At 39.4% G+C, this 576,716-nt stretch overlaps 5 protein-coding genes and 2 long non-coding RNA genes across 12 annotated transcripts; 5 read left to right on the top strand and 2 right to left on the bottom strand.

Annotated features, from left to right (window-relative positions):
* Positions 1–154,104: 154,104 nt before the first annotated feature.
* LOC129779478 (uncharacterized) lies at positions 154,105–155,546 on the top strand. Its single transcript, XM_055786962.1, has 2 exons — positions 154,105–155,235; positions 155,302–155,546. The coding sequence occupies exon 1, from the start codon at positions 154,229–154,231 to the stop codon at positions 155,036–155,038; it is 810 nt and encodes a 269-aa protein (XP_055642937.1). The 5' UTR covers positions 154,105–154,228; the 3' UTR covers positions 155,039–155,235; positions 155,302–155,546.
* Positions 155,547–163,043: 7,497 nt separating this feature from the next.
* LOC129780589 (uncharacterized) lies at positions 163,044–164,294 on the bottom strand. The gene is made up of 3 exons (XR_008743966.1): positions 164,072–164,294; positions 163,550–163,794; positions 163,044–163,478 (listed from the first exon to the last, which is right to left on the bottom strand). It is a non-coding gene; the product is annotated as an uncharacterized LOC129780589 (long non-coding RNA).
* Positions 164,295–164,743: 449 nt separating this feature from the next.
* Positions 164,744–165,464, top strand: LOC129779692 (nuclear pore complex protein Nup98-Nup96-like). Of its 2 annotated transcripts, none has more exons than XM_055787321.1 (3): positions 164,744–164,843; positions 164,911–165,023; positions 165,095–165,464. In XM_055787321.1, exons 2-3 carry the CDS (start codon positions 165,018–165,020, stop codon positions 165,368–165,370), a joined length of 282 nt encoding a protein of 93 aa, XP_055643296.1. In that variant the 5' UTR covers positions 164,744–164,843; positions 164,911–165,017; the 3' UTR covers positions 165,371–165,464. The 2 variants fall into 2 exon arrangements, with proteins under 2 accessions (XP_055643296.1, XP_055643297.1); XM_055787322.1 differs by having other exon boundaries at positions 164,745–164,847.
* Positions 165,465–171,540: 6,076 nt separating this feature from the next.
* LOC129776361 (uncharacterized) lies at positions 171,541–224,099 on the top strand. The gene is made up of 5 exons (XR_008743097.1): positions 171,541–171,884; positions 216,114–216,183; positions 216,255–216,399; positions 220,060–220,117; positions 220,179–224,099. It is a non-coding gene; the product is annotated as an uncharacterized LOC129776361 (long non-coding RNA).
* A 10,987-nt stretch (positions 224,100–235,086) lies between these two features.
* On the bottom strand, positions 235,087–411,120 carry LOC129775028 (neurotrimin-like). Of its 5 annotated transcripts, none has more exons than XM_055779192.1 (11): positions 410,966–411,098; positions 383,820–384,288; positions 335,363–335,466; positions 331,621–331,828; positions 311,739–311,888; positions 285,464–285,592; positions 285,263–285,400; positions 282,950–283,099; positions 282,695–282,748; positions 236,119–236,199; positions 235,087–235,849 (listed from the first exon to the last, which is right to left on the bottom strand). In XM_055779192.1, the coding sequence occupies exons 2-11, from the start codon at positions 383,905–383,907 to the stop codon at positions 235,710–235,712; spliced, it is 1,242 nt and encodes a 413-aa protein (XP_055635167.1). In that variant the 5' UTR covers positions 383,908–384,288; positions 410,966–411,098; the 3' UTR covers positions 235,087–235,709. The 5 variants fall into 5 exon arrangements, with proteins under 5 accessions (XP_055635167.1, XP_055635165.1, XP_055635163.1 ...); XM_055779190.1 differs by having other exon boundaries at positions 235,103–235,849; positions 311,730–311,888; positions 411,047–411,120; XM_055779188.1 differs by having other exon boundaries at positions 235,103–235,849; positions 311,730–311,888.
* On the top strand, positions 271,973–272,428 carry LOC129775030 (histone H2A-like). Its single transcript, XM_055779193.1, has one exon. The coding sequence runs from the start codon at positions 272,012–272,014 to the stop codon at positions 272,387–272,389; it is 378 nt and encodes a 125-aa protein (XP_055635168.1). The 5' UTR covers positions 271,973–272,011; the 3' UTR covers positions 272,390–272,428.
* Positions 411,121–420,850: 9,730 nt separating the features above from the next.
* On the top strand, positions 420,851–423,646 carry LOC129773732 (uncharacterized). Its single transcript, XM_055777377.1, has one exon. It carries the CDS (start codon positions 420,851–420,853, stop codon positions 423,644–423,646), a length of 2,796 nt encoding a protein of 931 aa, XP_055633352.1.
* Positions 423,647–576,716: the final 153,070 nt, after the last annotated feature.

Here is a 576,716-nt window from a genome sequence, read left to right as displayed (position 1 = left end):
GTAATCGATGTAGGCCATACTTAGGTTCCGCTGGTTATATACCGCCTGGCCGACTATGGCTGCGTCGATGATGGCCTGGTCTTTGCAGCCATGCGTATTTTTCCTGCATCCTTTCTGCTCTTCTGCGATGATGTGATGCTGTTCGCAGTGAGCAGAAACTTTGGCGGTAATTATGCTGCTCAATATTTTGTACAGACTCGATAGGCACGTTATCGGTCTGTACTTTGATGGGTTCAATGTGTTGCTGTCTTTCGGGAGGAGGAAGGTGACGCCACGGGTGGCGAATTCAGGAAGGTTGTGTGGGTCACGTAGCACCTTGTTGAAGCACTCAGCTATCTTTGGATGTGCGACGGTCAGCTTCTTGTGTCAAAAGTTCTGGACACCATCGGGGCCCGGTGCTGTCCAGTTCCTCAGGTACCGCGAGGCTTCGCGGACATCGTTCTCTCCGACGATGATAGCTGGCATCTCTCCAATTTCACCACAACTCTCCTCCTCCCGTCTTAACCACATTTGCCCTTCGCGATGTTGTACTGGGGTTTCCCAAATACCAGCCCAGAAGTTCATCACATCGCTAATATCTGGCAAACCTTCGCGGTAGTCGGGCTTCTCGTCGCTAATGTGGTCGTAGAACGCTTTTTCGTTATCTCTGAACATCAGATTTTGTTCCTGGCGCTTTGCAGAGTCAGAGTAACGTTTCAGCCGTTTAGTTAGGACGCTCAATTGCTGTACCAGTGTGTCGAGTTTTTCCGTCAGCTGGTGAGCTCCCAGCTGGCGAAGTTCAGTAGGCCGCACGATCACAGCAACTTGGCGACATAATTTCACCGATCTGCTGCCTCTTTTGTACGCCATCAGTCTTCCAATTGCGGCGCACTTGTTTAGGATCCGTTGCTCCAATCTCCTTCGCCATGGAGGCTCACGCCTTTCACGGAGATGTTGGAGCAGTCCGCCTCTTGGCCTAATACGGTATCCTAAACTTTTGGCGGTCGCCACAGCAGCACAGTAAACTTTCAGTTGCAGCTCCTCCATGTTCTCAGCATCAACCAAGTGCAGCGGAAGAACGTGCTCGTTCATGAGCTTTACTGCACTTGTCAGCCTGCGGGAATGCTGCAACTTCGGGATCCTGGGGCGCGACAAAGGGTCCGTGTCGCGGAACTGTGAGATCGCCTCGTCGTAATGGAAGACCAGATCGCGTAGTAGTTGTTGATCTGGCTGTGGATCTTCCGGCTCAGGGGGTTGTTGTACTGTGGCCTCCACTGGTGCTGATTCGTGTGCCCCACTCGCGAATGAATTGCTCAGCCGTACTGAACTTCGTCTCGACACATCGCTTGCTCTGCTTGTTCTGGAGCTTAGTTCTCTTTGCACGTGCTGCTTGATCTCGTCGACTTGCGTTTGGGAGAGCATATTGTTGCGTACAATCGCTCTACGCCTCGCGTTCATCGCGTTTTGGTCAAGCCTCCCGACGAACTCTGGATACGCTTCCTCGAACATTGCGAGTATTCGAGGGCGACCGCTCATGTCCGTCTCCAAAGCAGTGCAGATGTAATAGGCGCGGATCACGAATTCGTTCATTTCGTGTGTCCACATGATCCGTCGCCTAGTAGTACCCACAAGTGTGGACGACTGTCGTCTGACAGTCGCAACACGCCTCGTAGGCGCAGCGTTTCGTTGGTGATGTCGATGGCTGCTGTTTCCGTGTGGCGGTAGCTCTTCGGGTTGAACCCGGCTGGTGGCCCGCTCTTGCACATCGCCCTCCAGCCGCTGGCCGCTCGCTCTTACGCCCGTTCCAGGACCAGCTCCAGTTCGGGGACTGACTCGCTCGCATCCCCTCACTTAGCCACTTTCGACACCCGTTCTCGGAGCCAAGACCAGGTGTGTGTTTCCAGTTCACGCCCGATCTTAAAATGTCGTCATATGATCTTCGTGGAGACGTGAGATAGGAACATTTGAGACCAACAGGCAGGCTCCTACCCTAGTGTTGATCCCCATTTGAGAACCTTTTTTTTTTTTTGGCAGACTTATCTCACTTCTTAACTAGGCGAACCTAGCCAGAATTTTCACCTGCCCCCGGGCTTCTGAATGTCAAAGGGGGACTAGGCTCTGCGGAATGCACGTATCTGCATGCTCGTGCTGTTTTAATCCTGACCGAGGAATTGTCGGACAATCGCGCAGGTGCTAAGGATGACCGACTTTTGGATGCCGGCCAATTCCTTCTCCATGTTCAACACCTTTAGCGCTTCCAGAAGTGTCTTCGGGACAATTCCAGTTCCAGAGAGAACGACTGGAACAATTCTTGGGACCTCCCTTAGCCTCCACAGTTCCTTGAGCTCCACGGCCAATGGTCGGTACTTGCAGATTTTGCGACCGTGGGTCTCCTCCAGATTCTGGTTCAGTGGAATAGCAACATCGATGATGGTGACTTTGCGGTCGCTCTTGTCGTAAACCATTATATCTGGGCGGTTGTGGTGGATCGAGAGGTCGGTCAGAACAGTGCGATCCCAGTACAGCTTGAAACGGTCATTTTCCAGGACAGGTGCAGGCAGGTACCGGTAGTTTGGTACGTTGTCTTCCAGCAGAGCACATTGGAGCGCCAGTTGTCGATGAACAATACGGGCCACGTTGTTGTGGCGCTCGGTGTAGGCTGCGTTGGCCAAAACGGGACAGCCTCCCATAATGTACTCTATGTTTTCACCTGGTTGATGGCACATCCGGCAAAGGTCATCAACGTCTTGATGCCAGACGTACCGCCTGCAGTTTCTCGTCGGCATTATCCTGTCCTGGATGGCTATCATGTCGGCTTCTACTACTGAAGAGAGTTCACCACGCGTTAGCCACAGATTAGATGCGGCCTTGTCGACGTGTGGCCGGTCCAGTTGATGGGGGTGGGCACCATGCACTGCCTTCTGCTTCCAAGCTGCAATCTTCTCCTCCACTGTCTGCAGATTGCAGTTTAGTTGGTACTCCGCTTGCGCCAAGTGCAGAGCGCTGTATCCTCTGTCAGCGGCGCAGACAGCCCGGTATAGCGCGTTTTGGTTGGCGCGTTCTGCGAAGTACTCGCGCAGTTGTCGTACCTGGGCAACACACAGTGCAGAAATGTCGACGATTCCAAGTCCCCCTTCTTTGCGTGATAGTGAAACTCTCTCCAGTGCCGATTGAGGATGGTGCATTCCGGCCTCTTTAAATGCTTTCCTCATCCTCCTCTCAAGGTCCTCTAGATCAGTTTTGCTCCATTTGACTACACCAAAACTGAAGGTCAGCAGGGGAACCGCGAATGTGTTGATCGCGCGTACCTTGTTCCCCGCGTTGAGGAAAGTCCTCAGGACACAGTTCACTCGACTCAAGAACTTGTCTCGCAGCTCCGTCTTGATGTCGGAATGGCGAATCCCGGTGAGCTGTCGGAATCCAAGATATTTATAGGATTCGCCACGAACCATGTCTCTAATAAACTCGCCGTCATAGACCTCGTAGCCTCCGGATTCGGTAAGTTGTCCTTTCAGCAGGTGGACACAGCGACACTTGTCGAGGCCGAACTCCATACAGATGTCCCTGCTTATGTCTTAGACAACCCGGATAGCTACACCTAGACGCTGACGTGAATCAGCGTAGACCTTGAGATCGTCCATGTAATGTATTTTTTTTGTTGGCAGACTTATCTCACTTCTTAACTAGGCGAACCTAGCCAGAATTTTCACCTGCCCCCGGGCTTCTGAATGCCAAAGGGGGACTAGGCTCTGCGGAATGCGCGTATCTGCATGCTCGTGCTGTTTCAGTCCTGACCGAGAAATTGTCGGACAATCGCGCAGGTGCTAAGGATGACCGACTTTTGGATGCCGGTCAATTCCTTCTCCATGTTCAACACCTTTAGCGCTTCCAGAAGTGTCTTCGGGATAATTCCAGTTCCAGAGAGAACGACTGGAACAATTCTTGGGACCTCCCTTAGCCCCCACAGTTCCTTGAGCTCCACGGCCAATGGTCGGTACTTGCAGATTTTGCGACCGTGGGTCTCCTCCAGATTCTGGTTCAGTGGAATAGCGACATCGATGATGGTGACTTTGCGGTCGCTCTTGTCGTAAACCATTATATCTGGGCGGTTGTGGTGGATCGAGAGGTCAGTCAGAACAGTGCGATCCCAATACAGCTTGAAACGGTCATTTTCCAGGACAGGTGCAGGCAGGTACCGGTAGTTTGGTACGTTGTCTTCCAGCAGAGCACATTGGAGCGCCAGTTGTCGATGAACAATACGGGCCACGTTGTTGTGGCGCTCGGTGTAGGCTGCGTTGGCCAAAACGGGACAGCCTCCCATAATGTGCTCTATGTTTTCACCTGGTTGATGGCACATCCGGCAAATGTCATCAACGTCTTGATGCCAGACGTACCGCCTGCAGTTTCTCGTCGGCATTATCCTGTCCTGGATGGCTATCATGTCGGCTTCTACTACTGAAGAGAGTTCACCACGCGTTAGCCACAGATTAGATGCGGCCTTGTCGACGTGTGGCCGGTCCAGTTGATGGGGGTGGGCACCATGCACTGCCTTCTGCTTCCAAGCTGCAATCTTCTCCTCCACTGTCTGCAGATTGCAGTTGAGTTGGTACTCCGCTTGCGCCAAGTGCAGAGCGCTGTATCCTCTGTCGACGGCGCAGACAGCCCGGTATAGCGCGTTTTGGTTGGCGCGTTCTGCGAAGTACTCGCGCAGTTGTCGTACCTGGGCAACACACAGTGCAGATATGTCGACTATTCCAAGTCCCCCTTCTTTGCGTGGCAGTGAAACTCTCTCCAGTGCCGATTGAGGATGGTGCATTCCGGCCTCTTTAAATGCTTTCCTCATCCTCCTCTCAAGGTCCTCTAGGTCAGTTTTGCTCCATTTGACTACACCAAAACTGAAGGTCAGCAGGGGAACCGCGAATGTGTTGATCGCGCGTACCTTGTTCCCCGCGTTGAGGAAAGTCCTCAGGACACAGTTCACTCGACTCAAGAACTTGTCTCGCAGCTCCGTCTTGATGTCGGAGTGGCGAATCGCCGTGAGCTGTCGGAATCCAAGATATTTATAGGATTCGCCACGAACCATGTCTCTTATGAACTCGCCGTCATAGACCTCGTAACCTCCGGATTCGGTAAGCTGCCCTTTCAGCAGATGGACACAGCGGCACTTGTCGAGGCCGAACTCCATGCAGATGTCCCTGCCTATGTCTTCGACAACCCGGATAGCTACACCTAGACGCTGACGTGAATCAGCGTAGACCTTGAGATCATCCATGTAGAAGGTATGGGTCACTTCTTCGTGGGCGCCGTCGCCATACCTTATTTTATAGCCATGACCGTTTCTATTGAGCGTCCTACTGAGGGGGTTCAGTGCCAGACAAAACCAAAGCGGGCTGAAAGAGTCGCCTTGGAATATCCCCCTCTTTATCTGCAGCGTTCTAGACTGCAACACATTTTCCCCATCACTGAGGTGCAGAGACGTGCTCCACTGCCTCATCGCATGCTGCAGGAACCTAACGACGACGGGATCAATTTTGTAGAGCTCCAATACCCGGACGAGAAACGAGTGAGGTATGGAGTCATAAGCCTTCCTGTAATCGATGTAGGCCATACTTAGGTTCCGCTGGTTATATACCGCCTGGCCGACTATGGCTGCGTCGATGATGGCCTGGTCTTTGCAGCCATGCGTATATTTCCTGCATCCTTTCTGCTCTTCTGCGATGATGTGATGCTGTTCGCAGTGAGCAGAAACTTTGGCGGTAATTATGCTGCTCAGTATTTTGTACAGACTCGATAGGCACGTTATCGGTCTGTACTTTGATGGGTTCAATGTGTTGCTGTCTTTCGGGAGGAGGAAGGTGACGCCACGGGTGGCGAATTCAGGAAGGTTGTGTGGGTCACGTAGCACCTTGTTGAAGCACTCAGCTATCTTTGGATGTGCGACGGTCAGCTTCTTGTGCCAAAAGTTCTGGACACCATCGGGGCCCGGTGCTGTCCAGTTCCTCAGGTACCGCGAGGCTTCGCGGACATCGTTCTCTCCGACGATGATAGCTGGCATCTCTCCAATTTCACCACAACTCTCCTCCTCCCGTCTTAACCACATTTGCCCGTCGCGATGTTCTACTGGGGTCTCCCAAATACCAGCCCAGAAGTTCGTCACATCGCTAATATCTGGCAAACCTTCGCGGTAGTCGGGCTTCTCGTCGCTAATGTGGTCGTAGTACGCTTTTTCGTTATCTCTGAACATCCGATTTTGTTCCTGGCGCTTTGCAGAGTCAGAGTAACGTTTCAGCCGTTTTGTAAGGACGCTTAATTGCTGTACCAGTGTGTCGAGTTTTTCCGACAGCTGGTGAGCTCCCAGCTGGCGAAGTTTAGTAGGCCGCACGATCACAGCAACTTGGCGACATAATTTCACCGATCTGCTGCCTCTTTTGTACGCCATCAGTCTTCCAATTGCGGCGCGCTTGTTTAGGATCCGTTGCTCCAATCTCCTTCGCCATGGAGGCTCACGCCTTTCACGGAGATGTTGGAGCAGTCCGCCTCTTGGCCTAATACGGTATCCTAAACTTTTGGCGGTCGCCACAGCAGCACAGTAAACTTTCAGTTGCAGCTCTCCATGTTCTCAGCATCAACCAAGTGCAGCGGAAGAACGTGCTCGTTTATGAGCTTTACTGCACTTGTCAGCCTGCGGGAATGCTGCAACTTCGGGATCCTGGGGCGTGACAAAGGGTCCGTGTCGCGGAACTGTGAGATCGCCTCGTCGTAATGGAAGACCAGATCGCGTAGTAGTTGTTGATCTGGCTGTGGGTCTTCCGGCTCAGGGGGTTGTTGTACTGTGGCCTCCACTGGTGCTGATTCGCGTGCCCCACTCGCGAATGAATTGCTCAGCCGTACTGAACTTCGTCTCGACACATCGCTTGCTCTGCTTGTTCTGGAGCTTAGTTCTCTCTGCACCTGCTACTTGATCTCGTCAACTTGCGTTTGGGAGAGCATATTGTTGCGTGCAATCGCTCTACGCCTCGCGTTCATCGCGTTTTGGTCAAGCCTCCCGACGAACTCTGGATACGCTTCCTCGAACATCCTCATGTCCGTCTCCAAAGCAGTGCAGATGTAATAGGCGCGGATCACGAATTCGTTCATTTCGTGTGTCCACATGATCCGTCGCCTAGTAGTACCCACAAGTGTGGACGACTGTCGTCTGACAGTCGCAACACGCCTCGTAGGCGCAGCGTTTCGTTGGTGATGTCGATGGCTGCTGTTTCTGTGTGGCGGTAGCTCTTCGGGTTGAACCCGGCTGGTGGCCCGCTCTTGCACCTCGCCCTCCAGCCGATGGCCGCTCGCTCTTACTCCCGTTCCAGGACCAGCTCCAGTTCGGGGACCCTCCTCGGGCGATCGCATTCTAAGTATTCTTCGTGAACGTAGCTCCATTTTCTGGGTGTATCTCCTTTGCCCGGGAGACAGCGGGTTGGCAAGGCCTCCATGACCCGGGAGGCCTTCCCCGGGAGAGATATAGCGCTCTGACTCGCTCGCACCCCCTCACTTAGCCACTTTTGACACCCGTTCTCGGAGCCAAGACCAGGTGTGTGTTTCCAGTTCACGCCCGATCTAAAAATGTCGTCATATGATCTTCGTGGAGGCGTGAGATAGGAACATTTGAGACCAACGGGCAGGCTCCTTCCCTAGTGTTGATCCCCATTTGAGAACCTCATTTTTTTGACGTAGGACTACGTCTAACCGGAAGATATAGGGGGTGAAATGGAAATCTAGGCATTGAACAAGTAGGAAAAAATGCAAGATTTGGAACGCTTATAACTCGAGCATTTCTCAATAGATCGCAAAGGTTTTTGCATCAATTGATAGGAAATATATCTACGCATCTATCTTAACGAATAACATTTAATTTTTCTTGAGATAAATAAATGAATAATTGTGAAATATCAAGCATTGTCAAAATGCACTATGGGTCCATTTTTGATTGGTCCATTTTGTGCTCCTCAAATCTTACCGATCAAAACGGGCAACCAGAGCAGCAGCGAAATAGAATGAAGCACGATTGGAAAGGAAAAAGAAAAAAATGAACGAAACATTGGTCGCAGTCTCACACATGCGTAATTCTCGAGCCAGCCAGTCAGCTTAAAAATCCCCGCTTCGCTGCCGTAACGATCATTCTCATTCAAACCGTACACCACATCGGTTCGCATCACAACACATCAACAAACCAACCCAAGCAGCCATGTCTGGATATGGTAAAGGAGGAAAAGTGAAGGGAAAGGCAAAATCCCGCTCGAACCGTGTTGATCTGAAGTTCCCCGCAAGAGTAGCTAGGCCGAGCGCCTTGATACCAGTGCACCAGTCCACCTAGCCGGCGTTATATAGTTTCGGCCGTCGAAATGATCGAGTTAGCTGGCAAAGCTGCTCGCGACGATAAGAAAACCCGCATTCGGAACAGAACACATTCGGTTCGGTGGACATCAAGACAACAGGCAGTTGCAGCGAGTGGCGAGTGGCAAACGCAATCGCAAAACGGCATCAGGTAGCAGAAGAAAAAAGTTTATTCTTTATACAAACTGCTTTGGTGGCAAATCCAGAACAAGGCGGCATCAAGGGCGTTCGAAATGGTTTTTTTCAAAACCACGAGTACTAAGTTTTCTAAATTGGAACCATTCCATAAAACAAGGCGCTTTTCAGGGCCATTAAACCTTCCAAAAAAGAGTTCAGGAAATACAGTTCAATGCTTTCTAAAACATTATCCAAAATAATAATAAAACACAAATTGATTTTTTCATAATTTGTTTGCCAGGATCTGATGAGTATGGCAGTTTTGGCAGTTGTTCTGAGCTTATTGATAGTTGGGGACTTTCCTGATTATTCGATTTTCACCAATTCTTAAATTGTTTCCAGATTGAAAGTACAGTAATTTACTATTAGTTCGACATTTAGCTAATTGGACGGACATGTAATGCGACATATTTAGTTGGACATTTTTGTAAACATAGAGATCCAAATTATGACCCCACATTGAAAGTCGACACTGTACCACTGTCATCACAAATGTTCAATTACAGGTTAAAATTACCTCCAATCCGACACTGAGTGGTGGTAATGCGACGTGCCATTGAATGTAATTTACTGTAAAATATGTCACAAGCTGGATGGGAAGAAATTTTCCAACTGTGAAAGCTGTGGCGAGTGGCAAATGCAATCGCTAAACAGAAAGGTTTAGCCGAACAAGATGGGGATATCGAGTGATAACAAAACAATAAACTCTTTAGATTGAAGATAATTTTGTGATCCTGAAAAGGATCCTTTTTAGCCTGCATGTGAATCCAACGAGCGAACAAATCGTAATGAATGTATTTTTTTTGCCATCGCTCCCTTTTAACGCTCATTCGTTCGTCTCGTTGGACTCGCCCCTCTGGCTGAGTCTGCCGTTTTGGTTCTATCCTGTGAGTGTGTACCGCTAGAGTATAAAACACGCGGACCCCAAAAAAATATCTTATTTTCTTTCAAACCGTAAACCCGTGTGGTTGTACGGCATCGGCATCGTGGACGTAACAAAGGAGGACAAGTTGAAGGAAAGGCAAAGTCTCACTCGAACCGTGCAGGTCTCCAGTTCCCTGTTGGTCGCATTCACTGATTGCTCCGCAAGGGTAACTAGGCCGAACGGATTGGTGCCGGAGCACCAGTATACCTAACAGCGATTATAGAGTTTCGGCCGTCGGAGTACTCAAGTTGGCTTGCAAAGCTGCTCACGACAATCAGAAAACCCGCATCAAGAACAGATCAGCTTCGGTTCGGCGCTCATCAAGGCAACAATTAGTTTCAGTGACTGGCAAAGTGTTTCTCCGGCACGTCGCATTAAATGTAATTTACTGAACAACATGTCACCAGGGATGGGAAGAAATTTTCCAACTGTGAAAGCTGTGGCGAGTGGCAAACGCAATAGCTAAACAGAAGGTTTAACCGAACAAGATAGGAATATCGAGTGATAACAAAAACACAACACCAATGGTTTTTTTCGGAACCATCAACATGTTCATAAAGAGTAAACAGTAAACTAATCCATTTTTCAGGTAGATAGGTAGGTATTCACGTAGGAGAAGAAAATAAAACAATATATTTAAAATATATATTTAACAAAAGCTGTCTCCTTTGTATAGTCCTACGTCACTCCGGTTATGTCCCCGACATTACCCACCCGTCTTTTTTTGGCAGACTTAACTCACTTCTTAACTAGGTGAACCTAGCCAGAATTTTCACCTGCCCCCGGGCTTCTGAATGCCAAAGGGGGACTAGGCTCTGCGGAATGCACGTATCTGCATGCTCGTGCTGTTTCAGTCCTGACCGAGAAATTGTCGGACAATCGCGCAGGTGCTAAGGATGACCGACTTTTGGATGCCGGCCAATTCCTTCTCCATATTCAACACTTTTAGCGCTTCCAGAAGTGTCTTCGGGACAATTCCAGTTCCAGAGAGAACGACTGGAACAATTCTTGGGACCTCCCTTAGCCCCCACAGTTCCTTGAGCTCCACGGCCAATGATCGGTACTTGCAGATTTTGCGACCGTGGGTCTCCTCCAGATTCTGGTTCAGTGGAATAGCGACATCGATGATGGTGACTTTGCGGTCGCTCTTGTCGTAAACCATTATATCTGGCCGGTTGTGGTGGATCGAGAGGTCGGTCAGAACAGTGCGATCCCAGTACAGCTTGAAACGGTCATTTTCCAGGACAGGTGCAGGCAGGTACCGGTAGTTTGGTACGTTGTCTTCCAGTAGAGCACATTGGAGCGCCAGTTGTCGATGAACAATACGGGCCACGTTGTTGTGGCGCTCGGTGTAGGCTGCGTTGGCCAAAACGGGACAGCCTCCCATAATGTGCTCTATGTTTTCACCTGGTTGATGGCACATCCGGCAAATGTCATCAACGTCTTGATGCCAGACGTACCGCCTGCAGTTTCTCGTCGGCATTATCCTGTCCTGGATGGCTATCATGTCGGCTTCTACTACTGAAGAGAGTTCACCACGCGTTAGCCACAGATTAGATGCGGCCTTGTCGACGTGTGGCCGATCCAGTTGATGGGGGTGGGCACCATGCACTGCCTTCTGCTTCCAAGCTGCAATCTTCTCCTCCACTGTCTGCAGATTGCAGTTGAGTTGGTACTCCGCTTGCGCCAAGTGCAGAGCGCTGTATCCTCTGTCGGCGGCGCAGACAGCCCGGTATAGCGCGTTTTGGTTGGCGCGTTCTGCGAAGTACTCGCGCAGTTGTCGTACCTGGGCAACACACAGTGCAGATATGTCGACTATTCCAAGTCCCCCTTCTTTGCGTGGCAGTGAAACTCTCTCCAGTGCCGATTGAGGATGGTGCATTCCGGCCTCTTTAAATGCTTTCCTCATCCTCCTCTCAAGGTCCTCTAGGTCAGTTTTGCTCCATTTGACTACACCAAAACTGAAGGTCAGCAGGGGAACCGCGAATGTGTTGATCGCGCGTACCTTGTTCCCCGCGTTGAGGAAAGTCCTCAGGACACAGTTCACTCGACTCAAGAACTTGTCTCGCAGCTCCGTCTTGATGTCGGAGTGGCGAATCCCGGTGAGCTGTCGGAATCCAAGATATTTATAGGATTCGCCACGAACCATGTCTCTTATGAACTCGCCGTCATAGACCTCGTAACCTCCGGATTCGGTAAGCTGCCCTTTCAGCATATGGACACAGCGGCACTTGTCAAGGCCGAACTCCATGCAGATGTCCCTGCTTATGTCTTCGACAACCCGGATAGCTACACCTAGACGCTGACGTGAATCAGCGTAGACCTTGAGATCATCCATGTAGAAGGTATGGGTCACTTCTTCGTGGGCGCCGTCGCCATACCTTATTTTATAGCCATGACCGTTTCTATTGAGCGTCCTACTGAGGGGGTTCAGTGCCAGACAAAACCAAAGCGGGCTGAAAGAGTCGCCTTGGAATATTCCCCTCTTTATCTGCAGCGTTCTAGACTGCAACACATTTTCCCCATCACTGAGGTGCAGAGACGTACTCCACTGCCTCATCGCATGCTGCAGGAACCTAACGACGACGTGATCAATTTTGTAGAGCTCCAATACCCGGACGAGAAACGAGTGAGGTATGGAGTCATAAGCCTTCCTGTAATCGATGTAGGCCATACTTAGGTTCCGCTGGTTATATACCGCCTGGCCGACTATGGCTGCGTCGATGATGGCCTGGTCTTTGCAGCCATGCGTATTTTTCCTGCATCCTTTCTGCTCTTCTGCGATGATGTGATGCTGTTCGCAGTGAGCAGAAACTTTGGCGGTAATTATGCTGCTCAGTATTTTGTACAGACTCGATAGGCACGTTATCGGTCTGTACTTTGATGGGTTCAATGTGTTGCTGTCTTTCGGGAGAAGGAAGGTGACGCCACGGGTGGCGAATTCAGGAAGGTTGTGTGGGTCACGTAGCACCTTGTTGAAGCACTCAGCTATCTTTGGATGTGCGACGGTCAGCTTCTTGTGCCAAAAGTTCTGGACACCATCGGGGCCCGGTGCTGCCCAGTTCCTCAGGTACCGCGAGGCTTCGCGGACATCGTTCTCTCCGACGATGATAGCTGGCATCTCTCCAATTTCACCACAACTCTCCTCCTCCCGTCTTAACCACATTTGCCCGTCGCGATGTTCTACTGGGGTCTCCCAAATACCAGCCCAGAAGTTCGTCACATCGCTAATATCTGGCAAACCTTCGCGGTAGTCGGGCTTCTCGTCGCTAATGTGGTCGTAGAACGCTTTCTCGTTATCTCTGAACATCCGATTTTGTTCCTGGCGCTTTGCAGAGTCAGAGTAACGTTTCAGCCGTTTTGTAAGGACGCTCAATTGCTGTACCAGTGTGTCGAGTTTTTACGTCAGCTGGTGAGCTCCCAGCTGGCGAAGTTCAGTAGGCCGCACGATCACAGCAACTTGGCGACATAATTTCACCGATCTGCTGCCTCTTTTGTACGCCATCAGTCTTCCAATTGCGGCGCGCTTGTTTAGGATCCGTTGCTCCAATCTCCTTCGCCATGGAGGCTCACGCCTTTCATGGAGATGTTGGAGCAGTCCGCCTCTTGGCCTAATACGGTATCCTAAACTTTTGGCGGTCGCCACAGCAGCACAGTAAACTTTCAGTTGCAGCTCCTCCATGTTCTCAGCATCAACCAAGTGCAGCGGAAGAACGTGCTCGTTCATGAGCTTTACTGCACTTGTCAGCCTGCGGGAATGCTGCAACTTCGGGATCCTGGGGCGCGACAAAGGGTCCGTGTCGCGGAACTGTGAGATCGCCTCGTCGTAATGGAAGACCAGATCGCGTAGTAGTTGTTGATCTGGCTGTGGATCTTCCGGCTCAGAGGGTTGTTGTACTGTGGCCTCCACTGGTGCTGATTCGCGTGCCCCACTCGCGAATGAATTGCTCAGCCGTACTGAACTTCGTCTCGACACATCGCTTGCTCTGCTTGTTCTGGAGCTTAGTTCTCTCTGCACCTGCTGCTTGATCTCGTCGACTTGCGTTTGGGAGAGCATATTGTTGCGTACAATCGCTCTACGCCTCGCGTTCATCGCGTTTTGGTCAAGCCTCCCGACGAACTCTGGATACGCTTCCTCGAACATTGCGAGTATTCGAGGGCGACCGCTCATGTCCGTCTCCAAAGCAGTGCAGATGTAATAGGCGCGGATCACGAATTCGTTCATTTCGTGTGTCCACATGATCCGTCGCCTAGTAGTACCCACAAGTGTGGACGACTGTCGTCTGACAGTCGCAACACGCCTCGTAGGCGCAGCGTTTCGTTGGTGATGTCGATGGCTGCTGTTTCTGTGTGGCGGTAGCTCTTCGGGTTGAACCCGGCTGGTGGCCCGCTCTTGCACATCGCCCTCCAGCCGCTGGCCGCTCGCTCTTACGCCCGTTCCAGGACCAGCTCCAGTTCGGGGACCCTCCTCGGGTGATCGCATTCGTAGTATTCGTCTTGACCTTAGCTCCATTGTCTGGGTGTATCTCCTTTGCCCGGGAGACAGCGGGTTGGCAAGGCCTCCATGACCCGGGAGGCCTTCCCCGGGAGAGATATAGCGCTCTGACTCGCTCGCACCCCCTCACTTAGCCACTTTCGACACCCGTTCTCGGAGCCAAGACCAGGTGTGTGTTTCCAGTTCACGCCCGATCTAAAAATGTCGTCATATGATCTTCGTGGAGGCGTGAGATAGGAACATTTGAGACCAACAGGTAGGCTCCCACCCTAGTGTTGATCCCCATTTGAGAACCAAATAACTTTTTTTTTTTTTTTTTTTTTTTTATATACATATTATACATCTCAGTCGCTTAATTCCTTTCAATTATTCATTTATCCTACATTCAGGGTTGCCACATCTTTTGCAAGTTACATCGTTGCGAATGCCGTAAGAGTACAATTTGTTACTATTCGGAATCAAATCATTCCTGGGTGATGATGAAATTATAATTTATATTTTGCCAAATTGTTGGCCAATCAGCATCTACTACATTTTCAATTCTAGGTATGCAGTTTCTTCGTCCAACATAATGGTTGTATTAATATTTAGCTCGTGAGCTTTTGCGGCAGAGCGAAATTCAAGAGATACGACTCTTCTTGAATATTTCCATGATTATCAATATTACATAATATATTTTTAATAAATAAAGCTTTGATTTTTGACTCCGGGTCGACTAATTGTAGCCCACCTCTCAAGTAGTCCAAGTATAGCTGGTTCCTTTCTACTCTGAATATATATCCAGACCAAAGAAATTTCCCACAAGCTGATTTCAGCTGTGCTACATGTCGATTTAACGGAGGGAAAATTTGAGCTATGTACCAAATTTTTGACAAAATGAAGGTATTAAGTATCCAACATCTCTCATACAAATTTAGGTTTCTGGCAGAGTGCCTTTGTAGCGTTACTTTTATATTATTAATCACTGTGTCATAGTTTTTAACGACGGTTTTATTCCAGCTTTTTTGGAAGCTTACTCCCAGAATTTTCAGAGAATCAACCTCTTTTACCATTTGTGGTCCAAATCGAGCTTCATTGAATCTCATGAAAACTGATTTGGAAAAATTTATTTTGATTCTTGCGTATTTCGAAAAATTTTCAAATATGTTCAGAACTGAATCAAAGTCATTATCATTTCTTAGAATAAGATTAAAATCATCAGCAAATACTAAAACTTTTATGATTTTATCGTAAATCATAAATCCTGTTAAATTCGCATAAAGTTGCCGAATTACTGGCTCTACGTACAGAATAAACAAAATCATGCTAAGAGGACACCCTTGGCGGACAGAAGAGTTTATCTTTATTTCATTAGTTAGAAATCCGTTTACCTGAACCTTAGCTGTTGCAACTTCATACAAATGTTTTATACATGTTATGAATTGTTGAGGAAATGCAAATCTTTCTAATACTTTCCATAGGTATTTGTGGTCTACTCGATCAAAGGCTTTATCAAGATCAATGCTCAAAATACTTCCTTTAAATCTTTTAGTCTCGCAAGATCGTGTTAAAATTCTTCTGAGGTCTTTCAAGTTATTTATACAGGACGCGTTAGTTAAGCAAGCGGTTTGTCCTGGTCCTATCAGTTTGTGGAGTACTTTCATAATTCACTTTCATATTCATAACAAAATTATAACACCATCTGAGAATCCTTTATGAGGTTTAAAGGAACCCGATAGGTACGAATTGAAAAGTCTTATCATGTCATCTTTCACATTATTAAAATTCTTCGAATAGAACTCGTATGAAACACCATCTGGTCCGGGTGTCTTTTTCTTAGCACATTCTTCGAGAACCTTTTTCAATTCTTCTTCTGAAATTTGTTCCACAGGTGTTGTCTATCGTCAGGTGAGATTTTCCTGGTAATAAACTGTATTGGATCATTAGCCTCGTCGCCAGAAGTCCTCGAATCAGTATCATTAAACCGTTTGTTGAAATATTCATAAGCAATATGTTTAAGTGTTGTTGGATCAGTTGTCACATCATTGTTGAAATTCAATTTTAGAAATTTACTAGAGTTATTAAATTTCGTTTGCGCAGCAATTTGTAAAACGTTTATCTTTTCCCCTTGTAAAAAGGAAGTTTCATTCACGTTGTTAGTCAAATGTTTCAGTCGATCATGTTCAATCTCAAATATTCTAGATTTGATTACCTTGATATATAGCCATGTTTCTTCGCCCCTTTGTTTCTTTTGCATGTATTCAAATAATTTCCCACAAAAATAACTTTTTTCATTTCGAATTCTGGAATTTAGTTCCCAGCTTTTCCGTTTATAAAATTGTCTAGTTTTTCCCTTGAAAATCTCTTTCCACCATTGATTGAGATCATCGTCATGAAGACGTCTCAGTTTCCAATCCGCGAAAGCTATTGCATACTGTTCCGCTGTTTCTCCGTTCTCTAAAATAGATTTATTGATCTTCCAAAAACCTCTTCCTTTTGCTCTGATGTTATTTTGATCCACCTCAATTTTCATTATTATACCACAGTGATCAGAGAATGCCACTGGAACCGTGCGAAAATCTCGAATGTTGCTCATGAAAGAAGCAGGTACATAAAATCTGTCGATTCTTGAGGCCGAACTCATTCTGTGAAAAGTAAATTCGTTTTTACCAAGCGTTAAGGCAACATCTTTCCATCCGAACATCTCTACTATCCGTTTCAATCCCGTGCAATAGTTTTTTGTTTCACCTACACAATCGAAAGCATTCAAAATACAGTTCAAATCTCTGCCCACGACATTCATGGTGGCACCTGGTTTGTGCAGATGTACAGCCAGATCATTCAAGAATAAGCTTTCGCGTTCTCTCTTGCGATTTGTACCAGAGTGTGCATATATATTAACATAATTGACGTTATTAACTATGATTGAGGTTATCCTTGTACTGATATCAAGCAATGGCTGAGCAAAATCAAAAGAAGTTCTCACTAAAATAGCAGTTCCAGAGTCGTTTTCATCAACATTTACAAAAGCTCGATGTGATGGTACAAAAGAAAAGTTCGTGTAACGCACTTCTTGCAAGAATAAAATGTCAATATCATGAGCATTTATGAAATCCCTAAGCAAAAACTTATTGACAGTTATCGTAGTGCTGTTCAAATTAATGCTACTTACATTTGTTATATAATTCATAATTTCATTCAAACTCTATTTACACGCATTCTTCCATCCACACTCACTTCCATATCATTCTCACATATACTTTCTGTCAATACGGGTTTCATTGTTATCACATCGTCAATGGCCGACACCACACTTTGCTCACATAACTTCATCTGCTTCGTTTTGCTTCGAGTCAAACGATCCAGTGAATCGCTGACAACATTACCATTCTTAGTGTACGAATTCGTGTGTTGAACTGTGTCTGTATTTGAGTTATCCGAATCCGAAAGCTCAATTGTATTCTGCTCTTTGTTCCTAGATTTATGGCCTCTTTTGAATGAAATCTTCCCATTGATGTTTATTTGTTCTTTCACCGCCGACCCTGTACCTCCATCTCCATCGTCGTCAGTGATTTGTTCTTCGCTCGCATCTTGAATCGGAGACTTGCTTCTCCGCTCTCCAATGGCCCCCCTCATTTCGTTTTGATCGGTCAGTTCGGGTGTACCAACACCATGTGATTGATCTTGTTGTTTCTCGACGTTATCAATACTGCTACTTGATGTTGCTGTGGGATTAGCGGGATTTGTATGTGTCTTCTACATCGCTGTGGGCTTAACCCAGCGATTGCCATTCGCTACGACACCACTGTATGACGGTTGACCTGTATTTCCCAGTCGCTCATTGATAGATCGTTTTTGTGGACACTCAGCTTTCAAATGATCCACACTACCACACAGATAGCACTTGTTCACCAGTCCCTCATAAAACACACGCGCTTTAATGTTCCGCACATTCAACAAGGATGGAACCTCAACCTTGTCCTTCAACTCCAGATAAGCTCCTCGTACCGATGTCCAGATTGGGAAACCTGTCTCCTCACCATACTTTTCGCGCACCATTCTAATCACTTTTCCATATTTTCCAAGTACGGACGAAATTTCGCGGTCCTCAATTTTCGGAGGGAGATTGAATAATCTCACGTAACGAACAATTGCGTTTGCCGGAGAAAGTTTCACTGTGGCACTTTTACACTTGCTGTATGTGAATTCCATAGTGTCTGGAAGATTTTGAAGCGTGTTCTTCATATCTTCCTCTGTTTTAAACTTAATTATAACCGAGACATCGTTCTTGTCCTTGTACATAGACAAAAGTTTTTCACTTTTTAGCTCCATTCTACTTTTCATGAATGCGAATATATCGATATCGGATGGTTCGGGACTGCCACGTTCGAAACGCAACCTTAAAGAGTTAGCTCTCAATTCAAGATCGGCCATTTCAATGGTTTCTTTTCAATTCACGTTATCTATCAAAGTACACAAGAAGAATGAATTTTGTTCAGCTAAGCTGAAGACGTGTTCGAGACAATAAACTTTAATGCGCTCTCTTTATTTGCGTCCGTTCTCTTCCGAGTCTGAACTGAAACTGGGGATTAAAGACATAATTTAAGTTTCAGTCTGTACGATTGTAAATCGAAGACGAGGACAAATGAATAAATAAATTTCCCCTTCGTTGCTCGTCGATAAGTTGCTCGTTATTGACAGCTCTGTTCGGGAAAGTAAACAAATGAACAGAACAAATGTATGGGGAAATGGGAATGCTTCCAATTATTATCATTTTAAACGTGACCTGTTTTCTGATTCGGCACCCTTAATTTAAGACGTGTCCTACGTCAAAAAAATAATGTTTGAAAGTGAGAGGTAGGATTGAAGTGAGAGGGAGATAATGTTTGAGTGGAAAGAACTTTTCCTTAGAGCGACGTATGTGGAGTAATACAACGAAAGTACACATACAAATGCACACGCAGAAGTTATCGAGATTTTTCTGAGCTGATGTTTGTGTAGTTTTAGGCCACCACACTAGCGCAGCATACGTTAGTCTGGGTCTCACAATTGCCGAGTAAATCCAGTGAATCAGTCCCGGGTTGAGTCCCCGCTTTTTCCCAAACATACTACTACAAGTTCAGAGCGCAGTCTGGGCTTCAGATATTGCATATTCCAGTTGATCCCAATTTAGCTTTTGGTCAATCATGATACCTAAATAATTGGTTCATTATGAAAGCTCCAATTGTACACCTTTCAATCTAAGAAATGCGATCTTATACTTTCTTTTTCTTGTAAATGGAATTGCGACACGAAGGATTGTCGCTAAGTTCATCCAAGTTTCACAATTTGAGTGTGTAGTTAAGCACTATTCTATTGGAAATAGTATACTCACATTTACCCCTCACTAGAATGGTTATATATATATATATATATATATATATATATATATAAATCGTTTATTTTTACAGGCTCAGTTACATTAGTTTAAAGGAGCCGAATTCTTAAATATATGTTTTAAAACTATACATAAATAATTTTCCTAACACTATGGTTAGTAAGGTGGAAAACCGATTACTCGCGGTTTACTCGAGTTTAGAGGGTGACACCTTTCAGAAAAGGGATGGGATATAAGGGAACTGTTACAATGTTGATGATCACACTCGATTCTTAAATCTATTCGTATATCTATTGTATATTTACATTTCAACTTATTTTACTGTTTATACCAAGGGGGCCAATTGCTCGCAATGGATGAAAAGGAGGGTATAAGGAGATAGGTACAATCACACACGAAGATCGATAGCTTTAAGGAAAACATATATTTGGGTCATGTAATCAAGGTCTAACCGAGCCAACACATCTCTCACCGGCAAATTGGGCTGTCTTCCTCGGGCCCGAAGGGAGTTTTCTAAATTCGATCTGGCGACAAGATACACCTCGCACGACCAAACAACATGCTCGATGTCGTGATAACCTTGACCACAGACGCAGAGATTGTTGCTGGCAAGATTGAAACGAAAGAGAAGCGCATCTAACGAACAGTGATTGGACATGAGTCGGGAGAAGGTGCGAATAAAGTCCCGACTCAAGTCCAGACTTTTGAACCACGGTTTGAGGCTAACCTTAGGGATAATCGAGTGAAACCACCGGCCCAATTCATCTTCGTTCCATTTGCGTTGCCAGTTAGCGATGGTATTTTTACGGACTAAAGAAAATAATTCATTGAAGGCGATTTGACGCTGGTAAATGTCGCCTTCAATCGCACCTACCTTTGCTAATGAGTCAGCCCTCTCATTACCCGGAATTGAGCAATGTGAAGGGACCCAGACAAAGGTAATGACATAACAGCGTCTGGATAAAGCACTCAAAATTTCTCGTATTCTCTCAAGGAAGTACGGCGAGTGCTTTTCCGGCCTCACTGAACGGATAGCTTCGACAGAGCTAAGACTATCCGTTACAATGTAATAGTGTTCAACAGGTCGTGAGGCGACGCTGTCCAGCGCACAGTATATCGCTGCCAATTCAGCAATATACACTGAGCAAGGATTCTGAAGACTGTGGGAGGTGCTAAAAATTTCGTTGAACACTCCAAATCCTGTGGACTCATTCATAGAGGACCCATCAGTAAAGTACATATTATCACAATTGATACCCCCATACTTTGAATCGAAGATCGTTGGAGCGATCCTCGATCGTTGGTAATCTGAATATCCATGGATATCTTGCTTCATGGACAGATCAAAATGCACAGAGGAATTGATGTAGTCAGGAAAACAAACACGGTTGGGAATATACGAAGAAGGATCAACCTGCATGGAGACGAATTCATGATATGAGCTCATGAATCCAGAATGAAAATTTAGCTCGATCAGCTGCTCAAAATTTCCGATCACCAATGTGTTCATAACTTTACACCGGATGAGGAACCGAAGAGATAATAAATTGAAGCGATCTTTTAGTGGGAGTACGCCTGCCAAAACCTCGAGGCTCATGGTATGCGTTGAGGGCATACATCCCAACGCAAAACGGAGACAAAGATACTGAATTCGCTCGAGTTTAATTAAGTGTGTTTTGGCAGCTGATTGAAAACAGAAACTGCCATACTCCATCACTGAGAGAATAGTTGTTCGATACAACATTATAAGATCTTCGGGATGGGCTCCCCACCAGGTGCCGGTAATTGTACGGAGAAAGTTTATTCTTTGTTGACATTTTTTACTCAGATACCTAATATGGGCCCCCCAAGTACATTTGGAGTCGAACCAGACCCCAAGATACTTGAATGACATAGCATGAGTGATCGGTTTACCCAAAAGTTGAAGCTTTGGTTTTGCTGGCTTATGCTTCCTAGAAAAAACCACCATCTCTGTTTTCTCCGTGGAGAATTCGATCCCTAGCCCAATGGCCCAGGTTGAAAAATTGTTCAACGTATCTTGTAAGGGTTCTTGCAGGTCGGATTCGTTTGATCCTACGACAGACACCACTCCATCATCTGCAAGTTGTCTTAGGCTGCAATTTTGTGTAAGGCAATTGTCGATGTCGCTTACGTAGAAGTTGTACATAAGGGGGCTTAAACATGAGCCCTGGGGGAGGCCCATGTAAGAGACCCGACATACTGCCGAATCTCCGTGAGAAAAGTTCAAATGTTTCTCACAAAGCAAGTTATATAAAATATTATTCAATAGAGGCGGCAGACCCCGAGAGTGTAATTTGTCTGACAAAACCTCTATTGAAACAGAATCAAAGGCCCCCTTTATGTCCAAGAATACTGAAGCCATTTGTTTTTTTTCGGCGTAAGCCATTTGAATTTCTGAAGAAAGCAACGCAAGACAATCATTCGTCCCCTTGCCCCTGCGGAACCCATATTGTGTATCTGAGAGTAGGCCATTCGTTTCAACCCATCGATCAAGGCGAAACAAGATCATTTTCTCCAACAATTTCCGTATACAAGACAGCATTGCTATTGGGCGGTACGAATTGAAGTCGGACGCGGGTTTTCCGGGTTTTTGAATAGCTATAACTCGTACTTGTCTCCAATCATCCGGAGCAACATTATGCTCCAGAAACTTATTGAATAAATTCAACAAGCGATGTTTGGCCACATCGGGAAGGTTTTTCAACAAGTTGAACTTAATTCTATCCGATCCTGGAGCCGAATTGTTACTTGAAAGGAGAGCAAGAGAGAATTCTACCATCGAAAACTCGGAATCAAGATCGCACCTATCTTGTGGTATATCTCGAACAATTCTTTGCACGGGAGCGAAATCGGGACAAACCTTTCGCGCAAAATTAAAAATCCATCGATGTGAATGTTCCTCGCTTTCATTCGATGAAGAGCGATTTCTCATGTTTCGAGTCACTTTCCATAATTTTTTCATTGACGTTTCTCGTGATAAACCTCCCACGAAATTTCGCCAATAAGCACGTTTTTTACCTTTGATCAAGTTTTTAAATTGATTTTCAAGGTCTAAATACGTTTGAAAATTCTCAATGGTTCCTCGTTTCCGAAAAGCTTTGAATGCATTCGATTTTTCTACATAAAGCTTTGAACATTGGCTATCGCACCATGGATTGGGAGGCCTTCGGTAAATGGTGGAACCTGGGATGGGTTTCGTTTGAACGCGAACCGCGCTGTCATAGATCAAACGAAAAAGGAAGTTATACTCCTCCAATGGAGGTAAACCATCTCTGGAATTGATGGCTAGAGTAATCGCGTCCGCATTTTTTTTCCAGTCAATGTGTCTTGTGAGGTCATATGCCATGTTTATAGATTCAGAAGAATTCGACCCAATGGTGATGGAAATTTTGATTGGCAAGTGATCACTACCGTTGGGATCCTGTATTACATTCCACTTGCAATCTAACGATAGTGAATTCGAGCAAAGCGAGAGGTCAAGAGCACTTGGGTTAGCAGGAGGTTTAGGCACACGTGTTGTTTCCCCAGTGTTCAAAACGGTCATATTGAAGCTGTTACAAAGGTCATATATCAACAATGAACGATTGTCATCGTTCCATGAGAGTTGAAGTCTCCCAAGATCAATCGTGGCTCAGGAAGGAGTGAGCACATGTCAACAAGTTGCTTGCGGCTAACCGCAGCTCTCGGAGGCCAATACAGGCTGACAATACAGAGGTCTTTGCCTCTGATGTTTGCATGACAAGCAACAGCTTCGATCCCTCCAATAGGTGGAAGGTCAATTCTAAAAAATGAGTGGCACTTATTGATCCCCAATAGCACCCCTCCGTATCTATCATCACGGTCCAAGCGTATAATATTACAATCGTGGAAAGAGATATCATCTCGCGAAGAAAGCCAAGTTTCGGTCAGAGCAAAAACATCACAATTGAAGTTATGAATTAAACATTTGAATGTATCCAATTTAGGGATAAGACTACGACAATTCCACTGTAAAACAGTGATATCTCCGACCTCTCTATTTGAATTAGACATCAAGAGAGATAATCATTGCAAGGAGGGGCCATTTTTTTTTTATCCAAAATATATATTTTTATTAAGGCTCATATGGCGTCAACCTGACGGGGCCGGGAGTTCAATATTTCGACAATGTTTGCCTTATAACTATGTTAGTAATATGTAACCGATTACTCGCGGTTGGCTCGAGGTTAGTATTACAAGTGTTTTCGTAATTGTGATGTTGCTGTCTTCAATGATCTGTACCTGTGCCCGACACGGGATACTTCCTATTGGGATGCAGCTGACCATTAATGACCAGTGCTCTAGAGAGCTGAGAGCAAGCAGCATGGAACCGGATACACGACCAGACAATATGCTCGATGTCGTGGTAGCCATCGCCACCATCACAAAGATTGTTTGCTGCGAGCCCAATTCGATAGAGATGCGCGTTTAGGTTGTAGTGATTGGACATAAGCCGAGATATCACGCGAATGAAGTCACGACCGACATTCAATCCCTTAAACCAAGCTTTCGTCGAAACCTTAGGGATAATCGTGTGTAACCAACGACCGAACTCATCTTCACTCCACATGCGCTGCCAACTAACGAGTGTGTCCTGACGAGGAATGTGAAAAAATTCGTTATAAGTAATTTGCCTTTCAAAAAGTGTGCCTTCTGAAGCGCCCACCTTAGCTAGCGAGTCCGCTTTCTCATTCCCCGGAATCGATCAATGAGAGGGAACCCATGCTAAGGTAATCTTGAACAATTTTTCGACCAAAACACTCAATAGATGTCTTATTCTTGTTAGGAAATAAGATGAGCGTTTATCAACTTTCATTGAGCGGATTGCCTCTATTGAGCTGAGACTGTCTGAAAAAATAAAATAGTGGTCGATGGGCAATGTTTCAATGATCCCTAATGCGTAATATATCGCACCCAGTTCAGCGACATACACGGAACAAGGATCTTTGAGTTTGAAAGAGGCACTGGAATGTTCATTGAAGATGCCGAAGCCAGTGGACCCGTTTATGAATGAACCGTCAGTAAAGAACATTTTATCAGATCTAACTTTCCCATATTCTGCCGAAAATATCGGCGGAATAGAATCGGAGCGTAGATGATCTGGGATTCCATGGATTTTTTGTCGCATGGACAGATCAAAATTGACAGAGGAATTGCAAAAGTATGGGAAGCAAACTTGGTTGGAGATGCCTGGTGAAGGGTGCACTTCATGGGTAAGGTACTCATGGTATAGAGACATAAAACTTGACTGAGGAGTCAGTTGGAGTAGATTTTCGAAGTTATCAATCACCAATGGATTCATGATCTTGCAACGGATGAGAAATCTGTAGGATAATTCTGTGAACCGAAGAGTAAGCGGGGGTACTCCTGCCAAAACTTCGAGACTCATCGTATGTGTCGAATGCAAACACCCCATGGCTATACGCAAGCAACGATATTGTATTCTCTCCAGCTTGAGAATATGAATCCTGGCAGCTGATCGGAAGCAAAAACTGCCATATTCTAACACTGATAATATCGTTGTTTTGTATAACTGAGGTCTCCTGGATGGGCACCCCACCATGTACCGGTTATTGTTTGGAGAAAATTGATTCTTTGCTGGCATTTCTGTTTCAAATACGCAATGTGTATTCCCCAGGTACATTTAGAGTCAAAATATACTCCAAGGTATTTGAAAAACATCGAGTGCTTGATCGTTTTGCCGGATAGGTGAAGCTGGAATTGGGCGGGTTCGTGCTTCCTAGAAAAAAGGACCATTTCAGTTTTCTCCGTAGAGAATTCGATACCCAGCTTGAGAGCCCACGTGAACAGGTTGTTCAGGGTATCTTGCAAGGAATTTTGCAGAACGGCGGGATTAGTACCCGTGATGGAAATAACTCCATCGTCTGCAAGTTGTCTCAACGTGCAATCTCTAGTTAGACAATCATCTATATCATTGACGTAAAAACTGTACAAGAGGGGGCTTAGGCAGGAGCCTTGTGGGAGGCCCATAAAACTGTAACGAGAAGATTTCAAGCTGCCATGATTGAAAAACATGTGCTTTTCTGAGAGTAAATTGTACAGGAAATTATTCAGAATTGGTGAAAGTCCACGATTATGAAGTTTCTCTGAGAGAATTTCCATGGAAACTGAATCAAATGCCCCTTTGATATCGAGAAAAACGGAAGCCATTTGTTCTTTGCGAGCAAATGCGATTTGGATTTCATGTTTGCATCAATTGTTGCAAAATTGTCTTTAATACTGGAAGCATTGAGATGACAATGGTTCTGATGGAATCGGAAACATTAAAACACTTGAAGATTTGATCCAACAGGTCAGACAACTTTATAAATCCCGATTGGGAAGTTGAGCTGGACGGAAAAATAGGGACAGTTGGGGTTTTTGATGTCCCCTCGAGTGCTGGGTCGTTCGAAGGTGAACTATTCCCACGGAAGCCAGGAGGAACCTGATTTTGCTTGTCCGCTGCACTCGATATTTTAGGCAAGCTAACATGGGGTACCACCGATGGGACTTGTCGTTGAACTTTGGGAGTGGACACATTTTTGCGCCGGGAATTCCCTTTGAAAATAAACGGTGTGCCCTCGTTAGCTGTATCCGCTTCCAATTCGTCAACTGGCAGTGAAGCAAAGACATTGTTTGTTGGTAATGGTTGTTGTTGAGCCAGTGGGGGAGCGCCCTTTAAAATATCCGCGAAAGTGCGTTTCGAGCGTTCCTTCAAAGAGCGCTTTTGTTTATCCCAGCGACTCTTGTAAGTTTCACAAGCTGAGAGCACGTGTGGGGATCCCCCGCAATATGGACACTTATGCTCAGTCGCACTGCAGGATTTCCCCTCATGTTGCTCTCCGCAAGTGGCACAGCGCTCCTTGTTGGCGCAATAAGCTGCTGTATGACCAACTGACTTGCATTTGTTGCAAGTCATGGGCTTTGGCACGAAGAGTCGCACCGGCAGCCTCAATTTGTCCACCATAACGTAGTCAGGGAGGGCGGCACCAGCAAAAGTGACTCGAAACGAGTCGTACGGCGTAAATTTCTTTTCTGCTCCTTCCTGGGTAACTTTTCCAAGTTGGCGACATTCCAAGATTTTGACTTCCATCGAAGGAAGCCTCTTGAACCTGCCAACTCCCATACTTTCTATAGTTTTGCACGTCAGACCCGTTTCAGATATAACGCCCCCAATTTCTACGTTATGGGAGGGAATAAAAACTCGATATTCGAGGATGAAATGCTTATCAGCAACAATATCGTTCGCGTCCTTTCGGTTAGTCACGACAACTCGCAATTTGTTCGGTCTTACTTTGCAAATTTCGGAAACAGAGGTGTATCTTTTCAGATCTGTCATAATCTGTACGACCCTCAAGGCTTTACCATTAGGTTTGGGCCGGAAAAAAACAACCCAAGGACCAGCGCCAGGCGCATCGTCCGGATAAACCCTGACACGGGGAGCGGATACAATAGGAGAGGAATTCGAGGACAAGGTTTGAGTGGGGACAGTAACATTAGAGGGGGGAAGGGATGTCGATGATTGGGTGGAAGTATTGGAGGAATCAGGGGAAAGGTTTGCAATCTTTTTTTTGGAGGGGGGCTTGGTAGTGTGAGTTGACTCGTCCCCAGAAGAAGAATCTTCGGGCATAGGAGTCCGTTTAAGGGACTTACTACACCCTGCTTGAGCAAGCGAGGGGGAGTCTGAAATGTCCATGTCTAGACCCCCACCCTCCTCCATTCTTAGAACGAACGATTATTACAATTTTTTTATCTCACTTGTAAAAAAAAAAAAAAAACTTAAATAAAATAAAAATTATCACATAAATTTGTTGTTCCGATATGCGCTCTGTTACCCTATTAAGGGAGACACAAAAGTCACGCGCTACGGACACAACACAATAGCAGAAGTTATTGTTGTACTCAACTGAGCGTCAACCACGTGTTGACGATGCCGTTATGGTTATTGATCCACTACAGACGATCCAGACCACTGCAGAGGCGCTGCTTCCTCGGTTCTGGCTGCTTTGGGCACTTTGGGCACTAATTCACCACAGAACACACGATAAAAAAAAAACAACTTGTTGGGGAGAAGAGAAAAAAAACTTCGAGAACAATGCTTGAAGAGTGATGAATAGCACATCCAGCTCCATCAAGTTGTTAGCGAGGAATGACTAGAATGGTTATGTCATCAGCGAATACAATGACTTCGTATCCCAAATTAGTTAGGTCAATAAGAAGGTCATCGACAACTAGAGACCACAACAGAGGAGGCAGAACTCCTCCTTGAGGGTAACCTCTAGTTGGTTTCGTTGATAGAGTAGATCCTCCTAATTAGACTGTTATTAGTCGGTTAGTTAGCATAGCATGTATCCAGTTGGAGATGTACATGTCAAAACTACATTTTTATAGCTTTTTTTAAAGAGCTGTGAGATACATTGTCAAATGCTCCTTCAATATAAAAAAGCTGCAAGCGAGACTTCTCTATTTTGGAAATTAACGTGTGAAGCGCTGTTTCAATTGATTTATTCGCTTGGTAGGCAAATTTAAATTTGTTCAATGGTCTCTTGTTCAAACATGATGATTTGACATGGAGATCAATGATTTCCCCCATCATTTTCAAGATGACAGATGTTAGAATAATTAGTCTATATGCTTTGGGAGTCGTCCTGTCCCGTTTTCCAGCTTCGGGAATAAATAAAACCCGGTCTTCTTACTATTTACTAGTAATGAAGCCTAGTATCATGGTAGCCCTAAACATCTCAGTCAGAAGAGGGACAGTGCTATCCCTGTTCTTTTGTAATAGCACTGGATAAATCCCACATGGTCCTGGAGATTTGAACGTTTTAAGGAATCCATTGCTCATTCGACCCTTGACTTCGTATAGACCGTTTCCTGGGAAACAATCAGAAGTAATTTTTGCCTTGTTGAAAAATGTTCACACAGTTATCTAAGCTTTTCAAGTTTTTCGTTCCACCAAGTTTCATGCGAAATTTGATGCTTTATTTAACATACTTAAAATTATCCAATTTATGTCAAAAATGCGCCGTTTTGTTTGCAAACTTGTTGCCATTTAGAAGGCAACTTCATTATCCCCCCTTTTAAAACCCCCCTTCTTATTTGCAAAAAACTCAGACAGCCAGTTTTCGCAAGTCTCTTTTGAGGCCAACTTAGTATCACCAAGAGCGTTTTGCATGGACCGGAAGAGATGATAATCACTTGGAGCCAAGTCCGGACTATACGGTGGGTGCAATAGGACATCCCATCCGAGCTCCCGTAGCTTCTGGCGGGTCATCAAAGATGTGTGAGGCCGAGCGTTGTCCTGGTGGAAAACAACACCATTCCTATTGATCATTTCTGGCCGCTTCTGGTCAATCGCCTGCTTCAAACGGTCAAGCTGCTCACAGTAGAGAACCGAGTTGAGGGTTTGAGGGCAATTCCACCAAACACACAGCAAACCCTTCCTGGTCGTCAATCCGGGCTTGGCGATGGTTTGGGCCGGCTCACCACGCTTCGACCACGACTTTTTTCGCTTTAGGTTGTCGTACGTGATCCACTTTTCTTCACCAGTCACCATCTTCTTCAAAAATGGATCAAGTTCGTTCCGTTTCAGCAGTGCATCGCAGGTGTTGATTCGGTCTAAAAGATTTTTTTGCGTCAACTCGTGTGGCACCCATACATCCATACATCCATCCCATACTGCAAATGGTTCCAAACGGTTTTATGGTCTATATCCAGTTCCTGGCCAATCGAGCGAGTGCTCACATGCCGGTCTACTTGGATGATTTCAACGATTTTATCGGTTTCCACGACGATTGACCTACCAGTACGGGGTGTATCTTCGACAGCCACTACACCAGAACGAAATCGATCAAACCAACGCTGTGCTGTGCGAATCGTTACAGTATCGAGTCCATAAACTACACGAATTTTTTCGGCAGCCTTCGTTGAAGTTTTACCTCGCAGGTAGTAAAAAGGTAAAAGATGGCGAATTTCTTGCTTGGTGGACTCCATCTTTGACGCGCTATAACTTGAGGCTAAAAAGGACAATCACAACACTGTCCAAACGACACTTGTAGCACAGATTGTCGTCTTTAAATGGCCGTATAGTATGACCCGATGCGATAAGTACAATACAAGATATGTTTAAGTGTTGCCATATATTGACAATATACGACATTTCTTTTTCCCCAACCCAGTATGAATGTATCTTGTTGAAATTCTAACTGTTTGTGTTGAGTTATGCCCCTGTAACAAAAAGACTTTGATGTTTGACCCTGAGTTCTGTTTACCACTAACGCCTCTGACATGTTTTGTATTGCCCTCTAGGAATGAACAATCAGTTTTGCCAATTTGTCTAGGGTTTGCACTCTTTGCCTATTAAATGACCATTTTCGTAGTGACAACTCAGCTTAGTCTGACAGTTGCACCATGAAGGAGTGGCAGGGTATTCATGGGTATTCCAATGCACCAATTTCGCAAAAAGACATTTCAATCGCTGTGGGAGTGTCCCGGTGGACAGTTAAAAGGGTCTTAGACCGAGAAAAGAAACTATCCGTGAAGGTGGCCACAGATTATGGCTGCCATTGACCCGTATCTGGAGAGAAATGGATCCAGGCTATATTATTAGGACCTACCGTGCGTTCCGAAATCATGTGGAGGCCGTAATTGTAGCAGACGGAAACCCGATCGATAGTTAACATAGTTTAATTTTCTCAGAAACATCTCCGCAAATCCCCGACTGTATAAATAAAAATAATCTAAACCGAAATTTTTCTGAATCTTTTAAATTTTAATATTGTTCAATGGTGCAAACATTATCACGCATACGGTACAACAACTCGTGGGTTTTGCAATCCTGCGAGATGAAATCGACCAACTTCTACAGCACGGTGCACCCCAGCAAATGAGAAGCCGTCCACTTGACTTTTGTCTTTGTGTCTTCAATGATGTTCATGATTGTTTTGACGATGTAGTTGTAATCGTAATTTATGTAATTTAAAGATAGGATTAATAACGTTAGATAGCACTCTGTATGATTTGTACCGAAGGAGAACAATAAACAATGAACATTAAGGAATAATACCTTTGAAGTCGTCATTTACCCAAATCAATCTGAGCCAGTTGTTCCTTCTCATCGCATTAGATTCGGTTGAACATTGTCAGGTGTACAATCTACAAGTGACAGCAGGTTCTTAATTATTATGCTAATCACAATGAGAGTATTTACAATTATTTTTGCCGGTGCGGTTGAAACAAAATTAAATAATTTAGCTTGAATCTGTGTATTTCCGGGAACGGTAAGCCTCGCAGTGAAATATAAACGTACAAGCAAAAACATCAACCAACAGAGGAAGATTAATTCGAGTGTGTGTTATGCCATAATGTACTACAAGTGGACCATAAATCTCAGACAATACGGCATACTTGACAATGAATGCTCGAGATCATTCACGAGACACGATGCTGTGTAATTGAAAAGGGTGACATAATGCGATAATTTGCCACTCATTCATATCTTCATCGTTTTTCCTGTGTAATCTCGGAATCTTGCCCATTAATCCACGCCAATCAGTAGAACTTTTTAGTGCCTTTAATCGAGGGAAAATGTTAGGACATTCCTTTTCATCCATTCGACAAAGACATCACTTCATGTGAATAAAAACCTCATAACAGCTTCAATTAACGCGTCCACGTTAAACAAAAATATATCGGCATAGTAAACTGAATTATGGCACAATCTCCTCATTGAATCAGTGCCAAAATATCAACAAGATCGGGACTGGTGAAATAGCATATGTGGCCTTTTTTTCCCTATCACAACATTCATTGGCATTACTTTATTCGGAATCACGCCTTTTGAAAGAACGCATTTATGCTCTCTCCGGATAGAGACTTTTTACGGATCGGAGGCCACATTCAAGTGTGCTAACATGTACACATAACAAATGAAAAAAAAGAGAACAGTTTGCAAGGCTGCAGCTGTAATGGTTTCAAGATATGGGAGTGAACCGCAGACTGTTCGACGCCTAGCAAAGCTTCCGTTCTGTGAAGTTGCACAGATGAAACGATATGATGCCAGAGATATTAAAGAGTTGAACAAACATAAAGGACACGCACCCTATGAGTTTTATTTTTCTTTTTGTTGAGCTCTATGGGAAAGATGCTGTTTGCTTTTAACCGAGTCGAAGAAAATTTTCCCCAAATCAAATGTTAATTAACGTTTGTTGTGACATTCGATAAACGTTTCATCTTTCATCATGCAAAAACAATTTGATAAACAAATTCTTGTCCCAGTTTTGCGTTATGCGATTGACTCTGAAAATACCTAGCAAACGGTTTTTTCCGGCAATGAAAATGGATCTCTAAGCGTTAGCAAAGCTGTTATCGTGATGTTTTACGGATAGAAGAGACGAAAAGTAGGGAGAATGTGCACCACTCCATACCGAACAGCACTAATGAAAATGCTGCTTATCGAACGGATCTCTAGTTGTGGTCTTCAATTGGAATTCCGATAACGGAAACCATGGTTTTCAACATATACATTAAAAGGTATTTGAAATTACGTAGTTTATCATTAATACGCTAGTACCATGCATAAGTAATGAAACGGTTCAGTCGTCTGTCATCAATCCTTTGCTGCACAGAATTTAGCTGGATTTTGTACATTTGTGCAAAACATGTCGAACAAAAGTCTCAAGTTTCAAGTGTGGGAGTGTAGATTTTTTGACTGGCAACAGTTGTGCAAAAATAACACACTTAAATGAAACATTTCTCTACTAATTAGTTATTTCAACGTTGATAAATTCACGCGGTTTCGGGGGTTTAATATCAAGCTGACACACGCGACATCAGCCATTCACTCCGCGAGAACAGTTTCATCGTGAACAATGGCTTTTTTTCTTCGCAATTTAATTCACTCAATTGCCCCAAAGCGCTATTTCCTGTTAAACTGTAAAAATATGGTGGTGGGAGCAAATGTCCCCAGCCCAGCCGGAAGAGATATGACGCAGTGATACCGAACTGTCCGCCGGTGCATATGCAAAATAAGTCGCCCTGGTGCCGCTGCTGTTCACTCCACCGTCCAATTCTGAAGCCTATGTCCGGTTGTTGTTGCCCGAATATACACATACACAAGAACGGAAAGTGGGTGAAATTAAAATTGCTTTTCCGTATCGTCATTCGGCAAATATTTGCCAAGCGAAATGTTTTATTTCATTTAAATTCAATTAAACAATAATACAATTATTCAGCGAAATAAATTTAAAGTAAATAATAGCCGAAACTAACCGATCGGATCATATATACAAGTGGGACTCCCAATCGGTATCAGGAAGTATCGGAATATTTGTGTTTTATGGCAAGTGGTAAATCAGGAACAAAATGTAAAATTTAAAAATATGCGCCAACGGTTCTGATTTACGCCGATTGGGAATCATTCATGATACACCATAAGGGAGGTGGTAGAAGATCTTCAGATATGATTGATTACTGAAAGTTCAAGTGCACGAATTGTTAAAAAAGTCACGCACTTTTCTTAAAGACGACCTTAAAAGTGCTATTCTCGTGTTTGAAAAATATGATATAACTAAAATTGAGATCTCCGAAATGCAGCAGGTTATGTTCAAATTCCGTTCCTATGAAAGAAATATAATATGTGGAACTAAGTACCCGCAGTTTGTCAAAAGATGGTTCCAGCAGTAAGTAATATCGACAAAACGCAAGCAAACGTCAAGTTTGGATATATGGTAAACCCCATTTCGACTCATTTTAATAAATACTTTTGGTTGTGTGAAAATGAAATTTGGATGCTTCGTTCCTGTTTCTGTAAACCACATATTACATTTAGAAAGGGAGTGATTTGGATAAGTACAGGAATGGAACTGGAAATCTGTTTCATTTCACTTGTTTAACATTCGCGCTGTCAGTCGCGAACACCCGCTGTTTTTCCGAGATATTGCTCCATTCAATGACACATGATCCGACTGATCAGCAGTTCCGCTCATATGAAAGCTTTATAATTGGCTTGATTGGTGGATAGCCTCGAAAGACGTATTGTGATGTCATTAGAGCTGCTCTGCCAGAAAGATGGTAAAAATTGTAGCTTGTACTCATTCACAATGAAGTTACGTCTTTTTCAAAAAACGGAAAAACATCAGTCGCGCGGTCGATATTTTGTGAGCAGTTATTCTTCACTATATCTTTCAACTTCTGCTGCTGATACAAAACGTCCGTTGGTAAATCATTTTGCGATATTGCTTCACCGTGCAAGTAATATTAATTAAAGACTAAACTAAAATCATAATATAATAAAAATATCATCTGTGTGTGATAGGAAATGAAAAGGAAAACTGTTCGCTAGATGGATCGAGACTGTGATTTGAAATTGTGAATAGTTTATTTACACCCAAAAAGTTGAAAATAGGTAGAGGTTTGATTGCAATTTTTCGTCTCTTCACCAGGGTTGACACATTTAAATCTGTAAATTTTTCTGAGAAAATCTGTATATCTGTAAATTTAGCAAAAAAATCTGTATGGGATATGGAAATGGAAAATAAGCTTTATTCTGAATTTATTTTTCTTATTTATGAGTTTTAGTAAAAGTGTCTTACAAACGACCTATGCAATGAATACAAAATTTTCTCATCACGTCTTTTGGCATCCAACAGCTGGGACCAAGTCACTCAATTTTTGAGCAAGAAGATTCGTCTTAAGTAGCCTGAATTCGTTGTCCAAGCCTTACAATTCAAAGTATTATTATTACCTGCTTTAACGAATTGAGAAAATTGGCGCATAAAAAGTCATTGAGGATTGGTAGCTTGACGAAATTTTTAGGGTTTATCAAGGCCGTGGTTTTGATAACCGGATTGCTAAAATCAAATCGCTTTGAAATCTGTTTCACGAGTTCAATATAGAAGTCACGACAAATCGAAGATCAGAATCATCCTCAGCTTCTACTGAAAGTCTTCAAAATCTTTCACATCAATGTCAGCATCAGCGAATAGCTGCACGTAGCTCTCCAAACATAAGTTACCTAACATGATCAGCAATATCATTTTGGTCTCATTACAAAGTTCGCAAAATTGAGAACTTTCTAATTGAAAAGTGTAATTGTCGTTATTGATGAGCGGTAGAACAATGTTTAGAAACAGCATAATCAGTATACGATTGGCGTATTGATTATGGTCATACTTAACCTGGAACGAATAGAATAGCTCTTAAAATCGCTCAAAATTTCGCTTGAAAACTGCCTCCAACGAAAGCCATTCTTTACGTTGCGTTCAACATTGTCATAAATCAAGGTGTCTATGTATGCACTGTAATAAATTCAATATTTAAAAATGAATTTAAAAAAATCTGTAAATTCTGTATTTTTGCTGAAAATCTGTAATTATGTATATACAGATTCTAAAATAAAGAATAAGCTGTATATGTGGCAATCCTGCTCTTCTGTAGAATGTCTACAGAAGTTCTACAGAATGTCTGTAGAACGAAAGTTGTATTCGCATTTCGCTATGAAACCTCGCTGATACATTAGTTGTTCGTGGACATGACTTTTTGTTATCAATATCTCTGCCTCTGATTAAAAGGCCAACTTCTAATTCTCCCAAGATCAAACCAGCACCTGACTGTGAAGTCACCTAGTTAGACCTAGATTTTTTTTGACGTAGGACTACGTCTAACCGGAAGATATAGGGGGTGAAATGGAAATCTAGGCACTGAACAAGTAGGAAAAAATGCAAGATTTGGAACGCTTATAACTCGAGCATTTCTCAATAGATCGCAAAGGTTTTTGCATCAATTGATAGGAAATATATCTACGCATCTATCATAACGAATAATATTTCATTTTACTTGAGATAAATAATTGAATAATTGTGAAATATCAAGCATTGTCAAAATGCACTATGTGCCCATTTTTGATTGGTCCATTTTGTGCTCCTCAAATCGTACCGACCAAAACGGGCAACCAGAGCAGCAACGAAATAGAATGAAGCACGATTGGAAAGGAAAAAGAAAACAATGAACGAAACATTGGTCGCAGTCTCACACATGCGTAATTCTCGAGCCAGCCAGTCAGCTTAAAAATCCCCGCTCCGCTGCCGTAACGATCATTCTCATTCAAACCGTACACCACATCAGTTCGCATCACAACACATCAACAAACCAACCCAAGCAGCCATGTCTGGACATGGCAAAGGAGGAAAAGTGAAGGGAAAGGCAAAATCCCGCTCGAACCGTGTTGATCTGGAGTTTCCCGCAAGGGTAGCTAGGCCGAGCCGGCGTTATATAGTTTCGGCCGCCGAAGTGATCGAGTTAGCTGGCAAAGCTGCTCGCGACGATAAGAAAACCCGCATTCGGAACAGAACACATTCGGTTCGGTGGACAATCAAGACAACAGGCAGTTGCAGCGAGTGGCGAGTGGCAAAAACGCAATCGCAAAACGGCATCAGGTAGCAGAAGAAAAAAGTTTGTTCTTTATACAAACTGCTTTGGTGGCAAATCCAGAAAAAGGCGGCATCGAGGGCGTTCGAAATGGTTTTTTTCAAAACTACGAGTACTAAGTTTTCTAAATTGGAACCATTCCATAAAACAATGCGCTTTTCAGGGCCATTAAACCTTCCAAAAAAGAGTTTAGGAAATACTGTTCAATGCTTTCTAAAACATTATCCAAAATAATAATAAAACACAAATTGATTTTTTCATAATTTGTTTGCCAGGATATGATGAGTATGTGAATTTGGCAGTTGTTCTGAGCTTATTGATTTTCACCAATTCTTAAATTGCTTCTAGATTGAAAGTACAGTAATTTACACTTATCTCGACATTTAGCTAATTGGACGGACCTGTAATGCGACATATTTAGTTGAACATTTTTGTAAACATAGAGTTCGGGGTCCAAATTATGACCCCACATTGAAAGTCGACACTGTTCCACTGTCATCGCAAATATTCAATTACAGGTTAAAATTACCTCCAATCCGATACTGAGTGGTGGTAATGCGACGTGCCATTGAATGTAATTTACTGTAAAATATGTCACAAGCTGGATGGGAAGAAATTTGCTGTGAAAGCTGTGGCGAGTGGCAAATGCAATCGATAAACAGAAAGGTTTAGCCGAACAAGATGGGGATATCGAGTGATAACACAACAATAAACTCTTTAGATTGAAGATAATTTTGTGATCCTGAAGGGTCCTTTTTAGCCTGCATGTGAATCCAACGAGCGAACAAATCGTAATGAATGTATTTTTTTGCCATCGCTCCCTTTTAACGCTCATTCGTTCGTCTCGTTGGACTCGCCCCTCTGGCTGAGTCTGCCGATTTGTCTCTATCCTGTGAGTGTGTACCGCTAGAGTATAAAACACGCGGACCCCAAAAAAATATCTTATTTTCTTTCAAACCGTAAACCCGTGTGGTTGTACGGCATCGACATCGTGGACGTAACAAAGGAGGACAAGTTAAGGGAAAGGCAAAGTCTCATTCGAACCGTGCAGGTCTCCAGTTCCCTGTTGGTCGCATTCACTGATTGCTCCGCAAGGGTAACTAGGCCGAACGGATTGGTGCCGGAGCACCAGTATACCTAACAGCGATTATAGAGTTTCGGCCGTCGGAGTGCTCGAGTTGGCTTGCAAAGCTGCTCACGACAATTAGAAAACCCGCATCAATAACAGAGCAGCTTCGGTTCGGCGCTCATCAAGGCAACAATTAGTTTCAGTGAGTGGCAAAGTGTTTCTCCGGCACGTCGCATTAAATGTAATTTACTGAACAACATGTCACAAGCTGGATGGGAAGAAATTTTCCAACTGTGAAAGCTGTGGCGAGTGGCAAACGCAATAGCTAAACAGGAAGGTTTAACCGAACAATATGGGAATATCGAGTGATAACAAAAACACAACACCAAAGGTTCTTTTCAGAACCATCAACATATTCATAAAGAGTAAACAGTAAACTAATCCATTTTTCAGGTAGATAGGTAGGTATTCACGTAGGAGAAGAAAATAAAACAATATATTTAAAATATATTTAACAAAAGCTGTCCCCATTGTATAGTCCTACGTCACTCCGGTTATGTCCCCGACATTACTCACCCGTCTTTTTTTATTCAAAATATATATTTTTATCAAGGCTCATATGGCGTCAGCCTAACGGGGCCGGGAGTTCAATATTTTGACAATGTTTGCTTACAACTATGTAAGTAATATGTAACCGATTACTCGCAGTTGGCTCGAGGTTATTATTACAAGTGTTCTCATAATTGGGATGTTGCAGTCTTCACTGCTCTGTACGTGTGCCCGACACGGGATACTTCCTATTGGGATGCGGCTGACCGTTAATCAGCAACACCCCCCTAGTCTGCACCCCATATCTAGCGTGGTGCGTCTTTCTCGACTCGAGGAATCCAGGATAGAATGGTCACTACCCGGCGCAATCATCAGCTCGTGTAGAGTTGTCATGAGCGGTACAACCTTTGGCTCTTGTTGAATGATCAGTGAGCTGCACAACCTTCGGCCCGTGCATCTGTAAAGAGTGTGTGTATGTATTGCCGCGACTAAGTAAAAGTTTATCGATCGGATAGGAGGGATATGAAACGGGGACACAACGAAGGAAACATCATTAAACGTTGACATCGGCGTTTCCGAGGAACAGGTATAGATGGAGCACAAGATCAGATCACGGCTACCTAAGATATCCCGGACGGGGATATCCGATTGTCTTCATCGTGCCCTTAATGCTCTGGAGAGCTGAGAGCGGGCAGCATGGAATCGGATACACGACCAGACAACATGCTCGATGTCGTGGTAGCCATCGCCACAATCACATAGATTGTTTGCTGCGAGCCCAATGCGATAAAGATGCGCGTTTAGGTTGTAGTGATTGGACATAAGCCGAGATATCACGCGAATGAAATCACGACCTACATTCAATCCCTTGAACCATGCACTCGTCGAGACCTTAGGGATAATCGTGAGTAACCAACGACCGAACTCATCTTCACTCCACATGCGCTGCCAACTTACGAGTGAGTGCTAGATGTTCCCCAATATTATTAAGGATGTATGCTAGCGTAGAGACATGAATTTCCGATGTTTTTTCGAGCTCCGAAAAAATAAAACAGAGAATATTTATACTATCCATTATATAGCTATTTGTTTGTCTACCTTTAATAATAACACAAAACGGAAAAAAATAGTTACAAACTGGTGAAGTAAAGGGGATGAAAAGAAAGTTGTTTCCAGCCCTTCTGGTTTTTGAAACAAAACAAAATCGAACAGATTCTGAATCAGTGCAGATGCCGCTTTCACATGAACCTCGGACAACTCAAAAACAAGTTATTTAACAAAGTGGCGGGTTATTGAAGCAAAAAATGTTATTTAAAACGTTTTTTTATTGGTTCATGCGATAACGAGATACCTAGAAATTGTATTCATATATTAGGTGCACCGGTAATTTTCTTCGGTTTTACAACAGATGGCGTAACGTGATTATTATTCCAGTGAATCAAATTTCCAGACATTCGTTGGAAAGCTACTGTCATTGGGCGTCTTTTTCAGTATATGTCAAAAAGTTGAAGCGTAAACAAAATAGTTTTTTGCCACTTCGAATATGTCGAATTTCGTACCAACGAGAGTGTTTTTTTTTGCGGGGAGTGGTACTTCATTACTTCAATATGAAGAAAAAAGCTGCGGAAAGTCATCGCATTTTGGGGGAAGTTTATGGTGACCATGCTCCAACTGAGCGAACGTGTCAGACGTGGTTTGCACGGTTTAGTGGTAATTTTGACTTGGAAGACGAATAACTTTCCGGACCACCAGAAAAGTTTGAAGATGAAGAATTAGACGCTTTACTCGATCAAGATCCGTCACAAACGCAACAAGAACTTGCAGATACACTTGGAGTAGCCCAGCAAACCATATCTGATCGTTTAAAAGCAATGGGGATGATCCGAAGGATAGGACATTGGGTGCTGTATGAATTGAAGCCACAAGATGTCGAACGCCGTTTTTTCATGTGCGAACAACTGCTCCAACGGCATAAAAGAAAGGGTTTTTGCATCGAATCGTTACTGGCAATGAAAAGTGGGTCCATTACGACAATCCTAAACGTTGGGCAACGTATTGATACTCCGGCCATACATCAACATCGACAACAGCGCAGAATGTTCAAGGTCGGAAGGTTATGCTGTCTATTTGGTGGGACCAGCTGGGTGTGGTGTACTATGAGCTTCTAAAACCGATTGAAACCATTACGGTGGACATCTACCGATGACAATTGATGCGTTTGAGCAGTGCACTGAAGGAAAAACGGCCACAATACGAGTACAAACACAATAAAGTTATTTTGCAGCACGACAATGCTCGACCGCATGTCGCGAAACCGGTCAAAACATACTTGGAAACGCTGAAATGTAAGCTCCTGTTCCACCCGCCGTATACTCCAGACATTACTCCGTCCGATCACTACCTTTTTCGATCGATGCAACTTGGCCTGGTTGACCAGCACTTCTCCAATTTTGATGAAGTCGAAAATTGGATCGATTCATGATTATCCGACGAACCGGCCGATTATTCCCGCAAAGGGATCCTTGAAGTGCCAGAAAGATGGGGAAAAGTTGTGACTAGCGATGGACAATACTTTGAATATTAAAATTGTAACCAAACAGAAAATATCCAATAAATCATAACTAAAATCGGAAAGCATTTTTCAAATCTTAAAATGTATTTTTCAAATCTATCATTATTGTCATTTTCTTGACTTTACAGCCTGAAAATCTGTTTTCTGTTTCTTACAGATTAATCTGTAATTGTTGCCCTTCTAACCTCGAGTAAACCGCGAGTAATCGGTCGAATCCTTCTCAACGTAGATTTAAATTGAAATTTTGTATTAACATATCTTGAATTAGCGGCTCCGCAAAGCTTATGCGATTGAGCCTTACGAATAAATGAATTGAAAAAAAAAATTAATCTGTAGTTACGACAAACCAGATCACTGGAGTGAGTTAATCGCAAGTGTCCTGAGGCCTTGTCTGTTTTTTCATGGACATGGTGATCAGCTATCGATAGAAGTGCTGTTCCGAAACGAACAACTATTGTAATGATACGTTAATACAATTAGGAACAAACGACGGTATTTATTACGGTATATATGATAAAACAAATCTCTCACAACCGAATATCTCGCCATTTATCATTTGTCCCGGTTGTTTATAGATGGTGTTAACAATTTCAAAAGTGTTTCGTCTCTTTTTCATGTACTCTACCTAGTAAGTAAAGAAATAATCCACAAATTATATTACGCAGTACCTTTCGCAGAACGGCATCAGAAAATCCAAACCGAATAGGTTGTGTTGTGGCAGTAATTTTCCCCTTCAGTTTTCAACCGAAGAACACAGCTCAAAAAAAAAGTAAAATACTGTCTTCACATCCATCTGGAATGAGCCGCATAATGACACCCTTTTTAACCCGGATATAATTCAATGATCGAAAGACCGTCGACCGTTGCCGTCTCAACGTAGGTATTACTTGGATCATTTTTAGTAGTAGAAGTTTGTTGAGAATTCATATGCCAAACAACACACCTTGAGTGTATTATGGTGTGGCAAGATCTAGAAAACGTGTGTCGGAAGAAATTTTTTTGACGCAAAATCCCCGGCCAGAACGGGAATCGAACCCGAACCCCTGGCATGATAATGTGTGACGCCAATGCACGTAATGCATCTCTACCTCTAAACACACACATACACAAACCGCAGCCACAGGTAATTCGATATTTGTACCACCACTTTTGACGACGCATCACTGTGTGTGTTGGAACGATAGCACGAGAACGGTTTTCTATTTCTTGGCTTCATTTTTAAATCCCCTTGGATAGATCGATATGCACGGTGTATAGCTACGTTATTTTTAGCAGTAGTTTTTAATGTATTCAAATTGTATTTCACTGTCATCTACCACGAATTGAGTTCATCAAAACCTAAAATTTATCCCGTTTATATAATGCTTGACCTATTACAATTGTTCAACTGAAAAACAAATTTTCTTGATTGTGATAGAGGCGTAAAAATATTTCCAATCAATTTATGTATACATCTTTGTGAACTATTAGGAGTTGATCGAGTTATTTTCCACATCAAAAGAGGTTGGGTTGCTTTAAGTAAAATATTCAAGGATGTATTGTTTAGAATTGACCATGTTCAATCCTTTGAATACAGAGGAGCGCGATAGCGCTCCTCTTTTTATATGCCAAAAGTGCGGGAAGCGCGATAGCGCTCTTCTTGTTTAATGTTAGTATTTTTGACTTGGCACCTCTTAACATAGAATTTCGTCTTTCGGGGACATTTGTAAAAGGGGACTTCACTCGCTTTGTACAGCAAACGATAATTGCGAATGAAATTGTGGAACTATAATATTCTCATTATTTCGAAAAAAATAATATATATACAAATAAGGAAGTTAATGTTAATAAATTTTATAAAACTCTTTTTTTTTATGTGTGTTTTTTCATTAATACAACTTTTGTGACCTAATCAGTTATCTGGGTTCTTTAGTATTTTTTCAAATATACCCAAACTCATCCGCATTTTTGGCATATGCTCACAAAATTTGCTCCGCACTCAAACGGTTAAGGAGCTCTTGTCGATCATCTCGGATTAATCCCTGCCGATTGCAACGGTCTTCTTAAGAATATTCCTTCTTAAGAATATTCTTCTAAAGAATATTCCAACATAGGATATTGCTGATTCGTTGGAAATTATGAAGTGCATGATGCTGATGCATTCCACATAACATTTCCAACAACAATTAAAACGTACCTCACACTTGTTGACAATTGAACGTTTGTATGTTTTCACAGTCTCGAAGTTTTTGGTACTGAAAATCGAAAAAACAATTGAATGCTATATTTTTTACATAACGCTTCCGCTGTGTCCATCTCAATGTACAAGTGCAAACGTTCGGAATCGAACAGCAAGTGGAAGCGCAAATGAAACGTTCCGTTCTCAGTGATAACAAAACTCATTTGAATCGCAAAAAAAATCTGGCCGCCGAAAGTTGTGATAGCAAATAAAACAAGCACAAAACAACATCTAGTATGCACCAAAAAGTCACTCAATCAACTGTTCCCTCAGTTTGTCCGAAATCTGCTTTACACTGTCTGAACGACAAAGAAATTATAGAAGGTGAAGGGACTTCACATACTCGGCAAACGGTGTTGATGGATGATGGAAAAACACTCCCGGAATGACTTCTAAAGTTGATGTCCCATTTTCGTGCCGTTTTATTCTGATCTACGCAAAATGCGATGCAGTGATGAACTTTTTTTTTTCATTATACTATCCCTTCCATAAAAATGGTGCCAATCCGTTAACGTTCATTCTTCTGGGTTTCTGTGTAACGACAAAAAATGGCCCTTCAAACCCGTCAACAACGCATGCACCCGGAGAAAGAGTGTGTTGTGCATAGTGTCAAGCGGGTCTCATCTCTTCGTCTGGCGCGTAGTTGATGACTTGCTGACAACGATTGACGAGACGTGATGCTGTGCATAGGATTGAGATCACAATACACCAATATCTCAGATTTGAAATGCGGGTACGGGAATCAATCATGCATACGTTGGGTGTTATGATTTATTACATGTTAAACATCTCAGTATGTCCTATTCCTATTCCTATTCCTATTCCTACTCCTATTCCTATTCCTATTCCTATTCCTATTCCTATTCCTATTCCTATTCCTATTCCTATTCCTATTCCTATTCCTATTCCTATTCCTATTCCTATTCCTATTCCTATTCCTATTCCTATTCCTATTCCTATTCCTATTCCTATTCCTATTCCTATTCCTATTCCTATTCCTATTCCTATTCCTATTCCTATTCCTATTCCTATTCCTATTCCTATTCCTATTCCTATTCCTATTCCTATTCCTATTCCTATTCCTATTCCTATTCCTATTCCTATTCCTATTCCTATTCCTATTCCTATTCCTATTCCTATTCCTATTCCTATTCCTATTCCTATTCCTATTCCTATTCCTATTCCTATTCCTATTCCTATTCCTATTCCTATTCCTATTCCTATTCCTATTCCTATTCCTATTCCTATTCCTATTCCTATTCCTATTCCTATTCCTATTCCTATTCCTATTCCTATTCCTATTCCTATTCCTATTCCTATTCCTATTCCTATTCCTATTCCTATTCCTATTCCTATTCCTATTCCTATTCCTATTCCTATTCCTATTCCTATTCCTATTCCTATTCCTATTCCTATTCCTATTCCTATTCCTATTCCTATTCCTATTCCTATTCCTATTCCTATTCCTATTCCTATTCCTATTCCTATTCCTATTCCTATTCCTATTCCTATTCCTATTCCTATTCCTATTCCTATTCCTATTCCTATTCCTATTCCTATTCCTATTCCTATTCCTATTCCTATTCCTATTCCTATTCCTATTCCTATTCCTATTCCTATTCCTATTCCTATTCCTATTCCTATTCCTATTCCTATTCCTATTCCTATTCCTATTCCTATTCCTATTCCTATTCCTATTCCTATTCCTATTCCTATTCCTATTCCTATTCCTATTCCTATTCCTATTCCTATTCCTATTCCTATTCCTATTCCTATTCCTATTCCTATTCCTATTCCTATTCCTATTCCTATTCCTATTCCTATTCCTATTCCTATTCCTATTCCTATTCCTATTCCTATTCCTATTCCTATTCCTATTCCTATTCCTATTATCAAATACAAACGAGCACATCTAATATAACTGTTCATTGATTATGTCCATCTGTTTCATGAACTACAATTCAATCAACTCAACGAGAGAATGTAACCGCCAAATCGTGAAGAACAGTACAGGTGGGGTAATGATGGTGGTGACAGACACTCCTTGTTCGCGTTCTGTTTTTTCAAAGCTTTCGGTAAACACGAACAAGCTCGTGGTTGATGCACGGACGCGACAATGCTAGTAAAATGCACAAGAGCAAGATACACACTTTGAGCGAACATCCAGTCATGTCAGCAAACATGCTTCGCTTCGTTTGATGAAAGTGCACTGTGAAGCGTTCAAAGGGTTTACAACCAATGATGAAATTAAAATGAACAGAAAAATATGTACATGATTATTTGCTATTAAATATTATTGCGTGGCTTAGTGTGGCTTGTTATTTGAAGATACGTTTGTTGTTGATTCCTACGGGGGTGGAAAATAAAAAAAAATAATAATATTTGAAAAATGTTTATGGCAAATATCAAATACCAAAGATGAATTCAAAACAACCTAAATGAATAGTGTATCCCTACTCTCAGATCCAGCCCAGCCTGAAAAGAGGTTAAGGTTTGCTTTTAATATCAACCAATCGAAGGAGGTAAAAAGTTCGCAAAGGTTTCATTATTCAGTTTTATGGTGGTAATAATTTCAGTGTGGGATGAAAATTAGCGGAATATAAATGCCGATAAATCTAATATTTAATTCATCAGTGAATAACCATCACTTCGTACCACCAGAAAAAAGGACGGCCATCCATTTGAGCAAAATTTCCAGCTCCGCAATGGCAAGAAATCCCCCTCCATCGCCTCATCCGGAGGCAACACAACTGGGAATGAGGCTAAACGGCAGAAAAGGTCAGTAATCGTGGGAAAATAATGCCAGGTTCGACACTATCATCCATTTTCTCCAATACTGCATCTTCTTCACTCTCATTGCGTAAACCAGGAAATATAAATTGAGTTCAGTTTTATCCTACTATTTTGGGTGGTCACTGCGTTAAGTGAAGATTACGGAATCAGCGGTATGGCATTTATTTTAGGGATACAGACCATTTTCAGGGTTTCTTCGGTTGTCTGTAGTTTTTTTTTTCATAAAACTTACATGTGGTTATTTTTTAATGAGTTCGCTCCAGGATAAATGCATTTCTTTCCATGATACACAGTTTCTCGAGGCTTCATTCACGAGTAAGATAAAGTTGTCTACCAGAAGAGTCTCTTTCAGCAATTGTCTCGGTTGGCTGTTGTTATGGGACATTTTTTGATACATCATTTCAATTATTGTTATTTTTCAACTCGAGACAAAAAGAAAACATAAAACATGCAGAATGATGCTCGCGCCAAAAAGGCGACTTTCAAAACCACCATAGGTTTTAAAGCTTATCGGTGTTATTTCTCAATGACGTAGAAAACTTTTCCATTATTATGGAAAACTCAAGCTGTTCTTGATCTCAAATCAATTCAGACAAGAGAAGAAATTGCAATCTCTGTAACAATAGGCGAAAAATGGCTCAAGCCAGGTTCTACAGGAGATAGAAACGACAGAGTCAGTCAGTCCAAAATCTACAAGCGCACAAAATAGATCTGTTTCTTAAGTAAACCATTTTGTTATATTCAACTGAATACTTATGTTCTCAGTCACGATTAGAGTACAGTCCAATTCTTCCAAATAAATTGTTATGTGCGGAAACATAAAATGGTCCTTCTTTTTTTTATCCTTTTTGTTTATTTTAGGCTCATTAGCATTTTAGCTGTAACAGAGCCGAGTTTTAATCGTGTACATGTCACATATTTATCATATCTATAATTAGCACATTACACAGTTGCCATTTTTCGGCGTTAGAGTATTCCCTTCTATACCATTGCAAATGGTACATATTTACACAGTAGCCATTCAGGCGACAGAGTTTTCTATCTGTTCTTCCATTATCCACAGTTAAGACTGGACAGCGGAGACAGTCGTTGATCCATTGTTGAGTTATTTATAGAACAGCAGCCCGATATTTCTGCAGAGCAGAGCAGTTGTATGGATGAATCGATCTTATTTCGACCGTGGATCGATCTCCATCGCTGATGATTGTTGCGTGGACGTATTTATTCTGTAACAACACAAAGATGGTCAATGGGGGCCCTGAGTTTTGAACTCACGATCGATAAAATGGTCCTTCGAACCGGATAGTTTTCCGGTGTTAAAAATGGACACTTCAATAATTCGTGTGTAATATGTGTTTCGTTCGAACAGTGAACAATAATGTTTTGAATTGTGCGAGCACAATCGAACAATAGGGAATTGTACAACGAATGAAGAAAACAATATCTCAGTTATGTTGCCGGAAGAATCCACGTGGCGGATCCTTTGGAAGTGCTTGAAATATAAGGCTGACCATTGGGAAGTGTTTGGAAGTAGAGGAATTCGAGGTAAATGATCTGTGGTCTCTTTGCATGCATGGATTGCAATAGTGCTTAGGTTGAGCTAATTAAGTGACAAAATAAAGAAAATTAATTTGCATGTACAAACGAGTTTGATTACTGATCATCGTGGTCCCTGTTCTTGTCTCGGAACTTCGCTGGGTTTTTGTTGGCTCGGTTTTCTTCTCTATTAAGTCTATTAAGTGAAATCGATTGAACTAGTAGCAACAAATTTAACAGTAAGTAAAGTACATTACAGAATCCAATCGAATTGTGGCTTGAGAGAGCTTTTAAAATGGGAGCGAAGGCTACGTACAATGATGAACGCCGTATTTAGTTTTGCAGATATTTTCAATGAGGAAAATTATAAATATCAAGTCGAAACTCGTTTGGAACCACTAGAAGATGCTTAAAAATTGTTCTGTGAAGTGCGAGAAAAGATGCCGCGTTCAAAAAATTTTTTTTTCTTCTTTTTACTGTATATAATCGAATAAAAAAAAATTTATTCGTTTTTATGCATATATTTTTCGTTTGCTCAAAATAAAAGAAGAATTTAATTTTTGATTCATTCCCTTAAAGTCAGAAAACACCTTTCTCACATGAATTTTTTTTTTCTAGAATCTCTCAGGAGGTGATAGATGATCATTATTCACCGGTTTCGGGCTCAATTGTTGCCACAATTCGATGTGCAACATCGAGCCCGAAACCGGTCGACGAAAAAGGTAATTTTAACCCTTTTAATGTTTGTAAGGATTATAAGTGTTGTGTCCTAGTTCCGTGTCGCGTCTCGTGAGTGAATAGTGATAAATGTCCTTACGTTAGCACAACCAAAATTAAGTGATAGATGATCATATTTGATGGAAAAAATCGTTCTACACATATGATCGAATTTCAACAATAACAGGGTTATAGAACTTTTTTTCTTGTCTCGGACTCTGTTGCCTCAAACTGGCTCTACACTAAAAAGTATGATACGTAAGTCAATTCTGTTGCTTTCATTTGAAAGATGAGAAAATTTAGTTCAGGATATAGTAGTGTAGCATCTAAATTAATGTATTCAAATAACGTTTTGGAAGTGAAAAATTTATAAGTAATTTTTAATGTGTAATTATTAATTTTATCCCAAAAATTCATATTAAGTTTCTATCAATCAAACTGAAGCTCTTATACCACTCTACAATCTGTTCTTTGACGCTCAACTTCTATCTTTCTTAATTTCGCTTCAATATCGATATAAACAATTCCTGGTGAAAATTCAACCAAAATCTTCAAAAATGTTTACCCTGTACTTACAATAGCTACTTAAATTTCCCCTTAACGTTGAAAGGTTACTTTTTTTCTTGAAATAAGTCATATTTGACCTATAAAAAAAACATTTTTTTTCAAACTGTAAATAATCGAGTACAAAATTGTATATAATCGAATCACATATAATCGAGTCTGTATATAATCGAATCCGGCCTGTATTCCATTGAAATAAACTCAGATGTCAGCAATAAGTGATGTGGAAAAGGAGTAGCGATTAAAATGTTATTTCCTGTTGCTGTACCCTTTGAGCAGATGAAATTCCAGCGGATGAAGTGAACAATTTTATGTGGAAGGTCGAATGCGAAATTATATCTTCAAGCACACATTAAATATTTATGAAAAACGAAGCAACTACTCGTTGTTCGTTCAAACCTTAAAATTTCAGGGATGTCCAATCTTCATGGTCGAGTGTAAACAACCGTGTTTCATTTGTGCACTCGTTTTCCCACTCACAACATAAACATGAACTGATACTTCGTCGAAACGTCGGTATAAACATTATTTCAAAATCCAACGAATTCCACCGTGAAAGGGCTGCTTCAAGCAACTGTTGTGGTTTGCCCCCACCTAATGCTTGACACAAGTATCATTCCCGGGAATCCCATTCCTAGAGCATTCTGTGTGCTTTTAATTTGATACCAACATTGCCACAAATCGCAAAGAAAAAAGCACAAGGGACAAATTACATGCTCTGAGTCACGTTAGCTTTAAATTACCCGTAATGAATGACACTCGGGAAGCAACAAAATCTTGTTTTTTTGTCTTCAAGCACTTTCTCACCCTTCTCAAAAACAACACTTGTTCTTTGACCAGCTAGCTCACGGGAAAAATCAGCATTGATCTGACGTATCCTCTATCCATACAGAATTTGAAGAAAAAAGGATGTTAAGTTGCTCTCGCTGAGGGGAAAACAAGCGAAGATCAAATTAAAAACGAAACCACGGAAATGGAACAAAAACAGCGCTGATAAATGAAACCTAGAATCTAAAGTTTCGATTCAACTTTGGCTTACCCATTGTAGCAGTGGATTAGAGGTGAAATAAATAAATACTCTGGAATAGATGCTGAGAAAACTTTGACTAAGCCATCCGAAAAGCTAATGTTGACGAATGCAAGATATTCAAGAATATTCCTATGGAATCAATTTTTCTTCAGTGTTTGTTCATATTAAAAATCCACAACGCATCCGAGAAAACATTCAACGAAATTCAACACAACAAGAATATGTACAGTCTTGATTTCTGTTCTTTAATAAACGTGGAACCCGTGATCCACTGGCCGAATTAAGAGAAAAACACATTTTACAAGATTGTTTTTTTCGCTGTTTTCGCTTTTGCTCACACCCTTGTGTTTCCAGTGCCGTGTTTATTTATTCACAATGAGAGGTACTCTTCCAGACTCTCCCTCAGGCAGGGTGGTTTCAGGGAGATTAAGGTTTGCAGAATGATGAGAGAATCATTCGGTTTGTTTGCCTCCATCACTGTGATTCAACCAGGAGCGAATAAGCCACGAAAATGCAATTAGCGGTGAACCGTATATGTTACTGAAAAACTGAGTGAGTGAAAGTTGATTGATGAAGAAAGATGAACTCAGTCATGTATATTTATATTTTTCTATTTATATGTTTGTGACGTATGGCCGTCTCTTAGTTTCAATATTTCTGGATATACAAACACTAATTCACAAGAAATGTCAATTCACACATCGAGCCCCGACCGAGCCAGGGGACTAACAATGAACTATCCCGATTTCCAGTGATTTTTCGCTTTTCAAAAAACTTACATTTTAATATCTGCGACACTAGTAAATAAAGTCCGATTCAGCTAATATTGGGTATTTTATTATATAAATCAACATTTCACACGAAGTTCCATATGAAAATTCGAGATGATCATTTCACCTAAACCATACGTTTTGCCTCGTATTCCGAAAAAAGACTAAACTCCAAAGTGTCGATTATTGACAATTTTTCATTCGAGATGACAGTAGATCTACTTTTTATGGGTCTCCCTCGGCATTCCAGAGGAGAGAGGGGTGTCATGCCATCATAGAATTATTTATCATACCCAAAAACCCTCACATCCCAAATTGTGCTTTATTAGTTCTCGAGTTATGCAGAAGTTTGTGTTTTGTTTGTTTGGCAGCCCCCCTTAGAGAGGGGGGAAGAATGCATTCACCATAGAAACGTTTCATGCCCCGTAAAACCTTCACATGCCAAATTTGGCTCCATTTGCAGGATTGGTTTTCGAGTTATGCAGAAATTTGTGTTTCATTTGTATGACAGCCCACCCTTAGAGAGCGGGAGGAGTGTCTAACCACCATAGAAACATTTATTGCATCCTAAAACCACCACATACCAAATTTGGTTTCGTTTGCTTGATTAATTCTCGAGTAATGTAGGAATTTGTGTTAAATTTGTATAGTAGCCCCCCCTTAGAGAGGGGGGAGGAGTATCTAACCACCGTAAAACATTTATTGCACCCTAAAAACTCCACATGCCAAATTTGGTTTCGTTTGCTTGATTATTTCTCGAGTTATACAGAAATTTGTGTTTCATTTGTATGGAAGCCCCCCCTTAGAGAGGAGGGTGGAGTTTCTAATCATCATAGAAACATTTACTGCACCATAAAACCTTAGTATGCCAAATTTTGTTTCATTTGCTTGATTAATTTCCGAGTAATGTAGAAATTTGTGTTTAATTTGTATGGAAGCCCCCCTTTAGAGAGGGGGGAGGGATCTCAAACAATCACGAAAACCTTCCCCGGCCCCAAAAACCCCTACATACAATTTTTCATGTTGATCGGCTCAGTAGTTTCCGAGTCCATAAGAATCAGACAGACAGACAGACAGAAAGAAATCCATTATTATGTATACAGATTTATTGGAGATGGGAAAAGCCCATTTAAGTGTTGCTTATTCAACCTTTTTTTCTAAATGGACATAAAACCTTCTCATCTTTCAACATCAATAGATTATTAAAATCCGAATGATGCGCACAGAACAAATATACAACACATCCTTACATTTAACAGCAATATAACTTATTCTAATTTAAATATACTATTCTAATCTAACGGAGCACTGCACGAATGTTTTTCTTGATAATAGAACGAGACAAATGAAAGTCAGAAAAACAATAACAATCGTTGAACACACAATACATGCTACTTATTGGTTCATTGTGGCCGTAATTTGTGCGGAGTGTAGTAATCGTGCGAATGGAGAGTTCGGCGACGAATATTCAAATCAAACTTGTTCAACAAAGCAGGGCAATCGATGTGCGATTGTAGATCGTCAGATACAAAGCAAGCCTTGGAAACATTTCGTCGGCTCGAAGATCGAAGATCGTCAGATCGATTAGCTGATATCTTGGGAGATTGAATTAGCTCATATCTTGGGAGATTGAAAGAATCGTTCCAAGGCAGTCGTCTAAGTGCAAAGCGAATAAACTTGCATTGGATTGCCTCCACTTGTTATATACCATTTGGTAATATGGTGCCCATACAACTGCTGCATACTCCAGTGAGGATCGAACCAACAAGCAATATAGAACTTTCAGGCAGCGAACATCACTAAATTGTTTTGCTGGACGAAAAATGAAGTCAAGACATCTTGAGGCTTTGGTGGTTATATAACCTACGTGATCTCTGAAGGTTAGGCTAGAATCTAGGAGAATAGTCAAATCCTTAACCATGATTTCACGTTTCAGAGACGTATTGGCGATGGTATAATTGAAAAGATATGGGGAGCGTTTCCGAGCAAACGAAATGACCAAGCATTTGTCGGCATTCAGACTCATCAGTTTAGTTGAACACCATTCGGAGAAAATATCAAGTTCTCGTTGAAGAAAAAGTGCGTCATCTGAACATGTTGTTACACACGATAGTTTGAAGTCGTCGGCGTATGAGAGCTTCAAACATTTAAGTATTAGGTTCACATCATTCAGATACAGCAAAAACGAGAAGGGTCCAATGTGGCTACCCTGTGGAACACCTGATGTGACTGAGAATGGTTCCGATATAGTATCACATATATATTCACTCGTTCGAGAACTCGCGAGCTGATCGGACAAGTTTGAGAATCGATCCGATAACGGTGTTTTTTTTTCACGCAGATTTATATTGTGCTTTTTTCATCAGCGCTTGCGAGTGAAGCGAGCTCAATAAAAAGTGGTGCACGATCGAGACGCTGAGAATCCAGTTCAGATCAACACACATTCATCACACGCTACACAGCAGCGGCAAGTAGAAGTTTATTTTTCTATTGTTCCATTTATCATTCCTTCAACGATTTACACCATTGTCCAACATTGTATTTACCAAATCGGCAAGCGTTGGCATTAGGGGTGTACATTTTTCTTACATTACCGTTGAACTTTTGTTGAAACTTTTTTTCATTTTTGAATTTATACAATAAAAAATTGAAATAAATATTATTTATATATACCTTGAATACAAATATAATTTATTTACTCATTTATTTTTTTATATTTTTTTATTATTATTCTATACTGTTCACATCGAACAGGTGACTAATTTATTATTATGGCTGAATGCGGGGAGGATCCCCCATCCACGTCATAGAATGTTTCTGATGCTGACCCACCTCCTGAAGAGCAGGAAGATGAAGCAGACGTTGAGGAGGAAAATTCTGTAGAAGTAGAAAGTTCTGAAGATGAGGAAATTGATGAAAAACATGATTTTCGTCTAAAGGAATACCCGGAGGGATTCAAAGGTCCATTCATTGTATACTTTAGACGAAAATCAAAACCTCTTAACGTCATTCGCATCTCAAAAGAACTAACGCAGAAATTTTCCAAAGTTACTGAAATTACTCGGATGGGGCCAGACAAATTACGAGTTGTCGTCTCTTGCAGGACCCAAGCGAATGCAATAACGCGCTGTGATCTCTTTGCGATTGAGTATCGCGTATACGTACCCTGTTGCAACGTTGAAATAGACGGTGTAATAAACGAAAAGGGTTTGACTCGAAAAGAGATACTCGATGGTGTCGGTCGCTCCAAGAACTTAAAAGTGTGAAGATTCTTGCATGCGATCGACTGAAATCTGTGTCACTTAAAAATGACAAAAGGGTTCTCAATCGGACAAACTCTTTTCGTGTGACTTTTGAGGGTTCCGCTCTTCCAAACTACGTTGCAATAGGTGCACTTCGTTTACCTGTTCGGTTGTTTGTACCCCGGGTAATGAAATGCAACAAATGTATGCAACTCGGTCACACGGCCGCCTATTGTTGCAATAAACAACGTTGCGCAGATTGTGGAGAGAGTCATGATGGGACTTCTTGCGCAAAAGAGCGCAAGTGTCTTCATTGCGACGAGGCTCCACATGATCTTTCTCAATGCCCGGTGTACATACAACGGGTAAGTATGCTAGACATATCACTTTGCTCTTATTCGTTATCCCTGGATTGCACATGGAAGGTAATCCAAGATCCCCACGGTAGTGACCACCTGCCAATAATTTTATCGATCGCCAATGAATCAGGTTCTCGTGAGTCAGTCGATATTGCGTATGACCTCACGAAAAATATTGACTGGAGAAAATTTGCAGAAATAATATCTAAAGCACTTGTTTTAATGCATGAACTTCCTCCACTCGAAGAGTATAATTTTATATCGAGTTTGATTTACGAAAGCGCACTTCAAGCTCAAAAGAAACGTGTTCCTGCTACCACTTTCCGACGTCGTCCTCCATCACTTTGGTGGGACAAGGAGTGTTCAAAGGTCTACCTTGAAAAATCATCCGCTTTCAAAAAATTCAGGAAAACTGGATTAGTGGAATGGTTTCGAAAGTACCAAGCTCTAGAAGCCAAACTAAAAGGTCTGATTAAAGCAAAAAAGCGTGGATATTGGCGGAAGTTCGTCAATGGTTTGTCAAGGGAGACAGCTATGAGCACTCTTTGGAATACGGCTAGGAGAATGCGTGGCTGGAACCATACAAATGAAAGTCTGACCGTTGGATTTTCAAATTTGCAAGAAAGGTTTGTCCCGATTCCGTTCCTGCACAAAACGTCGTACGCGATATTCCGCTCCAATGCGATTATGAGAATTTTTCGATGGTAGAATTCTCAATTGCCCTCCTCTCATGTAACAATTCAGCTCCGGGGTCGGACAAGATTAAATTCAACTTGTTGAAGAATCTTCCCGACTTGGCGAAACAGCGTTTGCTGAACTTGTTCAACAAGTTTCTGGAGCTGAATATTGTCCCGCATGACTGGAGACAAGTGAGAGTGATAGCCATACGAAAACCCAACAAGCCGGCTAGCGATCACAACTCGTATAGGCCGATTGCAATGTTATCCTGTATTCGTAAATTGTTAGAGAAAATGATTCTACTTCGTTTGGACAAGTTGGTTGAAGCGAACAATTTGCTGTCAAATACGCAGTTTGGCTTCCGCCGAGGTAAAGGGACAAATGATTGTCTCGCGCTGCTATCTTCTGAAATCCAAATCGCATTTGCTCGCAAAGAACAAATGGCTTCCGTATTCCTCGATATCAAAGGGGCATTTGATTCAGTTTCCATGGAAATTCTCTGAGAGAAGCTTCATAATCGTGGACTTTCACCAATTCTCAATAATTTCCTGTACAATTTACTGTCAGAAAAGCACATGTTTTTACCTACCACAAGGCCTACCACAAGGCTCCTGCCTAAGCCCCCTGTTGTACAGTTTTTACGTCAATGATATAGATGATTGTCTAACTAGAGACTGCACGCTGAGACAACTTGCAGACGATGGAGTTATTTCCATCACGGGTACTAATCTCGTCGTTCTGCAAAAGTCGTTGCAAGATACCATGAACAATCTGTTCACGTGGGCCCTCAAGCTGGGTATCGAATTCTCTACGGAGAAAACTGAAATGGTCGTTTTTTCTAGGAAGCACGAACCCGCCCAATTCCAGCTTCACCTATCCGGCAAAACGATCAAGCACTCGATGTTTTTCAAATACCTTGGAGTATATTTTGACTCTAAATGTACCTGGGGAATACACATTGCGTATTTGAAACAGAAATGCTAGCAAAGAATCAATTTTCTCCAAACAATAACCGGAACATGGTGGGGTGCCCATCCAGGAGACCTCATTTAGTTATACAAAACAACGATATTATCAGTGTTAGAATATGGCAGTTTTTGCTTCCGATCAGTTGCCAGGATTCATATTCTCAAGCTGGAGAGAATACAATATCGTTGCCTGCGTATAGCCATGGGGTGTTTGCATTCGACACATACGATGAGTCTCGAAGTTTTGGCAGGAGTACCCCCGCTTACTCTTCGGTTCACAGAATTATCCTACAGATTTCTCATCCGTTGCAAGATCATGAATCCATTGGTGATTGATAACTTCGAAAATCTACTCCAACTGATTCCTCAGTCAAGTTTTATGTCTTCATACCATGAGTACCTTACCCACGACGTGCACCCTTCACCAGGCATCTCCAACCAAGTTTGCTTCCTATACTTTTGCAATTCCTCTGTCATTTTCGATCTGTCCATGCGACAAAAAATCCATGGAATCCCAGATCACCTACGCTCCGATTATATTCCGCCGATATTTTCGGCAGAATATGGGAAAGTTAGATCTGATTAAATGTTCTTTACTGACGGTTCATACATAAACGGGTCCACTGGCTTCGACATCTTCAATGAAAATTCCAGTGCCTCTTTCAAACTCAAAGATCCTTGTTCCGTGTATGTCGCTGAACTGGGTGCGATATACTACGCACTGGGGATCATTGAAACATTGCCAATCGACCACTATTTTATTTTTTCAGACAGTCTCAGCTCAATAGAGGCAATCCGCTCAATTAAGGTTGATAAACGCTCATTTTATTTCCTAACTAGAATAAGACAACTATTGAGTGTTTTGGTCGAAAAATTATACAAGATTACCTTAGCATGGGTTCCCTCTCATTGTTCGATTCCGGGGAATGAGAAAGCGGACTCGCTAGCTAAGGGGGCGCTTTAGAAGGCACACTTTTTGAAAGGCAAATTGCTTATAATGAATTTTTCCACATTCCTCGTCAGTACACGCTCGTAAGTTGGCAGCGCATGTGGAGTGGAGATGAGTTCGGTCGTTGGTTACACACGATTATCCCTAAGGTCTCGACGAGTGCATGGTTCAAGGGATTGAATGTAGGTCGTGATTTCATTCGCGTGATATCTCGGCTTATGTCCAATCACTACAACCTAAACGCGCATCTCTATCGCATTGGGCTCGCAGCAAACAATCTTTGTGATTGTGGCAATGGCTACCACGACATCGAGCATGTTGTCTGGTCGTGTATCCGGTTCCATGCTGCTCGCTCTCAGCTCTCTAGAGCACTGAGAGCACAAGGCAGACAATCGGAGATCCCCGTCCGGGATATCTTAGGTAGCCGTGATCCTGATCTTCTGCTTCATCTATACCTGTTCCTCAGAAACGCCGATGTCAACGTTTAATGATGTTTCCTTCGTTGTGTCCCCGTTTTATATCCCTCCTATTCGATCTATAAACTTTTACTTAGTCGCGGCAATACATACACACACTCTTTACAGATACACGGGCCAAAGGTTGTGCAGTCCACTGATGATTCAACAAGAGCCAAAGGTTGTACCGCTCATGACAACTCTACACGAGCTGATGATTGCGCCGGCTAGTGACCATTCTATCCTGGATTCCTCGAGTCGAGAAGACACACCACGCTAGATATGGGGTACATACTAGGGGGGCGTTGCTGATTAAGGGTCAGCTGCATCCCAATAGGAAGTATCCCGTGTCGGGCACACGTACAGAGCATTGGAGACTGCAACATTCGAATTACGAAAACACTTGTAATACTAACCTCGAGCCAACCGCGAGTAATCGGTTACATATTACTAACATAGATAATAAGAAAAATTGTCAAAGTATTGAACTCCCGGCCCCGTGAGGCTAATGCCATATGAGCCTTGATAAAAATATATATTTTGGAAAAAAAATAGTATCAACAATTTTTACAGACATTGAACGATTAACCAGTTAGCAATTGAGCCAGCCGAGTAGCGTACTAGAACAACCGAAACGTTCGAGTTTTGCTATCAAGATTTCATGATTGAGTTCATCGAAGGCTGCTGAAAAATCCGTATAGATAGCTACGACCTGCTTCCGATCTTCAATGGTTTTAATGATGAAGGATGTGTAGGTGAGAAGATTGGTGCAGGTCGATGTTTTAGGCATAAATCCATGTGAATCACATATGTAGCGTTGGCCTCACAATCCTTAAGTTCTTTTGTGAAAAAACGTACTTCTGGCGCAAAAAACATTCACTGTGAAACAAAATCTCCAAATGAAAATAGTGGAAAGATCTCGTGGAAGATCCAACTGCTACTATTTATTTGCTCACAAAACATTGTTCTTCATTGTACTCAAAATCATATAAAAAATAATTCTGATTCTGCGAAAAAAATTAATTTCTCATGAAAATCAGGACAAAGGCTAGATTGTGAAAAATAAATCAGAACACCCAAATAGATCTCAAAACCAGGACAAGTTCTGCTAAATCAGGACAAACGGTAACCCTTATTAAACAGTGTTAATTAGAACTGATATTTGAAATCTATTAGAATAATTGGAGGGGAATCGTATCTAGGGTAAATGATCTTGGTTTGTCCAATTTGGGATGTTTTTATGCAACTAGTAAATGCAAATCGAATCTACTTCATGAAAATAACATATAATCGATACGAGTTTGGGTTTGTGGAAAAGCCCCAAGTATCTAGTTGCTAATACTACCATAAGGCGTTGAAATTATTCAAATTTTTATGTTTTTTAACGATTTTCCTCAAAGAGGAATTATGATCATGGCTTGACCAAAAAATGAATATGGCATTTTTGAATGAAAACATTCGAATTCTCAAGTAGATGTTGCATTTATCATTGCTTGAGTTTACTGTCATCATATTCATCCATTCATAATTTAGGCTTTCTTCAGATTATTGCATTTTCTTGGGCATTTTAAAAGTGTTCACTTCAACACAGAAACTTAATTTCTGCTAAACGCGAAGGACACAATAAACAAACTGCAGCGCGCCAAGCGGTTGCCATAGAAATCATGTGGACAAAACAATATTATTGAATTGAACAACTCGTGATCAGAATTGAGTTTTTGATGATTACGATAATTTTATGGTTTAGCTATGTAAATCTGATACAAATGGTGTGCAAGCATGATGTTTACAATATTTGTAAGTGTTATAATCCAGAAAAGGTCTGAATACGTGCGAAATAATCATCTGGTGATCGATTAAAAGTTAGCCTGGATGAGGGGCGCTTTAACACCAATAGATGGTGTATTTTATAATCCTTTAAAACATGAGATTCCGAAAAAATATACTATAAAACTACTGTAAATCATGAAAAAGACAATTTTATTTATATGTTTTGAAACCATCGAATACTTGATTCGACAAACGTGTGCTGAATTAGAGCATTTAAGAAAGTGGACAAACCATGATCTTATTTTCGACTGGACAAAATCATTTACCTTACGTATCTATCTAAACGTATCTATATAAACATAATAGTGCTCCCATGCAAGAAATGTTGTCCAGATTTGGTGCAACAGGCCATAGAATATTGCGACCTGAGAAAAATTCCTGTATGTAATCCGAATTGTTCCAGGGCAGAGATGTTTAGTTTCACACATACATGCAATCAATCACTGGATACTATGGAAGCACATCAAATTGAATTCGACATTGTTCTGTTTTAGGTGAAATTGGCTCAGTTTGCGTCCAAATAATAAATACTAATTCTCAATTTTAACTCATAATTCCTCGATCTTCCGTTCTAATTTCTGTCAAAACTTTCATTTCATCACTTCATTTTCGATCACTGATTTAGTTTCTATGTTTAACACTACACCTACCGATGTTTCATGTATACCTATTCCTACCATAGTGGGTCAAATGACCCTTTATGAATAGTTAGTGAACAATGAGTCGATTTATATAGTTTTGTTGACAAACGTGGCATACCGTATTTCGACATTTTTGGGATACAGCAATACAATTAATGTTAATCATTCACTGTTCATTCACAAATACAACAAAATATATAAATAAATGAATTCAATAGCAAATATGTGTAATGCAATGGTTTTGTGTGACAACCACACATACAAATCTTTTTGATATCATATTAATGTTTGCCCGGGTCAAATGACCCGTTGCGGTAGTTAGGGCAGATTACATATATTTCCCAGGAAAAAATAACTAACAAGAGAGGAGTAAACACTGAAAAATACTCTCGATGTATGTTTTAAGAAAAGTAGTGTGGGCAAATTATGTTGTGACAATGTAATTTGCAAGAAAATTTTGACTAAAAGTTTAAAATGGGTCATTTGACTCCTGTTGGTAGGGTTAGTGTTAATTTTGTTTCAATGCATAACTCTCAATAGTCCATGTATTGCCTGCCTTTTCCTCTCTATGGGATATGTTCTTTAATGGTTCTCTTTACTGCTGTCCTGATTCCTTGAGATACTGTTTTCTCCTTTTCAATTCATTTTCTAATACTATTTTCTAATACAGGTCGGACTCGATTATCCGGAGTATTGATTTTTTTTCACTCCGGATAATCGAGTCATAAAAAAAAACGATTTTTCTCTCGATAAACGTTATATAATTATGATTTGCACTTAATTATTAACCGTTTTTATCTAAGTTGACCCATTTGTGTGTTTGTGACTTTGTAACTTTGTAGCGCTGTACCACATTAATAGAAATTTAACCTCCTTCCTGTTGACCGATTGATCTGAAATTTGGAACACATCTTTATCTCTGGTGTCATTATAGAACTGCGTATTCTATGATCATGAAAATCCAAGATGGCGGTCGCTACAAAATGGCGGATTACATATTTTCTCAATAACATAAGACACCAGCGCTCACCACGGTACCACCTACGACGACTACAGGAGCAGAACGTTGCTGCAACATATTCGCAGGGTCTTGAAGCTGCGTTACCGGGGGTAGACGAACTGGATGCTGTTCCCCTCGATGAATGCTGGAACTCCTTAAAATCAGCAATTAGCAGCACAGCAGAGACCGTCATCGGGTATGAACAACGAGGACAACGGAACGAATGGTTTGACGACGAGTGCCGAGCGCTCCTGAACGAGAAGGATGCAGCACGCGCAGCCATGCTGCAACGAGCGACTCGACAAAACGTGGAACGATACAGACTGAAACGAAGGCAGCAAACACATCTCTTTCGGGAAAAAAAGCGCCGCCTGGAAGAGAAAGAGTGTGAGGAGATGGAGCTGCTTTATCGTTCTCGAGAATCGCGGAAGTTCTACAAGAAACTAAACGCCTCGCACAAAGGCTTTGTGCCGCAGGCCGAAATGTGCAGAAACAAGGAAGGAGGCATCTTGACGAACGAACGCGAGGTGATCGAAAGGTGGAGGCAGCACTACGATGAACACCTGAACAGCGCGCAGACAGGAGAGCTAGACGGCGTTGAGGAGGACTACACCGGTGCAATGAACAACGACGACGTACCACCCCCGACGATGGGTGAAGTTAAGGAGGCCATTAATCAGCTCAAGAACCACAAAGCAGCTGGTAAGGATGGCCTCGTAGCGGAGCTCTTCAAGGGAGGTCCGAGAAAACTTGTAGAGTGTATGCACCGGTTGATAGTCAGGATCTGGGACACAGAACAGCTACCGGAGGAGTGGAAGGACGGGGTAATCTGCCCCATCTATAAAAAAGGCGACAAGTTGGATTGTGGGAACTATCGTGCCATCACAATCCTGAATGGTGCCTACAAAATTTTGTCTCAGATCCTCTTCCGCCGCCTATTGCCAATAGTCAGTAGATTTGTGGGAAGTTATCAGGCCGGATTCATGCCCGGTTGCTCGACGACGGACCAGATTTTTACACTGCGGCAGATCCTCCAAAAGTGCCGCGAGTATCAGGTCCCTACACACCACATCTTCGTCGACTTCAAGGCCGCATATGATACAATCGACCGACGACAGCTATGGAGGATCATGGACGAACACGGCTTTCCCCGAAAGCTGACAAGACTGATTCAGGCAACGATGAACGGTGTGCGGTGCAGTGTGCGGATCTCAGGTGAGCTGTCGGAATCATTTGAGACTCACAGGGGACTTCGACAAGGCGATAGAATCTCCTGTCTGCTCTTCAACGTGGCGCTGGAAGGTGTTATGCGGAGAGCGGGCTTCAACATGCGGGGCACGATTTTCAACAAGTCTAGTCAGTTTATCTGCTTCGCCGACGACGTGGACATAATCGGAAGAACACATGCGACGGTAGCCGACTTGTATACCCGACTGAAACACGAAGCAGGGCTGATTGGGCTTGGGATCAATGCGTCTAAGTCTAAATACATGCTAGCTGGAGGGACTGATCGCAACAGAGTTCTTCTTGGTAGTAGTGTTGTGATCGACGGCGACGAGCTCGAGGTGGTAGAGGAATTTGTCTACCTTGGCTCGTTGATAACAACTGACAACAACAACAGCCGTGAAATTCGAAGACGCATTGTCAATGGAAGTCGTGCCTACTATGGGCTCCGCAAATCCTTGAGGTCCAACAAACTCCGACCCCGTACGAAGTGTACCATGTACAAATCCCTAATTCGACCGGTTGTTCTCTATGGGCACGAAGCATGGACGATGCTTGAAGAGGACTCACAAGCGCTTGGAGTTTTCGAACGCCGAGTGCTCAGAACAATATACGGTGGTGTACAGGAAAGCGGAGTATGGAGAAGGAGAATGAACCACGAACTGGCGCAACTCTACGGCGAACCCAGCATTCAGAAAGTCGCCAAGGCTGGACGAGTGCGATGGGCAGGGCATGTTGCAAGATTGCCGGACAGCAGCCCTGCAAAGATGGTGTTCGCATCGAATCCGGTAGGAACAAGAAGGAGAGGAGCCCAGCGAGCGAGGTGGTTGGACCAGGTGGAGCAGGACTTGGCAAGAATCGGTGCAGCCGGGAGTTGGAGAACTGCAGCCATGGATCGGGACTATTGGCGAAAAATTGTGAAGAAGATCTAATCTCTCAATGGGATGTAGTATCATTATAAATAAATATTTTCTCAGAACCGCTTCACTATTGACTATTAGAACACAGTTATTTGTGAAGAATGTAAATCCAAGATGGCGGCCGCTACAAAATGGCGGATTATGTATAAATTTTCTCAAAATCCCATCAATATGGGTATCGAATGAATCATTATAAATCTACGTATTCCATGATCTTGAAAAATTCAATTTGGCCGTCACTAAAAAATGGCTGAATGACTTGACTTGGAGAACACAAAACATAATAAACAACATAAATTCAATAGTCGACTATGTATTTTTTGCAATCCCTCAATATCGATATCAAATGAAATGATTTAACTAATAGGATACAGTACATCATGAAAATATTCCGAAGAAAATTAGGTAAGAAATAAACGTTGGATTTTCATTATCCACAGTTAGTTGTTTCATCATATACCCCACGATTTTATTTTAGTCTCATCATTGCCCTAAATTAATGAAGGAACGGATGTGATAACTACTAACTGCTACTTGTCTAATTATTTTCTAGCTTTTAGTACATTAAACCGTTTAACATGAAAAGTTTTTTTCAATTATTTTATTTTATAGTTTTTAGTAAATTATCTGTATCATCAGTATACTTCTCTACATTGCAACCATTCAAAAAATTATTTTTTTTTAATTTTTATTCCTTACCTAACATTCTTCAGAATATTTTGATGATGGACTGTATTCTATTAGTCAAATCATTTCATTTGATATCAATATTGAGGAATTGCAAAAAAAATACATAGTGGACCATTTTATGGCGGCTACCTTTTCGAATTTATGTTGTTCATAGTGTAGTGTATTCTTCAAGTCAAGCCATTCAGTAAGTTTTGCGACAACCCTACAAACACCCAAACATACATACAAACAGGGCAAGCTGAATGGAACCATTAAAAAGTAATTGTTTATTTGGGAACTGCTGTCATCTTGGATTTGGATTTTTCATGATCTTCTGTGTTATACAAGTCGAGCACTTTCATTTGATACCCATATTGATGGAGCTTTGAAAAAAAATTATTGGTGCCATTTTGTGATGGAGACCATTTTGGATTTGCATTTTGCATGAATAACTGTATTCTACTTGTCAAGTTCTTTCATTTGATATGCATATTGATCTGAGAAAATATGTAATCCGCCATTTTGTAGTGGCCGCCATCTTAGATTTGCATTTTTTTATAAATAAGTGTATTCTACTAGTCAAGCTCTTTCAATTAATACCCATATTGATGAGATTGTGAAAAAAATGTATATGGCGCCATCTTGTGGTGGCGGCCATTTTGGATATGAATTTTTCATTAAAAAAATTTTCTACTAGTCAAGCCCTTTTATTTGATACTCATATTGATGGGGTTCTGAGAAAAGATGTAATCCGCCATTTTGTAGTGGCCGGCATCTTGGATTTAAATTTTTTATATATAACTGTATTCTACTAGTCAAGCCCTTTCATGTGATACCCATATTGATGGGGTTCTGATAAAATATGAAATCCGCCATTTTGAAGTGGCCGCCATTTTGGATTTGCATTTTTCATAATTAACTGCATTCTACTAGTTAAGCCCTTTCATTTGATACCCATATTAGCTATTATTCAATATTGAATTATTATACAAATTATTCAAAATTTCCGAAAATCAAAAATAAAATATTCCGGAAAATCGAGTCTAAAATTCCGGATAATCGATCCGACCTGTACTTACTTTTCTATACTATCATCCAATTTCCGCTTTGTATCATAATGCTTATTCGATTTTATTTATTATTCATCTCAGTTAATCAATACTTAGCAAAATTTTATTAATAAAAAATAATAATAAAAAACTAAGGGTGGGTTATATCTGTGGTACAACCGTAAGGTTGACGAAGGACTACCGTTGACTTGTTATCATTTGTTTGAAATGGAATCTTAATCAATTCTCAATGAATAAATATTTTGAAAGATTTCTGAAAAATCCAAGCAACTACAAGCATAGCCGGCAAAGATATATTAACGATCGATTAAATAGTCTCTTGATGAGATCTCACCGTGTTGGTTCAATAAATATGAATAATGTAAACCAGCGAAATAATGCGATCTCTTTGATATGGAGCAATTCCAAATGAAAAAGTGCAGATTTTTTAAACATGTATTTTTGATTCGAATGAAAGATTGTATTCCGTTTGGGTTTTAGGAAATATAAGTTTTCCACAGCAATTAGGATTTTTTAAACTGAAGTGTAACTTTTCAATAGGGCGCATCGATTTTAGTAAGAGAAATCTTTGATAATTTATATCTCAAAAACTATAAGTCGTATTTTTGACGAAATTTTTATGCATTTTCAAAAATTAGAATTTTCATATGTTAACAATCAATTCTAGTTACAAATCATGAATTCTGATGTGATTTAAAACAAAGAAGCTCATTATCAATCCCCTTCTAAATGCAGCAATTCATATCTATATACTATATATCACTATACAGCTATTCCATTTCAAACCGAGATAGTGCTTCGAAGATTTTCGTTCAAATCGTTTCATTTCTTATTGCAAGACCCGTTTTTTTTATTTCTTTATTAAGGGGCCCATTTCCAGTTTAGGATGGTCCAAAAATCGACTTTTTCCCCTCTTTTCCAAAACTTATTTTTTTCAAAAATGTTTTGAGCTACTGAACCGATTATGATGATCGACATATCGAATTAAAAACAATTAGCTTGTACTTTAAAAAATATATACTGTTTAAAAATTTTGGATTTTGATTTTGTAACTTTTGATTGTATTTGATTTTTATAGTTTACATGGTCTCGGGACCAAAGGGGCTGTATTTTTTTATATATATATTTATAACATATCCGAAATTCAGAGAGGCGTTATTTTTAAACGGTTTTATTTAGCTTGCCCTGTAACATAAACATGTTCCAGTATGTAACATGTATGTTTGTAACATGTTTGTCCGAAGCGCTGTACTACATTGAAAGAAATTTAACCCCCTTCCTGTTGACCGATCTGAAATTTGGAACAAACCTTTATCTCTGCAAACATTATAAAACTGCGTATCTCATTATCTTAAAAATTCAAGATGGTGGCCGCTAAAAAATGTCGGATTACATATTTCCTCGAAATCTCATCAATATAGATTTTTCCAAACACCAATATGGGTGTCAATTGAAAGGACTTGACTTATTATTATTCATTGAATATATTCATGAAACATGCAAAACCAAAATGGCCGCCACTACAAAGCGGCGGATTACATACTTTCTCAAAACTCCATCAATATGGGTATCAAATAAAACGGCTTGACCAGTAGATCACGGCTATTTATGGAAAATTCAAATCCAAGATGGCCGCAGTAACAAAATAGCCAATCACTTTTTTAAACGGTTTCATTCAACTTAACCCGTTTGTATGTATTTGATTGTTTGTCTGTATGGTTGTTCCACATCAATTCAAATTTGACCCCGTTCCAATTGACTAATTGATCTGAAATTTGGAACAGACCTTTATTTCTGCTTTCATTTTAACTCATTGCGGTCGGAATTAATTTTCCTTGAAAGAGATTCTGTCATTATTCCATGTTAATAATGGTTTGTTTATATCCGAGTACCGTTAACTATTATTCATAGAAACTCCATATACGTTAGATATCAGTTATCCATAGTTCATAGTTTCATCATATGTCCCACGATTTTATTTTAGTCTCATCAATGCTCTAGATTGATGGAAGGGGTGTAATAACTACTTACTGCTACTTGCCTAATTCTTTTTCAGCATTATCTGTATTATTATTATGTTTTATCACAATGAAGCCGTTTAACTCAAAAAGTTTTTTTTTATTTTGTTCTATTTGTTCTTGAATTATGATTTTTCAATATTAACCGATGGTACGAAAAATCAATCTTCCACTTTTTTCCAAATATGAAAAAAATATTGCTTTTGAACTACTGAACCGATTCTGATACTGAACCGATTCTGATGACCGATATACCAACTTGAGTTGGCCTTTTTTGAAAAATTGCGTAAAAATTGGATTCTAGTTACATAGATGCAATCCAGTCGCATATGAATATTGAACGAAAACTAAAAACATGTTAATTTTGAAAAATCATAACTCAAAAACGAAAATAGACACCTCTCTGACTAGTTCGTTGGTTTAATTTGCTATGACGATCATCTGACGATCAGTAGTTTAAAAGTTATGATTTTTTGTGGTGTAAAAAAGCGCTAAAAATTGATTTTTCGATTCATCGGTTAATTTTGAAAAATCATAACTCAAGAACAAAAACTCCTCAGCTTTCAAGAAAAAAAATTTATATAGCGCCCTTGGTTCCGAGACCATAAAAACTAAAAAAAAACATCAATAATTACAAAAACAAAACCGATTTTTTAGGAAGAGTAGTATTTTTTAAAGAAGATTCATTGGCTTTAATTTGATATGTTGATCGTCTTAATCGGTCCAGCAGTTCAAAAGTTAGGAGTTTTAGAAGAAAAATCATTTTTGGAAAATTTTTGGACCACCCTAAAATGGAAATGGGCATCCTAATAAAAAAATAAAACAATGCGAGTTTAATATTTTGTGATAAGGAACAAAATTACTACTTTTCACGGAAACCTGAGAATCACTCTATCGGTTTGGCATGGAATGGTTGTATATAGAGATAAACGGCATGATCCGCTAATATTTAAAGAAGTGCCTAAAAGGATATTGCATCCCATATTTGTTTTACGTTTAAACATCAATAGAGTAACATCAACTCTTTGTAAAACATTATGTCGATACGAGTCATAGTTTTTGAGATATAAATGATCAAAGATTCCTCTTATTAAAATCGATACGCCCTCAGTCAAGATAGTCAAAAAATGCTCAATTGCTGTGGAAAACCTATATTTCCTCCAACCCAAACGGAATATAAGCTTTCATTCGAATCAAAAATACATGTTTTCAAAATTTGAATTTCTAGGACGATTTCATTTGGAACCAATCAATTGGCAAAACGCTTTAACATATAAAACAAGTTTGTGTGGTGAGCAAAGTCTACAATTATACACGTAAATATTTGAACACATAAATGAGAATCAAATTGTTGGTCAAACAAAACTTGTTATTACCAACGTTGAATCTGAACCTTTTGAATACAGAGATAGTGAATGCCATTAACATGAAATCATAGCATCTCGATAGAGCATTTGTGCCTCCGAATAGAGATTTTCTAATCATTTTTTGATCATTGACCACCCACCGTAATTGTCATCTATTATCGTATATAATGTCAATACTTATATTTGCTGTTGGTAATATTGTTAACGAAACTTTGTTTTAATTTCAGAAAGTCAAGAAGAGTTTTCTCTGAAGCACATTTCGTATGATAATTGTAGAAATTTTATTTCATTTAATTTTTTTCTGAAACAACAATAACCATATGATGATATCCGTGTGTATCACTAAATTTGTTAAAAAAAACAACCAACTTTGTTTTTAGAAAAACTCCGAATGTTAGATAAGACATGGAATAGAAAATAATACTCAGAGCGATGTCAATGGCTGGACCTGGAAAAATGAATTCAGCAGTATCAAAAAACACCAAAATAGCCACGAAACTGTGTTTCCTACGAATTTCGTGTGCGATCCGTTTCGGTTCTATATTGCAGTTATGTGCTACACCGATGTATCGTCCCTAGAAAACCCATACGACACGGTAACAAGAGATAGGTGTGTTCCCTCTCGTCGTTGGTGCACACATGAGTTTATCGATATGCACCGTGGTACTTTTCCAAACCAAAAACTGGGAAACACAATTAGGGATTTATAATCGAAAACATACAACAATGCTGAAGATATTCGCAACTCGTTTTTCCAGCCGGTGTGAAGCTAAATGCCAAACTTATTCACCTTATTTATGAATATTATCGGATTATGTAAAAGTGGGGCGAACTAAAGCGCACCACAGTTTCTCTTTATCCCCGAAAATTCAGGTTGGAAGTTGTTTCACTAGTTTTTTTTTTTTTTTGGTGCTCCACGTAACCGGTACATTGTGTTCGAAAATAATGTTTGAAATTATTGAAGGAATCGGAGCTTAACGACAGGACATAATTCACGTTAATGAAATTTTAATTTCAGAACGAGATTAGATACATAAAGGAATGTGTTCTTTATAGTGAACTCACAATCTCAATTGATGGGATTAGAAGAAGAAGATACAGGTGACAAATTGAAAAATGGAAAATACCCACTATCGATGATGGTGCTATGTTCGAGCAGAGTCATTACATTCCAAACACCGAGTTTCCTAATTTGCGTTCTTTGCGTTCATACCGATTATGGCGATCATTGGGATTTTGTTTTGATCAAAATTCCGAATTGGTCTTCATCAAAATTTCATACAATATTTCAAAAAAAAAGTTCTATTATCTACTATCGGAGGAAAGTATTAAATTTGGAATTGATTGAAAATTGAAATATATATATATTTGCCGATGCCATTTCATATTTTACCAAATTCGCTGCCGAGAAAGTTCTGCTCAAGTGTAATTCCCCGACACAATTGCTAGAATAACTTATTCATTGTTTTGATTTGCTACAGTTAGTGCAACTGTAACAAAGAACAAATTTGATTTTCAATTATAAGACGCAACCAGAACTCTGTAAAGTTGAGGCTAATGAAGAAGTTGAATCCTCCCAGCAGCAGTTCTGACTTACTCCATCTAAACAACGGCCACCTTCTTTCTCATGCTGCTATTCTTCCTTTGATTCATTTCTTGTGCGGCGATTGAACTGATTGCGTGTGTCTTTTATTTGAACCATTCTTTCTCGTACTTTGAATTCTCCATTCAGTATTTCTTTTTTATCTTCGAGCACTGAAGCGGAATAATAATTGATAAAATTATATCGTCTATACTACTATCTCCTGGCTGAAATTGGAAACAGATCTTCGAATGCAAGACATCGACGGAAAAAGAATTTCCTACGATGCCAGAGCACGAGAAGCATTCCAAAAAAAAAAAAGATGGAAGGAGGAAAATCAACGCCAAATTGACAACAGAACATGAGCGGTAGGAACGTGTCATTATTCCTGACAATTTTCGAATCATTTTTCATTCTTCTGCCACTGCTGCTTCCCTTTCGGTTATCACACTTTGGATAGATTGGCTCAGGGCGAAGATTAGTTCGAGCTCTCTCTCTTTCGTAATGCGGCAGTTGATACTGACTTTTCGAAGACAATGGACTGACGGCACAAAGCTAGTAATTAACCTTACGTCACAGAAACGTCAATTTCGCAATGGATTTTCGTTGCCCCGAGTATTGCTAAGCACAATTAAAAGGGGTTTTTAATTGATCCGCCAGATAAACGTTCGAACGACGCTGTCGTCTTTTGATTAGTTCTATAACTGGGGTTAAATTTCAGTCCCATGAATATAGTTAATTTCTCAACTATTTCAGGAACAAGTACCCGTGCTTGCTAACCTACACTGACAACCTTTTGAAAAATATGGATGAAATAGGTGAATGGAAGATCAAATGTCCTAGGTCTCAAGAAAAGTGGCTTGATACCGAGCTGAAGCGCCTCGCTAGATATTTTTCAACACTGATCCTTCATTCCAGAGAGATTAGATGTTCTTCACTGCAATATTGACATATTTTGTAAGGGTTAGGAGTTTATTGAATCTAACGGATTATTTTTTTCTTTATTAAGGAGGGACCCCTGTCTGGAAACGGGAATTAACTGTTAAGGATCTGGGAATACTCATCGATTCTAAGCTCACGTTCAAGGATCCTGTCACTTACGTGGTGCCAAAAGCTTCTTCTCAACTCGGTTTCACGTATATTGCTTGAAAGCCTTGTATTACTCATTCGAGCGGCATATTCTGGAATACTCGGCTGTAGTGAGGTGTCCATACTACCAAAAAGATCCTCAATGTCTCTCGTTATAAAAACAAAATGTAGTTTCCGTAGTGTCTTAAATTAAGTTGTATAGAGCGAGTAGAATTTGTTGTCATTGGAGTGAATATTTTACCTGTTGACTATACATAAATAAATAAACGAAAGATCGGAAAATAATAAGTTTTCGTGAATTTTTTTCGGATGTTACGAATAAAGTGAAGTGTTCGGGTGTTTTGGTTATTGTTTAACACGTTAAGCCCCGGTCGAAATAGGGGACCGACAGTGAGCTTTTCGTCTGGTCCACGTCGGTCCCAACGAATCGATAGTGAACTTTTCTAAATATCTATTTGTAGCTTGGTTGTTGTTGTTTCCAATGCCGACACTCACTGTCGGTCCGGTGAGATTGCCACATAAAAGACGTAAAATTCAGTGTCAGTCCCCAGGGACCGACGCGGGGCTTAACGTGTTAAGGTATATTTGAAGATTATTGCTGTTGTTGACAGCAACTGACAGCTGGATGCGTAGAAGCTGTCTGAAAACCGGTATCTTGCTGGTGGTATCGGTTCTGAAGCATCGGGGTGTCGTAGAACAAATTCCAATGAATATTTTGAAACTTCAGGACAATACCTAAAGCGTTACATGGGGGTTTTTGAAAATTCGAAAAATTTCCAAAATGGCGGCCATTTCAGTTAAAAAGGAGTTATTTTTCATGAAAAATCGTTGTTTAGAGGGTCTTAAAAAAACGAAAAAAGAGAAATCAAAATACCGCTATGTAACACTTTGGATAATCCATTTTTACATGCTGATAAAAAATTTCAGCCAAATCGGTTGAGTAGATTCTGAGATATCGATACCACCAGTTGAAAAAAAAATGATCTCGATTAAAACGCGTTTCAAAATTTGTAAAACAACACTATATCTCTTGAGCTAACTTCATACTTTTCATTTCAACTTTCCAACGAAATCAAATATCGAGAAATCCTTTCAGGACAACATTTCTGAGGGCATAAGCTTCCCAAAATTGTTAAAAAGTTAAGTTTGGTTTCCGTTCCCGTTTTCCTAGTTCGTGCCTGATCTTTGCCTTGTATATCCATTGTTGCTGTTTCCTTTGCCGGGTTCTGTTTTATTGTTCGCGTCGTCGAATTTATCAATTCAATATAGTTTCTGTTCTCGTTGTCCTAGTTCATGTCTGGTCTTTATTTTATTGATCCACGGTTGCGGTTTTCCATTATCGTGTCTGTTTGAGTGGTCGTGTCGTCATAATTTTTCATTTGTTATTTGTTATTGGGAGTCGGTGGGTCCTCCATCTGCAAGTGGCATTACAGAGGAATCTACAGCCGGTCGGGCCTTCACCCTTCTCCATTCGCATGGTGTTTGTTTGGTGTTGTGATTTACGTCCGATTGTACATGTTGTCTTTTAAGTATGCAATCACCGCAACAATTGTGGATGTGTAATTGTCTAAAGCGTCTCTGATACTTCCAGAGATCCCGTGTAGTGTCCATGGCATAATACATGTTCCACTGACTGGTGACACAAACCGCATTGAATTCGGAAGCTGTCTCTGTTTCCGCCCATGTTGTAGGCAAAAGCAGCATACCCGGTTCTCAATTTGGAGACCTTGCCTGTTGTGGTTAGTTTCTCAAGGAGCGTGTAACCAACGTCCAACGTCCGCTCCCGCTGATTTGCCCTTGGCGACAGCTAGTGCCAGGTTCAGTTCACGGATGTGGAATGGTTCGGCGAGGTACGGGTTTGAGTCTATGTATGGTATTTTGTATCTCCGTATTGAGTCTGTCTTGACATCGTTTTTTCTGGTCTTCAGGGTAGCCATCCAACGCTGATAGAGAATGAAAGTGATTTCCCAGGGCGTTTGCGAGTTCGAGTGGGTCAGAGGTAGTCTCGTTCACTACGGACAGGGTGATCCCTTTGTATTTCCTTTTCCCTGGTAGGGCGTTGATTCGCCGCTCTGGCTTAGCCAATGTGTTGTTACTAGACACACCATCGATGAACTCTCGCCAGCTGCTTTCATTTTTTCAGGGTGCCCAAAGGGTATTCATTTGGCCGCCCGTAAAGCCTTCCTCCTTGATTTAAATGTCGCTTTCACTTCGGGGGGCCACCATCGGGTTGCCCTCCTGCCAGGAACGGAGCTGCTTCTCGGTAAAGATGTGAGAACTGCGTTGAACAGACCTTTCGAGAGTTGATTCATGGTTGTTTGGCCGGGATCTCTGTTGAGTTGATCCAGGAACTTTACGACGTTGGTTCGATAGGATGTCCAATCTGCTTGGTCATACTGTCACCGTGGTCGTCTGGTGATCACCGAGGGATAATCATCAGTCCGAATGATGATCGGGTAGTGGTCACTCTCCATCGGGTCAGAGTGTGTTCACCACAATAGGCGAGGAAGTAAATTGTGCCTGGAATAGCTTAGGTCTATGACTGTTTCGATACGACCGTGTACGAAGGTGAGAGACCAGTCATTTAACACTACGAGATCCACCTCCTCCATGGTTTCTGTGATGGTAACACCACGCTGGTTGTGATTAAGACTTCCCCACGCCTGATGATGTCAGTTAAAACTACCCAGGACTGTGTTCTTCCTGATGTGTTTATAGTTGTTCAGCGAAGAATACGTTTGTCCGTCGAACCAGTGCTCCAGAATTTGTTCTGTCCCTTTGCCATCAAGCCATCAATAATCACGAAATTATTCACTACAGTTTTCATAAGCTCTCTAAGATAAAGTGGAACCTCAGCAAAGTTTGAACCCCATTCTCGTGAAACGCAGTGTATATAAAAAAAAACAGTTTCCAGCTATATATATATATTTGGCGCTCGATGGCCAAAACAGGGCAGTCTCTCATAAATGCTCTATGTTTCCTCCGGATTGATGGCACATCCGGCAAATGTCATCAACGTCCTGCCAGACGTACCTCCTGCAGTGTTTATCGGTATTATCCTGTCTTGGATGGCTATCATGTGGGCCCCAAGCACTGCCTTCTGCTTCTAAGTTGCAATCTGCAAGTGTCCGTCGTCTGCAGAATGCAGTTGAACTAGTGCTTCACTTGCGCCAAGTGAAGAGCGCTGTACCATCTGTCAACGGCACAAACAGTCCAGCAAAGAGGTATGGAATCACTGTGAGCTTATGAATGGAAGAACCATACATAAGTATGGACTGAAAATTAGTAATGCCATAGGCCAAACCGTAAATTTATTGAAAGATGTTTTGAGTTGTTTCATATTATGAAACATTTTCTTGATTGAAAAAATAATATTGGTTTTGCTATATTAACTGAAGGTTATCTCAGATCAAGGTATTATTCAATAAAATACTATGACTAGAAAAAGACAAATTATTTACTCAAAAACCGACAGCATTTTTTTATGTCTATATTATAGTGATTTTCAACATTTTGGCTGGTTCGTCACTTTTTCCTTTTATTTCGGAAGAATGTCGGGAATGAGAATTGAACTCTTGACCAGTGTTGCTACATGTACAGATTTATATGGAATGGTACAGATTTTTTCGTTATTTTTGGTACAGATTCTGTACGGTACAGAGTACTGATTTTCGTCAAAAAGTACAGATTGGTACATATTTTTTCCATTTGTGAAATTTCCTACATTTGAACAAAGCAACATCGAGGTACATGACGAGTATCGCTTGGTGCTGCTGATCATGAAAGCATTTCCAATGCAATGATTGAACAGTTTCATAAAGTCGAAATTCCTTACGAGGATCGTCTGAAAGGATTCGCGTCGGACGGTACGACGTATGTTTTGCCCCAGATCAACAGATCGAATCGTTTCTTCCAGGATGAAGAACCTGAATTCACGATGCAACATGAAGAGCAGAAAGATTTTTGTTTGATCATTCTCACTGGTATCTGCAAAGCATCTTACGTTGTTTAACACTAGGTTTACGGACGTTTTTATATACCTATCTGTACGAACACGCGTCTATTTGAAGGAAGGAAAAAGAAAGTAGACATCAATATATTTACCTCGATCAATGCATAAAAGTGAACATGTGGAGATGGAATATAAATGCAGCCGATTTTTGTAATTTTCCTTATGAAATTCGAAATGCGTCAAATTGACGCGTAAGCCTCTTGTAATATGAAGATCATTTGAAAGATCGACAATAATTTTAGGTTGGGATAGCAACAAATATTAGCAGAAATCATCAGAACAATGAACGGCGAAAGACAGATAATTTCGAAGGTTATTTGTCGCAGTTTTTTCGTAGAGCTGATGAATGAGAAAAGGATTCGATTTTGATGATTCAACGCTCTAGTCTACGGCAATGTTAAATCCCAGAAACTTTTCCGATTTGACTAGCATTAACGTTGTGTTAGAAGCGTTTCCAGGATTCTACAATGGAAATGTACAAGATGTGGAGAATTAATTCTGTAGCCTAAAGATAAAATTATTCCGTAAGGAAATCACAATTTCAGAAAACGACCATGTGCAGTTGTTAGTTTTTGATGGATGCCTGAAAATAATTAACGGTTCTTTCGCCTTTTGGGATGCCTTGTTTGTGACGTTCTCACTCCTCGGCAACTGTCGAGCGATTTTTTTCTGAATTTAATCAGATCAAAAATAAGCTTTGAAATCGGCTCAGCAACGAAACGATGAACGCTATTTCGAGATCAAAGGATTTGGTCAAACATCGTGGTGGCATCTAGAAAATTTAAAAAAAATTATAGTATGCAATCTAGATTGAAAAAAAACTAATGAATAATGAAAAAAACTAATGAACTAATGAATGACTTGCAAATGTAAATGTAGTACTTGTAGTAAATAAATCAGTATTTTTTAATGCTAACGAATTTTTTTTCTCTAAAACGAATATTTTCGATGGTACAGATTTTTGGAAAATAAATCTGTACAAATGGGAATGATTTTTGGGTACTTTCGTATTAGCGTCACCGGAGCCGAAATATAATAGATAGCATTTTTATTGTTCGCACTGGCATTCAAATATTATTTGTATTGTTTTATTGTTGTTGCCGAGTCGGCCGCCGACCCACCGTCGGAAGCGGCGGCCTTTCGCAAACAAACTTGTGTTCCATCGATTACCCGGTTAGTTTGAAACATAGAAGACTATCCTTTAGTTAGGTCGGTATGCGTTTGCCCAGTTAAGTAATTGCTATCTATTGTATTTCGGCTCCGGTGACGCTAATACGAAAGAACCGATTTTTGACCCCTCTGGTACAGATTTAAATGTGGCAACACTGCTCGTGACCCTCAACGTAACCGACAGCATTACAAATTGACAGTTCTGGCATCAATAATGTGGTAATCTCTTGTGTATCGTAATCATAGTTCCAAGCTTCTACATAATCGAGCGAAAACAGTTATTCATTTGATTATCTTTTAACTTAATATTCAATTTGCATGCCTAAAATCCGACTCTAAGCATCTTATACTATTTTCTATGGTGATTTATGCGCCCACATTTCACCGAAGGCGAACACACATGTATTTAATACCGTGGGCTATGATATGAAACATTCTCTCCTACTCAAACAAGCGAGGTTAACTTACGGAGAGAGCGTTGCGAAGGACGACGAAACGCTTCATGTTTTTGCACGTTAGAAGGTTCATTAAATTTTTCCACATGACTTATTTTAATGCTATTTGATTCGACTAGCATATATTGAATTAGCGTTTCTCGGCTCACCTTTTCAAGTATTAGTTATGCTCTAGAAATTCGAGCGAGAGCAGCAGCCACTAGATGTTCGCTTTGGGGGAAGAAGAAAAAATCAATTTTGCTCGTTATCATCGAATGTAAATGTTCGTTTTTGGACTCAAAATAGAAAAAAAATTGTTTTATTCTCAATTGTAATCAATTAAAACTTATTGAAGTTATATCCTTCGTAGATTTTAATTTTATGACTGAAACGAAAAATTAACTCTACCACAAATCTGATTCAATTACACGAACCGAGAACGCTTTCAATTTCACATTTCATCTACCTGCACGTCAAAATAAGGAAAGAAAAAAGTTCGACTTCCATTTTAAATTTCTCCGCATCATTGCATACGGAATAACTGGGGGAAATGCAGTCTACCTGGTTGCAGCACCTGTTCATATCTATGTTCTATTGCTCTTCAATTGATTGAAATAATGGTTTTCTTTTGCCGCTCCTTTTTCTCAAGCCAGAATCGAGGGAAAATATGATACCAATACCAAGGTATCGAGGGGAAAGATGAAATATCAGATGCATCGCCGGAGTGTAATATTGAAGACAGACAGAATCGAACTCAAATACTTCATCCGAGATCCACGAGAAAGACAGAACATCTGAAGCGTAATAAATCGGGAGTTAGTTTTTTCAGTACCTCAGCCACAAATCATCGGAGTATTTAAATTATCGTTAGCATAGCGAAGACTGTGATTGATCGACGTTTTCTGTTTTGTGTGCATCTAAATTTCAATAAGGAATGCAAAGGTAATTTTCGTCTATAATATTCACAAGAATTCAATGTTCTATTTACAAGACTGTAGCTGTGTGATTGCGTGGAACGAATGATACTGATTTTGGTGTGCCCACTCGAAAATATGATCTTGGTTTTTTCACTTTTCTGAATGCTCTAGTTCAGCGCACCTGTGTCAAATCAGGTATTCAAATATCTCCAAACATATAAATAAAATTGTAGTTTATATATTATTTTTTTACCGAATCACATGTTTTAAAGGTTTATAAAGTCCACCTTACATTGGTGTCAATGCACCCCTCATTTGAGCTAACTTTTAATCAACCACCAGATGTTTACTTGGTACGTTTTCAGACCTTTTCTGGATTATAACCCTTATAAATATTGTAAACATCATGCTTGCACGCCATTTGTATCAGATTTATATATTTAAATCATATAATTAATGCATCTTGATGACCTCAATTCTGATCATGGTTTGTCCGATGCACTGATGTTGGTTCGTCCACATGATTACTATGGTAGTCATTTGGCGCGCTGCAGTTTGTTTATGGCAGGGATTCTCAAACTATTTTGGACATAGACCTATTTTTCATAATGAAGTAATACCATCGACCCCCATAGCCAAATTTCTTTTAAAAAAAATCTTTTTTATATTCATACAAAATACTTATCTGTCCATGAAGCAAGATATCCATGGATATTCAGATTACCAACGATCGAGGATCGCTCCAACGATCTTCGATGAAAAGTATGGGGGTATCAATTGTGATAATATGTACTTTACTGATGGGTCCACTATAAACGAGTTCACAGGATTTGGAGTGTTCAACGAATTTTTTAGCACCTCACACAGTCTTCAGAATCCTTGCTCAGTGTATATTGCTGAATTGGCAGCAATTCATTGGGCGCTGGACAGCGTCGCCTCACGACCTGTTGAACACTATTAAAGGGTGTGTCACATCAAATTGCATCACGGAAAAAACGCTGTAGAAATTCGCCCAGTAGACCGATCCTTTTGAAAATTTTAGACAGTAAAATAAAAACTATTAAACAACTTTTGGCATTTTCTTTTTATTCATACTTCGAGCCCAAGCCCGTATGCTCGCACCTTCCTCTTTACCCCGTCCATAAGGTTCTGTACAACGTCAGGTTGTAGTTTTTTTTTAACAGAAATCCATTTTCTCTTGAAGTCCGCCTCCGATTTGACAACTTTTGGGTTCTTCCGGAGGGCCTGCTTCATAATCGCCCAATATTTCTCTATTGGGCGAAGCTCCGGCGCGTTGGGCGGGTTCATTTCCTTTGGCACGAAGGAAACCACTCCAACACGTCCTTTGAATAGTGGCACGAAGCGAGATCCGGCCAGAATATGGTCGGGCCCTCGTGCTGCTTCAATAGTGGTAGTAAGCCCTTCTGTAGGCACTCCTTAAGGTAAACCTGCCCGTTTACCGTGCCGGTCATCACGAAGGGGACGCTCCGCTTTCCGCAAGAGCAGATCGCTTGCCACACCATGTACTTTTTGGCAAACTTGGATAGTTTCTGCTTGCGAATCTCCTCCGGAACGCTGAATTTGTCCTCTGCGGAGAAGAACAACAGGCCCGGCAGCTGACGAAAGTCCACTTTGACGTAGGTTTCGTCGTCCATTACCAGGCAATGCGGCTTCGTCAGCATTTCGGTGTACAGCTTCCGGGCTCGCGTCTTCCCCACCATGTTTTGCCTTTCGTCGCGGTTAGGAGCCTTCTGAACCTTGTATGTACGCAGGCCCTCCCGCTGCTTGGTCCGCTGGACGAATGAACTTGACAAATTCAGCTTATTGGCGACATCCCGGACCGAACTTCTCGGATCACGTCTAAACTGCTTAACTACGCGCTTGTGATCTTTTTCACTGACGGAGCATCCATTTTTGCCGTTCTTCACCTTCCGGTCGATGGTTAGGTTCTCGAAGTATCGTTTTAGTACTCTGCTGACCGTGGATTGGACGATTCCCAGCATCTTACCGATGTCCCGATGTGACAACTCCGGATTCTCGAAATGAGTATACAAGATTAATTCACGACGCTCTTTTTCGTTCGACGACATTTTTCCAAATTTACGAAAAATTGACAGTGAAGCATGGCCAACGTGATCTATACACTCTTATCTGATTATAAGCGATAGCTGAAAATATAATTCCTAAAAATTAAATTTCTACAGCGTTTTTTCCGTGATGCAATTTGATGTGACACACCCTTTACATTGTAACGGATAGTCTTAGCTCTGTCGAAGCTATCCGTTCAGTGAGGCCGGAAAAGCACTCGCAGTACTTCCTTGAGAGAATACGAGAAATTTTGAGTGCTTTATCCAGACGCTGTTATGTCATTACCTTCATCTGGGTCCCTTCACATTGCTCCATTCCGGGTAATGAGAGGGCTGACTCATTAGCAAAGGTAGGTGCAATTGAAGGCGATATTTATCAGCGTCAAATCGCCTTCAATGAATTTTATTCTTTAGTCCGGAAAAATACCATCGCGAACTGGCAACGCAAGTGGAATGAAGATGAATTGGGCCGGTGGTTTCACTCGATTATCCCTAAGGTTAGCCTCAAACCGTGGTTCAAAAGTCTAGACTTGAGTCGGGACTTTATTCGCATCTTCTCCCGACTCATGTCCAATCACTGTTCGTTAGATGCACTACTCTTTCGTTTCAATCTTGCCAGCAGCAATCTCTGCGTTTGTGGCCAAGGTTATCACGACATCGAGCACATTGTTTGGTCGTGCGAGGTGTATCTGGTCGCCAGATCGAATTTAGAAAACTTCCTTCGGGCCCGAGGAAGACAGCCCAATGACCCAATGTGGTGAGAGATGTGTTGGCTCGGTTAGACCTTGATTACATGTCCCATATATATGTTTTCCTTAAAGCTATAGATCTTCGTGTGTGATTGTCCCTACACCCTTATACCCTCCTTTCCTTCCTTTGCGGGTAATTCGTCCCCTTGCTATAAATAGTAGAATAAGTTGAAATGTAAATACACTATAGATATATAATAGCATTATGAAATGAGTGTTCATGAACATTGTTACAATTTCCTTATATCCCATCCGTCTCCTAAAAATATGTCACCCTCCTAAACTCTAGTACACCGCGAGTAATCGGTTTTCCACCTTACTAACCATAGATGTAAGAAAATTGTTTATATATATAGTTTTAAAATTATTTTTAAGAATTCGGCTCCTTTAAACTTAAGTAACTGAGCCTGTAAAAATAAACGAATTAATAAAAAAAAATAAAAAATACTTATCAATTCATAAACTTTGCGATTGATCACGTGACTTGACATCATTTTTCATCAATAAACATAACATAAAAATCAGTAAATATCAAGTGTAATTAATAACTATTAATACAAATTACAACAATAATGCTTTCTACTTAAATATTAATCATTCTTATAACAAGTTGGTTCACCTAACACAACTTATGCAGTGTTTCGTCGACCCCTGGAAAACTAATATCGACCCCAAGGGGTCAATATCGACCACATTGAGAATTCCTGGTTTATGGTATCATTCGCCTGTAGCAGAAACAAAGTTTCTCGATGTTGATTGCTGTTCTATCTTTGAAATGCCCAATATTTTTAAGAAAGCTTAAATTATGAATGGATCAATATGATGATTTAAACTCAAGCAATCAAAAATGCTACATCTACTTGACAATTCGAATTTCTTCATTCATAAATGGTTATTTCTAAAACCGGACAAACCATAATCAGAGGTGATCGTTAAAAAAATAAAATTAGTAACTAGAGACTTTGGCATCCCGGTAGAGCTCTGTGGTGAAAAATATAAATAGTAAAGATTATTTTCGTATTCAAGTGATTCATGTCTTGCATCGGTAATAGGATTGAGCGATCTCGGATCATTTTGCAGTTGCAATTGGCAGCGTCCCATGGTCGAATCCACTAGAAAATATTGGGCTATTATGAAAGACGATCTTCCATAACCTTACCTTTTCTTTCGTCGTTTGCACCAAAAGCATGCACCGCGTGGGCAGCTTCTTATTTCATTTTGCGCCGATCTCATATCGTTTTGACGTAGAATTACGTCTTTCATTTCAATACGGGGGTGTATGTTCAAAGTTTCGGAAACGAGAGCGATGGGCGCTTCCTCCTAAACAACCGAACGAAATGCATGATAACCACTTCATTCGAAAGATAAAATGTTTACGCGTTATATGCTTGTTAATTATTGATCCAAAAACTTGTTTCAATAACTTAAAAAGTGCTCACACGTCTATGCATTACGCTCTTCTCTCCCAATCACATTTCTTTTCTGCATTCGGACCGAACGGAACATTTAACGAAAACCGAAGTATCGATGATATTTCGATATAGATGGATGCCATTGACTATGGATTTAATAGTGGAGAATATGGAATGATTGATATGGTGTAGAGGATATTTCACCATATCAAAGAATCCACATTAATGAAAACGGCAGTAATCATTTGTTTACGAATACCGCTTTCGATCGTCGTTTCCAGATATTATTTGGAAGGGGGGATATTATTTGTGCTGAGTATTTCCGAAGAAGAATCGATTCATTTTTTTTTGGCGAGCATTTCTTGTATTATTGGTGAGCGTTAATTATTGTGTTCCAGCTCAACGAAACCATTTTATACAAAAAGGTGAAATGTCCAATAGTTATATGCTTGTTAATTATTGACTTGTTTTGCCAGTTTTCAAGGCAATTTGTAATCTGTTGAGAAAATTGCTTTAAAATAGGCTATTAAAATCACCCATCTGTATATAAGCGGGCGTCAGCTCGGAAATCCATTTCATGAAGAACGTCGCTTGATGTACACGGTTTGCTGAGGAGCGTCGAACGTCAATGAAGTGTCTTTTTCAATACAGGCGAAGAAAAAGTTTGAAGTAGAGTTTCTTTCCACAAGGGCCTTTTTCAGGGCTAAAGACTAATAAACTGTGGAACTTTAAAGTCTCTGTAATCAAACAAGAAAGAAAGAAATCCATTTAGTTGTAATTGTGATGTGGCATGAGGATGGTCTCGCTCACACGACTTACGTTTAACAGGTTGTGCCCCGCGTCGGTTCTTAGGGGCCAAAGTTAAGCTTTTTGGTAGGAAAGCGCTGACTGACTGCGACTGACAGTTACAAAATAAGAAAAATAAAAATATATATGGTTTGTTTTCGAATGCTTTACAACATGTGACTACTTTCTAGTCGAGAATGCAAAGCACAGCAAGAACAATTCGGGGCTCAATGTGTTGAGAATTTTTTTTCTCAAAACCATTTCATAATGTTTTGTGTCATTTATACCAACATCTATCTTAACTCTTTGTGGTCGTTTGTCAACCAAGAATCAGTTTTTGCTTTTCCTAAACGAAGCTTGATGTCTAGTGAACCTGTTCACGAATCAATACAGTGCTCCTATGAGCAATAGATAACGGTACTCAGTATCAAACAAAGTGTTGTGACAGAAATCACAACAGCAGAATTAAGCCATTGTAACACTTTGGAGTGGTGGAAAAGATTGCTCATAAGTATCAGAGCTACTGTTTGCATAAATGTCTCATGTCATTTGAATAATCACATAAGTGTCCCAAGCGACAAATTTTTTTTTATATGAAAACATCACATTAAAATACATTGTTAAATCAAGCCTTTGCGTTCGGAATTGTTTTTCCTGGAAGGAGATCTTCTTATCCATCCACGCTAATAATATGTTGTTCACACCGAGTACCGTTACCTATTATTCATAGGAACTCCTTATGAATTCGTGAGAAAGGTCCGCTAGACATTCGTTGACAAAAAATTTAAACTATTATATCGTTGAATACAATATGTAGTATGATTCCTTGCTATGGTGGCTGAGAGCAGGCAAACGACCACAAAGGGTTACTACATCTAAATAGTTCACAAAAAAAGTTAATTTTTTCATGATCTTTCATGTATTACTGCTTTTTCAAGGAAAATAATTCCGACCTGTACGACACCCATGCCCAAATTTAATACGACCGCAAAGGGTTAAAAATAATTGTGTATAAATTATTTTTTTTCCCCGCTTGGATTACTGTCTAGCGTACCGACGGTTAACTTGGGCCCTGCAAGAAAAACGACCGATTCCGATTCCAGTATTCAATTGTTTACAAGGCTCTGCCAAACCCAAATACTTACCCTAATGTAGTAAGAAGTGAAGTAACGTCGGGAATTTTTAATCAATCAATGAAAATGCTATTCATTCTCTTTTTCAATTGTGATTTCTTATATGAACACTATGTTTTAGTTTACAAATTATGCCATATTATCATAGATTATAAAATACATAGTTTATTTAGAAAGTTAAGTTAAGATTATTCGGTATAAACTACAATTTCATCATATTGATTCCACAGCGAATATAATATATTCATAAAGTGAAAACCTAATGATTCAGTTTTCACTTTATGAATATATTGTTCGAATCAAACAACGAAATGAAGCATGAAAATTATGAAATACAGACAAACTCATTAACAACTGCGTCCATTGTATAAGCGATTTGAAAATAAAGCCACTTTTTGCCTTCACATGTGAACACAATTCATAGCGATGCAGCAAAGTTGAAGTAACAAGCCCAGTTGATTAACCGGGACGTGAATTCATTTTGAATTGGTTCTACAAGATTTTCGGCGACTCCCCGGAGAGTCAGTTATCAATAGCTGAAAGCTGTTACATTTGTGTGTTCGGATACCAGCCCATGTACAGCAGCTATTGCCTTATGGCTATCTATTTACACGTTTTGAAATGCCTCACTGATTGTGCAAACCAGCAAAACCAATTACTACCGGATTTCCGAATGAATGGCATGATGCGAAATTCTCGTAGGAACAGTCGCAACATCTACGACAGATGGAACATTGCGATGCGGTGGTTTGACTAAATTTATTCTCCACAGCAGCAGATCGATGCTTATTTATGCATCGGCTCTAATGGAATTCTAGCATCATAATCATTTATCAAGTAACTCATTGTCAGATTACTACCTGGAGAGATCAATATGTGTGCCTTCCTGTGCACGGAATAGATTTCCATTTCTAAACACTGTGTCATTACGGACGCTTTTTGTTGGGTGTATACTATGGCTTAGGAAGAAATAAACTAGATTTTGACTGTTCACAAAATATTTCCATACGTTTTTCAATATTAAACAATTAAAATTAAAAACAAAACTTAATGCTGATGGTATAATGGATTTAAAGGATTTTCCGCAAATTATTCATATATTAATATTGTTGAACTTTAAGCATTATATTTCCGATCATAATGCTTTTCAAGTATTTTGACGCAGGAGTACGTCTGACAGGAATATATGGGGTGTAAAATGAAAATCTGAACATTGAACATGTAGGTAAAAATTAAGGATTTCGTATGTTTATGACTCAAGTATTTCTCAATAGATCGAAAAGTTGAAAGGAAATATTTCTACGCATCTATCACAACGAATGAAATTTTATTTTTCTTGAAATAAACAACTGAATAATACAAAAATTACAAGTATATCTAAACGCCTTAAATCTCAGGTTTTCATTGGCCCGATTTGTGCTCCTCAAATTGAACCGATCAAAAGGATGCTAGACTACCCAGTGCAAAATACCTAATTTCCTCAACACAGACATCAAAACCAAGGAGCCTGGGGAAATAGGCATTGCAAATACATGCATGCAGATATTGTTCATATTCCGGACACTTTGTAATAATATCTTGAAATGCTTAATGCCCTGATGATATAACTATACAGCCATTCCATGCCAAACCGGTGTGGTTCTCAGAATTTCGTGAAAAGGTAGTAATAATTTTGTTCTTTTTCGCAAAAAATTAGACCCGTATTTTTTAATTTGATTTTAGTTTTTAGTTTTTAGTTGTCCGAAAAATCAACTTTTTCCTCTTTTTGTAGCGTTGCCTGAACGGTCTTGGCTTTCTTTCATACAACTAAAACTCGACCAATCGTTTTAGCGTGCAACTCTCGACTCTTTTATTTTTCCGAAATTAATTCTACAAACTAATTCTTCTACCTTCGAATTTCTGGGGAGGCGCTTGGAGTTGCCCCGCTATATCTGCCGATAAATAATTACGCGCCGAGTAATCAAAAAAATGTCCCGTGTGTGTTGAACTGCCACGAACCGAGTGGAAACTTGAGATTTGTTTCACTCGCACAAAAATAACAAAATTGATGTACGGAAAAAAATGTAGACTCGGTAACAACATAATGTAATTAGAGAAGTGTTCGATTTTCGACAAGGGTGATGCACTTTTGGATCTTGACGACAAAGCGCAAGTGTGCTTCAATGAAATATGAAAAAATGGAGCGAAGCATTCTCCAAGCGTCTCTACATACATATATGGAGGAATTAGGGTCGCTTCATCCCCCCTTACTTACAGAGCTTGTAATAATCTTGAAGAGGTTATTGCAAGCAGATTATACAATAATGTAATAATTAGATAAATGTATTTGATTTTTGATTTTTTTTCTTTTCAGTCATAGAAACTTAAATGAATTTTTTTTCGGTTGTAATTAAAATAAAACATACTCCCTCAACTCTGTAATTCCCCAATTCTAAATGGAAATAAAAATGGTCATATCTCCTTAAAGCTTCCCCGAAAGTCTTATCGATCATTGTTGATGAGCTTGTACAGCTTCATTTAAAAATTTCTTGGTGCAATATGTTTATTTTCATCATTCTTGCTGAATATATCTCCCTCTCATTAATTCTTTAATCTTTAATCTTTCATATTCTTTTAATCTTTAATCTTTCATCTTCTTCAATATTTAGTTTTCTTCATTTCAATCTTTATTGTTGGAGGTAAATTCATCTCCCATGATTCTTCTTCGCTTTTATAGCGCTACTTTGTTTACATTTTTATATTCGACAAGGGTGATGCACTTTTGGATCTTGACGACAAAGCGCAAGTGTGCTTCAATGAAATATGAAAAAATGGAGCGAAGCATTCTCCAAGCGTCTCTACATACATATATGGAGGAATTAGGGTCGCTTCATTTTATCCAAACATGACTTTTTTCAAAAAATCATAACTTTTGAACTACTAGACCGATTCAGATGATCGACATAGCAAATTGAAGTCAATTAGCCTTTAGACACATTTGCCAGTTAATTGAATTCTAGTAGCATAGAAATATTGAACGAAGACTGAAAACATGTGAACTTTGAAAAACCATTACTTTTTTTTTAATAAATCGTTTATTTTTACAGGCTCAGTTACATAAGTTTAAAGGAGCCACACTCCTATTTGTATAGTTACAAGTATATATAAACATTTTTTATTAATTCTAAAGTTAATGAAGTAGAGAAGAGAATAATAAATTGAAGCGAAGATCGATAGCTTTTAGGAAGACATATATTTGGGATATGTAATCAAGGTCTAACCGAGCCAACACATCTCTCACCGGCACATTGGGCTGCCTTCCTCTAGCCCGAAGAGAGTTTTCTAAATTCGATCTGGCAACAAGATACTCCTCGCACGACCAAACAACGTGTTCGATGTCGTGGTAACCTTGGCCACAAGCACAGATATTGCCATCGGCAAGATTAAAACGAAAGAGTAGCGCGTCTAACGAACAGTGATTAGACATGAGTCGAGAGAAGGTGAGAATAAAGTCCCGACTCAAGTCCAGACTTTTGAACCATGGTTTGAGGCTAACCTTAGGGATAATCGAGTGAAGCCATCGACCCAATTCATCTTCGTTCCACTTACGTTGCCAGTTAGCGATTGTATTTTTACGGACTAAAGAATAAAATTCATTGAAAGCGATTTGACGCTGATAAATATCGCCTTCAATTGCACCTACCTTTGCCAATGAGTCAGCCCTCTCGTTACTCGGAATTGAGCAATGTGAAGGGACCCAGACAAAGGTAATGACATAACAGCGTCTGGTTAAAGCACTCAAATTTTCTCGTATTCTCTCAAGGAAGTACGGCGAGTGTTTTTCCGGCCTCACTGAACGGATAGCTTCGACAGAGCTAAGACTATCCGTTACAATGTAATAGTGTTCAACAGGTCGTGAGGCGACGCTGTCCAGCGCCCAATGTATTGCTGCCAATTCAGCAATATACACAGAGCAAGGATTCTGAAGACTGTGGGAGGTTCCTGTGGACTCATTCATAGAGGACCCATCAGTAAAGTACATATTATCACAATTGACACGCCCATACTTTGCATTGAAGATCGTAGGAACGATCCCCGATCGACAATAATCTGGAATTCCATGGATTTTCTCCTTCATGAACAGATCAAAATGTACAGAGGAATTGATGTAGTCAGGAAAACAAACACGGTTGGGAGTATACGAAGAAGTATCAACCTGCATGGAGATGAATTCATGATATGAACTCATGAATCTGGAGTGAAACTTTAGCTCGATCAGCTGCTTAAAATTTCCGATCACCAATGGGTTCATGACCTTACACCGGATGAAGAACCGAAGAGATAATAAATTGAAGCGATCTTTTAGTGGGAGTAGGCCTGCCAAAACCTCGAGACTCATGGTATGCGTTGAAGGCATACATCCCAACGCGATACGGAAACAAAGATACTGAATTCGCTCGAGTTTAATGAGGTGTGTTTTGGCAGCTGATTGAAAACAGAAACTGCCATACTCCATCACTGAGAGAATAGTTGTTCGATACAACATTATAAGATCTTCGGGATGGGCTCCCCAACAGGTGCCGGTAATTGTACGGAGAAAGTTTATTCTTTGTTGGCATTTTTTACTCAGATACCTAATACGGACCCCCCAAGTACATTTGGAGTCGAACCATACCCCAAGATACTTGAATGACATAGCATGAGTGATCGGTTTACCCAAAAGTTGAAGCTTTGGTTTTGCTGGTTTATGCTTCCTAGAAAAAACCACCATCTCTGTTTTCTCCGTGGAGAATTCGATCCCTAGCCCAATGGCCCAGGTTGAAAAATTGTCCAATGTATCTTGTAAGGGTCCTTGCAGGTCGGATTCGTTTCATCCTAAGACAGACACCACTCCATCATCTGCAAGTTGTCTTAGGCTGCAATTTTGTGTAAGACAATTGTCGATGCCGCTTACATAGAAGTTGTACAAAAGGGGGCTTAAGCATGAGCCCTGGGGGAGGCCCATGTAGGAGACCCGATTTACTGTCGAATCCCCGTGAGAAAAATTCAAATGTTTCTCACAAAGCAAGTTATATAATATATTATTCAACAGAGGCGGCAGACCCCGAGAGTGTAATTTGTCTGACAAAACCTCTATTGAAACAGAATCAAGGGCCCCTTTATGTCCAAGAATACTGAAGCCATTTGTTTTTTTTCGGCGTAAGCCATTTGAATTTCTGAAGAAAGCAACGCAAGACAATCATTCGTCCCCTTGCCCCTGCGGAACCCATATTGTGTATCTGAGAGTAAGCCATTCGTTTCAACCCAACGATCAAGGCGAAACAAAATCATTTTCTCCGTATACAAGACAGCATTGCTATTGGGCGGTACGAATTGATGTCGGACGCGGGTTTTCCGGGTTTTTGAATAGCTATAATTCGCACTTGTCTCCAATCATCTGGAACAATATTATGCTCCAGAAACCGATTGAATAAATTCAACAAGCGATGTTTCGCCACATCAGGGAGGTTTTTTAACAAGTTGAACTTAATTCTATCCGTTCCTGGAGCCGAATTGTTACAAGAAAGGAGAGCAAGAGAGAATTCTACCATCGAAAACTCGGAATCAAGATCGCACCTACCTTGTGGTATATCTCGAACAATTTTTTGCACAGGAGCGGAATCGGGACAAACCTTCCGTGCAAAATTAAAAATCCATCGATGTGAATATTCTTCGCTTTCATTCGATGAAGAGCGATTTCTCATGTTTCGAGTCACTTTCCATAATTTTTTCATTGACGTTTCTCGTGACAAACCTCCCACGAAATTTCGCCAATAAGCACGTTTTTTCTCTTTGATCAAATTTTTAAATTGATTTTCAAGGTCCAAATACGTTTGAAAATTCTCAATGGTTCCACGTTTCCGAAAAGCTTTAAACGCGTTCGATTTATCCTGATAAAGCTTGGAACATTGGCTATCTCACCATGGATTGGGAGGCCTTTGACGAAAAGTGGAGCCTGTGATGGGTTTCGTTTGAGCGCGAACCGCGCTGTCATATATCAAACGAGAAAGGAAGTTATACTCCTCCAATGGAGGCAAACCATCTCTGGAATCGATGGCTAGAGCAATCGCGTCCACATATTTTTTCCAGTCAATGTGTCTTGTGAGGTCATATGCCATGTTTATAGATTCAGAAGAATTCGACCCAATGGTGATGAAAATTTTGATTGGCAAGTGATCACTACCGTTGGGGTCCTGGATTACATTCCACTTGCAATCTAACGATAGTGAATTCGAGCAAAGCGAGAGGTCAAGAGCACTTGGGTTAGCAGGAAGTTTAGGTACACGTGTTGTTTCCCCAGTATTCAAAACGGTCATATTGAAGCTGTTACAAAGGTCATAGATCAACAATGAACGATTGTCGTCGTACTGTTCCCCCCAGGCAGTTCCGTGAGAGTTGAAGTCTCCCAAGATCAATCGTGGCTCAGGAAGGAGTGAGCACATGTCAACAAGTTGCTTGCGGCTAACCGCAGCTCTCGGAGGCCAATACAAGCTGACAATACAGAGGTCTTTGCCTCTGATGTTTGCATGACAAGCAACAGCTTCGATCCCTCCAATAGGTGGAAGGTCAATTCGAAAAAATGAGTGGCGCTTATTGATCCCCAATAGCACCCCTCCGTATCTGTCATCACGGTCCAAGCGTATGATATTAAAATCGTGGAAAGAGAGATCATCTCGCGAAGAAAGCCAAGTTTCTGACAGAGCAAAAACATCACAATTGAACTTATGAATTAAAAATTTGAATGTATCCAATTTAGGGATAAAACTACGACAACTCCACTGTAAAACAGTGATATCTCCGACCTCTCTATTTAAATTAGACATCAAGAGAGATAATCATTGCAAGGAGGGGCCATGTTTGCATCAATTGTTGCAAAATTGTCTTTAATACTGGAAGCATTGAAATGACAATGGTTCTGATGGAGTCGGAAACATTAAAACATTTGAAGATTTGGTCCAAAAGGTCAGACAACTTCATAAATCCCGATTGGGAAGATGAACTGGACGGAAAAACAGGGACGGTTGGGGTTTTTGATGTCCCCTCGAGTGCTGGGCCATTCGAAGGTGAATTATTCCCACGGAAACCAGGAGGAACCTGATTTTGCTTGTCCGCTGCACTCGATTTTTTAGGGATGCTAACAGGGGGTATAACCGGAGGGGCTTGTCCTTGAACTTTGGGAGTGGTCACATTTTTGCTGGGATTCCCTTGGAAAATGAACGGTGTGCCCCCGTTAGCTGTGTCCGCTTCTATTTTGTCAACGGGCAACGTGGCGAAGACATTTTGTGTGTTGATTGGTTGTTGTTGTTGGGCCAGTGGAGAAGCGCCCTTTAAAATATCCGCAAAAGTGCGTTTCGAGCGTTCCTTCAAAGAGCGCTTCTGTTTCTCCCAGCGACTCTTGTAACTCATGTTGCTCTCCGCAAGTGGCACAGCGCTCCTTGTTGGCACAATAATCTGAAGTGTCACCAACTGACTTGCATTTTTGGCAAGTCATGGGCTTTGGCACGAAGAATCGCACAGGCAATCTCAATTTGCCCACCATGACGTAGTCAGGTAGAGCGGAACCAGCAAAAGTTACTCGAAACGAGTCTGACGGCGTGAATTTAGTCTTTCCCTCTTCTTGGGATACTTTTCCTAGTTGGCGGCTGTCCAAAATTTTAACACCCACCAACGGGAGTTTTTTAAATTTACCAACTCCTTCTTTTATCATTTCGCACGTCAGACCAGTTTCAGTTACCACCCCCGAGATTTCTACGTCATGGGAGGGCACCTAGACACGATACTCTAGGGAGAATCTCTCGTCGATCACAATTGCATTCGCGTGTTTCCGATCACTCACGACAACACGCAGTTTGTTCGGTCTAACCTTATAGCAACGATTTCGACAACGGAGGAATAATATCTTGCCAGATCTTTCGAAACCTGAATGACATTGATAGACTTTCCTTTTGGTTTGGGCCGGAAAAAACAACCCATGGACCAGCTCCAGGTGCATCGTCTGGATAGACCTTGACACGAGGAGAGGAAACAACTGAGGGGGAGGACGAGGTCGATTGTTGAGCGGGAGCGGGATCAGTAGGGCTGGGAGGCAAGTTCGGTAGTTGAGCGGAAGCGGGAGCGGGAGATTGAGGGGGCGAAGAGGAAAAGTTTGCCAATTTTCTTGAGGGGGGCTTGTTAAGGTTGATTACTTCTTTCTCTGAAGAGACATCTTCTGAGGGAGGAACGCGTTTAAACGACTTCCCAGCCCCGGTTGTAGCTAGTGAGGAGGAAACAGTAGTTTCAATCTCCATGTCAACATGACCTTCTGCCATTACGGCAGATATAAAATGATATAATTTTTAATTATTCTTCTTATTCTTAGACCTAATATATATTATACCTAAATCGCAATGCGAATGAAATGAAACGGTGTCCCAATCGAACCGCGTGGCAATCGCTCGGCCCAGATGCAACGGTATATCGCACCACAACAAGATGATGGAATCGATAACCATGCTAAAGCACACACAGCGATGATACGGCACACGCACCGCGTCCGCCGTGGAGAACTTCTTCCTCACGCTGATAGTGATTGCTGCTCTCCTCACTCGCGCAATATAGAGAACCCCGTTAGGGCGAAATAACTTCACCAGCCACGAACTGATAACGGTATAATCTCCACTCTATAATAGACGCGAACAAATTTGCGACCGATGTCTTCGGACTGCGCGAACTGAATGATGAAATAACCATTACTTGAAACGAAGGATAACACATCTCTGATTTTTGGATATGTTATGTAAAAAAACCTCAGCTTTCAAGAAAAAATATAAAAAATATAGCATCCTTGGTCCCGAAACCATGTAAAACTAATACAATAAATAATTACGAAATCGAAATCCATTTTTTTCGCAATTCTAATCTTTTTCAAAAAAGACTATCTAATTGGCTTCAATTTTATGTGTTGATCATATGAATCGGTCCAGTAGATCAAAATTTATGAATTTTTATGTTGGAAAGTGGAAAAAAAAGATTTTTCGAATCATCGGTTAACATTGAAAAATCATAACTCAAAAACGAAAAAAACGCCTCTCTGGTTTCAACATATGTTAGTGAAAAATCCTCAGCTTTCCACAAAAAAAAAATTTAAAAAAAAACAATCCCGAGACTATGAAAACAATTAAAAACGAATACAATCAATAATAACGAGAGCAGAATTTGAATGTTCTGCATGTATAGTATTTTATCAAAAAAGACCAGGTGATTGGCTTTAACTTGATATGTCGACCATCTTTTTTTTATCCAAAATATATATTTTATTAAGGCTCATATGGCGTCAGCCTTACGGGGCCGGGAGTTCAATATTTTGACAATGTTTGCTTAGACTATGTTAGTAATATGTAACCGATTACTCGCGGTTGACTCGAGGTTAGTATTACAAGTGTTCTCATAATTGGTATGTCGCAGTCTTCGATGCTCTGTACGTGTGCCCGACACGGGATACTTCCTATTGGGATGCAGCTGACCATTAATCAGCAACGCCCCCCTAGTCTGTACCCCATATCTAGCGTGGTGCGTCTTTCTCGACTCGAGGATAGAATGGTCACTAGCCGGCGCAATCATCAGTTCGTGTAGAGTTGTCATGAGCGGTACAACCTTTGGCTCTTGTTGAATAATCAGTGGACTGCACAACCTTCGGCCCGTGCATCTATAAAGAGTGTGTGTATGTATTGCCGCGCCAAAGTAAAAGTTTATCGATCGGATAGGAGGGATATGAAACGGGGACACAACGAAGGAAACATCATTAAACGTTGACATCGGCGTTTCTGAGGAACAGGTATAGATGAAGCAGAAGATCAGGATCCCGGCTACCTAAAATATCCCGGACGGGGATATCCGATTGTCTGCCTTGTGCTCTCAGTGCTCTAGAGAGCTGAGAGCGAGCAGCATGGAACCGGATACACGACCAGACAACATGCTCGATGTCGTGGTAGCCATCGCCACAATCACAAAGATTGTTTGCTGCGAGCCCAATGCGATAGAGATGCGCGTTTAGGTTGTAGTGATTGGACATAAGCCGAGATATCAATTGAATGAAATCACGACCTACATTCAATCCCTTGAACCATGCACTCGTCGAGACCTTAGGGATAATCGTGTGTAACCAACGACCGAACTCATCACCACTCCACATGCGCTGCCAACTTACGAGCGTATACTGACGAGGAATGTGGAAAAATTCATTATAAGCAATTTGCCTTTCAAAAAGTGTGCCTTCTAAAGCGCCCCCTTAGCTAGCGAGTCCGCTTTCTCATTCCCCGGAATCGAGCAATGAGAGGGAACCCATGCTAAGGTAATCTTGAATAATTTTTCGACCAAAACACTCAATAGTTGTCTTATTCTTGTTAGGAAATAAGAACAAGTTAGGCTGTAGAACATTAATATCACAATTGGTTCTTTAGAGTAACCCCTTGGTTTCACTTTCATTTTATATGAGAATTACATTTGAATTGTAACATAGTCGGCAAAAATCTATTAGCACTACTCATTATCGTTTGTTTTTGACGTTCACTTTGCGTGAGCATGTAGAATTTAACCGTTCATTAGTATTTAAATCTCTCTCGTGTATCATCAGTTCTCATCATCGTTATCACTTTACTGTTATTGCTTGGTAAGTGTTTCGCAGTTGACTATTAAATATAATCAATTATGTATAATGTAATTTTTCTCCGAAAAAAATACAAAATAAAATGTAATAAATTTGAATGGAAGGGGTAAGAGATTGCAAATACAGGTCGGAATCGATTATCCGGAGTATTGATTTTTTTTTCACTCCGGATAATCGAATTCTCCGGATAATCGAGTCAAAAAAAATTTTTTTTTGTTCGTTTTTTTTTTGCATGTATTTTTTGTTTTTTTAATATAAAAGAGGAATTTGATTTTTGATTCATCCCCTAAAGTCAGAAAACACCTTTCTCACATGAAAAAAATAAATTTATCCAGATTCTCTCAGGAGGTGATAGGCGATCATATTTGATGAAAAAAATCCTTCTACGCATATGTTCGAATTTCAACAATGACAGAGTTATAGAACCTTGAAGTTGTCTCAAACTGGCTCTACATTAAAAAGTACGCTACGGAAGATAACTCTGTTGCCTTCATTTGAAAGATGAGAAAATTTAGTATAGGATATAGTAGTGGAACATTTAAATTAGTGTATTTTAATAACATTTTGGAAGTGAAAAACTTAAAAGGTTATAATTTTTAATGTGTTATTATTACTTTTATCCTAAAAATGGTACTAATTGAATTGTTCCTATCAATTAAATTGAAGCTCTCAACCCGCTCTAAAATTTGTTCTTTGACACCCAAATTCTATCTTTCTTAAATCAAGCAAAATCTCCGAAAATAACTATTTTTACCCCACTGTACATGTAATAGTCACTCAAATTTCACCTTAACGTTGAAAGGTTACATTTCTTCTTGAAATAAGTCATATTTGAAATATAAAAAAAATATTTTTTTCCAAACTGTATATAATCGAGTCCAAAATTGTATATAATCGAGTCCAAAATTGTATATAATCGAATCACTTATAATCGAGTCTGTATATAATCGAGTCTGACCTGTATCAAATGAACGGATTACTTTTTAATGGTTTCATTCAGCTTGCCCTGTTTGTATGTATGTTTGAGTGTTTGTAGGGTTGCCCCACATTAATTGCAATTTGACCCCGTTCCTGATCACTGATTGTTCTGAAATTTGGAACATACCTTTAATTATACTGCCATTATAAAACTGCTTGAAAATTCAATTTGGCCGCCTCAAAAAATGGCTGAATGGCTTGACTTGGAGAATAGACTACATTATGAACAACATAAATTCGAAAAGGTTACCGCCACTAAATAGTCGACTATGTATTTTTTGCATTCCCCTCAATACAGGGAAACTTCGATATAGTGTACCCTCGTTATAACGTACACAGTGTTTTACAAGTCAAGCTCTTTCATTTGATACCCATATTGATGGGGTTTGTAAAAAAATATATATGGCGCCATTTTGTGATGGCGGCCATTTTGGATTTGCAGTTTTCATAAATAACTGTATCTTACTAGTCAAGCCCTTTCATTTGATACCCATATTGACTATTCAATATGCAATTATTAAACAAATTATTCAAAATTTCCGAAAATCAAAAATAAAATACTCCGGATAATCGAGTCTAAAATTCCGGATAATCGAATCCCGGATAATCGAGTCTCCGGATAATCGAGTCCGACCTGTATCACAAAAGAGACAGGCCAAGTCATTTTCGCATGTTTGATCATTTTATTGCGTGAGAAATATAACTTATAATTTTGTAAGAGTGTCCGAAATAGGATTCAGAACGGTACACTGAGGAAAAAAAAATTAGTACTCATTTTTTTTATTCACAAAAAAAAAAGTTTAATATGTATTTTTATTTTTTTTTATTTTTGTTTTTAATATAAAATATTGGGTTAAAAACCACATGTCTTCAACATAATATTTTACCATAATGATGTATTTGGAAAAGTTGTTGAAAATTATAAGCAACTTCATAAAACTTCATGAATAAAACGGTATAACACGACAAACATATTAAAAAAGCATTATATATACATAAAAATCTCGTGTCACGGTGTTTGTTACCGAACTCCTCCAAAACGGCTCGATCGATTTTGATGAAATTATGCACAAAAAACTTGGTAAGCATGGGAGTAGGTTGTAAACTATATACGATACCGCTAGAATACAGCTTACTATATGTTTGATACCGATTAGTGTTGCCCTATGAAGAAAAATATCTGATTTTTTTTCTTAAATTTGGCTTCAAATATGACCCCTCATACCCAATTTTCAATCGTGATTTTTGTATAAATGATATCCGAATAATTCAACCGTTCGACTAAAGCCCAATCGAGTTGTGCAAATGTGGCAACCTTGCCACACAATTCGACATAGCCGACATTGAGCTACGTGTTCAATTTATGTGAACCAAAAATGGTCATGGATTTTAGGGCGGAATATTCTATATAAAAAAATAATACATTCTCTGCAAGTGGAGAAAAAACTTGAACGAAAATTGTGTCTAATGAATATTTTCTTCTTCTTCTTCAATGGCACTAACGTTCCTAGAGGAACTTCGCCGTCTCAACGTAGTATTACTTACGTCATTTTTATTAGTACTTAGTTGAGATTTCTATGCCAAATAACACGCCTTATATGCATTCTGAGTGGCAAGCTCTAGAATACGCGGGATCACAGTGCAAGTCGGAGGAAATTTCTTTGACGAAAAATTCCCCCGACCAGAACGGGAATCGAACCCGAACACCCGGCATGTTAGTTATGACGCTAACCACTCGGCCAAGGGAGCACCTAATGAATATTTTATAAAGTTTAAAAAAATAAAAAGTTAAGTTAAGGTCAGGACTATGTCTTCTATGTATCTAAGCGATATCCTGTAATAATTTTCATTCAAATTCAACAATTTAAAATTGATTTCGAGCCTACCAATCTGATAGAGAGTCAATTACTTCACGAATACGGATGAATTATGTTGATGTTTGTTTTGCGACAAGGCCAGGTTGCCACATTTGCATAGAACAATTGAATTTGAATCGAACAGATTTATAAATCTGTTGAAATTCGATCAAGTTTCAAACCGGATTCCGGAATATGAATAACTGTTCGATAATGTTACCACGAGCATGGATCATGGCCCATGCTGTTCATAAATCATGGCATCTTTATCACTTTGCATGGCAGACGGAAAATGGACAAAGCGTTTTCCTAGAGATTTCACCAACGACGCGATCACAAGCGTATGCGGATATCCAATATATCAACGAATAAATACGAATAAATGGCGGACAATCATTCACAAATATCAACAACGCAGATAGTAACATTAAAAATCGTTGAGAAGTACTATATTCGCCTCAGCTGATCAAAACATTCAATGCTCATATTAATGTTACATTCTGCAGATCGGAGAAGAGCAATTAATAAATTTGCAAGTACGTGTATAAAGTGAGAAATATAGTTGTGTTTCAAATTGAAAATACCAATGTCCTCGATTGAATAACAATGATGAAATAATGCCTTTCCAAAAAGGCCTGTACATCAGCTTCACTAAAGTTGTCTGACGTATCGTTGGTTTACCAATTCAAGAACGGGACTCAACAGTTATAAATTTAGCCCTCCATCTTAAAAAGCAATTGAACGAAATGAATATTGATTTTCATTTTTTTCCAGCTTAATACTAGAACTACCGACTGTTTTTATATACATTTTTCTACCAAACTGATCATTTTGACCAGTATGATTAATATATATTATTGACATATAAATTACTTCCTTCGAAAATTTCATATTTTGACAACTAAATGTCAAAATATGAAATTTCCGAAGGAGGTAATTTATATGTTAATAATCTATATTAATATATATTACGTAAATAATATATATTAAAACAAGAAACATCATACAAACCGTTATTTCAAATCTTTCCATTCATTCTTTTTTAACACTCCAATACTCGCGCATTGGTCTGTCAGACCGAGAAATCAATTATTCGTTCATTTCTCAGAAAATATCAACACTACGACTTTGCGATTCTCTCTAGCTTCGTTATTCGTCGTTCGTCATCGATTAGCGTATCGCATGTGTTGGTACAAAGGGGACATGTGCCACTTTTTTTACACTTTCGGTTTGACACACCGACGCGAGTATAGGAGTAACTTTTTTGGACAAGTGCTTTTTTCATATTCTAGAATATTGTTGAATGAAATGTTAGTGGCGTGGAATTTTTATTGAATATAATGCATAAGATCATTACCGGACTATTCTTATTTGATTTCAGTCCCTTTTGTAATTGAATTGAACGGATCCATATATTTACTATTCGTCGTTAGATTCATACGTTCAAAAGCAAAATATAAATGTTTGACTTTCGTATAGTTATTCGCTAAATATAATGGTCATACATATACACACTTGTGAAATAATTCCACTTGTGGAACAATTGTAAACAGTAATCTATAAACTAATTGGTGGCTTATGGTATTTTTTAACAATTACAGTTTCAGGGATATTTTTTATAATGAACAACATCGACAAGAAAACAAGAAAAAGAAAAGGAAGTTCATAGAAATCCTTTTATATCATCATTTTATGCCCTATCTAAAAAAAGGCATTAATTCTAAGTTTACCAAGAATACAGAGACAAAGAATATTAGAAATATGCAAACTTTATATTCCAGAACCATCTGGTGATTATCTAGAAGGCTGTTATACATTCTTCTCTTCGATAAAAGACCCGAAAACGCGCAACAAATGCATGGAATGTAAAAAATATGTTTGTTTCGAGCATGCAGTTATGCTATGTTCTGTTTCTAACCCCAATGAAACCACAATCGATTAAAACATTTTTATGTTATTTTATAGCTCTTTATACTTCCATGAATTATATTCAGTTGCTTTACTTACACAGAGAAAAATTCGAATTTCGTTATTTGTGTTTGAGTTTCAAAAATTACTCTGTTTTGAGAAGGCTGAATTAGATGATCTAATAAAACATAATAAAGACGAAGAAAATATATTTTTTGGAGTTTTTTTTTCATTTAATAATACCCTCTTCTTCAAATAAATGCCAATAAAGCCTGAAAAACACACAATGACAACATTACAGAGAAGTTCAATTTTCGGTCTGTGACACCGTGCGCGAGTATACGTGTTATCATTTTGCACCCGAGTACAGGAGGGTTAAAGAGATCGATTAATTTTAGAGATCATTAGAACATTCAAACATACTTACAATACATTAGTTATGTTTTATTTAACACCCAAAATATTCACTAGACATGATTAAATATGGCAGAACAACGTTCACGGGAAAGCAAGTTTTATTATATTTTCTGTATTAAACATGTATTCCATGTAATGGAGAAACATATTATTTGCAAATGATTGAAAAATCTTGAACGAGAATTGTGTCTGGAAATAATTTGATATACTTTGGTATACTAAAAGGACATTGTAAAGCGTCAATTAGAATATCAATCAATGAACAGTTCTGCGAAAAACTGCTTAGTAAGAAAACTTGAATATTTGAAGGTATTGATAACAAAAAATCCATTTTGGGCGGGACGAAGTTTGCCAGGTCAGCTAGTTTACTATAGAAAAAGACAATAAATTAGAAATACTTTTTTGAATATCTCGAGAGTGGCTGCATTTATAAGAAGATTCATAAAGAACTTTGTTGTTTTAAATCACATCAGGATTCATAATTTGTGGCTAAAATTATGTGTGTAAAAACATTCGAAGTTTGAAAATTCATAAAAATTCGATGTTCCACAAAGTTCATCAAAAATAGTTTTACCATCTTGGGTTTGGTGTGATTTTTCGCATTAGAAAGCATACATAATGTTGCGTGCTTTTGTGTGTGACATTGAATGTTGCAGCAAATTTGGTGAACTTTTTCGAAGCGCTGAGGTTCGACATCCAAAGCACTTATAATACAGGGTTTTCCATTTCGGGCTTCCGAAAGTATACAGCCCTGCGCTGACAACCGTTTGACATAGCTGTCAACCAAAGCGTCATATCGTTAGTTGAATGTCTGCCATTTTACAATATGGATCGTTTTAGCATCGCACAACGTGTTAATTTTGTTAAATTATACTATAAAAATGATGAAAAACCGGCAAATGTTTTTCGAGCATTACGGACGGATTTTGGTCGTCATGGACGGCCTACAGAGCACACAATCGCTAATGTAGTGTGTAAATTCGAACAAACTGGATCCGTAGCGGATATTGTGAAACCTGTGCATCATCGTAATGTGCGTTCGGCCGAAAATATTGCTGCTGTTGCTGCCAGTGTGGAGGATGACCCTAATGTTTCGATTCCACGGCGTGCTCAGCAATTGGGCTTGTCAAACACATCATTGTGGCGAATTTTGCATTTGGACTTGCACCTACATCCATATAAAGTCCAACTGGTACAAAAATTAGAGCTTGGTGACCATGGAATACGTCGGGCATATGTCGATTGGGTGAACGAACAACAGCAGCAAAATTCTGAATATTCGCATCAAATTTTCTTCAGCGATGAGGCACATTTCGAGCTCGGTGGCTATGTGAACACCCAAAATTTCCGTATATGGGGCTCAGAAAATCCACACGTGATTGTTGAGAGGCCATTGCATCCGCCAAAAGTCACTGTTTGGTGCGCATTATGGTCTGGTGGAGTCATCGGGCCGTATTTCTTTGAAAATGTGGACGGCGAGACGGTAACTGTGAATGGTGAGCGCTATGGCCGCATGTTAACCGATTTTTTTTTGCCACAAATTGAAGATATGGATACGGATGACATGTGGTTTCAGCAGGACGGCGCCACGTGCCACACATCACGACCGAACATGGCCATATTGCGAACGAAATTTGAGGGACGCATAATTTCGCGTTTTGATGATGCCAATTGGCCGTCCAGATCATGCGATTCGTACCCGCTAGACTTATTTTTGTGGGGTTATGCGAAAGACCGTGTCTATGCCAACTCTTCGCAAATTCTTGAACATTTGAAAGACAACATTCGTGTTATGACCGAGATACCGCCCCATATGTGCCGAAAAGTCATCGAAAATTACCTGTTCCGGATCAAGATGTGCGAGGAAGCCCATTTAAATGATGTTGTATTTCACACATAATGGCATAAACCAAACTTTAATTTGAAATAAAAGGTTCACCGAAATTCGAATTCTAAGTGTGTTTTATTTCAATTTATTTCGGAATTTAAAGTTGAAAAACCCTGTATAATCTGCATGTCTGTCTGTGTTGAATTATAGAGACTCGAAACTTTTCCGTTCATTCGTCATTCGCCTTGGGAAAGGCCCTTGGCGAAAATTAGGTAAAATCCTTCCCTCATGTTTTCTTCTGCAGTTCATTCGCCTCTAGCTCTGAACACCAGTACATAACGATTCGTAATGTTGATTTTTCCAATTGAACACCGTAGTTTTTTCGTATCAAATTCACAATTTCTTCATCATAACTCTACTTTGATGTTTTGAATAATATAAAAGCATAATACAGTTAATCCTAATGTATGATAGTAATACGAAAAGGAGGCGATCTGGCGTAGTGGTAACATCCATACCTCTCACACAGAGATCACGAGTTCAATTTTCACTCCCGACATTCTTCAAAAAATGGAAGTAAAAGTGACGAACCAGCCGAAATGTGTTGAAAGTCACTATAATAGAGAAAAAAAAGTAATATGATAAAATTGTCCCGCCTCGCAAATAACGTAACTTAACAGTAATTTATGTTCATACATGGAACGATGTCCCGTCAATGTATTTAAAAACTTACTCGGTCCAACATTCTGTTCGAATTTCGACGGAATATAGGTAATCATATTCATGAAATTATTACCCGTATCTGGTTTAGACAGTGGATATTGGAGAGCGCTCTGCAGCGATACAAACAAAACACTCTTCCGGAGTCTTTCCCACGATAAATTTCCCCGAGCTTGTTCCACGGATAACGCCATGATTGCGTTAACTGGATTCATCGGCAAAACCAAGTAACTCATTATGATTTAGTAATCAAAACACACCACTCACGCTGACTGAATCTCGTTAATAAGTGGTAAAACGTACACCAATCAACATCTATCCTGCGATGCTTACGCTGCAGAACAAACGCAACTGCTAAGCAAATTAGCTTCTTTACACTCTACAGACACTCCAACATACGAAATTTTATCGCTTTTGGCGAACGCAAGCATGGCGAAAGTCTTTTGTTATGAGTATCTAATTTCCGGTGAAGTTCAACTTGTTTATTACATTGCCCATCGCACTACCAAGTTAGCTCCGAGCAATTCCGTCGATATCAGAAACCGATAAAATTAATTTCATTTCCTTTGCCAGCAGCGAATCCTGGATACGCTTTTCTCATTCATGGTGTTTAATGCCAACCACATTCACCACCTGTTCATGGGTTGGGAAACACTCCCATCATCTACATCATCACCATCTTGATCAGCATCGTCATCATCATCATCATCGTCTGTATCATCAGCAAATACCGAAGAATCATGTGGGGTTAAACTTCCAATAATAGCGAGAGGCTAGTTGGTCGAGACGTGATAAACTTCGATGAAAGTTTGTACCCTCACGCGTTGCTTAATTTGCGAAAATGATCCATCGACTATTAACATAAATGTTAATAAGTTTTCACGAGAAAGAGTTATAAAACATTCTCAATTGACATATACTTTACTCTCATCCGAAGACATGATTTTAATATTTGTATCCTTTATTAATTTCTTATTTTTCACGAAGCACTTTTAATTCAAATGACTTTTTCTCATTTGGTTTACAGAACATTTGCACAACTTTCAATTATACATGTTCAAATATCTTTAAATAACTCTCATTGACGTAATTGGCGACAGTTGACGATTGTCCAAAATGGTAATCTTTCCAACTAGTCTGACAACAAGGAAATTAAAACGACTTGCCCGACACTTGAGTTCCACTTCGCAATCAATCACTTTCGCCATATACATAAGTACATGTGCACGATATTGTTTTGCTGACCGGTGTTGTGATTCACACGTGGTCAGAATGGTAAATTGCCGGTAGCATACACGAGGACTATTCCAGAGCCCGAAGCTCACCTCTTTGCGCCGCCGGCATTGTTTCCAGGCGATGACCACACCACCAACCCAAAGCCGAAGCGCTAAAACCTGTGAATTTAATTAATCACAGCGTGACAGGGGAAATAATTTAAAACTTTGCTAGATTTTATCGTGTGTCGGTTAGGTTATTTACGTACGGGTCGCCACCGTGTTTTGAACAGCTCAACCATATCAGTTCGAATTATCTTGATCCGGTCAGAATACCAATAAATGTATGCAACACGCCATATATCCGTATGCAGTAGCTGTCCGTTCCGTTCTTCATGATAAACAGAAAGATTCCGTTCAAGGTTGGCACTCGGGCGTTTGTTTCATTGTTAATTTTTGGATAGCGATTTTCAAAAGCAATAGTATTGGACGAAAAGGAGATCTCGCTTACCTACAAAGTGATATAATTTGATTAGATCGCCCCATAATTATTACGCTTTTAAAAATTAGTAATTCTAAAGAACATGTTCTTTCAACCAAGTAAATTATGATTTACTCATCCAACAAACACTCTGTCCAACTTCTATAAGACCACCCTGATTCTATTTCGTTGCAACACAAACAGTTAGAATTTCAACAAGATACATTCATACATTGTTGAATACTTATAATAAAGTATATTTAACGTCAATTCCGTTCAAAAGAGTTGTTTGTTTATTTATTTTGCTTAAATATGAAATTTTCTGTCCAGTTCCTATAAGACCATTTCAAAATTCATAAGTATTATCAATGACAAATTCAAAACGATCGGCTGATTTACATGTCAATAATTGGTAACCTTGCCATTTCGACTAATAACCTTGAAAATTCGTGTTGGAATACTATTTACAAAATTCTGCTGAAGGAATTTCTCGATATTTTTCCATTTTTCCGAAATTGCGACCTTGAGCTCTTCAATCGTGGTGTACCGTTTTCCCTCAGTGTAGAAGAACTTTTCGTTATGGTATATAGCAAAATGTATTCTTATGGAAACATTCTTTGTCACAACATACCATGTCCCACTGTCGGTTCTTATGAGCTTTGGCAAAACTCAGACGTCTTCCGATGTGAGATGGTGTAAGATGAGGAGTTTTTACCTTTTTATGGGAGGATTTTTTACCAAAATTTGACGAATTGTCACCCAAGCAGTTGAGTAGTTGAAATATTGCTTTATTTTCACATGCGATTTTCATTTACATTTACATTTACATTTATTCACAAAACGTCTACAGGCTTTACATGAGTGCCCTAATGATCGAAACTTATAACTAATCTACAAATACCCCTTTAAACTAACTTATTTGTAAACTAAATCTATGTGAGGACTACAGAGTACAGAGCTTTAAGGGACGAACGAGAAAGATGACTATCGAAACAGGAACTACATCGGTTAAACACACGACACATACTAGAAACGGGTTCATTATAACCGTAATTAGTGCGTGATGATGGGAGGAACAAGAAATTATTGGTACGCAAATAACGTCGGCTAATGTTGAAATTTATTAACCGAAGAAGTTCAGGACAATCAATGTTTGATGAAATCAAATCTGACGTAAATAGGGCCTTGGCAAAACTTCTTTTCGAGAACGTAATAAGTCCAGACCAATCAGTCTACAACGGTCCTCATAACTGGGAAGATTGAGAGGATCATTCCACGGCAAATTGCGCAAGGGGAATCGGACAAATTTCCGTTGAATTGATTTAATTCGCTGAATGCTATTTTGGTAGCATTGTGACCATACTACACAAGCGTATTCAAGAATTGACCGTACCAATGCGCAGTAGAGTGCCTTTATGCAATGCGGAATTTGAAACGCGGAAAATGAAGCCAAGCGATTTGGATGCTTTAGACGTGATGTAGGAAATGTGGGCACGAAATGTCGAAATGCTTGGAGTCCAACATGACGCCAAGGTCTTTGATGGTGTTGACAATATTACACCATGCAGCTTTTAATCGAAGATTATTGAAGAGCGCTTGCGGGAAAACGATATCACAGAACACTTCGATGGATTAAGAGTCATTCTGTTTTTTACACACCATTCGGCGAAAATATCCAACTGTTGTTGAAGAAACTCGGCGTTTACAGTGGAATTCACAGGAAGGAATAATTTGAAATCATCTGCGTATGAAAGTTTCAAGCACTTCAAACATAAATTGATGTCGTTAAGATACAGAAGGAATATGTATGGACCAAGATGACTCCCTTGCGGAACACCAGATGTTACATGAAATGGAGTAGATATGGTATCACCGATCTTCACTGACATGACACGGTCGGTTAAATAAGAACGTAGCCAGCTGAGAAAAGAGCCGTTTAAACCGAGATTTTGAAGCTTAGCTACAGCGATATTATGGTTGATTCAAATGCAGCAGAGAAATCGGTGTATATTGCGTCGATCTGCTGTCTCCTTTCAAGCAGTGTTTGCCAAATGATCCACTCATTGAACAAATCGCTTTCGTTCGTTCAAATATGATCTTTCAGGAAACATTTCCCCCAGCCGTATTCTATTGTTGTTATGTGCTGCAAATCACGACACAAAAGAGAACGAGACAACTCTGCATCGGCTCGCACTTCATTGCACACCAGCATGCAAGCAAAGCTATCATATACGCTTTCGGTGCAGAAAGCTTATTTTCTTCTTTGTCTCTAACATATGCATACCGACCTCTCCATGCATCATGATACAGCAGGATCGTACGGACAACGCAAAGCGAAAGATTCATATTCAGCTAATGTAGCAGATCCTGATTTTTAAGTCTCAGAGAGTGCAAACTATATGATTATTTAGCTCGATAGAGGCTAAGGGAAGGGTAGTCAGATTATATTTTCCATTTTTAACGCCGCTATCCCTTGAAATGTGTATATTCATATAGACCGCATAGTTTTACTAGCAACACCGCTCCAGTGAGAAGCAAAAACTCTCGCGTTTTATCTCTTTTCCCATTCGCTGCTCTCCGCAAATGGTGACGTAATGATGACGTAATTTTTCTTGTATCATTTATTGCTTTACACTTGTCTGTGCAGTGGGTTTCGCTATAGTAAAATGAGACGATATATGCGGTTCAAACTTGTATGCAGGCTTCGAAAATAGTGTGCCATGTTTGATACAACTCGAATATGCAAACAACAGTATTCGTTCCTCTCTTATTTCAATCACTAAATGTTACAAAAGTGATTGCTGACATTCATACAAGTATCTGAATGATCCTCTCATATTTGGTTATATGTTCGTGAGAGTTTACTTGCATGACACATTGTGTATCATTTGATTTTGATCGAAATCCAAACACTGCTTTCAAGTGAACGAGCTATGAACGAGGTATACAAAACAAGATTTGTTGCAGTTGATCGTTTGGGCATGGAGCCATGTTGTTCCTCGGCGATGTATTTATTGCAAGCATGAGAAATGAAGTCTAACACAATAACCTCGAAAAGCTTGGAGATAGCACAGAGGCATGCGATTCCTCTATAATTTTTAACATCCTTTTTGCAACCTTTTTTGAAAACGGGAAAGATGAATTATTTTTTCCATGCATTCGGAAAAGTGCCACTAAGGATGGAGCGGCTGAACAAGATGCTCAGCGGTAACGAGAGTCTGTTAGAGCACATCTTCAAAATTACAGATGGGATATTGTCGGGACCAGCACTCGTAGATTTCTTGAGATTACAGCAAGCCTTCTCTACAGATTTTGAGTTTATTACAGGGCAGGCTCCGATAGATGCCAGGCAGGGTATACTGTTAACAGTTGCAGAGGCCTGATCATTGCTGAGACTTTCGCTAACGAAAACACCACTGAATTGATTACGAAATAGTTCACAAATATCTTCTCTAGTGTTCGCTTCAATGTTATCGCGCGTCATGACTGTAGGTAGACCAGATTCTTTTCGTTGACTATCAACGTGTTTCCAAAATCCTCTTGGGTTGGCACGCAGATTTGTTTGGATGCGGCTGAGATACGCGGCGTATAAAGCTTTATTGAGACGTTTGTAATTCCTGTTTGCATAAGTCCCTTCATAGACAATCGCGATGTTTGGAAAATTTACTTAGGTAAAATCTTTTCATGGATTTCAATCGTTTTAAGTTCCTGTTTGTCCATGGAGGGCTAACTATTTCACTGACCTTCTTCTTAGGAACAAACTGTTCGATTGCGTAAAGCAACACATTGGACAAAGAAGACGTTGCTATATCGATATCACAGTCATTAAAAATCTCATTCCAATCGATGCTACGGAAAAAACCGTTCATTGATGAGAAATCAGCTTTCCGATAGTCATAAAAGGTTGACTCTGCGGTGCAAACGAAAACAAGAGGAGACAGAGCAGATACAGAAATCAGAAGCGGAGGGTGATGACGACATAACTTCACCAGAGGAGCAGGTGCTTGGGTTACAACTGTGCTGTGAACGATTTCAGAGCTTACGAAGCATAGGTCGAGCGTGCGGTGGTTATCATTAAGGATTTGATTCATCTGACACAATCCAGCAGTACTAATGCCATCTAAAAGACGCTTATTCAAGCAGTTCATAGTAGACTGTGAATAAACAGGATACAGATATTTCGAAGCACATTGGGTCCAGCCGATACCTGGCAAATTGAAATCTCCAAGTATATAGTCGTTCAACTTCATTTGATGCGTAATCCAGTTGAGTGATGAAATATGTTGATCTATTACTATAGAATCGTTAGTGCGATCAGGAGGGATGTAAACAACGCCGATAAAAATTGTACGATTGTTCAGCGAGACGGTAGCCCAAACTTGCTCCACACTGCATTCATCGGGAGGGAACAGTTCGAGTGATTTAATAGTTGAATTAATTGCCAGCAGAAGTCCACCACCAGTTAGTTTGCTACCGTTCTCAACAGATCGGTCTAGATGGTATACCTTGTACGATGAGTCGAAAATTTGTTGCGACAATGTGTTGTTGTTAAGCCACGTTTCGGTGAAGGCAAAGACGTCATATGAGTCGTCAGAGCAGGCGAGATAATAATTGGCAATGGAAGTATTCATACCTCCAACATTCTGATTATATATCAGCAGTTGATTTTTTGCACAAGATGGATTCACACGTGCCTCAACATGTTTTGTTGAGGTGGAGCAGAGCGGGCTCTTCGAGGGAGAGCGCCTTGAGGCTCTGAATTGAAAAATCGAACAGGAGTATTGTTCTGATCCTGCTGACACTGTCCACCGATACGAGGTTGTATTGGGAGAGTCATTGGATCGTAACCGGCTCGCGTTGGGGGGTGTTCTGAAAAAGGAGCTATAGAAACACCACGGAAGCGACGGAAAGTGTAGGAAGAGTAGTCACTGGAGTGTTGTGTACAATGTTCGAGTTACCATTAGGTTCATTAGCTGTACTAACCACTAACCCGGATGTTCCTGTTTCAAATTGAGGTACAGTAGGACGATTCTTTTTTGCGGTGTGATGTTTTCATTGATTCTGTGTTAATAACACAGGTGCAGTGGAGCTCGTCGAAGCCGCTTGTTGATGGACGGCTATTGGATTCAGCGGATGCCTCGTGTTGGTGGTAACTAACGACAAGGGAGAGTTTGACAGAGGTGTATTATCTCGCCCAGCAGCGGCTGGACATATACTAGTGTAAATATTACCAGTGGCAATAGAAGATGTAGCTAGCACAGGTGCTGGAATCTGTGATATTGCTTGTAGTTGAGCTTTTGAGGAATTTGAACCTGTTCTAGCTATTTCCCGCTTATCCCGGTCAGAGAGCTTCGATTTACGTTGAGCTGTCTCCTTCTTACTGTATCCTTGAGGATTCACCAAATAATTGAGCACTACTTGATGGGATCGTCCAATCCGACGAGAAATTTCTCTGATACCAACATTTCCTTGGAGAAATTCATCGATTTCGTCTTTCTACTTTCTTCGTGTGGACTTTTACCTTCGGAATTCTCCTGATTTAATTGATCAAAACAACAAAAACAACGGAAACTGTAACTGGTATTATAGAAACATGACAGTTGAAAATATAAAAACATTCGTTTACGGTCAGCGCTTGCACACACACATATGAAAATCATACAGTGTGTGGTCGTCACCAATACCTACACACTAGGATATAAATTGAAGCATTGTTGGATTACAATGACACAAAGCAGCAAGATCATCACCTGGTCTTAAAGAAGTTGGACAGAGTGTATTCGCTAAGTTATCGAACGATTTTTTTGACGTGGGACTATGTCTAGCCTTTCAATATAGGAACCCATTTCAATGCTCACCCATTGAGCGATTGATAAATACACACATACAGTCAATTGTAAGCGACACATGCCACGCCGAAATGAGAACGAAGCCTAAAGGGATAACAGCAAATATTGCAGAAAGACATTATTCGTCGAAGTAACTCACGAACTCACGAAACAGTAACAGAAATACGTGTAAGGAAACGTTTTAACACTTTCTTCTCAATATCCAATTTTGCATCTATTCCTAACGATATTATTATATCACGGCGTGTAATTGTGTCGATGTTTGTGGTTCGATGCTCTATCACCGCCCTTAGATTGAGCCGTTAGTGTTAATAATTGACAACGTGTAATTGACTTTCTCCGTAACGCGAGATTCTATCTTTCTGTTGTGGTAATTGCATCCTGATGAGCCAGGATTAAATATTCATGAACACGCATAATTGATTCTTGGTCACTAAGGAGAAGAATAAAAACACAATGGTTTCCTAATGGTGGTATGTAAAAGGCTACTAACCAATTACAGTGATTAAGTTGGTTACCGGAACTAGCACTTTTTACAAATTATTGGTTTTCCCTGTTTCACTCTGTAATATTTAATCATCCAGTTTAGCAGTCACTTCTAATACCTGAACATGGTTGAACATATCGGAAATAAGATCGACCTGCAGAATGAACTCCTCCCGGGCTCGCCGGCCAGGTAGTCATATCTCAATGAAATTGGCGAAGTATTATCTTTGAAATAATGTCTCATTCATGGCTGTTTTTTTTTCAATTTAATGCTCAATACCGTTGAAAAACACTCTGTATTTGTGTACATTATGTGTATCTGATTGGAATAGAATTAGGTGTATGATGAGATTAGATTGACTGATACTACTGTTTACAACAGCTGCTCGCGTCGGGCCATCAAGACCGTCATTCGAGACATGAACGCTCTGACCGAGAGGGAAATTTCAAATGGAGCTTGAGAATCTGGAACATGAGTTTTCCTTTTCCATTTTTAAAATTTAAAAAAAAAATAAATTTATGAAAACTTAAATTAATAAATTTTTCTCACCTTTGTTTCTTTTCTTTCACTTGAGATACATTCATAGATGTGAATTAACTGCAAAGTTTGAAGCCACCTTAATTCAAACAACCCAGCCATCTGGGCTAGAGTTGGATGCGAGCTTATGCTCTCTATTTGCATATAAAATGCCAATAGAAAGCGTTAGCACTAGTGATGAAGTGGATAGTGGTTTGACCGGATATCCGGCGGCCGGATATTCGGTTCTTTATTAGCAAGCACAATATTGAGAGAAACGGTATGTGACATGACGCAAATAAAGCGTTAAATGTAAGAAAGAAGTAAACACATTTTTAAATAAAAAATTTGAACGAATATTAAATTTTTCGTTTAGAATGACTATCCAATTTAGCTTTGCGCAGTGGCGATATCTTAACCAATGAGGTGCTATTATTGGTAATTGAAAAAAAACCTTTTCAATAGTGTATCATATTTTCTACGAGGAATTTAGAATAGTTTTATTCTTATAATCGTTTTATATTATTATACAGCCATTCCATGCCAAACCGATATAGTGGTTCTAATATTTTCGTCAAAAGTGGTAATTTTGTTCTTTATCGCAAAAAATTAAACCTGTATTTTTCATTTTTTTATTAGGTTGCCCATTTCCATTTTAGGGTGCTCCGAAAAAATTATTTTTTCCTCTTTTTCCCAAAAATGACTTTTTTCAAAAACTCATAACTTTTGAACCGCTTAACCGATTCAGATGATCGACATATAAAATTGAAGCCAATGAGCTAGCCTTCCATAAAAAAAATTAAACTTGCAAGTAGAATGGATTTTATTTTCGTAATTATTGATTGTACCCGTTTTTTACTGTTTTCATGGCTTTGGACTAGAGGGCGCAATTTTTTTTTTGTATTGATATCAGAGATGCCATTTTTTTCGTTTTTGAGTTATGATTTTTCAAACTTTTCACTAATTTGAAGACTCAACAACTGTTAGACTAGGTGGAGAAGTGCGTTGGGCTTTTATATATTGGAGGTAATTCCACATGTTCCTGCATCAAAAAAGTATTTGGATAAGAACACCAAACCTTTTTTTTTTTTTGAATGAACCACTGCATCCATTATTTCGAACTACAGTAGAACCCCGATTAATCGCGAGCGGATGATCCGCGGTGCGGATTATGCGCGTCAGCGAGTTCCATAGTAAATCAATAGGCCTTCCCATGCACTTTTGTTTTGGTCATGGCTTTCGCAATATCTGACCACTGGTACACACGACCTTGTAGATGGAAAGTTTAATGATTTCTGTACTGATAACACATAGTTTTCACGCTGAAATATCTTTTTTTCGTGTTTGGAAATCATTTTTAGTTCTGTATTGCATTATCCGTGATTTTCGTTATTCGCGTTGAGATAACCAGACTACTACGCGGATAATCGAGGTTCTACTGTATTGTGGTAAACCCCTTTTTTATACTACACTTCAAGCTTATATACTGCTTATTGATATGACTGAGAGCTATAGCGAGATAGGTGCCAATCAGGAATAATCTGTTTGATAAAATTTATAATCCTGATCGGCGACGCCGCATTCGCCTTTGAATGAGTGCTTCGCATTGATTCAGTAATTGCAACGCATGCTAGTCGTTGGAGTTTGTTTAGCTTTTCTGTAGCTACAGTCTCCTTAGTCTTTGGCCACCAAACAAGTGAGGCATAGGTTATCCTAGGTCGCACAATTACAGTGTAGACCCACATAACCATTTTTGGTTTAAGGCCCCATGTTCTTCCTATCATTTTAGAGCATGCCCATAGGGATGAGTTGGTCTTGCTGAATATTGAATCTAAGTGCGCATTCCAGTTTAGTTTAGTATCTAAGATAACACCTAGATATTTCACTGAAGCGCTGCTTTTTATTTCCTCTCCCCCAAGAAGTAAAGACTGCAGATGCTTTTTGGAATCATTCTTGTTTTTGAGGGATTTAGGCTCAGACCTTCTGTGATACACCGAGATTGTGTAAAGTTTAAGGCCTTCTGCATTCTGCTCGTTATCACTTCGTCGAACTTGCCATGTACCATTATGACTAGAACATCGGCAAAGCCCACAACTTCGAATCCTTTTACCTCTAAACTTATCAGAAGGTCGTCAACTACAGGTGACCAAAAGAAAGGTGATAGCACGCCTCCTTGTGGGCAACCCCTTGTTGCAATCACAGAATTAGACGACCCATCCAGCTCCGCGGCGATTCGTCTATGTGTGAGAATGCCCCGAATCCATTAGCTTGTGCCATTGATAGATAAGAAGCATTATCAAAGGCACCTTCGATGCCTAGAAACGCGCATAGAGCGGTTTCTTTTGACGAGACAGATTTTTCAATTTTTGTTACAAGCGTATGTAGCGATGTTACTGTGGATTTGCCTGATTGGTGGGCAAACTGGTATTTCGATAATGGGCATTTGGACATGAATACAGACTTAATTTTTTTATCCCTTTTGTTTATTTAGACAGTTGACAGTTGATCGATCATTGTTGAGTTATTTATAGATCAGCAGCTCGATGTGTCTTGCAGAGCAGGGCAATTGTATGAATGAATCAATCTTATTTCGACCGTGGATCGATCTCAATCGCTTGATGAATGTTGCGTAGACGTAGTTATTCTGCAATAACACAAAGATGGTCAATGAGGGGGCCCTGAGTTTTGAACTCACGGTCGATCGCTTACGCGAACACGCAACCAATGTGGCTACGGAGACCCCCATTTATACAGACTTTATGTATTCAAAAAAAGTATTATTTTCTATAGCTTTCAGAAGTATTGACGATAAACTAATTGGTCTCAATGCCTTTGGGAGTCATTTGTCACGTTTCCCCGCTTTTGGAATGAAGATATGGAGACTTTAACAAGTCTCCATATCTATTTCTATTTATTCATTCATTACTATCAACAGGCCTGAACATAAGTGCCCTAATGATACTAATACTACAATATCTAATATCTACTTAAAACTATAACTAACTGGAAAGAGCGGTTAAGTGTGCTTTTTTCAAGCTTGCACGAGATAAGTGAAAGTCATAAAACAAGTAGCAACGGTTAAAACCACGAGACATACTCGATACATGGACATGTAACCGTAATTTGTACGAGAGTGAGGAAGACGGAGAAAAGTATGAGAACGTAGGTTACGAAGGCGTAGATTAAATTTGATCAACTGAAGAAGATTAGCACAGTCGATTTTCGAAGAAATCAGATCTGATATGAAAGTTGCCTTCGCTACATCCCTACGTAAGCTCAGCAAATCGAGTCGGATCAATTTACAACGATCTTTATAGCTTGATAGATTCGAAGGATCCCTCCAGGGCAAGTTACGTAGGGCGAAACGGACGAGATTTCGCTGGATAGCCTCAATCCGCTGGACTTCATTTTGGTAGTAGGGAGACTGTACTATGCACGCGTATTCAAGAGTAGAGCGGACTAGAGCACCATAGAGAGCTTTTATACAATGTGGGTCTTTGAACTGCTTGGTGACGCGAAAAATGAAGCCTAATATCGAAGGAATGTGCTCTAGTATCAGACTCGCGTTAAAAATCTCGATAATAGATGGAGTTAGTTTTGATTCTCCATTTTGAATCAGGGCTGGAAAAATCCCATCTGCACCTGCAGATTTGTAAGGTAGAAAGGATCTCACTGCGTTTACTACTCTAGCCCTCGTGAAGTAGTCTTCCCAGCAACTATGTTTGCGACATCTTTTGCACTTTCAGGTCCTGTGAGGCGCCTTCGAGAGCATTTTGTGTCGCTTTTATAGCCATGATTTGTATCTGATTGGACAGATGTTGATCCTGGGAAGTGAGTCTTCATCAGTAAGTCTAGTACTTCTGAGGAAGTTTTTTTAAACGAACCGTTTTCCTTCGGGAATCTAGCCCGTTCGAGTGGTCTTATTGAGTCTAGCAACGATTGGAGTATTTTCAATGCTTTCGCAGTCAAAATAACCATATAACCCAGGATTTTCGTTTAGATCGTCTCAGTTCTCTGTTGTACTCAGTTAGAGCGTTTTTGTATTGAGACCAGTCCGAATTTTTGCTCTGTTGAACAGTTTTGCTGTTTTGCGAAGCCGTTCAAGCCTTTTATTCCACCAAGGAACGTTTCTTGTTGAAGAAACCCTTCTTAGTGGGCAATTGCTGTTGTAGGCAGTGAAGCACCCAATATTTAATTTAATTTGTTCCGCGTATGGTGAACTTGACCCACTTTACGTTTCCAATACTCTCGAATTGCTTATTGTTTATTCGTAAAATTTCCGGGGGACAAGTTCAACAACGCGGTGTTTAATTTTGTTCTGTTTGATTCCATAAAGGGGCTCGCGCAAAGTCAGCACCACGGAGACGTGTGTGTACGATACGAGCGCGCCCTAAATTTAAGTTAGTAAATAGAAAGAAAACAAAAAATGTAAACATTAACGAATAATAAAAACATTCGAGCCGGTCAGGCTCGGGAGAGTACTGAACAGAAATTCTACCGCGCCGGTCGCGTTAATTTTTTTCGTTCCTGCTCCGAAACCTCCCGTTGGGCGATAGTGTTAGTCGTTTAAGTTAGTTAAAACTAGTGGCCGAAGGCCGGCAACGCATGTGGTGACAGCGGTGTCCACTGTCCAAGTGGGGACAGTGGCGCCCACCCATTAATTAGTGATAAGTGATAGTGATAAAGAAAATATGTGCAGGGAGGCGGATCTCAAGTGTACAGAAGTGAACAAGAATAATTATAAAGCATTAATTGCGGCACAATTTACATCAGTTTTTGTTCAATGTGAAAAAATAGATACAGAAAACGGTGAAAGTTCTAACAAGTTATGCCCATTTTTAGGTGCAAACAGTGGAAAAATAAAGAAGAAAAAGCGGAAGGTTTGGTGTATATGTTTGTGGTCCATGTTGGCACATGTATGAAATTTACCACGCGAATATGTGGATGAGTTAGGATTTTTTTTTCTCGAATGTGACTCACGTTGCGATTCATCATCATCATGTCTGTGGAGTGATGTTGGAATAGTGTTTAAACGCACGGATTTTTGTGATACTATGTAGAGGCGAAATAAACATAAGAAGGAACAAGTTTGGATAACCTCGTATTCGCTATGAGTGAGATGAAAATCATACCGCTGGATTAGCTGATGCGTTACATTTATCCGGACTTTTAAATACTCGACGAGCTCAGTGCTTCTCGGGAGACAACGGATGGAGAAGCTCATTTGGTGGAACCACCACGGGTGCAGCTGTTTGTGGAGGAGTTCGATTCACGGTCTATGTTTTTGCTGGGCCGTGGCTCCGAGAGGTTCATTTACGTCGGATAGAGGAAGGAGGATGTAAATGAAGTTATAGAAGTGAACTCCGTTTCAGGGATTCCTATTTGCATTTATGAAAAATATCAACGAAGGTAAGCACACATTATATAATGAAAGATTAATTAAGTGGGAGAACAAAAAATATCCATATGTGGAAACACCATAAACAAAACCTTGCAAATCGTTGGGTGAGAGCGAAAAAAAAACATGGATGTATATAAAAAAAAAGCATTATAAATACTGTAAACGAAAAAAAAACATTTTGTTGACGACTGTAAAACTTAATTTAATTGTAATAATTTAGGACAACAACGAGGAATTGAATAGGATCAATTAATATTTGTTTTTCCTCTGAAAACAACCAAATTTAAAAAAGTGAAACAAAAAAAAGCTTTTTCCAAATGAATTCACATTAATGTGAATGGAAACTATGTATCTAAGGGAAGATTGTACAATCTAATTCCTTTCATGCTGCAAAAAAATATCAAATTAGCAACAGAGAAATTTGAACCCAGGCATCATAATTATTTTCCTTGGTGGCTACATTTATTGAAAAAAAGGGAATGAATGTTGTTGTCATGCTTCGTTCTTCGAACAAAATTATCTATAATCAAAGAGAAGGATCCTAGCAATAAACCACAGAGAACGTAGGGAATCTGGCTTGCGTTGGAAACAGTATACCTTAATAAACACCAAAGTAATTAATATTACTATGCATGTTTGAATTAGTTTGCATCGCTATCATTCAGTAAGGCTAAATGCTTTAGATTGTTATTCGACCCAACAGCGAAAGACAATTCCATCAATTCTGTAATAACTTTATTCTGTTTAGAAGAACACAATCATATCACCCGTACTTTAATAGTATGAACAGGGCAATACGGGGAAATTCACTTATCGAATTTTAAATGTGTGATTTAAATTTAAACAAACACACTTTGAAGTGGGATTTTAACAAAATGTAAAATGTTGAGTCATATTTGTCTACAGCCAATTTATAACAAGAATGTGTCCATCAATCGCAATAATAGCTTTTGAATGTACCGAAGGGCTGGAAAACCAGGAATGAATTCCTGTAAGGACATGTATGCCCCAATACTTACTTAACAGTTCATGAGTAACTAAAATGTGGGATTATCGAAGAATAAAAATTAAATCAAAACAAAGTAGCGCTATAAAAGCGAAGAAGAATCATGGGAGATGAATTTACCTCCAACAATAAAGATTAAAATGAAGAAAACTAAATATTAAAGAATATGAAAGATTAAAGATTAAAGTATTAATGAGAGGGAGATATATTCAGCAAGAATGATTAAAATAAACATATTGCACAAAGAAATTTTTTAATGAAGCTGTGAAAGCTCATCAATAATGATCGATAAGACTTTTGGGGAAGTTTTAAGGAGATATGACAATTTTTTGCTTCCATTTGGAATTGGGGGATTACAGAGTTGAAGGAATTTATTTTTCTAAATAACAACCGGAAATAAAGAACAGTAACAGAAACTACATTTTTTACGGTATTTTGTACAAAAAACATTAACCTAAACTTTCAGTTTTTTTTAACAAATAATGAGTTCATCAAGACGGCATACTAAGTAATTTATTGCTTTTTATGCAGAACGTCCTTGAATGTACCGAAGAGCTGGAAAACCAGAATAGTTCTGCTATTTCTGTAAGGGTAAACACGTGCATATCCAAAATAAAGATAATTATATGTGTAAAAATATGAGGATTTTTTAAGAATGAAATTAATATCATTCGAATATGAAGTAAAATAAAGGAAAAGTAACTCCAATTATAAATGAAAAGAAATAAACATGAGTATTGAAAATAAAAAACCGAGTGAGTACACATCCTCAAAATAAAAGATAAAAGGAAATATATCAAAAGCATAGTTGAAATTGAAAAAAGAATATATATTCGTAACATATATAAACGTAATGGTAGGCAAATGGAATTCAACATAGAAAATAAAAAGAATAAATCGATAAAAAAGTAATAATGTAATGAAAAAAAAAACATTAAAAAATGGGATGATATAAAAGAACGTGGTACATCATTAATAAAATGAATGAATGAAGAGATACGGAATAAAGGGACAAAGAGGCTCCCGGAAAATAAACGAATATATCGAATTGTAATAAAAAAATATATTAATCCAAGTCATTTCTTTTTCTTCCTCTTTCTTTCTTCCGATTTTTTTTGTGTTTTGCGAGTTTTTCTCTCCACAGAGTATATTTACAGATATTCGAGTGTGGAACGACTGAATGGACAAGGGGAATCGAGACCCGGAATGAACGTGAGTGACACAAATACAAGGATGGGAGGAGAGAGTAGGAACGTACAACCCGAACCTCAACCTGTTCAAAAAAAGGGGGAGGTCCACAAAACCTGTAAGAAAATTCCATCATTTTATGATTTATGAACTTTTATTTCTATTTTTTTAAAGATTTCACGTGTTCAGTTCCACACCGACCGAACTGAAGTGACAGCATCTCGCGGCATGCAGAATTTGCACACCACACCACACACCACACCACACACCACGAGTTACCCCTCCCACATTGCAACTATGAGCCAGCCATCGCTAAAGCACGCTGTGCTCGACGGCATAAAAATGCAATGCTTGTCGCGGCACGGCATTCAGTTTTGCGTGAGCCGTGGTGCAGTGTAAATCGGAGACCAGCAGCAAGAAGAAGACCAACACCAGTAGCAGCAGCAGCAGCAATGAAACTGCGCCGATGGCAGTAAGAAGTTACACCGTCGGCAGGAAGAAGACCGCTTCGGTGCCACAATAAAAATAACGCGCCCACTGCGGAGCGCATCAGTCGTTATCCAACCATCGCGAAGTGAACATCGAAGTGAATTATACGTTAGAAATTTCAAGAGAAAACAGTAGTAATAAAATGAAAGTGTAAATAATATAAGTCTCCAGTGTTTGCGTCCGACCGCCGGAACATCCAGTCCTCCACCTCTGCCGCACCAAAAGAGTAAAAGTTTTCTAAAACAGTTTTGGGAAAGCCTTTCTCAAGGCTAATCGAGTAAAAGCGGTTGCTGCTAGCCAAGCTAGTCCAGTCCAACTGCGACGTTGGCTTCATGAGGCGAAGCCAACCCAAGGAGTCTGGCCCAGTTGCCCTCCTGGGAAAGAACACAGCGGTTCCTGCTCCCATCCGGCTCGGTTTCCGCTGGGAACGCGAGCATCCTTATCGACCGACGCATTACAGTCCACTGCAGCCCCAACATCACGATTTTATAATTTTTCTTTCGTTTATCATAATTTACACCCAAATCAACTAAAAAAAAACCCAAAATTTTGTCATTTTGATTTTCCAATTTTGGCTACCATCCTGAAAGATGTCGGCGATAACATAATCGTATACATCGACGATTTCTTGATTTTCTCGGATTCCTTGCAGGGATTGCATACAACAGTTGCGAAAGTATTACGAATAGTAAAAGCGAACAATCTCACTCTGAACACAGCCAATTGCGAATTCAACAAGACCAAGATACAGTTCATTGGCCACGAACTTGACGAAAGGGGGTTTCATATCGACAACGAGAAAATAAAAAGTGTACGTAACTTCAGGGAGCCCACTTCATTATCGGAACTCTGGAGCTTTCTAGGGCTGGCATCCCGTATTTGAAAAATTTTGCTGACATCTCTAGTCCATTGTGGGCTGCCACAACTGCCAAGCTGTGGTCGTGGGGACCGGAGCACAGGAAGGCATTTGAATTAATCAAACAACGTATCATTGATTGCACCATATCTCTGGGATTCTTCTCTGAATACAATAAGACTGTGCTCTACGCGGATGCTTCTCCCGTCGCTTTGGGTGCTGTGCTCGTACAGGAGAACAAAAATCATGCACCTCGCGTAATCAGTTTCGCATCCAAGTCTCTGACCCTCTGAAAGGCAATTGCGCAGAATCAGCGTGAAACTTTAGGAGCAGTGTGGGCAGTAGAACACTTTTCATACTTCCAACTTGGCAGACATTTCACGCTCCGTATTGATGCACAAGGGGTCGCATTCATCCTCAATAGATCGAGAGAAGATTCAAAGCGGGCATTGACACGTTGGGCTCTTAGGCTGAGTCCATATCGTTACGATATTGAATATGTCCGTGGAATACATAATATCGCCGATCCTGCGTCCAGACTCTACCATGGTATCCTGTTCCTGTTTGGAGGAATCGAATTGGGCAGAGAGGGTTTCGGACAACACCAGACTCAACGCGTTTAAGGTTTTTACTAGACTCCTTTTATTTCCGTCGTTTTGTTTGCAAGAAAGTTCTTAGCCTAGTATATATAATGAATAGTTCAATACTTCCAAAAGGGAGATAGCTATACTTACGCTATGCTATGTGCCATTCGTTAATAGTGAACAGATGTGGGTCAGGTCGCAATGCGATGCGGAGAGCTGAGCATTGCACTTTGTGTGAATGGTAAACAGATGTGGGTTAGTGAGTCATGTCGCTTAGCGCTAGGGGCGCTTGGGACTTCTCACGTTACAAATAATGAGTATGGATTCGGGGAAGGAGAGTGTGTCACATTGGGTGGTTTATGACATGGAAATGGAAGAATGAATGGATTGGAGTTTTATTGGCAACATACGGTCTAGTGTGGGAATGAGGATATCGGCACAGCACACCTACCCCCTCTTGGGAAGAATGGTGTACGCAGGTAACCATTCGTTATTTATAATTATTCTATCTGTTTTTTTGACGTAGGACTACGTCTAACCGGAAGATATAGGGGGTGAAATGGAAATCTAGGCACTGAACAAGTAGGAAAAAATGCAAGATTTGGAACGCTTATAACTCGAGCATTTCTCAATAGATCGCAAAGGTTTTTGCAACAATTGATAGGAAATATATCTACGCATCTATCATAACGAATAACATTTCATTTTTCTGGAGATAAATAATTGAATAATTGTGAAATATCAAGCATTGTCAAAATACACTATGTGCCCATTTTTGATTGGTCCATTTTGTGCTCCTCAAATCGTACCGACCAAAACGGGCAACCAGAGCAGCAGCAAAATAGAATGAAGCACGATTGGAAAGGAAGAAGAAAAAAATGAACGAAACATTGGTCGCAGTCTCACACATGCGTAATTCTCGAGCCAGCCAGTCAGCTTAAAAATCCCCGCTCCGCTGCCGTAACGATCATTCTCATTCAAACCGTACACCACATCGGTTCGCATCACAACACATCAACAAACCAATCCAAGCAGCCATGTCTGGACATGGTAAAGGAGGAAAAGTGAAGGGAAAGGCAAAATCCCGCTCGAACCGTGTTGATCTGGAGTTCCCCGCAAGGGTAGCTAGGCCGAGCACGTTAGTACCAGTGCAGCAGTCCACCTAGCCGGCGTTATATAGTTTCGGCCGCCGAAGTGATCGAGTTAGCTGGCAAAGCTGCTCGCGACAATAAGAAAACCCGCATTCGGAACAGACCACATTCGGTTCGGTGGACATCAAGACAACAGGCAGTTGCAGCGAGTGGCGAGTGGCAAACGCAATGGCAAAACGGCATCAGGTAACAGAAGAAAAAAGTTTGTTCTTTATACAAACTGCTTTGGTGGCAAATCCAGAACAAGGCGGCATCGAGGGCGTTCGAAATGGTTTTTTTCAAAACCACGAGTACTAAGTTTTCTAAATTGGAACCATTCCATAAAACAAGGCGCTTTTCAGGGCCATTAAACCTTCCAAAAAAGAGTTTAGGAAATACAGTTCAATGCTTTCTAAAACAATATCCAAAATAATAATAAAACACAAATTGATTTTTTCATAATTTGTTTGCCAGGATATGATGAGTATGTGAATTTGGCAGTTGTTCTGAGCTTATTGATTTTCACCAATTCTTAAATTGCTTCTAGATTGAAAGTACAGTAATTTACACTTATCTCGACATTTAACTAATTGGACGGACATGTAATGCGACATATTTAGTTGGACACTTTTGTAAACATAGAGTTCGGGGTCCAAATTATGACCCCACATTGAAAGTTGACACTGTACCACTGTCATCGCAAATGTTCAATTACAGGTTAAAATTACCTCCAATCCGATACTGAGTGGTGGTAATGCGACGTGCCATTGAATGTAATTTACTGTAAAATATGTCACAAGCTGGATGGGAAGAAATTTTCCAACTGTGAAAGCTGTGGCGAGTGGCAAATGCAATCGCTAAACAGAAAGGTTTAGCCGAACAAGATGGGGATATCGAGTGATAACAAAACAATAAACTTTTTAGATTGAAGATAATTTTGTGATCCTGAAAAGGACCCTTTTTAGCCTGCATGTGAATCCAACGAGCGAACAAATCGTAATGAATGTATTTTCTTCTACTTCTTCTTTTTGGCTTTAAGAGGGTTTAAACTTTTCAGTTCATTCGCCTCTATGAATGTATTTTTTGCCATCGCTCCCTTTTAACGCTCATTCGTTCGTCTCGTTGGACTCGCCCCTCTGGCTGAGTCTGCCGATTTGTCTCTATCCTGTGAGTGTGTACCGCTAGAGTATAAAACACGCGGACCCCAAAAAAATATCTTATTTTCTTTCAAATCGTAAACCCGTGTGGTTGTACGGCATCGGCATCGTGGACGTAACAAAGGAGGACAAGTTAAGGGAAAGGCAAAGTCTCACTCGAACCGTGCAGGTCTCCAGTTCCCTGTTGGTCGCATTCACTGATTGCTCCGCAAGGGTAACTAAGCTGAACGGATTGGTGCCGGAGCACCAGTATACCTAACAGCGATTATAGAGTTTCGGCCGTCGGAGTGCTCGAGTTGGCTTGCAAAGCTGCTCACGACAATCAGAAAACCCGCATAAAGAACAGAGTAGCGTCGGTTCGGCGCTCATCAAGGCAACAATTAGTTTCAGTGAGTGGCAAAGTGTTTCTCCGGCACGTCGCATTAAATGTAATTTACTGAACAACATGTCACAAGCTGGATAGCAAGAAATTTTCCAACTGTGAAAGCTGTGGCGAGTGGCAAACGCAATAGCTAAACAGGAAGGTTTAACCGAACAAGAAGGGAATATCGAGTGATAACAAAAACACAACACCAAAGGTTCTTTTCAGAACCATCAACATATTCATAAAGAGTAAACAGTGAACTAATCCATTTTTCAGGTATATAGGTAGGTATTCACGTAGGAGAAGAAAATAAAACAATATATTTAAAATATATATTTAACAAAAGCTGTCCCCTTTGTATAGTCCTACGTCACTCCGGTTATGTCCCCGACATTACCCACCCGTCTTTTTTTTTTTTTTTTTTATCTTATTATTCTGTTTTTATGCACCTTTTGCTGTTGTTTTGATATTTTATTTTCTATAATGACATTTGGATGTTCTAAACCTGTGATTTGAAATGTTCCTGAATATACAAGATCCAGTTTTCTTCTATTCTCTATTTTTAGCCATACGTTATCACCTATCTTTACATCTAATGGGTTTGATTTTTCTAGGTGATTTTCTGTACTCTTTGATTTTGCCTTATCAAGTAGATTTTTAGCTTTCAGGCATGCAGTTTGAATTTTGTATTTTAGTTCTGTAATATATGAATCTGTATTATATATAGGGTCAATTTTACTTGTAATATTTGTTGGAAATTGAAACTGTCTTCCATATACTAGTTCGAATGGTGAATATTTGTGTTCCGAATGTGGGGTTGTATTATAGAAAAATGTGTAATAAGCTAGCCATGAGTCCCAATCATCATGTTGCTCATTTATAAAATGTCTCAAATATTCGTTTAGACATCTGTGATTACGTTCCAAACTTCCTATTGTTTCGGGATGATATGCGGTTGAAAAATTTTGGTTTATTTGAAGTAAACTGCACATATGCTGAAAAACTTCATTTTTGTATTCGGTTCCCATATCTGATTTAACGATAGATGGACAACCATATTTTAAAATTAGACTTTCTACAAATGCTAAGCTAAAGTGTTTGCTTGTTTGTCGACTATTGGTGCTACTATAACGTATTTAGATAATTCACACTGGATTGTCAGTGCATATCGATTACCTTTATTGGTTCTCGTAAATGGACCGATTGTATCCATTGAGATTATTTGAAATGTTCTTTCCGGTGTTATTGTATGGGTAAATTGTTCTTTAGTTTTAATCGTGTGCTTATTCTGTTTACAGAAAAGACATGATTTTACGAATTTCATAATAGTGGACTTCATATTAATCCAATAAAAATTTCTTCTCAATTTCTGGATGAGTTTATTTATACCGACGTGTCCTCCTAAGGGTGTCACATGGTTTTCTTTAATGATTCTCATTATTTCGTTTTCGTCATTAATAATTTGTGCTGGTTGGTAGATTATAAGTTGAACGTTCGTTAGCAATTTATTGCATGAATCTTTAAAATGTTGCGCTTCAATCATTGAGAATATAATGTTTGTTTTTGCAATCGCAATCTATATCGCCATGCTTTTGAGCCAATACAGCACCGCATGCTATTTTTGATGCGTCTGTGCTGAGGATAAATGTTCTACTGAAATCTGGAAACTTTAGGATTCTGGGCGATAAGAGGTTGTTTTGAAGTGATTTGAAAGCTTGTTTACAGTTTTCGCTCCAAACGAATTTAGCATTTTTCCGTAACAGTGCATATCGTGGATATCGGCACAGCACAATGGAGAGGATACGCCGTTCGACGAGGAATGCAGTCCATGGGAAGTAGCAACTCTCGAGGCGAATGCAGTTGATTTTATTACCGAGTCAGAGATTAGATTTGCCACAGGGCAGGACGAGATCCTGAAGAAAGTGGTAAGTGCTCTGGAGACAGGGGCATGGACTAGAGACTTGCGAAGGTACCAGAATATAGAAATGGATCTATTGGTTCAAGATGGCATTCTTGTCAAAACCGGATGCGCGGTAATACCTAAATTCCTTCGAAAACAAGCTTTGCAGGTGGCACATGAGGGGCACCCTTTGACCGCAGAAATGAAAAGCATAATGCGGCCACGCGTGTGGTGGCCAGGAATGCCCAAAGACATTGCCAACTGGGTTGAAACATGCAAAGCCTGTTGTGTCAACGGCAAACCGGAAAGAACAACACCAATGAAAAGAACCATTGTCCCAAAAGCAGCTTGGGAAACAGTAGCACTAGATTTCAACGGTCCCTATGTGAAATTTGGTGGCATTCTAATCTTAGTAATAGTCGATTACAAATCAAGATATATTATAGCCGAACCTGTGAAGTCGACTAACTTTGAATACACCAGGAGAGTCCTCGACAACGTGTTCGAGAAGGAAGGATTTCCAAAAACTATGAAAACAGACAACGGGCCCCCATTTAACGGAAAAGATTTTGCGGAATACTGCAAACAAAATTTCTATAATCTTCTCGACGCCGTTGTTACCGCAGCAAAACGGATTAGAAGAGACTTATATGAAACTAATTAACAAAGCTATGGCAGTGGCCACGTCGGAGAAAACAAGCTACGTCGAAGAATTGAAGAAAGCAGTAAATGCTCACAACGCAGCCGCGCACAGTATCACGATGGTTCCACCTGAAGAAGTGATGAATGGCAGAAAAATAAAACGTGGGTTACCTTTACTTGTGCATGGCGAATCCACTTATGATGACGAGCTTTTGAAACGCAGAGACCGTGATTCCAAACTGGCTGGGAAACATCATGAAGATGCCCGACGAGGTGCTCGTCACTGCAGAATTAAACCGGAGGATGAAGTCATCATCGAACGGCATAATCGTTCTAAAGGTGACTCTCGTTTCTCTCCGACCAGGCATACGGTTGTTAAAGAACGTAATGGTAGTCTCACTCTCATCGATAACAATGGAAAAGTATGCAAACGACACGTATCGCAGACGAAAAAGGTAAAACCATGGCGTGAAGTACAGGAGAGTTCGTCGGTAACTTTCACTCACCATGAAACTACGACTGAAAAATGTCAAGACCCATCAGGACGTCACACCCGGGAAAGACGAATGCCGGGTTTCCTGAAGGACTATATTCGCTTAATCAATGAGAGTGCTCATTGAATAAAGCTTTTGTTTATATTGGTCTCTCCGGCGAAACTGTTGCTCCTGTGAACGACGAAATTGTTGCTCCTGTAAAATATGGATTCAATAAATAGTTTTTGTTTTCATAACATATATTTTATTTTATTTAATCGGTAGTACCACAACGATTTTACAATATTTCCTTAATTGTGATATCAATCAAACAAAAATTATCACCAATTATTGGAAAGTAAACACTATACTTCTCTGTTGCAAAAATGCCAGGTGTTTTTCTTTTTCAAATGTCCAAAAGAATCTGTAAAAGTCTGTAAATTAACAGCCATGTCTGTAAACCTGACATTACTGCTCTGTTGTCCACTTTCCGCTGTTCCTCGCGATTATTTTCATTCGCACTTTGACACTACAAGACCAATGATACATAAGTAGGTTAACCAGATCCAAGTTGATCTATCCGAGGTGTGAAATTCTCCAGTAAAGCCGGTTGTACATGATACATGACGATACGATTTCGTTTTTCAGCGGTACTATACATGAAAAAAAAAACAACAACAACAACAAAAAAAGAACATTATTTGTAATTCAAGGTGGCAAAACAATGACCATATAAATACTCCTCGTTAATTCTTCAATAAAATTGATATGAGGGTATTTATATTTTGTTAGTGCCGTACATCGATGTGAGTCTCACAACTCCAACGTGATGAATAAATCAGACTTTGAAGAGCTGCTCTTTTTTTTCAATAATGAATAACAATGCCACCTCGTGAAATCCCTCACTCCGTCGCTCTCAGCAGTACTCCAGGGATGAAGAAAAGTGATACACGAATAAGAAGTGAGGAAATTCCATAGTGAGCATAGAATTGCATACCAAAATTAAATAAATATTTAAGTTGCCTCGGATTTTGAAGCTCGACTTTTGGAGGGTATGAAAAATTATCAAAGTGACGCGGAAATGAAATGTAGTGTCAAGGTATTGATAATCATAGAATATGTTTGACCCGAAATGATTTCAGAAAAAAAAACTGTTCCTAACTAGCCAATAACAAGAATGGGCTTTGTAGTATCCATCGTTGGCCAGACAGCGAAGTTATCAAATATATTAAAACAATTTTCGACAAGAGAAACATAATAGAGATAGCCTACTGCATGTTAAAACCTCTCAGACTGTACGAGATATTAGCGAGAATCTAAGTAATTGTTGGATCGCCAACCTTGGTTTTGAGCGAAGTCAAACAATTCGACTTCTTTTTTTTTTTTTTGGAGAAGATGGTGATTGTGTGGAACGGGTTGAACTACTCGAAGCAGTGGGTATTGTGCTGAACGTTGAGTATCACCCCTGCAAGTAGGCACTCATTGTGAGCACCCATTCCACTGGCTCATCATAGCAGTCGCCATCGCATTACGCGCTTTCGGTTTCCAACTATTCATCAGGTAGGTCGTGCGGAAACACAACTCGTGGAGTGGTCCCTTTTCCTGGTGGCAATCTGGTATTCACACTAACCTCGAGCCAACCGAGAGTAATCGGTTACATATTACTAACATAGTCGTAAGACAAAAATTGTCAAAATATTGAACTCCCGGCCCCGTTAGGCTAACGCCATATGTGCCTTAATAAAATATATATTTTAGGAAAAAAAATAACAAGCTAAGTATTTGATGCTTGTTATTTTAACACAAATAACTCAACCATTTATCGATAGCTCGCTGAGATGATTGATCAAACGATTGAATTCATTGAATTTTCACATAATTGAATTTTCATATAAATTATAAAACTAATTATTGAACTCTGTACCTCTATATTCGAGTCGAAAAGAAAATTTTTTTTTTTGGTTTTAAGAACCAAACTTTCTACCAGAGAGTTATCTGAAGTAATATTCGAAGTGATAAACTTACAAATCGGATAGAATGATTTCGTAGTGCTATGTCAACAACGCGGTCGTTTCCTGAAAACCACCACCTAAAATTTTGCTTTCCCAAAGGAATTTGTGATGAATATTCGGTGAATTATTTTTCAACTTTGTTAAATGTTTAAGTATTTTGAGTAAGATGGTTTGGTTCCGTAAATACAGTTCCATCAAGCTTTGCACTCGTTAGCTGAAAACGAATTATGCAAGCCTTTGAGATGCTAACCAAACATACCTTGTGCAATACAAAGCTAAATCAATACAGCAATAATGTGTGTGAGGTACCTAATCTCCAATTTGTAATATTGACGAATCAATTTGAACCCTAATATAGCGTGTATACTAATTTCAACATAACTGTTGTGCTATTGTACGACATCTTCTTTCTTAATTAGATTTATAAATTAAGGCAAGCGGTTTCTTGCTTGCTCAACATATTTCAACGATTCATTTAAATCAACAAATAATATCCAAGATCCCCACGGTAGTGATCACCTGCCAATAATTTTATCGATCGCTAATGAATCAGGTTCTCGTGAGTCAGTCGATATTGCGTATAACCTCACGAAAAATATTGACTGGAGAAAATTTGCAGAAATAATATCTGAAGCACTTGCTTCAATGCATGAACTTCCTCCACTCGAAGAGTATAATTTTATATCGAGTTTGATTTACGAAAGCGCACTTCAAGCTCAAAAGAAACGTGTTCCTGCTACCACTTTCCGACGTCGTCCTCCATCACTTTGGTGGGACAAGGAGTGTTCAAAGGTCTACATTGAAAAATCATCCGCTTTCAAAAAATTCAGGAAAACTGGATTAGTGGAATGGTTTCGAAAGTACCAAGCTCTAGAAGCCAAACTAAAAGGTCTGATTATTTAAAGCAAAAAAGCGTGGATAATGGCGAAAGTTCGTCAATGGTTTGTCAAGGGAGACCGCTATGAGCACTCTTTGGAATACGGCTAGGAGAATGCGTGGCTGGAACCATACAAATGAAAGTGAGGAATACTCTGACCGTTGGATTTTCAAATTTGCAAGAAAGGTTTGTCCCGATACCGTTCCTGCACAAAGCGTTGTACGCGACATTCCGCTCCAATGCGACTTTGAGAATTTTTCGATGGTAGAATTCTCAATTGCCCTCCTCTCATGTAACAAATCAGCTCCGGGGTCGGACAAGATTAAATTCAACTTGTTGAAGAATCTTCCCGACTTGGCAAAACAGCGTTTGCTAAACTTGTTCAACAAGTTTCTGGAGCTGAATATTGTCCCGCATGACTGGAGACAAGTGAGAGTGATAGCCATACGAAAACCCAACAAGCCGGCTTGCGATCACAACTCGTATAGGCCGATTGCAATGTTATCCTGTATTCGTAAATTGTTAGAGAAAATGATTCTACTTCGTTTGGACAAGTGGGTCGAAACGAACAATTTGCTGTCAAATACGCAGTTTGGCTTCCGCCGAGGTAAAGGGATGAATGATTGTCTCGCGCTGCTATCTTCTGAAATCCAAATCGCATTTGCTCGCAAAGAACAAATGGCTTCCGTTTTCCTCGATATCAAAGGGGCATTTGATTCAGTTTCCATGGAAATTCTCTCAGAGAAGCTTCATAATCGTGGACTTTCACCAATTCTGAATAATTTCCTGTACAATTTACTGTCAGAAAAGCACATGTTTTTCAATCATGGCAGCTTGAAATCTTCTCGATACAGTTTTATGGGCCTACCACAGGGCTCCTGCCTAAGCCCCCTCTTGTACAGTTTTTACGTCAATGATATGGATGATTGTCTAACTAGAGACTGCACGCTGAGACAACTTGCAGACGATGGAGTTATTTCCATCACGGGTACTAATCCCGTCGTTCTGCAAAAGTCGTTGCAAGATACCCTGAACAATCTGTTCACGTGGGCCCTCAAGCTGGGTATCGAATTCTCTACGGAGAAAACTGAAATGGTCGTTTTTTCTAGGAAGCACGAACCTGCCCAATTCCAGCTTCACCTATCCGGCAAAACGATCAAGCACTCGATATTTTTCAAATACCTTGGAGTATATTTTGACTCTAAATGTACCTGGGGAATACACATTGCGTATTTGAAACAGAAATGCCAGCAAAGAATCAATTTTCTCCAAACAATAACCGGAACATGGTGGGGTGCCCATCCAGGAGACCTCATTCAGTTGTACAAAACAACGATATTATCAGTGTTAGAATATGGCAGTTTTTGCTTCCGATCAGCTGCTAGGATTCATATTCTCAAGCTGGAGAGAATACAATATCGTTGCTTGCGTATAGCAATGGGGTGTTTGCATTCGACACATACGATGAGTCTCGAAGTCTTGGCAGGAGTACCCCCGCTTACTCTTCGGTTCACAGAATTATCCTACAGATTTCTCATCCGTTGCAAGATCATGAATCCATTGGTGATTGATAACTTCGAAAATCTACTCCAACTGACTCCTCAGTCAAGTTTTATGTCTTTATACCACGAGTACCTTACCCATGAAGTGCACCCTTCACCAGGCATCTCCAACCAAGTTTGCTTCCCATACTTTTGCAGTTCCTCTGTAAATTTTGATCTGTCCATGCGACAATAGATCCATGGAATCCCAGATCATCTACGCTCCGATTATAGATTATATTCCGAAGATATTTTCGGCAGAATATGGGAAAGTTAGATCTGATAAAATGTTCTTCACTGACGGTTCATGCATAAACGGGTCCACTGGCTTCGGCATCTTCAATGAAAATTCCAGTGCCTCTTTCAAACTCAAAGATCCTTGTTCCGTGTATGTCGCTGAACTGGGTGCGATATACTACGCTTTAGGGATCATTGAAACATTGCCCATCGACCATTACTTTATTTTTTCAGACAGTCTCAGCTCAATAGAGGCAATCCGCTCAATGAAAGTTGATAAACGCTCATCTTATTTCCTAACAAGAATAAGACAACTATTGAGTGTTTTGGTCGAAAAATTATTCAAGATTACCTTAGCATGGGTTCCCTCTCATTGCTCGATTTCGGGGAATGAGAAAGCGGACTCGCTAGCTAAGGTGGGCGCTTCAGAAGGCACACTTTTTGAAAGGCAAATTGCTTATAACGAATTTTTTCACATTCCTCGTCAGGACACACTCGTTAGTTGGCAGCGCATGTGGAGTGAAGATGAGTTCGGTCGCTGGTTACACACGATTATCCCTAAGGTTTCGACGAAAGCTTGGTTTAAGGGATTGAATGTAGGTCGTGATTTCATTCGCGTGATATCTCGGCTTATGTCCAATCACTACAACCTAAACGCGCATCTCTATCGCATTGGGCTCGCAGCAAACAATCTTTGTGATTGTGGCGATGGCTACCACGACATCGAGCATATTGTCTGGTTGTGTATCCGGTTCCATGCTACTCGCTCTCAGCTGAGAGCAAAAGGCAGACCATCGGATATCCCCGTCCGGGATATCTTAGGTAGCCGTGATCCTGATCTTCTGCTTCATCTATACCTGTTCCTCACAAACGCCGATGTCAACGTTTAATGATATTTCCTTCGTTGTGTCCCTGTCCCTTTCATATCCCTCCTATCCGATCTATAAACTTTTACTTAGTCGCGGCAATACATACACACACTCTTTACAGATACACGGGCCAAAGGTTGTGCAGTCCACTGATCATTCAACAAGAGCCAAAGGTTGTACCGCTCATGACAACTCTACACGAGCTGATGTTTGCGCCGGCTAGTGACCATTCTATCCTGGATTCCTCGAGAAGACGCACCACGCTAGATATGAGGTACAGACTAGGGGGGCGTTGCTGATTAATGGTCAGCTGCATCCCAATAGGAAGTATCCCGTGTCGGGCACACGTACAGAGCATTGAAGACAGCAACATCACAATTACGAAAACACTTGTAATACTAACCTCGAGCCAACCGCGAGTAATCGGTTACATATTACTATCATAGTTATAAGGCAAACATTGTCGAAATATTGAACTCCCGGCCCCGTCAGGTTGACGCCATATGAGCCTTAATAAAAATATATATTTTGGATAAAAAAAAAATATAATGATACGTTGCACAATTTTCCCACGATTGCCCTATAAGCGGGATTGCATATATTTTTTCGCTCGAATATCAATTCCATGTTTTTGTGTACAAAGCAAATATGACTATTTCCCAGCCTAGTAATAGCCCATGAATCGCATCTCTATTATAGATACAATGACTAGTTAAACCTTTCGAGTCATGATAAACTTTCGCTACTTTGGTGATTTGGTGTCCATATACTATGGTAGAGTGGGAAAACGATATAATCATGACTGGCAAGCAATATTGAATTAATTTAGATACATTTCAATATTCTCATTGGCAATTCATTGCCTAAATTAACCTAACGTGCCTAACGTTTACCGGCAGTTCTTTTGAACCCCGCTGGTTATTTGTATTTACCTTTTGAATTGGTATGTTCATTTTGATTTGGGCCAGCATTTGTTATTCGTTGATCAATAATGATTCAGAACGATTACACATACAGCTTTCTGACTTATATCGTTCGTGGTACCCATGATACCCGATCATCTATTTAACATATTCGACTCTTGACAGAAAAAAACTGAATTCATCTCATCCTTTACTACACTATGAAATAAACAGTTGGGTGGTTTCAATTAGTTGTTCGCGTACAGAGTGGCTCTCACACCTGTTTGTACGAAATAGTGCGCTTCGGAAATCATAACATGTCCATAATGCTGTGGTTCGATATTAATTCTGCTGTGGAAACAAAAATTTTCTTTAATTGATATTGAAATAAAAATAATCTGTTGGCGATCCATTAGTACTAATTAAAATCAGTTTCAAATACATCTTAGCATGAAACAAAAAAAAAATACTTTTAGTTCTCCCAACCTGTTTGTAGTATTGGAAGAATAGAATATCGCCGTGGTAACGCAATTAGGCTCTAATTTGGCATGAACATGCATCCGGGTCACTGCAATACACGGTTTGGTTGGTCTGTGTGCTTCCGCCGCTAAACCAAGTAATGTCGTTGGTTTTGTGGCTTCAGAAACAATTAATTTGACACGCGTTACGCTACGAAGCACATAATCCGCTTTTTGACCTATTGTCGATGCTAAGCAGCTTCTAGCGTTCGATAATTAATTTTAAGTATTAGAGCGTACGATGTTTTCTTATTAGTGATGGTTTCAGTTCATATATTTTTTTAGGCATTCCACGCATGGTTGGACATTCATCCAGATCGATTTCTGATTCAACTGAAACTTTACACATTTGTTCCTTTTTGGCGAAAATGTCGTTAGATGATATTCGTTTTCATAATTGAATCTCGACTCCAAAAAAAATATTCCCCCTGATGCGGCAATGTTACTCACCTGAAATTATGGCTGGCGAGAACGAACATTATAGAAATTTAAGAATTGAGTACAAATACTTGTACCCCAAACGTATCGCGCTCGTTTTCAAAACATTGAAACTTAGTACAGAAATGGAAGACCTATGTCCTATGTCAAAAACTAATTTTGCAAGCTCAGTACTGTACTGCATATTCCGAGAATGCATTCTGAAGCAGTTTCGCATGTCCGTTCAGAGCGATAGTAAACCATAAACTGAAGAGGAATAAAAACAAAGAACAAAAAATTGAACCAATCAAAACGTGAGAATTAGGTTGGTTTTGATAGAAGCGTAGGAATATTTACAATCAATTGATTCAAACATCTTTGCGGTCTATTAAGAAATGGTCGAGTAATAAGTGCTCGAAATCTTTCATTATTTCGTACATGTTCAGGATTCAAATTTACAATTTAACCCCCATATGTTCCTGTTGGACGTAGTACGAGGGTCATTCAAAAAAAAAGTTTCAGTGCCTCAGAAATCGCGGAAAAATAAAGTTAGGACGAAAAACAAGGTGATTTTCGTAATCTTCGTTTTATTTTCTATTTTTCAACATAATCGCCGTAACGTTCGAGGCATTTTTCATAGCGTGGAACGAGTTTTTCTATTCCGGGCGCGAAGTGCGTAGCGTCCAACTTTATGAAGTACGATGTAACTGCGTCACGAATTCCTTTAGTGTTATCGAATCGTTGACCGCCGAACGCCTGTTTCATCACCGGGAATAAGTGATAGTCGCTAGGGGCGAGGTCTGGAGAGTAAGGAGGATGCTCGAACACAGTCCATTTGAATTTTTTTTGAATTGCTCTTGAGTTACGCGAGCAGAATGGGGCCGCGCATTATCGTGAACACTCCTTTCGTCAATTAACCTGCCGTTTTGTTCTTAATCGCGGTTCTTAATTGGGCCAAAACTTCACAATAGTACGGTGATGAAACAGACGATTCGATAACAATGAAGAAATTAGTGACGCAGTTACATCGTAGGGGTAGTGGGGGTAATGTGGTTACGTGGGGTAAAGTGGTCACCTGCTTGTTTGGTAGTATAACTATTGACTATTGACACCGTATTGATTGTTATCTTATGTTTGAAGAATTTCATGACTTTTGAGTCACCCTGTACTACAGTGGAGCTGTCGCATGTCAAGATATAAAAAAAAAACAATAAACGCTCTCTCGGTAGCCACTCGGCCGTAGTTTTGTGCGTTTCGAATTTAAGGAATTTCAAGTGAAATTTAGTTTATTTGACCTGATATTTGCGACACATTGACAGTTTCGACGACTGTTCACATGTTCTAGGGGAGGTGAACAAAAAATTTGGTAAATTTCAGCGATTAATTCGCATTTTTTGCATTTCGTTTTTTGAGGGGCGAAGTGGTCAGTGGAGACTACTACCGACAATGTTCTGTTTTCAAAAGCTGATATACCTTATCACCTTCTGCTCCTAAAGGGGTCCCTTTTGTGGTTTTGACCCAGGAAAAATATGATAACCCAACCAAAACCAAACCTTATTTTGGAAAACGTTTTGTGTTTCCTACTACGTTTTTGTACGCATCAGAGAATATTATTTGATCACTTTCTGGGTACTGGGTTCACCGGTGAGTTGCGTGAGCTCGTGGTTAATCCTTCGCCTCCATACGTCATCCTCCTGTACACCGCCGAAGATGGTTCTTAACACCCGCCGTTCAAAGACTCCGAGTGCTCGCAGGTCCTCTTCGAGTATTGTCCACGTCTCGTGCCCGTAGAGGACAACCGGTCTTATGAGCATTTTGTACAGGGAATATTTCGCACGACTGCTAAGTCTGTTTGAACTTAAGTGTTTGTGGAGACCACAGTAGGTACGACTCCCATTGATGATGCGTCTCCGGATCTCGCGGCTGGTATCATTGTTAGACATTACCATCGAGCCAAGGTAGACAAATTAGTCCACTACCTCGAACTCATAGCCGTCGATCATTACACTACTACCTAATCGGGTCCTGTCGTACATTGATTTTCAGTCCAATTCTCTTTGCTTCGTGCTTAAGTGTGATGTAATGTTCAGCTACCGTCTCAAATTTTCTGCCGACAATGTCTGCGTCATCAGCGAAGCAGATGAATTGACTGGATCTATTGAAAATCGTACCACGCAAGTTAAACGTCGCTCGTCTCATAACACCCTCTAGCGAACAGTAGGCAAGAGAGACCATCACCTTTTCGAAGCCCTCTGCGGGACTCGAATGGATCAGATAATCCACCCGAAATTCGCACGCAGCACTGTATTCCATCCATCGTAGCCTTAATCAGTCTTGTCAGCTTCACGGGGAAGCCGTTTTCGTCCATGATTATCCATATCTCAAAAGATCTCCATGGTATGTGGACACAGGGAACAGGCATGTTCCTTGGGGTTACCCCATTCCCCCCAGTTCCCCTACTTCAAAAAGTTGGACGCTACGCACCTGGCGCTCGGAATAGAAAAACTCGTGCCACGCTATGAAAAATGCCTCGAACGTTACGGCGATTATGTAGAAAAATAGAAAATAAAACGTAGATTACGAAAATCAACTTGTGTTATGTCTAACTTAATTTTTCTGTGATTTCTGAGACACTGAAACTTATTTTTTGAACGACCCTCGTAGAAAAGCGCGGACTAACTGAGATTGACAGTTACAAAATAAGGAAATAAAAATATACACAGTTTGTTTTCGGATGTTTAACAAAATGTAACTACTTTCTAGTCGAATTTCTGACTATTTTCTATCCATAAATATGCTTGGGAGCTGGGACCGACTCTTGATGCGCGCTGAATGAAAAGCGGAGCAAGAAAAATTCGGGGCCTAACGTGTTAACACTGGATCTACCATAACAGGTCAAATGACTCATTTGAAAGTTTTCGTCAAAATGTGAAATAGGTACCCAAAAAGTATCGGTATTTTTAGTATTTAACGTTGAAAAGCTGAATTATCGTATATTTCTCATACCACAGAACATGTTTATCCCATATTTCCGAAACCTGTGAAGTGATGTTTATTGTTATCTATTATCAATTGAATCTTGAAATCAAACCACTCAGAATGCTTATTGTCGGGGCCGCAAAATTTCCACGTAGACCGGCATGTGAGCACTCGCTCGGTTCGCCAGGAACTGGGTATAAACCACTGCGATGCACTGCTGAAACGGAACGAACTCGACCCATTTTTTAAGAAGATGGTGACTGGTGATGAAAAGTGGATCACGTACGACAACCTAAAGCGAAAAAAGTTGTGGTCGAAGCATGGTGAGCCGGCCCAAACCATCGCCAAGCCCGGATTGACGGCTTGCTGTGGTTTTGCTGTGTGTTTGGTGGGATTGGAAGGAATCATCCACTATGAGCTGCTCAACTATGGCCAGACCCTCAACTCGGTTCTCTACTGTGAGCAGCTTGACCGTTTGAAGCAGGCTATTGACCAGAAGCGGCCAGAAATGATTAATAGGAATGGTGTTGTTTTCCACCAGGACAACGCTCGGCCTCACACATCTTTGATGACCCGCCAGAAGCTACGGGAGCTCGGATGGGATGTCCTATTGCACCCATCGTATAGTCCGGACCTGGCTCCAAGTGATTATCATCTTTTCCGGCCCATGCAAAACGCTCTTGGTGATACTAAGTTGGCATCAAAAGAGGCTTGCGAAAACTGGCTGGCTGAGTTTTTTGCAAATAGAGAGGGGGAGTTTTATAAGGAGGGGATAATGAAGTTCCCTTCTGAATGGCAACAAGTTTGCGAACAAAACGGCGCATATTTGACATAAATTGGATAATTTTAAGTATGTTAAATAAAGCGTCATATCTCGATCAGAAATACGACATTTCTTTTGCTCCAACCCTATATTTTGATATCATTACTTTTCCAGTTGTAATTATCCAATTACTGATAGTACCAGATCACACTTTGCCACTTCTCTTCTAAAAAACTTTAAAGTTTTCGACTTTACAACTTATTTTTATGTAGTGAAAAATGTACTATTTTGAGTGGAAACTGTTTGCTATCTTGAATAACAATCAGTTAAGCTACAATATTTTTGGAAAAACAAAGAACCGTTTTTCCTTACGGTGACCACTTCACCACCTTTTCTCCTATGTTCTCTTCCTTGCTTAGCTCTCTCAGAAAATGAAAAGAGAATTCGGTATTATCTTCAAGTAGTTTTCTAGCCAAGTACAGCTGGAACTAGGATGCTGCTATTAATGATTCTAATTGAGGGCTCATAATGAAATGTTTCAAATGAGGGGCTGATCGCATACCACGTGGACAGAAAAAGCACGATTTTAATTCCCCCCTTCTCCCCCTCCGTGGACAAGCGTGGACATTATCTATATTCATCCCCCTGTTGCCCACGTGGACATTTCTCCATTTTTTATTTTATGGTTTGACATTGATAGAAATGTAAGCTTCATAATAAGTAGCGATTTGTTCGCAATTCTTCGTTTTGTTCCCCAACACTTTCCGTGAAGTTATTTGCATAGCTGTTGAGCTTCTTCCAAATTCCATTTACGTTGTTGTTATGTTATATTACGTTTTTTATTCTTTATTTTTTAGACTTTCAGCTATCCTCTCCTCTTCTGACACTCCTTTGCTGGCTCGTCTCAACAAAAACGACCTAATAAGTGGCGCGAGAAGTGTTTACAATGAACTTATTACCAACATTAATTGATTTAAATACAGATACGGATGAACAATTTAAAATTTTTATGTTACGAGAATTTCAACACGCGGCGGATACGAATAAACAACACATTGAGCATTGAGTTCGTTTCGCTGGTCGTTTGGTGAAGATGTCTGATTACCAAGACCCCAGATTAATAGTGGCCGAGGCCGTTATATTTACCAAACTGCTAAGCGTTCGAATCTTAACAAGCGATCAACAATAAGGAGGTGTTTCTCTATAACAGTGTATTCTATTAACTTCAATTTACTCCATCGAAGTTGACGGCGCTGCATTTCAGTCGTCCATCAGGAAATCAATCAGTAAATTTCGATTTCAATAAGCAATTGCGTGCAGCATTCGCCCAGGACCGAGACTATATATGACAGGGCGCATATGGATGGTTCATCGTCTACAATAACCGATAGGATGAAATACAACGGCCGGCCAGCCGAGATCCTTTCATATACCTTCCGAGGCAGAGGGTACGCGGGGAGTTGTGATTTATTATTTGGATTGATACAAAATGATGGATTGCAGCGATTTACCGTTGTGCCTAGATTTCACCATGCATCGCGTTGATTACTTTTCACTTCAGCGTTATTAAACGTGATGCGACCAGTCCGATGCAATCACTACAATATGCTCTGCCGTACCCGATGGTTGCTGTAATGTGATAATTTTTATATATCATGTTCAACAAAAGTAGAACAAACAAGTTTGCACAAATTTGATGAGATACAATTAATGAAACGTCTAAAAACACTAACTTTTAAGTATCTGGAATGGTATTTATTTATTTTAATTGAAATGTTTTACATATTCTTCCTATAGAGCAATTCCACGCCAAATCAGTCGGCCGCTTACCCGACCCTCTCCGTTTTATTTAAAACTAGGCACTTATGATTGAAACTACCTAGAATCACAATTTTCATTATCATATGACCAATTTAAGTTACGACTAATTTTTCAAAAGGGTGTATTAAAAATCTTTGACATTTCTTACAAAAAATGGTTACTCAAAATTTGATTAAAATATGATGTTTGACAAAGTTATTGTCTAATGAACAATGTACTGTTAAAAAATCTTACTCAAAAATTGAATTAAATATTAGTAATTTGAATTGGTCATATGATAACGAAAATTGTGATTTTAGGTAGTTTCAACCTCAAATTTGGGCTCAAGAAAGGTTCAATAATTAATTAAAAGTTCATTAATAGATTTGATCGTATGCATAGAACGATTTTTTAGGTCTCCCAAAGCATTCTATCGAGTACACATTTTAAGTAGTGTTCTAAATCAAAAATCGCAAACTGTATTTCACAATTCATTTCATTTCATTTAAAAAAAAATTCATTTGAAAGAAATTTGCATAGAAAATTTGGTGCTAGGGCGAGTTACTATGACATTGGTGCTGGAAAACCATATTTAACGTGTTACTCATTTGTGAATTCTGAATGGATGGAAATTGGATAAGGGCTTTTTCGATGCTGTCTGATATCTCCCCTAACAACTTCTGGTATCGAAGATCGAAGATGTATCGAAAGACGTCAATCTATCCAGCGCACGTGGTCCAAAAGTGCAAAAACGTGATCGTGAGGGATTTCTCCAAAACGGTTAATTTTACGTATATGATGTCTTCGGAGAAGTTTTAAAGTACAACGAGGGCCACATTTTGAGGGCTGCCATTTTGAAATGAATCGCCCTAAAAGTGAGATCCAAAATCCATTTTTTTCAGCTTAAGAGATAGGAAGTTGGTGTCTTCATAAAAATTATAGCTCTTATCAAAACAAACAATTTTTCTGAAAACATCAACTTTCTATCTATTCAAGTAAAAAAGTTATGGGACATTTTTGGACAATTTTACAATGTTTAGAGAACTTTTTTGCCTAGTCAAAACACACATTTTTGACGCACGTTGTTTTTTTCTATCTCTTATATATTTGGAGATATTGGAGTTTTTATGTTAAAATTGACCTATTTTTGAACTAGGATATTTCATAAAGGGGCAGATTGGGGCAGACCAAACCGATTACAAAATAAAGTACAAGCAAAATGCTGCAAAACCACACTTCAAGTGTCTATATCCACCTGTATCCTCAAAAGTTACACTTAATTCAAAGGAAGGCCTCCATCTACGTTATCCTGTTAAAAAAATATGTTATATTGAATATAGTTGTTTTGTATACATCTATATAACATTTTTCTAAAAAATATCATTTAGACAATGACTTCAGTATTCTAGATTACATGAGCAAAGCTAAGGCAGATTTCTTTAAATATTAAATAAAACATATTAGGCTGTCAAAAAAGTCCTGCGGTATTTTTTTTGAATTTTCATTTGTTCATAAAATTAGTTACAATCATCTGTTTTAAGTCAAATATGTGCCGTTTTGCTCGATGACTTGTTCCCAACGAGATGCCAACTTCATAATACCCCTGTTATAGAAGCTCGCTTCCTTATTGACAAAAAACTCGGATTGCCAATTTTCACAGGCCTCTTTTGTGGCTAACTTCTGAGTACCTAGCTCGTTCGCCATGGACAAAAACAGGTGGTAGTCACTTGATGCAAGGTCCGGACTATACGGCGGATACAAAAGAACCTCCCATCCGAGCTCCCGGAGCTTCTGGCGCGTCACCAAAGAAGTGTGCGGCCTGGCATTGTCCTGATGGAAGACAATGTTGCCTCTGTTTATCAAAGATGGCCTCTTCTTCATGAGTGCTACCTTCAAGCGGTCCAGTTGTTGGCAGTACAGGTCCGAATTGAGCGTTTGACCATAGGGAAGCAGCTCATAATAGATTATTCCTTGACAATCCCACCAAACACACAGCAGAACCTTCCTGGCCGTTAATGAGGGCTTGGCCACCGTCTGAGCCGCTTCAGCGGGCTTCGACCACGACCGTTTGCGCTTCACGTTGTCGTAAGTGACCCACTTTTCATCGCCAGTCACCATCCGCTTCAGAAACGGGTCGATTTTGTTGCGATTCAGCAGCGATTCACATGCGTCGATACGGTCAAAGATGTTTTTTTGCGTCAACGTGTGTGGCACCCATACATCGAGCTTCTTTGTGAATCCAAGCTTCTTCAAATGGTTAATAACGGTTTGATGACTTATCCCCAGCTCTTGGCCGATGCTACGGCTGCTACTATGCCGGTCTTTCTCGGCTAATTCAGCGATTTTGTCGCAATTTTCGACGACAGGCCTTCCGGAGCGTGGCACATCTTCGACGACCTCTACACCAGAACGAAAACGTTGAAACCATCGTTGTGCGGTGGAAATGGAAACTGTAACGGGTCCATAAACTGCACAAATTTTTGCAGCTTGAGATGCATTTTTGCCTTTGTACTGTAAAATATGTCGGATTTTCTCTTTATTTTGCTCCATATTTGCGACACTATAACTCACGAACGACTTAACCAAACAAAACACTGTCAAGGATTATATTATAGCGCGCAAAAATACCATTCCAATAAGCTATAGTGTGACTCGATACAATGAATACAACTAGAACTATGCGCTTACAACGACACCTCGCGGAAATACCGCAGGACTTTTTTGACAGCCTACTATAATGATCTTTTTAATTGCTTTTATTAGGATGAAAACTCGTCACTTTATACATTATTTAATTTTTTTCTTAAGAAAAAGTTTTAACCTACCCTTAACCATTTTTTTAGTTCAGGATACTGTTTACCCGCAGTCTTCTCGGGGTTAAAAGGGGAAATGATGAGAAAGGAAAGGAAAAAGGAATTTATTCTGCGTTAACCTGTTTTTGCTTTATTCGTTTTCACAATCATCAGAGTCGGAATCCGAACAAGAACTTGTTGAAATAAACTGCATTTTTTCGAGAACTTATTCTAATGTTCGGTTATGTATCTTCCAAAGTCGGCTAAAATATTTGCAAGTATTGGATAAATATTTTTGTTATGTTATATTATGTTATGTTATGTTATGTTATGTTATGTTATGTTATGTTATGTTATGTTATGTTATGTTATGTTATGTTATGTTATGTTATGTTATGTTATGTTATGTTATGTTATGTTATGTTATGTTATGTTATGTTATGTTATGTTATGTTATGTTATGTTATGTTATGTTATGTTATGTTATGTTATGTTATGTTATGTTATGTTATGTTATGTTATGTTATGTTATGTTATGTTATGTTATGTTATGTTATGTTATGTTATGTTATGTTATGTTATGTTATGTTATGTTATGTTATGTTATGTTATGTTATGTATGTTATGTTATGTTATGTTATGTTATGTTATGTTATGTTATGTTATGTTATGTTATGTTATGTTATGTTATGTTATGTTATGTTATGTTATGTTATGTTATGTTATGTTATGTTATGTTATGTTATGTTATGTTATGTTATGTTATGTTATGTTATGTTATGTTATGTTATGTTATGTTATGTTATGTTATGTTATGTTATGTTATGTTATGTTATGTTATGTTATGTTATGTTATGTTATGTTATGTTATGTTATGTTATGTTATGTTATGTTATGTTATGTTATGTTATGTTATGTTATGTTATGTTATGTTATGTTATGTTATGTTATGTTATGTTATGTTATGTTATGTTATTACTATTACAGTGCACTGTAACAGTAATAACATATTTTTTTAACAGGATAACATAGATGGAACCCTTCCTTTAAATTAAGTGTAACTTTTGAGGATACAGGTGGATAAAAACACTTGAAGTGTGGTTTTGCAGCATTTTGCTTGTACTTTAATTTGTAATCGGTTTGGTCTGCCCCTTTATGAAATATCCTAGTTCAAAAATAGGTCAATTTTAACATAAAAACTCCAATATCTCCAAATATATAAAAGATAGAAAAAAACAACGTGCGTCAAAAATGTGTGTTTTGACTAGGCAAAAATGTGTGTTTTGACTAGGCAAAAAAGTTCTCTAAACATTGTAAAATTTTAAAAAATCAAGAGGAAAGGTTAGGACGAAAATATGATTTTTTGGTGCTTTTCACCAAAAATGTCCCATAACTTTTTTACCTGAATAGATAGAAAGTTGATGTTTTCAGCAAAATTGTTTGTTTTGATAAGAGCTATAATTTTTATGAAGACACCAACTTCCCATCTCTTAAGCTGAAAAAAATGGATTTTGGATCTCACTTTTAGGGGGATTCATTTAGATTCAAAAGTACAACATATTTTAATCATGAATACTGTTACTTTCACTTGAGTATAGACATATATACATGAAATCCGGTTAGAATTCGACAAGGAATCCGAATCTGTTGTCATATAACGCATATGAAGATTTTTCAGAATCTTTAATAAGAGAAGTATGTTAATTTTTTAAGTAAGTTACAAAATCCACACATTTTCTTAAAGTACAATTTTGGTACATTCGATATTTGCTATTTGGGTGTTTCTGTGTCAAGCCGTAGGGAAGTTATGGACGATCAAAATTTACTCCGGCGCGCACTTAAAAAGTTATATAACTCCGAAACTATTGAGGTACGTTAAAAATCCCCGGAGGTACGCTATGGTACGTTGCATAAGCTTTCCAAAAAGCATAATATGGCTCAGATCGATAAACTTTGCCCCGCTGAATAGATTGACGTTATCGAAATGTCGCCGATGTTTTGGAGATGTCTTAAATGGAATGGAAAGAATTTTGATGTTTTGTATACATGCAAAAAGTTGAAGATCAGAAGATACATAGAGCCCAGGTGTCACATTGCTCTCTTCATTATAATCCCGACTAGTTTCGCTTTCTCCTTCGTAAGAAAAGAAATGATAAAATCATTTCATTGAAATTTAAATTCCTTTTCTTGTTGTATGATTCTTGAACTGCTTGTAGGAACGTGACAAACAGTTCAATCAGTAATAGTGCTCCTCTTCCCTCTTTCGCACACCTCAGATAAAAACTGGTTCTTGATGCATTAATAGCGTTCGAAAGTGGTCTGAAATTAATTAGTCGAGTAGACGAACCGTTCTCTCTTCGTTCCCAGTCGGAATCGTGATTACATGATGCCGAGTATTTAAAAAGTTAGTTTTGCAAGGAAATTACTCATTTATGGAAAACTGTGTCAGTAACTGACTTTTATGCCCTGGCCTGACGGCGAAACGATTCGCGACACAACTTTCCCAGCGTCGGAATGGAAATAACAAGCGGTGGAAATCGTGACGACTACGGCTTTTGCACGTTATAAAAATCGTTGCTTTGGATCGTTCTTATTGTCTGTGTTGTGGGGTTTATGCAGTAAATAAGAGATGTTCCAACTCGAGCACAATTTCACACATTCGACAACGTGGTAATTGTTACCTGAAGGGTTTGGTTGTCATGTATTACACCCATTTGTGCTTTAATCGGAGATGGAATCAGAACAAACTTACCATGTACACAAATGTTTCACAAAAGAGGGCTGTTATTAGATGAAGTTACTGAATGAGGACCAAGAATTTGTTACAACTATTATGCGATAGTATTCAATTAGTATTTTTTTGCAAATTATTTAAACGTGACACTTATCATTGCTTATCATTCGTGCAAACTCGACTGGCCATTGGCAGTACCAACTAAGATTTCAGTGTAAACTTGTGAGTGTAAAGACATTGGCAACTTTGCATACTTGAAATCATCGAAAAAGAATTAGACTACTTAGGGGCAAAATTTTCGACGTACAGGAGCAAATTTTGATTTTTGACTTTCATTTCTGTACCGGGGTGTTAGTTCAAAGTTTCGAAAACGAGAAAGTGACGCTGGACTGCAAAGTTTTGAACGTTAACCCTTTCATTACGAATGTCGTCTATAGACGACATCCGAGCGTCGAGCTGTGTGTACGAGCATCATACTGCTCTTCGATCACACCAGCGCAATGTGCATACTTTTCGGCGCAGTGCTCCGTACAGGGGTAGCACTTTGGCGGAGCACACTGCCGTAATGAAAGAGTTAATACCTCTTTTCCGGCTGAATGGATTGGTATGATAATCATTTCATTCGAAAGACAAATTGTCCACGAGTTATATGATTGTTAATTGTTGACCCGAAAACTTGTTTCCGCTTCCGCTTTAAAATTGCTTAGAAAACAGATTATTGAAACCGTATATAAACTCGCATACGCTCTGAAAATCCATTCAGTTGATACGGCGATGTGAGAAGAGGACGGTCGCACTCAGACGCCTATGCATTATGGTCTTCTTTTCCAATTCCATTTCTTTTTTGCAGTTGAACCGAACGGATGGGTATAAATCCAAGACGGGTCTATTATACTAGGTGAGGCCGTTTCGTCACTAAGTTGGTTAGGGGAGCGGTATATGAAAACAGTACGGAAGAAAGCAGAAGGGGAATTATTTGCTTGAAGCGTGAAAGAAACAGACTGATCACGAGCGTGCTTTTGCACAAGCGTATTGTGTTTTGTTTACATTATTGTGGCACCCATACATCCAGCTTTTTTTGGAATCCAATCTTCTGCGAATGGTTCCAAACGGTTTTGTGGTCTTGTAACCGTTCGAAGTCTCGACCCGCGAGTTTAGCTAAATCAGGTGGTTTTAGCGCCACTCCCAAAGGGAGACCACCTGTCGTGTTATTTGCCCGACTAACTATTGGAATTTCTCTCAGGGTCAAGCTAGCCTCGAACGACCACGCACGATATAAGGAAAAGGTCACGAAACCTACGTGAACTTCCCTGCAAAAAAAGCGATAACCCAAAACTCCGATTTCCGCAAATACCTGAATTTTCAGGAACCTTCCCAATTCGATTAGATAGCTTTAGGAGATAGAATCAACCAGAAAAGATTCCGAATAAAAATTAACCGAAACGAAATATTATTTCGTGAAAGAAAAAAAACTCATTTACATCCCTATTTACAATTTATTTCCTTCTCCGTTCATCTTCCTCTTTTTCCCTACTCAAATCCTAAACCCTCAACGACAGCTCTCTCTTCCCAACACTCTCAATAAAACTTGAAATTTAGTAGCGTTACGTTTCTACGCTATGGCCTTTCGTCACCTACCTGCGCGCAGGCTTTTTACCGGACTGATAGCGTGCGATGAAAATGAGCTGGATACAGTCGTAGCTAAATTTGCTGACGGTAAGCCACCGCTGTTGCACGTTGCTACCGACCAGGATTCCGCGGCCAGGAAACGCAGCGTATGGGGACGGACGCTGCGGGACACTGCGAAACACGCCGAGTGCCGGTCGGGCGATCCTCGATGACTCAAGCCCGTTCGTTGCGAATAAAGAATCCTCAGCTCTGTTTATTCCGGTTAAATGGGATATCAAGAATCCCGGATATGCTGCCTGTTGAACAGGCGATCTGTTCAACATAACGCTCAATTGAGTGTTGGGTTAGGTTGGGAAGAGATCAAATTTACCTTGGTTTCTCCAAAAACACTTAAATATAGCGAAACTTGAATTATGTAATTATTTAACTTTATAACTGCACCAATGGAAAAATCTAGTTACAATAAAATAAACTGATTACACTACTTTTTTTCTATTAACGACATACTATTCCACTAAAATACCTTTTTGTACTTATTCGCACTTAGGCTGATGTCACATTAGGCGGATTCGCCGCCGCGGATTCCGCGAGTAAAACAGCAGCGGAAGATCTACAGTGTATTGTGAATGAGCCATGTCACACAAGGCAGGGCGGTTTTGAAAGCGAATTTATATCGAGAAAAAAGCCGTCGCGATATCCGCGGCGACAAATCCGCCTAATGTGACATCAGCCTTAAAGAAAAACGTTCCGCTCTCTGACCGCTTCGCAAACGAAATGGCCGAGAGTTCCAAAAATTACAGGTTCTAACTGTGGTATGCCAAGTGGCCATTGATTTCCGCCCGTGAAATTTCTTGCAAAGAAATTCGCCGAATATTCCCTTCTCGTTTGCAATTATTTGAGAGGAGCTGGACCCCAAAGAAATAGTTGGGAATTACGACGCATAGATGGCATTGCGCATTATTAATTCCGCACTGGTTGCTATTCATTTAAATTTTTCATTCATTTTTATTTATAACAACCGGAAAACGTTACAGTCTATACCCAGTTCCTGGCCAATCGAGCGAGTGCTCACATGCCGGTCTACTTGAATGATTTCAACGATTTTATCGGTTTCCACGACGTTTGGCCTATCAGTACAGGGTGTATCTTCGACAGCCACTACACCAGAACGAAATCGATCAAACCAACGCTGTGCTGTGCGAATCGTTACAGTATCGGGACCATAAACTACACGATTTTTTTCGGCCGCTTCGTTGCAGTTTTACCTCGCAGGTAGTAAAAACGTAAAATATGGCGAATTTCTTGCTTGGTAGACTCCATCTTTGACGCGCTATAACTTGAGACTGAAAAGGATAATCACAACACTGTCAAAACTGTCAACACTGTAGCACAGATTGTCGTCTTTAAATAGCCGTATAATATAACCCGATGCGATAAGTACAATACAAGATATGTTTAAGTGTTGCCAAATAACGGGTGTTAAATAAAAAATGAGAATTTTTCCAATCACACATAAAATTTTTTTTTTCATAGATTTCAGTATTTTTTATTAATAACATAATGTATTTTCTTCAAAAAAATGTCAGTGAATGTTTGAGTAAGGGCCGTGGTCTGCTGTTCGACGCAACTTTGTCGCGATGCTCTCACAAGAACGTTGTACGGCACTTAAATACGTCCATTTTCCGGATACAATTCCGGATTCTTGTAGTCAGTTGCTTCGTGTCCTTGGCCCTCCAATTGTTTTTATACACTAGGGCACTGAGTGAGCCAAAGAAATCCTTCACTGGGCGGCACTGGGGCATGTTTGTTGGGTTACGATCTTTCGGCACGAACGGTATCTTTTTCTCCTCAAGATACGCCAGCGGCTTCTTGGCGTTATGGGAAGACGCCTTGTCCGGCCAGAAGACGTACTTTCTATCCGCGTTATGCTCGTTCAGGAACGGCAGCAGGATTTTATCGAGGCACTCTTCTCGATAGATTTGTTGGTTGATTGCCAGACCGCTCGGCTTAACCCAAGGCTTTGAAATGCCCCGGTCGGAAATGGCGATGTACAACATAACCTTTTTTCAAACTTGTGCTTGAACTTGTATTTCACTTCAGGCGGTGTGGATGACTTGTCGCTGGAGTAGTAATTATCTAGGTAGTGCGGACTGAATCAAAACGGCTGTAAAAAAAGATCCAATTGAAATGTCAAAAGAGATCCAACGATCAGGAGTGGTATTTTTCTTATGATAATCAACACTATAAAAGAGGTATTGTTGTCAGCGGTAAAAATAATTCAAATAATAAAATGAACGAACTACATTTTTCCGTCAATTGTTTAATTAACCATTGCATATCTGAAAAAGCATATCAGCCTTTCACTGAGCTACGCATTTTTAATGTCCGCTCTCTTTGACATAACGTTTTTCCGAACGAAATAAAAACAAACGAAGTCAGAGTCACGTAAATGTTTACTCCTGCGATTTGAAAATATTCGATAAAAAGTGGAAGGAAGAGATGCCAGATGATTTTTAAAAAATGACTGTAAAAACATGTGAATGTCTGTTAAAAATGTGGAAAAGTCTGTAAAAGTGCAGATCTATAGAAATGTCTTTTAACGTTAATTTTCACATATTCATTAATACTTTGTACATCGTGATGCACGTAAGATTGTATTTTGTACATATATATATACAGCTATTCCATGCCAAACCAATATAGTGGTTCTCAGATCTTCGTTAAAAGTGGTAATTTTGTTCTTCATCGCAAAACATTAGACTCGTATTTTTTTATTTTTTCATTGGGGTGCCCATTTCCATTTTAGGATGATCCAAAAAATAATTTTTTTCTACTTTTTCCCAAAATGACTTTTTTCAAAAATTTATAACTTTCGAACCACTTAACCGATTTAGATGATCGACATATCAAATTGAAGCCAATGAGCTTTAATTGAGAAATATTGAACTTGCAGATAATATGGATCCTATTTTCGTAATTATTGTTTGTAGTCGTTTTTTAATGTTTTCATTGCTTTGGACTAGGGGGCGCTGTATTTTTTTATATTTTTTCTTGAAAGCTGAGAATTTTTTACATAAAATATCTCGATATCAGAGATGCTATTTTTTTCGTTTTTGAAATATGATTTTTCAAAACTAATCGATTCGAAAAACAATTTTCCCCATTTTTCTCACTACAAAAACATAACTCCTGAACCGACTGACTCATATCATCGACATATCAAATTGAAGCTTACGAGCTATTTCTCTTTGGAAAAATGTTTCTTTAGCGAAAAAATTGAATTCTTGTTTTTGTAATTATTGATTGAGTTATTTTTTCATAGTTTTCTCGTTTAAAGATAGGAGCGCTATATTTTTTTTATATTTTTTATGGAAAGCTGAGGATTATTTACCTAACATATCTCGATATCTGTTACGAAACCACAGGGCAGTTTCGTGCAGTAGGAGGGTGAGCTCAGCCCGTCCGTAGCAGCCAACGTAAAAACAACAAATAAATAACGAGAAACGTTAGACAGCAAAACACAGTAGCAAAAACAAAAGAATCTCACGTGATACGGCAAAAGAGTGGCAAACGAGTTGAGAAGAAAAATAATTAGTTATCCTAGAATAAAAACCTTTTCCTAATATATCTATATCCTACGGTTAGTAAAACTTACTTCTATAATATATACTATTTCTACAACTATACTTACAACTTATTCTTACAGCTATTTACATTTACATTCCTACAACAAATCTTAACCTATTTCTATAATCAAGAGTGAACTTAAAGGTAAATGAATTTATAAACTTAGCTAGACTTATAACTAATAGTACGGTCATTTAGTAGTCACTAATCAAGAGGATTTATAAAAGAAGTGTTCGGATAAAACGAAGAACAAAACGAAAATGTAAGTGAAAACTTTGTATATTGTGAACCATGAATTTAAACGAATACATTACAGCTTTGAAGCTGCGAGTTAGCTGCTATCTGGACGTTTTTCTTAACCCATCCGAACATTCTTCAAAGATTTTCTGGTGCTATGAATCCAGAAATGCAGATCGTGAGTCATTGCGCTAAGTGTGACCGACCGGACTCGGCCGACAACTTAGTCGGGTGCGATACATGCGAGACGTGGGTACACTTCGGATGTGCACAAGTGAGCGATTCGATCGTCAATCGCAGTTGGAAATGCGATCAATGTCGTGCAGAGCATTCCATAATCCAACCACAAGGGTCGGTTACTCGTTCCACCTCGAGCAAGCGCTCGTCCAGGGTAGACCTCAACCTGAGGATGATGGAGGAACAAAAGGCCATGCGAATGAGGAGAATTCTGGAAGAAGAAGCAGCTCGGGCTGCTACAAGGAAGAAGTTAGCTGTGGAGGAGGAGGAGTTTCTCAAGAAGAAGTATGAGATTCTTCTAGCAGAGACGGAGGATTCGGAAGATGGAGCCAGTAGGAGATCGAGACTGAGCAGTCGAGCTAGTCGGGAGAGGGTCCAATCGTGGCTGAGCAACCAGGAAGTCGGCACAACACACAAAGTGGAAGTAGTGCCATCCAGTAGCATCATGCCAACGGTCGTAGTCTCAGAAGCAGCTCAGCAGTCTATCGTTCCTGTTCCTGCTACTTCAAGTCCCATCGTGTCGAACATCCCTGTTTCGGCAACTTCTGTCCCAGCGTCAACTTCTACGCCAATTTCGATGGACGTTTCCAGGAGCGTCGAGTGTGCTGATGGAACAATCGTTCCTCAAGTGCAAACTCCGGTGATGTCAAGACAACACATCGAAACTACCCCTCGATCGCAAGTAAGTCCGTCGATGACTAGATGCTTCTCTTCTATCGGGATCAACTCCCGTGGGCCAATGGATGAAGAAAGGGCTCCACTAAATAAAAGTGCTCCACCTTCGATTGTCGACTTTTCTTCTGTAGCTGGTCGCAATCGTCTACCAGAAAATAATAATCAAATAAATATGAGGTCATCGGGATGTGATAATGTGATCGCGTCTTCGACTAGTGTAGGGCCAATGTTACACGATAGATTAGTAGAGAAAAGTGTACCAGAAGTTTTTCCCGTCTACTACGGGCCCAGTCACATACCTATGCCCAGTTGTAATCCTATGTTCTCAACTTCCAATCCAAGTCTGGGTCAGAATTATAACACAAACAGTTTAATGCAAAACTTCCACAACATCGTCGCTACTAATCCAACAATGTCGTTTCTCAATGGGGGCGCTGGATGCTTGACAAACGGGTATCCAGTAAGTTCACAAAATCCTGCTTCATCAATAACGATGGGAATTTCTCGATCTATGCTGAATTTCGGATGTCAACCAACGTGGAGCAACGCGAATATTACCAGTACGAGCGTCGCTGGGACGAACGGTGGAATAGAGTCGGTCTCCATGAAACACATTCCGGTTTCATCGCAGAGAAGGTTGATTCTGAACAGTGTCGGCGAAGTTCCAGGACTCACCAATGTATCGATGCCACCTACATCCAGTGTAACCTTTCCCCAGTTTGGGACTCAGCAACAATCCGTTACTCCAGTCCGAAATGGGCCATCTAATGAACAAATGGCGGCGAGGCAAGTGATGCCACGGGAGTTGCCAAACTTCTCTGGCGATCCGCAGGACTGGCCGTTGTTCTACAGCTCGTTCTGCAACTCCACAGAAGCATGTGGATATACGGATTCGGAAAACCTGGCAAGATTGCAGCGTTGTCTAAAGGGTAGTGCGTTAGAAGCAGTTCGGAGTCGTTTGCTGATGCCACAGTCTGTGCCTTTCGTTATCGATATACTTAGAAGGTTGTATGGTCGACCAGAAATTTTAATACATTCTCTCCTCCAAAAGTTGCGAACGGTACCTTCTCCAAAATTTGATAACCTGCAGTCGCAGATTAACTTCGGTCTCGCGGTACAAAACGTCGTAGATCATATGACTATCGCCAATCTTCCTGATCATCTGTGGAATCCGACGCTGCTCCACGAATTGGTAGAGAAATTGCCACCTCAAATCAAGATGCAGTGGTCTTACTACAAGAGCAGATTCTCTTGTGTCAACCTAACGACCTTTAGTGCTTTCATGTCCGAGCTTGTGATGATGGCCTCTGACGTTACGCTTCCGATGGACGCCCTCGCACTGAACTCGAAGACTGGTAAATCGATTAAAGAAAAACCGAAGCTGTACATGCATACTGAGGATCAGCGGGAGAAGAACTCTGAATTTGCCGAGAAAATGAAGACGCCAATGGAACAGGCAAAGAAGACCTGTGTGTATTGCGGTAAAGAACGTCACGAGATCGCGAACTGCATCCAATTCAAAGCGCTCGATGTTGACGGTAGGTGGAAGGCAGTTAAAGAGAAGAACCTGTGTAGGAGTTGCCTTGTACCACACCGCAAATGGCCATGTCGTACCAAAAAGGAGTGTGGCATTAACGGATGTAGAATATATCACAACAGTCTTCTACATCCAACGAGCAGTTCGGAAAAGACGAACACAGCGAGAACTACAGGGAATACAGACACTGTTGTACATCAAAATCTACATCGCTCTAGGTCTTATTCTTTATTCCGTTATTTGCCAGTTACTATACATGGAAATGGAAAACATGTCAGTACTTACGCGTTCCTGGACGATGGATCGAATTCTACCCTTCTGGAAAACAAAATCGCGTCCGCTCTAGGCATCAAGGGGCCAACCGACGGTTTCTGTCTGAGTTGGACAGGCAATATCTCGCGGGAAGAAAAAGAATCTCAACGAATCAGTATAGTAATCTGCGGGGATGGCAAGAAGTTTAAACTCCATAACGTGAGAACGGTTCAGCAGCTCCAGTTACCTGCGCAAACGATGCGCTATGAGGATCTAGTCCAAACCTACCATCATCTGAAGGGACTTCCGGTTCGCAGTTACGAGGGTGCGATCCCGGGCATCATCATCGGTATAGAACACATACGACTATTAACTGCATTGCGAACACGAGAAGGAAAAGACAATGAACCGGTAGCAACAAAGACACGTCTCGGATGGTGCATATTCGGGAAAAACTCCGACAGCGGAACAGCGATGGAGCAGTTGAACCTACATCTAGCTGATGAGGTGCAAAATCGCGATCTGCATCAGTGGATGAAGCAATTTTTTGCCGTTGAAGAGTCGAGTGTAACGGTTAAACCCGAACCGGAAGAAGACAAACGAGCGCGGAAAATAATGGAAGCAACCACACGACGTGTCAAAGGTGGTTTCGAGACAGGGCTGCTTTGGAGGTTCAACAACATCTGCTTTCCCGATAGCTATCCGATGGCATTGCGGCGATTGCATGCGTTGGAGAAACGACTAAGTCGAGATCCAGTTCTTGAAGCAAAGGTGAGAAACCAGATAATGGAATATGAAGTGAAGGGTTATGCTCATCGAACTACGCCAGAAGAACTTCGATCTACGAACCCAAATAAGGTCTGGTATCTACCTTTGGGAGTCATACAGAACCCGAAGAAACCGAATAAGTTGCGGTTGATATGGGACGCTAAAGCACGAGCAGGAGGAGTGTCGTTCAACGACATGCTATTAAAAGGTCCTGATCTGCTGGTAGCCCTGATGGAGGTATTACTACGGTTCAGACAAGGGAACATCGCAATAGTAGGCGACATAAGAGAGATGTTCCATCAGATTTGGATTCGAGACGAAGACAAGCAGGCCCAGCGATTCATTTATCGATCATGCCCTGGGTCAGAACCCCAGATATATACTATGGACGTTGCGACGTTTGGAGCGACATGCTCGCCGAGTCTGGCACAGTACGTAAAGAACAAAAATGCAACGGAGTTCGCGAGATCATTTCCGAGAGCGGTGAAAGCCATAACAGATAACCACTACGTGGATGATTTTCTGGACAGCGTAGACACAGAAAAGGAGGCCGTCCAGTTGGTTAACGAAGTGAAATTCGTCCATTCTCAAGCAGGATTCGATATCCGTAACTTCTGCTCTAATTCAGTCGAAGTCCTAGCGAGAATCGGAGAAACGACAGAACGCCAGCAGGTATCCATGAACCTGGACAAATCACCAGAGTCTGAACGGGTGCTGGGATTGATCTGGAGGCCAGCAGACGATGTCTTTAGCTTTGACTTGAGCAATATGAAGGAGGAGATTAGGGAACTTGTCGAGAGTAGAACCGTTCCTAGCAAACGACAGGTTCTGCGAACTGTAATGTCCCTATTTGACCCATTGGGACTCATTTCACACTTCGTGGTGCATGGGAAGATTCTCATGCAACAGATTTGGAGAACCGGAACGGACTGGGACGAACTCATTGTGGAGGAATTGTGGGATCAATGGAAGCAGTGGTGCCAATACATGCAGCGTTTGGATGAAGTGAGAGTACCACGCTGTTTCTTTAAAGGGGTGAACATCTCTGCACTCAAAGAGGCGGAAGTTCATCTATTTGTGGATGCGAGTGAATTGGCATGCGCGGCGGTTCTTTATCTCCGAGTCCTCGACAGCGGTAAGCCCAGGTGTGCTCTGGTAGCCGCTAAAACTAAAGTGGCCCCACTAAAACCTCTCTCCATTCCACGTCTGGAGCTTCAAGCAGCGATGATCGGGACAAGGTTGATGGACTTCGTCCTGAAATCCCTGGATGTCCAAATAAAGAAACGCTTCTTGTGGACAGATTCCTCAACTGTTCTCTGCTGGTTGCGGTCTGATAGCCGGCGGTATCATCAATTTGTTGCCTTTCGTGTAGGAGAGATCCTCTCAACAACTACAGTGGATGAATGGCACTATGTACCATCAAAAATGAACATAGCCGACGTAGCCACGAAATGGAAGGAGGGGCCAAGCTTCGATCCGACCAGTCCGTGGTACAATGCTCCAGAATTTTTATACCAAGAACAGGAGCAGTGGCCTTCAGAACCCCCGCGGAAACAAGCAGAAACAGAAGTCGAACTGCGTTCTGCATTTTTATTCCACGGCATGATGCCGAAAGCCGTTGTTGATTGTTCCAGGTTTTCAAACTGGAATCGTCTATTGAGGGCGACCGCTTACGCTTTGCGTGCTATACGCAGATTTAGAGGGGAACCGGCGTCCCAGTCGGATTTTCTATCTCAAAAAGAGTTGTGTGATGCGGAAATAGTGATATGGAAGCAGGTGCAAGCTGGAACCTATTCAGACGAGTACGCGATTCTGGAGCATAACCTGACGAATCCCACAAGTTTAGCTCCATTCCCGAAATCTAGTCCACTCTATCGACTTTCGGTATTCTTGGATGAACGAGGTGTCGTCCGAATGAACAGTAGAATATCTACTTCGCCGTCTGTATCGTATGACACGAAATTTCCGATTGTGCTGCCAAGGAAAGAATATGCAGTCTATCTTCTAACGGAGAGCTATCACCGGAGGTTTCTTCACAGGAACGGGGAGACAGTCTGCAATGAAATGCGTCAACGATTCTTCGTACCCGGACTTCGAATTCTGATTCGGCAGGTGGCAAAGCAGTGCGTGACGTGTCGTATTCGAAAGGTTGTTCCAAATCCTCCTCTGATGTCAGCTCTGCCTGCAGTTCGTGTTACAGGAATGATCAGACCGTTTACATTCACTGGAGTGGACTATCTAGGACCAATACAGGTCAAGCAAGGTCGCAGCTTGGTAAAGAGGTGGGTGGCATTGTTTACCTGCTTGACTATACGTGCTGTACATCTAGAAGTGGTGCACAGTCTGTCCACCCAGTCATGTATAATGGCCATCAGACGTTTTGTGGCTCGTCGTGGTTCCCCGGAGAATTTTTATAGTGACAACGGCACAAATTTCTTGGGAGCGAGCAACATATTGAAGAATCAGATACAGAATATCCATGAGGACTGTGCGGTCACGTTTACGAACAGCAAGACCAACTGGATTTTCAATCCACCATCAGCACCTCATATGGGCGGTTCATGGGAGCGTATGGTGCGCTCCGTAAAGGCTGCCATGTCAGCAATTGCGGACCATCCACATCATCCGAACGATGAAGTTCTGGAGACGGTAGTGCTGGAGGCTGAGGCCATTGTCAACTCCAGGCCGCTAACTTACATCCCTTTGGAATCGATTGAGCAGGAGTCGCTTACGCCGAATCATTTCCTGCTCTTTGGCACCAAGGGTATCACACAGCCGGAGATGTCGACAAGGCTGGAAGGAGGAATCCTGCGTGACAGCTGGCGTCTAGCGCAATGCCTGGTGGATCATTTTTGGAACCGTTGGATTCGAGAGTACCTTCCAACTATAACCAGACGCACCAAGTGGTTCGAACCGGCTAAGCCGTTGGAAGTTGGGGACCTGGTACTCGTGGTAGAAGAGAGTAAACGGAACGGATGGTTGAGAGGCAGAATTCTAGATGTGGTTAAGGCAGCGGATGGGCAAGTTCGACGAGCAGTTGTGCGGACTAAAAACGGAATACTCAACAGACCTGCAGTGAAATTGGCACTTCTGGATCTTCAGAAACCTGGGGACGGTCCGGAACTACACGGGCAGGGGGATGTTACGAAACCACAGGGCAGTTTCGTGCAGTAGGAGGGTGAGCTCAGCCCGTCCGTAGCAGCCAACGTAAAAACAACAAATAAATAACGAGAAACGTTAGACAGCAAAACACAGTAGCAAAAACAAAAGAATCTCACGTGATACGGCAAAAGAGTGGCAAACGAGTTGAGAAGAAAAATAATTAGTTATCCTAGAATAAAAACCTTTTCCTAATATATCTATATCCTACGGTTAGTAAAACTTACTTCTATAATATATACTATTTCTACAACTATACTTACAACTTATTCTTACAGCTATTTACATTTACATTCCTACAACAAATCTTAACCTATTTCTATAATCAAGAGTGAACTTAAAGGTAAATGAATTTATAAACTTAGCTAGACTTATAACTAATAGTACGGTCATTTAGTAGTCACTAATCAAGAGGATTTATAAAAGAAGTGTTCGGATAAAACGAAGAACAAAACGAAAATGTAAGTGAAAACTTTGTATATTGTGAACCATGAATTTAAACGAATACATTACAGCTTTGAAGCTGCGAGTTAGCTGCTATCTGGACGTTTTTCTTAACCCATCCGAACAATATCAGAGATGTTATAATAATCGTTTTTAAGTTATAAATTTGGAAATTTAACATGTTTTAAGTCTTCGATCAATATTCATATGTGACTAAACTAGAACTATGCTACTAGTATCCTTCCCGCAAGTCTGGTATTTTTTCAAATTTTGCTTATTGGCTTCAATTTAATACATCGATCATTAAAACCGGTTCAGTAGTTCAAATGTTATAATTTTTTGCAGAAAGTTATTTTTGGACAAAGGGGGAAAAATGATTTTTCGAACCACCGGATTACTTTGAAACATCATATCTAAAAAAACAAAAAAAAATAGCATCTATGATATCGAGATATGTTATGTAAAAAATCCTCAGCTTTCAAGAAAAAATATAAAAATATAGCGCCCTCTAGTTCAAAGTCATAAAAAAAATAAAAAACGACTACGATCAATAATTACTAAAATATAATTATTTTTTTCGCAAGTTAAATATTTTTTAATAAAAGGCTAAGTCATTAGTTTCAATTTTATATGTCGATCATCTAAATCGATTCAGTGATTCAAAAGTTATTAATTTTCATTTGTCATTTTTAGGAAAACGTGGAAAAAATTGATTTTTCGGACCACTTAATAACTTATGTGTTGTAAGTGTGTTTAAATGTTCCAACGATCTACACATACATACGCGCTGTTAATTTTAATAAAAATCAGTATTTCTTCGTTGATACATTGAACATCCACCAAGGCTTGCGGTCTTGTCGTTGATGAAATTTATAAGAAAATACAGTGTATATTTTTCGTCCGCCATGCAAGGCTATACAAGTTTTAGATCCCCACACGGCCATGAACCATGTCTGTGGTAACAATATCGAACAGTAACCCATATTTCGTCATAAGCTGACCCGAAAGTGAATGTTCATTCTATTCTTAATAATTTATTAAGAATAGAATGAAAATTTTTATTCGATTTTGTTTTAATACTTAGAAGACATAGTCCTGACCCTAGCTTAGCTATGTTTCAATAAATCTCCTTGCATTTCAGCAAAACAATCTTATCTAGAACAAAAAATTATTATCAGAGACAATTTTCGTTCAAGATTTTTCGTTACCTGCAGAGAATGCAATTTTTCATTAATTGTCAATAATCGTATCCTCTCTTTCGTCTGCAATGATGTCAGGGCAAAAGTACTTATGTGTATAAGTTCCAAACTTCATACACACCAGATGGGCCAACCAGAAAGACTGCCGGGCCGCAGGTTGAGTATCGCTGGACTAACGTCATGTGTATTGATATAAACTAAATATAATAACTTTCACCCTTCTAAAACTATGGAAAAATGTCATATGTTGAGTCAAATATCTTTGATGTGATGAATAGAGCTCTTTTATTTTTCAAAAACCTGTGAAATATTGTTATATCCAAAAAGTCTACAACAAAAATGAAAAGTGTTTTACAGATATGTCTGTAAATTTACAAACATATTTGTAAATCTGGCATCTCTGGTGGTCTAAGAATTTATTGCAAGAAATCGCTTGAAAACATACATGAATTTGCTTGAAAATTAAGTGCATTGAGTCCGCACCACTTAGGTAATTATAATTTCCTGGAATATGCGTTTTGGACAGCGGAAAATAGCTTTCGTCGTCCAGAACGAAAGACGTATTTTTTGGTCATCCACCGACACTGTGATTTAACCGTCTCAATCTGCTCCTCCGTGTACTCCGGCGACCTCGTCTTCTTTCTGCAGACGATTCCTTCCATCTTGAGGGTCCGATGGATCAATACGTGGGAGCAACCATATTTCCGACCGGTGTCACGTAGGCTGGTTGCGTCCTTGTTGTCAAACAGCTTCTTTAACGATGTCTTCCTCTACTTCGTCATTATCGTCACCGGACGACCACTTCCGACCTTCCGTTCTACGTTCAGGGAACCCAGGATACGATATACCGTACTGACAGGTACATTTTCTTCCTTAAAATGTGCTACCGTGAACTTTTTTCCTTGCTGGAAATGCGTTTCGTAGAACCGTACAATGCGTTCGCGGAGCACGTGCTGTTTCGACGCCATATTTGCTTTGACTAAATTCAAACTAGCAAAATCAAACACGCCTACTGTTTCTAGGGAGCCCAAAGAGCAATTTTCTTGGAGAAAGAAAATTTTACGCTCTTTATTTGAGTTACTGAAAGGTATTGAAAAAATTCTCATTTTGACGTAGGACTACGTCTAACCGGAAGATATAGGGGGTGAAATGGAAATCCAGGCACTGAACAAGTAGGAAAAAATGCAAGATTTGGAACGCTTATAACTCGAGCATTTCTCAATAGATCGCAAAGGTTTTTGCATCAATTGATAGGAAATATATCTACGCATCTATCATAACGAATAACATTTCATTTTTCTTGAGATAAATAATTGAATAATTGTGAAATATCAAGCATTGTCAAAATGCACTATGTGCCCATTTTTGATTGGTCCATTTTGTGCTCCTCAAATCGTACCGACCAAAACGGGCAACCAGAACAGCAGCGAAATAGAATGAAGCACGATTGGAAAGGAAAAAGAAAAAAAAGAACGAAACATTGGTCGCAGTCTCACACATGCGTAATTCTCGAGCCAGCCAGTCAGCTTAAAAATCCCCGCTCCGCTGCCGTAACGATCATTCTCATTCAAACCGTACACCACATCGGTTCGCATCACAACACATCAACAAACCAACCCAAGCAGCCATGTCTGGACATGGTAAAGGAGGAAAAGTGAAGGGAAAGGCAAAATCCCGCTCGAACCGTGTTGATCTGGAGTTCCCCGCAAGGGTAGCTAGGCCGAGCGCGTTAGTACCAGTGCACCAGTCCACCTAGCCGGCGTTATATAGTTTCGGCCGCCGAAGTGATCGAGTTGGCTGGTAGAGCTGCTCGCGACGATAAGAAAAACCGCATTCAGAACAGAACACATCAAGACAACAACAGGCAGTTGCAGCGAGTGGCGAGTGGCGAGTGGCAAACGCAATCGCAAAACGGCATCAGGTAGCAGAAGAAAAAAGTTTGTTCTTTATACAAACTGCTTTGGTGGCAAATCCAGAACAAGGCGGCATCGAGGGTGTTCGAAATGGTTTTTTTCAAAACCACGAGTACTAAGTTTTCTAAATTGGAACCATTCCATAAAACAAGGCGCTTTTCAGGGCCATTAAACCTTCCAAAAAAGAGTTTAGGAGATACAGTTGAATGCTTTCTAAAACATTATTCAAAATAATAATAAAACACAAATTGATTTTTTCATAATTTGTTTGCCAGGATCTGATGAGTATGTGAATTTGGCAGTTGTTCTGAGCTTATTGATAGTTGGGGACTTTCCTGATTATTCAATTTTCACCAATTCTTAAATTATTTCCAGATTGAAAGTACAGTAATTTACAATTAGTTCGACATTTAGCTAATTGGACGGACATGTAATGCGACTTATTTAGTTGGACATTTTTGTAAACATAGAGATCCAAATTATGACCCCAAATTGAAAGTCGACACTGTACCACTGTCATCGTAAATATTCAATTACAGGTTGAAATCGCCTCCAATGCGACACTGAGTGGCGCTTCGGCACGTCGCATTGAATGTAATTTACTGTAAAATATGTCACAAGCTGGATGGGAAGAAATTTTCCAACTGTGAAAGCTGTGGCGAGTGGCAAATGCAATCGCTAAACAGAAAGGTTTAGCCGAACAAGATGGGGATATCGAGTGATAACAAAACAATAAACTCTTTGGATTGAAGATAATTATGTGATCCTGAAAAGGACCCTTTTTAGCCTGCATGTGAATCCAACGAGCGAACAAATCGTAATGAATGTATTTTTTTGCCATCGCTCCCTTTTAACGCTCATTCGTTCGTCTCGTTGGACTCGCCCCTCTGGCTGAGTCTGCCGATTTGTCTCTATCCTGTGAGTGTGTACCGCTAGATAATAAAACACGCGGACCTCAAAAAAATATCTTATTTTCTTTCAAACCGTAAACCCGTGAGGTTGTACGGCATCGGCATCGTGGACGTAACAAAGGAGGACAAGTTAAGGGAAAGGCAAAGTCTCACTCGAACCGTGCAGGTCTCCAGTTCCCTGTTGGTCGCATTCACTGATTGCTCCGCAAGGGTAACTAGGCCGAACGGATTGGTGCCGGAGCACCAGTATACCTAACAGCGATTATAGAGTTTCGGCCGTCGGAGTGCTAGAGTTGGCTTGCAAAGCTGCTCACGACAATCAGAAAACCCGCATCAAGAACAGAGCAACTTCGGTTCGGCGCTCATCAAGGCAACAATTAGTTTCAGTGAGTGGCAAAGTGTTTCTCCGGCACGTCGCATTAAATGTAATTTACTGAACCACTTGTCCCAAGCTGGATGGGAAGAAATTTTCCAACTGTGAAAGCTGTGGCGAGTGGCAAACGCAATAGCTAAGCAGGAAGGTATAACCAAACAAGATGGGAAATCGAGTGATAACAAAAACACAACACCAAAGGTTCTTTTCAGAACCATCAACATATTCATAAAGAGTAAACAGTAAACTAATCCATTTTTCAGGTAGATAGGTAGGTATTCACGTATTCAAAATAAAACAATATATTTAAAATATATATTTCACAAAAGCTGTCCCCTTTGTATTGTCCTACGTCACTCCGGTTATGTCCCCGACATTACCCACCCGTCTTTTTTATTTAACACCCGTTATTTCGAAAAAGCAATGTCGGACGATAAGGTTGGTGTGTTGGTGTAGGTGATGAAAGTTGTGAAATGTTGCAATGTGAGTTTATAGAAGGTTTGTAATTCTTTCCAATAACAGAACCAAAAAGACTCGATACTTTGTTAGTTGAACGTCATAAATTGGGCACACAGGCCGTCAAACGTATTATTGTTGTTGTTTGACTCCGCCTACAGCCTTTTGTTTTGAGGAGGAGGATGTGTGATGCTACTAGTTTATAATGATAACCGTGTTGATAACGCCTGTTATCCCACCTTGTATGCACACTAGGGCTCCAATAAATGTATTGGAAAAATCGACCCTAAAATTTCAAAAAATTGCCCTAAACAAAATGTTTACCACCTCGAAAAAACACCCTATGCGAAATATTAGCTAAATCGGACTTAAAAAAGGGTGGCGCAAAGCGGTCAAAGTTTAAGTTTTTCGAAAATCGAAAAATCACCCAAGGGGGAAGTAAAGGAAATCGGGATTTTCAATAAAAAAATTTAAGCCGAATGTCTTAAAATTGCGGAAAACGTCGAGATCTAGTGTCATCTCGAATTTTTTTTTTGTCAAAAATCGACACTCTAGGACTACGCACCTTCTCTCGACTCATGTCCAATCACTGTTCGTTAGACGCGCTACTCTTTCGTTTTAATCTTGCCGATGGCAATATCTGTGCTTGTGGCCAAGGTTACCACGGCATCGAACACGTTGTTTGGTCGTGCGAGGTGTATCTTGTTGCCAGATCGAATTTAGAAAACTCTCTTCGGGCCAGAGGAAGACAGCCCAATGTGCCGGTGAGTGATGTGTTGGCTCGGTTAGACCTTGATTACATGTCCCAAATATATGTCTTCCTAAAAGTTATCGATCTTCGTGTGTGATTGTCCTTATATCCTTATATTCTCCTTTTCCTTTTCCTTCGCGAGAAATCAAATCCCTTCTTACTAACAATAGAATAAGGTGAAAAGTAAATACATATTAGATATAAGATAGGCTTAAGAATTGAGTATGATGAATGTGAGTGCGAATGTGAGTGTGAACATTGTCAACATATCCTTATATCCCTTCCTTTTCCTGAAAAAAATGTCACCCTTCCAAACTCGAGCAAACCGCGAGTAATCGGTTCTCTACTTCATTAACACTAGAATTAATGAAAAATGTTTATATATACTTGTAACAATACAGAAGACGGCGAAGTTCCTCTAGGAACGTTAGTGCCATTGAAGAAGAAGAAGAACAATACGGATAGGAGTTTGGCTCCTTTAAACTTAAGTAACTGAGCCTGTAAAAATAAACGATTTAATAAAAAAAAAATTATCTCGATTTTTCATTCGGAAGTTGTTGCGAAATGTTGATTTGCACGATAATATACCCTATGCAAAATATTGGCACATTCGAATTATATTTATTAGTGTTGCAGACGTTAAAATTTGAGTTTTTTGAAAAACTGAAAAATCAGCGGAAATCGGGATTTCCAAAAATTTTGTTCGATGCCAAATGTCTTAAAATTGCATGACACATCGAGATTTACAGTTATCTAAAAAAAAAAATTTGTTAAAAATCGACTTTTCAAACGGAAAACGACCAAGCGCCAAAAAAAATTTTTTTTCGAGACAACAGTAAATCTCGACTAGTAATGTAATTTTAAGACATTTGGTACTAATATTTTTTTTTAAACCCCGATTTTCGGAGATTTTTCGTTTTTCAAAAAAACTCAAATTTTTACATCTGGGACACTAATAAATTAAGTTCGAATGACATTTCGCAGCAAGTTCCGAATGAACAATCGAAATAACTATTTTTATTGGTTCCCAAAACCATACGTTTCGTTTCGTTTTCCAAAATAAAACCAAGTCCCAGAGTGTCGATTTTTGACAAAAAAAATTTCGAGATAACACTAGATCTCGACATTTCATGCAATTTTAGACATTTGACATAAAAAAAAATTTCGACAATCCCGATTTCCGATTCCCTTGGGTGATTTTTCGATTTTCAAAAAACTCAAACTTTGACTGCTTTGCGCCACTCTCCCTTAAGTCCGATTAAGCTAATATCTGGCATAGGGTGTTTTTTCGAGGTGGTGAACATTTTTATGAGGTAACTTTTTGAAATTAGAGATGACCATTTTCATTGGCACCCTAAGGGCGATTACACATTATCCGGTTTTCGCCGGACCGGTTTCAAAAAGCGCCGCTGGGTTTGGACGGATAACCGGACAACAATGTGAAAGAGACCTCGCACTACACAAAACCGTACATCTCTCACATACACATACATGCATTCATTTATATAGTGGATTGACAGGTAAACATTGCTGCAAATATTCCTGCTATATGTAGCTGATTGCATATGGTGCAAATATTCGCGGAAAAACATGCATGCGACTAATTGCCTGTTGTTTGTTCCAGATGGTCATTTGTTCCCGATGAATTTTCAAAAACATTATCAAGTCGCTTCAAATCATTTCGCCCCATTTCAGGATACGTTCACGAGCCTTTTCAGTGATTCGCAAAGCACCCACGTTCATCTTGGGCACATATGGTTCAACAACGGCTCCTAAACGACGGCACAAATAGCATGCAAATAGCACAAATAGCATGATTTATTTCACAAGCTCTGTTGCCACGTATTTTTCCAACAGTCTCAGAAACAGTATTAAATAAAAGTGTAAAATTTGATGAGTCAATAATAATAACATTTGGTAACAACTAGGGGCACTATTTATTTATATGCATAATGTGTTCACTTCCTGTGATTATCTTGCTTCTTCTTCTTTTTGGCTTTAAGAGGGTTTAAACTTCTCAGTTCATTCGCCTCTAGCATGTGATTATCTTGAAATAAAATAACATCATAATTTTCCTTCAAACATTATTTCATTGCTGCTTCCGCAGATCCTAGTTCAGACACGCGCTCAGCATTCCGTAGCCGCAATTCCTCAAGCACGTACTCCTGGGGCAGAAGCAGCTTCTCGAGCGCATTTCGCATCAACATACAGCTATTTGTTACGCGGATCCTGGGCAAAGAATGACCGAATCAGATATGCTGGGTAATTTCGTTCCGACAGAACCGATGGCTCAGCGTCGGGCAGGGAAATATCTTGATCACCGAACACATATCGGACAGTTTGGACTTGAGTCCTTTGAGCCGAACCTCGGCCACCTCGTCGTCAATCGCGTTCCAGGTCAGGTCAAACTGTGTGGAATACCCAATACAAATATTAGAAGAGTGAGCTTTTTTTTGTGTTTAATTTAACAAAAACTAACCTTCTCGCTTAAAATCTGCTCCTTGATGAACCAGTTGGAGATTTGTTCGACAGTGATTTCAAAAAAGGGTTGTTGTTTAATTAACGAAAGTTAATTGTAGGACTCGCTCTATTTGTCGAAGGACACAACGTTGATAACACAGTCCGTGTCAATATGTTCCATGATGACATTGTGCATCTTTGACCATTGCTTCACATTGACCAGAAACTTGGATCACCGAATTTGTCCCACAGCACAGGTCGTTACTAAAGAAGCGAAAGAAAAATTTCGGCATCCATTGCACTCGCAAATTCTAAATTGATTTCAAAATCAACAAACAAACGTCAACAGCACACATATACTAGTACATGGGAAGAAAATTGTCTGAATAGTACTAATACTTAAGGCTGATTTAGACGGTGCCAGTCAACGCGCTAGTAGAAGATTCCAATCACTAGAGTCTAGTTATTAGGCCGATTACACATTATCCGGTTTCTGCCGGACCGGTCTGAAACCCAAATGGCAAATTTCAACCGTACCAACCTCTTTACGGCGCCGTGATGCAGCGGTCTACTGCGACTGCAATGTCCGGTGACCGGACAAGCATTATACGCGATGACAGTAGTATTGTATCGACATCTGGTGGAGACATCAGTTTGGGAAAGCAAATCATTCTCTATAACATTCTCAGACCATAAGACAGTTTTAAGTTGTTCAAGCTTTGAATGAAAATTTTCACTTCAAATTATTTGATTACTCGAAACACGTGGAACTGATTCTTACTTAATTATGTTTGTATAACGTTCTTGATGTTTTCACCAAAACTTATAATTATAATATGAAATCACTATCAAACACAATTCTTGTTCAGGGTTTTTTCACTACTTGCGAAAGAACGTATTGCTATATTACATAAAATATATTTATTACAAAAAATGTTTATTTTCATTCATAATTTTTATTTTGTACATGTGTTAATTGCACCTAAAAATTTATTTTTACTGCCACTTCCCAAAAGCAAAACACGAAACTAAATACCATCAACGCGAATTGACAGTTGTTTGTCATGTCTGTTAGTATTAGTACGATTCAGGCAATTTTTCGTCCCATGTATTAGTATGTGTGTGCTATTGACGTTTGTTTATTTTGAAATCATTTCAAAAGTTGCAAGTGATATGCATGCTGAAAATTATATTTCGCTTTATTTCGCTGCTGAAGAACAAGTGAAGTGATGCAAATTTCTGCTCAAAGCGAAGCAATGGTCACAGGCGCACGAGGTCATCATGGAGTGTTTTGCCATGGATTGTGTTCAACGGTGGGTAATGTCAGCGACAAATTATTCATAATTCATTGATTAACTTCTGTTTTTGTTTTGCTCACAGAAAACTTCCATCATTTAAATTCGATACTGAACGAGTTCTAGAATGTCAAACAAATTTTCAACTGTTCCATCAAGGGGCAGATTTCGAGCGACTTCATCCAGCTGAATATGAAGGTGAGTGTTTGTTAACTTGAACACACCAAAATAGTTTCTCTTCTAATATTCTTATTCGGTATTTCATACAGTTCAACCTGACCCGGAACGCGATCGACGAAGAGGTGGTTAAAGCTTGGCTCGAGGAATTCAAGACCAAACTGTGCGATCTGTGCTCGGTGATCAAGATGTTTCCCTGCCCGACGCTGAAGCATCGACTCTGTCAGAACGCAATCACCCAGCTATTGGTCATCCGCTATGCGTTGATGCAAAATGCGCTCGAGAAGCTGCTTCTGCCCCAGGAATACGTCCTCGAGAAATTGCGGCTGAGCGCGTTTCTGGACGAGGATCCGCGGAAGCAGCGATGAATAGCGTTTGAAAGAAATGTATGATGTAATTTTAATCGCAAAGCAATATTACTACAATGCTGAAACAAAAAAAAACACTCTAGAATAAATGGATGGGTACACATTCTTTCGTACGCAAATTTCAAGATGATCACAGGAAGTGAACAGATAATACATATAAATAAGTAGTGCCCCTGGCTTGTTAGGCAATGTTATTATAATTGGCTCATAAAAATTTTTTCATTTTTATCTAACTATCTGAGACTGTTAAAAAAGTATGTGGCAACAGAGCGTGTGAAATAAATCATGCTGTTTGTGTATGATTAGAAATAAAATAAATTAGTGAGTGAATGAGTACACAGCAACTGGACAAAAGTTAGTTTTTGTAATACTGTTGATGACAGCCAAGTCTTTTGTCCAGTAAGTTTTTCATGTTCATTTATCATTGCAAATTTACGTTGCCGTCGTTGTGAGAATCATTGTAAAACGAGATGCGCCTAAGATGAACGTGTGCGCTCTGCAAATTACGGAAAAGGTTTGCGAACGTATTTTGAAATGGGGCGGAAAGGTTTATTACACCTTTGACCGCTCTGACGGCACTTATCGGTAAAAACACCGTCCTGATGTGCGCCTGTGAGGCCTGCACTCACTTTGGCCGTGCCAAACTTCGACATTCATATGTACTTTCCAAGAAACGCAAATTTGAGCAGGCTCGTGGTTGCAGCAGCAGCTGTGGTTTCAAGATTTTTCATATGCAATCTGTTCATGACCCATCCCCAAAAGGCACATCATGAGAGGGTGCTCACAAACAATGGTGGGAATTCAGAAAACACGGGTTCGATCAGCTCGGTGCAGCTGTACCACAGGTTATAAGAACAAGGTACAGATGCTTGATCTTCGCTCACTCATATGCGATCGGGTAGCGAAAGATGCGCAAGGGAATTGGGGAGTTCACCGCTGCCGATAGCGATCGAGAACATCGCACAGATATGCGATCAGCAAAGCGTAAGCGGAAATGATTTTATTATTCTGCCGAGCAGATACGTCCGAATCGTTCACTATGGAATCAACAATAAATTAAATATTTTATCGGATGTTTTGTTAAATGAATACAAGTTGTAATGTTGTGAAACTGTACATTGTGAATATAAGTTTTATATACCTAGTGTTTTCATGTGAATATATGTAGTTCTACCAGAACTGTATTTTGAATGAAGAGAAGGATTCTTTGATGTTTGTGCCGGTTGTTCCGCCGTTTTGTATTTACTATCGACATTGCGTGGAGTGCAGTTCGAGTTTTTGTTCGCCGATAGCAACTTGTGGTGGAGAAAATAATTTCCCCATACAATGTTGGCAGCTGGAAATTGTGGGCTGTCGAATTGAGCCAGCCACCTAACAGCAATCAGTTGTATGTAGCAGAAATATTTGCAGCAATGTTCACCTGTCAAACCACTGTATAAACAAATGCATGTATGTGTATGTGAAAGATGTACGGTTTTGTATAGCGCGAGGTCTCTTTCACATTGTTATCCGGTTATCCGTCCAAACCCAGCGGCGCTTTTTGAAACCGGTCCGGCAGAAACCGGATAATGTGTAATCGCCCTAAGGCACACACTTGGTTCGCTACTATCTTCGGGATTGCGCCGCACCTAGCAGTGCTCATTCTCATACAGGCCGCAGCATAAGTGAGAGCGACACAGTGTCCCAGAGCGTGTTGCATGATTCCTCGGTTTTAAGAGCCACACAATATCCAAGATACGTGGGTCCAAATGAGTGAGTTTCTACATCTAGAGATGACACGAAGTAAATGCCTCACGAAGAGATATTTCGGCGAGGCCGTGGTCATCGTCACGGTGTATCGCTTCACGGTGATTGTGGAAAAATGCGTTTCAGTATTTGGCCTGGAGCTTCAGAGAATTTATTTAAAATTCCGTTAGGGGTGTCGGTAGTATCGGCGACATATCTGAGTACCGAGCACCGATGAAGAGAATCTGCTGGAACCAGGAAGCGTTTAACGGTACGAAGAGCTTGAGGATATTGGGTACTCGTCTGTAGTTTCTATTTGGAAGACCCTACCGGTTCCGAACACTAGATCGGAAATAATGGAAGGGCTCGACTGTGATGGACGGACTAGGGGCTTCCATGGTGCTTGTGGCAGGGTTGCATCATGGTATCTGGCCTTATGATGCAGCGCGTTGTCGTCCTGAAGAAAACGGTGGAAGTAAACACTCGATCACAGGATCAGGACGGCTCTGTTGAACGCTGCACGACTGAGTCTTCGGCACCTGGGGGTCCTATAATATGACAGGCAGTGCGTAACCTTTGCCCCGGGTCACTTCAATCTCTTCGGCGTTGAGGCTACGAGGTACTGAAACGTACTGACATGAATAGCATGCCAAGCTTTGTTCACAGTTCCTCGCAGGACTGATCTGGCCATCTTACTTATTTAATCAACAAAAGGCCCCAGTGGCCTGTGCTGTACACAAAAGTCGTCTCCATTCACCTCGGTCCATAGCTGTTTGTCGCCAGCCATGCAGTCTGTGTAGGATCCGCAAGTCGGCTTCTACTTGGTCGAGCCATCTTTCCCGCTGCGCACCTCTTCTCCTCGTTCCTATCGGGTCGTTGTCGAGGACCATTTTCACTGGGTTATCGTCCGACATTCTAACGACGTGCCCAGCCCAACGCAGCCGGCCGATTTTCGCGGTATGAACGATGGGTGGTTCTCCCAGCAGCTCATAGTTTGTTCGTCTTCTCCACATTCCGTCATCCATCTGCACTCCACCGTAGATGGTGTGCAACACCTTCCGTTCGAATACACTAAGGGCGCGCTGGTCCTCCGCGAGCATAACCCACGTCTCGTGGCCGTAGAGGACTACCGGTCTAATCAGTGTTTTATAGACGGTTAACTTCGTGATGCGGCGAATTTTACTCGGCCGTAGCGTCTTCCGGAGTCCAAGTTAAGCACGATTTCCTGCCATAATGCGTCTTTGTATTTCTCTGCTGGTGTCATTATCGGCGGTAACCACTGAGCCCAACTGACTTTCGGAAAATCGTGCCACTCGTGTCTATCCCCGCTCTTCTGATCACACCTTCTAAAGCGATATTAAATAGCAAGCAGAAAAGCCCATCACATTGCCGTAGCCCTCTCCGAGATTCGAAGGGACTCGAGAGGATCCCCGATACCTTGATCATTCGTGTCAGTTTATCCGGAAAACCGTGTTCGTGCATAATTTGCCATAGCTTGTCCCGATCGATTGTATCATAGGCTGATTTGAAGTCAATGAAAAGGTGATGTGTGGCTACGTTTAACTCGCGACCTTTCTGCAGAACCTGTCGTATCGCGAAAATCTGGTCCATGGTGGCTCGGGCACCCATAAATCCCGCTTGATATTGTCCCACGAACTCCTTTGTAAACGGTGATAGGGGGCGGTAAAGTATCTGAGAGAGTACCTTGTAGGCGGCGCTTAGCAGCGTGATCGCACGGTAATTATCGCAATCCAGCTTATCGCCCTTTTTGTAGATTGGACATACGATCCCTTCCATCCACTTCTTCGGTAAGCGCTCATCCTCCCAAATCTTGACGATTACCCAGTGCAGTGCTCTAACTAGTGCATCACCACCGTATTTTAGTAGCTCGCTCGGTAAATTGTCGATACCAGCGGCTTTATTGTTTTTCAGCCGTCTAATCTCTTTCTCTACTTCTTGGAGATCAGGAGCCGGAAAACGGTCATCGACTGCACGTGCTCGTAAATCTATCGTCGTACCGCTTCCATCCACTACTGCATCGCCGTTAAGATGTTCGTCATAATGTTGTTTCCACCTTTCAACCACCTCACACTCATTAGTGAGAAAATTACCCTCCAAATCTCGACACATATCGGCTTGTGGCACATAGCCTTTGCGCGAGAGGTTAAGCTTCTCGCAAAACTTCCGTGCATCGTTTGCGTGGTACAGGTGTTCCATCGCTTCGCGATCCCTGTCTTCCTGCTGGCGCTTTTTCGTGCGGAAGATCGAGTTTTGCCTGTTCCTCGCCTGTCTGTATCGTTCCACGTTAGCTCTCGTACGGTGCTGCAGCATTTTCGCTCTGGCTGCATTCTTCTCCTCAACTAATTGCTTGCATTCGCCGTCAAACCAGTCGTTCCTTTGGTTCTGGGCTGTCGTACCTAGCGCCGCTATAGCAGTGCAACCAATGGCTGTACGAATATCCCTCCAGCCATCTTCAAGAGTAGCTGTCAGCCGATTACGCGTTGGTGCATCTTACCCAGCACTACAAAGCCAGCTCCAATCTCGTTGGTTGTGCCACAACTCTGGTAGAAGGTAGCCGCATACCTTCTGTCCTGTCCAGCAAAGTTCCTGCAGCGCTACGACTCCGAATTTGCGGGGTTGGAGTGCATCGTATATTATCCTATCACAACCTGCAAAGCATAGCGATTTACAGTTCCATGTTCCAAGCTTCCAATCGTAGTCCTTATTTCGTCGCCTAGGACTTTGCCGATTGTTCCGATCCGAATTCACTTCTGTGTTATTTGTAACTTTTTGTTTTTATAGGGCGGCTTGTTAGGCATGCCCCCAACCCCCTGTCTCACCGGAGGACCGACATGCACAGCTCTTTTTAGAGTCCCCGCTGGCACGAAGACAGGGATCAGCCGCCCCTGACATGGGAACAGACGCTGTTTTGAGCCGCACCTCCATGGTGAACAGATGCTCTGGCCATCGCGTAACATCAATTGTGTGGTCCTAACATCACTTCTCAGCATGAAGGTACATGGTCGTGTATTGTGGCTTGCACGCAGAGTTCATCGGTGGTTCAGTGTATTTCGTCTGACCATAGAATGTTACACCATTTCTCACCATTTTTGGGGCCGACCCAATCGGGAAGATCTGTCAAAAATGTTAATCGTGCTCGAAGATGCATCCGTGTAACCGAGATCCGTGATCTCTCCGTGAGCTTCCACCAATGAGTTGCTGGAACTAATGTACGAGCTCTCGCTCTTACTCGTCTCTAATATTCATTGCAGATTTGAGGGAATCAATGTTGAAAAGTTGTTCGATATGGAATTATTCTTCAAATCAAAATTTAAATATGTCAGGATGATTGTTATCATGATGTTGTACTTTTCGGCATCTTGATAAGTGACTTATTCCAGGAAAAAATGGATATTTGTTACAAAATCAGTGAGAACTATATATTGGTGCTATTATTTTGACGCACACTTCTACAACCTCTCGCAATTTTCAAAGCTTCAAATTAAAAGAAAAAGAAATGTCTTCGTTTTTTCATCGTCGGCACTTATAACTTGTCATGTTTTGTGCAAATGCTCATTACATGGTGTTTGTCTGTTTTAAATTGACGGGTAAAGTTCTTTATGAATTTTCTTCCAGCTAATGGTCTAATTATTTTGATCATCGAATGCAATGCTTCAGGTAGATCTGAGGCTCAACCCGAAAAAAATGCCAAAGAAAATTCTTTGAGCATTCGAGTTGAATTTTAACATACACCGGCGGAACTTGCTGTCTCACAGTTTTATTATTCCAGTTTTCTCTTACAAAAATGCCGTGAGTTTAAACATCGCAGTTTTTTATTCGATTTCGGATCTCACGTGCATTTCTTTGATAATCAGTACAATAGCTTTTCTGTTGAATATATTGTTTCTTTGTGAAAACAGCATTTAAACATCATAGAAGCTCTAGTTCCAGCCAGTTGATCCGTATTTTAATAAATAAATATTCACCTTTCTATAATATAAATATGATATTAAGCGTTTTTTTTTCATTCAAAATTTGATCAACAGAATGAAGGTCACTTCATCACATTTCTATTTAGATAGGAATATACACAGGATGATAGGATGATATGAAACTGTTAACTGTTAACTGTTAACGAAACTGCTCTCACTATACTACATGGAACATTTCAACACCAGCACTATGCATTTATGTTAACGCGTTTCCATGTCATCCTGATTCCGTCTGCCGGACGATCAATGGTTCTGACGAGGAATGAACACTGTCGACATTGATGGCGCGCATGGCATTTGAGCTGCGAACGGCCACCCCTGGAGGGGAAGAATGAACCCAACGTTATCGTGTTTGGGGACCATTCGTTGTTGCTACGAACTTGAACGATCCTTTCGACTCAATGGAAACAAAACGATATTGTTTGGATCTAATCAAGTCAGTGCTACGGCCACTCGTTAAGGAGGAGTATGTGAATACGAGCGTAAACGTTTTGTTGTGTACTCCTTTGAGAGAGAGAGAGGGAGAACCTGTGTTGATTGAGTTTCGTGATTATGAGAAGAGGCAAACGAACCAAAACAACCTTCTAAAAAGGATATGTTTTGTGTCCGTTCCATAAGTGATATTTATTTAGTCACAGGCCGCATGCCGCCGCTCGAGAGAGTAGACAGAGTAATCACGTGTTATCAGGAATACGATATCTGATAATGGAGTAACAATCGCAGGGCTAAGAAACATTGGAAATGGTTACTATGGAGTGAAAGAAGATATAAAAGCATCTGATAGACACGGTAGAAGCGTAAGTAAAAAATGAAGACCATGCCACGGCTTCCCCTCCCCTTCTCCGATTGGCTCACTTAGGTTTGGAGAATGAGAGCAAGTGTTTGAATAAAATATTATCCTGTAATTGATACATTCATTAGCCTGTTCGAGGTGTTGGTGGAAGTCGAGCAAGTATTTATCTCCCCACGTTCATCGCGCTCCCTTGATAATTACTAATGTGACTGAGGCATGATTTTCGCTGTTGTTTGGTGAGGAACGACAACGAGTGCATGTTAAATCATTGATTGATGAAGTGATTTACACTGTTGTAGGATAAACGGTATGTCACTCTCCTCCGTTGGCACCGCAAACGAAGAGTTCTCACTAACAGCGCTAGATTCCACAAAAGATACAAGCGATGGCTGCTGTCGGAAGTAAGGATATGATCTGCCGCCGGAACTGCAAAGCGTTTATGTAAATTTGGATGATTTATGCTAATTCAATTCATGAAGACACTTAAATTGAATAATGAGAATGTATAAAGTTTTAATAAATTACGCCCGGCAGGTCACTGGCAGCGAAGATGTCGACAGTGGTATATAGGATGTCGTCGGAGGCGTCATCGACGGCATGGGCCACGGCAATAAGTAGCGAAATAGCGGCGGATTCATTAGTGGTGATGTCGGAACGTCCACAAGAGGAAGAGAAAATTAATTCAAACTGATAAGGTGCTTCTCGGAAATGCTGGGAAAATTTCAATTATAAATAAAACTGTTCAAAATCCGGTGAACAAAACACGGAAGGTAATGGCGAAAAGTACACCTTGGTTGGGGGAGGGTCTTGACTCCCTGTCAGCACTAACAAATTCGTCCACGTGAATTTATCGGAGGACGGGGGAGAATATTTTGCATGATGTTCAACATTTGCATTTTTCATCGCGCGCAAAATGGTAAAGTATGTATTTTAATTTTCAATCTTGATAGTTCAGGTAGTCTTCTGATGTGAGATAGTCGACGTCAAAATGGAAATAGAATGCCTGATCTTTTGGAATAGACCGGCTCCGCTTCTACGTGTATGTAAATAATGGATATTTTATTTTTTGTGGCGGTATAGTTGGTAACACTTTTTGACATGAGCGCCATTTCCACTTCTTTTACGTTCAGTTTGTTTAGCCATTTTATCATGAATAGACTGACACCTGACCTGCAAATTGTGCAGATTGTTGACAGAAACTATGGTTCAGTCCGAGAAACTGCTCGCGCTCCTCGTCCATTTTACGATTAACATAATCTTCCATCGGAAGTAAGTCAATAAACAAAATCGGTCGCGTTTGGAGTAAAGAGAACCCTCATGCCGTTGTCGGAATACCGATGCATCCTGAAAAAGTCACGGAATTTACGAAAGTAAATTCGTTCGGTGGAATGCAACTACTGGATCAGAGCTTTATTCGTGGCCTAGCAAGATAGTTGTACTTAAAGATATGCCATCCAGAAAAAAGACGGGTGGGTAATGTCGGGGACATAACCGGAGAGACGTAGAACTACAACAAGGGGTATCCATTATTCGAATATAATGGAGCACAGATCCCAAAATGGCCAACTTTCCATGTACAAAATTACAGAAAAAAATCAATGGGTAAAATAAAACTTCAGCACTCAGTAAACACTTAAACGTTTAGATTCAAATACGAAAAAATCAAAATTTGTCGTGCAAATGTTGTAGGGGTTATTGTTCAGCCGGCAACGAACACACACTTGATGGCAAGCATATCGTAATAGGAATTTACCGTCTGGTATCGTGATATAATTGGGCTTTGCACTCCTCATGAATAACTGTGTTCTACTAGTCAAGTCCTTCATTTGATACCCATATATAAATGTCATCCGCCATTTTGTGGTGGCGGCCATTTTGGATTTGCGTTTTTCATAAATAACTGTGTTCTACTAGCCAATCCCTTTCATTTGATACCCATATTGATGGGGCTTTGAGAAAATATCTTCTTCTTCAATGGCACTAACGTTCCTAGAGGAACTTCACCGTCTCAACGTAGTATTACTTGCGTCATTTTTATTAGTACTTAGTTGAGATTTCTATGCCAAATAACACGCCTTCTGAGTGGCAAGCTCTAGAATACGCGTGATCACAGTGCAAGTCGGAGGAAATTTCTTTGACGAAAAATTCCCCCGACCAGAACGGGAATCGAACCCGAACACCCGGCATGTTAGTTATGACGCTAACCACTCGGCCACGGGAGCACAAAATAATTGAGAAAATATGTAATCCGCCATTTTGTAGCGGTCGCCATCTTGGATTTTCAAGATCATGAATTCATCAATTTCAAGATAGCGTCTCATTTTTGTCATCTCTCATCTCATCTTCTCCATACGTTTCGCCCGTACCCGTGGTGGCTTGTAATGATTAGTAGTTTGCTGCGGGAGCGCAGACAAAATGTATGGGAAAGTAGGGAATTCTTTCTTCCAATTTTTCATCAATTTGAACTTTATATGAGCTGAAAAACCGTAATGTGTAGCATATAAACAATTGCTGAGGATATTTCCTTTCAATATGTGTATTTGGAACCAAAATCCATTTATTAATTGAGGAGGTATTAGCGTTCAAGAACTGAACACTTCTTCACTCCGATATATTTTAAAGGGCCCCTATATTGAAAGGTTAGATGTAGTTCTACGTTGAAAAATTTCAAGAGGTTGTATCTAGGACACGACAGCATATTTTCGACGTAGAACTACGCAATTATATTATGCAATCCATTTGTTTACCACTTCGAATATTAATTAAAATGCATCGAAATTTTTGTAATAGATTATGTTTTCCGTTACAAATCGATTTGATGAATGTACTTTTACGTTTGATATGATGCCCAGGACTACCAAAATATGTGAACGGAAGAATTGTCAAACGATTATTGTATTTTACATTTCCCTCTGAAATTATTGCACATCTCATGTTTACGTAGTTCTCGAATCGCGAAAGTTCATTCACTTCTAGTTTCTGAAAAATTTTCGCAAGCTTCTCAGTTTAAAAGTACGTTTCTGGGAAACATATTCCGGTCTGCACAACAACAAGCTAGTACAAAAGTACTCAACACAAAAAAAAACCCAACTTGCATGTATTCGCAAAGCGGATTCTCCACGCACATTAATTTTGAAGTCCGTGTTAGGGATACACAACTCCGTGGGAAAAAAATACCCCCGACTTACATGTTTTGACAAAGTGGAGTCCCCAGCACACTGATTTTAAAGTCCGTGTTAGAGAAACACATATTGGTGGGAACAAAAATACCCCCGACTTGCATGTACATTTGCAAAGTGGATTTCCACAGGTACATCCATTTTGAAGTCTTTGTTGGGGAAACCGTAAATCGGGCCAATCAAAACTTGACAGTTAGGACGTTTAGATAACTCATGAAAAATAATATTGTATTAATTGTGATAGACGAAAATATATTTCCTATCAATTGATGCAAACATCTTTCCGATCTGTTGAGAAATGTTCGAGTTATAAGCATTTGAAATACGGGTAGGGTTAGCACACAAATCGGTAGAACAAATGTGTGGGAAAAAAGGAAGTTCTACCAGTTTTCATGGATTTAAACCGTTTAGAGATTAGCGAATTGTAATGTATAGCATATCAAACAAATCTTAGAGAAGTTCCAATTCGATTGGTATACAAATAATGAGAATTCATTCACAGTGAAAATAGTTATTAACGTTAACTTTATTTCATAAAAACGTGTCCTGTTTTCTGATTTGGCACCCTTCCTGAAAGACGTAGTTCTACGTCAATAACCGTATTTCTGAATTTCAAGAGATTTCTTCTCTACTGGGATAGAAAGGGAATGTTAATGACAAGGTTTTTCAATTGAGACTGACTTCCACTTCGTAATCTGGATCAGGTTCCTAGCAACAAGTAGCATAATTGTAATAAGCGTAATAATTGTAATAATTTCTCGTGATCATGTTAACAGCAATCGTGTAAATACAAGTTTTGGCCAACGGAGGTTCCGCGGGCTAAATTTCAATTTCTGAGTGCCATAAGCTCGTGCTCCAACGTCTCTCGCTGAATGCATTGTACAGGGGTTGATTCTGCTTCTGTTGTTTCACTGAGGTAATAAAATTAGTGACTAATGAAAATTTCAACGTAGGATCAGATATGTCATCCAAATTTTTGAAATAGCTGGAAATATTCGAAAATAAACTGGAAAACTGGAAGCATCAATGTTTTTTTTGTTTATATTAACTATAACAATATAAACCAGATATTTGTGAAAATTGGTAGTTTTATTCCCTTTCGCTAAATATTAGACACGCATTTTTTATTTTTACATTAGGGTGGCCATTTTTATTTTAAGGGTGGTCCGAAAAATCTTTTTGTCCCAAAAATTCATGTCTTTTGAACTACTGGAACGATTCAGATGATCGAAACAATAAATTGAAGCCAATGAGCTATTCTTATTAGGAAAAAATATTACACTTTATCCCATTATTTATTTAGGCTTATCAGCATTTTAGCTTTAACAGAGCCGAGTTTTAATCGTGTACATGTTACATGTTTATGGTTTCTGTAAATTGTAAATTATTTTTGGGCATAGGAGTATTCCTTCTGTTCTTACAACGTTCAACAGATTGGACAGCGGAAACAGTTGATATGATCATTGTTGTGTTATTAATAGCACAACAGCCCGATGCTTTTTTTCTTGTTGCAAGCAGGGCAGAGCGCAATAGCAAAGCTTGCATGATGGTTGTTGTGTAGACGTATTATTCTATAACAACACAAATATGGTCAATTGAAGGCCATGAGTTTCGAACTTACGATCGATCGCTTAGTAAGCGAACGCGCAACCAATGTGGCTACGAAGACCCCCTTTCGCAATTATTGATTGTATTTTATACGTTAGCGAGATTTTTATTTTTTTTAAAATATGTTTTCCTGAAAGCTGAAGTTTTTCTACAAAACATGTCCATAAAAAAAATTTTAAACATTTTTTTTTCTTCAAATTATTCTCGTACAGAAGTTATTGGATATTTCAAAAATGTTTTTCGAATTGCGATTTTTTTATTTACTATGATTCTACATCCCATTGAGAGATTAGATCTTATTCACAAATTTTCGCCAATAAACCCGATCCATGGCTGCACTTCTCCAACTCCCGACTGCACCGATTTTGTCCTGTTCCATCTGGATCAACCACCTCGCTCGCTGGGTTCCTCTCCTTCTTGGTCCTACCGGATTCGATGCGGACACCATCTTTGTAGGGCTGCTGTCCGGCATTCATTCTCCTTCTCCATACTCCGTTTTCCTGTACACCACCGTGAATTGTTCTGAGCACTTTGGCGTTCGAAAACACCAAGCCCTTGTGAGTCCTCTTCAAGCATCATCCATGCTTCGTGACCATAGAGAACAACCGGTCGAATTAGGGATTTGTACATAGTACACTCGTACGGGGTCGGAGTTTGTTGGACCAGCGCATATCGATGGGATGTACATCATTTTCAAGCCTTCAGCTTTCAGGTATTAGAATATTTTACGTACATATTTTAATCTTGGTGTGTGTAGGTGTAGTGGGCAACAATATCGGGAAGAATTGAAAAAAAAACAATTTTTCTTTGTTTTATCAAGAAAATTCAGGACTAACACAATTTTGACGTAGAACTACGTCTTTCATTAAGGGTGCCAAATCATGAAACAGGTCACGTTTTTATGAAATAAAGTTAACGTTAATAACTATTTTTGCCGCGAACGGATTTTGGCAATTTACATACCAAACGAATCAGAAATTCCCTAATATTTGTTTGATATGCTATACGTTACAATCCCATAGTCTGTATATGGTTTAAATTGATGAAAATTGGAAGCATTCCCATTTCCACATACATTTGTTCTGTCCATTTGTGTGCTTTCCGGAACAGAGCTGTCAATAATGAGCAACTTATCGACGAACAACGAAGTGGAAATCGTAAGATGTAAAGTCTCCGTGAACAAAGGAAAATAAGAGGAACGAAGGGGAATATTTACCTAGAATATAAACTTTCTTTCTTCGTGAGGAAATCGACTGAACAACATCGTTGCGGGGCGAGCTGGAGAGCAAGGGATCGAATGCCTTTCTCAAGGCAATGAGGATGAAGGAGTTATATAGTGTTGGGGAAAAAGAAATGTCGTATTTCTGATCGAAATTTGACGCTTTATTTAACATACTTAAAATTATCCAATTAAAGTCAAATATGCGCCGTTTTGTTCGCAAACTTGTTGCCATTCAGAAGGCAACTTCATTATCCCCCCTAATAAAACTCCCCCTCTCTGTTTGCAAAAAACTCAGACAGCCAGTTTTCGCAAGCCTCTGCTGAGGCCAACTTAGTATCACCAAGAGCGTTTTGCATGGACCGGAAGAGATGATAATCACTTGGAGCCAGGTCCGGACTATACGGTGGGTGCAATAGGAAATCCCATCCGAGCTCCCGTAGCTTCTGGCGAGTCATCAAAGATGAGTGAGGCCGAGCGTTGTCCTGGTGGAAAACAACACCATTCCTATTGATCATTTCTGGCCGCTTCTGGTCAATCGCCTGCTTCAAACGGTCAAGCTGCTCATAGTAGAGAACCGAGTTGAGGATCTGGCCATAGTTGAGCAGCTCATAGTGGATGATTCCCTTCCAATCCCACCAAACACACAGCAAAACCACAGCAAGCCTCAGCAAGCTTCTGGCGCGTCACCAAAGAAGTGTGTGGCCTGGCGTTGTCCTGATGGAAGACAATGCGGCCTCTGTTTATCAAAGATGGCCTCTTCTTCACGAGTGCTACCTTCAAGCGGTCCAGTTGTTGGCAGTACAGGTCCGAATTGAGCGTTTGGCCATAGGGAAGCAGCTCATAATAGATTATTCCTTGACAATCCCACCATACACACAGCAGAACCTTCCTGGCCGTTAATGAGGGCTTGGCCACCGTCTGAGCCTCTTCAGCGGGCTTCAACCACGACCGTTTGCGCTTCACGTTGTTACGACAACCCCACTTTTCATCGCCAGTCACCATCCGCTTCAGAAACGAGTCGATTTAGTTGCGATTCAGCAGCGATTCACATGCGTCTATACGGTCAAAGATGTTTTTTGCGTCAACGTGTACCCATACATCGAGCTTCTTTGTGAATCCAAGCTTCTTCAAATGGTTAATAACGGTTTGATGACTTATCCCCAGCTCTTGGCCGATGCTACGGCTGCTACTATGCCGGTCTTTCTCGGCTAATTCAGCGATTTTGTCGCAATTTTCGACTACAGGCCTTCCGGAGCGTGGCGCATCTTCGACGACCTCTACACCAGAACGAAAATGTTGAAACCATCGTTGTGCGGTGGAAATGGAAACTGTATCGGGTCCATAAACTGCACAAATTTTATTGGCAGCTTGAGATGCATTTTTGCCTTTGTCATAGTAGTACTGTATAATGGTCGGATTTTCTCTTCATTTTGCTACACATTTGCGACACTATAACTCACGAACGACTTAACCAAACAAAACACTGTCAATGACTATATTATAAAAATACCTTTCCAACAAGCTATAGTATGACTCGATATAATGAATACAACTAGAACTACGCGCTTACAACGACACCTCGCGGAAATACCGCAGGACTTTTTTGACAGCCTAATATAAATATGGGCCCTACATCTCTTCTATACATTGCAACTTGTACATATTTTATATTGAAGCTCCATAAAATGGTCTGGGGTTCGATAACACATATGTGTGGTAGTATTGGCAATAGTTAGAAAATGCATTAGTTTTGGCTTAGTATAAATGGAGTAGTGCCAAAACTGATACCATTGTACTTATATGAGAATGGTGCCAATGCTGATGCACTTGCCAACACTACCGTACCTATCATATATTGATTTTACGTTGTAACATTAGCTGTACAACTCAATATAACTTACTTATCTTTCAATGTTATATTTCAAAAGTGGTATTGTCCAAGCAAAGTCTTCGAAATCCTCAACCATCGACGAGTAACCGTATAAATACACAGACCATTTGATGGAGCTTGATGAATTTAGGTTAGTGTTATCCTCATCTATATTTTTTTTTTGGAACACACTTATTGTGCCAAATCACTGCCATACAAGATTCCCGAATTCGCATTGTCACGCATCCAACTGATGGGTATATCCCAGTAAACGTATTTTCTCTATTACTGTTGATGTTTAACCGACGTAATTTATTATGGTTACACTTGGGGTTGGTAATACCAGCACTGCATTTGCAATCTTTGCAAATCCTGGAGATCAAGCTCATGTTGCTAAATAATTTCACACTTTTCTTTGTAGATTTCTGATGATTACGAAGAAACAAAATAATGATATTTCTTTTCCGCCACTTTACATTTGCTGCCGGTCACGACTGGTAATTTTCAAACAAATGCAGAGCCATTTTATTCATTCTTTAGCAATCTAAACAATCCTTTTCTTATTATCATATCTACAGTGACTTACAGTGACTCTTAATAGATACCTTAATCTACAACAACTTTTCGATACCTGACCGACCGATCAAGAGATTTTTGGCAGATGGCTATTGTTTGAGAGCTGTCGTTGCTCTCTGAATTGAAACATATTGTATTTGACTACAAATACAAGCTGAAAGCTGTACTTTAGCATTCAAGGGTGTTATTGATTTTTTCTATAACTGTACACACAAAAAAAATTTAAAATTTGCGAAAAAAAATCTTGAAAAATTTTTTGTTAGAAAAATTGTTTTGCATATTTCAGCACAAGTTGCGATGTATGGAAGAGTTGTAGGGGTAATATTTATCTACCATTTATCTACCATTTTATCAAAATCTGAAATGACCATTTTGAAAAAATCGACTTTTAGTTTTTCAAATCAATTTTTTTAGTGTAGGATTTAAAAAAAAAATTCTGTATTTTTTCTGAAAATTCAATTATTTTCCTAAAACTTTTCCATGAATCACTTTTTTGTAGAACTTACCATTTTCGAGTAAAACAATTTCATAAAAAAAATGATCAAAAATATTTAGCCCTTTCCATATGTTAGTCTAGATAAATTTTCGGGAAAGTATGCCAAGTTGCTTAATTAGGTAAGGTCTTCACGCACAGAAAGTTTCATTAAGCTCTCAGAGGGTCATGCCAAACCCATAGACGAGTTGACGCGAAATCCGTCTATAGCGCATTTCATTAAACTTTCCTAGGGGTTTTAAAGTTAATTTCAATAAATATGAACAAAGAACATATTGCGCAACTGCGAACCAAATTTTATGAGTTTAGAAATGATAATTAGTTTGATAAACCGTTGATTGAGTGAATCCCCAGTTCTTCCACAAAAACGGAATTGTGATAACACAAACCATATCCAGGAAACTAATTATTGAAACGGTATGTGACCGGAAAACCTTCGATTTGTGAAGTGTTCGTCTGAAAAATCTTGGTTAATCTAGTTATATATTCTATATTATAAGCCCAAAATAATCAAAATACAAATAAAAATGTCTTCTAGAGACAATAAGTATTCAGACCTCGAAGTTTTTCAGAATATGAAGTGAAAGTCGCTTTGTTGTTGAATTTATTCTATATGCTTGTAGTTTTCTGCTTGGAAAAGAGTTAAAAAAAAGTAAGTGAATAACCACAAGACAAAAGTCTCCATTCATTACTAAGAAGAAAAGTAAACAAGTGACACTGATAAAAAAGCGAGCGAATGACACTGAGACAAAAGCCCTACTTCTTTTGACGATAGTTTCGGCCGATAGTTAGAATTTCAAGAAAATAATATCCCTCAAAAACCCACGTACGCTATGAAATATCTTCACAAATTTCATAATGTCTTCAAAATGTCTTCACAAAATCAAATATCTTCACAGTAAGTCAAAGGTCTTCACAATGAAGACATGTCTTCAAACTAGAGATGGGCAAATCAGCTCATCATGGTGAGCGGCTCAGAGCCGTTCAGCTCATACAAGTGACATGCTCATTTGGAACAGCTCTTCAGCTCAGTTGAATTTTGCAGTTGTCCACACAATTGCATATGAAACGTAATCACCATGGGACATTGCATAGTGTGCATTTTTTTTAATAGACGGAAAGCAAAAAATAAACGAATTTAATTCGTAATTGTACAAAAACTAAAACTGATATGAATTCTAATAATATAATATACAACAAATACTGAATGCTGAAATCCAACATAGAAGATGCTTAGGATATACTGAACTTAAACAACAGAAAAACCAGCAGTAGCCAAATAGAATGCCTCCAGGAATATTGGCCGAGACAACGTTTTTTGAAAAAAAAAACCATCGAGATTTTTTTTTTGCATCCGAGGTTATAAAAAAAAACCACTAATAGGTGCAACGAGAAATAATTATTCGCGATCACAAAGGTAACAAAAGGACCAGTATCAATCATCAACATTTATGCCGGGTGGTTTTCTGAATTGTTTTGATTCAGCACGCGGAAATAAATGTATGTGTTTCCATAGTAATGTTTAAATAACAATGTAATATATTAAATTTATTTACAAGCATATAATAATGTGTATTATTTTGTTTGGCCATATAAGAAAAATTTAATGAGGTAACGAACGATTGAATATCTTCAAAACAAAAACCTTTTTTCCTATCTGGCATCTCTGCTAAAGCTAAAGTACGAAGAGAGATACACGAAAACAAACTGACGTCATGCCATGAAGCGCGGGAGACGAAAAATCCTTTCGCGTCTCGCAATTCACACTGTAGCTTTTGCGCTCCACAGTTATGCAGCTCAACAGCTCAACAGCTCAGCAGCTCAACAGCTCAACAGCTCAACAGCTCTTCAACTCAACAGCTCAATAGCTCATCAGCTCAACAGCTCAACAGCTCATAAGCTCAGCAGCTCATCAGCTCAACAGCTCAATAGCTCATCAGCTCAACAGCTCAACAGCTCATCAGCTTAGCAGCTCATCAGCTCAACAGCTCATCAGCTCCAGCTCCGTAATGAGCTGATGAGCTGCGTTTTTTTGATTGCGAGCCGATCCGAATCCGCTCACTATGATGAAGCGATTCGAATGAACAGCTCATGAGCGGATGGCACATCTCTACTTCAAACCTGGCATTCCAGCCTCCAACTCACCAGCTCTGAAGTACCAATTTACAGATTTAGTACGTCGTATATACCCTAAACAAATGTGTCTTACTTTCAATTAGCGAAACTCATTTACGTTCCCCCTGTTGTTCATTTTCTCAACTATTTATAATGTTGGCGTTTTTCAAGCAATGTACAACAAATTTCAATTAAAATTTGTAATAAAGTGCATATGTAACAAGCAGAAAATATCAACTCACCATAAGCGTAAAACATTTTGTGTACAAAAATATGCTCGTTAAATGTTAACGTTCGTCGATTTTTTACAATAACATCAACCTAAGGGGTTTACAGGAGCGTGTTTTAGTACTATTCATACCGTGTTTCCTCGCATGATTCTAATTTTTTCCCGCCTCGGTACAGTTAAAACAATTTCAATTAAAATGTCGCAGATTTTGCACCTGTAGATGGAAAACTGGATGTGATTAAACCGAGCAGCACTACGAAACAAACGCAAATGATTAAAAACGGTAGACGGTTTTTTTTCTGCCAAGCAAATGAATAAATAAAAGTCGCTCGAAGATTTCCTTTGAAGTATTCAAATGAAAATATTCCCCTTTGGCTCAAGCTAACGGAGTGCGTCGTGGTAAATGTATAAATGTTCTGCACCTGTAACGAAGCCACTTCACATCAGCTTCTTGTGTTCTATCGACACCTGGAATTTGCATTACGCATATGTGAAATGATTTTTTTGATTTTTAATCGTTCCGGTAGTGGATAATAATCTTTGGAAAGACTCGCTTCAATTTACATGAACGAGAAGCACTGGAAGAGCCTTTAAAACTCGACTGGTAATATTAACGGAAACCCGGACCAAACGGATTCACGCCAGAAGTCCCAGGACAGCCCGACAATGGTTGCGAACGAAACAAGATACATTATACATGTGCTCCCCAGAGTGTAACCTCGAAATCCAATCTTTCCGGGCGAGAAAAAGTAAGTGTGCAAGCAGAAAAAAGTTACACTTCCGAAATAGACTCTCTCTTTCGCCCACATTTTTGTCGATTTGTTTACCTATGGGGCGAAGCGGCTGCTCTATTTCCAATATCGTCGTTCCCAAACTGAGTTTGGTTCTATAAATTTAAATTCCATGTGAATTTACCTGCAATAGTTCAAGTTCCATTACACTTTTTTTTTTGTTCGCCCCAGATTAGATCGGATTGCATAGACAACGGTCGTCAGACAGGTGAACGGAAGTCCCCGCTACACAACCTCTATGTCGTGGGAATGGTAATATTGTCGTTTACGGACGAACGATTAGTCTCTGTGGGAATGTGATAAAGATGTGTTTTTTTTTGTTTACTTTACCATCCTCTGTTGAGAATCCAAGAGCGAATTTAAAAAAAAAACTTTTCGATGAAAAAAAGTTTTGTTTGCGATAAACACATTATTAATGCCCAATAGCAATGTTTCGTTCTGTTGTTAAACCGCACCATTTTATCCTTGTCGAAAACGTCTCAACTGACTCTCCTGAAACTCGGGTATCATTCGAAAATTTACATTACTCGTGAGATTTGCTCGTCTAATTGGTTTGAAAGTCAGAAATGAGAATCATAATAACAAGACACACTAGGTTTGTTCAAAAAGTATCGCGGTAAAAAAGTTTTGACTTTACGCGGGTTACGTACATTCGATATTCGATTTTTGTATGGCGTTGTGTTGGTACTCATGGCTCTTACTTCTGCCGAAAAGTTTGGACATTTTGAATGTTCAGTTAATTTTTGACAGCTCTCTGACCGTGTTTTGGATTACACACAAAGAATCACGTAAAAAATGAAACAGGATCCCAAGCGCATTCCCATGCACGAACTACCGGCATTAATATGAAGAGCTGTTTTGGTCACCCGTTAGAACAAATCTTTCGATTTGAACCTATCTTAAAATTCAAAAATGAAATCAACGCGGAACTGCGATTTCGAAGTAAGTGTCAGTTAAAATGATGAAGATAATACAATGCTTAGAGAGGAATGTTAAAGTAAAACATTTCACGGCAACTGTCGACCCCAAATCAATGCATTATCCGTTGGCTCGGGTACTACAATTAAACAAACACCACACGAGAGGATTCAGGTGCCACATCAAACTTCCAACAAGTTAATTTGATTTGTGGCAAACAATTCGAGTAAAATGCGAAATTCGGAGGAAAAGGTAAAAATTACGACCAACGTTAGCCCCTATGGCGTTTTGCAGTGAATGTGCATGATAAATCGCTGATTTGCTTTTACGGAACACAACGATAGAAAACTATTTGCTTACGTTGTGTACAACACCTGTGGGTAATGATAGGTTTATAATTCAAAACAAACATGCTAGAAAATCAAATTAGTGTATCGTATCTGTGACAAATCGCCAACATGACATGTATAATATTAATCCAGAGCGTATCGACTTCGGTGTGACATTCTAATCAAATGAATTATGTTTTAGTTATATCGATCGATTTAAGAACAGCAAACTTGATTGCGTTGCATTTCTCCCGGAGAAAAATTCTAATGAGAATAAAAGTAATAGTGATAGACATAAACCCACACTCAAACGGCTTGTTAGCATGTACAAAATTTAAACGAAATAAACGAGTTTACCAACACCTCAGCTTCGCCTTATCAGAGCAGAATCTGAGTCTGACATTTTCCCTCCACATAACGTGCGATATTGGATATATATGCTGTAACGCCTCTCCTTTCATTAAAGATAAAAGTAGAGGAAAATTGACAGCAACCGAAGCCCTAGCACGCAAACCATGTCGCTAGCAACAACTCGTCCAGGCGATGGGCTCTCGTTATATGGACCTCGTGTGAACTAAATTTCCCCGTACTTTTTTCTTCCCAACACCATAACCATTTCGTTGCTCCGATCCTTTGGGGCCGACAGCGGCGTCTTGCATTCCGTGGTTAAATTTCATTTAGTATTTTCGCTCTTTACCTTTTGGTCGGTGCTTTTATATATATCCTAGCAGTTCACTTTATATATATAGAATTTGTGCGCTGAACGACCGGATTTTTATAACTCTTTTAAAAGAAAACTAGTAAAAGTGGCGGCAAAAAGAATCTGCGGTTCAAAGCGGGTCATTTACAACAGCCAGCGGGAAGTGGGCAAACAGTTCGAAGTCGTTTTATTTTAAAATTGTCTTTTTTTTCGGAACAACGATCTACAACTCGGGTTATGGCATACGTGTTTAAATTTTATCGGTTTTCTGCAGGACTGTAAAATGCTACACTCACTAAACATTAGTTTCCGCTCCTTATTTTGTATGATTTGTGAAGCAACATATTGCGTCACGTAATTTGAGGATTCACTAACGCGTGCTAACTTTTAACACCAACTTTCATTTTCAGTCAACCGCGCTAGTTTGAGCTGAGAAAGATTTTTCTGCTGATATTACAATTAAAAATACATTCTTAGACGCTTGGTGAACCTGAGAGCTTGAGCTTGAGATTGGGTAGACTGTAAACTTCATAGTTGCTCCTCGTGAGTGACCTGAACCGGGGAAATTGCTCAGAGAACACAGTGGAACATGGGTGTAGCAATCCATTCTTATTGTGCATGTTTCGGAAATTGGAACTTTAAATTGTTAATGACGACGCCAACCACGTTCATATAATCAACATAGAAAATGAGCGAACTCAGGATTCAGTCCGAAAAGTGGTATGATCCAGTAACATGGACACTTAACCACTTGAAGAAACGCCATCTCGAAAATGGAATTACGAATCACTAGACTTGTTTGAAAAGTTGGCGAAGCGAAAATGAAAAATAAAAAAAAAATAAAAAGCTATTTTACAGCTTTTCAACCAATCTAGAATATAGATTCTGTGACATTTTTCACATGGTTTTCATGGTTTTGCTTAAAACCAAGATAAGACACGATGTGTTCAACCATAACCCCTCAATATGACTATTTTTGCAATCGGGTAGACGAGCAGATGACAATTGCTGTTCTCTAACGTCAATTGCGACTTCCGGTCGCCTGAACTGCACCAGAAATCAGTCAGATGTGTATGTGACTCCGCAACATCGATTTTTTTTCTCTATTATAGTGACTTTCAACACATTTCGGCTGGTTCGTCACTTTTTACTTCCATTTTTGGATAAATGTCGGGAGTGAGAATTGAACTCATGATCTCTGCGTGAGAGGTATGGATGTTACCACTACGCCAGATCACCTACACCGCAACACGAGCATAAAAATTCGACAACAGTGTAGTCGTTTGATACATTATAACACCAGCAGCAGGGAGTGCCCGGCACATCAGGATCGACGCCAGTAAGATCCTGATTACGACATACTGGTACGATACGGAAAACGGACATGATCAGGAAATGATTTACATTCGTCGCAAAAGGCTGACAGTCGTGCTATCCTGTTCCCTGAGTAAGGAAGGGTGACACCGTCCTGAAATGGCGTTTGGGCTAATAGTGCGATTGCCCCCGTCCCGATAATAACTTGGCAAGTCTTCGGGTACGTTCGATGCTCGTCTAGGCTCAGGCACTAGGTACTAGGCGTCAGATGTCACATTCCTGACTTGCGCTGATCTGGCTCTGAACACGGTCCCCATCAAGGACCGCGTCAACCCCTGCATGGGCACACTGCTTGCATAGATAACCATGGGATCCCGATAGTACAACTATGTACAACGAGCGGAGATAGCGGCCCGGAGTTGGACCCAGAAAAATATGAATAGTAGCAATAACACACCAACAAACGATGGAGAGGAGAATGTGTTCGCGAGAAGTGGACGAATGCTGAGGTCACCTGTCACTCGAGTAGCCACAACGAGTACAAGCAACACAAAACCACAAGAAGTGTTTGCTGCTCAAGCATTTCAAGGAGATCTTGGCTCCGTACAGAGCCAGTTGTTTACGCTGACCTCAAGCGCATCCCAAGCAGGGCAACTTGGGAGGTTCAGCATCACGGACGTTAGGAAAAAGGTCAACGAACTTTACGAGTTCGTGAAGGAAAAAAACAATGTCTACTTAAAAATAAAACAGCTGGTGACGAGCATCAGATCAGCCGTCATGGTTGCTGAACGCGAGCATAAGGAGCTGCAGATGAGAGCAGAGGGTGCTGAAAAGGCTCTGCTCGAGGCGAAGGAGAAACCCGTCGAGATACTTGAGACGCCGAAGGGTCCTCTGAACACACAATCGGACAAGAGAAGGAGGGACACCCCAGGAGAAGAAGAAGAGCTGAAAAATGCCAAGAATGATCTGGGTAACGCGAAAGAAGGTGAAAGCAAGGAATGACGTACTGTCGATAGCCAGGCAGAAAAACGCAAAAAACAGAATGAAAAGAAGAAAAAAGTGGAACAAGAAAAGAAGAAACTGGGACCTCGAGTGGAGCGAACCAAGGGCGATGCTCTGATCGTTGAAGTATCGGCAGGGGTATCGTACGCAGCTATCCTTCGGAAAGTGAGAGACGATCCGGAGTTGCAGACATTGGGCGAGAAAGTCGTGAAAACTAGACGCACGCAGAAAGGCGAGATGCTCTTCGAGCTTAAAAAAGATCCAGCGGTTAAGAGCTCTGCTTTCAAACAACTCATTGAAAAGTCGTTAGGGGAGGAGGCGAAAATGAGAGCTCTCTCTCAGGAGTCAACCATCGAGTACCGGTATCTGGACGAGATCACGACTGTTGAGTTCGGGTTCCGGAAAGGAAAGTCGACAGTGAACGCTATTCGGACAGTTATCGAGAAAGCTCAGGTCTCGCTTGAACAAAAACGAAAAGGTGATCGTTACTGCGCGGTGATTTTGATTGACGTGAAGAATGCCTTCAATAGTGTCAGCTGGGAGGCCATCGCTACACAGACTGAAGGTCCCTGGCTACCTGATCAGGATACTGGGGAGCTATTTCCAGAATAGGATCCTAGTTTACAACACAGACAGGGGACAGATACAGAAGAACATCTCGGCGGGAGGTTCCATCCTAGGTCCTACGCTTTGGAACACGATGTACGACGGTGTACTAACGCTGAAACTACCCAGAGGTGTGGAGATCGTGGGATTCGCGGACGACATCGTAATAACTGTACTCGGCGAAACGCTCCAGAAGTGAGGAAATGTTGGCGACTGAGGCTGTAGACATGATCGGTAGTTGGATGGACAGCGTAAAGCTCCAGATGGCACATCACAAAACCGAGGTGCTGTTAGTGAGCAATCGTAAGGCAGTGCTGCGGGCAGAGGTATCGGTCGGAGGACATACCATCGTTTCGAAGCGGGCAGTGAAATACCTCGGAGTCATGATCGACGACCGTCTAAATTTCAACCAGCACGTCGACTATGCATGTGGGAAGGCTTCAAAGGCCATCAACGTGGTGGCGAGGCAATATCTACATCGCTTCGGGCAAGCAGTTTCACCCCACTGTCCGGAGTGTGGAGATGTGGAGGAAACACCGGAGCACGTCGTTTTTGTCTGTCCCAGGTTTACCGTAAGGTGCGAGGGGCTGCCCTCACTTCATGTCGGGAATTTTGTGGAGGAGATGTGTCGCGACGAGAGGATCTGGAATACCGTGAGCAGTGCAATCACCCAAATCATGTCGGAGCTGCAGCGGAAGTGGAGAGTCGATCAACATGCTGACAACGCCTGACTGCAAGGCGAACAACGTTGACGGCTGTTGCAACCGATGGTACCCCACGAGAGTTGCTGTGACGGAGTGCGCGTCAGGTTGGAGGGCACTACCTAATCGGCGCTCCGTTGGGAGGAGAAATCCTGCGAGGGTGGCTGTGACGGGGCGCGCGTCAAGTTGGAGGACGCTTCCTAATCGGTTCACGTCTCGACAGGTGAGAAACCCCACGAGGGTGGCTGTGACGGGTTGCGCGTCAAGTTGGAGGGCAATTCCTAATCGGTTCACGTCTCATCGGGTGAATGGACATAAGCGCAGTGGAAAGAAATGGAGAAAAAAAATATTGAGAAAAAGGGAAGGATCAACGCTATTCAGCGTTGTAAACTCGAGAAGTGCATGAGCACAGCCGCCCCCTGAAGTAGTCGCCTAGATGTGGTCCCAGGGGGAATGAGGCAACGAGTAGAGGGCTTGGTTTTTGTGCGTGCGATCCCCACTCGACGTCTGGGTTAACCCTTCCCAGGTAAGGCTGGTAGAGCGTTCCTCACCTCTATAAAAAAAAACACCAGCAGCTCACATACATAAAAAAAGATACATTTCATGAAAGTGGCAAAAAGTTATGAGGTAAAAAGAGTTTTGCGATATTCTGATCTATTCTTTCGGTTTTGGAGATGACGATTTACTTACCTAAAATAACTGGAAAGTTCGAAACTACACTGTCAAGGAAACCTTCATTCTATAGTAGATGATAGTGCGTATTCGTTTTTATGAAAAAGTTTAAGAGGTTTTTTAAAAATTCGATTAGTTCAAAAATTGCTTGTGGGGTAAAAGCCTACACTAGCGTGCTCTGAAAAAAAATTATAAAATGTTTTCAACAAAATTTTTAACGAGACCCATAAGAAGAAAACTGATTTCAAGAAATGTACTCCAGCAATGCTCAAATGACCCGACAGAGGCTTCGGGAGGGAGTCTCGAAGTGTCGGATTGCGGCAGACCTCGGTATTTCTGAATCAGCTCTGAGGAAGAGGCTCATATCAAAAAGTGATTTATGATTTGAATCTTCTTTTATTGAAATTTCTAATTCTGATGGAATGTGTCAGCGAGCACCTAGGGCGGTTCAGATAGGTATTTACGAGTGAGCAGTCTGAGGATCTGCAGGCCACAGGACAAAGCTTTATATGGTATGACTATCAAAGATTTACGGCGCATGGCGTTCAGTTTTTCGGAAGCCAACAACCTCCAGCATGAATTCCAAAAAGTTGCAAAACTAGCAGGAAGAGATTGAGCTTCTAGCTTCATGTGGAACCATCGTCTGTCTCTTCAAACCCCCCAACAGCGCAACGAAGCAACAGCGCTCCAAGGCAAAGCATCGGAATCCTCAGAACCGAAATCCAAGATGAGGAATAAAAATAAACAATTGCTTCAAAATAATTCAAAATGAATTTCAAATGGAAAATGTTTTTATTTTCACCATGCATTCAATTCAATAATGGTTATGTTTCGTTTATGTTTATGTTTTCACAATGAACTTCAAATCAATATTGTTTTCTTTTAATATGGATTTATTTTTTATTTCTTTTCAACAATGAGTTCAATAAATCAAGTGAAGGTAACTATGTATTTATAAACTTGATCTATATAAATAAAAATGATTTGGTGTCCGTTCCTCACGATTTAACTCAAGAACGGAGCTACGGATTTAAACAGTCAGTATCAGGATTAATGCGTCTTAGTCTACATCAGGTTTATATGTCAAAAAAGAAATTATATACCGCGAGTATAGATTCCGTACATAATTTCTGTTGGAACTTGAGTGTTCGAAATGAATTTATATTAATATATTGGGCCTGATCACGAACATCACTTCACGTTGAAAACGAAATGAATCGTATGAAATTTGTATGCATTTTATTCCGTTTTCACCGTGAAGTGACGTTCGTAATCAGGCCCATCAATTGTGGGTGGGAGTTATCTCAGAAGTTCAATTCAATAAGGGGCAAAGGTGCGCATTTGTTCTTTTGTATTAAAATAGGTATTTGTCCAACTACAAACACAACTCGAGAAATGCTTGTACTACGTTTCGAAGGTAATATATATAGTTACAATTTGGTAAGCAAACGGAATTTTATTTGCTTTTATTTCAAAAGTTATTGGACGACAACAGTTAAGTGCGCACCTTTGCCCCGCATTACTCTATTTTTCATGAATACTTGACTGATTTTGGAACCATTACAACATGACTGATTTTGGAACCGGCTCGACCAGCAGATGTCATGCAATATGGTGGTAATAGTCTGAGGTCATTTCGGAATCCAAGGTAAGGACTTCCGGTTAGCCAAACTGGATCGAAAATCAAGAGACCCCACAAAATCGATGTTTTAGTTAATGTCGTATTGACCAGCGCAATATCGTTCTGAGGTCATTTTGGAGTTCGAAATGCCGATTTACGATCAGCGAAATGAACCAAAAGTCAACCGAAAATGATCATGAGAACTCACAACGATAGTATTTTCGGAATCGGTTCAAATCGGCGATCATTGAGGTTATTTTGGAATCGAGAACGGCTACTTCCGGTGAGCCAAACAAAACAGATATTTTTCGGAAATTTCTGAAATCCCACATAGGTATTTTTAAAATAGTTTCGATCAGCGGAAGTTTAGTATGAATCGCGGAGGTCTTTTTGCAATCCAATATGACGACTTCCAGTTGGCTGATGAAAACCGGAAGTCAACTCAAAATGGCCGTGAGATCCTACAATAGGCATATTTTTAGAATCGGTTCAAACAGAGGAAGTTGATTTGATCTCAGAGGTTGTTTTGGAATTCAAACGGGGGACCTCTGGTTAACTAAACCGAACCATATGTTAGTCGGAAATGTGTAATACTACAAAATGAGTTTTTCGGAATTGTCTCAATATAGGTTTGGAATCAAAATTAACAACTTCCGGTTCACTGATTTGAACTGGAAGTAAACTACACTGAGCGAAATAAAAATATTACCACTGCCTTTTTTGGTGATTTCATTCAAATCTGATTTTGCATCACAGCTAACTTTTGTCCTGTTTATCATCTTTTTCCAACATTATGATGGTAAACCTGTGGACTGTTTACTTTTAATTCCAACATTTCTAAAAAATCAGTGCGAAATATAAATAACACCCCTCCCTTCATAAATTCACCTGGTCCTAATTTGACAGGTGTTTGTTATGGTTTTCAAAATAGTCGAAGTTGTGCTCAAAGTGGGTTTGGTAGTGAGATCAAAGTTTTCCTATGTCATTTAGACATCATGGGTCGATCAAAGCATCTTACGTTCGAGGAAAAGGTGAAAATCAAAGCCTACAAAGATGCAGGCCTCTCTAATGGAGAAATTGATCGAAAGATTCATCGGGCACGGCTGTTAGAAATTTCTTGATAAATGGTGACAAAGATGACCGCGTTGAGAAACGGGGAAATAAAAGTAAGCTCTCGGCGACTGATATACGGAGAATTCGTAGAATTGCAATGAACCAGAAAAGAACAGCATGTCAAATCCGTGTGAATATAAAGCTTCCGGTTACTACACGTCACGTTCAAAGTTTTTCCCAGTAGTGAGAACATGGAGTGGCGTAAAAGGCTCGGAAACCCCAACTTGACGGAACGCCATAAATTGATTCGCTTCGAATTCGCTACGAAGTACATTTCCTGGACCGAGGAATTGAACAACGTTCGGATGAAAAAAGTCACAGAAGGTTGTGTCCGAGACACGACCGCATAGTTGACGTAGGATTACGTTAGGCTATCTGTCGCATGCTGATTTTGGATGTTTGAAAAAATATATTGTTAAACTCTTTGATAATGATCTGATGGCCCTGAAAAGGGCCGTTTGGTTTGGTTGTTGGGTATTTTTTGTTCATTTAACCAGTGTTACAATCGAGCTTTCGGTATTAGTGATAGAAAGTTGTTTCAGCTCCGAGGCACGTTTACGAGATTGGCGCTCATATTGCGTGAACATATATTCCGACATATTTACTCGCGTAAAACTTTATGGAGCAACAAAAACAACAAATCACTTCTGTTGTTTTTTGGCAGTGGTAGCTTTTTCGGAGCCGCTGCTACGTATTTCTGTTTTTATTTTGGTGGTTTTCGTTGACACCATCACGTCGAGCTAAACGGCGAATAGCGAGTTTGATACACTGGATATTGTCATGTAGAACCTTGCGATACGCTTCGATCCTCCTTTGCCTTCCTTGCCGCATGAAGTCATGTTGGTTGATGTTGATCTGATGTGACCACACTTAAAACACTAAAAACATATATGTTTACCGATCTGAGCGTCGAACAAAATGAGAAATCTGACTGAGCAGCAGCATCAGCAGAAAGAGAGAACATGCCTGAAACTTTCTGCTCATGATGTTTGCTGTTGCCATCAGTACTGGACCGATGCGGGACACAGCTCGATTGTTGATGTTAGGCCTATGTGGTGAACACTTTTGAGCGACACTGTAAGTCGCCAACCGATGCAACATTGTTGCTACGGTTGATTATTTTATCATGGTGTCAAATTGCGCCGACTGGTAAATTAAACATCCACGCGCAATTGACACGCTGTGTCAGCAATGGCATCGACCCTCCACATCGATGCCCGAGCGTTCTCTATGGGTCTCGCTGATATGAAATCAGAACAATAAATCATTAGTTATTCGAACCTAGAGTTGAGTAGTCTGCTGCCTAATAGAGAAAGTCCCAATTTAAGTAGTAAAATGTTAGATGGCGACTGTGGCAGCCTCACTATTAGAGTGAGAGTGTTCTGCGGGCGAGACGGTTCTGCTGTTTTGCACCGTGCCTCGAAGTGTCGCTGGCGGGAGGATGTGATTTCCTCATGAAAATTCAGTGAATTTAGTGTTGGACAGTGGACTGTAGCGACAATGCGCTACATGTTAGCTTTTCTTGACTTTCAAGTGGTATTACTGGATCCCTCTTTAATGTTGAAGTGTTAAGTGAACAATGTCCTGAGTGGCGAACAGGGGAAAGAGCTGCCTAATGAACTGTGGGGCGCCAGTGCTCCTGAATTGTATATGGAAGTGGAAGCAGTCTTCCAGCAGCATACAGTCTGCCGACGAAGCCGCGAGAACGCGCCCGTGCACCAAATTACACCACTATGTCTGTCCTTCATCACCAGCACTGGGTTCCGAAAATATCCACTCAGTGCACAACGGCTGTAAAGAATCCGACTTGAAGCCACTAATCGAAACGGATACGAGAACCACGAAGCAGGCGACAGGCGGGACGGCCCCGTGTGAACATCGGCGAAACGGAGTGACAAATGCTTGGAATATCTTCGCAACAATCTTTTGAATGAATCGCAGAGAGCCGCATTCCATACGCTGCTAGAATTTTACTACATGAACATCGGCGAAACGGAGCGACGGTGGTGCAATGAACACTTATATATGAATTATAGATTAATTAACACATATCAGTGAAAAAGATAAATTAAATGAAGAATTCAATGTAAGTACCTTCATTTGTTTCATTTTCTTAAATAAGTGCCAAATTTTTCCACCTCGCCAATGCTGAAGAAATTGAAAAGTGAGGAACGAAGTTTGTTAAACGAATTGAAAACTATATACATAAATCTAAAAAAGAGTCCTAACAGAAAATACCTGAGGAATACTTTACTCGCCAAAAGAGAATATGCCAGACAGGTCTATAACACAATTTTATATCTGCTCGATGATTATGAACATCACGAGCAGAGGGAAATTGTGTTAGAGGCCAGAGATTTATTCGGCGGTATTCAAGTATTGATTAATTCCAAACTTGATTCCGCAAAACAGTTATTAAAATTTACGACGTTAGTAAAAATAATAATAGCATTTAACCAATTGTTTAAGAAAAATAAAATGGCTACCCCGAAGGTGGACATTAAGCTGGGAACAGCTATCGTCCAAACCTATGAGGGAAACCCGGAAGGGTTGAATCAATTTATTGATTCTGTTGCGCTGTTTGCAGACAGCGTGGAATCGGAATTCGCTGATGCAACAGCTGCACAAAAATCAGCAGCGAAAGAGACGGTAATCAGATTTATTAAAACTCGACTAACCGGGAAAGCTCGAGCAGCTGTCGGAGACAGACCACAAAACACTGAAGAAATAATAAATAAGCTTAAGACATGTTGTGGAATGAAAAAATCTCCTGATGTTTTTGTAGCAAAACTACAAGAAACGAAGCAGATTGGTGATATCAATAAATTTACCAACGAAGTCGAAAACTTAGTGTTCCTGTTGGAAAAAGCATACATATCGGAAAATATTCCCACTGAAACGGCCTGCAAAATGGCTGTTAAACAGGGAGTAAAAGCACTTTGCACCGGAGTTAGGTCCAGTGAAACCAAGCTCTTGCTAAAAGCGGGACAATTTTCGTCTTTAACTGATGCGATAGAAAAGGTGATTGAAAACGAGGGAGCATCATCTGCGAATCAAAACTCGCAAATAATGTATACCCGTCGTGGCCATTTACAACGGGGACGCGGTAGAAATCAAAACCGTGGGAATAGAAATTTTTATGCTCAAAATAATTTCAGTAACCGTGGCGGTTTTTTCAATCGTCGCGGCAGAGGAAATTTCCAGCAATACGACAATCAAAGAAATTTTCAAAATCAACGTGGTAGGGGATCGCAAAGAGGATATGGACGTGGATTCATGCAACCACGCATATTTTACGCAACTGCAGAAACTGGAAATGGTATGGCACCAGTACCACAAAATGCGCAGAATGTGCAAAATTGGAACCAGTGCCAACAACCTCCATTCCAATTTCAGCAGCAGCAACAACCACCACAGCAAAATTTTTTAGGTCAACTCCGAAGCTTTTCACAATAAATGCAACTGCATCAAATTTTGTGAAGGCATACGTTGAAATGGCCAATTCAACGTGTACTTTCATGATTGACTCAGGGGCTGACATTTCAATTTTCAAAATAGGTAAGGTAGTTAATAATCAAATAGTAGATAGAACTAATAAATGTATAATTTCTGGTATATCCGGTGAAAAATTGGAAACTGTAGCTTCAACGATTACTACATTGAAATTTCAGAATGTATTAAAATTGAATCATAGATTTCAATTGGTCAATAACGATTTCCCAATATGCACTGAAGGAATATTGGGAAGAGATTTTTTATCACAATATAAGTGTAGCATTAACTATGAATATTGGATTTTAAATTTTACGTTTAATAATATAGAAGTTAATATTCCAATTGAAGATAATCTTAATGAAGGAATACTGCTTCCGGAAAGATGCGAAGTTATTCGCCGTATCCCAAATTTAAAACTTGAAGACGATGCTTTAGTGTGTGCACAGGAAATTCAGAACGGAATTTTTTGTGGGAACACTTTAGTATCTCCGAAAACGACATATGTTAAATTTATTAATACTACGGATAAACCAGTTCTTATTCTTAATTTTAAACCCATAGTTAAACCATTGAATGATTTCATTATAGCTAATATAAATAAAAATACCGAAATTAAACAGAGATCGGATGAAATAAAACAAAAAATTGACTTTACTGAAATACCAACATACGCTAGTAAACATTTTGAGACATTGATAGAAGAATATAATGACATTTTTGCGTTGGGAGAAGATTATTTGACCACAAATAACTTCTACACTCAAAACATCGAATTGTCGGACAATGTGCCCGTATATATTCCAAATTATAGGAGTATACACGCACAAAATTCCGAAATTGAAGGTCAAGTGAATAAATTACTGGAAAACAAAATAATCGAACATTCAGTATCGGCTTATAACTCACCAATTTTATTGGTGCCCAAAAAATCGAACACTGATGATAAAAAATGGAGGATGGTCGTGGATTTCAGACAGCTAAACAAGAAAATTTTAGCCGACAGATTTCCACTTCCAAGAATCGACACAATTTTGGATCAGTTAGGAAGGGCTAAATATTTTAGCACCTTGGACCTGATGGCAGGATTCCACCAAATCCCGTTGGACCCAGAATCTAAGAAATACACTGCGTTTTCTACGTCGTCCGGGCACTACGCCTTCACGCGCTTACCGTTTGGCTTGAATATAAGCCCAAACAGTTTTCAGCGCATGATGACTATTGCCATGGCAGGATTGACGCCAGAATGTGCATTTGTTTATATCGATGATATTGTAGTTATTGGATGTTCTACAAATCATCACATTAAAAATCTGACTAAAGTGTTTGAACGATTGAGACAATACAATTTGAAACTCAATCCGGAAAAATGCCAATTCTTTAAAACAGAAGTAACGTACTTAGGCCATAAAATTTCTGATCAGGGAATACTTCCTGATGACACAAAATTTAATGTTATACAAAATTATCCAGTACCAACGAATGCGGACGAAGTTCGTAGATTCGTTGCTTTTTGTAATTACTATCGTAAGTTTGTTCCAAACTTCGCGAAGATAGCAAAACCATTAAACGAATTGTTAAAGAAAAATTCAACTTTTATTTGGAATGATGAACGCCAAACATCTTTTGAACAACTCAGAGAAAACCTATTATCTCCACCAATTTTAAGTTACCCTGACTTTTCAAAGAAATTTATTCTGACCACAGACGCTTCCAACACAGCTTGTGGAGCAGTCTTATCTCAAGAAGTAGACGGACATGATCTGCCAATAGCCTATGCAAGTAAAGCATTGAACAAAGCAGATTCTAAAAAGCCAACAATATTGCAGGAAATGATTGCCATACATTGGGCTATCAATCATTTCAAGCCATATTTGTATGGTAGAAAATTCACAATCAAAACGGATCATCGACCCCTTGTCTTTCTTTTTGGAATGAAGGAACCTACCAAAAAGTTAACACAAATGCGTCTTGATCTCGAGGATTACGATTTTGACATAGTACATATCAAAGGAAAAGACAATGTAGGCGCAGATGCACTCTCAAGAATCGTGTCATCTGACGACCTGAAAAACAAAACAATGCTCGTGGTAAACACAAGGTCCATGAGTAGGAAAAATGAAACAGCAAAACAAAACAAACCGATTATACAAGTCGAGAAGCCTGATCAACTTCTTGTGCGTGAAATCGAAAATTTACAACCAATTAGGGTTATGAAAAAGATATTAACCGAAATAAAAGACGACGTCATACACATAAAAATAAAAAGCGCAAACTTAAAGAAAACATTTGTTACAATTGAGATAAATAAAGAATGCTTACTAAATGGAAGTCAGACACTAGAGTCTGCTCTTTCAGAGCTAAATGGAATTATGATGAATATAAATGAAAAAAGGATAGCTATACCATTAAATGATACAATGTTTTCATTAATAACAGTGGAAAAATTCAAAGAAATTGCCACTAAACAAACGAAAAATTTTGAATTTTTTCTATACAGACCTCCAAGATATATACAAAATAGAGAGGAAATCGAGAAAATCTTACATGATTTTCATAACAGTTCTATCGGTGGTCACATAGGTCAACATAGACTTTACCTAAAACTACGTGATCTATATGCCTGGCATGGAATGAAGAGTTCTATAGCAAAATTCATAAAGGCCTGTGAGTTTTGTAAAACGAACAAAATAACGAAAAAAACGAAAGAAGCATCAATTGTTACAACTACTCCAGTAAGAGCATTTGATGTTATTTCGATAGATACTGTCGGGCCATTGCCTAAATCAGGAAAAAATAATCGTTATTGTATTACATTGCAGTGCGATCTCACAAAATTTATAGTTCTAATACCAATTCAAAATAAGGAAGCTAATACCATTGCTCGTGCATTAGTGGAAAACTTTATTTTGACATACGGAAACTTTTTAGAACTAAGATCGGACAGAGGTACTGAATATTGCAATGAAGTACTTTGTCAGATCGGTAAAATATTAAATTTCAAACAAACATTTTCAACCGCATATCATCCTCAGTCTATCGGTGCTTTGGAGAGAAATCATAGATGCCTTAATGAGTATCTGAGATCGTTCTCCAATGAACATCATAACGACTGGGATGACTGGATTAACTTTTACGCTTTTGTATATAATACTACCCCACATACGGACACACAATATGCACCATTTGAGTTAGTTTTTGCACGAAAACCAAATTTACCTCAAGACCTCTTTAATACAAAAATAGAACCAATCTATAACCTTGATCAGTACTACAATGAAATGAAATTTAAGTTACAAAAAAGTCATTCAGAAGCTCGAAACAAATTAATTGAACAAAAAAGATTAAGAACTGAAAATTTGAATGTAAATCTGAATCCAATCAATGTATCTGTAGGAGATTTAATATATATTACTAACGAAAATCGCAAAAAATTGGACCCATTCTATATAGGTCCCTTTAAAATAGTAAAAGTAGAAGGATGCAACTGTGATGTGGAAGATTTGGCACAGGGAAAACAAATGAAAGTACATAAAAATAGAATTATAAAACTATAAATGAGAAAATTTAAAATTTACTTTTGAAAGAGGGAAGGAAAGGTCATTCATTTATTCAAATCCATTCAGGGACAAATATTCTCTACGAAATATAAATAATAAATTTTAAATTTTTCGAAATAATCATGGTCAATATATTTTAGGTGTATAAGAACAAAAATGTAAACCTTTGTATTATCATCAGCGAAATTCCTAGAGAACCTCAACTAAAATTCAAATCACGAATAATTTGCTATGCTACATTCTTCTTCCGAAAGGGGGAAGGTGTGGTGAACACTTTTGAGCGACACTGTAAGTCGCCAACCGATGCAACATTGTTGCTACGGTTGATTATTTTATCATGGTGTCAAATTGCGCCGACTGGTAAATTAAACATCCACGCGCAATTGACACGCTGTGTCAGCAATGGCATCGACCCTCCACATCGATGCCCGAGCGTTCTCTATGGGTCTCGCTGATATGAAATCAGAACAATAAATCATTAGTTATTCGAACCTAGAGTTGAGTAGTCTGCTGCCTAATAGAGAAAGTCCCAATTTAAGTAGTAAAATGTTAGACCTAGATGTTTACCGCCGCTGCTGCTGCTACTGCCACTCAAGTTCGATATGAGACACAGCTCAATTGTTTTTTTTTTTTTTTTATCTTCGCTTATTTTTCGTCGGCCTATTTCCGCCACTTCAGTGCCAATCACCGACATCAGGGAGGCGACTCCACCTGTTCCTACCTATCAGACTCAACAACTCATGAGCCGGGCCAACTTCTTTTACTTCCCCTCCGAAGGAAGACGTAACCAGAGATTTTTCGCCTCAGAAAATCCCAACGACGCCAGCTGGGATTGAAAGCTCAATTGTTGGCCGCTCAGATTCGATGCTCTGCTGCACTTTCACGATTCCAAGAAGCGTGTGCTCGAACTTCTGATGGAGAGAGCGTGTCCGAAATGCTTCGCTCGCGATGCTTGCTGCTGCCACTAGTAGAGTAGTAGTAGTTTGCCGCTGCTTATACTGCCATAGAAGCTTGATGTGAGGCACAGCTAGCCTATTGACCACACAGCTTCGATGCTCGTCTATATATTAGCCGCGTCCACTGCTGCTGCTCTCCACTGTTGTCCGTTCCACGTCCGTTTTAAAAATGAATAAAATCCACGAACGCTCCATCCTTTTATATTATTTGGTATGTGTGAAGTAGGCGCCTTCTACTCGATTGTCATGCAGCTTGCCGGTGAACGAACGAATCGGGCGCGAAAAAGAAATGACGTCAATTTCGATCAATCAGGCCTAGGTATCTTCTGTTTGGATAGTGGTTGAGATTTTTTAATTGTTCGATTGTTAGTTACATGATATATATTATTTTATTCAATGTGAAAAATTATTATGGAGTGCCGACAACGTATGATGCAAACATCTCATCAATCCATCATGAAACGAATGAGAAATAAGCGTTTGAAATTGGACGGGTCGCTCATTTATTTTCTAACGATCATTTATTTTCTAACCGGGAAGCAGTTGACATACTACGCTGCGCTTTTATGTACATGAAAAACCACTTTTAACATGCGGGGGAAAAATCTTATATGAAAATTGCCAGATGTCAATGTTGCCAAGCGTAGTTATTGATGGTTAACTCTTCCGTTACGAGCGTCGTCTATAGACGACATCCGCGCGACGAGCTGTGTACGAGCGTCGTCTTTAGATGACATGAAATTCATACTGTTCTTCGATCACTCCAGCGCGATGTGTATACTTTTCGGCGCAGTGCTCCGTACAGGGGTAGCACTTCGGCGGAGCACACTGCCGTAATGAAAGGGTTAAACCGACGCCGAACCGAATAGCGATGAACGCACCCATATCACGAACTTCGACATTTGATTTGCTATTATGGTGCTACTCACCCGTGTAGTTCGCGCAAAGGCATCGGCAAAATATTATTTTAGAAAATTCGTTGAGGCATGACAGGAGCCGTTTCGCTATATATATATATATATATATATATATATATGCATACATATGTCATTCGCCTCCCTTACCGCATCCAGTCAGGTTGGTTGATGGAAAGTATGTTTCTGACGTGATAAGTTTCCTGTTAGTTGCACATGATCAAAGAAAATGTAAAAGTAAACAGTATTTTTGATCGTAGTTTTATATCATTTTTATGATAAGTGGAAAACAATAAATTAAACTCTTTCGTTTCAAAGCAATATCGAAAGTCCTGAAAAGGACTGGAATGGTTAAATGGGTTGTACGGAATCTGCTGCGTGCTAATGTGAGGTTTCAGTCAGATGTAGCAGTTGTTAACTTTTTGGCAACGGTAGTTTTTTTGGAGTCGCTGCTGCTTTCCTTGGCTTTGGCATCTTCGGCTTCTGTGCGTCGGTTTGCAAGGGTTTCGTTGACACCATCACGGTGAGCTAAACAACGGATAGTGGGTTTGATACACTGGATGTTGTCATGTGGAACCTTGCGATACACTCTTCCTCAACCGGATCCTTTGTCTCCTTTACCTTCATAACCGCATCCAATTGTATTGGTTGATGTGAACAGGAGTACCAGCAATGCACACTAGAAACACATATGTTTATCGATCTGAGCGTCCAACAAGAATGGGAAATCTGACTGAGTAGCAGCAGCAGCAGCAGCAGCAGCAGCAGTAGAGAAAGAGAGCATGCCTGAAACTCATGATGTTTGTTGTTGCCAACAGTAGTGGACCGATGCGAGACACAGCTCGATTGTTGAGGTTCAGCCTCGATGTTTACCGCCGCCGCTGCTGCTACTGCCATTTATGTGAGACACAGCTCAATTGTTGGCCGCCCAGATTCGATAATGCACTTTCACGATGCCAAGAAACGTTCTCGCACTTCTGACGGAGAGAGCGTGCCTGAAACGATCCGCTCGTGATGCTTGCTGCTGCCACTAGTAGTAGACTGGTTTCAACAACCGTTGCTACTGTTTGCCGCTGCTTATGCTGCCATAGAAGCTCGATGTGAGACACAGCTCGCATTTTGACCGCTCAACTTCTATGCTCGCCTTTATATTGCATATTGAACCCCTTCAAATTCGGCGTGCTATCAATCAAGCTGTATTCGGAGCGAAGATCCTACGGGCTGAAATTGACAGTTCTGAGCTACTGGGTCGCATGCGCATATATGCACCTGAACGAGTTCTGCGATCTAGGCAAATTATCCAAGCCACACGCAGGAATACCCGATATGGCCGATATGGCACATCCAATTAATTTTGTTTGTAGACGTCTTCGTGTAGCATACAATTTGTTTGATTTTAATGTGTCTACTTGTACATTTCGTCAACGTTTATTTTCCGCGTGTCCATTTTAATTTATGTAGTAAGTTTCATAAAGACCTTGATGTCAAATGATGAATAAATAATAAAGACAATAATAATATTAGCCGCTTTCACTGCTGCTGCTCTCCACTTGTTGTTGTCCGTTCCACGTCCGTTGTAAGAATGAATGAGATCCACGAATGCTCCTTCCTTTTATATCATTTGGTATGTGTGAAGTAGGCGCCTCCTACTCGATTGCCATGCAGCTTGCCGGTGAGAGAACGAATCGGGCGAAAGAAATGACGTCAATTTCGACCAATCAGGACTGGGTATCTCTGTTTGGATAGGGGTTGATTTTTTTCAATTGTTCGATAGTTAGTTATATGATATATACTATTTTATTCAATGTAAAAAATTGTTATGGAGTTCCGTAATCGTTTGATGCAAAAATCTCATCAACCATCATGAAATGAATGAGTAACAAGCGTTTGAAATTGGACATTTTTCACGATGCGATCGATTTTCATTTTTCAATTTGTACCCCAATATGTTCCCGAAAGACGTAATCCTACGTCAAAAAATAAACCTTGATGGATATATAACTTTTAAATCCACTTCTGCTTTCATTTTTTATTTAAATGTGTTCGTATGTGTTTTTTTTTTGTTTTTTAAATTTCATTTTTTTAGTGCTTCAATTTTTGATAGGTTTTTTTCTTATTATTTTTTCTTGATACACCGTAGTAATATGCACATTCAGAATTTTTTTTTTTCAAATTTTTATCTCGAAGCTTTTGAGGATGGCGTGAAATAACGAAAAAGTACGGTTTTCACCATAAGATCCAATTTTCAACCACATAAGGGTTCGAAAAAACCGCCAAAATTTCTTATTTAATATCCTATACAATATTTGCCATACACCTGGTGGTTTGGTTTGGGGGCACTTTTTACTCCCGTACCCGGCCAGGCCCTTTACTGTGAAGTGTTGTAATAACTTCAACACTCGTGCTCTATTTTTTAGAGAAAATGTTCTACATTCTTTTTTTTTTCAAAGGATAGTAGCATAGTACAGGGTCTTCCAGATTAAACGCTCACGCAACAAATTTTAATAACTTCTACATAAGTAAACCGATTTTTATTTAAAAAAACGAAAACAAAACTTAGTTTAGGACATTTTCGATGTGACCACCCCTTTTTTTGATAAGTTTGGAACGGTGAACAAAATTCTTCATGCACAACTCTAACATTACGACTTCGATGCTGTTGAAAATCCGAGTTATTTCTTCTTTAAGTTTCTCCGAATTTTGTGGCTTACTAACATAGCAACGGTGTTCACGTACCCCTAGAGGAAGTAATCGCGGACTAAAATGTTGAAATTTTTACCATAAGAGGACAAAGTTTCATTAAGGCTTCGGTTGCTCGTGTAATACGATTTCACATAAAAATAGACGTTCTTGTAAATTGTACATCTTGACACTAAAAACCATCCGATCAGACTGAACAAGTGGTCGAATATTATCGTCCCGAAGTGGGGAATGCAGTGTTTCCATCATCTTGGATGGCACTAACGTTCCAGTGGAACTTTTGCCTTCTCAACGTAGTATTACTGGGGTATAAATTGAAAATCGAAAATCGAGCACATCGTGAAAATTGTCCAATTTCAAACGCATATTGCTCAGTCATTTCATGATGGATTGATGAAATTTTTGCTTCAATCGATTTCGCCACTCCAAAACAATTTTTTATATTGAAGATAATAATATATGTCATGAAACTAACTATCGATCTATTGAAAAATTTCAACCCCTATCCTAACGGAAATAACCACATCTGATTGGTCGAAATTCACGACACGTGTGGCGGGTCCCTAACAGAGACATCAAAACCAAGCTGCCTGAGGGAAATCGGCTTTGCAAATACATGATAGTAGGGGGAGCTTTTGCTCCCACCGAGATGATGCTTCGTGGAATTTCATATCAATGACTGATCGTATATTGTGAAAAATTTATCACAAATGTAAGTGTAAAATATATGGTAGCATTTGTGTTGAAAATTACTTGATATATGAAACGATTTATTTCAATTTTCATAAATAAAAACCAAGGTGTGTTCCCGCTCGAGAAAGGGTCGTTTGGTCACCAAATCATTATCAAAGAGTTTAACGACGTAATTCTTCAAACATATCCAAAATCAACAGATAGCCTAACGGAATCCTACGTCAACTATGCGGTCGTGTCTCGGACACAACCCTCCTGTGACTTTTATAAGGAGCTATTCGATTTTTTTGCTTGAACGCAACATTTTATAATCAATTCTTCAGTAGAATTTTTTGGTGACCTTTAAAAAAGGGGTCGATGGCTTACATTTTTATATCGCAGTGGTTAGTCGATTCCCAATTGATTATTGTTCTCGCAAGAACGATATTCAAGTTGGCGATATGTCGCAATCTGTTGATGATGAACGGTCCTCATCTGAATGGTGAAGGTGACTAACGAAATGATGTGTACCTAAATCGACGAATCTTTCCCAATTAGCGGACAATTTGAAACGACCAGAATCGTTGGTGAACTGTAGCGAGCATCAGAGATGGTTCGACGTTAAGTGTTTGCAGGTCAATAGACTAGGCAATAAGGAAATTCAAGGTGTCCTTTGCTGGAAGCAGAATCAGACAATAGGTGTCGAAGGTGCGTATTCAGCCCGTTCACCACATCTTCAGGCGACGCTGGGAACAATATGCTTCGAAAGCTTACAGTTGTTTCGAAATCGTTGATCCGAGAATTAGTTGAGTATATTTGAGTGGTCTTGCAATATGAGATGGAGGGAAACCAACGGACGCATCTTCTTCTTCAATTCCGACTTGATCGGCATCGAAACCGTGCATTTCAGGCAAAGCTCGACGGGGAAGGTGGGAAAACTGTGGACCATGTCACCACAACTTGTCGTAGAGGATCTGGCTTGCAAGCACTCATCGGAAGGTATGGTTGGCGTGATTAAGACGGGTATTCATCGCAAGCCCTTTGTTAAGGTAGTATTCAGGTCTAGAATTATTCACCGAGCTAGAGCCATTTTAGTGATGCGGTATCTAACCTAGTACGGCCATAACAATAAACTTCAAACTCGTTTAGCTAGAAACTAGCAAAAGGAACCGTAAGAACCCCAATATTCTGAAGGCCTGCGAACGATCGACCTCGAGTTATGTGGACGTTTCCCATGGGCTGTTGCTGAGAACTGTTTTGTGGTTTGAAGCCTACTTGCGAAGGACAATACGAGCGGACTTCATCATCTTCATCAACTGCTTGCAAATTTCGGTCATCGCATCACGGTCATGGTGTCTGAAGATAACGTTATCTATGTAAGTTTCCTTGAGGTATAACTAGTATAACTGGATGCCCTTCGTCGATAGCTATTTGGTTGAGGAGGGGAGCCGCATCAAATGGGGAATTTGCTAGATATTGAGTGCTGGTTTTGAACTGGAACTCGTGGATTGGTTCCGACAGATTTTCCCGCCAGAGGACTTACTAGGATTTTCGGTCATCTGGATGGACCCACATATGTCGGGACATTTTCTCCGCATCAACGGATATGACAAATAGTAGCAGACGAAAGATTGCGAGTGCATCATTTAGAGAAATCAGAATAGCTTCACGACAGGTCGTTGAATGGTATGGAGCTTTACAGTTGTTAGAGTTTTAACGAGTGATTGGGTGCAATTAAAATTTTTTACAATTCGCGATCGTCTGTAGATAAACTTGAGCAGTTCTTGGCATTGCGGATAGTTTTCCAATATGCACCTTATCCAATAGTTCGTGACAATCGAATTCGTCAGCAAGGTTTACAAGTTCCTATGCAGACTCATTTGACGTAGAACTACGTCTTTCAGGAAGGATCAATCAGAAAACAAGTCACGATTTTATGAAATAAAGTTAACGTTAATAACTATTTTCACTGTAAACGAATTCTCATGATTTGCATACCAATCGAATCAGAAATTCTCTAAGATTTGTTTTATATGCTATACATTACAATTCGATAATCTCTAAACGGTTCAATTCATGAAAACTGGAAGAACTTCTATTTTTCTTATACATTTGTTCTGCCGATTTGCGTGCTAACCCTACCCGTATTTCGAATGCTTATAACTCGAACATTTCTTAACAGATCGGAAAGATGTTTGCATCAATTGATAGACAATATTTCTACGCGTCTATCACAATTAATAAAATATTATTTTTCATGAGATGAACAATTGAATAACTGTAAAATGTCAAGCGTTACCTAAACGCCCTAACTGCCAAGTTTTGATTGGCCAGATTTACGGTTTTCCCAACACAGATTTCAAAATCGATGTACCTGTGGAAATTCGCTCTGCAAATATATAAGCAAGTCGGGCGTGTTTTTGTTCCCTGTAGAGACGAATGAACTGCAAAAGTTTAAAGTCTCTATAATACAATACCTTACCTTTTGTTCCCACCGAGCTGTGTTCCCCTAACACGGACTTCAAAATTAATGTGTCTGGGGGAATCCACTTTGTCAAAACATGTAAGTCGGGTGTATTTTTTGGCGTTGAGTACTTTTGTACTCGCTTGTCGTTGTGCAGAGCGGAATATGTTTCTCTAAAACATACTTTTAAACTGAGAAGCCTGGGAAAATCGTCATTTCAGATACTAGAGGTGAATGAACTTTCGCGGTTCGAGAACTACGTAAACATGAGATGTGCAATAATTTCAGAGGGAAATGTAAAATACAATGATCGTTTGACAATTCTACCGTTCACATAGTCTCAGGCACCATATCAAACATAAAAGGACGTTTATCAAATTTATTTGTAACGAAGAACATAATCTATTACAAAATTTTTGATGCATTCTAAAATCGTATTCGATGCGGTAAACAAGTGGATTGCATAATATAATTGCGTAGTTCTAAGTCGAAAATATGCGGTCGTTTCCTAGATACTACCCCTTACAATTTTTTTTTACAAATTTGGGTTTTAAAGCTTTCCTCCAATAACTTGAACGCTACAAAATAGTTGTTGGCAACAATCTCAAGCGTGGGAATAATGTGAGATGCTTCTATCATAGCTTCACCGTCGAAATGGCCAGATTCGAACCACTGAGTCAATAAAACTGACGTTTGCAACCTACTAACCTACGTGATGATGAGGTTGTAAGGTGATGACAACGATAACTGCTTTGGCCGGTTTATGAAGACGATAACGACGACGGGAAGATGCTACTGTTACTGTTTGTCCGGTGAAATAACCAGTTCCGAATCGCTGAGGCAAGAAATCTAATCTCTGGAGCTTCCCAACCACGTGATGATGAGGTCAGCTCCTCCATAACCTGCAACTACACACTCGACAGCAACGTTCCGATAAAGTATCGACGACTGGCGGATTCGACACCGGAGAAGGTCACTTCCCCGATGCTCTGACACCAATAAGAGCGGAATCAACATGAATTTTCATCCGTTTTAGACCAAATGGAAATAGATTTTTTTTTTACTGCACACTTCAATCTACTAGAGGTTTTTATTCGAATCCATTTCATATTTTTCATTTTAAGATCTGGGAGCTGTTCTCCCAGATTGGAATTTGAATGAAAATTATATAGAAGAACGGGGGATAATACAGATTAAGATGTAACCGTTAATGTGTAATGCTTCCAAACGGTGTTAGTTTCTATGACATTTCCGGAAGCTATGGGACACTTTTCATCATACTCATAAGGGTGCTACGGGACATCCACACTTCTTGAATGAAACGTTCATAAGTGCAACCCAAAACAATTCTCTTCGACAAGCAACATTACGGGATGTGGCAAGTTCCAAGATAGGCATGTTCCAGTGTGAAAATTTTGTTGCAATGGAAAATTAATAAATTAATGCGCCGTAGTCAATCTGTATTCTTGTAAAACGATATAAGGAACTACAAATACAATAAATTATTCCCAATGTGCAATACGGATGGATTTTGTTATTTATTAATACTAGCAATTATAATAGATCAAAACATTGGCAGGACCATTGGCAGGTGCCTCTTTCAAACTCTGTATGTCGCTGAACTGGGTGCGATATACTACGCACTAGGGATCATAGAAACATTGCCCATCGACCATTATTTTATTTTTTCAGACAGTCTCAGCTCAATAGAGGCAATCCGCTCAATGAAAGTTGATAAACGCTCATCTTATTTCCTAACAAGAATAAGACAACTATTGAGTGTTTTGGTCGTAAAATTATTCAAGATTACCTTAGCATGGGTTCCCTCTCATTGCTCGATTTCGGGGAATGAGAAAGCGGGCTCGCTAGCTAAGGTGGGTGCATCTGAAGGCAAACTATTTGAAAGGCAAATTGCTTATAATGAATTTTTCCACATTCCTCGTCAGCACACGCTCGTAAGTTGGCAGCGCATGTGGAGTGAAGATGAGTTCGGTCGTTGGTTACACACGATTATTCCTAAGGTCTCGACGAGTGCATGGTTCAAGGGGTTGAATGTAGGTCGTGATTTCATTCGCATGATATCTCGGTTTATGTCCAATCACTACAACCTAAACGCGCATCTTTATCGCATTGGGCTCGCAGCAAACAATCTTTGTGATTGTGGCGATGGCTACCACGACATCGAGCATGTTGTCTGGTCGTGTATCCGGTTCCATGCTACCCGCTCTCAGCCTTCCAGAGCATTGAGGGCACTGGGCAGACAATCGGATATCCCCGTCCGGGATATCTTAGGTAGCCGTGATCTTGATCTTCTGCTTCATCTATACCTGTTCCTCAGAAACGCCGATGTCAACGTTTAATGATGTTTCCTCCGTTGTGTCCCCGTTTCATATCCCTCCTATCCGATCAATAAACTTTTACTTAGTCGCGGCAATACATACATATACAGATACACAGGTCGAAGGTTGTGCACTAAACATCCAACAAGAGCCAAAGGTTGTACCGCTCATGACAACTCTACACGAGCTGAAGATTGTACCGCCCAGTGACTATTCTACCCTGGATTCCTCGAGTCATGAAAGATGCACCACGATTGATATAAGGTACAGACTAGGGGGGCGTCGCTGATTAATGATCAGTAGCACCCCAATAGGGAGTATCCCGTGTCGGCCACACATACATAGTACTGGAGACTGCAACATCCCAATTATGAGAATCTTTGTTACATATTACTAACATAGTCGTAAAACAAAAATTGTCAAAATATTGAACTCCCGGCCCAGTCAGGCTAACGCCATATGTGCCTTAATAACATATATATTTTGGAAAAAAAATGGCAGCCGTACCAAGCCGTACCATTGTGAAAATATAGTACCAAGGTACTATATTTAGTACCTATATAGTACCAAGGTACTATATTTTCACAATGTGAATTGTATCGATTTACACTTAACTGGTGTCAGAAAATGTGATAGAGTTTAATCCAAAGCTGATGTTGATGTTGGAAGGTTATTAAACACATTACTCAATGCTTTCCGACGAGTTTACGTCAATAATCAAAATCAAATCATAAAAAACTCACGAAATTATTTGGAATGATAGAGGCGAATGAACTACACTGACTCTAAAAAACAAAGAAAAAATAAATGACTTTGGAATGATTTGTTGAGAGTACGAGTTTTTTCTTCGCACAAAGTGCTAAAATAAATAACAAATTTTCCCGGAAATAAGATCCCAATAAAAGGGTGAGAGAACATCAAAAAGTTTTCGAATCAAGTTGCAAAATAAATGTGCAATGTACTATTTGTTTGTTTATTCCATATAAACTTCTAAATTTCCTCAGGTTGATGATATATCATCTAACTTCATTTTCAAATGATATCCTGAAATTGCGGGTTTCGCATCCCTGCACGATCGAATAAAAATGCTGTTTTGTTGCTTCTTAGAAGCGTCCTTCGTCCTGTTTGCAGTTTGTTTGCCAAATTATGGATGCATTCCGGGTGTTCATGGAAAATTCATTGCTACTAACCGCTGAACCCGAGGAACGAAGGATATAAAAAGAGGCAAAGTTTAAAGCACTTACTCATGCTCGTTGTATTGCAAAACACATAAAAACTGAAGAAACTGTCCGAATAGAGTTGGCGAAATAAATAATTCATCCGTAATCCACTGAAAGTGAACCAACATACTTCAAAGCAAAAAAAAATCAACAAACTTTGGGGGCGAGCCTCACAGAGTGGAATGCAGTTATCCGTAAAATTGTACGAAATGAATTGATGATATACTGTAAACGAATCGTTGGCTTCTGCTGGAATTGCATTGCTTTTTGCTCACAGTTGAAAATGGTGACTGGAGTTATTAATCAATGCGACGAATACATTGGAAAACACGCAAACGAAATTCAAGAGGCAAACAATTGCATTGACGAGAATGGGATCCAAATAATCTCAACGATTTGTGAATGATTTCTTAACATGTGAATGCTGTGAGTTTACACGGATATATTTAATTAATAATGTAGATCAAACTTCTATTTTTTTAAATATGGAGGTGAATTTATATGTTTGTCCTTGACTAAGTTATCCATGGGAAGCCTCCAAATAGTAGTGTCCAGGCGTATGAAATGTTAAAATTTTGTGGGTAATTTTTGACGTAGGATTACGTAAAATAGTGTTTTAAAATCATGAGTCGAAAAGATTTAAAGTTTTCGTTAGAAAAAGAAGAAGAAGAATTGACGATACAAGTATGCTGCAGATGTTCTTGTACCCTTGCGAGAGAATATAACCTCGTCAAAGGCATACAAGAAAGCATCCAGCGACTTCAATCCTTTCCATATTGTAAAATGGTGAACCTTCCCGAAACTAAACAAAACACAAATCGAATGAAATTTATTTATTTCATAGGACTATATTGCCGTTCTACGCATAGTTGTCCCATGTTCCAAAATCATCAACTGAGAAAAACGCATTCAAAGTTTTCTAGCATATTTGTCTACCAGAAGCTTTGAGCATTTCGGTTTAGCAATACACTGAATTTTTTATAAGCGGAAAACTATTGTTTGATGAAATGTGAAAAGATCCCCTCATTTGAATCAATCAATCTTGGATAGGGGCTCAATAAATCATGGCAGTTATGCTTAGAATACCAACATGGGATAATTGAACTTGATGTTGTTTTTTGAAATACTGGGAACAAACAATAAGTTTTTTTTTGTGTTTTTCCGAAAGATTATGCATAAAAACATTATTAGCATTACCCTGCTGAAAGCGTGACATAAAATTCTTGTGCCTGAATCGATTTATTTGATATGGATCTATACAAAATACATGGTGGGACAGTTGTGAATAGAATATCAACATGGAACAATTGAACTTGAAATTGTTTTTGACGTAGGACTACGTCTAACCGGAAGATATAGGGGGTGAAATGAAAATCTAGGCACTGAACAAGTAGGAAAAAATGCAAGATTTGGAACGCTCATAACTCGAGCTATTCTCAATAGATCGCAAAGGTTTTTGCATCAATTGATAGGAAATATATCTACGCATCTATCATAACGAATAACATTTCATTTTTCTTGAGATAAATAATTGAATAATTGTGAAATATCAAGCATTGTCCAAATGCACTATGTGCCCATTTTTGATTGGTCCATTTTGTGCTCCTCAAATCGTACCGACCAAAACGGTCAACCAGAGCAGCAGCGAAATACAATGAAGCACGATTGGAAAGGAAAAAGAAAAAATATGAACGAAACATTGGTCGCAGTCTCACACATGCGTAATTCTCGAGCCAGCCAGTCAGCTTAAAAATCCCCGCTCCGCTGCCGTAACGATCATTCTTTGTGTGGACACCGACTGGACAACATCGTTGCTGGACGAGCTGGATGGCGAGGGATCGAGTGCCTTTCTCAAGGCAATGGGGGCGGAGGTGTAATGAAGGAGTTAGAGTAGAGTTTTAAGGGCCTTTCTCAAGGCTAGAGACGGATGAACTAAAAAGTTTAAAGTCTCTATAATACAAAACCAGCACCACCACCACCGTAACGATAATTCTCATCCGAACCGTACATCACATCGTTTCGCATGACATCACATCAACAAACCAACACAAGCAGCCATGGTTGGATATGGCAAAGGAGGAAAAGTGAAGGGAAAGGCAAAATCCCGCCCGAACCGTGTTAGTCTGGAGTTCCACGCAAGGGTAGCTCGGCCGAGCGCGTTAGTACCAGTGCATCAGTCCACCTAGCCGGCGTTATATAGTTTCGGCCGCCGAAGTGGAAAAGCTGCTCGCGACGATAAGAAAACCCGCATTCAGAACAGACCACATTCGGTTCGGTGGACATCAAGACAACACAACAGGCAGTTGCAGCGAGTGGCGAGTGGCAAACGCAATCGCAAAACGACAGCAGGTAGCAGAAGAAAAAAGTTTGTTCTTTATACAAACTGCTTTGGTGGCAAATCCAGAACAAGGCGGCATCGAGGGCGTTCGAAATGGTTTTTTTTTAAACCACGAGTACTAAGTTTTCTAAATTGGAATCATTCCATAAAACACGGCGCTTATCAGGGCCGTTAAACCATTCAAAAAAGAGTTTACGAAATACAGTTCAATGCATTCTAAAATAATATCCAAAATAATAATAAAACACAAATTGATTTTTTTATAATTTGTTTGCCAGGATATGATGAGTATGTGAATTTGGCAGTTGTTCTGAGCTTATTGATGGCTGAGGACTTTCCCGATTATTCAATTTTCACCAATTCTTAAATTGCTTCTAGATTGAAAGTACAGTAATTTATATTTAGCTCGACATTGAGCTAATTGGATGGATCTGTAATGCGACATTTTTGTCGCAACATAGAGTTCGGGGTCCAAATTATGACCCCACATTGAAAGTCGACACTGTACCACTGTCATCGGAAATGTTCAATTACAGGTTTAAATCGCCTCAAATGCGACACGGAGTGTTTCTCCGGCATGCGCATTAAATGTAATTTACTGAACAACATGTCACAAGCTGGATGGGAAGAAATTTTCCAACTGTGAAAGCTGTGGCGAGTGGCAAACGCAATAGCTAAACAGGAAGGTTTAACCGAACAAGATGGGGATATCGAGTGATTAAACAGTAAACTAATCCATTTTTCAGGTAGATAGGTAGGTATTCACGTAGGAGAAGAAAATAAAACAATATATTTAAAATATATATTTAACAAAAGCTGTCCCCTTTGTATAGTCCTACGTCACTCCGGTTATGTCCCCGACATTACCCACCCGTCTTTTTTAAAGCTGGGAACAAACTATAACTTTTTTTCCGTGTTTTTTCCGGAAAATAAGGCATCAAAACATCGTTTTATGAAGAAAAGTGAAAATTGAGAAAAAGTAACATGGGACAACTATGCGTAGAACGGCAGTATATTAGGGTGCCAATGAATGTATGGGAAAAAATCGACACTCAAATTTAAAAAAGTTACCCTATACAAAATGCTCACTACCTCGAAAAAACACCCTATGCCGAATTTTAGCTCAATCAGACTTAAAGGAGAGTGGCGCAAACCGGTCGAAGTTTGAGTTTCTTGGAAATGAAAAAATCACCCAAGAAAATCGGGGTTTTCGAAAAAAAAGTTAATGCCAAATGTCTTCAAATTGCATGAAACGTCGAAATCTAGTGTCATCTCAAATTTTTGTTTGGTCAAAAAATCGGTATCTGGGACTTATGGTTTTGGGTGCCAATAAAAATAGTTATCTTGATTATTCATTCGTAATTTGCTACGGAATGTTGATTTGCACGATAATATACCCTATGCAAAATATTAGCCCATTCGGACTTCATTTACTCGTGTCATAAACGTTTAACGTTTAAAGTTTTTTGATAACCGATAAATTGCCGGAAATCGGGGTATTTAAAAAAAAGGTTTGATGCCAAATGTCTTATTGCATGACACGTCGAGATTTACAGTTATCTAAAAAAAACAAAAAAAAATCTCAAAAATCGATTTTTCGGGCAGAAAAACGACCAAGTGCCAAAAAACAATTTTTTTTTGACAAAAAAAATTCGATATAACTGTAAATCTCGACGAGTAATGCAATTTTAAGACATTTGGCATCAAACAAAATTTTTTAAAACCTCGATTTTCGGAGATTTTTCGTTTTTCAAAAAAACTCAAATTTTTACGTTTGTGACACGGGTAAATGAAGTCCGAATGAATTAATAATTTGCATAGGATATATTATTGTGCAAATCAACATTTCGAAGCAATTTACGAATGAAAAATCGAGATAACTATTTTTATTGGCACCCAAATCCATACTATTCGTTTCGTACTCCGAAAAAAAACTAAGTCTCAGAATTCCGATTTTTGACAAAAAAAAATCCAGTTGACACTAGATCTAGACGTTTTATACAATTTTAAGACATTTGGCATCAAAAAAATTATTTCGAAAACCCCCGATTTCCTTTACTCCCCCCTTGGGTGATTTTTCGATTTTCAATAAACTCAAACTTTGACCGCTTTGCGCCACTCTCCCTTAAGTCCGATTGAGCTGATGTTTTGCAGAAGGTGTTTTTCCGAGGAGGTGAACATTTTTTATGGGGTAACTTTTTGAAATTTTTTTTTTTTTTTTTTTTTTATCTGTATTATAGTGATTTTCAACTCATTTGGCTGGTTCGTCACTTTTTACTTCCATTTTTGGAAGAATGTCGGGAGTGAGAATTGAACTCGTGACCTTTAGCGTGAGAGGCATGGATGTTACCACTACGCCAGATCGCCTCCACTTTTTGAAATTCGAGATGACATCATTGGCACCCTAGACTATATTTTTCGAACCAGGAATTGGGTAGCAATGCAAAAATATATTTCATTCTACGGGTATAGCTGAACTTCAATTGATTAATGACATCGTTTTTTTTTGCTTATTACAGAAAATACTTTATAATTTTTCAATATGATGTCAAAACATTGAACCTACATTTGGCTGACAGGATGGAGAAAGTAAGTAGTAACTATCGTATTCCATTTCACAAGCCCCCATCCGAATGCTAACATTTTTTCATCCATTCCAGGCCCTTCCACATACTGCGCGATAATATGTGGCTTTTAATGAGATACATCTTCTGTTGGAATACTGGAACCGATTACAAATTGAAAACTGCACGAGAAGAGGTTGCATGGAAGAGCACGGATGCATACAAAATACATCGAGCGAGCGTACGTTTCTGCACGCCCCCTATATTTTGTTTCCGGCTGAGTGGGGCTGCTGAATTCGATATGAAAAATTATTCACTATTTATGTTTGTTTTACGCTCTCTTTATTTATTAAAACATTCTCAGCGAAACGAAAACAAAACCAGCCCGTCTGATGCACTAGGAAAAACACGAACTGGATAAATTGATGATTCATTAAAAGCAGCGTCCATTTATGGATTTATTTTGAATCGCTCCAAAAATGAAAAGATGGTTGCGAAATAAAAATTCATCGTGATGAATAAATAAGCGGGTGGTCCAATATATCGATGAATAATTAACAGCTAAAATGTACGCTTACTAAACGACAGCTCTGCAATACATCGGGTCGAACAGATCAATTGCAAATTCTTGGATTGATTTGCAATCCTCGACTCTAAACAGAATGGATATATGTAGGAGTAAATCCGGGTACAGATACAGTAATAATGCTACGCATTGATTTCACGTGGTATTATTCCCAAACTTTTTATGAATTGGCATCTGTTCTCACGTTATCGTATTCGAACCGGATTAGATGAAACAAATTGTGTTGACTAGTGGAATATTTTCAAACTGACAGAAAGTTATATTAATATTTTTTCTTCAAACTTTCTTTTTACAAACTTTTCCAGTTCATTCGTCTCGAGTTTAATAAATATAGAACACAATTCTCGTTAGTTATTAATTCAAAAATAATATGAAAACTGTGTTTGTTCTGATAATAATGTAAAATCATATCAGAGCAACCACGACCTCATTCACTAGACTTCAGTAATAACTTCTTTATTCCCTTATCGAACGTAGTTTCAGAACACATCAATCTTTTTTTTTAATTTGTTGGTTTATCATTACGGATTTTTCTTGCGAATACGTCGAAATTTCATAAATAACTCTTTAGTAAAATGTTCCGGGACCCTGAAAAGGTTTAATGGCTTGCGTGGTTTTTGTAGAATCATTTCGAGAAGCAACGATTCTTTCTTGCCTTTGCAAGAATAATACACTAATTGGTCATATGTCGCAATTTGTTTCTTTATATCAATGCACGCATTGCACTGAGTATTCAACGAGAGGCATCTTCCGTGCATCGCAATTCAACAAGCATCAAACACGCGTCTAACATATGCACACAGTTGCAGCGATAAGAATAAAACATCGCAAGAATGACCGTTTATGAAAAATCGTTTCTCGACTCTCGGTCAAAACCGTCAACAAAGTTAGGAGCTTGTTGCTTCAGAACAGAGCCAATGCGCACGAGAGCAAATACGAATGGTAACTAAAAGTATCGAAGGTGCGCTATTCACATGTACAGGAAATGAACAAGTTTTAAGGGGGTATTCTAGTGTAGAGACACGAATTTCGGACGTTTTTTCGAACTCCGTAAAAATAAAACAAAGAATATTTTTACTATCCATTATATCATTATTCGTTTATCTATCTTTCAACAATAAAACAAAAATAGGACGGAAAAAAAATATTCATAATTAGAATAGTTACATACTGGTGAAGTGAGGGTGTTCAAAAAAAAGTTGTGCCATGGCGTACACGATTCCAGTCCTTCTGGTTATCTGAAACAAAAAAATCGAACAGATTCTGAATCAGTAAAGATGTCGCTATGGCATGAACCTCGGACAAGTCAAAAACATGGGTTTTAACAAAATGGCGGCCGTTTGAAAACAAAAATGCTGTTTAAAACGTTTTTTTTTGCGTTTACCGATTTTTTAAAAATAGTAAAATTAAAAAGTTATAATTTTTTATTGGTTCATGCGATAGAGAGATGTATGCAGATTAGTTTCATATAAATTTGACATAAATCGGTTCAGTAGAACTTGAGATATCGTGTACGCCAGTTAGAAAAAACTAGTTCCGAGAGAAACGCGTTTGAAGTTCATTGTGATGGCCATAACAGGTTAGATACCACATCACTAAGATGGCTCTAACTAGGTAAATAATAGGATTTTCGATAAGTCCTTTCTAGAGTATATTCTTGAATGCCTAAACTACAGAAATATGGTAAAAAAAAAATTTCGATTTTTTCAGATTTCTAGACTAGAATACCCCCTTAAGTTTCGCGCAACGAAAACAAGCAACACACACAAAGCCAAACACTGATGGCTAGAAGCGACCCATAATCATTGGTACTCTTCTCTTTTCTCACCTGCTTTGCCATGACTCGGATCGTTGTGTTAATTGCAATGGCAGATGCACTTCAAGCGTTCCCAGCTCGAGGGGAAACACAAAACACAAAACGAGCAGAATAAGCGACGTTTGTTGTTTTGGGTACAGAAAGATTCTGAAAAGATTTTCCTCAGAGGAGATGCAATTATTATACGCGACAGCTTACTTACTATGCAAGGGTGGAGTTTACTTCGCAAATATTTTCTTTTTGCTATCCCCCATCGTTGTTTCTATTCTAGCATACGCATACGTTGCCCGTTATTGACAGCTCTGTTCAGGGAAGCACACTGCTCTAATCAACACATCCGGCGGTCCTTTTTTTGTATAGATAGAAGGAGATATAGGAGTGCGTCTCATCACATTAAAATCGATTTCCAGTATCGAACAAAGATCAATTTCGCTGGCGCAAACATCGAATGGACTAACAGCACTTGTCACTATGTAATTGTAGAACATATGGGAATTTAATTTTCCGAATTTTCCCATTTTCCTTCAGAGTTTTCAGAAAATTTCCAATTGTCATGTTTGGTTCGAATATTTTTGGTTGAAATATGTGTAATATTTTTATGGGACCCCCTCTCCATTCCAGAGAAGGGAGGGGTGTCATACCATTATAGAAACATTTCTCGTACCCAAAAACCCTCACTTCCCAAATTGTGCTTGATTAGTTCTCGAGCTATGCAGATGTTTCGTTTGTATGGCAGCCCCCCTTAGAGAGGGAGAGGAGTGTATTCACCATAGAAATATTTATTGAATCCTAAAACCTTCGCATGCCAAATTTGGTTTAGTTCGCTTGATTAATTCTCGAGTAATTCAGAAATTTGTGTTTCATTTGTATGGCAGCCCCTCTTAGAGAGGGGGTGGAGAGTCTAACTATCATAGAAACATTTATTGCACCCTAAAACCTCTTTATGCCAATTGGGTTTCATTTGCTTGAATAATTCTCGAGTAATGCAGATATTTGTGTTTCATTTGTATGGCAGTCCTCCCTTAGAGAGAGAGGGTGGAGAGTCTAACCATCATAGAAACATTTATTGCACCCTAAAACCTCCACATGCCAAATTTAGTTCATTTGCTTGATTAATTCTCGAGTAATTCAGAAATGTGTGTTTCATTTGTATGGCAGCCCCTCTTAGATAGGGGGTGGAGAGTCTAACTATCATAGAAACATTTATTGCACCCTAAAACTCAATATGCCTAATTTGGTTTCATTTGTTTGAATAATTCTCGAGTAATGCAGAAATTTGTGTTTCATTTGTATGGCAGCCCCCCCCCCCCCCCCCCTAAGAAAGGGAGAAGAGTATCAAACCACCGTAAAAACATTTATTGCACCTTAAAACCTCAATATGCCAAATTTGGTTTCATTTGCTTGATTAATTCTCGAGTAATACAGAAATTTATGTTTCATTTGTATGGCATAGTATGCTGCATAGTAAGAATATTAGAACACATTTCATTTCTTCCCAGGTAACCGATTTTTGACCAACAGAGATTTTTTTACGGAGCAATTTCATGTTTAGACACGGTATTCATTTCTCATCATAGAAACCTGAAAACGCTTCCAATACTTCTTTAATGCCTTTTAGGTTGGGAATGTCTCTGGGATTCCACATCGCAGCAGCTTTGACGGCCCAATCATCGAAATTAAATCTCTGCTTCATCTGTTTTACCGACTCCGCATGTTTTTAATTTATTACTCCTGTAATCTGTACCGTACAGAATCTGTACCAAGAAAATCGAAGAAATCTGCACCATTCCAGTACCTAAATGTGTGCGTGTTGTCACACTGGTTGTAATTTATATCCATACGGACGAATGAATTCTGAATAAAAGTACTAATGAAAAGAAAAGCATTAAATCGTTTGGTCGTTCACAAATTAAACCGATGGATGAAATTGTTGACGTCGGACTGCGTATTTTATTTCTATATAAGGGGGGTCATTCTACCAAAAATGTAAAGAAAAATTAAAAGATTTCAAATGCACAGCTGAATATAACGTCAACGCCTGGCGAAAACTAGAAAAGTTAACGATATTGTCATTCACAAGCAAAATGCACGTGGCTTACTTTGGCAATGTATGTTTATTTTTTTATTTGAAACAAGGATTGGTTTATTTATTTATTTATTTATAATAACAATCAACAAACCTGGTCCTGGTCCTGGTCCAAATGATTTCAACTTAACCTAATCATAGTTAACACGTTAAGCCTCGATTTTTTTCTTGCTGCGCTTTCCACTCAGCGCGCATCGAGAGCGTTTGCACAATGTCAGTATCGGTCCCAGTTCTCATTATGGTATAAATAGAAAATAGTCAGCAATTCGACTAGGAAGCAGTCACATTTTCTTGAAAATCTGAAAGCAAACCGTATATGTTTTTATTTTATTATTTTATAACTGTCGGTCTCGGTCAGTCATCACTTTCCTACCAAAAAGCTCAACGTCAGCCCCTAGGGACCGACTCTGGGCTCAACGTGTTAAGAACCGTTGCTTTAGCTTGTTCCTGGAGAAATTTAAATCAAATACGGGGGAATTGAAGAGGCGCGGCAATCGCGTTATTGCGGAATGCATGCCGTAGTTCGATCGCCGGGATAACATTCGCAAGAATTGTGCACTACACAAATGTCGTTGAGATCAGCAACAAACAATGACTTCGTCTGGTATGCAGAGAGTCCAAGTGGATCAGCTAACTGCGGCCTAGCTTGGAAGCCGAAACGAATCACGACAAGGCAGCAGTCGGAGAGCGTATCTTGTAAAACGTCGTTGCACTGATTCGATTCATGTGTTTTGAAAGCACGGATTTCAGACGACGCTTCCATACTCCAGGGAAAGAACCAGCGCGCAATACAACGATTTGAGGCAATAAACATCGGAGAAACTCTTGGAGACTCTCATGATGCAACCAAAGTTCCTTGATGCCTTTCCAACGATGTGTGAGATGTGTTGCTTGAATGTCAATTTTGAATCCAGAACCACTCCACAATGCTAGCGGCAGTACTTCCCGGTTCCTGATGACCATCATTGCTGTGCGTGGTGCGTTCTGCGCGATTCGCGAAGAGCGTTGCCGATTAAACGGTGTAGTGCTGAAACCAAGCAGCGAATCACGGGTTGATCTGATCGAAAGATATCTGTACTTGGCTGACGAAACAGGCTGGACTTCCCCCATCTCGGCCTATCGAACAAAAGGCCGGGACGACTGCGGCAGAAACCGATGAGATAAGGTTCGACTGTGACGAGAGGATAAGGGCCTCCAAAGAGCCTGTTTGTGTGCGTCCCGGATTGACCTCGATGATTCTAAGACGAGTTCAGACGAGATGACGTAGGATCGTTTTTGACGTAGAACTACGTCTTTCAGGAAGGGTACCAAATCAGATTTCGGTCACGTTTTCATGAAATAAAGTTAACGTTAATAACTATTTTCACTGTGAACGAATTCTCATGGTTTGCATACCAATCGAATCGGAAATTCACTAAGATTTGTTTGATATACTATACATTACAATTCGCTAATCTCTAAACGGTTTAAATTCATGAAAACTGGAAGAACTTCCTTTTTCCCATACATTTGTTCTGCCGATTTGTGTGCTAGCCCTACCCGTATTTCGAATGCTTATAACTCGAACATTTCTTAATAGATCGGAAAGATGTTTGCACTTTGCAAATACTTTCATTTCAGATACTTGAGGTGAATGAAGTTCACGGTTCGAGAACTACGTAAACATGAGATAATTTCAGAGAGAAATGTAAAATACAATGATCGTTTGACATTTTTTCCGTTCAAATATTTTGGTAGTTCTAGGCATCATATCGTTTTCGTTTTCGTTTTTATTATTACAATTAGCAACAGGCCTGAACATTAGTGCCCTAATGATAAATTTAATTTATACTATTTACTTATTGTCTAAGAGCGGTATAAAAAGTCTTCTTTAAATTAGAACGAGTAAGGTTGAAATCAAAGGGTGTGAACCAACGGTTGAAGACGCGACACATGCTTGATACGGGTTCATTATACCCGTAATTGGTACGTGAGGAGGGTATAAAAAGAAATGTGCGAGTGCGCAAATTTCGTGATGTTTTATTGAAATTATTGGAATCGAGAAGACCTGAACAGTCTATATTAGAGAGAATTAGGTCAGATATGAAGGTCGCCTTAGCGACGTCCCTTCGCAAACTCAGTAAATCGAACCCAATCAACCTACAACGAGCTTCATTGTTAGGAAGATTCGAAGGATCGTTCCAGGGTAAATTACGTAGAGCGAAACGAACAAATTTATGCTGAATTGCCTCGATGCCCTGGACACCATTCTGGTAGCAAGGCGACCATACAACACAAGCATACCCAATGATTGAGCGAACCAATGCACAGTAGAGAGCTTTGATACAGTGTTTGTCCTTCAAGTGTTTTGTGATGCGGAATATGAAACCCAGGAGTCTGGATGCTTTAGTGGTGATATACGAGATGTTCTCTGTGAATGTTAGTTTTTTTTTTTTAACTGTATTATAGTGACTTCCAACTCATTTGGCTGGTTCGTCACTTTTACTTCCATTTTTGGAAGAATGTCGGGAGTGAGAATTGAACTCGTGACCTTTAGCGTGAGAGGCATGGATGTTACCACTACGCCAGATCGCCTCCACAAGTGAATGTTAGTTTTGAATCAAGGATGACGCCAAGATCCTTGATGATCTCAACGCGATTTAAATGCTCATTGCGTAGTTTATACGAAAAGACAATAGGTGAAAGTAGGTGAACGCTTCCGCGAGAATGATATGACTGAGCATTTCGATGGATTCAAAACCATTCTGTTGATATTGCACCATTCAGGGAAAAGATCGAGTTGATTTTGTAAGTATACTGCCTCGTTAGTGCAATTTACGGATGTAAATAGCTTGAAATCATCAGCATATGCGAATTTCTGACATTTCACGCAAGAGTTAACATGGTTGAGATAAAGTAAGAAAATGTAAGGACTAAGGTGACTACCTTGAAGTACTCCAGATGTCACTTCGAAAGGAGATGATATAGCGTCACCGATTTTTACTGCCATCATGCGATCTGTCAAGTATGAATGTAACCAGCTCAAAAAAGAGCCGTGAAATCCAAGACGTTTGAGTTTAGCCACTGCGATAGCATGATTGATTTTATCGAACGCGGCCGAAAAATTAGTATACACAGCGTCAATTTACAAACGTGATTGTAGAAAGCGGGCGATAATTGATGTGTATAATACCAAATTAGTTGATGTGGACCGTTTGGAAACGAAACCGTGTTGTTGTTCGGAAATATAACTTCTGCAGGCATGAGAGATGAAATCTAAAACTCTAATTTCATATAATTTTGTAACAGAACAAAGACTGGCGATTCCTCTGTAGTTTTCTACATCTTTCCTGTTGCCCTTTTTGTAGACTGGGAAAACATGAATTTTTCTAAGCACGTGGAAATTTTCCAGAGGATAATGAGCGGTTGAATAGCAGGCACAGCGCAGACGAAAGACTGGTAGAGCACTTTTTAAACATGATGGATGGAATACCGTCTGGACCAGGGTTCGATGAATTCTTGATTTCAGAACAGGCAAGTTGAACTCTGTTAACGTTGATTGTTGGAAGGGTGCATATAGGCAGACAAGGTACGCTGCTGGCTGCAAGGCGAATTTGCTCGTTGTCGAGATTTTCGCTAACGAAAACGTTACTGAATTATTCGCGAAAAGGCGTACAAATGCTTTACTTGTTTGATGCCTTCACGTTTTCTCGTATCACCCCGGTAAGTAGTCCAACTTCTTTTCTTTGGGCATCGACGTAGCTCCAGAAATTCTTAGGGTTGGGTCGTAGATTGCTTTGAACGCGGTTCAAGTGAACTCTAAATAAAGCGTTGTTCAAACATTTGAAGTTTTTGTTGACAACAGAGTAACGAACTCTCCAGAAATCAGTGCGGTTTTTTGAGAATTTCAAAGTGAAACGTTTCACTTTTCGCAATCGCTTCAATTGATTAGGAGGATGAGGAGGATCCTTCATCGTTTTGTTAGTGACAAACTGATCAATCGCATAGAGTAGTACATGAGACATGGACATTGTGGCTTCTTCGATGTCACTGTCATTCAGAATATCATTCCAGTTGATAGTTGTGAAGAAACGATTCATTGATGTGAAGTTTTCTTTACGATAGTTGTAATTGATTGATTCGATGGTATTTGTGAAAATGAGTGGTGACAATTCAAGCAACGAAATCAGAAGCCGAGGGTGATGACGACACAATTTTACTAAAGCAGATAGAGCTGCAGTCACTATCGTATTTGGAACCATCTCTGAGTTCGTGAAGCAAAGGTCCAGTGGACGGTTGTTGTCGTTGAAGATTCCGTTCATCTGATATATTGATCCTTCGCCTTGTTCGAATCCTCGTGCATTCTTTGGACGAGAATTGGGGTCGAGCGGTTACATAAAAGGATTTTGGAAGTTATCAGCGGTTTGTTGAAGTTGATGATTGACTTGTACTGTTTGAGGTTGTAGGTTAGAGCTGGATACAGCCTGACGTGGTAGAGTTTGCGGTTCCCCTTGCACTGTTATTGGTTTTCGAACTAAGAAAGGAGCTATGGAAACTCCTGCCGGCCAGAAATTTTGGGAGGTGATCACATTCTCGATAGACTCAGACACCTCAGACACTCAATTTGAATGAGATGAAGGATAAGGGAGTATCATTTTCCCTATGTTGACGAACCAGCTTATGGCAATGAATGACTGTAGGGTCACAACCGCTGTAAAATGTCAAGCGTCATCTAAACGCCCTAACCCAGAATTACGGTTTCCCCAATACAGTCATCAAAACCAAGCTACCTGGGGAAATTGGCATTGCAAATACATGCAAGTTGGGGGTAACTTTTGTTCCAACCGACATGTGTTCCCTAACACAACCATCAAAACCAAGGTGCCTTATATTACATGGCGTTTGTTCAAATTTTTTACTTACACAGTAAATATGTTGTATTCAATTGAATTCGAAAATTCTTTCATTCAATCAATAATTTAATCAATACAAACAAATGATTACTAAGCTAACGGTAGTCCCACCTCAACCTTGCGGTTATATCATAGATATAACCCATTCATTTTTTTTTGTCGTGATCGAAAATTCGAACAATGACTCCTTCTGTCCAGTACCAACGATCGCCAATCACGTTGGATACACCTTTACTAACTGCCACTTTGAAGGAAACAAACGACAGGGTTTCCAGTCTTTTCCCACCAGAAACTAGCTTCACGACTTTGACCAACGATGAGTCCACGTTCACAATGTCGTGAATATGTTGTTTCTAGTCGCCCTCTTTCTGATCTGGGATAAATGGAGTTACATAGAACGCTACCATGTCGTCACTAGCATTTCAAATTTTGGCAACGATCGAATTCCTTGTATTACTCCGGATAACATTAGCGCCATTGCGGTTTCTGTTATAGGTATGGACTGCGACGGTTTACTATAACCATCAACATGATCAAGAGATGAAGGTTCGTTGACAGTAGATTCACTAGAGTTCACGATTGGCACATCCGGCGTAGAATCAATCGAATGGGAAGTAGTCTTGGATTTCTGCTTCGATAAAATTTGCGCGCATCGGTTTTCGACAATGTGTTGGTCAGGTTGATGTGCAACTGAGGTGTTGATTTCGTCTAGCACTTCCAAGAAAGATCTCGAGCGATTTATGGGGTCAATTGTGTCATCGAGATTCAGCTGATCAATGTTCTGGAGAAATGTAGACCTTTCTAATGATTGGTTGGAATCGATCGTTTCAATTGTTGTGTACCGTAGAGCATCATGTTCCTGATGAGAATATTCTCGTCGTAGTTGCCTAAGCGCGTGTCCATTGAGTCTGCGCGGATCAGCAAGTCTCTTAGTGCTTTTATAATTATGTTTTCCCGAAAAAAAACAAGATCACGGTATCAGCTGAATCATAGAGTATCACTAGACGACGGTGATGCGAAGTTTTAGAAACGTCTACGGTTATGCAGTGCTCTGACAAACGGAGCTTCCAGAGATTCGAGCAGATACAAACACGAGAGATGAAAGCTCTGGAGTATTAGTATCGTTAGTTGACCGGTAGATGTCGCTTCAGGATAAAAAATCGGCGTGGAAAGTAAAGTGTTATTGTTATATTGTTCCTCTAACAATAACACAAAACTCGCGAGAAATGAAAAAGTACAATAACGGCACACCGAATCAATGCACAAACGTATATATTCATACACGGGACGCTTTTTGATAATATCAGCACAGAAATGAGATTATAGGACGTAAAAACACGAAAAATAACGAGGAAAATAATGATCGGAAAAAGCATTTGTTTACGCGGAGCAGTGTTGTCAGACATTTTATTTTCGGTGAAACTGTAAATTTTCAATTTAATACATTATCAGAAAAAAAACCCGGTGGAAACTGAGACAACTCATGAATTAGATGAAAAAATAATATTTTAATTGGAAAGCAAATTCAACAAAAGTTTTTTTTTCGTTCCCTTGAATATTTCGTGTACGTGTTATCTTGTAATCCATAACCGGAATGTTTGTGAAAATGAAAAAATGTCGTTTCGGGATTTTTCTCTGATAGAACTATTATTCAATATGATCTTTGATGGAAACTATATTGAGTCCCAACAGAAAATATGAAAAATTGTGCAAATCAAATTATTATACCCAGCATTGTTGGGTGAGAAACTTATTTTTACATTTTTACAGTTTGCGACTTTTGGAGAAGCCTTTTTCTTTTCTTTTCGCTTTTATTAACAAAAAAGACGGGTGGGTAATGTCGGGGACATAACCGGAGTGACGTAGGACTATACAAAGGGGACAGCTTTTGTTAAATATATATTTTAAATATATTGTGCCTATCTACCTGAAAAATGGATAAGTTTACTGTTTACTCTTTATGAATATGTTGATGGTTCTGAAAAGAACCTTTGGTGTTGTGTTTTTGTTATCACTCGATATTCCCATCTTGTTCGGTTAAACCTTCCTGTTTAGCTATTGCGTTTGCCACTCGCCACAGCTTTCACAGTTGGAAAATTTCTTCCCATCCAGCTTGTGACATATTGTTCAGTAAATTACATTTATTACAACTCGAGCACTCCGACGGCCGAAACTCTATAATCGCTGTTAGGTATACTGGTGCTCCGGCACCAATCCGTTCGGCCTAGTTACCCTTGCGGAGCAATCAGTGAATGCGGCCAACAGGGAACTGGAGATCTTCACGGTTCGAGTGAGACTTTGCCTTTCCCTTAACTTGTCCTCCTTTGTTACGTCCACGATGCCGATGCCGTACAACTACACGGGTTTACGGTTTGAAAGAAAATAAGATATTTTTTGGAGTCCGCGTGCTTTATATTCTAGCGCAATTTAAGAATTGGTGAAAATCAATAAGCTCAGAACAACTGCCAAATTCACATACTCATCAGATCCTGGCAAACAAATTATGAAAAAATCAATTTGTGTTTTATTATTATTTTGGATAATGTTTTAGAAAGCATTGAACTGTATTTCCTAAACTCTTTTTGGAAGGTTTAATGGCCCTGAAAAGCGCCTTGTTTTATGGAATGGTTCCAATTTAGAAAACTTAGTACTCGTGGTTTTGAAAAAAACCATTTCGAAAGCCCTCGATGCCGGCTTGTTCTGGATTTGCCACCAAAGCAGTTTGTATAAAGAACAAACTTTTTTCTTCTGCTACCTGATGCCGTTTTGCGATTGTGTTTGCCACTCGCCACTCGCTGCAACTGCCTGTTGTCTTGATGTCCACCGAACCGAATGTGTTCTGTTCCGATCACTTCAGCGGCCGAAACTATATAACGCCGGCTAGGTGGACTGGTGCACTGGTACTAACGCGCTCGGCCTAGCTACCCTTGCGGGGAACTCCAGATCAACACGGTTCGAACGGGATTTTGCCTTTCCCTTCACTTTTCCTCCTTTACCATGTCCAGACATGGCTGCTTGGGTTGGTTTGTTGATGTGTTGTGATGCGAACCGATGTGGTGTATGGTTTGAATGAGAATGATCGTTACTGAAGGAAGGAAGGTATTGTATTATAGAGACTTTAAACTTTTGCAGTTCATTCGTCTCTAGCCTTGAGAAAGGCCCTTTGAAAACTCTACTCTACTCTACTCCAGCGCTACCACCTCCGCCCTCTTGCCTTGAGAAAGGCACTCGATCCCTCGCCGTCCAGCTCGTCCAGCAACGATGTTGTCCAGTCGGTGTCCACACAAAGAATGATCGTTACGGCAGCGGAGCGGGGATTTTAAAGCTGACTGGCTGGCTCGAGAATTACGCATGTGTGAGACTGCGACCAATGTTTCGTTCATTTTTTCTTTTTCCTTTCCAATCGTGCTTCATTCTATTTCGCTGCTGCTCTGGTTGCCCGTTTTGGTCGGTACAATATGAGGAGCACAAAATGGACCAATCAAAAATGGGCACATAGTGCACTTTGACAATGCTTGATATTTGACAATTATTCAATTATTTATCTCAAGAAAAATGCAATGTTATTCGTTATGATAGATGCGTAGATATATTTCCTATCAATTGATGCAAAAACCTTTGCGATCTATTGAGAAATGCTCGAGTTATAAGCATTCCAAATCTTGCATTTTTTCCTACTTGTTCAGTGCCTAGATTTCCATTTCACCCCCTATATCTTCCGGTTAGACGTAGTCCTACGTCAAAATAAATTCCATACAATTTAGAAAATGTTCTGTCTTACCTAACAATATCAACGTCAGGACATGAATAGTTGTGACGCTGCCTATGTTTGTTGGGTTCCAGCTAACATTTATTGATACCGCTGAAAGAACGAATGCGAAAACGGTTTAAAAGAACTGGTTCACTTAGGTGAACGGTTAGCGACTGAGCCGTTCAGCAATGCGTACTGCTTTCTCCATCTCTACCCTATGGTCTGGTTTCCTTATTAGTTGTCACATGTTTTTTCATGACGGACAAGGTGAGTTGATGCATATTAAAAATTAGTCTACACTTGTCGATAGCAGACACAGATATTGTCCCCAAAGTTTCGGCGAGAGACTGATTTAAAGGGTTTAACGTTGAAAAAGGTTTTATTAGAAAGATTGTTGTCAAGTCATATCGTGTTCAATGCACGTCTGTATCATGTGGGATATCATATTGAGTACGTTGGTTATGTTTAAAACTTTACTAAGGAAGAACTAAACTGGCTGCCGATTGAGAGGTTCGGAAGGGTACACTCATGCATAATAGTTCGCGATATCTTATCAAGATGTACTAATGGTTGTAATTAGCCAACTACACTTTCCCAAATCCACTTATCCATCCCTATAAACAAGCAGTACTTGTTGGGATCAGTTCACTACAGAATCCACACAAATTTCACAAGACAGCACTCATGGTCATAATATACCTTATATGCATTACCTGGCGATATAATTATAACCAGTACAGGCGGCGTTTTAGACAAATGTAATGGTGCTCAAGAAAGCTGGCTATTTCAACTTAAGTTTAAGGATGCACCGCAAGATGATGGCTTCTTTTAGTGTTCAGTAAAATTTCATGAATGAAAGGAAAAGGCGACCGAGAGAATATTTCTGTAGGGATGATATATCAATAAAGATTTGTATGTACATTTATGAGCATCGATACGAGAATACCAGAGAATCTCGAGTTTTTCGTGGTAATGTTGAAATATCTATCTGATTTCTCTTACAATCCGTTTGAAGTACCGTTCAGTTCATATAACGAAAGGTTCTTCTAGGCTCACCATTCGGAGAGGTGGACGAGTTAAATTTACGGATTTCTGAACAGGTACAACAACTCAATTCAAAAGCAATTATTCTCGAAGTCGTACGTCAAGTTTCCGTCCGTCCCTCTAGGCTCAGACCTTTTATTCATTTTTTTGTTTCGACTAAAAATTCGCCAATGCATTCATCGTAAGGCATCGAAATCCGTTAGTCCGTTAGTGGCAAGACCTACACGATAAAACGTGATTTGAGCACGAATTGATGGGACAATCTGAACTTCAATCTAATAAAATCTCTATCAACGTTTAACCTTTTGAGCAAGACCCCCGTCAAATCTTTGGGGAGTATATAGTGAAATCATCCATTATCGTCTTCAAGATTATTCCTAGATCATCCCTCCAGTGATTCTGACAACTGATAAATACATATTATCGGCAAATCGAGAATAATTCATAATACGCATCTAATCACATTGTGAGCTGACGCCGAATTGTAGGCAAAAAGATTGCTCGCTGCGTTGTGGGGGAAAACGAGTGGCTATTAAATCGAAAAAACATACCCGTTTCAATTGTCAAATTGTTAACTTTTTTTTCCCTATATTCACTGTCGTGTCTTAAGCAAAAAAAATGCTGGATAAATTTCCTGTCTAATGGTATACAACACAACATATGTCGCAATAACGATTTTGAGAAATATGCGTTTGAAAACTCTTAATGAATCGTTACATTTTTCGTAGAGTTGCTCCCCTATATAGAAATCAAAGACATAGTCCTATGTCAATATATTACAATAATTCCTCTGACACCCTCGAATGCAGCCGAGTTCATCCACCCAGACTCCGACCGACCGACTCTCCAGCCTATAAGAATACTCCTGACAATGCTGGTTGGGGTTCGGGATTCTTTAGGAAGTCGTACGGAAGGAGCCAAAATCAGCACCTGCAACATCGATTTTTTTTCACTCACAGGGAATACAGTTTGTCTACTCTATGCTAATTCCTTCTTCTCTCAGCCGAAATCCGTCTTGAGCAACATTTCCTTAATATGATCTTCAAGAGTTTCAGTGTTCTTGGGGTTTTTGATGTCCCACGGATCTTTGCCTCACTCTTTCTAGGGTCTGTAACATATTCTTACGAAACTCCTGTAATAAAAAAAAATCGTCATAAAATATTGATTCATCTGAATTTAGAATCATCTTCTGAATGTGTTCTTTATTTCGGACATCTTGTGTTACTCAAAAATACTTCTTTTCGAGGCAGTTTTTTTTTACTTTCTGGGGATTGTATATCAATTTTCTTACCATCGTTTATTTAGAATTAGATATTTTAGCCTGATGATTAACTTTTCTCGATTGTATAAATTAAATTCAATGAGGTAGATTGTTAGCTGCATGCTTTAACCACTCGGCTCAACATGGGTTTGTGAAGCTCCAATATTTTTTTGATTTTGACGTAGAATTACGGCTTTCGGAAACATATTGGGGTTCAAATTGAAAATCGAAAATCACCCACCTCGTTGAAATAGGTCCAATTTCAAACACGTATTGGTCAGTCATTTCATTATGGACTGATGAAATTTTTACGTCAATCGATTTCGGCACTCCGTAACAATTTTTTATATTGAAAAGAAAATAATATATGACATGAAACTAACTATCGAACAATAGAAAGAAACTCTACCCCCATCCTAACGGAAATACCTACTTCTGATTGGTGAAAATCCCAATATCCCTAACAGAGACATCAAAACCAAGCTGCCTGGGGGAAATCGGCTTGCAAATACACCCATACCTCGCTTTACGGCATAGATTCGTTCCACGAAATTCGGCCGCAAAGCCTAAAGCCGTATAAGGAATCAATTATTCTGATTCAAATTCATACAAATTCGATCACATTAGTTCCAAATTTGTTGAATATGTAACATGGTTTATCATTCAGAATGCATTTAATCTTTTTATATTTATTTCATTTGAATGAAAAATTAAATTCATATCAATCAAAAATACATACATAACATAAACATAAAACGTGCAATACGTACAACATACATACATTAAAACCAACAATTATCTATAAAAAAAAATTAAACAACTTCATGTTACTCAAGTGATTGTCTCGCAAATATTTTTTTCACTTCTGTACGAAAGTGATTTTTGAACCATTCCTCATTTTTTTTTGCCATTATAACGAAACATTTCAGGCCGTGATGCGAAAACGTGCCTGAATTGAAGAGGGCCGTTACAGCGAAATACCGTATAAAGAGCGACCGTATATCGAGGTATGGATGTACATTAGGGTGCCAATGAAAATGGTCATCTCGAGTTTCAAAAAGTTACCCCATAAAAAATGTTCACCACATCGAAAAAATACCCTATGCAATATCAGCTCAATCGGACTTAAGGGAGAGTGGCGCAAGCGGTCAAAGTTTGAGTTTTTTGAAAATCGAAAAATCACCCAAGGAGGGAGTAAAGGAAATCGAGGTTTTCGATTTTTTTTGATGCCAAATGTCTTAAAATTGCATGAAACGTCGAGATCTAGTGTCATATCGAAAATTGTTTTTTGTCAAAAATCGACACTCTGGGTTTCTTTTCGGCATGTGAAACGAAAAGTATGGTTTAGGGTGATAATAAAAATAGTTATCACAATTTTTCATTCGGAACATGCTACGAAATGTTGATTTGCACAATAATATACCCTATGCAAAATAGTAGCTCATTCGGACTTCATTTACTGGTGTCACAAACGTTAAAATTTGAGTTTTTTTGAAAAACGAAAAATCACCGAAAATCGAGGTTTAAAAAAAGTTTCCGATGCCAAATGTCTTGTAATTGTATTACTCGTCGAGATTTACAGTTATCTTGAAAAAATGTTTGTGTCCCAGAGTGTCGATTTTTAACAAATTTTTTTTTCGAGATGACACTAGATCTCGACGATTCATGCCATTTTAAGACACTTGGCATCAACTTTTTTTTTTCGAAAAGCCCGATTTCCTTTACTCCCCCCTTGCGTGATTTTTCGATTTTCAAAAAACTCAAACTTTGACCGCTTTGCGCCACTTTCCCTTAAGTCCGATTGAGCTGAAATTTGGCATAGGGTGTTTTTTCGAGGTGGTGAACATTTTGTATAGGGTATCTTTTTGAAATTTCAGGGTCGATTTTTTCCTATACATTCATTGGCACCCTAGTGTACATAGAAGTGAACGGAATCCTTGGTCAACTATGCGGTCGTGTCTCGGACACAAACCTCCTGTGACTTTTTATATTTATTTTTAATAGCTAATTACTTTAATTGATACTGCACTGAATTGTAGAAATGATTCAGTAGGACCTATCAGTCATTTGTATGTAGATGATGTTTTGGTTTTGGTATGATATTCAATATAATGATAAAGTGTCCGGATCAAAAAGTCGTCCGAATTCTGAAGCATTACGTTATTTACATCTCCATATTCGGCGAAGTGCTGCTCTGCAAGTGCATGTCCCATTGCAGCAAAAAGGAGATAGTCTGACGGGGCGAGGTCCTGAAAAAAAGGTGGCTGCGATAACAAAAGAGTTTTTATTGCTTCCTTCACGGCTTTAGTGGTGTGCATCGGTGTGTTGTCATGCTGTAATATCATTTTACCGTGTCTTGGGATCAATTCCGACCTTTTTTTTCCATTAAAGAAATGTTCAATCATATTTTTTTTATGTCCATATAAAGAGGAACGAAAACTTGATTTCTGATGCAAAAAAGTAGGACGGTTAATTGTCTACCCATCGTGAACTAAAACCAACGAACTTAGACATTTATCAAGTATGCTATAAAGGTCGTCGTGTAAATCTAGCTCACCTGTAGCGTTTGTCAAACCACGTTGAACTCAAACATCGATGCATGCATAATGATACATGGGAGAGGAAGAGAGGAACGAATTTGTTTTGGGGGAAGTCACTTCAAAATGCAATGAAGACAATATGACTGGGAAGAATTAAATGATATAGTCGAGTCGGTAGAGGTAGATAGCGACTAAACGCCCGACTGATCGTTTAATCGTTTTGGCGGAGAAACTGCGTGAAGAAGCCAAAAGTCATTTCCAACTGAATACGGATATAGTCAGTCAGATAGTCAGCTCACTATCCTCAGTTGACTATGACTATGCCGAGCCCTGCCGACTGCACCAGATGAAAGTCATCATCAAGCAAACAATGTGGTTCCTTCAGGTGCAAAAGAAAAGCAACGAATGCCGGAAATGGTCTAATGCTGAGCAACCAAGTGACTTAGTTTTTTTTCTAACATATTTTCGTCAAATGAAAGAAATGAATAAGTCAAATCGGAAAAATACATACAACCCTGCTAGCAACATCTAAACCATCAACAGGACGAATCCAACTCATACCCGGTGGGCGAGAATTACGGATCTAATAGCTGTTTGTTGTTTTTGAGAATTTGGACAACATTTTATACATAGACATCAAGTTAGTAGAATAGCTTAAGATTACGTGTGATACTGTCAAAGACCGATCAAATGAAAAAGGCTAAATGTGTTTACAATTGATGTGAGAATGATTTCCTCACGTGGTCTGAGACATTTGAACAATAATCAACCATTGAATTTATTCGACTGCAAGACTCTAGTATTCTCCATCTGGAAACTTCATAATCGACATAAATTTAGATACCAATCTGCTCATCTAACACCAACAAAAAATATGCGAAGATAATTCTAATATTTTGATTGTAGCTAATTTTATCACATGTCAATTTTTCAATTAACAGCTACATTTTTCATACACCAAAATAGGTTAAAACGCGGAACGGAGACGAAAAATTAACGAGCCATTCGCATTTAACACTTTGAAATAGTTACATGCACAATAGCTTTCAGAGCGAAAATAAAAACACGTGCGTTTTATTGTTCTTCATATGTGTTATTTATAGACTATGTACGGTAATTGTAACATTTACATTGATATGTCGCTAACCTCCGACATTCATGGGAATAATCCCTATTATATCTGACGTTAGCCTTAACAAATATCTATATCATAGTCCCCGTATGTCTTTTATAGCAATGCTTTCTACAAACGGCCCATCGTTTGTTTTTTTTTCTAGAGTAATTGTAAAGTAAATTTCAGCACATAATTATTGATTCCCTAGCATTTATAGTATAGCATCCAAATAACCTAACGATATGTTTCATTTTTTTGCTTTCGTTTCACGAATACTCTCCATTCAACGTTTTGTGCTATGTACAATGTTTTTTCTGCTTCCTTATTGTAATACAATAAATAATTCAGCTAAACGTACAAGCGATCTCAGTCATTCAACTTCTTCTTCTTTCCAAGAAACAACTATTCATGGATAAGTATTCTTATTTCTTAACACATTCGTAGCCCATTCATTATAAGCGTCATACTGTCGGCAGGAAGGCGAACCAAAGTAATGCAAATGGCACAATTAACAATACATTCAGTTTGGAAGGCAGCAGCCAGGTTGCGGTTGAGCTGGATATTTCATAGCTTTCGTCATTTCTTCCTCCAACGATCAAATCTAAAAGAAAAATGGGTGATTAAAAAATGTAGTTTGTTTTTAGTGGAACGAGAAGTCCGTTTCACACACAAATGCATTGCTTCTAATACTCAATCCGTATACATTACAACTGAGAACCTTTCTCTATAGGCCTCAATTTATAATTTCCGAATTTTTGTTAGCTTGTACGCGAATGAAAACTCAAATATGACATACGGATAGTTGTTAGACACAATATCATTTTGCAGTTCGGTACTCCTCGTTATATGTTGCCACTCTTTGATAGTTACCTTTTCTTTTGCTTGTGCTTTCCGCATCATCGTCGATAACATCATTGGTTTCGTAGAAGGTGTGACTCTTTCGTGATTTATCTAAAAAAAAAAAGAAACTGTTATAAAGCAACAATATATTTGTATTTGTAATGTATTTTTAGCACATAAAAATACAATACAAATACGAATTCCAATTTGTCCATAATATAAAAAACCTTATCAGACACGATTTTCGAATAGAATTTTTACCCATTTGCAGAAAATGTGTTACTGTGTTACATACAAAACTTTTTTGAAAGGGTATAGTTAATTTCCATCAATATTTTTCGTTTTGAAAGCATGTTAATTCCACCCGAAAATCCGTTTCTATTTTAACAGAAATAGAACGCGAAGATCAATGTTAGACATGGATGCCTAATCGCCATGCATTATCACATTATCATTATTGGTTGGTAAATGACTGGACTAAGCGTACCATCGGTACTTCGCGTACCTGCAGGCATAAAATAGACCCCATTCGTGGTCCTTAGCTTCCTGTCCAGTAACTCCTATCCCTACCTCCCCGTGGTACCGGCTGGGGTACGAGTAACCATAGTGAAGATCGGGTAACCAACCCCGGTGGGATCTTGGTCGTATGCTGACAGGGAAGGGGGCCTATCCGAGCGTCTGTTCACCATGGAGGTGCGGCTCAAAACAGCGTCTGATCCCCATGTTAGGGGCGGCTGATCACTGTCTTCGTGCCAGCGGGGACTCTAAAAAGAGCTGTTCACGACGGTCCTCCGGCGAGACAGGGGGTTGGTGCAGGCCCTGCAAGCCATCCGTAAAAATAAAACGCACAGGAAAATTCACAAAGAAATTCGAGACAGGACAATCGGACTAGACCTACGCAAAGAACACGGACTAGAGATTGGAAACTCGGAACATGGAACTGCAAGTTTCTCAATTTTCTTGCGAGTACCCGAATTCTTTCGGAAATATTGAGAGCCCGCAATTTCAACATCGTAGCGCTCCAGGAGGTGTGCTGGAAAGATTCGATGGTGCGATCGTTCCATGGTGGATATACCATCTATCAGAGCTGCAGCAACACACACGAGCTGGGTACAGCTTTCATCGTGATGGGGGAGATGCAAAAACGGTTGGTTGGTGGCCGATCAATGAAAGAATGTGCAGATTGAGGATGAGAGGCCACTTCTTCAATATCAGCATTATCAACGTCCACAGCCCCCATCTAGCTAGCACCGATGACGATAAAGAAGAATTCTACGCGCAGCTAGAGCGTGAATACGATCGCTGCCCAAAACACGACATCAAAATCGTCATCGGTGATTTGAACGCTCAGGTCGGCCAGGAGGAGGAATTCAGACCGGTAATTGGTAGGTTCAGCGCCCATCAGCGAACCAACGAAAACGGCCTAAGACTTATCGACTTCGCTGCCTCCAAGAACATGGCCATACGTAGCACCTTCTTCCAGCACAGCCTCCAATACCGTTACACCTGGAGATCACCACAGCAAACAGAAACACAAATTGACCACGTTTTGATCGACGGTCGGCACTTCTCGGATATCATCGACGTCAGAACCTATCGTGGCGCTAACATCGATTCAGACCACTACCTGGTGATGGTCAAACTGCGTTCTAAACTGTCAGTCGTCAATAACATAAGACACCAGCGCTCACCACGGTACCACCTACGACGACTACAGGAGCCGAACGTTGCTGCAACATATTCGCAGCGTCTTGAAGCTGCGTTACCGGGGGTAGACGAACTGGATGCTGTTCCCCTCGATGAATGCTGGAACTCCTTAAAATCAGCAATTAGCAGCACAGCAGAGACCGTCATCGGGTATGAACAACGAGGACAACGGAACGAATGGTTTGACGACGAGTGCCGAGCGCTCCTGAACGAGAAGGATGCAGCACGCGCAGCCATGCTGCAACGAGCGACTCGACAAAACGTGGAACGATACAGACTGAAACGAAGGCAGCAAACACATCTCTTTCGGGAAAAAAAGCGCCGCCTGGAAGAGAAAGAGTGTGAGGAGATGGAGCTGCTTTATCGTTCTCGAGAATCGCGGAAGTTCTACAAGAAACTAAACGCCTCGCACAAAGGCTTTGTGCCGCGGGCCGAAATGTGCAGAAACAAGGAAGGAGGCATCTTGACGAACGAACGCGAGGTGATCGAAAGGTGGAGGCAGCACTACGATGAACACCTGAACAGCGCGCAGACAGGAGACCTAGACGGCGTTGAGGAGGACTACACCGGTGCAATGAACAACGACGACGTACCACCCCCGACGATGGGTGAAGTTAAGGAGGCCATTAATCAGCTCAAGAACCACAAAGCAGCTGGTAAGGATGGCCTCGTAGCGGAGCTCTTCAAGGGAGGTCCGAGAAAACTTGTAGAGTATATGCACCGGTTGATAGTCAGGATCTGGGACACAGAACAGCTACCGGAGGAGTGGAAGGACGGGGTAATCTGCCCCATCTATAAAAAAGGCGACAAGTTGGATTGTGGGAACTATCGTGCCATCACAATCCTGAATGGTGCCTACAAAATTTTGTCTCAGATCCTCTTCCGCCGCCTATCGCCAATAGTAAGTAGATTTGTGGGAAGTTATCAGGCCGGATTCATGCCTGGTTGCTCGACGACGGACCAGATTTTTACACTGCGGCAGATCCTCCAAAAGTGCCGCGAGTATCAGGTCCCTACACACCACATCTTCGTCGACTTCAAGGCCGCATATGATACAATCGACTGACGACAGCTATGGAGGATCATGGACGAACACGGCTTTCCCCGAAAGCTGACAAGACTGATTCAGGCAACGATGAACGGTGTGCGGTGCAGTGTGCGGATCTCAGGTGAGCTGTTGGAATCATTTGAGACTCACAGGGGACTTCGACAAGGCGATGGAATCTCCTGTCTGCTCTTCAACGTGGCGCTGGAAGGTGTTATGCGGAGAGCGGGCTTCAACATGCGGGGCACGATTTTCAACAAGTCTAGTCAGTTTATCTGCTTCGCCGACGACGTGGACATAATCGGAAGAACACATGCGACGGTAGCCGACTTGTATACCCGACTGAAACACGAAGCAGGGCTGATTGGGCTTGGGATCAATGCGTCTAAGTCTAAATACATGCTAGCTGGAGGGACTGATCGCAACAGAGTTCTTCTCGGTAGTAGTGTTGTGATCGACGGCGACGAGCTCGAGGTGGTAGAGGAATTTGTCTACCTTGGCTCGTTGATAACAACTGACAACAACAACAGCCGTGAAATTCGAAGACGCATTGTCAATGGAAGTCGTGCCTACTATGGGCTTCGCAAATCCTTGAGGTCCAACAAACTCCGACCCCGTACGAAGTGTACTATGTACAAATCCCTAATTCGACCGGTTGTTCTCTATGGGCACGAAGCATGGACGATGCTTGAAGAGGACTCACAAGCGCTTGGAGTTTTCGAACGCCGAGTGCTCAGAACAATATACGGTGGTGTACAGGAAAGCGGAGTATGGAGAAGGAGAATGAACCACGAACTGGCGCAACTCTACGGCGAACCCAGCATTCAGAAAGTCGCCAAGGCTGGACGAGTGCGATGGGCAGGGCATGTTGCAAGATTGCCGGACAGCAGCCCTGCAAAGATGGTGTTCGCATCGAATCCGGTAGGAACAAGAAGGAGAGGAGCCCAGCGAGCGAGGTGGTTGGACCAGGTGGAGCAGGACTTGGCAAGAATCGGTGCAGCCGGGAGTTGGAGAACTGCAGCCATGGATCGGGACTATTGGCGAAAAATTGTGAAGAAGATCTAATCTCTCAATGGGATGTAGTATCATTATAAATAAATAAATATCACATTATCACAACTTGATTGGACTTGAGTCGAACAGATTACAGAATGAAAAATGCGATCCATTCGAGTTATTCTGACTCGATCGTGTTTCAGAATACACGATCAGTAGACGGATCTGAAATTTTCGAGGCAATTACATTAGCAGAGGTTGTGTTGGCGTTGCTTTTGATAGCTTCTCGCAGGTCAATTTATTTGTCCTCATGCTCATGTCCTCACATCGTAGACGTTACCCTAGCTGCGTTGAGTCATCATTCGATAATAAAAATCCATCGAGCTTTTTGGTTTGTTTCGTCTTTTATATCTACATATTCATAAATATTAATTCGAATCATTGAATCAATACACGTGTTCTCCAGCTGATAATTTATCTGGATTGATGTCAATAGCGTGATTAACATTTTGCTATCCGAGCATGTGTGATCTGAAGGATTTTAATAATTCATTGTGCTTATTCTATAATGTTTCCAGTACCTCGTCATTTCCTTAGCTTTAGACGAATTGAGGTTACTTGCGCATGTGTGGGTGAAAGTTCGCTGAAGCGTACGTAGCGCCATTCGTCATTCAACAATGTAAATAAATTCGTCCCGTTGGAAAATTGAGCGGCAGTTAATTGGATGGATTTTTTTTTTGCATAGTGTCACCCTAATCGGTATTAAATACACGGAAATCAGTATCGTAGCAGTATGTTATATAGTTTACGACCTATTTTCATTCCTAACAAACATTTTGTGTATAATTTCATCAAAATTGGTCGAGCCGTTTCGGAGGAGTTCGGCCACGAACATCGTGACACGAGATTTTCATGTATATAGAGAAGAGATATTGTATTTTCTATCTTATTCTCAATAGATGTTATGAAATTTTGAGCCCATCTTAAAGTATGTTAATCTGAAATTGTCACCATTGCACAATGGTCCAGGAAATGTTTTTAAGTGGAAATTAGCATTTAGAGCTCGACAGTTATTATCTAGACAAAAACTGTTTTCGACAAAGTTGTTACATACGATAAAGCGCTCATTTTTATATTATCAAAAATAGGGTGACCAAAATTGTCGATGAAATAAAAAATATAGTGTTGTAGTCCTAGTTATTTGAGACATTTTTGTAGAACAAAGTTTTTTTTTTTCTCTCTCATGAAATAACCGATATAGCGCCTTTTCTCTAAGTTACGTTAGGGTTACCATGAAAAAAAACAGATTTTTTGCTCTAACTTTTATATTTCAAATTCTACATACAAACTGTCTTCGAAAGACTTTTAGAGCTAACTAATACAAATATTTTGTGATGCAGAACTTGTCAATATCTCAACTTCACTCAAAGTTATTGATATTTCATCCCAAAAAATACGCTCTCTTCAATTCTTTGTCATTCTTTCTGGGGCAAACATAAACAAAGTTTATTGACGGCATTTGAAAGAGCATATTTCAATCTACATGATGTGTGATTTTAACATAATGTTATTTTTTTGTGTTTGAGTAAATTAAAATTGAAATCATGAGTTTTTGGGTGAAACAACACAAATAACTTTAAGTAGAATTAAGATATTAACAGGTTCTGCATCGCAAAATATTGGAATTGATAAGCTCTAAAAGTCGTACGTAGCCAGTTTTGATGTAGAATTAGAAATATACTGCCGTGATTTCGCAAAGTGACGCAAGCGCCAAAATTGACATTTTACTTTTTATGTTATAGATCGAAAAACAATACCAAATCCTTTCAAACGACTGCAAAGTTTTATAGAAATGTGAAAAAATGACCCCATAAAAGCTTGAAAACGGAATGGCGTGAGCGCCATCTCACTGTGATGTGGCGCAAGCGCCATTTCCCTTTTGATGTGACGTAATTTGATTGTGATGCGATGTGATTTTTTGATCTGTTCTGATGACATAGAATGAACGAGAAGGGACACCAAATTTCTAATAACAACATGTTCCGTAATAGACTTTTTGCCGAATGAGAGTCGCATGCCTTCTTTCTTGTAAAAAACACATTTAGGAAAATCTCGTCATGCCAAATATTTTAATCAAAAACAGTCGATCCCTGTGCAGTGATACATTTATAACAACAATTTAGTTATACAAATCATGTACTTAGAAGCACTGTTTAAAAATCTCGTCAAATATTTAAAATCATAAAATCGAACTCATATTGAAAGAAAATAAATATCCTAGATTGAAGTGTACTGTTGTTCTCACATATTGCACATAACGATTGTAACTAAATAGTTAAAACTCATCAATCATCAAAAAAAAAACTCATCATCAGGAATCAAGGGACAAAGCTTCTTGACGATGCTTACTTACCTCACCTGCTCAATTTCTCTTTCGGATGAATTGAAGCTAAGTGTTGATTGAATGGTAAATGTGGTAAATGTTGGTAAATGCTGCACTCTTCTAAATTCTCTATCGAAACGCATCTTAACAAAACTCAAAACATCCTCGCGTAAACTGTATATGCTTCACATCGAATAATTTCGGACGGGATTATCTTATTTGACACGGATGTTTTCAATTGCATTATGGATTGGAAAAAAATCGTGCTGTCCATGATTGTTACATCTGGTTCTCAACTACGTTAGCCTGCTCGACGATTGCTACAAAGTCGGAAAATTTGTAGAGCTCTTCTCCTTGATGCTTCCTTATGCTCCGCCCAACGGCGGCATTTTGGAGAAAATAATTGGAAACAGATTCTCGCATTCTTTGATGGATGAACGCCAATCGGTTGTGGAAACAGCCATTAAAACTTGCTGTTTCTACAACAAACTGGCGTTGGTAACATAGCTTAAACAAAACTCCAATTTTTACAAAAATCAAGCCGATGGCAATGTTTTTCCATCAATTGTACACAATTTGTACAGATCAGATTTTCGTAATGTACGCGTATGCTGATTGTACATGCAATTTTGCGAAAAGTCTCATACTGAAAATTCTTCCCTCTGGCGCTTGCGTCACTTTGCTAGATTACGGCAGTATAAAAGTTAAAGCAAAAAAACCGTTTTTGCATGGTCACCTTAATGCAACTTAGAAGAAAAGCGTTAAAACGATTATATTAAAAGATAGAAAAAATCTTTGTTCCACGAAGTTGTTTAAAATGATTGGGGCTACAACATTGTTGAACTATGTGTATCTCTATCTATTAAGATAAGAAAGTTAGATTTTTTTATTTCATCGGCAATTTTGGTCAGTTTATTCGTGATAACATAAAAATGAGCGCTCTATCATATGTAACAACTTTGTTGAAGACAGTTTTTGTCTAAAGAAAAAATATCTCCCACAAAGTTGTTTTTGGCGCTTTCTATCTAAGTTGCATTAGGGTAACCATGAAAAAACGGGTTTTTTTTTGCTTAAATTTTCATGTTTCAAATTCTACATCAATTTTCGTACGACTTTTAGAGCTTATCAATTCCAACATTTTGCGATGCAGAACTTGTCAATTATTGATGTTTTTTTTACCCAAAAACTCATTTCAATTTTAATTTACTCAAACACAAAAAATAAACTATCTTTGAAAATCACATAATATATAGAGTGAAATTTGTTCTTTCAAATTCCGTCTACCAGAAAGAATGACAAACAAATGAAAAGAGCGTGTTTTTTGACTAAAAATATCAATTACTTCGATTGAAGTTGAGGTATTGACAAGTTCTGCATCGCAAAATGTTTGTATTAGTAAGTTCTAAAAATCGTCCGAAGACAGTTTTGTATTTAGAATTTGATATATGAAAGTAAGAGCAAAACCCTTTTTTTTTCATGGTGACCCTAACGTAACTTAGAAAAAAGGCGCTATATCGGTTATTTCAAAAGATCGAAAAAACTTTTTTCTACACAAGGCGCCTAGAAGTATATCCTAAGGGGAGGTCGTTTCGTCACTAAGTTGGTTAGGGGAGCGGTATATGAAAACAGTACGGAAGAAAGCAGAAACGGAATTATTTGCTTGAAGCGCGAAAGAGGCCGACTGATCACAAGCAAGCTTGGGCACAAGCGTATTGTGTATTGTGTACAAACAAAACACAGTAGACTTCCAAGATGGCTGAAAAGTGGTTTTGGCAAGTTGGCCCACCTTAGGATGTACTTCTAGGCGCCTTGGTTCTACAAAGATGTCTTAAATAACTAGGACTACAACATTGTCGAACTATGTTTACCTCTATCTATAAAGCTAAGAAAGTTAGATTTTGACGTAGGACTACGTCTAACCGGAAGATATAGGGGGTGAAATGGAAATCTAGGCACTGAACAAGTAGGAAAAAATGCAAGATTTGGAACGCTTATAACTCGATAGATCGCGAAGGTTTTTGAATCAATTGATAGAAAATATATCTACGCATCTATCATAATGAATAACATTTCATTTTTCTTGAGATAAATAATTGAATAATTGTGAAATATCAAGCATTGTCAAAATGCACTATGTGCCCATCTTTTGATTGGTCCATTTTGTGCTCCTCAAATCGTACCGACCAAAACGGGCAACCAGCGGCAGCAGCGAAATAGAATGAAGCACGATTGGAAAGGAAAAAGAAAAAAATGAACGAAACATTGGTCGCAGTCTCACACATGCGTAATTCTCGAGCCAGCCAGTCAGCTTAAAAATCCCCGCTCCGCTGCCGTAACGATCCATTCTTTGTGTGGACACCGACTGGACAACATCGTTGCTGGACGAGCTGAACGGCGAGGGATCGAGTGCCTTTCTCAAGGCAAGAGGGCGGAGGTGGTAGCGCCGGAGTAGAGTAATAGAGTAGAGTAGAGTTTTCAAAGGGCCTTTCTCAAGGCTAGAGACGAATGAACTGCAAAAGTTTAAAGTCTCTATAATACAAGACCTTCCTTCCGTAACGATCATTCTCATCCAAACCGTACACCACATCGTTTCGCATCACATCACATCAACAAACCAGCACAAGCAGCCATGGTTGGATATGGCAAAGGAGGAAAAGTGAAGGGAAAGGCAAAATCCCGCTCGAACCGTGTTGATCTGGAGTTCCCCGCAAGGGTAGCTAGGCCGAGCGCGTTAGTACCAGTGCACCAGTCCACCTAGCCGGCGTTATATAGTTTCGGCCGCCGAAATGATCGAGTTGGCTGGCAAAGCTGCTCGCGACGATTAGAAAACCCGCATTCAGAACAGAAAACATTCGGTTCGGTGGACATCAAGACAACAGTTGCAGCGAGTGGCGAGTGGCAAACGCAATCGCAAAACGGCAGCAGGTAACAGAAGAAAAAAGTTTGTTCTTTATACAATCTGCTTTGGTGGCTCCAATGCGACACTGAGTGGTGCTTCGGCATGTCGCGTTAAATGTAATTTACTGTACAACATGTCACAAGCAGGAGTGGCATTGCGCATTTCGAAACGAGTAACTCGTTTCGAGAAAATTCGAACTCAAATCGAAATGGTTTTAGTATTATGTATATTTTTCAAGTTTATATTTCGGTGTACTAGATTTAGAGCAAAATTTGTCTCGTAGAGAAATGTAAAATTTTTGGGTTCGTAAACAAAGCTGGTCAAAGGCATGTCAAAATGGTCGAAACGAACAAAAATCACTCGTTTCGAATTGCGCAATGTCACCCCAGGATGGGGAAATTTTCCAATTCTGAAAGCTGTGGCCAATGGCAAACGCAATCGCTAAACAGGGAGCTTTAGCCGAACAAGTTGGGGATATCGAGTGATAACAAAACAATAAACTCTTTAGATTAAAGATAATTTCGTGATCCTGAAAAGGACCCTTTTTAGCCTGCATGTGAATCCAACGAGCGAACAAATCGTAATGAATGTATCTTTTTGCCATTGCTGCTTTTTAACGCTCATTCGTTCGTCTCGTTGAACTCACCCCTTTGGCTGAGTATGCCGATTTGTCTCTATCCTGCGAGCGTGTACAAAACGCGCGGATCCGCTGAAAAATATATCATTCTCTTTCAAACCGTAAATCAGTGTGGTTGTATGGCATCGTTTCACATCACATCGCATCAACGGATTAGTGACGGAGCACCAGTATACCTAATAGCGGTTATAGAATTTCGGCCGCCGGAGTGCTCAAGCTGGCTTGCAAAGCTGCTCACGACAATAAGAAAACCCGCCTACAGAACAGAGCACATTCGGTTTGGTGGCAACAACTAGTTTCAGCGAGTGGCAAACGCAATCGCAAAACGGCAGCAGGTAGAAGAAGGAAAAAGTTTGTTTATACAGACTGCTTAGGTGGCAAAACCAGCCACCGTAAAACACGGCGCTTTTCAGGAGTTAAGGAGCAACATGATAAGCTATGTATTTCCTGCTGCTCTGTTCTTATTTTAAAGGACTTTAATCCTAAGGTCATCCGTCCCTGTATTCACTGTTGGTTTTTCAGAACGCTTATAGCTCGTCTATTACTCGACAGATCGTAGAGTTCGTTCTTTTTCATTTTTATTTACATTGTTTGCGGAGACTACAAATCTTACAATTCATTCGTTTCCGAAACCATAGTTTAAGGTACGGTAATGTGCTCAATAGTGAAATATATGATAGTGAATGAGCTGAAGACCACTATGCATTCCCTATCATAGCCACCATTTTGATTGTACGATATGTGCATACGCCAAAAGATGGCCGGCGTTGAACATTTAATAAGTACAAAGCCTTCAGAATAATATCAAGAAGCAACTATAAGATAGTGAGAAAAAATTGAGAAAGTTTGTAAAAAAAACGCAAAAACACAACATCAAAGGTTCTTTTCAGAACTTCAACATGTTCATAAAGAGTAAACAGTAAACTAATCCATTTTTCAGTTAGATAGGTAGGTATTCACGTAGGAGAAGAAAACAAAACAATATATTTAAAATATACATTTGGGTCAGGGTTTTCCAACTTAAAATTCCGAAAGTCAATTGAAATAAAACACACTTTGAATTCGAATTTCGATGAAACTTTTATTTCAAATTAAAGTTTGGTTTATGCCATTATGTGTGAAATACAACATCATTCAAATTGATCCGGAACAGGTAATTTTCGATGACTTTTCGGCACATATGGGGCGATATCTCGGTCATAACTTCACGAATGTTGCCATTCAAATGTTCAAGAGTTTGCGGAGAGTTGGCATAGACACCGTCTTTCGCATAACCCCACAAAAAAAGTCTAGCGGGTTCAAATCGTATGATCTGGACGGCCAATTGGCATCACCAAAACGCGAAATTATGCGTCCCTCAAATTTCGTTCGCAATATGGCCATGTTCGGTCGTGTTGCGTGGCATGTGGCGCCGTCCTGCTGAAACCACATGTCATCCGTATCCATATCTTCAATTTGTGGCAAAAAAAAAATCGGTTAATATGCGGCCATAGCGCTCACCATTCACAGTTACCGTCTCGCCGTCCTCATTTTCAAAGAAATACGGCCCGATGACTCCAACAGACCATAATGCGCACCAAACAGTGACTTTTGACGGATGCAATGGCCTCTCAACAATCACGTGTGGATTTTCTGAGCCCCATATACGGAAATTTTGGGTGTTCACATAGCCACCGAGCTCGAAATGTGCCTCATCGCTGAAGAAAATTTGATGCGAAAATTCAGCATTTTGCTGCTGTTGTTCGTTCACCCAATCGACGTATGCCCGACGCATTCCATGGTCACCACGCTCTAATTTTTGTACCAGTTGGACTTTATATGGATGTAGGTGCAAGTCCAAATGCAAAATTCGCCACAATGATGTGTTTGACAAGCCCAATTGCTGAACACGCCGTGGAATCGAAACATTCGGGTCATCCTCCACATCCTCCAGCAACAGCAGCAATATTTTCGGCCGAACGCACATTACGATGATGCACAGGTTTCACAATATCCGCTACGGATCCAGTTTGTTCGAATTTACGCACTACATTAGCGATTGTGTGCTCTGTAGGCCGTCCATGACGACCAAAATCCGTCCGTAATGCTCGAAAAACATTTGCCGGTTTTTCATCATTTTTATAGTATAATTTAACAAAATTAACACGTTGTGCGATGCTAAAACGATCCATATTGTAAAATGGCAAACATTCAACTAACGATATGACGCTTTGGTTCACAGCTATGTCAAACGGTTGTCAGCGCAGGGCTGTATACTTTCGGAAGCCCGAAATGGAAAACCCTGTATATTTAGCAAAAGCTGTCCCCTTTGTATAGTCCTACGTCACTCCGGTTATGTGCCCGACATTACCCACTCGTCTTTTTTTTTTGGTGAAGAAGGTGGAGATCTTCATAGACACCCAGTCGGCATGTTGACTGGGTAGTGTAAGATTCTTACTCACTAAAACCACCTCCTATGCGCCTTGCCTTTTTCCCCCGGAACCACCGTTTGGTATTACTTCGGGAGGAGGCTGTGCTCATGCACTCATATCTATGAATTTGCTATGCTACTTCTTTGTTCTTCTCTCCATCTTCGTTGGAGCATCGTGAGTATTTTGGTAATAGCAGAATTCACCGCATTCCACGTGCTCTCTTTTTCGCACATTCGTTGAACAACGTTTCCAGCGTTCACATCTGGGCTGATCTCGCGGTACATTTGTTCTCTTTCTTGGACGAAGCGAGGACAGTAGAAAACCACGTGCTCCGGGGTTTCCTCTATTCTATCACACTCAGGGCAGAACGGTGAACTTGCATGGCCGAATCTGTGCAAGTACCGTCTAAAGCAACCATGTCCGGATAAGAATTGCGTCAAGTGGAGATTGACTTCACCGTGCTTTCTTTGTACCCAATTGATTATATTTGTGTTCAATCTGTGGGTCCATCTACCGTTAGGGGTGCTGTTCCACTCCCGTTGCCAATTCCTCATGGAGTCGGCTCTTGCTGTTACTCGAGCTTCTCTATTGCTCTGTGTGCTTGTCGTCCTCAGATTGTAGCACACACTATCTTCGCTCAGAGTGATTTCGATAGGAACCAATCCGGCTATGACACATACCGCCTCCGCAGATATCGTTTTATAGGCACTGGCTACTCTCATCGCCATCATCCGGTAAGTTCTGTTCAACAGCCTACGGTTTTGTTGTAATTTAAGCGCTACACTGGCCAGAAGGCTCCTCTTACTACTGCTTGGCCCTGCATTATTGGGCATTATCCTAGCAAACGCCGTGGAAACTTTAGCCGCTTTTTCATACGCGTATTTCACGTGGCTCTTAAAATTGAGTCGGTCGTCTATTATAACACCCAGATATTTAAGTTCGCGTTTGGAGACGATAGTATGCGCCCCAACTGTTATTTCCGCCTGCTGTACTGCTCTGTGGTTGCTGATTATCACCATTTCTGTTTTGTGGTGTGCGATCTGCAGTTTAGCATCGTTCATCCAATCTTCAACAGTTTGTATTGCCTCAGTAGTCAACATTCCTACTTCCTCTCGGGACTTGCCTGTTACCGTCAAGGATATATCGTCGGCGAAGCCGGTAATCACTACACCCTGCGGAAGCTTCAACCTTAGCACTTCATCGTACATTCCATTCCATAGTGTTGGACCCAAGATGGAACCCTGTGGGACACCCGCTGTTATGTTAAATGACTACTGTCCCTTGTCTGTGTCATAAATCAAAACTCGGTTCTCGAAATAGCTTTTCAGGATCCTACAAACATAGTTTGGTACTGTCAGTCTGTGCAACGCTTCGGCGATAGCTTCCCAGCTGGCACTGTTGAACGCATTTTTACGTCGACCGTAATTACTGCGCAAAATCGACTTCCACGTTTTTTCTGCTTCAACACTTTTTCAGCTGCTTCGACAACTGACAAGATGACATCCACCGTAGATTTATTTTTCCGAAATTCGAACTGCATCCTCGAGAGTAGTGTTCACTTTCTGTGCATCTCGACAGCCTGTTGAGGATGATCTTCTCTAACAGTTTCCCAAGGGTATCAAGGAGGCAAATCGGTCTATACGAGGATGGATCCCCTGGTGGCTTCCCTGGTTTTGCCAGTAGCACCAGACTCTGCTTCTTCCACATGTCTGGAAAGTACCCCTCATCCAGGCACTTTTGCAGCGTTGCCCTGAAAATGTCAGAGTTCGCTTGTATTGCGGCTTTAATCGCCACATTTGGGATTCCGTCGGGGCCAGATGTTTTGTTGATTTTTAATTTTCTTGCTACCGTAATCAACTCCTCTGTTGACACTCTCTCGACGCGTTCTTCGTCATCGCCATATGGCGTTGCTGGCCAGCTGATCGGATCATGCTTCGGGAAGAGCCCTTCTACGATTTTCTTCAGCTTATCCGGACAGCTTTCACGGGGCATCGATGGGCCTCTGATTTTGGCCATCACTATCCTATATGCTGTGCCCCAAGGGTTCGCATCGGCATCGCGGCATAACTCTTTGAAGCAGTTTCTCTTGCTGGGCCTGATTTCGTGCTTAAGGGCGGCTTTTGCTGTTTTGAATAATTCTCTACGCTCTATTCTTTCGCTAGTAGTTCTAGCCCTCTGCATTCTCCTTCTCGCTCGGAGACAGTTCGAGCAAAGGGAGTTAATCACCTCGTTCCACCAATAAACTGGGCAGCGTTCGTTTTTCGGTGTTCTTTTTCTCGGCATGGCGACGTCACATTATACTTGTCAATTCACTGGCGCTCGTGTTATTGACTGATTGTTCAGCTCGAATTCCTTCAACTTCCATCCTCGACCCCCTGTTCTAATTATTCGTCTTTTTACTAAGTTCTGGCTGCCGAATGTGTAGCGAATTGCATGGTGGTCGCTGTGAGTATAATCGTCACACACTCTCCAATTAATGTTTGATGCCAGTGTCGGACTACAAAAGGTGACATCAATAATGTTTGTATGTTTGTATGTTTGTATGTTTGTATGTTTGTATGTTTGTATGTTTGTATGTTTGTATGTTTGTATGTTTGTATGTTTGTATGTTTGTATGTTTGTATGTTTGTATGTTTGTATGTTTGTATGTTTGTATGTTTGTATGTTTGTATGTTTGTATGTTTGTATGTTTGTATGTTTGTATGTTTGTATGTTTGTATGTTTGTATGTTTGTATGTTTGTATGTTTGTATGTTTGTATGTTTGTATGTTTGTATGTTTGTATGTTTGTATGTTTGTATGTTTGTATGTTTGTATGTTTGTATGTTTGTATGTTTGTATGTTTGTATGTTTGTATGTTTGTATGTTTGTATGTTTGTATGTTTGTATGTTTGTATGTTTGTATGTTTGTATGTTTGTAACGTGTTTGTCTGTAGCGCTGACCCACATTAATAGAAATTTGACCCCCTTTCTGTTCACCGATTGATCTGAAATTTGGAGCACACCTTTATCTCTGTAGTCATTATAAAACTGCATATTTCTAATCTTGAAAGTTCAAGATGGCGGCCGCTACAAAATGGCGGATCACATATTTTCTCAAAACCTCATCGATATGGGTTTTCCAAAACCCCATCAATATGAGTATCAAATGAAAGGTCTTGACTAGTAGAAAACAGTTATTTATGAAAATGCAAATTCAAGATGGCTACCACTACAAAATGGCGGACTACATATTTTCTCGAAACCCTATTAATATGGGTATCAAATGAGAGGGCTTGATTAGTAGAACACAGTAATTTATGAAAAATGCGAACCCAAGATGACTTCAACTACAAAATGGCGGACTGCATATTTTCTCGAAACCCCATTAGTATGGTTATCGAATGAAAGGGCTTGACTAGTAGAACACAGTTATTTATGAAAATGCAAATCCAAGATGGCTGTCACTACTAAATGGCGGGCTACATTTTTTCTCAGATCCCGATTAATATGGGTATCAAATGAAAGCGCTTGAATTGTAGACAACAGATCACAGCAGATCATGAAACATCCAAATCCAAGATGGCCGCAATCACAAAATAGCAAATTACTTTATTAAACGGTTTTATTTAGCTTGAACTGTTTGTATGTATGTTTGTATGTCTGTAGGGTTGTCCCACATTAATAGAAATTTGACCAATAGGAACTGACCGAATTTATAAAACACCTTTATCTCTGCTGTCGTTTTGAAACTGATTATCATGAAAAATCCAATTTGGCTGCCGCTACAAAATAGCTGATTCCACATCATCTTAAAAAAAAGGATGATTGAGATATGTGTATCAAACGAACGAATTTGACTTGAAGAACACACTATGTATTTTCTGCAATCCACTCAATATCGGTATCAAATGAAATTATTTGACTGATAGAATACAGTACAATGGTTTTATTGTAGAGAAATTTTCTAATGAAACAGATAATGTACTAAAAACTAGAAAATAAAAAAAGTTTAAAAAAAATTTTAAGTTAAACGGTTTAATTGTGATTAAACATAACAATGTACTAAAAGCTAGAAAATAATTAGGCAAATAGCAGTTAGCAGTTATCACACCTCTCCTTCATTAGTCTAGGGCATTGATAAGACTAAAATAAAATCGTGGGGCACGTTGGATTTCCATTATCCACAATTAGCGACTTCATGATATGTCCCGCGATTTTATTTTAGTATTATCAATTCACGGGCAAGCTCTCTCAAACTTTAATGACGATTTCCGAGCATAATTCTTTTTATTTTGTCGATGTTTTCATCAGTTGAAAAGGTGGATGGTCGCCCGGGATGTGGCAAATCGTTCATCTCTCCTCGGCCGTCTTTGAATGCCTTATAGCATTCATACACCCGTGTTTTCGACATAGTTGAGTCACCAAATGTATCCAACATTTTCAACTCGAAATTTCACGCAATATCTTTGATCAATAGAATTATCCATATCAAAAATCGCCGAGCAAAAAAAGGTTAACTTGTCCTTAATGACGCTGTAAACAAACTAAATGACAGATCGCGCTCAAAATTGGCATTAAGATCATTGACATTAGTACCAACTTAACGGGGTAGTACACTATGGAAACATGAAAAAATTGAAAAATGAATTTCTGGCCTAAAATATTCTCTGGGATGTCTACTTTAATGTAATTTTTGCCCCAGGTTTATCCGATACTCCGTTCTAAAGTTACAAGCCAACTAGTGGACCTTAATCTTTGCGTAAGGATCGCGGACGCGTTTTTCTCGAAACTATGTTTTGTAAGCTGGTGGGAGTTCTACCTCCAGAACGGTCCATCCGATTTTGATGAAATAGTTTTTCCCAAATTCTCCGCTAAATTTCCTGTCATCATACGCGGGATTTTGTTGATATTTTGAAAACTAAAATTTTTGTGAATATTTTCGTATTTTTTTTATAAAAAATGTCACCATTTCGTCAAAAATCAATATTTTGAAAAATTCCTGCGTACGATGACAGGAAATATATCCAAGATTACGTAGAAAAATCATTGGTAGAAATCGGTCCACTAGAAAAACTTGTAGAACTCGCACCAGTCAACAAGGTTTTGGCTACAAGGGTTTAACAAACCGGTTGAGGCTATTCAGGGGACAGTCCAATTGACACAAACTCTTTTTTGACGTAGAACTACATCTTTCATTAAGGGTGCCAAATCAGAAAACAGGTAACGTTTTTATGAAATAAAGTTATCGTTGATAACTATTTTTGTCGCAAACGGATTTTGGCGATTTACATACCGAAGGAATCGGAAATTCCCTAAGATTTGTTTGATATGCTATACATTACAATCCCATAGTCTGTACATGGTTTAAATTGATGAAAATTGGAAGCATTCCCATTTCTTCATACATTTGTTCTATCCGTTTGTGTGCTTTCCCGAACAGAGCTGTCAATAACGAGCAACTTATCGACGAGCAACGAAGGGGAAATTGTAAGATGTAAAGTCTCCTTGAACAAAGGAAAAGAAGAAGAATGAAGGGAATATTTGCCTAGAGTATGAACAGTTGATCTCGCTGAGGCAAACTTTCATTCCTCGTGAGGAAATCAACTGAACAACATCGTTGCTGGTCGAGCTGGACGGCGTGGGATCGAATGCATTTCTCAAGGCAATGAGAATGGAGGAGTAATATGATGGATAAAGTAAAGTTTTCCAAGGGCATTTTGAAGATTAGAGACGAATGAACTGAAGAAGTTTAAAGTCTCAAGTAGGGAAGGAAGACAAACTTTCAGTATCGTTCTATATTCAAAGCAATGAATATCGCTTGTTCTTCCTTGTTTTGCGTCATTACATGTCTTCGTTCCGGATTGAGCTGTGGACGCGACCAAATTCTCACGACTCACTCGCTGAAGTCACTGACATTGCAATCATTGCATCAAACTGACGCCATTGCATTGTAGTTGTGAACTACACAATTGTGTGGGGAATCATCAAGCTAGGCTAGCTCTCCAAGAAAATAAATGTTCTGGAATTTCGTCAGTGATTTGGTTTCACATGACGGTAGAAAAACTCTCTCCACAAAGGATGATAGCTAAGCTAATGCAGACTGACAATATGAACAGAAAGGGCAAAACGTAGATATATGTGTGTATATTTAGTTGCTTCAAGCCATCGATATATGGATATTTGTGTGCGTACATGCGTGCTTCATAACTCGTGTGTTAAAATAGTGCATCTTCGCTACGCTGAAACCCCATTTGTATCTGCTCCCGTGTGCATTGACCTTATAACGATGCAACAATCGCCTAATTTTTTTATGCAATGATCGTAATGATAAATAATAACAAGGAGGGGAGATAGCGGGAGGGAAATATTTAAGCTAGGGTATTGGTAATGAATCTCTGCTCAGACAAATATTCAACCATGTACCAAGCAGTTAACCTTGTTTGTTTTCTGTCATCAATGCATTGAACTGACGCTATGGTGAAGCAGATGTTAATGTTGTGCACCAAAAAAAATTTTGGGGAATATCAAGTTATTCAATAACTTAGTTGAGATTTCTATGCCAAATAACACGCCTTGAATGCATTCTGAGTGGCAAGCTCTAGAATACGCGTGATCACAGTGCAAGTCGGAGGAAATTTCTTTGACGAAAAATTCCCCCGACCAGAACGGGAATCGAACCCGAACACCCGGCATGTTAGTTATGACGCTAACCACTCGGCCACGGGAGCACTATTCAATAACTTATATTAAGTTATTAATTTATTTGGGCTCGCGTGCCAGTCGCAAAACTGCTTTCAACTTGGATTGTATTTGCACTAATCTTGATCATAATGAAGCAGTGTTACTCTTTTCGAGGTTATGGAGATTAACGGATAGAGTTTATTTCGTTTATTTAGTCACCAAGATAGTAAATGTTGTTTTGGAATTTTGTATGTGATTTAGTATCGCTTGCCAGTAGCAAAACTTTCTCCACTAAGGATGACAGCTGCGCTTATCTCGAGCATGTATTATTCTGCGAGCACAAGAATGAATCATCAAACAATTATCGTCAAATGATTCTAAATGAAGATAGTTATTATATCCTACACCATATACTTCAATTCAAGTGACTTCTTACATATCTCGGGAAACTCGGGAAAAAATGAGAGTTCTATAGTTGTGAAACGCAGTGTATATACCTAATAAAACTGTGATATCAGATTAATCATAGTAATTTATTTTCTCGATGTAAAAAATCACGAAAATCACATACTTTTTATGATGTTCCCTACCCCCTTAAGAAAAAAAAATAAAAATGTTCAGCGGGAAAAATTTCAATCTGGAAAAATCAAAATGATGTGTATACAATGGATCACATTTTCTTTTGTTTTTCTTTTGCACGAAATCATACCTAAGATTTATTTGCTGGGTTGCATATTAGACCAGGTAAAGTAACTCTTCCCTGTAATGCACTTCAGTATTTTCTTCCTTTTCCCAGGTCCAGAACTAACTGAAAGCTGCCTAAATGAAAATGTATACCCAGTAACATTGATAAATGATATGCCCTCCTTTCGAACTTTCCCCATCGAAATGCCTAGGATCGTTCATTAATCTCAATGAAAACAATTTCCACGGAATATGCCGAACCCGTAATTAAGTCACCAGCAAGCAACACATAACCACAATGTTAACTACGCCTCTCTAGAAACTACTTGTGAGGTAAAAACGAGAAAGGAAATAATGTGGGAATCCAGACCAAATGATTCTGAACGAATGGAGCTAATTATATCCGCCACGATGGGGCTTGTTTTTGGGACGGTTTTCTTTCCTCGACTAGGTATATCGCGTCCACTCAAGGGGAATGAGGCTCCCGAATTGGTTTCCCGTTATACATGTTATGAGATTGATTGTAATCGCACAGCAATCGACGTTGAGTATCATTACTTCCGCTGATTTTTAGATTCTAGATGGAGATGATGAAGGCAGAGAATCAAAACCCACACATTTTTTTCCAAAATATATATTTTTATCAAGGCTCATATGGCGTTAGCCTGACGGGGCCGAAGTTCAATATTTTGACAGTTTTTCTTATTATCTATGTCAGTAATATGTAACCGATTACTCGCGGTCGGCTCGAGGTTAGTATTACAAGTGTTCTCGTAATTGGGATGTTGCTGTCTCCAATGCTCTGTACGTGTGCCCGACACGGGATACTTCCTATTGGGATGCAGCTGACCATTAATCATCAACGCCCCCCTAGTATGTATATCTAGCGAACCCACGCATTGTTCTGGTTTATTTTTTTGTAAATAAAATTTATTTTCGCAGAAGCAAAGGTGAGTTGATGTTATGAAATAAACATTCATTTGATTTTTTTTTCTAATTTGATCATTTGATTTTCTACAGTTACAAATTTGAACGAAAATAGGATCGCCGTCCGCAGTTTAAAACTTTATTCATAAACTGAAACATTCGCACATTTTCAATGTACGATTTTTTTCATATATTTCCGCAGGTAAAAATTGTACCAAAGTTTGTTATTTTGAAAATGTATTTTGAACTTCTTGTATTTCTTGCGTATCCTTCGCAGACACTTGGCATCTGGAACTCGACCAAACATCAATACGACGCAAGTAATACCGTTTTGTCTCAAATTTCGAACACTTTAGCTTTGATGGCTATTAAACAGTGTCTCATTACCCAAAATTGTACTTTTTCGGGAAATTAATTTGATTTTTGGATTCAACAGAGCCTCCATTTTCATTTGTCTTCATTAAAATAGATTTTCAAATACATATTCATGGTGAAAACTACAAAAATGTTCAATCACACCAGAGATCTGATTATTTTTTTCGTTTTTCAGATATGATTTTCCAAAGTTGGTTGCTTATCGCAACTTATTGGACAGAAGATAGGAACATGGGAAATCCAATTTTTGTGCAGGTCTAATATTTTTTCGAACAATTAACTTCAATTTCATATGTGGATCATCTAAATCGCTTCATTGGTTCAAAAGATTCAATTTAAAAAAAGTCATTTTTGGAAAAAGACAATTTATTTTTCGGATTAACGGTTAATGAAAAATCATAATTCAAAAACGATAAAAATCACTTCTCTGATTTTGGATATATTTTTGGATTGTACCCCAATTTGTGAACTATTGCTGTATTTGCCTGAAAATAGTGTTCGGAATTCGAAGCACGCGTCGAAACTATGATTTCGATTCCGAACACTACTTGAATGCTAATATTAATGAAGATTCCATCATTTAATACTTATTTGTAGATTCTTACCTTTTATAGCACTTAATATGAAAACAGCAAACAAAATAGATGAAACATCTTCTTCTTCTTCTTCAATGGCACTAACGTTCCTAGAGGAACTTCGCCGTCTCAACGTAGTATTACTTGCGTCATTTTCATTAGTACCTAGTTGAGATTTCTATGCCAAATAACACGCCTTGAATGCATTAGGAGTGGCAAGCTCTAGAATACGCGTGATCACAGTGCAAGTCGGAGGAAATTTCTTTGACGAAAAATCCCCCCGACCAGAACGGGAATCGAACCCGAACACCCGGCATGTTAGTTATGACGCTAACCACTCGGCCAAATGAAACATCTACAAAAACTGAAAAATTCACGATACTTGTTTTGCACGGAATTTACTAACGTAAACATTGTATCACACTTTTTGCAAATGCTTGGTATTATAAATTATAGGCTGTTTCGATAACTGTAAATGGTGTAAAAATTAAGCCTATCCCCTAAAGAATTTCATTATTCAATTATTTATGATAAAAGTTTAGTAAATTTTTATTCAAAAATGAAGTGTTCGGAATTTGAATCATGTGTAGCAACTTGATTCATATTCCGAACACTTCTTCAATACTAACTTTAATGAATATTTCTGCATAAAATATAATTTTTTTCAACAATTTACTGTAGATTCATACTTTTTCTAGCACATACAATGAGAACAGCAAACGAAATAAGTGAAAAAACTACAAAAACTGAAAAATTGAGAATGCTTGTTTTTTTTACAGAATTCGCTAACGCTAACATTTTATCGTTGGTTTTGACTGTCATTTTTTGAAAATGCTTATTATTCTAAATTATAGGCCGTATCGATACCTGTAAATGATGTTAAAATGAATCCTATACCCCAAAGATTGTCAGGGTTTTCATTATTCAATTATTTATAACATAAAAGTTCAGTACATTTACACTCAAAAATGAAGTTTTCGGAATTTGAGACTGTTCGGAATATGAGACAAAAAAGTACCACATTGAGAAAGAAAACTTCGTCTCTGGGAATGTTAGTCTTGTTTGATAGTAATACGAATAAAAAGACGAAGTAAAGAAGAAGACTCTGCAGGAAGGAAAATAACACGCGTACAAGTTTCCAAAAATAAATATAAATTTGTGTTAAAGTATCACGCTCATCAACGTTTTATTAATTGAGTTTATTCAAAAGAAAATCCTATTCAATTATGTTTTCGAAGTGAGGTCCAACATGCAGTCAGAAGCAAAGTCACAACTACATTGTTTTCGTTCCATAGTTTGACATTTGTCACGGAAACTATACCCACTTCTTTTGCATTATACTCATTATGGACGACTTTACACATTTTTACGACTTCGCAGGTCACAAAGGTCTTTTCTATTCTTCCCAGTTGTTGTGCCTACACCCAGTCTTCCGATGCTCTATATTTATGGTTTATTCGTGGAGTGAAACGGTAGCAGCAAAAACACGTAAAACTACGTCTTGTGATTTGCTTGTCCTGCTGTAATAATCTGTGTGGCCACGTTTTTCTGTTATTTTACACTTTATTTTGTTTACATTCGTAAACAACTCCCCAGGGTTGAGGGTTGGATTCCCTTTTTGCATGTTGCCTTTATGATACGAGCAATGGTCCACCTCGGAGAAGCCACCCCCCGCCGAGCATACAACGGTTTCATTGTGGGGTGCCAAAAGACTCCGACAGTAATGAACCGAATGGCGACGGATTGTTAGCAGCATTGTAACAAGCTGTGTTGTGGTGCGTGTCGTTAAATGTTGCTGAAATCTAGGAATCCAATTGTTGAGTCAGGCTTTCTTCCGTTTCGTCGACCGTACAGGCTCAATTGTTGGAATGTCTTTCTTGAGAGACGAAAAGTGAAGAAAGAGTTGAAGCGATAAAAGTAGTATAGTTTATATCAATTCAGTATAGTTGCTGCTTCCACTCGATATTAGTACCGCAACGGTATTTTTTTTTATATTTTGTCCACAAGGCTGGAACTGGAACAAAATCAGAGTGGGTCACAGTGGTACTGTTTTAGGTGAACGTATGTATACATTGCGGGACGGTTTCCTTGCGGGTGGATAAACGTTTTATTGGTCCGGCATGATTGCCAAGAGATGAAAGAGATAAAGTCAAAATGGACGGCAGGAGGCTAATTCGAACGAAAGTCAGTCCCTTGTTGGATCCAGCCTAGCGTAACTTAGAAAGTAGCCATCGTTATGCTATTCGAGTCCTTCGTATGTTTGAGCTGGGCAATTTAAAATAAACACAAATCATCAAATTATTTTTGACGCCAGGAAAGCAGTTAAGGATCAGAAGTATGATTTACGTGTCAGTGAAATTCTGAACAACAATTTAGGGTCGTGGTGTTATAATCCCTCGATCTGATTGTTCCACTGATGAGGAGAATGAACGTAATATGAAGACGGAAAAGTGGTGACGTTGCCTTGATTTGATATGAGGCAATTATGAACTGTATGGAATTATTCGGAAACAGATTGGAGGCGTAGCGATTTCTGGAACAATATTATTAACAACAATAATTACGAACAATCATTCAAAATTAATTCTCAGTTTCACTTTGTCGTCTAGAAGCTTCCGGTAATTATGATTCCATATCTCGCTGAAGTACAATGGATGAAATATCCTTTTTATCATGTGACTCCAAAACGAACTCAACGAAATGTACACATCAGCTTATACTTCCGATCACAGGTAACATAGAAACAAAAAAGTTGTTTGTAGGAACGATTTATGTATATGAATAGTATCAGTGTCAAAATGACTCAATGAAAATTTTATTTAGGACTAACTGCTCAAAATTTCTGATTCACTTGCAAATAACATATTTCTCCATTACATGGAATACATGTTTGATACAGAAAAGTGATTTTTCAGTCATAATTCTTATTTTCAAAACGTGTCATTCCAGCCAGAATGTATTGCCATTGCCATTTTTACTTCACATGAACGGAGCGCGAAGCCTAGCCCCACAAACACAAAATCCAATCGGACTAACAACATTAGTATTCTGGAACATATGAGAACATAACTTTTTTCGAGCTTTCTCTCAAAGTTCAAAATTTCATTTTTTTTTCTCATCATAACATTGATCTACGGGCAGAGACGAATGCAACAGAATTAGCACTAAACCTACCACGAGAGATCAAATGATTCATTTTAAGCTTTTTGTCAAACTTTTCTTGCAAATTACAATGTCACAGCATAATTTGCCTACAATACTTTTCTTAAAACATACATCGATAGTATTTTTCAGTGTTTAAAAAAATAACAAGAGAGGCTCTTGTTATTTTTTTTCCTGAGAAATATGTGTAATCTGTCCTAACTACCGCAACGGGTCATTTGACCCGGGCAAACATTCATATGATATCGGAAAGATTCGTATGTGTGGTTGTGATACAAAACCATTGCATTACACATTTTTGCTTTTGCTTTATGTATTTTGTTGTATTTGTGGATGAATAGTGAATGATTAGAATTAATTGTATTGCTGACTATCCAGGCGAGCTAACAGTAACCATTCCAAGCTACAGTGCTATTTTTTGTGTCAAAAATTGTAATTTCGTTATTTTGCAAATAATGTTTATCACAAAATATCTAAATATACAGGAGAAAAATGGTATGCCACGTTTTTCAATGAAACAATATAAATCGAGTCATTGTTTATTAAAAATTAATAAAGGGTCACTTGACCCGCTGTGGTAGGAACAGGTATGGTTCAATCCCAGGTTCCTCATTTGACCTTATAATAGGTCTTTTTCAAGGCTAGTAGCCTATAGCTGCATGCTGAGCTATAAACGATGAACGATAACTATAAATCAAATCCAGGCGCTCAGAAGAATTGGACTGGAAAAGAAGATATTGTGTTGCATCATAACAGCTTCAAATCTTCAAATCCATGGATTGAACTGCGACACTATTGCGCATGATATTTGATGACTCAGTAACCGCCAAAAATCTCCTGTGCTTGTACAAAGACAGAAGCCAATTATATCCGAAATATTTCCACCGCATGAATCGACCGAGAAATATGTTAAATAAATGAATTTCAGTATTTTGATCTCTTAAAGTGCAAAATACATACAATGTGTTTTATATACAGGGTCTATCAGATTAAACGCTCACGCAAAAAAAAATGAATAGCCGTCGATGATAACGATGATCGTTGATCAAACATAAACTTATCGAGCACCTGCAGTATACTTATGTTAACTTTAACTTCCATTAACCCTTTATAAGTCCGTGGGAACTAGGTAAGGGATCGACTTCTACTTCAAAGATCATAATCCTTACATAAGGTAGAAAACATATTTAACATTAATGAAAAATTAACTATTGAAACAGTTAAAAAAAATGGTTGTCGCTGCCATGTAAAATCATTTTATTGCACCTTTGGATATGCAAAAATCAAAACAATATATCTAGTGCAGCGAGAAATATTATGTTTCATCCAATACACCATTTCTTTGATTGAAAAAAAAAACAGAATTTTCTGCCGGTGCTCTAAAATCCTGATTTTTCTACATAAAAATGACTCCCAAATTATTATCGTACATTCTTAGCAGCCCAAAAAAAGTATTGACAGATACCTTTAGAAGTCTTTGGTTAAGCAAAATATTTAAATAATATTCCAAGTGCAGTGAATTTTTTTTTCTGGAAGGCAATATTGTTGCCTCAGTCTTACAAAGGGTTGAGGAAATTAATGAACTTTTTTCCTCATAGAACACAGATTTTTTGAAATATTGAGTTCAAATTGATTCTGGTTGTAGTTCAACTCTTACATTTTGAGCATTCGATTTCAGCCATATGATCATCACGGGCCACTTTACAGCGATCGATCCATTGGACCCAATTTTCCACTACTCGGCCCCACATTTCGACAGGAGTGTTTCGAATTTCGCGTTGGATGTTGTCTCTGAGCACTTCTAAAGCTGCTGGGTTGATGGCATAGATCATCGACTTGACATAACCCCATAAAAAGAAATCCACTGGCATCAAATTGCCAGGCTCATTTCTCGAAATAACACGTTGTCTAAACAGAGAGGGGGGAGGGGTCTCAAACTATCACGAAAACCTTCCCCGGTCCCAAAAACCCCTACATACCAATTTTCATGTTGATCGGTTCAGTAGTTTCCGAGTCCATAAAAATCAGACAGACAGATAGACAGACAGAAATCCATTTATATATATACAGCCATTCCATGCCAAACCGATATAGTGGTTCTCAGATTTTCGTCAAAAGTGGTAGTTTTGTTCTTTATCGCAAATTATTAGACCCGTATTTTTCTATTTTTTTTTTTAGGGTGACCATTTCCATTTTAGGGTGGTCCGAAAAATCCATTTTTTTGCATTTTTGCCAAGAATGATTTTTTTCAAAAAATCAAAACTTTCGAACCACTGGACCAATTAAGACGTTCGACACATTAAATTAAAGCCAATTACTCTGATTTTGTAAAATACTACAGTTACAGAAAATTTGAATTATGTTTTCGTTATTATTGATTGTATTCGTTTTTTTACATTCACATTTTTTACATTTTACATTTAGCTTACATCGTTTCGGGACCAAGGGCGCCATATCTTTTTTATATTTTGTATGGAAAGCTAAGCATTACATACCTCCAGCAGCTAGACTAGGCTGGAGGTATGTAATTATAATCCAATTAATTGGCAAATGTGTTATTTTTTTTTCAATAAAGGCTAGCTAGTAGCCTTTAATTTGATATGTCGATCATCTGAATCGGTCCAGTAGTTCAAAAGTAATACATTTTTGAAAAAAGTCAATTTGGGGAAAAACGGGAAAAATGTATTTTTGAACCATCGGGTAACTTTGAAAAATCATAAATCAAAAACGAAAAAAACGCCTCCCTGGTTTCGAGATATGTTATGTAAAAAATCCGCTTTCCATAAAAATATAAAAAAATATAGCGCCCATGGTCCCGAAACCATGAAAACTATAAAAACAAATACAATCAATAATGACAAAACCAAATTCAGCGCAAGAGGTCAAGGATTTGACCACTGTCATACAGTGGAATTGCAGAGGCATCATCCCTAAACTAGACCAATTTAAATTTTTAGTTCACAGTTCTAACTGTGGTGTATTTTCTCTCTGTGAAACATGGCTTTGTTCAGCCGACGAGCTGAATTTTCACGATTTCAACATTATTCGCCTAGATCGTAACGACTCGTTTGGTGGCGTACTATTGGGGATAAAAAAACGTCACTCCTTCTATAGAGTCACTATTCCATCGATTACAGGCATTGAAGTTGTCGCTTGCCAGATACAAATCAATGGCAAAGAACTCTGCATTGCTTCGATATATATTCCTCCCAGGACTACGGTAGGCCGCCATCAGTTCTTTGATATTATCGAGGCATTGCCGGAGGCGCGGTTAATCTTAGGTGACTTCAACTCCCATGGAACAGCATGGGGGTCACTCTACGATGACAACCGTGCCATGTTGATTTATGATCTGTGCGACAACTTCAACATGACAGTTTTAAATACTGGGGAAGCAACTAGGATAGCCAACCCTCCTGCACGGGCAAGCATGCTAGACATATCTCTCTGCTCTTCTTCATTATCCCTGGATTACACATGGAAAGTAATCCAAGATCCCCACGGTAGTGATCACCTACCAATAATTTTATCGATCGCCAATGAATCAAAATCTAGTGAGTCAGTCGATATTGCGTATGACCTCACGAAGAATATTGACTGGAGAAAATTTGCAGAATTAATATCTAAAGCAATCATTTCGATGCATGAACTTCCTCCCCTTGAAGAGTATAATTTTATATCAAGTTTGATTTACGATAGCGCACTTCAAGCTCAAAAGAAACGTGTACCGGCTACCACTTTCCGACGTCGTCCTCCATCACTTTGGTGGGACAGGGAGTGTTCAAAGGTCTACCTTGAAAAATCATCCGCTTTCAAAAAATTCAGGAAAACTGGATTAGTGGAATGGTTTCGAAAGTACCAAGCTCTAGAAGCCAAACTAAAAGGTCTGATTAAAGCAAAAAAGCGTGGATATTGGCGGAAATTCGTCAATGGTTTGTCAAGGTAGACCGCTATGAGTACTTTTTGGAATACGGCTAGGAGAATGCGTGGCTGGAACCATACCAATGAAAGTGAGGAATACTCTGACCGTTGGATTTTCAAATTTGCAAGGAAGGTTTGTCCCGATTCTGTTCCTGCACAAAGCGTCGTACGCGATATTCCGCTCCAATGCGATTATGAGAATTTTTCGATGGTAGAATTCTCAATTGCCCTCCTCTCATGTAACAATTCAGCTCCGGGGTCGGACAAGATTAAATTCAGCGTTTGCTGAACTTGTTCAACAAGTTTCTGGAGCTGAATATTGTCCCGCATGACTGGAGACAAATGAGAGTGATAGCCATACGAAAACCCAACAAGCCGGCTTGCGATCACAACTCGTATAGGCCGATTGCAATGTTATCCTGTATTCGCAAATTGTTAGAGAAAATGATTCTACTTCGTTTGGACAAGTGGGTCGAAACGATCAATTTGCTGTCAAATACGCAGTTTGGCTTCCGCCGAGGTAAAGGGATGAATGATTGTCTCGCGCTGCTATCTTCTGAAATCCAAATCGCATTTGCTCGCAAAGAACAAATGGCTTCCGTTTTCCTCGATATCAAAGGGGCATTTGATTCAGTTTCCATGGAAATTCTCTCAGAGAAGCTTCATAATCGTGGACTTTCACCAATTCTGAATAATTTCCTATACAATTTACTGTCAGAAAAGCACATGAATTTCTCTCATGGCAACTCAAAATCTTCTCGTTACAGTTTTATGGGCCTACCGCAAGGCTCCTGCCTAAGCCCCCCCTTGTATAGTTTTTACGTCAATGATATGGATGATTGTCTAACTAGAGACTGCACGCTGAGACAACTTGCAGACGATGGAGTTATTTCCATCACGGGTACTAATCCCGTCGCTCTGCAAAAGTCGTTGCAAGATACCATGAACAATCTGTTCACGTGGGCCCTCAAGCTGGGTATCGAATTCTCTACGGAGAAAACTGAAATGGTCGTTTTTTCTAGGAAGCACGAACCCGCCCAATTCCAGCTTTACCTATCCGGCAAAACGATCCAACACTCTATGTTTTTCAAATACCTGGGTGTATATTTTGATTCTAAATGTACTGAAATATTAATATTCTTCATTCACCCGTTTGTTGTTGTTTACGTTAGTCACTGTTTGCGCTATTCGTCGATATTTTAAACCGTTTTTCATCGTGCAAGTTCATTGAATATTCGTATTTGTTATTTTACTGTGATTTCAACTTCGTTTGTGTTTAAATCGTGCTCTTGGAACATCAAACTTCGAACGACAATTCACTAAATTCGACAGTGAATTTTTGCTCATTTCGCAGAAGCAAGTAATAACACCAGCCACTGTCCCAACGTTCTTGTTTGATGCGAATCGAAAGGCGACGATGGCAAAGAAGATGTGTCAACAATGCAAATTGGAAGTGAACGATATTGATCCCGTACGCAGCGGTTTTTGCGAGGCCTATCTCCACATCAGCCAACATTGTTGTGGATTGAACAGTCGTGCCTTCCGTGACCCTCTCACCCAGGGAAAGATAATGTATATCTGCACTGAGTGTCGAATTGAATTGAATGGTCGGAGTTTTAAGCAGTACATGGATGACACTTCGAAATCCCAGGGCGATTCTTCTGTTACCTCGAAGGATTTAACGAGCCAAGTTCAACTGCTGGTCGATGCAGTCGACAAATTGGACAAGAAGGTTCACGGTATCTCGTTGGCTCAATCGTATGCGGGTGGTAGTAAGTCTAATTCATTGCTTACACCTATCGGTCGGACATGGCCTAAGCCAGGACTAAAGCGCCCTCGTGAGGAAAAATACGACTCGACTTCTTTGGCTACGGATCGCGGAACAAGATCTATAGACCTCAGCGATCTGTACATCGGCCCCATCGTACCTGCTCCGATTCCACCGAAATTTTGGTTGTATTTATCGGGATTTCAGCCTATGATTACTCTCGATGATGTGCAAAAAATTGTGACACGATGTCTTGACCTCTCTTCACCGTGTGACGTAATCCGGTTGGTCCCGAAAGGGAAAGATGACGCAAAAATGTCGTTCGTTTCGTTCAAAATTGGACTCGAGCCGGCGTTGCAAGAAAAGGCGCTACTTGCGTCAACCTGGCTGGACGGATTAGTGTTCAGGGAGTTTCTGGACCAATCAAAAAACTCTTTTCGGCCGACAAACAATTCTGGAGGCAACCACCAGACTCCGATTTAACGTATTGTACATCAGTTGTTGACGCTTCATCGATCATCGATTATCAGCTTCCGATTTCGATTTCTACCCGTCATCTTACCATTCTGGGACGCATCGAAATTAACACTGTGGAAGCCCCTCCTCTCCCTGCCACAGTCGAGCCGTTCCAGTCATCGAGCAGCAGTCGTCCCGGACCTGTGTGTAGGATCGGAGGAGGGGTCTTCCAAATCATCCCTGCTACAGCCAAGTTTCCATCGAACTCTATACGGATATCATGAACCGATGACAGCGATGATTCGTGAATTTTCTTTGGTGGAATCTGCGTTTGAGTTTGGAGAATCGTCAAACCGATTTAGGAATAGATTGAGGAGAGCATGACTGTTTTTATCTGTGTATTTATGTGGAGTTTCATGTATGTAAACTAGTCTAAGTTTTTATTCATTAACACAAACAGAATGTCGGATGAATTATACAATATACAATATACAATACAATACCTGGGGGAGACACATTGCGTATTTGAAACAGAAATGCCAGCAAAGAATCAATTTTCTCCAAACAATAACCGGAACATGGTGGGGTGCCCATCCAGGAGACCTCATTCAGTTGTACAAAACAACGATATTGTCAGTGTTAGAATATGGCAGTTTTTGCTTCCGATCAGCTGCCAGGATTCATATTCTCAAGCTGGAGAGGATACAATATCGTTGCTTGCGTATAGCCATGGGGTGTTTGCATTCGACACATACGATGAGTCTCGAAGTTTTGGCAGGAGTACCCCCGCTTACTCTTCGGTTCACAGAATTATCCTACAGATTTCTCATCCGTTGCAAGATCTTGAATCCATTGGTGATTGATAACTTCGAAAATCTACTACAACTGACTCCTCAGTCAAGTTTTATGTCTTTATACCATAAGTACCTTACCCACGACGTGCACCCTTCACCAGGCATCTCCAACCAAGTTTGCTTCCCATACTTTTGCAATTCCTCTGTCATTTTTTATCTGTCCATACGACAAAAAATCCATGGAATACCAGATCACCTACGCTCCAATGTTATTCCGTCGATATTTTCGGAAAAATATGGGAAAGTTGGATCTGATAAAATGTTCTTTACTGACGGTTCATACATAAACGGGTCCACTGGCTTCGACATCTTCAATGAAAATTCCAGTGCCTCTTTTTTTATTATAGGCAGACTTATCTCACTTCTTAACTAGGCGAACCTAGCCAGAATTTTCACCTGCCCCCGGGCTTCTGAATGCCAAAGGGGGACTAGGCTCTGCGGAATGCACGTATCTGCATGCTCGTGCTGTTTCAGTCCTGACCGAGGAATTGTCGGACAATCGCGCAGGTGCTAAGGATGACCGACTTTTGGATGCCGGCCAATTCCTTCTCCATGTTCAACACCTTGAGCGCTTCCAGAAGTGTCTTCGGGACAATTCCAGTTCCAGAGAGAACGACTGGAACAATTCTTGGGACCTCCCTTAGCCCCCACAGTTCCTTGAGCTCCACGGCCAATGGTCGGTACTTGCAGATTTTGCGACCGTGGGTCTCCTCCAGATTCTGGTTCAGTGGAATAGCGACATCGATGATGGTGACTTTGCGGTCGCTCTTGTCGTAAACCATTATATCTGGACGGTTGTGGTGGATCGAGAGGTCGGTCAGAACAGTGCGATCCCAGTACAGCTTGAAACGGTCATTTTCCAGGACAGGTGCAGGCAGGTACCGGTAGTTTGGTACGTTGTCTTCCAGTAGAGCACATTGGAGCGCCAGTTGACGATGAACAATACGGGCCACGTTGTTGTGGCGCTCGGTGTAGGCTGCGTTGGCCAAAACGGGACAGCCTCCCATAATGTGCTCTATGTTTTCACCTGGTTGATGGCACATCCGGCAAATGTCATCAACGTCTTGATGCCAGACGTACCGCCTGCAGTTTCTCGTCGGCATTATCCTGTCCTGGATGGCTATCATGTCGGCTTCTACTACTGAAGAGAGTTCACCACGCGTTAGCCACAGATTAGATGCGGCCTTGTCGACGTGTGGCCGATCCAGTTGATGGGGGTGGGCACCATGCACTGCCTTCTGCTTCCAAGCTGCAATCTTCTCCCCCACTGTCTGCAGATTGCAGTTGAGTTGGTACTCCGCTTGCGCCAAGTGCAGAGCGCTGTATCCTCTGTCGGCGGCGCAGACAGCCCGGTATAGCGCGTTTTGGTTGGCACGTTCTGCGAAGTACTCGCGCAGTTGTCGTACCTGGGCAACACACAGTGCAGATATGTCGACTATTCCAAGTCCCCCTTCTTTGCGTGGTAGTGAAACTCTCTCCAGTGCCGATTGAGGATGGTGCATTCCGGCCTTTTTAAATGCTTTCCTCATCCTCCTCTCAAGGTCCTCTAGGTCAGTTTTGCTCCATTTGACTACACCAAAACTGAAGGTCAGCAGGGGAACCGCGAATGTGTTGATCGCGCGTACCTTGTTCCCCGCGTTGAGGAAAGTCCTCAGGACACAGTTCACTCGACTCAAGAACTTGTCTCGCAGCTCCGTCTTGATGTCGGAGTGGCGAATCCCGGTGAGCTGTCGGAATCCAAGATATTTATAGGATTCGCCACGAACCATGTCTCTTATGAACTCGCCGTCATAGACCTCGTAACCTCCGGATTCGGTAAGCTGCCCTTTCAGCAGATGGACACAGCGGCACTTGTCAAGGCCGAACTCCATGCAGATGTCCCTGCTTATGTCTTCGACAACCCGGATAGCTACACCTAGACGCTGACGTGAATCAGCGTAGACCTTGAGATCATCCATGTAGAAGGTATGGGTCACTTCTTCGTGGGCGCCGTTGCCATACCTTATTTTATAGCCATGACCGTTTCTATTGAGCGTCCTACTGAGGGGGTTCAGTGCCAGACAAAACCAAAGCGGGCTGAAAGAGTCGCCTTGGAATATCCCCCTCTTTATCTGCAGCGTTCTAGACTGCAACACATTTTCCCCATCACTGAGGTGCAGAGACGTACTCCAGTGCCTCATCGCATGCTGCAGGAACCTAACGACGACGGGATCAATTTTGTAGAGCTCCAATACCCGGACGAGAAACGAGTGAGGTATGGAGTCATAAGCCTTCCTGTAATCGATATAGGCCATACTTAGGTTCCGCTGGTTATATACCGCCTGGCCGACTATGGCTGCGTCGATGATGGCCTGGTCTTTGCAGCCATGCGTATTTTTCCTGCATCCTTTCTGCTCTTCTGCGATGATGTGATGCTGTTCGCAGTGAGCAGAAACTTTGGCGGTAATTATGCTGCTCAGTATTTTGTACAGACTCGATAGGCACGTTATCGGTCTGTACTTTGATGGGTTCAATGTGTTGCTGTCTTTCGGGAGGAGGAAGGTGACGCCACGGGTGGCGAATTCAGGAAGGTTGTGTGGGTCACGTAGCACCTTGTTGAAGCACTCAGCTATCTTTGGATGTGCGACGGTCAGCTTCTTGTGCCAAAAGTTCTGGACACCATCGGGGCCCGGTGCTGCCCAGTTCCTCAGGTACCGCGAGGCTTCGCGGACATCGTTCTCTCCGACGATGATAGCTGGCATCTCTCCAATTTCACCACAACTCTCCTCCTCCCGTCTTAACCACATTTGCCCGTCGCGATGTTCTACTGGGGTCTCCCAGATACCAGCCCAGAAGTTCGTCACATCGCTAATATCTGGCAAACCTTCGCGGTAGTCGGGCTTCTCGTCGCTAATGTGGTCGTAGAACGCTTTCTCGTTATCTCTGAACATCCGATTTTGTTCCTGGCGCTTTGCAGAGTCAGAGTAACGTTTCAGCCGTTTTGTAAGGACGCTCAATTGCTGTACCAGTGTGTCGAGTTTTTCCGTCAGCTGGTGAGCTCCCAGCTGGCGAAGTTCAGTAGGCCGCACGATCACAGCAACTTGGCGACATAATTTCGCCGATCTGCTGCCTCTTTTGTACGCCATCAGTCTTCCAATTGCGGCGCGCTTGTTTAGGATCCGTTGCTCCAATCTCCTTCGCCATGGAGGCTCACGCCTTTCACGGAGATGTTGGAGCAGTCCGCCTCTTGGCCTAATACGGTATCCTAAACTTTTGGCGGTCGCCACAGCAGCACAGTAAACTTTCAGTTGCAGCTCCTCCATGTTCTCAGCATCAACCAAGTGCAGCGGAAGAACGTGCTCGTTCATGAGCTTTACTGCACTTGTCAGCCTGCGGGAATGCTGCAACTTCGGGATCCTGGGGCGCGACAATGGGTCTGTGTCGCGGAACTGTGAGATCGCCTCGTCGTAGTGGAAGACCAGATCGCGTAGTAGTTGTTGATCTGGCTGTGGGTCTTCCGGCTCAGGGGGTTGTTGTACTGTGGCCTCCACTGGCGCTGATTCGCGTGCCCCACTCGCGAATGAATTGCTCAGCCGTACTGAACTTCGTCTCGACACATCGCTTGCTCTGTTGTTCCTGGAGCTTATTTCTCTCTGCACCTGCTGCTTGATCTCGTCGATTTGCGTTTGGGAGAGCATGTTGTTGCGTACTATCGCTCTACGCCTCGCGTTCATCGCGTTCTGATCAAGCCTCCCGACGAACTCTGGATACGCTTCCTCGAACATTGTTAGTATTCGAGGGCGACCGCTCATGTCCGTCTCCAAAGCAGTGCAGATGTAATAGGCGCGGATCACGAATTCATTCATTTCGTGTGTCCACATGATCCGGCGCCTAGTGGTACCCACAAGTGTGGACGACTGTCGTCTGGCAGTCGCAACACGTCTCGTAGGCGCAGCGTTTCTTGGGTGATGTCGATGGCTGCTGTTTCCGTGTGGCGGTAGCTCTTCGGGTTGAACCCAGCTGGTGGCCCGCTCTTGCACATCGCCCTCCAGCCGCTGGCCGCTCGCTCTTACACCCGTTCCAGGACCAGCTCCAGTTCGGGGACCCTCCTCGGGTGATCGCATTCTAATTAATCTTCGTGATCGTAGCTCCATGTTATTGGGTGTATCTCCTTTGCCCGGGAGACAGCGGGTTGGCAAGGCCTCCATGACCCGGGAGGCCTTCCCCGGGAGAGATATAGCGCTCTGACTCGCTCGCACCCCCTCACTTAGCCACTTTCGACACCCGTTCTCGGAGCCAAGACCAGGTGTGTGTTTCCAGTTCACGCCCGATCTAAAAATGTCGTCATATGATCTTCGTGGAGGCGTGAGATAGGAACATTTGAGACCAACAGGCAGGCTCCTACCCTATGTTGATCCCCATTTGAGAACCTACTTAGCTTCTGATACGCTCACCTACGACTAGCTAACCAAGGAATCGAATATGTCTGGACGCGGAAAAGGAGGCAAAATCAAGGGCAAGTCTAAGTCCCGCTCGAATCGGGCCGGACTCCAGTTCCCGGTGGGCCGTATTCATCGTCTGCTCAAGAGAGGAAACTACGCCGAGCGGGTGGGAGGAGGAGCCCCCGTTTATCTGGCCGCCGTGATGGAGTATTTGAGTGCCGAAGTGTTGGAGTTGGCCGGCAACGCAGCTCGGGACAACAAGAAATCTAGAATAATCCCGCGCCATCTACAGTTAGCCATTCGGAACGACGAAGAACTGAACAAACTGCTTTCGGGAGTCACCATCGCTCAGGGTGGTGTTCTGCCGAACATTCAGGCCGTTTTGTTGCCCAAGAAGACTGAGAAGAAAGCACAATAGAGCTTAGTGCCGCATTGGAACAACAGGACATTGTGGAATACCACAATGTGGCCCACAAATTTTTTTTTTAACAGACTTATCTCACTTCTTAACTAGGCGAACCTAGCCAGAATTTTCACCTGCCCCCGGGCTTCTGAATGCCAAAGGGGGACTAGGCTCTGCGGAATGCACGTATCTGCATGCTCGTGCTGTTTCAGTCCTGACCGAGAAATTGTCGGACAATCGCGCAGGTGCTAAGGATGACCGACTTTTGGATGCCGGCCAATTCCTTCTCCATATTCAACACCTTTAGCGCTTCCAGAAGTGTCTTCGGGACAATTCCAGTTCCAGAGAGAACGACTGGAACAATTCTTGGGACCTCCCTTAGCCCCCACAGTTCCTTGAGCTCCACGGCCAATGGTCGGTACTTGCAGATTTTGCGACCGTGGGTCTCCTCCAGATTCTGGTTCAGTGGAATAGCGACATCGATGATGGTGACTTTGCGGTCGCTCTTGTCGTAAACCATTATATCTGGCCGGTTGTGGTGGATCGAGAGGTCGGTCAGAACAGTGCGATCCCAGTACAGCTTGAAACGGTCATTTTCCAGGACAGGTGCAGGCAGGTACCGGTAGTTTGGTACGTTGTCTTCCAGTAGAGCACATTGGAGCGCCAGTTGTCGATGAACAATACGGGCCACGTTGTTGTGGCGCTCGGTGTAGGCTGCGTTGGCCAAAACGGGACAGCCTCCCATAATGTGCTCTATGTTTTCACCTGGTTGATGGCACATCCGGCAAATGTCATCAACGTCTTGATGCCAGACGTACCGCCTGCAGTTTCTCGTCGGCATTATCCTGTCCTGGATGGCTATCATGTCGGCTTCTACTACTGAAGAGAGTTCACCACGCGTTAGCCACAGATTAGATGCGGCCTTGTCGACGTGTGGCCGGTCCAGTTGATGGGGGTGGGCACCATGCACTGCCTTCTGCTTCCAAGCTGCAATCTTCTCCTCCACTGTCTGCAGATTGCAGTTGAGTTGGTACTCCGCTTGCGCCAAGTGCAGAGCGCTGTATCCTCTGTCGGCGGCGCAGACAGCCCGGTATAGCGCGTTTTGGTTGGCGCGTTCTGCGAAGTACTCGCGCAGTTGTCGTACCTGGGCAACACACAGTGCAGATATGTCGACTATTCCAAGTCCCCCTTCTTTGCGTGGCAGTGAAACTCTCTCCAATGCCGATTGAGGATGGTGCATTCCGGCCTCTTTGAATGCTTTCCTCATCGTCCTCTCAAGGTCCTCTAGGCCAGTTTTGCTCCATTTGACTACACCAAAACTGAAGGTCAGCAGGGGAACCGCGAATGTGTTGACCTTGTTCCCCGCGTTGAGGAAAGTCCTCAGGACACAGTTCACTCGACTCAAGAACTTGTCTCGCAGCTCCGTCTTGATGTCGGAGTGGCGAATCCCGGTGAGCTGTCGGAATCCAAGATATTTATAGGATTCGCCACGAACCATGTCTCTTATGAACTCGCCGTCATAGACCTCGTAACCTCCGGATTCGGTAAGCTGCCCTTTCAGCAGATGGACACAGCGGCACTTGTCAAGGCCGAACTCCATGCAGATGTCCCTGCTTATGTCTTCGACAACCCGGATAGCTACACCTAGACGCTGACGTGACTCAGCGTAGACCTTGAGATCATCCATGTAGAAGGTATGGGTCACTTCTTCGTGGGCGCCGTCGCCATACCTTATTTTATAGCCATGACCGTTTCTATTGAGCGTCCTACTGAGGGGGTTCAGTGCCAGACAAAACCAAAGCGGGCTGAAAGAGTCGCCTTGGAATATCCCCCTCTTTATCTGCAGCGTTCTAGACTGCAACACATTTTCCCCATCACTGAGGTGCAGAGACGTACTCCACTGCCTCATCGCATGCTGCAGGAACCTAACGACGACGGGATCAATTTTGTAGAGCTCCAATACCCGGACGAGAAACGAGTGAGGTATGGAGTCATAAGCCTTCCTGTAATCGATATAGGCCATACTTAGGTTCCGCTGGTTATATACCGCCTGGCCGACTATGGCTGCGTCGATGATGGCCTGGTCTTTGCAGCCATGCGTATTTTTCCTGCATCCTTTCTGCTCTTCTGCGATGATGTGATGCTGTTCGCAGTGAGCAGAAACTTTGGCGGTAATTATGCTGCTCAGTATTTTGTACAGACTCGATAGGCACGTTATCGGTCTGTACTTTGATGGGTTCAATGTGTTGCTGTCTTTCGGGAGGAGGAAGGTGACGCCACGGGTGGCGAATTCAGGAAGGTTGTGTGGGTCACGTAGCACCTTGTTGAAGCACTCAGCTATCTTTGGATGTGCGACGGTCAGCTTCTTGTGCCAAAAGTTCTGGACACCATCGGGGCCCGGTGCTGCCCAGTTCCTCAGGTACCGCGAGGCTTCGCGGACATCGTTCTCTCCGACGATGATAGCTGGCATCTCTCCAATTTCACCACAACTCTCCTCCTCCCGTCTTAACCACATTTGCCCGTCGCGATGTTCTACTGGGGTCTCCCAGATACCAGCCCAGAAGTTCGTCACATCGCTAATATCTGGCAAACCTTCGCGGTAGTCGGGCTTCTCGTCGCTAATGTGGTCGTAGAACGCTTTTTCGTTATCTCTGAACATCCGATTTTGTTCCTGGCGCTTTGCAGAGTCAGAGTAACGTTTCAGCCGTTTAGTTAGGACGCTCAATTGCTGTACCAGTGTGTCGAGTTTTTCCGTCAGCTGGTGAGCTCCCAGCTGGCGAAGTTCAGTAGGCCGCACGATCACAGCAACTTGGCGACATAATTTCACCGATCTGCTGCCTCTTTTGTACGCCATCAGTCTTCCAATTGCGGCGCGCTTGTTTAGGATCCGTTGCTCCAATCTCCTTCGCCATGGAGGCTCACGCCTTTCACGGAGATGTTGGAGCAGTCCGCCTCTTGGCCTAATACGGTATCCTAAACTTTTGGCGGTCGCCACAGCAGCACAGTAAACTTTCAGTTGCAGCTCCTCCATGTTCTCAGCATCAACCAAGTGCAGCGGAAGAACGTGCTCGTTCATGAGCTTTACTGCACTTGTCAGCCTGCGGGAATGCTGCAACTTCGGGATCCTGGGGCGCGACAAAGGGTCCGTGTCGCGGAACTGTGAGATCGCCTCGTCGTAATGGAAGACCAGATCGCGTAGTAGTTGTTGATCTGGCTGTGGGTCTTCCGGCTCAGGGGGTTGTTGTACTGTGGCCTCCACTGGTGCTGATTCGCGTGCCCCACTCGCGAATGAATTGCTCAGCCGTACTGAACTTCGTCTCGACACATCGCTTGCTCTGCTTGTTCTGGAGCTTAGTTCTCTCTGCACCTGCTGCTTGATCTCGTCGACTTGCGTTTGGGAGAGCATATTGTTGCGTACAATCGCTCTACGCCTCGCGTTCATCGCGTTTTGGTCAAGCCTCCCAACGAACTCTGGATACGCTTCCTCGAACATTGATAGTATTCGAGGGCGACCGCTCATGTCCGTCTCCAAAGCAGTGCAGATGTAATAGGCGCGGATCACGAATTCATTCATTTCGTGTGTCCACATGATCCGTCGCCTAGTAGTACCCACAAGTGTGGACGACTGTCGTCTGACAGTCGCAACACGCCTCGTAGGCGCAGCGTTTCGTTGGTGATGTCGATGGCTGCTGTTTCCGTGTGGCGGTAGCTCTTCGGGTTGAACCCGGCTGGTGGCCCGCTCTTGCACATCGCCCTCCAGCCGCTGGCCGCTCGCTCTTACGCCCGTTCCAGGACCAGCTCCAGTTCGGGGACCCTCCTCGGGCGATCGCATTCTGAGTATTCTTCGTGAACGTAGCTCCATTTTCTGGGTGTATCTCGTTTGCCCGGGAGACAGCGGGTTGGCAAGGCCTCCATGACCCGGGAGGCCTTCCCCGGGAGAGATATAGCGCTCTGACTCGCTCGCACCCCCTCACTTAGCCACTTTCGACACCCGTTCTCGGAGCCAAGACCAGGTGTGTGTTTCCAGTTCACGCCCGATCTAAAAATGTCGTCATATGATCTTCGTGGAGGCGTGAGATAGGAACATTTGAGACCAACAGGTAGGCTCCTACCCTAGTGTTGATTTTTTTTTTTTTTTTTTTTTTTTTTGTTTAAATTACATTTTATTTCAGCATGTTAGTTACAATTAACAATTGACAATTAAAATTACTACGTATACTTATTGCTATATTATCCTACTATCATTATACTTTGTCTGTCTTTCTATTTTATTACTCTATCCTCCTAGCATATGTTCAAGTTAATTCCGAAAATATTTTTAAACGTTTGTTTATTATTCCATCTCATTTCTCTTAACTCCTTTTGGAATACATATAAGCTTGATCTGGGATAAAATTTCAAATTATGTGACATTGCTCTAATACATAGGAATAAAGCTGCATTTTCATTCTTTTTCCTTGTGTCGATCTCGAATGATAAAATATCTTCCAAACTTTCCATTTTTAAGCCACAAAATCTTTCAACTGCATTCAACGTCCAATTAGAGATAATCCGAGATTGAGGGCATTCAGTTATTCTGTGTAGATTGTTGTCTTCACCTGCACACAGTTCGCAAGAGTTGTCTGTTAATTGTCCAATATTATAAGTCAACAATTTATCCCTGTTCGGAACTAAATTGTTACAAAGACTGAACATTCTCGCACGGTCTTCTGTTGGGATGAAATTGTAACTTATGTTTTTCCAAATAATTCCCCAAAGGATTGAAGGATGATCGTTTTTTATTTTCGGTATAGTATTTTTCTCAGTTATAAAATGTCTGTAAATTGATAGAGTGCTGTTTAGTTTATTATCTTGTTTGACTATGCGCATCTCTTCTATCCAATCTCTGAATATTCGTGGCAATTGTTGTATCCTCTGGTATGACAGTAAATATTGCTCTGTTGGATCATTTATATTATACAAAACATTCTTGATGAAAAGAGATTTCATTTTTAATTCGGAGTCCACCAACCTAATTCCCCCTACACTATAGTCAAGATATAATTGATCACGGTGAGTTTTAAACATATAACCAGCCCATAAGAATCTTAATGCTGCCGTGTTGATAGAATCGATATGTTTTTTGAAAGGGGGGAATAATTGCGATGTATACCAGAACTTTGAAAGAATAAATGCGTTTAGTAACCAGCTTTTTTGAATCAAATTGAGTCTTCTCGTACTATGAATTTGTAGAGTGTATTTTACGTTAGAAAGTATTCTATTATAGTTTAAATTGATTGTTTCGCTAATACTACTTGTGAATTCAACTCCTAGTATTTTCAATTTCCGAGTCTCGCGAATCATTTGAGGACCCAATCTTGCGTTATTTATTCTCATATAAACCGACTTTTCATAATTCATTTTAATGTTTCCAAATGATTCAAAGGAGTTTAGAATTTGGATTAGTAAATCGAACTCCTGATCATACTTAATGAAAATATTAATGTCGTCGGCGTATGCGATAGTTTTAATGAACTTATCGTAAATAAGTACACCCGCAATGCCATCACTTATTTTCCTCAGTAGAGGTTCAATGTACAGAACGAAGAGTAACATGCTCAACGGACATCCCTGTCTCACGGAAGAACGAATGCTTAATTCATCTGTAAGAAATCCATTGAAAAGAACTCGTGAAGAGGCATTGCTATAAAGGTTTTTTATACATGCGATAAAGCTGGCAGGAAAATTAAATTTTTCTAAGATTTTCCATAAATATAAATGATTAACCTTATCAAAAGCTTTTTGTAAGTCAATGCTAACTAATGCTCCTTTAAACCGTAAAGTATCGTTTGCCCGTAAAATGATCCGTCTGATATTTTTCAAATTGTCCGAGCAGGATCGGTTAACTTTGCAAGCTGATTGTTCACAACCCAACAAATCTTCTATGAAGGTTTGAATTCTGGTAGCAATGATTTTTGTGAACCATTTGTAGTCACAATTCAGTAAGCTAATCGGCCTGTACTGGTTTAAATCGTGTTTATCGCCGTTTTTATGAATAAGTGTGATTATACCAGCTGTAAATTCTTTTGTGGGCTTGACAGTCCCAGATAAATAAGAATTAAATATATTCATCAAATCTTCTTTTACTAAATCAAAATGTTTTAAATAAAATTCATAATTGAGACCATCTGGCCCAGGAGATTTTTTTTTCGTACACATTTTCAAAACATCTCGCATCTCATCCACAGTTATGGGTTTTATCAAACTTCTTTGCTGCTCGTCATTCAATTGCCGTGTAATGTGATTCAACGGATCGTCTGTTGAATGATTTGAGGGATTATTGTCCGAAACTTGTTGAAACTGTTTTGAATAATAATCATGAATTATTATTTTAAGCCGAGTGGGATCACCAGTTATCACGTTGCCTTCCTTTAGTTTTAAATTATTGCTCTGACTATTTCTTTGTAGTTGAGCAGATACTTGGAAAACATTTGATAATTCTCCTTGCATAAGCGAAAAATTGTCAAATTTGCGGCAGTGATGTTTCAACCTGTCGTTCTCTATTTCAATTAGACGCGATTTTACTAAGCTGATATCACTATTTACATCTTCTCCGGAGCATCTTCTTCTATGTAAATTTCTCAAAATCTCATGAAAATAGATTTTGGAATTTGAAATTCTTCGGTTATTCGACCAACTTTCGCTTTTGTAAAATTGTTTACATTTACTTTTCATAACTAAGTTCCACCACGCATTTTTGTCTGTTGTGTATAAAAGTCTACTACGTACATTTGAATAAGTAGATGCAAATTTGTCAGCTATTGAATCATTCTCTAAAATAGTAGAGTTTATTTTCCAATACCCCCTTCCTCTCCGTGAGAAAGACTCCGGATTAATTTTTACCTTCAAAACGATCGCACAGTGATCTGAAAAAGGAACTGGAATCGTTTCTGCATTCATCACCATTTTTACAAAATTAGAGGGCCCATAAAAACGGTCCAGTCGCGACGCGACACCTGATCGGAAGAACGAGAACTCATTCTTTTTTAGTTCAAGCAAAACGTCCTTCCAGTGAAATGAATCAACTAGCCTTTTCAGGCCAGTAGAGAAATTTTTTACTAATCCCGTGCAGTCGAACGAGTTCAATATGCAATTGAAATCACCTCCAAGTACTGAATATTCAATCTCTGATTTACTCAAATGAACCGTTAAATTATTTAAGAACAAATCGTCTCTCTCTTTCTTTTTGTTTGTTCCCGAAAAGGCGTATACATTCACATAATTGATATTGTTCACGACAATAGAAGATATTCGACCATTCGGATCAAGCACCACATTCTTAAACTCAAACAATTTCCTCAATAGAATACCGGTACCCATACCCAGCTCATTCATATTTACAATAGAGTGATGAGACGGAATAAAGGAAAGATTTTCATAACAAAGCTCTTGAACAAACACTAGATCGATATCATGATTCCATATGAAATCTCTCAATAAGTTCTGGTTAATTGTCGTCGTAGTGCTATTCAAGTTAATTGTAGCTATTTTAAGGACGTAGTTCATTTTTTTCCAACAATGCAGCGGAGCCTCTCATTATTCTTAACAGATTATCACTGCTCGATCCACTGGTCAAAAGTTTTACTCCAAGCCAGTGTCAAATTATCGGGATATATAACGTACCTGGTTACTAATGCCTACATCTAATTCATCATCTGCTCGCGCTCTCCTGCTTTGCTCGGTTACGGTGCTGGTTCATTCATTTTCAAGATCTGATCTATTTTGTTCGGCTTCGGGTCCAGTTCATTGACAATGTTCGGCTTCGTGTTAAGACTATTCTTATAATTCGACATCAGCTTCAACCTCATTTGTCACCACGTGTTCACTCATCCTTGGCTATCGATGTAGGGGAAGTCTGCTGATCACTGCATGTTGTCGCGGTTTTCCGGGGAGTTGCTGAACGGGATCGCCTTTGCTGAATTTGTGCCAGAATGGGTTCTCTTGGAATAGCGAAGATTTTCTTCGCTCCCGTTTGTCCTGAACCAGCTGGGTCGGCTGTTTGCCCAGTTTGATTTCTTGTCCGTTTCAACTGCTCCTTTGATTTGATCACCTGCCACCCCGCTCCATTTTCCTCGTTTTTCTGAATATTATCGACTTCCATGTCGCCATTGCTTTGGCCAGGAAGATTCGGGAACTCTTCCGGTCGGATTATAGACTGACGGTTTGCCACGTCATTGACGAGGCACGAACTACTTCCGCCGCCGCTGCCATTTCCGCTGATGCTGTCATTGCCATTCGATCCCTTGTTGTTCGCATTTGATCCCAAGCGATCGTTTACCGAAGGACGTTTCGGACAATCTACTTTCAGATGTTCTGTCGAGCCGCAAGAGAAGCATTTGTTCTGCAATCCGTCGTAGTACACCCTTGCCTTGATGTGCTGAATGAACACCTGCGCAGGTATTTCTTCCTTTACTTCCAAATGGATACCGCGTACTCCAGTCCATATTGGAAATCCGCTATTCGCATGGAAGCGTTCTCTAATCATCTGCTGAATGGTTCTGTATTTTTCAAAGACAGCCGCGATGTGTTTATCCTCCACTTCTGGTGGCAATCCGAAAACCCGGATGTACTTGAACGTTCCGCCCGCCGCCGAAACAGCAACTTGAAGCGTTGTTCCATTCTCGTACTCGAACGTGACGACTGGTCCTAGTTCCATCAGAACACGTTTCGTGATCCGCTCTGACTGAAACTTCACCATAATGCTGTAGTCCTCTCTGTACATCGCAGATAGCATTTCACTGTCCCATCCTTGCTTACGGAAGAAGCTAAACATTTCCTGGTTCGACGGATTAAAACTTTTGGAGCCAAAATGTAACTTCACCGTGTTTTGGCGGACGATTGCCTTATCCATTTCCAAAATGTTTCCTTTCAACTACAGATGAGGTTATGTTATCCGGGAGAAGTCGCGTGTTGAATTATATCGCACAATGAATGTATTGTTTATTAATCAGAAGAGAGTTAGCTGATAAGCGTCCGTCTCGCATGAGATCTGAGCGTAAACTGTTTCAAACTCAAAGATCCTTGTTCCGTGTATGTCGCAGAAATGGGTGCGATATACTATGCTCTAGGGATCATTGAAACACTGCCCATCGACCATTATTTTATTTTTTCAGACAGTCTCAGCTCAATAGAGGCAATCCGCTCAATGAAAGTTGATAAACGCTCATCTTATTTCCTAACAAGAATAAGACATCTATTGAGTGTTTTGGGCGAATTTTCCATTTTATTTAATGCTCAATATTTACTTTATCTAAATGTCTTTTTTATCTGGCACTTATCTGGAATGTACGGGCAATCAAAATCAATAAAATTGTCTTCGATTGCAAAATTTCAATTACGAACAACACATTGTAATGCTAACCTCGAGCCGACCGCGAGTAATCGGTTACATATTACTAACATAGATCATAAGAAAAACTGTCAAAATATTGAACTCCGGCCCGTCAGGCTAACGCCATATGAGCCTTGATAAAAATATATATTTTGGAAAAAAAACCAAAACGTGAAATTGTTGCAAGCGTAGCATTTTTCCAAGAATGACTAGCTTATAAGCTTTAATTTGATATGTCGACCATTTAAATCGGTTCAGTAGTTCACAAGTTATGAATTTTTAAAAAATGTCATTTTTGGAAAAAGGGGAAAAAGGATATTTCGATATTTCGGATCGCCCTTAAAGAAAAATGGTCAGCCTAAAAAAAAAATCGGGTCTAATGGCTTGCGACAAAGAACAAAATTTCCACTTCTCACGGAAATCTGAGAACCACTATATCGGTTTGACATGGAATGGCTGTATATGTTTATTTAGGCTCATTTGGAGTTAGCCTGACGCGCCCGGGAGTTCAATTTTTTGACAATTTTGCTTAATGACTATGTTAGTTATATGTAACCGATTACTCGCGGTTGATTCGAGGTTAGCATTACAATGTGTTGTTCGTAATTGAAATTTTGCAATCGAAGACAATTTTATTGATTTTGATTGCCCGTACATTCCAGATAAGTGCCAGATAAAAAAGACATTTAGATAAAGTAAATATTGAGCATTAAAGAAAATGGAAAATCTCCCCAAGAAACACTATTTCAACTTTTCAGATAATCCCAATGGAGCCAGTTCAGACAAATAGGTAGTAAATTCTAAAGGATTTCAACAATTCAGTTTGAGTCTCAGCACCATTCGCAACTATCAGAACATTGCAAATCAATTCGAATATTTGAAAAGGGAACAAATAGAGCAACCATTTTTTCGTTATGAATCCAATGATATTGGGAGCATATCCTACTTACTTTTTCTTCGCCCCTCATACGAGTCAACCGAGTTGATGGCACTTTTTGGTAGTTCTGAAACGAAGAAAACACTGATTACTATAAAATCGAACATACCGAGCGAAAAACAACACTGCGGGAGTGTGAAAGAAACACGCATTCGAGCATTTACGGCTTGTTTCTTCCATTGAGGCACCTGGGGGCAAATTAGAAAACGAAAGGAAAAATCACAAAAGAAAAGGGTGTCTCGATTAGACATCGGAAAGCAATCCTTACTGTAGAGTTTGATAGTGCCATCGGTTTCCCCCAGGGAATTTTTAGCGATACACTTGTAGGCTCCGAAATCCGCCTGGCTCACAACCTTGATGCTCAGCTTCATCACCACTTTGTATGCGTTGTCTATAAGAACCGGTTCGTATTTGCCACCTGCAATATCCGAGCGTATCCGTTTCCGGTCCCATAGCATCCAGATGAAGAAGACGGCGTCAAATTAGAAAGAATAGAGGAGAACGGTTTAGAAATGATATCTAATAGAAGAAAAGAATGCGGAGAACGAAAAGTAAGTGGAAGCAAAATTTGTTAAATTTGCATAATCGCAGTGGTGTGATTTTCCCACTGAATGGGAAATCGCATACGGATGAGGTGGTTAGTAGAAGATATCGCAGAATACTTTCATGTGCTGACATGCGGTGCTGATCAAAATCAGGTGTTTATTTGATGAGTAATGATTTTTTTCAATAAATTTCTGTCATATTATCGTATAACATAACGATGTAACAATTTTCTAGATATTAACATATGACAAAATAAGCCAATATTCAGCATAACGTCACAATAAAAGACTCCAAAGCAGATCGCACAAATCTAGCGAAACAGACAAAACTGTGTGACAACCATGCGAACAGAAATAAAACCAGTCATATAAATCCGAATGCAAATTGGGGATGTTCATCCTTAAAAACCACAAGCCTCGACGATGCTAGAAGAATTTAAATTGGATCATTCCGGACCGAGGAAAGCTCCTGAAGAATTTTTACAGAGATTTTCGTTGGGAAATCATCTGCTCCCGCACAAGCAAATGACCTCATTATAGAAAGTGATTCACACATCCACGAAGACATTTGTCGAATCACGCGCGGAAAAACGGATTCCCGCCACGATTCAAAGTTCGCAAATGTTCACAACCTTGACAAAGAGAAACGTAATTAAATTAACCTAATTTCAGGTCAATTAAGATATTATATTTTCTTGACTTGGCACCCTACCAAATTGCTCCAACTCGGTTTTCGCCTTTCGTGTATCCATATGAGGCAATCTCTGTCGAGAGGGGGAAAGATACATAAATTTGGCTTATCAGTTCGATACCCGTGGAAGAAAACATTCCACCCCGTAAAGCTAGCCCTCGAACTGAGTGTTTTGGAATCCGACTCCGTGTCTCGCATAAATCTATAAGCATGATTTTCCATTACAGCATGAAAACTCAACCACTTTGACTCGAGTGTTCTACGCATCGCACCGCAATAAATCGACGTTGAACTTTGCTAATCGATCAAGTTAAATAATTTGTTTACTCAATAGACATACACTATTTGTTTGTTATATGCAATTTTCGAGCCATACAATTTACATAGCTTTGCAAACAATCATAATCTGGAATAATTTGAAATAATTTGGTCTCATATTCGCCGATTTGTTCTCAACACACTTTTATGTGAAGACACGCTTTGAAATGTTTACTAACTTAGAGACACAAAATTTCAAAAAAAGTTTTCAACGTGAGATACTAAAACTATTACAAATCCCTTAAGTTTGCTATGAGCATGCAGTTTTCAGCTTATGGTATCACTTTCACGCCCCTCTCGTTCTGTCGTCTCGCGATCTCAGACGTGCCATCATATCTGGCGAAAACATCACACTCAAACGACATAACACGTTGCTTCCTTTCTGCGTACATGTGCTTATGAAGGTAAAAGGTGGAAAGGTGATAACCCCTCTTTGCCCCCACATCAACGCGGGTCACACTTCACTTCTTCGGCATCCGCAAGCATTGCTCTCACGCTTAGCAGGTCTGGAAACATGCTTACCACCTGAACTTGAACTTTTTGAAACAGGCCGACCTTATTCCTTGTTTTCTCCCTCCCGAATAGTTTAGTTGGTTCAATTCAGATTCATTTAGATCTCGAAAAAGCCAAACGTAAAAGTGAAAGTGTGGGGGTGTGTGTGGGTATGTGTGTATTAGGTGTTTGTTTGCTTTCATTTGGGTTTATTTTGGCACACTTCTTCCTTCCTATTTTTCTTAGGTAGCACGTAACGTCGATCTAATCAGCAAAACGTGATATGAGAAAATTATGATGTTACTGTTTCCAGCGGAGACACACAACACGAAAGTAGCAAATAGGACTGGATACATTTGTGAATAAGATTGGAAATAGGATACCAACGTGCGTTCGTTTGATAATGCAAATTGGAGATGATTTTCAGTAGAATCACGTGTTAGAATCACCGTGCCACCTGGAGACTGTTGTTTTTTCTCAATGATAATCGAAAGCTAATAGGAAAATTATTCTAGTATTGAAAATTCACACTCACCTTGTGGGACGATATCCCCCTTTTCGCGAGTCCAATAATTGATTGACTTAGGATAAGCCTCCGAGTGACACTCGAGCGTCATTCGTTGGCCCTCGACGGCTCCTACTAATTGGTTCGGCACCCATATCATGGGAGGAACTGCAGGAAGTATAGAAATCAAATTAAGTCACTCTCAATTATTGAAGATGCAATGACACTCACAGTGAACGATCAGCATAACCCGCTTGCTAACTGATGGTGGCACTCCATTCGATGCAATGCATAAATATGCTCCCATGTGCAATCGGTTTACTTTAGGAATGCTCAGCGTCGGTCCCTCGACTGATAGAACTGGCGAGAAAAAAATGCATAAAAATGCTTTGTATTAGAATATCCCCAAAATATCAGCATGATTCTGTATAAGAGCAATTCCACCCTAAATCATCCTGCCACTGACCCAGCCCTCTTCGATTTTGTTGCAACACCGCATGATGGAAGCTACCTAAAATCACAGTTTTTTTTTGTTATATGACCAAATAAAATTACGACTGATTTTTTAAAAGGGTGTATTCAAAATCATTCATCTCTCAGAAAAACGTAACTCCAAATCCAGATGTCAATTAAAATATGACGGTTAACAAAGTCGTTGGAAAATAAATGAATTATTTAAAAAAATACATTTCAAATGTACTGTTAAAAAATCTTACTCAAAAATTGAATTTAATATAAAAACCTTTATATCTCAAAACATCTCTCCTTCGATATTTTTTGTATATCATTGAAAACCTCCTCCAATTTAACAAAGTTTGACGTACAGTGGTACCGTAGTTATCTCGCCAAAATGGAGATATGAATTTTAGAAAAAAAAGAAATCTAAATAATTTATGAAACGGTAACCATTTAAAATAAGTAAGATAAGAAATCTACATGCGATTCTACGTGAAAAACTATAAATAACGTTTTATTCTAGGACTAACCGTTCTCGATATATAACCCCTTCAATATAATTGCAGTCATATTCGTGAAATATTAGAAAATACATAATGCTGCTGGACTTCACGATTGAGGTTCCGACATCGTCCCACTAACATTGTTGCCCCTCTAACTTCGAGTAAACCGCGAGTAATCGGTCGAAACCTACTAAACATAGATTTAAGTTGAAATTTTGTATGAACAAATCTTGAGTTAGCGACTCCGCAAAGCTTATGCGATTGAGTCTTACAAATAAATGAATTGGGAAAAAAGAATTGTTTTTTCGTTCATGTCGACCCCTGGGAAACCGACCGACAGTGGGGTGGGACTCCATACAAAGACAGGTCAAGCAAAACAGTGTCGGTAAATGCAAAAAACATGGTTTTACATAACTTCGAGATGCGGAACACGAATCGGGCTTTCATTTTTTATCTGAGGCCATCAATTAAGTAGTCTATGTAGTCTATGGGCGATCCCCAGCATTATCTTTATCTTCTCTATAACTGTCATCAGATTCATCGTCTCCTTTACCTGATTCAATAATTGCTTTCTTCAATAGAAACATTACTTCACTGGAAGCTTTTTACAATCACTTTTCTCCTTTTCAAAATAAGTATGATCGCAGGCAAACCTGTTTTCGTGCTGTCCCTTTTCGCGTAATTCCTCGTTTGAGCGACTCTTTATGTGCGATTTTATTATGATATCGGATCTTGAATCACACAAACTAACCACACAAATAATAATATCGCGCCTGGACAGTCGAGGAATCCCACAAAAAGCAACCGCACAAAAACAGGTTTTCGTGTAGTATTCTATTGACTATTTCATTCCATTATGACTATTTTTACAAGTGAAATATTTTTGGGCATTTTTAATCCTTTACGGTCGTTTGTCTGCTCTTAGCCACCACAGCAATGAAGTATACTTATCTTGTACTTTTTGCAACAATATACAGGGTTTTCCATTTCGGGCTTCCGAAAGTATACAGCCCTGCGCTGACAACCGTTTGACATAGCTGTCAACCAAAGCGTCATATCGTTAGTTGAATGTCTGCCATTTTACAATATGGATCGTTTTAGCATCGCACAACTTGTTAATTTTGTTAAATTATACTATAAAAATGATGAAAAACCGGCAAAAGTTTTTCGAGCATTTCGGACGGATTTTGGTCGTCATGGACGGCCTACAGAGCACACAATCGCTAATGTAGTGCGTAACTTCGGACAAACTGGATCCGTAGCGGATATTGTGATACCTGTGCATCATCGTAATGTGAGTTCGGCCGAAAATATTGCTGCTGTTGCTGCCAGTGTGGAGGATGACCCGAATGTTTCGATTCCACGGCGTGCTCGTCAAACACATCACGGCGTGCTTGTCAAACACATCATTGTGGCGAATTTTGCATTTGGACTTGCACCTACATCCATATAAAGTCCAACTGGTACAAAAATTAGAGCGTGGTGACCATGGAATGCGTCGGGCATACGTCGATTGGGTGAACGAACAACAGCAGCAAAATGCTGAATTTTCGCATCAAATTTTCTTCAGTGATGAGGCACATTTCGAGCTCGGTGGCTATGTGAACACTCAAAATTTCCGTATATGGGGCTCAGAAAATCCACACGTGATTGTTGAGAGGCCATTGCATCCGCCAAAAGTCACTGTTTGGTGCGCATTATGGTCTGTTGGAGTCATCGGGCCGTATTTCTTCGAAAATGAGGACGGCGAGACGGTAACTGTGAATGGTGAGCGCTATGGCCGCATGTTAACCGATTTTTTTTTGCCACAAATTGAAGATATGGATACGGATGACATGTGGTTTCAGCAGGACGGCGCCACGTGCCACACAACACGACCGAACATGGCAATATTGCGAACGAAATTTGAGGGACGCATAATTTCGCGTTTTGGTGATGCCAATTGGCCGTCCAGATCATGCGATTTGAACCCGCTAGACTTTTTTTGTGGGGTTGTCATCTATGCTTGAGGCAAGGGTTAACGGAATAAAAGGCGGAAGACGCCAAACTCATTATTTTTGTGATACATGCAAACACCTGAACTGAATTTTGGGGACTGTTTCGAAATATATCATACGAATTATAGCATTATATGAATTATACTATTAGATGAAAACAATACATTTAACCATATTGTTTAGCAAACACTTATCTGAAGATTACATAAAAATAAATAAATATTGTTCATCTTTCATAATTTCACAAGTTATACATTTTCTGCATATGATTTAACAAAGTTATATATCACTGCTTTTTCAAGTAAAAATAATTCCGATTGAGCCTTACAAATAAATGAATTGGAAAAAAAATTATAATAATTTTAGTACTCTTCTCGAGCGCCTTCGATCATTATTTTTATATGTTAATAGCTGAAAAGGCATACTTCGTCGCGCCCAAAATTCATTTTTTGTTATCACATTCACGTTTTCTTGCTATGCGCACGTTCATGGGTCCAATCGCAGAACCGTTTATTGATTGACCCTCTCATCTACCTAATCAGCTCTTTCGAACAAAGTTCAATCTCTTTGGCGCAAACATCAAATGGACTAACAAAGCTTGTCACTCTAACTATCACATATGAAAATTGAATTTTCCGAAAATTTTCAATTGTCATATTTGGTTGGAATATGCTTGGTTGAAGTATGTGTATTATTTTTATGGGACCCCCTCTCCATTCCAGAGGAGGTAGGGGTGTCATACTATCATATAGATATTTCTCGTACCCAAAAACCCTTACATCCCAAATTTGCTTCTTTTTGCTTAATTAGTTCTTGAGTTATGCAGAAATTTGTGTTTCATTTGTATGGCAGCCCTCCCACTTAGAGAAAAGGGAAAGGGTATCTAACCACCGTAGAAACGTTTCGTGCCCCCTAAAACCTCCACATGCCAAGTTGGGCTCGATTTGCTTGATTAGTTCTCGAGTTCTCGAGTTTAAAACCACCATAGAAACTTTTATCGATCCCTAGAACCTCATACCTCATACATAAACTCCTACATACCAATTTTCATGTCGATCGGCAGCAGTTTCCGAGTCCATAAGAATCAGACAGCCAAACAGACAGAGAGAAATCCATTTTTATATATACAGATATTGATTTTATTGGTCACTAGTCATATAGTATCAAGAGTACAGATAAACGTAACGCTTTGCTGTGTCGATACAGTAATCTTTCCTAAATGTGAAAATTCCATTGATTGGTATTGCTGGGCTGAAATACCGATTTTTTTCTTACCTGATTTTTTTTGGTGGCATGGCATGTGTTTCGAACCCAGTTTTTCGCCAGCGCTTGAATCCCAGCCGATATGAAACGTATCCGACCGTGTTAAACTCCGATAGTGTAACTTTACAAGCATAGCTGCGTTACATAAAAGTTGTATTTGTTAAGGAATTGACGCTCTTTACTGTCTTCCATCATTATCTCGAAGGGTTTAAACTCATTTTCTTTTTTGTAAATTTTCAATGATAAATTTTGTGATATTGTGATGTGATGATCCTCTACAGTTCACTGTGATACGAATTTTTTCATCAATGAATTATTATTGTTTTGATCCAATAAAATCCTAGATAAAATTTCAATATTAAAAAATATAGTAAAAAAATGCTATCGCTTTTCTCACTAAAACGACAATTTGCGCAGTTCCGCGCTACAGCGGACAGTGTTCATTTGAAAGCTTATGTTTTTATCTTCTTTTTTTGTCTGTATTATAGTGACTTTCAACTCATTTGGCTGGTTCGTCACTTTTTGTTTCCATTTTTGGAAGAATGCCGGGAGCGAGAATTGAACTCGTGACCTTTAGCGTGAGAGGCATAGATGTTACCACTACGCCAGATCGCCTCCCTTTTGTTTTTATCTAAATTTTGTATGTAGTCACAACTGTGGCAAACTGCGGCAACAAAACTCTCAAGCTGGTTTTCTACAAGAATTTGTTTTTTCATTATTTTTTGTCGGGCCTAATATAATCATATTTTATTAGGTGTACCGGTAAGTTTCTTCGGATTTATAACAGATGGCGTAACTTGATTATTATTCCAGTGGATCAAATTTCTAGATATTCGTTGCGCGTCTCTTTCAGTATATGTCAAAAAGTTGAAGCGTAAACAACATAGTTTTTTGCCAGTCATCGAATTTGGTGAAATTTATGGTGACCATGCTCCAACTGAGCGAAAGTGTCAGAAGTGGATTGCACGGTTTAAATATGGTAATTTTGACTTGGAAGACGAAGAACGTTCCGGACAGCCAAAAAAGTTTGAAGAGGAAGAATTGGAGGCTTTACTCCAACAAGATCCTTTACATCGTAACAAGAACTTGTAGATACACTTGGAGTCGCTCAGCAAACAATATCCGAACGAAGATAGGACAGGCCGTATGAATTGAAGCCATGAGACGTCGAACGCCGTTTTTCCACGTGCGAACAACTGTTCCAACGGCATACACTTCGAACAAAAACCCCCCAAATCGAATCGTTACTGGCAATGAAAAGTGGGTTCATTACGACAATCCTAAACGTCGGCCAACGTATGGATACCCCGGTCATGCATCAACATCGACGGCCGCACGGAATATTCACGACCAGAAGGTTATGCTGACTATTTGGTGGGACCAGCTGTTTGTGGTGTACTATGAGCTGCTAAAACCAAATGAAACCATTAAGGGGGACCTCTACCGACGATAATTGATGCATTTGAGCCGTGCACTGAAAGAAAAACGACCACAATACGAGCAAAGACACGATTAAGTTATTTTGCAGCACGACAATGCATTGCCGCATGTCTTGAAACCGGTCAAAACATACTTGGAAACGCTGAAATGGAAGGTCCCATGCTACCCGCCGTATTCTCAAGACATTGCTCCGTTCGATTACTACCTTTTTCGATCGATGAAACATCCAGTGATTCCCCACTGTGCGACCCCTGGTAAACTATTTGACTTTTAATCATCCGTCATAATTTACAACAAAAATGGCGATTTTTTGTTTCGTTTATAGAGCAGGTCGCAAATAAAATGCGATCCATGAGATTTATTCTGGTCAAATAATGTGGAACTCATACGCCGTAACGATGTATGTAACCAAGCTTCATTAGTTGCTCAGAGATGGTGGTTTTTGATATATGTAGTGAATCTTTCAATTCACTTGTCATGTACCAAGAATTATTCTTGATCGACGTCTCGGTTAAATTATCATATTATCATTAGTGGCGGCACGAACTTCCCGGGCCATCCCTTAGGATAGTATTCCAAAAATTCCCACATTTCATTGAAGAAGAGCATCGCTGCAGAAACCCTCCTTCAGAGATACAGTGATGGGCGCAAAAAAATCCACCCCATTCTAAATCAAAGTGTTCCACTATTCAAAGTATTCCCCCAAACTTTTCGGTATTCCAGCCGATACTACGTAAAAGTAGGTAATTACTAGACCATTTCAGTATCGTTGATTTATTTTTTTGCAAAAACAAAAAATGTTTTTTTTACCTAAATGAGCACTTTTATGGTATGACACAAAAAACATCCATCATGGTTTATTTTAAAAAAATACAATATATCTAATAGTCCATATGACCCTCAAAATAGTTTTGCTTGATCGTAACGTCAGATTCGTTCACCTTGTTGTCCAAAATCACCCATAAATTCTCAATAGGATTCAAGTCGGTGCTTTGGGGTGTCCACACCATTGTTTTGTTCCGGGCCGATCCGAAGAATGCTGCTGTTTTCTACACAATATGCTCCGGGTTCTTATCTTGCTGGAAGGTGTAGTGCCATTTTCAGCATAGATTCATTCAGGTTCTCGCACAAAGTGTCGATGTAACCATCGGCAGTCATGATATCGTTAACCAGCGCTAAGTTTTCCACCCCAGCCCCAATGCTTCCACCATCGTACATCATAGTCAGTTGAAGATGCCAGTCCTGGTGGCTCTCGTCGCTCTTCCACCACACTCGGAGTTGCCTTTTCTTATTAAACAGCTCGAGCTTGGACTTGTCCGACCAAATAACGCACTTTTAGAACTCTAACGGCTTGTTGACACGATCCCTCGCAAACTGAAGTCATTTTTTGTTGGTGTTACTGGTCATCAGTCGCTTTCTGGCGAAGCAGCTCTTCAGATCCCGTTCCACCGAACGACGTCGAATGGTGCGATTGGAAAGGTCCAGATTGATTACGAACTCCGCCAGCGAATAGTAGCATGTCCGAAAAAGTATTCATGGTTATTATGCAAAGAAAGAAACAGAAAGAAACTCCTAATCACGTCACTCACCACAGTGAATTTTGATTCTTACCTCCTCCCACTAACAACTATCTCTTCCTTGATAACTGCTAGGGAACTAGGGAACCCTTCACGCCTTCGGGCAGCGAATATCATACTAACATTCCTTCTCTTCCCCAGGTGATTGTAAGGACGAGGCCGGCGTCGTTATTGACTATTTAAAGCTCGATTCACCGAAACTTGCACAATGAGAATGATTTGCTACTCATTCGGTGTTTTCTTTGTGCGATTTCGCTGGTTCGGGTCATCTCGGAGAGGAACTATGAAGTGTACAGTCTACCCAAGCTCAAGCTCAAGCTTTTCCCGGTCAATCGATCACGCTGCCGAGCATATCTTCTTCTTCTTAAATGGCTCTAACGTTCCTAGAGGAACTTCGCCGTCTCAACGTAGTATTACTTGCGTCATTTTTATTAGTACTTAGTTGAGATTTCTATGCCGAATAACACGCCTTGAATGTATTCTGAGTGGCAAGCTGTAGAATACGCGTGACCACAGTGCAAGTTGGAGAAAATTTCTTTGACGAAAAATTCTCCCGACCAGAACGGGAATCGAACCCGAACCCACGGCATGATAATGTGTGACGCTAACCACTCGACCACGAGAGCACCGAGCATATGATGCTTCCGAGTGATCAGCTGGATCGCACCACGCATAATCAAATTTCGGGCCTGTGATGAGATTTGCTTTCCAGCCATTTTCCGGAAGCTTCGTCAGCGTCAAAAACACGTCACTACGCACCAAATGTTGACTAAATAACTACGAAGACTGTGTTTGTGTCAGATGTAAATAACCAGCTATCAAAACCGAGGGGTGCATCAATGAACAAAACACGTTAAACAAATTTACGCAAGTGAATTTTTTTGTTATACCCTAGAAGTACCCATTTAGGAACAAAAGTATTTTTTTTTAATAAATCAACGCTACTGAAATGACAAAATGGTCTACTAATTACCTACTTTTACGACGTATTGACTGGAATACCGAAAAGATTGAAAAAACTTTTAATATTAGAACACTTTTATTTCGAAAGGGGATGGATTTTTTTAGTGCCCTCAGCGTATGACCCGTGCACCGGCACGTGAAGGAACAGAAGATTTTCACAACAAAAATGGAACCTGGAACGAAACTCGCACCTAAGAACATATTGTCCAACATGTTTAATACCACAATACTAACAGTTTAAGGTAGTTTTTCTAACTCGGTGGAATGAATGATCCTCCACTAGCAATTTCTTCTATTGTCCACGTGGTATGAGGCGCTTGTAACAGAATAACATGCATCCTACTCAGATTGGATAGAACAGATTTGAGTACGTGTGCTGGCCTATTGACCAGATCCTGTCCAAGTAGGTATCACCTCAAAAAATTGGAATACTGACAGATGATATATGTCGTTTCTGTTATTTTTTAACTCAAACTTCGGAATAGCTATTGTGTCAAAACGATGATTCTTGGAATAAGTGTTCCAATTCATAGAGTACCGAAATGTTAACTACTCACAACATGTTAAAAAAAATTGTGTTGGCTTAGCTGCATTTGTCTTTACTTAACGAACCAAATTTTTGGTTACATTCATGAATAAAATGAACTGTGATTATCTAGATGGCAACATTTTCCAACCACTACGGAATCGGAATGACGAATAATTATTAGTATCGTCGATTGGGTGTCGGTGTGAATGAATCAAGTGATCTGAGGCTATAGACAATGGCGTGACGCAGGAACTACCATGTTCAGATGTTACGGTAAAGAAATCGGGATACCCGATTGAAATTGGCAAAATTACCTCAGATCAGGTACAGGTACTCAGGTACAATGAGAGTGAATTCTTAAGCGCAAGTGCACACACACGTATCCTGCAGTGTATGTGGGGTCTACTTTTAGAGCCCGAAATTACCAAGCCGAATAAAAAATCATCCGAAACATTCATAGGAAGTAATTAGCATTGAAAACGCTAGGCGCTTTTTCCTGCGACAACTGAATTCAAATTAGGAAAAAAAACAATCCAAACTTTCCGTATATTCAACAAGGATTTGGTACCTAAACAACTCCAATTCGCAAACAATGAATCAATTTTCGATCCCACTCAAAATGAACCACGTACCCAATAGACTACCAACAATAAAATTCCAATTGAGACAAAAATTGGATCGAGGAAATAAAGTTGTCATAAAACGAAATTATTTTTCATTTTCCATGTTTGGGCAGGAGCTGTCGGAGTCCATGGAGGAAAAAAAAGAATTCGATGCAAACCTGAAGCGAACTAAACCAAACAAGCTCTGTCTGTGGAAAACCAACAGTCATTGTCTGGCGGAACGATTTTCACCGAATACCAAACAAAAACAGTGGCAAAGCGACAAACGAGAGAAAGAAACACATGCTTACAGTTCCAGCTGCCGAATCGGGTCTCATATGAATTGAACAGTGTGGCAAGTGGTGGAATATTCATCATTCTGGCACTGTAACGTTTTCATTTCATCCCACGCGAATGAAACATTTCTAAAAAAAATGAAACATACTTTTCTTCACAGTGCATTCTGAAGTTATCAAACTTCGAGGAAACTGGTTTAATGAAACGTTTATAAATGGCCACTATTTGATTACATTTTGTGATTTTGACACTAACATTTGATTCAAATAATATGTTCTAATTATCTAATACTTGAAAAAAATATTTTTTTCAGGAAAGTTGTAGAATATTGGGCATAGTCTCAAAAAAAGAAAGCAACCGGTACACCTTGTATCTACAATGCAGCATCCACTTTAGGGGTAACTATTTCATACTACTACGAAAATACAATACTGCAATTATTTTGAATGCTTGAGACCTGTCAGTGTCAAGATAACATATAGTTCTAAATGGGTAATAATTACCTTTTGAATATAGTTGTACATTAATGTGTATTTGTATAGAGTCAATCAGTGAACATGGATTACTTTAGAACGATGCATGAAAATTATAGTCTTATTACCGAATTTCCTTACGAATCCCAGAAATTGCAGTGGGAACTTTCGATTCAATTCAGTGTTTTTTCGCATTGCCCTGAACCAAGCGTATCCGCGTATTCAGTTTTTGACCTCGGAAGTTCTACCACTATGAAAAATAACACAAAAAGCTTTTTTTACAGAAAGCGAAATCCCACTATGGAATGTAGTCTACTTTCATCAGTTATGCATAATGATCCTCGATAATATCCCAAAAATGTGTGATGAAACCATCAAGCTCAAACAGAAAACGATATCTCATATAATCCCAATAAATAATCCCTTCTATTGGTGTAGGCTGTCTTTTACATCCGCAGGATGGCGAAAAGGCGTTCAATCGTGTAATGGCTCGTCAGCTTTCCCTCCTTCGAGAAACAAGATAAGCAGACGGCATTCCAGACCCCTCCATCAACATCAAAGTAGAAAAGTCAACAAGAAACGGAAGAAATGCTTCCAGTTCAATCATATCGAAGCAGCTCTCCAATAAAGTGAAGAAATTATTCACCGATTGGGCCTGTCAGTATTGATTCAATTATTCTATTTGTGTTTGTTTTGATATTGAATCGCAACATCGTTTACTTTATTTACCCAACAAATAATTCATTCATTCATGGGATCTGGACACTAGAAAATTGAGTTAACAAAATTGAATTTATCTCAACCACAAGTTGCTGCAGGAAATCTTTTGAAACCCAAAGTTTGTTGAATCTTACCATACATAATGTTTCTCAGTTTTATCGTGTACCATTTGGGTGGGTACCCTCAGAAAAACAGAAAAACAGAAAAACGTAGTGTCGATTATTGAATCTCTATGAAACCAGATTCTGTCTTGACACCTACAACACCAGGTGATGTGAAATCTTGTCAGGTCAATTTATGCGCCATACGATTCAGTTCAAATAATGAGCAGTAAAACACCGCGATTTAATCCGAATCCCGTCGGAATAATTTTCTTCTATTTTTTTTTATAAAAGTAAAATTTGCCTTGAATTATGAATGAAAAGAAACTCTATGATGCCTTACTTGTTTTACGGTTAGCTAATGAACTAGCAAAAAAATGGTTACCTAATATTTATACAGATCAATTAATCCTGCTAATATAGGGATCGATTCCCGACCAATATCCGGATTGCTTGGATTTTTTTTTTGAAAAAATATTGAAAGTGCATCTTACTATGGACCAATTCCATGCCAACTCGACTGGCCATTGCTCAATGGTCCAGGAGATGCATTTAAGTGGAAATTAGCATTTAGAGCTCGACAGTTATTCTCTAGACAAAAACTGTCTTCGACAAATTTCGACAAAAATCTAACTTTCTTATCTTTTTAGATAGAGGTAAATATAGATAGACAATATTGTAGTTCCAGTTATTTGAGACATCTTCGTAGAATAAAGTTTTTTTCTATCTCTATCTCGCCTTATTTCTAAGTTGCGTTAGGGTCACCATGAAAAAAAACTGTTTTTTGCTCTAACTTTCACATTTCAAAGTCTACATACAAACTGTCTTCGAAAGACTTTAAGGGCTTACTGATACAAATATTTTGCGATGCAGAACTTATAAATACCTCAACTTCACTCAAAGTTATTGATATTTCTTCTATAAAAATACGCTATCTGCAATTGTTTGTCATTCTTTCTGGGGCAAACATAAACAAAGTTTATTGGCGGCATTTGAAAGAGCATAGTTCACACTACATGATGTGTGATTTTCATAACTATGTTATTTTTTGTGTTTGAGTAAATTAAATTTGGAATCATGAGTATTTGGGTAAAAAACCATCAATAACCTCGAGTATGACTGATATATTGACAAGTTCTGCATCGCATAATGTTGATCTTGATAAACTCTAAAAGCCGTACGAAGACAGTTTTGATGTAGAATTTTATATATAAAAGTTAGAGCAAAAAAAAAACCGCTTTTTCGTGATCACCATAACGAAACTTAGTAAAAAATCGCCAAATCGATTATATTAAAAAATAGAAAAAAGCTTTGTTCTACAAAGTTGTTTGAAATAATTGGGACTACAACATATTACCTATGTTTACCTCTATTTATGAAGATAAGAAAGTTAGATTTTTTATTTCATCGACAATTTTGGTCAATTTTGGTTTTTGATAACGTGAAAATGAGCGCTCTATCATATGTAATAACTTTGTCGAAGACAGTTTTTGAAATATCTTCTGCAAAGTTATGTTTTAACTAAGTTTCATTAGGGTAACCATAAAAAAACGGGTTTTTCACTCTTACTTTTATATTTAAAATTCTACATCAAAATTGTATTCGTACGACTTTTAGAGCTTATCAATACCAATATTTTGCGATGCAGAATTTGTCAATATCCTCATCCTGCTCAAAGTTATCGATGGGCTTTCCCCTAAAAAATCATGATTTCAATTTTAATTCACTCAAAATTTGTTTATGTTATTTTTTATGTAATAAAAAAGTAATAAAAATTTATGTAATAAAAATAATGGCAAGCAATTGTAGAGAGCGTATTTTTTGGGAAGAAATATCAATAAATTTGAGTAAAGTTGAGATATTGATATGTTCTACATCGCAAAATGTTTGTGTTAGTATTTTCTAAAAGTCATTCGAAGACAGTTTGTATATAGAATTTGAAATATAAGAGTTAGAGCAAAAAAGTTTTTTTCATGATGACCCTAACGCAACCTAGAAAAAAGCGCTATATCGGTTATTTCAAGAGATAGAAAAAAAAACTTTGTTCTACAAAGATGTATCAAATAACTGGGACAACAACATTGTCTAACTATGTTTACTTCTATCTATAAAAATAAGAAAGTTAGATTTTTGATTTCATCGACAATTTTGGTCACCCTATTTTTGATAACATGAAAATGAGCGCTCTATCATATGTAACAACTTTGAAGACAGTTTTTGTCTAAAGAATAACTGTCGAGATCTAAATGCTAACTTCCACTTAAATGCACCTCCTGGACCATTGTGCATTGGCATCTCAGATTGCACTGAAACGTTGTGGCTGTAAAGACAATGGTCATCATTTAAGTAACTCTGCACACTCTGGCATCTTCTAAAAAGAATGAGACTATTTTTTGAAAAAGGGCCAAATATTTTTTCTTTAGTTTTTACAAAAGTTTATAACTCAAATACTATAATATCTACAGAATTCTGGTCAAAGGATGAAATGTAGGATTTTTTTAAAATTTTCATTAAAAAATACCAATATTTTTCAATAAAAATTACACTGAAAAAAAAATTATTTTAAAAATTTAAATTCATTCTCCTCAAATTTAAAAAAATGTGAGCAGCCCTTTCAATTTCCAACAAGTCATTTATACATCGAAAGATGGGCACTTTTACAGGGAAAAAGTTTTTCTAACATCAACTTTATCATGTTTTCTTTGAAAATTTAGTACTAATCCTGATTTTCTTTAAAGTCAATATTGCGATATAGCGTATTTAACAAAATTTTAATAAAATATGAACTTTTTTCGAATACATTAATATTCTATCTTATATAGTTTTTGGAATACATGGCATTTTTGTATGGAGACTCCTGAAAAAAAATATGTTTTGCTAACATTTTTGTGTGTAAATTCACGCATTTGTCATGTCCTTGACATGTTTCTGAATAGAAAAAAATGTCAGAACATGTAAATCATGATAATTTATACAAAAAAAAGTTACGAGTTAAACATTAAAAATATTTTTCCAAAGAAAACACGAAAAAGGTGTTGTTGGAAAAACTCTTTCTCGGTAATAGTACCTATCTTCCAATGTATGGGTGACATGTTAAAAATTGTAAGGGCTATTCATATCTATGTTTTTCAGAATTTTGAAACACATATATTTGGAAAAAAATAATTTTGATTTTCACAATATAATTATTTTCGACGATTAAAAAAAAATTACAATTTTTAAAACAAATTTTCTTCGAAAAAAAAAAATATTTTGAAAATCTTTTTCCAAAAATATGTGTTTTTGAATTCTGAACAACTTAGATATGGATAGCCCTTGCAATACCCATAGATCTGATGATAGGCACATTTACAGCAAAAGAGTTTTTCCAAAAAACCTTTTTTATGATTTCTTTGGAAAAATGTTTTTAATGTTTAACTCGTATTTTTTTTTGTATAAACTATCAAGATTTGCATGTTCTACACACTTTTTTCTATTTAGAAACATGTCAAGAGCATGTAAGACGCGAGAAATTACACACAAAAATGTTAGTAAAACATTATTTCTTTAGAAGTCTCCAAACAAAAATACCATGTATTCCAGAAACTATAAAATATAGAATATTAATGTCATCGACAAAGATCCATATTTTAATAAGATCTAAAACTTTGTCGAATACGCTATATCGCTATCTTGACATCGAACAGAATTAGGATCATTTGTAATTTTTTTAAAGGAAACAAGAAAAAGTTGTTGTTAGAAAAACTTTTTCCCTAAAAAGTGCCCATCTTCCGATGTATGACTTGTTAGAAATTGTAAGAAATTGTAATTCACACTTTTTCTGGAATTTAAAAAAAACGTTTTTGAGAAACATGAATTTCAATTATTAAATTTTTTTCAGCGCAATTTTTCTTTAAATTTTTTTGTATTTCTTTTATAAAAATTTAAGCTTTTCTCAACATTTCATCCTTTGACCAGAATTAAGTAGATATTATTGTTTTTGAGTAATACATTTTTGTAACAAAATAAAGAAAAAATTTTGGGCGCATTCACAAAGTAGTCTAATTCTTTTTCGAAAGTTTCAAGAATGCAGTTTCTTAAATAACCAACGTCTTTACCCAAGTTTAAAAAATTAGAGAAAAAAAGAAAAACTACAAAAGCTCTTATAGTGAACTATAAGAATACAATACAATTATAGATTTTACAAAAGAAAACAATATTGGGAAATTTGAAAAAAAATTGAAATCTAAAAAATGTTTCAAAAAATTAGATATTTTCGTACCGCACAGTTCTCGAAATATTTAAAAAAAACACAAATATCAGAAAACTAAAAAAAAATGCTAAGGAAAAAATAAAAATTTGGAAATATATGTTTTTTGTACCGTGCAACACTGCTAAAATTTTGAAAAAAAAATACACACACAAATATGTACCAACACATTTGAATATGAATTAGATTAGTACTGAACCTGAAAGTTCCCCGAAAAAAATTTTAATACATATTTCAAGATTTTTTTAGTAGGGTAATTTGGACATATGGGGTGATTTTTTTATAATGTCATCTCCTTCTATCGTTGAACCTATGTACTTAATGTAAAAACCGTTGATAATGTTTAACAGGTGTAGGGAAACGGTAGCATGAACACAGCAAGCACTTCGATCGTCAAAAAATGTGAGTTTTCCGATCGTGGTTTTAAGGTTTTTCCCGCTGATTAGACAAACTTTTCGTGTATTGTGCAGTAAAGTGTTGTTCACCTACAGACGAGGAACAATGTGATGCAGCGAAACTGTAAGTTTGATAACAATGAATGAAATTAATTGCATTTTAATTTTTGCATGTTGTATGGGGTGACATTGACACGTTTCTATGGGGTGAATCCTACAGGGTTGAGGCTCTATCTGGTCTAATTGATTCCAGATGTCACTGAATTACAAAAAAAAAAAAAAAAAAGATGGACAGACAACGTTGGAAGAAAGAGGAGCTTGAAAGAGCAGCGCAGGCCATCAAGGACGGTTTTTCTTTGACCAAGCATCAAAAGTGTTCGAAAATGTTCGAACAACATTTTTCTTTTCTGTGATCATGGTAGACATACAAGTGTGCTTTGTGCTGTGATTGTTGAAAAAAAAAATTACGTGTGAAATACTGTTGTGTGCAGCGAAAGAATATTTCGATCGCGTGCCCGTTGTGTATTTTTTATCAGGCTAAGTAGAGGAACAGCTGGCACATCAGCTGATTCTTGTTTATTTCAATTTTTCTCGTTCGCCCCAGCGTGCTATTTTTCTCATATAGCAGCTGTGGCGGTATTGTTTTTATTTCTCTTTTCTGTATGGTGTTCGTTGTGTTGTATTACACAACACTTAAAGCGTCCCGCTTTAATCTGTATTGGAATTGGCAATGGAATGTTCTCTGTGTAAATTGGGGATTGTAATAAGCGATTTGCCGGTTTGCTGTATCGGGAAGTGTAGCGGTGTGTTCCACTACCGCTGTACTTCTCTTACTAAAGCAACGGCAAAGCTTATCACGGAGAATGTAAATGTATTGTTCAAATGCAATGATTGTCTATCGGACCAGGGTTGTGGTGAGCAGAGCGATGTTATTTCGGATGTGCGTAAGATAGAAAAAGAGGTGATGAAATTATCTTCACTCTCTGACTCGCTTACGGGCATGCGAGATCAGATCGCTGCTCAGATAGACACCGCGTTAAAGTGCGGTATGGAAGAATTGAGACAAGATGTAAATGGGTCTCTTGAAAAATTGATTTGTGAGAAATTGGAATCTATGACTAGTTCTATTTTAACAATTAACGCGCAAAATAATTTAGCTGCAAAGAATGACTTGCTCATTGAACCTGGTACAGTTCATTCTGAATCGCACCAAAATATTCCGAAACGTAAGAAACGAAAATTTCAAAATAATGATGATGATAATGTACATCAAAATAAAATTGGTTTTGCGGATGTTGTTAAAAGTGCGAACACTTCTAACAACAATAAGATAATGGGTTATAGTAATAGTACTAGTATCATGCAAAGTAATCGTAAGACTCATCCGGTTATTGTAATCAAGCCTAAAGAGTCCAAACAAGCTTGCAAGGATACTCGGAAGCATTTGAAGACAAAATTAGATCCAAGAACACACAAAATTAGTAATTTCAGAAATGGAAGAAATGGCTCCATCATTGTTGAGTGTGCAACTGGAGCTAATATAGATAATGTGAAAGATGACATCGAAAGCAATTTGGGTGAGAAGTATAGTGCTGTTGTTCCCATATCGGTGCCCAGATTAAAAATCGTGGGCATGAGCGATCAGCATTCCTCCGATGTTTTCATTGATTACCTCCGAAGTCAGAATGAAGGCATCGAAATAAAAGATGTAAAGGTTTTAAATGTGTACGAAAATCCACGCTTCACCTACAATAAGTTTACTGCTGTAATTGAAGTAGATGTTGACACATATAACTGTTTATTGAACGCGAAAAAAGTAAATGTGGGGTTCGATCGGTGCTCCGTAGTTCCTGCGATTAATGTATTAAGATGCTTCAAATGTGGAGAATTTGGACACAAGAGCACGGATTGCAAACAAAATTTTGAAACGTGCTCAAGGTGTAGTCAGAAACACAAGACATCTGAATGCAAGTCAACTGTGTTGAAATGTGTTAATTGTTTGAAAATGAATACAGAACGGAAATTGAATTTGGACGTCAATCATGCCGCATTTAGCTCTGAATGTTTAGTATATCAGACACTTTTTGATTTGAAAAAAAGCAGCTTGCATTTCAATAAATAGCAACCAGGTTCCAGAAGAATTGTGAACCAATATTATATTTTGTATTTGAATATTGCGGGACTGTCAACAAACTACGTAGCGTTACGTCAGATTGTTGAGGAAAAGCGTCCATTTCTAGTCCTTTTGTCTGAAACACACATTGTTGAAATAGAATCATTTGATCAGTATAGTATTCCGGGATATAATGTTGCTGCGTGTTTATCACATTCTAGGCACACTGGCGGTGTTGCTATTTACGTCAGAGAATCAGTTCAATTCAATCTTCGCCTCAACGAAGTGTTTGATGGTAACTGGTTCTTGGGCATTACAGTTGAACATGGCATGAAGATGGGTAATTTTGGTGTTTTGTATCATAGTCCCAGCTCAAGCGACTTGCGTTTTGTTGAAATTTTAGAAAACTGGCTTGAAATGTTCCTTGACTCTAGCAAATTGAATATATTAGCTGGTGATTTCAATATTAATTGGCGTGATGACTACAATTCGAACCATTTGAAGCGTGTATCCGATTTCTTCAATTTGAAACAAACAGTACATGAATTTACGCGCATTTCCAGGCACAGTAAAACTTTAATTGATCATGTTTATTCCAATTTTGATACTATTTACACAGTCACGGATACCAATTTGAAAATAACCGATCATGAGACTTTAATTATCAATATTGTAGATAATCTCGTGGTAAATGAAGATGTTGTGAAATTAAAGTGCTGGAGGAAATATTCGAAGCATGCTGTTTCGAATCTCGTAGTGAGAAGCCTGGATTTTCCATTCGAGGTCGGTAATTTAGATGAATCATCAGCTGTTCTAACTAATACCTTGAAAGAGTGTACAAATCGGCTTGTTACGCAAAAAACTGTTCCTATGAAAAACTCGAACAGCTGGTACAATTTGGATCTTTTACGCCTTAAACGTGAGAGAGACAGATGGTACAAGAAAATTTGTAGAACAAATGATGGAAATCATTGGAATATGTACACAAACGCGCGCAATATATATTCACAGTCGATTAAGAAAACTCGTTGTGAATATATTCAGAGGAAGATTGATCTGCATCAAAGCAACAGCAAGGAGTTATGGAAAATTTTGAAATCTTTATTAAAACCTAGTAATAGCAAACCGCGTTCCATAACTTTTAATGGCACACTTGAACAGTCTGAACAGGCTATAGCATCTAAGTTTAACGATTATTTTGTCAATAGTGTTTCATTGATCAATCAGTCCATTGAATTGGTTGATGAACCTGATGAAATAAAACAGCCGGTTAACAGTAGTTGTAGATTTGAAAGTTTTCACCCAATTACATTAAATGAACTTAGAACTATTTGCTTTTCTTTAGGAAAAACGGCTGGAGTGGATAATGTCAATGCTAGAGTTATTCAAGATTGCTTTCATGTCATCGATCACATCTTGCTGGACCTTATTAATAAATCTTTGCTAACTGGGCATGTGCCTAAGGTGTGGAAGGAATCTTTAATAGTTCCAATTCAAAAGGTTGCTGGAACGATTAAAGCCGAAGAGTTTCGTCCCATCAATATGCTGCACACGCTAGAGAAAATATTAGAAGTAGTCGTTAAAGGCCAGCTGCTGGAATATTTAAATTGCAATGCTTTGCTAATACCAGAACAATCGGGATATCGGGAAGGTCATTTCTGTGAAACCGCATTGAACTTGGTATTAGCAAAATGGAAAGAGAAACTAGAGTGCAAAGAGAATATCATTGCTGTTTTTTTGGATCTAAAACGCGCTTTCGAAACAATTTCTAGGCCCTTGTTGTTGAACACGATTAAGCGCTTTGGATTTACGAGTACTGCATATAAATGGTTCGAAAGCTATTTAAATGACAGAACTCAACGGACTATTTTTAATGATACAATTTCGAATCCCCTAGGGAATAATCTTGGAGTACCTCAGGGAAGTGTATTAGGGCCCCTTTTATTTATTATGTATATCAATGACATGGGAAGAGTTTTACGATTTTGTGATATCAATCTTTTTTTAGATGATACTGTGTTATTCATTACAGCTAATGATTTAGATCAGGTCGTTTTCCATTTGAATGGAGATTTACATTCTTTAAGTAGATGGTTGAAGTATAAGCAATTGAAATTGAACATAAGTAAAACTAAATATATGGTAATCTCGCGAAATCGTTTAAATGAAAACGTCTCCATCGTTATTGATAATGAGACTATTGATCGAGTTCGGGACATTAAATATCTTGGCGTGATTATTGATGACAAACTCAAGTTCAACACTCACATTGACAATGTCATCAAGAAAATTGCCAAGAAGTATGGAATCTTATGTCGATTGAAAAACGATTTAACTATTTGCAGCAAAATACAGCTATACAAATCAATCATCTCTCCTCATTTAGACTTTTGCTCTTCCATTTTATTTTTAGCCATTGACACACAAATATCGAGATTACAGCGCTTGCAAAACAAAATAATGCGGTTGATACTAAAATGTAACAGATTCACTTCCTCATCTTTAATGTTGGACGCTCTGCAATGGTTATCCGTGAAGCAAAGGATTGTTTATTTAACTATGGTGTTCATTTTCAAAGTAGTTAAAGGTTTGCTGCCTCGATATTTGTGTGATCGAGTTGAAAGAGGAATTGACTTTCATAGTTATAACACTAGAAACGCGAATGAAATAAGAACACCTAATTTCTTGTCATGTGCTTCACAAAATTCGTTATACTTCAAAGGAATAAATTTGTTCAACTCGATGCCAAGGCATATTAAATGCGCAACAACACTTACAGAATTTAAGAAGCACTGTATTTCACATGTAAAAGCTGTGTTCTCTTAACAGCTGAACGAGTTTTTGTTTATTTTTATGACGAAGATCTTTACTGACGAAGTTTTATACGAACGGATAATTTAATGTGGACAATTTTTTTGCAGTTTGTTTTCAATATTTTCAATGAATCTGACGAAGTTTTGAACGGATTATATTATGTAGATTATTTAATTTTTTTTAAATCATCTTTTTTAAATTTGTATTGATCTCTATTATGTCTGTCATGATCTTGGTGATGATGGACTATTTTTATTTTTATTTTGTCGTTCTTATAGTTGTATTAGTTTAAAAAAAAAAAAAATAAAAGTAGTCTACAAAAGTTTGAGCGTCGCGCGCGAGACACAGATATAAAGGATATTAAATTGAAAGTTTTTTTTAAGTGCCGGTCTAGGAATTTTTCGTAAAGGAAATTTTCTCGATTTCTCTGAATGAGGGTATTCAAAGTCAATCTAAAACAAGGCTGGCGGTTGGACTTGTGCTCTGGTGGACCACTTGGCTGCAAGGGCCTCGTCGGGACCGTATCGGCTCTGTGGCGGACATGACTGAGTATTGGCTTTTTTGGACATTGCAATTTTTTGAACTTATATCTGTAAATAAAATCAGTTCGTTTTTCATGTTTGCTAAACTGATTTCAATGTTGAAAAAAAAAATTATCTTTTAGATAACTCGTCTTGCTCAAACCTCTGTAGGGGAAGGAGGCGGGACCATCATCATCATCATCATCATCATCAACAATGAAAAGATCCATGCATAATTCGAAATGGTCTCAATGCAATTTTTCTGCTCTGGAATCTGGACAAGACACCTGGAATCGATCCCAGAATACTGTTGCTGATTGTAATATTTTTCCAAATTACTTTACATAAACATAAGTATGTTTTTTTCGATGGAACACGTACTTGACCAAAACACCCCACACCCCCTTTTTTTTATTTTGTGATATATTTGGTAATTTGGAACTTGATAAAATTATTAAACATCATTGATTGAGATAAAACAAGTGTAGCTCAGTGTACTACGTGACATTTTTTTATTTAGACCGTATTGGTTTGGAAATATTAGGCAATTTGCTTAGTGGGTCCAAATTCCCCTCACTTCCCCTACTACAATTTTTAATGAATTTTTTTTGATAATATTCCTCGATACACCATAGTAAGATGCATTTTCAGTATTTTTTCGAATTTTTATCTCGAAGTTATTGAGAATGACATGCAAAAAATTGAAAAGTACGTTTTTCACCATACTGATCTGATTTGGGGGCACTTTTTACTTCCTTACCCAGCCAGACCCTTTCATCGTTAACTTTTGATCCGAATTGAGACTTGATTGAATTGAGATCGTTTTCTGAACGTGTTTTTTTTATTTCGGACATGAGATTGTGAAACACTAATATGTTTTGATTTTTTACCTTTTTTTTTGTCAACAGTCAGGTACTCTGCCTAAATTGATGACTAAATTGATACAATATTAACTATCAGTCATATCAATTCAACGTGCACAAGATGTTATTGTTTTGGTATGATATTGAATATAATGACAAACTGTCCGTATTCAAATGCATTACGGTACAATATTTTGCGAAATGTTCAATATTTTTGAAATATTTAATCCGCACCCAAACTAGCGTTGGCAGAAAACATTCCGGCAGAAATAATGCTTTTTCGTGTGCTGGAAGATCGAATGCGCAAATAATGAGTTGTTTTGAAAGCTTAAAAAAGGTTTGTATGTAAGAGAGCAGACATCTCTTCCTTCATCTTTTATCATTCCATTTGGGATTGCACAAAAAAATCCATACATTGTCAATGGGGATCGAACCAAGACCGGCTAGAAATCAGAGCTGTTTCACACGACCACGCTATCCATATAACTACTAGTGCTGTTGTGTAAAAGTGTGATAATATTACACCTCATTATAAAATGAAGTTGGAAAGTGTTTTCTAAGAGGAAAAAGAAGAGCATAAACGAGAATATATATTTCTCGGTCTAGGCCGTGTATTTGGCAAACTATTAAATGTGTCTCCTGTTTCGCTCGCTCGTATTGGCACTAGCATATAAATATATATATATATATATATATATATATATATATATATATATATATATATATATATATATATATATATATATATATATATATATATATATATATATATATATATATAAAAAATGAACACCATAGTTAAATAAACAATCCTTTGCTTCACGGATAACCATTGCAGAGCGTCCAACATTAAAGATGAGGAAGTGAATCTGTTACATTTTAGTATCAACCGCATTATTTTGTTTTGCAAGCGCTGTAATCTCGATATTTGTGTGTCATTGGCTAAAAATAAAATGGAAGAGCAAAAGTCTAAATGAGGAGAGATGATTGATTTGTATAGCTGTATTTTGCTGCAAATAGTTAAATCGTTTTTCAATCGACATAAGATTCCATACTTCTTGGCAATTTTCTTGATGACATTGTCAATGTGAGTGTTGAACTTGAGTTTGTCATCAATAATCACGCCAAGATATTTAATGTCCCGAACTCGATCAATAGTCTCATTATCAATAACGATGGAGACGTTTTCATTTAAACGATTTCGCGAGATTACCATATATTTAGTTTTACTTATGTTCAATTTCAATTGCTTATACTTCAACCATCTACTTAAAGAATGTAAATCTCCATTCAAATGGAAAACGACCTGATCTAAATCATTAGCTGCAATGAATAACACAGTATCATCTGCAAAAAGATTGATATCACAAAATCGTAAAACTCTTCCCATGTCATTGATATACATAATAAATAAAAGGGGCCCTAATACACTTCCCTGAGGTACTCCAAGATTATTCCCTAGGGGATTCGAAATTGTATCATTAAAAATAGTCCGTTGAGTTCTGTCATTTAAATAGCTTTCGAACCATTTATATGCAGTACTCGTAAATCCAAAGCGCTTAATCGTGTTCAACAACAAGGGCCTAGAAATTGTTTCGAAAGCGCGTTTTAGATCCAAAAAAACAGCAATGATATTCTCTTTGCACTCTAGTTTCTCTTTCCATTTTGCTAATACCAAGTTCAATGCGATTTCACAGGAATGACCTTCCCGATATCCCGATTGTTCTGGTATTAGCAAAGCATTGCAATTTAAATATTCCAGCAGCTGGCCTTTAACGACTACTTCTAATATTTTCTCTAGCGTGTGCAGCATATTGATGGGACGAAACTCTTCGGCTTTAATCGTTCCAGCAACCTTTTGAATTGGAACTATTAAAGATTCCTTCCACACCTTAGGCACATGCCCAGTTAGCAAAGATTTATTAATAAGGTCCAGCAAGATGTGATCGATGACATGAAAGCAATCTTGAATAACTCTAGCATTGACATTATCCACTCCAGCCGTTTTTCCTAAAGAAAAGCAAATAGTTCTAAGTTCATTTAATGTAATTGGGTGAAAACTTTCAAATCTACAACCGGCTGTTTTATTTCATCAGGTTCATCAACCAATTCAATGGACTGATTGATCAATGAAACACTATTGACAAAATAATCGTTAAACTTAGATGCTATAGCCTGTTCAGACTGTTCAAGTGTGCCATTAAAAGTTATGGAACGCGGTTTGCTATTACTAGGTTTTAATAAAGATTTCAAAATTTTCCATAACTCCTTGCTGTTGCTTTGATGCAGATCAATCTTCCTCTGAATATATTCACAACGAGTTTTCTTAATCGACTGTGAATACATATTGCGCGCGTTTGTGTACATATTCCAATGATTTCCATCATTTGTTCTACAAAATTTCTTGTACCATCTGTCTCTCTCACGTTTAAGGCGTAAAAGATCCAAATTGTACCAGCTGTTCGAGTTTTTCATAGGAACAAATTTTTGCGTAACAAGCCGATTTGTACACTCTTTCAAGGTATTAGTTAGAACAGCTGATGATTCATCTAAATTACCGACCTCGAATGGAAAATCCAGGCTTCTCACTACGAGATTCGAAACAGCATGCTTCGAATATTTCCTCCAGCACTTTAATTTCACAACATATATTATACAAATAATAGACAGATATTGGGGGGTACAGAATTTTCTGTTATTTTTCAGTTCATTTAATGTAATAAATCGGGATGCCAAAACATGTACTGAAAAATTAACTTTGGGTGCGGCTTCCCTTTTGTTTTTTACTTGAGTTAAGAGAGAGTGAAAGAAAGGTAAGAAGCCAGTTGGGGAGTCGTGTCTTAGGCTAGAATGAACAAGTTGTTAGGTTATGTTTGATCGGCATACAATTGATCTGAGAGCGGTATTCTGAATAAATACAAAAACAATTCTAATTATAGATATGATAACCATGTGACATGTACACGATTAAAATTCGGCTCTGTTACAGCTATAATGCTAATGAGCCTTAAATAAATTAATGGGATTAAAAAAAAATCATTTGAAAACAAGCCAACGTACTTCAAATGATATAAAAAAACATTAATCAAATTCATCTACAGCATTATCAACCGAAAAAAGATCCCATCCGTGATGGGCTGGTTTGATGTAGTCCATGCAGCGGCTTCACGTACCAGAAAAGGATAAATAATATTATTTGTCAATTGCTGTTCAATTATCTTACGTGTAATTCAGACTATAATTGATACATCGTCTCCAGGCGTGGGTAATTCTGCTTAAAGCAATGCAATGCAATACATTGGCCGACCGATACGACTACACACGAGGTCGGTCAAATTGGAAAACGTTGGTTCCCAGAAGAATTTTTCAATTATTGAAATTAGCTCGATTCGATGGGAACTTCCCAAAAAGGGGAAAGCAAACAAATCTATAAGCTGTTACGATACCGATATGGATAAATAATAAAATGTGTTTTGCTCTGTAGCTCTTCCAACATCTATAAAATTCACCCCCTCACCTTGCGTGTCGATATATCACTTAGCTCAATTGCATATCATATTCATACGCCCCCCCCCCCCCCACAGTTTGTTGCGGTATTGCCGATTTTAATCTACAGGCTTCGCCTTCATTGGATGTGTGTACCAGAGGAATGATGCCAAAAGAAGTTTAAAATATATGACCCATCCAAGAAGATTCCATCTTTCGAAATCTTAAACATAAAACTTGGAATGTATTTACTGCCGCGAAATTTATTTTGTAGAAAAAGTTTACAGTCAATTTTACACCAATCAGACGATGCTTAGATAACATGATTGTTTCTAAGTAAGAAAAGCGTTTTTTTTTGTTGATTGTTATTTTAACAATTAACAGATCATGAACGGTATGTTCTTCTAAAATTGAATGATGAATAAGCTCAGTTATCAGTTACACGCAGTACGTTCTTGACAGAACCTTTTTTTTGAAATTATAACAAAATGAGTCTTGTTTTATTTCGGATTGTTTCCGTTGGTTTATTTATGTCAGTTCAAACGAATTGTCGATGCAATCCAATTGAATGCAACTCATAGCTTTGATAATTTGGAAATGAAGTACTTTATTTTGGCAATAGCGGCGCCCTCTGGTGCCGGATGGGCATGCTCTTGACATCGTTTGTTGTCTGTAAACAGTTCTGCTCGATCTAGTTTTTCACAGTTTAAAACTAGCGTGGTTCCACTCATCACTCAAAATTTTATCTTTCGAATTAAATATTTATCATACCCCTTCCCTCAGCCAGGAAGAACATATTTATTAACGTTGAAAATAGTCTCTCCATGAAATCTCATCGCACTGTGTTGGTTCCTCAAATAATAATTGGCTGATAAATAAGAGATACCCTAGCATAGAAATGAAAGACGTACTCCTACGTCAAATTAGATGCTGAGTTTTTGGTTATCGATCTAGTGCGGAAGCGAAAGCGTGACGAATCCTTTCGAATTCATTTGATTACATGCGATAAATTGATGTTAAACTTCAATAGATGTTAATAAAAAAATTGTTTTATCTCGCTCGGTAACAATGGCATCACAAAAAATAGAAAAATCCCCGATTTTATTCGCCCACGTTTAAAAATATTGATTCTCACCTAACTCACCATCCTGCAGCGAGATATTGTCACCGCCCTCTCGTCGCCAAACAATAGTCGGTGCGGGAGATCCCGTTGCGGCACATCGTAAAGTGACGTTGCTTCCTTCGCGGACTACCATATCCGTGCTGGTAGGATAATCCAAAATATCCGGAGGTACTGAAATCATACGGAAAATAGAATAAATGTTAGGAATTATTTTTTGTACAATAAACGCTTATTCATAAGTTTAATTATTAAAAATTATAAAATTTCAATTAATTGTCAATTATAAAATTTTGAAAAGAATCAATTTGTAAACGTATGTAGAGTATGAGCCATTCGGATGCGTTTTCAAAACAAAACAAAAAACATCGAAACGTTTCGTTTCTAGATACAGACGGAATTTACTCCTAATTGCTAACTTAAAACGGTGACCGGAATAAATCGCCACAGTAAACAACTGCAACAGAAACAACCGCTTAGAAAAAGTGTAGTAGGCTAGAAATATTTGGCGCGGGAAAAACATCATGTGCCTCACATTTCTATTATAAATTTATTCTCTTGTTCTCGTTTTTCGAAATTTATTCTGAGGACAATGTAATGGGGACGAAGTCCCCATTTGGCGAGGATAAGGAATCGAGGCGGCCCATGCCGCCAAGATGACGCAATCCGAGTCCACCGCCGACCCGCCGTCGGAAGCGGCGGTGTCTCGCACGCAAACCTGGGATCCACTGATTGCCCGGTTAGTTTGAAACATAGGATACGATCCTTTAGCAATGTCCGACCGAGCTCTAGCGAGCGTCGGACGGTATACGTCTGCCCGGGGCGTTACGTTTGCCTGGGGCGATACGTTTGCCCGGTTAATTCTTGTTTTGAAATACAATACCGCGCCACAATATTTATAGCCTACTACACATTTTATAAGCGGTGGTTTCTGTTGCAGTCGTTTTCTGTGGCGATTTATTCCGGGAACCCTTAAAACGATGGTCTCTAAGTCCGATCGGTGTCACCGTAAACGTTGATACAGCGATTATCTGTCGCTGTTCGGTGCAACCGGATCACTCTTTTGTTGTTACTTCCAGACTCCATTTATCTAGAAGTGAACAATAGGAGGATCTATTGTCACACTTCTGGAAGAATGGACCATAGCGTTAGGCTGCTGGCTGGGTGGCAAATTGTATTGGTATTTCTCAATGTTTTGAGGGTTTTATAATCATGAATTTCTTCAAATTAACTGGTGTTCAATAAAAAATGAGAATTTCTTCAGTGATATAGTATAAAAATATTTTGGGCAATTCAGTACTTTTTTGACGTAGAACTACGTCTTTCATTAAGGGTGTCAAATCAGAAAACAGGTCACGTTATTATGAAATAAAGTTAAAGTGAATAACTATTTTTGCCGCAAACGGATTTTGGTGATTTACATACCAATCGAATCGGAAATTCCCTAATATTTGTTTGATATACTATACATTACGATCCCACAGTCTGTATATGGTTTAAATTGATGAAAATTGGAAGCAATCCGATTTCCCCATACATTTGTTCTGTCCATTTGTGTGCTTTCCCGAACAGAGATGTCAATAACGAGCAACTTATCGACGAGCAACGAAGGGGAAATCGTAAGATTGAAAGTCTCCGGGAACAATGGAAAAGAAGAAGAATGAAGGGGAATATTTGCCTAGAGTATAAACAGTGGATCTCGCTGAGGCAAACTTGCAGTCAAGTTATGTATTCAAGGCAATGAACATCGCTTGTTCTTCCTTGTTCTGCGACATCACATTTCTTCGTTTCGGATTGAGCTGAGGACGCGACAAAATTACTCACGCGCATTGCAATCATTACATCGTACTGACGCCATTGCACTATGGTTTTGAGCTACACAAATGTGTGGGGAATCAACAAGCTAGGCTAACGTCGGCTGACTAAGAAAATAAATTGTCTGGAATTTTGATTTCGCATGACGGTAGCAAAACTCTCTCCACAAAGGAGGAAAATTGTTAAACTAGTCTAGACCGACAGTTTCAACAGAAAGGGCTTCTGTCGAGAACAGCGCAAAACGGAGATAAGTGTGTGTATATTTGGTTGCCATCGATATATGGATATTTGTGTGCGTACGTGCGTGCTTCATAACCCGTACGTAAAAATAGTGCATCTTCGCTACGCTGAAACCCCATTTGTATCTGCTCCCGAGTGCATCGGCCCTGTCACGATGCAACAATTACCTAATTTTTTTATGTTATGATTGGCAATTGTTTGGTTTTATGCAGTTGAAGGGAAATATTTGTGCTAGGATAATTATTAATGAATCTCTGCTGAGGCAAATATTCAGTCTTTTCCAAGCAGTTAACATTGTGCCTAAAAGTGCGATTCCACTAGCAATACTAGCTATACCAAATACCATGTAGCATGATAGCTGACTCTTGCAAGTATTGTCATTGTTGTTATATCCATGCCGTAGCAAAGATATATTGATTTAGTTATGAAATGTGAATAATGGTGCTGGTGCAACAAGTATATAATCGACTGTAGCCGAGTCTATGTCAGTTGCAAAAAAGGCCATCGGAATAGCGGTCGAGGTAAATTTTCAATGCATTGACATGAAACAAATTACGACATACGATCAGCTAGTGTATTGTTCTGCGGGGGCAAGATCGAATCATCAATCAATTATCGTCAACTGATTCTACAAAAAAAATCATTTCAGGGCGATCATACCATTCTACTAAACAGTTATTTCTAAAATTTCACAGCATTATAAAATAATATCCGATGTTATAAACAAGCGTATTATATTAAATAACAGCATAGTTCTACGTCAACAATGCGGTCGTATCTTGGACACAACCTAATTTTTTTTTTTATTAAAAACATAACAGTTGTTCTTCAAAAAACTGTCAACCAATATTGGCAAACAAACCGTATATTTGTTTTTCCTCGAGGTACACCAAAGTCTTCTTGACGAAATGGGAAGACGCCTTGTCCGGCCAGAAAACGTACTTCCTATCAGAATGATGCTCCTCTAAGTACGGAACCAGAATCTTCTCCAGACACTCCTCCTGGTACACCTTCTGGTTGATGGCAAGTCCGCTCGGATTGTAAAACCCGGGCTTTCAAATCTCTTTGTCGGAGATTGCAATATACAGCATAACTTGCTTCTCAAACTGCTTGTAATTGTACTTCACCCCGGAGGGTGTGGACGCCTTGTTGCTGGTATAGTACCGGACATTTCCAGGTATGTGAGACTTTAACAGCGGAAAATATATCTCATTGTCCAGCACGAACGACGTCCCGCGATGATTCTTCGTCATCCACCGGCACTGAGATTTCACGGTCGCTATCTGCTCTTCTGTGTACTCTGGGGACCTAGTCTTCTTCCGACAGACGATGCCCTCCTGCTTAAGGGTCCCGTGGATATAGGAATGGAAGCAGCGAAATTTTCGGTCGGCGTCACGCAAACTGTACCATTATTATTGTCGAGTAGCTTTTTCAGAGATTCCTTCTTCTTCGTAGAACTACGTCTTTCATTAAGGGTGCCAAATCAGAAAACAGGTCACGTTTTCATTAAATAAAGGTAACTGTAATAATTATTTTTGCCGCGAACGGATTTTGATGATTTACATGCCAAACGAACCGGAAATTTCCTAAGATTTGTTTGGTATGCTATACATTACAATCCCCTGGTGTGTACAAGGTTAAAATTCATGAAAACTATAAGCGTTTCCATTTCTCCATACATTTATTCTGTTGATTAGGGAGCTTTTCTACCCGTGCCGTCAATAACGAGCAACTATCGACGAGCAATCGTAATATTTCAAGTCTCCGTTAACAAATGAAAACAATAAGAACGAAGGGTAATATTTGCCTAGGGCATAAACAGTGGATCTCGCTGAGGCAAACTTTCAGTACCGCTCTAGATACGAAGCAACGAACATCGCTTGTGCTTCCTTGTTTTGCCCTATCACATTTCTTAGTTTTGGATTGAGCTGTGGACGCAACCAAATTACTCACTCGTTGATGTCTCTGGCATTGCAATCATTGCGTCAAACTGACGCCATTGAATTAATGTTCTGAACTACACAGTTGTGTGAGGAATCATCAAACTAGACTGTTGTCGGCTTACTAGGAAAATATATGTTTTGGATATTTGCCTGTGATTTGATTTCGCTTGACAGTAGCAAAACTTTCTCCACTGAGGATGACAGCTGCGCTTATCTTGAGCATGAGAAAGAGATGCAACTTATTCCGATTCTAGTGATATTAACAGAAGCGTTTCTTTTGATAATAGCGCAAAATGATGAGAAGTGTTTATATTTCTAGTAGCTTCAAGCCACCAATATATGGCTCTATATGCATGCTATGACGAACACTTGTTTGACGTTTGGATTACGTTGTACGAACGATGTCTAGAGGTGCGATTCCACTGAGACAATACTAAATAACATGCAGCACAGTGCCACAAATTATCAAATTTTATTCACGAATGAAAGAATTAGCTTTTTCCCAGTGTCGTATGAATTCTCTTCTATTGAAGCTCAACACCATATCTGTCATAATGAGTATAACACATGAGTCGAGACGCGTGAACTTTGTCTGGTATATTGAACGAAAACAGCATGAAAGAATATCGGAAAGCCTGCATTCAGGCACTTTCATTACTGTCAATAATTTCATGTGATTATCACGAGCGTTAAGTTGATCTTCATCGCTTGCAGTGAATTTTTATTAAAAACTTGTTTGATTTCCATTTTTAGAACGAAAGAAATCATTAAACCGGAAATCAAAACAAGATTATGTTCGTTTTCCGCTCACCCACTGCCCATTATTATTGTCACCCATTGCCCATTTAATAGGGGATGTATGCCATTTCCGGCAAATCGGGAGTAAATTCATAAAACATAGCAAGAGTTATCTATACATTCTATTGCCGAACTCGCCAAAAACAAGAATTTTTATGCTTTGATTTTCACTAACACGCAATGATCTTCAATTTCTACGTTACGAATATCATGACGAAAAAGAAGATGCAAATGAAAAATGAACTTCATGGCAAGCTGATGTTGATGTTCATTCCACTGATGTTCATTGATAGTGTTGTTTCATATTTATCGACTCTCGCTTGAGCAGTAGGTTATCAATACCAGGCAGGCTAAAATTCGTCGTATTTGGGTGTCGTGAACGTGAATATTTTCGGCACTGATGTAGCATGATATTTGATACTTGCAAGTATTGTCATTGTTGTTGTTTCCATGCGGTGCCAACGATCTGGCCAATTACACTTTACGGAAGCCACATAGATGGAGACGATGGACTGCTGATATCCAATGAGGAATTAATGCCAGTAGGGGCTGAAGAAACATAAAGCACCGGGCCCGGATGAAATCCCCAATATGGCTCTGAAAGTGGCAATACAGAAGTGTCCAGACACGTATAGTATGGCACTGCAAAGGTGTCTGAGTGAAGGATATTTTTCAGATCAATGAAAGAGGCAAAAACTGGTACTATTCCCAAAACCAGGTAAGCCGCCAGGAGATCGTCATATAGACCAGTATGCCTTTTGGACACACTTGCAAAGTTACTGGAAAAAAGTTACAGGAGGGTTGTGTCCGAGACACGACCGCATATTTGACGTCGGATTCCGTTAGGCTATCTGTTGGTTTTGGATATGTTTGAAGAATTACATCGTGAAACTTTTTGATAATGATTTGGTGGCCCTGAAAAGGGCCGTTTTGTTTGGTTGTTGGGTATTGTTTGTTCACTCCACCAGTGTTTACCGAGTGATGATGACAGGAGGATGGTAAACAGTCGTTGGATAGTGCGTATCAGATAAAAGATACTGAAGTGGAACGAGATAAGATGAAAACCACCCTCTGTTATCCTAGACGAGATGCCTCCTATGATATGTATGGATGAAATAAAGAAAAAGATGGGTGGGTTCTATCCATGATATAACCGCAAAGTTGACGTGGGACTACCTTAGCTTAGCAATCATTTGTTTGTATTGATTAAATTTTTGATTGAATGAAACAACATCCGAATTCAATTGAATTCAATATATTTGCTTTGTGAGTAAAAAGATTGAACAAATGTCATGTAAGGTCAATTCATGCATTGTGATAGTTCTTCGTTACAAGTGAATTTAATGAAAATCCTTATATGTGAACGGAAGAACTATCAAACGATTATTTTATTTTACATTTCCCTCTGAAGTTTGCATCTCTCAAGTGTACGTACTTCTCGAACCGCGGATTTGCTTGATTTGATGAACTTCAGCCGCTCAATTTCGATTTTGACATGTACGTCGACCGCATGTTGTTTAATCAAAAGGCGTTATCGCAAATGGATATTAACATTTTGCCTAATCATCAAATGGTATGCGTAGAAATTCAGTGAGCAGAAGATATGAATGCAGTTTTCAAAACAAAACAAAACAAAATTCAATGCAATCTTGAATAACCGAGCCAAAGTGTTGTGTTCGTATCAACTTCCACCAGACACCTTGGTTCAGAAGTCTGTGTTGGGGAAACACATTTCAGTCGGAGCAAAAATACCTCCGACTTGCATGTGTTTGCAATGCCGATTTCCCCAAGGTTGCTTGGTTTTGATGGCTGTGTTGAGGAAACCGTATATCGGGCCAATCAAAACGAGACAGTTAGGGCGTTTAGATAACGCTCAACATTTTACAGTTATTTGATTGTTTACCTAATGGAAAAAAAACATTTTATTATTTACGATAGATGCGTAGAAATATTCCCTATCAATTGATGCAAACACCTTTCCGATCCAGTAAGAAATGTTAGAGTTATAAGCATTCGAAATCTTTAATTTTTTCCTGCATGTTCTGTGTTCAGGTTTTCATTTTACCCCCCATATATTCCGGTTAGACGTAGTCCCACGTCAAAAAACTCACCTATGTAATATAAGATAACTACCAATACCGAACACAATTATCAATTTTTCTCATCAGTAAAAACATGTTACTTTAATATAGAGAAAAAATATTTGAAATGGAAAAGGTAATTTTGTTTTATAATTTTTACTTTCTGAGTGTTTATACCCAATGCGAATTCTAATTGGACTAACAACACCAAATACTATATGTAGAGCATATGGGAATTCACCTTTTCTAATATTCTCCACTTTTCCTATTTTTCTCGCTGTATAAACTTTCCTAGGGGGAAAATGAACACCACAAAACAGACAGCTTAAACTAAACGACCCGTTCTCGAGCACACCTTGGTTTATATTTATGAAAATTGAAATAAATCGTTTCATTTTAAACATTTAAAACATTTTTACTGCTACTATAACAATTTTACACTTACACTCGTGCTAAATTTTTCACAAAACACGATCGGTCATTGATATGAAATTTCACGAAGCAACCAACAATAAAGTTCCAAATTTAAATTTTATTTGCTATAATTAATCATATCACTCACCTTACTTGCAATATAAAAATACCCCCGACTTGCATGTGTTTGCAATGCCAATTTCCCCCAGGCAGCTTGGTTTTGATGTCTTTGTTAGGGAATACATTTCGGCAGGAACAAAAGCTTCCGCTACTTTCTTGTATTTGTAATGCCGATTTTCCCCAAGCAGCATGGTTTTGATGTCTCTGTTAGGGACCCGCCGCATATGTCGTCAATTTCAACCAATCAGTAGTGGGTATTTCCGTTAGGATAGGGGTTAAGATATTTAAATTGTTCGATAATTAGTTTCATGACATACATACGAAGAAAATCGCTATAAAAAATTGTTATGGAGTGCCGAAATCGATTGCCGCAAAAATTTCATCAATGCATCATGAAATGACCGAGCAATACGAGTTTGAAATTGGACAAATTTCACGATGTACTCGATTTTCGATTTCCAACTTGTACCCCAATATGTTCCCGAAAGACGTAATCCTACGTCAAAATAATCGTCAACAGACTGTCACAAACCACAGAAAGTGAACGAGGACTGACGAAGAGGCAGTCCGGATTTCGGAGAAGAAGATCGACCCTGGACGCGATTATCTCAGTGATCGGCACAGCAGAAAAAGCCATTAAACTGAAAAGAAGAGGGAATCGATATTGCGCAATTTCCTGATAGACGTTGAAAATGCATTTAATTGCACCAGCTGGAGAGCTATAGCCAAAGCATCGCACAGTATGGGTACTCCTGTCTGTCTGTGTAAAATCCTGGTTATTTCCAGAACCGAATACTGATGGGCAAAACCGAATACGACACAGCAATTGGGCAGATGACGGCGAAATCACAGGAGGCGTCCCGCAAGGGGCCATCCTTGGCCCAATATTATGGAATGGAATGTATAACGGAGTGTTGATACTAAGGCTTCGCTGATGATATTGTGCTAACTGTGACTGGTGAGACATGCGAAGAAGTCGAAATGCTAGCTACTGAGGGGCTTGGAATCGTCGAGAATTGGATGACTCAGAAAAAACTCCATATTTCTCACAGGACAGGACAGGTTATAACTTCGAAACGAGAGCTCAAGTATCTAGGAGATATTATTGACGACCGACTCGACTTCAAGAGCCATGTAAAGTATGCTTGTGGAAAGGCGGCTCAATCCACCACAACCTTCGCAGGAATAATGCCCAACAGTGCAGGACCCAACAGCAGTAGCAAACGTCTTTCAGCCAGCGTATCACCCTCAATATTCCGATATGGAGGTCCAGCTTGGGCAACAGCAGTAAGTGTTATCGCCGGGATGACCCCCATTGATATCATTCTGGAAGAGGACAGCACATGTTTTGAACAGAGAACTGCGAATGGTCAGAACACAAGAAATGTGCGTGCAACAGCAAGAAATGATTCGACGAGGAAGTGGCAACAGATATGGGACAATGCAAGTAAAGGTAGTTGGACCCATCGGCTGATTCCCGATATTGCAAAGTGGGTGGATAGAAAACATGGCAAGGTGAAATTCCATTTGACGCAGTTTTTATCGGGTCATGGTTGCTTCAGGCAGTACCTTCACAGATTTAGGCATGCTAGGCCGCTGCTGTGTCTTCTATGTGCAAGTGTAGAAGAAACACCGAAACACGTAATGTTTGAATGTCCCAGATTCGAAGTTTTACGTAACGGAATGTTCGAGCGAGGTGGAATAACTGATGCAACGAGTATATAATCGACTGTAGCCGAGTCTATGTTAATAGCGAATAAGGCCACCGGAATAGCGTTCGAGATAAATTTCAAGGCATTGACATGAAACAAATTGCGACATACGATCAGCTAGTGTATTGTTCTGCATGGACAAGAATGAATCATCAATCAATTATTCTCATCTGATTCTACAATAAAAAACATTTCAGGGCAATCAAACCATTCTACCAAACAGTTATTTCTGAAATTTCACAGTATTGTAAAATAATATCCAAAGTTATAAACAAGCGACTTGTATAAAATAACTGCATAGTTCTACGTCAACAATGCGGTCGTATCATGGACACAACCTCTTATAATTTTTTCGTCATGATCTTCGCCGAACGGCCACTACCGGTCTTCCGCTCAACGTTCCGGGATGCCAGGTTCCGGTAAACGGTGTCACCGGCACATTTTCGTCTCGAGAAGTGTCTACTATAAACTTTTTTCCTTGACTTTCACGCGTTTCGAAGAACCATACAACACGCTCGCGAAATACTTGTTGTTTCGACGCCATCTTTGATCGAACTGACAGCACCCGAGTGAAAAGAAACGAGCAACCTGTTTTTAGGGAGCCCAGAGAGCAATTCCCTCGGTGAGAAAAAAATTTACTTTACTTTTTTTACAAAAAGGTATTAAAATCATTCTCATTCCCATTATCATCATACTTAGCACAGAGTATCGTTTTCCAGCCAAAATAAGTTGTCCTGGGAATCCTTAAAGTAAAAACTTTTTCGTCGCTTTGTCAAAAAAAATAACAATCGTATGTTTCGAACGAACAATTTTCTTTTTCGTTAGAGCTGTCGTACAATCAAATTTTCGTATGTAAGTTTATTTACCGTCTCCGATCATAGACCACACAGACTATTTAGACATTCTTAATTCTATCTTTAAAAACTAGTCTACTTATGTTGAAATCAAAAATATCGCGCACATCGTCAAAAAGCCTACAGCATCTATCTAGCGGATTGTTATATCCGTATGTAATACGGTGTCCTTAAACTCTGAGAAAGGAAGTGCTTCGGAGTTGGCGATTCGGAACGTGAGTATTTATATTTTGCAGTATGCTACCGCAGTCGATGTTGTTGCTGAGTACGTCGTAGATGAAAAGTCTTTGCAAAAAACTACGCTGGCTCGACAAAGTTTGTCCGATTAGCGCGTATCGATGTTCGTGAGGCGGTAGATTGTCGGGATTTGTCCATGGGAGCCGCCGTAACGCATTTCCTATGGAACGTTTCAGGATTTTTTCATTACGTGTTACGCGTACACTATGATACGGGGCCCAGACTCCATACACTAGCACACTGTGAACCAGAGAACAGTACAGTGACTTCATGGCATCAACGTCGTCAAATTGTGCTGTATTTCTTCTTAGGAAGCCAAGCATGGAGTTTGATTTAGTGACTGTCATCAATATGTGCTCGTTGAATCTCAATTTCCTGTCTGAAAGTAGCCCAACGTCCTACACTCACAAGCGATGATTCATTCATCGAATACTCAAACGTGACCGGTGTTCGACTTCGGCTGAAAGTGATGACTTTGCATTTGACTGGGTTTGGTAACATTCCGTTCCGTGTATAAAAATGAGAGGTCCAAGATGACTACCCTGAGGAACCCCGGACGGTAGTTGAAACGCATCCGATGTAGCAACGTGAACCTTCACGGAAGCTTTCCTGGGCGAAAGGTACGATTCTATCCAGCGAACAATCCACGAAGGAAGACCGAGGAGGCTCAGTTTTGTGATAGCTAGACCATGCGGAACTTTGTCAGACGCCTTGGAAAAATCGATTTACACGGCATCAACTTGTCGACGCTTCTCGATGGCACCAACCAGAGTGTTAGTGAAGGTTATCAGATTGGTAATAGTGGAGCGTTTTTTCATAAACCCGTGCTGGAAATGTACTTCGATCCAATCATAGCCTCAGGGTATGCATTATCGCATCCACTATTAACGCCGCTTTGGCACCTTGCGAATTCCACGTTAGAAAAATGCATCGTCCAATTTAAAAAATTACCTCGATGCATTGGCTACACAAAAGGCCGAGCGATAAAGAAGCCACGACTATCCTCCACGATGGTTAATTCAATATTTCCCTCCACCTATGTCTGTTTCCGTGTTTTTGTGTTTGTGAGCAGGGCCCGAAATCTTCGGTGAAAAATGGTGAGCGACTCTACTCTCAGTAGCTTCGCTTCGACTAGAACTGCTTCGGCAGTCTCCGAAGCGAAGTCGCCAGTCGCCGAACAAAAAGTGAATTGACTAGAAAATGAAATGACTAGCATTGACTAGCGAGGATGACTGATGAACTAGTCCAGTCAGTGGTTATTCTAACTGACTCGACTAATGAATACAAATCTGCCTCTTCATTCAATTGACTTCAATCCACATTTCTAGCACACCGTTGCACGCTATTTTATGCGTGTGAGTAATTTTCGTGTATGATACTAAAAAATCTAGCTCACCTGTAGCATTTGTCAATCAACGTTGAACTTAAACATCGATACATGCATACGTGATACATGAGAGAGAGAAACGAATTCATTTTGGGGGAAGTCACTTCAAAATGCAATGAAGACAATTTGACTGGGAAGAATGAAATGATATAGTCAAGTCGGTAGAGGGAGATAGCGACTAAACGCCCGACTGACTGTTTAGTCGTTTTGGCGGAGAAACTGCGTGAAGAAGTCAAAAATCATTACCAACTGAATACGGATATAGTCGGTCAGATAGTCAGCTGACTATCCTCAGTTGACTATGACTATGCAGAGCCCTGTTTGTGAGTATGATCCGTCACCCGTAAGGTAACACGAGGTGAGTTGGAATACGGGGTGATTTGGACCACCCCTTTATCTCGAAAAGTACGGCACAACTTGGATTTTTTATAATGTCATCTCCTTCTATTGTTAAACCCTACGTACCTAACGTAAAAAAAACTTTGGTAAAATTTACCAGGTGGAGGAAAACGGTAACATGGACACATCAAACACTTGGATTGTCAGAAAATGTGAGTTTTTCGATCGTGGTTTCAATGTTTTTTCCGCTGTTTTTTCGTGTATTGTGCAGTAATGTTATGTTCGTCTACAGAATTTGATGAAGCGAAACAGTAAGTCTGATAACAATCAATGAAGTTAATTGCATTTTAATTTTTGCATGTTGCAATTTGCCCCCATAACTTCCCCCACTACTTCCATAATGTGATCGGCGGTTATGGGATTATAGTAAGATTGTTACAAGAAAATATGCTGCTGTATTGCGTGTTGTATAGACAAACTAAAGTAAAAAAAGTCACATCCGATCCCACAAGATGCACAGAATTAGTTTACTATTAAAAATATTCGCTTTAACCGTTGTGCATTCCATATTTATCGTTAGTTACGACTCGTTGCAAGTTGCCCTCTCGATTTTTTCCTCAGAGCAGTTGTTCGGTTCGGACGTTTTTCGAAGCTCATTATTTATTGGTTCATACGATAAAGAGATGTAAAAACATTTATTTACATCAAATTTGGAATAAATCGGTTCAGTAGAACTTAAGCTGTCATGTACGTCAGTTTGAAAAAAAATAGTTCTGAGAAAAACGCGTTTGAAGTGTTGTGTGAAAGCCGAAATATATTAGATACCGCATCACTGAAATAACTAAAAAGTGCGCTACCCATACAACGTCCCGTCACAAGTCAACGTAAAGGAATGAAATGTCTTAAATAATAGGATTTGCGAAAATTCTTTTCTAGAGTAAATTTTTGAATCTCAATATACAGCCATTCCATGCCAAATCGATACAGTGATTCTCAGATTTTCGTGAAAAGTGGTAATTTTGTTCTTTTTGGCATTAGACCGTATTATTTTATGTTTTCATTAGGGCGACTGTTTCCGTTTTAGGTCACCGTAAAAAAAATTAAAAATACGAAGATTCGAATAATTCGAAGATGTATTTTTTTGGATGCCAATGTATTGATTATTATGCTGATAGCAGCTGGGTGCGTGGATGCTCTCTCTCTGAATATGGTGGTACGTTGTCCCAAAATCTATTGGACCGATCCTGCTAAGCTTGGCATGAAAAAATGTGAAATGATATATGATATATCTGAATTGTTGCGTAGCCGATTTTGATATCTAAATTTTTCAATTTTTTTATGATTTTTTTCAATAATGACTTTTGTTGAAAAAATTATCTTTTTTTTTTCTCGCATAGCCGCCATTTTGGAAATTTTTCGTGTTTTCAAAACAATAGTTTTTTTTTACATTTTTACATGCCAATTTCAGTCGGTCTACTAGATTCTGCGAAAAACGTACCACCAGCAAGGGACTGTTTTAGGAAAAGCATCCACGCGCCCAGCTGCCATCAGCATAATGATCACTATATTGGCATCCAAAAAATTAAAACTACATCTTCGAATATACCTTAACCAATCATCAAAGATCCCAACACTCAACTTTTATTCCAACATCCGAAAAAAGGCACGAGAATTCGTTATTTTTCGACTTTTCAGAGAAGGGTCCTCCCTTAATACTGCATACAAACATTAGGCCGAGGACATAGTAAACGCGGTGCGGTGCGATGCGGAGTGATGAATTTGAGCTCATCGCGTGCTGTGACATACTGATCGCTTCAGATCGCGCGTTTTTTGATGTTTCATTCCACTCCATTCCACATGTAAACAATCCAGCACAAGGATGCCAGATATGATAACATGTCTTCATTTTGTAAACAGGTGAATAGTGAGATCGTTTTTATTTGTGAACATGGTAAATGGAAAGCCTTTGACGTACCGTTTTCATTATAGGCATTATGCAAATTAGAATAAAGTTATATAATTTATCGAACAATACGAGAATAATAATTTGACAACTCAATCTTTATTTCCTTTCGATGAGTTCGATTGTGAAGATATTTGTGAAAATCGTCTGACAATCACCACTTGGGTTCACTCACGGCAAAACTCTCCACACACAGTTTCGCCGCATTGAAATCGCGTTCGCATCGCGTTTAATATTTCAGGTCCGTGCGGTTTGCATTTGATTTCCACAGTCGTGAACAAAAGAGCTTTCCCGCAATCGATCCCGCGCCCGCGCCCTCACTGCATCGCGTTTACTATGTCCTTGGCCTTAGCCATTGAAAAAATCGAAAAAAAAATCTTTTCTGTTCGATCTTTCCTTTCCTTTTCCTTTTCAAGATTGTCAAATAAGTGGTCGTAAATTTAGAAGAAGCAGTTTTGTAAATTGGATCATCACAAAACAATTGGTCACAAGTTATATTTAGGGGAGAACTGTACAAAACGCACCGGTGAGGTAAAATGGCCCAAGCCATCAGTTGTGAAAAATCTTTAGATTAGTCATGTAAAATGATATATTACTTTACTCATTTCAGTTCGCAGTAATCTCTTCCACATATTCACAGTACACAAACATGCCCATCATAATAAAATAAGATACAAATTGAGAAAAACTAATGCATCTGCCTTTTCTGTAAATATTTATGTTTGCTTGGTAAGATTTTGCGGTTAGTCAATGTTTAAATATCAAGATATTTACACTTTACCTCCACAACGAATCATTGAACTTTATGATCACACTTAAAAATCACACCAACATGTCATATTTTTCAAGAATTTTGCCAAAAATTGTGAAAGCAATAATTGGGGCAATATGCACAGGAAAAAATATTCGTTACATAGGTTATAAAAACAAACGTTCGTTTTGACCAATGCCCTGGCATGTAACCTTTTTTTTTGTGGTTCGCACAGAAAATCATAAGCATATAAATTACTCCAAGCCGCACTCACATTACGGAACAAACAAAAGGAATTTGACAGCAAGACTGAATTGACCGCAATCACATTACGAGAAGAACAAAAAAAACTTGTACGCTTGAGCCCTTTCTATGCAGCCTACGCTCAATTTTTGTTGGTTGGGATAGGGATGTCAGCCCTTTGGTTCTGACTTTCTCTCTTCGCTTTGATGATATTAGTTGCATAGTGGGTCTAATTGATTGCATAATGTGATAAAATTGCAACAAGTTTATTGGTTTTACACTATTTATTTGAAATTTTATTCATGTAATGAATTTTCAATATGCTGTGTCTAGCATCGAATATGTTTTTTTAAATTAAATATAACAAATAGAAGAATTTTTATTAACTTATCGATAAAAAAAAAACATATTGAAATTTCGGGCATCCTGCAAGCCCACTGTGTGCGCTGTGTTCGTTTGTTTTGATACGTCTAACCAAGTTGTTATGATGCGTTCTGTCCATGGATTATGGCATTTCACCCAACCCTATGTTCTGAACTGTCGATGGAAATATTAAAAAATCCTTGCAAATTCGAGTATGTTATATCAAATTACATCAGGGATATAATTTGCAGTGATGGAAGAAGTATTCTAGATGTTAAACAGCATGAATCAATTACAAGAAGTGCGGTAAACGACTGATTTGCTTAAATGGTGCGTTTTGTACCACTCTCCCCTACATCAACACATTCACTAGGCTGACAGTGGAAATTGTAACGTAATTGGATGATGACATCAGGTCCAGCCGAAACGATCTGTTCTGTAACTGGTATTAAGATTTCGACTAAATTCCAGACGTATGGTACGGTTGGATTATACGGGATTATTCCCAGCGGAGTTCTGTAGGAATATCAGTTGTTAAATCTCTAATAATAATTTTCAATTAATTTATTTAATTGAATGGTTTCATGACGGTACAAGGTGAATGTCCTGGGAAATACGATGGGAATATATATACAACATATGGAGAATGAATTCCGTACCCTAATGATAAAACTACTCCGTAAGAAAATCACCGTTTCAGAAAAGGAGCATGTGCAGGAATGGTAGACAAAAACTATGGATGGGTTATACCTATGATATAACCGCAAGGTTGACGTAGGACTGCCGTTAACTTAGTAATCAATTGTATTTCTTCAATTAGCAATAATCCCACCTCGGATGTTCCTTATTGGGTACGATACCGCCACTGCGCAGAGCTATCTTTCGTGTGTATTAATTAAATTATTGAATAAACTAGTGAATGAATGAAACTACTTACGAATTCAGTTGCAAACAAGTCCCAATTTAAGTCAATTCATGGTAGTAGTTATCGCAGCAAAAGGTTATCAACATTTTGCCTAATTTCCTAATTTGCCTTTAATTTTGCGTTGAAGTTCAGCGAGCTGGCGATATGAAGAAATATTTTCCAATGCAGTCTTGAATAAACGAGCCATAGCGTTGCATTTGCACCCGCTTTTGTAGACCGTGTTAGCAAAATGAATTCCAGAGTGTAAAAATGCTAGGGAGTATAAAAGTATTGCCGACTTGAATGTATTTGAAATGCCAATTTTCCCAACTTCTTGGTTTCGGAATCTGTATTGAGAAAACACATTTCGGTTTGCAAAAATGCAAGCGAGTACAATAGTACCCGTAGTTTGCATCTTTTTTGCAATGCCAATTTCCCAGGCTTCATGATTTTGAAGTCTGTGTTAGGGAAACATTCCAATTTGCAAAACGCAAGTGAGTACAAAAGTACCCACAGCTTGCATCTATTTTGCAATGCCGATTTCCTTAGGCTCCATGATTTTTAAATCTGTGTTAGAGAAACATCCATCCATTCCAGCGATCGTACCTCAATCGTTGCGCAATCATAACTGAGTGTACTTACGAGCGGCACTCGCTTATATTCCGATTGGTGTGATATCAAAAGCCTGTTTTGATAACAATTTTATGGCTATTGAAACAAGTTTTTGGGTCAAAAAAGTAACAAGCATATAACGCATAGACATTTTATCTTTCGAATAAAGTATTTATCATACCATTTCGTTCAGTTCAGTTTGTTCACTACACCCCAGTATAGAAATGAAAGACGTAGTCCTACGTCAAAATTTATGCCTAAAAAGAATTGACGGTTCGCTCGCATTTCGGCGCTTCAATGTATTGTTTGTAACGTTCTCACTATGCCTCACTGCTCGGTGACCAGAACAAAAAAAAGCTTCGGATGAACGCTATTTTGAGATCTAAAGATTTGATTGATATTTGATGATAGTATGCAATCTAGATTCAGAAAAGCTATATATAAGCATCATCAAACAGACGAATGACTTGCAAATGTAAATGTAGTATTTGTAGTAAATAAATGAATATTATTTTCATGCTAATAAAATAGATTTTTCTCCACAACAAATATTTTCGATGGGACAGATTTTTGGAAGAAAAAGTACCGATGAGAAAGATTTTCAACCCCTCTGGTACAGATAAAAATGTGGCTCTCATACACTCTCAACTAAAACAATTCTTACAGTGCATGGCGCGAAAGAGATGCAAATACATGCATCTCAGTACCGTCCTCTGTTTTCAACTAATATTCGTAAATTTTTACTAAAATCTTCCGTAATACTTAAATTAGGCGACCTTAAAAGTATGGTGTATCAGAGACATATGTTTATGAACAATGTATCTGTAAATATAGTGTATGAATCTAGGGTTGAAGAAAAGACGACATTTGTATAGAATAAACAAATAAAATGGAAAAAAAAGGCATTCGATTTTTCAAAAATAGATTCAACAAAGCTCGATTCTTTGGTACCGATTTAATCATGGAATCGATCCCTATGCCGTTTAGAAAATCGAGCCGTCAAGATCGATCGTTCTTTAAAAGATCGCCCTGTCCTACTCCACGCACATCTTACTAACCCGACAGGCGATCGTAACATAATCCTCTTTCGGGGCCATTTCTGACGGTTAGTGTATTATATCGCTTCTTAACTGTGGACTTTTTCGTGCCGAAATGTCCCTTCATAATCCTTTGGATCAATAAGTAGGACGTACAAGATATCATATTCATTTTCGGGTTGTTTGGAACGATGGCTTGAATAGACGAAGAAGCATTCCGAAACAGATATCCATGCTGCTGCAAAAAAAACTAATGCTATTGTTCCCTTTCTGCTCTTTCAAGGCCCAGGGTGATGATTCAAATCATAATCCCGTCATTCGCACAATCGTCGCCACTTTTGGGTTCGTCAACCACAAGGTGGTTACAGGTAAATAAATTTAACATAATAATCTATATATATAAAAATGGATTTCTGTCTGTTTGTCTGTCTGTCTGTCTGTCTGATTCTTATGGATTCGGAAACTACTGAATCGATCAAAATGAAAATTGGTAAGTAGGGGTTTTTGGGGCCGGGGTTTGAAAAATCTTGAACGAGAATTGTGTCTGAAAATAATCTGATATTATAAAGATAAGTTTTGTTAGAAATACTAGGAATTTTATAGTAAAAGGTAAATTCAACGGGGTCGATTATAAGATCAATCAATGATCAGTTCTGCGATTGAACCCATGAACATGCTCATAAAAAGAAAACGTGGATGTTTGAAGGTATTGATAACAAAACACGAATTTTGGGCGGGACGAAGTTTGACGGGTCAGCTAGTTATAACAATAAAATCCTGTTTCAAAGACTAAAACAGCGACTTTTCTATATTGTGGAGTAGACAACTATGCATATTTTTTAAATATTTCACTCAGGATGTACATCCGGCCCTAGTGATATATCCTTTCTAGTGTTGTCAGTTTGCAACAATAGTAAATATGAATTGTAACTTGGTTACGTAAATCTGCTGCGAATGTCGCTAGCACTCACATTAATTGAATCACGGAATAATATAATTATTTTTACCAGAGATATCAACTCGAATGTTGACTTAAACTTCGGCTCGTATCCTATAGCTGAATAAACAAAATATCATAATGTGCAACATCAGGGACGGAGTTTTTTCGATTCCACATTTATCCGTAGTTATTGTAGGAGTTTGGAAACTTCACATTGTGGAACTCTCACTTGTCCACAGTACACTCAGAATCATTGTGACTAATATAGTTTTGTGTTTCCAATTAATTATCAATATGCTTCGTACGAATCTCCCAACAAAACTATACAGTTTGTAAAAACAATTCACTTAATGAACTACCTGGAGCACATTTCCCTGTAATTTGTATTACAGTAAATTGGACATGACTGAGAGGATTAAAACAATTGCGGGGCTTATTATACACGGGACACGAGCAAATTGCGATATCGAGCTGCGCTGGCGGTGAATAGAGGTGAATGGAGAACCGCAATTGTTTGCTTCACACCGCTAAAATAGATGAATGTAAAACCATAATTCTTGGCTGGTGTTAGTACTAGAGAAAGGAAGTATTAAGAAATATTTATTTGAATGTGTGCCCAGACTGCGGCGTGTGCATTAGCGCGAGGACGGCTTTATCCAGGTGACCAATTTAAATATTCCGTGACTGGAGGCAGTAATGCCTCGGCGTATAAATAAATGGTTTCTCTATTCGCTACGTTACAGTTCATTTTTACGATTGTGTGTATGATTTTTTGTTTCTTTTCTTGGTAGAAATTCTTTTCCTTCGCCAGCATTCTTTTGACGAAAAGGAAAAATCAATTTGATTTCCAGACATGGCGAAATTTGCTTCATTCATTTGTGGTTCATGACGCCAAAGCAATCATCAAAGGAAAACTTTTGCTCTGTCATGAAAACCTCCCTAAATAACATCTAATAAAGCAAATCAAACAAAAACAATCAGCCAATGTAATTACACGATAATCTCTACAAGAAAATCATTATGAATTGCTTTTTAATTGAGCGGGAAGGAACGATCGTCGTTGATTATGAAATGAATTAATGTTCAGTTTAAATCGATAATGCAAATAATGAGATACTTAAAAGAGAATCACATCCACATCGCATATATCTACCTACAACATCCAAATATCCCATCTGGCTCTTCATCGGATCGGTATTGATCTGACACATGTACCAGCCTTTGTCACTCTCCCGAATATCGCGTATTCGCAGCTGCCATGTCTTCTTCTCCGTGTATATGATTCCAATACGCTTATTCTTGGTTATCACGTGGTTCTGGATCGTCAGTATAGTTTGTGTGTCCACTCGCAGCCACGCTACCTGAAAAAATAACAGTCATTATTGCATCGGATATTTACATAGTTAACAGTGTATGTAAGCGATCTGCAGGTGAATTGGCTCCAACGAAGTTCAAACACAAACTGAGAACATTATACTTCTACAATTAAATCGCACAGCAGAATCTGGACAATTGAGGGAAACAAATAATGCGCTAGGTGTTATACTGGTTATATGCCTTGTAAATGAAGTCTTCTGGGATAAAAAAAAACATAGACGAATTTAATGATAAACTCGATTGGCTATTGGCAGCACCATCGCAGATTGCAGTGAAACGTTGTGGGTATAAAGACAATGGTCATTGAGGCAATTTTGCATACTTGAAATCTTCAAAAATTAATTAGACTACTTTTTTAAAACGCCCAAAGTTGTTAGAAAAACTCTTTCCCTGTAACTGTGCCCTTCTTCCGATGTATGGGTGACTTTTATTGGAAATTGTATGGACTATTCATATAACTTTCGTTCAGAATTCAAAAAAATATATATTTTGGAAAAAAAGAGTTTTTAATTTTGTAAATATTTTTTTGAGCGTATTAATTTTTATTTTCAAACAATCAAACCATTACCTTCATTCACCGATTAAAATTTTTAAGTTTTTAAGTTTTAAAGTATTTTTTTAAAATAAAATCTAAAAAACTTGAAATTTAAAAAAATGACTTAAAACTATAATACCTACATAATTTCAGTCAAAGAATGAAATATAAGAAATTGTTTCTTTCATAAAAAAATACAAAAAAAAAAGTTGCATTACTCGAAAAATTATCAAGTACAGTATGTGGAGGTTTTAGGGGACAATAAATGTGTATGGTGGTTCGACACCCCTCCCCCTTTATAATGGGGAGGAGGGTTATATAACTCAAGAACTGATCAATTCAATGGAACCAAATTTGGCATTTGGAGGTTGGTAGTGTTGGTTTGCTTCCACACAAACAAAACACGAATTTCTGCATAATTCGAGAACTAATTAAGCAAATGGAACCAACATTGGAATTTGAAAAATACAAGAAATTTTCGATGATGGTTTGACACCCCTCCCTTCTCTGCATCGCGAAGGTTTTTTGTTCTCCTAGACATACAGCTAACACACACTGCGGCCATGGGAGATTATGGATTTCTCCCACCACCACTATTAGCTACCTCTAATAATGCATTCATCCGCCTTCCTAAGCTCGAAGCCGCCGGACGGTTTTATATCGTTATCGTCTATCGTTGAAGTGATACCGTTATTTTCGTGGCTGGTGAAGTGAGTGTTGGACACTAACGGTATTCCCTGTATTGCAAGTGGATTGCATTGATACAGACACAACAAGCGAGAGGAAGAAACCCTGTACGCGAGCGCTGTGTGCTGGTGTGTTATCGCCGTAGCACCGTCTTCGACATCATCATCACGTGGTGCGATACACGGGTTCATCTGTACCAAGCGATCGACACGCAGCAACCGTTATATATAATCTGCACTGGTGTGCATAATAAGTATATTTAATCCAGTATTAAAGAAAATTTTGCAGCAATTGATGCACACATTGCTCCTCCTTGCAATGATTATCTCTTTTGATGTCTAATTTAAATAGAGAGGTCGGAGATATCACTGTTTTACAGTGAAATTGTCGTGGTCTTATCCCTAAATTGGATACATTCAAATTTCTAATTCATAAATTCAATTGTGATGTTTTTGCTCTTTCCGAAACTTGACTCTCTTCTCAAAATGATCTCTCTTCCCACGATTTTAATATAATACGCTTGGACCGCGATGATACGGAGGGTACTATTGGGGATTAATAAGTGCCACTCATTTTTTAGAATTGACCTTCCACCTGTTGGGGGGATCGAAACATCAGAGGCAAAGACCTCTCTGTTGTCAGCTTGTATTGGCCTACGAGAGCTGCGGTTAGCCGCAAGCAACTTGTTGACATGTGCTCACTCCTTCCTGAGCCATGATTGATCTTGGGAGTCTTCAACTCACACGAAACTGCCGGGGGAACAGTACGACGACAATCGTTCATTGTTGATATATGACCTTTGTAACAGCTTCAGTATAACCGTTTTGAACACTGGAGAAACAACACGTGTACCTAAACCACCTGCTAACCCAAGTGCTCTTGACCTAACGCTTTACTGGAATTCACTATCGTTAGATTGCAAGTGAAGTGTAATCCAGAACCCCAACGGTAGTGATCACTTGCCAATCAAAATTTCCATCACCATTGGGTCGAGTTCTTCTGAATCCATAAACATGACATATGTAAGGTTTGTCCCGATTCCGCTCCCGTGCAAAAAATTGTTCGAGATATACCACAAGATAGGTGCGATCTTAATTCCGAGTTTTCGATGGCAGAATTCTCTCTTGCTCTTCTTTTTTGTAACAATTCTGCTCCAAGAACGGATAGAATCAAATTCAATGGCGATGGCGAAACATCGCTTGTTGAATTTACTCAATCGGTTTCTGGAACATAATATTGTTCCGGATAATTGAAGACAAGTAAGAGTTATAGCTATTCAAAAACCTGAAAAACCCGCGTTCGACTTCAATTCGTACCTCCCAATAGCAACGTTGTCTTGTATTCGAAAATTTTTGGAGGAAATGATATTGTTTCGCCTTGATCGATGTGTTGAAACAAATGGCTTACTCTCAGATACACAATATGGGTTCCGCAGGGGCAAGGGGACTAATGATTGTCTTGCGTTGCTTTCTTCAGAAATTCATATGGCTTACGCCGAAAAAAACAAATGGCTTCAGTATTCTTCGACATAAAGGGGGCCTTTGATTCTGTTTCGATAATCGCAAGGGAACCATGCTATAGAGGTGACCCTTTTAGCCGCGAATATCATACTAACATTCCTTTCCTTCCCCTGGTGACCGTAAGGATATGATCAGCGTCGTTATTGACCGTTTAAAGCTCGAATCACCAAAACTTGTACAATGAGAATGAATGCTACTCCCGAGCGTCATTCAGTATGTTCTTTGTGAAATATTGTAAATTAAAGTGTATATTGTAGTTCAAATAACAAAACTCATTGTCACCGAATACATTGTACTCTGCCCACGGTTTGGACTAAACTCGGCCGGACGGACATGATATTTTTACGAAGAGCCTACATCGAACCGTGTCATTTGTGAACTCAGAGTATATATGACCTCACGAAACTGTGAGATGATCATCCGGAAGATACATGTGATCGTTTTTTTTAAATGTTGTCACGGTTCGATTTGAGCGACATACTTTTTTTGAGTGTTTAAATGTTTGTTTACACCCAATGAACAAATATCATCAAACTTTGACAATGGTCGAGGAAGGTTTGCACTACATAAATTATCACTGATTCACTGATTCGGTTCACAGTTTATGTAACATCTGTAGGAAATAACTTCAGTAGATTTTTAAAAATTAATTATGATACCATTATTCTTCAATTTCGTGTTGCACAGTGAATATGCAATTGTCTAATGTTACAATGCATTGTAAACAATATAAAAGCAACGTTCTGGTGATACAAACTATAGTACAAAAGTCAAACCTTATAAGCACCTAGGTCATGAACGACACACGTGAGAGTGGCTTCCCTTCCTACGGCTGCCGTCACATTAGCGATTGGGGCACTGAACTTAGGATCGGTAATCACTGCAAATAGAGATGAAACATTTGTCAATTAAGTGGATCATTGTTCGGAGCTCTTCATATAATATTATTGTTTGCAAGTTATCAGAGTCCCTATAGCGCACAATGAAACACACAAAAAAAATTTATTCAGTTTTCAAGGATCAATTAGAAAAACAAAGAGGGAAGCATGCATCATGTTTTATACCGCTTTCAAACACATCATTGGATAATTTAATCAAAACGTATACCACAGTCCCACTTTTTATCTTTTGTTTTCGCTACCCTCCGACTGCGTGCCATTAAATGTTTAAACTTGTTATTTTGAAATCACTAATGAAAATTGACATGAATGCAAAATAATTAAACATGCGATGGACACCTTTATTGGGAAGATTCACTCGTGGTGAATTGCTGCCATAGAGCAGACAGAGTTCAGTGGCACTCAATAATCAGTCGGAAATTTATGCTGCTTCGAGGTACAGTCTGGAGGGGTCATTCATTAAATTATACCACCAACATGACACACATCCGAACTGAACAGTCGTTGTATTTGGATTTGGTGTTCAGGTGTGCAAAAATGTGTTTCTTGATATTGATGATAGTTTGCCGACTATAATGTTACTTTGAAAAATAGAGTCCACGAGCAAATAACTTCCTGGAAGATCTAGGCTAGAAGATAATTAATCTATTCGATGTAACAAATAAATTACACGAACTCAACAATGCAAATTAATTATTATAAATGGATTGATTTTTTTTTAAGTTTAGCCACTTTATTTTTTTTGTTTGAGCAGTGATCCTAATGTTTTGTCCGACACTAAAAAAAAAAATCAAAATTATTCAAATTCCGGATTATTCAACCGGATTTTCCCCAAATTGTTCCAACTCCAATGATTCAGTTTCTCACTAAAAATCATATTTTTTATGGATTTATTGAATTATTTTTCCTTTCTCATTCAATTAGACATTTTCGATATTTTTTTACTGATTTGCTCTGCCACGACTAACTTCTTGTACTCAGTCTGCATGCAATCCAGAACGCGTCGGACATTATTCTTTGTGTAATCACCGGAATCCTGCCAAACTCTGTTTCATCTCCGCTTGATACTGTCACGTATTGATTGTTCAGAACTTTTACAGCTTGTGAGCTCCAACATCCAGCAAAAAACCTACGGTCCCGCAACATTCTCACGACGCACGACTTACTGTTACAGCGGCGAACGTCATTCTGATATTCCTTCCCTTCTCCTGGTCACTGTAAGGACGTAGCCGGCGTCGTTATTGACTATTCAAAGCTCGCATCACCGAAACCTTTACAATGAGGATGATTTGCTACTCCCAAGCATCATTCGGAGTGTTCTTTGTACAATTTCGCTCGTTCGTACAATATCAATCACGGAAAGTGAAGTGTGTCTACCCAAGCTCAAGCTCGTTTGAACTTATAACTTTATATATCGATGTCGATAAAAAAAATAAAACCCTAGGAACGGTTACACTACATTCGATTGTGCTATGGGATTTGGAACTCCCCAAAGGTCTATCTATCTAAACACCATAACTGCCCCGTTTTGATTTGTGCAAGGCGGTCAAAGCTAGAGTTTTTTGAAAATCGAATTTGTATGGGGTAACCTTTTTGAAATTTTTGGGTCGATTTTTTCCCATACATTCATTTGCACCATAATAAATATCATACAATTTATTATGAGAAAACCTTTTAATGATATACTAGCTGACCCGGCAAACTTCGTCCCGCCCAAAATGGATTTTTTGTTATCTATACCATCAAAAATTCACGTTTTTTTAAAGGGTGTGTCACATCAAATTGCATCACGGAAAAAACGCTGTAGAAATTCGCCCAGTAGACCGATCCTTTTGAAAATTTTAGACAGTAAAATAAAAACTATTAAACAACTTTTGTCATTTTCTTTTTATTCATACTTCGAGCCCAAGCCCGTATGCTTGCACCTTCCTCTTTACCCCGTCCATAAGGTTCTGTACAACGTCAGGTTGTAGTTTTTTTTTTAACAGAAAACCATTTTCTCTTGAAGTCCGCCTCCGATTTGACAACTTTTGGGTTCTTCCGGAGGGCCTGCTTCATAATCGCCCAATATTTCTCTATTGGGCGAAGCTCCGGCGCGTTGGGCGGGTTCATTTCCTTTGGCACTAAAGTGACCCCGTTGGCTTCGTACCACTCCAAAACGTCCTTTGAATAGTGGCACGAAGCGAGATCCGGCCAGAAGATGGTCGGGCCTTCGTGCTGCTTCAATAGTGGTAGTAAGCGCTTCTGTAGGCACTCCTTAAGGTAAACCTGCCCGTTTACCGTGCCGGTCATCACGAAGGGGGCGCTCCGCTTTCCGCAAGAGCAGATCGCTTGCCACACCATGTACTTTTTGGCAAACTTGGATAGTTTCTGCTTGCGAATCTCCTCCGGAACGCTGAATTTGTCCTCTGCGGAGAAGAACAACAGGCCCGGCAGCTGACGAAAGTCCGCTTTGACGTAGGTTTCGTCGTCCATTACCAGGCAATGCGGCTTCGTCAGCATTTCGGTGTACAGCTTCCGGGCTCGCGTCTTCCCCACCATGTTTTGCCTTTCGTCGCGGTTAGGAGCCTTCTGAACCTTGTATGTACGCAGGCCCTCCCGCTGCTTGGTCCGCTGGACGAATGAACTTGACAAATTCAGCTTATTGGCGACATCCCAGACCGAACTTCTCGGATCACGTCTCAACTGCTTAACTACGCGCTTGTGATCTTTTTCACTGACGGAGCATCCATTTTTGCCGTTCTTCACCTTCCGGTCGATGGTTAGGTTCTCGAAGTATCGTTTTAGTACTCTGCTGACCGTGGATTGGACGATTCCCAACATCTTAACTCCGGAACTCCGGATTCTCGAAATGAGTGCGCAGGATTAATTCACGACGCTCTTTTTCTTCTACGACATTTTTCCAAATTTACGAAAAATTGACAGTGAAGCATGGCCAACGTGATCTATACACTCTTATCTGATTATAAGCGAAAGCTGAAGATATAATTCCTAAAAATTAAATTTCTACAGCGTTTTTTCCTAGATGCAATTTGATGTGACACACCCTTTACTAAGCAAACGTTCATGGGTCCAATCGCAAAATTGTTTATGAAAAATCTTCAAATTGACCGTTTTAAATTTCCATTATAATTATTCATTATAATATCAAATTATTTTCAGGCATCATTCTCGTTCAAGATGTTTTAAATCATTTGCAAATAACATGTTTCTCCGTTACATGGAATACATGTTTGAGACAGAAAATATTAGGTTGGGGAAAAAGTTATCCATTATTTTTGGGTGAAATTCAAAAATATTTTTAATATGCTTCGGATTGTCCGATTTGGGTCAAATATGCACCGTTTTGTTGTAAAATTCGTTGTCATTCTAAAGTCTTGGTTCTTATTGACGAAAAACTCTAGCAATAGATTTTTACAATCTTCCCTTGATTCCGATTTCTTCACGCTCAGGAAATTTTGTAATGCGAGGAAGAGGTGGTAATCGCTTGGTGCCAGATCCGAACTATATGGTGGATGCGTTAACACATCCCAACCAAGTTCTCGGAATTGTGTGGCTTTGCGTTGTTCAGATGGAAGAAAACGCCTCTTCTGTTGACCAATTCTGAACGTTCCTGGTTAATATCTAGCTTCAAACGGTCCATTTGCACACAGTAGAGATCTAAATTTAGTGTAAAAACTTAGATAAAAAAAAATTTAAAAAAAAATGAGAAAAAAATAAATTGAATTGTACGTAAAAAGAACAAGTGTAAAATGTACCGAATTGTTTCTATGTTGGCCTCCATTGTTAACACACTGTAACTCACAACTGAATGAAACAAACAAAAAACAGCAAACGAACTTTTTTAGTGTGAACCTTTACAACGAACCTAAACTTGAAATTGTATGATCGATATTAGGCGAGATATTGATCACTAACGCCAGCTACCGAGGCAATAATGGATAACTTCTTCCCAACCTAATATAATAAAATGTAGGCATCTCAAATCGGACGATTCCTTCCTCGAGTTTCGCGCTTACCAACACATTTGGTGATCCGTTTTTATTTATATAGTTGAAAGATATAGGAGTGCGTTATTTACCCTGAAAATCCATTACCACTTTCGAACAATGATCAATTTCGTTAGCGCAAATGGACTAACAACGCTTATCACGATGTAATTGCGAAACATATGGGAATTCAATTTTCCCATTTTCCTTCAGAGTTTTCCGAAAATTTCCAATTATCATGTTTGTTACGTCATGGTTTGCGAATATGGTTGGTTGAAATGTGGGTAATATTTTTATGGGACCCTCCTTCCCCTTCCATCGGAATATTTGTCGAACCCAAAAACCCCTCTCATGCTAAATTTGGCTCAATTTGCTTGATTAATTCCCAAGTTAAGCAGAAATTTGTGTTTCATTCGTATCATAGATATAACCCACCCATTTTTGAAGAAGTTATCATACGCCATTCATCAATTCAAATGCCAAAAAATACAGATATACAGAAAATTTTACAGAATAAGTAGTTGAAAACATTTTTCCATCGTTAACCTTTTGTGGTCGTTTGTCTGTTCTCAGCCACCACAGCAGGGAATCATATTGAAGCTTTATTCAACGATGTAAGGGGCTGTCCACATACCACGTGGACAGAAAAAGTACGATTCCAGACACCCCCCTCCCCCTCCGTGGACAAGCGTGGACATTTTCTATACCCCTCTCCCTGTTGTCCACGTGGACATTTGTCCTTATTTTTGAAACAAATCGGGAAAGTAAAAGAATTGCGTGTAAATTCCATTTCTAGTTCGTTTCTATTTTCTATGCAATGTTTTTACATTGATAAAAAAGTTTATTAACAGTTTATCAATAGTAGCGGTTTGTACTCTTTTTTTTATTTGTTTCCCAACATTGCCCGTGAAGTTATTTGTACAGAAACCCCAATCTTTAAGAATTATTTTTTCCGTCCTTCCGTTTTGACAATAATGACAAAAAATTGGAAAACCGTCAAACAAAAACATTGGCTAAATCCTACATTTATTCCTGTTGGAGGTTCAGTCCAATGTTTTTGTGTGATGTGTGATCTATTATCAAAGTAATACTGAAGAAAAAATTACATATTTTTGAAATTATTTTTTGAAAGGTTTTGTTTTTTTTTTTTTTTTTTTATTAATCCGATTATTTTTACCGGCTCAGTTACATAAGTTTAATGGAGCCAAACTCTTAACTATATTTCAACTAGCATATATCAACATGTTGTTTCCTTAATTCTATGGTTAATGAAATAGGAAACCGATTACTCGCGGTCGACTCGAGTTTAGAAGGGTGACACATTTTCATTAGGAAAAGGATGGGATGTAAGGAGATGTGTGTTTACACTCGCACTCACATTCACATTCACATTCACATTCACATTCACATTCACATTCTCATTCACACTGACACTTCACACTCAATTCTTAAAACTATCCTTACATTTAATATGTGTTTACAATTTAACTTATTCTAATGTTAGTAGGAAGGGAACCGATAGCTCGCGAAGGACGAAAAGGAGGGGAAAAGGATGTATGAACAATCACACTCGAAGATCGATAGCTTTAAGGAAAACATATATTTGGGACATGTAATCAAGGTCTAACCGAGCCAACACATCTCTCACCGGCACATTGGACTGCTTTCCTCCAGCCCGAAGGGAGTTTTCTAAATTCGATCTGGCGACAAGATACAACTCGCACGACCAAACAACGTGTTCGATGTCGTGGTAACCATGGCCACAACCGCAGAGATTGCTGTCGGCAAGATTAAAACGAAAAAGCAGCGCGTCTAACGAACAGTGATTGGACATGAGTCGGGAGAAGGTGCGAATAAAGTCCCGACTCAAGTCCAGACTTTTGAACCACGGATTGAGGCTAACCTTAGGGATAATTGAGTGGAGCCACCGGCCCAATTCATCTTCGTTCCATTTGCGTTGCCAGTTAACGATGGTATTTTTACGAACTAAAGAATAAAATTCATTGAAGGCGATTTGACGCTGATAAATTTCGCCTTCAATTGCACCTACCTTTGCTAATGAGTCAGCCCTCTCATTACCCGGAATTGAGCAATGTGAAGGGACCCAGACAAAGGTAATGACATAACAGCGTCTGGATAAAGCACTCAAAATTTCTCGTATTCTCTCAAGGAAGTACGGCGAGTGCTTTTCCGGCCTCACTGAACGGATAGCTTCGACAGGTTTTGTTTTTTGTTAGGTTATGTATTGTTGTGCACTTTCCGCATATAGTTGCTTTATACCGAATTTATACCCCGATAAAGTCATACAATCTTACCATATGGCTGCTTTCCAAAGCCATGAGAAATTATCAAAGTACTGTTCGATTTTTCGAATACTTGACCTAAAATTAGTTAATGATTTTGTAGATGGATAAAACATAGTTCTCATATTAAAATATTTTTATTTCGTTTTTGTACCCCATTTTTAGTCTATTAACGCGTTATTAGCGATTTTCGTTATTCGCGATGAGCTTGCCAAACTATTTCGCGGATAATCGGAGTTCTACTGTATTTGTAAAGAAGCTTCTAATTCGTGTGTCGTGTACTGAGGATTCATGATCAGCGTCTCGATTTGATTATCATTACAGCGCGGACTCGACTATATACAGTCTCCGATTTCTTTTCACTGTATGTAATCGAATCCTGTATATAATCGAGTCAACAAAGAATTTGTTTTTAATTCGTTTGTTGTGCATATATTTATAAATTTTTGAATATAAAAGAAGAATTTAATTTTTGATTCATCCCCTTAAATCAGATAATACCTTTCTTACATTAAGAAAAAAGATTTATCCAGAATCCCTCAGGTGGTGATAAACTATCATATTTGATGAAAAATATCCTTCTACGCATATGTTCGAATTTCAGCAATGACACAGTTGTAGAACTTTTTTTTCTATTTCGGACTCAGTTACCTCAAACTGGCTATACATTAAAAAGTGCGCTACGGAAAACGATTCTGTTGCTTCTATTTGAAGGATGAGAAAATTGTGTACAGAATATTGAAATGAAACATCTAAATTAATTGATTTTAATAACATTTTAGAAGTGAAAACTTAAATGTTACTAATGTTTAATGTGTTATTATTAATTTTATCCTAAAAATTGAAATTCACCCTCTAAGACTCTTATTTTTTATTTATCTAAAAAAACCTATTCCACTTTTATCTCGAATTTCCGACTTTCAACATAAAATACTCCTAGCAGAAAGCTGACAGCATAAAACCAATGTGTATGTGTGATAGATGAAAATATTCTAAGGACGTTCTAGTGGGGTTGAACATTGAAAATAATGTCTGAATAATCCGAAAAGAGAATCCGTGAATCTGTGAGGGTTAAACTTGATTGTTCCTGTCAATTAAATTAAAGCTCTCTAACCGCTCTACAATTTGTTTTTTTACACCCAAAGCATCGCTGCTAAGAACACTTCTCGAGAGATACAGTTCGTGCGTCCATAAAAGAGTTTGTTGTTCGTATTCCATTTTCGCCTTGGAAGTTTTCAAAATATGAAATCTAAACGGTTTTTACATCAAGAGCGGATGTTGAACCAAAAACCCAATGTAGGAAATCAATGTCGTGTATTTCTGATATTACAACATTCTAACATGCTTTGAAGAGGTCTTCATCCTGTCATCCTTAACCTCTTAAACCAATGAAAATAAATCGATTACTCTCGGTTGATGTACGTTACTATCAGGATACACATTTTAGAAAAAAAAGTTCAACGATATGAAAAATATGGATTTTCGTCCGGTAAGCACTATCAGCCAGCTCAATCTTTTTATTGATAAATACCGATAAATTTCTCGGAAATACAGAATAAATTTGATTTACTGCTGGAAAAAGATGTGATTTTGTTTCAACTTATGTATTTAACTTGTCCACGTGGACATTATCTATACCCCCTCCCCCCTCACCGTGGACAAGCGTGGACATTTTCGTAACCCCTACGCCCCCCCTAAAGTTGTCCACGTGGTATGTGGACAGCCCCTAATATTTTACATTTTTTCTAAACGAATTTTAATGACGAACTTTTTCACGAATGTATACAGAGTTTCTATGAGTAATAGGTAATGGCACTCGGTATGAACAAAATATTATTAGCGTGGGAAAATAAGAGAATCTCTCTCAAGGAAAATTGATTCCGACTACAAAGGGTTGAAACTTCGCCAGTTCACATTTTTTTCCTCACAGAGTTCATTTTTTTAGGATTGGCCAATCGATTTATTAAGAGAAAGATCCTACTCTGGAAAGTCGAGAACATCGAATTTTTTTTTTTTGCATTTCCGGGTGGCTCATATCTTGAGAAATGTTTCTCCGAAACGGTTTTTATTGAAAAACGATTTGCTTTCAAAAACGCGATTGCGATTTTACATGGAAAAAAACCCGATCAATCCATTAAAGTCTGCAAAACACGTACCACCAGCAAGGAACTGTTTTAGTAAGAGCATCAACGCGCATAATAATCAATCAACGCGCCCAGCTGCCAACAGCATAATAATGACTCTGTCAGAATCCAAAAAATAAAAAAATGCATCTTCAAATATACATTAACTAGTCATCAAAATGCCCTAACACTAAACTGAAATTCCGACATCTGAGAAATGTAACCATGTATAAATAGCATACAATTTATTATGAGAAAACCGAAAATATAAAAATTGAAAACTAAAACTACAGGGTTTTCCATTTCGGGCTCCCGAAAGTATACAGCCCTGCGCTGACAACCGTTTGACATAGCTGTCAACCAAAGCGTCATATCGTTAGTTGAATGTCTGCCATTTTACAATATGGATCGTTTTAGCATCGCACAACGTGTTAATTTTGTTAAATTATACTATAAAAATGATGAAAAACCGGCAAATGTTTTTCGAGCAAACTGGTGGATAGATTAATATATTCTACAATAAAGCAAAAAAAAAATCCATAGATCATATCGTGAACCTATGTGAATGCCGACAATGCCGGCCAACCAAACCAGCATGAAGTACGTGAATGTAAAAATATCCTCATTAATCTATCGCTCTTGTTAGACGGAGTCATAGAAGGACTATCTGGAAACACAGATTAAAACACACATATCTAGTTGTATAGCTCCTGAGTCCACTGTTTGTTAGCTTTGTACCATCGGACACTGAATGCGTGGAGCTGCTCCGGCGTCATGTGGCGACCGTTGCGAAATTAGTGCAACACATGAATACTGTTGCTATTTGAAACTCGGTTTACACTCTCCTCGACATACGTCCAGCATACCATGAAATCACATCACACACATGGGCGAATAAATGTAATTGAAAATCGGCACCAACAGCTTCAACTCAGGAAAATCAAGCTTATTAGCTGATTGAATGGTCTGCTTAATAAAACAAAGCGCTTCAATTAAAATAATAACTTCCTTCGAACTGGAAGCTGTTTGTCAAAGATATGCGTTCCACGAACAATATTGGTCAGAAACGTGTTGATATCCACTAATTCCAGTTACACGGGAAATGTAGTAATTGATGGAACATGTTTAATGATGTTTCTGCTAATTTGATGTTGCATATAAATATAATTTCACTGTAAATATAAATATATTTCCGTTTATTTTGTCATGATTATCTTATCGTTTTCATGGTGATGAGCTTCGTACAGTCCGACTGGGATGATGTGCTGATTTGCCAATGTGCGCCATTTTGCAATCTACATTTGAAACAATTATCAATTGTATCATTGGCAAAGCTCATCGCAACAGAGTGCAAGGAGGAGCAGGACATGCTAATGAAACAAGATACAATTGAGTTGCTAGTTTCCAACCTCTCGACGAAGCATTTTAGCTATACTCGCCCAGTTGGTTACCAAGCCACAATTCATTATGGACAATTTCCAATGTCTAGCATACGATAAAACTGTTCCCTGAAAATGCATGTTCCAAATTAGATTTAATGTCAGCCCAGATCTCTCTCCAAACGTTCACGTGTATCGACATTGAGCTCTTCCTCCCTAAAAGGACAGGTATACCAACCCAACCATTCATTGCATGTGCGCTGCAATGTCTCCTCGTTTTGGTTGCTAAAAATTTGAACGTTGTCTGTTTCTCCAAGCATTCCTGATTTACTATTTTTCTTCCTTAATTTGTTTTCCTTCTACGTTTTCCGGTGCGCTGATAAATTGGAACAGTCTGGAGCAGTTTTAATTTCGTGTTGATGTTATCCGTACGATTTCAATTTTATTTAACCATGTTACGAGGGTGTCTCGTGCCAAAATCAACTTTGCGATTTGCGACATAATTAACCAGTTAGTTACGAAGGGAAAAAAAACTTCCTTTCCATAGGAGAAGGTTATTGTTTCTTTCATTCCCGTCAAATTTCCACTTTTGTCATTATATGATTTTTATTATTTACTACTACACATTATTGGCGATATATTGGGTTATCCGCATCATTTTTCGATTCGTTACTTTGGAGGTTACTCAAAACGAACTGGCAAGATTAACCTTTTAACGTAGGGCTAAATCTAAAAAGTAACTAAAAAGTAACAAGTGACGGAAAAATTAACGAATTTCGACCATTTAAATTTAAATAAATTGCAAAATATATATATTTTTCGAAACAGAGTATTGAATATTTGAAAAATGTCAGTCATTATCCGAACGAAAATCACACGTTCTGATTGGTTAATTGGCACAAGTAATCTGAGATCCCTCAGTCGTGCCGTCGAAAACGAGCCATTAAGGTGGTGAAGGTGGATGCAAGCCTTTGTAGTAGTATAGGTAAAACCACGTGTAAAAATGGGTTAATAGTGTTTGTGAGAAAAGAGGAATTTGTTTCGTTTGTTTTGATCTTTGTACGTAAATAGATCAATTCAATTATCAGACTGTGTGGCGCTTCACTGACACGAGTCTTAGAATATATTTGAAAAAAATAACCATTCAATACTTAAGTAAAATGTATGAATGATGTGTTCCGATGAACAATTGCAAATATAAATATATATAGAAGGTGTATTTGCATATGAAGTAAAATTTTGATTATATGCGAGCGTAACATGAGCAAATTTATAACACATGTGAATTGGGGCTCTTTTGGTATTAACAAGTTGTTCCGCACAGTAACTCGATGGTGATAATTCCTTTATATTTTCCTTCGTTGATCGTATTGTTTTCACATATTCACGTTGGAGAGCCTAAACCCTTCTCTTCGTTGGGTGAGTCATTTGATTGAATGTAATACTTTTCCGTTTACTATTTTTGAAAGCATAGGCAGCCGTGACAGTGTTCTGATCTTTGCAATACAATTTTCTTAACCAATGTTAAAATTGTAATGTAAAACATTATAGACCCATTAAACGTAAAAATAATAATTGTATTGATGCCAACACAATTTTATTTTATTAATTTTCATGACATGAAACGCTATGACTCAGGAATAATATTTTATTGAATGGTTTATAGCTGTTTCGATGATGTTGTCTGGCATCAGTGTCGAAAAAGTAACGATGTTTTCACCAGTACAAACGAAACCATTGGGGAAAATTGAAAAATGAAAAGTTATCTTTCAGAGCACTAGCTCGAGTTTCATGACGTTTTTCACTATACATTGAGACGGCAAATGAAAATTTAATATTTGATGAGTAATCGATTAGATTTTGGTCAATATTATTTGGTGGGAAGTGTGTGCAAAAGATCGTTTTCTTCACACTGTTTCGCCAAATTGTTGATTTTCGTAAGGGAGGGAGATGGAAGAAATGAGCGCCATTGTGGCAGCCATTTATGGCTAGCTTTCACCTTCACCTTAACTCTTCTTTACATAATGGTGGAAATTTCCATCATAACATTGAATGCCCAAAAAATGTGATGGCAGTTTCACTGAAATGATACACCCGCGCATGAATTTTATGGTTATGGCTTGATGCGAGTGCAGGTAATATTATATTATCAGGCACGTAGCGTAACCGGTACGGCACGTTTCATGCAAGACAAATATTGTTGCGTGTGTTTCAAATGTGTATGCGTATATATATAGCGGAACGGCTCCGGGTATACACAGCACGTTTCAGACAAATGCATGAAGGAATTCTCGAAAAGAATATTTTGCCGGTGCCGGGCACGAACTACACGGGCGAGTAGCACCATACATACAAATCAAACGTCGAGGTTCGTGGTATGGGTGCGTTCGTCGCTCTTCGGTACGACATCGGTTCAATCACCAGTAGCTACGCTTGGCTCAATTTCGTCAACGCGAATTTACTCTCCCGCTCCGAAAACAAATTTCTCCGCTCCGTCTGTGCTGCCGGTCTGCACAGAGAAGTTTCTATGCCTGATAATATGAATACATCATGTATTTGTCTGCCCGTGTCAGTACGTGCCGTTTACGCTACGTGCTCGATAATATAAAACGGTCTTGATACTACACATTGATCACACCAGCGCGATTTGCATACTTTTCGGCGCAATGCTCCGTACAGCGGTAGCTAGTCTCGTGAGAGCAGTCAACGAGTGTACACGTAATATTCGCTCCCTCCGTTCCTTTTATCGTTTGTTTTTTTTTCTGAAGCATCAACGGTGTGAAGGAAAAATGCTACATTTCTAAAGAAGTCCGAAGAAATCGATTGGAAATATTTGTTTAGCTCTGTGAATGTGAAATCAAAACGATAAATGAACATATTCAAGCTAAACGTTTCGTTTCGGAAGTTTTTTTCAGAAGCGTCAACCGCAGCGCGCGGTTGAATATATATGTGTGTAGTGCAAAATATTTTCTTGAGCGAATGTCGCCACGGGAGCGTCATAACGACAGTGACGATGAAGTAAACAAAGCTAAGTCCCTCTCCTTACTTTCTCTCTATCTTTCAAACTCTCTCTCAATTTTTTCCCTGTTTGTGCATCACGCTTAAACGCATTATCTGGAAATATCTGCATTTGTATTTGTTTGTGGTTGTAGCTTGCTTGTGTTGTCGCAAGCATATAATATCATTCATATGCATAGTAGTGTGGTTTTAGCATCAAAGTAACATCAAATATTCTTTTCGACAAATCACGCTTAACTTTTTTTATTTTATTTATTCATTTCGTCAAACAAATGTAGACTACACACTTATACACTAATGTTACAATGTTTTCTTAGGTTAAATATTATTTTTGCGGTACATGTTTCTTTTTAGCTGTTTTTTATTCATTGTTGTGTCAATTATTTCGCAGTGCTGATTGTATATACGCATCATGCGATTGATAGGGGCGTTATTTGCATAATTTGTTCTGGATGTTTTGGTTAGAAACAAATTTCGCGTTCTTAGTTGACGCCCAGGTACATACAAATTTAGTTTTTCTAGTAATTCAGCTGACTGTACTCGTTGCGAAATTAGGTCATTAACAAAAGAAAGCATTGCAAATTCACGGCGTTCTTTTAGTGTTTGGATGTTTATGAGCATGCAACGTGCTTCATATGAAGGAAGTGGAAATGAGGTCCAGTTGAGTTTACGAAGTGCAAATAGAAGAAACTGTTTCTGGACTGACTCAATGCGTTCTTCATGTACGACCATATACGGGTTCCAAACGATGTTACAGTATTCCAGAATAGGCCTTACATTTGTAATATATAAAAGCTTTATTGTGTATGGGTCCTGGAAGTTATGTGAGAAGCGTTTGACAAAACTTAACACACTATTCGCCTTATTTATTACAGAGTTGTAGTGTTCTATGAATGTGAGTTTACAGTCCAGGACGACGCCTAGATCTCTAACTATTTCACATTTTTCTACATTTTGATTTCCAAGACATATTACAATATTTGGTACATGTTTTTTTCTGCTAAATGTTATAGAGTTGCACTTTTTCACATTCAGTGTTAGTAGATTTTTATGACACCAAGTATGGAATACATGTATTTCGTTTCGAAATGCTTCGATGTCGTTTTCATTTCCAATTTCCGCGAAAAGCTTCATGTCGTCGGCATACACAAGTACATTGATACGCTTGAGAACGAAGGAGATGTCATTAACGTACAGAATGAAAAGAAGAGGACCAAGATGAGAGCCTTGTGGGAATCCCGATGTGACTTTTACTGGATTTGAAAGAGAATTTTGAAAATGAACAATTTGTTCACGGTTTGTTAGATAAGAATTGAGCCAGTTTAGGAGTCTTTGTTCCATTCCTATTTTCTGCAATTTGAAGAGTAGTAATGGAATGTCGATGCGGTCAAATGCTTTACTGAAGTCAGTGTAAAGAGTTTCTACGTGTTTGCCATTTTCCATTGCATTCAAAATAAAAGTCACAAAAGCCAACAGATTAGTTGCAGTTGAACGGCCTTTGAAGAAGCCATGTTGCATACACGTAATTCTATTCTTTACTTGTTGGAAGACTTTTTCGTTGACTATTGCTTCGAATAGTTTAGGAATACAAGAGATAATGGCAATTCCACGATAATTACGTACGTCAGATTTAGCGCCTGATTTAAAGATAGGTACCAAATAAGATTGTTTCCATTTTTCTGGGAATATTCCAGTTTGTAGTGACATATTGAAAATGCAATGTAAGGGAAGGGTGAGTTCCTCAGCCAGGTTCTTTAGGAATATAGGTGCTATTCCGTCAGGTCCTGGTCCTTTTGTTCCGTCTAATTTTTTTAGTGCATGGCATATTTCCTGTTGTGAAAGATAGTTCACCGATATGTCATTTGGATAATCCGGTAAAAATGAAAAGTAGTTCCGATCGCGATTTTCTTCAGAAAATGTGGTATATACTTCCTGAAAGAAATTTGCAATGAGATTACAAATTTCGTTCGAAGAATTCCTCACATCTTCATCGAGATGCATCTGCGATGGGAAGTTATTGCTTTTCTGCTTAGAAGAATTTCTTCGGGCATGATTTGACTTCAGTTTCGACCTTTCTATTGTACTCTTCGTGTGCACTTTTAATTGCAAAATTTAATTCTTGGGAAATATTTTGATATTCAAGCAAATTTTGATGACTTTTGTCTATTTTGTATTTTTTATGTGCTTTTTGTTTTTTATTCTTTAGATTTCTTATTTGAACGTTAAACCAAATAGGATATTTGCTGGTTGAATTTCTTCGTCTTCTTTTCTTCGGCACAAATTCTGATATTATGTTATTCAGAATTTCGTGAAGAATATGTACAGTTAAGTTGACATCTCGTTCGCTGTTTAATAAAGTTTGCCATTCTATGGCTTGTAGGCTACATTTGATTGCTTCAAAGTTCGTTTTGTTATATTCCGGTACTTCTTCATACTCCCAGTCGATGGGCAATTGTCTATTATGTATAAAGATTGAGTATTCAATTGCTGTGTGAAATTTTTCATTTTTCCAAAGAGGAGTCATGGACTCATTCACACAAAAGTCGTCGGTGATGTTAGTGAATAATAGGTCTAGATAATATTTTTGGAAATTTTTTACATGATTTATTTGGTTAAGACCGAGATGTGCAATTTAGTCAAATATATATTGTAGGGTTACTGCCAGTGTGGAGGATGACCCGAATGTTTCGATTCCACGGCGTGCTCAGCAATTGGGCTTGTCAAACACATCATTGTGGCGAATTTTGCATTTGGACTTGCACCTACATCCATATAAAGTCCAACTGGTACAAAAATTAGAGCGTGGTGACCATGGAATGCGTCGGGCATACGTCGATTGGGTGAACGAACAACAGCAGCAAAATGCTGAATTTTCGCATCAAATTTTCTTCAGCGATGAGGCACATTTCGAGCTCGGTGGCTATGTGAACACCCAAAATTTCCGTATATGGGGCTCAGAAAATCCACACGTGATTGTTGAGAGGCCATTGCATCCGCCAAAAGTCACTGTTTGTTGCGCATTATGGTCTGGTGGAGTCATCGGGCCGTATTTCTTTGAAAATGAGGACGGCGAGACGGTAACTGTGAATGGTGAGCGCTATGTCCGCATGTTAACAGATTTTTTGGCCACAAATTGAAGATATGGATACGGATGACATGTGGTTTCAGCAGGACGGCGCCACATGCCACACAACACGACCGAACATGGCCATATTGCGAACGAAATTTGAGGGACGCATAATTTCGCGTTTTGGTGATGCCAATTGGCCGTCCAGATCATGCGATTTGAACCCGCCAAAAATTTTTCTTGTGAGGTTATGCGAAAGACCGTGTCTATGCCAACTCTCCGCAAACTCTTGAACATTTGAAAGACAACATTCGTGAAGTTATGACCGAGATACCGCCCCATATGTGCCGAAAAGTCATCCAAAATTACCTGTTCCGGATCAAGGTGTGCGAGGAAGCCCTAGGTGAACATTTGAATGATGTTGTATTTCACACATAATGGCATAAACCAAACTTTAATTTGAAATCAAAGTTTCATCGTAATTCGAATTCTAAGTGTGTTTTATTTCAATTTACTTTCGGAATTTAAAGTTGGAAAGCCCTGTAGAATAGGTGTAAATTAGCGATCGTATGCATTATAAATTGATGTGCCCGTATCTATGAAGATAATTTTTTTGACGTAGGACTACGTCTTTCATTTCTATACCGGGGTGTAAAATCAATGTTTCGAAAACGAAAGCGTTACGCCGGAGACCAAGATTTTGAACGTTAATAGCTCCTAAACAACTGAACAAAATGGTATTATAAACACTTCATTCAAAAGATAAAATGTCTACGCGTATATGCTTGTTACTTTTTGATCCAAAAACTTGTTTCAATAGCCTTAAAATTGCTTTCAAAACCGGCTATTGAAATCAACAATCAACGAGCGCCGCTCGTAAATCCACTCAGTTATAATTGAGCAGCGATTGAGGTACCATCGCAGGAATGAATGGATGTTTCCCTAACACAGACTTCAAAACTATGGAGCCAGGGAAAACTGGCATTGCAAAATAGATGCGAGCAGCGGGTATTTTCGTACTCGTTTACGCTTTTTTTGTTTTTAAATCTATTATATAATATGTATATAAAATGTAATTTTCCACCGTCGCATTTATAAATGAACATTCGCTATTGGATATACCTCGCTTAATTTAAAACTGTATCCGGAAATCACAAAATCGTCGTCGTATTTGAATATACGCCAGTCAAAAGAGAATACTACCCGCGAGAGTCACGATTTGCTTTATTCTCGATGAATTATCCCAATTACCTGCTCAGGTAGTCATCGAATACCTTTCAGCGTCAGGTATCGATATATGTGAAGAATTAAATGATCGCGGGACGAATATTCCAAGAGGATTTCTCTCGGTTACCCTCTCAGGTTTTCCAAAAATATCTCTCCACCACCGCGATTGTAATTTGATAATGAGTTCGCTCGTTGATTACGAAATATAGCGCCGTTTTTATTGGTTTCTGGCGAGATCTTTCAGTTAATTTTTCAGGTTTCCCGCAGTTAATTCTCCACCGTCGCGATTGAATTTCGACCTAACGTGCATGCGATGAATAATTCAATATATAGCCGGTCAAATTAATTCTACTGGTTTACCTTGTCAGGTTACCTAAAGATAAGCTCCCGTGTGTGGTGAAATATAAGGTTTTCGGAATTTCGTGTAGTCGATAATTCGCGTTTACATAATCACATCACTTACCACAGTGAATCCTGATTCTTACCTTTTCCCACTAACACCTATTCCTTCCATGACAAACACTAGGGAACCACGCTATAGAGGCGACCCTTCTGGCCTTCGGGCGGCGAATATCATACTAACATTCCTTCCTTTCCCCAGGTGACTGTAAGGACGTGGCCGGCGTCGTTATTGACCATTTAAAGCTTGAATCACCGAAAATTGCACAACTAGAATGATTTGCTAGTCCCAAGCGTCATTCTGTGTGTTCTTTGTGCAATTTGGTTGGTTCAGGTCAATCACCGAGAGCAACTACGAATTGTACAGTCTACCCAAGCTCAAGCTCAATGCTTCGTACAGCGGTAGCATTCCGGCGGAGCACACTGCCGTATTGAAAGGGTTAAGAGTATATTGCAGAGTGCAATCTCATTCCATATATTATCCACGCGCATGTTTCACCAAGCTCACCAGAGTGTACTCTCCAATGAATTTATCCGCCACACTGTAGAGAGTTCAGTGATGGTAAAAAATCACAATCAATGATCAATGAATAAGTATATCCCTCTAGTCAGATGTTTTTTAATCACCCCCAGCAGGTGATGCTCTTTTATCCTTCATATGTACACAGAGAGAATACTTGGAACAGTGAGCTACCAAGATCTCAAAAAAGCAATATTTCAATAGGAATCTCCACTGTATGCACTCTCGAAGCATTACTTCTACTACTCAAGGTTTATCGTGAGTGCAAGCCACAAACGATTAATCCCATCCCATAGAGCGGATGGTGAGTTCTTGATCGGAAAGTGTACAAGAGACGATCAACTGAAATCTTACGACACTCATCGAGGGATTTTTAATTCTCTTTTGCACTGACCGCAGTGAGTGGCGTGTCGATTTTATTTTGCTATCGTCTCCCGCCCGATAAACCGCAGACGGGAAAGGATGCTATTGATTAATTTTATTACCAGCAGATTTGGGTGAATCTCATCCCGCCCAAAATCGTTTTTTTAGATTCCAATAATTCTGAACATTCACATTTCTGTTCAAATATTTTTTCTAATAGTGATTCAATTAGTGATTTCACGAAACACTTTTCGAATTCAATGGAATTTAAGATTCTTTTTTATTTTGTAGATAAAACGGATCACATATTTGATTAATTCAATTCTGTGTTGTTACGTTTTTCGTTGCAAATAAATGTAATGAATTAGTATGGACATATGTTATTCATATATCGTGGACTTCCGACATATGTGGTAGTAGATTTATTGAACGACCAATGTTTTTTTTCATATCCCTTCAAACTTGTTGCATCTCTCGAGTGTACATACTGCTTTGTCCGCAGATTTGTTTGGTTGAATCTGGTTGATGTCAGGTATTCAATCTCCATATTTTCGAATAAATACTGTTGGAACAATCGGTATCGCAGAAAATGATTATCAACATCCTACATAATCATCAAACGGTATGCGAAGAATTTAAGTGAACTGACGGTATTGGAATGTATACTTTGTGAGAGCGAATAAACGTCCGACTGGAAGTCATGAACATCAATTTAATGTTCCCAAGATGAATTTATCCATTGAAGGTCGTTAACCTTCCTAAAGATGATCAGATGGAATATATTCCAATGTCGTCTGGAATAACCGAACCAACACCTTATGATCGTGATGTTGTTTTTGCTATTGTTCTGATGTTTCATAACACGGCACCCTATTGATTATTCGCCGAAAATGGATAAAAATATCCTTGAGGTTAGCCTACGGTTTTAGTAGCAGTGCAATATGGTGAGCCAGTCTCAGGATAAGAAAACATTTTAAAATAACGCTTTTTTTTGAATGAATCAGTAGTAAAACAAAACGTTAAAAAATTTCTTAGCTTTGTGATAGCAGATAATCACTACCCATTTGAGGTGTATGAGTATTTCCCCCACAAATTGTGGATAGTCTATCTGCATACAAATTATGTAGGGTTCCACAATCCTAAAATTTTATGAGTAAATATTTACGTACTTACACAAAAAACACATGTTGACATATTTGCACTAATTTATGTGTTTGATTATTTCAAGGTAATGAAGGTCTTTTCTAGCCACAAGTTTACTCGGGCCCGAAAGGAGTGTTTTGTATTCGTGCTGGCGGAAAAATAAAGGGCGAACACGAAATTATTGCGACACATTCAACAGGGTATAACTTTTTTACCATTGGATAAAAATCAACCAAATTTTGCACACTTTCTCATTGATGTGTATTGTCTACATGCTGTCAAACTCGAAGACGTGTTTTTCGATTCAACGAAAATGGAGGTGAACCAACGCGAGTCGAGAGAACAAATTCTTTCCAAACACCTGGAATTTCCTGACCTGTCGCACCGGCAGTTAGGAAAAATGTTGAACATTCACCATTCAACCGTCTCCAGAGTGTTGAAGCGGCTCCAGGAGCGGTTGACGTTGTACCACGGCAAAGGAGCTGGAAGAAAACCGGGACCGGACAACAAAAAGACGGAAGGAAAGGTGAAGCGGATGATTAAAGCAAATCCCAACGTCTCAAGACGTGATTTGGCTAAAAAGATCGACATGTCGCAGAGCTACGTCCAGAATGCAAAGAAGAGAGCTGGACTACATACATACAAGGTACAGAACTCGGCAACAATCGACGGCTAAAACTCGGGCACGGAAGCTCTACGAGAAGATGCTGACAAAATATGGCTGCTGTGTGATGGACGACGAAACGTATATAAAAGCCGATTTTAAGCAAATTCCGGGGTTGGAGTTTTCCACCGGCAAGAGCAAGTTCGATGTGGACGACAAATTTAAGAAGAAGAAAATGTCGAAGTTCGCCTCCAAATATCTCGTTTGGCAGGCCATCTGCTCTTGCGGACTGAGGAGTGAGCCTTTCGTGACAAAGGGTACAGTAAATGGCGAGATCTACAAATCTGAGTGCCTCGAGAAGCACCTTTTGCCGTTCTTACAGCAGCACGACGAAGCTCCGCTATTTTGGCCAGATTTGGCATCATACCACTATTCTAAAAGTGTCCTGGAGTGGTATGAGGCCAATTCTGTCCATGTTTGGCGAGTTTCTGTCCAGGACATGAACTCGCCAAACTGTCCGGAGCTGCGCCCGGTGGAGCAGTACTGGGCAATAATGAAGCGGGAGCTTCGGAAGAGCAAGAAGACAGTCAAAGACGATAAGGACATGTTAAGAAAATGGAAAAAACTGAGAAACTGGTACCGGATGACACTGTAAAGACTTTGATGGAGGGCATCAAGCGAAAATGCGTTCAATTTTACACTCAAGGCTTCATCGATTAACTTTTCTTTGGATTTTTGAAGTAATTATATGTATAAAACTACCCTAAAATTTTGATTTAATTTTAAACATTATAAGAAAATTGGCATGACTTTTTCGGTTTTGCAATAATTTCGTGTTCGCCCTTTATATCTCGCAAGACCACGTGTTCGATATCGTAATGGCCTTGGCCAATAACGCAGCTGAAGAAATTTACAACCTCTATAATTTGAAACATCATCATCATCACCAATTTATCCAAAGACACTCTTAATTTCACACAAGCTCTCTTTCGGCAAAAAATAAATATAAAAAATATAAATTCGTTTATTATTACTTAGGATATCATTTTGGAATGAAGCGAAATTTTTAAAATCATCAGAATGTTTTGGTGGCCGATGGTTTGGGTGGTCCGCACAAGCAGCTGAAAAAGGATGGTGCATGATAATTTTTTTTGATTTCGCGGGAACAATACACAAGCTGGTCGATATTTGTGTCCGTATTGCCACGTAGCGCACTCAGTACTAGCACACTATTTATAGTGTTTCCTGGACATGATATGCATCAATCGCTAACCACTCACGATCGAGATGAAATTACAAGCAGATCCCGTATTCAGTAGTCCTACGTCAAAACGATTACTACCGTCGCCCGTAGAAAAGTTTTGTTCACTGCTAATGTTAATGAAATTTGTCAGGTTGTTTTTGGTGGGATTAATATCAATGTTCACTGAATAAAAAAATTATTCTACTATAAAAAAAATCAGAAGGATCGAAAAGAAAAGATCGATTTTCGCGATTCTTGGGAGTATAAAGAATCGATCCAAAAAAAGACGGGTGGGTAATGTCGGGGACATAACCGGAGTGACGTAGGACTATACAAAGGGGACTGATTTTTCTAAATATATATTTTAAATATATTGTTTTTTCTGAAGGCTTTGTCCTTATTAAATGTTCAACGCCGGGCATCTTCTGGCGTATACACATATCGTACAATCAAAATGATGGCTGTGATAGGGAATGCATAGGTAGTCATCAGCTCACTCACTATCATATATTTCACTATTGAGCACATTACCGTACCTTAAACTGTGGTTTCGGAGACGAATGAATTGTAATATTTGTAGTCTCTGCAAACAAAGTAAATAGAAATGAAAAAGAACTGAGGTTTTGGAGACGAACTCTACGATCTGTCGAGAAATAAACGAGCTATAAGTGTTCTGAAAAACCAACAGTAAATACAGGGACGGATGACCTTCTGATTAAAGTCCTTTAAAATAAGAACAGAGTAGCAGGAAATACATAGCTCATCATGTTGCTCCTTAGTTATTTTTCTATACAATGCAGATGTAACATCAGTCAATTTTCAACATCAGTTATCAACCAAAAAAAGCAGTTCTTGCTATTGAGAAAATTCGTTAATGCAATCCTGCATACAATGTGTTGTAATTTGAAACCACTTTTAATTCGGAAACCATATATGGGTTTGTGAAAACTGAATGATCAATTTAAAAGACCCTAACCACCAATAATCTAAAAAACAAGCATAAACAAAATAATTCAGTTCATATTATATGTCATATTATGTCACTTTAGAATGCATTGGTATTGTGAATAACTTTTAATAACTCTTCTTTGAAAGGGTCAATGGCCCTGAAAAGAGCCGTGTTTTACGGTGGCTGGTTTTGCCACCAAAGCAGTCTGTATAAACAAACTTTTTCCTTCTTCTACCTGCTGCCGTTTTGCGATTGCGTTTGTCACTCGCTGGAACTAGTTGTTGCCACCGAACCGAATGTGGTATGTTCTGTAGGCGGGTTTTCTTATTGTCGTGAGCAGCTTTGCAAGCCAACTCGAGCACTCCGGCGGCCGAAACTCTATAACCGCTGTTAGGTATACTGGTGCTCCGGCACCAATCCGTTCGGCCTAGTTACCCTTGCGGATCAGTCAGTGAATGCGACCAACAGGGAACTGCAAACCTGCACGATTCAAGTGGGACTTTGCCTTTCCCTTAACTTGTCCTCCTTTGTCACTTCCACACGTCCACGTTGCTGCTTGTGTTGCTTTGTTGATGTTATGCGATGCGATGTGAAACGATGCCATACAACCACACTGATTTACGGTTTGAAAGAGAATGATATATTTTTCAGCGGGTCCGCGCGTTTTGTACTTTAGCGGTACACGCTCACAGGATAGAGACAAATCAGCAGACTCAGCCAAAGGGGCGAGTCCAACGATACGAACGAATGAGCGTTAAAAGGCATCGATGGCAAAAAAATATATCATACTGATTTTAACCTCCGACCGAGAAGGTCGCGTTTACTTTCAGCTCGGCAGTTTGGCGTTTTGGACAGCGGACTAGGACGTCTCCCCCTGGCGATTCCGAAGGAGTTAATTTTAATTATCTTTAAGTGGCAGCAGAAGAAGAAGCAGATAGCAACGGCTAGTTTCGACCGTTAGGAGCGGGCGCTTGCCGGCAAACCGGAAAAGCGCGCGCTTTTGCGGCGTCACCGACGCCACGCCCCCTTTTTCCTTTGGGCAGTGGTGCCAGTTTTTCTTCTAGTATCGTAGTGATTTTTAACATAAATAAAAAAAAACTAAAAAGAAAACACGCATTACGGACGGTGAAGTGACTGAAGGAAAACAAATTCAAAAGTTTATTCCCCTAAATTGTTTGCTATTATTGGTGGTTTTTGTAAGAGCTCTATAAAAAAGTGACAGTGTTTTTCTAGATAATATCCCAAAGTGAAAAGCCCTCATAAGTGTTCTCTCCTTTAAATAATAAAACGATCTGTCGGCTATACCTAGGGGGTAGCCGACAACAGCATGGCTTCCAGTAGCTCCGGGCCTCCGGGAGGCCGGGCTACAAATTTGTACGAGGGTAAACCTACCCAACGTACTGCTCCAAGGTGGGCCGACCCACTGAACGGCGACCTACAGATCCTGTTACTTCGTGCCACAGGAGAAAACGTGATCCCGACTAACCCGTTCGTCGTGAGTAAGACGATCGCCAACGCTGTAGGAAAGAAATACTACACAGCGCGACCGCAACGGGACGACAAAAAGAGGACGCAGTATATCCTTACGGCCAAGGACGAGGATATAATTGGTAAGCTCCTTTTAATCAACAAATTGATTGACGAAACCCCTATCGAAGTGCGTTGTTACTTGCCGTGATGTCATTGATATCAAAGAACCTGAACTAATTACAGAGCTTTCCGATCAAGGTGTGATCGATGTCAAGCGAATCACCAGGAAGGAGAATAACATTGTTATCCCAACCGCTACTCTCATTTTGACAATTCGTGGAACTGTTGTTCCCGATTTTATTAACTTCGGATTTATTCGGGCTGGGACTAGAAATTTCTATCCCAACCCAATGCAATGTTTCAAACGCTATAAATTTGGACATACGAGCAAGCGATGCAAACGCGAGAACCCGCTTTGTCGAAATTGTGGACAGGAACATCCAGAACAAAAGGATGGAATTAAAACCTGCAACACTTCAGCATTTTGCTTGAATTGCCAAGGGGACCATTCCTCTTCGAACAGGAAATGCCCCGTATGGCAATATGAAAACAATATAACCAAAATCAGAATCGACTATGGTATCTCCTATAAAGAGGCGAAAGAAAAGTTCAACGGTCAAAATAACGGAACAACTTTTGCAAGTGTTCTGCAAGACAGACTCTCCAACTTGCAAAAGCCAACACCCAGCTGCAGTTGCAGATGTAACTGCGCCTCGGCCGCTTCGGCCTCTTCTAGCCGCGAAAGCACACCCCCAATTGACACTACAATCGATACCTCAATGACAGAGTCGACAACTGATAGCTCAACAACTGAATCCGAAAACGAATCAGTCATTTCAATGGACACTTCTGATGTTCCAAACAAAAATAAAAATAAAAGAAAGATTGCGAAAGGTTCATCTTCAGATTCAGATAAAAAATCCGAAGATGAAACCCTAACTAACAAAGACAAGAAAAGAACAAGAAATGAACAAAAACAGACACCAACAGCAAATAACAATACAACCCCAACAGAAAACAACAACAGCAACAACAACACACATCAAACAAAAAACAAAAATAACAACAACAGCAACGCACATTCAACAAAAAACAACACAAACGCAACAAACACTCCAAAGACTTCTACACCAAACAAAAACAACACCAATACCTCAAAGAAAGCTTCTCTTTCCAAGGGTAAAGGACCATCGAACTAATTCTCTTTGAATAGTTCAAACATACACACAAATTAAGACTTAGGAATTAGAGTTAAAAACACCAACACATTCACTCCAACACAGAAATTCGGGATACAATGGAACATCAGAAGTATCCGACAAAATATTCTAGAATTGAAAATGCTTATTTCAAACTCTAATCCGGGAAATCCGCTGTGCTGAGAAGAAAACAGTCTCTGTAGCGCGTGACTGACTTGATGTTTCCATTACGCGCTTCCGTGCATTATTCGTCAAGGCATGGAAAAACGAAGACGCTAATCCCACAGTCATAGCCCTTCAAGAAACTATGACACCAAACAATTTCAATAAACACTTCATCTCAAAATATATCACATATTTCAAAGAGGGTCCCAACCCCTCAAAACACGGAGTTGCAATCGCAATCAAGGATGGCACTCCACATGATCTTCTTCCCATTACCACTGATCTTCAGGCAGTGGTAGTGCGCATTAAACACCCCTTTCCAATCACCGTCGTTAGCATCTACATCACTAATGATTCCGATCCGAACACTCTACGCGGACAACTGGACCATCTGTTCGCCCAACTTCCCGCCCCAATCATGCTTATGGGTGATTTCAACGCCCACTCGTACGCCTGGGGAGGTGCATACCTCGATCGAAAAGAATCCATCATTGAGGATTTCATATCCGACCATTCTCTTCTCCTTCTTAATAACGGCCAACACACCAGAATCCATTATTCTGGTACTACTTCAGCCATCGATCTCACTATAGTATCAGACAAACTCTCTTCAAAGCTTTCTTGGAACATCCACGATGATACTTGCGGAAGCGATCATTTTCCAATCTTCACTTCCTTCGGCCAAACTTCTCCAGAGTTTTCAACAAGGCCAAGATGGAAACTTGAATACGCTGACTGGGCTGGCTATCAGTTTGACATTGAAAACCGCCTCTCCGCTAAACGAGATTGGACAGCCGAGGAATTCTCCAAAGTTGTCCTAGAAGTTGCAATGGTGCACATCCCCAGAACCAGTGGCATCCCTGGCAGGAAATGTGTCCCATGGTGGTCGCCTGAGCTGAAGGCAGCAATCAAAGGTCGACGTAAGGCCCTACGCAAATTAAGAAAGGCCCACCCGGACAGCCCACTGAGACCCACTCTGCTTACAGAGTTCCAAAGGGCTCGCAAAGAAGCTAAGACGGCTATCAACACAGCCAAGCACAACAGTTGGGTTAAATTCGTCAGCGAAATTAATCCCAACGCGTCAACAAAGGAGTTATGGAGTAAGATTGGCAGGCTTCATGGAAAGAAAAGAAGCAAAGAATATAATCTTCTAATTAACGGTCAATACACCAATGACCGGAAAATCATCGCCGAGGCGTTTGGAGATTTCTTTGCATCCGCCTCCTCCAATCAAAACTACGACCAAACCTTTCTAACCCACAAAACGGAATGCGAAAGAATTCCCATCGATTTTCATACCGATGTGGAATTTGACTTCAACAAAAACCTCTCCCTCAAAGTGCTTGATTGGGTACTGAACAAGGTCAAACAAGGATCCACAGGACCTGATGACATCAGCTATCCTATGCTTAAGAATCTACCCCATCTCGGGAAAAAAGCACTTCTGAAGCTCCTCAACAAAGTCTGGGACAGTGGAACCCTCCCCAGTTGCTGGAAAGAGGGTTTAATGATCTGTATCCCGAAACCAGACATGAACAATCATCTTCTTGACAATTTCCGCCCCATCACTCTCCTAAGTTGTGTTGGGAAAGTCTTGGAAAAAATGATCAATCGACGCTTAACGACTTTTCTAGAGTCAAATAAGCTGATTGATCCCAGACAATTCGCCTTCCGTGCGGGAAAAGGTACAGAAGATTGCCTTGTAGCAATCGAAAAAATCCTAGACGACGCAACTGAAAAATTACACCACATTGATATTGTTTCCCTGGATTTATCCAAGGCCTTCGATCGGGCATGGAGGTACCCAGTGCTGAAAAGCCTTTTCGACTGGGGAATTCGTGGGAGATTAGGTCTCTTCATTAAAAGTTTTCTAGAAAACCGGTCTTTCAAAACCGTTATTAACAACCACCAATCTTCTCTAAAAATCCCAGAAAACGGCTTCCCACAAGGCTCAGCACTTTCACCAACCCTCTTCAACATTGCCATGCAATCTCTATTCGAGATTATCCCGGACCATATAAAGATCATAGTCTATGCAGATGACATCACTCTTATCTCTACGAGCTGCTTCGGCTTAATTCAGAGAAAGAGGCTTCAAAAAACCTTAGACTCCATCCAAAACTGGGCTCTAAAAACAGGTTTTAAAATTTCCCCGGAGAAATCCAAACACATACATATCGGAAAAGCTCTCAGAAGGAGAACCTATCTTCAGCTCAACAAAATCCCGATCCCTACAATGAGGACATTGAAAATACTAGGGGTTACTTTCGACAAGAAACTCAACTTCCTATCACATTCCCAAAAGACCAAAATAGCCACCAGAAAGAAACTGAACATCATCAAGGCTATCGCAGGCAACCTAGCCTCTGGTCATAGAAAGACGCTGCTAAATGTTGTAAATGTTTGGTTGGTCCCACAAATCCCTTACGGAATAGGCACCTTCAGCCGTGGAGGGGACAGGGTGTTAAACACCATTCAACCAATTTACAATAAAGCAATTAGGCTCGCAATTGGCGCTTTTCCCTCCAGTCCTACTCTTGCTGTAATGGCAGAAAGTGGGCAACTTCCCTTCACCCACCTGGTAACAAAAGCCATCACCAATAAAGCCATCCGTCACTTGTCACTCCCCGAAAGCGACCACAATGTCCCATTAATACATAGGGCTAAAACATGGTTCAAAGATCTCACGAACAAAGATCTTCCCGATATATGTGAACGTTCATCTGCGACGGGAAGAAATTGGAACGTCAAACCGCCGAACATTAACCTTGAACTTCTCAAGGCAGTTCGGGCGGGAGACCCTTCTCCAAAAGTCAAAGCCTGCTTCAATAACCTCGTTGCATCCAATTTTCAAATTAATCACCAGGTATACACAGATGGTTCAGTCAATGCCGATGGAGTTGGATGTGGAATTTTTGAGAGTAGATACATAGGTAGCTTTTCTCTTCCACCGCAATGCTCCATCTTCAGTGCGGAAGCTTTCGCCCTTCTAATAGCTACCCAAGAATGCACCCATGATTTTCTTCCTACCACAATATTTTCCGACTCAGCTAGCTGTCTCCACGATCTTCTAAGTGGAAACAGCAAACACCCATGGATTAAGCAAACAGAAGAGGCTGCTTCAAATAAAAACATCTCCTTCTGCTGGGTTCCTGGTCACTCAGGAATACGCGGAAACACAGCCACCGACATACTGGCCGGCAAGGGCAGCAAAATAGAACCCCCAGACATGCCCTGTCCTCCATCTGACATTGTCCGCTGGGTAAAACAGCAAGTCCGTGAAAATTGGGACATAGGTTGGATAAACAGCCGTCCCACTCATCTTCATAAAATTAAAAATTCCACTCTCCCTTGGGAGGACCGTCTCAATAGTAGGGAAAGGCAAGTCCTTACCCGTCTTCGAATTGGGCACACTAACTTCACCCACTCACACTTATTCTGCAGAGCCGAAAAACCCCAATGTGCTTGCAACGAAGCTCCGGTTTCCGTTAGCCATCTTTTACTTGAATGTCAACATACCAAAGATGCTCGAGTCCGACACAACATAGGTCAGAGTCTCCGAGATATCCTCAGTAGAGACGAGACCCAAGAAACCAATTTAATTGCGTTTCTGAAAGAAACCGACTTCTTTGGTAAAATCTAAATCGAAATACTAAATACCTTGGAAATTGCTTATTAAAGTTCGCCACTTCACAGTCATGTATGCGTGTTTATGTGTGTATACACATGTATGTACGGGTCGGAAGGAAGGAATTCATACATGTATATACATGCATTCAATAATAATACATAACAAATAATATAATATATACTTTCATACCCACATCTACCTTCTATCCATTACATTATACTTGATTCAACTTCCTATTCCTACAGCCACACTCACCAAGGAGGATAAATTCATTAAATAAACCTCTCCATTTTTCAGTTCTACTATATACCATTAAATTCAAAACCACTATATTTTATTATCTATTCAAACTGTATTTCATTTCATTTCAGATCTGATGATCTGATCTGATGAGTGATTTTTTTGGTTTCCCTTTCGCCAGACCCCTCTGGGCTGGTTTTATTGTGGCTCTTCACTGGGCTAGAGGCGAATGAACTGCAAAGTTTAAAGCCTCTTAAAAACAAAGAAAGAAAGAAAGAAAAAAAATATATTCATTACGATTTGTTCGTTCACATGCAGTATTTCTAACAAACACGAAGGCACCGAAGACTAGTGGAATAGTGGAAAAGCCGCCAAAAAGTTCGGCACGGCGCAGAAGAATATCTCGGAAACCGACAAGAAGAAGGAGAAGGAATCATATGCTATCTACATCATAAGGTGCTGAATTAGGATCATTCCGACATCGGTTTCTCATCGAAGGCGATGAGCGTCATGAGCTTCGTCAATGCATCTTTGAGCGTATCGTAGCGGAAGCCTCGCGTCTGACCCACTACAATAAGCGGTTAACCATTACGGCGTGGGAAGATCACAATCAGTCTGTTGCTGCCCGGTGAACTTGCATGCGGTTTCCGAAGGTACCAAAGCGGTGAAGAAGTATACTTGCACCAAATAAAGATTCGTAAGCAAACCCAAAAAAGGGTCCTTTACAGGACCACAAAATCATCTTTAATCTAAAGAGTTTATTGTTTTGTTATCACTCGATATCCTCATCTTGTTCGGATAAACCTGTTCAGCGATTTCGTTTGCCACTCGCCACAGGATTCGCAGTTGGAAAATTTCTTCCCATCCAGCTTGGGACATGTTGTACTGTAAATTATATTTGATGCGACATGCCGAAGCACCACTCAGTGTCGCATTGGAGGCGATTTTAACCTGTAATTGAACATTTGCGATGACAGTGGTACAGCTTTCACAGTTGCAGAATTTCTTCCCATTCAGCTTGGAACATGTTGGGTCATAATTTGGCCCCCAACTCTATGTTTACAAAAATGTCCAACTAAATATGTCGCATTACAGGTCCGTCCAATTAGCTAAATGTCGAACTAAATGTAAATTACTGTACTTTCAATCTGGAAGCAATTTAATTGGTGAAAATTGAATAATCGAGAAAGTCCCCAACCATCAATAAGCTCAGCACAACTGCCAAATTCTCATACTCATCATATCCTGGCAACAAATTATGAAAAAATCAATTTGTGTTTAATTATTATTTTGGATAATATTTTAGAATGCATTAAACTGTATTTCGTAAACTCTTTTTTGAAAGGTTTAATAGCCCTGATAAGCGCCGTGTTTTATGGAATGGTTCCAATTTAGAAAACTTTGTACTCGTGGTTTTGAAAAAAACCATTTCGAACGCCCTCGATGCCGCCTTGTTCTGGATTTGCCACCACAGCAGTTTGTATAAAGAACAAACTTTTTTTCTTCTGCTGCCTGCTGCTGTTTTGCGATTGCGTTTGCCACTCGCCACTCGCTGCAACTGCCCGTTGTTGTCTTGATGTCCACCGAACCGAATGTGGTCTGTTCTGAATGCGGGTTTTCTTATCGTCACGAGCAGCTTTGCCAGCCAACTCGATCACTTCGGGGGCCGAAACTATATAACGGCGGCTAGGTGGACTGGTGCACTGGTACTAACGAGCTCGACCTAGCTACCCTTGCGGAGCAATTGGCGGATACACCTACGGGGAACTGGAGACCAACACTGTTCGAGCGGGATTTTGCCTTTCCCTTCACTTTTCCTCCTTTGTCATGTCCAGACATGGCTGCTTGTGTTGGTTTGTTGGTGTGATGTGATGCGAACCGATGTGGTGTACGGTTTGGATGAGAATGATCGTTACGGCAGCGGAGCGGGGATTTTTAAGCTGAATGGTTGGCTCGAGAATTACGCATGTGTGAGATTGCGGCCAATGTTTCGTTCATATTTTTTCTTTTTCTTTTCCAATCGTGCTTCGTTGTATTTCGCTGCTGTTCTAGTTGCCCGGTTTGGTCGGTACGATTTGAGGAGCACAAAATGGACCAATCAAAAATGGGCACATAGTGCATTTGGACAATGCTTGATATTTCACAATTATTCAATTGTTTATCTCAAGAAAAATGAAATGTTATTCGTTATGATAGATGCGTAGATATATTTCCTATCAATTGATGCAAAAACCTTTGCGATCTATTGAGAAATGCTCGAGTTATAAGCGTTCCAAATCTTGCATTTTTTCCTACTTGTTCAGTGCCTAGATTTTCATTTCACCCCCTATATCTTCCGGTTAGACGTAGTCCTACGTCAAAATCGGCTATCGGAGAGGAAAAGATCGATCTTCTAAATATCGATCTAAGATCGTCCAATCCTAGTCGACGGTCGACTCGAATCGCGTTATCTAGGCGGCTTGGCAGCTTGGCGGCGAGGCTTTTCGAATGCAAAGAAATTTCAATACAATGCAATGCAATTTTGATTCATTTTTGTGTTAACACGTTGAGCCCCGACCGGAACAGCAAACCGACAATGAACTTTTCGTATGGCCTACGTCGGTCCCAGCGAATCGATGGTGGACTATTTTGAATATCATTTCGTAACTTTGTTGTTGTCGTTCCCAATGTCGACACTCTCCGCAAAAAGATGGAAAATTAAGTGCCAGCTCCTGGGACCGACGCGGGGCTTGACGTGTTGAAGAGTTCAATCGTTATTTTGAAAATTGAACATAAGTTATAGGCCTTAATGAAGGAAGGTATAGGAACATTTAAAAAAAATAAAATAGTTCTAGTCTAGACCTCAACGTACATGCATCATTAGTTTTTATCACGGAGCTCTGAATTTTTCATGTTATGTACATTACTTTTCATGAATGTATATCAGTTTGTGAATCGTGATGGACTGTTTGTTCGAAACCCTACTGGAAATGCACATTCGATTGGTTGCTAATATCTTTCATTGTTTAACGGCAATGAACTAATTTGATCGAGTTGTTAACTCCTCTCAAATGCATTAAAATTTCAAAATCCTCAGCCATGCTCATCGCTTGTAGGCATACAATAGTTTCGATACTTTATCCACGACACTATTTGCCATTATCTGTTACCCAGGTCGGCCCATATTCATCAATATGGCTTAACAGATTCACAATATATCCTGCGGGGACAGAAACTTCAAATTCAAGCACACTGACTCTGTAGGGATAACTTACCATCATCATCATCGTCGTCATTACTGAATCGTCGAATGCAGTTCGGTCGCTTTGTACCAAAAATAAAGGAGTGGGAACATACCGACTGGGCATTTATATTTGGAATGCATTTTGCTCCCACTACTGATGGAGGCTTTCGGTGCAATGTAAATAGAGAAACAAGGGGAAAATTTGGTATATTTGCAAATGAATACGTATTCTACAATTTAAAATATTAACTTTGTCTATTATTCTATAGACTGCAATAGATTATCTTACATTATCAGCGTGAAATTAATTTTTAATTTCAATAACTCCGGAAAGATCATGACATAAGCAAAACCAGAATCAAATTTCTTCGATTTGTTTATGAATCCCATCGAACAAATTGTTGACCGACGGAAGCAGTCAATTCGTACAGAGCCCTGCAATTTGAGAATCGGTTACTTTTTTGGGGGACCTCTCGATGAGTAAATGTAGACTTCTCTTCAGAACGATAGTCAATTTATTACTAAAGAATATTTATGTACAAAGGCCCGATGGGCGAAGCGTGTGAGACTAATTGTATGGGACACTGTCCAATATAATGTGTACACAATGTCTATTGTGCGATCGCGTGGTCAGTGTGATCGGTTGACGATGGATGTGGTCATGTAGGGTGCGATGCCTACAGTCGCCACAATACTTCCCTCTTAGTTTTGCCAATAGCGTCGAGGGATTTTTACACGGCGACCAGATCTGGTTTTGTATTGTTCGGGTTCTGGTACGGGCTCCGGTTGTGACGGTGATGATTCATCGGGATGGACGAACGCTGCCTTCAGTCGGTCGATGGAAATCGGAGATGGTTTACCGTTGATATCGATGATGTATACCTTCTTCTTCCTGCGTATAACACGGTATGGTCCGTCGAAAGGTGGTGATAGTGGTGGCTTTATGGCACTAACTCTCACAAACACTTTACTGCATGTGGCCAACTCTTTTTGGGCGAATGGCGTCTCCCTGGAGTGATTGCTTGTAGGTGTAGGTCGGAGTTTTGCCATCGTTTGTTTCAAGTCGGCAACGAACTCCGGAGTGGGCTTCAGGTTCCTGCTGTTCTCTCTGAAGAATTCTCCCGGCAGGCGAATAGTCGTACCGTAGGTGAGCTCGGCCGTTGATGCCTGAAGGTCCTCTTTGAGCGATGTCCTCATGCCGAGTAACACGATTGGCAGCGTTTCTGTCCACCGTGGATTCTGGTGGCACATGATTGCGGCCTTTAGTTGTCTGTGCGCTCTCTCGATCTGCCCGTTGGCCTGAGGGTGGTACGGTGTGGTGCGAAGATGAGTGATGCCGAGAGTGCGAGTCAACTCTCTGAAGAGATCGGACTCAAACTGCCTTCCCAAATCGGTCGTTACGTTAATAGGCACTCCGAATCGGGCGATCCAACAACTAACGAAAGCTCGAGCTACAGTAGCTGCCGTCATGTTGGGGATCGGGATGATTTCTGGCCAACGAGTAAATTTATCAATTAGTGTGAAGCAATAAGCGTTACCTTCGGATGGTGGTAGTGGGCCAATGAGGTCCATGTGAACGTGTGCGAATCGTTCACCAGGTGTAGCGATCTGTGAGGTTGGAGATCGATTGTGACGGTGCACCTTCGACTTTTGACACGGAATGCAACTGGTTACGAAGTTGCGGCAATCCCGTCGGACCGATGGCCAGACGTAACGATCCGTGACGATTTTGGTGGTCGCACGAACTCCGGGATGTGAGCCGCTGTGCAGCTTAGAGATGATCCGATTCCGAAAGCTGTTCGGGACAAATAATCGGATGGCTTCAGTAGAGATGTCACAGTAGATGGGCATGGAAGACAGCAGAGACGATAGTGCCATAGTCAGATGGATAGTCAGTTTCATCGTTGTGTTGGTCGGTGGGTCCGACAAAAAATTGCTGAGCTCGGGATCTGTTTTCTGCTCGGTTGCCAAGGCGTCGAAATCGATAGCTTCATTAGTGCTGGTAATAGCTTCGATTCGACATTAGCTAGATCGAGCTTGCACTTTTCAAATGCAGCGTTCTGCTCATCACTCCACTGCAGCACGGTCAGGTCGTTCCGGACGTTGTTCGGTATCATCGAGTGAAGGATTTGCTAGGTTTCGGCTGCTCGTGGAATGAAACGGCGATAGAAATTTATTGTTCCCAAAAAACGTTTTAGCTGCTTAGCAACGACCGGGCGTGGAAAATTGAGGATAGCGTCAACCTTGCTTGGTTTTGGTTTGATACCATCCTGAGTGATGAGATGGCAGGGGAATTCTACCTCTGGTTGCCCGATCTGGCATTTGCCGACGTTAATGGTGAGCCCATTATCACGTAGCCGGCTGAATACTGTACGCAGGTGCTGCTTGTGCTGCGTGATATCATCGGATGCTACGCAGAGATCATCAACATATGGAAAAATGAAGTTGAAGTCACCCAAAATGTCGTGTAGGTGTCGCTGCAACGTCTGACCGGCATTCCGGAGTCCGAACGTCATATACTTGAATTCGAACAACCCGAAGGGAGCTGTGATGGCGGTCTTCGGTATGACCTCAGGTGCGACGGGGATCTGGTGATATGCTCGCTGAAGGTCTATGCAGGAGAACATTTTCTTACCGTGCAAGATGTTTGAAAAATCTTGAATGTGTATGTACAGTGTAGAGGTCTGGCACCGTGATTGCATTGAGTCCTCTGTAGTCACCGCATGGTCGCCAAGCTTTTCGAGGGTTGGCATATTCCTTGATCCATCAAAAACTGAAATTCAGCTTTAGCTTCATTCAGTTTGTCAATCGGCAGTCTTCGGGGGCGACAAAAAACTGGTTGACCTGTGGTGATGATGTGGTGAATGGTCTTAGCCTTGGTGGGTCGCCGGTTGAGGTTGAGCACAGTGATGTCTTGGAATTCCTTCAGGATGTCGGCGAAGGGCGAGTTTACGTCGTAGGTGATGATCATCGGCTCTGAAACTGCGTTGATGCTGTTCACTTCTAGGTTGGTTCGGTTGTCGATGAGCTTATTGCGTCGTAGATCTACGAGGAGATCATGCTATCTCAGGAAATCGGCGCCGATGATGGGGGATTTGACATGTGCAATGGTGAAAATCCAGACGAATGGCCGACGGAGTCCAATGTCGATGTTCAAACGTTTGGTTCCGTACGTGTTGATGGGCTGCCATTTGCAGCGAATAGCTGGTTCATTTTCACAGGGTTGAGTTGTTCACGTGGCGTGGGAGGAATGACCGACATGTCGGCTCCAGTGTCGATCAGAAAATTCTGGTGTGTGTGTTCTGATCGCGCACGTGGATTCGCCAGATGCGAGTACGATTCAGAACGGTGCTGGTTCGTCTGCGGTGGAGGGAGCTTGGGTGCAGGTGGGCTGCGAACTAGCTAGTTTTTTCACGACGAGTGTAAGTTTCGACGTTGCCGTCGTAGAAAATGCACGGGACGTTTGGGTTGTCCCCTTTGTGCTTCTCGCACTTGGTTGCTTTGGCTCCGTGTCGGTAATGAAACCAGCAAATCCATCGACGAATACCCTTTGATTGGCTCGGAGTAGAACTAAGAACAAAGATTGGACAGCACACTGTCGGTACATCCTGTTCCACCAAGCCGGCGCATCTCGGACAGCAATGCATTAGGCTTCTGGTCACCCAGCGTCATTCCAGAAACAAGCTCGTTAACCGTTGCATCTCCGACGGACGAAAATGAGCAACAATGGCCTCCTTCAGCGTCTGATAGCGGTTTTCATCCCGCGACAGGTTACATTTCGCAATGGTGGAATACACAAATTTGGCACGTGAACCAAGTGCAACGATTAGTGCGTTGAATTTATGTTTGTCCTGCTTAATTTGGTTCACACTGAAGGCTGCTTCCATACAGATGAATCAAGTTTCGACATCTTCGGCGTCGAACGGAGGATAATTTATTTTCGCGACAATGGCGGCATTCATCTCTCGCGGCTCCGGTTTCACATGGCTAGTGTTGTCTCCGTCTCGGGTCTGGTCGACTGGCTCTGTCATTTTCACTTCGGCGTGATTTGCAGAGATTCTGCAGATATCGTTTTTCGCGGATAAAACTCAGAATCAGTCTAGTATAGAATAAAACGTTATTTAAAAAAATATGTAATAAAATTGAAGATAAAATATGGTTTTTGCAATTTTTAATCCTCTCGAATAAAAATTTGGACTTTATACGTGACATGGGTGCTCCCTTGGCCGAGTGGTTAGCGTCATAACTAACATGCCGGGTGTTCGGGTTTGATTCCCGTTCTGGTCGGGGGAATTTTTCGTCAAAGAAATTTCCTCCGACTTGCACTGTGATCACGCGTATTCTAGAGCTTGCCACTCAGAATGCATTCAAGGCGTGTTATTCGGCATAGAAATCTCAACTAAGTACTAATAAAAATGACGCAAGTAATACTACGTTGAGACGACGAAGTTCCTCTAGGAACGTTAGTGCCATTGAAGAAGAAGAAGAAGAAGACGTGACATAAACATCTGCACAAATTGCTGATCAACCTGATCAACTGCTTTTCCCCAGTATCTGGCAATTGAAGAAGAATTCCTAGCCACTTCTCCACACTTCTTCAGTTTAGCTTTGATGATACCCCAACACATTTCGTTGGGGCGAAATTCCGGGCAATTTAGTTAGGTCTATTTTGAAATGATGGCTACTCCGTTATCGCGATACCACTGTTGCGCATTCTTACTGTAGTGACAACTCGAAAAATTCAGCCTAAACTTGACGAGACCCCGGTGAGGCAAAACACATTTTTCAAGCATTGGTCCCATACAATTCATAACTTTTGAACTACTGTGTTTGTATTTGTACTTTGTTGTTTTCATGACTTTAGACTAGAAAGCGCTATATATTTTTTTATACTTTTTCTTGAAAGCTGAGGAATTATTACATAAAATATCCAAAACTCAGAGATGTGATTTTTTTTCGTTTGAAGTTATGAATTTTCAAAGTTAACCGATGGTTAAAAAAATTCCCTCTTTTTCCAGAAAAGACCTTTTGAAAAAATCACAACTTTTTAACAACTGGACCGATTCAGACGATATCGTATATTGAATTGAATCCAATGATCTAGTCTTTTTTGAAAAAATATTGCATTTGCGAAAAAATTGAATTTTTGTTTTTGTAATTACTGATTGTGTTAATTTTTGATAATTTTCTCGGTTAAAGATAGAGGGTGTCATTTTTTTAATAATTTTTTCCTGAAGGCTGAGTTTTCTTCAAATTAAATATCTGTTCGAGACGTTATTTGTGGACTGTATATTTCCAATAAGCACTAATTTCTAATAAACACTAATTTCATTTTGCACGTCGGTTAAAGGAAACTCTCATTTCTCGGAACAAATTGATTTTTTATCAACACATTTTAGCTTTGGCTTCTAATGTACACACAATGCAAGAATTGCAAGAGGACAAGATTGTAAGAGAATTTAATAAGGAAATTTGATGGTTTATATAGTCTTCGAAACAATAGTTTACGTTCCTTACACAATTCTATTTAGCGTACATTCTTACATCTCTTTGTATTATATATATATATATATATATATATATTGGTTCTGAAATTTACCATTGCAAAAGTTTCTGAGATTTAACATTGCCGTAGACTTGAGCGTCGAATCATCAAAATCGATTCTTTTTCTCATTTGTTTGTTCAGCTCCACGAAAAAACAAACGAACGAGAACAAAATTCGAATTTTTAACAAGCGAAATATTTTTCCAACAAAGACTAAGTAATTGGCTTTAATTCGATCTATCGATCATCAGAATCGATCCAGTAATTCAATAGGTATGAATTTTCGAAAAAAGTCATTTTTGGGAAAAAGGCGAAAAAATGAGTTTTTCGGACCACCCTAAAATGGAAATGAGCACCCATACGAGAAAAAATACGAATCCTTTTGGCGGTAATGTTTTGCTCTAGGATTCTGTTTGGTTTCTTTATCCGATACTTGAAGAAACCTTGCCGAATGCGTATATTCCGAACTGGAACTGTACACTATCGAGTATGTTGACCAAATCCACGTATGAAAGTCCTGTATTTCGCTTTGAAAGCCTTCGTGACCTTCTGGCGCAGTTTCCGGTCTACTGTACCGCTTCGACGCTTCGATCGGACCTCTTGGGAAACAAACAAATCTTCGTTGAAATGATTTAGTATTGGTTTTGACCATTTTAACTCCTATGCGATCCTTGAACCCGATTATGTTTTCATAACTTTTCAATTTACATTTGTCGGGCTAACCAGTACTGCACAGTACTACAGCTACAGTACAACCAAATCAGAAATAGGACTGCTATCAAAGAAACCATCACGAATATTTGATCAAATTACGCACACGGTCAATGTCAAGAATTGATCTAACGGGTGGTAACTAAATTTTGGACTTTCTTTCTAACCTGTCAAAACAAGACTAATATACTTGAATTGGATCTGATTTATTAAAACGATTGTCCATTGTTGAAAAAATCTTATTGAACATCTGAAAACGGTTCCTAATCGGCTGTTCGGCGAAGCTTTCCTTCGATACAGGAACAGGAGCGCTTTACGGCCTTCATGTTAACTTCACGAATGGATCACTGGATCACTGGATCACAGAGACAGATTTGTCGGGTTGAGGACAAATGGGATCGAATGGGTTTCAGGAATTGTTGTGTTTTTTTGGCGTAATGCGAAGACGCTTTATACGTCCACGTATTGTTCGTCTGCATGATATTTTTGTTGATATGGGATTAAAATATTCTTCAAACATGCGTTTTGGTACAACTTGATTGGGCATCTGAGCATATTGATTGACAGCCAAACCAGAGGGTTAGAAAAATGGCTTAGAAATACCTTTCTCGGAAATGGCAATGTACAACATCATTTTCTGTTCAAACTTTTTTTCCAAAGTATATATTTTTGTCAAGGCTCATAAGCGTTAGCCTGACAGGGCCAGGAGTACAATATTTTGGCAATATTTCTTATAAGCTATGTTAGTAATATGTAACCGATTACTCGAGGTTGGTTCCAGGTTAGTATTACAACTTGTTGTCATAATTGGGATGTTGTGATCTCCAATGTTTTGTACGTATGCCCAACAGGGGTACTTCCTATTGGGATGCAGCTGACCATTAATCAGCAACGCTCCTCTAGTCTGTACCCCATATCTAGCGTGGTGCGTCTCTTTCGAATCGAGGAATCCAGGATAGAATGATCACTAGCCGGTACAATCATCTGCTCGTGTAGAATTGTCAATCTTCAGCTCCTGGTAAATGATCGGTGGACTGCACAACCTTCGGCCCGTGTCGTTCGTATCTGTAAAGAGTATGTGTGTGTATTGCCGCGACTAAGTAAAATTCTATCGATCGGATAGGAGGGATATGATACAGGGATACAACGAAGGGAACATCATTAAACGTTGACATCGGCGTTTCTGAAGAACAGGTATAGATGAAGCAGAAGATCAGGATCACGGCTACCTAAGATATCCCGGACGGGGACACTTATGTTTAAACTTATATTTTATGTTCGAAAATTAAGTAGAACATGGAATAGTATCGATCGTTTCCGGGGAAATGCTTCTTCGAAAGAGAGAAGTAACTTTCGTCGTCCGTAACCAAACATTTTCCGGAATAATTTATTTATCAACCTGCCGCATTGAGATTTTAGCGTTAAAAACTGTTTCTCATTGTATTCCAGGGCTCTTGTTATCTTTCAGCTCTTCATTCTGACTCTGTTTTGCAAATGCACTGGTGAGAATAATTAAACTTTTTGGCGGCATCCCGTGTACTTAATCAATACTTTTTACGTCCATTATTTTGGCTTGACTTCCACTACGTTGCTTGCTTGTTTGTAGTTGTTAGGGATCTTAGGATATGATAAACAATCGAAGCCGCAACATTTTCGCTTCTAAAATCTTGTAATGTATAGCTTTTGCTGGGGGGTCTCCGTAGCCACATTGGTTGCGCGTTCGCTTAGTAAGCGATCGATTGGGAGTTCAAAACTCATTGACCATCTTTGTGTTGTTACAGAATAACAACGTCCACGCAACAATTATCAGCGATGGAGATCGATCCACGGTCGAAATAAGATCGATCCATCCATACAACTGCTCTGCTCTGCAAGACACATCGAGCTGCTGTTCTATACATAACTCAACAATGATCAATACACTGTCTCCGCTGTCCGGTGGTCTAACTGGATAATGGGAGAACAGAAAGAATACTCTTACGTCTAAATGGCTACTGTGTAAATGTACCATATGCAATGGTATATAAAGAATACTGGTAAATGGCAACTGTGTGATGTGCTAATTATAGATATGATAACCATGTGATATGTACACTATAAAAATTCGGCTCTGTTACAGCTAAAATGCTAATGAACTTAAAATAAATAAACGGGATAAAAAAAGCTTGTGCCGAGATTTCGGTGCTTTTAATAGAACTGTACAAAGCGCTCGCGAAATTCTTCTTGTTTCGACGGGATTTTGAGCAGAACTGCATAAACAGAACAAAAAAATAACATAAAGAAGAGAGAGAGAGAGAGAGAGAGAGAGAAAGAGATAACACATAGGCTGTGGGTATACATGAGTATTGAAGGTTTGAATCTAAGTATGACAAAGGAAACTTCATTCAGCATTCCCGAACCCGTCAAACGAACTTGACAACCGAATACGTTTTGATCAGCCCAAAAGCAGCGGAACATTCCTATGAGCTCGTCGCCGTTGATGAACAGGTGTTGGTCGATAAATGTATAAAGCTTGTATCGTATCATCACCTCCCGCTATCGTGTTTCCAGTGCAGTGGGAAGGCTTGAGATAATTGCTGATCTCCCTAGAAACCACTGTCGGAATCAAAATTGAATCAATTACGCACATGTTCAATATCGCATACATATATCATTTATAAGCATGACTGAGGCGAAGATAGCAGATACGATTTCCACGAACAAGCACGAGAGAACATAAATCTCGTGAGATGTTCCGTGCACTCTTTACAATTGGCCTGCCTCGATGTCGTGGATGAGAGTCACTCAAGCGTGAAACAAGTTACAAGTGAAGCTGCTAAGTGCTTCAAAAGTGTGAAATACAAGACCAACTTCGAATATCATAAGGCAACATATCCTCCGGTGTGATGGCAAACGCGATGGGGAGGAACTTACAAAATACCTATTCTGAGCAAACTACCTGTTTCATCAAGTTATGGCAGGAATTTCCAGATCTATGTGAGAAGATAAATTGATTGAACAAGTTCTCAAATCGATATTAACATTTCCTACAAATCTTTCATCCAACTGGGAATTCTTTTAGCACTACGAATACGGAGCACTACGAAGGCTACGATGGGCTGATACGAATGGCTCTTGTACAAACACGAATGAACAGTCAGGAGTTCAAGGATGTACTCCTGGATTATTCACTGCAATGAGAGTTTTGAAGAGAATCAATTAGCAGCTACCACTGCGTGGAGCGAGTTATAAATTTGTACATGTCGTAGCTTGGTCGAAAGTACGCCGAATAGGTTGTTTGAATCGATTGAAAAGGATGCCTTGGGATGACTTAAAAAACATGTTGTTTTGTTTTGTTAGGGAGTGATAGTTTTCCATCTGGTTCTATAGTTACGAAACACCGGGGTTTTTGTCCCAGGATTTTTGAACAGAGGGCGCCGCTAAAAAATAATCAAGAATCATTTAGAGAAGTCCGTCTGTCACTAGCTTATGTGAGAAGTTTCATGATATTTCGTTTATTTGTTCACAAACTACAGTAGTTCAAGTGTCACTACCTGGGCATTCGTATAGAAAATGGAAAAAAAGGAATATCGTATTTTGATCAAACATTGTTTTTTTTTAAGGTTGATGAATCCTCTTCTTCTCCTTCGAGAACAACGTGCCTCAGTTTATTGGTGGTTTGGTGAATTTAAAATGAATCGTTCAAGCATCGCAGATGCACCTCGCTCAGGAAGACCAGAAGAGGCTATGAATCCAGAAATCGTAAAACAAATGCATCAATTCATATTGAACGATCGTAAAGTGAAGTTACACGAATAAGCAGAGGTCGTAGGCATTTCAAAAGAACGAGTAGGATACAATTTTTTTTTATTTAGTTATTTATTTCGTCAAACCAGCGTAGACTAAATATGCTGCCCAAATATTACAGTGAAATTTTACTATATCTTATTTTATTCAGATAGTCTTTGAGCATTTACCGTGACATGGTTACATCAATTATTTCACTGTGTTCGTTACAGAGGCTCATCATACGATTAATAGGACTATATTTGGCATAATTCGTTCTTCGGTAATCTATGTAGAAAATGTTAGGGTTTCTCAGGTGCCTAATCGGTGCGTGTAAATTTAAGTTTCCTAATATTTCTTCTGAGTCTACTAGTTGTGATATGATGTAAATAATAAATAGAATGCAACGTGCCTCATATGGAGGGAGATGGTATGAAGACGAGCCTAGTTTACGAAGTGCAAATAATAAAAATTGTTTTTGTACAGATTCAATTCTGTCTTCGTGTGAAGTTATGTAGGGGGACCATACAATACTACAGTATTCGACAATTGATCTGACGTATGTAATATACAATGTTTTTATTGTGTACGGATCGTGGAAATGGTAACTAAAGTGTTTGATGAAGCTCAACACATTATTTGCTCTATGGATGATTGTATTATAATCACCAACAAAGGATAGTTTCGAATCTAAGACCACGCCCAAGTCTCTTACTCGCTGACATCTATTGATGGGTTGATTTCCCAGTTTAACACCATCGTTCAATGGTGTTCTTCTTCTTGTAAAAGTCATCAAATTGCATTTCCTAACATTGAACTGTAATAAACTCTTAGTGCACCAATTATAAACTATGTCAACTTCATTTTTTAATATTTGAGAGACTTCTTCATTCTTTATTTCCATATACAGCTTCATATCATCTGCGTAGATAAGTGCCTTAACACTGTTAAGAAAAACGCAAACATCATTAACGAAAAAAATTAACAAAAGCGGCCCCAAATGAGAGCCTTGAGGAACTTCGGATGTAACAAATATTGGTTTAGCCATTTCAATAGCTTGACTTCTGTCCCTATTCTTTGAAGTTTAAGAAGCAGTAATGATATATCAATACGATCGAAAGCCTTACTAAAGTCAGTGTATAGAGCTTCAACTTGATTACCATTATCCATTGCATTCAAAGTGAATGTGACAAATTCCAGAAAATTTGTTGTTGTTGATCGTCCTTTGAAAAAACCATGTTGCTTATTCGTAATTTGTGTCTTTAGCTGATGAAAAAGTTTTTGGTTTATTATGGCTTCAAAGAGTTTTGGAATGCAAGAAATGATTGCTTATCCATGATAATTTCTTACATCGGATCTATTACCGGATTTGAATATTGGCACAAGAAAAGAGTTTTTCCATATTTATGGGAACCTTTCTGTTTCCAAGGACTTATTAAAAAGCCATAAAAGTGGATGAGTTAATGCAGATGCCAATTTTTTTATAAAAACCGGTGGATTAAGGTCACGACCTGGCCCTTTCGAGACATCAAGCTTATTTAATGCGTCAAAAATTTCAATGTAAGTTAGTTTTCTGACTCCAACATCACATGTAAATTCTGGAAGAAATGCAAAGAATTCACGATCTCGGTCCTCCTCAGCTGTTTCAATATAAACTTCTTGAAAAAAATGTCGCGAAGAGGTTGCAAATTTTTTCTGGGTCATTCCCCCCGGTATCGTCAAGGTGCATGCGTGATGGAAAACCATTGCTTTTTAATTTTGTTTTTATGTAATTAAAGAAAGTTTTCGGGTTAAACTTTATGTCCGACTCTGTTTTTAAGTTGTAATCTTCAAAAGCGATTTTGAGCAGTTGAGTTGAGCTGTTCGCAAATGTTCAGATATTTTTCGAGATTAGCATCAGATTTGTATTTCTTATAAATTTTATGTACCTTCTGTTTTTTATTTTTTAGATTCTTTATGTTTTGATTAAACAAAATCGGATATTTTGTGTTTATATTTCTCCTTTTTCGTCTTGTTGGTATCACCTCCTCTATAATTTCATTGATCATCGAATAAAAAGTCGTCAATGTACTTCAATGTTTTCCACACTTCTAAATAAATCCTGCAAATTAATGTAGTTAAGCTTACACCTAATTGATTGGTAATTTGCTTTAGTGTAATCAGAGACTTCCTTGAATTAATAATCAAATGAAATGGTTTTTGGGCGTTATCTATAAATATAGAATATTCGATAGCTGTGTGGAAGGCTTTTATTTTTTTTACTTTTTATATATCATGGTGCATCTCATCATAACATTAAAAGGGAAATAAATAAATAATAATAAAAACCGAATTCTTGAAAGAAAACATTCAAATGAGAAGGAATGGCTTTTCGTTCAAAAATCAACCTTTTCTATCTCAATTGAAGATGTTGGCCAAGCTCAAACAAGCGAGCAATGGTTTACTGATGACGATGATAACCTTTGTCATTTAATCGATTTCTTTCGATTGAAATCAATTTTTTTAACGCATTGATTGTATCCGATTATGTTCATTGAGTACAGAAATGCTATACATGAGTGTGATCATAAATCGTATAAAATGAGCATTACTTTTGTTCCAGGTTTCAAATGTTTGTTTCCATAACCATATTCTTGTTGTATAATCTTTTGAAAGCGACCTGAACAATAATATATCGTCATTTCTTTGTATATGAATCTGAAATTAATGCAACAACAGGCGATGACGGAAAACTGCATATTGAGCTTTTTTTTCTTCAGGGTTATAATTAGTGATGAAACGGATAGAAGTTTGGCCGGATACCGGATACCAGATATCAACAGATATCCGGCGGCCGGATATTCGGCTCTTTATTTGCGAATATAGTCTGGGAGAAACTGCATGTGTGTATGAAGCAAATAAAGGGTTAGATTTTAGGAAGTAATAAAAACTTTTTTAACATAGGAATAATCAACTATGATTAAATTTTCCGTATATAATTAATATCCCTCAATAGAGTATCAAGATTTCTGCATGGAGTATTGAACAGATTTATTTATGTTAAGGATTTGAGAACAGAACAGCTTACAATGATGAAATTGGGTATATTGAAATAATAATAATACTAGTTGAGAAAGAGTAAGTACTTCAAATTTAGATAGAATGATGGCGCAGTCTGCTCAGATACCCAAGCCAGACAACAACTCATAGATATATTTCCTGTTCCATCTGAAGGTAACACTATGTGACCGTACGATCAGCTCTACAAGTAAGACTAAACAGGGAAAGCCTTCTTCTCTACGAGACCAACGAATGTATTAAAAAATGGACTAATTTCGGATGGCAATGATATGAAACTACAAAAGATTATTCGATGGAATTTTTTTTCCTCAAATCCTTAAAAGGCGAGAGCGTCGAACGGAAGCATGGGTCCGGCTGCCCGACGTTGCTACCGCAACTAGAAGACCAGCAGAAGCTGAAGATAAAGGCCGTAAGACCGGCGCAACCGGCCAAATGGATGAGAAGTACTAGGTAAAAATGTACATTTTTATGCGGAAGCGTTAGTCGAGGCCGGCCGTGCCTGAACAGCAGGAAGAAGCGACTGAAGGAGCTGGTGAACATCTTGCCGAAGTAGTCCGACGTCATGGTCCTAACGTGTAATAAACATTCAGAACATTTTTGACATCCTCAAACATTACTTTAAATGAGCTTAAAAGTATCATCAAAAGAGCTACCCGGAGAAAACATGCCAAACATGCTATACACCCATTGGAACAGCATTTACTGAAGCGAGAGGCGAGTTTTTGTATAATACATATGTCATAGCGTTTTTTACACTCTTGAAAACAGAACACGACGATGCATCAATGTGCTTTTTGAACATTCGCCGCTCTAAAACAAAAAAAATGCATGTTTTCTGTCAACGTTAGTTTGAGTGTACTTGACGTTGAACGGCCACGACTGGGAAGCACCGGATATTTGACGTACCCTAAGGAGGTAAGCGATGACATCAAATATATCTACCACACAATGTTAACATGCGGACATAGCGCTGACCATTCACAGTTACCGTCTCGCCGTCCTCATTTTCAAAGAAATACGGCCCGATGACTCCACCAGACCATAAGGCGCACCAAACAGTGACTTTTGGCGGATGCAATGGCCTCTTAACAATCACCTGTGGATTTTCTGAGCCCCATATACGGAAATTTTGGGTGTCCACATAGCCACCGAGTTCGAAATGTGCCTCATCGCTGAAGAAAATTTGATGCGAAAATTCAGCATTTTGCTGCTGTTGTTCGTTCACCCAATCGACGTATGCCCGACGCATTTCATGGTCACCACGCTCTAATTTTTGTACCAGTTGGACTTTATATGGATGTAGGTGCAAGTCCAAATGCAAAATTCGCCACAATGATGTGTTTGACAAGCCCAATTGCTGAACACGCCGTGGAATCGAAACATTCGGGTCATCCTCCACATCCTCCAGCAACAGCAGCAATATTTTCGGCCGAACGCACATTACGATAATGCACAGGTTTCACAATATCCGCTACGGATCCAGTTTGTTCGAATTTACGCACTACATTAGCGATTGTGTGCTCTGTAGGCCGTCCATGACGACCATAATCCGTCCGTAATGCTCGAAAAACATTTGCCGGTTTTTCATCATTTTTATAGTATAATATAACAGAATTAACACGTTGTGCGATGCTAAAACGATCCATATTGTAAAATGGCAGACATTCAACTAACGATATGACGCTTTGGTTGACAGCTATGTCAAACGGTTGTCAGAGCAGGGCTGTATACTTTCGGAAGCCCGAAATGGAAAACCCTGTATTTTAAATATATGTTAGTGTCATATTACGAAAAATACAGAGTATCTTGGTTGCTCTGCGTATCGAAAATGTCGAGTTTCGTTCCGAATGAAGAACATTGACGATATTCGCTACTTTTTTTACACATCCTTTGCTTGTTATAGCGTTATTTCAAGGAACCTATGCGCAAAAATCATGGCTTTCACTTGGCCTTCAGCTGGCCCATTCACTGTATCTGGTGGGACCAGTAAGGTACGGTGTATCATGAGCTTAAACCGCGAAGGATGCAATAAAAACCCTTAACTGAGCAACGTTATCACACCCGCCCTATTCTTCAGACCTTGTCCCATAAAATTATCGCCTTTTTGCTTCAAAGAGACATGCACTTGCAGAGCAGCACTTCGTCGATTATGAATATTTCGAAAAATGGCTCGGAGAATGGTTCTCATTGGAACAAAAAAGTTTTATTGGAAAATAATCCACAATTTGCCTGAAAGGTGGACGAAATATGTAAAATCAAACATTTTCAGGTTCTCCTGGAAATTATGTGTTTTCTTCATATGTACATTAAAAAGGCTCTAAAGAAGTATGAACAACAATCTTGTTAGCTATCAATCACGATGAATCATCCAGTACTTCATTTAATTTGATATTTGCTCTTGCTGAGTCTATTTTACCCCAAAGTCTCCTAGTAACCGATTCCTTATTGCTAGTGAATTGTTGTCACTGACAATAACCACTGCTGGTGCTGCTGCTGCGAGTAAAGTACGATGAATAATGGATTATCAACAATTGAACACTGAAAACCACAACACAGCGATACTGCTGGGGTTCAAACCACCGTACAGCATAGGCGCACACATGAGCAGTCACTGCCGATATGCATGAGAGGCCAGCTGTCCATACGAGCCACCTTTGCACATTGTGCGAATTATCACTCACCGATTATATTCAAACATCTTGAAGCTTTTTGCTACATGGTTTACGGCTTGTTTGATTGCTAATTAAAAAGAACATGGACATCTTGCGATTAACTAAATCATATCATGTTATGATCATATTAAAATAACTCATCCGATTTCAATTTCACATTATACGTATATCAGCTAGTCCCCTGCATTTACCGCACTCTCATATTTGAATAAACTATATAAAGTAAATTATAAGTATCGAAAAAAATCCAAAAGCAATTATCTCACCTGTGACTTCCGACGATTCTGCCAAGGGTGTTGTATAGAGGTAAAATAACAGTGCTAATAACACTGGTCTTAATGTGCTGATGTTCATTACTTTATCGTCCTTTTCACTCCTCGTCAGAGCCGCAACGTTATGCTTCTTCCTTCAATCCCAGCCGGGGCTTTCCGCCTATAGTCTGTATAAACTATACACATATAAATCGGTCGGTTCACTTTCCCCTCATCGGGAACACTCACTGTTACTCTAGACAGTATAGCATTAGAGTATATGCTCTAATGCAGTGGAAAGAATAAAACTAAATAGCTTCATCCTTCTCATTTACATGTGTACAACTTTCCACAGGTTCACACTTTTACTTTTACTCCCAGGTGTATTCACCGTTGCTGCTGTCCGTAATACTTGTTAAGCCGTGTTTCGGTTATTCCGGAGGTTTTACAGTGTGTTCAGTCTTGTAACTGTGACGCGTTATTGCTGAAATCGTTATTGCTTATTATTGCTTGTATACACTTTCCGAATAGAACCTTTTTCATGCATTCGTGAGATTTTCATCAATATTCAGAAAAAATCTGACTGTTCTTATTTTCAACTTTCATTAAGTATTGTGCAAATGCTTATGAGAAGTGTTAAGAGAACAGTTGGGCAGTTCGCCCAACAAATAACGCAAACCATATTGAAATTGGAAAGAAAACTCCTGCTCATTGTTATTATTTTAATCGTTCCGTTATCATCGATGGTGTTTGAAATGAACGCTATCTAATGGGATCTTGAAAACATAGAAGAAAAGAACTAGCAACGCTATAACATTTGCTTTGTTCTCATACAATAAATACCCACAGATTCTTAGGGCCACAAACGTACAGTGGCAATTGCGACGTTGGAATGCGGACGCATCCTGTACGCATATGGTTTAGAAATCATCGATCCTTCCAATGTTTATCTGCTCATACGCGACGCTATGCTAATCATTGGCGCTATGCTCGGTCTAGAAAATTCTGCCGCCGGCAGCTTCAATCATTCGTCAGCCAGATAGCTCTTTTGGTTCCGACATCCATTGATATCTTTGCAGCGAAACTGATGTTTCACTGAATTTCACACATTTGAAGGAAGTTCGATTATACACACTACGCAAAAATGATAGAATGATGAAATATTGAATGGTCTACATGTCTTCACATGTTTACACGTGAAAAATAGTACAGTATGAATTCCAGGTGATGATTTTAATTCGATCTTTCGTTCTACCATAAATCAGCGATTAGTTTTTACCGTGTACATGTTGAAACTTTTGTCTCAGATAGATGAAACTCTAGCTATTCTCTGAATCTATTGAGATGAAATATAGACTATCAGTCGAACGAGATGTACCGGTCAGAGTAATTCATTCTCGTGTCGACTAATACAGAACATGATTGCAATGATAGAACAGTGTGTATTAAAGAAAAACATAAACAATATTCCCATCGGTACAGATCATGTGTCAAACTGGATGAGCTGATTTCGTTTCGAAACGGGTTTTAATTCATTCCAGTCTTGAATTTTCGCATTCATAAATCATGCCAGAGAAGAACGGCACTATAATTTGGACACAGCATAAAAAAATCCAAGTCAAAGAAAATAAACGGTTTCCAAACAAAAATAGATTTTCGTTTCATAAAATGTACATTCCTTTAAAATGTGGGGAATGTTTAAAACTATTGGAATAACTCAAACGATGGAGTTATAAGGATACGGCCATGGATTTAACATTAACAATATGCTAGCTGAACCGGCAAACGATGTTCTGCCGTAGAAATTACTTCTAGTTATTATATTTTATATTTTGTTTCTATTTATATTTTGGTTGTAAAATGTGTGAATATTTTAACGATATATTTCCCTTATTTCCCTTATATTTCGCATTTCATTAACGAGACTGCTCATATAGCTCTCGAAGTGCGGCCAACCAAATTCAAGGAAAATTAACGTATCTGACATGTTTGATCTCCTCCTCCTGAAAAAACGTAATATATTTGTGGCTAAATTTACAACTGCTGGGTTCCGTTTATTAACTGGAAGCCCAAAGACACTGTAGACAACTTTATTGGAGCTGATATATCGGCCAATTTGGTAGCGCATTTTTGACGTAGGACTACGTCTAACCGGAAGATATAGGGGGTGAAATGAAAATCTAGGCACTGAACAAGTAGGTAAAAATGCAAGATTTGGAACGCTTATAACTCGAGCATTTCTCAATAGATCGCAAAGGTTTTTGCATCAATTGATAGGAAATATATCTACGCATCTATCATAACGAATAACATTTCATTTTTCTTGAGATAAATAATTGAATAATTGTGAAATATCAAGCATTGTCCAAATGCACTATGTGCCCATTTTTGATTGGTCCATTTTGTGCTCCTCATATCGTACCGACCAAAACGGGCAACCAGAGCAGCAGCGAAATACAATGAATGCGATTGGAAAGGAAAAAGAAAAAATATGAACGAAACATTGGTCGCAGTCTCACACATGCGTAATTCTCGAGCCAGCCAGTCAGCTTAAAAATTCCCGCTCCGCTGCCGTAACGATCATTCTCATCCAAATCATACACCACATCGTTTCGCATCACAACATATCAACAAACCAACACAAGCAGCAATGTCTGGACATGACAAAGGAGGAAAAGTGGGAAAGGCAAAATCCCTATGCCGAGCGCGTTAGTACCAGTGCTTTAGTCCACCTAGTCGGCGTTATATAGTTTCGGCCGCCGAAGTGATCGAGTTGGCTGGCAAAGCTGTTCGCGACGATAAGAAAATCCGCATTCAGAACAGACCACATTCGGTTCGGTGGACATCTAGACAAGAATAGGCAGTTTCAGCGAGTGACGAGCAGAAGATAAAAGTTTGTTCTTCATACAAACTGCTTTGGTGGCAAATCCAGAACAAGGCAGCATCGATGGCGTTCGAAATGGTTTTTTTCAAAACCACGAGTACAAAGTTTTCTAAATTGGAACCATTCCATAAAACACGGCGCTTATCAGGGCCATTAAACCTTTCAAAAAAGAGTTTACGAAATACAGTTCAATGCATTCTAAAATATTATCCAAAATAATAATAAAACACAAATTGATTTTTCATAATTTGTTTGCCAGGATATGAAGAGTATGAGAATTTTGCAGGTGTGCTGAGCTTATTGATGGTTGGGGACTTTCTCGATTATTCAATTTTCACCAATTCTTAAATTGCTTCCAGATTGAAAGTACAGTAATTTTATTTCGATATTTAGCTAATTGGATTTTTGTAAACTCTATGGAGGTCCAAATTATGACCCAACATGTCCCAAGCTGGATGGGAAGAAATTTTCCAACTGTGAAAGCTGTACCACTGTCATCGCAAATGTTCAATTACAGGTTAAAATCACCTCCAATGCGACACTGAGTGGTGCTTCGGCATGTCGCATTAAATGTAATTTACAGTACAACATGTCCCAAGCTGGATGAGAAGAAATTTTCCAACTGTGGCGAGTGGCAAACGCACTCGCTAAACAGGAAGGTTTAACCGAACAAGATGGAGATATCGAGTGATAACAAAACAATAAACTCTTTAGATTAAAGATGATTTTGTGGACCTGAAAATGACCCTTTTTAGCGTTTGCTTCCTTCACCTTCTTCTTGTCGGTTTCCGAGATATTCTTCTACGCCGTGCCGAACTTTTTGGCGGCTTTTCCACTATTCCACTAGTCTTCGGTGCCTTCGTGTTTGTTAGAAACACCTGCATGTGAATCCAACGAGCGAACAAATCGTAATGAATATATTTTTTTGCCATCGCTGCCTTTTAACGATCATTCGTTCGTCTCGTTGGACTCGCCCCTTTGGCTGAGTCTGCTGATTTGTCTCTATCCTGTGAGCGTGTACCGCTAAAGTACAAAACGCGCGGATCCGCTGAAAAATATATCATTCTCTTTCAAACCGTAAATCAGTGTGGTTGTATGGCATCGTTTCACATCACATCGCATCAACGGATTGGTGCCGGAGCACCAGCATACCTAATAGCGGTTATAGAATTTCGGCCGCCAGAGTGCTCGAGTTGGCTTGCAAAGCTGCTCACGACAATAAGAAAACCCGCCTACAGAACAGAGCACATTCGGTTCGGTGGCAACAATCAGTTTCAGCGAGTGGCAAACGCAATCTCAAAACGGCAGCAGGTAGAAGAAGGAAAATGTTTGTTTATACAGACTGCTTTGGTGGCAAAATCAGCCACCGTAAAACACGGCGCCTTTCATGGCCATTAAGCCATTCAAAGAAAAGTTATTAAAAGTTATTCACAATACCAATGCATTCTAAAGTGACATAATATGACATATAATATGAACTGAATTATTTTATTTATGCTTGTTTTTTAACTTATTGGTGGTTGAGGTCTTTTAAATTGATCATTCAGTTTTCACAAACCCATACATGGTCTCCGAATTAAAAGTGGCTCCAAATTACAACACATTGTATGCAGGATGGCATTAACGAATTTTCTCGGTAGCAAGAACTGCTTTCTTTAGTTGATAACTGATGTTGAAAATTGACTGACGTTACATCTGCATTGTATAGAAACATAACTAAGGAGCAATATGATGAACTATGCATTTCCTGCTACTCTGTTCTTATTTTAAAGGACTTTAATTCGAAGGTCATCCGTCCCTGTATTCACATTCATTTTTCAGAACGTTTATAGCTCGTCTATTCCTCGACAGATTGTAGAGTTCGTCTCCAAAACCTCAGTTCTTTTTCATTTTTATTTATTTTGTTTGCGGAGACTACAAATATTACAATTCATTCGTCTTCGAAACCACAGTTTAAGGTACGGTAATGTGCTCAATGATCTGACGACCACCTATGCATTCCTTATCACAGCCATCATTTTGATTGTACGATATGTGCATACGCCGAAAAATGCCCGGCGTTGAACATTTAATGAGTACAAAGCCTTCGGAAAAAAAATCAAGAATCAACTATAAGACAGTGAAAAAAAAATGAGAAATTTTTACAAAAAAAACGCAAAAACACAACACCAAAGGTTCATTTCAGAACTCCCAACATGTTCATAAAGAGTAAACAGTAAACTAATCCATATTTCAGGTAGAGAGGTAGGTATTCACGTAGGAGAAGAAAATAAAACAATATATTTAAAATATATATTTAGAACTAGCTAACCCGGCAAACTTCGTCCCGCCCATTTACTTGATTAATTCTCGAGTAATGCAGAAATTTGTGTTTTATTTGTATGGCAGCCACCCCTAAGAGAGGGGGGAGGGGTATCTAACCACCATAGAAACATTCATTGCACCCTAAAGTTTCCATATGCCTAATTTGGTTTAATTTGCTTGATAAATTCTCGGGTAATGCAAAAATTTGTGTTTCATTTGTACGGCAGCCCCCTCTAAGAGAGGGGGAAGGAGTATCTTAACACCATAGAAATCGATCGATCGGTTCAGTAGTTTCCGAGTCTATAAGAATCAGACAGACAGACAGACATCACTCCATTTATATATATATAGATAAGCTGTCCCCGTTGTATAGTCCTACGTCACTCCGGTTATGTCCCCGACATTACCCACCCGTCTTTTTTTTCGTCGTTGTCATTCAATCGAATAGTATCCACATCAGTATTCAGGATTTGTAATACAGCCATATTGCTTACTTTATTCGCGGACTTCCAAGTGTATTTATTGCTCTTCACCGAACTACAGAACTCAACATTGATGTGAGCATTGAATATTTTGCTCAGTTCAGGCGAATATGATACTACAAAACGATTTTGTTTGTGTTGTGGATATTTGTGAATGATTGATCGCCATTATTAGGATTTCTTCGTTGTTATATTGGATTTCTGCCTACGCTTGTAATCGTGTCGTTGCTGAAATCTTTAGGAAAACGCTTTCTATTTTAACCACCTGTCATGCGAGACGATAGATGTTTCAGATCACCGCATGAGTCATGAACCTTGTTTGTGATAACAATATCGATCAGTCATCCCTGTTCCACAAACCCATTGATTTGAAACTCACTCGTATCTCACAATTTGATCAATCTCGATTTTTTGCATTCTGAAATCCGTTCGACTCAAATTCTATCGTGCGATAAAAATGTGACAACCTTGCTTTGACGCAAATCAAACGTTTCAGACCGAAAGCAATTTTAAATTGTTAAAATTTTGAAAAATTTCGAACAAAGATCAATTTCGCTAGAGCAAACATCAAATGGACTAACAGCACTTGTCACCATGCCATTATAGAAACATTTCTCATACCCAAAAACATCGAGTTATGCAGAACTTTGTGTTTCGTTTGTCTGGCAGCTCACCTTAGAGAGGGGGGAGGAGTGTATTCACCATAGAAACGTTTCGTGCCCCGTAAAATGCCCCGTCACATGCCAAATTTGGCTCCATTTGCTTAATTTGTTTCCGAGTTATGCAGAAATTTGTGTTTCATTTGTATGACAGTCCATGCTTAGAGAGCGGAAGGAGTGTCTAACCACCATAGAAATACTTATTACATCCTAAAACCTCCACATGCCACATTTGGTTTCGTTTGCTTGATTAATTCTCGAGTAATTTAGAAATTTGTGTTTCATTTGTATGGCAGCCCCCCCATCCCCCTAGAGAGGGGGATGGAGAGTCTAAGCACCGTAAAAACATGGATGATGAAGATGAAGGTAAGAGAGTGAAAATTTGTGGTTAATTTGGAGCCATATTTAGAAAAAAAAAAAACAAAAGAAAATTTATTCAAAAAAATTGATATTCTCTCTGCATAGGGCCACAGTAAACGACACAAAATATACGGTAATCGGTATCCTAGCGGTATGATATATTATTTATTTGTTTTTTTTTAATTCTTTTCATTCTATAGAGACTGCCTATTTTTGCATTTGCCTCTGAATATTGTTTAAATTTTGTGAGTTTACAATAGATCAAATATGATTGTACAGTTTGATGTCTTCTAAAAATTTCAGTACTTTTTCTTCCATTTTGTTTTTGTTACTCAAGATATCCCTAATATTGTTAGATACCGTCATCGGGGGGCAAATTGATCACCGGGGTGAAATTGATCAAACATTTTACTGAAAACAAACATAATTTTTTTCAGAGGTATTATGCAATTTAATTTTAAACCTTTTTTAGTCTAGCATTTTCAATAATCATCTGAAGGTTCTTTTTTGCCGATAACTCTCAACGAATCACTTATTAATAAGCATGAAAATTAACTTTTTTCTGAATAGTATTTTCGTTTCCATTTTTAACTATGGTAAAGAAACATGCTTTGAACACATCGAAGCTATATTTATAGACGCAAATCATATCAAATCACTTATAGACGATACTTGATGAGTTGAATAAGTAATCAAATACTTGTAATTACAATTCAAACAAGTGAGAAAACACTTTTTTACAAAAAAGCACTCGCCTAGTTTTTCTGCCTTTCCATCTCGTTATGAGTTTTAGACCTCTCGTATCTGCGTTGTTCCAGATAGATTGATGTTTTCGCGACAAAATTCTTCTACACCAGCTAACCGCATCTTGTGCGGAAACCGGGTGACAAATCACCTCCGCGTTTCGTTCTTCGCGAGCCATGTCATCCGCCTATTCATTTCCATCGATTCCCTGGTGACCAGGAACCCAGCATAGAATGATTTGTTCATCCTTAATCTCTTTTACAATTTTTTGAATGAAAGTATGATGCAACTTCCCTTTTTCTATCTCCTGCAAGCAGCTTGCAGAATCGTTGAAAATTACGCTTCTATTTTGTATTTGCCTTGAAGCTTTCGCAATTGCAAAAGCTCCCGCGGAATAAACCGAACATTGATTACCTGGAAGCCTTGGTAATCAAGCCGGTAGTTTGGGCCTACAATTCCAACTCCAACTTTGGATTGTGTTAACGAACCATCTGTGAACCAAAGGTCGTAATCAGCGTATTTTGTCCACCGGTGATTTAAATAATTTTTGGGCAATAAAACCTGCTTTGACCCACTTTTTTAAGAAACCAGTCGATTTTAGGACACGCTTCTTAACAGGGCCTACCTAGCTTAGTGTGAATTTTTGTGATCTTCGGGAGTTTGTGATTGGCTAGAACATTAGGTGTTTGATTGGTTTTCTTCCATATTGTTTTTGTTGTAGCCTTTTCCCTCTCCATAATTGTACAATCTCATTGAATTTTGATAATGTGATGTGTAGTAGTTGCGTTGTACAGATATAAAGGATAAGAATTCAAAAGTTTTGTAAGAGCCGGTCTAGAAATTGTTCGTAAAGAAGAAATTCTCGATTTCTCTGGGTGGGGATATTTAAAGTCAATCCAAAACAAGGCTGGCGGTTGGACTTGTAGCTTGGTGGACCATTTGGATGCAAGGGCCTTGTCGGGACCGTATCGGTTCTTTGGCGGACAAGACTGAGTATTGGCTTGTCTTTTGACGTTGCAATTTTTTGAACTTTTTTTATACAAAATATATATTTTATTAAGGCTCATATGGCGTCAGCCTAACGGGGCCGGGCATTCAATATTTTGAACTTGTATCTGTAAATAAAATCAGTTCGTTTTTTTTGCTAAACTGATTTCAATGCTGAGAAAACGAAATATTATCTTTTAAATAACTCGTCTTGCTCAAACCTCTGTAGGGAAGGGAGGCGGGACCATCATCAACATTCATTCAGTAGTGCTACCCACCGTATGGGGTCGTTTCTAAATGAGTGAGTTATCTGAGACGTTCTGAGACAGTGAATTATTTTCATTTGATGAATTTGCCATTCCCCCCAAAAGTATGTTTTGGTGCAACAGAAATTATGAAATGTATTTTTAATTTACAGCAATGCATAGTTGAAGACTTATCGACCGATATTACAAACCCTACGCTAGCAGTCCATTTCGAGATGGCTTGAACTGCTCTCTCCAATTTTAGGCGCAAGTGTTTGACCATTTTGTCTGTAGCAACGACTACAATATCGTTAGCATAAACGAACATACGGACGTTCTTTATTATGAATTGCGTCATGTTCTTCCCCAGGTGGTTGCTGATATTTCTATCACGTGACGGTGCCACACACGATCGTAAGTTTTTTGCTATGTGGAAAACGACGATTTCACAATGCTCTCTGCTTCTTGCTGATTCCGGTTTCACATGGTCCAATTCCGAAAGATGATCGCTTGTGCCCATACCGTTACGAAAGGCAAATTGATGTGGGTGGAATACTCCGTTTGTTTCTAGGTGGGTAGTCAGTCTACGGTTGATCATTTTTCAAAGGTTTTGGCCGTACAGCTGGTCAGAGAAATGGGACGAAATTGGTTATAATCCTTGCTGTTGTTTCCCGATTTTGGCATTGGAATCACGATGCTTTGTTTCCATGAATTCGGAATTACTCCATGAGACCAGCTATGGTTGAAGGCCTTTAGAAGGGTGTATTTGCAATGGAGTGGAAGCCGTTTCAGCATCGGGTAACCAATGTTATCAGGACCCGTTGATGAACCTTTTGTGTTACCTAGGGCTAGCAGTAGTTCGTCAATTGAGAAATCCTTGTGTAGGGGTGAGGATACTTCGAGGCTGTAGTCTAAGTTATGCATTTCACGATTTCGTTTTAGTTGTTGAAATTCTTCTGAATAGTTGGCTGTAGATGAGGTTGACGCAAAGAACTCAGCAAAGTGATAATTTTTCTGGCTTACTTATTTGCTTCTAGGTATTTCAACGCGCAGCTTCTTTGCTTGGATGTATGATATATAGTTTACCTATTCTCATTTCTAATGGTTTTTTGCGTATAATTTCATCAAAATCGGTTGTGCTGTTTTGAAGGAGTTCGACCATGACCGTGACGAACGAAATTTTCAAATATACAGCCATTCCATGCCAAACCGATATAGTGGTTCTTTATTGCAAAATATTAGACCCGTATATTTTAATTTTTTCGTTAGGTTGACCATTTCCATTTTAGGGTGGTCTGAAAATCACATAACATATCTCGATATCAGAGATGCTATTTTTTTTTGTTTTTGAGATATAATTTTTCAAAGTTAACCGAAAATCATTTTTCCCCTTTTATCCAAAATGACTTTTTGCGAAAATTCATAACATTTGAACCACTGAACCGTTTTGGCGAATCGACATATTAAATTGAAGCCAATAAGCTAACCTACTTTATCAAACGTGTGGGAAGACTGGATACTAGTCGCGTAGGTCTAGTCTAGCCACATAAGAATGTTGATCGAAGACTTAAATCAATTGTAAATTTGAAAAATCATATCTCTAAAACGAAAAAAATAGCATCTCTGATATCGAGATATGTTATGTAAAAATTCTCCGCTTTCCAGAAAAAATACAAAAAAATATAGCGTCCTCTATCTTTGACCGAGAAAACTATCAAAAACTGACTCAATCAATAATTACAAGAACCAAAATCAATTTTTTTCCCAAAAGTTATATTTTTTTCAAAGAAAACTAACTCATGAGCTTCAGTTTGATATGTCAATTATCTGAATCGGTCCAGTAGTTCAGTTATAAATTTTTGTAATGGTGAAAAAATTGTTTTTTCGAACCATTGGAAAATCATATATTAAAAACAAAAAATAGCATCTCTGATATCGAGATATGTTAATCCTCCTCAGATTTCAAGACGAAATATAAAAAAATATAGCGCCCTCTAGTCCAATGCCATGAAAACAACAAAAAACGACTAATCAATAATTACGAAAACAAAATCCATTTTTTGCTGGTTCAATATTGTTAAATAAAAAGCTAGCTTATTAGCTTCAATTCGATATGTCAATCAGTGGTTCAGTGGTTTAAAATTTATGAATTTAAAAAAAAGTAATTTTTGGGAAAAAGAAATAATTGATTTTTCGAACCACCGTAACGAAAAAATAAAAAAATACAAGTCTAATGTTTTGTGATAAAGAACAAAATTATCACTTTTCACGAAAATCTGAGAACCACTATAACGGTTTGGCATGGAATGGCTGTATATAGATAAGTATTCGATTAAATTTAATCTTGTCATAAGAAAATTAGAATGGATTCAGCAGACAAATCATGTTAGTTTCAAAGTACATTGGGATATTTGTATTCTTTTCCGAACGCTCGGAGGCAATCGTGATTCTTATCTATGACCGCTCAATATGAACGGTATCAATTAATGACAATCCCAGTACCAATCATGAATGGAATATACCGATTCATATTCGTAATCAGTATTGGCTGCTATTCGATACATTTTTGATACAAGCATACAAATAACATACTATACTAAATCACAGGTTTCACCACTTTTCCAAACCTACCATTACAACTTCAATAATATAGCTCGGCTGTCGATAGCATAACATGTTCCTAACTTTACGCGTTTCCTTGGAAGCGTTCATAAATTTCATATGATTGACAACCCATCGCCCGAAGAAGTCCTTGCGGCGCTTGTTTCACAACATCGAATTTTCCACCTTTACTTTACTAACTAGACGAACAGCCAAATACAGAAACGCGTTCGTAGCATGCAGTTAATTTTCAATTTATACATTTCCCTATGGTCGAAAGGTTTTCACCCTAACCTTTGCATTGATAAACAGACGGCCGGGGTGCAACTGCCGAACAAAGCAGGAAATCAAGCCCTATATACTTGAGGAGCTTTCAGCGCCGCTTGTTCCGATGTTTGCCTACAACCATCCCGATCTATCACTTAGTGGAATCATATTATTGGCGAGAAACTTGCAAATTGATTATTCCTTCACGCACTTCATATCGGTGATTGGAGCGAATTTATGTAACTTGAAACAAGCTGAACCGCGGGTACGCCATACGGGTGTTAGCACCTGGAAGTTCAGATTTGTTTGGAAACCATCGTTTGACTTATAGCCAAAATGTTTCTCCTACAAAATTTTAATATCGGAACCTACAAAAATTGATCTCAAGCTCCCAAAACTCGTACTTTTATTTCTGGAATCTACGTTCAATTGAAAAACAATGATATATATTGATATTTGTTCACATATCAATGTCACATTTTTATTCAATCAAGCAGTTTAAGTACATTTCTTGGTGCCTTCCAGCTCCAGAGAGAATCACGACTGGATCAAATTTTTGCTTTAGAAACATTGTTTGAAAAATTGCACTCATTATTCTCTGGCTAAAATAAGTAGCTTATGTAACCATTTTATGTTTAGAAAACGACTATGTAATGATTATCAACAGATCGGTCCTCTATGTGTCCTGTCCTTGCTTCTTGGAAATCAAACTAATAAAGGAAATATTTCGTTATTCGGTTACGAAACAATATTTGGCGTAAGTTAGCCAAATCTGCTCGTGAAGCAGTCATTCTGTGAGAAACTAGAAGGATGTTACCCAAGACCCGATTGCAATGTTGGCGCAGAAATACGAAATGAAACATTAGCATAAATATTTGGTAACACTGACAAGGACAGATGAATGAATGCTAGCACTGAGTGAAGGGCGCGATCGATCAGTAAAGCAATAAAAAGCCGATTTGAGCAGGTTGTCAAATTACATCTCAGCATTAACATGTACATAACATGTTGTTGGCTCATTGTTTAGAGCGACAGTGAAACACTAAACGTATTGAATATCCAGAGAGTTTTGCAGTGTTTTTTTAGGAAAATTAAATTTCCAAAAAACGTCATTTTCCAAGGGTGACAGAATATCCGAACCGAACCGATTGTGTGGGGTAACGATAACAACAACCGCTGTGGAACAAATTTTTACCTCCTGTTTTCCACCGGAGAACCCAGCTCTCACCGCTGGAAAATACATTCTACACATCCGGTATGAAATGCGCTGCACTATGACGTCACTTTTAACCCGAAAACAATGCTCGAAATTCATGAAAATTGAATGATCGAACCGAAAAAAGTCACTAAACGATCCAGTCGATCTGGTACCGATTTAGTCAATGATCCAATACGATCCATACGCCGTTTAATAAATCGATTCGTCGTGATCGATCTTTTTCTAAAGATCACCCAAATCTAGTAGAAACTCTTCAAAATCCACAATATCCGTAAACCGCTTTGACAAGGCAAGTTGATGCCGCCTGTTAACACATTGCGGATCGCTCACGAGTTTTCTCGTGTTTCTTGTTCCGTCTATTACCGATAGGGATTGCATTACCGTGCCAAAATTTCAATAACCGGTTATTCGGTAATGAAAATTTCATTATCGGTAAAACAGGTAAATCACCGGTAAAAAACATATTTTAAAATACCCAATTTTTTTAAGAAACGGCTTTTATTTAGAATGATTAGTTTATAAAAAAAACATTTTGCGGGTTTTTGTTGGTTAAAGTAATACTTAAGGACACAGAGAATGTTAATTCTGTCGATTAGAAATCTAGATCGGATCTCATTATGTTGGGCGTACAGTACGAAGAGTATCGAATACCATTGTAATGTATTTGCCTTTGATGCCCTCTGTGCCCTCTCTAAATCATTGATAAATAATACTTTCTTTTGTGTAAAATCTCATCAACCGATATCGTTGATTTTATTAAGAAAATTGCCCCTCTGAAGATTCAAAACATTTATTTTCCATAAAAATACATCCAACATGATTATTATATTTCTCAATTACCGAGAGGTATAAGAACTATCTGTCATAAATATTGACCCCTATTATGTAAATTGAGTCGAACGGTCAATTGCATATTTTGAAACTAAATTTAGGATTTTTCTCCTAAAGAAATATCAAATATCAGAAATCCAACAAGTAAACCAAACAGCTCGATGAATAATACCGACAGCTTTCACCCGACTGCAAAATAGAGCATAATTATATTATTCATAATTCAATATTTAATTTTAGAAATTTCTAATTTCTTGTTCATCAATGTTGTTTCATTCATGATTATATTTCATGAGAGAAACCTGCATAATTAAATCACATTCACATAGTTTTGAAATAAAAATAACAATACTTCATTAAAACTCGCATTCGCAGTCTTCAAAATCGAAGTTTTCTCCAAAAATTTAGTTTTTATGGATTTTCGAAACCTTATGCCGGATGTTTCCAGAATTTTCAATTGGTCATTTAACAAATGATATACCTAAATAACTAACAATCTGCGAAAAAATATTCAAACGAAAACTTCTAAGAAGCAATATCTAGTTTTACATCTTAATCCATTGCGTTTGGATAGTGTCACCATCCTAGAGCAGGTGGAGGGCGCCTAGGAGTACCTACGCGGGCGAAAGGTAGACCGTGGACTACCGTTTGGCCATCCCTGATATACGGGAACAAATCTGCATATACGAAACGTCTTTCTGCAATCCTTCCAACCGAAGCTTCGAGCAGCTGCTTTGAAATTTCCTATAGTTGCTCCGATAGTTATTCTAGCATAAATTGCAATCTGATATCAGCTTCATTAAGGGTACATTTCTTCCGCAATAGCGACCAGAACTGGTTCGAGGGCATTAACCAATTTCTCGAGTAATATTTCAAAGTGGCATAAAGGCAAATATTATTTATGGCGTAAAAAAATACAGAAATTACCGGTTATTGATTGTAAAATTACCGATAATCCGAACGAATGAAGCGTACAAGTTTGCCCCAAAACGTGCGGTCCTTAATATGCTAAGTATCTTTGCCAACAAACCCTATACAATTACCATGTACATTTCAGTGGGGGAATCAAACAGTATCTGACTCGTAGTAGGGGGCTGATTTTAGAATGGTGTTATGGTTATAATAGATACTAGCTGACCAGGCAAACTTCGTTCCGTCCAAAATTTGTTTTTTGTTATCAATACCTTCAAACATTCACGTTTTCTTACTATGAGCAAGTTCATGAGTCCCATTGCAGAAATGTTCATTGATTGATCTTCTAATCGACCCCGTTGAATTCACCTTTTACTATAAAATTCCCAGTATTACTAACAAAACTCATCATTATAATATCAGATTATTTTCAAACACAATTCTCATTTAAGATTTTTCAACCACTTGCAAATAACATGTTTCTCCGTTACACGGAATAAATGTTTTATACAGAAAATATGATAGAATAAAGACAGCCCTAAATCGGACAATTTCTTCCTCTTGTTCTGCTCTTATCAACACATCCGGTGATCCTTTTTTTTTTTGGTATAGATAGAAGAAGATATAGAATTGCGTTTCATCACATTAAAATCCATTTCCAGTTTCGAACAAAGATCAATTTCGCTAGCGCAAACATCAAATGAACTAACAGCACTTGTCACTATGTAATTGTGTAACATGTGGGAATTTTATTTTCCGAATTTTCCCTCTTTCCTTCAGAGTTTTTCGAAAATTTTCAATTGTCATGTTTGGTTGGAATTTTTTTTTTGTTGAAATATGTGTAATAATGTAATGTGACATTCCAGAGGAGAAAGGGGTGTCATATCATCATAGAAATGTTTCTCATACCCTAAAGCCCTCACATCCCAAATTGTGCTGATTAGTTCTCGAGTTATGCAGAAGTTTGTGTTTCGTCTGTATGGCAGCCCCCCTTAGAGAGGGGGGAGGAGTGTATTCACCATAGAAACGTTTCGTGCCCCGTAAAACCTTCACATGCCCAAATTGGCTCCATTTACTTGATTAGTTTTCAAGTTACGCAGAAATTTGTGTTTCATTTGTATGACAGCTCACCCTTAGAGAGCGGGAGGAGTGTCTAACCACCATAGAAACATTTATTGCATTCTAAAACCTCCACATGCCAAATTTGGTTTCGTTTGCTTTATTAATTCTCGAGTAATTCAGAAGTTTGTGTTTCATTTGTATGGCAGTCCCCCTTAGAGAGGGGGGTGAAGAGTCTTTTCACCATATAAACATTCATTGCACCCTAAAACCTCAATATGCCTAATTTGGTTTCATTTGCTTGATTTGTTTGACTTTTTTACATATTTTACGAACAACTTGTGATCATTAGTAAGTTCAACGCTATTCTACTATCTGAAAGAGTTTAGTTAGACTCTTTGATAAACTCCACATTCCTCGAAATACGTTGTTGAAATCACAGCCAGTTTTGCCACATTTTAGTCTGCACCAGAGGGGTACAAAACTTATCTCATCTGTACTTTTTCTTCCAAAAATCTGTACCATCGAAAATATTTATTATAGAAATAATTTATTTTATTAAAATGAAAAAAAAAATACTCATTCATTTACTACAAATACTACATTTACATTTCATTCGTGTGTTTGATGATGCTTATACATAGCCACCATGTTTAATAAAATGTTTTGATCTCGAAATAGCGTTCGTTGTATCGTTGCTGAGCCGATTTCGAATCCTATTTTTGTTCTGATTATATTCAGAAAAAAAATCAGAGGAGCGAGGCATAGTGAGAACGTTACAAACAAGGCATCGGAGCGCCGAAATTGCGAGCGAACCGTCAATTATTTTTAGACATCAAATTTTTGTCCACCAATCCTGCACATGCTCGTTTTCTGAAACATTCATTTCCTTACAGAGTAATATTACTTCTAGGGTACGGAATTCATTCTCTAGGTGTAGTAGAACCCTGGAAACGTCTATGACACAACGAATTTCGGTCTTATGAAACTGATAAATTATTGCATTGTAAATGCTTTTATGATCAGCAGGACCAAGCGATACGCTTAAAAATCGTCATGTACCCTAACGTTGCTTTATTCAAATGTAAGAAATTTCACACGGGGTAAAAAATCTGTACCAATCTGTACTTTTTGACAAAAATCTGTACCCTGTATCGTACAGAATCTGTACCAAAAATAACTAAAAAATCTGTACCTTTCCAGATAAAGCAAACGCGCCATTTCAAAGGAATCCTTCTTAGCATAAATCTGGAAAAGGCTTTCGATCAAGTTGATCATGATTTTTTGTTGACTATTCTGGAAAAATTTCCTCCAGCAAACAAATACATTGCAAAAATTAAAAAACTATTTAATAAATTCATGTGGAAAGCATACTTTTTCTAGTGTAGCAAAAATTGAATTATACCTGCCAACGTTCAAAGGTGGATTGGGATTGGAAGATGTTGAAAATTAATCCAAAAGTATTTTTATAAGAAACATTCTACACGCATACCGCGATCCCAATCAATACATCGATGAATTTATACTAAATAACATTAACATTAGATTTATCAAGAAATGTTAGGGAATTGCTAGAAGCTTAGAAACGGATCCCAATTTAAATACTAGTAGGAGTATATATTACCACCTTCTAAATGTAATAACTACTAAACCTCGATTGCAAATGGAATTGCCCAACGTAAAATGGGAGATTCTATATTGTTAACAAAATGTTTAGTCACCGAATAGCAGGAATAGATTCTCCTTTGCGGTTGACTCGACACACTAAAACACCGTATAAAACATAGTAATTCAGCTTCATCTGTTTGGTCGTGAATCAAGTCTGTAATCTATTCCTGAATGAAACTACAAATCAATGATCCAGAAGAATTGCTTATTCCACAGATTATTGAAACATGTTTCAGGTCGAAAGCTGCTCTCTGGCTTACTGTACAAGCCATTAGACTTAATATGAACAATGTTGGTAAGACGGGCAATGACTATTTGATAGCGTGAAAAGATAGAATACGAGAAGTACAGTGGAACAATAAGGAAAAGTTGAAAAAAAAAGTTGATGTCGGTTAGGTTCTGCTGGAATAAATTGGGTTTCGCTGGTTCGTATTATGTTAGTTACTAACCCCGAGTTACCGCGGGTAACCGGTGTTGCTATCTTTAGGTTTAGATTAGGTTAAGGTAGATTATGTTAGATTAAGTTTTTTGTCTCTTATTAGCATACTTCGTTCATGCAAACGAAAATTACTAAAATAGGAAACAAGAAATGCAGAATTGTAAATGGTAAAAAAAGGAATAAATAAAAGAAAAGAAGCAAAAGAAGAAAAAAACACCAATCATCGTTCGCTCATTTAAGCTGTTAATTTCCTGCCCGCCTAAATTTCGAAGATACTGACATGCTTAGTTTAATGAGAGTGTCCAACGACACATTAAACCGACAAAATTTCAGTACTTTTTTTGTGGTACAAATCGATCATATGTTTTATGATTGAACCATATTGGCTTTTAAAGTAAATACTGTATTAAGCACTTAGCACTCAAATCGTTTAATTTAAATGACCACCCTCACATTGTGTGAACAAAAATTTGGAAAACTATTCTTTAGGCGTACTAAGTAAATGATATTTGAATACCCAACGAGAACATCAAATAATTTTAACAGAAGTATGCTACTACTACTACAAAGCTACTACTCTACTCGACCCATGTCCAATCGCTTATCATTAGTTCTGTCATACACTCTGTCCAACTTCTATAAGACCACCCCTATTATATTCCGTTGCAACACAAACAATTAGAATTTCAACAAAATACATTCATACATTGTTGAATGCTTAGAATAAAGTATATTTAACGTCAATTTGTTCAAAAGAGTTGTTTGTTTATTTATTATGCTTAAATATGATAATTTCAGCTGTCCAGTTTCCGGAAGACCAATTCAAATTCATAAGTATTATCAATGAAAAATTCAAAACGATCGGCTGATTTACATGTCAATAATTGGCAACCTTGTCATTTCGGCTAATAATATGGAAAATTCGTCTTGGAATACTATTTACCGAATTCTGTTGAACGTATTTCTTGATATTTTTCCATGTTTTCGAAATTGCGATCTTGAGCTCTTCAATCGTGGTACACCACTCAGTGTAGATTTTGCGTACAAGGATCCCCCTAAGATTTTCGACACGATTCAAGTCTGGAGAGCGAGCCGGAGAGTCCAAAAAAATACGTTTTTGATCCTCAATCCATTGGATAGTTTCCTTGCGGGTATGAATAGTAGCTGGAATGTGAATTTTTTGTGACGATATCCACGCACAACGATATGAGAGAGGATTTCAGAACATGTATGCAATCCTTGAATGATGTGAAAGCTTTCTTGTGCTCTCAGGTTGCACAGAATCCCACCCAAACCATGCACGAGCCTCCACCAAAATTCCTGGTTGAAAAATACATTGAAGAACTTTTCATTATGGTATATAGCAAAATGTATTCTTTTGGAAACATTTTTTGTTACAACATACCATACGAAAAATTATTCAAGATTACCTTAGCATGGTTTCCCTCTCATTGCTCGATTCCGGGGAATGAGAAAGCGGACTCGCTAGCTAAGGTGGGCGCTTTAGAAGGCATACTTTTTGAAAGGCAAATTGCTTATAATGAATTTTTCCACATTCCTCGTCAGTATACGCTCGTAAGTTGGCAGCGCATATGGAGTGAAGATGAGTTCGGTTGTTGGTTACACACGATTATCCCTAAGGTCTCGACGAGTGCATAGTTCAAGGGATTGAATGTAGGTCGTGATTTCATTCGCGTGATATCTCGGCTTATGTCCAATCACTACAACCTAAACGCGCATCTCTATCGCATTGGGCTCGCAGCAAACAATCTTTGTGATTGTGGCGATGGCTACCACGACATCGAGCATGTTGTCTGGTCGTGTATCCGGTTCCATGCTGCTCGCTCTCAGCTCTCTAGAGCACTGAGAGCACAATGCAGACAATCGGATATCCCCGTCCGGGATATCTTAGGTAGCCGTGATCCTGATCTTCTGCTTCATCTATACCTGTTCCTCAGAAACACCGATGTCAACGTTTAATGATGTTTCCTTCGTTGTGTCCCCGTTTCATATCCCTCCTATCCAAACGATAAACTTTTACTTAGTCGCGGCAATACATACACACACACTCTTTACAGATACACGGGCCAAAGGTTGTGCAGTCCACTGATCATTCAACAAGAGCCAAAGGTTGTACCGCTTATGACAACTCTACACGAGCTGATGATTGCGCCGGCTAGTGACCATTCTATCCTGGATTCCTCGAGTCGAGAAAGACGCACCACGCTAGATATGGGGTACAGACTAGGGGGCGTTGCTGATTAATAGTCAGCTGCATCCCAATAGCAGGTATCCCGTGTCGGGCACACGTACAGAGCATCGAAGACTGCAACATACCAATTATGAGAACACTTGTAATACTAACCTCGAGCCAACCGCGAGTAATCGGTTACATATTACTAACATAGTTGTAAGCAAACATTGTCGAAATATTGAACTCCCGGCCCCGTTAGGCTGACGCCATATGAGCCCTCATAAAAATATATATTTTGGATAAAAAAAAAACATACCATGTCCCACTGTCGGTTCATGTGAGCTTTGACACAATTCAGACGACTTCCAATGTGAGATGGTGTAAGATGAGGAGCTTTAACCTTTCAAGCCCTCTTAATGTGGGGATTTTTTTATCAAAACTTGACGAATTGTCACCCGAGTAACATTTAAATTCAAATATTGCTTTATTTGCATAAGCGATTTTGAGGTATTCGAAGCTGTTCTAACTATTTTCCGCTTATCCCGGTCAGAGAGCTTCGATTAACGTGGAGATCTCTTCTTCTTACAGTATCCTTGAGAATTCGCCAAATGATTGAGCACTCTAGAATATAAATTGAAGCATTGTTTGTTTACAATGACACAAAGCAGCAGGATCATCACCTGGTCTTAAAGAAGTTGGACAGAGTGTATAACCCGACACAATTCTATACGTTTGTGGCCAAAATGATACCGACCATTATATCGACCAGGTATATCTTGTAGGATCAAAATGAGAAATTCGAGCCCGAAGGAAACAACCAAATGTGCCAGTGAGAGATGCGTTGGTCCGGGTTAGACCTTGATTCCATAACCCAAATCTATCTTTTCCTGAAAACTGTCAATCTTCTAGTATTATTGTGAATATAGTTTCAATCTGCTTACATGCCCTTTGCTTCCTGAATAAAACACATCACCCTACTATCTTCGAGCCGTCCGCGAGTAATCAGTTTCCTTGTTACGGATTACTAGGGTTTTAATAACCATAGGATTAAATAAAAATGCAAATATTTTGTCTTTATTTTAGAGATTTTCAGCCGTAGCCTGGTTCGTCAAAAATGCAAATATGCAATATAAATAGAGATATAATTTGACTCTTCAAACCTATGTGACTGAGCCGGTGAAAATAATGGAAACCTTCACAAGGGAAGTGATCCATTTCGACATGCAACTACGAATAATTTTCTAGAATTGCAAATTAAAATCGTCATATTTGATTTTAAGATGGAAAATTTCAACTCCCTAAATATGAGCATTGATCACGAACATGTCACAATCGAGAGAAGCAGTTTTTATTTCAATTCAAACACTAGCACTCGGTCTGAAATGCATACCCTCAACCCCTCGGCCGATGTTTGGTGCAACTTCTTAGAAGGCGAAGCGGTTCTGGGAATAGTGGTTAAAAATGCATCACTTTCCAAGGAACTAACCACATCCACCGCTGGTCTTGCACGGTAGCTATCGTCAGCTGCAGTTGTAATACTAATAATAGCCGTCAATTTGACCCAACGGCGGCGTCGCGACGGTCTGTCGGTGCCGGGTTTTTCATGCGATTTGGTGTTTGATCTTCCGTTGGTATACATTCATTGCATCGATATCAAAGCTGTGTTTACCAATGTACTAGCATTTCAATTATAACACATTTTCAGTGGAAAATTGATAAAACTAGGAATCGATGGGAGGATGATTCATCAAGTTGCAGACCTCTGGCTCCCATGGCCGATTAGCAATGTTGGTGTCCTTTAAAATTCCGCCAAAGATTTTTGGTAATCTTTAGAAATATGCTGAATTGTCAAATATATTGTGTGTTTATAATATTCACAGAAATTATGAGCGCAATTTCTCAATAGAAACTATCATTAACTAATTAGTGAGCAAGTTGTCATAACAAATTCCTCATAAGGACTGAGGCAGAAAAAAATGTATAACTCCCAATGCACAATGGTCCAGGAGATGTGTTTAAGAGGAAATTAGCATTTAGAGCTCGACAATTATTCTCTAGACAAAAACTGTCTTCAACAGAGTTGTTACATATAAAGGAGCGCTCATTTTTATGTTATCAAAAATAGGGTGACCAAAATTTTCGATGAAATAAAAACCTAACTTTCTTATCTTTATAGATAGAGGTAAACATAGTTCGACAATGTAGTTGTCCCAGTTATTTGAGACATCTTTGTAGAACAAAGTTTTTTTTCTATCTCTTGAAATAACTGATACAGCTCCTTTTTTTCTATGTTACGTTAGGGTCACCATGAAAAAAACTTTTGTATTTCAAATTCTACATACAAACTGTCTTAGGAAGACTTTTAGAACATACTAATACAAACATTTTGCGATGCAGAACTTGTCAATATCTCAACCTCACTCAAAGTTATTGATATTTTTCCCAATAAAAACACGCTCATTCCATTTGTTTGTCATTCTTTCTGGGGTAAACATAAAAAATGTTTGTTGACGGAATCTGAAAGTTCAAATTTCACTCTATATAACTCTATATTTCAAAACTATGTTATTTCTTGTGTTTGAGTAAATTAAAATTGATACCATGAGTTTTTGGGTAAAAAAACATCGATAACTTTGAGTAGGATTAAGATATTCAGCATCGCAAAATGTTGGTATTGATATGCTCTAAAAGTCGTAATAAGACAGTTTTGATTATCCTAATGCAACTTAGATAGAAAGTGTCAGAAACAACTTTGTGGGAGATATTTGTTTTTTAGACAAAAACTGTCTTCAACAAAGTTGTTACATATGATAGAACGCTCATTTTTATGTTTTCAAAAATAGGGTAACCAAAATTTTCAATGAAATAAAACATCTAACTTTCTTATCTTTATAGATAGAGATAAAAATAACTCGCCCCAGTTATTTTAAACGACTTTGTAGGGCTTTTTTTCTATCTTTCAATATTATCGATTTGGCGCTTTTTTTCTAAGTTACATTAGGGTGACCATGAAAAAACGGGTTTTTTGATTTAACTTTTATATTTCAAATTCTACATTAAAACTGTCTTCGTGCGACTTTTAGAGCTTATCAATACCAACATTTTGCGATGCAGAACATGTCAATATCTTAATCCTACTTAAAGTTATTGATGTTTTTCTACTCAAAAACTCATGATTTCAATTTAAATTTACTCAAACTCAAAAAATAACATAGTGTTTAAAATTACACATCATATAGAGTGGAATATGCTCTTTCAAATGACGCCAACAAACATTGTTTATGTTTGCACCAAAACGAATGACAAATAATTGAAGAGAGCATATTTTTTGGGGAGAAATATCAATAACTTTTAGTTAAGTTGAGATATTGACAAGCTCTGCATCGCAAAATGTTTGTGTTAGTAAGTTCTAAAAGTCTTCCAAAGACAGTTTGTATGTATAATTTGAAATATAAAAGTTAGAGCAAAAAATCAGTTTTTTTCATGGTGGTCCTAACGTAAAAATTTTGTTCTACAAAAATGTCTGAAATAACTGGGACAACAACATTGTCGTACTATGTTTACCTCTATCTATAAAGATATGAAAGTTAGGTTTTTTATTTCATCGACATTTTTGGTCACCCTATTTTTGATAACATGAAAATAAGCGCTCTATTATATGTAACAACTCTGTCGAAGACAGTTTTTGTCTAGAGAATAACTGTCGAGCTCTAAATGCTAATTTCCACTTAAATACATCTCATGGACCATTTTGCAATGGATCTTTCTCGAAAAATTTGCGAGCAAATTGAGAGCGGATTGAAGAGATTTCTTTGTGAGCAATTAGCAGCAAAATGTCATTAAAAGTAAAAGGACGCGAGTTTCAAATTCCATTATTTCAACAAAATCCGCGGTAGTCCCAACAAACAATCGCCAATAAAGCTATAGCGAACCAAAGTATTGTGCCAAGAGTAATTAAAACGTCCAAACACAACTTAAATGTTAACAGGATAGCTGGTTCGTGTGGCAAAAAAAGGATTTTAATATCCAGAAACTGTCAAGAAGATAGAAGCTTGCGTACAGAGAAATTCTGGAACTGGAATCGTAAAATGGCGGTAAAACAGAATTGTAGTGAGATAACAGTTCGGTGAATGGAAGCCTGTGCAGACATTCAAAGTTCAGGCAGTTGCTGATCGAAACACAACACAAAATATAGAAACTAAACAACGGGCAAGGAAGCTAAACTCAGATTTATTTGAGGAAAAACTGCTGTATTACGAACGACGAAAATTATGTATTCTGTGACTTCTCTCAACTCTCTGACCAGGAATTTTACTCTGCGATGAAACGAGGAGATGCCAACGAAAAATTCAAGACAAAAAGGAGTCAAAGTTCAAGAAGAATTTGTGACCATTGAAAATATAAATCGTGAAATTTATATTAAAGAGTTCCTACAAAAGCGTATATTGCCATTCATGAGGAAACACAATTTGTCTACATTATTTCGGCCAGATTTGGCTTCATGTCCCTATGCCAAAGCAACTTTGAAATGGTATAAAGATGATAATGTGATTTTGGTTCCTAGAGATGCCAATCCGCCTAACTCTCCTGAGCTTCGTCCGATTGGAAGATCGGAAGGCTTAAATTAAAAGAAACTTGAAGTCAATGAAGAGATGAACCGAAAACATTGAAGAATTTCGTAGTTAGAGGAACATCGGAAAGTCCCTAATGGAAGGCATATCTTTGAAAGTAGAATGGTTCTGCAAAAAATGTGCAAATTGTATTACTATCAGTTTAATCAGAAATTAAATTTGCTTTTCAATTATGTTTAGCTTTTTATAATAACGCCATTGGTTTAGGAGTTACAGCTGTTCAAAGTTATGCATTGTTTCTGCCTCAGGCCTTATTATCCTGAAAAACCACGCAAATCGTTGTTAGGCATCAGAATATCACCGGAAATTCGAAAATTGCCTGAACTAAATTCTAAATTAGAAACTTAATGTTTATGTATGGGAAGTCGCTTCGTTGAAGAAGGTGGTGAATAGATTAACATCAAATAGTTCAATTTACATACATATAGTATTGAGAATGTTGATGGCGTACAAAAGATCTCCCAACTAATTTGATTGATTTCATGGCGTTTATTATTTGAATATGATGTTCTAGAAAATATTTAGACATAGTTTTGAATTGAACTAATACTGACCAACACTTTTAAAAATTCCTAACGCAAGAGCTCAGAGAATATGGATCGTTAATTCGACAAATTGATCAGACAATTAATCGGAATGAGAGAACAAATTCATGTTTTTTTCGGGGATCTCAATACCCGTACCACAGTCAGAAGATTTGGTCGTCCATCTGTCATATCTTTAAAGAAAAAGTGACTGACTCTGGGGAAGAATACACACAGAGTTGAGTTTTGAGATTCAAAATAACATGATGATAATCTATAAGAAGTTTGTTTCTGGATAATAGCATCTAAGATTTTCGACGTTTGCAGAATTCGCCGAGTTCGACCTTGATATTACTAAAAAGACATTCATTTACGACAACCATTAGCACGGCTTCAACCGAAGGATTATCGTCGTCTATAAATGGATGTAACAATTGTATTGAAGGTGTTAAAATAATCAATCAAATATAATTGCAAATACCTTCACTGAAAATTTTCCATTTACGAAAAACAATTTTATAGGAAGGAGGCAGTTCAGACGTTGGTCGCATTTGACCATATTGGAAAATGCTCAAATTGTTCTATTTCACATAGGATGAACCCAGAGAAGTACAATACAGATTTCAGAAAACGTTTTGATCGATTTGGATGCAAGTTAAAGGGTCAGAAATGGATTTTCGAACATAATCATCCTTTGATTCAAACTTCCGGATAAACGAAATACCTTTTCGTATGGCTAGCCATTTGTCGCGGTTTCAACTCGGTTGGGCACATGAATTACAATATGACAATATGACCTTCAGACGAGTGATTAGAAAGGAATCATCGAGAATTTATTATACTTCCGTGGACTTCAAGGCGCCTAGTAGGTTCCGTTGAGACAAAAGGTGATCAAACAAAATATTAATACGCAAAATGCAGTTTCTAAGACAAACGCAACGCAAGAACAGTCCGGAATCGCTTGATCTAATAACTTCGTATTGACGTTTCTGAAATTCACACGTACAAAACTCAATAGTTTGATAACCGTAGTGTATTTTTGTGAATCACAATCACAAAAATACATTACGGTTCACACGTTTTTAATTGAACCATTACAAAGCACTGTTGTTATGTTTTCATATGGATTAAGTCAGTATTTTCGTAAGAATTGTTATATGCGGTATAACTGTTTGGTCCACTATATAGGGTTATACCGTTTCAAGGAACACTGAAATCAATTTAATGTTGCATAATTGATAGTACCCAAATCAGAAGCAAATTATTTTTAATACATAAGTCTCCCTATTGTAGTGCTGTTTGCACCAAACAATAAATGTGTTTAACTTCCGGAGAAAACCGATAACATAGCCGCCTCTACCAAATGCAACTGCGAAATATTATAACTCTCTGAAGACAGAATTTACCCGAATCACCTATGATTTTGGGTGTTGAGGATTGTGTCAATGATACTCTCTGAAAAAAAAATACATCCTCTGTATATGAATTTCACACTGAAATCGAACCCAGCTTTCCCGATCTCTAGAAAAGAGCTGGAGCAGGTCTTCTGGGGGGAGCAATAAATTTGAAATATATGCAATTCTACGAAATTGTATACATTCTCATCATTTTCGAACACATGACAGCAATTGAACATCGATTTCTTCTTTCACTTTTTCTCGTTGAGACTTTTGAAACGCACAAATCTGTCAGGCTTCACCAGTAAACGTTCATTGTGTATTCTTCGTTATTCCTCAGAATATACATAATATATTTTGGTGAGATTTTGTATTTAGGTTTCAAAATGTTCATACTGATTGAACCGAATTGGGATATGATTATGATGATTGCTATAACTACGAAACTGCCTAGTCCCTAGCAGATCATTCTCTTCGAAGCATCTTGAAATACCGATGAACATCTTGTGTACACATGTTCTACATAACACTCGGACGATCAACCGAACTTCTTTTTTGTTTGTTTGTAAAATCCAAAGCTAATCGTCTTTGAGCACTGCACTTTATTTCCACGCAAATCACAGTTTGTCACAAACGGTAAATTCAAACCATTTCAGCAGCAGAACAGAGCAAGAATCGCAATCGACATAATCTCGACTGCTTCACATTGCATCGATCATAAATTTCCTCAACATTCCTGTTGTTTTCCACATACCAGTCACACAAACAAATTGCACATTGAAAGTGTTAAACCTTTCAACCATCCCATTTATTTGTTCAATTCGTTCAATTTTACCACCAAACGCGACCACCTGCACCGATCAACTGCCGTCAATGTTGTTCAACGGCACAACGTAAAGTCGCGTGTTTGGAAGGACCGTTTTTTGAAAGAGCTCGTTTTCCAGCGCCTGCGCCCGTATGTGTCAGGAACTCGGGATGCAACTGAACAGCATGCCAAAGCCGGCGAAAACGTAAACATTGAACAACTCATTTCCACGCGAACTCCAACAAAACGTGTCCTGGAAAGCGGTCCATATCGGGCAGAATAGCCGTCCGTGCCGGTTCGGGGCATCGTTTCGGCATCGTTTTTGCTCGGTATCGTGCGCTTCGATTCATGTGGACGCATGAATAAATATTAGCCATTGCAAAAAGTACTAGAACACTGCCAGAAGTACAACCGCATGGAGCATACCACACGCTAACGAGCGAGGGAGGGAAAATTACGAATCACGCAAACAATCCTTTGACGCTGCCAACACCAAACACTCGGAAAATTTTAGACTTGTTCCGCTGGGTACTTGTGTGAAGTATTTTTAGTGATGATACAGACAAACTGTATTTGTTCGATTACAATTATATTTTAGTTAACAATAATTATTGGGAATTTAATCTGTCAAATTACTGAAAATGGAGATTTATTCTACCAATATGTTCAAAATTGAACAATATCGACTTCGCATACAATTCGTCATACATCCATCATGGTTCGATTCATGATGGCGTTGACCCTTATACAATCCCAGTTCGTGTCCTGCTACACATTTACCACCTACAAATGGGCTTACCCCATGTTCCCTCTAGATTCCTGTTAAACACGTATTATTCTCTACTCGATGACCATTATACGGGATCGATGTTTGTTGAAGTTTACGATCTGGTTTTCAGGCACAACATCGAGATGTTGTAGCGATTTACACAATTAAAAAAATTCAAAGGAATTGCTATTCATGATGAAAAGATAATAGATACAGTGAAACCAACAGGTAGACAAATTATTATCATATATGTGAAAGTGAAACTATTATTTTCCCCTGTTATTATTATCAAACGAAACTTATAACACTCGAACTTATTCTCTTGATAAAATTAATAATCTGGCAACTTCACAAACGACAATCCTAAAGAATCGTTGTTGTTTTGATCAACATATTCCGCGAATGTATTCAAACTTCAAACTAAATCGTATTTTAACAAATGTGTTTGTACTTGAAACTCTGTTGCGATCCTAACATCAAAAGAAATACACTCCGTTTCATAACTAAAGTTTTTCTCAGTTTTTCTGAGTATCCAGAGATATGTACAAAGTCGGTTGAATTGAAGTGTCTAGTGTAGGATATAATAACTATCTTCATTTATAAGACTGTCCATTTGAATTGTATTGTGAATGCGAAACATCCAAAAAACAAAAAAAGCCAGTGTTTTATAATTATAGAACCTGGTGGAAAAACTCTCACTCCTTTACAAAGCTATCGTCAATTTGACATGAATTACAACTAGTTTCTTATTCGTAGGTCATCTTTAGTTCTCAATCAGTTCAAATAACCTATTCCGGTTGGTTTCGACCAAGCTGCATGTAATGTACATCTCTTTCCACGCAGAGGATACTGCTCGTTTAAGCTCTTCAAATCTCTCATACTGCTTGTAAGCTGCATCTACTTTTCGTACGATCACTCCGATCACTGAACAAACTGACCTGTCCAAAATCTAAAGCCCCTTTTCATTAAACTATGCCATGACCTCATGGCTCATCAAGTGGCTGCGCTCATACCTGCAAGGAAGTTTCGCTTTCGTGAAACAGAGGTTTTCAAAGTCGAGCTGCTTCGCTACACCATCTGGTGTACCACAAGGTGGTCATCTCGGACCGTTGATTTGCATTCTGTTTGTGAACGACCTAAGCCATCATCTTAATTCGCATCATCTCATGTACGCTGATGACCTAAAGATCTACCGAGTAATCAGCTCACCGGTCGATTGTGCCGCTTTGCAACATGAGCTTGAAATCTCGGACACAGCTGAATTTTAATTACGAAGTGAACAGCAGCAGAATGGACCGTGTCACATCGATCAAAGATCTAGGGACAACAATGAACTGCAAGCTAACATTCAACGAACACATCACTGCGACCACTGTAAAGGCTTTCGCAATTCTCGGTTTCATACTCCGAAACGCATCTGAATTCCGCGATGTATACGCATTGAAGGCACTATATTGCTGTCTCGTTCGCAGTGTACTTGAATATGGTGTTCAAGTTTGGGTCCCATATCACGAAGTTCATATCGCTCGGACCGAAAGAGTTCAACGGATCTTCGTTCGATATGCCCTGAGGAGATTACCATGGAGTGATTCGGTTAGATTACCTCCTTACGAAAATCGGTGTGGGCTAATATGCCTAGAGACGCTACGTCAGCGAAGAGAATACCTGCGGTGAATGTTTGCGTTTCGATTTAATTAGCAACCGAATCGACTGCCCAGATCTCCTGCTACAGATGAATATGTTTGTTCCAGCAAGACGTTCTCGCCAGCGTTTACTATTCGCGACCGCTAGACATCGCACTGTGCTCGGCCAAACCATCCTCTTGAAATGAGCTTTAATTTATTAAATACTTCTGATTTTTTTAATTTTAATATGTGTACTGAAAGTTTTAGAAATAGGATAAAGCTAACATTATAAGAGTTTTCGGTCTCGGTATGTGCAGCATTATAGCTGAAGACGTAGTGAAAATAAATAAAAATAAATTTCCAGGAGTAGAGCCATCAGAAGAGACTACAGTGGAACCTCGATTATTCGCGTAAGAATTCGTATTTATCCAATTTCTTCATATAAATTCGGTTCCTTCTGCACCCTAAAATCGTGCACCCGGAGGCGGTCCGCCCCCTCCGCACCCCCAGTCGACGCCCCTGAGTGGTAGGCTTTTGCTGTTTTGCTTTGGTCATGGCTTTCACATTATTTGACCACTGGTGTACACGACCTTACAGACCGATAGATTAATGATTACTCTATTGATAAAACATTGTTATCTTGCTGGAATATCTTTTTTGTCATTTTTAGTCATTTATTGCATTATCTGAGATTTTGTATTTTTTTTACATTTTGAAATTTGACATTTGATTTGTATGTATGGAGCTACTCGGTCGTTTCAAAACAAAAAGCTTTGAAGTAGTTTATTCACACGAAATTCCCACTATGCAAAACACTATGCAAAATTTCAGCTCAATCGGATTTCATTTACTAGTGTCGCAAAGCCGTCAGAGTTTGAGTTTTCGAAAACCGAAAAAAACACCCAAAGGAAATTGGGGTCTTCAAAAAAATATTTTTGATTTGATCTCAAATTGCATGAATCGTCGAGATTTAGGGTAACACGGGGTGAGTTGGACATACGGGGTGATTTGGACCACCCCTTTATCTCAAAAAGTACGGCACAACTTGGATTTTTTATAATGTCATCTCCTTTTATTGTTGAACCGTATGTACTTAACGTAAAAAAACTTTGGTAAAATTCGACAGGTGGAAGTAAACGGTAGCATGAACACATCAAACACTTTGATGGTCAAAAAATGTTAGTTTTCCGATCGTGGTTTAAAGGTTTTTCCCGCTGATTAAACAAACTTTTCGAGTATTGTGCAGTAAAGTTCTGTTCACCTACAGAAGAGGAACAATTTGATGTAGCGAAACTGTAAGTTTGATAACAATGAATGAAATTAATTGCATTTCAATTTTTGCATGTTGTGTGGGGTGACATGGACACGTTTCTGTGGGGTGAATTAGTCCTACAGGTTTGATCTCAGATGTCACGGAATTACAAAAAGGAGGATGGGCAGACAACGTTGGAAGAAGGAAAAAAAAGAGCAACGCAGGCCATCAATAACGGATTATCTTTGACCAAGCATCGAAAGTGTTTGAAAATGCTCGAACAACAGTGAAAGGATTCATACAGAATTCGAGATGGTCTCAATCCAATTTTTCTGGTCTGGAATCTGGCCAAGACACCTGAACACTGTTACTGATTGTAACATTATCCCAAAATACTTTACATGAACATAAGTATGTTTTTTTTCGATGAAACACACACTGGACCAAATCACCCCGCATCAAATGTTAATGTCCCAAAATCATCTCTTTTATTTTGTGATATATTTGGTAATCTGAAACTTGATACAGCGATTGAACATTATTGATTGAGAGACTACAAGTGTAGCTCAGTGTACAATGTGACATTTTTTATTTAGACCGTATTAGTCTGGAAATATTAGACGATTTGCTTAGGTGGTCCAAATTCCCCCCATTTCCCCTACTATCATCACGAGATTTTTTTGTCAAAAATCGACTCTCCGGGACTTCGTTTTTTCGGAATAAGAGGCAAAACGTATGGTTCAGAGTGCCAATGAAAATAGTTAACTCGATTTTTCGTACGGAACTTGCTGCGAAATGTTGATTGACACGATAATATGCAAAATATTAGCTCATCTGACTTCTGTCATTGTCATTCTTAATGACTGAACCGATCGGCGAGAAATTTTGTATGTGAGAGATTTTGGGACCGAGGATGGTACTTATGATCTGTGTTGCCACATTTTAATCTGTACCAGAGGGGTTAAAAATCTTTCTCATCTGTACTTTTTCGTCCAAAAATCTGTACCAAAAATCAGTAACATCCAAAATGTTCGTAGTAGGAATTTTGCATTTAAAAATACTCATTTATTTACTACAAATACTACATTTACATTTGCAAGTCCTTCGTGTGTTTTATAATGTTTATAAATAGTTTTTTTGAATCTAGATTGCGTACTATCAAGAATTAAAATCGTCAAAAATCGCTCCAAGCGATACTACAGCGTAAAAGTCGTCATGTACCTAAATATAACAGAAAAATCTGTATCTTTCCAGATAAATCTGTACGTGTGGCAACACTGCTTATGATGGTTCGAGACCCCTCCATACAAATGAAACACAAATTTCTGTATAACTCGAGAACTAATCAAGCAAATATAGCTAAATTTAGCACGTGAGGGGTTACGGGTACGAAAAATTTTCCTATGATGGCTTGAGCCTCCCCCCCCACACACTTCTGAAACGGGTGGCAAATTTCCGCAAAGCTCGAGAATGAATAGAGCAAATGGAACCAACAATGGAATGTGAGGATTTTAGAACACAAGAAAAGTTTCTATGGTGGTTTAACACCCCTCCCTCCTTTGTAAGAAAACGCTTGAATCTATGATAGCCTAATTATCTTTATTTCAGTATAATAATATGCACCACTCCCCCTCCCTGTTTATGTAACGACTGGGAATGATACACAATTAACATTCTTACGTCCAACGTGAAGCACATTGTTCGATTACAGTGATTTTAAATATTGTGACATTGTATCAGGAAGGTAAGTTCGAATATAGGGTAAGCAAAATTAATCAGTAATCTTATCGTGATTTTAGAGTCTGCAACTTTTTGCAGGGATACTTTATCTGTCACTTGAATCGAGTTATTAAGTTATTTTTTAAATTAAGTTATTGAAAAAAAAATGAGAATTAGCACTAACACAGCCCCAGCACCGAACTTTAAAAACCTAAACCTATAAAATTTGAACCTCCATCGGAACTAAATAATGGAGCAAATGGACAAAACGCCACAAAAAATCGAAAATCGAATATACCTAACTAACGGAAATTTTAAAGTCTCGATACTTTTTGGACAGCTCTCATATAACATTCAACTTCCTAAATACTTGGTCAACAAACATTGAACGACTTACGTCATTTTGACAAATAACAAATTGTTTTACGACATTTTGCAGAAAATCAAAAATTATATATCAAAAATAGAGTTGCATACGTATAACTTATCATTACTCGTGAACGGATCGTTCGATTTAAGCTGTCTTCATTTTGTTGTGTTCATTTATAAAATTAAAAAAAAATTAAAAAATTGGCATTGTCTAGTCGCACCGTCTTCGGACGCTCTTCTCTGGATATATCTTCCACACCAGCTGTAACGAAACCACAGGGCAGTCTCGTTTGACAGCTGGGTGAGTTCCGCACAACCCTGTTTTTTCATGCCAAACGTCAAGCGGAGCATAGCGGAGGACTTCATTCGAAACGTGACAAAGTGCAGATCAGTTTTAAAAACAAACGTGTTGCGACTTGATTTGAAGTTCAATTAGTAGATTTTTCGTAGTATTTAATAGAAGGTTTTGCCGAAGCTGGTAAAGTAAAGCTGGTGTAAATGTAAACAATCAAGTAGAGTCAATTTATGCTGAAGTCTTAATTATTTCGGTTAGCAGTCACTATCATTTCAACTGGATAAGACTAGTCAGATACGCAGTCAGTAAGGTTTCAGGTAGAATATTGAAAAAGGAACACGACAATGTGAGTGTAAAAGTTTATTGAGGAAACATTAAACCAATCAAATATATTTTCAGCTTTGAAGCTGCATAAAAGCTACTATCAGAACGTCTTTTCGTCTGCCTGAAAACCTATCCGAACAATCTTCAAAGATTGTCTGGCGGTTCTAGTCGAACCAAAGATGAACGACAACACAGAGAAACACTGTACCAAGTGCGATCGACCGGATTCGGCGGACAATCTCGTCGGTTGTGATACCTGCGAGACGTGGATGCATTTTGGGTGCGCGGGAGTAACGGATTCCATTGCAGATGCTAATCGTAGTTGGAAATGCGATCAATGCCGCATCGAGGATACCATGACCCAGTCTCGAGTGTCAACCGGTCGCTCCGGATCCAGTAAACGCTCTTCACGGGTGGAGTTGAGCCTGCAAATGATGGAGGAGCAGAAAGCCTTGCGGATGAAGAGGATAATGGAGGAGGCCGCTGTACAACGAAAGCTTGCCGAGGAGGAGGAAAAGTTTTTAAAACAGAAATACGAGCTGCTTATTGCCGAAGCAGATAATGCGGAAGAAGAAAGTAGTAGGAAGACTGAATTGAGTAGTAGAGCTAGTCGAGCAAAAGTTCAATCGTGGCTGAGTAAACACCAAGCCGGCGCAGCCCAGCAAGTAGCAGCTGTGCCGTCCAGTAACGTGTTGCCATCGGTAATTAGAAAAGCTCACCAGTTTGGTTTTCCCAGATCTCTTCCCATTGCTGAATCGACGATGAATAAGACTGCGATTCTGGCGTCGGATGTGTTAGAACCAGAGATTCGACGACCAACGATGATTCCAACGTTACCCTCGGTACAAACCAGCAGTCAATGTGGTGGGTATACAGGATTGGACAGTGTGTCTTATTCTATTGCCGTCCCAACGCCGTTAGTTTCCAATCAAATCACATCAGTGACTGGGGGTATTTCTGCGTTGCGTATATCTACTGCTAAACCGATGCAGGAATCGCAGTATCCGATCTGTAAGCAAGGATTAAGCGGGATGCAGCAAGTGAGGACAAATCCTACTTCGTCAAATGCAGTTATGGGTGTGCCGACAGAGAGTCTAGTTCCATCTTGGATAAACCGGAACCCCATTTCTTCATCAATCCAGGCTCAAACAATCAACAACGTTACAGGTGGTCTAGCGAACATCTACCCTTCGGTGTCATCTGGCGCGCAACAGGATAATGGAAACGTGAAGCTGCCGACAGGAATTTCTAGCTACAAAACAGTGCAACCAGTCAGTCAAGTGGGTCATTCAGTGCCGGTGCGAGGTCTTGGTCCATCAGGAGAGCAACTGGCTGCGAGGCAAGTAATACCTAGGGAACTTCCAAGCTTTTCTGGAAACCCTCAAGAATGGCCGCTGTTCTATAGTTCATTCTGTAATTCAACGGAGGCATGCGGTTACTCTGATGCTGAGAACTTAGCGAGGTTGCAACGATGTTTGAAGGGGGATGCACTGGAAGCAGTCAGAAGCAGGTTGTTGATGCCACAGTCGGTACCATTTGTGATTGATACGTTGCGAAGGTTGTATGGTAGACTGGAAATACTAATTCACTCGCTTCTTCAAAAGCTGCGTACAGTCCCGTCTCCGAAAATCGACAATCTTTACTCGTTGATCACATTTGGACTTGCAGTACAGAACGTAGTCGATCAAATGTGCGTTGCAAATTTAAATGACCATTTGTGGAATCCGACTTTACTTCATGATCTGGTGGAAAAACTTCCTCCTCAGCTCAAAATGGAGTGGTCTCGTTTCAAAAGAAGTAGCACTAGTGTCAATATGACGACATTCAGCACATTCATGTCCGAACTAGTCGTGATGGCTTCAGATGTCACGCTTCCCATGGATGTTTTGAGGACACAGAACACGTCCAACAAAACTGGACGAGAAAAGCAGAAGTTGTTTGTACATTCCGAGGATGTGCAGACTGGGAAAGTGGAGATCCAGGAGAAGAAGCCGTCAATAGAACCGGTGAAGAAGACCTGTACGTATTGCAGTAACGAAAATCACCTAATCGTGAACTGCGTAAAGTTCGAAGCGCTTAACATGGATGAAAGGTGGAAAGCCATTACACAGAAGAATTTGTGCAGAAGCTGTCTCATACCGCATCGAAAGTGGCCTTGCCGTTCCAACAAGGAGTGTGGCATCGACGGATGTAGAGTACGTCATCACAAGTTACTACATTCGATTAGGAACCCTTCGCAGAATAGAATGGAAACAGCTAGCACATCGCAGTCTTCGAATAGTGTCAAGAGCGTCGTCCACCAGAATCTTCACTCTTCAGTTGCGTACTCGTTGTTCCGATATTCACCTGTGACAATTCATGGCAATAGTCAGCAAATCAGCACCTTTGCTTTCCTAGATGACGGGTCAACGTCTACTCTACTCGAATCTGGTATTGCATCGGCGTTAGGTATCACTGGACCAACAGATGACCGGATCGAGAGAAGAGAGGGGATCGCAACGGGTTATTGTGGTCATTGCCGGGGATAGAGGGAAGTTCAAGCTCAACAACGTGCGAACAGTGCAAGAGCTTCGATTACCAAGTCAGACAATGCAGTACGATCAGTTGCAGAATACCTATCCTCATCTAAAAGGATTGCCGGTTTGCAGTTATGAGGGAGCTACACCGGGCATCATTATCGGGTTAGAACATGTGCGACTTATAACTTCTTTGCGAGTACGAGAGGGCGGAGAAAATGAGCCTGGGGCAGCAAAGACACGCCTAGGTTGGTGTGTCTATGGAAAGAACTCTGACAACGGAATCATGGTGGAACAGTTAAATTTACATCTGCTTGCTGATTCGGAAATTCGAGAGCTACACGATTTGATGAAGCAGTATTTCGTCGTCGAGGAATCGAGCGTGACCATTAAGCCGGAAGCTGAAGAGGACAAACGTGCGCGGGCAATAATGGAGACTACAACTCGTCGAGTGAAGATGTCTTTCGAAACAGGTTTGTTATGGAAGTATGATCACTTTTCATTCCCGGACAGCTATCCAATGGCGGTACGACGAATGAAGGCCTTAGAAACGCGATTGAGTAGAGACCATGTCCTTGAAGCTAAAGTGAAGGAGACGATTGCACAGTATGAAGCGAAGGGATATGCACACCGGATCACCCCTGAGGAACTCCAAACGACAGATTCAAGTAAGGTATGGTACTTGCCACTAGGAGTGGTGCAAAATCCGAAGAAACCAAATAAAATTCGGCTTATTTGGGATGCTAAAGCGCGAACGGGAGGAGTCTCTTTCAACGACATGTTGATGAAAGGACCAGATCTGTTGGTGGCATTGTTGTCCGTACTTCTCCGCTTTAGGCGAAGAAATATTGCGGTGGTAGGCCACAGTAGAGATGTTCCACCAGATATTTATTAGGTGTGCGGATAAGCAGTCTCAAAGGTTTCTGTTTCGAAAGTCTCCAGAGTTGTCTCCTCAGATCTACGTAATGGACGTAGCCACATTCGGTGCAACCTGCTCGCCTAGTCTGGCGCAGTATGTTAAGAATAAAAACGCAGCAGAGTTCACCGAAAGATTTCCAAGGGGGCCGAAGGCTATTATAGAGAACCATTATGTAGATGATTTCCTGGACAGCGTAGATTCAGAAGCGGAAGCAGTACAGCTGGTCAACGAAGTAAAGTATGTGCACTCACAAGCGGGGTTTGAGATCCGAAACTTTTCTTCCAACTCTGTTGAAGTTCTGGCTGAAATCGGAGAGCAAAGAGCGCCACAAACGGTGTCCCTGAATCTGGAGAAATCCTCAGAAACGGAGAGAGTGTTAGGTATGGTTTGGAGGCCGACCGAGGACATCTTTACCTTCGATCTAAGTACAATAAAGGACGAGGTTAGAGCGCTGATTGCAGGTTCAGTTACACCAACCAAAAGACAAGTTCTGAAGGTCATAATGTCGCTATTTGACCCATTGGGCCTCATTTCCCATTTTGTCGTCCGAGGGAAAATTTTGATGCAGCTAATCTGGAGATCCGGAACGGATTGGGATGAACTGATATCGGAAGACCTTCGAGAAAAGTGGGATTGTTGGTGTCGTTCTATGCAGAATCTGGACGAAGTGGCGGTGCCTCGGTGTTATTTTAAAGGAATTCACAGTTCTCATCTTGGTAATATAGAGGCCCACATGTTTGTTGATGCGAGCGAACTAGCATGTGCTGCAGTTCTTTACCTCCGAATTGCTGATAGTGGCCAACCTCGTTGCGCACTAGTAGCGGCGAAAACAAAAGTCGCACCGTTGAAGCCTCTGTCAGTGCCTCGTCTTGAGTTACAAGCTGCGATGATTGGAACGAGATTATTGAGTAGTGTTCTGACATCCCTGGATCTTCCTGTGTCGAGGCGATTCCTGTGGTCCGACTCGTCAACCGTACTTTCGTGGTTGAGATCTGACAGTCGTCGGTATCACCAGTTTGTGGCCTTCCGAGTAGGGGAAATTCTTACGTCGACCAGCATGGATGAGTGGAACTATGTGCCCTCCAAACTCAACGTGGCTGATACCGCTACCAAGTGGAAAGATGCGCCCAGTTTCGATAGTAAGAGTTCTTGGTACAACGCGCCAGATTTCCTGTACAAGTCACCGGAATACTGGCCATCGAAACCTTCGCCAAGTAAGTTGGAGACAGATGTTGAACTTCGTGCAGTGTTCATGTTCCACGGTACAATACAGCCACCGCTGATAGACATTTCTAGATTTTCGAACTGGAACCGACTGTTAAGAGCCACAGCATACGTTATACGAGGTGTTCATCGTTTCAAGGGTGAGAAAAGTCCGAAACCAGTTATATTGACCCAGCAGGAACTCAAGAATGCTGAAAACTTACTATGGAGACAGATACAAGCTGATGCTTATCCCGACGAAGTAGCGATTCTGAAACGTAATCGAGCGTTTCCGGAAAGTGCAGTATCAATTCCGAAATCGAGTTCGATATATCGTTTTTCGCCGTTCCTGGATGAGGAGGAAATCATTCGGATGAACAGCAGAATTACAGCGGCGCCGGGGGTTCCATTAGAAGCAAAGTTACCAGTTTTGTTGCCGAAGAAGCATTCTACGACGGTTCTTCTTGTGGATCAATATCATAGGCGGTTCCTACACGGAAATGGAGAGACGGTGTGTAATGAGTTGCGTCAACGCTTCTGTATTCCAGGTCTACGAGGTTTGATCCGAGAAGTATCCGGAAAGTGTCAGTTCTGCCGCATTAGAAAAGCTACTCCACAGCCTCCTATGATGGCACCATTGCCAGAAGCTAGGGTGACTGGATTTGTAAGACCATTTACACACACCGGAGTGGATTATTTCGGGCCATTGATGGTAAAACAAGGACGCAGCCTTGTTAAGAGATGGGTGGCACTATTTACTTGCCTCACGGTACGTGCCATACATTTGGAGATCGTGCATAGTTTGTCCGCTCAGTCTTGTGTGATGGCAATTAGACGCTTCGTTGCTCGTCGCGGTGCTCCAGAGTCATTTTACAGTGACAACGGGACAAATTTTCTGGGAGCAAGTAATTTGCTGGCGAAGCAGATACAGGACATCAACGAGGATTGTGCCTCAACGTTCACCAACTCTAAAACCAGATGGCACTTCAACCCACCTTCAGCACCACACATGGGTGGATCGTGGGAGCGGATGGTACGCTCCGTGAAGACTGCCATGTTAGCAATAGCCGATCATCCACATCATCCGAGCGACGAAGTTCTGGATACAGTACTCCTAGAAGCTGAAGCTATTGTCAATTCCAGGCCGCTCACGTACATACCGCTGGAGTTTGCAGAGCAAGAAGCATTAACACCAAACCACTTCCTGCTCTTCGGTACAAAAGGTATTTCGCAAAACGAGATGGCGATCAACTTAGGTGGTAGTGCATTACGGGATAGCTGGCGTCTTGCGCAAAATTTGGTGCATCACTTCTGGACACGTTGGATTCGTGAGTACCTTCCAACAATCAGCAGGCGCACCAAGTGGTTCGAACCAAAGAAGCCACTCGAACCTGGAGATTTGGTTTTAGTCGTCGATGAAGGAAAACGATATGGGTGGCTCAGAGGTCAGGTCGTAGATGTGATCAAAGCAGCTGACGGACAAGTACGGCGAGCGGTGGTGCAGACGAAGAACGGGCTAGTGACTCGACCAGCTGTAAAGCTGGCTCCCCTGGATCTCAAAGTATCTGGGTCCTCCGGAACTACACGGGCGGGGGAATGTAACGAAACCACAGGGCAGTCTCGTTTGACAGCTGGGTGAGTTCCGCACAACCCTGTTTTTTCATGCCAAACGTCAAGCGGAGCATAGCGGAGGACTTCATTCGAAACGTGACAAAGTGCAGATCAGTTTTAAAACCAGCTGTCTCTTTGTACCGTTGTAGTGTACGGGATACAAACCGTTCATTAATAGAAACCGTTTTAAGCAGCTCTTGGATCTGTTTAGCCGCCTTCCTGCTTAAATAACGCAACACGCTTCTGGAAATAAGAAATCGAACAAAAACTAACGGGACCGCTAATCTTGATGAGGGACATCACACCAGAATAATCTGGACTTATACAGATTTTTCCGACTTTTTGAACGGTTTTATTAAGCTTGCCCTGTAATTTGTATGTTTGTATGTTTGTAACATGTTTGTCTGTAGCGCTTTACCACATTAATAGAAAGTTGACCCCCTTTCTTTTGTCCGATTGATCTGAAATTTGGAACACACCTTTATCTCTGTAGTCATTATAAAACTGCGTATTTCATGATCTTGAATCACATCACATATTCGGAATCGGATCACATATTTTCTCAAAACCTCTTCGATATGTGTGTTCCAAAACCCCATCAATTTGGGTATCAAATGAAAGGGCTTGACTAGTAGAACACAGTTATTCACGAGGAATGCAAATCCAAAATGGCCGCCACCACAAAATGGCAAATTACATACCTTCTCAAAACCCCATCAATATGGGTAAAACACTGTTTATCTTTTTTCCTACTAAAGCACAGTAAATGCGAATGCTAAATGGATACCATCAACATTGTCAAATTCATAATAACTCTGTCAATCAATGATACTAAAACTCAGATGATGCTTCAATACCGAACTTATAAATTTAACCCTTTGCGGTCGTATTAAATTTTGACCTATTGGTCGCAATTATTTTTACTTGAAAAGGCAGTGAAATTTGAAAACTTTGTGAAATGATGATGAACAAGATTCCTATATGTGTTGCAAACTTTTGATAAGTATTTACTATATAATGTTTTCATGTTTATGTTTAACACGTTCATGCCGGCGCGTACCACCAGTGGCCCACACTTCTTCTTCTTCTTCAATGGCACTAACGTTCCTAGAGGAACTTCGCCGTCTCAACGTAGTATTACTTGCGTCATTTTTATTAGTACTTAGTAGAGATTTATATGCCAAATAACACGCCTTGAATGCATTCTGAGTGGCAAGCTCTAGAATACGCGTGATCACAGTGCAAGTCGGAGGAAATTTCTTTGACGAAAAATTCCCCCGACCAGAACGGGAATCGAACCCGAACACCCGGCATGTTAGTTATGACGCTAACCACTCGGCCAAGGGAGCACAAATGGCCCACACTAGACTATCTGATCATTATTGTGTCATTGTGTCATTATTCGTAGCCTGTAAAAACAAACGAATGCCACTGGAAGAAGTGTTTTCTGCGAGATCATCATCGGCGTGAACGTGAAACAATTTCTATAATTCTTCTTCGTGTGATTTTTTTCGCATGTGTCACAAAAATAATTAGTTTGGTGTCTTTCTTATAATATTAGTATACTTCATTGCTGTGATGGCTGAGAGCAGACAAACGACCCGACGTGTTATTACAAATTTTCAAATTTTTATTACAAAAAAAAAATCAGGTTTTTTGAGACTAAAAACACAAATTTGATTATGGCAACCCTGCATCATATTACAAGACTGCAGTGTTACCACTTTTTTCGCTTCAAATATCCGATACAGTAATGCACCGAAATCCGAACAGCGTTTACGGAGCGAACATTACCTACTAAAAATATTGCTACAACATAGCATGAAACCGTGCCATTCCAGTCGAATCAGAAAACATTAACCCTTTCTTTACGAGCGTCGTCTTTAGACGACATGAAATTCATACTGCTCTTCGATCACACCAGCGCGATGTGCATACTTTTCGGCGCAGTGCTCCGTACAGAGGGTAGCATTTCGGCGGAGCACACTGCCGTAATGAAAGTTAAGTAAGGTTAAGTAAGGTAATTATTACCCGTGGAAGGCAAGTCTTTGGGCCTTTTTGAAGTGTTTAGAAATAATTTAATTGGTATCAATTTGCTGCAGCTCGGCGAAAAGCTAATCATTAATTATAAATCTAGCCAACTACCGGCTGTCTGATGGTTGAAATGGCCGAATCAACCAATCAGAATCTAGTATCTCCCATTAGGAGTAGTCCCTCATACGAACAAACCGGGATAAATTCAGTATGCAGCCACTAAAGTGTATAGGGTTTCATTGTACGCGATGCTGTTAAATTCGAAGGTGATTAAGTTTTACAAATTAAAAGTCGACGAAATACACAAATGTATAAATTTATGTTTGATCAACATACCTTGGATCCAGTAGCGTAGTGAGACCAGGTGACACCCGGGGCGGGTTACCAGGTTGTCACCACTCCATAATACTTGGTTTTTGTTTTCCAATGAAAAATCAAACTTATCTAAACGCGAAACGTATTTATTATAATATAAAATTTATTATAATATAAGATGGGACGAACAAAAAATCACAAAGTCTTCACGCCTGATAAGCCTCTCCACAAGATGCCACAGAAACGTACACAGTTAGAAACAGCTTCAAATTCACTGTAAGATTTGGAACCGATTCATGAATGTCCCACTTCGTGATGAATTGTAACACACACAATGCAATCTCATTAATGACATAATTAGAATTAATTTCAGCGGGCTTCAAATGTCTACGGAGTCTTGTATCTCTTGCGAAAGCTGCCATCCCGTAACTTCTTATTTGCCAGTTTGTCAAATCGTCTTTTACAGTTCGCTGTCAGGTACTCATAACATGCTTGAATCGCTTTAACATTTTCGCAGCTGTTAGGCACGCCGTCATGTTTTTGATCCCAACATCTCAAACAACATTCCCCTCTTGTACAGTTTTTACGTCAATGATATAGATGATTGTCTAACTAGAGACTGCACGCTGAGAGAACTTGCAGACGATGGAGTTATTTCCATCACGGGTACTAATCCCGCCGTTCTGCAAAAATCCTTGCAAGATACCCTGAACAACCTGTTCACGTGGGCTCTCAAGCTGGGTATCGAATTCTCTACGGAGAAAACCGAAATGGTCGTTTTTCCTAGGAAGCACGAACCTGCTCAATTCCAGCTTCACCTATCCGGCAAAGCGATCAAGCACTCGATGTTTTTCAAATACCTTGGAGTATATTTTGACTCTAAATGTACCTGGGGAATACACATTGCGTATTTGAAACAGAAATGCCAGCAAAGAATCAATTTTCTCCAAACAATAACCGGAACATGGTGGGGCGCCCATCCAGGAGACCTCATTCAGTTGTACAAAACAACGATATTATCAGTGTTAGAATATGGCAGTTTTTGCTTCCGATCAGCTGCCAGGATTCATATTCTCATGCTGGAGAGAATACAATATCGTTGCTTGCGTATAGTCATGGGGTGTTTGCATTCGACACATACGATGAGTCTCGAAGTTTTGGCAGGAGTACCCCCGCTTACTCTTCGGTTCACAGAATTATCCTACAGATTTCTCATCCGTTGCAAGATCATGAATCCATTGGTGATTGATAACTTCGAAAATCTACTCCAACTGACTCCTCAGTCAAGTTTTATGTCTTTATACCATGAGTACCTTACCCATGAAGTGCACCCTTCACCAGGCATCTACAACCAAGTTTGCTTCCCATACTTTTGCAATTCCTCTGTTAATTTTGATCTGTCCATGCGACAAAAGATCCATGGAATCCCAGATCATCTACGCTCCGATTATATTCCGGAGATATTTTCGGCAGAATATGGGAAAGTTAGATCTGATAAAATGTTCTTTACTGACGGTTCATGCATAAACGGGTCCACTGGCTTCAGCATCTTCAATGAAAATTCCAGTGCCTCTTTCAAACTCAAAGATCCTTGTTCCGTGTATGTCGCTGAACTGGGTGCGATATATTACGCATTAGGGATCATTGAAACATTGCCCATCGACCACTATTTTATTTTTTCAGACAGTCTCAGCTTAATAGAGGCAATCTGCTCAATGAAAGTTGATAAATGCTCACCTTATTTCCTAACAAGAATAAGACAACTATTGAGTGTTTTGGTCGAAAAATTATTCAAGATTACCTTAGCATGGGTTCCCTCTCATTGTTCGATTCCGGGGAATGAGAAAGCGGACTCGCTAGCTAAGGTGGGCGCTTCAGAAAGCACACTTTTTGAAAGGCAAATTGCTTATAACGAATTTTTTCACATTCCTCGTCAGGACACACTCGTTAGTTGGCAGCGCATGTGGAGTGAAGATGAGCTCGGTCGTTGGTTGGTCGGATATCCCCGTCCGGGATATCTTAGGTAGCCGTGATCCTGATCTTCTGCTTCATCTAAACCTGTTCCTCAGAAACGCCGATGTCAACGTTTAATGATGTTTCCTTCGTTGTGTCCCTGTTTCGTATCCCTCCTATCCGATCTATAAACTTTTACTTAGTCGCGGCAATACATACACACACTCTTTACAGATACACGGGCCAAAGGTTGTGCAGTCCACTGATGATTCAACAAAAGCCAAAGGTTGTACCGCTCATGACAACTCTACACGAGCTGATGATTGCGCCGGCTAGTGACCATTCTATCCTGGATTCCTCGAGAAGACGCACCACGCTAGATATGGGGTACAGACTAGGGGGGCGTTGCTGATTAATGGTCAGCTGCATCCCAATAGGAAGTATCCCATGTTGGGCACAGGTACAGATCATTGAAGACAGCAACATCACAATTACGAAAACACTTGTAATACTAACCTCGAGCCAACCGCGAGTAATCGGTTACATATTACTAACATAGTTATAAGGCAAACATTGTCGAAATATTGAACTCCCGGCCCCGTCAGGTTGACGCCATATGAGCCTTAATAAAAATATATATTTTGGATAAAAAAAAAAAACATCTCAAACGTCAAAAGTATTTGTTTTCTTTAAAACATCGATCCGCGTTCACGGCATTGACCTCCGTTTACTAGTTTAGGGGAGCGTCAAAGACTGGCTGATTTTCATTCGGAATGAACACGTAGGAAAAGTTTAAAAAGACAATTTTATATTAACAGTTCACAATTCTGAAAATGTCATACACTTTGGATTCATAATAAAATCATGTTGTCCTCATAAGCTCAAAGAGATGTCTACAAACTCTATAGATATGGCTTTTTTGTTTTGATTTCTCAACAAAGCTTGAACTCCTTCATTTGATCCTGACATGGTTGGAGCGGTCGATAGCCTGCGAACGGAATCTCATGAAAATCAAAACCCGACCTTCCAGTAGTTGACAGATGTAATTATTCAAAACTGCAGCTATTTCTACTCAAAACCGAAAGAACCAGAAGTGGATTATATATAAGATATAACCGCAATGTTAACGTAGGACTACCATTGAATAAGTAGTCAGTTGCATCTAAATCAATTTTTAATAAATGGATATCTTGTTTTCCCTTGGAATTGTCTTGCTATCTATTCAAATATATACGAAATAATATTCTTTCACTTCTGATCTCCTTTCGACGTTCGACGCTCAAATCATCAAGACAATCATTCGTATATCCGAAATATATTTTCCGTGATATAAAAACTCATCACGGGAACACCTAGTTAACTGCCCCAATGTGTGCGAAATCATATTGTACCCCTTGGATGCATCCATAAGCAAACAATTTTGCATGTCCGTTCATCTCGGCAGCAAAAGAGAAACGAACAGAGGTTGGCCAGCCGACACATCATGTATCAACCGCCGACCAATCGAGACTGAACTGGAATTTCAAGAAGCTATCGTTATTTATAATTATTTAAATAGTTTGCTTTGGAAGCAGTTTTGAGCTATTAAGTAGTTAAAAACATCTCCCGTAGATCTTTTATCTTTTAAAAAATGTTATTATCATAAAACTTCGATCATCCGGTACAGAGATAATAACGCTCAAAACCTTGTACTTCACACATAACCACCTCGTTTTCGAGACTTTGAATTTACACCCCAGGATATATATAAATGGATTTCTGTCTGTCTGTCTGTCTGATTCTTATGGACTCAGAAACTACTGAACCGACCACCATGAAAATTGGTATGCAGGGGTTTTTGGGGCCGGGGAAGGTGTTCGTGATTGTTTGAGACCCCTCCCCCTTCTCTAAGGGGGGACTGCCATACAAATGAAACACAAATTTCTGCATTACACGGGAGTTAATCAAGCAAGTGAAACCAAATTAGGAATATTGAGATTTTAGGATGCAATAAATGTTTCTATGGTGGATAGACTTTCCGCCCCCCTCTCTAAAGGGGGGCTGCCATACAAATTCAACACAAATTTCTGCATAACTCGAGAATTAATCAAGCAAATGAAACCAAATTAGGCAGATTGAGGTTTTAGGATGCAATAAATGTTTCCATAGTAGTTAGACACTCCACTCCCCTCTCAAAGGGGGGGGGGGGGAGGAGAGGAGGGGGCTGCCATACAAATGAAACACAAATTTCTGCATTACTCGAAAATTAATCAATCTAATGAAACCAAATTAGGCATATTGAGGTTTTAGGGTTATCATGGTTAGACTCTCCATCCCTCTCTCTAAGGGGGGTCCGCCATACAAATTAAACACAACTCTGCATTACACGACAATTAATCAAACAAATGGAACCAAATTAGGCATATTGAGGTTTTAGGGTGCAATAAATGTTTCTATGATGGTTAGACTTTCCTCCCCCCTCTTTCAGGGGAGGCTGCCATACAAATGAAACACAAATTTGTACATTACTCGGGAATTAATCAAGCAAATGAAACGAAATTTGGCATATGGAGATTTCAGGGCGCAATAAATGTTTCTATGGTGGTTAGATACTCCACCCCCTCTCTTAGGTGGGGCTGCCATACAAATGAAACTCGAGAATCAATCAAGCAAATGAAACCAAATTTGGCAAGTGGAGATTTGAGGGTGCAATAAATGTTTTACGGTGGTTGGACACTCCACCCCCCATACAAATGAAAGACAAATTTCTGCATAATTCGAAAACTAATCAAGCAAATGGAGCCAAATTTGTCATGCGAATGTTTTAGGGGACACGCAACGTTTCCATGGTGAATAGACACTCCACCCTTCTCTCTGAGGGGGGGGGACTGCCATGCAAATGAAGCATTCATTTCTGCATTATTCATGAACTAATCAAGCAAACTGAACCAAATTTGGCATGTGGAGGTTTTAGGGGGCAAGAAACATTTCTAAAGTTATTCAACACTCCTGCATAACTCGAGAACTAATCAAGCAAATGGAAGCAAATTAGGCATATGGAGGTTTTAGGTTACAATAAATGTTTCTATGGTGGTTAAACACTCCACCCCCTCTCTAAGGGGGGGTTGCCATACAAATGAAACACAAATTACAGAGGGCACACAAACACAAACATTCTGCATTTCGGAAAATTAAATTCCCATATGTTCTACAATTACATAGTGACAAGTGCTGTTAGGATTTTAATGTGATGAAACGCACTCCTATATCTTCTTCTATCTGTACCAATGAAACAGTATTGCCGAATGTGTTGATAAGAGCAGAAGGAATTGTCCGATTTAGGGCTGTCTTTATTCTATCATATTTTCTGTACAGGACATTTATTCCATGTAACGGAGAAACATGTTATTTGCACATGGTTGAAAAATCATGAACGAGAATTGTGTCTGAAAATAATCTGATATCATAATGATGAGTTTTGTTAGAAATACTAGGAATTTTATAGTAAAAGGTAAATTCAACGGGGTCGATTAGAAGATCAATCAATGAACAGTTCTGCGATTGGATCCATGAACCTGCTCGTAGTAAGAAAACGTGAATGTTTGAAGGTATTGCAAATGTTGGGCGGGACGAAGTTTGCCGGGTCAGCTAGTTAATTATAAATCTAGTCAGCTACCGGTTGTCTAGTGGTTGAAATGGCCGGATCAACCAATCAGAATCTGGTATCTCCCATTAGGAGTAGTTCTTAATACGAACAAACCGGGATGAATTCGGTAGTCTGCCTAAGTGTATAGGGTTTCATTGTACGCGATGTGATTGGTGATAATTGAGTTTTACAAATGAAAAGTCGATAAGATAAATAAATAAATAAATAAATTTTTGACCAGCATACCTTTCATCATATAAGAAGTTTCCGGAGGACTATATCTGGATAGCCTGTGATCCCTTTGTAGCACGTATGCACGCATGAAGTTCGCACATAGGTTCGAAAATTTGAAACCTCGAAATGTTTTTCGATAAGAACCTCCGATTAAAGGTTGATAAATAACAAAATACAGTCTTCTAGATTAGTAACAACTAGTTACACAAAAAAAAATCACTCAAGCTGTATACATGGTGAGATGCTTCAAAATAGTTTTTCAACTATTTTCGTAGTCGTTCCATTATTCATCATAATTATGTGTCCACCGATTACAGAATATCCTCAAATGTTCTGCTTTAAGTTATTTGAGTAGGAATCAAGCTTGAAATGCAACGGAACAAACAACGCATCCAGCCCAAGTCTTGCCTAATCGAAAGTAAATGTTTATATAAATTAAACATTTCATATTTTTACGAAATTACGACATATTCATGCCTGATCATCGCGGACGAATATTCCCGGCACGCGCCCCTAAACGAAAATGCCACTCGAGACGCTCCGCCAGCCAATTTCATAATCCAGCTCTTTCGCTCTGACATAAATCTTAATCGAGATTGCACGCTGTTGGGTGGCGGTTTGCTGGAAAGGTTCCTTATTATTCCCCTCATCTTTGGTTTTTTCCCGTATGTGAATCCCATTTTTCGCTACACTCGTGGGGCTCGAAATGAGGAAAGATTTTTACACATGCAATCAGCTTATTATGGCGTGCTGCTGCAACCAGGAGAAGCCACCAACCAACCATATAGTTGTGCATTAGAGCAAGATGAGCGTGCAATGACTCATGCGAAATGAAGCAACTGATGTTTTTAATCGGCTTTATTCACAGCACTAAACATACCAACACTTACCAACACCAAATGTGGCGGAATCCGATCTCTGGCTTGACTATAAACGAATTTGTATTCGTCAATCATCGAACCCCGAAAAATAGGCAACACTCTGCTTTATTCTCGTCATGTAATTCATTAGAATAAATATTCCACCCAATGAATTTTCTGCTTTCTTCATTTACGATCAGATTATCTTCATACGTGACTATTTTTGAACACTTATCGAATGTATTCAACATATTGGACAGATTTTCACATATACATGTTGATAGATATTCGAAGACAGTCCTGCCAATGAGGTATATTTTCGGAGATTGAGAGGAGCCCAACAGAAGGAACAAAGGTTTACAACATTTCATGGAATAGCTATGGAAGATTTCAACGCACACTCACAGCATTCAGCATCCAATGATCTCGGGGGAATAATCAATTCCATTTTATTCCTCGTGTCCAGTTGTAGTATGCAAGGATAAAAATCTTCGCTGCTATCCCTTTCGTTTTATCTGCTGCTACTTTGCGAGAAAATTGATTAGAAACTTTTTTTATTACAACACGTTTGCAAGCGCCATTTTTTTCTGTTGTAATGGAAAGCATGGCAATGAAAAACGTGTGATCCGATTTCATATGTGTCGTTGCATTAGCAAAACGGAGATTTCTAGTAGATATATCTAATACAGACGTAATTACAAATGATATCGAGTGTACTCATAAAACGAAATTGTTCGATATGCGTTAGCAGTGTTCGATGGAATTAAGTTGTTGTACTGTTTTGCTGGTCGGGGTTAAATTTTTGCTCTAGGTAAGTCCTATAAAATTCCACAGATACCACAGACGGGCTCAACAGTCCAGAGCTGGTTCCGCAATTGTTCCCCAACCTATTCGGAACGATTATTGCGCTCGCCGGAAATCAATCGTCAGGTCGTACCAACTACCGACCGAGTGTCTCAAAAATTCATTTGCTTCGAATGCCCTGTTTGGTTGGGAAAACGAGTTTGCCGAAGGGAACATTTTTTATATTTTACTTCCTTAACTCGCAAAAAACACACACAATCGTAAGAGCGTGAAATAAAACGCCATAAAATGGAAATTTGAGCTGAAACATGTTTCATCAGCATTTGTACACATCTACAAATGACGCACGTCTAGAGCAAAGGCAAACAGAAGGGCTCCGAATGGAAATGTATCAACCTCTAGCACTGCCAAAGGAAGCAGCTCACACGTCATTTTATCCTTCCTGTTTCGTTGCCCAGAGTGAAGATTTGGAAATGAAATGACTGCTGCTCTAACTCGGCATTCGCCACGTCACGAAACGGAGCCAACAACAGGGCAGCGATGGGCCATGCAGGCTAACGCAGGTCTCTGGTGACTCAGTAGTGGAAATTGAACTAGCGGATACTGTTTTCTTTTGCTTATTTCTTCGGTCATAAAATTTCGAGATGAATTTGGCAAACAAAATAGACACAACCGAAGCGCCAAAATCTTCCCCAAAATAAAAGGAGTGAAATTTGACTTTCTAGTGTGGGAATATGTTGTCTGCTTCTTGATGACACTTAAGTTCATTCCTGGAACCGTAATGAGTAAAACAGAAAACACGTTTCCTAGCGTTACAAAGTTGATGACTTCTGTAACTTGTATGCGGATATCAACGGAATATTTGAAGTCAGGAAAACTAACGCAACAAAATGACCAAAGCGATGAAGCGAGGCAGCGATGAGTTCATCGGCCACTTAAGTATTGAAAAACGATATTGAACGAATCTTTTGCCAAAAATATACATACACAATCATAGACCTGATCAATAGAAATTTATAATAAATGAAATTTTACGGAAGACATATACATATAGCTGTAAATAATATAATGAAGGTTTATTCCATCGATACTAATACTGTACAATGCACAAACTATCGAAAAAGAACATTACAATTTTTCCTAATACAACAGTGTTTTAATTTCAATCTGGCCTGGTATGTAAACACGAAGTTGAAACTAAAACAGGATGTGCTCAACGTGAACGGGGTGTGTGGAATCGTATCGTGTAGACGACGATATTGACTAGTATTCTGTTTCCTATTCTGGCCATGGCCATTTCCGCAATTGCGGCGTTTTCCGTTGTTATTGTCCAACCGACAGAATTGAAACTTATGGAATGCTACCGAACCACCGGTCAAAGCGCAACATGAGCGAAGGACAACGAAAGCATTCCTTTTGTCCGTGGAATCATTAGGTCTTACTCTTTGCTCCGATTTGATTTCCATTAGGACTTTGTTTATTGTCCTTTTTCGCGATTTACGATTATTAGTGGCAAGTGCTGAAATATTCATGAAATTGCATATAAACTATTGTTAACGTTTCTTACGTATACTTTCCGCACTTCCAATCACTTTCCCGTTGACCATAAGTCACGTATTTCCTACGTGAATTCCGGCAGTATTTTCTGTTTAGTAGTTCTGCGGTTCGGATTGCCTTTGAATTCAAATGAAGAAATTATTGAAATTTAACAGCATTCAGGTAGCTGGAAACAAATCAGCGCTCATTTGGTGATGTGGGCGCAGACAGTTAACCCTTTATAGTTTTGCAATTGAATATCGCGAAGAATAGAGGAGAAAATCTATAAGCGGCCCACGAAAAGCCGAAAAACTATCGCATTAATCAGTTCCGATGTTATCGATAGCCTCTTTTTATTTATAAATTAAGTTTTATATTTACACTTGCTGGTGCATTTATCGCTCAGTATGTGGTTATGGTCACAACCTACTTGTGAAGCCGAGGGCACGGTCAAGAGCATTGAGGACCTAGAACATTGGGGACCTGTCTCCCACAAAACAGAAATATGTTAACACTTTTATCACCTAGGTAATAATTTGATCGTATGTGCCATATAGTACCATAAATTCAATCGCTGTAAGTATCAGGTATCATAGTCATTTCCTCAAAGATTTCTGTACAGAACATTCGTCCATTATCCTGCCTATGTAACTGGAGCACCATTCAAAATTAAAAAACCTTTCGAGGAGGACATGTTTACATTAGTTGTTGTAAACACATGGGATGTACTCTGAGGCCGACACTTCACCTTACCATTGGTATTCACATAAACCAGTATAAAATGCTTTGGCTAATGCATGAACTGCAATCAATTTGAACCAGGCGAAGGCAATGTGCAAAAAACATTTGAGGGGTTGTATCCGAGACACGACCGTTTAGGACGTGAGACTACGCAATCTTTTTTTTTCGAAATTTGTTGGTTTATCATTTCGGATATTATTTGCGAATACGTCGAAATTTCATAAATAACTCTTTAGTAAAAAGTTCTGGGGACTCTGAAAAGATTTAATGGCTTGCGAAGTTTTGTAGAATCATTTCGAGAAGCAACGATTCTTTCTTGCCTTTGCGAGAACAATACTAATTGGTCATATGTCGCAATTTGTCTCTTTATATCAATGCACGCATTGCACTGAGTATTTAACGAGGGGCATCTTCCGTGCATCGCCATTCAACATGCATCAAACACGCGTCTAACAGATGCACACAGTTGTATCGCGAGAATGACCGTTTATGAAAAATCGTTTCTCGACTCTCGGTCAAAACCGTCAACAAAACTAGAAGATTGTTACATCAGAACAGAGCCGATGCGCACGAGAGCAAATACGAATGGCAACTAAAAGTCTCGAAGGTGTGCTATTCACATGTACAGGAAATGAACAAGTTCTAAGTTTCGCTCAACGAAACCAAGCAACACACACAAAGCCAAACACTGATGGCTAGGAGCGACCTATAAACATTTGCACTCTTCTCTTTTTCGCCTGCTTTACCATGGCTCAGATGGTTGTGTTAATTGCAATGAAAGATGCACTTCAAGTGGAATATTCGCTAGGTTTCACAACATCAGGGGAAACATAAAACACAAAACGAGCAGAATAAGCGATTTTTGTTGTTTCGGTCACGAAAAGAGTCTGAGAATTTTCCTCAGAGAAGATGCAATACTTATAAGCTAGTTACAGTATACTTACTATGCAAGGGTGGAGTTTACTTCGCAAGTATTCTCCTTTTGCTATCCCCCTTCGTTGTATCTATTCTAGCGGCTGCATAAGTTGCCCGTTATTGATTGCTCTGTTCGGGAAAGCACACAAATGGACAGAACAAATGTATGGGGAAATGGGAATGCTTTCAATTTTCACCAATTTAAACCCTATACAGACTATGGGATTGTAATGTATAGCATATCAAACAAATCTTAGAAAATTTCCGATTCGATTTGTATGCAAATCGTTAAAATCTGTTCGCAGCAAAAATAGTTATCAACGTTAACTTTATTTCATAAAAACGTGACCAGTTTTCTGATGTGGTACCTCTAATGTTAGACGTAGTCTTACGTAAAAAAACAGGATCCTAGGAATGGTGATAAGTGATGATATATATTGAAGAACTTCAAGGATCACACTTTAGAGAAGAAATTCGAGAAATTTGAGGTCTCGAGATATATTAAGTGTACATGAAAAGAGACTAAGTTGATGAATCTATATCCGTTTTCTCATAAATATCTTCCTCTTTTTCGCACAAGCCGTGAGCTGATTCTTAATTAGCCTGGGTACTATACTTTGCTGAATATGTGCATTGTGTCAAATATATATCGGGAATTTGTGTTTTTAAAGAAACTGCTTTATTTAACATCACAATTTATATTAGGTTGGGGAAAAAGAAATCCATGAGTTTCTCGGTAGATGGATGTAGTGATCGATACCTCGCGTAATATCGATCACACAATTTTTTTATATTAGGTTGGGGAAAAAGAAATCCATGAGTTTCTCGGTAGATGGATGTAGTGATCGATACCTCGCGTAATATCGATCATACAATTTCAAGTTTATGCTCGTTGTCAAAGTGACATTTCACACTAAAAAGATATTTTGCTGTTTTTTGTTTGTTCAATTCAGTTGTGAGTTACAGGGTGTTCAAATGGAGGTCAACAAAAATAATATAATCATATAATTCGTACATTTTACACTTTTTCTTTAATAAGCTAAAAAGGAAGCCAGGCCACTGAAATTGTGTCGGCAGTCGATAAAATTGTGTCGAAAATGTCGATAAAATCACAAAAATAATCAAAGTTGACCGGCATGTAAGTAATCGTAGCATCGTTTGGAAGCTAACGATCGACCATAAAACAGTTTTAAACCATTTCCACAAAGCTGGATTCAAAAAGAAGCTCTATGTTTGGGTGCCACACCAATTAACACCAAAAAACGTGATGAGGGGCCTAATTTTCGAATACACTTCACGGTGGAAACGAAATGGAATATATCCGCGATGACAACGATACGGTGTCGACATCTGGATACGAAATTAGTTTCCAACTAAAACTTATCATTATAGTATCAAATTAAATTCAGATGTAATTTTTCTATGAGATTTTTATACCACATGAAAAAAAAACAAAGTTTTCCATTCACATTGAACACCAGTGTGATACGAAGAAGTTAATTTTCATCAATGATTTTTTATTTGAAAAGTGCTCGTTCTGCCTGAAAACTCAAAAACACTAACTCGTAAAACGTAGTTCAATGGCGTGCCGTTTATTTCGTTTCCACCGTGAAGTGTATTCGAGAATCAGGCCCGAGGTATGGGTTACATACGACAATAAAGGGTGTGTCACATCAAATTGCATCACGGAAAAAACGCTGTAGAAATTTAATTTTTAGGAATTATATTTTCAGCTTTCGCTTATAATCAGATAAGAGTGTATAGATCCCGTTGGCCATGCTTCACTGTCAATTTTTCGTAAATTTGGAAAAATGTCGTCGAACGAAAAAAAGCGTCGTGAATTAATCCTGCGCACTCATTTCGAGAATCCGGAGTTGTCACATCGGGACATCGGTAAGATGCTGGGAATCGTCCAATCCACGGTCAGCAGAGTACTAAAACGATACTTCGAGAACCTAACCATCGACCGGAAGGTGAAGAACGGCAAAAATGGATGCTCCGTCAGTGAAAAAGATCACAAGCGCGTAGTTAAGCAGTTTAGACGTGATCCGAGAAGTTCGGTCCGGGATGTCGCCAATAAGCGGAATTTGTCAAGTTCATTCGTTCAGCGGACCAAGCAGCGGGAGGGCCTGCGTACATACAAGGTTCAGGAGGCTCCTAACCGCGACGAAAGGCAAAACATGGTGGGGAAGACGCGAGCCCGGAAGCTGTACACCGAAATGCTGACGAAGCCGCATTGCCTGGTAATGGACGACGAAACCTACGTCAAAGCGGACTTTCGTCAGCTGCCGGGCCTGTTGTTCTTCTCCGCAGAGGAAAAATTCAGCGTTCCGGAGTAGATTCGCAAGCAGAAACTATCCAAGTTTGCCAAAAAGTACATGGTGTGGCAAGCGATCTGCTCTTGCGGAAAGCGGAGCGCCCCCTTCGTGATGACCGGCACGGTAAACGGGCAGGTTTACCTTAAGGAGTGCCTACAGAAGCGCTTACTACCACTATTGAAGCAGCACGAGGGCCCGACCATCTTCTGGCCGGATCTCGCTTCGTGTCACTATTCAAAGGACGTGTTGGAGTGGTACGAAGCCAACGGGGTCACCTTCGTGCCAAAGGAAATGAACCCGCCCAACGCGCCGGAGCTTCGCCCAATAGAGAAATATTGGGCGATTATGAAGCAGGCCCTCCGGAAGAACCCAAAAGTTGTCAAATCGGAGGTGGACTTCAAGAGAAAATGGATTTCTGTTCAAAAAAAAAAACTACAACCTGACGTTGTACAGAACCTTATGGACGGGGTAAAGAGGAAGGTGCGAGCATACGGGCTTGGGCTCGAAGTATGAATAAAAAGAAAATGCCAAAAGTTGTTTAATAGTTTTTATTTTACTGTCTAAAATTTTCAAAAGGATCGGTCTACTGGGCAAATTTCTACAGAAACTCTGCCATGATTCTATTTATTATTGACATCATATCACAACGAGTGGACTCAGAAGAAATATTAGGAAACCTAAATTTTTACGCACCGATTAGGCACCTGAGAAACCCTAACATTTTCTACATAGATTAGCGAAGAACGAATTATGCCGAATATAGTCCTATTAATCGTATTATGAGCCACAGTGAAATAATTGATGTAACCATGTCAAGGTCAATGCTCAAAGACTATTTGAATAGAATAAGATATAGTTAAATTTCACTGTAATATTTGGGCAGCATATTTAGTCTACGCTGGTTTAACGAAATAAATAATTAAATGAATAAAAAAAATGTGAATATGTAACTTGTTAAAAACGTCATTTGAATTAAACGTTTAAATTATCCAGCCAGCTCTCTTTAATTTTTTTTTAGTTTTAAGTAAGTAGTTTTAAGTAGTTTTCAGAATGTATTGGCCTACAATTTTGATTGATGACAATAAAATAATTAAATAAATAAACGGTGGCCAAACCAACAATAACGGCCAGAAAGGCTCTACTGTGTATTTGTTGAGACTTGAAATTTTGGCACTAGTCGTGCTGCGAGTTTTCTCATGACCAAAACATCAACTAAAATATGAAAATCTACATCAACTTTAGAGTGGTTTTGGCATAGAGTGGTCCAAATTCGGCCAGAATAGTGGTGGGATGCTATGCTTCTTATATAGTGGAAGCAACTATTTCTGCAAACACTAAAATTGGTACATATCGGCATTTATTGTTTCTTTTGTGTAGAAAATTGACGACTCCAATCCACATGAGCAGATTACCTGCAACACAAGCACTTTGTGCCCAAAATTTTCCATTGACTTCTCATGATCACTCACATCCTCGCCAAAGACTGTGGTGTAAACTTGTAATCTCGGAAGTGTTCTTCAGTTCTCTTGATGATACAACTTCCGGGCTCTCATTTTCGCTCGTAATTTTTGCTCAGAACTTTGTTTTGATATTTTTGGTTTCTTGTATGTCTTCAGGTTGTTCCGCTTTTTGATCCGCTACACCATCCTCACCAGCTATTTTTGCCAAATCACGAATGACATCGATTTATTCCGATTAACTTTCTGGTCCAGAGCGGGACTGGAAGGTCCTAATTTTCTTCCTCTTTCCGCCAAATCATCCAATAGTGCTCCCCGTGGAGGGATTTCACTCGCACTCTTCTCTTGCATCCATGTGTCTAAAACATGAACTTTAGTCTCCTTTTTGATACGCCACATTCCGGTAGGAATGAAAATTCCACACGTATACAAATCCTTGGTGTCCTCTTGACAGATCAAGATACTAAATACAGGTGAGCACAACTGCATATGTTTACACGTCAATGGACAGGGGTACTGAAAAATGATTATAGAAAAACGTTTGCCGGAAAGTTCTAAAATTACAGATTCCCAGTATATATTCTATACATTCTATACAGAATATATACCTTACATCATTTCTCTTGTTGGAGTATTTTATAGATTACCAATACATGATGCATTTCTATACTTCTTCATTGATAAATTACTTTTATGGTCCTATTTTTAATACTGTTTCGACCGAATACCAGCGTCCTACCTTAACATTTATGAATGACTAGCTGACCCGGTAAACTTCATGAGTATAATCGCAGAACTGTTAATTGACTATCCTAGTATTTCTGCCAAAAAACTTCCTCGAAGATTTTTCAACCACTTGCAAATAAATGTTTGATACAATATATTATAACATGCAATAAATGTTTGATACAGAAAATATAATGAAATGAAACATCTGAAATCGATTCCTTTCTCGAGTTTTGAGCTTACCAACACATTTGGCGATCGGTTTTTATTTATATTTATATATTGAGATAGATATAGGAGTGCGTTTTGACGTAGGACTACGTCTAACCGGAAGATATAGGGGGTGAAATGAAAATCTAGGCACTGAACAAGTAGGAAAAAATGCAAGATTTGGAACGCTTATAACTCGAGCATTTCTTAATAGATCGCAAAGGTTTTTGCGTCAATTGATAGGAAATATATCTACGCATCTATCATAACGAATAACATTTCATTTTTCTTGAGATAAATAATTGAATAATTGTGGAATATCAAGCATTGTCCAAATGCACTATGTGCCCATTTTTGATTGGTCCATTTTGTGCTCCTCAAATCGTACCGACCATAACGGGCAACCAGAGCAACAGCGAAATATAATGAAGCACGGCAAAGCTGCTCGCGACGATAAGAAAACCCACATTCAGAACAGACCACATTCGGTTCGGTGATCAAGACAACAACAGGCAGTTGCAATGAGTGGCGAGTGGCAAACGAAATCGCAAAACGACAGCAGGTAGCGGAAGAAAAAAGTTTGTCCTTTATACAATCTGCTTTGGTGGCAAAACCAGAACAAGGCGGCATCGAGGGCGTTCGAAATGGTTTTGACGTAGAACTACGTCTTTCATGAAGGGTGCCAAATCAGAAAACAGGTCACGTTTTTATGAAATAAAGTTAACGTTAATAACTATTTTTGCCGTGAACGGATTTTGGCGATTTACATACTAAACGAATCGGAAAATCCGTAAAATTTGTTTAATATGCTATACATTAGAATCCCTTGGTATGTAAATGGTTAAAATTCATGAAAACTTTAAGCGTTTCCATTTTCCCATACATTTGTTCTGTCCATTTGTGTGCTTTCCCGTACAGAGATATCAATAACGAGCAACTTATCGACGACACCAACGGAGGGGAAATCGTAGGATTTAAAGTCTCCGTGAACAAAGGAAAAGAATTTTGGAGTAGAGGCGAATGAACTGCAAAGTTTAAAGCCTCTTAAAAACAAAGAAAGAAGAAGAAGGAAAAGAAGAAGAATGAAGGGGAATACTTGCCTAGAGTATAAAGTTTATACTATAAACAGTGGATCTCGCTGAGGCAAACCTTCATTCGGCATCGGACTGTTGAACAATCCAGTTCACTTTGCTTTCGCTGCGCTTCGATCTAAGATTGGACCCCACCAGTGGTAATCCAACTTGGATATCGTCGTTTGCATTTTCTGTTCGTTATTCGTATCGTGTGTTTTCTTCCCGCGTCATAAATTGGACGCTTCGCGTAGTGTGTGATGAGCAAGAAGAAGAGGAAGGCAGGCTCGAGCTCTGCAAAAAACGAACACATTGCCAGCGGCAATGAAATTTCGAGACAAGCGTGCAGTTGGTGCAGTGAAAAGCGCTCGCTCTGAACCGAGCCTTCGCGAGTGTGACACCGCATCGATCAACAGCGAAGTAGGCGATTTCGGCGCGTCGGTCGAAAATGTGAACGCCGTTACCCAGGTAGTAACCAAAATGAAGCTCCCCCGCTGGTGGTGTGAAAGCGGTCGTTCTTGACAAACTCATCAGCGAATTCGCATCGATGGCTATTACAGCAGAGTACAAACTGTGTGGCATGATTCAGCCTTTTTCCAAGCAGTTAACATTGTTTATTTTCCGTCATCATAAGGGCTTCTTTGGTGCCTTTGAGAATGCATCAATGCATTAAACTGACATTATGGCGAAGCAGGCGTACGGTTGTGCTTCAAAAAAATATTTGGGGAATACCAAGCAGGTTGAATGTCTTACTGGAATGTTATATGTTATTTAGGTTCGCGTGCCAGTCACAAAACTGTCTTCAACTAGGATTGCATTTGCGCTAATATTGATCATAATGGAGCATTGCTACTGTTTTCGGGTTGTTGATATTAACAAAAAGAGTTTATTTCGCTTGTTTAATCACCGAGAAAGTAAATGTCGTTCTGGAATTTTGTATGTCATTAGGTTTCGCTTGCCAGTAGCAAAAATTCCTCCACTAAGGGTGACAGCTGCGCTCCTTTCGAGCATGAGAAAGTAATGGAACTTTTTTTTGAGGCCAGTAATATTAACACATGCGTTTCTTTTGAAAATAGCGCAAAATAATGAGAAGTGTTTATATTCCTAGTAGTTTCAAGTCATCAATGTATGGCTCTGTATACATGCTATGGTCAACGCTTGTTTGGCGCTTGGTTTACGCTTAGTTTGTACGAACGATGCCTAGAGATGCGATTCCTTTGAGGCAATACTAAATAACATGTAGCATGATATTTGATACTTGCAAGCAGTGCCGAAAATATTCACGTTCACGGCATTCAAATACGGCGAATTTCAGCCTGCCTTGTATTGACAACCTGCTGCTCAAGCGAGAGTCGATAAATATGGAACAACACTATCAATGAACACTGCTGCAATGAACATCAACATCAGCTTGCTATAAAGTTCATCTTTCATTTGCATATTCATTTTCGCCATGATATTCGTAACGTCGAAATTGAATATCATTGCGTGTTAGTGAAAATCAAAGCATAAAATTCAACGTCAACTAATTGAGAGTGAAATCGATTAATGGTAAATGATAGCCATTTATTATACAAAATTCTTGTTTTTGGCGACATTGGCAATGAAATGTATGGTATAACTCTAGCTATATTTTATGAATCTACTGCCGATTGGCCAGAAATGGCGTACACCCCAATTATATGGGCAATGGGTGACAATAACAGACGAGCGAAAAACGAACATAATCTTGTTTTGATTTCCGGTTTAATGATACTGGTAATAAATGACTAGCAATCATATAAAACCCCTACGATATGGGTATTGGATGGAAGGGCTTAAACAGCGGAAGTCGAATATCGTATTCCGGTGGCTTCCGGTGCATTGAAAACCGCCCTAGGAGACCGAACATGGAGTTAGTGAAGTGGAGTTAGATAAAGAAAGTGTTAGAAACTAAGATCGTGTTAGAGCGAAATGGCGATAGTAAAAGATCATATAAAGCGGAAACGGCAACGGGAACGGACCGTACCCATCACGGTAAAGATCGCGAGTTCAATTCTCACTCCCGACATTTTTCCAAAAATGGAAGTGACAAGCCAGCCAAAAAGGTGTTGAAAGTCATTATAATACAGTATAAAAAAGAAAAAGAAACGGAAACGGAAACGGAACGCTCAACGCCGTTCAACGCTAGATGTCGCTCAACCGCTCAACACCGCACAACGGTCAACGCTCAACGAAAGCTAATGTTGCCTTCTCCGGATTCCTTTGTTTCTAAATATGGAAATCAAACACGTTTTTCAATAGAAATTCACTGCAAGCGATGAGGGTCAACTTAACGTTCGTGATAATCACCTGAAATTATTGACAGTAATGGAAGTGCCTGAATGCAGGCTTTCCGAAATTCGTTCATGCTCTATTCGTTCAATATACCAGACAAAGTTCACGCGTCTCGACTCTTGTGTTATACTCATTATGACAGATATGGCGTTGAGTTTCAACAGAAGAAAATTCATCCGACACTGGGAAAAGGCTAATGTCTTCATTCGTGAACAGATTTTGATAATTTGTGGCACTGCTTGCAAGTGTTATCATTGTTGTTGTTTCCATGCGGTGCCAAAGATATATTGATGTAGTTATGAGATGTGGAATAATGGTGCTGGTATAACATGTATATAATCGACTGTAGCCGAGTCTATGTCAATTGCGAAAAAGGCTACCGGAATAGCGATCGAGGTAAATTTTCAATGCATTGACATGAAATAAATTGCGACATACGATCAGCTAGTGTATTGTTTTGCGAGGGCAAGAATCAATTATCGTCAACTGATTCTACAATGAAAGAAACATTTCAGAGATTATTTTACTAAGCAGTTGTTTCGAAAATTTCACAGCATTATAAAATAATATCGGAAGGTATAAACAAGCGACTTATATAAAATAACAGCGTAGTTCTACGTCAACAATGCGGTCGTATCTTGGACACAACCTCCTATAACTTTTTTTCAAAACCACGAGTACTAAGTTTTCTAAATTGGAACCATTCCATAAAACACGGCGCTTATCAGGGCCATTAAACCTTTCAAAAAAGAGTTACGAAATACAGTTTAATGCATTCTAAAATAATATCCAAAATAATAATAAAACACAAATTGATTTTTTCATAATTTGTTTGCCAGGATCTGATGAGTATGTGAATTTGGCAGTTGTTCTAAGTGTATTGATAGTTGGGGACTTTCCTGATTATTCAATTTTCACCACTTCTTAAATTGTTTCCAGATTGAAAAGACAGTAATTCACAATTAGTTCGACATTTAGCTAATTGGACGGACATGTAATGCGACATATTTAGTTGGACATTTTTGTAAACATAGAGATCCAAATTATGACCCCACGATACGCTCAAAGATGCATTGACGAAGCCCATGACGCTCAGCGCCTTCGATGAGAAACCGGTTTCGGAATGAACCTGCTTTTTTTGTTTATTTGTTTGTTTATTTATTACCAACAGGCTAGAAACCCCAATGGTAGTCTTAGTATCTAAATTAACTTTACATAAATATTGCATTAAACATTGCCTAGTAAGTTGTCCAAAGTCAAGGTCTAAAAAACATTAAACATTTACGCTTAATACAAATACGGGACAGGTTAAAGTCAAACATAGAGACTACACGGTTGAAAATGCGCAGCAGACCTGTAACAGCACCGTAAGCACCGTAGTTAGTTCGCCGGGTGGGAAACCAGAGAAGTGCAGCATTCCGAAGCTGCCTTGGCCGAGCCAGAAGATTGATCCTTTGGAGAATGGCAGGACAGTCGATTCGTGAGGTTAAAACGTCAGATATCACCATGGCTCGGGCAGTGTTCCGACGCACTTCCAGAGTGTCTAAATTGATTAGCTGACAACGGCTTTCATAGCTGGGAAGGCTATACGGATCTCGCCACGGCAGTAGACGCAAAGCGAAACGGATAAACCGTCGTTGCACGTTTTCAATGCGGTACACACTGTTCTGGTAGTACGGGTTCCAGACGGCAGAGCAATACTCCAGTATGGAGCGAACGAGGCCACAGTAAACAGCCTTCAGACAGTAAATGTCTGTAAATGATTTCGTCGTTCGAAAGATAAAACCAAGTTGTCTCGATGCCTTGTTGACAATATATGCGATGTGATCCTTGTATGTAAGTTTTGCATCCAGGAGCACACCAAGGTCGTTAACGCACTTCACGCGAGGTAGAACCACGTTTGAAAGCCGGTAATCGAAGGAGATAGGATTCCGTTTTCTTGCAAACGACACGACTGAGTATTTATTGGGATTCAGTACCATCCTATTCGTTTCACACCAAGCGGCAAAGAAGTCCAGTTGCCTTTGGAGGAACATGGCATCGTCAATCGATCTGATGTGGCAGAATATTTTCATGTCATCAGCGTAAAGTAATCGGGGACTTTCTAGTAGATTATTGCAATCGTTGAAGTGACATAAAAAAACAAGTGGACCGAGATGGCTGCCCTGTGGTATTCCGGAAAACGATGCAAAACATGAGGATAGACGATCACCAATCTTCACGCAGTTTGTTCTGCCAGTCAGGTAAAATTGGAACCATTGCAGCAGACTACCGCAGACTCCCATGCGTTCCAACTTGGCCACTGCGATTGCGTGGTTCAGCTTGTCGAAGGCAGCTGTCAAGTCGGTATAGATGGCGTCAGTCTGGCATCCCTCCGAGAAGCCATCGATGACATGCGATGTGAAGACAAGCAGGTTCGTTGTTGTGGAGCGTCCGGGCATGAATCCATGCTGATCGTTGCTGATTAGTTCCTTAAAATGGAACAACATAGACGGCAGAACTACGAGTTCAAACATTTTTGACGTGGCGCATAGGCTGGAAATTCCCCTGTAGTTGTCAATATTCGATTTGTCTTCTTTCTTATGTACCGGGAACATATACGCAGTTTTCCAAAGGATCGGGAATTTTCCACTAGACAACGAAAGGCCAAACAAGTGGCGGAGCGGGGCGAGCAGCGGTTGGGCACACTTCTTTAGCATGAATGAGGGTATCCCATCGGGGCCCGCTGACCTTGATGACTTTAATTTGGCCACAGCCTTGAGGATACACTCATCGTTTACGAGAATTCGGCTCAACAAAATCTCATTAACCGGAACATTTCTGGCGGCTGTCGATACTTCATCGGGTGATAGCGTGGTATTATCAAATATTCCCGAGAATTTGAGTGCGAAAAGTCGTCGAATCTCTTCAGTATCAGTCGCAACTTCATCTTTGTAGAACATTGATGAGGGCATGCCGCTTTCCTTTCGTTGATCGTTGACATATTTCCAGAAGGCTTTCGGGTTTGATTTCAGCTTTTGCTGGATGCGAGTCTGATGTTTGATAAAGCTGCGTCTACTTTTGACGTGGGACTACGTCTAACCGGAATATATGGAGGGTAAAATGAAAACCTAAACACAGAACATGCAGGAAAAAATGAAAGATTTCGAATGCTTATAGCTCGAACATTTCGTACTGGATAGGAGAGATGTTTGCATCACTTGATAGGGAATATTTCTACGCATCTATCGCAACTAACAAAATGTTGTTTTTCATTAGATAAACAATTGAATAACTGTAAAATATTAGGCGTTATCTAAACGCCCTAACTGCATCGTTTTGATTGGCCCGATTCACGGTTTCCCTAACACAGCCATCAAAACCAAGCAGCCTTGGGGAAATCGGCATTGCAAATACATGAAAGTAGGGGGACTTTTGTTCTCATCGAAAAATGTTCCCTAACACAGACTTTAAAACCAAGCAGCGAAATCGGCATTGCAAACACACGAAAGAGCCTAGAGGCGAGTGAACTGAAAAGTTTAAACCCTCTTAAAGCCAAAAAGAAGAAAAAGAACACACGAAAGTAGGGGGAGCTTTTGTTCACACCGAAATGTGTTCCCTAATAGAGATTTCTAAACCAAGGTGCCTGGAGAAATCGGTATTTCAAATTCATGCAAGTCGGGGGTATTTTTGTTCCGACTGGAATGTGTTTCCCTAACACAGACTTCAAATCCATGAAGCGTGGGGAAATCGGCATTGCGAATTCATACAAATCGGGAGTATTTTTGTTCCGATTGAAATGTGTTTCCCTAACACAGACTTCAAAACCGAGGTTTCTGGGGAAATCGGCTCTGCAAATAAATGCAAACTGCGAGTACTTTTGTCCTCGCTTGCCTTTGTGCAGAGTGGAATATGTCTGTCCTAACATGATCTTCTAAACTTAGGAACCTGGGAAAATCGTGCAGCCACTAGAAGCGAATGAACTTCCCAGTTTCAAGCAAATTCGAGATTCGAGAAGTATGTACACTTTTGGGAGGGAAATGTAAAATAAAATAATCGTTTGATAATTTTTTTTTGTCTTTATTGGAAAGATTTTCAGCCTTAGGCTGGTTCATCAAACGTTTGATAATTCTTCCGTACATATATTTTGTTCTAGTCATCATACCAAACGTAAAAGGTCCGTCATTAAATTTACTTGTAACGAAGAACAATCAATCACAATAAATGAATTGACTTTACACGGCATTTGTTCATTTTTTTCACTCACAGAGCAAATATATTGAACTCAATTGAATTTGGAAACTGTTTCATTCAATCAAGAATTTAATCAATACAAACGAATGATTGCTAAGCTAAGGTAGTTCCACGTGAACCTTGCGGTTATATCATAGATATAACCCACTCATTTTTTTTAACTTATAAATTTGGTTCAGTCTACGGTAGTGTTCTCTAAGCGATAACACAATGTGATTCGCCGAGCGACGTGTTCTAGCCCTGGTATACTGACTGAGTGCTGCTCTCTTTAAGGTCTTCATTTCTCTAAGCTCATTTGTCATCCACGGAACTCGATTATCGGGAGAATACTGTTTCGGAACATGCCTGTCGATCACATAACCGAGAATATGTGAATATGTCTGCACTGCGAGGTCAATATCATCCTTGTCAAGAACAGTATTCTAATCAACACTCGATAATACTGCACACATGCTTTCGATGTCAGCTTTGAAGAAATTATAGTTGACGGGAACAGTAGTTGATTCGAAAGTAGTGAGTGTCTTCGTGTTAAGGGATAGCAGCAGAGGAGGATGATGAGGGACGTGTTTCACAAGTGGCGCGGGAGCCTCGGATATGACTGGGGCATGATCATGTTGTGAAACGAAACAGAGGTACAACATGCGACCGTTCTCATTTTCGATGTTATTGATTTGACGAAGTGTGGCTGCGCTATACGTATCAAGCAAATTAGAGATGATGGCGGGATGGGTCGTTAGCGATGGATCAGCGTACAGAAAACCATCGCGAAGTGGACGCCATTTGATTCCAGGTAGATTAAAATCGCCGAGGATAACAATGTCGTCGCAAGTGGAAATGCTCGATAGTACTGAGGATACTGAATGGGAATGCTTTTCAATCAGGGCTGTGTCTCGAATACGGTCCGGAGGAATGTAGACGGCACAAAGGTACAGCTCACGGTCACATAATGCCAGGGAAATCCAGACTTGTTCCACACCAGTCCAGTTATTGTTGTCGAGCATCAGCGCCTTCCAGTTTCGGCGAACTGCGATAGCAACGCCTCCTCCTTTTTAATGGACTACGGTCAGCTCGGAAGACATCATAGCCTGGGCCAAACACTGGATGCGAATGGGTGCGATCGTCCAACCAAGTCTCAGTGAGGACGATGATATCGTAGACTTCACACGAACACGCGAGACGGTAGTCGGCACTGCACAAGTTTGTACCTCCTACGTTCTGGTAATAAATACAGAGCATATTTTCTGCTGAGATCGGACGACTTTGGGATGGTGTAGAACTGGAAACCGAAGAGATATCAGGCATCGGAAGATCTTCAGAATTCGTGTACTCGCCTGCAAGTGGGATTTGGAAGACCCCCTCTCGACTTATGACCACAGGTTCGGGACGACTGTGTTGGCTGCTGGCTGGAAGCGCGACTGGGTCGAAGCGGTCGGGGGCTTCCATGGTATATTGTTGTGGGCGTCCCAGATGAGATTTGCTATGCACTATACGTTGTGTGCGTGGTGCAGATATTTCGCCAGAATGTTGACAACTTCTGGAAGCGGAATGGCGATCAGGAAGTGACAGTTCATTATGACAAATGTACTTGCCTGAAAGAGCGAATTGGAGGACCTCGGCTATAGATTCGACAGCAGGGCCGCGACGGCTGAGATGAACGTTGGCACGAAGTGGCCGGACTGTGACGATCAGAGCAGAGGCCTCCACAGAGCTTTCAAATGTGCGTCGCGGTATCCTCAATCCATCATTACAGTTTCTTCTATGTGCTGATTCGGTGTCAGTTGAGGTTTCCAAAAATTTGCACCGGTTCGATTGTCTTGGAATTCGCGGTAATAAATTCCACTCGGCCAGGTCGAAGAAGATAGAGCTTTGGCTTTGACGTCAACATTTAATCCGATTTTGAAGGAGATGAACGATAGAGTGCTCACGTCGCGCCCTTTACCCACAAGACGAACAACTTCAACGTCGTCAGTACCTAGGCGACGTGAAGCAAGAATTCGCACTTGCTCTGTAGTAACATCGGGTGAGATACGAGAGAGATACAGCCAAAATTTTTGACTGGGAACAGTAACAGCGAAATTACCAAGCGACGGTGACAGCGATTCGGAAGTGCCAATTAAGAGTGGTTGAGCTTGTGGCTTATTAGCACTGGACTTTCCGAAGAGTCGTCGGCGGCGAGTAGTAACAATCCCAGATGCAGGACGATTGGATGATCTAGGTGTCATCGAGCTGGAATTGATTAAAGCTGCGAAGTTTGATTTGATTTTCTTCTTCATCTCACAGAGTATCTCTTGTTTCATGCGTTCTACTATCTCGTTGTGCGCAGAAATTACCAGAAATTGGTCAGATTCGTAAGCCGCACGTACTGCAATCCTCAGGCGCATGTTATTCATGAGGGACGTACACGACTTGCACATCCAGAATATCTGATGATTCTTCAAAACTTCGTCGAATGCGGATGAGGGGATACCACAGCAGGAAAGATGGAATTCCGCTTTGCAAAATCCGCGACAAGTGACGTGCGAATCCGTGATATCATTTGCACATGAATGGCAAGTCGAATTCATACTGAATCGAAGTATAGCACAATCGAGCTAGAAAATCGCCTACAAGTATACCACACGATAACAAAGTATTGGTTCCCCGTTAGTCCTGAAGATGTCGCTTCAGACGAAAAAATTGGCGTGGAAGGTATTAGTAGATGCTAATCAATGTAAACAAAACAAAAAAAAAATGGGTGGGTTATAACTATGATATAACCGCAAGGTTGACGTGGAACTACCTTAGCTTAGCAATCATTTGTTTGTATTGATTGAGTTTTTGATTGAATGAAACAATTTACGAATTCAACTGAATTCAATTTAATTGCTGTGTGAGTAAAAAGACTGTATAAATGCCATGTAAGGTCAATTCATACATTGTGATAGATTATGTTCTCCACTACAAGTGAATTTAATGACAGTCCCTGTACGTTTGGTATGATTCCTAGGACAAAATATATGAACGAAAGAATTATCAAACGATTATTTTATTTTACATTTCCCTCTGAAGTTTGCATCTCTCAAGTTTACGTTCTTCTCGAACCGCTAATTTGCTGATTTGATGAGCTTCAGGCACTCAATTTCGATTTTGACATGTACGTCGAACGCATATTGTATAATCAATAGGCGTTATCGTAGAAAATGGTTTTCAATATTTTGCCTAACCATCAAATGGTATGCGTAGAAATTCAGTGAGTAGAGGATATGAAGGCATATCCTTCAATGCAATCTTGAATAACCGAGCCAAAGCGTTGTGTTCGTAGCCGCTTTTGTAATTCGTGTTAGGAGAACGCTTTTTGGAGTGCAAAATAAAACATACGTGTGCAGAAGTATTACCGGCTTGCATGAATCAATAACTTCTACTTCTACTTTTTATACTACAAATGCTTTAAACTTGAATGTTCATTCGCCTCTAGTGTCTGCACGATTTTCCCAGGTTCTTAAGTCTAGAAGACCGTGTTAAGGAAACATATTCTAAACTGTACAAAGGCAAGCGAGTATAAAAGATCTCGCATTTTGCATTGAAAGCCGATTTCCCCGGACACCTTGGGCCTGATTCTCGAATACACTTCGCTGTGGAAACGAAATAAACGGCACGCCATTGAACTACGTTTTACGAGTTAGTGAAGTGTCGAAGATAATGATGAGTTTTCATGCAGAATGAGCACTTTTCAAATAAAAAATCATTAATGAAAATTAACCTCTTCGTATCAAACTGGTATTCAATGTGAATGGAAAACTTTGTTTTCTTCGTGTGATATAATAATCTCATACAAAAATTTAATCTGAAGATAATTTGATTTTATTATGATAAATTTAGTGGGAAACTAATCACGCATCCAGATGTCGACACCGTACTGTTGTCATCGCGAATGCGTTTCATACCGTTTCCACCGTGAAGTGTATTCGTAGTGTATTCGAGAATCAGGCCCCTTGCCAATTTCCACACGCTCCATGGATTTGAAGTCTGTGTTAGGGAAACACATTTCAGTCGGAACAAAAATACCCCCGACTTGCACGTATTTGCAATGCCGATTTCCCCCGGGCACCTTAGTTTAGAAATTTCTGTTAGGGAACAAAAGCTCTCCCTACTTTCATGTATTTACAATACAGATTTCTCCAACCCTGCTTGGTTTTGAAGTCTGTGTTAGGGAACATATTTCGGTGAGAACAAAAGTCCCCCTACTTCCATGTAGTTGCCATGCCGATTTCCCCAAGGCTGCTTGGTTTTGATGGCTGTGCTGGGGAAACAGTAATTCGGGCCAATCAAAACGAGGCAGTTAGGGCGTTTAGATAACGCTTAACATTTTACAATTATTCAATTGTTTATCTAATGAAGAATAACATTTTATTGACTGCGCAAAACCACGAGTACTAAGTTTTCTAAATTGGAACCATTCCATAAAACAAGGCGCTTTTCAGGGCCATTAAACCTTCCAAAAAAGAGTTTAGGAAATACAGTTCAATGCTTACTAAAACATCCAAAATAATAATAAAACACAAATTGATTTTTTCATCATTTGTTTGCCTCTGCTGGATCTGCTGAGTATGTGAATTTGGCAGTTGTTCTGAGCTTATGATAGTTGGGGACTTTCCTGATTATTCAATATTCACCAATTCTTAAATTGTTTCCAGATTGAAAGTACAGTAATTTACAATTAGTTCGACATTTAGCTAATTGGACGGACATGTAATGCGACTTATTTAGTTGGACATTTTTGTAAACATAGAGATCCAAATTATGACCCCACATTGAAAGTCGACACTGTACCACTGTCATCGCAAATGTTCAATTACAGGTTAAAATCGCCTCCAATGCGACACTGAGTGGCGCTTCGGCACGTCGCATTGAATGTAATTTACTGTACAACATGTCACAAAGCTGGATGGGAAGAAATTTTCCAACTGTGAAAGCTGTGGCGAGTGGCAACAAATCGCTAAACAGGAAGGTTTAGCCGAACAAGATGGGAATATCGAGTGATAACAAAACAATAAACTCTTTAGATTGAAGATAATTTTGTGATCCTGAAAAGGACCCTTTTCAGCCTGCATGTGAATCCAACGAGCGAACAAATCGTAATGAATGTATTTTTTTGCCATCGCTCCCTTTTAACGCCCATTTGTTCGTCTCGTTGGACTCGCCCCTCTGGCTGAGTCTGCCGATTTGTCTCTATCCTGTGAGTGTGTACCGCTAGAGTATAAAACACGCGGACCCCAAAAAAATATCTTATTTTCTTTCAAACCGTAAACCCGTGTGGTTGTACGGCATCGGCATCGTCAAGTTAAGGACAAGTTAAGGGGAAGGCAAAGTCTCACTCGAACCATGCAGGTCTCCAGTTTTCTGTTGGTCGCATTCACTGATAGCTCCGCAAGGGCAACTAGGCCGAACGGATTGGTGCCGGAGCACCAGTATACCTAACAGCGATTATAGAGTTTCGGCCGTCGGAGTGCTCGAGTTGGCTTGCAAAGCTGCTCACGACAATCAGAAAACCCGCATCAAGAACAGAGCAGCTTCGGTTCGGCGCTCATCAAGGCAACAATTAGTTTCAGTGAGTGGCAAAGTGTTTCACCGGCACGTCGCATTAAATGTAATTTACTGAACAACATGTCACAAGCTGGATGGGAAGAAATTTTCCAACTGTGAAAGCTGTGGCGAGTGGCAAACGCAATAGCTAAACATGAAGGTTTAACCGAACAAGATGGGAATATCGAGTGATAACAAAAACACAACACCAAAGGTTCTTTTCAGAACCATCAGCATATTCATAAAGAGTAAACAGTAAACTAATCCATATTTCAGGTAGATAGGTAGGTATTCACGTAGGAGAAGAAAATAAAACAATATATTTAAAATATATATTTAACAGAAGCTGTCCCCTTTGTATAGTCCTACGTCACTCCGGTTATGTCCCCGACATTACCCACCCGTCTTTTTTTTGGTTTCCTTTTCGCCAGTCCCCTCTGGGCTGGTTTTATTGTGGCTCTTCACTGGGCTAGAGGCGAATGAACTGCAAAGTTTAAAGCCTCTTAAAAACAAAAAAAGAAAGAAAGAAAAATATATTCATTTCGATTTGTTCGCTCGTTGGATTCACATGCAGTTGTTTCTAACAAACACGAAGGCACCGAAGAATAGTGGAATAGTGGAAAAGCCGCCAAAAAGTTTGGCACGGCGCAGAAGAATATCTCGGAAACCAATAAGAAGAAAGAGAAGGAATCATATGCTATCTACATCATAAGGTGATGAAGACAACCCTATTCGTCGTAACAAGTAGTGTTGATGTTCGTTGGTTTTGTTTTGTTTCGTAATTTCGCCTAAACCTCTGATTGTGACCCGTATTTCCATTAATTCATTCGATAATCGTACGCTTATTGTTCTCCCATTGGAGTTCGGTACATTTTTGCTTTAGTGAACACGTGAAACGTATCGCGAGTGTAGTGCTATTTTGACGTGGGACTACGTCTAACCGGAATATATAGGGGGTAAAATGAAAACCTAAACACAGAACATGCAGGAAAAAATGCAAGATTTCGAATGCTTATAACTCAAACATTTCTTACTGGATCGGAAAGATGTTTGCATCAATCGAAAGTGAATATTTCTACGCATCTTTATCTAATGAAGAATAACATTTTATTTTGATGGCTGTGCTGGGGAAACAGTAATTCGGGCCAATCAAAACGAGGCAGTTAGGGCGTTTAGATAACGCTTAACATTTTACAATTATTCAATTGTTTATCTAATGAAGAATAACATTTTATTGACTGCGCAGTCAATAAAATGTTATTCTTCATTAGATAAAGATGCGTAGAAATATTCACTTTCGATTGATGCAAACATCTTTCCGATCCAGTAAGAAATGTTTGAGTTATAAGCATTCGAAATCTTGCATTTTTTCCTGCATGTTCTGTGTTTAGGTTTTCATTTTACCCCCTATATATTCCGGTTAGACGTAGTCCCACGTCAAAATAGCACTACACTCGCGATACGTTTCACGTGTTCACTAAAGCAAAAATGTACCGAACTCCAATGGGAGAACAATAAGCGTACGATTATCGAATGAATTAATGGAAATACGGGTCACAATCAGAGGTTTAGGCGAAATTACGAAACAAAACAAAACCAACGAACATCAACACTACTTGTTACGACGAATAGGGTTGTCTTCATCACCTTATGATGTAGATAGCATATGATTCCTTCTCTTTCTTCTTATTGGTTTCCGAGATATTCTTCTGCGCCGTGCCAAACTTTTTGGCGGCTTTTCCACTATTCCACTATTCTTCGGTGCCTTCGTGTTTGTTAGAAACAACTGCATGTGAATCCAACGAGCGAACAAATCGAAATGAATATATTTTTCTTTCTTTCTTTTTTTGTTTTTAAGAGGCTTTAAACTTTGCAGTTCATTCGCCTCTAGCCCAGTGAAGAGCCACAATAAAACCAGCCCAGAGGGGACTGGCGAAAAGGAAACCAAAAAAAAGACGGGTGGGTAATGTCGGGGACATAACCGGAGTGACGTAGGACTATACAAAGGGGACAGCTTCTGTTAAATATATATTTTAAATATATTGTTTTATTTTCTTCTCCTACGTGAATACCTACCTATCTACCTGAAATATGGATTAGTTTACTGTTTACTCTTTATGAATATGCTGATGGTTCTGAAAAGAACCTTTGGTGTTGTGTTTTTGTTATCACTCGATATTCCCATCTTGTTCGGTTAAACCTTCATGTTTAGCTATTGCGTTTGCCACTCGCCACAGCTTTCACAGTTGGAAAATTTCTTCCCATCCAGCTTGTGACATGTTGTTCAGTAAATTACATTTAATGCGACGTGCCGGTGAAACACTTTGCCACTCACTGAAACTAATTGTTGCCTTGATGAGCGCCGAACCGAAGCTGCTCTGTTCTTGATGCGGGTTTTCTGATTGTCGTGAGCAGCTTTGCAAGCCAACTCGAGCACTCCGACGGCCGAAACTCTATAATCGCTGTTAGGTATACTGGTGCTCCGGCACCAATCCGTTCGGCCTAGTTGCCCTTGCGGAGCTATCAGTGAATGCGACCAACAGAAAACTGGAGACCTGCATGGTTCGAGTGAGACTTTGCCTTCCCCTTAACTTGTCCTTAACTTGACGATGCCGATGCCGTACAACCACACGGGTTTACGGTTTGAAAGAAAATAAGATATTTTTTTGGGGTCCGCGTGTTTTATACTCTAGCGGTACACACTCACAGGATAGAGACAAATCGGCAGACTCAGCCAGAGGGGCGAGTCCAACGAGACGAACAAATGGGCGTTAAAAGGGAGCGATGGCAAAAAAATACATTCATTACGATTTGTTCGCTCGTTGGATTCACATGCAGGCTGAAAAGGGTCCTTTTCAGGATCACAAAATTATCTTCAATCTAAAGAGTTTATTGTTTTGTTATCACTCGATATTCCCATCTTGTTCGGCTAAACCTTCCTGTTTAGCGATTTGTTGCCACTCGCCACAGCTTTCACAGTTGGAAAATTTCTTCCCATCCAGCTTTGTGACATGTTGTACAGTAAATTACATTCAATGCGACGTGCCGAAGCGCCACTCAGTGTCGCATTGGAGGCGATTTTAACCTGTAATTGAACATTTGCGATGACAGTGGTACAGTGTCGACTTTCAATGTGGGGTCATAATTTGGATCTCTATGTTTACAAAAATGTCCAACTAAATAAGTCGCATTACATGTCCGTCCAATTAGCTAAATGTCGAACTAATTGTAAATTACTGTACTTTCAATCTGGAAACAATTTAAGAATTGGTGAATATTGAATAATCAGGAAAGTCCCCAACTATCATAAGCTCAGAACAACTGCCAAATTCACATACTCAGCAGATCCAGCAGAGGCAAACAAATGATGAAAAAATCAATTTGTGTTTTATTATTATTTTGGATGTTTTAGTAAGCATTGAACTGTATTTCCTAAACTCTTTTTTGGAAGGTTTAATGGCCCTGAAAAGCGCCTTGTTTTATGGAATGGTTCCAATTTAGAAAACTTAGTACTCGTGGTTTTGAAAAAAACCATTTCGAACGCCCTCGATGCCGCCTTGTTCTGGATTTGCCACCAAAGCAGTTTGTATAAAGAACAAACTTTTTTCTTCTGCTACCTGATGCCGTTTTGCGATTGCGTTTGCCACACGCCACTCGCTGCAACTGCCTGTTGTCTTGATGTCCACCGAACCGAATGTGTTCTGTTCCGAATGCGGGTTTTCTTATCGTCGCGAGCAGCTTTGCCAGCTAACTCGATCACTTCGGCGGCCGAAACTATATAACGCCGGCTAGGTGGATTGGTGCATTGGTACTAACGCGCTCGGCTTAGCTACCCTTGCGGGGAACTCCAGATCAACACGGTTCGAGCGGGATTTTGCCTTTCCCTTCACTTTTCCTCCTTTACCATGTCCAGACATGGCTGCTTGGGTTGGTTTGTTGATGTGTTGTGATGCGAACCAATGTGGTGTACGGTTTGAATGAGAATGATCGTTACGGCAGCGGAGCGGGGATTTTTAAGCTGACTGGCTGGCTCGAGAATTACGCATGTGTGAGACAGCGACCAATGTTTCGTTCATATTTTTCTTTTTCCTTTCCAATGGTGCTTCATTCTATTTCGCTGCTGCTCTGGTTGCCCGTTTTGGTCGGTACGATTTGAGGAGCACAAAATGGACCAATCAAAAATGGGCACATAGTGCATTTTGACAGTGCTTGATATTTCACAATTATTCAATTATTTATCTCAAGAAAAATGAAATGTTATTCATTATGATAGATGCGTAGATACATTTCCTATCAATTGATGCAAAAACCTTTGCGATCTATTGAGAAATGCTCGAGTTATAAGCGTTCCAAATCTTGCATTTTTTTCTACTTGTTCAGTGCCTAGATTTCCATTTCACCCCCTATATCTTCCGGTTAGACGTAGTCCTACGTCAAAATCACTCATCAGATTTATCCGGTCGACTCTCGGTTAAAGAAGAAAGTAGGAAGGGATCCTATGCTTCATAAGATATTTAATATATGCTGTAAAGATAAGTAAATATTTACTGATCCGAGGACCAAAGCAGTAACGAAGCACAAGTGACCCAGCGAAGGGCGTGTTCCAAAAACAAAAAAAAACAAAAAGGCCCTTCTCAGGAGGATAGGAAGGAAAGGAGTGGAAAGGATTTGTGAGGGATTAGAGGAGTGGAAGGGGGTGGGAGTGGTATGGGAAGGAAAGCGGGGAAGAGTGGGGATATATTTTTTGCCATCGCTGCCTTTTAACGCTCATTCGTTCGTCTCGTTGGACTCGCTCCTTTGGCTGAGTCTGCCGATTTGTCTCTATCCTGTGAGCGTGTACCGCTAGAGTACAAAACGCGCGGACCCCAAAAAAATATCTCATTTTCTTTCAAACCGTAAACCAGTGTGGTTGTGGACGTGACAAAGGAGGACAAGTGAAGGGAAAGGCAAAGTCCCACTCGAACCGTGCAGTTCCCCGTAGGTGTATCCGCCAATTGCTCCGCAAAGGAAGGTAGCTAGGCCGAGCGCGTTAGTGCCAGTGCACCAGTCCACCTAGCCGGTATTATATAGTTTCGGCCGCCGACGTGTTCGTGTTGGCTGACAAAGCTGCTCGCGACGATAAGAAAACCCACATTCAGAACAGACCACATTCGGTTCGAAGGACATCAAGACAACAACAGGCATTTTCAGCGAATGGCGAGTGGCAAACGCAATCGCAAAACGGCAGCAGGTAGCAGAAGGAGAAAGTTTGTTCTTTATACAAACTGCTTTGGCGGCAAATCCAGAACAAGGCGGCATCGAGGGCGTTCGAAATGGTTTTTTTCAAAACCACGAGTACTAAGTTTTCTAAATTGGAACCATTCCATAAAACAAGGCGCTTTTCAGGACCATTAAACCTTCCAAAAAAGAGTTTAGGAAATACAGTTCAATGCTTTCTAAAACAATATCCAAAATAATAATAAAACAGAAATTGATTTTTTTCATAATTTGTTTGACAGGATAAGATGAGTATGTGAATTTGGCAGTTGTTCTGAGCTTATTGATGGTTGGGGACTTTCCCGATTATTCAATTTTCACCAATTCTTAAATTGCTTCTAGATTGAAAGTACAGTAATTTACATTTAGCTCGACATTTAGCTAATTGGGTGGACCTGTAATGCGACATTTTTGTAAACATAGAGTTCGGGGTCCAAATTATGACCCCACATTGAAAGTCGACACTGTACCACTGTCATCGGAAATGTTCAATTACAGGTTAAAATCGCCTCCAATGTGACACTGAGTGTTTCTCCGGCACGTCGCATTAAATGTAATTTACTGAACAACATGTCACAAGCTGGATGGGAAGAAATTTTCCAACTGTGAGAGCTGTGGCGAGTGGCAAACGCAATAGCTAAACAGGAAGGTTTAACCGAACAAGATGGGGATATCGAGTGATAACAAAAACACAACACCAAAGGTTCTTTTCAGAACCATCAACATGTTCATAAAGAGTAAACAGTAAACTAATCCATTTTTCAGGTAGATAGGTAGGTATTGACGTAGGAGAAGAAAATAAAACAATATATTTAAAATATATATTTAACAAAAGCTGTCCCCTTTGTATAGTCCTACGTCACTCCGGTTATGTCCCCGACATTACCCACCCGTCTTTTTTAAAGAGTACGGATAGACGTGGGACTGGACCTTCTCTCTTCCTTTTGGTTGTTTTTCTTCTTGGTTTGTTATATTGAGTTATATTGAGTACTTAAACTTTTAATTTGGTGAAAATATCTCGATGCTGATGATGATGCACAACATCGTCGCCGCCGACAACTTATTGCTAACTGGCTGACTGTCATATTGTTATTGCTACTCAAAATTTGAAACACAGAACAGACAATGTATCCAATTATTACTACACCCATACCTCGCTTTACGGCTTAGATACGTTCCACGAAACTTGGCCGCGAAGCGAAAAGCCGTATTAGAAATCAACTTCATGTTCCATAAATTATGTATTAATATCGACATCGAAAAATTTTTTTTGCCGTTATAGCGAAACATTTTAGGCCGTAAATCGAAAACGTGCCTTAATTGAAGAGGGCCGTTATAGCGAATTACCGTATAAAGAGCGGCCGTATAGCGAGGTATGGGTGTATCGATGTAACCTATTCTTTTAATCAACCCATCCTTTTTTTATTGTTGCAATTGCAATGTTGGCTGGTTTCTGCTAGGAGTATTTTGTGTCGAAAGTCAAAAATTCGAGATAAAAGGGAGAAAAAAAAATTTAGATTTTGGTCGCGCACTCCAATCGAAAAACAAACACACTTTTTGAATATTTCACTGGTGGAAAAATTGTTCGGTAAGTTTATTTTAATTAGCATTTTTCGTTCAACATCAAGTAAGCCTAGAGGCGGACTCCTGCTGAATTGTAACCTACTTTTTGTGTTTTTTATAGGTTTGTTTTCCAGCACAGTATGGAGACATGACGAAGTAGATCCTGAAGACAACTTCGGGAGCGATGGTGAATACTACAATGATCAGGAAATTAAAGAACAAAAAAAAAAGATACCACTAAAAAGCTGAGATTGGAGAACGGTCAAATGTGTCAGGACTACTTGTAGGACCCGGAAAGTTCACGGGATCCGCTGACAAAACTGAGCCGAAGTCTGAATTTGCAAACTTAAAAAATCTGTGTTTTGAAATCCTCATTTAAATATTCATTTACCGAACTTTCCGACTGAGGCTACGAAATCCTATCAAACCCAGATGGTTTGCAAAACTACCGGTCGCCCACATATGATCACCACAAAGAAACCATCCACTTCGAAGCGATCGAATGCTCCACCTCAGGCATGATAGTTTGTTTTGATGTCTATCTTGCATATTTTTTACAAGATTCGTCTCTACGTCGGGAAATTTCCAGAAAAAAAAAACAAAATAAAAACTGCTCGATTTGGGGATCTTCGTAGCCACATTGGTTGCGCGTTCGCTTACTAAACGATCGAGCGTGAGTTCAAAACTCAGAGCCCTCAATAGATCATCTTTATGTTGTTATAGAATAACTACGTCCACGCAACAATCATCATGCAAACTCTGATATTGGGGAAGCTCCGCTTGCAACAAGAAAAACAACATCGGGCTGTTGTACTATTAAAAACACAACATTGATCATATCAACTGTCTCCGCTGTTCGGTCTGCTGAACAATGGAAGGACAGAAAGAATACTCTTACGCCTAAAATTGCTACTGCGTGATTTACAATTTATAGAAATAATAAAAACATGTAACATGTACACAATTAAAACTCGGCTCTGTTACAGCTAAAACGTTAATGAGTCTAAATAAACCAACAAAACGGATAAAAAAGCGATTTGATGGTTTCGACATGGCATGACAAAGGCTTCGCAACAAGTACTTCTTCACGTAAAGAATTATGATAAATATCGCCTAGTCCCAAAACTCGCACTGGCATGAATAATCTGATATGTTTAATGTCTCTGCCATCTTTGCTGTCTATCTGATCTTTGTGAATCGATTTACCAGACACTAAATTGCTTCCGTGCTTCAATTTGAATAAATTAGTAAAGCAAATGAATAGAGTCATGAATTTGATTGTTTTGAATTATGATATCATGCTGCTCGAGAACCGCCGCAAAAGCTGAAGTGCAGTGAAAATTATTGGTTGCGATTGAATAAATTATAAACTAAATTCGTTTCGCACAGTATAGACAGCAATGTCGGGAGCAACAAGACAACATTGTTGTCATTCCCAGACTAACGAGTTCAACCGATCCAGTTGGAATACTTTCCAATGAAATATTAATTGCATCGAAACTCTGCGTGATAGTCATACTAGATGGTACCTGGAGCTGGGTTGATAACGGATCTTATGTTGATTGCTCCAACTGTTAAACTACGAATAAATTAAAAAAGGAAAAAATACAAATATAAGAAAACAATTAGAATATATTTTTATATACATTCCCATCTCTGTTTAACACGTTCGTCGCCCAATGCGCTGTTTTTGAGTTTCTCGAGGGACCCAACTTGCGGATGAATTATTAAATGATGATCAAACTTAGTTTGAAGGACATGACATTTTTTACTATTTGAAGAATAATTGACAACAATAGCTGATGCCAAAGTCATATTATACGGGTCTCACAAAAAACTGCAGTACAAACCATCCGTACTATAAATTGATAAAAAGTATGGTATAAATATTATGTTAGTATGGTTATGATTTTATTATTTTTCTACATATCCTATAGTTACATTTAGGTGCCAATTCTGTCGAATTCCTTTTGAAAATCCTATTCAATTTGAACGAAGAAAGTGTCACCCATACTCTGGGTGTTAATGACTAAAATTCCCAATTATTATTCGGACCCATACCGCAAAATCTACAACGTTGGTTGAGGGACAGAGGTCATTCGGTGGCCTCGGTATAGGTTCCTGAATTCCAATAAGGGCATTGGAATTTTCATAAAAATAATTTCGTGTTTTTCATGTTTCAAAATATGTCTACACTAGTGCTGATATGAATGAAGGTACAATTGTTTATTACAAAATTCAGCGTCAATATTTTGTTTCATTGTTTTATGTTGGTAGCACTGAATTGTTTATGATATATTGATTTCAGTTTAAGATTATTATGAAATGTATTCAATGAAAATGGCTTCGAAAACTCATAAAGATTTACTCATTTACTGGGGATAAACGAAAGCGTTCTATTGCTCCGCAGAGGCTGAGGCTGAAGGCATTAAGAATTAAATTATCCAACTGGATATAAGTGATGAAGAAGACGAAGAGTTTAATATCCTAAAAGACAACGATATCATTGAGAAAGGTATTAATTCATCGGCTGATATTACCTCTTGCACTTGGAACCAAGATGCGGAGAAAATCATTCGACTCGCAGAGAAAAATGTTTTACTTTTCTTAAATTTGATAAATGAAATTGTGAATGTTCTGTTTTTTATTATATTTTAGCGTTTTATCTATTCACCCTCAATGAACGCCATAGAAACAGGTTAGCTTCACCATCTAGTTGGATATTAACATCATCCGAGCTATTTTACTGATTTTTTGAAATTGAAATGTAGGGGAGATGCGGGTAAGATGGACAGGTGGATGATGTATATAGTTACATTATTAATTTCAAATTTATGTTAATGAGAACCCCTTCTACATGCTATAATCTAATATGTAAACCACCCTATGAAAATGAAAACTAATCAAGATTAGAAAAAGGAAACAAGATCCGAAAATCAAACACGATTCCGCGTGTGGATGTAACTTTTTGCGGTTTCGATATTAAGCATTTTGAGTGGTTTATTTTCAAAATTCACACACTGTGAGTGACACTGACTGTGAAAAGTCTGTTTATTCTATTCCTAAGGAATACCTTGCGTCTCTAAACGTCAAATCGCCAAAGATGGACTGTCTAAAAGCTGACCAAAAGCAAAATAGTTGTGGGCGTGTCGGTTTACTAAAAGCACAATACCACTTCTAGGTGGATTAATTCGATTTTTTCATCATTTAACGGACTTTCGTCATGTGTTCAGACTTTGATCGAATAAAATTATTCCTTTCACGAGCTATAAACTTCTTCGCTTCGTATATTGAAAACCATTTCCCCCTCACTATACAGTGACCGGCATAAATAAAAGCCCACCCCATTCCATTTCAAATTTTTAGTTGTGACAACATAGTTCCTTATGCTCTCAATTCATTCAGATTAATTCAATTCATAACAAATGTTAGAAAGAGGGTTTTCTGATAAATGGTAAAAAAAAGTATGACAATAAAAAAAGCCCACATTCAATGGGTACAAAATAAAAAAAAATCCAAATGGAAGATTGAGGACTTCACTGCCGTAATCTCGCAAACTGACGCAAGCGCCAGAAGTAACAATTTTCAGTACGGGACTTTTTGTAAAATTGCATGTATAATCAGCATATGCGTACATTACGAAAATCTGATCTGTACAAAAAGTGTATTGTTGATGGAAAAACATTGCCATCGGCTGGATTTTTGAAAAAATGCAGTTTTTTCAAGCTATGTAACCTACGCCAGTTTGTTGTGGAAACAGCAAATTTGAATCGCTGTTTCCACAACCGATTGGCGTTCATCCATCAAAGTATGCAAGAATCTGTTTCCAATTATTTTCTCCATCATGCTGCCGTTGAGCGAAGCATCAGGAAGCATCAGGGAGAAGAATTCACACACTTTCCCAACTTTGTAGCAGGCGTCGAGCAGGTTAACGTAGTTGAGAACCCGATTGTAATAATTATGGACAGCACCGAGTCCAAAATAGTACATAAATTTTCGATATGATTCAAGTCTGAACTCTAACAAGGTCATTCGATACGTTTTATGTGACGAGAATGAAAATAGGCTTTCATTTTTAACTATACCGGATTCCAGTTCAGCTTTCCGCACAGATTCTGACAAATTTTCTTCAAGGATGTCAATGGATGGAATGGATGTAGACGTCAGCAGCCATTGTTCCAGTGATTCGAACTAGGTTGCCCACTCCAGACCAAGAAAAATACCCCTACACCATCACGTTACCACCTCCATGCTTCATCGTAGCCTGCAAATGACGATCCTGTAAGCCTTCTTTATCTTTCCACCATACCGGTTCCAATCGTTTCTTGTTGAAAAGACCAAATTTGGTATCATTGGTCCACAAGATAAGTTTCCGAAACTCTTTACCTTGCTGATGAAGAAGGCCCCTTCGTGAATGTATTGCCCGATTTTGTTCCTGTATTCTGCGACAGAGGCTTCGATCAGGCAGAGAAAGATTTTCCTGGATTGTACGAATCGTGGGTTTATGTGATTTTTTTAATTTCCCAAATGATGTTAGAGAATCTGCTCGACCATCTGTTTTCCGCGGACGGCATTTTATGGGATTTTCTGGGCTACTGAACCAGAGGTTTTACGCTCTTCTACTGCTCCCCGACTGATCCCGAACTTCTCAGCGATCTTCCGCTTGGACACTCGGTTCAAATGATCTTGTACTACAAGATTTCGGACGTGTATACAGATTTGCTTTCCAACCATGCTTTTTTTCACTGGTCAACAGTTTGTGTAAATGATTTTCTGTTCGAATAGCTTTGGTGAAAAATTATACGCGTCAAAACAAATGCAAACAATGTCGGAATATCCCTGAAATGACAAACCAGTCATCAACGAGGGACTTACCGATGGATTTCTCAGTCCACATTGAGTCGTTAACATTTTTTTCGCACTGGGCTTTTATTTTTGACATACCTTTTTTCGGTATAGTATTAATGAATTCAACGAAACACAATGCAAACGGCTAAATATCGATTTAAACACACCCAACATAGGAAAAACAATGCTGTAGGAGCAATCTAGTGGTATCTAGAGAGAGAAAATTGACGAAACATATATATTTCATGAGAAAAATTTAAAATAATACATGGTGGGCTTTTAGTGATGCCAGTATGGACTACCAGGATTCGAAAAATTTTCTACGTTTTGGTCTGTTTTAAAATTAATAAAAAACATTGAAAAACTCTTTTTGTAAAATATTTGGCAGATTATTCCGAGTATATTGAATTGTGGGAAACTGCATCCATGATTTGGGAACCATTTCCATGAGTTTTCAGAGATACAATTGAAGTTCTTTTAACATATCCGCCTTAACCCCACTTCCCCTACGTTATATAAAAGTTTTCCTGTAGCACGTGAACACAAAAACGACGATTTTAGCTACCCGCTTAGTGTGGACAAACGTGGAAATGATTCCGCAAAATTTCATTGACCACTTGACCGAGTCTGAGCATCACAGATCCAAGATTATTATAATAAAACAATAAAGAAATCGCTACGGAATATTGAAAGACAAATATGTTTTGATGATATGCGAAGTATTTGTTTTGTACACAAGAAAGGAATATTTTCCTATTTTTTGATATTTTTGCGAATTGGTGTGTGCAATTTTTATGTGAAACAAACATTCACTATATGTGCTCAAATTTTGTGTACTTTTCCTTAAAAATTGACATCACACCCTCTTATTGAGTTACTTACTCAGCCCAAACAAATCATGATTTCCGTTTCATCAGATCCGAAAACATTCAAACTTTGTAAATATACTAAACCCTAATACCACCGTACGGAATCTCCGTATGAACCACTGCATTCCGAAATGATACCCTGCGCAATTGTACCGTAGCTGAAAACAGAATACTCATTCGAAGCTGTTCCGTCGCAAGGCAATCATAGGTCGATTGTAACAACTTGAAGCTGTCGACACATGGTACAGCAGTTTACGGTTCAATAATTATAAGTACTTATTATTTCCTTCCTAGAGCTTCACCAGCATGTCTCATTCAGGCGTCTCGTATGGCAGTCCTCATATGACCAATACTGCACAAGCAAACATTTTAGTCCGGACGGTAAGAAGCGTTTGTAAACCCACCGAAGTCGAATGAGAGCAGGAAAGGATAAGGGAAAGGAAATCACTTGTTACATGGAAATAGATATAGGCTCACAAAGTGTTGAAAAAAAATCAACTGCCGCAGTTACACTCGACTTGCGATGTCATCATGTTTTCCAGCTGAATAGTCGTGTTTTGCGAGGAGTGTAATCCTTTCATTCTGCCGCACGCATTTTGTCCAATCCCACCAACTCAGCGAAAGCAGTCCCCTCTCCAAATTGACTCCGTCTCAACAAAATATAATTTTCGGTATGCTGTGAACTTTCTCCGCTGCCCTTCGGAACCCTTTTCAAACAGTCCGATGAGTAATTCAATTTTTCATCTCACGACGCTAGAAATAGCTGCGGTTATAGTGGAAATGACAAACTATGTTTGATGCAGTCCGCAAGAAATGAGCACACATGAGTCCAGATAATAAGTTAGAGTAAAAACGCCAAATAAATCAAATGATGCATTTGTTGTGGAGAGCACCGAAGTTGCCGCTGGTCAGGTGTACTATAAAACAAAGCAGAAGTATAAAGTGATGAATGAATCCCAGTAGGGATGGAATCGCGAGGAAAACATTTACAACTCTATTAGATGGTATAAAAATATAAGACACCGCCATCCTCGAAAGGTGCAGAACTGAAGAAAAAGCTACCGCTGGATAAACTGTATTGCAATCTACACGGACTGTGATGAATGATGGAATCATCCGTGGCTGCTAATGTATAAAATTCTACTTTCATTCCAGCTATAGACAGTGCGATCTGAAAAAAAGGAGTTAGTGGTGTTACTACCCGTTCAATTGTGAAAACTCAAATTTTCATTTTTACTAAATCGAAACGTGTCCACTACAATCCCCCGGAGAGCCATCCCACGGTTTTATGAATCCGTATTCTAGCAAAAGCATTGAAATCAAGAATAAAACGGTTCGATTTTGGATCTGTGTCAATATTTGTTATTGCGAGAAGAGGCGTGCCAAAATTGAACGGCTAGTGAATCTGAAAGATAAACTGACATCGATAATTCATATTTCAAATTAGTGTGGGAAAACTACTATTTCAGAACAGCTAATATTCTCTGATACACTGATTATATGCATTTTATTGATTTAGTTTTGACACATGAGAAAATCCCTCAAACTGCTATCTTAAATGTTATTTTAAATAATCATTTGGTAAATAGTAGATTTTTTTCCAAAAACGTTCATTAATCAGACTCAATTACTTATCATCGAACGTTTACAGAGTCGAATTTCTTAAAATAAAACTTATTTCCCATAGAATTAAGACTAACAAATTAATAATGACTAAATCTCACACTAGACTGATTGGACTGGATTAAGATTGAGAACTAGGATGGAGCGAATGAGGTAGTTTGGTTTGATGAGGATAGAAGAAATCAAACAGTTTTGGTTTATGATGCATGACGATAATTACCGTACACGAGGATCGATAATTTCGTTGTTTTGTATAAACTCATAAGGTCTCCTGGATGGGCACCCCACCATGTTCCAGTTATTGTCTTGAGGAAGTTGATTCTCTGTTGACATTTCTGTTTCAAATACGCAATATGTCTCCCCCTGGTACATTTAGAATCGAAATAGATACCAGTACATTTGAAATTCAAAAAGTGGATTATTGTTTTTCCAAATAAATGAAGCGGAAATTTTGCGAGTTTGTGCTTTTTAGAAAAAAAGTTGATTGGTCTGAGCATAGGGGCACAGACGAGATCTTGACTTAGGACTGTAATTGTGTGTAGAAATTGCATTTGAATTGAGTTTTTTTATTGTTCAAAATCTGTATTTTTTTCTCTTTTGGTATATCAAATGGAAGCTCTAAAAAACAACCGTTTTCTGTATCCTTTAAACGGATTAGATGAGATAACGTGGTAGAGTCCGGAACAACATTCTGTTCAAAAATGTACACAAAAAGACCATTAAAGATATTTCTACCCTTTCCTTCTGTTTATTCAATTATGCAGTGTTATATATATTTTTAAAAAAAGGTCTAAATAACGGGTGTCAAATAAAAAATGAGAATTTTTTCAATACCTTTCAGTAACTCAAATAAAGAGCGTAAAATTTTCTTTCTCCAAGAAAATTGCTCTTTGGGCTCTCTAGAAACAGTAGGCGTGTTTGGTTTTGCTAGTTTGAATTTAGTCAAAGCAAAGATGGCGTCGAAACAGCACGTGCTCCGCGAACGCATTGTACGGTTCTACGAAACGCATTTCCAGCAAGGAAAAAAATTCACGGTGGCACATTTTAAGGAAGAAAATGTACCTGTCAGTACGGTATATCGTATCCTGGGTTCCCTGAACGTAGAGCGAAAGGTCGGAAGTGGTCGTCCGGTGACGATAATGACGAAGCAGAGGAAGACATAGTTAAAGAAGCTGTATGACAACAAGAACGCAACCAGCCTGCGTGACGCCGGTCGGAAATATGGCTGCTCCCACGTATTGATCCATCGGACCCTCAAGATGAGAGGAATCGTCTGCAGGAAGAAGACGAGGTCGCCGGAGTACACGGAGGAGCAGATTGAGACGGTTAAATCACAGTGTCGGTGGATGACCAAAAAATACCGCGGGACGTCTTTCGTTCTGGACGACGAAAGCTATTTTCCGCTGTCCAAAACGCATATTCCAGGAAATTATAATTACTACTCCAGCGACAAGTCATCCACACCGCCTGAAGTGAAATACAAGTTCAAGTTAAAGTTTGAAAAAAGGATCTGTTGTACATCGCCATTTCCGACCGGGGCATTTCAAAGCCTTGGGTTAAGCCGAGCGGTCTGGCAATCAATCGAGAAGAGTGCCTCGATAAAATCCTGCTGCCGTTCCTGAACGAGCATCACACGGATGGGAAGTACGTCTTCTGGCCGAACAAGGCGTATTCCCATTATGCCAAGAAGACGCTGGCGTATCTTGAGGACAAAAGATACCGTTCGTGCCGAAAAATCGTAACCCAACAAACTTGCCCCAGTGCCGCCCAATAGAGGATTTCTTTGGCTCACTCAATGTCCTAGTGTATAAAAACAATTGGAGGGCCAAGGACACGAAGCAACTGACTACAAAGAATCCGGAATCCGGTAAGTGCCGTACAACGTTCTTGTGAGAGCATCGCGACAAAGTTGCGTCGAACAGCAGACCACGGCCCTTACTCAAACATTCACTGACATTTTTTTGAAGAAAATACATTATGTTATTAATAAAAAATACTGAAATCGATGAAAAAAATTTTTTTTGTATGTGATTAAAAAAATTCTCATTTTTTATTTAACACCCTTTAGTTAAAATCTACATTAAGCCTAAGTCAAATAAATCTATGACTACAGAAATATATTATTGATAAAAAAAGCATTTTCTGCTTCGTTGCCACATCTACATAAATATAAGCCTAAGTCAAATAAATCTATGACTACAGAAATATATTATAGATAAAAAAAGCATTCTCTGCTTCGTTGCCACGTGGTTCGGAACATTGTTTGTAATAAATTTATACTCCGGTGATGTATATTAACTCTTTGTGGTCGTTTGTCTGCTCTCAGCCACCACAGCAAAAACCATGTTAATCTTATATTTTACTCAACCAAGTATCAGTTTATGCTTTTCCTAAACGAAGCTTGATGTCTAGTGAACCTGTTCACGAACCAATACGGTGCTCTTATGAGTGATAGATAGTATCCAGTATCAAACAAAGTAGTCACTCACACAAGACAACGCACAGTGCGTCGAATGCATAGGAATGTGGGACAAAAATCACAACAGCAGAATTCAGTCATTGTAACACTTTGGTGTGATGGAAAGATTGTTCATAAGTATCAGAACTACTGTTTGCATAAATGGCCCATGTTATTTGAATAATCGTATGAGTGTCTCAAGCGACAGAATCTTTGTTTACCTAAAGTGAAAAGTTCTGAATATTTCGGGTTCGCAGAAATCATTATTTGAGTATCTACTGGTTTAAATTATGTTGAAGTAGCTGTTCATAAAGAGCAGGATAATTGTTTGCATAAGTGTCTTATGTCATATGAAAAATCTCATGTAAAAAAATCTTTGTTAAAAGTGGAAAGTGCTTTTCGGATATACATTGCTGGTATTAATTACACATTTATTGCATCAATGACAAAAGTGTCTCATATTCAACGAATAATAAAAATAAAATTATGTATTGATTATACTTCATATGATTTACTCTTGGAGACTGTTTAGAAAAATTCCACACGAAGACGAATTATAAAATATAATTTTTATACAAAAACATCACATTTAAATACATTGTTAAGTTAATACATATATGTTCTTCTTCTTCTTCAATGGCACTAACGTTCCTAGAGGAACTTCGCCGTCTCAACGTAGTATTACTTGCGTCATTTTTATTAGTACTTAGTTGAGATTTCTATGCCAAATAACACGCCTTGAATGCATTCTGAGTGGCAAGCTCTAGAATACGCGTGATCACAGTGCAAGTCGGAGGAAATTTCTTTGACGAAAAATTCCCCCGACCAGAACGGGAATCGAACCCGGCATGTTAGTTATGACGCTAACCACTCGGCCACGGGAGCACAAATACATATATGTAGTTCACGTAAAAAAATATAAAAAAATATTGATTTTTCATAATCATGCATGTATCACTGCTTTTTCAAGGAAAAATAATTCCGCCCTGTACGACACCCATACCCAAATTTAATACGACCGCAAAGGGTTAAGTATTCTATAGCCATAAGTGCTTTGTTGGGAAACTCGTGTAGCTGCTGTAGTGAATTGATATCATTGGGTGCTAAGTTCTGCATATGTGTAGGAGAGGGAAAGGAAAACGGTTAAGTGTATTCGAGGAAGTGAAGCGGGTTTCTTAGGAAGACGTATATGGGGAGCATAATATTAAGATCGCGACTACTCAAGCTTTCATAATCTGATATACGTGAGTATACCCTTTCGATCTTCTAAATCAGCAGCCAGTTAAATACATTAATTGTATTTTCCCTGTATATTTTTACGGAATCACATGTTTTAAAGGATATCAAATACACCATCTATTGGTGTCAATGCACCGCTCATTCGAGCTAATTTTTAATCGATCACAAGATGATTATTTCGCACGTATTCAGACCTTTTCTGGATTATAACACTTACAAATATTGTAAACATCATGGTTGCACACCATTTGTATCAGATTTACATAGCTAAATCATCAAATTAATTCAATAATGTTGTTTTGTCCACATGATTTCTATGGCAACCGCTTTGCGCACTGCAGTTTGTTTATTGTGTCCTTCGCGAATAGCAGAAATAAAGTTTCTCTATGTTGAGTGTGTTGAGGAGAACACATTTAAATGCCCGAGAAAATGCAATATTCTGAAGAAAGCATAAATTAAAATGGATCAATATGATGACAGTAAACTCAAGCAACGATAATTGCAACGTCTACTTATTATTAATTCGAATATTTACATTCAGAAATGGCGATTTCTAAAGCAGGACAAACCATGATCATTTTTTTTGGCAAACCATGATCAAAGGTGGTCAAACCATGATCATAATTCCTCTTTGAGGATTTTCGTTAAAAAACATAAAAATTTGAATAATTTCAACGCCTTATGGTAGTATTAGCAACTAGAGACTTGGGGGTTTTCAACAAACCCAAACTCGTATCGATTATATGTGATTTTCATGAAGAAAAATCGATTTGCATTTACTAGTTGCGTAAAAACACCCCAAATCGGACAAACCAAGATCATTTACCCTATGTAGCAATAACGATTTGGAGAAATATGCGTTCGAAAATTCTTAATGAATCGTTACATTTTTCGTAGAGTTACCTCCCAATGTAGAAATCAGAGACATAGTACTATGTCAAAATCTATCATTTTTGTTTTCTCCGTAGAAAATTCGATACCCAGCTTGATGATGTGGACAAATTGTCCGTAATAGTAGATAGTTGTACCACAATTCACTAACTCCCTGTGCTATTATGTATAGACGATACTCGTTTCAATGATTTGGTTCGGAGGCTAGCAGGTGTTAATTTTACTCCAACCAGAACGGTCAACGTCAACAAATCTCTCATACAACATAACGAACATATATTTGTAACATACGAACGGAAGTAAGTTCAACAATATACGTTCCCATGAGCTAAAAATCTGGATTTACTGAATCGTCTATGTTGTTTTTAGCAGGGCTATGAAGTCGAAGTCGAGGAGTCGGAGTCGGAACGAATTTCATTGTATTAGGAGTCGGAGTTGAAAAAATGTGATGTCAGATGTCACAATCAACATCCGGAATGTGTTCGCGCACTTAATTTTGTTTTTCACACAAAATTTGTTACAGGTTCTTTGATCCATTTTTGCAATAGTCAAAAATCGAAGATATACCAAAACACGTGTAAGAAAAGGAGCCAAAAATTAACTGAATAGCCGTACTTGTCAGCATGTCTCTCACTTAACATGAGTACCAACATAATGCACAGAAAAGCTAGAATCGAACATACGTAACCCGCTTAAATTCGAAAGTCGCGAGACTTTTCGTATGTACGAATAGTCGCAATGTTATTGAAAGAATACGTTTCAGAGTGTAATACTACTTAAGAGAAGCTTTTTGAGTTCATAGTCAAAGTAGTCGAAGTAGAATCAGCTTTACCCCTTTCTCTACGGCAGTTTGCTCCGTCGAAGTTCCGTACAACGGTAGCACTGCGCCGAAAAGTATGCATTGGTGTGATCGATGTGCAGTATCACCCTGATGTCGTCTAAAGACGACGCTCGTAGAGAAAGAGTTAATGGTGAATTATAGTAAATATATTAATTATGGAATCAAACAACATCAAAATCAAAACAGTTCACCCACAGTTGGAATGCTTTGTTCATTTGGTGAGTAAAAATTCAATTCAAAGTATGAACGTCGAATTAAAACAAATTCTTAATATTGATTCCTCTTTAATTCACTGTAATGATACTGTAGGTTTTTGGGAAAAAAATGTAAATGATCAAAATATCCCTGCAAAATTATTTCAATAACAAAAACTTCATCTCTATTACCAGCATAAACCAAATGTATGAAATATATACGTCTTGGAAATCAAAATGAAGAAAAGCGTGAAATAGTTAAAGATCTAGGCGTCGTTCTGGGCGGTAAACTCAAATTCATAGAACACTACAACTCTGTAATAAACATACAAATATGTTCTGGGAGGATATTATTTTAAATCTGCGTAAAATATGGCTGCCTATAAAAATCATGCTATTGTTTTCTCAAAAATTGGCACGAGCTTCCCGGGCAACCCAATATGAACTATCCTGATTTCTTCCTGATTCCGTTTTACACTCTTCCGGATTTTTAAAAATTATAGTTGGCAGTCCTGATCATGTTGATAATGCGAACTAAATGGAAATAATACTTTGCAAAAAAACAGATAGTTTCATAATTCAGTTTACGAATAATGTCAGTAAAATGAGACCAATCAATTTGGAGACATTATTTCATTTTTCAAAACGCAACCCAGTAGGAAGTAAAAAATTATAATTAGAAGCAAAGCAAAACAAAAGCAAAGTGAGTTATTCAGTGAAACGTTCAATCGGCAAACACTGCTTCACGGACAAGGACAAGTAAAGATGATTACATATATTGTATTATCCCTATTGTTTCGATGAGCACCTGGTTTGCAGGGTTAAAATTTGATACTTTGATATTTTATATTTTATTAGAATGATGTTCAGGTTGTTGTCCAAGCAGTGCGCGCTCAATGCACGTTTCTATCGTGTACGTCTTGCTACTAACAGTTTATGCAATAGTGGTCAAGGACCTCATTATATCCTGCACATTATTTGGACTTGTAAAAAAAATTTTAAGTGATAGAACTATGCTATAATCATGTTTTTACAGAGCTCGAATCCTGTGTATGAACGAGTCTTATTTTTTATTTGTTTTTATACATATTTTTTTTTATTTTTTGAATATAAAAGAAGAATTTAATTTTTGATTCATCCCCTTTAAGTCATAAAATACCTTTCCCACATAAAAAAAAATACGAATTCTTTCAGAAGGTGATAGAGGATCATATTCGATGAAAAAAAATCCTTCTACGTATATGTTCGACAGAGTTATTGAACTTTCTCACTGTTTCGCGCTCTGTTTGCCTTAAACTGGTTCTAATTCAAAAACTACGCTATGTAGGACAATTCTGTTGCTTTCATTTGAAAGAATTGAAATTTAATATAGGATACAGTTTTGGAACCTCCAAATAAGTGGATTTAAATAACATTTTAGAAGTGAAAAACTTAAAAGTTGTGTTTTTTTAATAATGGGACGTGGGACATATGATGAAACAATTAACTATGGATAACGGAAATCCTACTAACTGTTACTTGCCTAGTTATTTTCTAGCTTTTAGTACATTTAGTACATTTTCTACAGTAAAAACATTCCACAATATTTTAAACTGTTTGATTTTTGCCCATTTTTGTTTGATTTTGAAACCCATATTGATGAAGTTTGGAGAAAATATGTAATCCACCATTTGTAGCGGCCGCCATCTTGGATTTATATTTTTCTTTAATAACTGTGTTCTACTAGCCTTTCATTTGATACGCATATTTATGGGGTTTTGGAAAAACCCATATTGATGGGGTTTTGAGTAAATTTGTAATCCGCCATTTTGTAGCGGGCGCCATCTTGGATTTTCAAGATCATGAAATACACAGTTTTATGATGACTGCAGAGATGAAGGTGTGTTCCAAATTTCAGATCAATCGGTCAACAGGAAGGGGGTCAAATTTATATTAACCCTTTGCGGTCGTTTGTCTGCTCTCTGCCACCACAGCAAGGAATCATACTAAATACTTTATTTATAGATGTGATAGTTTACATTTTTTCTAAGCGTATTTTCATGTCTAGTGAACTTTTGCACGAATGTATACGTAGTTTCCATGAATAATAGGTAACGGTACTCGGTATAAACAAAAATAATAGAGTGAAAAGATAAGAGGATCTCTTTGAAAGAAAATTAGTTCCGACCGCAAAGGGTTAATGTGGTACAGCGCTACAAACAAACATATTTATTTTCTCTTATATTTATTTTTATTTAACACCATCCAACAATAAGTCTTAATGGTAAAAAGTAAAGATTGAAATGGACCACCTTTAGCAAACGTAAAATTTGAACTCAAGGTAGAATAAAAACCCAATATCCTTTATAAATCGTAAACAAAATAAAATGACATAAAATTTAACCAAATAACAGAATTGGATAACAATTACAACAATAGTAAACTACGCATACATATTCACACCTGCACACAAAATAATCTTAAAGTACAAGAAACTTCCACGAAGATCAGATTATTCTAAAGCCATTTGAGAAACAGGTTCATGAAGACCATAATTAGTGTGGTGCGCCTCAACTCTTAGCGAATGTTGGTTCCGTTGAGGCCGAACAGGGCAGTACAGCTGAAGTCTCGACAGAAAAGCAGAGCAGTCTAAACATCCGGACGGGATTTTATGGACATTTTTATGTAAATTTTACGAATGAAGCACTTCTGTATCCTTTCGAGACGAAGTATCGAGTACTCGGAATGCGGATTTCAAACAACCCAGCTTGTCTCAAGGATGAAACGAATTAAAGATCAATAGAGAGTCCGTAAAGTGCCAGGATCACAGAACTCTCTACCGATTCGAAAGATAGTTCCAAGCTGACGGTAGGCTTTATTGATGATATAGATATAGTGTTGTCTAAACTACATTGGGATATCCAAAACGACACCGAGATCCGTGACACTAGCCCTGTGCTAAAGTATCGTACCATTAATGCTGTAGTCAAAATAATTGGTTGTTTTTTACGGGTAAAGCTGATAGCAGTGCATTTCTGAAGGCTGATTGTCATGTGGTTAGAGGCATCAATAGGCATTATCGAATTATCAATAGGCAGATAAATCTTAACGTCTCTAAGCCCGTTGCTGCGTTCTCACCCGCTACAAGCATAGGCTGGAGAGCACTTGAACAGCGCATAGCTATGAAACGTCCCCGTGAGACCGATTACACTACGCGAGCTCCCGAGAACTGCCAAATAGGAAGCAAAAAGCCGATGGAAAATGTTATTTCAGTGCCTATTTGTAACAATGATGCCGATCGGAAATTATGATTATATTTATCCAAAATTCATCCCGACGTCTCAGTGGAAGCGGTATCGGCTATGGTCAAAGCCAATCTCGGGATTGAAGATAATATTTCCGTGCCGAAGCTCATCCCGAAGGGTAGAAAGTTAGAATCTCTTACTTTCCTATCCTTTAAAATTGACCTCGACCATTCGACCAGAAAAAAAGCACTGGATCCATCAACATGGCCCGAAGGTTTGCTGTTTCGGGAATTCGAAGATTACGGCTCCCAAAAATTTCGATTTCCACTGAAGCACAAGAAGCCAACAACACTGTTGCTGCCACCAGAAACTACACAACCTCCGATCACGCCTATAACGAGTTTGATTCCTCCAGCCCGGGAAGCAACAATATAAGCCATTTGGAAGGCCCTTATCCCTCCATCACAGTCGTGTCCTTCCCGTCAACGGTCAACAGTCGTCCCGGACCTGTGTTTTGGCATGGGTCTTCCAGCCCTTTAGTGCAGGCGAGTACAATTCCTTATACTTCAATTTCGTACCTGATACTCGTTACGATTCCAGTCACATCTGGTTACCAAGAATGACAACGTCGTATAGTTACCATTCATCCGATCGCCCATGGTTACTCCCAACGGAATGCACACATAACAACATGATGGAAGCTCCCAAGCCGCCCGACACAGTCGAGCGCCGGTGTCGTCTCTCCGCCAACTGTTCCTGCCATCCAAGACATTCCTTTCCTGTGTCTGGAGCTGGCGAGGGAGTCTTCCAACTTGCTACCTCAGGCAAGTACGGCTGTAATTTCGTTTCTTCGCTTCCTGAAATTGGTCCCATTAACAGTGACACGAACCCTGAAGCATCCGTCGATTCTGCTGCTTGTCGGTCACCAATCATCGAAACAGAACATCTTTCATCACCGTCTCCGCTGATTGTTACGGGGAATTAACGGTTTATTACCAGAATGTTCGGGGAATGCGAACAAAAAATGACGACGTTTTATTGGCCATTTCATCCTGCCATTATGATGTAAATGTGCTGACGGAAACTTGGCTCGACGATAAAAAATTTTCATCACAAGTTTTTGGAGATTCGTACACAGTTATTAGAACAGATCGCAGCAAAGTCAACAGTCGCAAATCAACTGGCGGTGGAGTGTTGATTGCTATTCCAAATAACCGCAACGGATACATCGATCCCACATCTGTAAATGTTACACTCGAACAGGTTTGGGTCAAGGTAAAGCTGCAATATTTCTCAATGAGTATCGGTGCTATTTATCTACCACCTGACCGCAAAAATGATTTAGCAAGCGTTAGTGATCATATCATAACTAACATGCCGGGTGTTCGGGTTCGATTCCCGTTCTGGTCGGGGGAATTTTTCGTCAAAGAAATTTCCTCCGACTTGCACTGTGATCACGCGTATTCTAGAGCTTGCCATTCAGAATGCATTCAAGGCGTGTTATTTGGCATAGAAATCTCAACTAAGTACTAATAAAAAATGACGCAAGTAATACTACGCTGAGACGGCGAAGTTCCTCTAGGAACGTTAGTTCCATTGAAGAAGAAGAAGTAGTGATCATATTGAGTCAATTGCAGCGGTCTATTCCCGCCTTGGGGATAATGATCTTGCCATTTTGCTTGGTGACTACAAACAGTCGGGACTTGTCTGGAACACTCCAAGAAACGATCGTCCTTCCGTTGATGCCTTGCAATCTAGCATTTCTTTTCGCTTGTGCTTCGTTACTAGACGGTTTCAGTTTGCACGGTTTATCTCAAATCAACCATATTACCAATCAGAATGCACGAATTTTGGATTTTGCCCTAGTGAATGAAGCTACGCTCTCACGATGCCTTCTCGAAGAAGCAGCCGAACCGCTCTCCGTTCTTGACTCCAACCATCCTGCTTTGGAGTTGACAGTTAGTCTCTCACAGTCCATCGTACTTGTAAACATTCCGGATGAACCTGGACTTGACTTTCATCGAACCAATACTGAAGGCTTACTAGAAGCCCTTCGCCAAACTGATTGGCATTTCTTAGAATCCGCTGACGATATAAACGTTGCAGTTGATTGCTTTACAAGCTTGCTTAAAAGTCATTTGGTTGATTTCATCCCACTGCGCAGACCGTCTCCTAAGCCACCCTGGGAAAATGCACACCTAAGACATCTAAAATGTCTAAGATCGAAGGCGCTTCGAGTTTATTGCCGATCCCGGTGCGTATATACCAAGCAACATTTCGCGCGGGCTTGTGACAGTTACCGAATATATAACCGCTATTTATACAAACGCTACAGCATACGGACTTAAGAAGATTTACGTAGACCCTATGCACATTTTTGGAAATTCGTGAAGTCAAAACGGAAGGATAACAATGGGTTGCCCGCGGAAATGTTTCTGGGCAACGAGGTTGTTCATTCAACTGCAGAAAAATGTAGATTGTTTGCAACTCACTTCAAAAGCGCATTCAACGACACGATTTCGTCATGAATCTTGGACGCTTGTAGAGATACACCAAGAGATGTGTGCCATCTGGGAAACCTCGAGATCACACCGAATCATGTGAAATTCGCCATAAACAAATTGAGATGTTCAACATCCAGTCCTGATGGAATACCTACCTACATCCTTAAAAAATGTTGTGACGAGTTGGTTTCTCTTTAATCTGTCATTAAGGCAACGCTGCTTTCCCACAAGCTGGAAGACGTCTATCATGTTTCCTGTGTTTAAAAAAGGGGATCGGCAGAATGTTGAGAACTACAGAGGAATAACTTCGCTTTGCGCCTGTTCCAAGGTTTTCGAAATTCTTTTGAACGACCTACTTTTCAACTCTTGCATGAATTACATTGCCATGGATCAGCACGGGTTTTATCCGAAAAGGTCAACTACCACGAACCTAGTTCAGTTCGCCTCTTTTTGTATAAAAAACATTGATGCTGGTGCCCAAGTCGACACCGTCTACACAGACTTGAAATCTGCCTTCGATAGAGTTGATCATGGAATACTGTTGGAACGATTAGGGAGAATCGGTATCTCCGCGGATATTATCAGCTGGTTCAAATCATACCTCTTAAATCGTAGGCTCACTGTTAGCATTGGGTCGGTAGCTTCGGAACATTTCTCGAATTTATCTGGCGTGCCACAAGGGAGCAATCTGGGTCCCTTGCTATTTTCAATATTTATTAATGAGCTATCTGTCATACTACCACCCGGCTATCGACTGTTCTACGCTGACGACGTCAAAATCTACATGGTCATGAGGAGTATTGAGGACTGTTACGCTTTACAACGGCTGCTGAATCGTTTCACTGAATGGTGTACACGGAACATGCTAACGCTAAGCATTCATAAATGCAACGTTATCACGTTCCACCGCAAGCTCAATCCGACAGAATACGATTACGCAATTGACGGACAGTCTCTCGATCGTGTATATCAAGTTCATGATCTCGGGATCATCCTAGACTCAGCATTCACCTTCCGATCACACTACAACGACATTATTTCTAGAGCTAACCGCCAGCTGGGATTCATGTTTAAAATATCCCAGAGTTAAACGACCCACTTTGCCTCCGGTCTCTATACTGCACTCTGGTGCGATCGATTCTGGAATTTACCTCTGTAGTTTGGTGCCCATACCAGTCAACATGGACCGCAAGAGTCGAAGCAATACAGAGGAAATTCGTTAGATATGCCCTCCGACGTCTTCCGTGGCGAGATCCATTGAACCTTCCCCGATACGAAGATCGATGCAGATTGCTGGGACTGCAGACACTGGAACAGAGAAGGAGTATTGACCAAGCTGTGTTTGTTGCAAAAATTTTCGACGGAGAAGCTGACGCGCCAGAATTATTAGGACAACTTAACATCTACGCTCCTGAACGACTGCTTCGCCAACGAAACTTTCTGCTTCTTGAGCCCCGAAATACTTTGTACGGCCTCCATTTATATCATTAACAAACAGCGAGAATAGCAAAGACCCTAAAATGCTGGCCTGCGGTACTGCGTTCTGGAACCACCTCGATTGGGAGGAACCCAATTCAACGGAAATTTTGCGATTGCGTAGATATGTGCTTAGCCATGAAAGCAAGCTAGATAATACTCCTAATTTCATAAGTTTGGCAAGCAAGGTTCCATGATCAACGCGATCGTATGTCGCTTTCAGATCAGTGTAAATAGCGTCGATCTGATTACCCTGTTCCATAGCACGCAGGCATAACGATGTGGATTAAGTTTCTTTTATTTATTATCTTCGACATAAAAATCGTACAGAAATGTTTACCTACTAAGTCTAAGCCTAAACACATTTTTGATACACCGAAGTCAAACAAATCAGACACTTCGTTGAACTTGCTACAGCAGACGACCGGTGGATTGTTCATACCATAGGTGGTGCGATGATTCGATCGGCGAAAAAATTGAGGAAATTGCAAAGTTTCTCTAATATATGGTAAATGATCTTGGTTTGTCCAGTCGAAAATATAATCATGGTTTGCCCACTTTTTTGAATGCTCTAATTCAGCGCTCCTGTGTCAAATAAGGCCTTCGAATGTTTCGAAACATATAAATGAAATTGCCTTTTACATGATTTATAGTAGTTTGATAGTATATTTTTACGAAATCACAGGTTTTAAAGGATTATAAAATACACCTTCTATTTGTGTCAATGCGCCCCTCATTCGAGCTAACTTTTAATCGATCACCAGATGATTATTTGGCACGTATTCAGACCTTTTCTGGATTACAACACTTATAAATATTGTAAACATCATGCTTGCTCACCATTTGTATCGGATTTACATAGCTAAACCATTTAATTAACGCATTTTGATGAACTTAATTCTGATCATGAGTTGTCCAATTCAATAATGTTGTTTTGTCCACATGATTTCTATGGCAACCGCTTGGCGCGCTGCAGTTTGTTTATGGTGTGCTTCGCGCATAGCAGAAGTATGGTTTTTCTGTGTTGATTGTGTTGAGGTGAACACTTCTAAAATGCCCAAGAAAAGGCAATATTCTGAAGAAAGCCTAAATTAGGAATGAATCAATATGATGACAGTAAACTCAAGCAATGATAAATGCAACATCTAAAGGGTGTGTCACATCGAATTGCATCACGGAAAAAACGCTGTAAAAATTCGCTCAGTAGTCCGATCCTTTTGAAAATTTTAGACAGTAAAATAAAAACTATTAAACAACTTTTGGCATTTTATTTTTATTCATACTTCGAGCCCAAGCCCGTATGCTCGCACCTTCTCTTTACCCCGTCCATAAGGTTCTGTACAACGTCAGGTTGTAGTTTTTTTTTTTTTTAACAGAAATCCATTTTCTCTTGTAGTCCGCCTCCGATTTGACAACTTTTGGGTTCTTCCGGAGGGCCTGCTTCATAATCGCCCAATATTTTTCTATTGAGCGAAGCTCCGGCGCGTTGGGCGGGTTCATTTCCTTTGGCACGAAGGTGACCCCGTTGGCTTCGTACCACTCCAACACGTCCTTTGAATAGTGGCACGAAGCGAGATCCGGCCAGAAGATGGTCGGGCCCTCGTGCTGCTTCAATAGTAATAGTAAGCGCTTCTGTAGGCACTCCTTAAGGTAAACCTTCCCGTTTACCGTGCCGGTCATCACGAAGGGGGCGCTCCGCTTTCCGCAAGAGCAGATCGCTTGCCACACCATGTACTTTTTGGCAAACTTGGATAGTTTCTGCTTGCGAATCTACTCCGGAACGCTGAATTTGTCCTCTGCGGAGAAGAACAACAGGCCCGGCAGCTGACGAAAGTCCGCTTTGACGTAGGTTTCGTCGTCCATTACCAGGCAATGCAGCTTCGTCAGCATTTCGGTGTGCAGCTTCCGGGCTCGCGTCTTCCCCACCATGTTTTGCCTTTCGTCGCGGTTAGGAGCCTTCTGAACCTTGTATGTACGCAGGCCCTCCCGCTGCTTGGTCCGCTGGACGAATGAACTTCACAAATTCAGCTTATTGGCGACATCCCGGACCGAACTTCTCGGATCACGTCTAAACTGCTTAACTACGCGCTTGTGATCTTTTTCACTGACGGAGCATCCATTTTTGCCGTTCCTCACCTTCCGGTCGATGGTTAGGTTCTCGAAGTATCGTTTTAGTACTCTGCTGACCGTGGATTGGACGATTCCCAGCATCTTACTGATGTCCCGATGTGACAACTTCGGATTCTCGAAATGAGTGCACAGGATTAATTCACGACGCTCTGTTTCGTTCGACGACATTTTTCCAAATTTACGAAAAATTGACAGTGAAGTATGGCCAACGTGATCTATACACTCTTATCTGATTATAAGCGAAAGCTGAAGATATAATTCCTAAAAATTAAATTTCTACAGCGTTTTTTCCGTGATGCAATTTGATGTGACACACCCTTTAATTGTGAATTCGAATGTTTTCATTCAAAAATGGAGATTTCTAAAACCGGACAAACCATGATCATTTTTTTGGGCAAACCATGATCAGAGGTGGTCAAACCATGATCATAATTCTTCTTTAAGGAAAATCGTTAAAAAACATAAAAATTTGAATAATTTCAACACCTTATGGTAGTATTAGCAACTAGATACTTGGGGCTTGGGGCAACAAACCCAAACTCGTATCGATTATGTGTGATTTTCATGAAGAAAAATCGATTTGCATTTACTAGTTGCGTAAAAACACCCCAAATTGGACAAACCAAGATCATTTACCCTATCTGCGCAGTCGATGTGATCTGTCAAGATATCAAAGACGAGTAGTCGTTGAAGAAGTACTCGTTTGCTCGCTAGTGTTGGCAGATCAATCAGCATACAACGGCTTTCATACGCTGGCAGGTTGGTCCTATCTCTCCAGTTGAGATTCCGAAGAGCATAACGAATAAAATGCTTTTAGACTCGTTCTATCCGTTTCATGTGGACTAAGTGGAATGGTGCCCAGATTTGTATCCGGAATTCTAACACACTACGCACCAATGAGCAGTACAGCATTTTTAGACAATATACATCATCGATGAACTTCGTGTTTCGCTTCAAGAAACCTAGCGTGGAATATGCTTTCACAGTGACTGAAGCGATGCGTTCCGTATACCTTAATTTTCTGTCTACGAGAATCCCCAGATCCGTCACGGTACTCGTACGTTTCAAACTCGTTGTTGCCATTTTGTAGCCGAAGACAATCGGTGTTCGTGAACGACTGAATGAGATCACGCAGCATTTGCTGATATTGACTTCCATTCCGTTCAAACTGCACCATTCCAGAATCATGTCGAAGTCCGATTGCAGCGCTCAACAGTCTACCAGCGTTTGAACTGCTCTATAAAACTTGAGATCGTTTGCATACAACGATTTCGGTGATTTCAGCGCTTTACAAATGTCGTTGATGAACAGAACGAAGAGCAAGGGCCCCAAGACACTGCCTTGGGGTACTCCGGAATGTATCGGGAACGAGGTGGATAATACATCACCAATTTTCACTGAGGAACTGCGCCCAGTAAGGTAAGACAGGATCCATCGTGTCAGCCACTCTGGAAGTCCTATTCTCCTGAACTTTTCAACAGCTAGTATGAGTGGCACTTTGTCGAAAGCTTTGGCGAAGTCAACATAAACAGCGTCGACTTGCTGCCGCTTTTCCATTTTTTCCACCAAAGTCGATACGAAGCTTTACAAGTTGGTTGTAGTCGAGCGTTTTTTCATGAAACCATGTTGGTCGGCAGAAATTATGCATTTCGTAGCCTGGTAGAGCACATCGTGTACCATTCCTTCGAAGACCTTCGGCAAACAGCCAAGAATGGAGATCCCACGATAGTTCTCCACATCATTGAGCTACCCCGACTTATGAATTGGTGCGATGGATGCGAGTTTCCAGATAGTGGGAAAGAATTTTTCACTAAGAGAACGGTTGAACAACATGCTCGCTGGAAAAGCGAGAGAGCTTGCACACTGTTTGATGAGGAATGGCGGTAATTTATCTGGCCCTGGTCCTTTTGATCCGTCGATAGATTTTAGCTTGAGCAGGACTTCGTGTGTTGAGAAATGCATTCGAGGCACGTTCACATTGAACTGTGGAATACTGTTCAGGTAACTTTCAGTCAAAGGTGGTGAGTTATTACTTGATACACTTTGAAAGAAGGACGAAAACATATTCGCTGAATCCCGTGACGTGCTGGCAGCAATTCCCCGGTAACGCATGTTTTGAGGTAGACCTTTCGTTGTTTTTCGATCGTTAACGTAGTTCCAAAATGTTTTGGGTCCGCCTTCACATTATCTTCGATGCATTGAATGTAGTCGCGAAAACATACTGCGTTCAGAGAGTTGTATTGGGCCTCAGCTTCACGCATTTCAGTTTTTCGTTGCCCACTCCTGCGTTTGAAGAAATGTTTCCTTGCTTTGCGTAAACGATTTCGAAGGTTACGAAGCTCTACATTCCACCACGGTTGGTTTTTGTGAGACTTTCCCGCGCTTTTTCTCAACGGCCCAATTGTTCGAATAATTCCAAAAAGCTCTTCGTAAAAGCGTGTAACTGCTTCGTCCACTGATCCCATTCCAAGTAATTGCTCCCAATCGACTCGCTGGATTTCTCATCGGTGTTGAGATTCTTTTTCACGATTTAAGGCATTAGTTGCATTATCTGGTGATATTGATTCCATGCTGAATACACTCATAAAGTATTTCGCAACTAAAGCACATTTACTACTAGTGGAACACGCCACTTCATCATTTAGGGACATTGTAGACGGCAGACCATTCTCCTTACGTTTACTGTTTACGAGTTGCCAAAAATTCTTCGGGTTACCTCGAAGATTACGTTCCGTGTTACGCAAATAGTTGAGATATGATATTCTGTTCAAAGATTTGTATTCCCGACTAGCCAACCTAAAAGTATGATAATTGCGAGCACTTCTGAGTGAGTGATAAATGCGAAAGCAAGCATTTTTGCGGCGTTTGAGACGGCTGAGTTCTTGATTACCCCATACTGGTTAGTTAATTCATGAAAATTTGTGAATCAATAAATTCATCGATGCGTATGATTGGAAATCTTCAGGAAGAGATGCGAATCGCTAACCACGAATCGAAGTTTAATCAACACCTTGTGATAGAACATGTAAACTTTGCCCCTTGAGTCCTTTTTTATTTGTCTCCTAATCGCTCGCTCACACCAGCAGCGAGTCATTTCGCTTCCCTGTGTTTTCATTTGTCACATTAGTGTTGGTAGTTTTTTTCTTCTTCGCTTCCGCCACAGCGGATTGGCTGTTACATCTGTTCAATGTTGTCATTCTGGTCTCAAAGGGGTACTTTTACGGGAGCCACCATTCACGAAACTAGTGTGTGCGCTGGTCATATCTGGTCATTTCTTCTGGTCATATCTGGTCATATCTGGACATCTGGCTCATTATTACTTCATATGTCAGGAAGATATACAGCAGCGAAGATCGACTTGATACGTTTCGGGAGTAATTGTTGTGTGGTCAGGATGTGCACATTGGTTGAAACTTATTTACGTCACAGAATAGTACATTTTTTTACAGAATTCAATTGGAAGCCTAACTAATCAATAGAGAAAAACCCATAAGGCATAAAGTTCGTAACATTGACGGTTAATGCTAATGTGAGGGAAATAGGCCAAATAAAAACATTCAATCCATCGGGATCCAAGCTCTAAAACAGCACCCAAAAGTGTATATATTATTCCCCTTGATACCTTCTAGTTGGCAGCTTTTTCGATGAGGCAAAGGAAGCTCTATGGAATTAATTATAAAAAAAATATATGGACGTTTGATGTATGTAAATTTGATTGGCGTTATCTCATTTCCATATAATTGATGAAATTACGTATGTACGGCGAATGCTTTATACGACGACTTAAAGTGTATGATTTATTGCTGCACTACTGGCGATGGACAACTGTAAAGTACAGGTTGGGCCTTCGATTCGACGAAATCGGCTCTTGTGAGTCGCCTACCGACCGAAAGGGATGGTTTGTCCAAGATACATTGTGAGAAGCCCGTAAAGCAAGGCATTTATTAAAATTAAAGTATCTGCTAGTGTGCTCAATGATAGCGTGAGAACGGAGAGTTTCCCTCTGAACGCTTACAAGTACTGTTATTACGTTGCATGTGAGGTTGATATTTTAATTTTCACCTGTATGAAATCATAGGGTACTGTAGATAATTTTGAAATATGTCTATAGATATCGAGTATGGCTTGATAGAGAGGGAGCCTTCAACGTGTTTTCATTTTAATCAATTCTTGATCGGCAATGGTGTTGCAGACTGCAAACATGAATTCTTTTAGTTGAAAATTCGCAATTAATACTTCTATGATGTGTATTGTTAATGTTTTTTTCGTAGTTAGTAATAATTGTGGTAATTTGGAAATCTAAAAACACCCTGAAGTTTCAATTTGAATATTGTATTAATTTATTTCTTTCATATGATCTTTTTCCAGTGAAGCTGTTAGTAACTGGCAATAGTGACAATAATCTTCAATCAATTTCTCTTAACAATATTGTCCATCATTTGAACGAGATAAAATGTGAAATGCATCAGCTTGATGAGAGTGTACAGATCTGTAGCCTGATTTTATTTTCCCTTGAATCCCAACTATTGATCGATACACTCCGTTGAGTTCGATGCTTTTGGATAGCAGAATAATTTATCAAATAGACACAATTTTATTATCAGAATGGATTTTCCCCTACTGAAGGGATGGATACAGTCCGCCGAAACCTATCAGGTTGAAACGTTGAAAAAGAACTGACTTCTGTTTTGCTTGCATTGAATATTCTGGTTTTCATTTCGTGCAATCTACTTACCCGAAAGCCGTTCGAATGATTTTTTCCATAATTATGGAATTTTTCTCTGTCCACGATATTCACCACGAGATATTATTCTTGTTTGTGATAAAACAGTTACTTTCCAGTCTTCATAGAAAGCCTCTAGATTTTCATATTCTGCATTTTAATTAACATTTTCAAATTAGCATTATCGAAATTTTCAAACTAGTTTATCATCTGTGAACCTTAAATGGATTCTGTGTAGCATGCCTAGTTCTGGCAACACAGACATCGTCAGTTTAGGTGTGGGCACTCGGCACATCTTCCGCCATCTTATTAGCAGACACTCACCGTTTCGGACGCTCAGGGACACACATTTAATCGGGATAATCGGAAACCGCCTTGAACCGGAATATTTTCACGAGTTCTGCGTGGGAGTTAAGTGACATTAAAGTTTCACGTTTCCGAAGAGCATTTGGTGTGATTCCGTCCGTGTGTGAAATATTCCAAGCAGAAATTAGAAAAATATGTTTATTTTTTTGAATTAAACTTTGTATATGTGCAAAAGGGCAGTAGAACCTTTTGGGGCAACAACTAAAAATTACATAAAGACATGAGTGGTCAACCCGGGACTACCCCGTTAGCGAAAGAAAAGTAGCAGAACTATCCTACCATGGAGGACATGAAGATTTCCAGTAGATAAATGATACGATTGAAAAAAGTATAAATTAAATAGCATGTTTGGCATAAATCCTGATTCTCCATGTTAAATTGTAGGTTGACTTGGGTGATAGCAAAATTTAAACTTGTTGCCAGAAACAACGATTTTTTTCAATTAATGTGACGCAATACTTCTGTTGCTATAGGGTAACAAATTTTTTTTCAATAGTGGTTCTATGTATAGTTGGCGATATTAAAAAAAAGGACTGATGCACATTAGTTTTGTAAATCCATTGCATCAATACCCATTGCTTCGTAGTGTTGCATTGAAACTCAAGATTACGGGTCATATATTAATAATGAGCGTTACTCTACAGATGCACAATATTACTCTCCAAAGATCAGACGGGCCTCCCTCTAAAGATCCATCCCTAGTCTGAGCCTCGGGGATCGTTGAGGTTGGGCTCTCAAGGCCTCTTTTCTCGTGGCTAGCTCGAGCTTGAAGCCTTCAGCTTTCAGGATCGGCTTTCCTCGTATTTAAGGTGATTCAGCGAGTCAAGGGCTCTGAATTTCACCAATATCAAACAGGTAAGTAATTGTTCTTTTATTGTTACCTATTATACAATGGCTGCTGTGTGGGTGTGTCAGGATGGCCGGCCGGCTGCTGCTGCTGATACACGCGGTGGCGGAATCTCGGTGTTCTGACGGAGATCTCGGGTTGACGGTGGCGGGATTGCCAAAGCTTTGCTGCGAACCAACTTAAGAGAACTGGGTTTCAGTACTCGTGCTATAAACACGTTATTCAACGTTTTCTCCCGTGATTCATATAATGGGCTCTATCAAAGAGGAATATTTAAGGCTTCCTGATACAATTTGGAATCATACCTGATTATTATAATGCTTTTAAAGCTCACACTTTCTATTGTTCTATAGCAGAGGTGCCCAAACTTTTGGGCATTGCGTGCGACTAATCGTTTAAATGTCCACCAACGTTGACTGTATCAAAAAATCATTAGAAAATGAATGTAGTACTAGAGAATAAAACAAAGTTTTAACCACAGGCTGTGCTTGTCTCTGAAATTTTGCTGTTGTGTATTTATAGGCGTTATTTGTATTCATTTAAAATAGTAAAAGTTATAATCAAATAAAAAAAAACTCCACAAAATACTTTTTCTTCAACTTCATTCAGTTTCAATAGTCTTTTAATTCAGCCTCCTCAAAACAAAATTTGGTCTATCTGTGAGACTGTATGCTAGAGTATACGAGGGTTAACACGTTGAGTCTCGAATTTTTATTGATGCTCTTTCCATTCAACCCGGATCAAGAGCGTTTGCATAATATCTGTGTCGGTCTCAACTCCCAAATATACTTATTGCATGAAAAGAAAATAGTCATAAATTCGACTAGTAAGTAGTCAGATTTCGTGAAACATCCGAAAACAAACGGTATGCATTTTTATTTTTCTTATTTTGTAACTGTCAGTCCCAGTCAGTTAGCACTTTCCTACCTAAAAGTTCAACGTCGGCCGGTAGAGACCGACGCAGGGCTCAACGTGTTAATTAAAGGGAATACATAGGTCATACTAATAAATATTCAATGATAAATTATTCTTTAAAATAAAAATAATCATCGGTTACAAAAAATTGATAAGTAATACTTTATTTTCTGTAAAGTCACATCAATCAATATCGTTGGCTTTTTTAAGGAAATTGTCATTCATGAACATACAAAACATTTATTTTCCATAAAAAATCACTCAAGATGATTATTGTATCCCTCAATTACCTAGAGGTATAAGGGCCCTCTATCAGAAATATTGGACCCTATTATGTAAATTCAATCGAACGGTTGACGCGATCCCTATAACTATCACACCGGACAAACTTTTGTATTTTGTGAATCGATAGAATCGTAACGAATCCAGATCTTTCTCGAACGTCGAATTTCATATTTTGAAACGTTGCCGAAATATTTCCCAAAGCAAAACACCATAAGTGCAACAAGCAAACCAAACAGCTCGAACAATTACAAAATCGAGCTAACCAGCAAATATATTACAAGTTATGGTCGCACAACTGGATATTAAATAATTAAAAATCTGGAAGAAAATATTAGAACGGAAACTTTAATGAAGAAAAATCTACTGCTACTACTGATATGCTTTATTAAGGTTAGCATAAACACCTTATAAAATATTCACGGAAAACCTTCAAACATTCACGTTTTCTTACTATGAGCAAGTTCATGGGTCCAGTCGCAGAACTGTTCATTGATTGATCTTCTAATCGAACCCGTTGAATTTTGTATAGCAGCTCCCCCTAAGAGAGAGGGGGTGGAGTGTCTAACCACCGTAAAACATTTTGTGGTACCCTAAAACATCCACATGCCAAATTTGGTTTCATTTGCTTGATTATTTCTCGAGTAATGCAGAAATTTGAGTTTCAATTGTATGGCAGCTCCCCCTTACATAGGAGAGAGTTACATGTGGAGAGTCTAACCACCATAGAAACATTTATTGCATCCTAAAACCTCAATATGCCTAATTTGAATTAATTTGCTTTATTAATTCTTGCGTAATGCAGAAATTTGTGTTTCATTTGTATGGCAGCTCCCCCTAAAAGGAAGGGGAGGAGTATCTAACCACCGTAAAAACATTTATTGCATCCTAATACCTCAACATGCCAAATTTGGTTCCATTTGCGTGATTAATTCTCGAGTAATGCAGAAATTTGTGTTTCATTTGTATGGCAGACGGATCGGGACGACCGTATGAAAAAATATAAATGATAAGAGTACGGATCGGGAAGACCATGCTTTGTGAAAATGGGAGTAAACTTATTTGCAAATCGGGACGAAAATACACTGAAACAAAATCCACATGTATTTGTTTTTTCGCTTTCTTGTTATTCAATTCTTTTTTCCGGAGAAGAGAGAAGATGTGTGGCATGCCCAGTTCTGACAACACAGGCATCGTCAGTTTAGCGATTAAGTGGGCTGGGCACTCGGTATATCTTCCGCCATCTTATCAGCAGGTGACTTTACGGCTTCGAGCGGTCTCCGACTATCCTAAGGACGCGCAGAGACACACAGATTCTTGAATACAGTGAAATTTTGTTGTGCCTAAATGGATGATCTTCATAAAAGCTTAAAACATTTATTGGTCCGTCAAGCTTAATTTGTTGTGGTTTAAGTAATTGAGAGATTTAGGTGATTGCAGTGGCGTAGCGTACGGAAGGCGAGGGCGGCAGTCCGCACCAGGTGTCACCCTTAATGGGATTACACCCACGACCGTTGTTCAGTCTCACGACTGAAGAAGAGAGAAACAGCAAGAGAAAACGAATCTGTACATGTTCATAAGGACCAAACGCCCCTTTTCTTTCCCCTTTCAGCAGCACACGTGCATTACATAGTGCAATAACGGCAACAACACAAGGAAGAAAAATGCTGTCCATCGCTGTTGAAGCATTACCGCTGAATGAAAACGATGCGTTTCAGCCAGTAAGACGCTTAGAGGCGAATGAACTGCAAAGTTTAAAACCTCTTAAAAACAAAGAATTGAATTGAATTGTAAGACGCTCTCACACCTATATTTTTTCGACGGCTTAAGAAGTGTTTTCTACCTACCTAGTTTTGGCAAGTTTTTCTATATTCTAAATTAAGTTAGTATAGTTCTAAATTAAGCTAGTAATGTAAATCAAAAGTGTAAATAAAGTAGTTCATGAAAGACATTATTCCGTGTGTTGATTCTCACAGTGTTAACCCTTTCACGTACAACATCGAGTCTCACTCGATATGAAATGATTGTGCCAAAACATACAATATCGAATCTCTCTCGCGGTGCGTTTGCATATCACAAGGCGCTAAGACGCTTAGCAGAGTAGTGAAATTACACGATGCGTGACCCATTGAAGCGTTCGCATTTTGTTTGCTCTTTTTAAAATTAAATCGTACGGGAAGGGGTTAAAGAGTTTTATCTAGCAGCTGATTCAACGAGAGTGGTCGTCAGCGTAGATCAGCGAGTGGAAAGTGACGCAGCACACAGCTTTTCAGCCAGCTACTTCCCGAAAATTGTGATTGTCGCATGCGTGAGGCATCACCAGCTGTCCAATAAGTTCCAGGAAAGATGACGAGTACCTTTGCCTTCTTCCAAGCACACACAGTCCACCATCGAACCACACAACCGTGGTTAGAATATTTTTTTTCTAAAAAATCCTTCAAGATTTCGAGTGATCGTCACCCGTCAGCGAATGATGGTATGATTGGGTGAGTAGTTTCAAACCTATTTACTTACTTATTAAATTTCGAAGAAATTATTATAACACTTAGTCTACTAGACTTTGCCGCACCTCTGCCCGAAACAATGAACTTGCAATTTCCGTTTTGCACAATGACTGAGTATATTTCAAATGATTAAGTTTTTCGATCATGGTTTTAAGTTTTTTTTCCCGCTGAAAAAGCTATAAAAACCACTCAAAAAAAAAATATTAGTCCTGAGTCATAGCGTTCCATGTCATGAAAATCAATAGAATGAAATTGTGTTGATATCAATGATATCTTCTCTCACAAACACTATTACCCCATTTCTACACGTGGGTTTACCTATACTACTACAATGGCTAGCTTCCACCTCCACCTTAAATAAACTTTGTGCAGTAACGATCTGTTCGCATTCAGAGAAGGAACAATTTGATGCAGCGAAACTGTAAGTTTGATAAAAAAAAATTAAAAAAATGCATTTTAATTTTTGCATGCTGTATGGGATGAATTGGTCATACAGGTTTAAAAGCTTCAAACCTTTGGTCTAATTGATTCCAGGAGCCGCTGAATTACAAAAAAAAATAGATGGACGGACATCGTGGAGGAGGAGGAGCTTGAAAAAGCAACGCAGGCCATCAAAGACGGATTTTTTTATTTACCAAGTATCGAAATAACAGCGAAAATGGTCATGTCAAGTTTCAAAAACCGACCATGTACATTTTGTTTATTGGCCCAAAAAAATTATCTGTGCAAAGTTTCAGCTCGATCGGACATGATTTAGGGGTGCCTCAAAGCGCTCAAAGTTTTGATTTTTTGATCCTCGAAAATCATCCAAGGGGCGAGTAAAGGAAATTTAGAAAATCAAAATTATTCAGTATTCATATATGCATCAATTCTACATTCCTGGACGAACAAGCACAGGAGGATGGTGGTCTTTAAGTATAAACCTAAATTAATCCACCTAAGGTAAGATGTGACATTTCTTATTTCATGTAATTTTAATCAATTACTGACAGGCTTTTTCTTTCAATTGAAAGCATTTGCAATAAAAATGTTGGCCGTGGAGAAATGTCAATGCTTGAGAATGATTTCTTCCCAATTATTCATTTCCCGAAAAATCCAACATTTCTCAAAAGCTGCAAAATACCAAAATGATGGGAAAAAACAATGGCATAGAGGGTTGGGAGGTTATTATTCAGTCCGGCAGAAGAATATTCACACCAGCAATTTCATTAGAATCCTCGTTACACGTACTGATATCATACAGCTTCTTCACTCACGTAAATCTACGGCCCGCCATCACCTAAGGTTATTACGGACAAGAAATGATACAGATTTTCAATAATATTTGCTAAATTAATCGATATTTGCAAACATTTACAATTGAAACCTATGAAAAACCTTCTGTCTTCCAAAGTAAACAAACCGAAATGCGCTGCGGAAGTTAGAAGTGTTGGTATTGATGTACCTAAAAAAATGTTCGTTATGGCCAACGTTCGATTTTTCGAACACTCAATTTTTCTTGCTTTTATTTTCCTGTAGGAGGCTCAATCGAATGATTTTTGCCCTATATCACAATGTATGTTCTTTTATCTAAATAATAGTGTAGAAAAGTTCTCATATATTTCTGTTTTATTGGATTTTTTAATTGAAATTGAAAACACCTTCCAAACATATTTGCTTTATGTCGAATTTATTGCCCAGTAAAGTTATACAATATTGAATGAACTTGATAGTAAGTAATAGGCAAATAAATTAAGCTATCTTTTGATGCAAAAACATTACAAAATGGTTGCTTTCCAAAGGCATGAAAAATTAAGTTGCTGTTTGATTTTTCGAGCGCTTGACCTAAAATGGGTTAAACGCACGTAATGATGCAACTTTTCTACAGCGGCGATTGGAAATTTTTGGTATGAAGCAAATTATATGTCGCTGAACTCATTAAAATGCTCTGTTATTTCTTTTTCTCGCAAACACACAACGATAAACTTCGATTATGAGCTTTTCGGACCGGTTCTCAAATTGAGAATCTCAATAGAGTTACATACATAAAAGAACTGGGAATTCTTTAAGTTTCTAGGATCACGTTCAGTGAACATATTGAATACGCAGCCTCAAAAGCTTTCAAGGCTCTTGGATTCATTATTCGCATCGCTAAACACTTCACGGAAATACAATGCCTCACGGTTTTATACTGCTCTTTGATTCGCTCGATTTTGGAGTACACTTCGATTGTTTGGGCTCCACATTACCACAACAGCATACAAAGAGTGGAGTCCGTGCTGCGTAAATTTGTCCGCTATGTACTACGTCGTTTCCACTGGAATGACCCACAAAACCTTCCAAGATATGAAGATCGTTGTAAGTTTCTGGGTTTGGATTATTTATGTGTACGGCGTTACACAGCAGAACATCGATTGTTCTGGATTGCTAAGTTGCATTAAGGTGAAGGTGGAAGCTAGCCGCAAATGGCTGCCACAATGACGCTCATTTAATTCATCTCCCTCTCTTACCCTTCGCCCAAAAATCAATAATTTTGAAGAACAGTGTGAAGAAAATGATCGTTTGCACACACTTCCCACCAAGTAATATTAACCGAAATCTAATCGATTACTCACCAAACATTAAATTTTCATCTGCCGTCGCAATGTATAGTGAAAAACGTAGTAAATCTTGAGCTAGTGCTCTGAAATTTAACATTTCATGTTTCAATTTTCCACAATGGTTTTGTTTGTATTGGTGAAAACATCGTTACTTTTTTGACACTGATGCCAGACAACATCATCGAAACAGCTATAAAAACCATTCAATAAAATGTTATTCCTGAGTTATAGCGTTTCATATCATGAAAATTAATAAAATAAAATTGTGTTGATATAAATACAATTATTATTTTTACGTTTGATGGGTCTATAATGTAACTTTTAGCAACTTTAACATTGGTTAATAAAATTGTATTGCAGAACTCGGAGCACTGCCACGACTGCCTCTGCTGTCAAAAATAGTAAACAGAAAAGTATTACATTCAAAATGCCTCGGCCAACGAAGAGAAGGGTTAAGGCTCTCCAACGTGAAAATGTGAAAAAATACGATCAACGAAGGAAAATATTGAGGAAATATCAACATCGAGTTACTGTGCGGAAGAACTTGTTAATACCGGATATTTGCCATCGACAGGTATGGATATAAAATGATTGTACTGAGTTATTCAATAGTTCTACGTTTTTCAAGACGTTTTTCAAGATTTTATGAGTTCGTCGTAAATGAAAATCCAAATTCAGAAGCAACTATCGACGTCCCTCCTCCAAGCCCTCTGCGCGGATATGACACACATATTATGTCTGCTGTCATCCAGGAAGAAGAAATGAATTCTACACTGGACGATTCCCATACAACGGAGTTCAAAATTTTGATTGGGGAAATAGAGGACATTGAAAAATTTGATGGTATGTATTTATTGAACTTTTTTTAAAGCTAGTCCTCCTTCATAGATTATTTGGTTTATTTCTTGTGAATCGATCGTTATCGAATCCAAAAGAACAGCTAACTGAAAATACAAATAACATGGTGATTGTCAAGAAAAGAACCATTCCATTAACACGTTCAAAAACTTCGATTATTTACGTTCCTGGGCTCCCTTGTGGAATGATGAAAGACCTCAATTTAGATTGTCATTGTAATGCTTGTTTGAAATGGTCGGAACTGAAACAAATGAACACTAAACCACAGTCACCAGTGATACCGACAAGGCATGAAGAAAAATCAATCGATATCTCAGATTCGCCGAGTCCTGCAGGAAGTACTGAAAATGATGAAATGAGAAAAATTTATAGAATCATCGGTAATGTGACGTCCAGGAGTAGATATACCAATCGCTCAGGATATGTATACTTACACCCAAACGCATGAAATGTTTTCGATTTTGAACATACCTTTCATGAACAGAAAGACATTTATTAAAAATGAAGAGTCGATGGATGGCATTCTTGATGCGGCTTTGAAAGAATCGATGCAGAAGACAGTTGATGAAGAGAAAAGTATATTTCTCGAAAAAATGAGGGATCGAGGTGCACCGCATATCGACGGCGAATCCATTGAAATATGTGCTACCTTAGGCGGTTCATGGGGCAAACGTAGTAACGGTCATCGTTATAATTCCGCGTCAGGATGTGCAGCAATAATAGGCACTCAATCTAAAAAGGTTTGCTTTGTTGGATGCAGGAATAAGCGATGCTATGTATGCAATATGAATGTCAAAAGAAGTAAGAAAGGATTGAAGCATCGTGTTCACAAATGTTACCGCAATTACAAAGGGGCATCTGGTGGAATGGAACCAGACATTCTAATTGAAGGATTCAAAAAGCTGTATGAACAAGGGATAAAATACACAACTGTCGTAATGGATGGGGACTCCACAACCGTGGCCAGGCTTAAATACTGTTGCCATTATGGACATGAGATACGCCAGCAACTTTGCTGTAATCATGCGATTAAAGCTTGCGGGAAGAAACTACGAGAGGTAATTGTTATTTATGGAGAAAATGAGATGAAAATTTGTGATTATTGTGATCTTATTTTCCCTGTAAAAATGTTTGTCATCGATCGAACCGACAGTTTTGGAATATTTTTTGGTGCATCAGATCAAATGCCCCAAGCAATTTTCGGAAGTTTTCAAAAAATTGTTTGATCGCACCACAAGAGTAATACGTGCCGCAATAAAACATTGCGCAGACGAGACTAATGGGAATGATGTTGAAGGATTACGTCAAGACATACGTAACACTCCTTACCACGCTTTTGGCATACATGACGATTGCCGATTATACGAGGGTCACTATTTATATTTCGGGGATAGAAACAAAAACAAATAGTTAAGCTGCGAATATATTTTTATTGTTTTTCAAAGTAATCGCCACGATGATCGATACACTTTTGCATGCGCTTAAACCAATTTTCAAAGCATTTATTCCAATCGACACGAGCCTTTTTTTGAGCGATTGTCAAATTATGTGGGATCCAACGTGAACATAATTTTCGCACAACTAAGTGTTCATGTAAAATCGCATATATGCTGGTGGAACTAATGCTTAGGGATGCCTCAATCTCACAGTAGGTTACATGACGATCTTGCTTAATCATTTCGTGCACAGCATCGATGTTTTCTGGCACTACAGTCGATTTTAGACGACCTTCACGAAACTCGTCGGACAGCGAACTACGACCACGATTGAATTCACTATACCAGCGATACACAGTGATTTTTGATGGAGCTTCATCGCCAAAAGTCAAATTAAGTTGATTGACGCACTCTTGTTGTGATAATCCACGTCGAAAGTCGTAAAAAATCATCGCACGAAAATGTTCACGATTCAGTTCCATTTTTTTGCCGAGACCAAACTTTCAACTAAATATAAAATAAACAAATAGCGTCCGTATGACAAAATGTTCTGAGTACGTATATCGTCAAAAATGTCAAACTTTACGATGGAACCGTCAGATGGACTCACATGACATCAGTGTTGCCAATTCCCGAAATATAAATAGTGACCCTCGTATTAACAAAATCTAAGCGAGAATGAATTCAGTGTACAAAAGAATTTCGTGTCTGAGTTCCAAAACCTTGGTATATGGAATAAGTAATAGAGAAAGTAGCTGCTAAAGCAGAATTTTTTAGTGAACATAGAACCAGCAATTTGTAAGTATTATTGAACTCATATGAACCGTTTTTTTAACTATCATAATCGTAATAAATCGAACTGATAGGATGAAGAATTTGTTTTGTCGACTTAGTAAATACAATGTTGGAAAGCGCAATGATACAATGAGCCGTGGCACATATCGGAGGAGAGTCTTTATCACAGTTCTCCAACACAACGATAATTTTTCATGGCATGACAAATACATGGAAATGTACACAGGGGAATCTCCTGGCGTCTACATGCAGAAAATGATCCATGAGAAAAATTGGCATTGCAATACGTAAAAAAAATACAACGAAGACCAGATTTCAACAGACGCAAACCAAATAATTACGATGAAATTGAATTTGATTATGGCGAAGATGCGGTAACTGCGGTGGAACTAGTACAAGCAGTTTACAATTTTTCGGAACTGAAGGATAAGTACGAGGTAAAAAAAAATTATCTATCATCCGTTCAATATTTAAAAAAACAATGTTTAACACTTAATCTAACAGAGCAGAAAAAAAGATAGCTTCAACAAAATAATTAAAGAATGAGTTAATATATTTTATATTTTATACATATTAAAAAATATATATATTTAATATATTTTTATATATATCAATATAAAACAAATAAATCAATATAAATCAAATTAACTGAACATGATGATATAAGAATAAATGTAGAAATAGTGTTACGTTCAACATGTTCGGTTCCACGACACCCATATATGGGTAACATCGTTTCGTTTCAATTCTCTATTATTGATTCGTGTATGGTCTGACGCTCCTACAAGTTGGGCCAGAGATAAATCCAATCGAATCACGCTTGGCGCCAAACATGTTAACCCTTTGCGATCGAGCGTCGCCTGTCAGACGACTAATTCCATACAATTTGACAAAGTCTCGTGTGCAAAGGGTTATTGAATATTCCTGCATTGTATGTGTTGATATTATTTTGCAGTTAGAGCCTTTTTCTTTACAGATTTCAGATAGCTCCAAAAGTTTCTTGGGGAATGATATAACCATTACTCAGATAGAGGAATACTGCCAAGGTCGTATCTTGTCCAAATATGTTTCCGGAATAATCAGCTCACGAGATACCACGAAATTAATAAAATGTGAAACATTACTTCAAACAACAACCACATGGAACTTTTTAAAAAGCAACCGGTCAATTGTTGGTCTCATTCTTCGACAGCTCAAGGATGATCATGGGTATAAAATGCGTCGGACCAAGATGCTATTCATGCTGTGTGCCGGACGGTAATGACAAACAAGATTCCAACATGTATTACTAAACTTTGCTTTGAAATATTATTACAGCGGTTTCCGAAGATGGTTCGATAATTATTTTGTTGAAGAAAAAGGACTGTAAAACAAGTATACGAGACTTCGCTTTAAAACGTGGAAATAATCTTGGATGCAAAGTGATAAACGGAATAATACAATTAGATAAAAATTCAACGGTTGAGGCACAAGCAGCTATGCATATTTGTAAAGTCATGAAATGTGTGATGCTATTTGTAAATACCAACAACACTACAGATTATCTACTCGCGACAGTCAATTATGATAATGCATACTTTCACAGATTAATTGAGGGGAAACTACCGGATTTTTTCGAAAATTATATAAACCGAAAAAACACTAGAAATTAGGTGCAAACAGAAATGGTTAAAATAATTAGTTGGTTGAACTGTTAGATGGTCTGCTTTGGTCTCCTTGGTTTTTGAATTTACTGATTACAGTAAGTTTCAATTTGTGACTTCCCGTGGCGTTGCTACAAGGCAAGATCGCCATACTTTCCTTGCTATTTTAATGCCCATTTTTCAGTTTCAATGGCTAAAGTATAAGTGGAAATAAACTTCCAAAAGAGCTTCAATTCGCATGTGTTATAAATTTGCTCATGTTACGCTCGCGTATAATCAGAATTTTACTTCATATGCAAATACACATATATATATATATTTACATTTGCAATTGGAACACACCGTTCCAACATTTTACTTCAGTATTGAATTGTTTTTTTTTTAAATGTATCTAAGACTCGTTTCAGTGAAGCGCCATACAGTCTGATAAGTGAATTGATCTATTTACGTACAAAGATCAAAACAAACGAAACAAATTTCTCTTCTTTCACAAACACTATTACCCATTTTTACACGTGGTTTTACCTATACTACTACAAAGGCTAGCTTCCACCTTCACCTTAATTTCAACGTCAGAAGGAGAAATCTGCGCAACAACGAATTTCTCCGCCTTCCAACTGCACGAGCTAACTACACCCAAACTAGCGTTCGCTGAAAACATTTCTTCTTTGGCAGAAATGATGCCATTTCGTGTGCTGGAGGGTCAAATGCGCAAATAATGAGCTGTTTTAAAAAGCTTAAAAATGGTTTGTATGTATGCGAGCAGACATCTCTTTCTGTTTTCTTCTCTTATTTGATTTGGGATTGTGCCAAAAAAAAGAAGTTCCATACGACGTCAATGGAAATCGAATCAAGGTTGAATGGAATAGAAAGCTATTTCACACGACCACGCTATCCATATAGCTGCCAGTGCTCTTATAAAGAAGCGTGATAATATTACACCTCATCATAACATGAAGTTGGAAGGTGTTTTCCAAGAGGATAAAGAAGAACATGAACGAGAATATATCTTTCTCTGTCTGGGCCGTGTATTTGGCAAACTATGCGAAAAGCTTTCATATGCTTTCATTTAAATGTGTCACCTGTTTCGCTCGCTCATATTGGCTCTAGCATATATATTATACAAATGATCTACATGAATTGGGGAGTAGAACATTTTCTGCTATTTTTCAGCTCATTTAATGTAATAAATCGGGATGCCATAACATGTGCTAAAAATTAGCTTTGGGTTTACGATGAGCCTGTTGTTAGCATGGTTCGGATATTCAATCGCCATTTTGAAAACATCGATTTTCATATCTTAAGAAACAGGATGAAAAGTCGTCTCAGGCAAACTCAAATGTAATTAGCATAAGACAATTAGTCAAGTAGTTAGTATCGTTAGGGTTCAATGTCAACCTGTTGATAAATTTTAAAATAAAGAAAAGAAAAATAATATCTATAGATATAAAAAAACATGTTCATGGAATCTAGACGGGTCATCGGTTTCGGATATTATATCATCGAAATATTATGGGATTATTTTCGACACGTTGATCAAATATCTGAAATTGTTCGACATCCCAACATTGAAATGCTATAATCCATGCAAAACGAGATTTCTTGTTTTTTCAATTTGGGTTGTATTTATAGTGAAACTTATCGACAATATAGTTGCATAATACTCAATTACAGTTGTACAGTTGCTTTATTGTCAGTATCTTTTCCTTAACAAAAATATACTGAATATAAAAAAAATACTGAAACTTTCTCGGCTCTACAATATTTTGAGCAGTGAGACAGTGCCGAGAAAGAATTTATTGTGTTCACGAATATTTTTCTCCGAGTATCCTCAAAAAGTGTTAACATAAAGCAAACATTGGAAGCCATTAGTTGTACATCTAGCACGTAGTTATGTGACAGATTGATGTGACAGATTGACTCAAACAAAACATACCGTTTTTTGTGCCCATCAAATCGATTAGTAAATCAATATTTTTAATGATAAAACAAATTGCAGTAATTGAACGACGCAACGGCTAGGCGATGAAGGCTATACAACCTTACTCCCCCCCCCCCGCCATGTTTCAATGGCGCCCATCGACTGTTGTAAGTGAAGTAGCGATTTGAGAAATCGAACATCTGTATCCGGATGCTCGATAAAATGATCCAAGAGAAGACCGGACGATGAATCTTTCAACTAGAAACGATAAATGCAATCTATTATCATACGGTGCTTCCGCACATATAATAAATTGATTAGCTAACAGACAGATCGAATGTGTAACATATTATTCTCATCCACCCCCCCGCTCATTCACTACGAAGTGAATAAGAACGAGATGATAAGTAATGGTAGTGACTCTGCGAAAGTCTCGTTTTCGGGACAAGATTGATGAATGTGTACAAATATTGGCAGGTAGCTTTTTTATTACACTGATTATATCAGAAGGCTTGATCAATTTCGATGTAATTCCAAATTGTTGGTTAGAATTGATGCCGAATTTATTATTCGAAACAACGCTTCTCATCTGTGGGATTAAGCACTCTCTCATCAGGCATGGATAGCAAACAGCATTTGCATAACGATACCGACCCAAGGCACTCATGTTATGTTGACGTATGGATGAGATGGCAATTGAACCGCTACCGCTCATGTAAGATTTTCCCGACACTTCCCATCTTCCAGAGGAAAGCGGGGCGTTTAAATATTTTAGACATATTCGTGTTTGTATAATTCAAGTGCTGTGGCACACAATTATGATCCTTGATTCATACAACGGGGTTTCGCTTTTATCGAAATGGGTTCAAAAATGTTTGCTCCCTGAATAAACTATAGAACAGCGTGATAATTGCAGCTTAAAATGTATTCTGGGTACATGGAAAACCACATAATCTCAAAACTAACTCGTCTTGAGCTGTTAGAGCAATGAAATTTTTTATAGAACTAAGATTCATTGCAGAATAAAGGTGACACAAACATCATGCGATTCGTGCCTGAACAATGAAAACAAAGTGAAAGCATATTCCTGAACAATACCGCAAGTCCTTTTCATGAGTTTTGTTCTTCACTCTTCACTATTACAAATGAATGAAGAAATACTAAGTGTTCTGAGCAAGAACAATAACTGGGATAACAACAACAAACGAAGCACGTGCCCGAATGTCGTGAACATTTGCCTAGAGGTATAATACCATTGGAAGTATCATCATCTGCCACATTGGCTGCATTTTCGTATTTCTTTTACACTTTCGAAACCCATCTAATGAAAGTACTGAACCGCAGCTTTTGGCACTATTTGAATCATAACATGGGGATGTGATTCCCCTCGAGTTGTATCCGTGTACTCCAAGTCAAACTGAGGGTCTTCTCTAGATGTATCGTTTCAATTGTTTTTAACCACGAAGAAGAGTTGAATTATCAAATGCATACCTTTGTACAGCTGGTATGAGTACAGAACTAAGTGTTGGAAATAATATTTATAATATTGCTATGTTTCATCAGAAAAACTCATGAGTATTATTTCCAATGCTATGCATTCATTTTTTCAAGTGATGCTCAACGTTCAATTTGGTATCGTTTTTATTTTATTTTATTTACTTTCAATTCACTAAATTTACAACAGAAAATAAACATGTTTGCGTTATAAAAATATATGAGTCATTCCAACTTGTTTTCAATTAAAGCTTTCGTTAAAAATTAATTGTAACAAATATAAATCAAATTTCTACCCTATATTATCAGGCAATGTTGTAGACACACTTGGTTTCATTTCCCCCCTGAAGAAATGAAATTCGAAATTTTGGAAGTTTTCTCATAATAAAATAAAATTATTATAAGAAAATTTCTCATCCTCGATGCCGTTAATTTGCTAAAACGACCTCACATGAAAGCAGAATTGCCAACCTTCCAGTTTTTTCTGGAATTTGCCCGGTTTAAGCATGTCAGCAAAACAACCAAAATATTATAGAGTTTCGGCCGTCAGAGTGCTCGAGTTGGCTTGCAAAGCTGCTCACGACAATCAGAAAACCCGCATCAAGAACAGAGCAGCTTCGGTTCGGCGCTCATCAAGGCAACAATTAGTTTCAGTGAGTGGCAAAGTGTTTCTTAAGTGTTCTTAAGTGTTTCTTAAGTGTTCTTCTTTCTCCGGCACGTCGCATCAAATGTAATTTACTGAACAACATGTCACAAGCTGGATGGGAAGAAATTTTCCAACTGTGAAATCTGTGGCGAGTGGCAAACGCAATAGCTAAACAGGAAGGTTTAACCGAACAAGATGGGAATATCGAGTGATAACAAAAACACAACACCAAAGGTTCTTTTCAGAACCATCAACATATTCATGAAGAGTAAACAGTAAACTAATCCATTTTTAAGGTAGATAGGTAGGTATTCACGTAGGAGAAGAAAATAAAACAATATATTTAAAATATATATTTAACAAAAGCTGTCCCCTTTGTATAGTCCTACGTCACTCCGGTTATGTCCCCGACATTACCCACCCGTCTTTTCTCCCTAGAAATCCATCGAGACTTTTGCCTCGCTTTTTCCACATTGTTTATATATCAGTATATTTGCTCTCTCGCCAATTTTTTTCTCACCAAAAACATAAAACGGTTACTGGTGTAGAATGTCCAAAGTGTAAATTTCAAAATCAATTCTAACTAAAAGCATGATCGACAAACCAAAAATACGCTCAGAGCGTATTTTAAGCTTGACGTGTAGTGAAAAATAATTTGTTGGTTGTTCCACAGTTCATTCTTTCGGTAAATTGCAACGTGAAGCCACACATTATCTGAACAATCGGAGCCAGATCCTAAGCGGCGCTCAAACAAGAAGTGCAACTCCTACTCCAGGTATCATAAGGTTTGTTAAACGTCAATCGTTTATCGACCGTTTGTACAGAAAAATCTGGGACTCATCCGAATACATATTGTTATTGTTGGTAATAATTATAATATAAAGTAATGCTATTCCAATAGCTTTTACCGCTGTTGGTTCTGATCCCAAAAAAATCCACGCTTACTTCAGACGCAATATTTGATAGATGATTCTCAATCGAATTCCGTGGTATCAGCTTCATTCGAAGGTATAGTATATTTTTGTTGACAATAAGAATTGAAATTCACTTAATGTTTATGTAGATTCTAGGTATACCAAGCAAACAATAAAGAAAATATATCGAAGGTTCTCTATGCTTTGGAAAAATACTTCAACCTGGATAACCAAAAGAGTTTACTATGCTTATTTATGCTGTAAGATTTGTGAAAAAAATATAGGAGGTTGTGTCCAAGATACGACCGCATTGTTGACTTAGAACTACGTTGTTATTTTATATAAGTCGCTTGTTTTTACCTTTGGATATTATTCTATAATGCTGTGAAATTTTCGAAACAACTGCTTAGTAGAATAATCTTTGAAATGGTTTTTCATTGTAGAATCAGTTGACGATAATTGATTGATGATTCATTCTTGCCCTCGCAAAACAATACACTAGCTGATCGTATGTCGTAATTTATTTCATGTTAATGCATTGAAAATTAACCTCGAACGCTATTCCGGCGGCCTTTTTCGCAATTGACATAGACTCGGCTACAGTCGATTATATACATGTTACACCAGCACCATTATTCCACATCTCATAACTACATCAATATATCTTTGGCACCGAATGGAAACAACAACAATGACAAGACTTGCAAGTATCAAATATCATGCTACATGTTTTTTAGTATTGCCTCAAAGCAATCGCACCTCTAGGCATCGTTCGTACAACGTAAACCAAGTGCCAAACAAGCGTTCGCCATAGCATGCATACAGAACCATACATTGGTGGCTTGAAGCTACTAGGAATACAAATACTTCTCATCATGTTGCGCTATTCTCAAAAGAAACGCTTTTGGTCATATTACTGGCCTCAAAAAAAGTTGCATTACTTCCTCATGCTCGAGAGAAGCGCAGCTGTCACCCTTAGTGGAGGAATTTTTGCTACTGGTAAGCGAAACCTAATCACATACAAAACTCCAGAACGACATTTACTTTCTTGGTGACTAAACAAGCGAAATAAACTCTTTTTGTTAATATCAACAACCTCGAAAACAGTAGCAATGCTTCATTATGATCAATATTAGCGCAAATGCAATCCTAGCTGAAGGCAGTTTTGCGACTGGCACGCGAACCTAAATAACTTATAACATTCCAGTAAGACATTCAAGATGCTTGGTATCCCCAAATATTTTTTTGGAGCATAACCTTAACGCCTGCTTCGCCATAACGCCAGCATTGATGCTTTGATGCATTCTCAAAGGCACCAAAGAAACCGTTTACATTTTCGACCTACGCGCCGAAATCGCCTACTTTGCTGTTTTTCGATGCGGTGTCACACTTGCGAAGGCTCGGTTCAGTGCGAGCGCTTTTCACTACACCAACATCGCGTGCATCATTAGATGACGCTTGCTCGAAATTTCATTGCCCCTGGCAATGCGTTCGTTTTTTGCTTTTTGCGTTTCTTCTTCTTGCTCATCACACACTAAGCGAAACGTCCAATTTATGACGCGGGAAGAAAAACTACTCAAGGCAAATATTCCCCTTCATTCTTCTACTTTTCCATAGTTCACGGCAACTTCAAATCCTACGATTTCCCATTCGTTGGTCGTCGATAAGTTGCTCGTTATTGACAGCTCTGTTCGGGAAAGCACACAAATGGACAGAACAAATGTATGGAAAAATGGAAACGCTTAAAGTTTTAATGAATTTTAACCATTTACAAACCAAGGGATTCTAATGTATAGCATATCTTAGGGAATTTCCGATTCGTTTAGTACGTAAATCGCTAAAATCCGTTCGCGGCAAAAATAGTTATTAACGTTAACTTTATTTCATAAAACGTGACCTGTTTTCTGATTTGGCAGCCTTAATGAAAGACGTAGTTCTACGTCAAAAAAACATTAGTTGCAGCGGTTGTTTACGCGATATGCTGTGTCGTAGCAAACGCGATGGCCATGGCTGGGAAACAATTGAGCATAGTAACATAACAGGAGCCGTTCGTAGGTAAGACTACAAAAATTAAACGGACCAAAGTTCAACTTGACGGTTGGACTTAGAACATAATAAAGTGATCCAAGACATCGAAGACTATAATCTGATATTCAAAGGTATCTTCAGCGATTCTGAGAACGAACGTTTCTCTTGGGCTAACCAAAGATACGGCTATTATGAACAATATTCTCGGGGCAACGCATCATGAAGAGTTATCTTATTTAATGGAACAAAATAAGCTAAGTCTCATAATTGACGAGCCAACGGATGTGGCAACCCGAAAAACGTTAGTTATGGTAGTCAGAACCTCCACGTGGAACAAGGAAGAACTCACTATTCGAGATTTCTACTACACTATCATAGAATCAGCTGAGACTGATGCGAAGTATTCCCTGATTAAACACTTAAAAAACATTCTGCCGGTCACCGACATGCAGTGGTTTGATGATGAGATCCGAGGACTGCGTTGTATTGAGCTTTTGAAAGACATGGAAGTTGATGATAAAGCCTGTCCACGATAAATTTCGGACACTTTTCTTTCAGTGTAGTTTATAAAATATTTCATTGATCAATGAAATATTTCACTTACATGACAGCTGAAACCCTCCTCTTTATTTCGATGTCCAACATGTTTACATTTTTCTTCAGTTGGTAAAATTGTGTCGAATCAAATGGAAGTACACAAACGCATTTTGCGCAAACGGCAGCAAAATCCAACACTGTCAGTACGCGATCTGGCCAGAAAGCTAAAACTGCCGAAGAGTACCGTGTGTAGTGTGTACAAATCGTTTGACCAGCGCTTAACTGTGGATCGGAAGGTTGGAAGCGGAACAAATCGAAAAGTTTGCTCCCGACAGATGGACCGATAGGTAATTGCCATTATTGAGAAACATCCCAACCTTTCAGTTAGAAATGTGGCTCGAAAGTTTGGAAAACCAACACCAAGTTTTTGCAAAAATGTTCATGCACCATAATGGACGATGAAACTTATGTTCTCGAAGACTTCAAAAAGCTTCCGGGTCTCGCTTTTTATACTGCAATACGAAGGAATGCCGTAGCCAAATGTTTCCGGACCAAGAAGCAGTCTAAGTTCCCCAAAAAGTACTTGGTTTGGCAGACCATATGCAGTTGTGGCCGAAAATCCAAATCTTTCGTCTCTACCGGCACTATCAACAAAGATGTCTACGAGAAGGAATGTCTCCAGAAGCGGTTGCTACCATTCATAAGAAGCCACGAATCTCCAGCGTAGTTTTGGCCAGATTTGGCCTCTTGTCACTATGCAAAAATCCATCCTGGAATGGTATCATGCACATGGGGTCAAATATGTGCCAAAAACAGCAAATCCACCAAACTGTCCAGAACATCGCCCAGTGGAAAAGTACTGGGCTCTGATTACGCGAAAACTATTCGAAACTAAGAAGAAAGCGAATGGCATTAATGATTTCAAGAGGAGATAAAAAAGCGCCGCCGCCAGTATATCTGAGGATACTGTATGGAACCTAATGGCAGATGTTCGTGAATTTTACAGACAACGTAATTAACATCGAAGTAAGCTTTCCTTGTTTTAGATATAAGTCTATTTTACTGAAATAAACAATCGGTTTTGTTGTATGACGTGAATTTTTGTTCTACTGGCATCATCTTGGTGTCCGAATATTAACGTGGACAGGCTTAAGACCGCATTTTTAGGGAAAATTGTTTTCAATTTGTTTTTTTTTTCTCTATCATAGTGACTTTCAACACATTTCGGCTGGTTCGTCACTTTTACTCCCATTTTTGGAAAACTGTCGGGAGTGAGAATTGAACTCGTGATCTCTGCGTGAGAGGTATGGATGTTACCACTACTTATAAAATTTTTTGATGGAGAATTGGCGTTTCCACTACTGCGCTCTATTATTCCAACTTTTCTATCTCTGCCTCATTCATCGGCTACGGTGAAGAGTATATTTCCGATTTACAATTTAAATAAGACAAGAATAAGGAACCGTATTCTGACTACTAACATGGACGGATTTCTATCGGCAAAAGAGTATGTAATGAGCCATAAAACTGAGACGGTGTGATTAAATTAATTCACGAATGAGATGAACATTCCTAGAATTAAAGCAAAAGAGATTTTGATATAAGTTTCATGGTTATTTTTTACTCTATCGACTTTTTTATATTTTGGGGATAGATAAACCTAGATCTTTCGAAAGATCACTTCACAAATCGAAGGAATCTCGAATTTTTTTTTTTTTTCAAAAATCGGCACTTTGGGACTGTAAATCTCGACATGTCATACAATTTCAAGACATTTGGCATCAACAATTTCTTTAAAAACCCCGATTTCTGGTAATTTTTCGGTTTTCAAAAAAACTCAAATTTTAACGTCTGCGACACCAGTAAATGAGGTCCGAATGAGCTAAAATTTTGCATAGGGTATACTATCGAGCAAATCAACATTTCGTAGCAAGTTCCGAATGAAAAATCGAGATAACTATTTTTATTGGCACACAAAACCATACTTTTCGTTTCGTACTCCGAAAAAAAAAGTCCCAGAGTGCCGAATTTTTACAAAAAAATTTTATTGAGGTGACACAAGATCTCGACGTTTAATGCAATTTTAAGACATTAGGCATCAAATTTTTTTTTCGAAAACGCTAATTTCCTTTACTTCCCGCTTAGGTGATTTTTTGATTTTCAAAAAACTCAAACTTTGACCGCTTTGCATCATTCTCCCTTAAGTCCGATTGAGCTTAAATTTCTCTTCCAGTCTTGCTCGAGACAGCGAACAGTCAACCACCAATGTCACACACAGAGATTTCGCTCGGCTCGGTGCGATTTTAAACTTTTTTGGTTTTGTCTTCAAATCTCGATGCATTATTTATTTATTTATTCATTTCGTCAAACAAATGTAGACTACACACTTAAACACTTACCGCGGTTATCATACCGACAGATGAAGAGTGTTTGTGCATTATTACATTACTCGTACATATTGTTGCTGACGAATCGCCAATTCGTTCATCAGTAAGCATCCCAGCAACATTTTTTCTCCTGCCTCTTTCTGTGCCGCTTTTAGCTTTAGCGCGAACGGCAAAATCCAGCAAAACCCAAATCAAATTAATAAATCTCAAATCGAATGTCTTTGAATTAATCACATTTATTTCTGAAATGAGGAGTTTCTAAGGTCTATTGACACTTTCTGCGCAGAATCTAACGATCAGAAACCCAGTGGAATATGACATTCGACGCACATTATGAAGGATAAAAAACCCGTGTGTACCACCGTATCTGATTTCAAACTGTATCTGACATTCTGTTCAGTGCTGAGAACAATTCAACATCCACCACAATCAACACTATGTTTTACGTAGTCAGAGTCAAATTATCGAGCAATAAACATGATATAGACTAATCTCAAAATTCTATTTATACCTTTACAAAGGCACACCAAGCCGCCACAATCAGTTGCCAGCAAGAAATTGAGACCGAAATGTGTAATGTTCAATCATTTCAGGAACAGGTAATGATGATGAGGCAATTAATATGCCGAACGACTTCATCAGTCAATTTGTTAACGATGCTAATGGGAGAACAAATCGAAGGGTATGAATTAATAGCCATTGAATAGGTTTATTTATCTATAAAGTGGTAAAAAGTTGAATGATTTTATTTTCCAAGTTCGCTACGTCAAATCGATGACCGTCAGTTTGTTTTTATGTAGAGTATGGTGTTTTTGTGTGTTTCTAGTTATTGTATATTTCGTTGGAAGTGATTGTTATGGGGTATTTTTCGCATTGCTTCCTGTCACGTTATATCGTATTTAGTGTTTTATGCAAGACTTACATACACAGGAAACTACGGAAGTCAAATACAGGTGTTGCACAAAAAAAGGCTGATTATAGTTGACGCGACTGTTAACAATCTGGTGATTTGATGGTATAATTTATTCAAAAGGTGCAGACAGGGACAACAGTAATATATTGTGGAGATACTCTCTGATGAATGGATAAATGAATGACACTCTATTGGATTAAGTACTGATGTCACAGATATTTTCTGGTTGACATGAATGATAGCATTCAGCTTTTCAACCCATTTGAATACAATATCAAAATTATATTATGTACATGCATGTATATCCAATAAGAGTATGTGCATTTATATAGCAAATTATAAACGAAAGTTAATTACTTTATGTATCTTGAAGGGGAGGAAGACAATCTTTTCGTTAGCACTCCTACAAGTTCATTAGTTTATTCATGCTTCACAGAGAATATTTGCATATATCAAGCTAAGATTGTTATTGTGCCAGAGAGTACCGAGCTTGTTAGAGAGGATCGCAGTTGATTTATACCGCAATACAAATGTAAATAGCACTGACCATTGTCAGTGCGGAGATTATTGTAACTACTTGACTCTGAAACTGCTACTTCGGTTTGCAAAGTAATTAGCAATTTTGTACTCTGTCATATTCTAACTTTCTGCTGAGCCGTATCTTGTACTGTTCGTTTAGATCGACCTAAACCGAATGATGTTACTCGAATCGAATGAACTGAATGTTCGTGCAATTATGTTGGTCATGGGATAGGAGGATAGTGATATAGTTAGATATATTTTGCCGTGTTTCTCTTCGTTGGGTGATGAGGCGCTTTAATCATTGATACACTGAACTGGTTCGAAGGAATGCAAACATGTGCTTGTTTTCGAGCATGAGTCGTGAGCGGAATTCGAGGACATCCAAAACCACAATTCGTGCCGTTCATAGAGATTGAGAGAAAATATGTCAACGTAAACATCCGTTTTGTAGAGCGGTTATATGTGGAACGTGTTATAAATATGGTCCGGCGGGGAAAATAATATGATGAAACGAATTCAATTAATTCAATTTACTATTGGGAACTGATAAACAGATAAAAAGTGCGTGACTGATGAATTTTACATATATCATGGTTTTCCAGACAGGGATAAATAAGATTATCGAGAGTATAGAAGATCCAAACTCAATGAGATGAAGTTATTATCGCAACTAAATTGGAAATCCTTGCGATTGCGGATTTTTAGATTTCTCACTTTCTATCGACATGCATTTAATGCTGTCTTTTTGTATATATTTAGCACGATTGTTGAAAAGCCAGTGCAACAAAAGCAGAAATAAATGAAAGAGGCGATTGTTCACCTTGGATAGACTTTCAACACTATTGAGAAAACGAATGTCTGAGCTCAGGAGTGCCTGTTTCGTGTGCTGAAGGATGAAATGAACAAATAAAAGCATTTTTTTCAAGATGTTTGAATGTATGGAAGTAAACCTCTCTTTCTCTCAGACTGAATGTCAGCTTGGAATTGTACCCAAAAAATAGGTCCAGACGATCCCAAGCCGGGATCGAACCAGGACTGGCTAGAATGCAAGGATGTTTTGCTCGACTACGCTATCTACATCGACTAACTTTGAAAAATCATAACTGAAAAACGAAAAAAAAAATGCAGAATTCAAATTTTCTGTAGGTATAGTGTTTTTTCAAAAAAAGACCAGATGATTGGCTTTGATTTGATATGTCGATCATCTGAATCGGTCTAGTAGTCCAAAAGTTATGAATTTTGAAAAAAAAAGTAATTTTTGGCAAAAATGCGAAAAAAAGGTTTTTTGGACCACCCTAAAATGTAAATGGTTACCCAAACAAAAAATAAAAAAAAACCGGTCTCATAATTTGCGATAAAGAACAAAACTACCACTTTGGACGAAAATCTGAGAACCACTTTATCGGTTTGGCATGGAATGGCTGTATATATATATATATATATATATATATATATATATATATATATATATATATATATATATAATTCTCGAGTCACGATATTCGTGGTCGAACTCCTCCGAAACGGCTCGACCGATTTTCATGAAGTTATGCACTTGGTAGGCATGAGAATAGGACGTAAACTATATATGATACTGCTAGGGTACCGATTACTTTATTTTATTCTTATTTTATTTTATTCTAACACCGTCTCCGACTATTCACACAGACTGATTTTGTTTGCTCACAAACTAGGTATAATTAGTAATCTTAGATTTAAACACATTTTTAGTCAAATTGAAGTCAAATACGTCACAAACAGCATTAAACATACGAAGACATGTATCAAACGGGTTGTTGTAGCCGTAATTCGTTCTGTGGTAAGGAATGGCTAGTAAACATGAGTTCCGAATAGGGATTGTTAACCGGTTTTACCGTTACCGGTTTTACCGTTACCGGTTTTACCGGTAATACCGGGTTATTTTCCATTACCGAATTACCGGTAATTTTATAATCGATAACCGGTAATTTCGGTAATTTTAATTTTTACCTCATAAATCGCCTTTATGCCACTTTGAAGTATTACTCTAAATAAGATCGAAAAATCCAACTGGCAGTGTTGCGCCGATTCTACGACCTCCGATCTACTGTTTAAAATAGCTGCTGCAGCTATCTGCTTTCTGCTCGTGGTCGTGGCACAATCAATTATGACTTCGGCGTCTTCTATCAAACTTCACGGACTGCATTAAACAATCAGGCATTTTAAGTCGTTCGTGATTTGATTAAATTAGACGATTATGGTATTGGTTCAGTAGCTGGATAACAGGAGGGAGAAAAAACCCACTGGAAGATGCAGAATCTGTTGAGCATCAAGGAAAAACTTGACGATTGCAGCAATCAAAGGTATCAACGTTCAGCCCAAGCTCAACGTCTATAAACGGATTGATGAAAATGCTCAGACATGTTTTCGTACAGAGGGCATCAGAGGCAAATACATGGCAATGGTATTCGATGCCCTTCGTACTGTACGCCCAGCATCATTGGACTCTGAACCTCTGAGTTTTCCTCTTCTGGAAAATTCGGTAGAGGGAAATCAGTATAAACCCGAAACCTCCTTATTTTTCCGATTAGAAGACATTTTTTTGCAAATTTTCCATGTCCCTTGGACACACTTGACATGTTTTACGTTCCAATTCACCCTACAGCTGTGGAACAACACAATAAAGCCGGTCAGCAAACAGGAGTTATTCAGTGTAAAATTTCGCTAGTGGAATTTAAGTGTTATAGATTTGGAAAATTCGATACTTCTGTGAGCCTAATTCATCTTAGATCATCGTTCAGTGTATTTTATGAGACGCTAGGTGGTTTTGTTGATTATCGATGATGGAAAACGTTGTTTTGAAATTTCGAGCCCATTCGAGGTAACACCGACACCTGGTTTGTGTTCCACTGACAGGAATGCGTCCTTGCTTTTTTTTAGATGTCTTGTGTTTATATTTGGAAGACAAAACGACAGAACTGGATTGATAAAAAAGCCGTTTCTTCAAGAAAATGGTTCTGTTTCGAAGTATTGTTTAACCGGTAATTTACCGGTTTTACCGGTAATGAAATGTTCATTACCGAATAACCAGTTATTGAAATTTTGGCACGGTAATGCAATCCCTAGTTCCGAAAGCGTCGAGGAGGAACGTTCAACGGAATCTGTGCGAGAAGTTCAGGGCAGTCAATACCTCCTTGAATTATGTCGAAAATGAACATCCGCTGCATTGTAACGCGTCTGGTCGATAGTGGCTCCAATGCAATTAGTCTACACCGGTCGGAATAAGGCGGAAGATTGATAGGGTCGTTCCATGGAAGTCGTCTCAGAGAATAACGTAGAAACTTTTTCTGCACCCGTTCGATCATCAGTGTATGAGTTATGTAGAAGGGAGACCAAACAGGGGCAGCGTACTCCAGAATGATTCGTACCAACGAACAATACAGTGTCTTTAAAACGTAAACGTCGGTAAACTCGTATGCATGACGGCGAATGAATCCCAGCACAGAGAAAGCTTTAGCCGTCATAATGCCCACGTGCTCAATGAATCGTAGTTTCGAATCGATCATGACTCCGAGCTCACATATGGACGATATACGTTCCAACGTTGTCGTTTCCATTTTATATTGAAACAGGGTGGGGCGGTTCGAGCGACCAAAGGAAATTATTTTGCATTTCTTCTCATTGCACCCGCATTCCGTTATCACCACACCATTCCAGCAGTGTATTTATATCTTCTTGAAGAACTAAACAATCCATGGGGGATGTAATCGCCCTGTAGATCTTCAAGTCATCTGCAAATGCGAGCTTGGGCGATGAAAGTAGTGAGCACAAATCGTTGATGTACATGTTGAATAACAACGGTCCAAGCACACTCCCCTGCGGAACACCAGATGTGATACTGAAACTACAAGATTTAGCTGAGTTGACCACGGCATACGATCACGAAGATATGAAAAAATCCACTCCGTAATCGGGTCAGGAAAACCTATGCACTTTAGCTTTTCAACAACGAGAATGTGCGAAACAGTGTCAAAGGCTTTCGCGAAGTCAATATACACCGCGTCAACTTGTCGCCTCTCTTCAATTTCATGTGACAGTGCAGTGACGTAGCACATAAGGTTCGTTGTAGTAGATCGATGCTGCATAAACCCGTGTTGACCTTCGAAGATAATCGGTGACGCCACGTTGTAGAGGATATTGTGCATTCTTCTTCTTCTTGGATGGCACTAACGTTCCAGTGCAACTTTTGCCTTCTCAACGTAGCATTACTTGCGTCATTTTTATTAGTAATACTTGGTTGAGATTTCTATGCCGAATAACACGCCTTAAATGCACTCTGGAGTGGCAAGCACTGGAATACGCGTGATCACAGTGCAACCCGGAAGAATTTTCTTTGATGAAAAATCCCCGAATCCCCGGCATGATAGTGTGGGACGCTAACCACTCGGCCACGGGAGCACGCCAGGATATTGTGCATCAGTCTCTCAAATACCTTGCTGAGACAGCAAAGTATAGATACGACACGATAATTTATCGCCTTATTGTAATTGCCAGATTTGTGAATAGGGATGACGTAAGCAGATTTCCAAGCCGCTGGAAAGGTTCTTTCCTAAAGCGATCGATTAAATATGCGAGCAATTGGATTCGCAAGTTCTTTGGCGTAACTTTTTAGCAACAAGGGTTGTATGCCGTCAGTACCACATCCCTTTTTATGTCAAGGTCATCAAGAGCTTTTTCTACTTCCTCAACAGTAAATTGAATGTCGGATAGGTTGATGTTGTGTGAAAGAATATGTGTAAAACAGTCACTTTTTTGTACAGGAGATGTTCTGCTAAACACGCTCTCGAAGAACCTAGCGAACAGGTTAGCGGCATTCGCATTGGTGTTAGCCTGCACATTGCTCTTTGTGGGATGCTGAAGGAAGTTTGCCGTTCCTTTAAGAATTTCCAAAAGTGCGATGGATTTTGTCTGATGCCGGTTTGGATTCTGGATAAATAGTTATTGTAGGTGGATGAGAGCACTGATTTGTACGACACTTCTATTTCTCGAAGATATTCTCGGATTTAGGATTTAGAAATGAAAAAGCGGCGAGGACATTACGTCCTGAGGACATTACGTATATGTCGTAGTTCAGAGGGCCACCATGGTTTGCTGGAAGTGTGTGATGTGCGTCTTTTTAGCTGTACATGTTCTCTAAGCACTGAGTGAAGCTTGTCATAGAATATCGATACTATTCCATCCACAGATCCGTTTAGCAACATGCTATTCCAGTCAATATCATCCAAAGTCATTTTAAGCTGTCCAAAATCACAAGACTGAAAATCGTAAAGAAGGTTATCATCTGGCTCGGTCTGTTCGATAAAATCGTCGGCGCTCTCGTCCAAAAGTAATATAAATGGCACATGATGATCGTCAACAGGCAACAATGGTACGGACGGCAATGGTGATGTCAAGTTGTTCTGGTCGATTGACGAAAATAAGGTCGAGAAGTCTGGCGTTCACATTCGCATGTCTGTTAATTTGCTGCAGCCCACTAGTGAACATAGTTTCAATGAGTGCTTGCTCGTGCTTCGAAGAAATATTCGAAGGAATGAAGCCATTTACGTCCTCGTCCAATTGCCAACGTAAATTTGGCAGGTTGAAATCACCCACAGATACGATGATATGGGTTGTAGAAGCACGGTTTACAATATGCTGCACTGCGTCTCGACTGTGACGAGAGAGAGGGGCTTCCATGAGAATTGTGGGCGTGCATCCCGGTATCAGTGTGGTTGGTAATCGTACATGACCGTGCGGTCCAAGAACATCCATTGAACATTGATGTGAGTTCGAAAATTCCTCTGTCGAAGAAATGCTGAAAGCGACTTGCATTACCGGGAGTAAGTTGGTCGAGTTTAATAAGTACTTGCCTGCTGAGGCACCTTGGAAGACCCCTTCTCCGCACCCAAACACAGTTCCGGGAGGACTGATGATCGTTGGCTGGAGATTCTCGACTGTGGAGGAGGGATGTGGGGCTTCCAATGTGCTCAATTTATTGCGTCCCGGGTTGAGAGAATTTAGTTCAGATCCTTGATTGTAGAAAAAGCTTCTTGGAACGTGGTCTTTTTCCTCCTCATCGACAACCGAAAAGTTTTGGGCATTATCTTCAAACTCTCGGAACAGCAATGGATAATATTTTGGCTGAAATGCAATGAGATTTATAGAAAAACAGGAAGTGGGTTATATCTATGGTATAACCGCAAGGGTGACGTAGGACTATCGTTGATTTAGAGATCATTTGTTTGAAGTTGAATCTAAATCCATTCTGAATGAATGAATAGATGAATATTTGGGAGACTTCGAAAACGAGAGCGTTACGTTGGAGGCACAAGGTTTTATGCATCCAATATAGGATACGAAAAACCTTGTTCTGAAGAATAATCTTCAGAAGCTAACCTACTGTACTTGATTGACAAATCACAAACCCAAATGTATTATATGGATATTTTATGGATAGAAAACATTAAAATAAACTCTTTCGCTTGAATGTAATTTTCAATTCCAAGGGGAACTGGCAGATTATTTTCCAGCAACGATTAGATATTTCCAAATTTTCCTCGATACTGGAAGCCCACCAGTGGTTAATGCTAATTCGATAACCACCTGTTAATAGCACTTGATTGAAACATATTTGGTCACAGTGTTATATGAATAGACATTCAAATAAACTCTTTCACATGAATGTATTTTTAAATTCCCAGAGGAACTGGCAGATTATTTTCAGTAACGATTAGATATTTCCATATTTTCCTCGATACTGGAAGCCAGTGGTTAATACTAACTCGATAACCACCTGTTAATAGTACTTGATTGAAAAATATTTGGTCACAGTGTAACATGGATAGAAAACATTCAAATAAACTCTTTCACATGAATGTATTTTTAAATTCCCAGAGGAACTGGCAGATTATTTTCCAGCAATGATTCGATCTTTCCGGAACTTTCTCGATGCTGAATGGTACCCAACGGAAAGAATTCTGCGCGTGTATGTGTCGATCCTTCGCCGTCCACCTCCTCCAGCACGTTAGGCAACGATGTTGTCTTGTCGATGTCCTCACGAAAAATGAATGTGTCTCACCACCAGAATATCGCTTAAGTATGCTTTTTGTGTGTGATTGAATCGAGAGAAGGTGTGGTTTACGATGGCAATTTGGAAGGCAAACTAGAGGGGAATGAACTCTCTGAGCTCGGAACTTTCGGCGACAGAGCAAGAATCGATTGCTGGCGCATACAATATTGGATACGGAAATATCCTACTGATGGGGAAGAATAATCTTCAGAAGCTATCCTGTTAATTGCGATTGATTGAAAAATCACAAAACCAAATGTATTTGGTCACAGTGTTACATGGATAGAAAACATTAAAATAACTCTTTCACATGAATGTATTTTTAAATTCCCAGAGGAACTGGCAGATTATTTTCCAGCAATGATTCGATCTTTCCGGAACTTTCTCGATGCTGAATGGTACCAAACGGAAAGAATTCTGCGCGTGTATGTGTCGATCCTTCGCCGTCCACCTCCTCCAGCACGTTAGGCAACGATGTTGTCTTGTCGATGTCCTCACGAAAAATGAATGTGTCTCACCACCAGAATATCGCTTAAGTATGCTTTTTGTGTGTGATTGAATCGAGAGAAGGCGTGGTTTATGATGGCAATTTGGAAGGCAAACTAGAGGGGAATGAACTCTCTGAGCTCGGAACTTTCGGCGACTGAGCAATAATCGATTGCGGGCGCATACAATATTGGATACGGAAATATCCTACTGATGGGGAAGAATAATCTTCAGAAGCTATCCTGTTAATTGCGATTGATTGAAAAACCACAAAACCAAATGTATTTGGTCACAGTGTTACATGGATAGAAAACATTCAAATAAACTCTTTCACATGAATGTATTTTTAAATTCCCAGAGGAACTGGCAGATTATTTTCCAGCAATGATTCGATCTTTCCGGAACTTTCTCGATGCTGAATGGTACCCAACGGAAAGAATTCTGCGCGTGTATGTGTCGATCCTTCGCCGTCCACCTCCTCCAGCACGTTAGGCAACGATGTTGTCTTGTCGATGTCCTCACGAAAAATGAATGTGTCTCACCACCAGAATATCGCTTAAGTATGCTTTTTGTGTGTGATTGAATCGAGAGAAGGTGTGGTTTACGATGGCAATTTGGAAGGCAAACTAGAGGGGAATGAACTCTCTGAGCTCGGAACTTTCGGCGACAGAGCAAGAATCGATTGCTGGCGCATACAATATTGGATACGGAAATATCCTACTGATGGGGAAGAATAATCTTCAGAAGCTATCCTGTTAATTGCGATTGATTGAAAAATCACAAAACCAAATGTATTTGGTCACAGTGTTACATGGATAGAAAACATTAAAATAACTCTTTCACATGAATGTAATTTTAAATTCCCAGAGGAACTGGCAGATTATTTTCAGTAATGATTAGATATTTCCACATTTTCCTCGATACTGGAAGCCCACCAGTGGTTAATACTAATTCGATAACCACCTGTTAATAGCACTTGATTGAAAAATATTTGGTCACAGTGTTACATGAATAGAACACATTCAAATAAACTCTTTCACATGAATGTATTTTTAAATTCCCAGAGGAACTGGCAGATTATTTTCAGTAATTATTGGATATTTCCACATTTTCCTCGATACTGGAAGCCCACCAGTGGTTAATACTAATTCGATAACCACCTGTTAATAGCACTTGATTGAAAAATATTTGGTCACAGTGTTACATGAATAGAAAACATTCAAATAAACTCTTTCACATGAATGTATTTTTAAATTCCCAGAGGAACTGGCAGATTATTTTCCAGAAATGATTAGATCTTTCCGGAACTTTCTCGATGCTGAATGGCATCCAAACGGAAAGAATTCCGCGCGTGTATGTGTGTGTGTAGCGATGTCTTCCCGGGGAACCGTTTGTGGCATCACTCTCCTCCTGATGGATTCCCTTCTGGCCTAAGGTGCACAAACAGGCTCTTGGTGACACCGTTCATCCGCGCTTTCATGATAAATGAAGAGCGACCACAACAGCGACAACATGCTCCAATCGCTGTTCAATTAGAACTGAGTGGATTTCCGAGCGGCGCTCGCTTATATACCGATTGGTGATTTCAATAGCCTGTTTTGAAAGCAATTTTAAGACTATTGAAACAAGTTTTTGGATCAAAAAGTAACAAGTATAGAACGCGTAGACATTTTATCTTTCGAATGAAGTGTTTATCATACCATTTCGTTCAGTTGTTTAGGAGCTATTAACGCTCAAAATCTCGGTCTCCGGCGTAACGCTTTCGTTTTCGAAACTTTGATTTTACACCCCGGTATAGAAATGAAAGACGTAGTCCTACGTCAAAATAGTTGAGTTAGGGTCAATGCTATGTCTACTAAGTATTCAAACAACATCGAATAAACATTTTCATTCAAATTTCAACAATTTAAATTGCTTCCAGGTCTGCTAATGACGAAATATGGGTGATTGTTCGATATTGTTACCACAAACATAGCCTTTTTTTATAGCCTTGCATGGCAGATGGAAACTGTACAATGCATTTTCTTAAAGATTTCACCAACGACACGACCGCAAGCCAAGGTGGATGTCCAATACATCAACGAATAAAAACTGATAATAACGGACAATCATTCATAAAAATTAACAACACAGACATTGACATGGAAAACCGTTCAGACATTGACATGGAAAACTATTCGTCTCAGCTGAGCAAAACATTCGATGAAGAGCAACAGATTTGCAACAACGAAATTTATTCCTTTTTTCAATTTACATTTAACGTTCAAGAGAACAAACATGTCAGATTCGTGAATGAAATACATCGGGAATAGAATGAAAGGAATTTTTTTTTTGTCATCGACTTGGCGCTCTATACCTCGGTATGTCAAACACAAGTACGGAAGAAAGAGTAACGAACGTTTCAATTATGTGTAGATCTTTGAAACATTTGAACACACTTACAATACATTAGTTATTTTTTATTTTACAATCAACATATTCACTAGAAATTATGTTTATGGCAGAACAACGTCTGCCGGGTCATATATATATATATATATATATATATATATATATATATATATATATATATATATATATATATATATATATATATATATATATATATATATATATATATATATATATATATATATATATATATATATATATATATATATATATATATATATATATATATATATATATATATATATATATATATATATATATATATATATATATATATATATATATATATATATATATATATATATATATATATATAATTTGAGTTTCATTTGTATGGCAGCCCCCCCTCAGAGAGAGGGGAGGAGTGTCTTCACCATGGAAACGTACGCAAAAATACGCATGACAAATTAGGCTCCATTTGCTTGATTAGTTTTCGAATTATGCAGAAATTTGTCTTTCATTTCTATGGCAGCTCCCCATAAGAGAGGGGGGAGGAGTGTCTAACTACTGTAGAAACATATATTGCACTCTAAAACCTCCACATGCGAAATTTTGTTTCATTTTCTTGATTAATTCTCGAGTTACGCAGAAATTTGTGTTTCATATGTATGGTAGCCCCACCTTAAAGAGAGGGGAGGAGAGTCTAACCACCATAGAATCATTTATTGCTCCCTAAAACCACCACCTGAAAAATTTGGTTCCTTTTGCTTGATTAATTCTCGAGTGATGCAGAAATTTGAGTTTCATTTGTATGGCAGCCCCCCCTCAGAGAGAGGGGAAAAGTGTCTATTCACCATGGAAACGTTTCGTGTCCCCTGGAAAATACGCATGACAAATTAGGCTCCATTTGCTTGATTAGTTTTCAATTATGCAGAAATTTGTCTTTCATTTGTATGGCAGCTCCCCCTTAGAGAGGGGGAGGAGAGTCTAACCACCATAGAAACATGTATTGCACCCTAAAACTCTCAAATGCCTAATTTGGTTTCATTTGCTTGATTAATTCTCGAGAGTAATGCAGAAATTTGTCTTACATTTGTATTGCATTCTGAAACCTCAATGTGCCTTATTTGATTTCATCTGCTTGATTAATTCTCGAGTAATGCAGAAATTTGTGTTTCATTTGTATGGCAGCCCCCCCTTAGAGTGGGGGGAGGGGTCTCAAACTATCACGAAAACCTTCCCCGGCCCCAAAAAGCCCTACATACCAATTTTCATGTTGATCGGTTCAGTAGTTTCAGAGTCCATAAGAATCAGACAGACAGACAGACAGAAATCCATTTATATATATATATATATATATATATATATATATATATATATATATATATATATATATATATATAGATAGACATATATAAAAAAAATGCTACGCTTGCAAAAATTTCAGGGTTTGGATTTGTCACTATTGAGCCAAGAGCGCTATATTTTTTTATATTTTTTATGGAAAGCTGAGAATTGTTCACATAACCTATCTCGAAACCAGGAAGGCGTTTTTTTTCGTTTTTGAGTTATGATTTTTCAAAGTTACCCGATTTAAAAAAACATTTTTCCCTTTTTTCCCAAAAATGACTTTTTCCAAAAAATTATTACATTGGAACTACTGGACCGATTCAGATTCTTCTTCTGTAGGAGCATTGTACCACTGCGACCATTAGTTTGCTATGTATGCAGTGTTAGTTCGTTCCATCACTCAGGGAATAAGTGATAGTCGCACCAGGACTTTGCATATTTCCCCACGAAGGTATGACTTCATTTATGAAGTTCCTTACCTGTTTTGGTTCAGCAGACCAAATCTCGTTAGGCATTAGAATGCCCTTTCCAAGAATTCGCAGTCTTCGCTGAATTAGTGTACTGCATTGACACAGTAAATGTTCCGAAGTCTCAGCTTCGAAAATGCAGAAACGACGGTTATCATCTGCCAGTTTTCCGATTTTTTTAAGGTGATACCTGCTCGGACAGTGTCCGGTCAATAGACCGGTTAATGTACTCAAATCTGCCTTATTCAAGCTGATTAGGTTGCGTGTTATTCTGTTACAAGGTGTAATGAATATTTTGGATTGTCTTGGCGTTGATAGAGCCCTCCAGTTGGCTTCAATCATTGATATTTCCCAGGTTTTGAGCTCCGATTTCATGCATGATGTAGATAATCCACAAAATGGCTCAGGCCCGACGAATTTAGTTGAAGATCCTAATCTTGCTAAGAGATCGGCTTTTTCATTACCTTCTATACCGCATTGACCAGGCACCCAGTATAGGTTAACTTCGTTAGTAGCAGCTAGTTGTTTTAAGGATAAAATACATTCCCCAACTAGCTTTGACTGACATGTGTATGCTTTTACTGCATTAAAAGCTGCTTGGCTATCTGAGAATTGGCATACCTGTATTTTCTAGAAAAAAAAATATTTGTACATGTTAGAATAGCTTGTATATCTGCTTGAAAAACTGTAGGGCACTGCCCATTGGAATTGACATGTCGATTCCTGGTCCAGTAATATCAGCTCCCGTAGATTTACCGATTTTAGATCCATCGGTATAAAACAAGAGTGATCCTGGACGAGTTTTGGGACCATTTGGGAGTTTCTTCCCATTCGTTGCGATTGAATTCAATCACTTTGAAGGGAACACTGAAGTTAGTCTTTGTTTCCATCCAGTCTTCATTCATGCTTACTATAGTGTTCAGTTGAAAATCTTTCAAGATTTGTAAATGCCCTGTGAGATCTCCTTCTAGAAAATGTTTTATACGTTTCAGCCCAAGAGCACCTTTTTCCGCTTCAAGTTGCACATATTGGTGCAAGGGTAGAAGGTATAAAAGAGCATCTAGGGCTTTGGAAGGTGCGCTGGGCATCGCTCCAGTTATTGATAAGCACGCCAGACGTTGTAGTTTATCGAGCTTTTTCTGAGCTGATATTTGTGCAGTTTTAGGCCACCACACTAGCGAAGCATATGTTAGTCTGAGTTTCACAATTGCCGAGTCGGATTGCCGAATCCAGTGAATCATTCTCGGTTTTAGTCCTCACTTTTTCCCGAATATACTACTACAACTCCAGAGAGCAGTCTGGACTTTAGATATTGCATACTCCAGTTGGTCGTTCCAATTTAGTTTTTGGTCAAGCATGACACCTAAATATTTGGTTCGTTTTGAAAGCTCCAATTGTACATCTCCCAATCTAAGAGGTGGAATCTTATACTTTCTTTTTCTGGTAAATGGAATTATGACTGTTTTTGAAGGATTAACACTAAGTCCTTCCAAGTTGCACCATTTGAGTGTGAAGTTAAGGGCTGTTTGCATTCTATTGGAAATAGTATACTCACATTTACCTCTCACTAAGATGATTATGTCATCAGTAAAACCAATGACTTCGTATCCTAAATTAGCTAGGTTATTAAGAAGATCGTCGACAACTAGGGACCACTACAAAGTAGACAGAACTCCTCCTTGAGGGCAACCTCTAGTTGGTTTCGTTGTTAGAGTAGATCCTCCTAATTTAGCTGTTATTAGTCGGTTGCTAAGTGAGATTGCTAAGCTGTAAGTGAGATTTCTTTAGCATCAAAAGACTTCTCTATTTTTGAAATAAACGTGTGAAGCGCTGTTTCAGTTGATTTATTTGCTTGGTAGACAAATTGAAATTTGCTCAATGGTCTCCTGTTCAAATATGATGATTTGATATGGAGATCAATGACCTTTTCCATCATTCTTAAGATGACAGATGTTAGACTAATTGGTCTATACGCTTTGGGAGTCGTCCTGTCACGTTTACCAGCCTTGGGAATAAATATAACCCGGACTTCTCGCCATTTTCTAGGAATGTAGCTTAGTACCATACTAGCTCTAAACATCTCCATTAGAAGAGGGACAGTGATATCCTTCCTTTTTTTGTAACAGCACCGGATAAATCCCGTCTGGTCCTGGAGATTTGAAGGGCTTCAAGGAATTCACTGCCCATTCAACCCTTGACTTCGTGAAGACCGCCCTAGCCAATTCATTAGCTCTATTCTCGTCTCTGATTAGACGAGATTGAGCTGTGTTGAAGACCTGTGCGTGTCCGAAAATCAATTGGATTGAGCCTGGGAAGTGTGTTTCCATCATGATAATAAGTGTTTCCTGGGAATCGGTTGTATATTGACCATTTCCTTTTTTCAGACTACCAAGTCCGTTGGTATGATCCTTAGAAAGGGAAATGAAGTCTTGCTACAACAGGTAAACTTTCTACCTGTTCATAGGTGAAATTTCAATCCCTTCTCTTAGATTTACGGATTTCTTTGTTATATTCTGTTAGACAGTTTTTGTAATCTGTCCAATCAGAGGTAATTTTTGCTTTGTTGAAAAGATTTCTAGACAATTTTCCAAGCCTTTCAAGTTTTTTGTTCCACCAAGATGCATCCTTACTTGAAGTTTTTTGCTTCAATGGACAGTTTCCTTCGAAGGTGGATTTAATATTGGTTTCAAATTCTTATGAAACTATTTCAAGCTGTTCAGTGGAAGAAATACTTTCTACTGATATCAAAATTTTCTCCTGAAGTTTGGAATGATAACTATCCCAATTTGTTTTTCTCAGTTTTTCAGCAGAATTAAAATTAAACATTATATGTTTATGATCAGATAGAGATTCTTCATTTGACACATGCCAATTTTTAATCTTATCTGATAGTTTTGAACTGCAGAGTGTTAGATCAAGAACTTCTTGTCTAATAGAGTTAACAAATATTGGGTCGTTTCCTTGATTACAAATGTTAATATAATTTGACATTAAATATTCAAGCAAACATTCGCCTCTAACATTGATGTCGCTACTGCCCCAGACCGTATGGTGGGCATTGGCGTCACATCCTATGATGAATTGTTTGTTATTTAATTTGCAATGTTGTATCAGCATAGCAACTTCAAATCGTTGGAACCTCCAATTGTATTGCCACGATGTCACGGTTGATAAATTCTGTGATCGGTACATACCTAATGTTATCCCGTATAAGAATTGCTGCTCTTGGTGCAGTTTGTGTGCTGTCATAGAGAAGTTTACATTTTTGTGTAGAGATTCCTCGAATCTCAGAATTATCGAACCAAGGCTCTTGAATAAGAGACACATCCAAAGTTTCGTGAATGAACCTTCTGCATAGGACGCTGCTTGCTCCCTTGGCGTGATGAAGGTTCACCTGAATAAACTTTATTCTGTCCAGCATTTTGTTCGTCTCCATTATTCAGGGATAGGCTGCCGGAATCCGAAAAGCTTGTCAGGATTGTTCATGTGAGTCCCACGAGTTGCGCGGTATAGAAGGACAGCTACATCAGTGACCCGCTTAATGCAGTAAGGGCGGAAAATACTGTGTAGGGCGCCCCGGTGCTCCACAGGCTCCGTTATAGGCAAGGTATTTGATGAAACCCCCCATACCAGTTAACCCTCGGCACGGGTCGCGTGACACCTTGGCTTAGGCGTTTATCCATTACTTTCTTTCTATAATAACCATGGATAACAGCTATTACAACCATCCTCCTTTTTTGGGGCTTTGGACCCACTGCTCTGGTTCTCAATAGTTTCAGGTTCTTTTTCGGACATGCTACTATAGAGATCCGTCATTCGCAGGCGGAGTTCAACCGATTCAGATGATCGACATATCAAATCTCTGGTATTTGGATATATTATGTAAAAAAACCTCAGCTTTCAGGAAAAATTATAAAAAAATACGGCGCTCTTGGTCCCGAAACGATGTAAGCTATAGAAAACAAATATAATCAATAATTACGAAAACGAAATCCATTTCTATTCAGAGTGTAATATTTTTTCAAACAAGACTAGCTTATTGTCTTTAATTTGATATATCGATCATCTGATTCGGTTCAGTAGATCAAAAGTTATGGTTTTTTGTAGTGGAAAAAATTGGAAAAAATGATTTTTTGGACCATCGGTAATCTTTGAAAAATAATAACTCAAAAACGAAAAAAACGCCTCTCTGGTTTCGAGATATGTTATAAAAAAAATTCTCAGCTTTCCGAAAAAAATATAAAATAATATAGCGCCTTTGATCCCGAGACCATGAAAACTATAAAAAAACAAATACAATAATAAATGTCGAAACCAAAATTAAAACTTGGTGCAACTCTGGTTTTTTTCTCAAAAAGACCAGCTAATTGGCTTTAATTTGATATATCGATCATTCAAATCGGATCAGTAGTACAAAAGATATAAATTTTTGAAAAAAATATTTTTTTGAAAATAGTGGGAAAAAGTTAATTTTTCGGACCACCCTAAAATGGAAATGATCACCCTAACAAACAAAATTAAAAATTACGGGTCTAATGGTGCGACAAAGAACAAAATCTCCACTTCCCACGACAAGCTGAGAACAATTATATCGGTTTGAAATGGAATGGCTATATATATATATATATATATATATATATATATATATATATATATATATATATATAGCCATATATATATATAGCGGAATATCTGATTGTGCGTTATTCGTTGATAGTTGAACGGCTGGCTGGCTGGCCGCGTTGCTGACGGGATGTTTATTCGTGGGAGGTTTGATGCTGCTGATGAAGCGAGATACACGCTTGGGGCGGTTGGCGTTTGTTTCCAAGTTGGGTTTACAGTTTCGTCGTTAACTTATATATTATTCCATTTTAGGATGGTTCGAAAAATATTTTTTTCCTCTTTTCCCAACACGAAAATTCATAACTTTTGATCTACTGGACCGATTCAGATGATCGACACATAAAATAAAAGCCAATTAGCTAGTCTTTTTTGAAAAATATTAGACTTGCGAGAAAAAAATTGATTTTGTATTACTGTATTTTTTATATTGTTTGTTGAAAGCTGAGGTTTTTTTACATAACATATCCAAAAATCAGAGATGTGTTAATTTTCGTTTTTAAGTTATTATTTTTCAAAGTTAAAATGTTTTCAGTATTCGTTCAATATTTCTATGCGACTAGATTGAATGTATGCGACTAGAAATCTATTAACTGGTAAATGTGTCATTTTTTGTCATTTTGTAAAAATGATTTTTTGGACCATCGGTTAACTTTGAAAAATCATAACTTAAAAACGAAAAAAACGCCTCTTTGGTTTCGACATACGTTATGTGATCCTCAGCTTTCAGACAAAAAATATCAAAAAATATAGCGCACTTGGTCCCGAGACTATGAATACAATAAAAAACTAAAATCTGAGAACCACTATTGTTTGTTTCCAGTGTTTAAAAAAAACAACATCAAGCTCAATTGCCCCATGTTGATACCCATGTACAATTTGTTTGCGAAACAATGAGATTTATATTTTGCAAAGGTGTTGCAGATTACTCATTCACGAGCGATATCACTACCATATACTATATTCTGTTGTTATTTGCTACGGCACCAATTGTGTTTATTTTGTTATGGTATTCAATTGCAGTTTTACGCATAATTCTCACATGTTACTTTTGGACAAATTTCACTTTTCTTCATAAAACGATGTTTTCATGCATAATCTTTCGGAAAATAGAAAAACAAATTGTTTGTTTCCAGTATTTCAAAAAACAACATCAAGCTCCATTGTCCCATGTTGATATTCTATTCATAACTGTCACAACATGAATTTTTAAACCCGTAATCAAGCTTAATTGATTCAAGTGAGAGGAAATTTCTCATTTGATTAGACAACAATAATTCATTGTTACCGGTGTTTTGCTAAATTGGAATGCTTTTGATTGTGGTCTTATCAGTAGCTGATTCCTAACTCAATTCATAGCACTAAAAAGGTAGACCCTATCACGAGAGCCAAGAAAAGTGAATTGGCAAATTCTGCACGATTTATTTAATGTCAGCCATTCCTCGTGTAAAATCACTTCTATTCTACTAATAATTATTATGTTGACGTAGGACTACGTCTAACCGGAAGATATGGGGGGGCAACATGAAAAACTAGACACTGAGCAAGTAGGAAAAAATGAAAGAATCTGAACGCTCATATCTCGAACATTTCTTAATAGATCGTAAAGGTGTTTGCATCAATTGATAGGAAATATTTCTACGCGTCTATCACAATGAATAACATTTCATTTTTCTTGAGATAAACAATTGAATAATTGTGGAATGTCAAGCATTGTCCAAACGCATTGTGTGCCTCGTTTTGATTGGCCCGATTTGTGCTCCTCAAATGGATCCGACCAAAACGAGCAACCAGAGTAATAGCGGAATATAATTTGGGTACAAACAAAGAATCATAATGTAAACCACTTCCTCCACTACCGCAAATCGAATAATATAAATTTGGCTGTTGCTATCCAAAACCATCATTCTTTTTCTAACCGCGGAACAGAACAGATGTGCTAATAGTTTTATCATGTAGCGGCAGCAACGACAGGAGAGGCTGGAGCAGTGTCATGAGCGGCAGGAGCGTAGCGATGGCAACGGCGAAAGCGGGCAACGAGTTTTAATTGTGTGGCGCTCTTACTCTAAGAGCCTCCGCAGACTGCAGACATTTCATCGGCCGGTAGTTTTGTACGGTTTGAGCTAGTGCAAACACCGACCCAACTGAATCGATGCATTGTACACGCGCGTATAGATATCTCTCCGTACTGATCAAGAAGCCGATCAAACAATTGGACGATAAAAAGTCTGTAGTTTGTGGAGACTTCAAGGCCATTGATCCACGAATATCAACAGCAACAACCACCGTGTTTTCATCAAATGGACAACCGTTCTTCTGTAGGAGCATTGTACCACTGCGACCATTAGTTTGATCTATTGTAGTGATGGACAACCGTTATCCGTCGCTTTCGTGGAAATTAGGCGTAAGAGTATTCTTTCTGTTCTTACATTGTCCAGTTAAACCACCGGACAGCGGAGACAGTTGATATGATCGTTGTTGAGTTATTAATAGAACAGCAGCCCGATGTGTCTTGCAGAGCAGAACAGTTGTATGGATGAATCGATCTTATTTCAACCGTGGATCGATCTCCATCGCTGATGATTGTTGCGTGGACGTGGTTATTCTGTAACAACACAAAGATGGTCAATGAGGGCCCCAAGTTTTGAACTAACGATCGATCGCTTACTAAGCGAACGCGCAACCAATGTGGCGACGGAGACCCCCATTATTTAGATAGATCATTCAGTTTTTTACAAATTTTAAATTAAAAAAGAACAAGCAATTGTTTAACACGTTGAGCCCCGAATTTTTCTTGCTGCGTTTTCCATTCAGCCCGCATCAAGAGGAAAAGAAAATGAAACAATATATTTAACAAAAGTTTCCCCCTTTATATAGTCCTACGTCTCTCCGGTTATGTCCCCGACATTACCCACCCGTCATTTTTAATAACGTTATTAATTATGTTATATAATGTTGAAGACAAAAAATAAATTATTGACCCCGTAAATCCTTACAAATAAACAATCAAAAAACAATATAATACAGAAGGAAAGGTTTTAAAATGAAAACGAAAATACTATACATCGTTGAATGTAATTCAACCCATGAAACATTACCCTAAACGATTGCGTGGTCTTTTTTTTCGTCGGCAACATCAAAATGCTTACAAATTTTCGTATGAATGCGCTTTAATGGTTCGATCTGCAGTACCACAAGACGTAAAAAAGGCGATAAACTGACAGACAAACAAGTCGGTATCCATTCCAACGTCGGAACACATACCCCGAAAATTAAGTTCAAAAGTATGGCTTTTTGGCTATCAGAATTACTGCCTCACTTTCGTACGTATTTTATTTCACTTATCGTTACGTCGAACGTGCCAACACCAGAAACCACCTCTACACAAAGTACCTGTCATCGTAAACGACCGGGAAGACAGCGGGAAGACAGAATGGACCGCCCAACTTGCTCGACACAGTTGTGACCATTGCAGCTGTTTGAACTTCATTGAAATAAAATTAAGAGGAACGGTAAATCGATGGGAATACGGTAAATAAAATAGATTTCTGCTGGCACATAAAATAAAGCGGAAAAATAAACAATTTGATATCACACTTGAAACAGCGTTACGTTGGTTGATGCTGGGTATTTTATAATTTATAGGAACGATCAACCGGAAAAAAACAACCATACCCTTTAATCTTAATTTTCAATCACAAAATGTAATTGTGTTGATTGTCAGGTTCGAAGTAATAATTAACTATGAGAACGGAAAAGCTTTTCAAAATAAAAAAGGCAACTGCGTGGAAAATTAAATAATTAACATACGTTTATACTACAAATCATATCGCAGTCCATGATATTGTTTAGTTTTTTTTAGAGCTTAAGATTAGTTTAGTATAGATTATAGTACTAACAGCATATCATTTTCAGCTGAACTTCTGATGGTGGTGAGTCCAACGCAACTGCACTTCACGTTAACAAATAATGATTCGGTAGGAACACTCAATATATCACCTAATAAGCATGGCAATCTTTCCCTCTCCATGTAGTAGCTAGCGGATTTAATTAAATTGTTGCCATTCAATCTAATTAATTTTCATAAAGTTTGTCTTCGCTTCGAGGCCTTTCGCTCTTTGTCATGTCGTCTTGTGCCCATAGGTTGCATGGCAAAGGTTCAGCCGTGGTGACCTATGAAAGCAAAAGTCGAAATTAAATCATCAGCTAGAATCATTCCAGCTTAACGGCATAGTTTAACTCCTATCCGCAAACCACAAATTTTTCTCAACAAAGGCTGTGAGGGAGGGAAAAGCATCGTCAGCTCCGTCGTCGGCTCAAAGCCAATATTTTCGGATTTGTGCGACAGTACGTAGGCCTGGAAAAGCTGGTGAAAAGCGAAATCGTTGGAATCCGCAGAGGCATGGCAGTAACGGTTGCGGTGAACGTGGTCGCGGTTTTGCGGTGGTACTTCACTTCCCCTCCAATCATTTACATATTATTTTGGAATTATATAATAATAAATCTTTAGACAGGCGACATTTGTCGTTGTTCACAGCGGCTAAGGGATTTTGACCAAGCGCTGGTGCTAAACTAGGCTGCCGCAATTGAGGCGATCACTTGGAAAAGGATAATCTCTGCGAACTTCCTAGAAGGAGATCTACCGCTGAAACAATCTATTATTATTCTGAATTGATAATTTGGGAACTTTTTAAAGTACCCGAACTAACTTGTTCGTCTTCAAACATATTTGACGGTTGAATCTTTTGATACAATTTTTTTTATATTGATTCCTTCACTAATCATATTCATGCGTGAATTGGAAACACTATCGGTCCAAGTATCTGAGTCACGGATGAGCCGAGTGCTAGTCACTCAGAATCAGAATTCACAAAATACATTTTATTTCGGTAATGTTTTGATGAAATGAATGTTGACGATGACAAGACAACGCAAAGGCAATCGGCCAATAACTTGGGAATCGGAGGCAATTGAGTGGATTGAAGTCCTTTAAGATGAAATCCATTCCGTTGTCACGATCAGTGTTACCAAATATTATTTTCAAATGTAATGGGTGTTCTCATAGCGGTTGCAAGTGGAATATAATCCAGAATCCTAACTAGGGATTGTTAACCGGTTTCACCGGTAATACCGGGCCATTTTACATTACCGAAATACCGGTGATTTTACAATCAATAACCGGTAATTTCGATAGTTTTCATTTTTACACCATAAATAATATTTGCCTTAATGCCGCTTTGAAATATTACTCGAGAATCAAATGGTCGGAGTTAAGTCAGACCGAGCCATGTAACATTTTTAAGGTTTCGAGAAAAACGAGGTTGAAGTTTAGTGCTTCATCTTCTTGAATGGCGCTAACGGTCCCTGTGGAACTTTTGCCGTCTCAACGTATGCATTAACTAGCGTCATTTATTAATACTTAGTTGAGATTTCTTAAGCCATATAACACGCCTTGAGTGTATTCCGAGGGGCAAGCTCTAGAATACGTGTGACCACAGTGCGAGTCGAAGGATATTTCTCTGACGAAAAAATCCTCGGCCAGGACAGAAATCGAATCCGAACACCCGGCATGATAACGAAAGACGTTAACCACTCGGCCACGGTTGCACTTTTTAGTGCTGTAAGGGGTTTTTATTGATCATTCAAAACGATTCCGATCCATTATTCCTGCTGTATGCTTGATTTTCCAAATCTGATGAATGTGGTATGTAGCTTACAGCATGCTTAACCTAATGCAATCAATAACCCGAAATTTTTATTTTTTATTTTAAGTCTTGGTCCCCTCTGACATAATACCGACCAAATAAGATAGAAAAAACACAACTGGCAGTGTTGCGCCGATTGTGCAACATCTGAACTTCAGTTCAAAAATCGCTGCTCGATCTGAAAACGAAACACGAAATAAGCTTCAGCGATGAAGAACTGACAGCGATAAAGGAATTGGTTGATGCCCTCGAACCAGTTCTGGTCGCTGTTGAACTGCTATTGCGAAAGGAATGCACCCTTTATGAAGCTGACGTCAGATTACAGTTTATGCTAGAACAGCTATCGGAGCAACCATCAGAAATTTCGAAGCAGCTGCTTGAAGCCCTGATTGGAAGATTTTTTTTTATCCCATTTATTTATTTAAGGCTCATTAGCATTTGAGATGTAACAGAGCCGAATTTTAATCGTATACATGTCACATGGTTATCATATCTATAATTAGCACATTACACAGTTGTCATTCGTCAGTATTCTTTCTATACCACTACATATGGTACATTCACACAGTAGCCATTTAGGCGTAAGAGTATTCTTTCTGTTCTTCCATTATCCAGTTGGACCACCGGACAGCGGAGACAGTTGATTGATCATTGTTGAGATATTTATAGAACAGCAGCCCGATGTGTCTTGCAGAGCAGAGCAGTTGTATGGATGAATCGATCTTATTTCGACCGTGGATCGATCTCCATCGCTGATGATTGTTGCGTGGACGTAGCTATTCTGTAACAACACAAAGATGGTCAATGAGGGCCCTGAGTTTTGAACTCACAATCGATGATTGGAAGAATTGCAGAAAGACGTTTCGTATGTGGAAATTTGTTCCCGTATATGAATAATCATTCTGCTGATGGTCGTGATACAATTAACCCTTTCACTACGGCAGTGTGCTCTGTCGAAGTGCTACCGCTGAACAGAGCACTGCACCAAAAAGTATGCATATCGCGCTGGTGTGATCGATGTGCAGTATCACCCTGATGTCGTCTATAGATGACACTCGTATCGAAGAGTCTATTTGCACCCCCACCTGCCCATTAGAAATCATATTTATCCAATTTCTTCATTTTAATTCAGTTCATTCTGCACCGACAGTTCAGAGAGTTCATTCGCCTCTAGTTTGCCTTCCAAATTGCCATCGTAAGCCACATTTTCTCTTGATTCAATCACGGACAAAAAGCATACCTAAGCAATATTAATTATTTAAAAACCTCGGACCTGACTCTTCCATGCTCTTTGTACTGTAAGACCAACATCATTGGACTCTGAACGTGATTTTCCTCTTCTGGAAACTTTGTTAATGAAATCCGATCTAGACTAGAAGACGACAAAATTAACATTCACTGAGTCCTTATGTATTTCTTTAAACAACAAACTAAGTAGCAAAAACTTGCAAAATGTTTTTGACGTTGGATTACGTCTTTCGGGAACATATTGGTGTACAAATTGAAAATCGAAAATCGAGCACATCGTGAAAATTGTCCAATTTCAAACGCTTATTGCTCAGTCATTTCATAATGGTGTAACTATTAGGATTCGGGGATAGGGTTCTCAGGGTCGCTTATTCCCTTGCCGGCTACCTTCAAAACCCTCTTTTCACAAACAGAAGTTCCGTCGTGTTTTTCGCACCTCCAGGGACCTCACGCACCTATTGAGGCCACCTGCTAAGCCCCCTCACTGAATGCGCTCAAAGGTTGTGCAGTGCTGACCCATCTCTTCCGACCGATTGAGGACGAGGGCGGAAGACTCCTTTAAAGTCCGAAGGACGATAAATGCGAAGGAATAGTGGTCGTAAAGGAGCATGAGTATCTGTTTTATGTACAACGTTTCTTCTTTCTTTATTCTTTCTATTCTCTATTTCCTTTTCATCTGTCCCTAAATTCTCCTACCTATCGTTTCTAGATATTATCTTTTTTCCAGATTTTTCTTCTCTCCTCTTCCTAGTTTTCTTATCCTTTGTTCTACGATCCTATCTTCTGTGAAACGGAACTAAACGTTACTACCTTTATTCCCATTTTCAATTTCCAACTAACCTTATATCTCTTCTATCATTTTTCCTCCACCACCTCTATTCACAAAATCAATATTTTACTAATTTCAAATTTAACTTTCCGTCGCGCACTTCTTACTTCCTTAAGCGGTCCAAGTCGTTTGCCGGCACTGCTCATTCACCGAGCTTTTCTTTTTTTTTTCAGCTAATGTGCGGGGAAAACATAAGTTTTTTTTGCCTAGTTGGCTACCCCGTTCGATGACGGTAGGCTAACTGGACCGATCGTGCATTTTGAAAAATTTAGCACAAGTGTAAGTGTGAAATTGTATATGGAAACAGTTATGTTAAAAATGACTTGATATATGAAACGATTTATTTCAATTTTCCCAAATAAAAACTAAGGTGTGTTCCCGCTCGAGAACGGGTCGTTTTGTTTAAGCTGTCTGTTTTGACAGAGGGCGGTTTTCATCACATCTCGTTCCACTTCGGTATCTTTTACCTGATATGCACCATCCAACGACTGTTTACCATCCTTCTGTCATCATGACTCAGTAAACACTGGCGGAGTGAACAAACAATACCCAACATCCAAACAAGACGGTCCTCGGTCAGAGCCACCAAATCATTATCAAAGAGTTTAACGATATAATTCTTCAAACATATCCAAAATCAACAGATAGCCTAACGGAATCCTACGTCAACTATGCGGCCGTGTCTCGGACACAACTCTTCTATGATATTTTTTATAAACTAATCATTATAAGTAAAAGCCGTTTCTTCAAGAAAATGGTTTATCTTGAAGTATTTTTTTACCGGTAATGACATTTTCATTACCGAATAACCGGTTACTGAAATTTTGGCACGTTGATGCAATCCCTAATCCCAACGTAGTGAGCTGTATCTTCTCAAAAGCCCTCTTCGCCCCTTTTTCTCCATTTCACGGACGAAATCATCGTCCATAAGTTCAATTAAACGATCAATGGAATGATAATTGAACCGGTTCTGCCGAGCGAAAATAAACAGAGTTGGGTTGGCAAGTTCAAGAAGTTCCTCTCGATAGAAGTCAAAGTCTTGGACTGTCGACAGGTCGGAAAATGAACACGTTTAACGACAAGTCCTATCGGCGACAGCTCCTGTCAGCTTGACTAAAATATCTAGAGCAGTGGACAAACAAAATAAAGTTCGTCCTGGTTTTCCGTGTGAATAGTTCACCTTCAAACGACCCAGATTATTTCTTTCGGAATGATGTTTTTGGGAGCGTTGGAGATGTAAGAAATACAGGAAAACTACTGGATATCCCACCATGAATTGGGAGGTCGACGAATAATGGATCCTGGGATAGTTTTCGTTTGAGCGCGAACTGTGCTGTTATATATCAAACGAGAAGGAAAGTCACACTCCTCCAAGAGATGCAAACCATCTATGGTATTGATGTTTAGAGCAATCGTGTCCGCATATTCTTTCCAGTCAATGTGTCATTTGAGATCGTATACCATGTTTATTGATTCAGGAGAATTCAACCCATTGTTGATAGATATCGTGATTAGCAATTGATCACTAGCGTTGGGATCCTAGATTATGTTCCACTTGCAATCTAACGCTAGCAAACTCTAGAGGTCAAGCGCATTGGGTATAGCAGGAAGTTTAGGAACAACTGTTGTTTCCCCATTGTTCAAAACTGTCATATTGAAGTTAATATTGAATACAAACAGACAGTGGTCGGTTTAGCATTTTAGCTGCAACAGAGCCGGTTTTTTAACCGTGTACATGTTACATGTTTATGATTTCTATAAATTGTACAATACACAGTAGCCATTTTTAGGCGTGAGAGTATTCCTTCTGTTCTTCCATTGATATGAAATAAACAACATGGTCATAGTGTTACATGGATAGAAAACATTCAAATAAACTCTTTCACATGAATGTATTTTTAAATTCCCAGAGGAACTGGCAGATTATTTTCAATAACGATTAGATATTTCCACATTTTCCTCGATACTGGAAGCCCACCAGTGGTTAATGCTAACTCGATAACCATCTGTTAATAGCACTTGATTGAAACATATTTGGTCACAGTGTTACATGGATAGAAAACATTCAAATAAACTCTTTCGCATGAATGTATTTTTAAATTCCCAGAGGAACTGGCAGATTATTTTCCGGATCTTTCTCGATGCTGAATGGCATCCAAACGGAAAGAATTCCGTGCGTGTATGTGTGTGTGTAGCGGCTGCTTCGATGGTCACCTTCTCTTCTCCTGAAGGATCGGCTTCTCTGTGCTCCCTCACAGTTTCAAACAAACTGCTTGAGTTTCAGGGCAGATCACGATCCTTCGCCGACCAGCACCCTCAGCAACGATGTTGTCTTGTCGATGTCCTCACGAGAAATGAATGCATCTCACCACCAGAATATCGCTTAAGTATGCTTTTTGTGCGTGATTGAATCGAGAGAAGGCGTGGTTTATGATGGCAATTTGGAAGGCAAACTAGAGGGGAATGAACTCTCTGAGCTCGGAACTTTCGGCGACTGAGCAATAATCGATTGCGTGCGCATACAATATTGGATACGGAAATATCCTACTGATGGGGAAGAATAATCCTCAGAAGCTATCCTGTTAATTGCGATTGATTGAAAAATCACAAAACCAAATGTATTTGGTCACAGTGTTACATGGATAGAAAACATTCAAATAAACTCTTTCACATGAATGTAATTTCAAATTCCCAGAGGAACTGGCAGATTATTTTCAGTAACGATTAGATATTTCCACATTATATCCTCGATACTGGAAGCCCACCAGTGGTTAATGCTAACTCGATAACCATCTGTTAATAGCACTTGAATGAAACATATTTGGTCACAGTGTTACATGGATAGAAAACATTCAAATAAACTCTTTCACATGAATGTATTTTTAAATTTCCAGAGGAACTGGCAGATTAGTTTCCGGATCTTTCTCGATGCTGACTGGCATCCAAACGGAAAGAATTACGCGCGTGTATGTGTATGTGTGTGTGTGTGTAGCGGCTGCTTCGAGATCTTCCCGGGGAACCGTTTGTGGCATCACTCTCCTCCTGATGGATTCCCTTCTGGCCTAAGGTGCACAAACAGGCTCTTGGTGACACCGTTCATCCGCGCTTTCATGATAAACGAAGAGCTTCAGTTTAAACTCTCTTAAAGCCAAAAAGAAGAAGAAGAAGAGCTTCACCACAACAGCGACAACATGCTCCAATCGCTGTTCAATTTGAACTGAGTGGATTTCCGAGCGGCGCTCGCTTATATACCGATTGGTGATTTCAATAGCCTGTTTTGAAAGCAATTGTAAGACTATTGAAACAAGTTTTTGGATCAGAAAGTAACAAGTATAGAACGTAGACATTTTATCTTTCGAATGAAGTGTTTAACATACCATTTCGTTCAGTTGTTTAGGAACTATTAACGCTCAAAATCTCGGTCTCCGGCGTAACGCTTTCGTTTTCGAAACTTTGATTTTACACCCCGGTATAGAAATGAAAGACGTAGTCCTACGTCAAAATATCGCCGAATGTGTTGATAAGAGCAGAACTCAAGGAAGGAATTGTCCGACTTAGGGCTGTCTTCATTCTATCATATTTTCTGTATAAAACATTCATTCCATGTAACGGAGAAGCATGTTATTTGCAAGTGGTTGAAAAATCTTGAACGAGAATTGTGTCTGAGAAACGAGAGTTTTGTTAGAAATACTAGGAATTTCTAGTAAAAGGTAAATTCAATGAGGTCGATTAGAAGAGCAACCAATGAACAGTTCTGCGATTAGACCCATGAACTTGCTCATAGCAAGAGAACGTGAATGTTTGCAGGTATTGATAACAAAAAACACATTTTGGGCGTGACGGATTTTGCCGGGTCAGCTAGTACCTCATAAAATTTGTGTCTGATTGTTGTTTACTAACAAACATCAATTTAGTCTAATTCTCAGACCTAATGATGGTTCGAAACAACAAAAAGAAAACCGATAGAACCAGCATCAACGAAGATGAGATGGAAAGAGCTGTCGAGCTAGTTTCGAATAAAACGTTTTCATGATTTTAGCTCACAGGTGGTCCAACTGGGCCCATTGTCTTTGCTAATTTCCCAACTAACGGTTGCATAATGGGAAAACTGTTTCTCAATGTGCTGGAATATTTGAAAAAGGTAGCAAAGAGCAACGTAAACGAATCAATTTCAAAAAATCAAAAAGTCATTGCACTTTGGAAACAATTAAATATTGCCGAGAAAAATGCACAATTCATGTATCTTCTTCACTTTATGTCACAAATCGCTTACAACCGTTGGATGTTTCAGTTTTGGGCCCTTTCAAGCAAAAGCTCTCAGTTTCCCAAAACGATTGGCTACTCAACCATCCAGGAAAAACTATTTCTATACACGACCTTTCAGGTATAGTTGCATCGGCTTATAATGCTTCCTTCTATTTGAGTAATATCCTAGCTGGATTCAAAATGACAGGTTGCTATCCATTCTCAAGAAAGGTTCTGACGTAGAACTACGTCTTTCAGGAAGGGTGCCAAATCAGAAAACAGGTCACGCTTTTATGAAATAAAGTTAACGTTAATAACTATTTTCACTGTGAACGAATTCTCATGATTTGCATACCAATCGAATCGGAAATTCTCTAAGATTTGTTTGATATGCTATACATTACAATTCGCTAATCTCTAAACGGTTTAAATTCATGAAAACTGGAAGAACATCCTTTTTTCTCTCACATACGTTCTGCCGATTTGTGTGCTAACCCTACCCGTATTTCTGATGCTTATAACTCAAACATTTCTTAACAGATCGGAAAGATACTTGCATCAATTGATAGGAAATATACGCATCTATCACAATTAATAAAGTATTATTTTTCTTAAGATGAACAATTGAATAACTGTAAAATGTCAAGCGTTATCAAAACGGCCTAATTGCTAAGTTTTGATTGGCCCGATTGACGGTTTGCTCAACACAGACTTCAAAATCGATGTACCTGTGGAAAACCGCTTTGCAAATATACATGGAAGTCGGGGGGAATTTTTTTTCCCATCGAGCTGTATTTCCCTAACACAGACTTCAAAATCAATGTGCCTGGGGTAATCCGCTTCGTCAAAACATGCAAGTCAGAGGTATTTTTTGGTGTTGAGTACTTTTGTACTCGCTTGTCGTTGTGCAGACCGGAATCCCTAAAGCGAACTTTTAAACTGAGAAGCCTGGGAAAATTGTCATTTCAGATACTTTCGCTGTTCAAGACCTACGTAAATATGGAATGTGCAATAATTTTAGAGGGAAATGAAAAATACAATGATCGTTTGACAATTTTCCGTTCAAATATTTTGGTAGTCCTAGGCATCATATCAAACGTAAAAGGACGTTCATCAAATTTATTTTTAACGAAGAACATAATCTATTACAAAAATTACGATGCATTCTAAAATAATATTCGAAGTGGTAAACAAGTGGATTGCATGATATAATTGCGTAGTTCTACGTCGAAAATATGCGGTCGTGTCCTAGATACAACTCCTAACATTTTTTTCGGGCAAGGATTTTGAATGCTCAAATGACCTACTGGAGCGGAGGTAGCAACTGACTCAACTGACAACAATGCTGCAAAACATTGCGTCTACAGCACAGATAGATTTTACCTTGGCAACTTTGTCCCGGAAAATGTTGAACCCTTTCTAAAAACTTTACCGCGGAAAGCAAAATCACGAATGTTTACTGACTCATAGAACCCAAGACTGTCCGGAACTGCCCCACACATGGGGCACATTCGGACAAAAAGTCAATTTTCAAAAATTCGAACCATTCGTAATCGCATCAACGCACACCTCTAACACGCTCATATGATACATTGATGTCCAAATGACAACCAGGAATTCAGGATTTTTTTACGTTTACAAAAAATATTAAAAATCAAGGAAAAAAGTGTCCGAATGTGCCCCCCTCTCCCCTACCCTATTTTTTTTCCCAAAATATATATTTTATTAAGGCACATATGGCGTTAGCCTGACGGGGCCGGAAGTTCAATATTTTGACAATTTAGTCTTGCGACTATGTTAGTAATATGTAACCGATTACTCGCGGATGGCTCGAGGTTAGTATTACAAAGATTCTCATAATTGGGATGTTGCAGTCTCCAGTGCTCTGTATGTGTGGCCGACACGGGATACTTCCTATTGGGGTGCAACTGACCATTAATCAGCGACGCCCCCCTAATCTGTACCTCATATCAATCGTGGTGTATCTCTTTTGACTCGAGGAATCTAGGGTAGATTGGTCACTGCTCCCCTACCCTATATTGCGTATCATTTCTACTGAATTAACTATTCCCACAAAATAATGAACACACAAATCGATTATCATTGCTTCCTCTGCAATGATAGATTTGTATTTTCATTCCTTCATGAGTACAGTAAAATCTTTTTTTGTGCGCTTATTTTATATGCTAACTAGCTGACCCGGCAAACGTTGTTCTGCCATATAAATTATCGCTACTGGATATGTTGTTTTTTTAAATAAAATATAATCAATATATTGATAGTGTGTTTAAATGTTTTAACGATCTATAAAATCGATCGAATGTGATCAATAGAATAGGACGAATGAAACGATTTGAACGGAAGTTTGTTTGATGTTTGTACTGACGAAAGTGACGGTGCGCATCGTCATTCGATAAACAAGGTGAAATGTCCGTGACTTATGTGTTCATAGTTGTGTTCGACATAGCGAGGAATGGAGTGCCAAGACAAACCATTACTTATTCTTAATTCAAAGTATTTCATTAACGTGACTGACATGTGAATGACATCTTTTAAAAGTTAAATGATTTCAAGAGATTTCAAGGATTTTCCCCACTTGCAGAGATATTAGGGTCTATTTCGATTTAAAATTTTTAATTAAAATTTTTTAAGCGTGCTTATTTCACTCGAAAATTCATCATCATTTTTTCTTCACGGAAATGAAACATGAAACTCTATGTAGTTTATGTCGAATTGTGTGGCAAGATTGCACCATTTGCACAACCCAATTGGATTTGAGCCGAACGGATTATAGATAGCAATATTGCGATCCGTTCGTGTAATTCTGACTCGATCGGATTCCAGAACTTGGGACAGTAGTTGACCGGTAAACGAATTTGGAATTTCAAAGGAAATAACGCTACCAATTCGACTAACCAAAGTAAAAATGTGCATACTTGCAACGCCTGGGACCGAATACGTGTAATGTGGTAGTGGATTTTTTGTTAGAATACACGTACTGTAATGTCATGACAATGCATGCGTTTTGGCCTAGCAATAGCAAAGGCTGTGTCGGTTTTGCTCATGATAGCGCTTCGCAAGTGAATGTATTCTTCTTCACGCCGCTTCTGTTGATTCTGTCGAATAAATCGCAGTCGTTCACTCTCTACCTTTGCATTTATGTCGACCATGAATTGTTGACATAGCTCACGATATCGTAGAATGACGTTGTCCTGATCACGTCGAATCATCGTACGGTACATACAAAAACCCACACATTATTTGTTTCGTATCCTTTAACCATATGTTCATAAATATTAATTCAAAATTAGTTATGACGAATGAAGTGTCTGTGGCAGGATCTATTTTTTTATGTTTGGCCGCAATACCCGGCCTTAAGAACGGCCAGTCGATTTTCGTCAAAGAGATTCCTTGTGACTTGCACTGTGGTCACACGTATTGTACAGCTTGTCATTACGGTGAGAAAATAATGATTTTTTTGTAAAAAAAATTTTTGTTTTTGCCTCAAAAATCGATACAAAAACATTCACCAATATTTTATTATTCAAAATATCAAAAAAGGCCTACTTACCGTTTCCTAACACTTAAGCTTAGCCATAAAACAGTGTCTCATTACTCAAAATGGTACTCTTTCGCGAAATTGAATTGATTTTGGGATACGATAGAGCCTTCTTTTTAATTTGGCTACAATAAGATTGATTTACAAATACATATTCATGGTGAAAAAGTAAAAATATGTTCAATCACTTTTGTCTCAAATTTCGAACACCATTTTTGTCACTGACTCATATTCCGAACACTTCTGTCTCAAATTCCGAACAGCAAAAATGCATTTTTTTTGTTAAATCGTAACTTTTGAACTACTTGACAGATTCATATGATCGATATATCAAATTAAAGTCAATTAGCTACTCTTTTTTGGAAAAATGTTATACGTTATACAAATTTTGATTTTGCTTTCGTAATTATTGATTGTAGTTGTTTTTTATAGTTCACATAGTTTCGAGATCAAGGGCGCTATATCGGTATCGATACCTGTAAATGATGTTAAAATGAAGTCTATAGCCCAAAAAATATCAGGGTTTTGATTATTCAATTATTTATAAAGTTTAAGTTCAGTAAATTCACATTAAAAAATGAAGTGTTCGCAATTTGAATCAAGCGTTTAAACTTGATTCATATTCCGAACACTAATTTTAATGAAAATTTCCGCATAAAATATCCTTTTTTTCAGCCTTTTATTGTAGATTCTTATCATTTATGGTACTTAACATGAAAACAACAAACAAAATAGTTGAAAATAACTACTAAAACTGAAAAATTAACGATGCTTGTTTTTTACAGAAATTGCTAACGCAAACATTTCATCATTGATTTTGACTGTCACATTTTTGCAAATGCTCAATATTATAAATTATAGGCTGTATCGATACGTGTAAATGATGTTAAAATGAAGGCTATTACCTCTCTCTCAACAGATCAGCCAGAAGGGCTAATCCCAAATGCCCTCGATCCCTGGTCTGAGCCGCGGGGACCATTGAGGATGGACTCTCAATACCTCTTTTCGATGGCTAGCTCAAGCTTAAAACGCGGTGGCTCAAGATCGGCATGTTTCACATCCGTGCGCAAATCAAGGGATCAGTTGGCAATTGAATACACACTAGATTTTCCTTTTTTTTTCAATTTTTATTAACTTACAGTGTTCGTGTTCCTGTGAAGTGTGTGGAGGCCTCCACCGGCAAGAGTCGAGCGAAGGACACTTGTGACGTTGTTGGCGACCGTCGTCGGTACCAGAGCTGTGTTGCGCGTAGAGTTTCCAACGAGTTGGCGACTCCACTTCAAGTCTCTCGTTGACCGCTGGCTTAGCGATGACACCAATTGTTGCCAATCTATTTGAATTAGTGCCGATATTATTGGGTCCTGTTTAGGATATGAAAGCACTATTTACCACTGGGTCTAATTCTTCTATTATCAAATGCTCTTTACCTGATTTTTCGGTCCGCTCTGTATGAACTGCAGTTTCCAAGTGCTTTCGATTTAATTTGAATTAGAAAAGTATGGACACTTTTCTATGACCATTGTGTCTTGGATAAAGACCTTTTCTTATAGACCCAGTAGTGCTTTCCTTTTCCCCAAGTTTTTATATCGTATGTCTCTTCTCGAAACTTATACATGTGTATTTCAGCTATTGTGTTTTTATGGTATATCGCTCAACTCTAGGTTTGTGTATTTGGTGTGTATATGTGTGTGCGTGTGATTATAGCTAACTTATGTCCTAGAGTAATTCTAATGTTTTACATTCTAATTTAAACCTACATATATTTATTTATTTATATAAACTAATTTATTTATGTTCTTAAAACTACTATATTCCTAAACGGTAACAAACCCAAAGAATATCAGGGTTTTGATTATTCAATTATTTATAACATTAGAGTTCAGTAAATTTACATTTGAAAATGAAGTGTTCGGTATTTGAATCATACGTAGAAACTTGATTCATATTCCGAACACTACTTCAATATTAATTTTGATGGAGATTTCTGCATAAAATACCATTCTTTTCAACCAATTATTGTAGGTTCTTACATTTTTAGCAATTACCATGAAAACAGCAAACAAAATAGTTGAAACAACTACAAAAACTGAAAAATTAACTATGCTTGTTTTTTACGGAATTTGCTAACGAATACATTTTATCATTGAATTTGACTGTCACTTTTTTGTAAACGTCTAATATTATAAATTGTAGGCTGTATCGATACCTGCAAATGACGTCAAAATGAAGCCTAAATCTCAAAGAATTTCTGTATTTTCATTATAGAATTATTTATAACATAAAAGTTTAGTAAATTTACATTTCAAAATGAAGTGTTCGGAATTTGAGACTGTTCGGAATATGAGATAAAACGGTACGATAACAGGAAATTTAGTGGAGAATTTGGGAAAAACTATTTCATCAAAATTGGATGGGCCATTCCGGCGATAGAAATCCCACCGGTTTGCAAAACATAGTTTCGAGAAAAACGCGTTTTAAATTTTCGATCCGCGTTTCTTACTTCTTAGGTCCACTAATTGGCACTAATTGGATTTGCCGCATAAAGAATGTTTTTTTAAATTGTGTAGCAAAAGCTATTTTGTAAATTACTGGTGAAGTTTAGTGCGTATTTAGTAATATTTAGTTGTTTATGCATTTTTTGATACGATCCCTATCCCTCGCACAAAAACAGTTGTCCTTTATATTCTTAAAGGATTTTGCGGGGATTGACAGTTCTGCTGTAGTTGTATATCTTGTAGAGCAATAGATATCCGGAATTCTACATGTTCCACTCTCGTTACCTTGTGGCAACTAATCGCATCAAACAACCGATACGCCAAAAAACAATAAAATTATCAATATTTCACTCTTTTAATTTTCCCACAGAATCGATATTAATGCAAGTCTGAACACATGAAGCGGATACCATATCGGAACATTGATAAGAAACTCATGGCGGGTCACAATTGCTATCGATATGGGAATAAACTAATTGACAAAGCAATTGACATCGAACAGCAGGCAATTTTGATTAAACCATTTGGAAACTGCACTCAATTGGGTAAAACAGAACGACATTGCCACGATAGCGTCCATGATACAGATAGAATTCCGACTATGGCTACGTTCGTCTCGTACATGCATAGTATCTTATAGTGTTTATAGGATAAAAAAATATGTACTCGGAGTACTTTGCAATTTCAGTTCAACTAAAATATTAAACATTCTTGACATCATATCACACATCATTAACAAATATTCGGACGGTGTCCAGGGGTCCAATGGTGAACGTGAGAGGCTCAGCTGGCCTGGGTTCAAGACCAACAACAGACCTTTCGAATTATCGAATAAATAAACCGACGGATAACAAGCACGTATAAAAAATCACACTCATTTTATTTATTTAAACACTGCAAGATTACATGAAGTTTATCTTACTTCACGGATGTTATGTATGATGTTTTGATAACTAGGTGATGGCTGTCGTGGTCATACATATCATACCAGAACTACGGGTTGTTCACCCGGGGGATTTCTCGCTGACGGATGAAAGCAGGAGCAATCCTACCAGTAGACCTTTGGGATTTCCTATAACAATAACAATAACAAACGAACAAATTTCGATGTTCTCTCAGGATCTCTGAATTCATTTTCAGCGTAATGTCACTTTCGAGCACATTAGCCCATACTGAAAAGTGATATCATACGCAAAAAATTGGGACAAATGCCGACCTTTGGGCTGTTTGGGAGTCAAGCAACGAAATCCGAGAGCAGTATCAACTTCAGCCACACATCACCAGCACTGGGCATCGCGTCCAGGTGAACATGGAAAAACTATTTCGCCGTAAATTGCGAAATTTATCTGCTTCCTTCCTTTGATGCACGTCTTGGTCAGTGCTATTTCTCCTGGTTTCGCTCGCATGGCGAATAGCAGATGCACCTGATTCATCTCTCATGAATACCATTCATACGCCGAAAAGCGTGGATCGGAAAGCGGAAAATGGGGGCAGAAAACTGCAATATATAATAAACTTGAAGGCAAAAATCTGGCCCCAATTTATGTAATGGATTTTGTCTGCTCTTTATTCTGCACAGCAAAATAATACGGGGCTTTTTACCACGGCCTTCACTCGGGTCTTTCATTACTTCATCTGTTTCGGCACCCTAACGGACGAACGTGGAGTCCGCTCATGAGGTGGGGCTCACGATCTTTTGTGGATAGCTATGGTTATTAGATGCCGCCGGCTAGCAACGCTGCTTTAATCCTCGCCGGAAATAGAATTCATATTAAAATTATGCAAGGGTTTGAAACCAACGATGAATGCCTTTGAATGACTAAACGTGGAAATTATGTGATTATCAGCATCATATCGTCTTGCCAATGCATTTTTGATTATGAAATACGTGTGATGATGTTAGAACCAGTGTTGCCACATTTTAATCTGTATCAGAGGGGTTAGAAATCTTTCCCATCTGTACTTTTTCTTCCAAAAAATTTACCATCAAAAATATTTGTTGTAGAAAAAAATCCATTTTATTAGCATAAAAAACACTCATTTATTTATAACAAATACCATATTCAAATTTCATTCGTCATTCGTGTGTTTGATGATGTTTATACATAGTTTTTTCTGAATGTAGATTGCATACTATCATTTATTAAAAATCTGTACTCTGTACCTTACAGAATCTGTACCAAAAAAAACGAAAAAATCTGTACCTTTCCAGATAAATCTGTACGTGTGGCAGCACTGGTAAGATCCAGTCGATTTTTTTTTTTAATTTCTAGAAGTTTGGAAGAGCTTGGTTAAATGATGTATTTAGTGTAGAATAGGACAGCAATCTTCATTTATAAGACTGGCCATTTGAACTTTATACAGACGCGAAACATTAAAAAAACGAAACGCCAATGTTTCATAACTAAAGAACCGAATGTAAAACAATCAATCCTTCACAAAATCAAGAGCAATTCCGCATGAATTACAACAAGTTCAATAATTGTAGGTTCATAGTTCTCAATCAATTCAAACAACATATTCGGCGTGTTTTCGATCAAGCTGTGGCAAATCATATCTTGCTGCACGCAAAGGTAGCTTGTTTAACCTTTTATAAAGCCGTGGAAACTAGGCAAGGACTCAACTCAAACTTCAGAGAACATAATCCTTACATGAGGAAGAACACATATTTGCCTTTGATAAAAATAAACTATTGAAACAGTTCAAAAATTGGTGGCAACTTTTTGGTTGCCACTGCTCGTCAACCCCAAAACGCAGTTTGTCGCTGACTTGTAAATTCACTTTATTGTGCCTTTGGTTATGCAAAAACCAAAACAATATTTCTGGTGCAGTAAAAAAATATTTTTTTGACGTAGGACTCTGTCCTCCATTTCTGTACCGGGGTGTAAGTTCAAAGTTTCGCAAACGAACGCGTGACGCTCGGAATGCAAGGTTTTGAACGTTAATACCTTATTGCCGGCTGGACGGAGTGGTATGATAATCTTCATTCACTTCATTCGAAAGACAAAATGGCAAGAGTTATATCATTGTAAACTATTGACCCGAAAACATGTTTCAATAGCTTAAAAATAGTTATGAAAACAGGCTACTTAAATCACACAACTCTGTATATAAGCCGGTGCTCGCTCGGAAATACATTTAGTAGCGATTGCAAAGTGACAGAGAAATGCTTTCGCTCGCTCGCTCGTCTAAACACTATGCTCTTCTTTTCTACTCCCATTTCATTTCTGCTATAGGACTGAACAGTGGCTTATAAGCCGTTGCCCGCTCGGAAATCCATGTAAATATAATTGTGAAGTGACATGGAGATGGTCTCGCTCGCTCAATCGCTGGCCTAAACACTAAAGCTAAAAATGCGTTTTTACATGATCGAGGTTCCCTAGCTTTATTTTGCATCCTGCGGTAACAGACGGAATAAGCTTATGTTTAGCAGCCATGACAAAATCATGATTCGGTAGATTAACGCGATATTCGAGATGCTTACTGCTCTATCATCTTGGAAACACACCTCTTTCGGGCCCATAATCGAAGCTAGGGGCGCGTGAATTTATTTAGAAATAAAAATGGAATTTTGTTACGTAACGATCACGTCTACCCCCGTCTCTCCTATGTCAGATTAACCCTTTCAATAGGCAGTGTGCTCCGCCGGAGTGCTACCGCTGTACGGAGCACTGCGCCGAAAAGAATGCACATTGCGCTGGTGTGATCGATGTACCGTATCACTCTCATGTCGTCTAAAGACGACGCTCGTAGCGATAGGGTTAAATAACAAAACCTCGACGCCCCCCCTACTCGCGTTACGTAATTTGTGCACGACGTCTAACGTCGTGTTTCATCCCGTCGAAACTGACAGCATGCGACTAGCGCTATCTGGATTTGCATCGTTTAGTGTTTGGATGTAATTGTCTCCACTGCAACTTCCCTGCGACTTTTGATATAATAACCGAAATACGTCACCCACGGGAAAAAAGTACAAACTACAAGTGGGAGAAGGATAGGAGGTTCCAAAAAAATAGATCACTTTAGTGGGGAGCAGGGATGCCAGGAGATTTTTTCAGATGTCTTCACATGGTACAAAAAATGTCTTCACGACCTTAGGGGCTGTCCGCATACCACGTGGACAACTTTAGTGGGGGTAGGGGGTAAGAAAATTTCTACGTTTGTCCACGGAGAGGGAAAAGAGGGTGTGAAATGAGTCCACATGGACAGGAAGAATACAATTATTTTTTAATACAATCACAAATACATTCAAAATTAAATAAAATCTGTTACATATTCGAAAATTTCAAAACTCTCCGTATTTATCAATAAATGGATAGAGCCGCCTGAGAGTGCGGCCACATTCATATATTTTTTCACATATATCATTAAACTTCTTCAGTGTAATCTATATTCTAAAAATATCTCACGTAAACTGTGGATGACCATGGTAATTCCTATGATCGAACTTTTATAGGTACGGATGAAAAAATATTCAGACATACCATGAAGTTTCAATCATTACGAAATCTTTTAATTTAACTACAAAAACTAAAACACAAATTAAACGGTTTCATAATGGCTGAAACTTCATGGTATGTGTAAATAGTTTCTCATCAAATATAATTTTGTATACATTTTGTTATATCTCGAGAACAGTTAGTCTTAGGAAGATGATGTTTGTATAGTTTTTCATACAGAATTGCGGGTAAAATAATTTTTTCAACGTATTTTGATTTCAACAAAATACAGGAACCGATATTTACATTTGCATGAGATTGTTGGTGCTCCCTTGGCCGAGTGGTTAGCGTCATAACTAACATGCCGGGTATTCGGGTTCGATTCCCGTTCTGGTCGGGGTAATTTTTCGTCAAAGAAATTTCCTCCGACTTGCACTGTGATCACGCGTATTCTAGAGCTTGCCACTCAGAATGCATTCAAGGCGTGTTATTTGGCATAGAAATCTCAACTAAGTACTAATAAAAATGACGCAAGTGATACTACGTTGAGACGGCGAAGTTCCTCTAGGAATGTTAGTGCCATTGAAAAAGAAGAAGAAGAAGATGAGATTGTCCATGCACCATTAATCGTCAAAGTTAAAACAATTGCCAGTATTCTAATAAAAATATACATGGAGTTAGGTAGCTGATTCGAAATACAGTAGAACCCCGATTATCCGCGTAATAATCTGGCAAAGTCAGCGCGGATAACGCAATAAAATATGGGGTTCAAACACGAAAAAAAGATATTTCAGCATAAAAATTATGTTATATCAATACAGAAATCCTTAAAGTGCCCATCTATTAGCTCATGTACACCAGTGTTCAGATAATGTGAACGAATTTCGAGAAGGCCACGAGAATTACTATAAATCTCGCTTTCGCGGATAATCCGAAACGCGGTTCATCCACTCGCGGATAATCAAGATGGCACTGTATTCCAGGAGGTGACTCATTAATCCTTCTAAAAATATGCTCAATTCTCATCTATCTGTTTCTATCAACCAAATTGAAGCTCTCCAACCACTCTACAATTCCTTCCTTGACACCCCACTGTTATCCTTCTTGTTGGTAAGGCAAAATATCGGTCTCAAGGAAAGTTCAATAATTATTTCGTAGTTGAGATTTGACCATAAGCGTGTAAGATGTTTTCCATCAAATATGACCCTCTATCGCCTCCTGAATTATTCTGGATCAACTACCTAACAATCTGTAGGGGAGAGGGGGCACATTCGGACACTTTTTTTCCTTGATTTTTAATATTTTTTGTAAAAATGAAAAAAAATCCTGAATTCACCGTGGTTGTCATTCGGACATCAATGTATCATATGAGCGTGTTGAAGGTGTGCGTTGATGCGATTAAGAATATTTTATTCGAATTTTTGGAAACTGCCTTTTTGTCCGAATGTGCCCTGGGGCAGTTTCGGACAGTACTGGGTCACTTTCGGACAACGAAAAAAAAATTAAAACTTTCGTTTCCTCTTATTTCCAGCATATTCATTTTTCTGTTTATCAGTATTTGACTGAAAGGAAATTGCTTGCTATGAGAGTCAGTAATAATTCGTGATTTTGCTTTCATCCATTTTCGAGTGGTGGTTTTCCGCGGTGAAGTTTTTGGAAAAGGTTCAACATTTTCCGGGGACAAAGTTGCCAAAGTAAAATCTGTCTTAGCTGTAGACACAATGTTTTGCAGCATTGTTGTATTACCCGATGAGTCAGTTGCTACCTCCGCTCCAGTAGGTGAAATCATTTGAGCATTCAAAATCCTTGTCCGAAAAAAACCTTTCTTGGGAATGGATAGCAACCTGTCATTTTGAATCCAGCTAGGATATTACTCAGATTGAAGGAAGCATTATAAGCCGATACAACTATACCTGAACGGTCATGTATAGAAATAGTTTTTCCAGGATGGTTGAGTAGCCAATCGTTCTGGGAAACTGAGAGCTTTTGGTTGAAAGGGCCAATAACTGAAACATCTAGCGGTTGTAAGCGATTTGTGACATAAGGTGGTAAATGGGAGGAAATCTGGCGTAGTGGTAACATCCATACTTCTCACGCAAAGATCACGAGTTCAATTCTCACTCCCGACATTCTTCCAAAAATGAAAGGTAAATGTGACGAACCAGCCAAAAGTGTTGAATGTCACTATAATAGAGAAAATAAACAAAAAATAGTGGAAAAGATACATGAATTGTGCAATTTTCTCGGCAATATTTAATTGTTTCCAAAGAGCAATGACTTTTTGATTGATTTTTGATTTTTTGAAATTGATTCGTTTACGTTGCTTTTTGCTACCTTTTTCAACTGATCCAGAACATTGAGAAACAGTTTTCCCATTATGCAACCGTTAGTTGGGAAATTAGCAAAGACGATGGACCCAGTTGGACCACCTGTGAGCTAGAATCATGAAAACGTTCTATTCGAAACTAGTTCGATAGCTCTTAGCATCTCATCTTTGTTGATGCTGGTTTTAACGGTTTTATTTTTGTAGTTTCGAACCATCATTAGGTCTGAGAATCAGACGAAATTGATGTTAGTTAGTAAACAACAATCAGACACAAATTTTATGAGGTATTAAACAGTGTCCGAATGTGCCCCACCACCGTCCGAAGACAAATCATAATTTTATTTAATAAATAGATCTTTCTGTCCCTGTTGTATGCACGGTTTTTTCATTTCATATTAGTTACTAACTGAGGTGGTGTACTTAAATTTCTAAATCGTTCACAAAGGAATTAGGGAAATGGTTACAACTTCCAGCTCAAAAGTTTCGAAACGTGTATGTAAAAGGGCACTTTGTTGTTTTCGTAAGTAATAAACGATCAGGAGATGTCAAACCATATGACAGCTGTTGGTGGAAGGGCTGTTAACTTACTTTTATTTTTAATTTGGATGATAATTATACCACTTAATTTTTACAAGCGTTGTCCGAAACTTTTTTGAGTTTTTTCCCACTAAACAACGTATTACATTGGGCTCTGGCCTGCCCACCCTCGTTGTCTCAGTATTTGGGTGGTTGGTCACTGGCAGATGCGGAGCAAATGGTAGAAGTTCATTGATAATGTGTCAGACTGTGGCAGTATCAGAGTCGTTAGAGAATCCAATGAATAAATTCTGGGAGTGCGAAGATGGACGATCACTCTCCAATAATTCCATAGAGGAAGCAAAATGTGAGGAGCATTTTGTGAGAAGCGTTAAGCGCAACGAAGATGGGCGTTATATAGTAGGACTACCAAAATCAGACGAAGCTCTGGCACGATTAGGCGAGTCGAAGTCGACGGCTATTCAACGTTTAAAAATGCTAGAAAGACGCCTGGGCCGCGATCGCACGCTTAAAAATGAATAAAATCTAAATCACGCCTTTATGGCTGAATATTTAGCACAAGGGCACATGAAGAAGGTGGTAAACGATCATACGAGTAGTTCCATTGTCAGCTACTACCTTCCACATCATCCGGTAATTAAAAATTCGAGCACCACCACACGAGTTAGAGTCGTTTTTGATGCGTCTAGTAAGACATCAACTGGAATGTCACTAAACGATGCCCTACTGAACGGCCCAGTTATACAAGATGACCTTCGATCAATCATAATGAGAAGCCGGCTGTATCCTATAGTACTAATCGCTGATGTGGAAAAGATGTTCCGGCAAGTGTTGATAGACCCTGCAGACCTACCATTGCAAAGGATCATATGGAGATTTTCAAAAGATGAACCAATAGAGGAATACGAACTATGTACAGTTACTTATGGCACTAAACCTGCCCCCTTCTTAGCTACACGCACCCTGAAGCAGCTTTCACTAGATGAGGCCGAAAATTTCCCACATTCGTCAAGGAAAATGGCAAGGGATGTCTATATGGATGACATCATCACGGGTGCGAGTGATGTATCAGAAGCAAAAACACTTCGCAAACAATTGGATGATATGTTGTTGACAGCAGGTTTTCGTTTGCGTAAGTGGGCCTCGAATGATGAAGATGCATTAGAGGTAGTCGAACATCAGAATCTCGCTCTTCCTCTTATTAATGGATACATTAATACACTCAGAACAGACAATCAAAACACTCGGTTTGATATTGGAGCCGAAAACCGATAATTTCCGGTTCAACATTGAATGTTCGTCAATACCCACCACAGAGATGACCAAGCGAAAAGTTCTTTCATGCATCGCAAGAATTTTCGATCCCTTAGGTTTGGTTGGACCCGTGGTAACAAAGGCCAAAATATTCATGCAGCGGATTTGGGAACTAAAAAATAATGCCAAGCAACCCTTAGATTGGGATGAAATACTTCCGCAACCATTATTGAATTATTGGATGGAATTCTAAAAAAGGATTCCAGAGCTGCATAAGCTTCGCATCCCTCGTTTCGCTAAGCAAGTTGATTCGACTCACAATGAACTGCACTGTTTTTCCGATGCGTCCGAACAAGCTTATGGAGCTTGTATGTATCTTCGATCCCAAGATGCAAATGGATTAGTAAAGATTACTCTTCTATCCTCGAAATCGCGCGTTTCCCCTTTGAAGCGTCAAACCATACCTCGGTTGGAGCTGTGTGGAGCAAAATTAGCTGCAGAAATATATATTAAGGGTGTGGAATCACTCAACAATACCTTCGAAACCTTTTTCTGGACAGACTCCAAAACCGTACTGCAATGGCTTAAGCAGCCCCCAAATACGTGGAACACTTTCGTGGCTCACCGAGTTGCATTCATTCAACACTCTACTCAAAATTGTCAATGGAGGCATGTTCCAGGAGTATGTAACCCAGCCGATCAGCTGTCAAGGGGCTTAACGGCTCAACAACTTATTGAGGATTTTGTTTGGTGGAATGGACCCGATTGGTTACACCAGGCGAAGGATTTATGGCCAAATCCAATGGATATCTCTTTCGAATCCAATCAATATGAAAATGAAAGGCGGAAGACTGTTGTTGCGACCGTTGCTTCCCAAATCTCGCCTTTCAACAGTTGGTATTTCGGAAGGTTTAGCGAATATTCCGCTCTTATTCGTATAACAGCAATACTCCAACGTTATCTACAGAATTTGAAAACTCCAGATGCTAAGCGGGTTCGCTCTGAGCCACTATCACCCAAAGAATTACTGGCAGCAGAAATGCGTCTTGTCCAATTGGTTCAGCAGGAAACTTTCTGTAAAGAAATAAAGGCATTGTCGAAAGGCGAATATGTACATCGTGACTCCAAATTAAGATGGTTTAATCCAAGACTTTCCAGTGAGGGAATCATTCGCATCGGAGGAAGACTAGAGAACGCCGAACTGTATGACGATGTAAAACATCCAATGGTGATTCCAGGAAATCATCAATTTTCAAAACTCCTAGCTGTCAGCTATCACAAACGATTACTCCATGCCGGACCGATTCTGGCCATTGGAAGACGAAATTTATGCCGGACTACTGTGCACCACTGTCTCAGCTGTTATCGAGCAAAACCTCAGCTACTACAACAATTCATGGGGCAGCTACCTGTTAAACGCGTTACTGCTTCACGGCCGTTCACCACAACTGGGGTAGATTATTTTGGCCCAGTGTTTATACGACAAGGCTATTATGTGGCAGTGTTTATCTGCTTCAGTACCAAGGCGGTTCATTTAGAATTGGTTTCGGACTTATCCACCGCTAAGTTTATCCAAGCTCTCCGACGTTTCACTGCTCGCAGAGGCAAATGTTCCCATATATATTCCGACAATGGTACTAATTTTGTCGGCGCACGCAACGAATTACGAGAACTCCTTCAGAAATTACAATGCCGTAAACACCATGAAGAAATACGAATTCAATGTGCACAAGATGGAATCAATTGGCACTTTATTCCGCCAGGCGCTCCACACTTCGGTGGATTGTGGGAAGCTGCTGTGCGTTCCGCCAAAAAACACCTTCTTCGAATTTTAGGGCGCTCTTCTGTATCTTATGAAGATTTTACAACATTGTTAGCCCAAGTAGAAGGTTGCTTGAATTCGAGGCCTCTCACATCGCTTACGGACGACCCCACAGATCTCCAACCGCTTACACCAGCTCACTTCCTTGTGGGATCATCACTGCAAGCGTTACCCGACCAGCAGTACACGTGCATTCCAAGTAACCGGCTCGCTCATTGGCAACAAATTCAGCAGCAACTTCAGAATTTTTGGCGTCGATGGCATCTTGAGTATTTGGCTCAACTTCAAGCTCGAGTGAAGAACTGGCACCCGCCAGTAAACATAGAACCAGGGAGACTTGTCATCATTGTCGACGAGAATCAGCCGTCGATGAAGTGGAAGATGGCCCGTATACACCAAGTGCACCCCGGATATGATGGTATAGTTCGCGTTGTAACTCTGCGTACTTCGAGTGGCTATTTGAAGAGACCAGTTACCAAAATTTGCTTACTCCCAGTTACACCAACTACTGAATCGGTCGAAAGTGTATCACAAGATTCAACTGAAATTCCTAATTTCAGGGGGGGTCGGGATGTTTAGGCATATCACCCCTCGGATGTCGATATGAGATGCTGTGAGTTCATCCCATCACCCTTTACGAATCTCGGTTATTCATAAAAAAAAAACAATAGGGAATTCATCGATGAAAGGCAATAATAACAGTCGGAAAAATAACTGGTCGGTCGTAATCCATCAGCATGTCCACATAGTTTTACACGGAAAACCCATCCAATCTCAAAATATATATATATATATATATATATATATATATATATATATATATATATATTGAAAATATGACCGATCGTTTCCGGAGTGGGAAAATAACGACAAGAAAATAGACGAGCAAAATGCGACATCGAAAATTTGAGTGGTTTTTGAAACGCTGTACCTCTGTTACAAAATAATGCATTTATCAAAGCATCAACTGGATCTTGTATAGAATATTTTCAGGTTTTTGGTGGGCCATCGATTTACTGTGCGTTCATTATTTCATGAAATATTTTTCATTCGATATAAAATACCTCTGTAGTAAAAAGTTCTACTGAATCTGTCTATGAATCGTATGGAAGCAAAATGGTGAAGTTGATTGGATTGTTACTGGGAATATATTTTTCAAATCTATAGAAACTTTGAAAGCACCAATAACGCGCTTCTCTGAAGTAGGAATTTGAAGCTTGAAAATGATGTATTTTTTGTCTCCATGTCATCATTTATATCGAAACTACAGGGTTTCGAAATCGTAGAAAACACACTGATGAAAATTCGGCACTGAAGGAGCCTGGATGCAGTACAACCCTGATGCGGATTATTCGCGACAGCGAGTTTCATAGTAAATCAATAGAATTTCCCGGAATTTATCAGTGAGTGGTCCATCTGTTTTGTTTTGGTCATTTTGATTTTTGTTTTGTTTTTTGTTTTTATATTTGGCCACTGGTGTACATTATGGATAGTTTAATGATTTCTGTATTGATAAAACACAGTTTTTATGCAGAAACGTCTTTTTTTGTGTTATCCGCGATTTTCGCGATATCGTTGAGCTTGTCCGATTATTCCGCGGATAATCAGGGTTTTTCTGTATACACAATATCCACTTCAAAGTTTGTTGTCGATACTGTCAACACCTCAGGAAGCTTCTGAAATAAAGCTGTGAATGTGAATTAACTTTCTAGTATTGAATATCTATTCTAAAATTGCATCTGATAATGATTTGAAATCCATTTGTTTTTATTAGATTGTCGTTGCTCAAGATCAATTTTTATATTCGAATGCGGTTTGTTCAACTGTATATTGCGCGTTCCCATTTTGGCGAACCAGATAGCCTTTATACCTTCGCAGATAATAGAAAAACAAAGTATTTCAAGTATTTCAAAATTTAACTCATATAAAATATAAGCTTTGTTTTGCTATTAATATCTCTGCCATAAAACCTCAATGTGCCACAGCAAAGCGTGGCGGGGTACAGCTTTTAAAATTTGAACCAAAATAAACTTAAATAAAATTGAATTTTAAGTTATGCGCAATTCAGTTATTTCCTCCATCCTTATAAAGGAGGAGTATGAAAATGTCCACGCAGGAGGAGGGGGGAATCTAAAATCGTCCTTTTTCTGTCCACGTGGTATATGGACAGCCCAATATTGGAGGAAACTAAAATTCATAACCTGGTTTTGAATTTTGATAATTGAATTTTGAAATTGTTTGATAGATTATTCAATGTATACTCTAATTGTTATATAGCACGATTCATTAAACTTTTCTTGAGATTTTCAGTTTATTTTAAATATATGTGAACAAAAAAAATATTGTGCTACAGCGAATTAATTTTGTGAGTTTAGAAAGGATAATTGACTTGCTAAACCGTCATTTGTCAAACAATTTTTATAGATAAGTCAATTAGTGTATTTCAGGTTTGAAGTTTTGGTTGTAACGCAAACCATATCCATATAACTAATTATTGAAACGATATGTAACCGAAAAACATTCGCCGGGTAAGGGAGTAAAAAGTGCCACTAAAATAAATCACTAGCTGTACGGCAAATATTGTAGAGGATATTAAATAGGAAATTTTGAAGGTTTATTTGAACCCCTATCTGGTTTAACATCGGATCTATAGTGAAAAACGTACTTTTTCGTTTATTTCACGCCATCCTGTAAAGCTTGGAGATAAAAATTTAAAAAAAATACTGAATGTGAAAATCATCAAAAATTTAGACTGAAAAAAATATTGAAATTTTGTATTTTTTATTTTTTTGGGATTTAGAGATTCAGTACTACTCTAACTCATATTTAAATGTGTTCCTACGGCGTTTCTAGATGTGTGTGATTTTTTCAGATTTTTTTCATATTTCCATACCAGTGCCAGTGTTGCGCGGCACAAAAAATTTTTTTTTATATTTCCAAAGGGTGTGGCTGGGCAAGCAAGTAAAAAGTGCCCCCAAAACAAATCACCAGCTGTATGGAAAATATTGTATAGGGTACTAAATGAAACATTTTGGCACTTTTTACTCCCTTACCCAGCCACACTCTTTGGAAATATAAAAAAAAAATTGTACCGCGCAAGACTGAAAAAAATCTGGAAAAAAACACACATATCTAGAAAAGCCGTAGGAACACATTTAAATATGAATTAGAGTAGTACTGATTCTCTAAACCCCAAAAAAAATTAAAAAACTTCAATATATTTTTTAGTACGTCAATTTTTGATATTTTTATCTCGAAGCTTTTGAGGATGGCGTGAAATAAACGAAACGAAATAAACGAGTAGCTTTATTATCGACCGAAAAAATCCGGTTGGGACACTCCAATGTATAAAGAAAAAACGGAGCATGGAAGATAGTGTTTGAGTGTGAACGGCCCGCCCTGAAGGTCCAAAGCGTAGCAGCTTTCCTTGACGACAGTGATTTTGAAGTTGATGTTCACTTTGGTACAGAAACATTCGTTACATTGATTGCTAAGCCAACGGTAGTCCTACGTCCACACAGATATAACCCACGCCTAGTTTTTATATAGACTTACAAAGAAAAAAATGAAAATTTGAATTTCTCATCAAATACACCAATTGAATTGAAAAATCTGCATGATCTTACACAGTAGAGACAGTGAAAAACTTATGAACTTGTTGCCGGCGCTCTGAAATCGCGGTTTTTCTACATAAAAATAACTCCCAAATTAATATTGTACATTTTTAGTAGCCCTGTAAAAATTGGAGTATTGCCATACACCTTTAAAAGTATTGAAATAATATTACAAGTGCGGCAAAAAAAAATTTTGTAGGTGGCAATATACTACAGGGACGGAAAAGTCCCGGGATTTTTCAACACATGGCGCTACTAAAAATGAACAAGATTCATTTCTAGAAGTTCACCTGTCAATAACTTATGTGTGAATGTATGTGTGATGTGTGTTTCTTGACATTTTGTTTATTTGTTCACAAACTACAGTTGTTTAAGTGTCACTACCTGAGCATTCGCATAGAAAATGGAAAAAGAGGAATATATCGTATTTTGATCAAACATTGTTTTTTGATGGGAAAAACTCTTGAATAATCCATGCAGTGGTTGACGAAATGTTATTCCACTTCTGCTCCTTCGAGAACAACAGCTTATCGGTGGTTTAGTGCATTTGAAATAAATCGTACAAGCACCGTAGATGCACCTCGCTATGGAAGAGAGCTACAAATCCATAGATTGTGCATAGACTCGTTTTGAACGATTGTAAAGTTAAGTAACGCGAGTTAGTTGAGCCGTAGGCATTTCAAAAGAACGAGCGGGATACACTTGCACTATATTTTAGACATAAATAAGCTATGCGCGCGGTGGTTGCCGCGTTTGCTGACCGTCGACCAAAAAAAGCGGCGCGTTGATGGTTCAACAGCCGGTTTGGTTGAAGCGTAAACAAGTGGACTTCGATCCATTTTGTGAATGGATGAAACGTGAATCCACTACCACACTCCTGAGTTCAATAGGCAGTCTGCAGAGTGGCTGACAAGCACAAAACGTCTAAGACTTAGACGTTTCGTAGTACAGAAAGGGAATCAAAATGTTGGAATCTCGCTATACCAAGTGTATTGCCCTCGAAGGGAACTATGTTGAGAAATAAATATAGCTTTGCCCAAAAACGATTGTTTTCATTAAAAATCCCGGGACTTTTCAGCCCATGTAGTAGTTCCCTCGGCCTTATGTAGAAGGTCGATAAAATGGAAAAGGTCGGATCAAAATGATCTATAGAGAAATTTGTCGCTATACAGATTGTCGCAAATTTAGTCGAAGCTGTCGTGACTTTCGACTATATTTTTTTCGAACCTTATGTTTAATCTTGGAATCAGATGTAAGTAATTAATCATAGACGAAAAAGTTACTCTTTGTTCGAATGACATAGCTCAATTTTCGGAAAATGAAACGATTGAATAGCTAATCGACACAATATGAACTACTATCATCATTCTAACAAATTTCCAACAGACATTTTTACCAACTCTGGTGCACAACAGCGGGAAAATTACATGGCTACTGCACACGTGCACACTATATATGGCCGACGGCTATAACCCGAAAGCTACACTCCATAGACATGCAAATTAGCAACTCGGATATGATCAGTATTGCCATGTGTTGTCCCCGCGTCGGTTACCTAATTCACAATCGGACAATTTAGTGCATCAAATATTTAATTTCAATCGAACATGAAACACCACTCTTCACTTTGCTAGATGATAACGGAATGCAGCATACAAGTACTGGAAACAAAAACACAATCTGTTCAAAGGGTAACCGGATGTACCAATTCGTTCTAACATGTAAATCAGTATCTGACGAGTGAATGATAACACGAAAAAATCGAACCTACTAATTAAATATTTAGCACGTTCACGTTACTGTAGTTCGGTACTGGGGTTGGTCCTGGTTGAGAAAAAAAAAGACTGACTGACTGTTTTTGAAGCAATCGGAACAGATATTTTAAATTTCATGTCCGCTGTACAGCATATGGTATGTTTTACGCACAAGTAATAATTATCACTCACAAATGAAATGGTGAACCGAAGTGACAGTTAATTGATTATATGGATTCAATAATTGGTCAAAAATAATCAGTGCCGTAACATGATCGAATCATTTGACAATTCTATCGAATAGCTATCTGAGAGTGATAGCCATCTCGCATCAACATCAAACCTTGATTCGTTATCGTTATTCCGATCTTTCTTAAGCGTGGATAGACAAAGGACACCAGTCTTATTTGGACAACTATAACCTAAGCCGGATCGAACTCACAATAAAACCACAAGCCGACAAAAAAACCGTACTGCTGTTCGTCATCACTTATTTTCTGTCAATTTCTGTCAAATATCTGTACACTACTCGTGTGAGTGTTGTTTAATGTTAATTGGATGAAATCAGCATTTAATACTAACTCCGGCCGAGACTGCTCTTTAAATATTGTAGCGCGAAACGGACTATTAATGTCACCGCTCTCTGTGCTGACAAGTGGATTTGGACTAATTTAGCAGAAATATTAACAATTCAGTTCGTGACGCAGTCAAAACAATGTGAGCACAAGTGCCATTATCAGGTGCATATCCAAAATGAAGCCCTGGCTCCATAGGATGCGATACCCTGGCGTTGGTAAAATTCTGCCGCAGGACGTTTTACCTTTGTCATCACACATCTGCTGCATGTGAAATCGTCTGTGAGATTTTTTATGCCTCGTATTCATGGATGTGTAATTAAGCAAACGGCACTTTCGATGGGAAACACCAGTGGTAGACAAAATGTGCTATATTGCTTCATTTTCTAATATTGCATACATATGAATAGATATATGCCCCCTCTTAAATCTGTTGTAACATTCACGTCCTAAACTGCAATGAATTATTCTATAATTGAATATTATTGAATAATTTATTATAGCGATACTGTCGCTGTTGACTTTCGATGAGAGATATAGTCGCGCAGAGAATAAGTATTATATGTGTACAGTGTTATATTCCATACCAGTGATGTCGCTTTTAGAAATCCACGATTTCATGATTCAAACGTATATTGAGTAGACTTAGTAGTTGCTCTCCATTATTAAGCTGACATTTTCTACGGTCATCCGGAGTTTCATTCACAAAAAAATTCGATCTTCTTAGTCTCGATGGTTGCTCGTTCGCTTACTCAACGATCGATCGTGAGTTCAAAACTCAGGGTCCTCAATTGACCATTTTGTATTGTTATAGAATCATCAATCATCAGCGATTGAAATCGATCCACGGTTGAATGGAGATCGATCCATCCATACAACTGCTCTGCTCTGCAAGAAACATCTGCAAGCTGTTGTGCTATATATAACAGAACAATATTCATTTCAACTGTCTCCGCTGTCCGGTGGTTTAACTAAATAATGGAAGAACAGAAGGAATACTCTTACGCCTAAAATGGCTATCGTACATTACATTTACATATACATGTAACATGTACACCATTAAAATCCGGCTCTGTTACAGCTAAAATGCTAATGAGCCTAAATAAATAAACAAATGGGATAAAAAAAAACTCCGCAAAAACACTTTAAGAGGCACACGGAACTAACAATACTCCTTCATTGTACACGACTCGTTTTTGACGTAGAACTACGTCTTTCAGGAAGGGTGCCAAATCAGAAAACAAGTCACGTTTTTATGAAACAAAGTTAACGTTAATAACTATTTTCACTGTGAACGAATTCTCATGATTTGCATACCAATCGAATCGGAAATTCTCTAAGATTTGTTTGATATGCTATATATTAAAGGGTGTGTCACATCAAATTGCATCACGGAAAAAACGATGTAGAAATTTAATTTTTAGGAATTATATCTTCAGCTTTCGCTTATAATCAGATAAGAGTGTATAGATCACGTTGGCCATGCTTCACTGTCAATTTTTCGTAAATTTGGAAAAATGTCGTCGAACGAAAAAGAGCGTCGTGAATTAATCCTGTGCACTCATTTCGAGAATCCGGAGTTGTCACATCGGGACATCGGTAAGATGCTGGGAATCGTTCAATCCACGGTCAGCAGAGTACTAAAACAATACTTCGAGAACCTAACCATCGACCGGAAGGTGAAGAACGGCAAAAATGGATGCTCCGTCAGTGAAAAAGATCACAAGCGCGTAGTTAAGCAGTTTAGACGTGATCCGAGAAGTTCGGTCCGGGATGTCGCCAATAAGCTGAATTTGTCAAGTTCATTCGTCCAGCGGACCAAGCAGCGGGAGGGCCAGCGTACATACAAGGTTCAGAAGGCTCCTAACTGCGACGAAAGGCAAAACATGGTGGAGAAGACGCGAGCCCGGAAGCTGTACACCGAAATGCTGACGAAGCCGCATTGCCTGGTAATGGACGACGAAACCTACGTCAAAGCGGACTTTCGTCAGCTGCCGGGCCTGTTGTTCTTCTCCGCAGAGGACAAATTCAGCGTTCCGGAGGAGATTCGCAAGCAGAAACTATCCAAGTTTGCCAAAAAGTACATGGTGTGGCAAGCGATCTGCTCTTACGGAAAGCGGAGCGCCCCCTTCGTGATGACCGGCACGGTAAACGGGCAGGTTTACCTTAAGGAGTGCCTACAGAAGCGCTTACTACCACTATTGAAGCAGCACGAGGGCCCGACCATCTTCTGGCCGGATCTCGCTTCGTGCCAATATTCAAAGGACGTGTTGGAGTGGTACGAAGGCAACGGGGTCACCTTCTTGCCAAAGGAAATGAACCCGCCCAACGCGCCGGAGCTTCGCCCAATAGCGAAATATTGGGCGATTGTGAAGCAGGCCCTCCGAAAGAACCCAAAATTTGTCAAATCGGAGGCGGACTTCAAGAGAAAATGGATTTCTGTTAAAAAAAAAACTATAACCTGACGTTGTACAGAACCTTATGGACGGGGTAAAGAGGAAGGTGCGAGCATACGGGCTTGGGCTCGAAGTATGAATAAAAAGAAAATGCCAAAAGTTGTTTAACAGTTTTTAATTTACTGTCTAAAATTTTCAAAAGGATCGGTCTACTGGGCGAATTTCTACAGCGTTTTTTCCGTGATGCAATTTGATGTGACACACCCTTTACAATTCGCTAATCTCTAAACGGTTTAAATTCATAAAAACTGGAAGAACTTCCTTTTCTCCCATACATTTGTTCTGCCGATTTGTGTGCTAACCCTACCCGTATTTCGAATGCTTATAACTCGAACATTTCTTAACAGATCGGAATGATGGAATGATAGGAAATATTTCTACGCGTCTATCACAATTAATAAAATGTTATAGTTCATGAGATTACCAATTGAATAACTGTAAAATGTCAAGCGCCCCAACTACCAAGTTTTGGTTGGCCCGATCTACGGTTTCCCCAACACAGACTACAAAATCGATGTACCTGTGGAAATCCGCTCTGCAAATATACATGCAAATCGGAGGTATTTTTGTTCCCACCGCGCTCTGTTTCCTTAACACGGACTTCAAAATCAATGTGCCTGGGGGAATTCGCTTTGTCAAAACATGCAAGTCGGGGGTATTTTCTTCCCACTGAGCTGTGTTTCCCTAACACGGACTTCAAAATCAATGTGCCTGGGGGGATCTGCTTTGCAAATACGTGCAAGTCGGGGGTATTTTTTGGTGTTGAGTGCTTTTGTACTCGCATGTCGTTGTGCAGACCGGAATATGTTTCCCTAAAACGTACTTTTAAACTGAGAAGCCTGGGAAAATCGTCATTCCAGACACTAGAGGTGAATGAACTTTCGCGGTTCGAGAACTACGTAAACATGAGATGTTTGGGATTATCCAGTACAGAAAAATTATCCAGGGAATTATCCAGTACAGAAAATGTTTCTCTCCCGTGTTTTTCTTCAATACTTTTATACCATTTTTACCATTTTTGACGTAGAACTACGTCTTTCATTAAGGGTGCCAAATCAGAAAACAGGTCACGTTTTTATGAAATAAAGTTAACGTCAATAACTATTTTTGCCGCGAACGGATTTTGGCGATTTACATACCAAACGAATCGGAAATTCCTCAAGATTTGTTTGATATGCTATACATAACAATCCCATAGTCTGTATATGGTTTAAATTGATGAAAATTATAAGCATTCCCATTTCCTCATACATTTGTTCTGTCCATTTGTGTGCTTTCCCGAACAGAGCTGTCAATAACGAGCAACTTATCGACGAGCAACAAAGGGGAAATCGTAAGATGTAAAGTCTCCGTGAAGAAAGGAAAAGAAGAAGGACGAAGGGGAATATTTGTCTAGCGTATAAACGGTGGATCTCGCTGAGGCAAACTTTCATTCTTCGTGAGGAAATCAAATGAACAACATCGTTGCTGGGTGAGCTAGAAAGCGAGGGGTCGAATGCCTTTCTCAAGGCAATGGGGGTGGAGGAGTAATATTATGGTTAAAGTAAAGTTTTCCAAGGACCTTTTTGAAGGTTAGAGACGAATGAACTGAAGAAGTTTGAAGTCTCAAGCAAGGGAGGGAGGCTTTCAGTATCGTTCTGTATTCAAAGCAATGAATATCGCTTATTTTCCCTTGTTTTTCGTCATCACATGTCTTCGTTTCGGATTGAGCTGTGGACGCGACCGAGTTACTCATTCACTGATGTCTCTGGCATTGCATCAAACTGACGCAATTGCATTAAGGTTCTGAGCTACACAATTGTGTGGGGAATCATCAAACTAAGAAATATAAATGAAAATAAATGTTCTGAAATTATGTCAGTGATTTGGTTTCGCATGACGGTAGAAAACTCTCTCCACAAAGGATGACAGCTAAGCTAATCTAGTCCGGCAATATTAACAGAAAGGGCTTCTGTTAAAAAGAGCGCAAAACGGAGATAAGTGTGTATATTTAGTTGCTTCAAGCCATCGATATATGGATATTTGTGTGCGTACGTGCATGCTTCATAATCCGTACGTAAAAATAGTGCATCTTCGCTACGCTGAAATCCCATTTATATCTGCTCCCGTGTGCATTGATCCTGTAACGATGTAACAATCGCCTAATTTTTTTATGCTATGATTGACGATTGTTTGGTGTTGCAAATTATGCAGTCGTAATGATACATATAAACAAGGAGGGGAGATAGCGGTAGGAAAATATTTACGCTAGGGTATTAGTAATGAATCTCTGCTGAGGCAAATATTCAGCCTTTTTCCAAGCAGTTAACATTGTTTATTTTATGTCATCAATGCATTGAACTGACGTTATGGTGAAGCAGGTGTTAAGGTTGTGCACCAAAAAAATATTTGGGAAATACCAAGTTATTCAATAAGTTATATCAAATTATTAACTTATTTGGGCTCGAGTGCCAGTCACAAAACTGCTTTCAACTAGGTTTGCATTTGCGCTAATGAAGCAGTGCTACTCTTTTCGAGGTTGTTAAGATTAACAGATAGAGTTTATTTCGTTTATTTAGTCACAAAGAAAGTAAATGTCGTTCTGGAATTTTGTATGTGATTCAGTTTCGCTCGCCAGTAGCAAAACTTTCTCCACGAGGGGGACAGCTGCGCTTATCTCGAGCATGTATTGTTCTGCGAGCACAATAATGAATCATCAAACAACCATCGTCAAATGATTTTACAATAAAAAAAACATTTCAGTGAAACCAAACTGGTAGAATGATTATTTCAAAATTTTCGTAGCATTATAAAATACTTGAATTTAACTACAGCGTAGTTCTACGTCAACAATGCGGTCGTGTCTTGAACACCATCTCCTATATATTTTTAACAACGAGGAATCATTGGCTAGATTTTTTCGTTGATTGTAGTTTGCAATCAAACCAATTCACGTCCTTACAATGATTGACGAAAATTTCCTCCGTTTTCTGCCTGATTGATGACAGCTAATGTAATAGAAGAATAATTACACTCGACAAAAAGAATTTGAAGAACAAAGTGCAAAGCCGAAAATTTTAAGTGATTTTTGTAGTGCGGAAACTTCGTGAAAATCAATGCATGAAGATGACTTGTGTATCATTGTAAGTCTTCTGCTTTTAAGTTTCAAAAATTCTATGAACACATTTTTTTTGTGTGTAGATGCAGTGAACAAATTAGCATCGGGAAGTTATAAATACGATTTCTTTTTGATTTTTGAAAGTTTTTCTGGATCACAAACTTGTTGACGTAGGACTTAGTCTTTGATTTCTATATAGGGGGTCACACTATGAAATTGAAAATGAGGCATGTAACGATTCATTAATGGATTTCAAACGTATATTACGCAAAATCGTTATTGCGATATATGTTATGTTGAATACCTTTAGGCAAGAAAATTCATCCAGCATTTTTTTAAATTAAAACATGAACAGTGAATATAGTAAATAACTAGAAGTGGGTTATATCTGTGAAAGTTTTCATTATTAGTGTGTGAGTGGATGAGTATGAGTATGAAATGGTTATTAACATGAAATTCAACTATTTCGAACTTGTTGGTGGTCCAGAAAGGAACCGTTGTGTTTGCGGTTTTGAAGTTTGATGATGAAGTTTGATACATAATTCTATTTTGTTCTCGTGATAATAATTCACGAGAGTTTTCATGACTACTCGCGGAAGCAGAATAAAAACTGATGCTTTTGGGTACGATTGCATCACTGAAACCGAATGTGCAAATCTTCTTTTGCTCGAGCGTATTTACAAGCGAGTAAAAGAAATCACAGTCTGCATGCATTGCGTTGACGGTTTCTCCAGGTGCCTTGATTTTCCGTCCATGTTCGGGAACACATTCCGATCACCACAAGAGTAACCATCATCAATGCGCTAGAGTGTTATGATCTGAAAAGGAACAATTGGTATAAATAAAGTCATAACATCTATGTAAAATGTGTGTGTGTATTGTCTGTTGTGTGTGTGTATTCTAATCTTCTTACCTGTCGGTACAGTTGAGGAGTTCTTTTGGCCAAGGTTTCATGATGTTTTTCTGATCTCGCGATTGGCAAGGATATTTTTATTTGGTGTGGGGCCTTCCTGGGCAGCTAAACCACGCTGCATCAGCAGATTTTGCTTCGATCGCAAGCGCAGACAATATTGATCTTTGAAAAGAAAAGTATACACATTCCACGATGATAAGTGTAGCGTGAGATCGATGCAAGAACTACCAAGCGTGGTAGCCTCGTTTCGATTATATTGGCGACTACCATTGGCATAACCTGTTTATCATAACAAAACAGGTTGCGCGTCATAAACTACTTTATATTATTAGTGCTAGTACCTGGTGAAATGTATGCCGATACTAGCAGTACTTCGGTATTCATTACTACCACCTTAGCAGCACAAATGTCTCCAAATCCGCCAACTATACCAAGCATTTCATCACATTCCTGAGCGTTACAACTGTTGATCCTGACTATTGTCATAGTCATATACAATCTCAGAGAAAGTACCACTTTGTGACTTACGAGGTCTGTTCAAAAAGTATCGCCATACTTGTCAGCATAAGTGATAGACATAAGTACCAGCATAATGCCACAAGACAAATCTAGAATCAAATATACGTAACCCGCGTAAATTCGAAAGTCGCGATACTTTTTGAACAGATCCTATGTACAGTTAAAGCACAGGCACTAACCACTGGGAACTGAATACGCTTGCATTTGATGATGCCGCTCAGTTTGATGTTTGCAGATCTTTTATATGTTGGAGTCCAATCGGATTGCAGAATATCAGGTGTCGAATAAACGCCTGGTCTAGACCTAATTCTCGCAGCAGCACCAATTGCGTCACACTCGAGTTTAAACTAGATCTTCTCAACCTGCTGCCCAAATCATTTTCGTCTTGCTCTACGTATTTTTGTTCTTCAATCGCACCATTCACAATGCCGTCGTCAATATCAACATTGATAATTACTATGTACGGCATACCATTGGAAAGGCGTAGCAAGTATGGCAACCCGCCGGTTTCCACACAGCTCAATTTGTAAAGATTGATTCGAGAACTTGCGTCCTTATATCCCGCAAAAATGTAGTCGCCAATACAGTATAACGGATTCTGACCATTCAACGCTTCGTTGTTGTACTGTTCAACATCCTCGTTGCGATGATAAAGTCTTATTGCTTTTGGTGCGTACTGTTTGCGCTATTCGGCTGTTCGAAATCGTTTTTCAATCAGCTTGGTTTCTTCGACCGTCAATTGCTCTCCGTTAACAATCTTGGTGAGTATGCTGGAAAATCCCACATCGGTCTGACGCTAAGCAGTGGGAGGAATTTAAGCGATTCCCATAGAATAGCGCCGTGGAAGGAAGTACCAGTTGGCTTATAACTAGCGGGAGTTGTCGCAGGTCATCGCAGAATATAATGTTTATTCCACCGAATGGATCTTCATAATTTCCAGGTAATATCGTGAAGGCGCGCATGTATAGTGTTTAAAACACCCGCACCAATCATGCTGACCTCTTCTATGATAACCGCTTTTTTTGGTGGATGCATTATGGTACATTTGGTGCACCCGTGGCCGAGTGGTTAGCGTCCCACACTATCATGCCGGGTGTTCGGGTTCGATTCCCGTTCTGGTTGGGGGATTTTTCGTCAAAGAAAATTCTTCCGGCTTGCACTGTGGTCACGCGTATTCTAGAGCTTGCCACTCTAGAGCACATTCAAGGCGTGTTATTCGGCATAGAAATCTCAACCAAGTATTAATGAACGACGCTAGTTAATGAATACGTTGAGACGGCAAAAGTTCCATAGGGAACGTTAACGCCATTTAAGAAGATTATGGTACATTTGAAGCATTTCAAAGCTGAGCTTGGAGTTGCTCCGTCGCAACATAGTGATCCGAAATGCCGAATTCACGTTTCACAGGACCAGTGAAGAAAATTTGTACGACTTGTTTTTTTTTTCAATATATTATATATAGTTTTGTTAAGGCTCATATGGCATTAGCCTGACGGGGCCGGGGTACAATATTTTGACAATATTTCTTTCAAGCTATGTAAGTAATATGTAACCGATTACTCAAGGTTGGTTCGAGGTTAGTATTACAATTTGTTGTTATAATTGGGATGTTGTAGTCTCCAATGTTTTGTACGTTTGCCCAACACGGGATACTTCCTATTGGAATGCAGCTAACCATTAATCAGCAACGCTCCCCTAGTTTGTACCCCATATCCAGCGTGGTGCGTTTCTTTCGACTCGAGGAATCCAGGATAGAATGGTCACTAGCCGGTACAATCATCAGCTCGTGTAGAGTTTTCAATCCTCAGCTCTTGGTGAATGATCGGATAGGAGGGATACGATACGGGGATACAACAGAGGAAACATCATTGAACGTTGACATCGGCATTTTTGAGGAACAGGTAAAGATGAAGCAGAAGATCAGGATCACGGCTATCTAAGGTATCCCGACGGGGATATCCGATGTCTGCCTTGTGCTCTTAGTGCTCTAGAAAGCTGAGAGCAAGCAGCATGGAACCGGATACACGAACAGACAATATACTCGATTTTGTGGTTGCTATCGCCACAATCACATAGATTGCTTGCTGCGAACCCAATGCGATAAAGATGCGCGTTTAGGTTGTAGCGAATGGACATAAGCCGAGATATTACGCGAATAAAATCACGACCTACATTCAATCCCTTGAACCATGCACTCGTTGAGACCTTAGCGATAATCGTGTGTAACTAACGACCGAACTCATCTTCACTCCACATGCGCTGCCAACTTACGAGTGTGTGCGGATGAGGACTGTGGAAAAAATCATTATAAGCAATTTGCCTTTCAAAAAGTGTGCCTTCTGAAGCGCCCACCTTAGCTAGCGAATCCGCTTTCTCATTCCCCGGAATCGAGCAGTGAGAGGGAACCTATGCTAAGGTAATCTTGAATAATTTATCGACCAAAACACCCAATAGTTGTCTTATTCTTGTATGGAACTAAGATGAGCGTTTATCAACTTTCATTGAGCGTATTACCTCTATTGAGCTGAGACTGTCTGAAAAAATAAAATAAAGGTCGATGGGCAATGTTTCAATGATCCCTAGTGCGTAGTATATCGCACTCAGATCAGCGACATACATGGAACAAGGATCTCTGAGTTTAAAAGAGGCACTGGAATTTTCATTGAAGATGCCGAAGCCAGTGGACCAGTTTTATTTATGAACCGTCAGTAAAGAATATTTTATCATGTCTTACTTTCCGATAGATATTTTGCCGAAAATATCGACGGAATAAAATCGGAGCGTAGATAATATGGAATTCCAAGGATTTTTTTGTCGCATGGACAGATAAAAATTAAAGAGGAATTGCAAATGCATGGGAAGCAAACTTGGTTGGAGATGTCCGGTGAAGGGTGCACTGGGTAAGGGACTCATGGTATAAATACATAAAATTTGACTGAGGAGTCAGTTGGAGTATATTTTCGAAGTTATCAATCACTAATGGATTCATGATCTTGCAACGGATGAGAAATCTATAGGATAATTCTGTAAACCGAAGAGTAAGCGGGGATACTCCTGAAAAGACTTCGAGATTCATCGTATGTGTCGAATGCAAACACCGCATGGCTATACGCAAGCAACGATATTGTATCCTCTCCAACTTGAGAATATGAATCCTGGCAGCTGATCGGAAGCAAAAACTGTCATATTCTAACACTGATAATATCGTTGTTTTGTAAAGCTTAATGAGGTCTCATGGATGGGCACCCCACCATGTTCCGGTTATTGTTTGGAGTAAATTTATTCTTTGCTGGGATTTCTGTTTCAGATGCACAATGTGTCCCCCAGGTACATTTTAAATTAAAATATATACACAGGTATTTGAAAAACATCGAGTGCCTGATCGGTTTGCCGGATAGATGAAGCTGGAATTGGGCGGGTTTGTGCTTCCTAGAAAAAAACGACCATTTCTGTTTTCTCCGTAGAGAATTCAATACCCAGCTTGAGGGTCTTGTTATTCTCGCTATAGCTAAGTATCGATCACATGCAAGATCAAGTTTCGCTGCTCCTCAATTGTAGTCCGCACCATAGCACAGCAATCTTGCTTCGACATGACATTCGTTCGCTGCCTGATGACCGCTCTTAGGACTACTGTTGGTAATTGTTCAATGTCATCGTCAATCGGCTCAATGGAAATCACCCGCACGAACTCATTATGTTTTCTCCTTGCAGCTCTTGCTCACCAGCTTCGTCGTTCTGACAGGTACGAAAATAATCGTCGACAGTTTGTTCCAGATTCATTTCGTAATCATATTCCCTCCGTTTTCTCATGAGATCTAATTCATGCGTATCATAAAGCTGAAGGAACTTGTTACCATCGACAATGTCACACAGCACAGCTCATTTCTGTACGGTGAGAAAAGAAGTACGGACTCTCGCTTGTAATCAACCAGTTCATTCATGCTGTAGCCGGGCTACTTCAGTATTCGTGGGACACTCCGTTTATTGTAGTTATTCGTGCCTCTACTTGAAGTATATTGCGCTGCGAAATCAGCAAATCAAACATCTTCCAGACCATTGCGCTCTTCATATTTCTGGATGATGTTCATGGTCTACACATCTGTTGAGTCCTCAGCAATTCCTCCCTTGTCCATTTGCTTGATGTTTTTTGACGTAGAACTACGTCTTTCAGGAAGAACTACGTCTTTTCTAGGGTGCCAATGAATGTATGGGAAAAAACGACCCCAAAATTTCAAAAAGTTACCCTACACAAAATGTTCACCACCTCGAAAAAACATCTTATGCCAAAATTCAGCTCAATCGGACTTAAGGGAGAGTAGCGAAAAGCGGTCAGAGTTTGGATTTTTTGAAAATCGAAAAATCACCCAAGGAGGGAGTAAAGGAAATCGGGGTTTCCGAAAAAAAAATTGATGCCAAATGTCTTAAAGTGGCATAAAACGTCGAGATCTAGTGTAATCTCGAAATTTTTTTTTTGGCAAAAATCGGCACTCTGGTACTTTTTTTTCGGAATACGAAGCGATAAGTATGGTTTTGGGTGCCAATAAAAATAGTTATCTAGATTTTTCATTTGGAACTTGCTACGAAATGTTAATTTGCACAATAATTTACCTACCCTATGCAAAATATTAGCTCATTCGGACTCCATTTACTGGTGCCACAGACGTTAAAATTTGAGTTTTTTGAAAACCGAAAAATCACCGGAAATAGAGGTTTTAAAGAAATGTTTTATGCCGAATGTCAAAAAATTGCATGACACGTTAAGATTTACAGTTATCTCAAAAAAAATTCTTCAAAAATCTATTTTTCAGGCGATCAAATGCCAAAAAAAAACTTTTTTTTTGGCAAAAAAATTCGAGATAACTGTAAATATCGATGAGCAATGCCATTTTAGGACATTTGGCATATACATATATTTTTTAAGATTTTTCGTTTTTAAAAAAAACTCAAATTTTAACGTTTGTGACACCAGTAAATGAAGTCCGAATGAGCTAATATTTTGCATAGGGTATATTATCGTGCAAATTCCGCAAGTTCCGAATGAGAAATCGAGATGACTTTTCGTTTCGTATTCCGAAAAAACAAGTCCCAGAGTGCCGATTTATGACCAAAAAAAATTTCAAGATGACACTAGATCTTTTATGCCAAAACGGCATAAAACGTCGGCATCAATTTTTTTTTCAAAACACCCGATTACCTTTACTCCCCCCCTGGCTGATTTTTCGATTTTCAAAAAACTCAAACTTTGACCGCTTTTCGACACTCTCCCTTAAGTCCGATTGAGCTGATATGTTGCAAAGGTAGTTTTTTCGAGGTGGTGAACATTTTCTATGGGGTAACTTTTTGAAATTCTAGATGACAATTTTCATTGGCACTGGCCCTACCCGTATTTCGAATGCTTTTAACTCGAACATCTCTTAACAGATCGGAAAGATGTTCGCATCAATTGATAGGAAATATTTCTAGGCGTCTATCACAATTAATAAAATATTATTTTTCATGAGATGAACAATTGAATAACTGTAAAATGTCAAGCGCTATCTAAATATTTGCCCTGTGGAAATCCGCTCTGCAAATATACATGCAAGTCGAGGGTATTTTTGTTCCCACCGAGCTGTGTTTCCCTAACACGGACTTCTAAATCAATGTGCCTGGGGGAATCCGCTTTGCAAATACATACAAGTCGGGGGTATTTTTTTTTGTTGAGTATTTTGTACTCGCTTGTCGTTATGCAGACCGGAAACGTACTTTTAAACTGACAAGCCTGGGAAAATCGTCATTTCAGATACTAGAGGTGAATGAACTTTCGCGGTTCGAGAACTACGTAAACATGAGATGTGCAATAATTTCAGAGGGAAATGGAAAATACAATGATCGTTTGACAATTTTTCCGTTCAAATATGTTGGTAGTCCTAGGCATCTTATCATATGTAAAATGACGTTCATCAAATTTTTTTGTAACGAAGAACATAATCTATTACAAAAATTTCGATGCATTCTAAAATAATATTCGAAGTGGTAAACAAGTAGATTGCATAATATAACTAGCTGACCCGGAAAACTTTATTCTGCCATATAAACTAAAGGGTGTGTCACATCAAATTGCCTCACGGAAAAAACGATGTAGAAATTTAATTTTTAGGAATTATATCTTCAGCTTTCGCTTATAATCAGATAAGAGTGTATAGATCACGTTGGCCATGCTTCACTGTCAATTTTTCGCAAATTTGGAAAAATGTCGTCGAACGAAAAAGAGCGTCGTGAATTAATCCTGCGCACTCATTTCGAGAATCCGGAGTTGTTACATCGGGACATCGGTAAGATGCTGGGAATCAGCAGAGTACTAAAACGATACTTCGAGAACCTAACCATCGACCGGAAGGTGAAGAACGGCAAAAGTGGATGCTCCGTCAGTGAAAAAGATCACAAGCGCGTAGTTAAGCAGTTTAGACGTGATCCGAGAAGTTCGGTCCGGGATGTCGCCAATAAGCTGAATTTGTCAAGTTCATTCGTCCAGCGGACCAAGCAGCGGGAGGGCCAGCGTATATACAAGGTTCAGAAGGCTCCTAACCGCGACGAAAGGCAAAACATGGTGGGGAAGACGCGAGCCCGGAAGCTGTACACCGAAATGCTGACGAAGCCGCATTGCCTGGTAATGGACGACGAAACCTACGTCAAAGCGGACTTTCGTCAGCTGCCGGGCCTGTTGTTCTTCTCCGCAGAGGACAAATTCTGCGTTCCGGAGGAGATTCGCAAGCAGAAACTATCCAAGTTTGCCAAAAAGTACATGGTGTGGCAAGCGATCTGCTCTTGCGGAAAGCGGAGCGCCCCCTTCGTGATGACCGGCACGGTAAACGGGCAGGTTTACCTTAAGGAGTGCCTACAGAAGCACTTACTACCACTATTGAAGCAGCACGAGGGCCCGACCATCTGCTGAACGGATCTCGCTTCGTGCCACTATTCAAAGGATGAAGCCAA

This window comes from Toxorhynchites rutilus, chromosome 3 (assembly GCF_029784135.1).
Source record: "Toxorhynchites rutilus septentrionalis strain SRP chromosome 3, ASM2978413v1, whole genome shotgun sequence".
In the NCBI taxonomy this organism is placed as follows: domain Eukaryota; kingdom Metazoa; phylum Arthropoda; class Insecta; order Diptera; family Culicidae; genus Toxorhynchites; species Toxorhynchites rutilus.
This window is presented reverse-complemented; position numbering and strand designations above follow the sequence as displayed.

What these genes read in the sequence shown, in the direction of transcription:
- LOC129775028 (XM_055779190.1), bottom strand. Translation starts at nt 383,907, where the DNA reads ATGAACATCAGCACATTAAGACCAGTGTTATTAGCACTGTTATTTTAC. An exon ending in ATGACCTAGGTGCTTATAAG is followed by an intron (nt 331,829 to 335,362) that starts GTTTGACTTTTG and finishes TTATTTTTTCAG; the next exon opens with GTAGCGTGGCTGCGAGTGGA. An exon ending in GGGGGATATCGTCCCACAAG is followed by an intron (nt 283,100 to 285,262) that starts GTGAGTGTGAAT and finishes CGGATATTGCAG; the next exon opens with GTGGCAAATACGAACCGGTT.
- LOC129779478 (XM_055786962.1), top strand. Translation starts at nt 154,229, where the DNA reads ATGGCCATCAGACGTTTTGTGGCTCGTCGTGGTTCCCCGGAGAATTTT.
- LOC129773732 (XM_055777377.1), top strand. Translation starts at nt 420,851, where the DNA reads ATGGACGTAGCCACATTCGGTGCAACCTGCTCGCCTAGTCTGGCGCAG.
- LOC129775030 (XM_055779193.1), top strand. Translation starts at nt 272,012, where the DNA reads ATGTCTGGACGCGGAAAAGGAGGCAAAATCAAGGGCAAGTCTAAGTCC.